We start from the raw sequence: 576716 nt of genomic DNA, 5'->3' as shown, positions 1-576716 counted from the left end.
GAGACATTGACACGTGTCGCATCTCCACTGAAACAAGTTGTCTGTGTACATTTCTCTCTTTTGATGTATTCCTGGCTTACAGTCTCTAGCTTGAATATAACATATTTTTCCATCATTTGCGAACACTTCTTTCAACAAAATTTTGAACGGAGTTATAGGACTACCTTTCTGCTACTGCCTAGTTGGCCATCATCAATGATCCATAGGGATCCCAACCATATCAAGCATTGAAAAACTAGTGCCAGTTGGCAGACTGAATGAAATGGGCTTTGTCTTTGTGCAGTTCTTCTGAACATATCAGTAGGAATCAGAAGTCTGTTCATATTGGTAATGGGAGTAATATAATACATTTCTACATTAGATTCTATTCAGGTGCACTGGTGGAATTAGTCAGCTCAATATTTGCCAGTTTTTAAACAGATATTATTCTGCAAAGTAACTTCAAAATGAAAACGGGTGAAATTGGTTCAACTCAGTTACTCTTTTTCCACATTATTTGCTATTGACCTATTAAGATAATCCTGAACCTATTTTTCTTCTTTCCTTTAAATTTTCTTTCCTTCTAATTACAGTTACAGCTGTATTTGAAAAATAATGCAAACAGAACTGTTTGCCTTACATCATGAAATCCGTTATTTTTGTTCTTGAGGTGTGTGGATGTCAACTTACATAATGCCATCACGACTAGATCTAATGACATAGCCCCACTGAGAAAAGACAAATTTATGAATTGTTAATGAATTAGTGCAGAGCTATGCTAAATAGAAATTTATTTTGCATTTTCAAAAAATTAAGTGCACATATTCATTTAAAGTTAGACTCCGAGTCCTTGCTAAGTGGGAAGCATCATGCAGGATTTATTGATTTTTTGTGTTTGTTTGGTGTTGCAGTAAGAACTGTTCCTGTAATGAAGATATACATAGCAACTCGAATATATTTGGCATATTCAACACTAATTATATCTCCTGAGTTGACAGATTGTTCAGTATTAATATTGCTCAAGTAGATTTACTAAATTTAATTTGACAATACAACAACGAAAGTGATAAATTAAATCTGTCTAAGTATCCATTGATATAGTTTTCTCGAAACCTAGTGCCAATTATACATCTGAAGATGACCTGCTCTTTCGTAGTAAAACTGCAAAACACGAACAAGTTGAACCAATGTGATTATCCCTCTGTTTTATGACAGACAAGATCTAATCAGTCTCTAAGGGAGTTTTCATCATGGGGAATTGTGGGTATACTTCACATTTCTTATCAAAGATATACTCTGCAATGTGTTCTGCTCTATTAAATTAGTTTAAAAAAAAGCACAGGTTATGTCAAAAAGCATTTAAAATAATGGAACCTTTTCTTGCTGTCCAGCTTAGGCAGCACTTGAAATCCATCATGAATCAAATATAAATTTTTGCCGTGTCCAGCTTTTGCCAAATAATCTATCTACTCTCTTTGCACATGCAATGTTCAAACAGTACAAGCTAATTCTTAATGCACCAAGGCAAACAGGATAGCAGCTGAAGCCCGCCATCCCTTTTATTGCAGTCAGCAACAATAACCTGAACTTTCTGCAAAAATATAAAAGAGGATCATTTTTCCCTCATGGATCTATCCTATAAAATCAAGGATATAGACTTCCTAAATGAAGGAAATATATTCAAATCTTAGCATTGAATTCAAAAACAATAACTCTTGAGAATCCAATTGTAAAGGGGGCGGGGGGAGTTCGAAGCTACTTACTGGCAGTAATCCTGAATTAAAAGGATTAGAATCAAGTCCTGAAGAAATCATAGTGAACCTAATTGAGGCTCTTCCCTTTAATCCTTTGAGCAGAATTGCTTTGGTTATCTAGATCTGACAGTTTGTTGCGTACCTTGGGAATGCAGTAGTGCTCTCCACTCTGTGATATGTTCCTTCCAAAGGGCTCAAGGAAATCATTTTACCTCCTTTTGTTGAAAAAAAATAATTGGAGTTACTTCACTTGCACAATACTGTAGCAGTTAAATTAAAATTTATAGAAACACTGAAAGGAAGATTGTTTTTCAGCAACAGCACAACATGGGCGAATGGAAAAATTGGGCAGAATGTAAAACAGTCTGCAGTTCACTATTTTCCATTTTGTGCAACCAATTTCACCCCATATAATATTCAGTTTCCAACTCACTTCATTCCATTGTGTTAATAATTGATACAAAAATTCCCACAATCTCAAAATACCAGTTGTTAATTTAAAAAAATATATTAACCTGTAATTTTGTCTAGTGGTTTCCCAATTACAAGAGGGAAATCAGTTGAGTTAAAGGGTTCATCTGTGGAAATAAGCTAAACATTGAATCATTATGCAAAGATCAATGTTTTTCACAATTGTGTCGAAATGTTTGTTCACAATCTTTTCCCGCAAAGGTTTAATTTCTTGCTTTCAGTTTGCTTGATCTTCATAACAATTCCTCTTCCTACATTATCCCTACCAAAATATTTTCTTAGCTAAAAATCACACAACACCAGATTATAGTCCAACAGGTTTAACTGGAAGCACACTAGCTTTCAGAGCAACGCTAGCGTCGCTCCGAAAGCTAGTATGCTTCCAATTAAACCTGTTGAACTATAACCTGGTGTTGTGTGATTTTTAACTTTGTACACCCCAGTCCAACACCGGCATCTCCAAATCAAAAATATTTTCTGCCTTACATCTGTCGGGAATTTCCCAAAGAAAAATAATCAAGAAAAGCAGTCATAGCTTTGAATCTTCTTGAGTCTTTGATATATGCTTGGGTGTGGGAGCTGGCAATAAAATGGGGAAAACGCAGGATGAAGGTGTCAAATAAGAAGGCTGTGTTTTTTCACCACCATGGCACATTGCCAACAACACATTTGCTGGCCAAGTAAGCTACTTCAGGGTCCAACTAAGAACACCTCCAAGGTGGGAGAACTTATTTGTACCAGGAGGGTCTGTCACTGACTGGCAAAACTCTGTGGGATGGAGTGTTCACAGAATTATTGATGGGTGTTTCATGGGTCATGGATGCAACGGCTTCTATCCTGAAAGAAACTCCTTACCACTACAATAACTTATGCTGCTCCTGATTTCCTTGGCTTTTGACTTCCTGGCTCTGGATGCTTCAAGAGCACTTTCATGCCTTCAAGGGCATCTGAGTTTTGAGGCACCCTCTTTCCTGTGCTGCAGTTTCAGCAGTGATCACTGCTGATCTTATTTTAGTACGGTCTCAGTGGTGGCCAAGTAACAAGTTAGCAAGCTGCCATCATAGGACCTTGCCACATAATCAAGTTGTTGGGGGAGAAGGGGCATGATATTCGGTGGAGGGATGGGGATGTTGAGGAGGAGGAGTCAGCAAGACATGGTTGGGGCTGACAGAATTCAGCAGCTTGTCCCTACTTCCTAAACAGTGACATGTTTCCTCTTGTCCTTACCTTTCATTTTACACCTTCCAATTCACATCATGTATCTCCATTGATGATCTAAAAAATAGTTGAATACCCAAATGTTTCTATTCCCAGATACTCTCTGTTTTCTGCAAAATATTTTTCAGTCAGCATCTGCTGACACCCCATCACCCCTTCCACACAACTATGCTGGCCTAGTCCATTGCTTGCATAGAAAAATATATGCTGAAAATGTGTTGCTGGAAAAGCGCAGCAGGTCAGGCAGCATCCAAGGAGCAGGAGAATCAACGTTTCGGGCATGAGCCCTTCTTTAGGAATTCTGAAGATTCCTGAAGAAGGGCTCATGCCTGAAACATCAATTCTCCTGCTCCTTGGATGCTGCCTGACCTGCTGCGCTTTTCCAGCAACACATTTTCAGCTCTGATCTCCAGCATCTGCAGTCCTCACTTTCTCATAGAAAAATATATATCAATCATATGTTCATCTATTACTTCACACATAATGTTCTCAAGTCCATGAAGTCTTTCCATGTTACACAAACATTTTAAATAATCCTGTGAGTTGGTAAATTGGTGGAATTGGATACAGTGTTGGTTTGACACTCTGCCAGGTTTTATTGGACATTGATGTCAATGTGTAATACTGAGTCATCTGTAAAATCAGTGTACCATCTTATCCTATGAGATTGCTCACATTTCCTCTATTAAGTCTAATCTCCAAAAAAATGTATATTTAACATCAGCTTCCTCCACCAAAACAAAGAGCTGCATTTATGTTTTTTAAATTAATTTTATGGCATATGGGTGTTGCTGGCTGGCCAGCATTTATTGCCTGTCCTTAGTTGCCCTTGAGAAGGTGATGTTGAACTCCCTTCTTGAGCTGCTGCAGCCCACCTTCTGTGGGTTGATCCACAATGTCGTTAAGATGTGAATTCCAGGATTTTGACCCAGTGACAGTGAATAAATGGCAATACATTTCCAAGTCAGGACGGTGAGTTGCTTGAAGGGGAACTTGAAGGTAATGGTGTTCCCATGTATCTGCTCCCCTTGTCCTTCTCAATGGACATGATCATGGATTTGGAAGGTTATGTCTGAAGATCTTTGGCAAATTTCTGCAGTGCATCTTGTGGACAGTACACAATGCTGCTACTGAGAGTCGGTGGTGGAGGATATGGATGCTTGCGAATGCAGAGACAATCAAGAAGGCTGCTTTGTCCTGGATGGTATCAAGCTTCTTGAATGTTGTTGGGGCTGCACTCATCCAAGCAAATGGGGAGTATTCCAACACATTCCTGATTTGTGCCTGTAGATGGTGAACAGGCTTTCGGGAGTCAGGAGGTAATTTACTCGCTGTACTATTCCTAGCCTCTGACCAGCTCTTGTAGTCACTGTGTTTACGTTTTAAGTCCAGTTGAGTTTCTGATCAACAGTAACTCCCAGGATGTTTATAGTGGGGGGGGTTCAGTGATGGCAACACCATTGAATGTCAAGGGGAATTGGTTAGATTGCCTCTTGTTGGTTATGGTCATAGCTTGGTATTTATGTGGCGCGAATGTTACTTGCCACTTGTCAGCCCAAGCTTAGGTAATGTCCAGGTCTTGTTGCATTTGGACACGGACTGCTTCGATGTCTGACAAGTCACGAATGGTGCTGAACATTGTGCAACCATTGGTGAACATCCTCACCTCTGACCTTATGATGGAGGGAAGGTCATTAATGAAGCAGCTGAAGATGGTTAGGCCGGGGACGCTACGCTGAGGAACTCATGCAGGGATGTCCTGGAGCTGAGATGTCTGACCTCCAACAACCACAACCATCTTCCTATGTGTCACTGGAGAGTTTACCCCCAATATCCATTTATTCCAGTTTTACTAGGGCTCCTTGATGCCACACTCAGCCGAATGACCCTCGATGACAAGGGCTCTAACTCTTACCTCACCTCTGGAATTCAACCCTTTTCTCCATGTTTGAACCAAGGCTGTAATGAGGCCAGGTAATGTAGCACCATATCATGACCTTCAAACCATAGCAAAGAGTTTCACATATAATTGACTTACTGTGAAGAGCAGTGCCTGTTGTATGTAGATGAAACACAAGTAATATTCTACACAAAGTTAAAAAAAAGAACTTTGAGTGGCATTGTTTGACAGAGGAATAGTAACCTTAATACCAGATAAACTCTTCATAACTCTTTTGGTTACTGAGTTTAATATCCTCCATCAGAAATTCAGAACTTTGGTTTAATATGTTACCTGTAGAAATATCAGTTTTCATTGCCATTGTATTGGATCACTCCTTTGAATTATGGGGTCACTTTCTGGAGTGGCATTATATTAAAACCTATTGACTCAGGAGTAGGAATATTTCCTGTTATATATTTACCATATCTCAGAAAATAATGACATCTTTGCATGGCTCTCTGTGAATGACAAATTTCGTTCACAGCATGAATGTTTTCTCCTATGCTGCAGCTCTAACTTCTGGCTCTTTCTGCAGTTGTTGTTTGTTTTTTTGCTGAGTGTGCTTAATTGGTTATGCCTGGGTGTGCAGTGAGCATCAACAATAGACAGGATCATGATTAAACATAGAACAATTGACCAATGCACTATCCATGTGAGCTATCATCACTAAATCATGATCTCAACCTTTCTCTGGTTCATAATCTCACCTAGGTTCATTTTCTGTCTGGGGTTTCCTAATCATATCTAACTAAACTCAGTGCAACCTTCCAGCAGTGTACTGTAGGTTCCTCTTGTTCATCATGTTGCCCCATGGCCCAGAAATTTCATAGGTCAAATTTCTCATTTACCTCCCTGTGACATTCTTCAATGTATTATTGTGAAACTATTTCATTTATTTTTTTGGCTCCCTTAAAGTTTTATAACTATTGTCTATGAGTCAATACTTTTTATTTCCTCCCAGGTTAATACAAACAGGTTATGAGATTTGCCTTTTTGTAATAGCAAATGAAATAGCTGTACTTCTGGCCTTGACCTATTGTTCTTCCATTCATTCAATATTTTGGTTAGCTTTTATTAAAAAAAAATCCCATAGTGTCTTATATCAATTTATGATCCAGTCTTATCAAAATCGAATGTGTCTTCTCTTTCTCCGTTTGTTGTGAATTTCTATTATTTTTCATTCTAAACCATCTCTAAATGTCCAGGTGACAGAAAAGAAGTTTTATCAGAAACTTAATAATAAATCAAAAAGTATAAATGAACAAAACAATTCCTTCTGAAACAAAATTATCAAAATATTGAGAGAGTAATGTATTTCCGTGTAGATGGAGTATAAGACTTCTGACTTCTGAGTGGAAAGCAAGTTAATTCTGAAAGGTTGAACGCATATACAATTTCACTGCAGGCCATTACAAACCTCTTAAGCTCCATCCTGATCAGGTTACAATATGGAAATATTCACTTTCCAAGGAAATTGATAGAAATAACTATGCAATTTCTGCTTAAGCTCAATGTAAGATATTTAGGGTTATTGATTTTATTTTAAGGAGCAATCATTCTAATATTCACTCCAGGGCTAAAATATTTGGTACTTCATGGACAGATTTAAGTTTACTGTCTTGATCTTCATTATTACTTATTCTTATTCTTAGCAAAAACAATCAGAACGATTCATTCAGAAAATTAAACATCATAGATTATTGCAATAAGAGTACAAAATAAACCTTGCTCTTTAGGCCATATCAAATTTGCAAATGAGATGCAATTTTTAAGACTTTATTTGCCATTGATGTTTTAATTCTCTGAAGAAAAATAAATATATGCTTGAATGCTTAATTATCGGTTAACATTTGTGAATGTATTTACCTGTATTTTAAATGGATTATTAGAACAAACTTCAGGCCAGAATACTAAAAACATGACCACTTTCTCATAAGGTCGAATGAAGAGCTATAACTAAGTTATCACCTGATGCATGTTGAAATCTAATTCCTGTATTCTCAAATATATCTGAATGATAAAAAGAGTCTTTGGGTGTGGATGAAAACATATGGAATTGTCTTCTTTCCTTATGTTCTTCGACTTACTAGGTGCTCACCGCAATTCTCACTTATTTCTAATCCACTCTAATCCAGGAACTTGTCAAAGTGATGTGAACATTGACAGCAAAGCTGAAATGCAGTTTGAAGGTTCAACAGAATGTCAAACCAGTACAGGTACAATCTAACCTACACTATTCCATCCTGACTACTTTATTTTGTCAGTTTTATCAAAAAAATCAAAAACAAAAGGTTCGTGCACCCCAATAACTATAGCACCAGAGTCTTGTATTCTCAGCTGAGAGACCAGATTCTAACCTACTTCATCTTGTATTTTCATTCATCATCTCTCTTTGGTTCAAACACAATCTATTCAGTGAAAAAATGGAATTGGATTGGGTAGGGATTCTTTCCTGTGCCACACAAGTGTGGCCCCTGGTAGGTCAAAGAAGACGCAGTGACAGAATCTCCCAAAAGGAAGACCAAATTGGCCTCTGCTAACTTCCTTCAAAACCACCTATACCCAGTAATTTGCTCTCCTTGCTAAGCCAATTAAATAGGAATTGAGGCTGTTGGCTCCGGTGACAGCTTGTATATTGGGAAAGTGTCTCTGTCTTGTCCCAATTTATTGTGTAACCTGAAAGTTTGCTGGAGGTGTCGATCTGCATTAGATGAGGAAATGGTTCCTTCAGGTTTGTTTATTAAAGGTGCAACATTGTCAGCAAACATTGCAAATTTATGATGGCTGTCCCAAGTATTTTCCCTTTAGATGACAGAGGTAATTGGCATCACCAGCAGTTCCATCTCAGCAGGAAGAAGACTTAGGTTGTGGGACAACCTTGCAAAATCCCTCTGGCTACCTGGATGGAAGAAGGAGCAGTCTGCTCATTAACATACAGGCCTGCAGTTCACTATATCGTGTATAGACAAATTCTAACCTTCCACTGTGACATGCAGAAATGAACTCTGTATTAATTTCCAGAGGTGCATTTCGTTTGCAACATTTCACGATAGATGAGGCTTTAATAGAATGATCCAATGGATATTTGTCCTTCAGAAAACATAATTCCTTCTATGAAATAGTTTGGCAAATATTTACTTTGACAACTTGAGCACAATTGTACACCTTACAAACCACAGTTACCAGGAGAAATGTGCATTTAGCTGGTATATAACAGGTTCTACCCACTTTTATGATAGGTATCCAGTCAGGGAGTAATATTATTCCCCATAGACAACAATAGTGCATATATATTTGCCCATGGAATACTATAATTAATAGTGGAATTTCAAATCTATACAGAGTACAAAGATAAGTGTTGTTACATTCTACTTCTTCATCAGAAAACTACCAATCATACACAAGGAGTGGTGAAGCAATAATGTGATACTTTATTTGAAGGCAAACCTATGCATAAATAGTGTTCACCAGGAGACTGTGGGACACATGACTGACCTCCACTACTGCTCCTTGAGGACTGACTACACGTCCTGGCACAACACATCACATCCTGTCAAAATAAGTAACAATTGTCAGTAGTTTTAAGATACATCTCTTTAAAGGTACATAGATGTCACATCACAGTACCTGTAAGATATATTTTGCACAATGAACTTGTATATAAGCCAAGTGTGTTTGAAATAATTCACTATCAGTCACATTGATTGAGACCAAATTGTCATTAAAACTTGGTTCAAAAAATGCAGACTGTGCCTGAGCATCCCAACTACAATTTGTCATACCTTTTATGTTATAAGACACATATTGGCAGGAAAGTCATCATAGACACACAGGCAATTGACAATTTTCTACCTACCTACCTATTAATTCACGTGCATTTTAGGTGGATACTATATTAAACTTGAACAGACTTGATAGGCCAAATGGCCTTCCTTCTATGCTGGAACACTGAATGATTTGAAATCTGTAGTCCAATGTAAATCTACTTATTACCTTTGCACTAAAACTGATGAGAAATTAGCATTGCCCTATGACTACCCAAATAGGAATATCCAATGAGGGAAGAAAATGTCCACATGAGGTAAGTGGCATGGTGGCTCAGTGATTGGCACTGCTGCCTCACAGTACCAGGGACTCGGGTTTGATTCAATCCTTGGGCAATTGTGTCTGTGCAGTTTGCACATTCTCCCGTGTCTGCATGGGTTTCCTCCAGGTGCTCCAGTTTCCTCCCATAGTCCAAAGATGTGCAGATTAGGTAGATTGGCCATGCTAAATTGCCCATAGTGTTTAGGGATGTGCAAGTTGGGTGATTAGCCATGGAAATGCAGGGTTATGGGGTAGAAAGGTGGGCCTAGGTGGGATGCCCTTCAGAGGGTCAGAGTGGACTTACTGGACCAAGTGGCCTGCTTCCACACTTTAGGGATTCTATGATATCTTATGCAGCAATTCACCTTAAAATATTTCTTCCTTTTAAAGTTTTATTTTCTGTAAACTGTGTGCAACATTGCTACTTACTTCATCTTGTTTTATTACTTTACATCTTCCTCTCTCAGATGAGTTACTAATGCGAAGTATAATTGAAAATGCAATACAGTTCTGATAAAGCAACCAAAATGAGTAGCAGATTAACCAACACCTGGTTTGAAACGTATCTTGTCCTGCTATATCAGATTTTTTTGTGTAATGACTATCTCAACCTTTGGTGTTACCTATTAGACTGAACATCAGGGTCACAGTGAACTTCTACCGTCATTGTTAATAGGCAATGCAAATGAGAATGAAGACAGCACACAATGGTTTCATGAAAAATGCATTGATACATTTGTGAAAAGTGAACTAGAGGCTAATGACTCTGCTGTATGCTACTGGTCTATGCCTTGTCTTCTTACCCCAATAATTGCCCAGAGGATTATAATCTGCCCAGTACCATCTCTTATATCTGTCATTGTCTCACCTGGGCCTGATTTTTCTTCCCATATCGGATATTTCTATTCAAGTAGTCATAGGACAATGCTCATTCCTCATAATTTTTAAAAATCTGTCAGGTAACAGGTACCATCATCTGTAAGATCAAATCTTCCTCCTTATCAATAGAGTGGTGAATGTATATTAAGTCAGATTGTCAATTCCAAAAGGATATGACTGATTAGCTTTGCTTTCGAAGAGCTGTATTTGATAATGATCTATTTCAAGTTAGAAGTTTGTTCCTTATCTGCTTTATCAGAGAATATATTTATGGTGACCATTAAAGAGGTTGGTGAAATTTGGTATAACATCAAACATCACCCACTAGGAAGCTGCTTGTTTTCTATAATATTAAAAATTAACATCAAGTAAGATGCTTCTCTTCTAACAGTGATCATATACTTCTGACATAATTTCAAGTCTTAAGTTAGTTTCATCAAGGAGCTCCATGATCTTGCAAATACCTGAAATGTCTTGGAATTCAACCCGCTAAGTGAGTATTGTGCTGTAGGGATATTTTTATGGATGCTAAATTGAATTTTAGATAAATAAATTCAGATGTTTAGAGCTCAGCCTGGGTCTATGGTCACTTTTTAATGTAAAAATCAGAACATGTAGCTGTTCAGGACAAGTCAGCTTCAGGACAAAGATATCAAGTCATATACTATGTTGTTTAAATAAATGTCTGAGGTTTCCGTTTGCTATTCTTTTTCCTACAGCAATTCCCAAGACTGCATTTTGATCTCAGCTGAAAACACATTTACAAATGTCTAAGATTTTGATCCTGCTTGCCTTAGAGAGCAAGAAAATGCATAACTGAGAGTATGCACTGAGTGACAAAAGACATCTGAGATATTTGTAGGAGCTGTCAGAATTTCCTTCTGCAATTTGAAAATGGTTTATGTGACAAAAAAACTCCTATTGAGAATGTATAGAGTGTACTATTGTTTTCCAAATTATTTGCATCCCTAATATTATCACAACAGTATCATTTTATTTGCTTAATGACGTGAAGTTTAGTTGTAATATAATCTCTCTTTCAATTTAAGAGAAGTGTGGTTCATTACAAAACAGGGAGTTCTTAAAAGCTGTAATTACTCAACGTTTTTTGAAGTTTGTCAATTCAAGAAAATAATAATTAAAGATTTATCAAATGTATTTTTCCCCAGATTCTTCACATAATTTTAAAACTCATTGAATAAAGCAAATTTTGGACATAAATTTATGTATATGGAACATTAGATTTAAACGAACTTACTGATTCGACATTAACAAAAACGGTTTTATTTATGAGCATTGACTCAATGGCAAAAAAACAGTTGTGCGTAATTTTCTTAACGCAGAAGCATATGGGATACGCAATAGCCAATAATATACACATGCTTTGCTCTTTTTTCTCTCCCTCTCTCTCTCTGCTGTGTGCTGAAAGAAATATGAATCATTCATGTCCTCCCAGCTGAAAGAGGCTTCAAAGGAGATGATGCTGATTGTGAGTCCTGTGTGATTTGCTGTGCTTCACAATCCCCCAGACTCCCAGCGCCAGAGTGAAGAGGAAGCACTTTCATGTGGGCCTCCAAAGCAGTACATGTCAGAGTTCACCAGGAGATAATGATGTAGACGTACAGTCAGAATTAGCTGCAGCGGTACCTGGATAGTGATACTGGGAGATGTGAACTGGTTAGAGCCCCTGGTGAACACTGGGATTTAATTACAATGAAGTACAGAATTGGCTGCAGGGGATAAACCATTGTCAAGGAAAGCTTTCCTAATGAGGTCACTTAGTACCGAAAGAGTACTGAAACCTATTGCCTATTTTTATTTAGTGTAAAGCTTTGCATAACTTTAGCTGCTAATTTTTTTTTAAAAAAGACCAGCAGTAGTTATGTCAAAATGTTGGAGGAAGCCAAATGCAAACATAATTTGTTGGAGTCAGGGGACAGGTAGTAGAATGTATAGTAGTTTAGTTGCAAAACAGAAAAAAAGTGAGTAGGGGTTAAGGATTGCAACTCAGAATAGCAAAAGATAGAAAAATGGTGTACCTCGGGTGCTGAGATCATTGTTGTTTTAATTTACATCAATGGATTGGATGGAGTGATTAAAAGTACCGAGTTGAAAATTTATGGAAGACACCAAATTAGGGATAGTTAATACAAGTTTAAGTATTACATGAAAGTAAAAGGAAACAATTATAGATTTGCAGAATGGATATGTAATTGTCAAATTAATTTCAACACAGATAAATATGAAGTGTTCATTTTTACACAATGTATTAAGAGGCTACAGACAACTTACACAATGGACCAGAACAGCAAAGAGATACACATTCAATAATCATTAAAAATTGTGATCAAGTTAAGACCTAACCTTAGGATTAATTCATAGAGGGATAGAATTGGAAAGCAGAAGGTGCATTTAACTTTTATTGATGTTTCATTAGGTGAAGCACATTCTGTAAAGCAAAATATTTCACAAGGACTACACCAGAATTGAGAGTTTATATATATTAGGAGCAAATGAAGAAACTGGAAAATTTTCTCTGGAACAAAAGAGCTGACTTAATAGAGGTTTTGAAGATTATGAATGAATTTGACTGAGTAGGCATTGAGCAAATGGTTCTATTTGTAGGCAAGATCAAAACTCAGCATAAATAGGGTTAACAGAAGATAGTCATTAATAAAACTGATAGCTCTTTACACTGAGAATGGTTAGAATGTGGAACTCATGACCAGAAGGACTGGCTGAATCAAAGAATATGGATTCATTTGAGCGTTAGCTTATGAGGGAGAAAGGAGTCAAAGAATCTGTTGGTGGTCTATGAAGATATGTAAACATAAATGGCCCTTTGGTGTGCTGCACATACTTTGGAACTTTGCAAAACTGTGTATGTTCATTCAGTATATATATGCAAGGCTTTGACTCTGCTTTGCTGAAATCTGGTGACATAGCAGCGTTTAAACTGAGTACACAGACTGATTTTTAAGAAATCAGACATAAAAAGGAGCTGGTATTAAATCCTTAGAATACCTTAGGGTTTTGTCTCAAAATTACATTTTACATTTTCACCTATCTTCTCAATTCTACACAGCATGTGAATACATGATCTGAGGAATAGGTTTTCATTTACAATTATTTACAATAACATTTAAATAGAGCCAAATATCAAACAACACCAGGTTACAGTCTAACAGGTTTATTTGAAATTGCATCTAATTCAGAGTTCCACTTTTCTCTAATTTACCTTTTCACAAAAGCCAGGAAAATAAAAAAGCCTAAACAGGCCCCTTGGAGTGGGGAGACTGAGGTGTGATCCTTGCATTAGGCACTAAAGAGGTAAAGTGGTCTCAAACTGAAACACGAGGTTAATGCAGGATATGCTGTTTCCAGAGCAGTTAAAGCCTATACAAAGAATAGCTGCTTGGACGCTTATTGAACAGCTGATTCATAATTCTTAAAATGTCTGTTGGTGCTCATTAAGCAAATCACATGGCATTTTGGTGACGAGCACATCAACTCGCTCACTTGCCTAGTAGTGAGGAGTAAACATGATGGGTTGAATCTTGTGTTTTTTGGCTAATTCTGAATTTCACTACTATTGTTGAAAAAATTTCTGGCTCATGGGCTACCAAGTTTTCTCACCATTATCTACCAAACTCACCTCATAACATCACTACTTACACCAATGCCATTTTTGAAAGGTGCACACGTACACCCAGATGTGTGTTGGCAATATGTTATTGCCTTTCACCTCCATAACAAAGCAATCACAAAACAACGCTGGTCATGGCACTTATTCAGTATGGCTGATACTCTTCACACATGCAAGCCCATTCTCTCACCCTACTGATTTTTAACCACAACACCACACAGTCTATCTGTCGTTAGGTACATCTTATCTATGTACCCGCTCTATGCCAGTACTACCCTGTCCCCAATGTCCATTGGAGACATGTAGCTTGTTATTGTCCAGTAGACCTCTGACTGACTTCAACTAGCAGCCCCTAGACACGATAGACTAGATCCCAGACTGTTGTCTTCACAACTCTCTTACGGTTTGTTATTGCCCTAGTTGCTTCACATGCAACACACATCCATAGCTAAACACATCTCAGACACAACTGGGAGAGATCCCCTGACCAGAAGTATCCCAAGTGGACAACTGACTGTGGCCAAGCCCTGGACTATGTGGGATTGTGACCGTGACTGAAGATGCAGAAACCACTGACTGACAGAGAACCACATAATGTTCTGGCAACCTGGGTTCAAATCCTGCCATGGCAAATTGTAGAATGTGAATTCAATGCAAACTCTTGAATTAAAAGTCTACTGATGACCATGAATCCATTGCTGATTGTTGGAAAAATCCATTTGGTTCACTACTGTCCTTTAGGGAAGGATACCACCATCTATACTGGGTCTGGAATACATGACTACAGACCCACAGCAATGTGGTTGACTCTTAACTGTCTTCTGGGCAGTTAGGAATGGGCAGTAAATGCTGGCCTAGCCAATGACACCCACATCCCATGACTGAATAAAAAAAAGTTAGCAACTACATACTAAACTGTCAAGTTTCTGGTTAAAACCTGATTGCACTTTGAAATCATGAAAATCCCAAGCTAAATTTAAACTTTCAAAGGGGCATTTCTTATTACCCTGGCATTTTATTTTACTGCTTTCACCTTTTTGGCCAAAATAACACTCAGGGGTTTTTAAAGTATTATTGGCCATTGATAATTTCTTATTTAGATTGTTTATTGTGCTGTAAAAGTCGAGTCCCCATGGTGCTCCCTTTGTATATGTTTTACAATAATCTCTATTCCATTTCTAGATACTGCAACTACCATGGACCCTGACAATACTCAACAGTAGTGTAAAGGCAACTTGGCTCCTGACCTCAGTCTATCCACAAAAAGAGCTAAATTCCAGAATTGAGGTGATTGTCAATGGTTTGACACTGAGGCAATATTTGATCAAATATGAAATCAAGTAGTCCAGGTAAAATTGGAATCGATGGGAATTAGGGAAAAACTTTCAACTTGTTAAAGATATTCTAAGCACAAAGGATAATAGTTATGGCTGTTGGATACTGATCAACTCAGCTCCAAAACATCACTTTAGGAGTTCCTCAGGTTAGTGTCATAGGCCAATCATTTTCAACTACTTCATCATAAGGTCAGAACTGGGTATGCTTTGTGATAATTACACAATGTTCAGCGCCATTCACAACTCAAGTGCTGTGTTCATATGTTACAAGACCTGGATAGCATCCTGACTTAGGCTGACATGTGGCAAATAACATTCATGACTCACAAGTGCTAGACAATGGCTACCTCCAACAAGAGAGTATCTAGCTATCTCTCCTTGACAGTAGATTGCAATATTAATACTGAAGCCCCCACAGTTAACATTCTGGGAGTAAGATGAACTGACGTAGCTATATCTGAGCAGGTTGGAGGCTAGGAATACTACAGTGAATAACCCACCTATTGTTTTCCCAATGCCTGAACATCTACAAGGCAGGAGTCAGGCGTGTGATGGAATTTGCTTTACTTGCCTAGATAATTGCAGCTCCAACAACACTCAGCATGCTTGACACCATCCATTATAAAGCAGCCATATGATTGGCACCACCGCATGGTGGACCTTCACCATTGATGCTCAGCGCCAGCAATATGAACAAGATGCACTGCAGTAACTCATCAAAACTTCTTAAGTGGGGGGATCCAAGATGGCGGGGACCCAGCAAGTCTGAGTCTACAGTGCTCCTCCCAAGACTTGGGCAAAGTGGGTCACCCACCCCACCACACTCACCAAATCATTTAAAATAACTGTTTAATTAGTTGCTCAGTGTTGAATTTAAACACTTTAATCTTCAGCAAAAATGACTAAAGGGAAGGGAGCCCGCAGCTCTCAGCAAGCAGGAACCCCTCCCTCACCCTCTCCAGCTGCAGCAGAGGTGCCCACAGCCGCCCCGGGGGACTTACCTACGGTGGCAAGCCTCATGGAAATGTTCTCTAAACTCAATGCGAAGATCGACGCTTTCATTGAAGAATCCCGAAGTCGATGGGACTCACTCTCGGCCGCGCTGCAAAAGCACGACGAGACATTAAAGAAATCGAGCGCTGAGTCGGAGGGGCGGAGCTAAAGGCTGCGACCTCCGAAACTTCAGCGCAATCGGCCGTGGATCGGGTCTGGACTCTCGAACAGCGAGTCCGGACCTTAGAGAATCATATTGATGACCTCGATAATCGAAATTCGAAAAATCATATTGATGACCTCGATAGTCTAAAAAATATTCGTTTGCTGGGCCTTCCCGAACGGGAAGAGGAAGGCCAGCTTACAGCGTTTCTCGAGCAGTGACTGCCACAGCTTTTAAATCTGGAAGCTGGATCAGGCCAGTAAGGGTAGAATGGGCCTATTGGGTTGCAATACGCGGGCCCGGCTCGAACCAGCACCCTCGCCCGTTCCTGTTCCGGCTGCAGAGCTATAGGGAGAGGCAGATACTCCTAGAAGCCTCTAGAAATCTTGGAAAAGATTCCCAAGCCATGATTTATAAAGGATCCAAGATCATGTTATTCCAGGACTTTTCCCCAGCTCTGGTCCGAAAGAGGAAGGCATTCGATGAGACGAAGAAGTGTTTAAGGGACTTAAATATTCAGTACTCCTTACGCTACCCAGCGACGCTACATTTTTACCATGAAGGATCCATGTATAACTTCGGATCGCCAGAAAAGGCTAAGGAATTTTTGGACTCTCTTAGATAAATTGTGAGAGACAATGGATGTTGGTTTGCCTTTCCCCCACTCCGGTTTATATCCCCCCCTTTTTTCTTACCTCACTGTTTAATATTATCTTGGGGGTGGGGAGAGGGATTTATTTATTTGTTCTCTATTTAACTATGTGTGTGTGTGTATATATATATATATATATATATATATGTGAATATATATATTATATATATATTTGTGTATATATTATATATGTATATTTATATAAGCCGAGGGGTTTAGTTAATGTTGGTGGGGGGAGGTGGTTACCTTACTGTATTTTACCTCTGTCTCTAGGAGGGGGTTGTTTTTCCCTTGTTATTTTGTATTATTATATTTAATTATTATTTGCTGAGGTTGTAATTGTAGAGTTATATATGTTTATACATGGTATTAACATTACCAAATATATCCAGGTGTGGGTGGGGGGGGGGGGTGGGGGTAGGCTGCTCACTGTTAACTCTAGCTTTGTATTATATCTGAATTTTCCTCATCCTATTGAGGAGCGCCTGGGTCAAGGGTGGGGCATTGGTTGGGAGACGATATGATGGACCTTTGGAAAAGAAGTGACACCCCCTGGGAACAAGGGGGAAAATCTCCATTTAAATACGTTTTATACGTTTTATTTTTTTTTATCATTTAGAAATAGGTTTTTGTTATACTGTTGTGAGTGTATCAGAGAGCTTTTATTTTTGTGAATTTTACATGCTCTATGCTCGGGATGTTTTGGATAGGGTTTCCCCTCCCAAGGCATCTCGGATTTGCCTGGATGATTATGGTTGATCAGTCGGTTAAGTGGTGCACCTGGAATGTCAAGGGGAGTAATTTGCCAGTCAAAAGGAAGAAAATATTATCAAATCTTAAGAAAGAAAGAGTTGATATAGCTCTCCTACAGGAGACACATCTGTTGGATAATGAACACTTGAAATTACGACAGGGTAGATTTAATCAGGCCTTTTTTTCTTCTTTTAGCTCAAAAAGTAGGGGAGTTGTTATTCTTATTCGGACGAATTTCCCTTTCAAAATCCTAAATCAGATAAAAGATGAATCTGGACGATATATTTTGATTAAAGCCCTTATAAATGGAGAAGAATATGGGATTTTAAATTTGTACTGCCCCCCGGCACACCCCTTTAAATTTATAACGAAGCCTTCTCAAAATTGATGGCTCTTGGTGCCCGTCATACAATTATAGGGGGAGACTTTAATTGTATTATGGATCCGGAAATAGGTAGGATTCCCAAGAGTACTGCTGGAGTATCTCCCGGATCTAGACAAGTGGTGGATCTGAACAAAGAATTAGGATTAGTAGATGTATGGAGATGTCTTCATCCACAGGGCAGAGATTTTTCTTTTTACTCCAATCCACATAAATGCCATACCAGACTTGATATGTTTTTTGGCCCCTCGATTTTTAAAAATTCCATATCATCCTGTAAAATAGGTAGTATAGCAATTTCCGACCACGCTGCTGTATATATGGAAACCAAGGCAAGGAACAATGGGACATCCCCTCGGCATTGGCGTATGGACCCCTTCCTAATGAAAGACAGTAAATTTGTAAAGTACTTCTCTCAAGAATTTAAAACTTTTTTAGAAATTAATTTAGGTACAGCTAGCAACCCATCAATGACGTGGGAGACCATCAAAGCTTACGCGCGAGGTTTGATCATCTCCTACTCAGCGACCCAGAAAAAATTAAAGGGAGAACAACAGCGTCTGCTCGAAGCTCGCTTAAAAGCAGCTGAAACAGCATACGCTGATAGTCCTTCTATTATTAAATTGCAAAGGATTACGGCCCTTACGACAGCTCTAAACATTACGCTTACCCAAATGGCTAAGCGGGAAATATTATTTGCAAAACAAAGGTTATATGAATTTGGCAACAAACCAGGTAGATACTTAGCATTTCTTGCAAAGAAAAAAAAGGCCCCTCAAACTATCACGTCTATCAAGGAAAGTACGGGTACCTTGACTCATGATCATAAAAAGATTAATGCAATCTTTAGAAAATTTTATTGTGATTTATATAAATCGCAGGATTGTGAAGACAGGGCTAGGAGGATGCAATCATTTTTTAAAAATTTGACCTTTCCGGGCCTAACTCCGGAACAGGTATCGGTCCTAAATGCTCCCCTAACAATCCAAGAAATACTTGATGCAATTAGGCAACTTCAGAGCGGTAAGGCACCGGGCCCAGATGGTTTTCAAGCTGAATTCTATAAAGAATTTACAGAAATATTGGCTGGTCCACTTATGGACATGTATAACTATGCATATAGTCAGGGCTATCTCCCGCCTTCGCTGAAAGAGGCAAATATCTCTCAACCTTAAAAAAGGAAAGGATCCAGAAGATTGTACGTCATACAGACCAATATCCTTGCTAAATGTAGATTTTAAAATCCTTTCTAAAACGTTAGCATTAAGATTAGAAAGGGTACTGCCATATATCATAAAGGAGGATCAGACGGGGTTTATTAAGGGCCGTAGATCATCCAATAATATTAGAAGGGTTTTGAATATGATTCAAGCCTGCCAACAGGGAAAGATACCAGGAGTAGTAGTTTCATTAGACGCAGAAAAGGCATTTGATAGGGTTGAATTGTCATATTTGTTTTACACATTGGAAAGGTTTGGCGTTGGACAGGTGTTTACCAAATGGGTCTAAACATTGTATAGTGATCCCAAAGCAGTTGTGGTTACCAATGGATTAGGTTCGGATAGCTTCAGTGTGGGTAGGGGCTGCCGTCAGGGATGTCCTCTCTCGCCATTGTTATTTACGCTAATAATTGAGCTACTAGCAGAAGCTATACGGGCTGATCTTAATATAACGGCCCCAAGGATTGCTACAGGTAAACATAAAATTACCCTGTATGTAGATGATGTTCTTCTATTCCTCAGTAATCCTCTGATGTCCGTACCTCACTTAATCCAAGTTATTAATACATTTAGCGCATTCTCAGGCTATAAAATTAATTTATCAAAATCAGAGGCTATGCCAATGGGTGGCCTTGCTATGATACCCCACTTAGTGGATGGATCCCATTTTCCCTTTCGTTGGTCCCCAGAGGGTTTCTTATATTTAAGCATTTTTATTACCGCAGTATTTGGTCAGTTATAAAAGGCTAACTTTGTGCATTTACTGGAAAGGATAAGGCAGGACCTCCAGCGATGGGGAGACCTTCCAATTTCCTGGCTGGATAGAATAGCACTAATTAAAATGAATTCCTGCCCCGTCTCCTATACCCGATGAGAATGCTTCCGGTGATGCTGCCGAGGCTGGCACTACGTAAATAATATGGCTGGTTGGGTTCCTTTATCTAGAATCATAGACGGCCCCTCATTAAGCTGAAGAAGCTACAGCTTCCACAGGCAAGAGGAGGATTGGACTTCCCAGATTTTAGGAACTATCAGTTAAGTTCCCTTATTAAGTTACATAGCTGATTGGGTCTTGTTTGATCCACAATCAATCTGGTTGGACATCGAGGCCTCTCAAGTAAAATGCCCACTTATTAACTTTTTATTTTCAGACAACAGGAAAATCATTACGGATTACTGTAAAAACCCTATAAGACTAAAAACAATTAAAGCTTGGAATATAATGCGGCAAAATGAGGGCAACTCACATAAAACACCCTCCTATGCGCCGATAGTGGGAGCATGGGGATTCCAACCGGGGTTTACAGACGCCACTTTTAAACTCTGGAGATCCAGGGGTATCTCATGTTTAGGGAACCTATTTAAAGATGGGGTCTTGATGTCTTTTGAACAGCTGCGTCAGAAATTCGGATTATCTAATGAAGACCTCTATCAATACTTCCAAATTCGAGACTATATACAGAAGAAGACTACGTTATTAGATAGTCTTTATAAATCAGATAGAGAATGTAGAGTACTACGACCAATGGGGGTATCCTCCATCAGTACTATTTATCATTTCCTACATGATGAAGTATCGGGAAATATGGACAATCTGCTTAAAACATGGGATCAGGAATTGGAACTAGTAATCTCTATAGAAACATGGAATGACATTTGGGAAAACGCCAGAAGAATCACCATCTGTAACAGAACTCAGGCTATCCAGCAGAAGATACTTCATAGGGCCCATATAGCACAGGATCGATTGGCAAAATGTAAGGCAGGGGCATCTCCAATGTGTCCTAAATGTAAAATAGAGGTGGGCACTCTTGTACATTGTCTATGGGCCTGTCATAAGACCCGTAGATCCTGGACTAAAGTAGCAAGTGCCCTGACAGAAATTTTAGGAACGGAAATTAAAGTGGACCCCGTATCTCTCCTTTTGGGCTTTTCGAACTTATCCTCCCTGGACATGCATGGGAAGAGACTATTTTCTATTCTCTCTTTTTGTGCAAGGAAAAATATTTTGGTAAACTGGGTGGCTAAGGGCCCCCCTGGACTTTCAAATTGGCACAGATTAATTATGGAATGTATTCCCCTTGACTTCCTTACAAATATGGTGCACCGAAAGACCGAATTATTTTATAAGATATGGCAGCCCTTCTTGAATTATATGAAGACAGATATTTCAGTTATCCTAACAAGGGCTTTTATTTAATTGAGATTACGAACCTGGCTGGTCCGGGGCCCCTTGGGAGAGGAATCCCGCACGAATACGGGTTTGCTTACATTTGATGTTAACACATTCCGAGCATGTATCTCACTACACAATTTCTATGTTATCTGCTTTTTTTTTCTCTTTCTCTTATTTGAATAATGTAAGAGACTTAAATATACACTCTGGTTAGTTGTAGGTTAGATTAGTAGTTAGTTGAGTTTTGTTTTTTTTTCTCGGTATTTTTCTTTTGATAAATTTTGGTTATTATATAATTAAGATTTAATTGTATATCAATGTTTGTACTTGAGAGTTTTGTTTATTTTTGTAAACTTGTAAAAATATTAAATTTCTAATAAAAATATCTATAAAAAAAAGACTCCTTAAGTAAGTCCCTCCAGACATAGGATCTCTACCAACTCAAAAGGACAAGGGTACCAGATGCATGGGAAAACTACATTATCCTAACTAGGAACAGTATTTCTATTCCTTCACCATCACAGGGTTGAAATCTTGGAACTCCCTTCCTAAAGGCGCTGAGGGTTTCTATTGACACCAACAAGTGCAATGATTCAATAGGTAGCTCATTAATCCTTTTTCCTGGGCAATTAGAGGTGGTCAGTAAATGCTGGTTTAGCCAATGTCTACCATGTCCTATGAATGAATATATTTTGAAAATGGTTATAGCCACCATTTTCTTCCTTTCTTGCCTTCAGGTATTTTGCTGTGATGCAGTTCTGTATGAGAAAATGGCATGTGGCACTTTACTTAAGAGGCTATTATTCATGGACAGGCAGTTGAGGCATGATCAGCCAAGTTGTTCTCATCTCACCCAATGCTTCCAACAAGGTTTGCTGGATTATAAAGGTACATTTAAACTCTGACCAATTTTCCATGCTTAAAGTATGGGCATTGATGTTAACAGCACTTACAACCAATTTATATCAGTTTGCTCAGCACAGGCCAGGAACCACACAAAAGTCAACTTGGTGCTTTTTATAATCTCAGATATTGATTGGGTAAACCTGTGAACATTTGTAGCAGCTGACTTTTCAAGTGTTAATATAAACACATTTTAAAATTGTCAGTCCGGAAGAAAAGAAGTAGGAAATGCTACCAGTTATCAGCAGTGACGTCTAGGGATTCATAGCAACCCAGTAAAATAGATTTATTTTCTCATTAAAAAGTCAGGATGCTGGAAACTTGAACTATCTCTGTGACAAGTTATTAAAATATATGTTTGTTGAAGCATTACTCGAACATAATTTCTGATTTCAGTTCATGATAATAGAATTTTCAAAATAATAGACCAAATTTTCTTGAAAGAGGTTAAAAACTACTTTATACAGTCATGGGATGTAATAAAACTCAATGACTGCAATAGCCCCAGCTAAAATAAAATTGAAATAGTTATAAAGTAATTTATATTTTCTCATGCTAGCCTATTTAATAGCCACCAAAGTGGTACATTCAAAGATAAGTTCTGGAATGTAAAATTTATTGGACCAGTAAGCACTTCAATAAAAAGTGATACAGAAGTGAATCAGAGTTGAATTTGTTTAATCATAAATTATCAACACCCCATCACCTGACAGATGAATCTCAGTGAACGTTTTGTGCACTTAGAGATCGGCAAAGTTTCACATAAAATATGTTACAATTTCAAAAGAATTAAACAAGTTGTAGATAGATATATTAAAATGGATAATTATGTATATGGTTTATCAACAATATGCTTCATCTTCAACAAAAATTATCCCTTGCTGCACCACTGCAGTTTATCTATAATTTTTACACCAATTATTCTTTAATTTTGGGATGTGAACTTCATGACTGTTTATTGCAAATTTGAGTTTCTGCTTTTCTGAGTGAGTAAACAACTGATGAGTCTGAAGATAATGCTCAACTTGTAAGTGCTTCTGTAGCCAAGGTGATTTCTTTTAAAAACTGCTTTTGACGTCTCACTTTAGATTGAATAGAAATTGTGTAGTATTGTGTTTTCTAGTGCACTAGCACAGTGAGTTGTGATAGAATTCTCCTCCCTGGATATCCAGTCCATGACATATCCATGAAATATGCAGAAATTCTCTCATATTCATTGTCAGGTTCATTTCAGGTACCTTGTGGGTTCATGCTGGAGTAGTCCTCCAGTTGTGCACTGTCTCTCATGATTCCTGCAGCATGGTGCTCTAAGGCTGGATGCCACATTTGACAAATCTTTGAAGGCTTCAGTCATATTCATTCAGTTATTGAAAGTGATTCATCTTTGTTCTCTGTACTGGACTCAAATATCCCCATTGCCCCACTTTATTCCCTGCTTTCCCTAAGCTCTGGCCAAATTTCTGAACTCGGTTCAATACCTGGAGTGAAATTGGATGTTGCTTCTTGTTTCTCAGTGATTGTGTCTACATTTCTTCTCTGGGTGGGCTTCTAATGTGAGAGCCTTATATTCTTGAACTGCCAGGAAAACCCTATTGCTATACTGGGTTGTGCTGTGTCTCGGTGTCACCCACTCCCTCACTGCTCCCTTAAAGATCAAGGTCTAGATTGTCAGTCTAGCTAGTTGCTGTGATAAGCATTCTCTTCCTACTCTAATCTCATCTACCCACTGTCTGAAGGGTGCTGAATCTGACACCCACCCCGAGGAAACCCTTCCCAATAAGTTGCCAGGCTCTAATGTATTTTCTAAGATACATGTCCAGAAGATGTTGATGACCATGTTTCTTTGAGCTCCACTCAACTGGATGATCTCTGGGTGGAGGTAGTTGAGATCTGTATCAGTTCTCAAGTAGAACAGATGTATTCTATGTTGCTTCTGATAATCCTAAATATTTTTGTCTTGCAAGTTAATATCAACTCGACCTATCATTATCATGCAGGAAACTACCTAGATTCTTGTGTAGTGTTCTATGCAAAGTGAAATCTTCTGGTCACAGTATCTCTCCCCGATATAATTTTTCACAATGTCTAGTCTTCAATACATCACCAAGGCAATAACATGTACAATACATAACAGTTTATTCATTATATTTTTTTAGGGGATATGATCATTGCTGACAAGACCAGTATTTGTCATCTATCCCAAATTTCCATTGAGAAGTAGGTTGTCAACTGGGAAATGTCGTACATTAACTGGGAGTTCTATGAGACAAATGAGACAAGTAAAATTGAGAATAACTCATGATTGTTGTTGTGGTACACTATTTGTATATATCTTGATTGTAAAATTAGGTTCTAAAACACTATGAGGCATGTTTTCTGCAGCAATACAGTAGCATGACGGCATCATTGGAGACAGAAACACTGAACATTTTGAGCCCGACATGACTCTTCTCCAGATCTTCAAAGGTCTGAAAAATGTCAGGTGGGTGAGTTTGTGTAGAGAGTCTGACAAGGGGGTAATGTGAAGCACTGGAGTGGGTGTCATGTTCAGTGCCTTTCAGATAGCAGGTCGATGGGAACACAGATTAGGGCAATGCTTATCATAGCAACTTGCTACCGTTGGAGAATCTTAACCTTGCACATCAGAAATTCAGGTGCACGCCATGACTTTTCACACTATTTAACTTATCTTTGGAAAAAATTATATTCAGACAGTATATGAATTTCTTGTCACTCCTCACTTTCAGATATGCATCAATAACATTGTAAACTCACTTCATGTTTATGACACTGCCTTACCTCATTTCAAATACTGATTAAATAAATATGTTTCTTCTAAAATCTATTTAAGATCATTTTTGGTTCCTTAAATTGATATTAAGATTCTTACAATGCTCTCACTGTAGTTTCCTCTACAATGGGGAGAGGAAACACAACATGTGATCATTTTGCAAAACACCTACGTTCTGTTGGTAAGAATGACACTGAGCTTCTAGTTGCCTGCCATTTTAACACACCATTGAGTTTCCACACCAACTAATTCTGATTCAGGCTTGTTTCAGTGCTCTGGTGAAGCTCAATACAACCACAAAGGACAGCATCTTATTTTCCGGTTGGGGACCCTGCAGCCTTCAGGACTTAAAATCAAGTTCAATAATTTTAAAAATCTGAGCACCACCTTCTATGTCCTTTACCCACACCAACTCCAGGCCCTTTCTTTGTTTTTGTTAATTTGTGTCTTTACTGGCTAGCTCACATTTATTGTCTGTCTCTAGTTACCTAGAAGGTGGTGGTGAGCTGCCTCCTTGAACTGCTGTCGTCCCCCTGCTGTTTGTTGACCCACGGTGCGATTTGGGAGGGAATTCCAGTGACATAAAAGAAATGGCAATATTGTACCAAATCAGGATGGTGGGCTTTGAGGGAAATTTGAAGTTGGTGGTGGTGTTTCCAAGGTGGTGCTGCCCTTGTCCTTCTAGGCCAAAGTGGCTGGCGGTTTAGAAGGTGCTGTCTGAAGATCTTCGGTGAATTTGTGCTGTGCATCTTGTAGGTGGTACACACTGCTACTACTGAACATTGGTGGTAGAGGGAGTGGATGTTTGTGGCTGTAGTACCATTCAAGCAGACTGTTTTGTCCTGGTTGGTATCAAGCTTCTTGAGTGTCATTGAGCTGCAGTCATCCAGGAAAGTGACGAGTATTCCATCATACTCCTGACTTGTGCTTTGTAGATGATGGACAGGTTTTGGAGAGTCAAGAGGTGAGTTACTCTCTGCAGTATTCGTAGTGTCTGACCTGCTCTTGTAGCCACTGTGCTTATGTGTTGAGTCTAGTTGAGTGTCTGGTCAATGATAACCCCCAGAATATTGGTAGTGGGGGATTGAGTGACGATAGCACCATTGAATGTCAAGAGACAGTGGTTAGATCATCTTTCAATGGTGATGGTCATAGTTTAGCATTTGTCAGACACTTGCCACTTGTAAGCCCAAGGACATAGAACATAGAACATTACAGCACGGTACAGGCTCTTCGGCCCTCGATGTTGTACTGACCTGAATATTGCCCAGATCTTGTTGCATTTAAACATGGACAGCTTCAGTCTCTGAAGAGTTGTGAATGGTGTAGAACATTATGCAATCATCAGCGAACATCCCCACTTCTGACCTTATGATAGAGGGAAGGTCATTGATGAAGCAGCTGAAGATAGTTGGGCCAAAGGTACTAGCCTGAGGAAATCCTTTAGAGATGTCCGAGAGCTACAAAGAGTTTGTCCCCAATACCCATTGATTCCAGTTTTGCTAGGGTTCCTTGATGCCACACTCAGTCGAATGCAGCCTTGATGTCCAGGGCTGTCATTCTCACCTCACCTCTGGAATTCAGCTCCTTTGTCCATATTTGAACCAAGGCTGTAATGAGATCTGGAGCTGAGTGGCCCTGGCGGAAGCCAAACTGGGCACCACTGAGCAAGTTATTGCTGAGCAAGTGCTGCTTGAAAGTACTGCTGATGACACCTTCCATCACTTTACTACTGATCAACAGTAGACTGATGGGATAGTAACTGGCTGGGTTGGATTTGTCCTGCTTTTTAAGTACAGCTCATACTTGGACAATTTTCCACATTGTTGGGCAGATTCCAGTGTTATAACTGCACTGGAAGAGCTTGGCTAGGGGAGCAACAAGTTCTAGAAAACAGACCTTCAGTACTACTACCAGAATGTTGTCAGCCCCATAGCCTTTGTCGTATCCATTGTCTCCAACCATTTCTTGCTATCACATGGAGTGAATCTTATTGGCTGAAGATTGGTATCCATAATGCTGGGGACCACTGAAGGAGGCTGAGTTGGATCAGCCACTTGGTGCTTCTGGCTGAAGATTGCTGCAAAACCTTCAGCCTCATCTTTAGGACTTATGTGCTAGGCTCTTCCAACATTGAGGATGGAGATATTTGTGGAGCCTCTTCTTCTATTCAGTTGTTTAATTGTCCGCCACCTTTCAAATGACATGGGTAACTACAATACAGCCAAACCATTTTCACCTACTCATTGTCCCTTTATTAGCTTTACTTCTTCCCTGGCTTACTATCAATCATCCCTTTGACTATCTTACTTCCTTTCTCTCCCTCTGGGCTCCATCTCCACTTATCTGTTCATGCCTGACCCACCTCTTGACATCAGTATACCGAACACCTTTTCCTACCTACTATCACTTCTGAAGAAGAGTCACTGGACTCAAAATATCTTTTCTGCTTTCTCTCCACAGATGCTGCCAGACCAGTGTGTTTCTTCAGCAATTTCTGTTTTTGTTTCAGATCTTCAGCATCCAGTTTTTCTTTATTTTAAAATTATTATCCTGTTTTCAAATTAGAACATAGAACGTAGAACAATACAGCGCAGAACAGGCCCTTCATGTTGTGCTGACCTGTGAACTAATCTAAGCCCATCCCCCTACACTATCCCATCATCATCCATATGCTTATCCAAGGACTGTGTAAATGCCCCTAATGTGGCTGTGTTAACTACATTGGCAGCAGGGCATTCCATGCCCTTACCACTCTCTAAGTGAAGAACCTGCCTCTGACATCGGTCTTAAATCTATCACCCCTCACTTTGCAGCTATGCCCCCTTGTACAAGCTGACATCATCATCCTAGGAAAAAGACTCTCACTGTCCACCCTATCTAATCCTCTGATCATCTTATATGTCTCTATTAAATTCCCCTTAGCCTTCTTCTCTCCAATGAGAACAGACCTAAGTCCCTCAGCCTTTCCTCATTAGACCCCTGCTCAAGACCAGGCAACACCCTGGTAAATCTCCTCTTCACCTTTTCCAATGCTTCCACACCCTTCCTGTAATGGGGCGACCAGAACTGTGCACAATATTCCAAGTGTTTTGTACAGTTGCAGCAAGATATCAGGGCTCCGGAGCTCAATCCTTCCACCAATAAAACCTAACACACCGTAATGCCTTCTCAACAGCACTACCAATCTGGGTGGCAACTTTCAGGGATCTATGTACATGGACACCAAGATGTCTCTGCATATCCACAGTACTAAGAATCTTTCCATTAACCCGGTATTCTGCCTTCCTGTTATTCTTCCCAAAGTGAATCACCTCACATTTATCTGCATTGAATTCCCTTTGCCACCTCTCAGCCCAATTCTGCAGTTTATCCAAGTCCCCCTGCAACCTGCAATATTCTTGCACACTGTCCACCACTCCACTGACTTTACTGTCATCTGCAAACTTACTAACTCATCAACCTATGCCTGTGTCCAAGTCAATTATAAAAATGATAAACAGCAATGGTCCCTAGCTTCCCAAAGAATCCTTGGATAAATTTCATCTCGCACAGGGGTCTTATCTATTTTCACACCTTCTAGAATTGATAACACCTCCTTCTTACTAACCTCAATCCTTTCTAGTGTAATAGCCCGTATCTCAGTCTCCTCTACAATATTCTCCTTTTCCTGAGTGGAAACAGATGAGAAATATTCATTTAGCACCTCTCCAATCTCCACAGGGTCCACACACAACTTCCCACTTCTGTCTTTGACTGGCTTTATTCCTTACATACCTATAGAAAGCTTTAGGGTTCTCCTTTATTCTATCTGCTAAAGACTGCTTATGTCCCCTCTGTGCTCTTCTTAACTCTCTCCATTGCCTCAACTATTTTATCTCAATGTCACATAAGCCTCCCTCTTCCATTTACCAAGAGATACAATTTCTTTAGTTAACCATGGTTCACTTACTTTATCACTTCTTGACAACCTATCAAGGATATGCAATATCTGTTCCTTAAACCAGCTCTACATTTTGATCGTCTCCATCCCCTGCATCTATGCATCCTAAGTCTTGCCTAATCGCATTATAATTGCCCTTGCCTCATCCATAACTCTTGCCTCTTCGCATGTATCTATCCCTTTTAATCGCTAAACTAAACATAACCGATTACGGTCACTCTCTCCAAAGTGCTCACCTACCACTAAATCAAACACCTGGCCTGGGTCATTACCAAGTTCCAGGAACAGTGTGACCTCCCTTCTTGTCGGCCTTTCAACATATTGCATCAGGAAACTCTCCTGCACACGTTGGACAAAAACTGATTCGTCTGACGTACTAGAGTTATAGCATTTCTAGTCAATGTTGGGGAAGTTAAAGTCCCCATAATGACCATCGTGTTCCTTTCACTCCTACCCAGAATCATTTTGCCAATCCTCTCCCCACATTCCTGGAACTTTGGCGAGGTCTATAAAAAACTCCCAGCAGTGTGACCTCTCTCTCTCTCTCCTATTTCTAACCTCAGCACATACCACCTCAGTAGACAAGTTGTCGTCAAAAATTCTTTCAGCCACCGTTATACTGTCCTTGACTAACAAGGCCACACCTCCCCCGCTTTTACCACCTCCCCTGATATAATGAAAGATCTAAATCTTGGAACCTGCAGCATCCATTCCTGACCCTACTCTATACATATATCCAAAATGTCCACAACATCGAAGTCCCAGGTACCTATCCATGCTGCAAGCTCACCTACCTTATTTCGGATACACCTGGTGTTGAAGCAGACACACTTCAAACCAGCTTGCTGTCTGCCAGCACACTCCAGTGACCATGAAATCCTGTCCATGCCCTTCCTATTCTCATCCTCCGGTGCATTGGAACTACACAACAGGTTCCCACCCCCCTGCTGAGCTAGTTTAAACCCACCCCAATAGCACCAGCAAATTTCCCACCCAGGATATTAGTACCCCTCTAGTTCAAGTGAAGACCACCCTGTTTGTAGAGGCCTCACCTTCCCCAAAATGAGATCCAATTATCCAACTATCTGAAACCCTTCCTCCTGCTCCATCCTTGCAGCCACGTATTCAGCTGATAACTCTACCTGTTCCTTACCTCGCTTTCACGTGGCACGGGTAATAAACCAGAGATAACAACTCTGTTTGTTCTAGATCTCAGCTTCCACCTAGATCCCTGAAATCCTGCCTTACATCCCAATCCCTCTTTCTATCTATGTCGTTGGTACTTATGTAGACCACGACTTGGGGCTGGTCACCCTCTCTCTTCAGGATTTCAAAGACACAATCTGAGGCATCATGGACCCTAGCACCTGGGAGGAAACACACCAACTGAGAGTCTCTTTCATTCCCAACAAACCTTCTATCTGACCCCCTACCTATTGAGTACCCAATGACTAACACTGTCCTCCTTTCCCTCCTTCCCTTCTGTGCAACAGGATGATCAGCCATGATCATATTGAATGGTGGTGCAGGCTCGAAGGGCAGAATGGCCTATTCCTGCACCTATTGTCTATTGTCTATTGACAGACACTGTGTCAGAGCCCTGCACTCCAGTGTATGCCCCTGGAAGTTATCCCCCTCCAACAGTGTACAAAATGACATATTTATTTTTCAGGGGAATGATCACAGCGAATCCTTGCACTGACGGTTTTTCCCACCTTCAAACAGTTACCCAGCTTTCTTCATCCCCAGGAGTAACTACACCCCTGTAACTCTTATCTATCACAGACTCTGCCTCCCGAATGATCCAAAGTTCATCCAGCTCCCACTCCAGTTCCCTAACACGGTCTTGGAGGAGCAAGAGTTGGGTGCATTTCCTGCAGATGTACTTGGATGGGACACTAATGGTGTCCCTAACCTCAAACATCATTCAGAAGGAACATTCCTCTCCCTGCACTGCCATCCCTGTTGGTCCCCTTATCAAAAAGTAAAAAAGAAGAGAAGCTTACACGATGTGTCCCTGGTGTTTAAGGTTAGAGGAGGTGGATGGGTGGGAGGCCCTACAAGAGCAGGGTCTCAGATTTAGAAAACAGTCACTTACGTACCTGAGGAAAAAAAGTCCCTCCTTTCCCAGAAACCTCTGCTGTCCGATGTCAGATGTAAGGATTTAAATTAGTGACTCACCTTTCCCAGCAGGCCCCTGGTCCAAGCTCCCGCTCTTCCTGCTGCTGAAAACAGAGATGGAAAGCTCTGATGCTCAAGGTAAGGTTTTAAAGATTCCCTCCAAAGTCTGAAATCTTTTCACTTTGCTATCTCCTCCAGCCCTGCAACACCTATGTTATGGACCAGATCAGACCCCCCTCAAAATATTCTAAGAAGTTAGCCTAGACTGTTTGTCTTATTTTAAAGTAAAGTGTAAAATGTCTGTTTCTGATGCAATGTGACATGTCACACTACACCACATTAAGAAAACTTCTTTAAACACTGTAGTTAAAACACAAACAAAGAAAGAGGAATTTAGAATAAGTTTCCAATAAAGTTAACAGAATAATTAACTGTTCCAATATAGTAACATCCCAGAAACATACCCCTTGGCAAAAAAGGAAAATTCAGGCACAGATTATCACATGCACTTCTCCCATCCAGGAAGGAAAAAATCAAGACAAATTCAGAGACAGCATAGCAGTCAGGACACATTCACTGAAGCTTCCAACTCTGTTGAGACCCCAACAGCTTCTGACATTACTGAGAAACCAAAGTCCAGAAATTTTAATCTGAGAGTGCTGGCAACACCCATTGAGACTATATTTTTAAAAACCCAAGGCCTCCCAAGCTGTTTACTCAAGTAGCCAGTTCGGTACCTTTTGTTCAATCTTACTTTTAAAAGAAACTAGGACAAAATAATCTGTTAATGCTAAAGCATCATTACATCAGGCACATCTTTATTCATCCAATTCTGATTTCCATATTTTAATCTCTCCAGAATTGGTGACTGTGTTTTCATCTATCTAGGACCGAAGCACTTGAATTTCCTTCTTAAACCTCTTTGCCTCCCTTTCCTCCTCTAATATACTCATTAGATTAGATTAGATTACTTACAGTGTGGAAACAGGCCCTTCGGCCCAACAAGTCCACACCGCCCCGCCGAAGCGCAACCCACCCATACCCCTACATCTACCCCTTACCTAACACTATGGGCAATTTAGCATGGCCAATTCACCTGACCTGCACATCTTTGGACTGTGGGAGGAAACCGGAGCATCTGGAGGAAACCCACGCAGACACGGGGAGAACGTGCAAACTCCACACAGGCAGTCACCTGAGGCGGGAATTGAACCCGGGTCTCTGGCGCTGTGAGGCAGCAGTGCTAACCACTGTGCCACCGTGCCGCCCACATACTGCATAGAACCTACCTCCATGATGAAAACTGTGATCATGTGCCCTTTCCTTTTCTTGCTCCAAGTCAAATTTTGCTTTATAATTCCTATGGGGAAACCTTGGACTATTTTGTTACATTGAAACACTCTTTTCGACTCAAACTGATGTTGTCTTATTAATGTAATTTACCTTGAAATTACATTCTGAAATAAAAACAAGTAACACAAAGAAGGAAATGGAACTTTACTTTTTTTTGTATCTTTCACAACTTTATCAGTCATAAGACATCTTGGGATGTACTAAAGTAATCATTGTTTTCATGTAGGGAAATGCAGAATTCAATTTGTACGTTGCAGTCTCACAAAAAACATTGACAGAAAGTACCGGGGGAAAAAAGAATGCCCATCCAGTATTTATTACACAACCTAGTTGCTCTTGAAGTGGTAGTCTCTCCTTTTACTCCATGTAATGGGGTGATGGTGCTCCCACAATGCTGTTGGACAGGCAGATCCAGGGATTTTGATACAATGACAATGAAGGATTAGTGAGGCACAATGGGTGATCTTGATTCATGTTGAAGATGAAATCAAACTTCATTCAGAAGTTCTGTATTTCTAAACTTTTTAATTTTATATTTAGTCAGCCTTTGGGCAGTGGAAATCATGTCACCTTGTATTTTTAAGGTCTGTAATCCTTTATTTCTTGATGTCAATATATTGACAGAAATGTTTGATATATTTTATTCCTTGCTGCTCCAACCTAATTTTCTATGCTAGCTTTCAACTTTGAGGACTGTGATTATACACTGCTCTGTCGTTAGTTCTCAACTCATAGAACCTTGGCAACTTCAGAGAGTTGATTTGCCTGCCTCTGTGCTGGCGGCCCACATGAATGGAAACTATGAAACATAAAACATGAATAAATATACAAGATAAAATGTCATCAGTGGAGATTCAATGGCATATTATTATGATTCATGTCTTCTTGCCGACAGTTTCTGTTTGTGCTTGACATACAAGTCACCTTTCATAGATCAGCCAATTGTGTCTTTGATCAAAAACTTGACCTTAAAAACAATTTATATCAGATGTGGTACCAACAGTGCCATGACTTACTAGGGTAGTACACTGAAAGTCAAGCCCCTCTAGTTCCGGAGTCATTACAAAAGTTAAAAGTTTTAGAATAAGTACACAAAATTCTCCAATTTACTTGATTTCTGCTTGTGTTGCTTGAAATCATGGACCATGTTTCTCTACTTAACAAGAACTACTATTTACTGCAAGAAATTCAACTTTGCTTACAGGTAAACAAATATAAATCATTACCATATAGCAATACAAAATATAACTCTATTCCCTTTATAAATTCACCTGAAATAACACCACAGGGGCCAGTATCCCATCAGCAAGTCACCTTTTACTTACACATGGAGTCCTCAACAGCTTCCTCTGAGCCAATCCTCAGAGTGAACAGAACCTTTGATATTCCTGCTTGTAACTGCCAGCTAGGGCTCCCTGATTGGACCAGATAAACAGCCCCAATGAAGGGACTCATATTCTACTGGGTCCACCTGGCTGACCTCATTACAATCACTGCAGCTCTTCCCCTCGGAGTCAGAGGACATAGGCCGTTTTTTTTGTAGCTCCTCTTGAGGTATTTCAGCATTGGGCCAGATTCCTCTAATTTTGCCTCTGATATGGGTGGCATGTAACACACAGTAAGTTGCCTCTTGCACCCAGGGCAAAGGCACCGAGATGGCAACATCGTCCATGTCCATCTCAGAATTGGAAATATCTTAAGTGCTTGATAGAGAGAGAGAACTCCTCCGATTCTGGAACAATCAGAGGCGCTGTTGAGGAGCTTGTTAAAGTACCTATTCGAGACAGCCCAGGGAATCCCTGTTGGGCTCAACCTGTAAGCCTCTCTTGGTTTGTCCCGGAGATCGTACTATGTGGTAGTCTGGAATATAAAATTCTTACAGACAGTTTAGTTTAAATTATTACCTTTATTTACCAATGGCATCATTGTTACACTATAACATAAATACCTACAGGCCAGACTTGTGCTAAGGTTTTAAAACCATTAGTAGAGTAGCAGTGTCAGCTCTTATCCCTAAGAGGTCTCTCAGGCTACTCTCTTTATTGCTGCAAACAAGCTGTCTTTATACAGAAATTGGTATTAAAATTACAAAAACAGCACATGTCCTTAATCAGATAAGCAGCAATAAAATGGCAAAAGTTTGCAGAGGAAGAGAAACTCTGACATGTGTAAGTACACTTGACTAATTAAGCTACACGTACAAAGTGGGAACCCTGATCAATCCAGGCCAAATTGATAATTGCTTTGACCAGATAATCTTCCCTTTTAACAGTATATCATAATGAAACACTAGTCTAAACTATGTGAAAAAGGTCATGAGGTAATATCGCTCAGCTAACATGCCCAGTATCATTGTCCTGTAGAATGGCTTTTTCTTTTAAAAGCATTTTAGAGTCCAAAATGCAAATTAAATTAATAACATTCCCAGATCTCAAGCTCCAAGGAACAATACACAAACATTCAATCCATGACAAGCAAGTATACAATCAAATCAGATAACAAAGAGTTGACTTTTCCACTACCTTCCATCCTGTCTCTCTCTCCCCCTCTCTTGAACCCTTCGGTCAGTGAATGTAATTTACAGAAGAATGTTTTCTCTCCCTCTCTCTCTTTCACACATATGAACATTTTCAACTTTCTTACTATCTGAGTTCTAGCCTTTGTGTTTTCCTAGCTTGGAAGGGTAATGAGGCATTCACCCTCCAGAACAATCAAGATTAGGGATCTGAGCTTCATAAATTCAGATCTGCTCAGTGTGGTATACATGAAAATATATCAGGATTGTTCTATTATGTGCATATTCCACTCAGCTTATTAAATTACAAGTTCTTTTCATATTGACTATGAGTTTGTTTAAGAGTCTTCAATATAAATGAGAAATTCAGTTATCCAAAATCCCACTGTGAAATATGTGCAGCTTCCAGCCCCCGGGGAAAGAAGGATGTACTGCCATACATCCACAAGTAAACAAATATTATCACCTTCTTTATACTAATCTATTGGCAGTAAGGACCGATGTCCTTAATTCGTCTGAACAAATGCCCTCCACCCTCCACCCCACCAACAGTGGTCAAGCGCTTTCCTGCATCTCCTGTAGCTCATGCGTAAGGCTACCAGCTTTCTCAAGCAAAGAATATTTTGCACCATTTATCAGTTTGCAGCTTTCATATGGTCAACATGCTTATTCAGGACTGTTGCACATATGCAAACTTTATGCGTCACCTGACCTGACCTCATGTTGACCATGCCTTGTACCCATGCAGAGCCATTCCTGTGGTTCCTATACCAAACATAGTCCCCGAAGTAAGCTCTCTCTCTTGCTTAGCAGAGCCTTGTGTCCAGAATGGACATTTCTGATGTTGTTTTGCCCTCACCTCAGCGCTGGGAAGATCAGATTTAACCTGGTGCAGCATCTTCTCCCCATTAGCAACTCTGCTGGAGCTATCCCTATAGTGGCATGATGGGTGGTCCTATTATCAAACAGAAACCAGAATAGTTGAGTATCTTGTGAAGCTGTAGGCTGTTTCTTTAAGCCTGCCTTCAAAGTTTGTAATGTTCTTTCTGCCAGACCATTGGATGATGGATAGTATGCAACTGTCCTTCAATATCAAATGCAATTTGACTTTAGGAAATACTCAAATTCCCTGCTGGTAAATGATGTCTCATTATCTGTGACCAACATTTGTCGATGCATTGCAATTTTTCTATAATTGTGCCAGTGTTTGATGAATGAACTCAATGCACATTCAACCACTTTGAGTAGGTGCCCACAATGACTAAGAACATTGAGCCCATGAAAAGATCTGCATGGTCGACGTATAACTAAGCTCAGGGTTTACCCAGCAATTCCCATGAATGTGGTAGAGCTGCTGGCAGTAAGTTTTATCCTTGTTTGTACTCTGGGCATTGCCCCACCAACACAGCTATGTCTGCATCTAAGCCTGGCCATCAGACATAACTTCTTGCCAACGTTGCCAACGTCTCCATTTTGGAAACCCCTGGATATTGCTGGTAGAGTTCAGCCAGTATCTCAGGACAACTACTCTTGCTTCCCAAAGTAACGTGCCATTCTCTACTGTGATCTGGTCTCACTGGCTCCAAAAAGGTTTCAGTTTTGGTTGTGACAGCCTTTTGGTTTCCCCCATTACCTCAGTTTTGCCAGGACTGGATCTTTCAGTCCAAAATCTGATATTGTCAGCTGTAACTGGAAGAGTGCCCAGAAAATTTAAAACCATTATGTACTCTTCCACTGGTGGTACCACCGGCGGTGTATCTGCCAGTGGGAAGGAGCTCAATGCATGTGCATTTGCTACTTGGCCTCCCGGACAGTGTTCCAATTTGCAATTGTACATACTGAGCATTACAGGTCACTGCTGAATTCAGCTTGAAGCTGTTGGTGGTACTGTTTGGTCCTCTTTTAGCGGACAGGGATTTGTGGTCAGTTATTATTACAAATTTACATTCATAAAGATATTGGTGGCCCTCCTTAACTCCAAAATGACTGCCAAATCTTATTTCTCTATCTGGGCATATTTAAGCTACGCATTGGCTGAAGTCCTGGATGGAGACGCTATTGGGTATTCCTCTCCATTGGACCACCTATGAGCTCATACTACCGTGATGCCGTATAGGGAGGCATTGCATGTCAACACCAGATCTCACTTGGGGTCATAGATGTTTCTTTAATTCCCTGAAAGCTATGGCTTGGCTATGTGGCCATTTCCAATGGCTGACATATTTTTTAAAAGAGTTAATGAAAGGTGTGAGGTTGAAGACCAGGTTATATATGAACTTGCTGTAATAATTCACCAGCCCTAGGAAAGACCTAAGCTCTGGTACAGACATGGGAACCACGATACCTTTGATCACCCTCTTTTTATCTTCCAACAGGTGTAACCCAGTCTTGTCTATTCTGTATCCCAGGCAGGCCACTTGGGGTGCCTGGAACACACATGTTTCCCTTCTAAGGTGTACACCAACCTGGGAGAAACATCTAAGGGCTATATCCTAATCCCCTAGGTGCTCCTTACTGGTCTTTTCAATTATTAGCATATCATCTAGTTAAATGACAAATCTGGGGTCAAGCTTGTAAAATGTTCTCTATCGTTCACTGAAAAATTGAACAGGCTGATATCACCCCAAATGGCAGTCGCATATATTGGAACAAATACTTATGGGTACTAATTATGGCATACTCCTGAGAATTCTCGTCTAACCATAATTACAAGTATGCATGGCTCACGTCCAGCTTTGTGAATGATTGCCGCTCTGCCAGCTTTGCATATAAATCATCTATGCAAGGGCTTAGGTATTCATCCAACTGCAAAAAACAGTTTACCGTCTGTATAAAATCCCTACAGAGGCATCGGCTTTCACAATCGGCATGACTGGTGTTACCCATTCTGCAAACTGGACTGGTTTGATGATTCCTTCACTTTGGACCCTTCTGATTTCTGCCTCTCTTTTTTTCTTTTAAGGCAAATGTCACTGGGCAGGTCTCGCAGAACCATGTAATTCCTTCCTGGTCAATGTGTCAAGGTAGCTTCTGCTCCTTTGATACTTCCTAGACCTTCCTGAAAAGCTACCACATATTTAATTAGGACTTCACTTACACAGCTATTTTCTAAATTGAAAAATGTTGACCCAGCTTCGGTGAATCTTTCTCAACCAACTTTGCCTCATTAAGCTGGAGCCTGAGCCTTTTAAATCAATCAGTTGTAACTGAACCAGCTGATTCTCAGAAGAGACCGGAACCGAAGTGTACCCATAATCCATAAAGGCTCCTCAGGATAGGTTCTCAGTCTAGCCGAGGTCTTGTGCAAATGTAAGGGTTCGAGTCCAGTGCAAATTTTTTTGAAGACTAGTTCTGCAATCACTGAAACAGCCATGCTGGTAGCAACCTCCATTAGATCCTGGTTGACTATTTAACCAGACATTTTTTTTCCTGATTGGTTCTAATTTGGATGTTGCTCAGGAATTTACCTGTTTGAAACCAGATGTAGGTGGACTTTCCAGGGTCTGCATTCTCCTGAAAACGGCCTAGGCGCTGTCTTATTCAATTTAGCTCTACTGGCATTCTTTTGCTGTCTCAAGTCCGTGTATAAGCAACAACTGCAATAGCTTGCCAACCCAGGTCCTGAAGAAAATTGTAACCGTTTGGCCAAGGCTTGGCTTTGTTTTAAGGTTTTTCTGTGGGCTGACCTCGAGGCCTTCTGTTCAGGCTATGTCTTGAGTGAGACTATGCAATCGCCTTTACTCAAGTGGTGTTCCCCAAGCTCAGTCAGACTGATGAAGGAGTCACTGCCATCGGAATACGTTGCAACTCATATGCTCCACTTGCCGCATTTTCCAATGATAAAGCCAATTGTAGTGTCTATTTGAAGTCCAGTTGGGTGTCAACTAGTCGCTGCTTTTGTATGATTATGTCATTAATCCTAGTCTCATTGCCGCTGAAATAACTCCACAGAGGCTGTTATCAGATCACCAACTCACCCTTTATTTACATATGGAGCATCCTTGTCGCTGATCCAGTTTCCTCAGACTATCCCTCAAGAGTGAACAGAACCTCTGACACTCCTTTTTATAGGAGTGGTGAATTTATAGCTGATTGGTGCTATTATTTGATCCAATCAAAGAATTTATATTCTAATCTGGCTCACCTCATTACAATCACTATAACCTTTCTATACACACACACACAGAGACAAACAGACAGTGAAAAATTGGATATGGGTGATTAAAGACTAGGATGTGAATAAAAGGACTCAATATTGACAACAGAGCAAAAAATAATAATGTTTTGTCATCGTTTGGTGCTCTGGAAACAACATAGGTTGCTGCTCTCTCTGAAATTGCCCGTTGAATAACATGCTATTAAATTACGTGGTTCTGGGGTAGAATTAATTAGTGTTAACAAGCAATGGACCAATATATGCGAAAACTGAATTATTCAGAAAAATAAGAACAATCCCAAAAATACTTTGTTTTACTTGGATATTTATTATATCTCAAGTACTTTAAAATAATTTCAAAATGAACACTTGCCTCATAGGCCTGATTATGCAACAAGTGCTGTTGATTATCGAATCACATCCAACAGTAAACATTTAGTGTTAGGTTTTGGAAGTGCATACTGATTGTGTAGGATCTGAACACCTAAACAAAACAAAACATCTGTTGTTAGATGTGATTTCATGACTCAGCACCACATCCTGCACAATCCTGAGTGCAATATTAGCCAAATTAACAACCAATGTAAAATAATCATTAAAACTTGCAATGTACTCATTTGTGCTTTCTTGGAGTAACCTACATTCATATTCTGCCAACAAAGGAATATATTCAAGTCTTACACCTTTCTAAATTACCTGGAATCTTGGAAGCCTATCACTTACCGTGGATCAGAGTCAATCCACCAACTAATCAGCACTTCTTTTCTACTGAAATATAAATTGTGATCATTTGAAAATTGGCATTTTACATTCATTCTGATGAAAGCAAAACGGAAACAATTGGCAACACATCATACTTGTCAGCAACATTCAATTTCAAAATAGTAGAAGTCCCAATATTCTCAGTACCCTGTATAACTTTTGCAATCAGGATTTCATGCACATATTGAAATATCTGACAAAGATTTCCACTTTGACAAGAATAAAAATTCACTGAGTTCCTTTTGCCTATTTTAACTCATTTTGAGACAAGGATGAAGAAAACTGTCATTTGACCTTATGAGTCACTTTCCTACAAAATAAACTAGCATAAAAATGTCATTCATAATTGATGACAACTGTAAATTGAAATTGATATTTAAGACAGGAGTAGTCCGATCAACTAGTACCCTATACCAAATGGTTCTGTTATTTAAATGAGTGCTCCATCTTTTAGCACTTGTTAGACAAAACATATAGCATGTTCCTAACTGACTACATTCATCTCTTATAACAAGGAGATGCTCCTTCTTAAAACAGCACACACACATTTTATGAAGCATGTGGAGACAGTTCAGGCATTATCATTGCAGTTTATCCAGAAAGGCAAATCATAAGCACTTTATCACATCATAATTCTGAGGTATTTGCTTAACAAACTTGGCTTTAATGAGAATTATCCAGTCAAATAGCGAAACAAAATGGTAAAGCAGAACCCCTCAATTCAATAAATGGTACATTATTTCACAGAAAACAGTCTCAGAAAGCAATTTACAATTGTATCCAATATAATGAATAATCTATTTATTTTTAAAAGCTCTACCATCATAATACCTGTGGTATAAACTCTACAGTGACACTCAAAAGCCAGCAAACTTCAGGTGCACTGAGATTTTAAAAAATAAATAGATTATACATTACATTGGATACAATTGTAAATTGCTTTCTGAGAAATAATGTACCATTTATTGAATTGAGGGGTTCTGCTTTACCATTTTGTTTTGATATTTGACTGGATAATTCTCATTAAAGCCAAGTTTGATGAGCAAATACCTGAGAATTATGATGTGAAAAAGTGCTGATGATTTGCCTTTCAGGACAGGTATTGGAGGTAAGGCGCCCACAAAATTAAAATAGCTTTTTTGGAAGGCAGGAAACTTCACAGAGTCACACACCTCCTAACTCCCAAATCCTGTCCACCATTTATAAAGTAAAGTCAGGAGTGTAATGAAATATTCTCCACTTCCTGGAAAAGTGCAGCAGTAACAAAACTAAACAAGCTAAAATCCATTCGGGATAAAGCAGCCTGCTTGATCTGCATTCCCTCCATCACCAAAACAGAATGGTCGCAATCTGTATCATGTACAAGAGATACTGCAGCAACTCGCGCAGGATCCTTCGAGACAGCACATTCCAAACCTGAGACATCTAACACCTGGAGGACAAGGGCAGCACAAGATCCACAAGATCCCCTCTAAGCCACACACCATCCTGACTTGGAACTAAGCATTACAATGTCAGAGGTGCATTCATTTGATTGAGAGGTGAGACCACAGCTCAATGTGCCTCCTCAGGTCAATGTAATCCCATAACATAGTTTGATGAGTTAGGGCATTATCCCCGCGACCTTGCAAATATTTATCTCTCAATCATCATCACAAAAAAGATCACATGTGGTTACCATTTACTCACTCTGCTCCACTGGAGTTTAGAAGAATGAAAGATGATCTAATTGAAACATATGAGATTCTTCAGGCTTTTGATGGGGTAAATGCTGAGATGATGTTGTCCCCATGGGAGAGGATAGGAACGGAGGGTACAGTCTCAGAATAAAGGGCTAGGCGAAAGTGAGGACTGCAGATGCTGGAGATCAGAATCAAGATTAGAGTGGTGCTGAAAAAGCACAGCAAGTCAGGCAGCATCCAAGGAGCAGGAAAATCGATGTTTCGGGCAATAGCCCTTCATCAGGAATTCCTGATGAAGGGCTGTCGCCCGAAACGTTGATTTTCCTGCACCTCGGATGCTGCCTGACCTGCTGTGCTTTTCCAGCACCACTCTAATCTTGACTCTGAATAAAGGGATGCCAATTTAAGACTGAGGTGAGGAGGTATTTCTTCTTCCAGCCAATTGAGAGTCTTTGTAATTCCTTGCCATAGACACTTGTGGAGGCAGAGTCCTTGTGTTTATTAAGACTGAGATTGATAGATTCTTGATCAGTAGTGGATGTGAGGTCATGGGAAAATGCAGGAAAGTGGATGTGAGGAATGTCTGATCAGCCATGATCCCATTACATGATAGAGCAGGCTTGACGGGTTGAATGGTCCACTTTGTTTCAATTCCTTATGGTCTTATCACATTTGAGATAAGATGCTGGACATAGATTGACTACACGGTGGCTCAGTGGCTAGCACTGCTGCCTCACAGCACCAGGGACCTGGGTTTGATTTCCGCTTCGAGTGACTGTCTGTGGAATTTGCACGTTCTTCCCGTGTCTGCATGGGTTTCCTCAGGGTGATCCGGTTTCCTCACACAATCCAAAGATATACAGTTTAGGTGAATTAGCTGTGCTAAATTGCCCATAGCATTCAGGGAGTGTAGGTTAGGTGCATTAGTGAAGGGTAAATATAGGATAATAGGGTAGCTGAATGGGTCTGGGTGGGTTACTCTTCAGAGGGTCAGTGAGGACTTGTTGGGCTGAAGGGCCTGTTTCCACAGTGTAGGGATTCTATGATACTATTTTCTAAATTACAGCAGTTAAAAGTATTCCTTGGACTGTACAGCACTTTGAGATATCTGGCGGTTGTAAAAAACACTATATAAATGCAAATCTTTCTATTATCTGTTCCATCTTCATTCAACAGTGGAATGGTAGATTCCTCAGTGCATAAAATTTTCAACCATTTAAAAGGTGAATCCTAACAGGCAACATTTTGGGTCTTCAAAAATTAGTAATTGTGAGACTAATCTTCACTCGGGATTGGAATTGTAGTAATAACTGATTTGTAAAGTGAATGGAGCCATTCTGACCTCCACAAGTATAAATGCGACCCAATTTATTGAAGGGAAGTTGTGGAGAGCTATTGGTAATCAGGCCAGACACATAGCTTTGACACTTTGAAGTATTTGTAAAGACTAGCCCCTTATTTCTTGGCAGGAAGATGGGGTTGTGGCAGCAAAGGGAGAGTATATAATGGGCAAGGCCAGAAATAGAATGGGGTATGGGTATTTTTTTTAGATTACTTACAGTGTAGAAACAGGCCCTTCGGCCCAACAAGTCCACACCGCCCCGCCGAAGCGCAACCCATCCATAACCCTACATTTACCCCTTACCTAACACTACGGGCAATTTAGCATGGCCAATTCACCTGACCTGCACATCTTTGGACTGTGGGAGGAAACCGGAGCACCCGGAGGAAGCCCACGCAGACACAGGGAGAATGTGCAAACTCCACACAGTCAGTCGCTTGAGGCGGGAATTGAACCCAGGTCTCTAGCGCTGTGAGGCAGCAGTGCTAACCACTGTGCCACCGTACCGCCCATGGTGTTATTGCTAGCAAAGGGGGACAAGCTAGAGCCCTTTCCATAGTGAATTATTGCACATCGGAGTTTCCAGCAAGTACAGAGGATGCACCAAATGTGGCACTTGTGGCTACCTGGCCAATACACAAGAACAGCCATCCCATTAACCGAGTTAGGTTGGCACTGAGGGGCACCGGACTACATATCAGGACTGTAACCCAGGGAATCTCAGTGCAGGATTGCATAAAATCCTTAACATCTCAAGACCATTAATGAGAAACATGCTACACTTCATCAAATATTGGCAAATGTATAGAACATAATAGAGTGAAGAAACAATCAATTTCCATACTTAAGTGTGATAGAATCATAAATAATAAATGGCAGCATTTTTATAACAATATTCTACTTCAAATGTAAGTCTGTTTTGTTATAAAAATAAATCTCTGGAGGGGGTGATAGTGCAATACTTCACAGTGAATGAAATATTTTACAAATTGAATTAGAAGAAGTTTAAAAGGTCAGATCTCAGCTGGGTTATCCCCTCCCTTTTATCAGCAAAGCTACTGGAGGTGTCTGTGTCAGGCATGCACTGCCCCCTGCAAGGATTCCAGGCAGCTACTTCCTGAGCAATTTACCTAAAGGCTTAGATGGACAGGCAATTTGTTATACTCTCAGCTCTGTGAGAGGAAGAATATTGTCTTGCATTAACAATGTGGTTAAGTCTTTGATCAGTCTCTTTGCACCATTTCAATTTAAATGTAAGCTTGCAAGAAAGAGAAGTCATGCACAATGTTACTAAACTAGATAACGTTGTCAAATATATGGCAGCTGAAAATATACTGGGGCAAATCTTGCTGAAATATAGGGCAACATTGATTACACAGATCAGTATTGATGCACAAGTCAGTCAACCCATTCAGAGGTGTAGACGTAACACAGTGAGTTGCAAACATCCAGAACTTGGTAGCCAACACCATTTATTTTATCCAGATGTCATCACTTATCTAGTGTTTTCAAGCTTTTGAGATTTTTAAATGCCTGATGCACTTGCCACAGTAAATTAGAGTTCATAATTAAAGCACAACTAATTTGTAATTATGTAACTTTTTATGCAATCACAATCAATCCCACAGGCTCAGAAAGGTTAAAAAATTTAAATAGTTGACCCTCCTTTCACTATGTAAATAACTGCTATTTGAAATTTTATAAATGTCATTTTTTTCCCTTGTCTTTAGATCTTTTATCCTTTCTCAACCTTTCTCTCCTTCATATCACCTTTATATGACTGATTTGAAATCAAATTCAGTCATCTGCTATTTTCCCAATCTTAGAAACCCAGGTAGAGGGAGACTAAGAGTTGGGCTGTCTTGCAACATCTAAACATCATTTGGAGATTTGGCTTAGGTCATTCCTGAAAGCCCAACAGTCCCTTCCAACCTTGTTCTTGGTGGGCCCAGTAGGTCTAATTTCTACTGAGTACATTTGAGTAACAGATGCTTATACATGAGCTATAGAAAAAAAAATCGTGTTTCTCTGAAATATGATAGTTGATTAGGATCAAACTGCATTTTAGATTTTAGTTTCTTCAGAGTTTATTATCTTACTTGCTTACTGCTCACAATAAGTATTTCAGATGCTAAAATGTCAATGGTTTGATCTGTCATATAATCTGGCTGAATACCTTCACATCGCTTCTAACCTCCTCCCTTCTGAGCTCACCATTTCTACCTCTCTCCAACCACCTGATCACTATCCTTCCCTCCAAATTGCATTCTTGTGTTAATTAGACCTAATTAGCCAAATACTTGTGTGCTTCGGGTGTACCATTTGTGAGGTGCAGATCATTTCCCAACTACATATTCTCCCAATTTCAACATGGTCCACTTGGCACTTTATTGTTAACCATGCTCCAATGCAGGCTGCAGGAGTAGGTTGGTAACCATTGCTTCTAGAATATACATTCTGGATGACATCATAACAATTTCAGAAATATTATGATATCTTTTGATATGAGAATGTAACATTCCTTTCAGAGATATACGTATGATATCGTTATCATAAAAAGTGTGTGAGATCTGCTTGTTTGAAGGACTCATTCTCCATCTTACTGGGCCAACTTGCAGGATGACATGCTGAGGAAAGAGTGCAACAATTTGTAACCAAATTGCTCTAACATAGCAGCGTGTGTCATTATAATGTATGTAGGTACTAGAGCTGTTGTAAGTATCTATCAAATCTTTCAGCATTGCTGCCGAAAATTAGTACTTATGTGACAGAAGCTAACCTAAGTATTAGCTCATCAGGTACAAATACCTTGCTGAAGATAAAAAGACCATCTACGATAGATCATGAGGGCAGTTAGGATCAGGAGATAATTTGAAATTTTTAATTTACTGATAGCTGGTAATCCTGAGTGTAATGTAGGATTTAAGTAGATAGAATGCGCAACAGCTGAATTGACCAAATTTTTGATTCCAGTGACATCAAACCTAATAAATACATTTATGAAAAATCATAAAGAAATGAACTTTTGTCATACAATGGATACATTTGCTTCAATACACAAACAAAAATTATTGAGGACTCACCCTGGATCCAAACAGTTCCGTTTCAGCCAACTCTTAACCTTTTACCAAACTGGGTTTTGTGAAAATAGGACATACACAACCCTCAGCTGCAGTTGCTTTGATTAAAGAATCCAACCCCTCAAGTTACATTGTGGGACAGTGTGATTTACATTCTTAAAGTCCTTGGTTGTTCTGCTCCAAGTCTTGTCTTCATGTTGTCCCTATTACATATACGACAGGTAATCAGTTTGGTCCTGCAGCAAGCTTCCATTTCCTGGAACCACAAGGCCACAGGTCCATCAACAAAAGCTACTGCTTTCCTCAGATGACCCCAGAGTGCTGGAAAATCCCCTTGTCTGGTGCCCTCCACCACCAACACCATCCACTGGTCAGGACTTGAATAACAGCTACTGTGGCAAATGCAGAGATCAATGTGAGGCAGCAACACATCATGACTTTCCCATTTCACGTAAAGAAAAATTATGACGAGAGAATTTGTCTGATCTGAAAAGAACAGTGTCTTGATACATCATACAAAGCAATAACCATATTGAAAAGAGGATAAAAGATGAGACAGTTGGAAAAAGGGTTTGCTGAATTTGAACTCAGTTATCCTATCACAGACAATTGTCAACTGAAGACAGTGAAGGTGTGCCATGTTGATACAGCACACAAATACTATAGGAATCTGAATGACTTGCATGATTTTTCACATAAATGTTTGGTAGCTTTGCAGTGCAAACCTGGATATAAACCCATGTAAGGGAATGGGATAGTCTCCTTTAACAAGCATTACTGTACTACAACAGAAGAGGCATAATGAGTACTTTTCATTGATATTCACCATGGAGATGGATACGGGTGATGGTAAGATTAGAGAGGGATATGTTGATATTCTAAGGCATGTTGATATTCAAAAGGAGCAGATGTTGGATACCTTGAAAAACGTTAAGGTAGATAAGTCCCCAGAGCAGGATGGGTTGTATCCCAGGTGTTACAAAACTCTGCCTTTAAAAGAGGTCTTCTGTGCTATTTCTCTTGCAGAAGGGAATTGTCAGATTGGTGCTGAAATGTCTCCTTCAGACAGGTCATTAGAAACCAGCTTTTCAGTTGTTCCTGAGTATATTTTCTTTAATGAGACTAAAGAATCCTGAGTGGGTGTGGTCAGGGCTCACACAAACCCAAGTAAGCTTTTAGTTTGGCTTTCAGTTAGTTAATGTTTTCTTCATGGCTGCTAGAGTGAACTCTTTGGCAGTGAGGCTTCCTTTTTAAAACCCAAAAGGGCACATTCATTCTTTCCACTAGACTGGAGAGAGTCAGCATGTGAGAAACATAACTGTTTTGTGCTGAATTGCAGTTTTGCCAAAGGATATGGTTACGGGATGCTGCCAATATTGAAACAGTTAATGATTAGTGGTTAAATAATACATTATCTTAATAAGAATTTCAATAGAGTAAAGTTGTGACTTTTTTTTGTATTTTAACTGTGTTGTCAGAATAAAGTGTGTCTTGATTAAAGTCTAATAGTAGACCAAGTGAATCACATTGGGAACAATTCTCCTTACATGTACCTTTAATTAAATATAAAAGTTAGGGTCTAGGCCATCTGCTTGCAATACTTTTGGGGTGGCATGGTGGTGATGGCAGTGGGGAGGGGAATGGGAATTGGTAGTGGGTGTGAGGGGCACGACCCGGTCTGGTCCACAACACAAGATACTTGAGGAGGCAAGAGAGGATGATTGCAGGGGCTCTAACAGTGATCTGTGTGTCCTCTTTAGCCACAGGCGAGGTCTCAGAGAACTGGCAAACAACCAGGGTTGTTCCATTGTTTAAAAAGGGCAGTTGGGATGATCCTAGTAATTATAAGCCATTGAGCCTTAGATCAATGATAGGAAAATTATTGGAGAAAACTCTTAGAGATGGAATTTACTCACATTTGGAGAGGAATGAATTTATTAGGGATAGTAACCATGGCTTTATGTGGGGCAGGTCTTGTCTCACAAACTTAATTGATTTTTTTTGAGTAAGTAACGAAGATGATTGATAGAACGTAGAACAATACAGCGCAGAACAGGCCCTTCAGCCCTCGATGTTGCACCAACCTGTGAACTATTCTCAGCTCATCCCCCTATACTATCCCAAAATCATCCATGTGCTTATCTAAGGATTGTTTAAATCTCCCTAATGTGGCTGAGTTGACTACATTAGCAGGTAGGGCATTCCACTCCCTTACCATTCTCTGTATAAAGAACCTGCCTCTGACATCTAACTTAAATCTATCACCCCTCAATTTGTAGTTATGTCCCCTCGTACACGATGACACCATCATCCTAGGAAAAAGACTTTCACTGTCTACCCTATCTAATCTTCTGATCATCTTGTATGCCTCTATCAAATCCCCTCTTAGCCTTCTTCTAACCAATGAGAACAGGTTCAAGTCTCTCAGCCTTTCCTCATAAGACCTTCCCTCCAGACCAGGCAACATCCTGGTAAATCTCCTCTGCATCTTTTCCAATGCTTCCACATCCTTCCCGAAATATGGGGACCAAAACTGTACACAATATTCCAAGTGTGGCCACAGCAGTGTTTTGTACAGTTGCAGTATGATATTGCGGCTCCAGAACTCAATCCCTCTACGAATGAAAACTAATACACCGTATGCCTTCTTAACAGCACGATCCACCTGGTGGCAACTTTCAGGGATCTATGTACATGGACTCCAAGATCCCTCTGCATATCCACACTACTAAGAATCTTTCCATTGACCAAGTACTCTGCCTTCCTGTTATTCTTCCCAAAGTGCATCACCTCACATTTAGCTTCATTGAACTCCATTTGCCACCTCTCAGCCCAATTCTGCAGTTTATCCAAGTTCCTCTGCAACCTGTAACATTTTTCCAAACTGTGCACTACTCCACCGACTTTAGTGTCATCTGCAAATTTACCAATCCATCCAGCTATGCCTGCGTCTAAGTCATTTATAAAAATGACAAACAGTAGTGGTCCCAAAGCAGATCTTTGTGGCACACCACTAGTAACTGGACTCCAAGCTGAATATTTTTCATCAACCACCACTCACTGCCTTTTTTCTGAAAGCCAGTTTCTAATCCAAACTGCTAAATCACCCTCAATTCCATGCCTCTGCATTTTCTCCAACACCCTACCATGTGGAAACTTATCAAAGGCTTTACTGAAGTCCATGTATACCATGTCAACTGCCCTACCCTCATCTACATGCTTGGTCACCTTCTCAAAAAACTCAGTCAGGTTTGTGAGACACGACCTGCCCTTGACGAAACCATGTTGACTATCTGAAATCAAATTGTTGCTTGCTAGATGATTATAAATCTTATCTCATAATCCTTTCCAAAAGCTTTCCTACAACAGAAGAAAGGCTCGCTGGTCTATAATTACCTGGGTCCTCTCTACTGCCCTTCTTGAACAAGGGCACAATATTTGCAATCCTCCAGTCCTCTGTTACCAAACCTGTAGACAATGACGACTCAAATATCAAAGCCAAAGGGTCTGCTATCTCCTCCCTAGCTTCCCAGAGAATCCTTGGATAAATCCCATCCGGCCCAGGGGACTTGCCTACTTTCGCTCCTTCTAGAATTGATAACACCTGTCAATAACTAACCTCAATCCTTTCTAGTCTAATATCTCGTACCTCATTCTTCTCCTCTACAATATTCTCCTTTTCCTGAGTGAAAACCGATGAGAAATGTTCATTTAGCACCTCGCCGATCTCCACAGGATCCACACTCAACTTCCCACTTCTGTCTTTGATTGGCCCTATTCCTACCCTAATCATTCTTTTATTCCTCACATACCTATAGAAAGCTTTAGGGTTCTCCTTTATTCTATTTGCTAAAGACTGCTCGTGTCCTCTCTTTGCTCTTCTTAACTCTCTCTTTCAATCCTTCTTAGCTGATCTGTAACTCTCCATTGCCTCATCTGAACAATCTTGCCTCATCAACACATAAGCCTCCTTTTTCTTTGTAACAAGAGATGCAATTTCTGTTGTAAACCACGGTTCTCTTACCTTATCACTTCCTCCCTGCCTGACAGGGACATAACTATCAAGGACACACAATATCTGTTCCTTAAACCAGCTCCACATTTCCATTGTCTCCTTCCCCTGCATTTTGCTACCCCATTCTATACATCCTAATTCATGCCTAATCGCATTATAATTGTCCATGCCCCATCGATAAGTCTTGACCTGTGACATGTACCTATCCCTTTCCATCGCTAAATTAAATGTAACTGAATTATGGTCACTCTCTCCAAAGTGCTCACCTACAACTAAATCAAACACCTGGCCTGGTTCATTACCAAGCACCGGATCCAGTGTAGCCTCCTCTCTTGTCAGCCCTTCGACATACTGTGTCAGGAAACCCTCCTGTACACATTGGACAAAAACTGATCCATCCGAAGTACTAGGGTTATAGCATTTCCAGTCAATATTGGGGAAGTTAAAGTCCCCCATAATGACCACCCTGTTCCTTTCACTCTTACCCAGAATAAGTTTGCTAATCCTCTCTTCCACCTATCTGGAACTCTGCGGAAGCCTATAAAAATCTCCAAGCAGTATGACCTCTCCTCTCCTGTTTTTAACTTCAGCCCACACTAGCTCTGTAGACGAGTCCTCATCAAAAGTTCTTTCAGCCACTGTTATACTATCTTTGACTAACAAGGCCATGCCTCCCCCTCGTTTACTGCCTGCCTGTTTTTAATGAAAGATCTAAAACCTGGAACCTGCAACATCCATTCCTCACCCTGCTCTATCCATGTCTTTGAAATGGCCACAACATTGAAGTCCCAGCTACCTATCCATGCTGCAAGCTCACCTACCTTATTTCGAATACTTCTGGCGTTGAAGTAGACACATTTCAAACCACTTCGCTGTCTGCCAGCATATCCCTGTGACCCTGAAATCCTGTCCCTGTCCTTCCTACTCTCATCCTCCTGTGCACTGCAACTACACCTCTGGTTCCCATCCCCTGCTGAGCTAGTTTAAACCCACCCAAATAGCACCAGCAAATTTCCCACCCAGGATATTAGTACCCCTCTGGTTCAAGTGAAGACTGTCCTGCTTGTACAAGTCCCACCTTCCCCAGAATGAGCCCCAATTATCCAAGTACCTGAAACCCTCCCTCCTGCACCATACTTGCAGCCACGTGTATAGGGCTGATATCTCTCCCTGTTCCTCACCTCGCTATCACGTGGCACAGGTAACAAACCAGAGATAACAACTCTGTTTGTTCTAGCTCTCAGCTTCCACCCTAGCTCCCTGAAATCCTGCCTTACATCCCTGTCCCTCTTTCTACCTATGCTGTTGGTACCTACATGGACAATGATTTGAGGCTGGTCACTCTCTCCCTTCAGGACCCCAAAGATACGATCCGAGACATCCTGGACCCTGGCACCTGGGAGGCAACACACCAACCGCGAGTCTTGGTTGTTCCCAACAAACCTTCTATCTGAGCCTCTAACTATCAAGTCCCCAATGACTAACACTCTCCTCCTTTCCCTCCTTTCCAGTTTTTCTGACTGGAGGCTTGTGTCCAGTGCTGCTCTGCAAGGACCAGTGCTGGGGCCTCTGTTGTTTGTAATACATAAAAATGACTTGAATGAAAATGTCAGTGGTCTGAGTAGTAAATTTGCAAACAACACGAAAATTGGTGGAATTGTGGATAGTAAGGAAGGGTATCAAAGGATACAACAAGAGGAAATCTGTGCTGAGAAATGGCAGATGGAGTTTAATCTGAACAAGTAAGAGGTGATGCATCTTGGGAGGTCAAATGCAAGTGGAAAGTATACAGTAAACCACAGGATCCTTAGGAGCATTGATCTTGGGGTGCACATCCATAGCTCCCTGAAAGTGGAAAAGGTTATAGAGAAGGCGTACGGCATGCTTCCCTTCATGAGTCGGGCCATTGAGCATAAAAGTTGGCAAGTTATGTTGCAGATGTTTAAGACTTTAACCAGACCACATGTGACATTTGTGGACAATTCTGGTCATCACACTATTGGGGGGATGTGGAGGCTTTAAACAGGGAGCAAGAGAGGTTTACCAGAATGATGCCTGGATTGGACTATAGTTGCTGTATGGAGAAGTTGGACAAACTTGGATTGTATTCACTAGAGTATTGGAGACTAAGGGGCTGATAGAAATGTATAAAATTATAAAAGACAAGGATGGAGTGGATAGTCAGAATCATTTTCCAAGGCTGGAAATGTCAAATAATAGTGGCATAGGTTTAATTTGTCTTTTTGTGAGTTTTCCTGATGAGTACAAGACCAAAAGCTTCAAAAAAAGTATATTTTCTCAGTAATAATGTCTATACTACCAAACAACTGTTTAAAAAAAAACTCTTTCATTTCTATTACCACAAATAGGCACTTCAAACAGCTTTACTGTCGATAAGTGCTTTTGAAGTACAATCACTGCTGTAATGTAGCAAATACAGCTGCCAGTTCCCACACAACAAAACATCCAGAAATAACAATAAGATAATTACCAGACAATTGTTTTTGTGATGTTGCCTGAAGATAAATATTGCTGAGAAAACCAGAGATAACGCCCCTGCTCTTATTCAAACTTGTGTGATGAAATGTTTTATTTCCATTTGAGGAGTTAGACACGGCCTCACCTTAACATTACATCTGAAAGACAGCACGTCCATCATTCCTGAACTCTCCTGAGTGTTACTGAAAAGTCAACCTTGATGTTTTATGCTCTGTTCAGGGCTGGTACTTAAATGCGGGCTAATCACCTCCAACCCCACCCCACCCCCATTTACCTATTGAACTCTTTGCTACCTTCCGCCCCCCGCCCCATTTATCTCTCCATTCTGGAGGCTCCCTGCCTCTATTCCTGGTGAAGGGCTTTTGCCTGAAACATTGATTTTCCTGCTCCTCAGATGTTGCCTGACCTGCTGTGCTTTTCCAGCACCACTCTGATCTAAATTCTGGTTTCCAGCATCTGTAGTCCTCACTTTTGCCAAGATAAACACTGCAGAAACCTGTGGACTAGAGGATTCCCCCCCACCCCCTTTTTTAGGTTTGCAATGCCCATGGAGTCCTGACTAACCCCATGGCAATGGCACCAGCTGCACATACCCAAATTCTAATTTCCAGACGTTACTTCCCCAATTAATGATATATCTCCCTCCCTCACTATGCGGCAGTCATTGAGATTTCATGGCCTTATCTGCCCAGAGTGGTGCCTGCAAATGGCATCACTACAGTGGAACTGCTTGCCTCTGTGTTTAAAGATGATAGCCCTGGTGCCATTACTGATTCATTGGTTATATGACATGAGAATAGAGATCAAGGCACAAGAACCATTGGGATTTCCATCAAGGCTCTGGGGTTCCAGTTGCAAAATAAAAGCCCACAAGCACAGGAGACACTTTTGAATATGGGAGTGGTAAATTCTTGATTCAGTTATATCGGAGCTGGGTTAGATGGTACCTGGAGTTCTGTGTACAGTGTTGGTCATTATCTCAGGAAAAATACTCTAGCTGTAGGGAGTGATACAAAGGTTCACAAGAGGTAAAAACAATGACTGCAGATGTTGGAAACCAGATTCTGGATTAGTGGTGCTGGAAGAGCACAGCAGTTCAGGCAGCATCCAAGTAGCTTCGAAATCGACGTTTCGGGCAAAAGCCCTTCATCAGGAATAAAGGCAGTGAGCCTGAAGCGTGGAGAGATAAACTAGAGGAGGGTGGGGGTGGGGAGAAAGTAGCATAGAGTACAATGGGTGAGTGGGGGAGGGGATGAAGGTGATAGGTCAAGGAGGAGAGGGTGGAGTGGATAGTTGGAAAAGAAGATAGGCAGGTAGGACAAGTCCGGACAAGTCATGGAGACAGTTACTGAGCTGGAAGTTTAGAACTAGGGTGAGGTGGGGGAAGGGGAAATGAGGAAACTGTTGAAGTCCACATTGATGCCCTGGGGTTGAAGTGTTCCGAGGCGGAAGATGAGGCGTTCTTCCTCCAGGCGTCTGGTGGTGAGGGAGCGGCGGTGAAGGAGGCCCAGGACCTCCATGTCCTCGGCAGAGTGGGAGGGGGAGTTGAAATGTTGGGCCACGGGGTGGTGTGGTTGATTGGTGCGGGTATCCCGGAGATGTTCCCTAAAGCGCTCTGCTAGGAGGTGCCCAGTCTCCCCAATGTAGAGGAGACCGCATCGGGAGCAATGGATACAATAAATGATATTAGTGGATGTGCAAGTAAAACTTTGATGGATGTGGAAGGCTCCTTTAGGGCCTTGGATAGAGGTGAGGCAGGAGGTGTGGGTGCAGGTTTTACAGGTCCTGCGGTGGCAGGGTAAAGTGCCAGGATTGGAGGGTGGGTTGTTTGGGGGCGTGGACCTGACCAGGTAGTCGCAGACGGAATGGTCTTTGCGGAAGGTGGAAAGGGGTGGGGAGGGAAATATATCCCTGGTGGTGGGGTCTGTTTGGAGGTGGCGGAAATGTCGGCGGATGATTTGGTTTATGCGAAGGTTGGTAGGGTGGAAGGTGAACACCAGGGGCGTTCTGTCCTTGTTACGGTTGGAGGGGTGGGGTCTGAGGGCGGAGGTGCGGGATGTAGACGAGATGTGTTGGAGGGCATCTTTAATCACATGGGAAGGGAAATTGCGGTCTCTAAAGAAGGAGGCCATCTGGTGTGTTCTGTGGTGGAACTGGTCCTCCTGGGAGCAGATCTGGTGGAGGCGGAGGAATTGGAAATACGGGATGGCATTTTTGCAAGAGGTAGGGTGGGAAGAGGTGTAATCCAGGTAGCTGTGGGAGTTGGTTGGTTTGTAAAAAATGTCAGTGTCAAGTCGGTCGTCATTAATGGAGATGGAGAGGTCCAAGAAGGGGAGGGAGGTGTCAGAGATGGTCCAGGTAAATTTAAGGTCAGGGTGGAATGTGTTGGTGCAGTTGATGAATTGCTCAACCTCCTCGCGGGAGCACGAGGTGGCGCCAATGCAGTCATCAATGTAGCGGAGGAAGAGGTGGGGAGTGGTGCCGGTGTAATTACGGAAGATCAACTGCTCTACGTAGCCAACAAAGAGACAGGCATAGCTGGGGCCCATACGTGTGCCCATGGCTATCCCTTTGGTCTGGAGGAAGTGGGAGGATTCAAAGGAGAAATTGTTAAGGGAGAGGACCAATTCGGCCAAACAAATGAGAGTGTCGGTGGAAGGGTACTATAGGGGACGTCTGGAGAGGAAAAAACGGAGGGCTTGGAGGCCCTGGTCATGGTGGATGGAGGTGTAGAGGGATTGGATATCCATGGTGACCTATCACCTTCATCCCCTCCCCCACTCACCCATTGTACTCTATGCTACTTTCTCCCCACCCCCACCCTCCTCTAGTTTATCTCTCCACGCTTCAGGCTCACTGCCTTTATTCCTGATGAAGGGCTTTTGCCCGAAACGTCGATTTCGAAGCTACTTGGATGCTGCCTGAACTGCTGTGCTCTTCCAGCACCACTAATCCATAAAGGTTCACAAGACTTCATCCTGGTCAGGCAGGAGTGTCCTATTAAGAGCTACGGGGTACCTGCATTCTCCAGAGTTTCAAAGGGATCGGAAGTCTTCAAGTTGAGAGAAGGAAATGTCTTAATCGTATTATTGCTGGACTATTAATCCAGGGATGCAGGTAATGTTCTGGGGACCTGGGTTCAAATCCTGTCATGGTAGTTAGGGGAATTTGAATTCAATTTTGAAAAAAATCTGGAATTATGGGTCTGAAATGATGACCATGAATTGATTGTAGATTTCGGGGGGAAAAATCCAAGTAGTTCACTGATGTCCTTTAGGGAAAGAAACTGTCGTCCTTAACTGGCCTCGGGCTGTCTGGGCAATAAGTGCCTTGACAGTGAAACCCTCATCTCGTGAATGAATTTTAAAAAAAGGATGGACTAGGTATTTGTCAGCAAGGCATTTCCCTTCCTTAGGGAGTCTAGACCAGCAATAAAAGTTATAAATTAGGGATTTTCGGACCAAGAGGAGGAGAATTCTAATTTATTCAGTGGAAGGTGACTCTTTACAATACTGTAGCCCAGAGGGATGTGGAAGGTCAGTCTTTGAGTGTGTACAAAGAACATTTTGAAAATTGTTTTTGAATCTCAATGACATAAAGGGTCATGGGCAAAAATAGTAGAGACAAAACGTATTGAAGTATTCAATCAGAAATTACAGTATTAAAAGTGCTGGCCTGATGGGCTGAATGGCCTACTCCGGTTTATATGTTGCAATTAACAACAATTTGAGGAAATTGTCTACCATTCAGATAAACAGTACACTTTGTCTCCCATTGCACCAGCCTGCACCCTTAGAAAAGGTCCACATAAGGCTGAGTATGAACAAAGCAGGGAACCTATCCTCGGTATTTTCAGTTGCAATGCATCAGGTGAGGCCTCTCAGTTCAAGAAGCATAATTTATTTTATGTCTGTAGATTTGGCCGTTAGCAGGTAAAATATTTTCTGGGGTGGGAGGTGATGAATAAGAGAAGTTGAACCAGAACATATAGGTGCCCAAAAGTACTTTTGGTAGTACGGGTGCTTCCCAGCTTCTGAATGATACCATTTAGGAACCCCACCACCACCACCACTCACCCTCCCTCCACATAACCCTTGTTCTCTCTAATAATTTAGTATGATCATAAATTAAAATAATTTGTGAAGATTCAAGCAACTGCTTAGTGGACACAATCCCAGAGAATAAATCTAATCTCCACTTCAGCACAATTGATGTCAATTTGATGACTTCCTTTACAGGTGGCTACATAGGTCAATTGTAATGATAAAAAATTTGTTTAAGTTATCACTCATACCACAAAAATAAGGCTTCAGGAAGACGAAGAGTTATTGAGAGAAGTTACAGGAAGGTAGTCACACCTCAGGTGCAAGAAAAAAGCAGATGGGTCACAGTCAGGGAACAGAAAGGGAACAGGCAGGCAGTGCAGGGAACCCCTGTGGCTGTTCCTCTCAATAACAAGTATAATGTTTTGGATACTGTTCGGGGGTATGACTTACCAGGGATAAGCCATTGGGTACAGGTCTCTGGCACAGAGTCTGTTCCTGTTGCTCAGAAGGGAAGGGGGAGATGAGCAGAGCATTCGTCATTGGGACACCATAGTTCGGGGCACAGATAGGAAGTTCTGTGGGAATGAGAGAGACTCATGATTGATGTGTTGCCTCAAAGAACGCCATGGTTTCTGATATCTTGTATTTTCGGTATCCTTGAGGGGGAGGGGATGCAGCCCCAAGTCGTGGTTCACAAAGGGAATAATGTCAAAGGTAGGAAAAGGAATGATAATTTAAGGCAGAAATTCAGGGAATTAGGGTGGAGCCTAATGCTAGAACAAACAGAGTTGTTATCTCTGGTTTGTTGCCCATGCCACGTGTGAGCGAGGCAAAGAATAGTTTGTAATTTTTGTAATTTTGTAATTTTTATTAATGACTTGGATGAGGGAGTCGAAGGGTGGGTCAGTAAATTTGCAGATGATACGAAGATAGGTGGAGTTGTGGACAGTGAGGAGGATATTTGTCATTTGCAAAGGGACTTAGATATGATGCAGAGCTGGGCTGAAGAGTGGCAGATGGAGTTCAACCCTGCCAAGTGTGAGGTTGTCCATTTTGGAAGAACAAATAAGAATGCGGAATACAGGGTTAATGGTAGGGTTCTTAGTCAGGTGGAGGAACAGAGGGATCTTGGGGTCTATGTACATAGATCTTTGAAGGTTGCCACTCAGGTGAATAGAGTTTGTAAGAAGGCCTATGGAGTATTATCGTTCATTAGCAGAGGGATTGAATTCAAGAGTCGTGAGGTGATGTTGCAGCTGTACAGGACTTTGGTTAGGCCACAGTTGGAGTACTGTGTGCAGTTCTGGTCTCCTCACTTTAGGAAAGATGTGGAAGCTTTGGAGAGGGTGCAGAGAAGATTTACCAGGATGTTGCCTGGAATGGAGAATAGGTCGTACGAGGATAGGTTGAGAGTTCTCGGCCTTTTCTCGTTGGAACGGCGAAGGATGAGGGGTGACTTGATAGAGGTTTATAAGATGATCAGAGGAATAGATAGAGTAGACAGTCAGAAACTTTTTCCCCGGGTACAACAGAGTGGTACAAGGGGACATAAATTTAAGGTGAAGGGTGGAAGGTATAGGGGAGATGTCAGGGGTGGGTTCTTTACCCAGAGAGTGGTGGGGGCATGGAATGCGCTGCCCGTGGGAGTGGTAGAGTCAGAATCATTGGCGACCTTTAAGCGGCATTTGGATAGGTACATGGATGGGTGCTTAATCTAGGTTAGAAGTTCGGCACAACATTGTGGGCCGAAGGGCCTGTTCTGTGCTGTATTGTTCTATGTTCTATGTTCTATGTTCTAATAGGGAGAGAGAAGAGTCGAACATGTGGCTACAGGGATGGTGCAGGAGGGACGGTTTCGGATACATAGGTAATTGGGGCTCATTCTGGGGTAGGTGAGACCCCTACAAATAGGATGGTCTACACCTGAAACTGAGGGGTACCAATATCCTGAGGTGGAAAATTGCTAATGTTCTTCGGGAAGGCTTAAACTAATTCAGTAGGGGGATGAGAACCTAAATTGTAGTTCCAGTGTCCATAAGATTGATAGCAGTGAGGTCAGAAAAGAGGTTTCAAGGCTGCAAGAGTTCAGCAGCAAGGAGGAAGGTGGTTTTAAGTGTGCAGCATGGGATGGTAGCTGAGACTTCGATGTTGTGGCCATTTTAGAGACATGGATAGAGCAGGGACAGGAATGATTTTTGCAGGTTCCGGGATTTATATGTTTCAGTAAGAACGGAGAAGGTGGTAAAAGAGGGGGAGATGTGGCAATGTTAGTCAAGGACAATATTACGGTGGCAGAAAGGACATTTGAGGACTTATCTACTGAGGTATTATGGGCTGAGGTTAGGAACAGGAAAGGAGAGGTCACCCTGTTGGGATTTTTCTGTCGGCCTCCGAATAGTTCCAGAGATGTAGAGGAAAGGATAATGAAGATAATTCTGGATAGGAGCGAGAGTAACAGGGTAGTTGTTATAAGGGCCTTTCACTTTCCAAATATTGACTGGAAATACAATTGTTTGAGTATTTTAGATGGGTCAGTTTTTGTCCAACGTGTGCAGGATGATTTCCTGACACAGTATGTAGACAGGCTGACAAGGGGCGAGGCCACTTTGGATTTGGTACTGGGTAATGAAACCAACCAGATGTTAGATTGGGAAATAGATGAGCACTTTGGTGATAGTGACCACAATTCAGTTACTTTAACAATGGAAAGACACAGGTATATAATGCAGGGCAAGAGTTATTGCTTAGGGAAAGGCAATTATGATGCAATTAGGCAAGATTTAGGATGCATAGGATGGGGAAGGAAACTGCAGAGGATGGACACAATTTAAATGTGGAGCTTGTTCAAGGAACAGCTGCTGTGTGTCCTTGATAAGTATGTACCTGTCAGGCAGGGAGGAAGTGGTTGAGTAAGGGAGCCTTGGTTTACTCAAGAAGTTGAATCTTTTGTCAATAGGAAGCTCAATTAGGGTGCTTGAGAGTTACAGGCTAGCAAGGAAAGAGCTAAAGAGAGAGCTAAGAAGACCTAGGAGGGGACATGAGAAGCCATTGGTAGGTGGGGGTCAAGGAAAACCCTAAAGCTTTCTATAGGTATATCAGGAATAAAAGAATGATTAAAGAAAGATGACAGCCAATCAAGATTAGTAGTGGGAACTTGTGCATGAAGTCTGAGGGGATAGGGGAAGTGCGAAATGAATATTTTTCATCAGTAGTCACACTAGAAAAAGACAATGTTGTCAAGGAGAATACTGAGCTACAGGCTACTAGATTAGATGGGATTGAGATTCACAAGGAGCTGTCAGCAATTTTGGAAAGTGTGAAAATAGATGTGTCCCCTGGGCTGGATGGGATTTATCCTAGGATTCTCTGGGAAGCCAGAAGAGATATCAGAGCCTTTGGCTTTGATCTTTATGTCGTCATTGTTTATAGGAATAGTGCCAGAAGACCGGAGGATAGCAAATGTTGTTCCCTTGTTCAAGAAGGGGAGTAGAGACATTCCTGGTAATTGTAGGCCAGTGAGCCTTACTTCGGTAGTGGGTAAAGTATTGGAAAAGGTTATAAGAGACAGGATTTATAATCATCTAGAGAGGAATAAGTTGATTAGGGGTAGTCAACACAGTTTTGTGAAGGATAGGTAGTGCCTCACAAACCTTATTGAGCTCTTTGAGATGGTGATCAAACAGTTGATGTGGTGATGTGGTGTATATGGATTTCAGTAAGGTGTTTGATAAGGTTCCCCACTGTAGGCTATTGCACAAAATACGTAGGCATGGGATTGAGAATGATTTAGTGGTTTGGATCAGAAATTGGCTAGTTGTAAGAAGACAGAAAGTGGTGGTGGATGGGAAATGTTCATCCTGGAGTTCAGTTACTAGTGGTGTACTGCAAGGATCTGTTTGGGGCCACTGCTGTTTGTCATTTTTATAAATAACCTAGATGAGCACGTAGAAGGATGGGTTAGTAAATTTGCTGATCACACTAAGAGTGGTGGAGTTGTGGTTAGTGCTGAAGGATGTTGCAGATTACAGAGGGACATACGCAAGCTGCAGAACCGGGCTGTGGGGTGCCAAATGGAGTTTAATGCGGTGAAGTGTGAGATGATTCACTTTGGAAGGAGCAACAGGAATGAAGAGTACTGGGCTAATGGTAAGATTCTTGGTAGTGTAGATGAGCAGGGAGATCTCGGGTCCATGTATATAGATGCCTGAAAGCTGCCACCCAGGTTGATAGGTATATTAAGAAGGCATACGATGTATTAGCTTTTATTGGTAGAGGGATTGAGTTTCAGAGCCATGAGGTCATGTTGCAGCTGTATAAAACTCTGGTGCAGCCGCACTTGGAGTATTGTGTACAGTTCTGGCCACCGCATTATAGGAAGGATGTGGAAGCTTTGGAAAGGGTGCCGAATAGATTTACTAAGATGTTGCCTGGTATGGGGGGAAGGTCTTACGAGGAAAGATTGACCGACTTGAGGCTGTTTTCATTAAAGTGAAGAATGTCGAGAGGTGACTTAATTGAGACATATAAGATAATCAGAAGGTTAGATAGGGTGGACAGTGAGAGCCTTTTTTTCTCAGGTGGTGATGGCTAGCATGAGGGAACATAGCTTTATATTGAGGGGGTGATAGATATAGGACAGATGTCAGAGGTAGATTCTTTACTCAGAGAGTAGTAGGGGCCTGGATGCACTGCCTGCAACAGTAGCAGACTCGTCAACTTTTAGGGCGTTTAAATGGTCATTGGATAGACATATGGATGAAAATGGAATAGTGTAGGTTAGATTGGTTTCAGATTGGTTCCACAGGTGAGCGCAACATCAGGGGCCCGAAGGGTCTGTACTGAGCTGTAATGTTCTATATTCTGTGCTCTATGTACAAAGCTTACGATGTTTGAAATATTTAATTTCACTTCTGCCATATCGAATTGGGAGTACTTTATTCTTTCTATATAATAGGAAACTATTTCATTCAGCCGCTCTGATGTGCTTCGATAGAAACACATGCAAAGGGGCTAATCAATAATACATGAGATAACTGTTTTATGAAGTACGATTTTAAAAATGGCATCTGGAAAAACTCGTATCATGTCTTGACAAATGATACAGCAAGTCGTAAGCTTGAAGGTATCAAACATGAAGTGTGTAGTCCTTAGGCTTTCCCTTAAAAACCTAAACTAACATTTTTTTTAAAACAAAAGCCATAGTTTTACAAATATTGCATTAAATTAGAACTTTTACAGACCTCAGAGTGAGCTTTTAGAGCCACTGGATGGCTGTTATTGAGAAGGTGGGATGCGGGGTATGACAGTTCGCAGTCATGACTTGTCACCATGGTAGAGAACTACAGGTACTGTTAACCTTTTGAGAGACAATTTCATAAAACGTCTACAGTGTGGAAGCAGGCCATTCAGCCCACCAATTCCACACTGCCCCTCCAAAGAGCATCCCACCCCTCTGCACTTCCCTCTGATCTACACACCCCTAGATATTATGGGCCATTTCACATGGCCAATCCACTTAATCTGCACATCTTTGGATTGTGGGAAGAAACCCACACAGACTGCTGCCCAAATTGAACACAGTCCCTTGCACTGTGAAACAGCAGCGCGAGCCACTGCACCACTCCAAAAGCTTCTCAACAAGTGAGGGACTACGTGGCTCCTGCTGAAGACGTGAGTAATACGTTATCAGGATCCCTCAGATAGGCTCCTTGTTTAAATATTTAAGCTGGCTGATTCCTTCAGTTGATGTCTATGCAGTTCCCTATCAGAAATGGGTTGTACCAGTTTGGGACCGATGTCTGTGTGGGTTGGCAGCAGCTCATGCCGCTGCCAAATTGATATAATTTATGACCATTTTATGCCTGAAAAAAAGGCCACAAGCCCACTTCCTATCTCAAGACTTTTAAAAAGGCTTTTCCAAAAAATATTAATCCAGGATCAAGTAAAAAAAACTCCTACTATACTGCCATCTAAGGGCACTCCTGTTGTTGTACGCCAAAATGACAATTCTTGAATTCATACCAGAAGAAGTGAAATACTTCCACAGATTTGACTCTGGAAGTAGTTGTTTGTGTGTAATTTAATGTGCCTTAGGAAAACTACAGTTGAAAACAGCAGATCTAAATCATTTTTAAAAATGGGGATGCCAAACATCAATTTCAGTAGCCAAAACAATTCTTCAGGAACAAAAACATCTTACAATTGTGGTTCAGTGATAGTTTGATTTGACTTGATTTATTATTGTCACACATACCCAGATACAGTGGGAAGTGTTGTTTTACATGCTCTACAGGCAGATCATACCATACAAAACCTCATAAATATTTTTACATAAATGGGGTCGTCACACAAAAAGAATGCCTACTGAATGTCAGATCTGATTTGTTAAGAAACTATTTTGTTTTTCTCAAGTATATATGCAGAGAATGGAGGATAGAGTAGGAACTGCAAGTGATGTTTATTGATCGAGCAGCCACTGTTAATATTAGTATGGCCGTATTTTGTAGAAAATATCCAGACAAATTGTGTAGCTTTAAAAGTTACATGAGCTCAATTGGGATAAGTAGGTATCAGTGGGTGAATTGAATTAATACAATATGTATCACAGAAGTCATTTGCAAGTGCATGAAATGTATACATGTGCAGATAGCTCTTGTGCATTGGCAATTGATATTCTATAAATGTTCTGGGCAAAATATGTAGCAAGTAGCATTGACCAGGAACTCTTTGCCTAGGAGGTACTGCACACTATGAATGATTTCACCAGGAAACTGGATGGACACTGGAGGCAAACAAACTCTCAGGGCTTAGTGACAGAGGTGGTGGTGGGGGGGGGGAGGGGGTGTTAGAATTTCATTGCAGGCAGCCAGCATGAACTTGAGAAGACGAATGACCACCTTCTGCACCATAATGACTAACAATGCTATACTTGAGGATTTTTAGCCTAGATTTCTCACTAAAGCATAAGCTGACATCAGCAAAGTCAAAATTGCACTGTTTATTACATGTTTAAATTATTCTTTGGAGTTTTTAAACTTGGCAATATTTAAGTATAAAATTAAACGTTAATGAGTGTAGAATGAAAAGTTAACTTCCTGGCTATGTAATCAGGAGGTGTTATCATTACAATATGACACTAATTATAGAGAATTATTAACTGCTATATGTTTCACCCATAACTGGTCACCAACTCACAGCAGCAGATGCACTATGAACGTGCTTCATGGCCACAGGCAAGGGATTCTCATGGAGACTATACCCTAGTCACCACTGAGTACAACATCTGTTGTCTTATTTACAGAACAATTGTGAGCCATTCTTTTTTTCATAAAATCTATCTCTGCCAACTTTTACTGTCAAACAAAAAAAAAATCAGTTGGGATTTCTTTAAAAAGAATGGAAAACAATGCCAGCTTCCAATGGACCTGCAAATAAAGCAGCCACTAAGCACTCAAGTGTGACACATGGACTTGCTTGTGAGAATTGCCCTGAGTTTCTTCAGCCGAGGCTGCAGGCATCAAATCTGTTTCTGGGAAACATCAGCCTTTTGCAGAGGAGCGTCTCAGCACAAGATTTATTCTTCATTAGCAATTCGGGAAGCTTATTAACAAGCAATTGAGGACTATGAGCAATAGTTTAGTGTCCAATATTTTAAATCTTTAGGGCTGACAAAATGGGTTTTGTATACATTACATATTGGCATATTTTGCAACTATCTTTATGTATATTTTCATGCCAAAGTATTCCACAAACAATCAACATTCTAATTTCAAATAAATTCTTAATGCTACATTTTTAGCAATTGTGATCACATTTAAACATTAATAGTTTTGTCATCATACCATTCAATTAGCTTTCCAATGTTTCAATTGGCAACCATATTGCTAAATTTTGACACGTGACATAAAAAAAACTCTACAATACTCAGATCCATGGCCTAGCCCATAACAGAGTGTTTGGTCTCAGTGTCTCAGGTTAGAGAAGGCAAAAAAGTGCCCTAATCCTATTCTCCCAATCACCATGGTACATGCAACGACATTGAAATTCAAGGATAATGGATATATTTGCATATGAAGAGCAAACGTAGAAGCCAGTTGGTTCTTCTCTTTTCCTGACGTGAGTCAGGAATCAGCTGCCTCAGGATTGTGGTAAAAACAATGACTGCAGATGCTGGAAAGCAAATACTGGATTAGTGGTGCTGGAAGAGCACAGCAGTTCAGGCAGCATCCAACGAGCAGCGAAATCGACGTTTCGGGCTGATGAAGGGCTTTTGCCCGAAACGTCGATTTCGCTGCTTCAGGATTGTGACTGCTGGATATTATGCATGGCCAACATCAAGTAAAGCAAGTGCAAATTTTGGGAAAAGATGAGTGCAATGCCCTTCATGAAAATCAATCTCATGTTGCAAATTGGGCTCCTGGAATGTATAGGTCAAGGCAAGGCCATGGGCCTCACTTACAGGAAGCTGGGGATCTGTACATGCTTGCTGGACATTGTAAGGCATATCTAGCCTGTTTTGATATTTTTGGTAAGATAGGAAGCTGAATATCAATGGGCGAATTGCATGGTTAATAAGGCCTTTAACAAGTAATAATCATTTGTAATTGGCAACACAGCACTCAGAGAATCAAGGACATGTATAGCACAGAAACAAACCCCTTCGGTCCAACTCATCCATGCTGACCAGATATCCCAACCTAATCTAGTCGCATTTGCCAGCACCCGGCCCATATCCCTCTAAATCCTTCCTATTCATATACCCATCTAGATGCCTTTTAAATACTGTAATTGTATCAGCCTCCACCACTTTCTCTGGCAGCTCATTTCATATTTACACCAGCTTCTGAGTGAAAAAGTTGCTCCTTGTGTCATTTTTATATCTTTCCCCTCTCACCCTAAACCTATGCTCTCTAGTTCTGGACTCACCCACCCAAAGAGAAAAGACCATGTCTATTTTCTTTATCCATGCTCCTCATGATTTTATAAACCTCTATAAGGTCATCCATCAGCCTCTGACTCTTCAGGGAAAATAGCCCCAGCCTATTCAACATCTCCCTATAGGTCAAATCTTCCAACCCTGGCAACATCATTGTAAATCTTTTCAAGTTTCACAACATCCTTCTGACAAGGAGGTCAGAATCGCACTCAATATTCCAAAAGTAGCATAACCAATGCCCTGTACAGCCACAACATGACCTCCCAACTCCTATACTCAATGCACTGACCAATAAAGGAAAGCATACCAAATGCCTTCTTCACTACCCTATCTACCTGCGACTCCACTTTCAACAAACTCTGAACCTACACTCCTCAGAAGAAACTCAGCTTGCTGTTCAACAGATGTTTAAAAGACACAGTGTGTTGCTCCCAACATCCAGATAGACCTCGACAGAATTCTAGTGCAATTCTGCTTCAGATCTGTAGCTCATGTCACTCCTGTAAGATTCTGCCTGTGATATTAATGGCTGTAAAACCTTCTGATCACCTTATGCCATCAGCAGGATGTATGAGGCTGGCAAATGGAAAGCCTAGGCATGCGCTGAATGAAGATTGGCTTTTGCTTAAATGACTCTGAATTCATTGATGTGTTTACGTTTGTTCACCTTTTTAACACTTTCCTTGCTGCCAGTATTGTGGTGTTGCACAGCCTTGGATGGTCACCTGCATTTGGTTCTGGGGTCAGGCTTGGCCCTAGGAAACAGCTTAAGCATGTCAACATCCTATGATGCCTCATTCCTCACAGGGTAAAGCAGATCTGAGCAACTTTTGGGTTGGTGCGACAAGCTGCATGCGTTATGTTTTGTTGGTTTGCTTTGTTAACCATATCATTAGTGATGGCTGCACTTAAAGCATGTTATTATTGTTGGTCTGTAATTACTGATTCATACTTGCATCAATTGTCAAGTAATGTGTCAATGGCATGATCCTTTTCATAGACTCATAGACATTTGTGGCATAGATATAAGCCATTTGATCCATTGTGATTGTCTATCAACAAAGATAAGATTACTTAAATCTGATTTTCCAGTTCTTGGCTAAAGTCTTCAAGGCTATCACATTGTAAATGAGTATTCAATTACTGTTTGAATGTTTTGAGAGTTTCTGTCTCAACTCACCTTTCCAGGCAGTGAGTTCCAGCCTTCCACAATCCTGTGGGTGAAAAGAAAATACTTAACTCTCCTCTTAGCCTTCAACTTGTTACTTAAAATCTACACCACCTGGTTATTGACCCTTCTACTAATTGAAAGGTGCCTTCCTATCCATACTGTTTATGGTCTTTATAATCTCATATCCCTCCATCAGTTTTTCTCTCAACCTTCACTGTTTCAAGGAAAACAGCCCCAGACTATACAATTATTCCCCTTATCTCTAACCCTCTAGTCCAGACATCCCAGTAAGTCTCCTTTGCACTCTCTCTAGTGTAATCACACCATTCCTATAATGCGGTGTCTAGAAGTACAAGGAGGATTTTAGTTGTAGCCTAACCATGTTTATATAGTTCCATTCTAACCACCTTACTGTTGTATTCTATGCCTTGGCTAATAAAGCCAAATATTCAATGTATATTTTTAACCGACATATCTACCTACTGCTGTCTTCAGCGATCTGTGGATATGCACATCAACATCTCTCTGATCATTCAGGGTTCCACAACTTCTAGTGTAATCCCTCCTCTTGTTAGCTCTTCCCAAGTGCATTACTTCACACATTTTCTGGGTTGAATTTAAATTCCCATAGGTCTACCCACCATTGATAACCTCCTCTGTTTTACAGCTAACTGTCTCACTTTTTATCTCCCTACCAATTTTCATGTTGTCTGCAAACATTTTGATCATACCCTCCACATATAAATGCAAATCAGTAATGTACATCTTTCTTGCCAACAATATCCTCACTAACGCTTTTGTTGGTGCAGAAGTGATTGCTAATTGAATTCTTCACTTGGACTGATCTTTGGATAATTCACACTCAAGACATTTGCTGTAGCAGCTTTTGATAAACTGAACAATAGATTCTTAGGGTCTGTATAACACAAATTAGACACTGTCAATCTTGAAGTTTATGATTTACATAAGCTTCGGAGGAATGCAGTCAGTGCCAAGCTTCTGGAATCACAAGTGGCTTGACTGCACTGGGTGTGGGATGGAGGGGGGGAGGGTTTGGGGGTGAGATGAAAGAAAGCACAATAGTGATATCGGATTCTGTAGTTAGGGGAGCAGACAGTCAGACCTGCAGCAGAAGACTACATTTTTTGTCTTTATTCATTCATGGAATGAGGGAATTGTTGGCTAGATCAACATTTATTGTCCATCCCTAATTGCCCAGAGGGCAGTTAAGAGTCAGCCACATTGTTGTGGGTCTGGAGTCACATTGTAAGCCAGACCAGATAAGGATGGCAGTTTCCTCCCCTGAAGGACTTTGATGAACCAGATGTCCAATATTTGACAATGTTTTTATGGTTATCGTTTGCCATCTGCCACTGCAGGTTTTGAACCTAGGTCTCTAGAACATTACTTGGGTTATGGACCCCAGGATGGGGCGTTGCCTCCCTGGTGCCATGGTCAGGTATGTCACTGAAGGGCATCCTGAAAGGGGAGGGTGATGAGTTTGAGGTCGTGGTACATGTTGGTACCAATGATATGGGAAAAATGAGGATGAAGTTTTGCACCAAGAATACAGGGAGCTAGGCGATAGGTTAAAGAGCAAGACCTCAAAGGTGGTAAATTCTGGATTACTCCCAGTGCTATGTGCTAGCAAATAAAGAAATATGAAAATAGGGAAGATGAATTTGTGGCTAAGGGGCTGGTGGAGGGGGTAGGATTTCAGGTTCTTGGATCATTGGGACCTCTTCTGGGAAGAGATGATCTGTACAGGAGGAATTGGTTGTACCTAAACCAGAGGGGAACCAATTTCCTCACAAAGAGGTTCACTAGTGCTACTAAGGAGTATTTAAACTAGAATGGTAGAGAGTTAGGAAACAGAGCAGCAGGTCAGCAAGTGGAGGGATTGAGGGGAAAATAAATGTTATAACCAGTAAATCTGAAAGGAAGGACAGACATAGGCAGGTTAATAATACAGGAGGCTAATGGGTTGAAGTATGTTTATTTCAGTGCAAAGGGTACTATGGGTAAGGCAAAAGAGCTTACAGCCTGGATCAATACATGGGATTATGATGTTGTGGTCATTACAGAGACCAGGTTGAGGAGGGACAGGACAGGTTGCTTAATGTTCCAGGGCTTCAATGTTTTAGATGAGATGGGGAAGAAGGTAAAAGAGGTGGAGGAATTGCATTACTAATCAGGGAAATGTCACAGCTTCATTCAGGACCTACTGGAGGCCTATCCACAGAGGCAATATAGGTGGAGCTCAAAAATCAGAAAGGGACAATCACTCTGAAAGGATTATACTATAGACATTCCAACAGCCACTGGGACATTGAGGACCAGATATGTAGGCAGGTAATGGAAAAATGAAACAAACAGCAGGGTTGACATAGTGGGTGACTTTAACTTCCCTGGTATTGACTGGAAATTCCTTAGAGCAAGAGGCTTAGATGGGGCAAAGTTTGTTAGGTGCATCCAAGAGGGTTTTATTGAATCAGTATATGGATAGTCCAAGTAGAGGAGAGGCCATACTGGACCTTGCATTGGCGAATGTTTGCAGGTAAAGGGACGGCTAGAAAATGGGAAGCCTTCAGAAATGAGATAACGAGAATCCAGAGAAAGTATATTCCTGTTAGAGTGAAAGGAAAGGCTGATAGGTATAGGAAATGCTGGATGATGAAAGAAATTGAGGGTTTGGTTAAGAAAAAGAAGGAAGCATATGTAAGGTATAGACAGGATAGATCGAGTGAATCCTGAGAAGAGTATAAAGGAAGTAGGAGTATACTTAAGTGGGAAATCAGGAGAGCAAAAAGGGGACATGAGATAGCTTTGGCATATAGAATTAAGGAGAATCCAAAGAGTTTTTACAAATACATTAAGGACAAAAGGGTAACTAGGGAGAGAATAAGGCCCCTCAAAGATCAGCAAGGCAGCCTTTGTATGGAGCCGCAGAAAATGGGAGAGATACTAAATGAGTATTTTGCGTCAGTATTTACTGAGGGAAAGGATATGGAAGATATAGACTGTCGGGAAATAGATGGTGGCATCTTGCAAAATGACCATATTACACAGGAGGAAGTGCTGGGTGTCTTGGAATGCATAAAAGTGGATAAATCCCCAGGACCTGATCAGGTGTACGCTAGGACTCTGTGGGAAGCTAGGGAAGTGATTGCTGAGCCTGTTGCTGAGATATTTGTATCATCGATAGTCACAGATGAGGTGCCGGAAGACTGGAGGTTGGCTAACGTGGTGCCACAGTTTAAGAAGGGTGGAAAGGACAAGCCAGAGAACTATAGACCAATGAGCCTAACGTCGGTGGTGGGCAAGTTGTTGGAGGGAATCCTGAGGGACAGGATGTACATGCATTTGGAAAGGCAAGGACTGATTAGGGATAGTCAACATGGCTGTGTGCCTGGGAAATCATTTCTCACAAACTTGATAGAGTTTTTTGAGGAAGTAACAAAGAGGATTGATGAGGGCAGAGCAGTAGATGTGATCTATATGGACTTCAGTAAGGCGTTCCACAAGGTTTCCCATGGGAGACTGATTAGCAAAGTTAGATCTCGTGGAATACAGGGAGACCTAGCCATTTGGATAAAGAATTGGCTCAAAGGTAGAAGACAGAGGGTGGTGGTGGTGGAGGGTTGTTTTTCAGACTGGATGCCTGTGATCATTGGAGTGCCACAAGGGTCGGTGCTGGGTCCACCACTTTTTGTCATTTATAGAAATGATTTGAATGCGAGCACAAGAAGTACAGTTAGTAAGTTTGCAGATAACACCAAATTGGAGGTGTCGTGGACAGCGAAGAGGGTTACAATAGGATTAGATTACTTACAGTGTGGAAACAAGCCCTACGGCTCAACAAGTCCACACCGACCCACAACCCACACATACCCCTACATGTACCCCCCTTTTTACCTAACACTACAGGCAATTTAGCATCACCAATTCACCTGACCTGCACATCTTTGTGACTGTGGGAAGAAACCAGAGCACCCAGAGGAAACCCACGCAGACACAGGGAGAATGTGCAAACTCCACACAGTCAGTCGCCTGAGTTGGGAATTGAACCCGGGTCTCTGGCACTGTGAGGCAGCAGTGCTAACCACTGTGCCACCGTGCCACCCACATCTTGACCAGATGGGCCAATGGGCTGAAAAGTGGCAGATGGAGTTTAATTCAGATAAATGCGAGGTGCTGCATTTTGGGAAAGCAAATCTTAGCAGGACTTATACATTTAATGGTAAGGTCCTGGGGAGTGTTGCTGAACAAAGAAATCATGGAGTGCAGGTTCATAGCTCCTTGAAAGTGGAGCCGCAGATAGATAGGATAGTGAAGAAGGTGTTTGGTATACTTTCCTTTATTGGTCAGAGTATTGAGTACAGGAGTTGGGAGGTCATGATGCAGCTGTACAGGACATTGGTTAAGCCACTGTTGGAATATTGGGTGCAATTCTGGTCTCCTTCCTATTGGAAAGATGTTGTGAAACTTGAAAGGGTTCAGAAAAGATTTACAAGGATGTTGCCAGGGTTGGATGATTTGAGTTATAGGGAGAGGCTGAACTGGCTGAGGCTGTTTTCCCTGGAACGTCGAAGGCTGAGGGGTGACCTTATAGGGATTTACAAAATTATGAGGGGCATGGATAGGGTAAATAGGCAAAATCTTTTCCCTGGGGTCGGGGAGTCCAGAACCAGAGGGCATAGGTTTAGGGTGAGAGGGCAACGATATAAAAGAGACCTAAGGGGCAGCCTTTTCACATAGAGGGTGGTACATGTATGGAATGAGCTGCCAGAGGATGTGATGGAGGCTGGTACAATTGCAACATTTAAGAGGTATTCGGATAGATATACAAATAGGAAGGGTTTGGAGGGATATGGGACGGGTGTTCGCAGGTGGGACTAGATTGGGTTGGGACATCTGGTCAGTATGGACGGGTTGGACCGAAGGGTCTGTTTCCATGCTGTACATTTCTATGACTCTATGACTCTATGAGCCTGGCCAAGTCACTGAAATTTCAGAGGAAGCACATTTTGGGAATTGATCACATCTCCTTAAGTTTTAAGATAGCTATGAGTAAGGATAAGTGGGGACTTTGTGGGAAGGTATTAAATTGGAGGTAGGCAAATTATATCAATGTTAGGTAGGAATTAGGGACAGTTTTTTGGGAGGAGCTGTTATCAGGCAAGTTCCACATTTGACATATGGGAGTTGTTTCAATGCCTATTGAATGGAGCTCAGGACTGGCGTGTTCCAGTAAGAAGGAAGGACAAGCCTGGCACTGTTTGGCACCCTTGAATGACAAAGGAGATTGTGAATTTAATCAAAAAGAGAAAGCAAACATTTCTCTCACCCTACATTCACCCCTGGAACACCTGAATAATAAGGACACCTATATCAGACTCCTATTCATTGACTACAGCTCCATCTTTAACACCATTATCCCATCAAACTAATCTTGAAACTCCAAAACCTAGATCTTCCTCCACCCTCTAAAACTGGATCCTCAACTTCCTGACCCACAGACTGCAATCAGTGAAGACAGACACCTGCATTTCCTCCATGATAACCCTCAACACTGGAGTTCCCCAAGGATGCATTCTTAGCCATGGAGTCCCCCAAGCATGTGGTCTCAGCCCCCTACTGTACTTCCTCTACACCCATGACTATGTAGCCAAATTGTGAATGAATGCCATCTACAAGCTTATTTATGACACTACCATGGTAGGATAAATGTCAAACAATGATGAGTCAGAATACAGAAAGGACTTATGTTGTGGTGCAATGATGACAATCTCTTTCTCAATGATGTCAAAACAAGAGAACTGATCATTGACTTCAGCTACATCAACAGAGCTGAGGTGCAGAGGGTGCAGATGGCCATTCAAGATGGGGAGTTAATAGACAAGTAGTGGTTATAGGGGATTCTATAATTAGGGGGACAGATAGTATCCTTTGCAAGCCGGATCGGGAGTCTCGCATAGTGTGTTGCCTGCCCAGTGCCAGGGTATGGGACATCTCCGACCGGCTTGAAAGGATGTTGGAGTGGGAGGGGGAGGATCCAGTTGTTGTGGTCCACGGTGGGACTAACAACATAGACAAGACTAGGGTGGAGGACCTGTTTGGGGATTACGAAGCACTAGGCAGGAAATTGAAGCACAGGTCCTCAAGGGTCATAATCTCTGGATTACTGCCCGAGCCACGTGCCAATTGGCATAGGGACAAGAAAATTAGGCAAGTAAACACGTGGCTAAGGGATTGGTGTGGGAAAGAGGGATTCCACTTCATGGGGCATTGGCATCAGTTTTGGAACGGGGGGATCTGTACCGTTGGGACAGTCTCCATCTGAACCGATCAGGTACCAATGTTCTAGCAAAGAGGATAAATAGGGTGGTCAGTAGGACTTTAAACTTCTGAGTTGGGGGGAAGGGAAAGTGAAAGCGACAGGGAGTATGGCGTCAAATGGAAAGACAAGCAGCAGGATAACATGTGTCCAGGCGGATTTAAAATTGAGGCAGACTGGGAATGCAGAAAAAAGCAAGGATAACGTAGGACATCTAATGACTTCCAATATCTCTAATGATAAGAAAGTTAGCATTAAGGCGCTGAACTAATGGCACAGATCATAGTGAATGATTATGATGTGGTAGGCATCACAGAGACTTGGTTACAGGGGGGTCAGGACTGGCAGTTAAACCTCCAAGGATTTTCAACTTATCGAAAAGACAGGGAAGTCGGCAGAGGGGGTGGGGTTGCCTTGTTAGTTAAGAACAATATTAAATCTATGGCACTGAATGACATAGCGTCAGATGATGTGGAGTCTATGTGAGTGGAATTGAGGAACCACAAAGGCAAAAAAAAACATAATTAGAGTTGTGTACAGACCTCCTAACAGTGGTCAGGACCAGAGGCGCAACATGTACCGGGAAATAGAAAAGGCATGTCAGAAAGGCAAGGTCACAGTGATCATGGGAGACTTCAATATGCAGGTGGATTGGGTAAATAATGTTGCCAGTGGATCCAAAGAAAGGAAATTCATGGAATGCTTACAGGATGGCTTTTTGGAACAGCTTGTCATGGAGCCCACAAGGGAGCAGGCTATTCTGGACCTAGTGCTTTGCAATGAACCAGACTTTATAAAAGATCTTAAAGTAAGGAAACCCTTAGGAAGCAGCGATCATAATATGGTAGAGTTCAGTCTGGAGTTTGAAAGAGAGAAGGCAAAATCGGATGTAATAGTGTTACAGTTAAATAAAGGTAATTATGAGGGCATGAGAGAGGAACTGACAAAAATAGACTGGAAGCAGAGGCTTGCAGGGAAGACAGTAGAGCAAAAATGGCAGGAGTTTGTGGGTATAATTGAGGACACAGTACAGAGGTTCATCCCCAAGAAAAGAAAGATTATCCAGGGAGGGATTAGACAGCTATGGCTGACAAAGGAAGTCAGGAAATATATTAAAGAAAAAGAGAGATCCTATAAAGTGGCCAAGAGCAGTGGGAAATCAAAAGATTGGAAAGGCTACAAAAACAAACAGAGGATAACAAAGAGAGTAATAAGAAAGGAGAGGATCAAATATGAAGGTAGGCTAGCCAGTAATATTAGAAATGATAGTAAAAGTTTCTTTCAATACATAAGAAACAAACGACAGACAAAAGTAGACATTGGGCCACTTCAAACTGATGCTGGAAGCCTAGTGATGGGAAAGAAGGAAATGGCAGGAGAACTTAACAAGTACTTTGTGTCAGTTTTCACAGTGGAAGACATGAGTAATATCCCAACAATTAAAGGGAGTCAGGAGGCTGAGTTGAGTATGGCTGTCATTACAAAAGAGATAGTGCTAGAAAAGCTAAAAAGTCTTAAAATTGATAAATCTCCTGGCCCCGATGGGATACATCCTAGAGTTCTGAGAGAGGTGGCTGAGGAAATAGCAGAGACATTGGTTGAGATCTTTCAAGAGTCACTGAAGTCACGGAAAGTCCCGGATGATTGGAAGATCGCTGTTGTAACCCCATTGTTCAAGAAAGGATCAAGACAAAAGATGGAAAATTATAGGCCAATTAGCCTAAACTCAGTTGTTGGTAAAATTCTAGAATCCATCATTAAGGATGAGGTTTCTAAATTCTTAGAAGAGTAGAGTCTGATTCGAACAAGTCAACATGGATTTAGTAAGGGGAGGTCATGCCTGACAAACCTGTTGGTATTCTTTGAAGAGATGACAAGTAGGTTAGACCAGGGAAACCCAGTGGATGTGGTCTATCTAGACTTCCAAAAGGCCTTTGATAAGGTGCCACATGGGAGGCTGCTGAGCAAGGTGACGGCCCATGGTGTTCGAGGTGAGCTACTGGGATGGATTGGCTGTCTAACAGAAGGCAGAGAGTTGGGATAAAAGGTTCTTTTTCAGAATGGCAGCCGGTGACGAGCGGTATCCTGCAGGGTTCAGTGTTGGGGCCACAGCTGTTCGCATTATATATTAATGATCTGGATGAAGGAACTGGGGAAATTCTAGCAAAGTTTGCAGATGATACGAAGTTAGGTGGACAGGCAGGTAGTACTGAGGAAGTGGGGAGGCTGCAGAAAGATCTAGACAGTTTGGGAGAGTGGTCCAGGAAATGGCTGATGGAATTCAATGTGAAAAAATGCGAGGTCTTGCACTTTGGTAAAAAGAATAAAAGCACAGACTACTTTCTAAATGGTGAGGAAATTTGTAAAACCAAAGTACAAAGGGATCTGGGAGTGCTAGTCGAGGATTCTCTAAAGGTCAACATGCAGGTTGAGTCTGTGATTAAGAAAGCGAATGCAATGTTGTCACTTATCTCAAGAGGGTTGGAATATAAAATCACCATTGTGCTACTGAGACTTTATAAAGCTCTGGTTAGGCCCCATTTGGAGTACTGTGTCCAGTTTTGGTCCCCACACCTCAGGAAGGACATACTGGCACTGGAACGTGTCCAGTGGAGATTCACATAGATGATCCCTGGAATGGTAAGTCTAACATATGAGGAACGGCTGAGGATCCTGGGATTGTATCCATTGGAGTTTAGAAGATTAAGGGGAGACTTAATAGAGACGTACAAGATAATACATGGCTTGGAAAGGCTGGATGCTAGGAAATTGTTTCCGTTAGGTGAGGAGACTAGGACCCGTGGACACAGCCTTAGAATTAGAGGGGGTAAATTCAGAACAGAAATGCGGAGACATTTCTTCAGCCAGAGAGTGGTGGGCCTGTGGAATTCATTGCCGCAGAGTGCAGTGGAGGCCGGGACACTAGATGTCTTCAAGGCAGAGATTGATAGATTCTTGTTGTCTTGGGGAATTAAGGGCTACGGGGAGAATGCGGGTAAGTGGAGTTGAAGTGCCCATCAGCCATGATTGAATGGCGGAGTGGACTCGATGGGCCAAATGGCCTTACTTCCGCTCCTATGTCTTATGGTCTTATGGTCTAAGACCATCAAGTTCCTAAGAGTGACCATAACCAACAACCTGTCCTGGATTAACCATGTAGTTGCAATGGTCAAGAAGGCACAGCAACACTTCTTCTTCCTCAGGTAGCTTAGGGAATTCAGCATGTCCATAAGGACCTTTACCAACTTTTTTAGATCGTCCATAGAAAGCATGCTATTCAGGTGCATAATGGCTTGGTAAGACAACGACTCTACCCAGGACTTTAAGAAACTACAGAAGGTTATGTATACAGCCCAGACCATCACAGAAAGCAACCTCCCATTCTTGGACTCCATTTACACTTCGCATTGCCATGGAAAAGTTGCCAACATCATCAAAGATCCCTGGCATCCTGGTAATGCTCTCCTACAATCACTTTCATCAGGCAGAAGATACAGAAGCTTGAACACACACACACACACACACACACACACACCAACAGGTTCAAGGACAGCTTTATTAGATTGATGAATGGACTCTCTAACTTGAAATAATGTTGAACTTGCTAATGTTGATCTTGCTTTGCACACCTCCTGTGTGCAGCCATCACCTTGTATACCTCGCTCTGTCTCAGCATCCTTTGATTTCAATGTACTTGTTTGCTTTGATCTGGCTGTACTGCTTGCTTTTCACTGTACTTTGCACTTGTAACTACAATAAATCAAATCAAATCAAAATCAGTATAATCCCTGGAAATTATAGACGAGTGAGTCACATATCAGTGGTTGGGAAGTTATTGGATTGGATTCTTAGGGATAGGATTTATACATATTTGGAAAAGCATGACCTAATTAGGGACAGTCAGCATGGCTTTGTGCATGGCAAGTCATGTCTTACAAACTTAATTGATTTTTTTTGAGGTGGTGACGAGGATGGTTGATGAGGGTAAAGCAATGGATGTTGTTTCCGTGGATTTTAGTAATGCTTTCAACAAAGTCGCTAATGGTAGGCTCAAACCAGAAGATTAAGATGCTTGGGATCTATAGTAACTTGGTTATGTGCATTTAGAATTGGCTTGCCCATAGAAGACAGAGGCTAGTGGTGGAAGGGTGTTTTTCAGGCTGGAGGTCCATGAATAGTGGTGTTTTACATTAGATTACTTACAATGTGGAAACAGGCCCTTCAGACCAACATGTCCACACCGACCCACCGAAGCGCAACCCATCCAGACCCATTCCCCAACATTTACCCCTTCACCTAACACTACGGGCAATTTAGCATGGCCAATTCATTTAACCTGCACATTTTTGGCTTGTGGGAGGAAACCGGAGCACCTGGAGGAAACCCACACCGACACGGGGAGAATGTGCAAACTCCACACAGAGAGTTGCCTGAGGCAGGAATTGAACCCGGGTTTCTGGCATTGTGAGGCATCAGTGCTAACCACTGTGGTATTCCCAGGCAGTCTCCCATCCAAGTACTAACAGGCCTGAGTCTGCCTAGCTTCCAAGATCAGGCGCTTTCAGACTAGTACTGCCATAGTCACTGGCCCCTGCAGTGATCCCTACTGGGACCTCTGCCATTTGTGATATATAGAAATGACTTGGATGAAAATGTGGATGGATGGGTTAATACATTTGCAGGTTCTGGATTAGTGGTGCTGGAAGAGCACAGCAGTTCAGGCAGCATCCGAGGAGCAGTAAAATCGACGTTTCGGGCAAAAGCCCTTCATCAGGAATAAAGGCAGAGAGCCTGAAGCATGGAGAGATAAGCTAGAGGAGGGTGAGGGTGGGGAGAAAGTAGCATAGAGTAGCTTCAGGGCAAGGGAAATGACCTGGGAGTTGCAGTGGGAGAGGGACTCCCTGAGATTCTTGTAAAGAGAGGAGGAAAACTTCTTCAAGGCAGGCATCCTTGCAAGAGGATTCGCAGTAGGGTTAAAATCAACTAGGTAAAAATCAACTCTCTCACTGCAACTCCCAGGTCATTTCCTCTGCCCTGAAGCTACTCTATGCTACTTTCTCTCCACCCCTACCCTCCTCTAGCTTATCTCTCCACCCTTCAGGCTCTCTGCCTTTATTCCAGATGCAGGGCTTTTGCCTGAAACATCGATTTTACTGCTCCTCGGATGCTGCCTGAACTGCTGTGCTCTTCCAGCACCACTAATCCAGAATCTGGTTTCCAGCATCTGCAATCATTGTTTTTACCTCGCAAGTTTGCAGGTGACACAATAATCGAGAGAGTTGTGAATAGTGTAGAAGGTTGTCATAGGATACAGCCGGACATAGATCAGTTGCAGATATAGGCAGAGAAATAGCAGATAGAATTTAATCCAGGTAAGTGTGAGGTGCTGCACTTTGGGAGACCAAATGTAAAGGAAAAGTATACAGTTAATGGCAGGACTTGAACAGCTTTGATATACAGAAGGATCTTGGTGTCTTTGTCTGGCTCTCTGAAAGTGGCCATAAAAGTAGATAAAATGCGAAAGAAGGCATAGGGCATGCTTACCTTTATTGGTTGAGACATTGAGTACAACAATCAGGAAGTGATGATGCAGCTTTATAAATTTTGGTTAGGCCACACTTAGAATATTGCATTCAATTCTGGTCACCTCACTATGGGAAGGATATAGAGGCTTTGGAGAGGGTGCGAAAGCGGTTTACAAGGATGCTGCCTAGATTAGAAGATATCAGCTGAAAGAAGCAGCTGGACAAACTAGGGTTGTTTTCTCTGAAGTGGCCAAGGCTCAAGGGAGACCTGATAGAAGTTTATAAAATTAGGAGAGACATAGATAGGGTTGACAGTCAGAATCTTTTTCCCAGAATTGAAATGTCTAATACTAGGGTGTATGCATTTAAGGTGAGGGCGGGAAGGTTCAAAGGAGATGTGAGAGGGAAGTGTTTTACACAGACAGTGGTAGGTGCCTGGAAGTTATTGCCAGCGGTAGTGGTGGAGGCAAAAAGGATTGCGACATTTAAGTGCTTAGATAGCATATGAATAAGCAAAGAATGGAGGGGTATGAACAGAAAGCATTAATTTAATTTGGCATCATCTTCAGCACAACATCGTGGGCCAAAGGACCCATTTCTGTGTTGTCCTGACCAATGTTCTGATCTTCAAGGCATTTCAGATATTTTCTGGATTTATATGATCTTCTACAGAAAGATAAGATGCATTAATTCTGTGAAGCCTATCTTTGCCAATGGCAAGCAAGATTTTCAAAACTTCTTTTCTTGGGATCATCTATCACTTGACCTATAAATTAGAACTGTACATGTTACTTGAACAGTTGTAATTCAGTAAAGATATCATTAGATGCCCAATCCACACGGATTTGTTTCCTTTCTTTGATATCATCTTAAAACCATGGGACTGTACTTCTAAGTCATTGCAAATATAAAAATTGCTCTTTGACTTTGTGTCAGTCGAAATGAAAAGTGCTTCTTCAAGAAATTTTACTTTTGTATCAACTTTCAGGAGTAAAGTATTCAAGGATCCTAGTTCTCTGTTTTAAACTACATTGTAGGCTCAGCTCAAAAGTACACTTCAATTTTTTGTAAATTAAGACAATCTTAAAATTTCTTCCATCACGGAAGAACTAATATTCTAATGAGAAAAAAATTCTCTCCATCTCTTGCTCATCTGTTAGCTATCTATAGATCTATTTATATTCACAGAAATAGATGATCCTGATTATCCAAATGTTCTTACCTTCTAAGTTGCTACCAATTGATCTTCTACTTATTTTCTAAATATCTACCATCAAATCATGAGAGTCCCTTTTGTAGACAAGCATCACTGATAAACATGGCATTATTTAGCACCGGCAGAGTATTTTACCTGATTTGGCAATGCTTACATTATCCCTTATAACATAGGAAACTGGACATGGATATCATAGCATTGATGAAGCCAATGGACAATTATCACAGCTAAAAATCATATCCAAATATTACATTTTTCAGGCAAAAAGTGGCTGGGCTCGTATAACGCTAGTGCATTACATAGAGCAGCATATTTCCAGTAGTACATCATGCTTCAGGTGATTCCAGCCATGATGAGTTTAGGATTTTTATGTTTTCAGGTCACTTGCTGTAATGCAGTGACGATATCATGACCATGTTTCTTCAAACTATATTGACGTACTGACTGTGAGACATACCACAACATGAAGATTGACTGATTGGGAGATACACTGACAGTTGAATTTATTCTTGATCTCTACTTTCTCAACTCCTTCAGAATAGAAGAGAAATTAAGAAACATTAAAAGAAAGTCAATAAAAGCAGATTTCAATAAAATTGACTTATTAAATTGATATTGATAGAAAGCCTAATGCATTATATTTTCACTAAAATGGGAATATTAGTTTATGTTGGATGTACAACTTATGAAAGATTAAGCGACTTAAATTGAAATGCAGTTGTTACTTTCGCATTCACTTATCCACTTTAGTTAAGTTACGAAGAGATTAGTGGACAAATCTGTGAGAATTTATGGGAAATAATACATTCTATTGAATTGCTTATGATTATTGTGTTCTCAGGTTCCTATAGAAGTAGTCTGTTCTTATTACTGGAGGTTGATTTGCAATAAGGTTCCAACAGAAATGGTCCGATATCTATTGCTGGAAACTGATTTATTATGTGGTTGCTGGAGGCATTGTTCGATATTGATTACAAGAGGCAAATTTACTGTTTGATTACTACAGAAATAGAACTGTGCCTACTACTAGAGACTGACTTGCCATATATTTACCACAGCTGTAATCCCTTACCTATTACTGTGAAAGTTATTGTAAGATTATAACAATAGCTATATATTCATTTAAACTTTTAACAAGAGCACACAGGAGAAGTTCAATATGTTTTGTTGTAATGGAATTACTTCAAAATTACTGTAGAAATAGATCTGAATCTATTGCTAAGCACAGGTATGTTAATATTTCCACAGTAGTGGCATTGCTTTTATCACTGCACAAATTTCTTTAAGCTGGTTTTACTAATGTTGTTAGAGGAGTAGAATTGTAAGAAATGTAGGTTTGATGCCACTAAAAAGCCACAAACATTAACATGATATAAATTTTATGATCTGGTTTAACATCTCCCAGAAATCGTATTCAGTTGTAAAAGGGCAATACTGACCATTTTTGCAATTATGGTTATTAGCTGTCAAGCACATAACAACAGTACTTTGAGAAAGTCTAATAAAAGCTTGAGACCAGGATGACAACTTACAAGATCAAAATAAAGGCAAATTCAGGAGAGTAGAGTCAAGTAGGGGAGGCCTGCTTTAACCATCAATTTCCTAGAAATTGGATAATTGAATGTATAATGGTAAGATGCTCAGTGCTCGCTCAAATAATACAAAAACTGGGCTGTCAAGAATGGAAGATGGGCAAGCAAAAGGTGTTCCAACAGACGTGCTTTAGTTGCAGCTTCATATTTTAGTCAGCCAAATCTGGAGGTGGATCCATACTAACATCAGCTTAATTTCTCAATTCTTTTAAAAGATGATGGAAGAAGCCAAGATTATTGTCATTAGCTGCAAAGATTAGACTACTGCTGAAAAATGAGTCATTCCATTGAACTTTTTCAGGGTACCAATCAGATTCACTATGTGACACACTGATGCTTACTAGAAGCTATGTGAATCCATATGTAAGGATCTAGACTCAACAGGCAAAAGGACCACAATTAGTGATTGAATTTTTAAAAATCTGGGGGACAATAGTTCGCTGGTGCAATCTCCATGGTAAGCCTCAGCCAGAGTCGGATTGTCAACAATCAGCATCCTTTTGCCATGCAGTATAAATTGTTCCCTCTGAAATCCAGGCACTTGGCTACTGTCCAAATAAGTGCAAGTCAAAAAGCTTCATGTTGGAGGGATCCAAGATGGGGGTGATCTGAAAGGTCTGCTTTGCTGAGCTCTGCATCTCAGCTCAGGCAAAGTAGCACTTTCAACCTCCCCACCTAAGTTATTTTTGTGAAATTCAGTGTTTAAAGAGCTGCAGAACGGATACAAAATTTTGTAAAGTCTACAGTGTTAAAGAAATATGACAAAAGATAAAGGTTCAAGTAAGTCCCGACACGGGACATTCACTGGAGACATCAGACACGCCTGCGGCCGCAGCTGCAGCCCTCTCCACAAGTGTGTCAGAGTCACTCACCTGTCAGGCCCTGGCTGCGGAGTTTGTGAAACTACGAGAAATGATCAAGTCACCGATCAAGGAGAGATTCAGTGGCAGGCTGGAACCGATCTCGGCCATGCTCCAGAAGTACAAGGAGCAGCTGGAAGGCCTTGGTTGCTGAACGGATGAGGTTGCACGCAGCTTCGGAGACTGCAATAGACTCTTCAAAGGAACGGATTTAAGTTCTCAAGAAGCAGGTGCTTACCTCACTGGAAAAAGTTGACAACCTCGAGAACGGAGGTAGGTGAAAGAATCTCCGTGTTGTAGGGCTGCCAGAGGGAGCGGAAGGCAATCAGCCAGCGAGCTCCTTTGAGAGCTGGCTGCCACAATTTCTTGGCTTGGAGATTGCGTCGGGCCGGGTGACAGTTGATAGGGCCCATCAGGTCGTGGTGCATGGGCCCCATTCGGACCAGTACCCTCACGTAATCCTAGTGCGACTCCATAGTTACAGGGATAAAATTAAAGTTGTAGAGGCCTCCAGAATGAAGGGCAAAGATCATCAGGCCTTAACTCACAAAGATTCCAAGATAATGTTCTTCCTGCTGTGATTTGTAAAAGGAAGTCCTTTGATGAAGCCAAGAGAAGACCACGAGACCTTGGTATCTAGTATTCCTTGAGGTATCTGGTGATGCTTCGTTTCACATATGCTGAGTCTGTGAGATCATTTGACTCTTCTGAAAAATTGAGAAATATTTTGGATGCTTCAAAATAGACTGGATGACTTAAAGGATGTAAATAATAGTGTCTCGTATTTTCTTTTTTCTCTCTCCTTTTCTTAAAGAAATTGTTGCTGAATTTTTTCTGATATCAATGGGTGTTAATATATATTTGGGGATGGGTAGAGTGCGTGCTTTTAATTTCCTTGTTAATAGTATTCCTTTTCTTCTTTTTTGTTTGGCTTGGGTCTGGGATCCACATCAAGCTGGAGGGAGTTATGAAGGTGTTTTTGGGAGATGTAAGTGCCCCCTGTGGAGAGGGGGTAGAGCTCCCCACAAAGCACCTTATATTTAATTTAGTTTGTTGGTTTTTGGATATATAGTTACTGGCATGTTAGTTGTAGTTGTTTTAGTTTATGTATCTTTTAGGCCTCATGAGTCTTTTTTTTTGTTTATGGTCAGCAATTGGTAAGTCAAATTCTTCCTTTTTGGATCTCAAATGTTGCTATAGAGAGTCATGGCTAATTGTGTCCTCTGATGGTGAACCTGGAACATTAGAGGGAACCATTTGCCAGTTAAGAGGACAAAGGCGCTTTGTAGTCTTCGAAAGGAGAGGGTTGACATTGCCCTTTTACAGGAGACTCATGTTAATGATAAGAAACATCTGAAATTGCAGCAGGGTGGGTTTGATCAGGTGTACTTCTCCTCTTTCAACATTAGAAGTAGGGGAGTGGCCATATTTATTAGGAAGATTCTTCCATTTAAGTTGCTAGATCAGATTAAAGATGAGTTCAGACTAAAATAAGTGGTTCATCATTCTTAAAGGCTCAATACATGGAGAAGGATATAGTATTTTGAATATTTATTGTCCCCTGGCGCATGCTCTTAAATTTTTATTCGATGCATTGTCTAAACTGATAGCTCATGCACCGCGGCAGATTATTATAGAGTGAGCCTTATGGATCCCACAATGGATAGAATGCCTTGAGGCCTCCCAACACTTTCTTTAGAATCTAAGCAACTGGTGGTCTTAGGTGTGAAATTGGGATTGGTGGATGTCTGGAGATGTCTCCCACCACAGGTAGGGACTTTGTGTTCTTTTCTAATCCGCACAAATGTCATGTTAGGATTAATCTTTCCCTAACCTCTGCATTATCCTTTGTTTCAGTAACATCTTGCACAATTGAAAATATTGCTATTTCTGACCACGCTGCAGTATATTTAGAGATTGAGATAAAGGGCAATGTTACAAGCTCTCGGCACTGGTGAACAGATCCCTTTGTTCTTAAGGACAGTAAGTTCATTGAATATTTCTTTAATGAATTTAAGGTATATTTAGCCATCAATTTGGGTATGGCCAGTAACCCACCTACTCTTTGGGAGACTGTGAAGGCTTATGCCGGGTGGGATAATTATTTCTTATTCTACCAGTCAGAAACGACAGAAGGGGGAGCAGCAATACCTGTTTGAGGCGCGGATAAAGACAGCAGAGAAGGCATATTTTGATAGGTCATCAGTGGCCAAGCTGCAGTGCGTTACAGCTCTTTGGTCCGCCCTGAACTTCATGCTCACGCAGATAGCAAGGAAGGAACTTTCTTTTGTGAAATAAGGGCTGTTTGAGCATGGTGACAAGCCGGGCCGGTATCTAGCATACCTTGCCAGGAGAAAGAATGCCCCCCAGTGCATTACCTCAATTTGGGATGGGACTGGGATGGTTACTTGTGATTCCAAACAGATCAACGCTGCATTTCGGAAATTTTATTTTGAACTATACCAGTCTGAAAGTTGTGAGGATGGATGGGCTAAGATGGAGTCCTTTTTTAAGATCTTGGATCTCTTAGGTGTTGCTTCCAAACAGGCGTCTCTCCTCAATGCCCCTTTAACAGTGCATGAGGTACAGGCAGATCTGTGAAGCAGATGCAGTGTGGGAAGCTGCCTGGCCCTGACGGTTTTCCTAGCGAGTTTTACAAAGAATTTATAAATATATTGTCCGGGTCGAAGTTAGATGTGTAGAATTACTCGGAAAGCCACAACGCCTCCCGCCGCCCTTAAGAGCGGTTAATATTTGTCTTATCCTTAAGAAAGGGAAGACCCTGGAGGAATGTGCCTCCTATAGGCCCATCTCACATTTAAATTATGATTTTAAAATCTTGTCTAAGGATCTTGCATTAAGGTTGGAAACTATTTGCCTTCCATTGTTAAAGATGACCAGACTGGTTTTATAAAAGGCCGTAGAGGCTCCAATAATGTCAGGAGGTTACTGAAAATGATCCAAGCATGTTAGCAGCAGTTGGTTCAGGGATTAGTGATCTCCTTGGATGCAGAAAAGGCATTTGCTCAGTTCGAGTGGCCATATCGTTTTTATACCTTGGAATGATTTGTTTTAGGGGAGGTTTTTATTCGGTGGATAAGGGTTCTCCATAGTGATCCTGTGGCGGCGGTTCTCACCAATGGTGTGAAATCTAGTAATTTTAATATTTGTAGCGGCAGTCAGCAAGGCTGTCCTCTCTCATCACTACCTTTTATAATGGTAATCGAACTGCTGGCAGAGGCTATCCGTTGGGATCCTAATATAGCCGCCCCGGAAGTAGGATCAAAATTGTATAAGATCACATTATATGCGAATGATGTCATACAGTCATAGAGTCATAGAAATGTATAGCATGGAAACAGACCCTTTGGTCCACCCCGTCCAATCTAGTCCCATCTGCCAGCACCCGGCCCATATCCCTCCAAACCCTTCCTATTCATATACATATCCGAATGTCTCTTAAATGTTGCAATTGTACCAGCCTCCACCACATCCTCTGGCAGCGCATTCTATACATGTACCACCCTCTGTGTGAAAAAGTTGCCCCTTAGGTCTCTTTTATATCTTTCCCTTCTCACCCTAAACCTATGCCCTCTAGTTCTGGACTCCCTGGCCCCAAGGAAAAGACTTTGTCTATTTATCCTATTCATGCCCCTCATAATTTTGTAAACCTCTATAAGGTCACCCCTCAGCCTCCGACGCTCCAGGGAAAACAGCCCCCGCCTGTTCAGCCTCTCCCTGTAGCTCAAGTCCTCCAACCCTGGCAACATCCTTGTAAATCTTTTCTGAACCCTTTCAAGTTTCACAACATCTTTCCAATAGGAAGGAGACCAGAATTGCACGCAATATTCCAACAGTGGCCTAACCAATGTCCTGTACAGCCGCAACATGACCTCCCAACTCCTGTACTCAATACTCTGACCAATAAAGGAAAGCATACCAAATGCCCTTATCGTTTTGTCAAATCCAGTGGGCTAGGTACCCCATTTGATAAAATGTATCAATCCATTTGGCTCCTTTCTGGGTTATAGGATTAATTTCACAAAATCGGAGGCCATGTCTACAGTGCGATCTGAGGAGAATATCTGACGTGGAGGGTGAATCTCGGTTCCACTTTAAATGGTCAGGGGGGTTAGGGGTTTCTTTATTTAGGCATCTTTGTTACTCCTGTCTTTGATCAATTGTTTAAGGCCAATTTTGCCCATTCGCTTGACAGGATTAAGCAAGATCTTCAGCGATGGGAGGCACTTCCAATATCCTGGCTGGGCCAGGTTTCTCTTATTAAAATGAATGTACTTCCCCGTTTGCTTTACCCTATATGAATGCTCCCTTTAATTTTTCCTAGGCAAACATTCCAGAGACTTAATTGGTATTTTAGTTCTTTTGTCTGGCACCGTAGGTGGCCTCTTATTAAGCTGGCTAAATTGCAGTTGCCCCATGGGTTGGGGGGAGTAGACCACCTGGATATTAAAATATATCAACTAAGTTCCCTTTTATCCTTTGTTAGTGACTGGGCTTGTAAGGATCCAGCATCAATATGGCTAGATATTGAGGCGTCCCAGGCAAAATGTATCCTCATTAGCCTGTTGTTCTTAGATAAAATGAAGACAGTTACGGAATACTGTCATAATCCGGTAATTATTAACACTGTCAAAGTGTGGAGGGCAATGCGGCAAAGTGAGGGCAAGATGTCCAAAACATCTTTTCTTACCCCTGTAGTTGGTATACTGGGTTTTCAGCCAGGGATAATGGACCCAAGGTTTAAGCTTTGGGCAGCTAGGGCAATCTCCTGTTTGGATGATTTATCTGAAGGTGAAATAATGATGTTCTTTGACCAAATAATCTGTAAGTATGGATTAGCTAGCAGAAACCTTTTTCACTTTTTTCAGGTAAGGAATTTTATTCAAAAAAGGACCACGCTTTTGACCGACTCCTACGTATCTGTCACAGAGAAGAGGGTGCTTCATTATAAAGTACTCTCTCTGTTAGTACTCTTTGTCATATGTTAGACGATGATCTTTCAGAAGACTAGACGACAGTGAGGACTGCAGATGCTGGAGATTAGAATCGAGAGTTTCTAGTTTTGGGCAAAAGCCCGTTTGTCTGAAATGTCAATTTTCCTGCTTCTTGGATGCTGCCTGACTTGCTGTGCTTTTCCAGCACACTCTCAACACCTTTCAGAAGATGTTGAGTGGCTTTGTGGGGTCTGGGAGAGAGAGCTAGGGGTTAAGATCTCTATGAAGACATGGGAGGACATTTATGAAAATGCAGAAAAGATTTCTAATAGGAATCATGACATGCAACTAAGATTCTGCATAGGACCCATTTGGCCCCAGACTGTCTTGCAAAATTTAAGGTGGGAGTATCTTCATTATGTCCTAAGTGTAAAATAAGTATCACTACTCCCACTCATTGTCTGTTGTCTTGCAGCAGATTCTGTACATATTGGAGTGTTGTGGCAGGAGTAATAGAGAGGATCTTGGGGATCAAAGTCATTTCTCTTTTCCTGGACTGACCCAATTTATCATCTTTAGACGCTCATGGGGAAAAAAAACTTTTTAATATTCTCATTTTTTTGTGCGAGGAAAAATATTTTGATTTGTTAGGTTTCTGAAAACCCCCTTGGTCTGTTGGGTTGGCATAGGCTAATCATTGAACATATTCCTTCTTAAGAATAATTGAAAAACTGAAAATTTTTAGAAGATATGGCAGTCCTTTTTGGAAAACCTGGATGTAGATTTACCTACCGTCCTAACTAAGGCTTTTGTGTAGCCATGATGATCTGATTTAGTGAACTTGATGCCCTCGAAGAAAGAATTTTGAATAAATTTGTGTGTAATACTCAATGCTCTTGGAAATCGGGAGCTAATGTTTCGTTGTGCTGAGAAGTTTTATTTATTTTTTTAAATTGCCTTTGCTGATTAGTTCATTTTGTACATGAGTACAGTTGTGTTTTGTTTGTGTTGTTGTTTCTTGTTTTTTTGTTATATATTTGGAGTAGTGTTTTTGTTGGTTTATTACTGTTGCAATGCTGTAATTTTACAAAAAGTATTTCTCTTTCAATAAAAATATCTATTAAAAATGCTTCATGTCTGACTTTTCAGCAATACTGAAATTTTCACTGCAAGATTGAACTGTTCTGCCCAATAGTGCGTTCATTTGATTCAAATGCAGTAAACCATTCACTTCTGTTTTGGATCATATGTCTACTTATTCTGATTATGCATTGTATTGTGAAGTATTACTCAGTTGCTTCTCAGTAAACTGCTCTGAACTCCTTAACTCCAGTCTATAGTCTGTTGCCCTTGATTAAATCTTACAAGTTTGTATCTGCACTCCGAGATTGTTTTGCTATAAGGTTCCCACAGAATTAATCTTGTGTCATTACTGTTGCTTTGCTATCGAATACTAATTGTAATTATACATTTTGTAAAGTTACTGCTTGAATAGTCTAATATTCATCACTGGAATTTGTTTTCTTGGTATTAGGTTGAGGGTGGTAGCCAAATGAAAATCACACCTTTTACTGTGCTGTGATGACACCTATCACTAGTATCATGGATAGACATGATTACTAGATAAAGAAAGGGGGGATGGTAAGTAAGTTTATGGATGACCCGAAGTTTGGCCAGGTAGTTGACAATGAGGAAGGAAGTGTTAGCTTAAAGGAGGATATAAGTAAATTGGTCAGATAGGTGAAGCAGTGGCAGATGGAATTTAAGTATGATAAGTGTGAGGTGATGCACTTTGGAAGAAGTTACATGACAAAGGAGTTCTCAATGAATGGCAGGACACTAGGAAGCTTCGAGGAACAAATAAGTCTAGAGGTGCTTGCCCACAGATACCTGAAGGTGACAGGATAGGTTTATTGGTTAGTTAATAAGACATATGAGGCACTTGCCATTATCAGTTGTGGCATAGATTACAAGAGCGGAGAGTTTATGTTGAAGATGTACAAAACTTTGGTTTGGCCACAGCTGGAGTACTGTGTTCAGTTCAGATCACTGGACTAGAGGAAGGATGTCATTGCACTAAAGGAGGTTCAGGAAACATTTATCAGGCTGTTGCCTGACATGGAGCAGTTAGGTTCATGTTGTTTCGGGTTAGATAGGTTCGGGTTGTTTTCTTGAAAGCAAAGGAAGCTGAGTAGGGACCTGTTTGAGGGGCATGTACAGGATGGAAACAAAACAGGTATTCATTATTAAGGGGCATAATTTCAAGATAAAGGGCAGAATATTTAGAGGGGATTTGAGGAAACCAACTTCCATACATAGTGTAGTGGGAAACTGGACTGCACTACACGGAGGTTGAAGCAGGAAAACACATAATGTTTAATAAAATACTTGGATGAGCATTTGAAATATCATGATGGTTAAGGCTATTGGTCACGTGCTGGAAAGCTTAGTTTTTTAGGTGCAGTCTTGATGGACTGAAGGACCAGTTTTGTATTGTATGATTCTATGACAAGAAAAAGCCGAACCTTCTATAGTGCCTTTTATTATCTCAGCATGTCCCAAAATGCTATATAGCGAAAGAAACACTTCTGAGATATCGTAAGCAGTGTATGTGAGTAGGGTTTTTAATTCTTTTCCTTTTCTCACCACAGGAACCAAGCTCTAGCCTGGCAATTACATCCTTCAGAGAAATATTTCAGCCTGTAGAGGCGATATTAAGATCAAATTGAAATATTTGCAACAAGCTTCAGCTAAAAGTGAATGATCCATCTCAGCCTCCTCCAGTGGTCCCCAGTATCACAAATGTCAGTCGTTAGTTAATTCAACTCACTCCAATCAACAGTGAGAAATGGTTGGAGACACTGGATAGTGCAAAGGCTATGGGGCCTGGCAATATTCCTGTAATTGTACTGAGGACATGTGCTCCAGAACTTGTTGCTCCCCTAGCCAAGCTTTGTCAGTACAGTTACAACACTGGCATCTTGCCAACAATGTGGAAAGCTCTCTAGGTATGTGCTTTATGCAAAAGTCATGTCAAATTCAACCTGGCCAATGACTGCCCCATCAGTTTAATTTGGGTCTTCAGTAAAATGGCAGAAGGTGTCAAGTAGCACCTACTCAGCAAATAAACTGCCCTTTGATGCCCAGTTTACGTTTTGCTAAGACCACTCTGCTCCTGATCTCATTAGACCTCTTGACCTTGTTTCAAACATGGACAAAAGAGCTCAAATCCAGAGGTGAGGTAAGAGTTACATAGCATCAAGGCTGCATTTGCCCAAGTGTGGTATCAAAACTGGAAATCAATGGGATTTGGAGGGAAAACTCTCTTTTGGTTAGAGTCATATCTGGCACATAGGAAGATGGATGTGGCTGTTGGAGGTCAATCATCTCAGCTCCAGGCCATCTCTGCAGGAGTTCCTCAGGTTCCATCTTTAGCTACTTCATCAACAACCTTCCCGCCTTGATAAGGTCACTAGTGAGGATGTTTGCTGATTCTTGCACAATGTTCAACACTATTCAGACTCTTCAGGTACTGAAGCAATCTATGTCCAAGTTAAGCAAGACCTGGAAAATATCCATACTTGTATTTGCATTTGTGCCACACAGATGCCAAGTTTTGGCCATCTCCAATTGGAGCCAATATAACCACCACTCCTATCATTCAATGGCACTACCGTCATTAAATCCCAAACTATCGACGTCCTAGGGATTTTCATTGACCAGAAGGTGAACTAGACTCACCATATAAATATAGTGACTACAAGAGTAAGTCAGAGGATAGGAATACTGCACCTCCTGACACCCCAAAGTCTGTCAACCATCTCTAAGACTGAAGTCAGGAGCATGATGGAATACACCGTACAAACCTGGATGGTGCAGTTCTCACAACACTCAGGAATCTTGATATTATCTAAGCCAAAACAGCCCACTTAATTGGCACCACATCCATAAACATTCAGTCACTCCACCACCAATGCTCAACAGCATGTACTATCTGCAAGATGCACTGCAGAAATTTGCAAAGTTCCATAGATAGCACCTTCCAAATCCATGACAACTTCCAAACCCAAGACAATCATATAGAAGGACAACAGTAGCAGATACACAGGAAAAAAACACTTCCTGCAAGTTCCCCTCCAAGCTACTCACCATCCTGGCTTTGAAAAATCTTGTTGTTCCTTTGTTGTTGCTGGGTCAAAATTCTGGAACTCCCACCCTAATGGCATTGTGGGTCTACCTATAGCATAGCGACAGCACTGGTTTGAGAAGGCATCTTACTACCATCTTTTGAAGAGCAACTAGGGATGGACAATAAGTGCTGGCGCAGCCAATGATGCCCACCTTCCAGTTAAAGTGACAGTGTTGAGAACTCTGCATATACAAGAGCTCTAAGTAGTTGTAACTTGCTGTTAAAATAGATCAAAATATATGCTATTTAATCAATTACTAAACTTAGTGAAACCACTTTTGCAGAGTGAGTCATTCTACCACATGACCACTGGATTGCCACCATGATGATGGCAAGGTTGCAGTAATGTATCCATATTACAATGCTGCTACAGCTCAGTCCTTTAGCCCTTACTGGAGGCTTTTACTTTATCATAGATGTAAAAAGATTCATACACACTTCACTGAATGATTAGTATTTCTTGGTGGGAACAGAGCTTGAGTCTATTTCCCTCCAATATTATAAGTGGCAAGAAGACAAGTCCATACAGCCCCTCAAGTCTGTTTCAACATTCAATGAGATTATGACTGATTTTCTACCTTAACAGCATTGTCCCATCCTAACTTCACATCCCTCGATTCATTCACATGCCCAAAAATTGACTTTGAATTAACCCAGTGACAGAACACCCCTCTGGGAAGGTAATTAGAATGATTCACAATGTTCCCCAGAGACTTTTCCTCATTTGCGTTCTAAATGGCTTACATCTTATCCTGATTCTCTGGCCCTAAAATGACCTCCTATGATGCAATGGCAGTTTATGTTCCACTGTGCCAGAAGACCTGGGTTCAAATTCCACCTGTTGTGGAGGTGTGTCATAACATGTTTGAGCAGGTTGATTAAAAATACTTGTGCTCCTGAGTTCTGAACTCTCCAGTCAGAGAAATCAGCCTGTTAGCCTCTATTCTGTCAAGCATTCCAAGATTAATTAACAATGGCTTAATTAACACTAATTCATTGCTAATAAAACCATGTACTGCTTTCGAGTGTGATTCGTGACATTACCATTTTGCTAGTCTCAATGAGAAAGTAGCAGCAAATCGCAACCCAGCTGTAATAATGAACCTTTAATGCTCCTCAAGCAGCTAATGAACCTGCTAACCAGTATAAATGTCAAAAAGTTCGATAATCCAGCTGTGGAGCGCACAATTATTGTCTGAACACCAACAGAGACAAAGTTGATGTAGCAGTAACATACTGGAAGTGCTACATAGTGCAGTAATAGGCTGACATAAAAGTACTTTTGGTGGGTGAGGAGTATACAAAAGTGATAGAAGTGTTGCAGTGCATCTGAGACAGGTCAGTGTTGTATCTAATGGGTCAAAAAGCAAATGTGCTAAATAAAGGGGAACACAAATATAAAGCAGTAATGCTATTATAGGTAAGACACAGTACTTACATGGATGCAAAAGCAAGTAGGTTTTGTTAATATATATGGTCAAGCAGCTGCATTGAACGAAGAAGGATATACCAACATATCAGAAGTAAAAATAAATGCACAATAATAGGCTGGATTTACTGTAGACCATCAAAAAAACGTCATCAAGGATTAGTTAGGCTTGTCCTTGCTGGTTTAATTTCCATGAATGTCTTCATGGAAAGTTACTGTAAGTGTGCATTAAAATCATGCAGCGTTCTTCAGGTGGTATATGGGATCTGAATGAACAGGGCAAAAATCTCTGTAACCCATTAAACAATCAGAGTCTGATGTAGGAAATGGAAATTAAGGTGATGAACTCCATGTGAAACAAGTTCAGAAAATAAAATTGAGAGAGAAAAAGAAACGTGGTTGACAGAAAAGAGGCAGGAAATGGTTTAAAAATGCTTCACTGTCAGGCTGCTGGGGTGGGGGAGAAGTGTTGTTTTTGATTTTAAAATCTCCAGTAACAATTAAAAACTGAAAGAGTTTTTCTCAACCCTTAAATTAGTTACTTTTTAGTGCCAGTGATTTCCTTTGGCAGTAATGAAGATTTACAGGCTTGTGACAAAAAATTACTGAAAGGCACTAACTTTCTATAGTATGCTAAGAACCTCATGTCATTCAATGCATTTCAATGGAGAGCTGGGCAGTGAGATGCTATCTTTTGGAATAGCAACGCTGTCAAGTAATTCAGACAGCAACTTCAGATTTTCACACTTAATGGGGTATCTGCCCTTGATTAAATTTGATTTGCAATTGAAGCATAAATAATCATGAATGCATTATTACTTTCACAGCATTTTTAGACCCAATATAAATGACACAATCGTAGAGAGAATTAAATCTCTAGGTAGAATATCGGAAAACAAGTCACCACAGGTTGCTGTCATCATGTTCTGGAACAGTTGTCAAAAGAATGCTTTCTACTGCTCGATGAGAAAAGCTTTGCAAGTACAATTGCTGAAAGTTGGAGGAGATTCTGGGAGATTCTTTTAATCCCACTGGATTTATGCTAAAGAGTAAATCGATGCCTACTACAACAATGCATCAGGGATGTCCTCCCTGCATTTGGAACTGGTGGTAGCAGTGGCAGCAAAGCTCTTCCAGCCATTGGGGAAAGCGGTGGCAGTGAACCTTTCAAGATGGTGTCACTGGCAAGGCAACATGTCAGAGGAGGGTAGCCAAAATGGTACTCTTGGTGAGACAGTGGTGGCAGCAGAGCCGGTGACCTCTGGCATTGGTTGGGCAGTGGCTGCAGCAGCAGCAGTGTGGTATGCCCAGAGCCAAGACTTCTGGCACCATCAAAGGAGCAGCGGAGCTAAGTCTCCTGGTTGTGGAGCAAGTTCACCACAGGACTCAGCTGCGGCATTGGTGTCAGTGAGGTTGATCCAGTGGTGAAGAGCTAAAGAGTAGTGATTTCCAAGTTGGTTGGTCCAAGGTGGTGGAGGAGGGGTAGCAGTGCAGTTGTTGTTGAAGAGCCAGCTCATGGTTCAGAACTCTCTTTCACTTATATCTTTTAACTTTTTTATTCTTAACTATTCCTAAAGGCACTGGATTGTGGTGACTGTTGAAGATTTTCACTGTATTTTACTGTATTATTCACTGTAAAAAGCAAGTGACAATAAACAAATCATTCAATCATCATTCAAATATCTGAGTTGGAATGAACACACACACACACAAACACACACACACACACACACACACACACACACACACACACTCACACACACTATATGTCTACAGGGTTTTGGCCTCTGTATATGGAGATTTAATGATTAATTTGGTCATCTTTCTGGAATCATGATTCTTTTAAAACCAATGTGAGAGACAGAGTTGTAGTAGTAATAGCATCTTGTTTGCAGTATGAAAGTGTCCTATTGTAAAAGAGTAAACTTTAAAAAGTATTAGGTTGCTTTCAGTTCAGTAGAATCTGGATTTTATTTTCCCGTTTGGGGAAATACCTATGGTGTAGAAAGCATTTGGTGGCAGCTTGCAGAGATCCTGGTGAAATTAGGTATGAGAACCTAATTTCTCCTGGAGAGCAATGCATGGGGCATCTTCATTTTACCAAGGCGGCTGTCACTGAGCTATGTCTCCTGTTGAAGCTACAGCCCTATACCAGGAACTGGATGGCACTACCTGTGGCTGGCAAGGTCATGTTAGCCTTTAATGTTTATATTATGGGTTCCTATCAGACGGCATCAGTTGACATCAGAATTGTTTTGTAGTTTGTAATCCAGCTAAGGCTTTGTTACATCAGGAGGAGTAGTTCATTGGACTACATATTCCTGAGGAATGCCACTCACAGTCACACAGCTCATTTTTCTTTTGCTTTTAGCACTGAGTTCTGTATTTCCAGCTGGGAATTACATTCAGAAGTATAGGGCTGAAATCAGTGTGGGTTCCCTGTAGTGCAGGATAGTCGGGAGGAAGTTAAACCGAGCCCCCTGTTGTAGCAGTCACTTGCCATGTACTGAGATTGAAATGTCCAGCAGCACATCCAGAGTCTTGGACAGCTGCTGTGAAACAGTAAATATGTGAAATAATTATGGGGTTAAGGCAGCAGTTGTTAAGGGGTTAGCATGTCAAGTACATGATGGAGTCTTACCAAGGTCAGGCTGACTGCCTGTATCAGAGCCCCATCAGTGGTGGGTCGGAGATGTTGGGACCAACAGGATTGGGGTTAATATAAGTGTTTGGTACGTAAGAGGGTGGGTCAATGGGCTGTGGGGTTACAGTCAGATCCTGGGCTTCATGTCTGCAGGGGAAGGGTGGTGGGAAGAGTGTGTGTGTGTGTAGAGTGAGGGGAAGAAGGTCAGGGTTTTTGGTATTGTATCTGCTGGAGGGGAAGGGGACAGTTCACAGAGATGGTGGAGCTGGGAGATGTCAGCTCTGAGGGAATCAAGCCAGCAGGGGTCGCGATGGGGGGGGGTGGTGATGGGTACAGTCTGGTGTAGCTGACTAGGGTGGGGTAATGCAGGCTCCTGGTGGAGGGGCACATGGAACAGTTTTGAGTCCTGGACAAGTGGTGGAAGTGTGACGTGGGAAATGGAGTGAGTTGTCAGGGATCCAGCATGTAAGTGTTGTGCGGGAAATCCATATCTGATGCCAATTTCCAATCAGCACTGCTCCAGTTACTATCTGGTCATTGTTCAACATTCAAAGTCAGAATGTATACTCTCTGCACAGAACGAATATCTGTCATTTCCCCAAAGCAAATCGACATCTGTGGAATCCTATCTCTCTGTTCTAGCTCCAGTACACTTGTTCCAATAAAGGCTTATCTTCTAACCTTGCTTCCAAAACATGTATAATAGTATCTGAACTGATGTTTGTGATGGTGAAATTAAGCAATGCCAACTCATTATGCAAGCTAGCTCTTGTGGTTCCATGGTAACACTTCTATCCCTCGGCCAGAAACTCCAGGTTCAAATCTAAGGCAGGGTATGTTGGCCACGGAAGGGGCATTTGTGACATGTGTAATCAAATCAGAATATCTTCAACCTCCTGAACATTTTGTGGGCGCATGCATTTCAAAAATAAAATTGGGAAGGCTGACCTTGTCTGCCTGAAGTGTTGCGATATCTTCAGCTAATGAAGTAAAAGGAAGGGATGGGGGATTGTTTTTAGTGAGAGCTGTGCTTTGCTGAAGCAACTGCAGTCTGCCATGTTGTAAAATGAACTGGAAGGAACAGGGAAAACAAAAGTAATTTGTGAAATAAATTCTAAAAGATTACTCTTCCAGATTGACAGTTGCCACTACCATGACTATACACTTGCCCACGATACTCACCCATTTTATTAGAGGGGAAGACAGTTGTCGACAGCCTATTTCTAGAAGAAGCAAGAGAGCAACAGCCTTCTCAAGTTTTAGACAATTTGCCTGCCATACTAGAATAATTGGTATGCAGTGCATCAGAGTTGAGGCAATGAGAAGAGAGGGATACAAAAGTCATAAATGCATGACTCTGAGAAAGGAGAGCTCTGGTAATGTGCAATACAGTGCTAATAGAAAAGAGATGAGGCTGCCAATGTGGAAGCTTCCACAAGACGAAAGAACAATTTGTTATTTTAACAACTCTGGTGAGGTCATTTAACTTCTTTTGGGATTGCATTCATGTCCTGAGCTAAGCATTTAGTACTTAGCTGCTCAGTTATAAATTGGAAATGAAATTATTGCCCTGAGTGCTTCCAGCCATTGCAGGAAATGGAGTGGTCAAGCTGTGGGTGGCAGGATCTCCTTTGTCCAGTCCATTGCTTGCACTTGGGCCTGCATTAGAAAACATTGATGACTTCTCAGTACTCATTACAGCCATTTCTATGTACAGATCTGCCTTCCAGTTTGTCTGTGACCAGAAGGACCATGTAAAAGGTGATGGGTTCTGTAAGCTAACACCAGGCACACTCAATATCTAGCTTCATAATGGAAGCAATGATTCAAGATAATGAGCAGGCATCATGAATATTATGTGCTGCTTGGGATAATTTTAATGATGATGGGCTTTGCCAGAAATCCTGCCATGTTATTAGTGGCTGCCATGCTGCCCAGAATCACCCTGAACTTTAATAGTCTCACTTGATTTGCATTTATTTCCATAAAATGTTACACTGGTCTTATTAAGGGAAAATACATTCAAATCTAGAGTAAAATTCCTATTCAGGAAATCCCACTTTGGAATTTCATAACTCTCAGCAAATAAAAACTCCTTGGAATTTATCTTAATATTGCACTGTTTCTGATTTCCACTGAGCCTTTTATAACATCTGTGGTAGAACTAGATGTGTGAAATTACTGACAGCATGGAGAAAGCTGATGTAACATCCGCTGAGATGCTCTTATTAGCAAAGAGTGTTTGGATAATTATGTCATTGTAACTGTGCATATTAATTCAGTTGTTAGATGCAATTATACCAACACTCTCAATAATAAAATTCATGGAAACAGCAGAAGTTATGTAGAATGAAATATGTAAAGGAACATGTACTTGAAGAGGATTAATTTGCAGAATTATGGGGAGATGTCTGGGGTATGGAAAGAGTTGTCACAGCCACAAAAGATGAATGGAGCCTTCATAAGCTATAACATTCTCTGGTTCTACACAAAACATATACCTGTAGCTGTAATAATTGAACCAGAGTTTGAATTATAGTTACAGATAATGACTAATATGAAATAAAATAGGGAGATGTCTGACCTGTAAATTTTCGTTGATGCTGACCTACATTTTTAAGGTCTACTTATAAAATTAAGCAAAGAACATAAATGCTGTAAACTTGTTCTGTACATTTTAATTTCTTTTCAGGGGATGCTTAAAGTGACAACACCTTCATACACCTTGAATTTTGCCTATTCCGGATAAAAGTATCTTTTGTAAAATTACAGATGGAGTTTGAATGATGACAATATTTTTGCACTTCTGGGAAAACCCAAAACAAAGAATCATATTAAGGAATTGTTACAGAAGGAGGCCATTCAGCCATCTTATGCTCTGAATTCAGAGCACACTTGTGCTCTGAATAAACATCTTGTCCCATTCCTCAGTCCTCTTTCCTCAACCCTGCACATGCTTTCTTTTTAAATAATCATCCAGTTCCCTCTTCAATGTTTCAATTGAACCTGCCTCATCAAATTCTCAGCCAGCATGTTTCCAGTTCTTCACTCTTTGCTGTGTGTAAAAATCTTTCCTCACATATTTGGTGTTTGCCTTGCTAATTACCTGTGCTTTCACAGTCTCCATTCTTCAGCAAGTGGGAAGCAGTTTTTCCCTATCTATCCTGTCCATTACCATTTATGCTTTTGTATAATTCTATCAAATCCGCTTTAAATATTCTGTTCTCCAAGGAAAACAGTATCAATTTCTCCAATCTATGTTTCTAGTTTCTGGAACTATTTTCACAAATCTATTCTGCACTTGCTTTCCCTATAGTGTGGTGGTCAGAGCTGGAAGGAAATCTCCAATTGAGGTTAAAACAGTGTTTTATACAATTTTGAAACAATCTCCTGAACACACTTCTGAATTGTGACTTTCATTTTATATTGTCCCGCCATATTTTCTAGCAAAATGAAATGCTTCATACAGCATTGAACTGCATCTGCTTCTTGTTGGTGCAATTTGTGTGAATGTTCATGTCCTTTAGAAGCTTTATACTATACTCACAGTTGACAGTGCTTCTAAGTTTTATATAATCTACAAATTTTGCAGTTCAGCCCCATCCACCAAAGTCTAGGTCATTAATACATAACAATAAGAGCAAGATTCCAAATACCAAGTCCTGTGTGGGATATTGGTGAGGTCTCTTCTGGAGTACTGTGCCTAGTTCTGGTTACCCTGTTATAGGGTGGATGTTATTAAGCTGGAGAGAGTTCAGAAAAGATTCACCAGGGTGTTGCCTGGAATGCATGGTTTGAGTTATAAGAAGAGGCTGGATAAGTTGATACTTTTTTAATTGAGTGTATGGGTTGAGGGGTGACCATATAGAAGTTTATAAAATTATGAGTCAGGTAAATGGCAAGTGTCTTTTACCTAGGGTGGGGGAATTCAAGACAAGAGGGCATATTTTAAAAGTGAGAGGAGAAATATTTAAAGAAGATATGAGGAGCAACTTTTTTTAAACAGAGGATGGTTTTTCTGTGCAATGAACTTCCAGAGGAAATGGCGGATGCAGTTACAGTTACAATGTTTAAAGTATATCTTGGTAAGTACATGAATAAGAAATGCTTGGAGGGATATGAGCCAGGCGCAACCAGGTGGGACGAGTTTAGTTTGGGCTTTTGGTCAGCATGGACTGGTTGGACTAAAGGGTTTGGTTCCATGTTGTATGACTCTCGGACTCTCTGTCTCTGTCTGAAAAAAAAATCACTCTGTTTTTTGTCACTCGGGCAATTCGCTCTCTTGATTTTGGAGAAGTGTGTAACATGTGCAATTCTCCAGTCCTCTGGCACCATCTAAATGATGTCATGGCCACTCCAGAAATTTCCACTCACGTCCCTCACTATCCCAAAATGCATTGTATCTCCTATTTGTGCCTTATCAACTCTAAGTACAGTTACTAAATACATCCTCCAGATCAATTTTTATTCTTTCAAATGTACTAATTACCTTCTCTTTCACATTGTTCTCAGCAGCATCTTCTTCCTTGTTAAAGACAGATGCAACATTTTCAGCCATGTCCCTACAATCATATTTAAATTCCCTTTTGGTCCCTCACAATCCCCATATTGTCCTTTTACCACTCTTTTAACATTTTGAAGATTTTGGATTCCGGATCTTATGTTTTCTGCCGTTCTATATTTATATTCCTTCTTTTCTTCTGTTATTTCCTCTTCCATTTCCAATTTGAACTCTTTATATTCAGCCTACTTCTCAGTTGCAACATCCACTATCATAAGTTCATCTGAGAGAGTTCCAGTTCTTTTTTGCCTTATATACCTTGATTATGACCAAATTCTCTCTCATTTCAAATGTAAAATACACAATAGCCATGAACAAACTGAATAAGGCATCCTGGAAAAAGCCCTCTATCCAGTCAGTCGTGTAATTATTTTTTGGGTGCAATTAAGGAGAAACTAGATAATAACATGAATGAGAAAGAAACAGAAGGAAATGCAGATAGAATTAAATAAGTTGTATGGGGAAGAGGCTTGTATCAAGTCTAAATGTCAGCATTGACCAGTTTATCTGATTGGATAGTTTCTATAGTATAAATACTAGATAATTCCATGCGATATTGACTGATAAGAAAGATACAATTCATTCAGCCAGAAGCATCCTGGCTCATACCACAAGTTTGAAAGGTAATATTAGCATGTAGTGTGATAAAAAAAAGGGATGAGTACAGACTTCAACATCAATTTGACATCTGTGATCATGTCATGAAATGTATGCTCCATTTGCTTGCCCTGTTAACGTGATAGCAGCTATTAGAAAAGTTACTTTGCCTCTACCTGTGGTCCATAATCAAACAGAGTGTATAATTGGTTACAAGCAACTCACACACTAACCATACTGACAGGAACAACAGCTTTGTGCTTTTGGAGGAGGCAGTTCAATGTTTATAAAGAAGTGGAGATTATTGTTCAAAGAGTTGAAACAGTGTGAAAAAGGCTTTATGTTGTGCATAGGGAATTCGGACCTTCCATTTGTTAAATAATCAACTGGTGGAAAGAAATTGTTTGCAACTCTCATGGCGTATGTAAGTGCTATGGGAAAACAATCAGTGGAAATAAAGTGGTTAAAGATTAATGATGGTGAATTTATAGAAAACACAAAAAGTGTTTAACTCTTTAAGAACAAAAGAGAAGTTCAGTTCATTGATAAAGAAAGCACACTTTAAAATAGAATACATTTAGGCCCATGTTTTACTTCAAATGAAGAAAATGTAGGCCCTTTTTTTGATCTTAACATATATTTGTAGGTATGGAAGTTTTAGGTGATTTTTGGTTATAAACCAGATTAAAGGTGAGAACACTGATTCTTTGCATTGATCATATTCATTATTTAAAATAATTTCCATATAAGTTCAGCTTCATTGTAGTTTTTACCCAATGTATATTGATATCTATATAATCAATCACCATTACAGACTTTGTCAATTCAGTTACCTCAATTAGCTGAAAGCTACACACCCCCCAAGTTTCTATCAGAACACTATTTGATCTATGGAAAAAGAATTAAGGATTCATCAATGTCCTCGGTATAAGATCTGCTGTTATAACAATGACTCAGCTGTCAAGTACGATGGAATTCTCCAGACTATGATGAGTTAAAATTTATACATCCCAAAGTACTAATCTGACACCATGCTAATCAGCAGCCAATTTAACAAATAGGGTTTTGACATTTAAAAAAGCTATGTAAATTTAATACAAAACTAATTTTCTCTCTTTGAAAGTGCAGATTTGCTCCCCGAAGCCTCATATTCACAAGCCAAACAGAGCATCATTTTTTAATGACTCAGATTATTTTTTGCAGTAGCTTGCCTAGACGTGGTTGTCATAATATTCGCTTCAAACGCTGTGTAAAGCCTGTGATGTTCAAGGCTGTTGCCTTCCTCTTCTTCTGCTTGTATTTTTTTTTATCTGTCACAGTTGTCAACTAAAATAGAGCACCTCATCTTTGTTTCAAGATGGTACCTGATCAATATCATCAATCCGTCTCCTTCCCTCTCCCTCTCCCTCTCTCTCTCTCCAGCTGTATCCATTTCCTCCTGGCAAAAAGGGACTTTATGAATAAATGATACTGAAATGCTGAGGGTTCAGATACTAAATAATGAATTTCACCACCAAAAACACAACAACTTCTCCAATCATAAAATACCGCTCCCTCCATATTGATTGTGCTTTAGCAACCAGATGCATCTACTTGGCTTCATTCTGCAATGTGTTTAAGAAAAAAATGTTTTTTATTCCTCTCTCTGAATGGAGATAACCCACTTGAAAATGAAACATTTAACAGCTCTTGCTACAAATATCTGTGACCCGTTGCTTCGTCGTAATGTTAAAATATCTGAGTGCTTGGAATAAGGGAACCAGAGGCTCCTGCTACATGAGGAACTTTGCTCCATGGGACTCGCAGTAAGTCTGGCCATTTGTGTGCTCTGTGCTTATAATCTTCAAGGCTAATTTCTTGCGTTAACATGTGTGGGATTACTTTCTTGTCACATATGCGACATTATTTTCACTCTCCCTTCTTCTTAAAAAAAAGCAGTGGTTTTCACCCAACTCGTTGGGCTGTGGAATCCGATCCCAGGTCAGAGCCCAGACTGACTGTGCTAATGTTAATCATCATGGTGCTGCTAAGCGTTAGGAAGCACCGTCTCACTGCATCTTACAAGGGGTCAAGGATTTTTTTTTTGTTGAGTGCTTGTTCTGTGCACAAATGTGACTTGTTTGTCTATTTCCCTCATGAATGGTCTCTACCACTGTGTTTTCTGATGTGCACATAATACCACTGTGCTGTCTGGTGCAATGCCTGGGGTTGATGGGGGTTGGGGTGGATGGGGGTGGGGGGGGCAGCATTTGGTTGGGGGAGGGAGGGGAAGGAAGAGGTTGGTGGCATGTGATTGGCATAAATCTGCGTCATTGAAATTATTGCCCAACTTTTATTTTGCTGAAATGTTTGCCAGGTTAGCATATGCCCAACTGCTTGGTTTAAGTCTTTGTTTTTGCTGGGAATAAATAGGCCTCCTATTGTGAGCATAGTTGTCGTATTTACATCTCACTTTTAGAAACAAAACCAGAAATGGAGCTCATGTTTAATCCACGTACCAGCTGTTCTGAGCTATTATCAATGACAACAAGATAATGTCACTGAGGAAGAATTAAATACCACCCGTGCATCTCAGGAAATGACTGAGGCTTTTCTTTTATAATCCTTGAATCAATTTGTAAATTTTCCAGGTAAAAATAAAACATTAAAAAGTAGCTTTCCTCGGCTGGAAACAGTAAAAGTGAGTGCGGCAATGTCATGGCTTTGCATAAAATAAATTGCAGTCATTCGTTTAGGGCGGCTAATGCAATAATGTGAAGGAATAGAATTTAGCCATTAGCATCTTCAATCTTCTAGCTACAAATAATTGATGAGACCTATTAAAGTTTGACAAGGGATTGACTGCAAAGCACGGATATGGTTTATTTTATTTGCAAATACGTCACTTTAAGCTAGTATGTCTGTAAAACCTGAAATATATTGTATCTTAAGTACATTTTATGATCAAAAATATTACTTTTATTGTACCTACACCACCTTCAAATGTACATTAGCATTTTTCCTTTATGTTGACATAATTTAAAAGTCCTTTCTGGATTGCATTACTGAATTAATAACAATCTATTGACCAGATATTGAAGAACTGGCATTGCTACTGTTATAAAAGTTACCTGATGAAAACTTATGTACATTAGCCTCCACTCCAAAAATGTTTCAACATAATACATTGTACTCTGTTAGATATACAAGTGGTTTTCTACAGTTATTGAATATTTGACCAAGAAGGCTAGATTGTGAATTTACTTTTTTTTTGAAAGAAATTGTTTTATGCTTAGAATATGTTTGTATCGATTACTGAGCTTAGAATATGATATTTGCAATGATTGGGTTAGTATGAGAGTGAACAAATCAGTAGCTTAGTGCTTTCTTAGAATATCAACTTCAAACATTTTCCGAAGGAAATATTAATCTAATTACAATGATGTATTATTGAAACAAGCAACTAGATAAATAGCCAGGGGAAAGCTCAGCACTCTCAAAACAAATAAACTCCTGCACTTAACAGATATATAATTAAGTAGAACTAATTGTATTATTATAAAGGAATTTTGCCTTTATTCATCCTTGTCTATTTGAACATGCCTGTTCATTCCTCTTGAATTGACTCATTTTGTTCATGTTATATCAAAAATAGAGTGTAATTGTAAAAATGTTGCCTTCTGTACATATTTTCTGCTTTACACATTTTCCTTAATTTAAACTCCTGAAGAACCTCCTACTGTACATCCTGCCTATACAACACTCAGGTGACCTTTGTCTGGTACACCAGTCAATGGAAGCCTCTGTGGGATATCAGTTTTAATGATGGCTCACTAAGACATATGTTTGTCCAGTCCAGAAGTCTTTCCAAGAAGATTTTCCTTTTCTTTGCTGAACAATCTTGACTAAATTTGACAGAATTTATTAACTTAATTGACAAGCTCAACTGTGTATTACAATCCATAATAGATACATTTACATATTGGTACTTGCAGAGTTTCTATGCTGAAATAGATTAGTTTGAGTCATAACTTATTCTTCTTTCATTGTTTCTCTAAATATGTTAATTTTGTTCTGTCCATTTTGAAATCATGTTCTAGGTAAACAATTTTTATGTAGATCTTTAAAACAATTAAACTTCTATCTTTGTTCAGCATACTCTTGCCCAGGATATCAAAAATTAAGATTTTACTTTTTGACATGTACCTATGATAAGGGAGAAATGCTGGTAAAGCAGAACAGACCCATCAGTATCCAAAAAGAGAAATAGCAGATGATAACATATTAGATCTGTAAGCTTGCAGAACTGATAAGTTGACAGTCATTCACATCATAGCCTGTTTTAGCTTACAATTGGGAATTTATGTGCTATTTCAGATTTCCCACATTTGTCATTTTTTTCTTTGATAATTATATAGTCTTCTATTTTAGCTACCTGAAAGTATCCTTTGCCTCAAAGCCTCATTTAAAGCCCTCATCAAAAAAAAATCTATTCACTCTGTCTCAAAAATATTCAACAATTCAGCATCCACGTCTCTTTTGGGCAGAGTGTACTGAAAATTCACTATCCTTGGCATGAAAAAAATACTGTCGGAACAAATTACTGCAGATGCTGGAATCTATACTGAAGACAACAAATGCTGGAGATCACAAAGGACCAGACAGCTTCCATGGAGAAAGAACAAGCTAATATTTCGAGCCTGGATGACTCTTTATCAGAGCTGAAGTAAAGTGTGGAGGGGACAGCTTTTATGCTATAGTTTGGGGATGGGATGGGGGGGGTGTTGGAGGTGGAGAGGTGAAGAGAGTTGGGATAGTCTCTAGATGAGTCTTCATCAGAGCTGAAGTAAAGTCTGAAGTGGCTACCTTCTATTTTAAGGATGGTTTCCTAGCCAGGAGTAACATTTTCTCACCATTTATTCTGCCAAACCATTAAAGTGTTTATATATTTCAACCAGACCATCTCTAATTCTTCTAAATTCAAGGAATTATAGGCCAAAGCTATTCAATCTCTCCTCAGATGATATTCAGCTCATTTCAGGAATCAGTGCCCACAGCAAAACCTGTTCTACCCCCCTTGAGAAAAGTACGTCCTTTCTTGACCAAATCTACACACACAGTACTTAAGGAGTGGCCTCACCAATGCTCTGTATAATGGCAGTAAGACTTGTTTACTCTCATTTATCAATCAATTTGGAACAAAAATGAACTGCCATTTGTTTTTAATTACTTAATGTACCTGTATATTAATTTTCTTTGATTCATGCACAAAGATAGCCCATTTAACTCAAACATTTTGTCAGGATCTCACCATTCAAAAATAGTCTGAAATTTAACCAAATCTTACCGACCAACGTGGATAACTTCACATTTTGCCATCTTGTATTCCATCTGTTATGTTCTTCCCCACTCATCCAAACTCTATATTCCGATGCAATCTCTTGGTGTTTTCCTTACAATTTACTTTCCCAGTTGACTTTCTATTACTGGCAAACTTGGATGTGGGTATAGAATGCTGAATGCCTTTAATGATACCAGAATGCCCTAAATGGTTTGTAAGTTTGCAGATGACATCAAAATTCGGTGATATAGTGGACAGTGAAGAAGGTTATCTAAGATTACAAGGGGACCGTGATCATTTGGGTCAATAGACTGAGGAGTGGCAATGCAGTTTAATTTGGATAAATGTAAGGTATTGTATTTTGGCAAAACGAACAAGGACAGGATTTATACAGTTAATGGTAGAGCCCTGGGTAGTGTTGTCAAATAGAGAAACCTAGGGGTTCATGTACATTATTCCTTGAAAGCTATGTTACAGGGAGGCAGGATAGTTAAGGTGGCATTTAGCATATTTGCCTTCATTACTCAGACAATTGATTACAGGGGTTAGGGTGTCATGTTGGGGTTGTTTAGGATGTTGGTGAGGCTACTTTTAGAGTATTGTGTACAGTCCTGGTCACCCTGACATAGGAAGGATATTATTAAATTGGAAAAGGTTCAGAAAAAACTTATAAGGATTTTGCTGCTACTGAATGTTTCAGTTATAAGAAGAGGCTGGATAGGCTGGGACCTTTTTCACTGGCCCATGGGAGGTTGAGAGGTCACCTTACAGACGTTTGTAAAAACATGAGAGGCACAGATAAGGTAAATAGCAATTTTTTTTCCCTAGGGTAAGAGAGTTAAAAGCTAGAGGGCATACTTTTAAGGTAAAAGGAGAAAAATTTAAAAGGGACCTGAGGGCCAACATTTTCACACACAGGGTGGTTCATATGTAGAATGAATTACAAGAGGAAGTGTTGATGCAGGTACAGTTACAACATTTAGAAGACTTTGGAAAAATATGTCAATAGGAAAGGTTTAGAGGGATATGGTCCAAATGCAGACAAATAGGACTAGTTTAGTTTGGGAAATGTGGTCGGCATGGACTAGTTGAACTGAAGGATCTATTTCTGTGTGGTATGACTCTATGACTATGAACATCGATGATGTACTTTTCAGCTATAGTTCTGCTGTAATATACAGAAATGAGCAGCCAAATTGCATATGGCAAGATACCCCACATAACAATGTGATAATATCTGGAAAAAATGTTTGGTTTATGTTGATAGAGAGGTTAAATGTCAGTCAGAATACCAGGGTACTGGCGCTGAAACAATAAACTATAATTTTTAATATTGCAGAAAGCAATCAGGACTCAGTTTAATGTCTCATCTGAAAGACCACATGACCAACAATGCAGCATGCCCTCAGTTATTGGCTGAGTTGAGGTATGGATTTTACAACCCCCAACATTCAACATGTTTTTCGTGGACAGGATCTAAAATATTAAGCATGACAAGCCCAAATGGAAGAGTTTGTAGAAGAGCATTAGCAGGGTAGGAGGGGTACTTGATGATGTTAGCAGCCTTTCTGCTGCAATGAGAAGTGTAAATGGAGTCTATGGATGGGAGGTTGGCTTCCATGATGGTCTGGATTTTGCACAAAAACTTCAGTAGTTTCTTGCAGTCCAGGACAGAGCAGTTGCTGTGCCAGGCTGTTATGCACCGGACAGTATGCTTTCCATGATGCATCTGTAAACGTTGTTGAGGGTCCTTATGGACATGCCAAATTTGAAGTATAAGCAGCTCAACCCCATCAATTCCTTTGATGATGTTTTTGAAATCCTTGTTTTCTTTGTCTTTCTGAGTTGCTGACAACATCACTAACTAACATTCTACCACTCGTTTCCTGATCTTAATCGGACCTTAATCAAAGCCTACACTTTGGTTCCCACCCTCCTTTCACACTGGCTTAAAAACTCACCAGCAGAACTCACAAAAGTCCCCGCGAGGTAATTTATCCCATTTTTGCCCAGGTGCAACCTATTAGGCTTGTGTAGGTTCCATCTTCCCAAGAAACAGTCCCAATACTTCAAGAATCTAAACCCCTCCACAGTACACCATTTCTCCATATATTTGTCTGATCTCTTTACTTATTCCTGCTCTCGCTGGCACATGGCACTGGGTGTAATCCTGAGATTACTACATTTGAGGTCCTGCATTTTAATCTATCTCCCAACTTCCTATATTCAGCTTTTAGGTCCTCATCCCTCTGTTTACTGTTCACCCATGTGTACCACAGTTACTGGCTGGTCACCCTCCCATTCCAGAATATCCATGTCATCCCTGGTCCTTGCACCATGAAAGAGAGTGCATGAGAAAATATTAGCAAGCAAAATAAACGAAAGCCAAAGATGTTTTACCAGTATATAAAGAGCAAAAGGACAGCTAAGGAAAAAGTGGAATCTATCAGAGATGAAGAAGGGAACTTGTTTGAAGATGCAGAGGATATGGGAATAATATTAATTTTTTTTGTCTCTGTATTCACAAAGGAAAGGGATGATGTAGATATAGTAATGCAAGAGGTGCAGTGTGAAATAATGGACAAAATAATCACGGCGAGAGAGGAAGTGTTAGCTGAGTTAGAATCAATGAATGTGGGTAAGTTGCCAGACCAGATGTATTGTTCCCTAGGTTTGACGATTACTTTCCAATCTCCACTCAACACAGATGAGGAGCCAGAGGACAGGAAGAATACAAATATGATTTTGTTGCTTTAAAAGGGTATAAAGAGAATGTCAAACAATTATAGGCCAGTTAGTCTTATTTCCAGTGGTGGGCAAATTGTTAGAATCAACTCTGAGAGATCAGATAATCTGTCACTTAGAACAACATGGACTCGTCAGGGATAGTCAGCATGGCTTTGCTAAGGGAAGGTTATGCCTTACAAATTTGAATGACAAGAAGGATAGATTATGGTAGTGCAGTGGATCTTGCCAACATGGATTTTAGAGAGGCATTTATCAAGGGCCTACATGGCAGTCTGGTCAAAACAATTAAAGCCTATTGTATACAGGGTAATATGTTGAATTGGATCCAAAGTTGGCTCAGTAACAGGAAACAAAGGGTAATGATCAATGGCTGCCCTTCCAAATGGAAAGCTGTTCAAGCAGTTTTCCAGGGTCATAGATTCAAACTGAGTGGAAGAAAGGCTAGAGGGGACAAGGAATTTTTTTATGCAGCAGTTTGACTGGAATTCACTGCTTGAGTTGTACTGGTGGAGGAAGAGACCCTAAACTCTTTTAACAAGTACCTAGAACAGCACCTTCAGTATTGCAAGCTGCAGGGCATGGTCCATGTGCAGGAAGATGGGAATAGAAGAGGAATCTGGGAATCTTTGGGGCAGCACTGACAAGATGCACCAAAAGACCCCCTTCTATGATCTATCATTTCTGTGGTTCTATGTTTCTATGACAGCACAACAAGTCTTTGATTGCACAGAGACTATTACATGCAAAAGGTCAGAACCTTTTAACACTCAGCAGGATAGTGGTTTCGTGAACTAGCTTTGATCAGCTAAATGAATCATACCCCTGACATATTTACATGAAACAAGTCTATTGCATGTAGTTTCAAATTAAGCAAGTTTCTTAGCACAAGAATAAAACAAATAAACACACAAATGTTCCTTGCTCCATTCAGTCTGTTCTGAATAATTCAGTTGGTATTGTGGCTATCATAATTGTTATGATACAACGATGAGCCCCTCTGCTAATTCAACCAAATATCCAGAAGAGCTCACCTCACCTCGTAATCTGTTAAATTATGAGTGACAGAGAACTCCCAAATTCCACTATTTAAAAAAAAATTCTTTAACTCTAAAAGTGAACATTTATCAACAACTATTTACAACTCTAAGCCTCCTTTCTCCTAACTGCCTGTTATCTGCCTTCAACTCTGCAACCACGTACTTTTCCAATCAACATCCCTATTAAAATTAACTTAATCTAATAGCATCAACTTAATTTTCAAAACCCTATAGCGGCTATCATCTCCGGTGTTTGTCTTCCTCTGGCTGTAGATCTCCCTGGGTCACCTTCAGTCTTTTGATGCAAAGATGTTTCATATGAAAAGGTACCTTTGATAAAGAGAGTTTTTGCTCACAGATACCCTGACGATGGCAGTTGGTCACTGTCTCTCTTGCTAACTCTCAAAATGCTGGCTTCTGTATACCCCAAATATCAGATCATCTCATTGGTTCAATGTTGTTAAAACAGTAAAATTCAAATTCAATTGGATTTTAGTATCCTTGGGCATAACTTAAACAGATTGGTTAACTTCAAACTGTCGTGAACACGTAGCAACAAAAAGTTAGGTATTTGTTGCACAGCCATATGTTTACATATTTTCAATTTTCCAGTACACTGAGACAGCTAGTCAGTCACATGACATGTGCCTGCAAGCTCTCAGTGCAAAACTGCTTCACTCTCTCTTAAAGGCGCAATACATGCCTTCAGATTCATAACACAATACACACACTCAGACAATATATAAGTTATATATAATAGATACATGTCCTACCCACCTGAGTGTCATGTAAAAATGAGCAACAGAAAACCTGATAGAAACACTGAGGCCAGTTAAGAAGCAAAAGCATTGGGCCTTTCTCTGTAATCAACAGAAATTTGTTGACCAGAGTGGATAGGTATAGAGGCACAACGTTTGGAAAATAGCAAAGAGACAAATAGGGACCACTTGCCGGTGCATTTTGTTTTTGCATATTTAAAGACCCCAGTTATGGACTAAATAGAAAACTTGCTGGCATTTTACTGGCTGTGAAATAGCAATGTGCAATGAGCAGAGGCCACCAAGTTAATGGAGGCAGCATCCCTATGTAAGTCCAGGGAACCATCTAAGTCAGAGGCTCCATGTTTCATGAGCAACGAAAGGTATTTTCATAGCCCCAATGATCCAGGAAGAAGGGTTTCCACCTAGAGGTGCCATTGCAATCTTGTCCATCTCTGCTAAGACCAGAGAACTGCCAGGCTTGTGATTGGTCTGACAGTGTCAGGTGCTCCCCACCATCCTCCCTTGGATGTTCAGCTTGGAAACAGTCAACCAGGAGACCGCCTTCGGCACTAAGCCTGTGCTGGTCTAGCAACTTCCAAGTTCAGGCTCAGGTCTTCAATTTTGTCCAAATCTTGTAATCCCAAAGCCCAAAGGAAAACTCAGTCCTATTTGTGTACACAGCATGCTGCTATGTACCTGGCTTTTTTTTTGTTCATTTGTTTTGCTTCTCCAATAAAGTCAACAATGAAGTGAGAAGTGACAAAAAAAGAAACCTTTGTGTACCATGAAAATTAGCTTTTAACAATTACTTTTAACAATTACTACTACAACTACTACATATTTTAAATAATGTCTATGCCTGTTCTGTAAATCACAAGTCAGTCAGTTTATATTGACCAAGTCAAAGGTACATGATGGTAAAAGCAGCTAAGTTCCCTAGCCGAGATGGCTTATATCCGAGGATCCTAAAAGAAGTAACTACAGAGATAATTGATCTATTTGTTGTAATTTTCCAAACATCCTTGAACTTTGGAGAAATAAGTAATTTGGAAAACTTCCAATGTGATTCCCCGATTCAAAAAAGGAAGGAGGCAAAATACAATTAATTCTAAGCCTATTAGCCTAACAACTAGGAAATAATAACAGCACATTTAGAAAACTGTAATTGACTCAAACAGAATCATTTCAGTTTCCTGAAATGAAAATCATGTCTGACTAACTTATTAGGTTTACTGAGGAGGTCTCAACCAGAGTAGAGAGGGAGAACTCAATAGATATATTGTATTTGGACTTCCAGAAGGTGTTTGACAAGGTACCTCACAAATGGTTAAGTCATAAGAGCTCATGGTGTTGGAGGCAGTATATTGACATGGATAGAGAATTGGCTCATGGGCAGAAACAGCAAGTGGGATAAGGAGGATAGTCCTTTTCAGGCTGATGACCTGTGACCAGTGCAGTTCCACAGGTATATTAATGTACCATGTATTAATGTTCCTGAAGCAGGGCAGATGCCCAAAACGTCGATTCTCCTGTTCCTTGGATGCTGCCTGACCTGCTGCGCTTTTCCAGCAACACATTTTCAGCTATTAATGTACCATAGCCAAATTTGCAGATGAAACAAAAAATAAGTGGGAAGACAGGTTGCAAAACAGATACAAATAGTGTCCAGGGGGATATCAATAGGTTAACTAAATGAACAAATAATTAGAAAATGGAGTATATTGTGGGAAAGTGTCAAGTTGTTCATTTTGGAAATGAGATGTAAAGAACAAAGCATTATTTAAATGGAGAAAAAAACTGCAGAAAACTGCAAACAAAGGGAATTTGGGGTATTTGTGCATGAAATGCAGAAAACTAGCACACAGGTACAGACAGATTATCAAGAAGGCTAATGGAATATTGGCTTCTATTTCAAGAGGGCTGGAATATAAGCATAGGGAAGTCTTACTGAAACTGTCCAAAGTGTTCGTGAGACCTCAGAGGATGGGGAGGGGAGGAAGGAAGGAAGGAGGGATGAACTGCAGATGATGGAAATCAGAAATGAAAACAGAACTTGCTGAAAAAGCTCAGCAGGTCTGACACCGTCTGTGGAGAGAAATGAACATTTTGGGTCCAGTGACTTCCGTAGCCCCTCCTGCAAGGTTGCTTGCTCCTCATGCAAGGTCAGTTAGGCTTAGCAAAGCCATTTCATACCTACTTCTGTTGGCAAAGAACTGCTCCTGGCAACATTTCAAACAGTGTACTGCTTAATATGTAATACTTCTATCTCTGGATTAATTTGGTAGTTTTTTTTTGCAAAGCTGCCTTGATCTCTGCAGGTTTGAATTCTTATCATTTGAAAAGAATAGGTTATCTTCTCGATGTTGGTGGTTGATGGTTTTACTCGTGCACACATTCATTCACCATTCTCTCAAACACGGCCTCAAACATTCTTCCGAGATGAAACAGCAATTACCTGCAGTTCTTACAACCTTGTATTTTTTGCTTTCCTTGTAATAGTTCAAGACTAAACACAAATTAGGTGATGACACTGACTATCACTTCAGTTCTTTGGTTAACTTTGAAATTCCTCTTGATTGCAATTCCAAGTTCCCATCACAATAAACTCTCAAAACTAGCAGTGTACCTTCCAATCAACAATATGTCCTTAATATTGAAATTAATAAATACTTCAATGATAGATACCACTTTCTCTTTGACATGGTGCGGAATAAGTATATAGTGAAGTGTGGGGAAAGATGGATCAGTTCTTGAAGTGCAGGTGCTGCATCAGAATGTTGTACAAGAGAGGAATCCATGTTCTTTGATGTCACAATGCTTTTTATTGTCCAAGCTTCATGGTCACTGGAGCTAGTGTCATTTGGCCAGCTTTTCGTGCTTCCCTTTTGCCCTCAATCCCAACATCCTCTCAATACCTCACAAATGTCTTAAATTTTTCAATGATCTTACATTATTATCAATTCAACCATTTAATTATGATCTTTTTACTATTTAAGAACCCATAATGGTCATTCTATTAATAAAGACAATTTATTTTAACATTGTCCAGAGGATTTAAATTTGAGTATTGTAGAAAAGGAATTTATTTCACGTTTTATGGACACAGCTAATAAGTTTTGTTTAAAAGTAGCCATTGAAAGTTCACTGAGGACTTGAAATTGCACTTAAAACAAGTCGACTCACAAACACATAAGTGGTGGTAATTTTGCTGTCGACTCTGGTGCAGTCTGTTTTGAACAGTAGTTGCCTTGGAGAAGTTCTTGTTCAGTTGGCAGAAAGCCTGTTAAAAACCAGCTGAATTGAAGGGGAAGCATGTGAAGAACAAGCTCACCAACTGCTCTCTCCCATATCTGCAATAAAGAAAACACCCTTCTACATTAGACCAGGGTAAAACCTATCTGTTCTTTTGGAAGAGGGTTTGAAAGAACATTTCAAGATCGTGTTTCCTGAGCAAGTACAGCTGCAAGACTTCAAAGATAATTATAATTAGTGACTTTACTGCAATGTGCCAGAAATATCAGAGTAACACACGCTGGAACAAAAACAGCGGTTGCTAGAAAAGCTTAGCAGGTCTGGCAACATTTGTGAAGAGAAGTCAGAGTTAACATTTCCGGTCCGGTGACTCTTTCTCAGAAGTTCTGAGGGGCACTGGACCTGAAGCGTTAACTCTGATTTCTCTTCACAAGTGTTAGTATAACCATAAAACTTTTCCAGCAACCACTGTTTTTGCTTTTGATTTATAACATCTACAATTCTTTCAGTTTTTATTTAAATCACTCTGGAACATTTTCTGCTTCTATCTTTCTGCCCTCAAGAATAACACATTAGCTGAAGCGTTCTTTTGTTCAAAAAGCCAATTCTTCAGGGACATCCATTTTTCTTTTATCTCTTTTCCTGGAGGGCATATGTTTGTGTGCTCGGGCAGAAAATAAAATGTGACTCCACTTACTCTGGGTGTTGTTGCAGCCATTTCATTTGTATTGTGCACTTACTTGATTTAGTATGGAAGGCCACACAGGTTGTGTTTGACACAGAGTCTTAGGCTCAACTCATAATCCAGAGTCCCACCCAAACTTTGATATCCCTTTTTCTCCTGACCAGGAGAAAATGAGGACTGCAGATGCTGGAGATCAGAGTTAAGAGTGTGGTGCTGGAAAAGCACAGCAGGTCTGGCAACATCCAAAGAGCAGGAGAATCGATGGTGTAATTTTCTGAGACTCCTGATGAAGGGCTTATGCCCAAAACATCAGATCTCAAACTCTTTGCCTGACCTGCTGTGCTTTTACATCACCAAACTCTCAACTCCCTGACCAGCCCTTCAGCACTGACCCTCCAAATGTTCCCACACACTGCCTGGAAGTAAGTCTGCAAGTATTATCATTACCTCTTACCATACAATTTAATCTTGTATACCATTGTGCTACAGTCTCTCAGATTCATGCCACTGTGGTTCTGACCACCAATAATCACCCCTCCACCCACCCCCTGCAGTATCCCATGTACTACCATCTTTCTCTTCTTATCTGTAAATTTCCCCACTTCACCATTGTCCAATCTGCACCACAAATTCCCACCACCAAATCTCACCATTGATTTCCCCATCTTTCTCAATACAACAAAATCTCCTGATAACTTCTCCCTTCCACCTGCCATTCAGATGACTGACAGGCGTGATCATTACCCATCCTCTTAACCCACTTGAACAGACAGCCCCAAATGACGAAGATTCTTCGTTGATCTACATGCAGATCCCTGACTGACGTACCAAGAATCATCGAACTGTTTGCACTGGACCTGCAGGATTGACCACTTTCAGATCAATGAATCATACCCCTGATTGCATCTACCCCTAGCAGGCCACTGACCAGCTCCAAGCTTCTAGATTGAGATGGCAGTGAGTTACTGTACTGAGATCCCCTGCAGCAGTCTCTATCTCTTGACTGAACACTTAGATTTTGAGATATGTCCTTTTGGTTGATGTACATTCTGTGTGTTTGCTGCATAAACAGTATAGTGCTTCACTGCCAACATGTCCACTTCCCTCGCTGATCATTGCTGACAACCATGACAAGCTGTCTAGTTTTGTGTCTACACTAAACAGCAAGGCAAGACTTAAGTACTGTGAGTCTTTAACCCTGGCTGAGGGCTTAAAATGCCTAAAGATAAGGCAGGGATGCTGTGGGCATCCAGGAAGGCACAAAGTGAATAAGCACTAAGAGGCAGAGCAAGCATCTCCAAGATGCGTCCCGGTCTAATCCATGAGGTAACCCCATGATCCCACCCGGTCTAATCCACAAGATGGGTGTTTGTCTTTGTGCACAAAGTGTTCTGGCAGCATCATTTGAATTAAAAATGGTGGTGTGCTTCAAAGTGCAGCTTTAAAGAAGAGAACTATATTTTATGTGCATTGTAGATATGCCATGATGCTGTGGTGAGGCTAGTATGTGGCCACTGCTCTGAGATGTTAATGCCTTGTGTCCCAGTTGAGCTGAGTTTCAATCTGGCACGTGCAAGATGGGAAACTGTATATAAATGAGGTGAGGTTAGGTCATAATGAGATGTTAATACATGCGAATACATGCAAAGAAGCCTCTTGCCACTCACTAGTGACAATCCTGTCTTGCCATTCACCACCTGGTTGCAAAATGGAATTTTTTGCTCTTGATATTGGCAAACCCTTTACTGGCCATCTCACGTGATTTTCTTAACTTTCTTGCCATTCAAGGGCTGGAAAGATTCCACCCACAGGTTATGTCTCATTCCATTGCTTAGATTTTATTAATCCCACATATCAACATGTTCTGATGAAGGGTACGCACCTGAACTGTGAGTTTGTCTGTTTATCGTCTAACTTGCTGAGTGCCCTGTGTTAACAGGCATAACTGGTTTAAATTAACAAGGTTTGGATTTTGCTTTTGCTTTTGCAAAGGAAGCATTCGTAAGAACTTAGTTCAATTATTTGTGACTCTGACATCATGAAAGTACATCACATTGTCAGCAACGCTCAATTACACAGATACGGTATAATCTGATATAACAGGCATTGCCAGTGCCAACTGCATTCTCTCTATAGAGTGAAAAATCACTATGTTATAATGCATCACCATAATAGGCTTGTTTCAACAACCACCTTTAATGTGCCACCAAAACGTAATCAAATATTCCAATAGATAACTACGCTTGAGTTTTCCCTAGAAAAGTATATGATGAACCAGAGATATGAATATACAAAGGGTATCAAGGGAAATGGAAATTGGGCTGGAAAATAGAATTGACTGTTCAAAGTTTGTGAGAAGATTTGTAGCTCGGGTGCTCGTTGTTATGGTTCTGTTCGCCTAGCTGGGAAGTTGTGTTGCAGACGTTTCGTCCCCTGTCTAGGTGACATCCTCAGTGCTTGGGAGCCTCCTGTGAAGCGCTTCTGTGATGTTTCCTCCGGCATTTATAGTGGCTTGTCTCTGCCACTTGCATAAATGCAAATATATATAGTCACCCTAGCCCTGCTGTTATTGAATGATGGAGCAGGCTTGAGAGGTCTTATAGCCAAGAACGGTTCTTTATTTATGATAACTTTCTTCCTTATATTGCATGTAGTTAAAAAAAATAAATTGGACTGTGCAATCTACATGAAAACTTTCAGTCGTTTATGCATTTGAAATGTATAATTTTAGTGCCATTTTGTGTAATTCCATGAATATAATATTCAAATAGACAACAATATTTTAACTTGAATTGTTACATATTATTGCATTGCTAGTTCAGAAATAAGTAATGTAAAGTGATTTGTTTAGTCTGGAAATAGTTTCCAGTTTAACATGACAAAGAAATTTTGGTGTAACTGATGTACCATATTACTTATGAAATACCTTCAAATGGTATTTTGATGACCATACCATCTTTCTCTGTTTTCATAATAAACTTTCACAATAAAGGTAATGGCTATGGTACTAAAATTAAGTATCAACTTTTGATAAAATCTGCACATTCCCAAATACCTCTTTATAACTCATTTTGTTTTAGGGATGAAAAGTCAATTAAAACTCTTACTTCTGCTGTTCTGGCTAACATTGTCCTTATGCTGCAATATGTCCTAAGTATGTCATCTTGGTTTGGTAGAATTAACACAACACAGCTGACTAATTTCATTCTCATGAATGTTAGCAGCATGAGTTAACAGCACATACGAGCTCCATGTCCATTATTAACGGGGTCACAGTTAGAACTCTGTGACAGTTTTGAGGTTATTGTTGGTTAAAAAGCAGAAACCTGCATTGTTGATGCTCAACACTGGTATGCTACAATGCAAGAGAAGTAAGAATCTACCTAAGTTTAGTATTAACAGTATAAACTCTTTATCATGTATGCAGTGAACACATTAAAGGACTATTGCTGGTTATATGGATTCTGGCCAAGATTTGTCTCCATAGCATTTAAGCTCATAATACATGCTTAAAGAGCAGCAGTGATCTATCTAAAAGCAGCATAAAATTGTTGGATTAAGTTTTCTTGAGTTTCCTGTAGGAAAATATTACCGAGGACAAAAGTGCTCCATTACTAGAAAAGACTGGAGAATTTATAATGTGGGAGTAAGGAAACAGCAAAAGAAGCTGAACAAAAGAATTGAGGTGGGTGGGGAGAGGGTTATATATTGAAAAAAAAAAGCATTGGTTTCCTCCGGTTTCCTCATACAGTCCAAAGGTGTGCAGCTTAGCTAGATTGGCCAAACTAAGTTGCCCATAGTGTCCAGGGTTTAGCCATGGGAAATGCTGGGATACCAGAATAGGATAGAGGAGTGGGTCTGGGTGGGATGTTCTTTGGAGAATCAGTTTGGACTTGATGGGTAGAATAGCCTGATTCCACACTGTAGAGATTCTATGATTCTATAAAATATTTCGCACTTGCCTTTGCAGAGGAAAGTACTAAGGAATTTCCAAGAAATAAACATTCAAGGGACTACTGAGAGTGAGGAAATGAAAGAAGATTATGAGTAAAATTTTGTCCTAGAGAATTTGATTGAATTGAAAGTTAATAAATTTCACTTGAAACTGATGACCTCAACACCCTCTGTGATGGAAAGAAATGGAAGAACCATTTAGTGGTCATCTTCCAAACTTTTACATTCTCAAATGGTTCTTGGAGGTTGGAAGTTGGCAAATGTAACCCCACTATTGAAGAAAGGAGTCAAAGAGAAAATAAATAACTATAGACCCGACATTATGACATTAATAAAGAGGAAAACACGAGAAACCATTATAAAGGACATGGTAACTACATTTTTAGGCAATTTGAAATAAATTTATGGAACGAGGAAATTAATTTTGACAAAGTAGTTGGAGGTTTTTTAACTAACAATATATATGAGGAGGAACAAGTGGATGCATTGATGTAGTTTGTGAACTGGTTAATGGACAGAAACAGAGAGTGGGAAGAAACAGGTCATTCGACAGTTGATAGACTGTAGCAAGTGGTGGACCATAAATGATCAGTGCTTCTGACAAATATCCACGTGAGGACCAAATGTAACATATACAAACTCAGTGGGAAAATGAACTGTGAAGAAGATGCAAAAAGTCTTCAAGGGTATTTAGACATGCTAATTGAGTGAGCATCAACTTGACACCATTGATACAAAGCAAGGGCTCAAAATTTACTTAAGGTAGTTCAAAGATCATTCTTGCGGACATATCATGGTTGATTATTTTCATTGGGGTTTTTTTTGTTCAAAGCCTCATTATACAAAATTTGACAAAATTTGTTTTAGTATAAAAAATTGCTTTCAACAAAAGTTATTAACTGCTAATTATGTTATCATATACAGATAGATAATAGAATTCTAGCTCATCTAACATGTGTGTCAAAAAGAGGTGCTGAATAAAATACATGCAATCTGTTTTGTTTGTGTTATAAATTGCACTTAACTGCATATATTCCATTTCCTTACAATTATCTCTGAATTTTTTGATGCAGTTTCATCTTGCAGTTGTCTTGAGAAACACTCAGCAGTGACCTATGGATAGGTTCTTTGCCTATATATCCAAGTATTCCTGTGCATCAGTGGGAAGAAAAGTGAATTGGGCAACAGATAGAATTAGTTTAGCGATTTTTCTTTTAATTTTTCAATTAAAATAACTTAGGCATATGGGAAGATATTTAATCACGTTAACAAATTGCCTCTCCTAATTAGCATGAACTCAGTTCCAATTAGGAGAAGAAATTTATTAATGTGATTAAATGACTTCTCATATGCCTACGTGATTTCATTTGAAAAAGGAAAAGAAGAAAAATCACTAACCCAATGCTATTTGTTGCCTTATTCACTTTTCTTCCCACTAATGTACAAGAAATCTTAGACAATATGAGCAAAGCACCTAACTCCACCATTCAACCCCCATCCAATAACCTTGGCTCAGAGATTAGCACTGCTGCTTCACAGCGCTAAAAACCCAGATTTGATTCCACCCTAGGACATCTGCCTGTGTGGAGTTTTGTGTATTCCCCCCGTATCTGTTTGGGCTTCTGCTCGGTGCTCTGGTTTCCTTCCACAGTCCAAAGGTGTGCAGATTAGGTGGATCGGCCATGCTAAATTCCCAAACTGTCCAAGGAGATGTAGGCTAGGTGGATTAGCCATGGGAAATGCAAGGTCACAGGGATGGGGAAGCGGGTTTGGGTCTGGGCAGAATACTGTTTGGAGGGCTGGTGTGGACTTGATGGGCTGAATGGCTTGCTTCCACACTGTAGAGGTTGTATGAGTCACATCTGCGTTTATTTAGCTATCTCTATTAACGCCACTAACGAGGGGCTCAGGTAGTAGTCATACGCTCTGAGTTAGAAGGCCTGGATTCAAGTTGCACCTGTTCTGCATATGTAAAAACATATCTGAACAGGTCGATTAGAAAATATTTCTAATGCTACTAATGAAAGGGCTCTTGTGGTACAGAGGTAGTGTCCCTACCTCTGAACTAAGAAACCCTGTATTGAAGTACCATATGCTCTAGAGGTATGTCACACCTCTCAGCAGATCGATTAGAAAATATCCCAAAGGCTGCTATCAAGAACATATCTACTTAATTTTCTATCATACTGGATTAGTGGTGCTGGAAGAGCACAGCAGTTCAGGCAGCATCCAAGGAGCAGCGAAATCGACGTTTCGGGCAAAAGCCCTTCATCAGGAACCGAAACGTCGATTTCGCTGCTCCTTGGATGCTGCCTGAACTGCTGTGCTCTTCCAGCACCACTCATCCAGTATTTGGTTTTCAGCATCTGCAGTCATTGTTTTTACCTTGTTAATTTTCCATCAGACTATTCTCTAGACAGAACAGCAAAATACTGTGGACGCTGGAGATCAGAAAACAAAACTGAACATTCTGGAAATATTTACCAATTCTGTCTGCACCTCTGGAGACAGGAGCAAAGGTTTCTATTTTCAGAGATGAAAGTAGTTAGAGTTGTAACAGGTTTTGATTAAGTGCAGGGGCATTGCAAAGGAAAGGATAAGAGGATACAAGAAAGGGAATGAGGAAGAAAGGAAGGGATGGAGGTAGGATTATTTTGGAATTTTCTTGGGCACCATAGGTCTTAAAGTGCTTTAATAGTGTAGTTAATTTGTAGAAATATGTCAGTCAATTTGCAAAAAGCAAAATACCATAAACTGCAATGTGATAATAACTACATCATCTGTTTTGGTGGTATTGATTGAGGAACACACATAGGCCAGGATAGTTGGGATAATCCCTGACCATCTTCAAAATATTGCCATGGAATTCTTATAGCCTTCAGAGCAGGAAGATGAGCCCATGTTTAATTGCTCTTCAAAAAGGCAGTATCTCCAAGAGTTGCTCACTCATTACAGAGACAAATGATTGTGCTTTAACCTGAGGATCACAATGTTTCAGGCAAGGAGAGAGGTTGAGAAGGAGAGTCTTTCATGATAAACTCACCCGGTATAGGAGTTGATCCTGTTCACATCACTCTGTATTACATACCAACTCTCCAGCCACTGAGCTTGGTCATGAAAACTCTCCGGTTAAACCACCACCAGCTGTATCTCTCTAATAAGGGCAGCTAGGACTATAGAGAATTTGCCTTTACTATCTCCAACAGTGCAGTGTTCCCTCAGTGCACTTTGGTTTTTGTGTTCATGCTTAAAACCTTGGGTTTTAGAGTTGAAAGTGCGACCATCGTGTGCTTGTTCAATGAGGTAGAATCTAGAAAGGGTTTTTTCCTCAGAAGCTATTGTAACTATCAGATGCCAGGATCCAGCAAGTAATGGAAGTACTCCTGGCTAGGGACAGACTAGAGAAAAAGTAAATGCTGTGAGCTTCACAGCTGATGATTTAGTTGGAATTAGATCACATTAAAACTTTTATAATAGATTTTATAATAGAAGTAAATGAACTCTCAACACCCATTTGGGAATTTGTGGGAAAGTTTTATTTACTTTTTCATGAAGAGATCAAGGAGACCAGATGAGTAATAGAAAGATGTTATTCACAGTGTGGAGACACCGATCAAGCTCAGGTAAGCTGTAATACCTTCCCTCGAAAAATCACCACCTCTCACTCTTTTTATTAATTTCTAAAAAGTTACTTCTTCGGACAAACTTTTGATCATCTGCCCTAACGACTCATAATTTTTCTTTCCCTGATAGTGCCCCATGAAATTCCTTGCAATGGTTCTGTTCCCTTAAAAGGTGCTTTGTAAATGACAATTATTGTTATGGCACTATTTAGAACACTAGGTTACAAGTTTCACAAAAGTGATACAACACTCATGCTTCTTAATTATTTGGAGAAAGTGAGGACTGCACATGTTGGAGATCAGAGCTGAAAATGTGTTGCTGGAAAAGCACAGCAGGTCAGGCAGCATCCAAGGAGCAGGAGAATCAACATTTCGGGCATGAGCCCTTCTTTAGGAGGGCTTCTTAATTATTAGCCCAACTCACCTCAGTTCTATATCACTCCCACCTCTCCACTCCTTCTTTGAGAAATCAGAAGTTGTACATTCCATATTGCACCACAGAGCAGATATCTGGCAGCTATTGATTGTCAAATGCTTGTCTCAGCCATCACCTATCTGCGTCTTCATCGGTTCCACACCCCTGCATGTTTCAAGGACATCATCCTCCCCAACTCTTGGTTGACACAAAATTTGAATCAGCAAACCCCCAGCTCACTGCATCATGCCTGCCCTCAGACCATCTCTCTGAGCTTGAGCTCAGGACTTCACTTGACTTACTTCTACTGGATGTATTTGCATATTTGACTTTAGGTAATCATCTTAGTGACACTCAGCTTCATTGCCTAACATTCACCCACTTCCAGCATACTTGGAGGCTGCCAGCCTTTGTGATTCACATTATCTTTTAGTACAGTGGAAGGCAGATAGCTTGTTGTGGTTCAGGATGCTGAACAGTCAAGGTGGTGAATATGTCACTGCAGGGCATCGTGCTATGTCAACAGTCTGCACAGCAAATACCCAGAATGCGCATCAAGCAAACGATCATGTGTGAAAGTCAAAGAAGGACAATCCTTTGTGGGGCCAAGAAGTATTACTATCAATCAGGGGATGTCAGTACAGTCAGTCAAAGGGCTTATCTTACTCCAGTCCCAAGGGTTGGCCATGGTCAACTTGGTCCTGCCGCAGTCCAGGGATCCACGGCCTCCATTCGAGGGGACAGGTCATGGTCAATTCTGCACATCAAGTGAAATCAATCTGAGGACACAAAAGTGGATAGAAGAATAATTAGTGATGATGTGGGAGCAGGAGAGCTGAAAGATCCCAACTGAGAGTGTAGGAAGCAGAGAGTTCAGGAAGAGCTAGTAGTTTGGTGCAGTGAGATGGGTGAGAGCTGTTGGGTGGATGTGATGCATACAATAGTGAGATTTGCTGTCCTTGTACCTTGGTGAAGCTTGTGTGCAATGGCAGAGTTAGAAAGAGTGGTGGCTAGTAGAGAGTAGATGATGGTACTTACCATTGCAGAGTGCAGAAGATCATTAACTTTTTTATGGAGCTGCTGGACATTTCTTTTTATCCCACACCCACACTGACCCATGCCACTATCTGCGTCATGCTGGCTATAGGTGGCATTTCCTTCTTTGGCATCCAGCTGAATGAAGAATGGCTGTCATTATATTCATTACCAATTCTTTTGTTGCTGATCATTTTTAGCACAGCAGATAGACAGAATTAATATTTTATAGAAGTCTTTCCCAGTGCAAATATTGTAATTTTTTCATTTAAAATCTAATCCATATTGGATACTTTCACAAATGTGTTGATTGTTCCAGTGAGCTTCCCTTTCTAACTGTATCTGTGCACATTTTAGCACATAATTAGATCAACTTTAAACAATGTCCTAGGACCAAATCGAAAGAGGTACTTTAGATACCCAGAGGGGTACTCTAGCTGTTCAAAAGGAACAGCTTTTGTTGATATCTATATCAACAAACATCTCCATGAAACATGCATGTGCATAATGCAATTTGCCCCTACAAAGATGGGAGATACCATGTTCAGGGCAGTGCTTCTGATTTCCAGCTGCCTCCACAGTCTTGCAATGATAGAGAGGCTCCCCATCATTGTGAGAATCCCAGCCCAAATCACTTCATGACAAAATCCCTAATTTTGGAAAGCGTTAAAGACCAAAGGAGATCAGCTGGGAAGCTTATCATGACTGTCAGCCAACCTCAGTTCAGGGGAATAAGCCTTTGGTCTGGAGTCCCATTGCAGTAAGTCAAGGGCAGTCTCCAATACCAGTTAATGGGTTCGTACTCAGTCAGCCACTCAGGATGTCCAGAGTCAGGAGGGACTCTACATAAGGATTAAGGAGCCAAAGGTTGGGCAACTGACTATCCCTTTTGTGAGCTGTTTTCCTCCTGGAATTAGTGAGAGACATGTTTAAAGGATGATAAAAGTAAATGGCATAACTATTAATATTTAGCGCATGTGAATAAGTCATAGATGTCATAGAATCTCTACAGTGTGGCAAGAGGCCATTTGGCCCAACAAGTCCACACCAACCCTCCAAAGTGTAACCCACCCGGACCTACCCTATTACTCTACATTTCCTCAGACTAATGCACCTAACCTATACATCCCTGAACACCTTGGGCAATTTAGCTTGGTCAATTCACCTAACCTGCACACCTTTGGACTGTAGGAGGAAACCGGGGCACCCAGAGGAAACCCAGACATAGAGAGAATGTGCAAACTCCACACGGACAGTCGCCCGAGGCTTCAATCAAACCTGGGTCCCTGGCAATGTGAGGCAGCAGTGCTAACCACTGACCCACCATGCCACCCAGAAGTGTCCTGAATAAATTAATAGGAAATGCAGAGAACATGGAGGGCTAGTGGTGGCAGGTTTGGGGTTGATGACAGTGAATGGGGAAGCTGTTACAAGCAATACTGGGAGAGATGGGTATAGTAGAGTGAATGTGAGGTATCAAAGAGGAGATAGTAGTGCTTACGCTGGCAGTGTGGAGAAGATCATTGACCTTCTCCCTACATTGCTGGGCATTCCTCCCAATGGTTGAAATACCACTGACCTGGCTGGCAGCCTCAGACAAGGCTGGCAGTGGTCTGGTGTTGTAGACTCCTTTTGCTGGATCTGGAGAAAGAAGACATCCTGCCTCTGTACTACCCAATTCAACAGGGCCTACAAGACCCTACCCATGAAGTGGGGGGACACATTTTTCCTTTTCTATCACGTTGAAGCAAATGTCATGGTCGTACAGGGCAGTTCTGGCTTGACAAGGTATATGGCAGGTTTTTAAAGATGGCACCAATGCCAGCCGATTCCAGGATATCCCAGCAGCAGTATATTGTTCTGGGAACAGTGTGTGGTGAGATTGTATACAGTTGGACTTTAGGGACATCACAATGGTGGGCGAGGTAGGTTGTGAGGGAACTTTGGTTAGATACAGCAAAACGTTTGCTAGGCTTTGTGGTGAAAATCCCTTCAAAAAAAAACTTAATGTAAACAGTAGAAAGTTAGATTTAGCCCAAAGCAAAAACTTAGTTTATATGCCATTTCTCTATTCCCCAATATAAATTCACCTGACTCTTTTTAATGGACCTATATTTGCCTTAGCCCAATGTTTCCTTTTTATGTACCTAGAGAAGATCTTGCATGTTTTTTTGCTAGATTGCATTCATATTCTAGTCTTCCATTCCTTATCAATTTCTTAGTTCAATTTTGCCATCTTTAAACCCAAGACTGATTACCATTTCAGGTTGCTTTATAATCTTTTCTTTTAATCGTCTACAATACTTACCTTTCTTTGTCAGCAATGTCAATGATTTGGTTGTCTGGGTGGAGAAGGGTAAGTGGAATTCCATCCCAAGAAGTGTATGGTTATGCATGTGGAAGGGCAAACAAAGCAGACAGTCCTGATAGGTTACTGAGAGGGATGAAGAACTTGGCTTGCATGCATACAGGTCCCTGAAAGTGAGAGGACAGCCAGGTAAGGTGGTAAAGAAGGCAAATGGGATTCTTTCCTTCTAGAGAGGTATTGAATATAAGAGAACAATTGTAATGTTCAACAATATCAGTTCAGGTTAGATCACATCTAGGGTTCTATGTACTGCTCTGTTCACCACTTTACAAGAAGGACATAATTGAGAGAATACAAGTAATTTTACAAGAATGTTACCACAGCTTGGAAATTTCAGCCATGAAGAATAATTGAACAGGCTTGGGGCATTTTTGACAGATGAGAGCAGGCTAAGGGATGAGTTACTTGAGGGGTAGTAAATAATGAGGACCTTGGATAGAGTGGGCAATAAAGATCTGTTTCAATGAACAGAGACGTCTGTTAAAGGTAGGGTCCAGAGAGTGGGTTAAGGTGATTGTAAAAGGTTTAGAGGAAACATAAGGAAAAAATTCTTTCTCCCCCCAAGAGGTTGCTGGGTGTTCTGAAGTCACTGTCCAGTACCAAAATGGGCAGAAACCTTCTGATTTAAACTGAACCTTGATCTGCACCTGAAGTGCAGTTACCTGCAAGGCAATGGACCAGATGCTGGGATTAGAAAAAGTGGCTAGTTAATTCAGCCAATAGACATGTAATGGAATGAATGGCCTCTTTCCATGATGTCATATTTCTATGGTTCTAAAAGTGAGCTCATTAAAAAGCAGTAACAACAATCCAAGGCAACAATAATATTTGGAGAAAGTGAGGACTGCAGATGCTGGAAATCAGAGTCAAAGAGTGTGGTGCTGATGAAAGGCTTATGCCCGAAATGTTGGCTCCCCTCCTCCTCGGATGCTGCCAGATGTACTGTGCTTTTCCAGCACCAAATCTTTTGACAACAATTATATTTAGGCTTAGCCTTCCAATTCACCTAACTGAAGAGTCTGCCTTTTGCATCCAACTACTCATTCCTTAACCCACAAATATGCGAGGACCCATAACTCTACTTAATGAAAATCTGCTTAATTCAGTTAACCAGAATCATGATCAATGATCACAAATGCATGCAGTAACATCAGGATGGGGGGGGGAGAGAGAATGGGAATAGTGTTTGGACCGGGTAAAGGTATAAAGTACTTAGTTAGGATGCTCTAATCATTACTGTGTGAGAGCTTACTTGATGGACCAGCTATGTCCTGTCTTCATGTGTTCATATTGTATTCTTCATTAAGACAATCCTCGAAATAAGTCAAGGATTATCTAGGTTTAAATAGCACATATTTGTGATTCACATTTACTGGAGGAAGCAATCAAAACTCATTGCAAGAATATGAGTATGAGAGCGTACGAAAGAGCAAAAACAAACCAAAGTGATGTCAGTGCATTTATGTAAATCGTACGTACTTGACAGCTAAAATTCCAGGAGTATATAGTAATGTGCTGGATATTCATGTGCACATGCACAAAGGAAAGACATTTCACAAATGTTTGGCAAGTAAGAGTAGTAACTAGGATTATTGTTCTAGGACTCATAAATCCATCAGGATAACAGTCAGAGAAAATAATCTGAGTTGCTGACTTCTTGACAGGCAAACAAGAGATTTCTAATGCCATTTTAAAATTGGTGAGATAAAATTGTAGCTGTCTCCAAAAAAATTACTGTGCAGAGATGTCTGCAGCATAAAATTACCCCATGTTCAACATTCCAGTTTTGCAGCAGCTGCTGCTGCTGTGTGAGACATAGAATTTCATAAAATTGAGAACTGGCACATTGTACTGGGCCAGGTGGCAGTGCCACTTTGATATTGGTGCCTAAGAATATCATTCTGTTACAGTTTGTTAATAGTAGGAACTGGTGTCCATGTGGCTGCCTGCTGGCTCCACTTAGACTGGAGGTCCTGCAAAGCTGCCTGGCCATGGAAAAATGGCTTTGGCACCTATGTGCCCAGTTCACCAGTATATGAACATCAGTTAAAAATTAACATCTAATTCATAGCACTGAAATGATTAGAAATGAAGTTGTTAAAAAAAAACTTGTCGACTGTTCAATACAACACTGGGTGCATGTTTTTAAAAAGTATACTTTATTTAAATTGACTGTGATTCAGTTCGGCAGGCATGATGCCAAAAATAAGGAATACGACCTTCTTGTAGATAATATCAAACAGCCTACCTAGTAATCCAAAGGGTTTGTCACCCAAGTTAAATTGTAATTTATTTCGGTACCCCTTCTCATCTATGTAATCTCATGCAGCATAACTAGCAAGTCGAAACCCAGAAGAGTTGTTTCTGTGTGTGTTTTCCGAAATGATGTCAGTTTTGGCACATGAAGTGATGAGAAGAAAATGAATTTTCTTGAATTATTATCTTCCACATTGTCAATGTTAGAATGTATAGCAAATGTCAGATCTTGAACAGAATAAAATGTCTGAAAAAATTAAAAGACAAACCATCGCAGGAAGGTGGCTTCTGCTTGTCTTCTGATTTTGCCACCTCTACCCAAAAGAGAGTACCTAAACTGTTCGTGATACATTGATACAATGACAGAACAAATACAGAAGCCATCCAGAATCACCCTGCCTAAAGCTGATGAAATGTACCTATTCAATCATTTACATTGATAGTTTTCTTATTACCAGTACATTGGTTTTACCATTCAGTCAAAATATTAAAAAAAACATGAAATATGTATAGAACTGAGTGTTATGTAAAAAATATGACATAAAATAAGTTGTCACTACATAAAACACATTATAGCTTCGAAGGAAACATCATTTTGGCTTCCATATAAATCATCTTCCTTCTGGCACTATACAAAGACGGCTTCAGCCTTACTAAGACCCCATTTCAGACTGAAATTTTTAGAAAGGGCTATTAATGTTTCATGTTAATCACAGAGAGTGGGAAACAGACCTGACAGGTGCTTTCTAGTCTAGTTATTCCTGTCTCTCTGCATTAAGCATTACTACAAGAAATGAACAAAGTTTCCTACCCATTACTTGCAGTACAAGATTTACAATCAGATGATCTCCTTCATAATAACTATTGGCTATTTCACAAACAGAGCTGTAACAGTACATTATCTCTTGCAAAAGTCTGAAAGTACAGCAGCAGGCCTATTTTCAGAATGTTTTATGTTGAGTGAAATCCTCCATACAACCCTGGTAATTCTACATTTTGTATCAAATTCTTAAACAAAATCCTCTGTTTTAATCTTTCAAGAGCTTACAAGTTGAAGAAAGACTTTCTAGAGTTCTATTAAATTGTCACATTTGGAAGTATTGTTTTAAAGAATAGATTTTCAAATTTGGCTTTTTCTACTAAAATTGATTCAAAGTATTTTACAAATTTAAAAAATGTCAAATGTTAGGTACAAAATCACTTGAATGTACTTTACAATGCACAATTAAACACATGTACAGACTCGTGCTCCAAATACCAAAACACACGATAAGACCTCATAAGAAATGTATTGTCGATTAGGTTCTTTATTTTATTTATGAGTGTGCTTTGACACTTTCTCATTTCCTATTATTTGAATACGTTAAGCAGCCCAGAGGCGTGGTATATATTATGTTCATGCACAGCCTCATAACTCTCCTTGTGGTGAGTTCCTGTTCAGAGACAAGTTGCTGGGATGGGAGGGTGTGAAGTTGGAAGGGGATACAGTAACCATGTGAGCAAACCTGAGAGGGGATTCCACACCCATTCTGCAGAAGGGAGAATGCGAGTTGGCAAATAAGATGTTGCACAGAGTAACAAAATAATGTAATTGCTTACAAAGAGACAACATCCTCAGATGGATTCTTTGAATGTCAAGAATATATGCAGCAAATGTAACACAACCCTTCGTCACCTCCTCACACAAATAAAATTCTCCAAATTTCTACTGTCAACATCTGAAAGCTACAGTCCACTTCTGACAGAAATGATGATACAAGTTCTCCTTTACATTTGAGGATAAAATCCACGTGCTAACTAAAACATCTAATCACATTGGGGATTTTGTGAACACCTATTCTAGCTTTATGAGCAAGAAATGCAAAAACTGTTCATAAATTGCAGCCTATAAAGGGGATCTGGTGGTTAAAGTATTAATAAAACTGCTTTCATAAAGGCTTCAGTTCACACGGTGCAGTATATTTTAATAGCTGCTTTATAGACTTGCTTTCAATTATTAAAATATATTTTTAGTGTAAACTTCTGGGATTGCAATAATGATGTGTAGTGGTTGGCTGCAGTTAAATTTTGGTTCTCCTTCATTCTATCACACATATCAAAACATTAGTTCCCTGGCTTATTGCTAGCTGGCTCTGTTTCAGACAGTGTCTTGCCTCATTATTAGCATCAGTTAGATTATAACTCACACCCAACTGTTTTTTTTTGCTATATGTAGCATAATCAATCGATGCGTGGGTTGACAAGACACTCTTTTGCATTTTGTCATCGTGATAATGTACATGGCTTAGAGGCATTGGCATCCGTAATGTGGGACAGTTACTAGGAGGCACTGAATGGGTTGAAACAGCAAGGGTTATTTCATAAAATATTAATGAAATGGAACAAAAAAATATACTCAGATGTAGAATTGTCTCCTAAATACAAAGAAGAGTGTGTTTGTTTCCACTTTCCGATAGCTGTAATTAGCGAAGCCTAATTAAAAATTCAAATCCTCTGTATGTTTGAAGGCATAGATCCTGCCATTGTATTGTTTATTGCCCAGACCAATGCAATATCCAAGGCATTTTATGTTGCAGCACTAATTGATCTAACATCTGATGGCAGGGAAGAAATGGAGCCAGATACCGGTCCAGTCAGGCCATTTGCTCTGACTCCACAGCACACAATTATTTAAAACAATAATGTCTGGGGTAGGCCAGAAGGGGTAGGCCATTGTTTTTTTCACAGATCTCAATTGAGAATAGCTTGCCAAGTTAGGTTTTGAGGTCATTCTTGCCTTGTTTCTTTGAGTCTCAGCTCCGTAAACTGGGCCAGAGGAGTAGGTGATGGAATGAATAGCTGTGTGGGTGCTGTCATAGGAGCTGTGTTACTCATTAATGTTGCTACTTGCTTTGGGCTATAGAAGGTGCACAGCCACCAGTTAGTAATACATGAGAGAGAAACATGATAACTCCAGATAATGGCTTCAGTTGTGTAAGTCCCAAACAGAAAAGCTAATGGAAATCAAACACAGAGGATAATTAGAGTTAAATTAAACTTTTTTTCTTAATGGATAAGAGAACATCCCCATTTTATCTGAAACTCCCAATTCCTGTATTCTTGCCCCAGTGCACTGAAGCATGGTAAAATCCCTGTAAAGCGAAAACAGAACCTGCTAAAATTATTACCATGTTATACATGATCCAAATGAGCAACTTTAAAATACAATGTGACAAAACAAAATGCATCTTCTTTTCTTGTGGCCATCTGTTTTCTAGTCTATCACATGGGATGAAGTTTTAACCAAACGCATCGAGGGGTCAGGTGGAACACACTTGTCACTTGACTTAAAAGGAGAATAAAAATGGGGCAGGACATAAAACCAGATTTGCATATGATCCCATCAGTTTCCTGACAAGTGGGGCAGGTTAAGATGTCCCCTAATTGGCAAGGTGCAAAATCAATATTCCACCTGAACCCATAGTTTTCCCACCAGAAAAGTAAAGATCAAAGCTGTTCTCTTTCTCTCTCCTACTCTAGGTAAAAACAATGACTGCAGATGCTGGAAACCAGATTCTGGATTAGTGGTGATGGAAAAGCACAGCAGTTCAGGCAGCATCCGAGAAGCAGGAAAATCAATGTTTCGGGCAAAAGCCCTTCATCAGGAATAGAAGCAGATTGCCTGAAGAGTGGAGAGATAAATGAGAGGAGGGTGGAGTGGGGAGAAAGTAGCTTAGAGAAGAGAGGAGGAAAACTTCTTCAAGGCAGGCATCCATACAAGAGGATTCGCAGTAGGGTTAAAATCAACTAGTTAAAAACAATGACTGCAGATGCTAGAAACCTGAGAGAGGAGGAAAACTTCTTCAAGGCAGGCATCCTTGCAAGAGGATTCTCCCCACCCCTACCTTCCTCCATGAACTGCTGTGCTTTTCCAGCATCACTCTAATCCTCTCTCCTACTCTCGTTTTATTTTGTTACAATCTCTGTCAGGTTTATATTTCCTGCACTTTTTTCTCTTTCTTTCTCCATCTATCTCCTTTCTTTTCCATTTAGCACTGACCAACTTCATGACTTCCAGCCTTATAGGTCAGCTTGTAAACATAGTGTTCGAGATACGTTGGGAGGAAAGGATGATATATATTCGCTTGATCTTCTCTGCTTTACCATAAAAACAGGAGCCAGACCTAGTGTCCTCACATAGTCACCTGCTAGTGAAGTGATTTAATCCTCCTTTACAACTGGAACAGAAAATTTGAAGAATCCTTTAAAGGGAGCAGTGACACTTAACTGTATCTAACTTTGTTGTATTTTGTACCCCAAAGTGATAATTACTTGCAAGGATGACATAATGTATTTTGTGTAGTAAGTTCACATTGGCTCAAGGCTGATTGTCTCTATTTTCAGGGTGGGTAAAAATATTTCCTAACTCACATGTACTTGAGCTAATGCAACACTAACATTTCATACAGGGTACTTACCTTATGTCAGACACCTTTCCAGATATGTTCATATTAATTGTACCCTTCACTTTATATCACTCTATCCCTCCTTCATCGGATAGGGTTTTTCATGTTGCCTGACTCCAAAGTAATCTCGTATTCCGTGCCCTCATCCCCCAGGAGTCCTATTTCTATCACTTCTTGGAAAGTGCTACTGGCAACCTGTCACATTGCCTGCATCTGAATGATTCATCTGTGAAAATGTGAATGAGAAATTATGAAAGATCAAAAGAAGATGTGTAGATTCACCAAATAAAAAGTGCTTCAGGCTTTCGTTTTAAAAGCTATTCGAACATATGAAAATGATCGTCAGAAAAACACTGGCTGATCAATCAAGTCTGGGTGGACCATCATGCTTAAAGACTTCTCAATTCCAACTACAGCAACCAGCACTACCCTCCAAAGAGTATAACAACAAAAATGTGTTATTTATATAGTTAATGCATATCTGCTTATCCAGTTAGCCAATATTACATGTATTTTGAAAATTGAATGAAGTGACAACTGTGTATGAAATACATGTAACCTGTGACTGTGTCCTTGGGATCTTCCTTTTTTAATTCATTCCTACAATGTGGGCATCATGCTCATCACACTTGGACAATAAAATCCAACTATGTGGGTCTGGAGTCACATGTGGGCCAGACCATGATTGAGTAGCAGGTTTTCTTCCCGATAAAGCCTTGGTGAATTAGATGGGATTTTCCAACAATTGGTAGGGGGTATATGGTCAATATTAGGCTAGGTTTTTAATTCAAACCCATGTCCCTAGAATATTAATCTGCAGTTCTGGATTACTGGACCAGCAACATTATAACTTTGTCACCACTTCCCCTATCTCAAGCTTTTGAAGATGATGGCTTTATAATTGATGCAAGGCATGATATTAATGTTTTTCCTACTGTTTCTGCATAGAACCATAGAAACATGACAACACAGAAAGAGGCCATGAGACCATTGTGTCTATGTTAGCTGAATAAACTAGTTTCCCATTCTAATCTCACTTTCCAGCATCTGGTTTGTAGCCTTGCAAGTTCGAGCTCTTCAGGTGCAAATCTAAGCTCCAGTTAAAAGAGTTGAGGATTTCCTAATCAACTACCAAGCTGGACAGTGAATTTCAGACACCCACCACCCTCTGAGTAAAACTGTTTTTCCTCCTGTCCCCTTAAATCCTTCCACTAATTTGTACCCCTGGTCATTTCCCTACTTGGGAAAATATACCTTCCCTCTCCACGCTATGCATGCCCCTCATTATTTTGTCCATCTCGATTAAATTACTTCTCAATCTCTTTTCTCAGGAAAACAGCCCTAACCTATCCAATCTTTCCTTATAACTGCAATTTTCAAGTCCTGGCAACATTCTTGCAATTTTCCTTCGTTCTCTCTGTAAAGCAGTTATCTCCTTCATGTAATGTAGTGATCAGAACAATACATGGGTGCAGCGCCCATTTGTGATTTGGAGATGCTGGTGTTGGACTGGGGTGTACAAAGTTAAAAATCACACAACACCAGGTTATAGTCCAACAGATTTAATTGGAAGCACTAGCTTTTGGAGCGCTGTTCCTTCACCAGGTGATTGTGGAGTGCACAATTGTAAGACACAGAATTTATAGCAAAAGTTTACAGTGTGATGTAACTGAAATTATACATTGAAAAATACCTTGATTGTTTGTTGTGTCTCTCACTCTAACAGATCCTCTAACAGATTCTGGGACTGATTATTTGCACTGATGTGGTAGTTCTGTCATACTTCTGCTAACCTCTACCACACCTACAAAAAAATGCATTTGGATAAAGGTTTCATTTCAAAAATCACACAAGCCTTCATGTTAGCTGTCAACAAGGAAAAAGCAATGTTCATGGACACAAGAGAAGTAACCACTGATTCACTCTGATATTCTTTTTTGTTTTGGTCTTGTTGGCATTCATGACAAATGAAAAACATGAATATTACAAAAGAGATAAATCAGTCCAGACCAACTCCTGAATTGTCCCAATAGTACTTATATGTGACACACTGGGCTAGATTGTCAATCTTTGGTGGGGCCTGAATTAACTACGGACGCAATTCAGAAGTTCCATTCCCAGAAGCTAATACTGTGTCTTGAATGCAATTAAATTTTCAGTGCAGGTTAAAACAGGAAACTTGATTGATTTCTTTATTTATTTTCATGTATACCGAGGTATAGTGAAAAGATTTGTTTATGAGCAATACAAGCAGATCATTGTAAGCAAGGATGTACAGATCAAAAAGACTTGCTCACTTAAAACCTGGATAATAAGGGAGCTTGAAAAGGCAACTTTCAGTTTATAAGTCATCCAATCTGACAAATGTGTGCAGCAGTCTGTTTGTTTAAAAAGTGCTTGTTTTAATGTCGTAACCATTTGGAAGCATGGATATCCTGCTCAAGATAGTGTTTGTTAACCTTCTATTTGACCAATTAGCCAGTTTTCTATGCATTGACACAGCAGGCCTTCCAAGACAAGACATTCCATCTCCTCCACATAGCATTGGTAAGCTCCACCATGGCTGTTAGCTGCCTTTACCACTCATTTTCTGGTGGCAGACTCCTGAATTCTCATAATGCAGGGCCCTGCTAACTGGATGAACACCTCACCATCCAACCAATTAGGGCATTGAAGTTTGATAGATTCAGCACAGGGTGAGAATCCAGAAATTATCTAGGCATTGAATTCCTTACCCTGAATTGAAAATGAATTCCTCCTATGCCAAAACAGATGGAGTTATAAAAAAAGATATAATTATAAACCAGAAAGTGCTGGAGAAACTCAGAAAGTCTTGCAGCATCAATGGACAGAGAAACAGAGTTAATGGTTCAAGTCCATTATGACTCTTCTTCAGAAATATATAGTTTCTGCTTGGAATTGTTCTTTATTGATAATTCCTATTCCATTATGTGAAAAAATAAATTAAGTTCACAATCACAAATCTTTTTGATTACAAAGCAATCAACTCAACATTCCACCACATTTTACAGTCTTTTCTCTCTTCAGGAACCCAAGTTCAATGGCCTTGCCTTATGAAAGGGCTTGCATATCTACTGGGATGTTTTTATACCCAAGGAGGTTCCCTTTGCCTTCCCTTCTTAATCTGAGCTTGTAAAATTCCTAATGTGACATCATTGCTAAAGTTGAAGCCTGTGCCATTGGAAACATGCGGTCACTTTCAACTTTGTGAATTTTCTTCAATTTCCAAAGATCTAAATTTCAAAGCTAAGTCTTAAAAGTAAAATGCAAACACACTTTTTAACTTGCTTTCAATCTATCAAAAGTCACAAGCATATAATAGTGATTGGGGATAAATGTTTGTTGAGTTGTAGTATTTTGAAGCAAGAATTTATTCAATAAGGTCCTCTATTGTACTCCAAATGTAATGAGCCAAATATAAAATTTTGAAAAACACGTTATTGTACAATGCAGTATCTATCACTGATGACTTGTGTTTGAGGTGCAGTGATGTCACCAATCTTCTTTTATACACTTAAAATAAACAAATTATCTAAATCAGCAAGGTTAGAGGATGTATTCAATTTCAATCATAGAAATACCTTCCAGTTACATTGTCTAGCTAGGCATGAAAAAGATATTCAGGAGCCTGAGACAACATATCTGTCTCCAGCAGGCCTTCATGCTAGACTGATCCTCCACCCAATGACCATGTAACATAATCAGGTTGGATGGAGTTTAATGAAATTTTAACATTAACCTTTCAGAACCATTACCTTAGCTTATTGACTACCATTACAAAGCTTTCGTCCCCATAAATATTTGTACATTCATGCATGCAATTACATTTACAACAATAATGCAGAAGGGAGGAAGGATATTGGCTCAGAAAATCATGATGACGAATTTATATGGGTGGACATTAGAAACACCAATAGGCAGAAATCATTGATGGGAATTATCTCCAGGCCCCCAAACAGCAGTCGAGATACAAGGGAAGGCATTAAAACATGAGAGTGCAGACGCATACACAAAGGATACAGGCTTAATTATAGTTGATTTTAATTTACATATAGTTTGGACAAACTAACCAGCAACAATATAATGGAGGAGGATTTCCTGCAATGTAAATGTGATGGCTTTTTCGCAAGGTATTGAGGAATCACCTAGACACCAAGCTATACTAGACTGAATATTGTGCACTGAGAAAGAGAAAAATCATAATTTTTTGTGCAAGGTCCATTGGGGAAGAACAAATACTAAATGGTAGAATTGTTTGTAATAATAGAGTGAAGTTGTATCCAAAAGGAGAGTCCTGAAACAAAACAAAAGAGAACTACAAGGCTATGAAGAATAGGTCGACAATTATGGATTAAGGAACTTTATTGAAAGGGATGACAGCAGATAAACAACATGCAATATTTAAAAGAACATACGTATGATTTACAGTAATTATTTATTCATATCTACCACAAAGATAAAACAGGAATGGTGGCTCAACCATAACTTACAAAAGAAATTTGGGATGGTATTAGATCCAAATACATGATAAAATTGGCAAGAGAAGGAACATCCCTGAGGCCATTTATATAAATGATTTAGATGTGAGCATAAGAGGTATAGTTAGTTAGTTTGCAGATGACACCAAAATTGGAGGTGTAGTGGACAGCAAAGAAGGTTACATTGGGTTACAATGGGATCTTGATCAGATGGACCAAAGAGCTGAGAAGTGGCAAATAGAGTTTAATTCAGATAAATGTGAGGTACTGCATTTTGGGAAAGCAAATCTTAGCAGGGCTTATACACTTAATGGTAAGGTCCGAGGGAGTGTTGCTGAACAAAGAGACCTAAGAGTGCATGATCATAGCTCCTTAAAAGTAGAGTAGCATGTAGATAGGTAGTGAAGAATGCGTTTGGTATGCTTTCCTTTATTGGTCAGAGTATTGAGTACAGGAGTTGGGAGGTCATGTTGCGGCTGTACAGGACATTGGTTAGGTCACTTTTGGAACATTGTGTACAATTCTGCTCTACTTCCAATTGGAGGAATATTGTGAAACTTGAAAGTCTTCAGAAAAGATTTACAAGGATGTTGACAGTGATGGAGGATTTGATCTATAGGGAGAGGTTGAATAGGCTGGGGCTGTTTTCCCTGAGTGTTGGAGGCTGTGGGGTGACCTTATAGAAGTTTATAAAATCATGAGGGGCATCGATAGGATAAATAGACAAAATTTATTCCCCAGGGTGGGGGAGTCCAGAAGTAGAGGGCATAGGTTTAAGTTGAGAGGGGAGAGATATAAACGAAACCTAAGAGGTAGCTTTTTCACGCAGAAAGTGATGTGTGTGTGGAATGGACTGCCTGAGGAAGTGGTGAGGCACTTTGCACACACTTTAGAGGACTGAGTGTCTAGGGAAAGTTGGAGATATTGAGGAAAAATAATCATATATACATTTCATAACAGGAACACAGCTTCACTGGGATGTTACCGGGGATGGCAGATTGGATCTATGATAACAGCTTTGTTCCAAAGAGAATTGGATTGATACACAAAAAGATTTGACAGTGCTAGACAGCCTAGAGGCAAGGAGGTTTTTCCCCTGTGCAGGGGGTCTAGAACCAGGGTAAAAGATAGGCCATTTAGGACTGATTGAGGTAACATTTCTTCATTCAGAGGCTGATCAATCTGTGGAATTCATTTCCCACACACTGCTGGAGAGTCCAAGACACTAAACATATTCAAGAAAGAGATTCATCATTTTTGAGAGAGAAAGAAATCAAAGGGGTATGGGAGAAAGTGGCAATATGGTGTTGAGACAGAGGATCAGTTTGATTACATTGTACTGATAGACCAGGCCTGAAGGATGGAATATCCTAATCCCATTTCTAGTTTTTATGTTTTATCCAAATTCGAATGAAGTTTGACTTTACTAAGGGCAGATAATCTATAACCCCATTTATATACCAGGCACTAGACTATAAATGTATCTGGGTAGGAAATTTTGACATTTTGATATTCTTTTCTTTGAGTTGATAGATTATGAGAGTGGCACACTGTGAGAGGATCAGTGCAGAGGTAATACTGCACTGTCAAAGGGTCAGCACAGAGGAGGTGCTGCACTGTCAGAGGGTCAGCATTGAGGTGGTACTGCACACTCAGAGGGTCAGCATAAAGGAGGTGTTGCACCATCAGAGGATCAGCACAGAGGAGGTGTTGCACCATCAGAGGGTCAGCACAGAGGAGGTGCTGCAATGTCAAAGGGCGAGCAGAGAGGAGTGCTGAACTGTCAGAGGGTCAGCAAAGATGAGGTATTGCACTGTCATAGGGTTAGCACAGAGTAAATGCAGAACTGTCAAAGGGTCAGCACAGAGGAGGTGTTGCACCATCAGAGGGTTAGCACAGAGGAGGTGCTGCAATGTCAAAGGGTGAGCAGAGAGGATAGGTTATGAGAGTGGCACACTGTGAGAGGATCAGTACAGAGATAATGCAGTACTGTCAGAGTATCAGCACTGAGAAGGTGCTGCACTGTCAGAGGGTCAGCACAGAGAAGATGCTGCACTGTCAAAAGGTGAGCAGAGAGGAGATGCTGCACTGTCAGAGGGTCAGCACAGAGGAGGTGCTGAACTATCACTGGGTCGGCACAGAGAATGCTGCACTGTCAAAGGTTCAGCACAGAGGAGGTGCTGCACTGTCAGAGGGTCAGCACACAGGCAGTGCTACACTGTCAGAGGGTCAGCACAGAGGAGGTGCTGCACTGTCTCAGGGTCAGCACAGAGGAGGTGCTGCATTGTCAGAGAGTTAGTACAGAGGAGGTGCTGTATAGTCAGAGAATCAGTACAGAGGAGGTGCTGCACTGTCAGAGGCTAAGCACAGAGGAGGTGCTGCACTGTCAGAGGGTAAGCACAGAGGAGGTGTTGCACTGTCAGAGGGTAAGCACAGAGGAGGTGCTGAATTGTCAGAGGGTTAGCACAGAGGAGGTGCGGCACTGTCAAAGGGTGCGCAGAGAGGATAGATTTTGAGAGAGGCACAGTGTGAGAGGAACAGTACAGAGATAATGCTGCACTGTCAGGGGGTCAGCACAGAGGAGGTGCTGTACTGTCAGAGGGTAAGCACAGAGGAGGTGCTGCACTGTCAGAATGTCAGTACACAGGAGGTGCTGCACCGTCAGAGGGTCAGCATAGAGGAGATGCTGCTCTGTCAGAGGATCAGCACAGAGGAGGTGCTGCAGTGTCAGAGGGCCAGCACAGAGGAGGTGCTGCACCATCAGAGGGTCAGCACAGAGGAGATGCTGCACTGTCAGTGGGTTAGCACAGAGGAGGTGCTGCACCATCAGAGGGTCAGCACAGGGGAGGTGCTGAACTGTCAGTGGGTCAGCAAAGAGATGTTGCTGCACTGTCAAAGGGTTAGCACAGAGGAAGTGCTGCATTGTCAGAGGGTCATCACAGAGGAGGTGCAGCACAGTCGGAGCGTAAGCACAGAGGAGTTGCTGAACTGTCAGGGGGTAAGCACAGAGAAGGTGCTGCAGTGTCAAAGGTTCAGCACAGAGGAGCTGCTTATTGTCACATGGTCAGCACAAAGGATATGCTGCACTGTGAAAGGGTCAGCATTGAGGAGGTGCTGCACTGTCAGAAGGTCAGCACAGAGACGGTGCTGCGCTGTCAGAGGGTCTGCATAGAGGAGGTGCTGCATTGTCAAATTGTCAGCACAGAGGACGTGCTGCACTGTCCCAGGGTCAGCATTGAGGAGGTGCTGCACTGTCACAGGGTCAGCACAGAGGTGATGCTGCACTGTCAGAGAGTCAGCACGAGGAGGTGCTGTACTGTCGGAGAGTCAGCACAGAGGAGGTGCTGCACTGTCAGAGTCAATACAGAGGAGGTGCTGCACTGTCTGGGAGTCAGTACAGAGGAGGTGCTGCACTGTCAGAGAGTCAGTACAGAGGAGGTGCTGCACTGTCAGAGGGTCAACACAGAGGAGGTACTGTACTGTCAGAGATTAAGCAAAGAGGAGATGCTGAACTGTCAGAGGGTTAGCATAGAGTAAGTGCAGAACTGTCAGAGGGTCAGCACAGAGGATGCTGCACTGTCAAAGGGTTAGCACAGAGGAAGTGCTGAACTGTCAGAGCATCAGCACAGAGGAGGTGCTGCACTGTCAGAGGGTCAGCACAGAGGAGGTGCTGCAATGTCAGAGGGTAAGCACAGAGGAGGTACTGAACTGTCAGAGAGAAAGCGCAGGGGAGGTGCTGAACTGTCAGTAAGTCAGCATAGAGAAAGTGCTGCACTGTCAAAGGTTCTGCACAGAGGAGGTGCTGCATTGTCAGAGGAACAGCACAGAGCAGGTGCTGCACTGTCAAAGGGTGAGCACAGAGGAGGTGCTGCACTGTCAGAGGGTCAGCACAGAGGATGTGTTACACCATTAGATGGTCAGCACACAGGAGGTGCGGCATTGTCAAAGGGTGAGCAGAAATTAGGGAGAGGCATAGTGTGAAAGGAACAGTACAGAGATAATGCTGCACTGTCAGAGGGTCAGTACAGAGGAGGTGCTGCACTGTTAGAGAGTCAGTACAGAGGAGGTGCTGTACTGTCAGAGGGTAAGCACAGAAGAGGTACTGTACTGTCAGAATGTCAGCACAGAGGAGGTGCTGCACTGTCAGAGGGTTAGCACAGAGGAGGTGCTGAACTGTCAGAGGGTTAGCAAAGAGAAGATGCTACACTGTCAAAGGGTCAGCACAGAGGACATGTTGCACCATCAGAGGGTCAGCACAGAGGAGGTGCTGCATTGCCACAGGGTCAGCACAGAGGAGATGCTGCAGTGTCAGAGTGACAGCACAGAGGAGGTGCTGCCCTGTCAAACGCTTAGTACTGAGGAGGTTCTGCACTGTCAGAGATTCAGCACAGAGGAGTTGGTGCATTTTCAAAGAGTCAGCACAGAGTTGGTGTTGCACTGTCAGAGGGTCAGCACAGAGGAAGTATTGCACTGTCAAAGCGTCAGCATAGAGGTGTTGCTGCACTGTCAGAGGGTCAGCTCAGAGGAGTTGCTGCACTGTCAGAGGGTCAGCAGAGAGGAGGTGCTGTATTGTCAGAGGGTCAGCTGAGAGGAGGTGCTGTACTGTCAGAGGGTCAGCACAGTCCAGAGCGGCACTGTCATAGGGTCAGCACAGAGTAAGTGCAGAACTGTCAGAGCGTCAGCACAGAGGAGGTGCTGCACTGTCAGAGGGTCAGCACAGAGGACATGTTGCACCATCAGAGGGTCAGCACAGAGGAGGTGTTGCACCATCAGAGGGTCAGCACAGAGGAGGTGCTGCAATGTCAAAGGGTGAGCAGAGAGGATAGGTTATGAGAGTGGCACACTGTGAGAGGATCAGTACAGAGATAATGCAGTACTGTCAGAGTATCAGCACTGAGAAGGTGCTGCACTGTCAGAGGGTAAGCACAGAGGAGGTGCTGAACTGTCAAAGGGTTAGCACAGAGGAGGTGCTGAACTGTCAGATAGAAAGCACAGCAAAGTTGCTGAACTGTCAGTTGGTCAGTACAAAGAAGGTGCTGCACTGTCAAAGGGTTGACACAGAAGAAGTTCTGAACTGTCAGAGGGTCAGCACAGAGGATGTGCTACACTGTCAGAGGGTTAGCACAGAGGAGGTGTTGAACTGTCAGAGGGTTAACACAGTGGAGATGCTGCACTGTCAGAGGGTCAGCACAGAGGAGGTGCTGCATTGTCACAGGGTCAGCACAGAGGAGGCGCTGCACTGTCACAGGGTCAGCACAGAGGAGGCGCTGCACTGTCAGAGGGTCAGCACAGAGGAGGTGCTGCACAGTCAGTGGGTTAGCACCGAGGAGGTGCTGCACTGTCAGACGTCTGCAGAGAGGCGGTGTTGCACTGTCAGCGGTTCAGCACAGAGGAGGTGTTGCACCATCAGAGGGTCAGCACAGAGGAGGTGCGGCATTGTCGAAGGGTGAGCAGAGAGGATAGATTATGAGAGTGGCACAGTGTGAGAGGATCAGTACAGAGATAATGCTGCACTGTCAGAGTTCAGCACGGAGCAGATGCTGCACTGTCAGAGGGTCAGCACAGAGCAGGTGCTGCACTGTCAGAGGGTCAGCACAAAGAAGGTGCTGCAGTGTCAAAGGGTTAGCACAGAGGAGGTGCTGCACTGTCAGAGGGTCAGCACAGAGGAGGTGCTGCACTGTCAGAGGGTTAGCACAGAGGAGATGCTGCACTGTCAGAGGATAAGCACAGAGGAGATGCTGCAGTGTCAGAGGGCCAGCACAGAGGAGATGCTGCACTGTCAGAGGATAAGCACAGAGGAGGTGCTGCACAGTCAGAGGGTAAGCACAGAGGAGGTGCTGCACAGTCAGAGGGTAAGCACAGAGAAGGTGCTTAACTGTCAGTGGGTTAGCACAGAGCAGGTGCTGCACTGTCAGAGGGTCAGCACAAAGAAGGTGCTGCAGTGTCAAAGGGTTAGCACAGAGGAGGTGCTGCACTGTCAGAGGGTCAGCACGGAGGAGGTGCTGCACTGTCAGAGGGTCAGCACAGGAGATGCTACACTGTCAGAGGATAAGCACAGAGGAGATGCTGCAGTGTCAGAGGGCCAGCACAGAGAAGCTGCTGTTCTTTCAAAGGGTTAGCACAGAGTAAGTGCTGAACTGTCAAATGGAAAGCAATGCAAAGTTGCTGAACTGTCAGTTGGTCAGTACAAAGAAGGTGCTGCACTGTCAAAGGGTTGACACAGAAGAATTTCTGAACTGTCAGAGGATCAGCACAGAGGAGGTGCAGAATTGACAGTGGGTCAGCACAGAGGAGGTGCTGAACTTTCAAAGGGTTAGCACAGAGGAAGTGCTGAACTGTCAGAGGGTCAGCACAGAGGAGGTGCAGAATTGACAGTGGGTCAGCACAGAGGAGGTGCTGCACTGTCAGAGGGAAAGCACAGCAAAGTTGCTGAATTATCAGTGGGTCAGCACAGAGAAGGTGCTGCATTGTCACAGGGTCAGCTCAGAGGAAGTGCTGCACTGTCAGAGGATCAGCACACAGGAGGTGCTGCTATGTCAAAGTGCGAGCAGAGAGGAGGTGCTGCAGTGTCAGAGGATCAGCACGGAGGAGATGCTGCACTGTCAGAGGGTCAGCACAGAGGAGGTGCTGCTGTTTCAGAGAGCCAGCACAGAGGAGGTGCGGTACTTTCAAAGGGTTAGCACAGAGGAGGTGCAGAATTGTCAGTGGGTCAGCACAGAGGAGGTGCTGAACTGTCAGTGGGTTAGCACAGAGGAGGTGCTGAACTGTCAGATGGAAAGCACAGCAAAGTTGCTGAACTGTCAGTTGGTCAGTTCAAAGAAGCTGCTGCACTGTCAAAGGGTTGACGCAGAAGAAGTTCTGAACTGGCAGAGGGTCAGCACAGAGGATGTGCTACACTGTCAGAGGGTTAGCACAGAGGAGGTGGTGAACTGTCAGAGGGTTAACACAGTGGAGATGCTGCACTGTCAGAGGGTCAGCACAGAGGAGGTGCTGCATTGTCACAGGGTCAGCAAAGAGGAGGCGCTGCACTGTCAGAGGGTCAGCACAGAGGAGGTGCTACACTGTCAGTGGGTTAGCACCGAGGAGGTGCTGCACTGTCAGACGTCTGCAGAGAGGCGGTGCTGCACTGTCAGAGGTTCAGCACAAAGGAAGTGTTGCACCATCAGAGGGTCAGCACAGAGGAGGAGCGGCATTGTCGAAGGGTGAGCAGAGAGGATAGATTATGAGAGTGGCACAGTGTGAGAGGATCAGTACAGAGATAATGCTGCACTGTCAGAGTTCAGCACGGAGCAGATGCTGCACTGTCAGAGTGTCAGCACAGAGTAGATGCTGAACTGTCTGAGGATTAGCACAGAAGAGTTGCTGCACTGTCAGAGGGCCAGCTCAGAGGAGGTGCTGCACTGTCAAAGGGTTAGCACAGAGGAGGTGCTGCACTGTCAGAGGGTCAGCACAGAGGAGGTGCTGTACGTTCAAAGGCTTAGCACAGAGGAAGTGCTGAATTGTCAGAGGGTCAGCACAGAGGAGGTGCAGAATTGTCAGTGGGTCAGCACAGAGGAGGTGCTGCACAGTCAGAGGGTAAGCACAGAGAAGGTGCTGAACTGTCAGTGGGTTAGCACAGACCAGGTGCTGCACTGTCAGAGGGTCAGCAGAGAAGAGGTGCTGCAGTGTCAAAGGGTTAGCACAGAGGAGGTGCTGCACTTTCAGAGGGTCAGCACAGTGGAGGTGCTGAACTGTCAAAGGGTCAGCACAGAGGGTGTGCTGCACTGTCAGAGGGTTAGCCCAGAGGAGGTGCTGAACTGTCAGAAGGAAAGCACAGCAACGTTACTGCACTGTCAGAGGGTCAGCCCAGAGAAGGTGCTGCACTGTCAGAGGGTAAGCACAAGGAGGTGCTGCACTATCAGAGCGTCAGCAGAGATGACGTGCTGCACTGTCAGAGGGTTAGCACCGAGGACGTGCTGCACTGTAAGAGGGTCTGCAGAGAGGAGGTGCTGCACAGTCAGAGGGTTAGCACAGAGGAGATGCTGCACTGTCAGAGGATAAGCACAGAGGAGATGCTGCAGTGTCAGAGGGCCAGCACAGAGGAGCTGCTGTACTTTCAAAGGGTTAGCACAGAGGAAGTGCTGAACTTTCAAAGGGTTAGCACAGAGGAAGTGCTAAACTGTCAGAGGATCAACACAGAGGAGGTGGAGAATTGTCAGTGGGTCAGCACAGAGGAGGTGCTGCACTGTCAGACGTCTGCAGAGAGGCGGTGCTGCACTGTCAGAGGTTCAGCACAAAGGAAGTGTTGCACCATCAGAGGGTCAGCACAGAGGAGGAGCGGCATTGTCGAAGGGTGAGCAGAGAGGATAGATTATGAGAGTGGCACAGTGTGAGAGGATCAGTACAGAGATAATGCTGCACTGTCAGAGTTCAGCACGGAGCAGATGCTGCACTGTCAGAGTGTCAGCACAGAGTAGATGCTGAACTGTCTGAGGATTAGCACAGAAGAGTTGCTGCACTGTCAGAGGGCCAGCACAGAGGAGGTGCTGCACTGTCAAAGGGTTAGCACAGAGGAGGTGCTGCACTGTCAGAGGGTCAGCACAGAGGAGGTGCTGTACGTTCAAAGGCTTAGCACAGAGGAAGTGCTGAATTGTCAGAGGGTCAGCACAGAGGAGGTGCAGAATTGTCAGTGGGTCAGCACAGAGGAGGTGCTGCACAGTCAGAGGGTAAGCACAGAGAAGGTGCTGAACTGTCAGTGGGTTAGCACAGACCAGGTGCTGCACTGTCAGAGGGTCAGCAGAGAAGAGGTGCTGCAGTGTCAAAGGGTTAGCACAGAGGAGGTGCTGCACTTTCAGAGGGTCAGCACAGTGGAGGTGCTGAACTGTCAAAGGGTCAGCACAGAGGGTGTGCTGCACTGTCAGAGGGTAAGCCCAGAGGAGGTGCTGAACTGTCAGAAGGAAAGCACAGCAACGTTACTGCACTGTCAGAGGGTCAGCCCAGAGAAGGTGCTGCACTGTCAGAGGGTAAGCACAAGGAGGTGCTGCACTATCAGAGCGTCAGCAGAGATGACGTGCTGCACTGTCAGAGGGTTAGCACCGAGGACGTGCTGCACTGTAAGAGGGTCTGCAGAGAGGAGGTGCTGCACAGTCAGAGGGTTAGCACAGAGGAGATGCTGCACTGTCAGAGGATAAGCACAGAGGAGATGCTGCAGTGTCAGAGGGCCAGCACAGAGGAGCTGCTGTACTTTCAAAGGGTTAGCACAGAGGAAGTGCTGAACTTTCAAAGGGTTAGCACAGAGGAAGTGCTAAACTGTCAGAGGATCAACACAGAGGAGGTGGAGAATTGTCAGTGGGTCAGCACAGAGGAGGTGCTGCACTGTCAGAGGGAAAGCACAGCAAAGTTGCTGAACTGTCAGTGAGTCAGCACAGACAAGGTGCTGCACTGTCAAAGGTTCAGCACAGAGGAGGCACTGCACTGTCAGACGGTCAGCACAGAGGAGGTGAGGAAATGTCAGTGGGTCAGCACAGAGGATGTGCTGCACTGTCAGAGTGTAAGCAGAGAGGAGGTGCTGAACTGTCAGGGGGTTAACACAGATGAGGTGCTGCACTGTCAGAGGGTTAGCACAGAGGAGGTGCCAAACTGTCAGAGGGAAAGCACAGCAAAGTTGCTGAACTGTCAGTGGGTCAGCACAGAGGAGGTGCTAAACTGTCTGGGTCAGCACAGAGGAGGTGCTGCATTTTCACAGGATCAGCACAGAGGAGGTGCTGCACTGTCAGAGGGTCAGCAAAGATGAGGTGCTGCACTGTCAGAGGTTTAGCACAGTGAAGGTGCTGCACTGTCAAAGGTTCAGCAGAGAGGAGGTGCTGCACTGTCAGAGGGTTTACTCAGAGGAGGTGCAGCACAGTCAAAGGGTGAGCAGAGAGGATAGATTATGAGAGTGGCACAGTGTGAGAAGATCAGTACAGAGATAATGCTGTACTGTCAGAGGGTCAGCACGGAGGAGGTGCAGAATTGTCAGTGGGTCAGCACAGAGGAGGTGCTGCACTGTCAATGGGTTAGCACAGAGGAGGTGCTGCATTGTCAGAGGGTCAGCACAGAGGAGTTGCTGCACTGTCAAAGGATTAGCACAGAGGAGGTGCTGCACCGTCAGAGGATCAGCACAGAGGAGGTGCTGCAGTGTCAGAGGGTCAGCACAGAGGAGGTGCTGATTTGTCAGTGGGTCAGGACAGATGAGGTGTTGCATCATCAGAGGGTCAGCACAGAGGAGCAGCTGCACTGTCAGAGGGTCAGCACAGAGAAGGTGCTGAACTGTCAGAGGATCAGCACAAATGAGGTGCTGCACTGTCAGAGGGTTGGCACAGAGGAGGTGCTGCACTGTCAGAGGGTAAGCACAGAGGAGTTGTTGAACTGTCAGAGGGTTAACACAGATAAGGTGCTGCACTGTCAGAGGGTCAGCATAGGGGAGGTGCTGAACTGTCAGAGGGTAAGCACAGAGAAGGTGCTGAACTCTCAGTGGGTCAGCACAGAGAAGTTGCTGCACTGTCAAATGTTCAGCACAGAGGAGGTGCTGCATTGTCACAGGATCAGCACACAGAAGGTGCTGAACTGTCAGAAGGTCAGCACAGATGAGGTGCTGCACTGTCAGAGGGTAAGCACAGAGAAAGTGCTGAACTGTCAGTGGGTTAGCACAGAGAAGTTGCTGCACTATCAAAGGTTCAGCACAGAGGAGGTGCTGAACTGTCAGAGGGTTAGCACAGAGGAGGTGTGGCACTGTCAAAGGGTGAGCAGAGAGGATAGATTATGAGAACGGCACAGTGTGAGAGGATCAGTACAGAGATAATGCTGCGCTGTCAAAGGGTCAGCACGGAGAAGATGCTGCACTGTCAGAAGGTCAGCACAGTGGAGGTGTTGCACCATCAGAGGGTCAGCACAGAGCAGCAGCTGCACTTTCAAAGGGTTAGCACAGATGAGGTGCTGAACTGTCAGTGGGTTAGCACAGAGGAGGTGCTGGAATGTCTAAGGGTTAGCACAGAAGAGGTGCTGGAATGTCTAAGGGTTAGCCCAGAGGAGGTGCTGAACTGTCGGCGGGTTAGCACAGAGGAGGTGCTGCACTGTCAGAGGGTCAGCACAGAGGAGGTTCTGAATTGTCAGAGGTAAAGCACAGCAGAGTTGCTGATCAGTCAGTAGGTCAGCACAGAGAAGGTGATGGAATGTCTAAGGGTTAGCACAGAGGAGGTGCTGAACTGGTAGTGGGTCAGCACAGAGGATTGCTGATCAGTCAGTGGGTCAGCACAGAGAAGGTGCTGGAATGTCTAAGAGTTAGCACAGAGGAGGTGCTGAACTGTCAGAAGGTCAGCACAGAGGAGGTGCTGCAGTGTCAAAGGGTTAGCACAGAGCAGGTGCTGCACTGTCAGAGGATCAGCACAAATGAGTTGCTGCACTGTCAGAGGGTTGGCACAGAGGAGGTGCTGAACTGTCAGAGGGAAAGCACAGCAAAGTTGCTGAACTGTCAGTGGGTCAGCACAGAGGAGGTGCTGAACTGTCAGTGGGTCAGCACAGAGGAGGTGTTGAACTGTCATAGGGTTAACACAGAGGAGGTGCTACACTGTCAGAGGGTCAGCATAGGGAAGGCGCTGAACTGTCAGAGGGTAAGCACAAAGAAGGTGCTGAACTCTCAGTGGGTCAGCACAGAGAGGTTGCTGCACTGTCAAATTTTCAGCACAGAGGAGGTGCTGCATTGTCACAGGATCAGCACACAGAAGGTGCTGAACTGTCAGAGGGTTAGCACCGAGGAAGTGCAGCACAGTCATAGGGTCTGCAGAGAGGAGGTGCTGCACTGTCAGAGGTTTAGCACAGAGGAAGTGTTGCACTGTCAGATGGTCAGCACAATGGAGATGCTGCACTATCAAAGGGTTAGAACAGAGAAGTTGCTGCACTATCAAAGGTTCAGCACAGAGGAGGTGCTGCATTGTCACAGGGTTAGCACAGAGGAGGTGCTGAACTGTCAGTGGGTCAGCACAGAGGAGGTGCTGCACTGTCAGAGGGTCAGCACGGAGGAGGTGCTGCACTGTCAGAGGGTAAGCACAGAGGAGGTGCTGAACTGTCGGCGGGTTGGCACAGAGGAAGTGTTGCACTGTCAGATGGTCAGCACAATGGAGATGCTGCACTATCAAAGTGTTAGAACAGAGAAGTTGCTGCACTATCAAAGGTTCAGCACAGAGGAGGTGCTGCATTGTCACAGGGTTAGCACAGAGGAGGTGCTACACTGTCAGAGTGTCAGCACAGAGAAGGTGCTGCACTGTCAGAGGGTCAGCACGGAGGAGGTGGTGCACTGTCAGAGGGTAAGCACAGAGGAGGTGCTGAACTGTCGGCGGGTTGGCACAGAGGAGGTGCTGCACTGTCAGAGGGTCAGCACAGACGAGGTGCTGCAATGTCAAAGGGTTAGCACAGAGGAGGTGCTGCACTGTCAGAGGGTCGGCACAGAAGAGGTGCTGAACTGTCAGAGGTAAAGCACAGCAGAGTTGCTGATCAGTCAGTGGGTCAGCACAGAGAAGGTGCTGCACTGGCAAAGGGTTAGCATAGAGGAGTTGCTGAACTGTCAGAGGGTTAACACAGAGGAGATGCTGCACTGTCAGAGGGTCAGCACAGATGAGGTGCTGCACTGTCAAAGTGTGAGCTTAGAGGAGGCGCTGCACTGTCAGAGAGTAAGCACAGAGGTGGTGTTGTAATGTCAGAGGGTTAACACTGAGGAGGAGCCGCACTGTCAGAGGGTAAGCACAGAGGAGGTGCTGCACTGTCAGATGGTCAGCATAAAGGAGATGCTGCACTGTCAAAGGGTTAGCATAGAGGATGTACTGCACTGTCAAACTGTGAGCTTAGAGGAGGTGCTGCACTGTCAGAGAGTAAGCACAGAGGAGGTGCTGAACTGTCATGGGTCAGCACAGAGGAGGTGCTGCACTGTCAAAATGTTAGCTTAGAGGAGGTGCTGCACTGTCAGAGAGTAAGCACAGAGAAGGTGCTAAACTGTCAGTGGGTCAGCACAGAGGAGGTGCTGCACTGTCAAAGTGTTAGCTTAGAGGAGGTGCTGCACTGTCAGAGAGTAAGCACAGAGAAGGTGCTAAACTGTCAGTGGGTCAGCACAGAGAATGTGCTGCACTGTCAAAGGTTCAGCACAGAGGAGATGCGTATTGTCACATGATCAGCACAGAGGAGGTGCTGCACTGTCAGAGAGTCAGCACAGAGGAAGTGCTGTACTGTCAGAAAGTCAGCACTGAGGAGGTGCTGTACTGTCAAATGTTCAACTCAGAGGTGTTGGTGCATTGTCAAATTGTCAGCACAGAGGAGGTGCTGCACTGTCCCAGGCTAAGCATTGAGGAGGTGCTGCACTGTCACAGGGTCAGCATGGAGGAGGTGCTGTACTGTCAGAGTCAGTACAGAGGAGGTTCTGCACTGTCAGAGGGTCAGCACAGAAGAGGTACTGTACTGTCAGAGGGTCAGCACTTACGAGGTGCTGTACTGTCAGAGGGTTAGCATAGAGGAAGTGCTGAACTGTCAGAGCATCATCACAGAGGATGTGTTGCACTGTGTCAGAGGGTCAGCACAGTGGAGGTGCTGTACTATCAGAGAGTCAGTATAGAGGAGGTGATGCATGTCAGAGAGTCAGTACAGAGGAGGTGCTGCACTGTCAGAGAGTAAGCTCAGAGGAAGTGCTGCACTGTCAGAGGGACAGCACAGAGGAGGTGCTGCAATTTCAAAGGGTTAGCACAGATGAGGTGCTGAACTGTCAATGGGTTAGCACAGAGGAGGTGCTGCAATGTACAAGGGTTAGCACAGAGGAAGTGCTGAACTGTCAGAGGGTGAGCACGGAGGAGGTGCTGAACTGTCAGTGGGTCAGCACAGAGGAGGTGCTGCACTGTCAGAGGGTAAGCAAAGAGGAGGTGCAGAATTGTCAGAGGATTAGCACAGAGGAAATGCTGCACTGTCAGAGGATCAGCACAGATGAGGTGCTGCACTGTCAGTGGGTCAGCACAGAGAAGGTGATGCACTGTCAAAGGGTTAGCACAAAGGAAGTGTTGAACGATCAGAGGGTCAGCACAAAGGCGGTGCTGAACTGTCAGTGGGTTAGCACAGAAGAGGTGCTACACTGTCAGAGGGTCAGCACAGAGGAGGTGCTGCACTGTCAGAGAGTAAGCACAGAGTAAGTGCAGAACTGTCAGAGGATCAGCACAGAGGAGGTGCTGCACTGTCAAAGTGTTAGCTTAGAGGAGGTGCTGCACTGTCAGAGGGTTAGCACAGAGTAAGTGCAGAACTGTCAGAGGATCAGCACAGAGGAGATGCTGCACTGTCAGAGGGACAGCACAGAGGAGGTGCTGCAATTTCAAAGGGTTAGCACAGATAAGGTGCTGAACTGTCAATTGGTTAGCACAGAGGAGGTGCTGCAATGTACAAGGGTTAGCACAGAGGAAGTGCTGAACTGTCAGATGGTCAGCACGGAGGAGGTGCTGAATTGTCAGTGGGTCAGCACAGAGGAGGTGCTGCACTGTCAGAGGGTCAGCACAGAGGAGGTGCTGCACTGTCAAAGTGTTAGCTTAGAGGAGGTGCTGCACTGTCAGAGAGTAAGCACAGAGGAGGTGCTAAACTGTCAAATGTTCAACTCAGAGGTGTTGGTGCATTGTCAAAGGGTCAGCATTGAGGAGGTGCTGCACTGTCAGAAGGTCAGCACAGAGACGGTGCTGCGCTGTCAGAGGGTCTGCATAGAGGAGGTGCTGCATTGTCAAATTGTCAGCACAGAGGAGGTGCTGCACTGTCACAGGGTCAGCATTGAGGAGGTGCTGCACTGTCACAGGGTCAGCACAGAGGTGATGCTTCACTGTCAGAGGGTCAGCAGGAAGGAGGTGCTGCACTGTCAGAGAGTCAGTACAGAGGAGGTTCTGCACTGTCAGAGGGTCAGCACAGAAGAGGTACTGTACTGTCAGAGAGTTAGCATAGAGTTAGTGCTGAACTGTCAGAGCGTCATCACAGAGGATGTGCTGCACTGTCAGAGGGTCAGCACAGTGGAGGTGCTGTACTATCAGAGAGTCAGTATAGAGGAGGTGCTGCATGTCAGAGAGTCAGTACAGAGGAGGTGCTGAACTGTCAGAGGGTCAGCACAGAGGAGGTGCCGCACTGTCAGAGGGAAAGCACAGAGGTGGTGTTTGACTGTCAGAGGGTTAACACTGAGGAGGTGCTGCACTGTCAGAGGGTAAGCACAGAGGAGGTGCTGCACTGTCAAAGTGTGAGCTTAGAGAAGGTGCTGCACTGTCAGAGAGTAAGCACAGAGGAGGTGCTGAGCTGTCATGGGGCTGCACAGAGGAGGTGCTGCACTGTCAAAGTGTTAGCTTAGAGGAGGTGCTGCACTGTCAGAGGGTTAGCACAGAGTAAGTGCAGAACTGTCAGAGGGTTAGCACAGAGTAAGTGCAGAACTGTCAGAGGATCAGCACAGAGGAGATGCTGCACTGTCAGAGGGTTAGCACAGAGTAAGTGCAGAACTGTCAGAGGGTTAGCACAGAGTAAGTGCAGAACTGTCAGAGGATCTTCACAGAGGAGATGCTGCACTGTCAGAGGGACAGCACAGAGGAGGTGCTGCAATTTCAAAGCGTTAGCACAGATGAGGTGCTGAACTGTCAATGGGTTAGCACAGAGGAGGTGCTGCAATGTACAAGGGTTAGCACAGAGGAGGTGCTGCACTGTTAGAAGCTCAGCACAGATGAGGTGCTGCACTGTCAGAGGGTAAGCACAGAGAAGGTGCTGAACTGTCAGTGAGTCAGCACAGAGAAGTTGCTGCACTGCCAGAGGGTAAGCACAGAGAAGGTGCTGAACTGTCAGTGAGTCAGCACAGAGAAGTTGCTGCACTATCAAAGGTTCAGCACAGAGGAGGTGCTGCATTGTCATAGGGTTAGCACAGAGAAGTGCTGAACTGTCAGAGGGTTAGCACAGAGGAGGTGCGGCACTGTCAAAGGGTGAGCAGAGAGGATAGATTGTGAGAGCGGCACAGTGTGAGAGGATCAGTACAGAGATAATGCTGCGCTGTCAAAGGGTCAGCACGGAGAAGATGCTGCACTGTCAGAAGGTCAGCACAGTGGAGGTGTTGCACCATCAGAGGGTTAGCACAGAGCAGCAGCTGCACTTTCAAAGGGTTAGCACAGATGAGGTGCTGAACTGTCAGTGGGTTAGCACAGAGGAGGTGCTGGAATGTCTAAGGGTTAGCACAGAGGAGGTGCTGAACTGTCAGTGGGTCAGCACAGAGGAGGTGCTGCACTGTCAGAGGGTAAGCACAGAGGAGGTGCTGAACTGTCAGTGGATTACCACAGAGGAGGTGCTGCACTGTCAGAGGGTCAGCACAGAGAAGGTGCTGCAGTGTCAAAGGGTTAGCACAGAGGAAGTGCTGCACTGTCAGAGGGTAAGCACAGAGGAGGTGCTGAACTGTCGGCGGGTTAGCACAGAGGAGGTGCTGCACTGTCAGAGGGTTAGCACAGACGAGGTGTTGCAGTGTCAAAGGGTTAGCACAGAGGAGGTGCTGCACTGTCAGAGGGTCAGCACAGAGGAGGTGCTGAACTGTCAGAGGGTCAGCACAGACGAGGTGTTGCAGTGTCAAAGGGTTAGCACAGAGGAGGTGCTGCACTGTCAGAGGGTCAGCACAGACGAGGTGTTGCAGTGTCAAAGGGTTAGCACAGAGGAGGTGCTGCACTGTCAGAGGGTCAGCACAGAGGAGGTGCTGAACTGTCAGAGGTAAAGCACAGCAGAGTTGCTGATCAGTCAGTGGGTCAGCACAGAGAGGGTGCTGCACTGGCAAAGGGTTAGCACAGAGGAGTTGCTGAACTGTCAGTGGGTCAGCACATAGGATGTGCTGCACTGTCAGAGGGTAAGTACAGAGGCGGTGCTGAACTGTCAGAGGGTTAACACAGAGCAGATGCTGCACTGTCAGAGGGTCAGCACAGAGAAGGTGCTGCACTGTCAAAGTGTTAGCTTAGAGGAAGTGCTGCACTGTCAGAGAGTAAGCACAGAGGAGGTACTGAACTGTCAGTGGGTCAGCACAGAGAACGTGCTGCACTGTCAAAGGTTCAGCACAGAGGAGATGCTTATTGTCACATGATCAGCACAGAGGAGGTGCTGCACTGTCAGATAGTCAGTACAGAGGAGGTGCTGCACTGTCAGAGAGTAAGCTCAGAGGAGGTGCTGAACTGTCAGAGGGTCAGCACAGAGGAGATGCTGCACTGTCAGAGGGACAGCACAGAGGAGGTGCTGCAATTTCAAAGGGTTAGCACAGATGAGGTGCTGAACTGTCAATGGGTTAGCACAGAGGAGGTGCTGCAATGTACAAGGGTTAGCACAGAGGAGGTGCTGCACTGTCAGAGGGTAAGCACAGAGAAGGTGCTGAACTGTCAGTGAGTCAGCACAGAGAAGTTGCTGCACTGCCAGAGGGTAAGCACAGAGAAGGTGCTGAACTGTCAGTGAGTCAGCACAGAGAAGTTGCTGCACTGTCAAAGGTTCAGCACAGAGGAGGTGCTGCATTGTCATAGGGTTAGCACAGAGAAGTGCTGAACTGTCAGAGGGTTAGCACAGAGGAGGTGCTGCAATGTACAAGGGTTAGCACAGAGGAAGTGCTGAACTGTCAGAGGGTCAGCACGGAGGAGGTGCTGAACTGTCAGTGGGTCAGCACAGAGGAGGTGCTGCACTGTCAGAGGGTCAGCACAGAGGAGGTGCAGAATTGTCAGTGGATTAGCACAGAGGAGGTGCTGCACAGTCAGAGGGTCAGCACAGAGGAGGTACTGCACTGTCAGAGGGTAAGCACAGAGGAGGTGCTGAACTGTCAGTGGATTACCACAGAGGAGGTGCTGCACTGTCAGAGGGTCAGCACAGAGAAGGTGCTGCAGTGTCAAAGGGTTAGCACAGAGGAAGTGCTGCACTGTCAGAGGGTAAGCACAGAGGAGGTGCTGAACTGTCGGCGGGTTAGCACAGAGGAGGTGCTGCACAGTCAGAGGGTTAGCACAGACGAGGTGTTGCAGTGTCAAAGGGTTAGCACAGAGGAGGTGCTGCACTGTCAGAGGGTCAGCACAGAGGAGGTGCTGAACTGTCAGAGGGTCAGCACAGACGAGGTGTTGCAGTGTCAAAGGGTTAGCACAGAGGAGGTGCTGCACTGTCAGAGGGTCAGCACAGACGAGGTGTTGCAGTGTCAAAGGGTTAGCACAGAGGAGGTGCTGCACTGTCAGAGGGTCAGCACAGAGGAGGTGCTGAACTGTCAGAGGTAAAGCACAGCAGAGTTGCTGATCAGTCAGTGGGTCAGCACAGAGAGGGTGCTGCACTGGCAAAGGGTTAGCACAGAGGAGTTGCTGAACTGTCAGTGGGTCAGCACATAGGATGTGCTGCACTGTCAGAGGGTAAGTACAGAGGCGGTGCTGAACTGTCAGAGGGTTAACACAGAGCAGATGCTGCACTGTCAGAGGGTCAGCACAGAGAAGGTGCTGCACTGTCAAAGTGTTAGCTTAGAGGAAGTGCTGCACTGTCAGAGAGTAAGCACAGAGGAGGTACTGAACTGTCAGTGGGTCAGCACAGAGAACGTGCTGCACTGTCAAAGGTTCAGCACAGAGGAGATGCTTATTGTCACATGATCAGCACAGAGGAGGTGCTGCACTGTCAGATAGTCAGTACAGAGGAGGTGCTGCACTGTCAGAGAGTAAGCTCAGAGGAGGTGCTGAACTGTCAGAGGGTCAGCACAGAGGAGATGCTGCACTGTCAGAGGGACAGCACAGAGGAGGTGCTGCAATTTCAAAGGGTTAGCACAGATGAGGTGCTGAACTGTCAATGGGTTAGCACAGAGGAGGTGCTGCAATGTACAAGGGTTAGCACAGAGGAGGTGCTGCACTGTCAGAGGGTAAGCACAGAGAAGGTGCTGAACTGTCAGTGAGTCAGCACAGAGAAGTTGCTGCACTGCCAGTGGGTAAGCACAGAGAAGGTGCTGAACTGTCAGTGAGTCAGCACAGAGAAGTTGCTGCACTGTCAAAGGTTCAGCACAGAGGAGGTGCTGCATTGTCATAGGGTTAGCACAGAGAAGTGCTGAACTGTCAGAGGGTTAGCACAGAGGAGGTGCTGCAATGTACAAGGGTTAGCACAGAGGAAGTGCTGAACTGTCAGAGGGTCAGCACGGAGGAGGTGCTGAACTGTCAGTGGGTCAGCACAGAGGAGGTGCTGCACTGTCAGAGGGTCAGCACAGAGGAGGTGCAGAATTGTCAGTGGATTAGCACAGAGGAGGTGCTGCACAGTCAGAGGGTCAGCACAGAGGAGGTACTGCACTGTCAGAGGGTCAGCACAGAGGAGGTGCTGAACTGTCAGAGGTAAAACACAGCAGAGTTGCTGATCAGTCAGTGGGTCAGCACAGAGAAGGTGCTGCACTGGCAAAGGGTTAGCACAGAGGAGTTGCTGAACTGTCAGAAGGTCAGCACAGTGGAGGTGTTGCACCATCAGAGGGTCAGCACAGAGCAGCAGCTGCACTTTCAAAGGGTTAGCACAGATGAGGTGCTGAACTGTCAGTGGGTTAGCACAGAGGAGGTGCTGGAATGTCTAAGGGTTAGCACAGAGGAGGTGCTGCACTGTCAGAGGGTAAGCACAGATAAGGTGCTGAACTGTCAGTGAGTCAGCACAGAGAAGTTGCTGCACTATCAAAGGTTCAGCACAGAGGAGGTGCTGCATTGTCATAGGGTTAGCACAGAGAAGTGCTGAACTGTCAGTGGGTTAGCACAGAGGAGGTGCGGCACTGTCAAAGGGTGAGCAGAGAGGATAGATTATGAGAGCGGCACAGTGTGAGAGGATCAGTACAGAGATAATGCTGCGCTGTCAAAGGGTCAGCACGGAGAAGATGCTGCACTGTCAGAAGGTCAGCACAGTGGAGGTGTTGCACCATCAGAGGGTCAGCACAGAGCAGCAGCTGCACTTTCAAAGGGTTAGCACAGATGAGATGCTGAACTGTCAGTGGGTTAGCACAGAGGAGGTGCTGGAATGTCTAAGGGTTAGCACAGAGGAGGTGCTGAACTGTCAGTGGGTCAGCACAGAGGAGGTGCTGCACTGTCAGAGGGTAAGCACAGAGGAGGTGCTGAACTGTCAGTGGATTACCACAGAGGAGGTGCTGCACTGTCAGAGGGTCAGCACAGAGAAGGTGCTGCAGTGTCAAAGGGTTAGCACAGAGGAAGTGCTGCACTGTCAGAGGGTAAGCACAGAGGAGGTGCTGAACTGTCGGCGGGGTAGCACAGAGGAGGTGCTGCACTGTCAGAGGGTCAGCACAGACGAGGGGTTGCAGTGTCAAAGGGTTAGCACAGAGGAGTTGCTGCACTGTCAGAGGGTCAGCACAGAGGAGGTGCTGAACTGTCAGAGGTAAAGCACAGCAGAGGTGCTGCACTGTCAGAGGGTCAGCACAGACGAGGTGTTGCAGTGTCAAAGGGTTAGCACAGAGGCGATGCTGCACTGTCAGAGGGTCAGCACAGAGGAGGTGCTGAACTGTCAGAGGTAAAGCACAGCAGAGTTGCTGATCAGTCAGTGGGTCAGCACAGAGAGGGTGCTGCACTGGCAAAGGGTTAGCACAGAGGAGTTGCTGAACTGTCAGTGGGTCAGCACATAGGATGTGCTGCACTGTCACAGGGTAAGTACAGAGGCGGTGCTGAACTGTCAGAGGGTTAACACAGAGAAGATGCTGCACTGTCAGAGGGTCAGCACAGAGAAGGTGCTGCACTGTCAAAGTGTTAGCTTAGAGGAAGTGCTGCACTGTCAGAGAGTAAGCACAGAGGAGGTACTGAACTGTCAGTGGGTCAGCAGAGAGAACGTGCTGCACTGTCAAAGGTTCAGCACAGAGGAGATGCTTATTGTCACATGATCAGCACAGAGGAGGTGCTGCACTGTCAGATAGCCAGTACAGAGGAGGTGCTGCACTGTCAGAGAGTAAGCTCAGAGGAGGTGCTGAACTGTCAGAGGGTCAGCACGGAGGAGGTGCTGAACTGTCAGTGGGTCAGCACAGAGGAGGTGCTGCACTGTCAGAGGGTCAGCACAGAGGAGGTGCAGAATTGTCAGTGGATTAGCACAGAGGAGGTGCTGCACAGTCAGAGGGTCAGCACAGAGGAGGTACTGCACTGTCAGAGAGTCAAAACAAAGGAGGTGCTGCACTGTCAGAGGATCAGCACAGATGAGGTGCTGCACTGTCAGAGGGTAAGCACAGAGGAGGTGCTGCAGTGTCAAAGGGTTAGCACAGATGAGGTGCTGAACTGTTAGTGGGTTAGCATACAGGAGGAACTGCAATGTATAAGGGTTAGCACAGAGGAAGCGCAGAACTGTCAGAGGGTCAGCACGGAGGAGGTGCTGCAGTGTCAAAGGGTTAGCACAGATGAAGTGCTGAACTGTCAGTGGGTTAGCATACAGGAGGAACTGCAATGTATAAGGGTTAGCACAGAGGAAGCGCTGAACTGTCAGAGGGTCAGCACGGAGGAGGTGCTGAACTGTCAGTGTGTCAGCACAGAGGAGGTGCTGCACTGTCAGAGGGTAAGCAAAGAGGAGGTACTGAACTGTCGGTGGATTAGCACAGAGGAGGTGCTGCACTGTCAGTGGGTCAGCACAGAGAAGGTGCTGCACTGTCAAAGGGTTAGCACAGAGGAAGTGTTGAACGATCAGAGGGTCAGCACAGAGGAGGTGCTGCACTGTCAGAGGGTAAGCACAGAGGCGGTGCTGAACTGTCAGTGAGTTAGCACAGAAGAGGTGCTACACTGTCAGAGGGTCAGCACAGAGGAGGTGCTACAGTGTCAAAGGATTAGCACAGAGGAGGTGCTGCACTGTCAAAGTGTTAGCTTAGAGGAGGTGCTGCACTGTCAGAGAGTAAGCACAGAGGAGGTACTGAACTGTCAGTGGGTCAGCACAGAGAATGTGCTGCACTGTGAAAGGTTCAGCACTGAGGAGATGCTTATTGTCACATGATCAGCACAGAGGAGGTGCTGCACTGTCAGATAGTCAGCACAGAGGAGGTGCTGTACTGTCAGAAAGTCAGCACTGAGGAGGTGCTGCACTGTCAAATCTTCAACTCAGATGTGTTGGTGCATTGTCCAAGGGTCAGCATTGAGGAGGTGCTGCACTGTCAGAAGGTCAGCACAGAGACGGTGCTGCGCTGTCAGAGGGTCTGCATAGAGGAGGTGCTGCATTGTCAAATTGTCAGCACAGAGGAGGTGCTGCACTGTCACAGGGTCAGCATTGAGGAGGTGCTGCACTGTCACAGGGTCAGCACAGAGGTGATGCTTCACTGTCAGAGGGTCAGCAGAACGGAGGTGCTGCACTGTCAGAGAGTCAGTACAGAGGAGGTTCTGCACTGTCAGAGGGTCAGCACAGAAGAGGTACTGTACTGTCAGAGGGTTAGCATAGAGGAAGTGCTGAACTGTCAGAGCGTCATCACAGAGGATGTGCTGCACTGTCAGAGGGTCAGCACAGTGGAGGTGCTGTACTAGCAGAGAGTCAGTACAGAGGAGGTGCTGCACTGTCAAAGTGTTAGCTTAGAGGAGGTGCTGCACTGTCAGAGGGTTAGCACAGAGTAAGTGCAGAACTGTCACAGGATTAGCACAGAGTAAGTGCAGAACTGTCAGAGGATCAGCACAGAGGAGATGCTGCACTGTCAGAGGGTTAGCACAGAATAAGTGCAGAACTGTCAGAGGGTTAGCACAGAGTAAGTGCAGAACTGTCAGGATCATCACAGAGGAGATGCTGCACTGTCAGAGGGACAGCACAGAGGAGGTGCTGCAATTTCAAAGTGTTAGCACAGATGAGGTGCTGAACTGTCAATGGGTTAGCACAGAGGAGGTGCTGCAATGTCAGAGGGTAAGCACAGAGAAGGTGCTGAACTGTCAGTGAGTCAGCACAGAGAAGTTGCTGCACTGCCAGAGGGTAAGCACAGAGAAGGTGCTGAACTGTCAGTGAGTCAGCACAGAGAAGTTGCTGCACTGTCAAAGGTTCAGCACAGAGGAGGTGCTGCAATTTCAAAGTGTTAGCACAGATGAGGTGCTGAACTGTCAATGGGTTAGCACAGAGGAGGTGCTGCACTGTCAGAGGGTAAGCACAGAGAAGGTGCTGAACTGTCAGTGAGTCAGCACAGAGAAGTTGCTGCACTGCCAGAGGGTAAGCACAGAGAAGGTGCTGAACTGTCAGTGAGTCAGCACAGAGAAGTTGCTGCACTGTCAAAGGTTCAGCACAGAGGAGGTGCTGCATTGTCATAGGGTTAGCACAGAGAAGTGCTGAACTGTCAGAGGGTTAGCACAGAGGAGGTGCGGCACTGTCAAAGGGTGAGCAGAGAGGATAGATTGTGAGAGCGGCACAGTGTGAGAGGATCAGTACAGAGATAATGCTGCGCTGTCAAAGGGTCAGCACGGAGAAGATGCTGCACTGTCAGAAGGTCAGCACAGTGGAGGTGTTGCACCATCAGAGGGTCAGCACAGAGCAGCAGCTGCACTTTCAAAGGGTTAGCACAGATGAGGTGCTGAACTGTCAGTGGGTTAGCACAGAGGAGGTGCTGGAATGTCTAAGGGTTAGCACAGAGGAGGTGCTGCACTGTTAGAGGGTCAGCACAGATGAGGTGCTGCACTGTCAGAGGGTAAGCACAGAGAAGGTGCTGAACTGTCAGTGAGTCAGCACAGAGAAGTTGCTGCACTATCAAAGGTTCAGCACAGAGGAGGTGCTGCATTGTCATAGGGTTAGCACAGAGAAGTGCTGAACTGTCAGAGGGTTAGCACAGAGGAGGTGCGGCACTGTCAAAGGGTGAGCAGAGAGGATAGATTATGAGAGCGGCACAGTGTGAGAGGATCAGTACAGAGATAATGCTGCGCTGTCAAAGGGTCAGCACGGAGAAGATGCTGCACTGTCAGAAGGTCAGCACAGTGGAGGTGTTGCACCATCAGAGGGTCAGCACAGAGCAGCAGCTGCACTTTCAAAGGGTTAGCACAGAGGAGGTGCTGTACTGTCAGTGGGTCAGCACAGAGGAGGTGCTGCACTGTCAGAGGGTAAGCACAGAGGAGGTGCTGAACTGTCAGTGGATTAACACAGAGGAGGTGCTGCACTGTCAGAGGGTCAGCACAGAGAAGGTGCTGCAGTGTCAAAGGGTTAGCACAGAGGAAGTGCTGCACTGTCAGAGGGTAAGCACAGAGGAGTTGCTGAACTGTCGGCCGGTTAGCACAGAGGAGGTGCTGCACTGTCAGAGGGTTAGCACAGACGAAGTGTTGCAGTGTCAAAGGGTTAGCACAGAGGAGGTGCTGCACTGTCAGAGGGTCAGCACAGAGGAGGTGCTGAACTGTCAGAGGTAAAGCACAGCAGAGTTGCTGATCAGTCAGTGGGTCAGCACAGAGAGGGTGCTGCACTGGCAAAGGGTTAGCACAGAGGAGTTGCTGAACTGTCAGTGGGTCAGCACATAGGATGTGCTGCACTGTCAGAGGGTAAGTACGGAGGTGGTGCTGAACTGTCAGAGGGTTAACACAGAGGAGATGCTGCACTGTCAGAGGGTCAGCACAGAGAAGGTGCTGCACTGTCAAAGTGTTAGCTTAGAGGAAGTGCTGCACTGTCAGAGAGTAAGCACAGAGGAGGTACTGAACTTTCAGTGGGTCAGCACAGAGAACGTGCTGCACTGTCAAAGGTTCAGCACAGAGGAGATGCTTATTGTCACATGATCAGCACAGAGGAGGTGCTGCACTGTCAGATAGTCAGTACAGAGGAGGTGCTGCACTGTCAGAGAGTAAGCTCAGAGGAGGTGCTGAACTGTCAGAGGGTCAGCACAGAGGAGATGCTGCACTGTCAGAGGGACAGCACAGAGGAGGTGCTGCAATTTCAAAGGGTTAGCACAGATGAGGTGCTGAACTGTCAATGGGTTAGCACAGAGGAGGTGCTGCAATGTACAAGGGTTAGCACAGAGGAAGTGCTGAACTGTCAGAGGGTCAGCACGGAGGAGGTGCTGAACTGTCAGTGGGTCAGCACAGAGGAGGTGCTGCACTGTCAGAGGGTCAGCACAGAGGAGGTGCAGAATTGTCAGTGGATTAGCACAGAGGAGGTGCTGAACAGTCAGAGGGTCAGTACAGAGGAGGTGCTGCACTGTCAGAGAGTCAAAACAAAGGAGGTGCTGCACTGTCAGAGGATCAGCACAGATGAGGTGCTGCACTGTCAGAGGATCAGCACAGATGAGGTGCTGCACTGTCAGAGGGTAAGCACAGAGGAGGTGCTGCAGTGTCAAAGGGTTAGCACAGATGAGGTGCTGAACTGTTAGTGGGTTAGCATACAGGAGGAACTGCAATGTATAAGGGTTAGCACAGAGGAAGCGCTGAACTGTCAGAGGGTCAGCACGGAGGAGGTGCTGAACTGTCAGTGGGTCAGCACAGAGGAGGTGCTGCACTGTCAGAGGGTCAGCACAGAGGAGGTACTGAACTGTCGGTGGATTAGCACAGAGGAGGTGCTGCACTGTCAGTGGGTCAGCACAGAGAAGGTGCTGCACTGTCAAAGGGTAGCACAGAGGAAGTGTTGAACGATCAGAGGGTCAGCACAGAGGAGGTGCTGCACTGTCAGAGGGTAAGCACAGAGGCGGTGGTGAACTGTCAGTGAGTTAGCACAGAAGAGGTGCTACACTGTCAGAGGGTCAGCACAGAGGAGGTGCTACAGTGTCAAAGGATTAGCACAGAGGAGGTGCTGCACTGTCAAAGTGTTAGCTTCGAGGAGGTGCTGCACTGTCAGAGAGTAAGCACAGAGGAGGTACTGAACTGTCAGTGGGTCAGCACAGAGAATGTGCTGCACTGTCAAAGGTTCAGCACAGAGGAGATGCTTATTGTCACATGATCAGCACAGAGAAGTTGCTGCACTATCAAAGGTTCAGCACAGAGGAGGTGCTGCATTGTCATAGGGTTAGCACAGAGAAGTGCTGAACTGTCAGAGGGTTAGCACAGAGGAGGTGCGGAACTGTCAAAGGGTGAGCAGAGAGGATAGATTATGAGAGCGGCACAGTGTGAGAGGATCAGTACAGAGATAATGCTGCGCTGTCAAAGGGTCAGCACGGAGAAGATGCTGCACTGTCAGAAGGTCAGCACAGTGGAGGTGTTGCACCATCAGAGGGTCAGCACAGAGCAGCAGCTGCACTTTCAAAGGGTTAGCACAGAGGAAGTGCTGCACTGTCAGAGGGTAAGCACAGAGGAGGTGCTGAACTGTCGGCCGGTTAGCACAGAGGAGGTGCTGCACTGTCAGAGGGTTAGCACAGACGAAGTGTTGCAGTGTCAAAGGGTTAGCACAGAGGAGGTGCTGCACTGTCAGAGGGTCAGCACAGAGGAGGTGCTGAACTGTCAGAGGTAAAGCACAGCAGAGTTGCTGATCAGTCAGTGGGTCAGCACAGAGAGGGTGCTGCACTGGCAAAGGGTTAGCACAGAGGAGTTGCTGAACTGTCAGTGGGTCAGCACATAGGATGTGCTGCACTGTCAGAGGGTAAGTACGGAGGTGGTGCTGAACTGTCAGAGGGTTAACACAGAGGAGATGCTGCACTGTCAGAGGGTCAGCACAGAGAAGGTGCTGCACTGTCAAAGTGTTAGCTTAGAGGAAGTGCTGCACTGTCAGAGAGTAAGCACAGAGGAGGTACTGAACTGTCAGTGGGTCAGCACAGAGAACGTGCTGCACTGTCAAAGGTTCAGCACAGAGGAGATGCTTATTGTCACATGATCAGCACAGAGGAGGTGCTGCACTGTCAAATAGTCAGTACAGAGGAGGTGCTGCACTGTCAGAGAGTAAGCTCAGAGGAGGTGCTGAACTGTCAGAGGGTCAGCACAGAGGAGATGCTGCACTGTCAGAGGGACAGCACAGAGGAGGTGCTGCAATTTCAAAGGGTTAGCACAGATGAGGTGCTGAACTGTCAATGGGTTAGCACAGAGGAGGTGCTGCAATGTACAAGGGTTAGCACAGAGGAGGTGCTGCACTGTTAGAAGCTCAGCACAGATGAGGTGCTGCACTGTCAGAGGGTAAGCACAGAGAAGGTGCTGAACTGTCAGTGAGTCAGCACAGAGAAGTTGCTGCACTGCCAGAGGGTAAGCACAGAGAAGGTGCTGAACTGTCAGTGAGTCAGCACAGAGAAGTTGCTGCACTATCAAAGGTTCAGCACAGAGGAGGTGCTGCATTGTCATAGGGTTAGCACAGAGAAGTGCTGAACTGTCAGAGGGTTAGCACAGAGGAGGTGCGGCACTGTCAATGGGTGAGCAGAGAGGATAGATTGTGAGAGCGGCACAGTGTGAGAGGATCAGTACAGAGATAATGCTGCGCTGTCAAAGGGTCAGCACGGAGAAGATGCTGCACTGTCAGAAGGTCAGCACAGTGGAGGTGTTGCACCATCAGAGGGTTAGCACAGAGCAGCAGCTGCACTTTCAAAGGGTTAGCACAGATGAGGTGCTGAACTGTCAGTGGGTTAGCACAGAGGAGGTGCTGGAATGTCTAAGGGTTAGCACAGAGGAGGTGCTGAACTGTCAGTGGGTCAGCACAGTGGAGGTGCTGCACTGTCAGAGGGTAAGCACAGAGGAGGTGCTGAACTGTCAGTGGATTACCACAGAGGAGGTGCTGCACTGTCAGAGGGTCAGCACAGAGAAGGTGCTGCAGTGTCAAAGGGTTAGTACAGAGGAAGTGCTGCACTGTCAGAGGGTAAGCACAGAGGAGGTGCTGAACTGTCAGTGAGTCAGCACAGAGAAGTTGCTGCACTGCCAGAGGGTAAGCACAGAGAAGGTGCTGAACTGTCAGTGAGTCAGCACAGAGAAGGTGCTGCAGTGTCAAAGGGTTAGTACAGAGGAAGTGCTGCACTGTCAGAGGGTAAGCACAGAGGAGGTGCTGAACTGTCGGCGGGTTAGCACAGAGGAGGTGCTGCACTGTCAGAGGGTCAGCACAGACGAGGTGTTGCAGTGTCAAAGGGTTAGCACAGAGGAGGTGCTGCACTGTCAGAGGGTCAGCACAGAGGAGGTGCTGAACTGTCAGAGGGTCAGCACAGACGAGGTGTTGCAGTGTCAAAGGGTTAGCACAGAGGAGGTGCTGCACTGTCAGAGGGTCAGCACAGACGAGGTGTTGCAGTGTCAAAGGGTTAGCACAGAGGAGGTGCTGCACTGTCAGAGGGTCAGCACAGAGGAGGTGCTGAACTGTCAGAGGTAAAGCACAGCAGAGTTGCTGATCAGTCAGTGGGTCAGCACAGAGAGGGTGCTGCACTGGCAAAGGGTTAGCACAGAGGAGTTGCTGAACTGTCAGTGGGTCAGCACATAGGATGTGCTGCACTGTCAGAGGGTAAGTACAGAGGCGGTGCTGAACTGTCAGAGGGTTAACACAGAGCAGATGCTGCACTGTCAGAGGGTCAGCACAGAGAAGGTGCTGCACTGTCAAAGTGTTAGCTTAGAGGAAGTGCTGCACTGTCAGAGAGTAAGCACAGAGGAGGTACTGAACTGTCAGTGGGTCAGCACAGAGAACGTGCTGCACTGTCAAAGGTTCAGCACAGAGGAGATGCTTATTGTCACATGATCAGCACAGAGGAGGTGCTATACTGTCAGATAGTCAGTACAGAGGAGGTGCTGCACTGTCAGAGAGTAAGCTCAGAGGAGGTGCTGAACTGTCAGAGGGTCAGCACAGAGGAGATGCTGCACTGTCAGAGGGACAGCACAGAGGAGGTGCTGCAATTTCAAAGGGTTAGCACAGATGAGGTGCTGAACTGTCAATGGGTTAGCACAGAGGAGGTGCTGCAATGTACAAGGGTTAGCACAGAGGAGGTGCTGCACTGTCAGAGGGTAAGCACAGAGAAGGTGCTGAACTGTCAGTGAGTCAGCACAGAGAAGTTGCTGCACTGCCAGAGGGTAAGCACAGAGAAGGTGCTGAACTGTCAGTGAGTCAGCACAGAGAAGTTGCTGCACTGTCAAAGGTTCAGCACAGAGGAGGTGCTGCATTGTCATAGGGTTAGCACAGAGAAGTGCTGAACTGTCAGAGGGTTAGCACAGAGGAGGTGCTGCAATGTACAAGGGTTAGCACAGAGGAAGTGCTGAACTGTCAGAGGGTCAGCACGGAGGAGGTGCTGAACTGTCAGTGGGTCAGCACAGAGGAGGTGCTGCACTGTCAGAGGGTCAGCACAGAGGAGGTGCAGAATTGTCAGTGGATTAGCACAGAGGAGGTGCTGCACAGTCAGAACGTCAGCACAGAGGAGGTACTGCACTGTCAGAGGGTCAGCACAGAGGAGGTGCTGAACTGTCAGAGATAAAACACAGCAGAGTTGCTGATCAGTCAGTGGGTCAGCACAGAGAAGGTGCTGCACTGGCAAAGGGTTAGCACAGAGGAGTTGCTGAACTGTCAGAAGGTCAGCACAGTGGAGGTGTTGCACCATCAGAGGGTCAGCACAGAGCAGCAGCTGCACTTTCAAAGGGTTAGCACAGATGAGGTGCTGAACTGTCAGTGGGTTAGCACAGAGGAGGTGCTGGAATGTCTAAGGGTTAGCACAGAGGAGGTGCTGCACTGTCAGAGGGTAAGCACAGAGAAGGTGCTGAACTGTCAGTGAGTCAGCACAGAGAAGTTGCTGCACTATCAAAGGTTCAGCACAGAGGAGGTGCTGCATTGTCATAGGGTTAGCACAGAGAAGTGCTGAACTGTCAGTGGGTTAGCACAGAGGAGGTGCGGCACTGTCAAAGGGTGAGCAGAGAGGATAGATTATGAGAGCGGCACAGTGTGAGAGGATCAGTACAGAGATAATGCTGCGCTGTCAAAGGGTCAGCACGGAGAAGATGCTGCACTGTCAGAAGGTCAGCACAGTGGAGGTGTTGCACCATCAGAGGGTCAGCACAGAGCAGCAGCTGCACTTTCAAAGGGTTAGCACAGATGAGGTGCTGAACTGTCAGTGGGTTAGCACAGAGGAGGTGCTGGAATGTCTAAGGGTTAGCACAGAGGAGGTGCTGAACTGTCAGTGGGTCAGCACAGAGGAGGTGCTGCACTGTCAGAGGGTAAGCACAGAGGAGGTGCTGAACTGTCAGTGGATTACCACAGAGGAGGTGCTGCACTGTCAGAGGGTCAGCACAGAGAAGGTGCTGCAGTGTCAAAGGGTTAGCACAGAGGAAGTGCTGCACTGTCAGAGGGTAAGCACAGAGGAGGTGCTGAACTGTCGGCGGGGTAGCACAGAGGAGGTGCTGCACTGTCAGAGGGTCAGCACAGACGAGGTGTTGCAGTGTCAAAGGGTTAGCACAGAGGAGTTGCTGCACTGTCAGAGGGTCAGCACAGAGGAGGTGCTGAACTGTCAGAGGTAAAGCACAGCAGAGGTGCTGCACTGTCAGAGGGTCAGCACAGACGAGGTGTTGCAGTGTCAAAGGGTTAGCACAGAGGCGGTGCTGCACTGTCAGAGGGTCAGCACAGAGGAGGTGCTGAACTGTCAGAGGTAAAGCACAGCAGAGTTGCTGATCAGTCAGTGGGTCAGCACAGAGAGGGTGCTGCACTGGCAAAGGGTTAGCACAGAGGAGTTGCTGAACTGTCAGTGGGTCAGCACATAGGATGTGCTGCACTGTCAGAGGGTAAGTACAGAGGCGGTGCTGAACTGTCAGAGGGTTAACACAGAGAAGATGCTGCACTGTCAGAGGGTCAGCACAGAGAAGGTGCTGCACTGTCAAAGTGTTAGCTTAGAGGAAGTGCTGCACTGTCAGAGAGTAAGCACAGAGGAGGTACTGAACTGTCAGTGGGTCAGCACAGAGAACGTGCTGCACTGTCAAAGGTTCAGCACAGAGGAGATGCTTATTGTCACATGATCAGCACAGAGGAGGTGCTGCACTGTCAGATAGCCAGTACAGAGGAGGTGCTGCACTGTCAGAGAGTAAGCTCAGAGGAGGTGCTGAACTGTCAGAGGGTCAGCACGGAGGAGGTGCTGAACTGTCAGTGGGTCAGCACAGAGGAGGTGCTGCACTGTCAGAGGGTCAGCACAGAGGAGGTGCAGAATTGTCAGTGGATTAGCACAGAGGAGGTGCTGCACAGTCAGAGGGTCAGCACAGAGGAGGTACTGCACTGTCAGAGAGTCAAAACAAAGGAGGTGCTGCACTGTCAGAGGATCAGCACAGATGAGGTGCTGCACTGTCAGAGGGTAAGCACAGAGGAGGTGCTGCAGTGTCAAAGGGTTAGCACAGATGAGGTGCTGAACTGTTAGTGGGTTAGCATACAGGAGGAACTGCAATGTATAAGGGTTAGCACAGAGGAAGCGCAGAACTGTCAGAGGGTCAGCACGGAGGAGGTGCTGCAGTGTCAAAGGGTTAGCACAGATGAAGTGCTGAACTGTCAGTGGGTTAGCATACAGGAGGAACTGCAATGTATAAGGGTTAGCACAGAGGAAGCGCTGAACTGTCAGAGGGTCAGCACGGAGGAGGTGCTGAACTGTCAGTGTGTCAGCACAGAGGAGGTGCTGCACTGTCAGAGGGTAAGCAAAGAGGAGGTACTGAACTGTCGGTGGATTAGCACAGAGGAGGTGCTGCACTGTCAGTGGGTCAGCACAGAGAAGGTGCTGCACTGTCAAAGGGTTAGCACAGAGGAAGTGTTGAACGATCAGAGGGTCAGCACAGAGGAGGTGCTGCACTGTCAGAGGGTAAGCACAGAGGCGGTGCTGAACTGTCAGTGAGTTAGCACAGAAGAGGTGCTACACTGTCAGAGGGTCAGCACAGAGGAGATGCTACAGTGTCAAAGGATTAGCACAGAGGAGGTGCTGCACTGTCAAAGTGTTAGCTTAGAGGAGGTGCTGCACTGTCAGAGAGTAAGCACAGAGGAGGTACTGAACTGTCAGTGGGTCAGCACAGAGAATGTGCTGCACTGTGAAAGGTTCAGCACTGAGGAGATGCTTATTGTCACATGATCAGCACAGAGGAGGTGCTGCACTGTCAGATAGTCAGCACAGAGGAGGTGCTGTACTGTCAGAAAGTCAGCACTGAGGAGGTGCTGCACTGTCAAATGTTCAACTCAGATGTGTTGGTGCATTGTCCAAGGGTCAGCATTGAGGAGGTGCTGCACTGTCAGAAGGTCAGCACAGAGACGGTGCTGCGCTGTCAGAGGGTCTGCATAGAGGAGGTGCTGCATTGTCAAATTGTCAGCACAGAGGAGGTGCTGCACTGTCACAGGGTCAGCATTGAGGAGGTGCTGCACTGTCACAGGGTCAGCACAGAGGTGATGCTTCACTGTCAGAGGGTCAGCAGGACGGAGGTGCTGCACTGTCAGAGAGTCAGTACAGAGGAGGTTCTGCATTGTCAGAGGGTCAGCACAGAAGAGGTACTGTACTGTCAGAGGGTTAGCATAGAGGAAGTGCTGAACTGTCAGAGCGTCATCACAGAGGATGTGCTGCACTGTCAGAGGGTCAGCACAGTGGAGGTGCTGTACTAGCAGAGAGTCAGTACAGAGGAGGTGCTGCACTGTCAAAGTGTTAGCTTAGAGGAGGTGCTGCACTGTCAGAGGGTTAGCACAGAGTAAGTGCAGAACTGTCACAGGATTAGCACAGAGTAAGTGCAGAACTGTCAGAGGATCAGCACAGAGGAGATGCTGCACTGTCAGAGGGTTAGCACAGAATAAGTGCAGAACTGTCAGAGGGTTAGCACAGAGTAAGTGCAGAACTGTCAGGATCATCACAGAGGAGATGCTGCACTGTCAGAGGGACAGCACAGAGGAGGTGCTGCAATTTCAAAGTGTTAGCACAGATGAGGTGCTGAACTGTCAATGGGTTAGCACAGAGGAGGTGCTGCAATGTACAAGGGTTAGCACAGAGGAGGTGCTGCACTGTCAGAGGGTAAGCACAGAGAAGGTGCTGAACTGTCAGTGAGTCAGCACAGAGAAGTTGCTGCACTGCCAGAGGGTAAGCACAGAGAAGGTGCTGAACTGTCAGTGAGTCAACACAGAGAAGTTGCTGCACTGTCAAAGGTTCAGCACAGAGGAGGTGCTGCATTGTCATAGGGTTAGCACAGAGAAGTGCTGAACTGTCAGAGGGTTAGCACAGAGGAGGTGCGGCACTGTCAAAGGGTGAGCAGAGAGGATAGATTGTGAGAGCGGCACAGTGTGAGAGGATCAGTACAGAGATAATGCTGCGCTGTCAAAGGGTCAGCACGGAGAAGATGCTGCACTGTCAGAAGGTCAGCACAGTGGAGGTGTTGCACCATCAGAGGGTCAGCACAGAGCAGCAGCTGCACTTTCAAAGGGTTAGCACAGATGAGGTGCTGAACTGTCAGTGGGTTAGCACAGAGGAGGTGCTGGAATGTCTAAGGGTTAGCACAGAGGAGGTGCTGCACTGTTAGAGGGTCAGCACAGATGAGGTGCTGCACTGTCAGAGGGTAAGCACAGAGAAGGTGCTGAACTGTCAGTGAGTCAGCACAGAGAAGTTGCTGCACTATCAAAGGTTCAGCACAGAGGAGGTGCTGCATTGTCATAGGGTTAGCACAGAGAAGTGCTGAACTGTCAGAGGGTTAGCACAGAGGAGGTGCGGCACTGTCAAAGGGTGAGCAGAGAGGATAGATTATGAGAGCGGCACAGTGTGAGAGGATCAGTACAGAGATAATGCTGCGCTGTCAAAGAGTCAGCACGGAGAAGATGCTGCACTGTCAGAAGGTCAGCACAGTGGAGGTGTTGCACCATCAGAGGGTCAGCACAGAGCAGCAGCTGCACTTTCAAAGGGTTAGCACAGATGAGGTGCTGAACTGTCAGTGGGTTAGCACAGAGGAGGTGCTGGAATGTCTAAGGGTTAGCACAGAGGAGGTGCTGAACTGTCAGTGGGTCAGCACAGAGGAGGTGCTGCACTGTCAGAGGGTAAGCACAGAGGAGGTGCTGAACTGTCAGTGGATTAACACAGAGGAGGTGCTGCACTGTCAGAGGGTCAGCACAGAGATGGTGCTGCAGTGTCAAAGGGTTAGCACAGAGGAAGTGCTGCACTGTCAGAGGGTAAGCACAGAGGAGGTGCTGAACTGTCGGCCGGTTAGCACAGAGGAGGTGCTGCACTGTCAGAGGGTTAGCACAGACGAAGTGTTGCAGTGTCAAAGGGTTAGCACAGAGGAGGTGCTGCACTGTCAGAGGGTCAGCACAGAGGAGGTGCTGAACTGTCAGAGGTAAAGCACAGCAGAGTTGCTGATCAGTCAGTGGGTCAGCACAGAGAGGGTGCTGCACTGGCAAAGGGTTAGCACAGAGGAGTTGCTGAACTGTCAGTGGGTCAGCACATAGGATGTGCTGCACTGTCAGAGGGTAAGTACGGAGGTGGTGCTGAACTGTCAGAGGGTTAACACAGAGGAGATGCTGCACTGTCAGAGGGTCAGCACAGAGAAGGTGCTGCACTGTCAAAGTGTTAGCTTAGAGGAAGTGCTGCACTGTCAGAGAGTAAGCACAGAGGAGGTACTGAACTGTCAGTGGGTCAGCACAGAGAACGTGCTGCACTGTCAAAGGTTCAGCACAGAGGAGATGCTTATTGTCACATGATCAGCACAGAGGAGGTGCTGCACTGTCAGATAGTCAGTACAGAGGAGGTGCTGCACTGTCAGAGAGTAAGCTCAGAGGAGGTGCTGAACTGTCAGAGGGTCAGCACAGAGGAGATGCTGCACTGTCAGAGGGACAGCACAGAGGAGGTGCTGCAATTTCAAAGGGTTAGCACAGATGAGGTGCTGAACTGTCAATGGGTTAGCACAGAGGAGGTGCTGCAATGTACAAGGGTTAGCACAGAGGAAGTGCTGAACTGTCAGAGGGTCAGCACGGAGGAGGTGCTGAACTGTCAGTGGGTCAGCACAGAGGAGGTGCTGCACTGTCAGAGGGTCAGCACAGAGGAGGTGCAGAATTGTCAGTGGATTAGCACAGAGGAGGTGCTGAACAGTCAGAGGGTCAGTACAGAGGAGGTGCTGCACTGTCAGAGAGTCAAAACAAAGGAGTTGCTGCACTGTCAGAGGATCAGCACAGATGAGGTGCTGCACTGTCAGAGGGTAAGCACAGAGGAGGTGCTGCAGTGTCAAAGGGTTAGCACAGATGAGGTGCTGAACTGTTAGTGGGTTAGCATACAGGAGGAACTGCAATGTATAAGGGTTAGCACAGAGGAAGCGCTGAACTGTCAGAGGGTCAGCAAGGAGGAGGTGCTGAACTGTCAGTGGGTCAGCACAGAGGAGGTGCTGCACTGTCAGAGGGTCAGCACAGAGGAGGTACTGAACTGTCGGTGGATTAGCACAGAGGAGGTGCTGCACTGTCAGTGGGTCAGCACAGAGAAGGTGCTGCACTGTCAAAGGGTAGCACAGAGGAAGTGTTGAACGATCAGAGGGTCAGCACAGAGGAGGTGCTGCACTGTCAGAGGGTAAGCACAGAGGCGGTGGTGAACTGTCAGTGAGTTAGCACAGAAGCGGTGCTACACTGTCAGAGGGTCAGCACAGAGGAGGTGCTACAGTGTCAAAGGATTAGCACAGAGGAGGTGCTGCACTGTCAAAGTGTTAGCTTCGAGGAGGTGCTGCACTGTCAGAGAGTAAGCACAGAGGAGGTACTGAACTGTCAGTGGGTCAGCACAGAGAATGTGCTGCACTGTCAAAGGTTCAGCACAGAGGAGATGCTTATTGTCACATGATCAGCACAGAGAAGTTGCTGCACTATCAAAGGTTCAGCACAGAGGAGGTGCTGCATTGTCATAGGGTTAGCACAGAGAAGTGCTGAACTGTCAGAGGGTTAGCACAGAGGAGGTGCGGCACTGTCAAAGGGTGAGCAGAGAGGATAGATTATGAGAGCGGCACAGTGTGAGAGGATCAGTACAGAGATAATGCTGCGCTGTCAAAGGGTCAGCACGGAGAAGATGCTGCACTGTCAGAAGGTCAGCACAGTGGAGGTGTTGCACCATCAGAGGGTCAGCACAGAGCAGCAGCTGCACTTTCAAAGGGTTAGCACAGATGAGGTGCTGAACTGTCAGTGGGTTAGCACAGAGGAGGTGCTGGAATGTCTAAGGGTTAGCACAGAGGAGGTGCTGAACTGTCAGTGGGTCAGCACATAGGAGGTGCTGCACTGTCAGAGGGTAAGCACAGAGGAGGTGCTGAACTGTCAGTGCATTACCACAGAGGAGGTGCTGCACTGTCAGAGGGTCAGCACAGAGAAGGTGCTGCAGTGTCAAAGGGTTAGCACAGAGGAAGTGCTGCACTGTCAGAGGGTAAGCACAGAGGAGGTGCTGAACTGTCGGCCGGTTAGCACAGAGGAGGTGCTGCACTGTCAGAGGGTTAGCACAGACGAAGTGTTGCAGTGTCAAAGGGTTAGCACAGAGGAGGTGCTGCACTCTCAGAGGGTCAGCACAGAGGAGGTGCTGAACTGTCAGAGGTAAAGCACAGCAGAGTTGCTGATCAGTCAGTGGGTCAGCACAGAGAGGGTGCTGCACTGGCAAAGGGTTAGCACAGAGGAGTTGCTGAACTGTCAGTGGGTCAGCACATAGGATGTGCTGCACTGTCAGAGGGTAAGTACGGAGGTGGTGCTGAACTGTCAGAGGGTTAACACAGAGGAGATGCTGCACTGTCAGAGGGTCAGCACAGAGAAGGTGCTGCACTGTCAAAGTGTTAGCTTAGAGGAAGTGCTGCACTGTCAGAGAGTAAGCACAGAGGAGGTACTGAACTGTCAGTGGGTCAGCACAGAGAACGTGCTGCACTGTCAAAGGTTCAGCACAGAGGAGATGCTTATTGTCACATGATCAGCACAGAGGAGGTGCTGCACTGTCAGATAGTCAGTACAGAGGAGGTGCTGCACTGTCAGAGAGTAAGCTCAGAGGAGGTGCTGAACTGTCAGAGGGTCAGCACAGAGGAGATGCTGCACTGTCAGAGGGACAGCACAGAGGAGGTGCTGCAATTTCAAAGGGTTAGCACAGATGAGGTGCTGAACTGTCAATGGGTTAGCACAGAGGAGGTGCTGCAATGTACAAGGGTTAGCACAGAGGAAGTGCTGAACTGTCAGAGGGTCAGCACGGAGGAGGTGCTGAACTGTCAGTGGGTCAGCACAGAGGAGGTGCTGCACTGTCAGAGGGTCAGCACAGAGGAGGTGCAGAATTGTCAGTGGATTAGCACAGAGGAGGTGCTGAACAGTCAGAGGGTCAGTACAGAGGAGGTGCTGCACTGTCAGAGAGTCAAAACAAAGGAGGTGCTGCACTGTCAGAGGATCAGCACAGATGAGGTGCTGCACTGTCAGAGGGTAAGCACAGAGGAGGTGCTACAGTGTCAAAGGGTTAGCACAGATGAGGTGCTGAACTGTTAGTGGGTTAGCATACAGGAGGAACTGCAATGTATAAGGGTTAGCACAGAGGAAGCGCTGAACTGTCAGAGGGTCAGCACGGAGGAGGTGCTGAACTGTCAGTGGGTCAGCACAGAGGAGGTGCTGCACTGTCAGAGGGTCAGCACAGAGGAGGTACTGAACTGTCGGTGGATTAGCACAGAGGAGGTGCTGCACTGTCAGTGGGTCAGCACAGAGAAGGTGCTGCACTGTCAAAGGGTAGCACAGAGGAAGTGTTGAACGATCAGAGGGTCAGCACAGAGGAGGTGCTGCACTGTCAGAGGGTAAGCACAGAGGCGGTGGTGAACTGTCAGTGAGTTAGCACAGAAGAGGTGCTACACTGTCAGAGGGTCAGCACAGAGGAGGTGCTACAGTGTCAAAGGATTAGCACAGAGGAGGTGCTGCACTGTCAAAGTGTTAGCTTCGAGGAGGTGCTGCACTGTCAGAGAGTAAGCACAGAGGAGGTACTGAACTGTCAGTGGGTCAGCGCAGAGAATGTGCTGCACTGTCAAAGGTTCAGCACAGAGGAGATGCTTATTGTCACATGATCAGCACAGAGGAGGTGCTGCACTGTCAGATAGTCAGCACAGAGGAGGTGCTGTACTGTCAGAAAGTCAGCACTGAGGAGGTGCTGCACTGTCAAATCTTCAACTCAGATGTGTTGGTGCATTGTCAAAGGGTCAGCATTGAGGAGGTGCTGCACTGTCAGAAGGTCAGCACAGAGACGGTGCTGCGCTGTCAGAGGGTCTGCATAGAGGAGGTGCTGCATTGTCAAATTGTCAGCACAGAGGAGGTGCTGCACTGTCACAGGGTCAGCATTGAGGAGGTGCTGCACTGTCACAGGGTCAGCACAGAGGTGATGCTTCACTGTCAGAGGATCAGCAGGAAGGAGGTGCTGCACTGTCAGAGAGTCAGTACAGAGGAGGTTCTGCACTGTCAGAGGGTCAGCACAGAAGAGGTACTGTACTGTCAGAGGGTTAGCATAGAGGAAGTGCTGAACTGTCAGAGCGTCATCACAGAGGATGTGCTGCACTGTCAGAGGGTCAGCACAGTGGAGGTGCTGTACTAGCAGAGAGTCAGTACAGAGGAGGTGCTGCACTGTCAAAGTGTTAGCTTAGAGGAGGTGCTGCACTGTCAGAGGGTTAGCACAGAGTAAGTGCAGAACTGTCACAGGGTTAGCACAGAGTAAGTGCAGAACTGTCAGAGGATCAGCACAGAGGAGATGCTGCACTGTCAGAGGGTTAGCACAGAATAAGTGCAGAACTGTCAGAGGGTTAGCACAGAGTAAGTGCAGAACTGTCAGGATCATCACAGAGGAGATGCTGCACTGTCAGAGGGACAGCACAGAGGAGGTGCTGCAATTTCAAAGTGTTAGCACAGATGAGGTGCTGAACTGTCAATGGGTTAGCACAGAGGAGGTGCTGCAATGTACAAGGGTTAGCACAGAGGAGGTGCTGCACTGTTAGAGGGTCAGCACAGATGAGGTGCTGCACTGTCAGAGGGTAAGCACAGAGAAGGTGCTGAACTGTCAGTGAGTCAGCACAGAGAAGTTGCTGCACTGCCAGAGGGTAAGCACAGAGAAGGTGCTGAACTGTCAGTGAGTCAGCACAGAGAAGTTGCTGCACTATCAAAGGTTCAGCACAGAGGAGGTGCTGCATTGTCATAGGGTTAGCACAGAGAAGTGCTGAACTGTCAGAGGGTTAGCACAGAGGAGGTGCGGCACTGTCAAAGGGTGAGCAGAGAGGATAGATTGTGAGAGCGGCACAGTGTGAGAGGATCAGTACAGAGATAATGCTGCGCTGTCAAAGGGTCAGCACGGAGAAGATGCTGCACTGTCAGAAGGTCAGCACAGTGGAGGTGTTGCACCATCAGAGGGTCAGCACAGAGCAGCAGCTGCACTTTCAAAGGGTTAGCACAGATGAGGTGCTGAACTGTCAGTGGGTTAGCACAGAGGAGGTGCTGGAATGTCTAAGGGTTAGCACAGAGGAGGTGCTGCACTGTTAGAGGGTCAGCACAGATGAGGTGCTGCACTGTCAGAGGGTAAGCACAGAGAAGGTGCTGAACTGTCAGTGAGTCAGCACAGAGAAGTTGCTGCACTATCAAAGGTTCAGCACAGAGGAGGTGCTGCATTGTCATAGGGTTAGCACAGAGAAGTGCTGAACTGTCAGAGGGTTAGCACAGAGGAAGTGCAGGACTGTCAAAGGGTGAGCAGAGAGGATAGATTATGAGAGCGGCACAGTGTGAGAGGATCAGTACAGAGATAATGCTGCGCTGTCAAAGGGTCAGCACGGAGAAGATGCTGCACTGTCAGAAGGTCAGCACAGTGGAGGTGTTGCACCATCAGAGGGTCAGCACAGAGCAGCAGCTGCACTTTCAAAGGGTTAGCACAGATGAGGTGCTGAACTGTCAGTGGGTTAGCACAGAGGAGGTGCTGGAATGTCTAAGGGTTAGCACAGAGGAGGTGCTGAACTGTCAGTGGGTCAGCACAGAGGAGGTGCTGCACTGTCAGAGGGTAAGCACAGAGGAGGTGCTGAACTGTCAGTGGATTACCACAGAGGAGGTGCTGCACTGTCAGAGGGTCAGCACAGAGAAGGTGCTGCAGTGTCAAAGGGTTAGCACGGAGGAAGTGCTGCACTGTCAGAGGGTAAGCACAGAGGAGGTGCTGAACTGTCGGCGGGTTAGCACAGAGGAGGAGCTGCACTGTCAGAGGGTCAGCACAGACGAGGTGTTGCAGTGTCAAAGGGTTAGCACAGAGGAGGTGCTGCACTGTCAGAGGGTCAGCACAGAGGAGGTGCTGAACTGTCAGAGGTAAAGCACAGCAGAGTTGCTGATCAGTCAGTGGGTCAGCACAGAGAGGGTGCTGCACTGGCAAAGGGTTAGCACAGAGGAGTTGCTGAACTGTCAGTGGGTCAGCACATAGGATGTGCTGCACTGTCAGAGGGTAAGTACAGAGGCGGTGCTGAACTGTCAGAGGGTTAACACAGAGGAGATGCTGCACTGTCAGAGGGTCAGCACAGAGAAGGTGCTGCACTGTCAAAGTGTTAGCTTAGAGGAAGTGCTGCACTGTCAGAGAGTAAGCACAGAGGAGGTACTAAACTGTCAGTGGGTCAGCACAGAGAACGTGCTGCACTGTCAAAGGTTCAGCACAGAGGAGATGCTTATTGTCACATGATCAGCACAGAGGAGGTGCTGCACTGTCAGATAGTCAGTACAGAGGAGGTGCTGCACTGTCAGAGAGTAAGCTCAGAGGAGGTGCTGAACTGTCAGAGGGTCAGCACAGAGGAGATGCTGCACTGTCAGAGGGACAGCACAGAGGAGGTGCTGCAATTTCAAAGGGTTAGCACAGATGAGGTGCTGAACTGTCAATGGGTTAGCACAGAGGAGGTGCTGCAATGTACAAGGGTTAGCACAGAGGAAGTGCTGAACTGTCAGAGGGTCAGCACGGAGGAGGTGCTGAACTGTCAGTGGGTCAGCACAGAGGAGGTGCTGCACTGTCAGAGGGTCAGCACAGAGGAGGTGCAGAATTGTCAGTGGATTAGCACAGAGGAGGTGCTGCACAGTCAGAGGGTCAGCACAGAGGAGGTGCTGCACTGTCAGAGAGTCAAAACAAAGGAGGTGCTGCACTGTCAGAGGATCAGCACAGATGAGGTGCTGCACTGTCAGAGGGTAAGCACAGAGGAGGTGCTGCAGTGTCAAAGGGTTAGCACAGATGAGGTGCTGAACTGTTCGTGGGTTAGCATACAGGAGGAACTGCAATGTATAAGGGTTAGCACAGAGGAAGCGCTGAACTGTCAGAGGGTCAGCGCGGAGGAGGTGCTGAACTGTCATTGGGTCAGCACAGAGGAGGTGCTGCACTGTCAGAGGGTAAGCAAAGAGGAGGTACTGAACTGTCGGTGGATTAGCACAGAGGAGGTGCTGCACTGTCAGTGGGTCAGCACAGAGGAGGTGCTGCACTGTCAGAGGGTAAGCAAAGAGGAGGTACTGAACTGTCGGTGGATTAGCACAGAGGAGGTGCTGCACTGTCAGTGGGTCAGCACAGAGAAGGTGCTGCACTGTCAAAGGGTAGCACAGAGGAAGTGTTGAACGATCAGAGGGTCAGCACAGAGGAGGTGCTGCACTGTCAGAGGGTAAGCACAGAGGCGGTGGTGAACTGTCAGTGAGTTAGCACAGAAGAGGTGCTACACTGTCAGAGGGTCAGCACAGAGGAGGTGCTACAGTGTCAAAGGATTAGCACAGAGGAGGTGCTGCACTGTCAATGTGTTAGCTTAGAGGAGGTGCTGCACTGTCAGAGAGTAAGCACAGAGGAGGTACTGAACTGTCAGTGGGTCAGCACAGAGAACGTGCTGCACTGTCAAAGTTTCAGCACAGAGGAGATGCTTATTGTCGCATGATCAGCACAGAGGAGGTGCTGCACTGTCAGATAGTCAGCACAGAGGAGGTGCTGTACTGTCAGAAAGTCAGCACTAAGGAGGTGCTGCACTGTCAAATCTTCAACTCAGAAGTGTTGGTGCATTGTCAAAGGGTCAGCATTGAGGAGGTGCTGCACTGTCACAGGGTCAGCACAGAGGTGATGCTTCACTGTCAGAGGGTCAGCAGGAAGGAGGTGCTGCACTGTCAGAGAGTCAGTACAGAGGAGGTTCTGCACTGTCAGAGGGTCAGCACAGAAGAGGTACTGTACTGTCAGAGGGTTAGAATAGAGGAAGTGCTGAACTGTCAGAGCGTCATCACAGAGGATGTGCTGCACTGTCAGAGGGTCAGCACAGTGGAGGTGCTGTACTAGCAGAGAGTCAGTACAGAGGAGGTGCTGCACTGTCAGAGAGGAAGCTCAGAGGAGGTGCTGAACTGTCAGAGGGTCAGCACAGAGGAGATGCTGCACTGTCAGAGGGACAGCACAGAGGAGGTGCTGCAATTTCAAAGGGTTAGCACAGATGAGGTGCTGAACTGTCAATGGGTTAGCACAGAGGAGGTGCTGCAATGTACAAGGGTTAGCACAGAGGAAGTGCTGAACTGTCAGAGGGTCAGCACGGAGGAGGTGCTGAACTGTCAGTGGGTCAGCACAGAGGAGGTGCTGCACTGTCTGAGGGTAAGCAAAGAGGAGGTGCAGAATTGTCAGTGGATTAGCACAGAGGAGGTGCTGCACTGTCAGAGGGTCAGCACAGAGGAGTTGCTGCACTGTCAGAGAGTCAAAACAAAGGAGGTGCTGCACTGTCAGAGGATCAGCACAGATGAGGTGCTGCACTGTCAGAGGGTAAGCACAGAGGAGGTGCTGCAGTGTCAAAGGGTTAGCACAGATGAGGTGCTGAACTGTCAGTGGGTTAGCATACAGGTGGAACTGCAATGTATAAGGGTTAGCACTGAGGAAGCGCTGAACTGTCAGAGGGTCAGCACGGAGGAGGTGCTGAACTGTCAGTGGGTCAGCACAGAGGAGGTGCTGCACCGTCAGAGGGTAAGCAAAGAGGAGGTACTGAACTGTCGGTGGATTAGCACAGAGGAGGTGCTGCACTGTCACAGGGTCAGCACAGAGGAGGTGCTGCAGTGTCAGTGGGTCAGCACAGAGGAGGTGCTGCACTGTCAGAGGGTAAGCACAGAGGCGGTGCTGAACTGTCAGTGGGTTAGCACAGATGAGGTGCTGCACTGTCAGTGAGTCAGCATTTAGAAGGTGCTGCACTGTCAAAGGGTTAGCACAGAGGAAGTGTTGAACGATCAGAGGGTCAGCACAGAGGACGTGCTGCACTGTCAGAGGGTAAGCACAGAGGCGGTGCTGAACTGTCAGTGAGTTAGCACAGAAGAGGTGCTACGCTGTCAGAGGGTCAGCACAGAGGAGGTGCTACTGTGTCAAAGGATTAGCATAGAGGAGGTGCCGCACTGTCAGAGGGTAAGCACAGAGGTGGTGTTGTACTGTCAGTGGGTTAACACTGAGGAGGTGCTGCACTGTCAGAGGGTATGCACACCGGAGGTGCTGCACTGTCAGATGGTCAGCACAAAGGAGATGCTGCATTGTCAAAGTGTGATCTTAGAGGAGGTGCTGCACTGTCAGAGAGTAAGCACAGAGGAGGTGCTACTGTATCAAAGGATTAGCATAGAGGAGGTGCCGCACTGTCAGAGGGTAAGCACAGAGGTGGTGTTGTACTGTCAGTGGGTTAACACTGAGGAGGTGCTGCACTGTCAGAGGGTAAGCACACCGGAGGTGCTGCACTGTTAGATGGTCGGCACAAAGGAGATGCTGCATTGTCAAAGTGTGATCTTAGAGGAGGTGCTGCACTGTCAGAGAGTAAGCACAGAGCAGGTGCTGAACTGTCATGGCTCCGCACAGAGGAGGTGCTGCACTGTCAAAGTGTTAGCTTAGAGGAGGTGCTGTACTGTCAGAGGGTTAGCACAGAGTAAGTGCTGAACTGTCAGAGGATCAGCACAGAGGAGATGCTGCACTGTCAGAAGAACAGCACAGAGGAGGTGCTGCAATTTCAAAGGGTTAGCACAGAAAAGGTGCTGAACTGTCAAAGGGTTAGCACAGAGGAGGTGCTGCAATGTACAAGGGTTAGCACAGAGGAAGTGCTGCACTGTCAGAGGGTAAGCAAACAGGAGGTGCAGAATTGTCAGTTGATTAGCACAGAGGAGATGCTGCACTGTCAGAGGGTCAGCACAGTGGAGGTGCTGCACTGTCAAAGTGTTAGCTTAGAGGAGGTGCTGCACTGTCAGAGAGTAAGCACAGAGGAGGTGCTGAACTGTCATGGGTCAGCACAGAGGAGGTGCTGCACTGTCAAAGTGTTAGCTTAGAGGAGGTGCTGCACTGTCAGAGGGTTAGCACAGAGTAAGTGCAGAACTGTCAGAGGGTTAGCACAGAGTAAGTGCAGAACTGTCAGAGGATCAGCACAGAGGAGATGCTGCACTGTCAGAGGGACAGCACAGAGGAGGTGCTGAACTGTCAATGGGTTAGCACAGAGGAGGTGCTGCAATGTACAAGGGTTAGCACAGAGGAGGTGCTTCACTGTTAGAGGGTCGGCACAGAGGAGGTGCTGCACTGTCAAAGTGTTAGCTTAGAGGAGGTGCTGCACTGTCAGAGGGTAAGCACAGAGAAGGTGCTGAACTGTCATAGGGTTAGCACAGAGGAGGTGCGGCACTGTCAAAGGGTGAGCAGAGAGGATAGATTATGAGAGCGGCACAGTGTGAGAGGATCAGTACAGAGATAATGCTGCGCTGTCAAAGGGTCAGCACGGAGAAGATGCTGCACTGTCAGAAGGTCAGCACAGTGGAGGTGTTGCACCAACAGAGGGTCAGCACAGAGCAGCAGCAGCACTTTCAAAGGGTTAGCATAGAGGAGGTGCTGCACTGTCAAAGTGTGAGTTTAGAGGAGGTGCTGCACTGTCAGAGGGTAAGCACAGATGAGGTGCTGAACTGTCGGCGGGTTGGCACAGAGGAGTTGCTGCACTGTCAGAGGGTCAGCACAGACGAGGTGTTGCAGTGTCAAAGGGTTAGCACAGAGGAGGTGCTGCACTGTCAGAGGGTCAGCACAGAGGAGGTGCTGAACTGTCAGAGGTAAAGCACAGCAGAGTTGCTGAACTTTCAGTGGGTCAGCACATAGGATGTGCTGCACTGTCAGAGGGTTAGCACAGAGGCGGTGCTGAACTGTCAGAGGGTTAACACAGAGGAGATGCTGCACTGTCAGAGGGTCAGCACAGAGGAGGTGCTGCACTGTCAAAGTGTTAGCTTAGAGGAGGTGCTGCACTGTCAGAGAGTAAGCACAGAGGAGGTGCTGAACTGTCATGGGTCAGCACAGAGGAGGTGCTGCACTGTCAAAGTGTTAGCTTAGAGGAGGTGCTGCACTGTCAGAGGGTAAGCACAGAGTCAGTGCAGAACTGTCAGAGGATCAGCACAGAGGAGATGCTGCACTGTCAGAGGGACAGCACAGAGGAGGTGCTGCAATTTCAAAGGGTTAGCACAGATGAGGTGCTGAACTGTCAATGGGTTAGCACAGAGGACGTGCTGCAATGTACAAGGGTTAGCACAGAGGAGGTGCTGCACTGTCAGTGGGTCAGCACAGAGGAGGTGCTGCACTGTCAAAGTGTTAGCTTAGAGGAGGTGCTGCACTGTCAGAGAGTAAGCACAGAGTAAGTGCAGAACTGTCAGAGGATCAGCACAGACGAGATGCTGCAATTTCAAAGGGTTGGCACAGGTGAGGTGCTGAACTGTCAATGGGTTAGCACAGAGGAGGTGCTGCAATGTACAAGGGTCAGCACAGAGGAAGTGCTGCACTGTCAGAGGGTAATCAAAGAGGAGGTGCAGAACTGTTAGTGGATTAGCACAGAGGAGGTGCTGCAGTGTCAAAGTGTTAGCTTAGAGGAGGTGCTGCACTGTCAGAGCGTCATCACAGAGGATGTGCTGCACTGTGAGAGGGTCAGCACAGTGGAGGTTCTGTACTATCAGAGAGTCAGTATAGAGGAGGTGATGCATGTCAGAGAGTCAGTACAGAGGAGGTGCTGCACTGTCAGAGAGTAAGCTCAGAGGAGGTGCTGAACTGTCAGAGGGTCAGCACAGAGGAGATGCTGCACTGTCAGAGGGACAGCACAGAGGAGGTGCTGCAATTTCAAAGGGTTAGCACAGATGAGGTGCTGAACTGTCAATGGGTTAGCACAGAGGAAGTGCTGCAAAGTACAAGGGTTAGCACAGAGGAAGTGTTGCATTGTCACAGGGTCAGCACAGAGGTGTTGCTGCACTGTCAGAGGGTCAGCACAGAGGAGGTGCTGTATCGTCAGAAAGTGAGTACAGAGGAGGTGCTGCACTGTCAGAGGGTCAGCACAGAGGACGAGCGGCATTGTTAAGGGTGATCTGAGAGGATAGATTATGAGAGTGGCACACTGTGAGAGGATCAGTACAGAGATAATGCTGCACTGTCAGATGGTCAGCACTGAGGATGTGCTGCACTGTCAGAGGTCAGCACAGAGGCGATGCTGCACTGTCAGTGCGTCAGCATGATGGAGGTGCTATACTGTCAGAGAGACAGTGCAGAGGAGATGCTGTACTAGCAGAGAGTCAGTGCAGAGGTGGTGCTGCACTGTCAGAGACTCAGTGCAGATGTGGCGCTGCACTGTCAGAGAATCAGCACAGAGGAGGTGCTGCACTGTCATTGGGTCAGTACAGAGGAGGTGCTGCAGTGTCAGAGGGTCAGCACAGAGGAGGTACTGAACTGTCAAAGGGTTAGCACAGAGGAGGTGCTGAACTGTCAGAGGGTTAGCACAGAGGATGTGTTGCAGTGTCACAGGGTCAGCACAGAGGAGATGCTGCACTGTCAGAGGGTAAGCACAGAAGCGGTACTGTACTGTCAGAATGTCAGCACTGAGGAGGTGCTGCACTGTCAGAGGGTCAGCACAGAGGAGGTGCTGCAGTGTCACAGGGTGACCACAGAGGAGGTGCTAAACTGTCAGTAGGTTAGCACAGAGAATGTGCTGCACTGTCAAAGGTTCAGCACAGAGGAGGTGCTGCACTGTCAAAGGGTTAGCACAGAGGAGGTGCTGCACTGTCAGAGGGTCAGTATAGAGGAGGTGATGCCCTGTCAGAGGGTCAGCACAGAGGAGGTACTGTACTGTCAGAGGGTCAGCACAGAGCAGTGCTGCACTGTCAGAGGGTTAGCACAGAGGAGGTGCTGCACTGTCAAAGGGTGAGCAGAGAGGAGGTGCTGAACTGTCAGAGGGTCAGCACAGACGAGGTGTTGCACCATTAGAGGTTCAGCACTGAGGAGGTGCTGCATTGTCACGGGGTCAGCACAGAGCAGATGCTGCACTGTCAAAGGTTTAGCACAGAGGAGGGGCTCCACTGTCAGAGGGTCTGCACAGAGAAGGTGCAACACTGTTAGAGGTTCAGCACAGAGGAGGTACTGCACTGTCAGAGGGTCAGCACAGAGGAGTTGCTGTACTGTCAGAGAATCAGTACAGAGGAGGTTCTGTACTGTCAGAGGATCAGTACAGAGGAGGTGCTGTACTGTCAGAGGGTTAGCACAGAGGAAGTGCAGAACTGTCACAGGGTCAGCGCAAAGGTTCAGCTCAAAGGAGGTGCTGCACTGTCACAGGGTCTGCACAGAGGAGTTGCTGTACTGTCAGAGAATCAGTACAGAGGAGGTGCTGTACTGTCAGAGGATCAGTACAGGGGAGGTGCTGTACTGTCAGAGGGTTAGCACAGAGGAAGTGCAGAACTGTCACAGGGTCAGCGCAAAGGTTCAGCTCAAAGGAGGTGCTGCAGTGTCACAGGGTCAGCACAGAGGAGATGCTGCACTGTCAGAGGGTAAGCACAGAGGTGGTGCTGCATTGTCAGAGAGTGAGTACAGAGGAGGTGTTGCACCATTTGAGGGTCAGCACAGAGGAGGTACGCGATTGTCAAAGGGTGAGCAGAGAGGATAGATTAAGAGAGTTTCACAGTTTGAGAGGATCAGTACAGAGATAATGCTGTACTGTCAGAGGGTCAGTACAGAGGAGATGCTGCACTGTCATTTACTCAGTACAGAGAAGGTGCTGCAGTGTCAGAGGGTCAGCACAGAGGAGGTGCTACACTGTCAGAGGGTCTGCACAGTGGAGGTGCTGCACTGTCAGAGGTTCAGCACAGAGAAGGTGCAGCACAGTCACAGGGTCAACACAGAGGAGGCGCTGCACTGTCACAGGGTCAGCACAGAGGTGTTGCTGCACTGTCAGAGAGTCAGTGCAGAGGTGGTGCTGCACTGTCAGAGAGTCAGTACAGAAGAGGTACTATACTGTCAGAGGATCATGACAGAGGAGGTGCTGCAGTGTCAGAGGATCAGTACAGAGGAGGTGCTGCACTGTCAAAGGGTCAGCACGGAGGAGGTGCTGTACTGTCAGAGGGTCAGCACAGAGGAAGTGTTGAACTGTCAGAGTGTCAGCACAGAGGAGGTGCTGCACTGTCAGTGAGTTAGCACAGAGTAAGTGCAGAACTGTCACAGGGTCAGCGCAGAGGAGGTGCTGAACTGTCAGTGGGTCAGCACAGAGAAGGTGCTGCACTGTCAAAGGTTCAGCACAGAGGAGGTGCTGCGTTGTCACAGGGTCAGCACAGAGGAGGTGCTGCACTGTCAAAGGGTTAGCACAGAGGAGGTGCTGCACTGTCAGAGCGTCAGTACAGCGGAGGTGATGCCCTGTCAGAGGGTCAGCACAGAGGAGGTGCTGCACTGTCAGAGGGTTAGCACAGAGGAGGTGCTGCACTGTCAAAGGGTGAGCAGAGAGGAGGTGCTGAACTGTCAGAGGGTCAGCACAGACGAGGTGTTGCACCATTAGAGGGTCAGTACTGATGAGGTGCTGCATTGTCACAGGGTCAGCACAGAGCAGATGCTGCACTGTCAGAGGATAAGCACAGAGGAGGTGCTGCATTGTCAGAGGGTCAGCACAGAGTAAGTGCTGCATTGTCAAAGGATCAGCAAAAAGGAGGTGCTGCACTGTCACAAGTTCAGCACAGAAGAGGCGCTACACTGTCACAGGGTCTGCACAGAGGAGTTGCTGTACTGTCAGAGAATCAGTACAGAGGAGGTTCTGTATTGTCAGAGGATCGGTACAGAGGAGGTGCTGTACTGTCAGAGGGTTAGCACAGAGGAAGTGCAGAACTGTCACAGGGTCAGCGCAAAGGTTCAGCTCAAAGGAGGTGCTGCACTGTCACAGGGTCTGCACAGAGGAGTTGCTGTACTGTCAGAGAATCAGTACAGAGGAGGTGCTGTACTGTCAGAGGATCAGTACAGGGGAGGTTCTGTACTGTCAGAGGGTTAGCACAGAGGAAGTGCAGAACTTTCACGGGGTCAGCGCAAAGGTTGAGCTCAAAGGAGGTGCTGCAGTGTCACAGGGTCAGCACAGAGGAGATGCTGCACTGTCAGAGGGTAGGCACAGAGGTGGTGCTGCATTGTCAGAGAGTGAGTACAGAGGAGGTGTTGCACCATTTGAGGGTCAGCACAGAGGAGGTACGCGATTGTCAAAGGGTGAGCAGAGAGGATAGATTAAGAGAGTTTCACAGTTTGAGAGGATCAGAACAGAGATAATGCTGTACTGTCAGAGGGTCAGTACAGAGGAGATGCTGCACTGTCATTTACTCAGTACAGAGAAGGTGCTGCAGTGTCAGAGGGTCAGCACAGAGGAGGTGCTACACTGTCAGAGGGTCTGCACAGTGGAGGTGCTGCACTGTCAGAGGTTCAGCACAGAGGAGGTGCAGCACAGTCACAGGGTCAACACAGAGGAGGCGCTGCACTGTCACAGGGTCAGCACAGAGGTGTTGCTGCACTGTCAGAGAGTCAGTGCAGAGGTGGTGCTGCACTGTCAGAGAGTCAGTACAGAAGAGGTACTATACTGTCAGAGGATCATGACAGAGGAGATGCTGCAGTGTCAGAGGATCAGTACAGAGGAGGTGCTGCACTGTCAAAGGGTCAGCACGGAGGAGGTGCTGTACTGTCAGAGGGTCAGCACAGAGGAAGTGTTGAACTGTCAGAGTGTCAGCACAGAGGAGGTGCTGCACTGTCAGTGAGTTAGCACAGAGTAAGTGCAGAACTGTCACAGGGTCAGCGCAGAGGAGGTGCTGAACTGTCAGTGGGTCAGCACAGAGAAGGTGCTGCACTGCCAAAGGTTTAACACAAACGAGGTGCTGCACTGTCACAGGGTCAGCACAGAGGTGATACTGCACTGTCAGAGAGTCAGCACAGAGGAGGTGCTGCACTGTCAGAGGGTCAGCACAGAGGAGGTGCTGCGCTGTCAAAGGGTCAGCACGGTGGAGGTGCTCATTGTCAAAGGATCAGCGCAGAGGAGGTGCCGTACTGTCACAGGGTCAGCACAAAGGAGGTGCTAAACTCTCAGAGGGTAAGCACAGAGGGGGTGCTGCACTTTCAGAGGTTCAGCACACACGAGGTGCAGCACTGTCACATGCTCAGCACAAAGGAAGTGCTGCGTTGTCAAAGGATCAGCACAGAGGAGGCGCTGCACTGTCACAGGGTCAGTACAGAGGTGATGCTGCACTGTCAGAGAGTCAGCACGGAGGAGGAGCTGTACTGTCAGAGGATCAGTACAGAGGAGGTGCTGCACTGTCAGAGTATCAGTACAGAGGAGGTGCTGCACTGTCAAAGGGTCAGCACGGAGGAGGTGCTGTACTGTCAGAGGGTCAGCACAGACAACATCCTGCACTGTCAAAGGTTCAGCACAAAGGAGGTGCTGCAGTGTCACAGGGTCAGCACAGAGGAGGCGCTGCACTGTCACAGGGTCAGTACAGAGGTGATGCTGCACTGTCAGAGAGTCAGCCCAGAGGTGGTACTGTACTGTCAGAAAGTCTGCACAGAGGAGGTGCTGCTCTGTCAGAGGGTCTGCCCAGAGGAGGTGCTGCACTGTCAGGCGAAAGCACAGAGGAGGTACTGTACTGTCAGAATGTCAGCACAGAGGAGGTACGGCAGTGTCACAGGGACAGCACAGAGGAGATGCTGCACTGTCAGAGGGTCACGACAGAGGAGGTGATGTACTGTCAAAGGGTTAGCGCAGATGAGGTGCTGCGCTGTCAGATGGTCAGCACAGAGGAATGCTGCACTGTCAGAGGGTCAGCACAGAGGAGGCGCTGCACTGTCACAGGGTCGGCACAGAGGTAATGCTGCACTGTCAGAGGGTCAGCTCAGAGGAGGTGCTGAACTGTCAGTGGGACAGCACAGAGGAGGTGCTGCGCTGTCAAAGGGTCAGCACGGTGGAGGTGCTCATTGTCAAAGGATCAGCGCAGAGGAGGTGCCGTACTGTCACAGGGTCAGCACAAAGGAGGTGCTAAACTCTCAGAGGGTAAGCACAGAGGGGGTGCTGCACTTTCAGAGGTTCAGCACACACGAGGTGCAGCACTGTCAAATGCTCAGCACAAAGGAAGTGCTGCGTTGTCAAAGGATCAGCACAGAGGAGGCGCTGCACTGTCACAGGGTCAGTACAGAGGTGATGCTGCACTGTCAGAGAGTCAGCCCAGAAGTGGTACTGTACTGTCAGAAATTCTGCACAGAGGAGGTGCTGCTCTGTCAGAGGGTCTGCCCAGAGGAGGTGCTGCACTGTCAGGCGAAAGCACAGAGGAGGTACTGTACTGTCAGAATGTCAGCACAGAGGAGGTACGGCAGTGTCACAGGGACAGCACAGAGGAGATGCTGCACTGTCAGAGGGTCACGACAGAGGAGGTGATGCACTGTCAAAGGGTTAGCGCAGATGAGGTGCTGCGCTGTCAGATGGTCAGCACAGAGGAATGCTGCACTGTCAGAGGGTCAGCACAGAGGAGGCGCTGCACTGTCACAGGGTCGGCACAGAGGTAATGCTGCACTGTCAGAGGGTCAGCTCAGAGGAGGTGCTGAACTGTCAGTGGGACAGCACAGAGGATGTGCTGCACTGTCAGAGAGTCAGCGCAGAGGCGGTGCTGAACTGTCGAGGAGTCAGTACAGAGGAGTTACTGTCCTGTCAGAGGATCAGCACAGAGGTGGTGCTGCACTGTCAGAGAATCAGTACAGAGGAGTTGCTGTCCTGTCAGAGGATCAGTACAGAGGCAGTGCTGCACTGTGAGAGTCAGTATAGAGGAGTTGCTGTCCTGTCAGAGGGTCAGCACAGAGGAGGTGCTGCACTGTAAGAGAGTCAGCACGGACGAGGTGCTTTACTGTCAGAGAGTCAGTGCAGAGGCGGTGCTGCACTGTCAGAGGATAAGTACAGAGGACGAACTGTACTGTTAGAGGATCAGTACAGAGGAGGTATTGCACTGTCAGATGATCAGTACAGAAGAGGTGCTGCACTATCAGAGGGTTACCACGGAGGAGGTGCTGTACTGTCAGAGGGTCAGCACAGAGGAGGTGCTGAACTGTCAGAGGGTAAGCACAGAGGAGGTGCTGAAATTTCAGAGGGTTAGCACAGAGTAAGTGCAGAACTGTCACAAGATCAGAGCAGAGGAGCTGCTGAACTGTCAGTGGGTCAGCACAGAGAAGGTGCTGCACTGTCAAAGGTTTAGCATAAAGGAGGTGCTGCACTGTCAGAGGTTCAGCACAGTGGAGATGCTGCACTGTCAGAGGGTCAGCACAGAGGAGGTGCTGCACTGTCAAAGGGTCAGCACAGAGGCGGTGCTTCACTGTCAGAGGGTCAGCACAGAGGAGGTGCTTCACTGTCAGAGGGTCAGCACAGAGGAGGTGCTGCACTATCAGAGGGTCAGCACAGAGGAGGTGCTGCACTGTCAAAGGGTTAGCAGAGAGTAAGTGCAGAACTGTCACAGGGTCAGCACAGAGGTGGTTTTTAAATGTCAGTGCGTCAGAACAGAGGAGGTGTTGCACTGTCAGAGGCTCAGCACAGAGGAAGTGCTGCGTTGTCAAAGGATCAGCACAGAGGAGGTGCTGCACTGTCACAGGGTCAACACAGAGGAGGCGCTGCACTGTCACAGGGTCAGCATAGAGATAATGGTGAACTGTCAGGGAGTCAGCACAGAGGCGGTGCTGTACTGTCAGAGGTTCAGCACGGAGGAGATGCCGTACTGTCAGAGGGTCAGCACAGAGGAGGTGCTAAACTGTCAGAAGGTGAGCACAGAGGAGGTGCTAAACTGTCAGTGGTTAAGCACAGAGGAGATGCTGAAATTTCAGAGGGTTAGCACAGAGTAAGTGCAGAAATGTCTCAGTGTCAGCGCAGAGTAAGTGCAGAACTGTCAGAGGGTCAGCGCAGAGAAGGTGCTGCACTGTCAAAGGTTCAGTACAAAGTAGGTGCTGCAGTGTCACAGGGTCAGCACAGAGGAGGGGCTGAACTGTCAGAGGGTCTGCACAGAGGAGGTGCTGCACTGTCAGATGGTCAGCACAGAGGAAGTGTTGAACTATCAGAGGGTCAGCACAGAGGAAAGGCTGCGTTGTCAAAGGATCAGCACAGAGGAGGTGCTGCACTGTCACAGGGTCAGCACAGAGGAGGCGCTGCATTATCAAAGGGTCAGCACAGAGGTAATGCTGCACTGTCAGAGAGTCAGCACAGAGGCGGTGCTGTACTGTTGGAGAGTCAGTACAGAGGAGTTGCTGTCCTGTCAGGATCAGCACAGAGGTGGGGCTGCACTGTCAGAGAATCAGTACAGAGGAGTTGCTGTGCTGTCGGAGGATCAGCACATAGGCGGTGCTGCACTGTCAGAGAGTCAGTTCAGAGGAGTTGCTGTCCTGTCAGAGGGTCAGCACAGAGGAGGTGCTGTACTGTCAGAGAGTCAGCACAGAGGAGGTGCAGAACTGTCAGTGGGTAAGCACAGAGGAGGTGCTGAAACTTCAGAGGGTCAGCACAGAGTAAGTGCAGAACTGTCTCAGCGTCTGCGCAGAGTAAGTGCAGAACTGTCAGAGGGTCAGCACAGAGAAGGTGCTGCACTGTCAAATGTTCAGCAGAAAGTAGGTGCTGCAGTGTCACAGGGTCAGCACAGAGAAGATGCTGCACTGTCATAGGGTCAGCACAGAGGAAGTGCTGAACTATCAGAGGGTCAGCACAGAGGAAGTGCTGCATTGTCAAAGGATCAGCACAGAGGAGGTGCTGCACTGTCACAGGGTCAGCACAGAGGAGGCGCTGCATTATCAAAGGGTCAGCACAGAGGTAATGCTGCACTGTCAGAGAGTCAGCACGGAGGAGATGCTGTACTGTCTGAGAGTCAGTGCAGAGGCGGTGCTGCACTGTCAGAGAGTCAGCACAGAGGCAGTGCTGCACTGTCAGAGAATCAGTACAGAGGAGTTGCTGTACTGTCAGTGGGTCAGCACAGAGGATGTGCTGCACTGTCAGAGAGTCAGCGCAGAGGCGGTGCTGTACTGTCGAGGAGTCAGTACAGAGGAGTTACTGTCCTGTCAGAGGATCAGCACAGAGGCGGTGCTGCACTGTCAGAGAATCAGTACAGAGGAGTTGCCGTACTGTCAGAGGATCAGTACAGAGGCAGTGCTGCACTGTGAGAGTCAGTATAGAGGAGTTGCTGTCCTGTCAGAGGGTCAGCACAGAGGAGGTGCTGCACTGTAAGAGAGTCAGCACGGAAGAGGTGCTGTACTGTCAGAGAGTCAGTGCAGAGGCGGTGCTGCACTGTCAGAGGATCAGTACAGAGGAGGGACTGTACTGTTAGAGGATCAGTACAGAGGAGGTATTGCACTATCAGAGGGTTACCACGGAGGAGGTGTTTACTGTCAGAGGGTCAGCACAGCGGAGGTGCTTCACTGTCAGAGGGTCAGCACAGAGGAGGTGCTGCACTGTCAAAGGGTTAGCACAGAGGAGGTGCTGCACTGTCAAAGGGTTAGCAGAGAGTAAGTGCAGAACTGTCACAGGGTCAGCACAGAGGAGGTTTTTAAATGTCAGTGCGTCAGAACAGAGGAGGTGTTGCACTGTCAGAGGGTCAGCACAGAGGAAGTGCTGCATTGTCAAAGGATCAGCACAGAGGAGGTGCTGAACTGTCACAGTGCTGAAATTTCAGAGGGTTAGCTCAGACTAAGTGCCGAACTGTCTCAGTGTCAGCGCAGAGTAAGTGCAGAACTGTCAGAGGGTCAGCACAGAGAAGGTGCTGCACTGTCAAAGGTTCAGCACAAAGTAGGTGCTGCAGTGTCACAGGGTCAGCACAGAGGAGATGCTGCACTGTCATAGGGTCAGCACAGAGGAAGTGCTGAACTATAGAGGGTCAGCACAGAGGAAGTGCTGCGTTGTCAAAGGATCAGCACAGAGAAGGTGCTGCACTGTCACAGGGTCAGCACAGAGGAGGCGCTGCATTATCAAAGGGTCAGCACAGAGGTAATGCTGCACTGTCAGAGAATCAGCACGGAGGAGGTGCTGTACTGTCTGAGAGTCAGTGCAGAGGCGGTGCTGCACTGTCAAAGAGTCAGCACAGAGGCGGTGCTGCAAATGTCAGAGAATCAGTACAGAGGAGTTGCTGTACTGTCAGTTGGTCAGCACAGAGGATGTGCTGCACTGTCAGAGAGTCAGCGCAGAGGCGGTGCTGTACTGTCGAGGAGTCGGTACAGAGGAGTTACTGTCCTGTCAGAGGATCAGCACAGAGGCGGTGCTGCACTGTCAGAGAATCAGTACAGAGGAGTTACTGTCCTGTCAGAGGATCAGCACAGAGGCGGTGCTGCACTGTCAGAGAATCAGTACAGAGGAGTTGCTGTCCTGTCAGAGGATCAGTACAGAGGCAGTGCTGCACTGTGAGAGTCAGTATAGAGGAGTTGCTGTCCTGTCAGAGGGTCAGCACAGAGGAGGTGCTGCACTGTAAGAGAGTCAGCACGGACGAGGTGCTGTACTGTCAGAGAGTCAGTGCAGAGGCGGTGCTGCACTGTCAGAGGATCAGTACAGAGGAGGGACTGTACTGTTAGAGGATCAGTACAGAGGAGGTATTGCACTGTCAGATGATCAGTACAGAAGAGGTGCTGCACTATCAGAGGGTTACCATGGAGGAGGTGCTGTACTGTCAGAGGGTCAGCACAGAGGAGGTGCTGAACTGTCAGAGGGTAAGCACAGAGGAGGTGCTGAAATTTCAGAGGGTTAGCACAGAGTAAGTGCAGAACTGTCACAGGATCAGCGCAGAGGAGCTGCTGAACTGTCAGAGGGTCAGCACAGAGGAGGTGCTGCACTGTCACAGGGTCAACACAGAGGAGGCGCTGCACTGTCACAGGGTCAGCATAGAGGTAATGCTGCACTGTCAGAGAGTCAGCACAGAGGCGGTGCTGTACTGTCAGAGGTTCAGCACGGAGGAGATGCCGTACTGTCAGAGGGTGAGCACAGAGGAGGTGCTGAACTGTCAGAGGGTAAGCACAGAGGAGGTGCTGAACTGTCAGTGGTTAAGCACAGAGGAGGTGCTGAAATTTCAGAGGGTTAGCACAGAGTAAGTGCAGAACTGTCTCAGTGTCAGCGCAGGGTAAGTGCAGAACTGTCAGAGGGTCAGCACAGAGAAGGTGCTGCACTGTCAAAGGTTCAGCACAAAGTCGGTGCTGCAGTGTCACGGGGTCAGCACAGAGGAGATGCTGCACTGTCAGAGGGTCAGCACAGAGGAGGTGCTGCACTGTCAAAGGGTTAGCACAGAGGAGGTGCTGAACTGTCAGAGGGTCTGCACAGAGGAGGTGCTACAGTGTCAGATGGTCAGCACAGAGGAAGTGCTGAACTATCAGAGGGTCAGCACAGAGGTAATGCTGCGTTGTCAAAGGATCAGCACAGAGGAGGTGCTGCACTGTCACAGGGTCAGCACAGCGGAAGCGCTGCATTATCAAAGGGTCAGCACAGAGGTAATGCTGCATTGTCAGTGTGTCAGCACAGAGGCGGTGCTGTACTGTTGGAGAGTCAGTACAGAGGAGTTGCTGTCCTGTCAGAGGATCAGCACAGAGGCAGTGCTGCACTGTCAGAGAGTCAGCACAGAGGCGGTGCTGTACTGTTGGAGAGTCAGTACAGAGGAGTTGCTGTCCTGTCAGGATCAGCAGAGAGGTGGGGCTGCACTGTCAGAGAATCAGTGCAGAGGAGTTGCTGTACTGTCAGAGGATCAGCGCATAGGCGGTGCTGCACTGTCAGAGAGTCAGTTCAGGTGCGGTGCTGCACTGTCCGAGGATCAGTCCAGAGGAAGGACTGTACTGTCAGAGGTTCAGTACAGAGGAGGTGCTGCACTGTCAGATGATCAGTACAGGGGAGGTGCTGTAGTGTCAGAGAGTCAGCACAGAGGAGGTGCAGAACTGTCAGTGGGTAAGCACAGAGGAGGTGCTGAAACTTCAGAGGGTCAGCACAGAGTAAGTGCAGAACTGTCTCAGCGTCTGCGCAGAGTAAGTGCAGAACTGTCAGAGGGTCAGCACAGAGAAGGTTCTGCACTGTCAAATGTTCAGCATAAAGTAGGTGCTGCAGTGTCACAGTGTCAGCACAGAGGAAGTGCTGAACTATCAGAGGGTCAGCACAGAGGAAGTGCTGTGTTGTCAAAGGATCAGCACAGAGGAGGCGCTGCATTATCAAAGGGTCAGCACAGAGGTAATGCTGCACTGTCAGAGAGTCAGCACGGAGGAGGTGCTGTACTGTCTGAGAGTCAGTGCAGAGGCGGTGCTGCATTGTCAGAGAGTCAGTACAGAGCAGGTGCTGTACTGTCAGAGGATCAGTACAGAGGAGGTGCTGCACTGACAGAGAGTCAATACAGAATCGGTGCTGCACTTTCAAAGGGTCAGCATGGAGGAGGTGGTGTACTGTCTGAGGGAAAGCGCAGCAGAGGTGCTAAACTGTCAGTAGGTCAGCATGGAGAAGGTGCTGCACTGTCATAGGTTCACCACAAAGTAGGTGCTGCAGTGTCACAGGGTCAGCACAGAGGAGATGCTGCACTGTCAGAGGGTCAGAACAGAGGAGGTACGGCACTGTCAAAGGGTTAGCACAGAGGAGGTGCTGAACTGTCAGAGTCAGTAAAGAGGAGTTGTTGTCCTTCAGAGGGTCAGCACAGAGGAGGTGCTGCACTGTCAGAGGGTCAGCACGAAGGAGGTGCTGTACTGTCAGAAGGTCACCACAGCGGAGGTGCTGAACTCTCAGAGGGTAAGCACAGAGGAGGTGCTGAAATTTCAGAGGGTAAGCACAGAGGAGGTGCTGAAATTTCAGAGGGTTAGCACAGAGTAAGTGCAGAACTGTCACAGGGTCAACGCAGACGAGTTGCTGAACTGTCAGTGGGTCAGCACAGAGAAGGTGCTGCACTGTCAAAGGTTTAGCACAAAGGAGGTGCTGCACTGTCAGAGGGTCAGCACAGAGGAGGTGCTACACTGTCAAAGGGTTAGCACAGAGGAGGTGCTGAACTGTCAGAGGGTTAGCACAGAGTAAGTGCAGAACTGTCACAGGGTCAGCACAGAGGAGGTTTTTAAATGTCAGTGCATCAGCACAGAGGAGGTGCTGCACTGTCACAGGGTCAACACAGAGGAGGCGCTGCACTGTCACAGGGTCAGCATAGAGGAAGTGCTGTGTTGTCAAAGGATCAGCACAGAGGAGGTGCTGCACTGTCACAGGGTCAACACAGAGGAGGCGCTGCACTGTCACAGGGTCAGCATAGAGATAATGCTGCACTGTCAGAGAGTCAGCACAGAGGCGGTGCTGTACTGTCAGAGGTTCAGCATGGAGGAGATGCCGTACTGTCAATGGGTCAGCACAGAGGAGGTCCTGAACTGTCAGAGGGTAAGCACAGAGGTGGTGCTGAACTGTAAGTGGTTAAGCACAGAGGAGGTGCTGAAATTTCAGAGGGTTAGCACAGAGTAAGTGCAGAACTGTCACAGGGTCAACGCAGACGAGTTGCTGAACTGTCAGTGGGTCAGCACAGAGAAGGTGCTGCACTGTCAAAGGTTTAGCACAAAGGAGGTGCTGACTGTCAGAGGGTCAGCACAGAGGAGGTGCTGCACTCTCAGCGGGAAGCACAGAGGAGGTGCTTCACTGTCAGAGGGTCAGCACAGAGGAGGTGCTGAACTGTCAGAGGGTTAGCACAGAGTAAGTGCAGAACTGTCACAGGGTCAGCACAGAGGAGGTTTTTAAATGTCAGTGCATCAGAACAGAGGAGGTGTTGCACTGTCAGAGGGTCAGCACAGAGGAAGTGCTGTGTTGTCAAAGGATCAGCACAGAGGAGGTGCTGCACTGTCACAGGGTCAACGCAGAGGAGGCGCTGCACTGTCACAGGGTCAGCATAGAGATAATGCTGCACTGTCAGAGAGTCAGCACAGAGGCGGTGCTGTACTGTCAGAGGTTCAGCGCGGAGGAGATGCCGTACTGTCAATGGGTCAGCACAGAGGAGGTCCTGAACTGTCAGAGGGTAAGCACAGAGGTGGTGCTGAACTGTCAGTGGTTAAGCACAGAGGAGGTGCTGAAATTTCAGAGGGTTAGCACAGAGTAAGTGCAGAACTGTCACAGGGTCAACGCAGACGAGTTGCTGAACTGTCAGTGGGTCAGCACAGAGAAGGTGCTGCACTGTCAAAGGTTTAGCACAAAGGAGGTGCTGCACTGTCAGAGGGTCAGCACAGAGGAGGTGCTACACTGTCAAAGGGTTAGCACAGAGGAGGTGCTGAACTGTCAGAGGGTTAGCACAGAGTAAGTGCAGAACTGTCACAGGGTCAGCACAGAGGAGGTTTTTAAATGTCAGTGCATCAGAACAGAGGAGGTGTTGCACTGTCAGAGGGTCAGCACAGAGGAAGTGCTGTGTTGTCAAAGGATCAGCACAGAGAAGATGCTGCACTGTCACAGGGTCAACACAGAGGAGGCGCTGCACTGTCACAGGGTCAGCACGGAGGAGATGCCGTACTGTCAGAGGGTAAGCACAGAGGAGGTGCTGAACTGTCAGTGGTTAAGCACAGAGGAGGTGCTGAAATTTCAGTGGGTTAGCACAGAGTAAGTGCAGAACTGTCTCAGTGTCAGCGCAGAACTGTCAGAGGGTCAGCACAGAGAAGGCGCTGCACTGTCCAATGTTCAGCACAAAGTAGGTTCTGCAGTGTCACAGGGTCAGCACAGAGGAGATGCTGCACTGTCAGCGTGTCAGCACAGAGGAAGAACTGTACTGTCAGAATGTCAGCAAAGAGGAGGCGCTGAACTGTCAAAGATTCAGCACTGAGGATGTGCTGCACTGTCAGAGGGTCAGCACAGAGGAGTTGCTGCATTGTCAGTTGGTCAGCACAGAGGAGGTGGTGCACTGTCAGACGTTCAGCACAGAGGAGGTGCAGCACTGTCAGATGGTCAGCACAGAGGCGGTGCTGAACTGTCAGAGGGTAAGCACAGAGGAGGTACTGAAATTTCAGAGGGTGAGCACAGAGTAAGTGCAGAACTGTCTCAGGGCCAGCGCAGAGTAAGTGCAGAACTGTCAGAGGGTCAGCACAGAGAAGGTGCTGCAGTGTCATAGGTTCAGCACAAAGGAGATGCTGAACTGTCAGAGGGTAAGCACAGAGGAGGTGCTGAACTGTCAGATGGTAAGCACAGAGGAGGTGCTGAAATTTCAGAGGATTAGCACAGATTACGTGCAGAACTGTCACAGGGTCAGGGCAGATAAGAGCAGAACTGTCAGAGGGTCAGCACAGAGGAGGTGCAGCACTGTCAGATGGTCAGCACAGAGGAAGTGCTGCGTTGTCAAAGGATCAGCATAGAGTTAATGCTGCACTGTCGGAGGGTCAGTGCAGAGGTGGTGCTCATTGTCAGAGAGTCAATACAGAGGAGGTGCTGTACTGTCAGAGGATCAGTGCAGAGGAGGTGCTGCACTGTCAGAGGATCAGTACAGAGGAGGTGCTGCACTGTCAGAGAGTCAGTACAGAGGAGGTGCTGTACTGTCTGAGGGAAAGCACAGCAGAGGTGCTAAACTGTCAGCAGGTCAGCACGGAGAAAGTGCTGCACTGTCAAAGGTTCAGAACAGAGGACGTACTGCATTGTCACACAATAAGCACAGAGGAGGTGCTGCACTGTCAGAATGTCAGCACAGAGGAGACGCTGAACTGTCAAAGATTCAGCACTGAGGATGTGCTGCAGTGTCACAGGGTCAGCACAGAGGAGATGCTGCACTCTCACAGGGTCAGCACAGAGGAGGTCCTGCACTGTCAGAGGGTCAGCACAGAGGAGGTACTGTACTGTCAGAATGTCAGCACAGAGGAGGTGCTGCACTGTCAGAGGGTCAGTACAGAGGTGATGCTGCACTGTCAGAGAGTCAGCACAGAGGAGGTGCTGCGGTGTCACAGGGTCAGTACAGAGGAGGTGCTGCACTGTCAGAGATTCAGCACACAGGAGGTGCTGCACTGTCAGATGGCCAGCACAGAGGATGTGAGCACTGTCAGAGAGTCAGCACGGAGGAGGTGCTGCACTGTCAGACAGTCAGCACAGAGGAGGTGCTGCACTGTCACAGGGTCAGCACAGAGGAGGCGCTGCAATGTCAAAGGGTCAGCACAGAGGTAATGCTGCACTGTCACAGAGTCAGCACGGTGGCGGTGCTGTACTTTCGGAGAGTCAGTGCAGAGGCGGTGCTGCACTGTCAGAGAATCAGTACGAGGAGTTGCTGTCCTGTCAGAGGATTAGCACAGATTACGTGCAGAACTGTCACAGGGTCAGGGCAGAGTAAGAGCAGAACTGTCAGAGGGTCAGCACAGAGGAGGTGCTGCACTGTCAGAGGTTCAGCACAGAGGAGGCGCTGCTTTGTCAAAGGGTCAGCACAGAGGTAATGCTGCACTGTCAGAGAATCAGTACAGAGGAGTTGCTGTCCTGACAGAGGGTCAGCACAGAGGAAGTGCTGCACTGTCAGAGAGTCAGCACAGAGGAGGTGGTGCACTGTCAGATGTTCGGCACAGAGGAGGTGCAACACTGTCAGATGGTCAGCACAAAGGAGGTGCTGAACTGTCAGAGGGTCAGTACAGAGGAGGCGCTGCACTGTCACAGGGTCAGTACAGAGGTGATGCTGCACTGTCAGAGAATCAGCACAGAGGAGGTGCTGAACTGTCAGAGTGTAAGCACAGAGGAGGTGCTGAAATTTCAGTGGGTTAGCACAGAGTAAGTGCACAACTGTCAGAGGGTCAGCACAGAAGAGGTGCTGCATTGTCAAAGGGTTAGCACAGAGGAGGTGCTACACTGTCAGAGGGTCTGCACAGACGAGGTGCTGTACTGTCAGAGGTTCAGCACAGAGGAGGTCCAGCCCTGTCAGAGGGTCAGCACAGAGTTCCTGTACTGTCAGAGGGTCAGCACAGAGTAGGTGCTGCACTGTCAAAGGGTCAGCACGGAGGAGGTGCTGTACTGTCTGAGGGAAAGCACAGCAGAGGTGCTAAACTGTCAGTAGGTCAGCACGGAGAAAGTGCTGCACTGTCAAAGGAACAGAACAGAGGAGGTGCTGCACTGTCAGAGTGTCAGCACAGAGGAGGTACTGTACTGTCAGAATGTCAGCACAGAGGAGGCGTTGAACTGTCAAAGATTCAGCACTGAGGATGTGCTGCAGTGTCACAGGGTCAGCACAGAGGAGATGCTGCACTCTCACAGGGCAAGCACAGAGAAGGTGCTGCACTGTCAGAGGGTCAGCACAGAGGAGCTACTGTACTGTCAGAATGTCAGGCCAGAGGAGGTGCTGCACTGTCACAGGGTCAGCACAGAGGAGGTGCTGCACTGTCAAAGGGTTAGCACAGAGGAGGTGCTGAAATTTCAGTGGGTTAGCACAGAGTAAGTGCAGAACTGTCTCAGTGTCAGCGCAGAACTGTCAGAGGGTCAGCACAGAGAAGGTGCTGCACTGTCCAATGTTCAGCACAAAGTAGGTTCTGCAGTGTCACAGGGTCAGCACAGAGGAGATGCTGCACTGTCAGCGTGTCAGCACAGAGGAAGAACTGTACTGTCAGAATGTCAGCAAAGAGGAGGCGCTGAACTGTCAAAGATTCAGCACTGAGGATGTGCTGCACTGTCAGAGGGTCAGCACAGAGGAGTTGCTGCATTGTCAGTTGGTCAGCACAGAGGAGGTGGTGCACTGTCAGACGTTCAGCACAGAGGAGGTGCAGCACTGTCAGATGGTCAGCACAGAGGCGGTGCTGAACTGTCAGAGGGTAAGCACAGAGGAGGTACTGAAATTTCAGAGGGTGAGCACAGAATAAGTGCAGAACTGTCTCAGGGCCAGCGCAGAGTAAGTGCAGAACTGTCAGAGGGTCAGCACAGAGAAGGTGCTGCAGTGTCATAGGTTCAGCACAAAGGAGATGCTGAACTGTCAGAGGGTAAGCACAGAGGAGGTGCTGAACTGTCAGATGGTAAGCACAGAGGAGGTGCTGAAATTTCAGAGGATTAGCACAGATTACGTGCAGAACTGTCACAGGGTCAGGGCAGATAAGAGCAGAACTGTCAGAGGGTCAGCACAGAGGAGGTGCAGCACTGTCAGATGGTCAGCACAGAGGAAGTGCTGCGTTGTCAAAGGATCAGCATAGAGTTAATGCTGCACTGTCGGAGGGTCAGTGCAGAGGTGGTGCTCATTGTCAGAGAGTCAATACAGAGGAGGTGCTGTACTGTCAGAGGATCAGTGCAGAGGAGGTGCTGCACTGTCAGAGGATCAGTACAGAGGAGGTGCTGCACTGTCAGAGAGTCAGTACAGAGGAGGTGCTGTACTGTCTGAGGGAAAGCACAGCAGAGGTGCTAAACTGTCAGCAGGTCAGCACGGAGAAAGTGCTGCACTGTCAAAGGTTCAGAACAGAGGACGTACTGCATTGTCACACAATAAGCACAGAGGAGGTGCTGCACTGTCAGAATGTCAGCACAGAGGAGACGCTGAACTGTCAAAGATTCAGCACTGAGGATGTGCTGCAGTGTCACAGGGTCAGCACAGAGGAGATGCTGCACTCTCACAGGGTCAGCACAGAGGAGGTCCTGCACTGTCAGAGGGTCAGCACAGAGGAGGTACTGTACTGTCAGAATGTCAGCACAGAGGAGGTGCTGCACTGTCAGAGGGTCAGTACAGAGGTGATGCTGCACTGTCAGAGAGTCAGCACAGAGGAGGTGCTGCGGTGTTACAGGGTCAGTACAGAGGAGGTGCTGCACTGTCAGAGATTCAGCACGGAGGAGGTGCTGCACTGTCAGACAGTCAGCACAGAGGAGGTGCTGCACTGTCACAGGGTCAGCACAGAGGAGGCGCTGCAATGTCAAAGGGTCAGCACAGAGGTAATGCTGCACTGTCACAGAGTCAGCACGGTGGCGGTGCTGTACTTTCGGAGAGTCAGTGCAGAGGCGGTGCTGCACTGTCAGAGAATCAGTACGAGGAGTTGCTGTCCTGTCAGAGGATTAGCACAGATTACGTGCAGAACTGTCACAGGGTCAGGGCAGAGTAAGAGCAGAACTGTCAGAGGGTCAGCACAGAGGAGGTGCTGCACTGTCAGAGGTTCAGCACAGAGGAGGCGCTGCTTTGTCAAAGGGTCAGCACAGAGGTAATGCTGCACTGTCAGAGAATCAGTACAGAGGAGTTGCTGTCCTGACAGAGGGTCAGCACAGAGGAAGTGCTGCACTGTCAGATGTTCGGCACAGAGGAGGTGCAACACTGTCAGATGGTCAGCACAAAGGAGGTGCTGAACTGTCAGAGGGTCAGTACAGAGGAGGCGCTGCACTGTCACAGGGTCAGTACAGAGGTGATGCTGCACTGTCAGAGAATCAGCACAGAGGAGGTGCTGAACTGTCAGAGTGTAAGCACAGAGGAGGTGCTGAAATTTCAGTGGGTTAGCACAGAGTAAGTGCACAACTGTCAGAGGGTCAGCACAGAAGAGGTGCTGCATTGTCAAAGGGTTAGCACAGAGGAGGTGCTACACTGTCAGAGGGTCTGCACAGACGAGGTGCTGTACTGTCAGAGGTTCAGCACAGAGGAGGTCCAGCCCTGTCAGAGGGTCAGCACAGAGTTCCTGTACTGTCAGAGGGTCAGCACAGAGTAGGTGCTGCACTGTCAAAGGGTCAGCACGGAGGAGGTGCTGTACTGTCTGAGGGAAAGCACAGCAGAGGTGCTAAACTGTCAGTAGGTCAGCACGGAGAAAGTGCTGCACTGTCAAAGGAACAGAACAGAGGAGGTGCTGCACTGTCAGAGTGTCAGCACAGAGGAGGTACTGTACTGTCAGAATGTCAGCACAGAGGAGGCGTTGAACTGTCAAAGATTCAGCACTGAGGATGTGCTGCAGTGTCACAGGGTCAGCACAGAGGAGATGCTGCACTCTCACAGGGCAAGCACAGAGAAGGTGCTGCACTGTCAGAGGGTCAGCACAGAGGAGCTACTGTACTGTCAGAATGTCAGGCCAGAGGAGGTGCTGCACTGTCACAGGGTCAGCACAGAGGAGGTGCTGCACTGTCAAAGGGTTAGCACAGAGGAGGTGCTGAACTGTCAGAGGGTCTGCACAGACGAGGTGCTGAACTGTCAGAGGTTCAGCACTGAGGAGGTGCAGCTCTGTCAGATGGTCACAGAGGAAGTGCTGCACTGTCAGAGGGTCAGCACTGAGGAACTGCTGTGTTGTCAAAGAATCATCACAGAGGAGGTGCTGCACTGTCACAGGGTCAGCACAGAGGAGGCGCTGCATTATCAAAGGGTCAGCACAGAGGTAATGCTGCACTGTCAGAGAGTCAGCACGGAGGAGGTGCTGTACTGTCACAGAGTCAGTGCAGAGGCGTGGTGCACTGTCAGAGTCAGTACAGAGGAGGTGCTGCACTGTCAGAGGATCTGGACAGAGGAGGTGCTGCACTGTCAGAGGGTCAGCACAGAGGAGGCAGTGCACTGTCACAGGGTCAGCACAGAGGAAGAACTGTACTGTCAGAATGTCAGCAAAGAGGAGGCGCTGAACTGTCAGGGGGTCTGCACAGACGAGGTGCTGAACTGTCAGAGGTTCAGCACTGAGGAGGTGCAGCTCTGTCAGATGGTCAGCACAGAGGAAGTGCTGTGTTGTCAAAGAATCATCACAGAGGAGGTGCTGCACTGTCACAGGGTCAACACAGAGGAGGCGCTGCATTATCAAAGGGTCAGCACAGAGGTAATGCTGCACTGTCAGAGAGTCAGCACGGAGGAGGTGCTTTACTGTCACAGAGTCAGTGCAGAGGCATGGTGCACTGTCAGAGTCAGTACAGAGGAGGTGCTGCACTGTCAGAGGATCTGTACAGAGGAGGTGCTGCACTGTCAGAGAGTCAGTACAGAGTTGGTGCTGCACTGTCAAAGTGTCAGCACGGAAGAGGTGCTGTACTGTCTGAGGGAAAGCACAGCAGAGGTGCTAAACTGTCAGTAGGTCAGCACGGAGAAGGTGCTGCACTGTCAAAGGTTCAGCACAAAGTAGGTGTTGCAGTGTCAAAGGTTCAGCACAAAGTAGGTGCTGCAGTGTCACAGGGTCAGCACTGAGGAGATGCTGCACTGTCAGCGTGTCAGCACAGAGGAAGAACTGTACTGTCAGAATGTCAGCAAAGAGGAGGCGCTGAACTGTCAAAGATTCAGCACTGAAGATGTGCTGCACTGTCAGAGGGTCAGCACAGAGGAGTTGCTGCATTATCAGTTGGTCAGCACAGAGGAGGTGGTGCACTGTCAGACGTTCAGCACAGAGGAGGTGCAGCACTGTCAGATGGTCAGCACAGAGGAGGTGCTGAACTGTCAGAGGGTAAGCACAGAGGAGGTACTGAAATTTCAGAGGGTGAGCACAGAGTAAGTGCAGAACTGTCTCAGGGCCAGCGCAGAGTAAGTGCAGAACTGTCAGAGGGTCAGCACAGAGAAGGTGCTGCAGTGTCATAGGTTCAGCACAAAGGAGGTGCTGCAGTGTCAGAGGGTCAGCACAGAGGAGATGCTGAACTGTCAGAGGGTAAGCACAGAGGAGGTGCTGAACTGTCAGATGGTAAGCACAGAGGAGGTGCTGAAATTTCAGAAGATTAGCACAGATTACGTGCAGAACTGTCACAGGGTCAGGGCAGAGTAAGAGCAGAACTGTCAGAGGGTCAGCACAGAGGAGGTGCAGCACTGTCAGAGGGTCAGCACAGAGGAGGCGCAGCACTGTCAGATGGTCAGCACAGAGGAAGTGCTGCGTTGTCAAAGGATCAGCACAGAGTTAATGCTGCACTGTCGGAGAGTCAGTGCAGAGGAGGTGCTGTACTGTCAGAGGATCAGTACAGAGGAGGTGCTGCACTGTCAGAGAGTCAGCACGGAGGAGGTGCTGTACTGTCTGAGGGAAAGCACAGCAGAGGTGCTAAACTGTCAGCAGGTCAGCACGGAGAAAGTGCTGCACTGTCAAAGGTTCAGAACAGAGGACGTACTGCATTGTCACACGATAAGCACAGAGGAGGTGCTGCACTGTCAGAGGGTCAGTACAGAGGTGATGCTGCACTGTCAGAGAGTCAGCACAGAGGAGGTGCTGCAGTGTCACAGGGTCAGTACAGAGGTGATGCTGCACTGTCAGAGAGTCAGCACAGAGGAGGTGCTGCACTGTCAGAGATTCAGCACACAGGAGGTGCTGCACTGTCAGATGGCCAGCACAGAGGAGCTGCTGCACTGTCAGAGGGTCAGCACAGAGGATGTGAGCACTGTCAGAGAGTCAGCACGGAGAAGGTGCTGCACCGTCAGATAGTCAGCACAGAGGAGGCGCTGCACTGTTACAGGGTCAGCACAGAGGAGGCGCTGCAATGTCAAAGGGTCAGCACAGAGGTAATGCTGCACTGTCACAGAGTCAGCACGGTGGCGTTGCTGTACTTTCGGAGAGTCAGCACAGAGGCGGTACTGCACTGTCAGAGAGTCAATACAGAGGAGTTGCTGTACTGTCAGAGGATCAGCACAGAGGTGGTGCTGCACTGTCAGAGAATCAGTACAGAGGAGTTGCTGTCCTGTCAGAGGATCAGCACAGAGGCGGTACTGCACTGTCAGAGAGTCAATACAGAGGAGTTGCTGTACTGTCAGAGGATCAGCACAGAGGTGGTGCTGCACTGTCAGAGAATCAGTACAGAGGGGTTGCTGTCCTGACAGAGGGTCAGCACAGAGGAAGTGCTGCACTGTCAGAGAGTCAGCACGGAGGAGGTGCTGCACTGTCAGTGGGTCAGCACAGAGGAGGTGGTGCACTGTCAGATGTTCAGCACAGAGGAGGTGCAACACTGTCAGATGGTCAGCACAAAGGAGGTGCTGAACTGTCAGAGGGTCAGTACAGAGGAGGCGCTGCACTGTCACAGGGTCAGTACAGAGGTGATGCTGCACTGTCAGAGAATCAGCACAGAGGAGGTGCTGAACTGTCAGAGTGTAAGCACAGAGGAGGTGCTGAAATTTCAGAGGGTTAGCACAGAGTAAGTGCAGAACTGTCAGAGGGTCAGCACAGAAGAGGTGCTGCATTGTCAAAGGGTTAGCACAGAGGAGGTGCTACACTGTCAGAGGGTCTGCACAGACGAGGTGCTGTACTGTCAGAGGTTCAGCACAGAGGAGGTCCAGCCCTGTCAGAGGGTCAGCACAGAGGAGTTCCTGTACTGTCAGAGGGTCAGCACAGAGTAGGTGCTGCACTGTCAAAGGGTCAGCACGGAGGAGGTGCTGTACTGTCTGAGGGAAAGCACAGCAGAGGTGCTAAACTGTCAGTAGGTCAGCACGGAGAAAGTGCTGCACTGTCAAAGGTTCAGAACAGAGGAGGTGCTGCACTGTCAGAGTGTCAGCACAGAGGAGGTACTGTACTGTCAGAATGTCAGCACAGAGGAGGCGTTGAACTGTCAAAGATTCAGCACTGAGGATGTGCTGCAGTGTCACAGGGTCAGCACAGAGGAGATGCTGCACTCTCACAGGGCAAGCACAGAGAAGGTGCTGCACTGTCAGAGGGTCAGCACAGAGGAGCTACTGTACTGTCAAAAGTTCAGCACAAAAGAGGTGCTGCAGTGTCACAGGGTCAGCACAGAGGACATGCTGCACTGTCCAAGGGTTAGCAGCGAGGAGGTACTGCACTGTCAGAGTGTCAGTACAGAGGAAGTGCTGCGTTGTCAAAGGATCAGCACAAAGGAGGCGCTGCAATGTCAAACGGTCAGCAGAGAGGTAATGCTGCACTGTCACAGAGTCAGCACGGAGGAGGTGCTGTACTGTCAGAGAGTCAGTACAGAGGAGGTGCTGAACTGTCAGAGGATCAGTACAGAGGAGGTGCTGCATTGTCAAAGGGTCAGCACGGAGGAGGTGCTGTACTGTCACAGGGTCAGCATGGAGGAGATGCTGTACTGTCAGAAGGTCAGCACAGAAGAGTTGCTGCACTGTCACAGGGTCAGCACAGAGGAGGCGCTCAACTCTCTGAGGAAAGGCACAGCAGATGTGCTAAACTGTCAGTAGGTCAGCACAGAGAAGGTGCTGCATTGTCACAGGGTCAGCACAGAGGATATGCTGCACTGTCAGAGGGCAAGCACAGAGGAGGTACTGTATTCTCAGAGTGTCAGCACAGTGGAGGTGCTGAACTGTCTGTGGGTTAGCACAAGGGAGGTGCTGCACTGTCAGGGCGTCAGCACAGAGGAGGTGCTGCACTGTCAGATGTTCAGCACAGAGGCAGTGCTGCACTGTCAGAGAGTCAGTACAGAGGAGGTACTGTACTGTCAGAGGATCACTACAGAGGAGGTGCTGCACTGTCAGAGAGTCAGTACAGAAGAGATGCTGCACTGTCAAAGGGTCAGCTCGGAGGTGGTGCTCTCCTGTCAGAGGGTCAGCACGGAGGAGGTGCCGTATTGTCACAAGGTCAGCACAGAGGAGATGCTGTACTGTCAGAGGGTAAGCACAGAGGAGATGCTGCACTGTCAGAGGGTAAGCACAGAGGAGGTGCTGCACTGTCAGAGGGTGAGTTCTGAATTTACAAATTCAGCTGGCCTGGAGTTTTCTCAATTTTTATTTTAGAATCCCATCAGGCCATGGTGGAAACAGGCCATTCAGTCCTACAAGTCCACACCGACCATCTGAAGAGTAACCCACCCAGATCCATTCCCCTACCCTATTATTCTGCATTAACCCCTGACGAACGCACCTAAACTATACATTCTTGAACACTATGGACACTTATGTATTCACCTAATCTGCACATCTTTGGCTTGTGGAGGAAACCGGAGCACTCAGAAAAAATCCACGCAGACTCAGGGAGAATGTGGAAACTCCACACAGACAGTTGCTGGAGACTGGAATCAAACCTGGCGCTGTGAGGCAGCAGTGCTAACCACTGAGCCACTGTGCCGCCAAAGCATGGTCTCTTTGGATTTGAAAGATTGGTGGGTCTTGGATTTCAGGACTGTTTACATTGATTCATATCTTCACCTTTGTTAACGTGTGAACCATTGGCATCATGATGTCCTTCATTTGAGTTCACCTTAAAATCAAGTCAATCGTTAGTGGACAACAGTTCTGCATGACACAAGATTCCAGTGGATCCTCTGTCGAGATCCGTGAGCGATATGGTCAATATGCAATTTGTTGGTCCATTAACTTTTGAACAATGGATCCATTCCTGTCAGGTCGCTTTCTATACTTGTTGTCCTTGGCTCAAGTGATGCTTGTTAAAGTTGGCAACCTACTGTTCCCAGTAAGATCGCTCCCCCTTAAAACATAATAATTGTTCTGTGGACTCAACTCTGTGGCTAACAGCTTTTGTATGATATGGGAGTTAAGTCTTCAGTTTTCTATTGATCAGTAATTCGATAAAACCATAAGTGTAGGCCATTCAGCCCCTTGAGCCTGCTCTGTCCTTCAATGGGATCATGAGGGCTGAAGAGGTCACAGCACTGTGGCAGTGAGAAGGGAAATCACTGAGTGCACATCTGAGGGAGGTGGAGAACTTCTTCAAGGTGGGCATCCTTTGAAGAGACTGCAGTGGTAGAAACTTGGTTTGTGACTCCATAAAGAAAGATTACACCCAAAATGTTGACTTCTCCACCTCATGATGTGCCTGGCTTGCTGTGTTCTTCCAGCCTCCTGTCTATTTACCTTGGATTCCAGCATCTGTAGTTTTTCTTTTGTCTCCATTCAATAGGATCATGGCTGATCCGATATTCCTGATATCCACTTTCCTCCTTTTTATCCATAATCCTTGATTCCCCTCATGATCAAAAATCTATCTCAGCATTAAATATAGACAAAGTCTCTGCCCACAGCTCTTTGTGCTAAGGTGGAAATTCTGATGGTGATAAGCCACACTGGATCTGTAGTTTTACAAGTTGGTGTAACCATCAGGGATTTTGACTGCTTGGACCTTCACTCAGCTTTAACTGTACATGTTGAAATCTGGATGTGGCTGTAAACTGACTGAAAAAAACTACTTCCATTTATCATCATTCCTTCGATATATAGCCAAATTATAGTTCATTGTAGGACAATGACTATATCAGAAATCCCATGCATCAAAGATTTCACACAAGATCCTGACAACGGCTGTGATGGGAAAGGTAGAACAATTTTATCTCTTCCCACAATGGAAACAATAAGCAAAGACTATACACCATCCACAGATAGTTCGGTTTGGAATCATTTCCACTGTTGCATGGGAAGGTGAGGATTAGTGTCTCTCACTGCTTATACCCACAAACAGCATAAGTTTCACATTCAGCTCTGAGGTCCTTAACTTGGTTCAAGCTTCCTGGCCACCACACAGAGAATTGAGCCCTTGCTGTGTACTAGGTCATCCCCATCACTCCCTGGTATATCTTGACATTGATGTGATGCTGCAGTGAACGTAGTTGGTTCTGTTTCTGCTGCTTCCAGTTGCCAGTTCCGGTAGTTCGTTGTAGTGGCTGATATTTTGGGTCTAGCTCAATGTGCTGAACTGGCAACTGGAAGCAGCAGAAACAGAACCAACTAAATTCTGGAAGACACAGCACAGCAGCACTTCACAGGAGCCTCCAAAGCACTGAAGATGTTACCTAGGCAAGGGACAAAACGTCTGCAAATCAACTTCCAGTTTGGTGAACATGTCCACAACCATGACAACTGGCACCCAAGCTACAAATCTTTACACAAATCTTGACTAGTCTTTCATCAAACATCAGCAAGTCATAGTAGACCTTGAAATGCTGTCAATGCTTGAAGTAGGCCATCATGCCCAACTCAGTGGGCATTGGTACAACTTCTGACAATACTAACGAATAGGGAGAAATTCTTAGTCCTCCTTTTGCTCCAGTTGTAGTTGACTGACCTGGTTTTGGGTTACTTATGTTTCAACTTCATCAATTAATTCCTCCTCAGATGCTGTAAGACTTTTAATGGCCATACCAGACAGTGTGCCTGCTATCATTTGTAGCTTCTCCTGTACATATTTGATATTCTAGGCAAGCGTCATCAACTATCTAGAGGCATCATAGTCGGTTTTGTTTTTCTTGTCTAAAAGGGAGACCAATGAGTTTTGGTCCATCCCTGAAAACTTTCAGCCCAAGTTTGTGCTTTGAAAAAAACATTTTCTTCATGCCAATGTGAATGAGAGAATCTAATTTTCTATAACTACACTGCACAGCTCCATGTCTGACGATACCCTGGAAGCATAATATGATTGTTTTTGTTACCATCTTCTTACTCCTGAAAGAACACAGCCCATATCCTCATAGCTAATGTGTCTGCAGCAATGATAATAGGAAAGAATGATTTGAGGCAGATGAGGCCATCAGTGGACATCAGCATGTTCTTGATCTTTTGGAAAGCAGTTTCCTGATATGAGTCCCAACACCATCCTTGCATCTTGAGGAGTTATCCAAGTAGTTCAGTCATAGTTGTCAATTGAGGCAAAATCTTTGCTAACTGATTTACAGAACCCCAGAATATTTTCTAGGTCATGAAACTATCTTGGAGATGGAAACTTCTTAATAATCTTTATTTATATGTGGGTCCAGCCATATCATATTTTTGTAACAATGTGCAGAAGTGAATATAGTACTTGGAAAATTTACACTTGTTGGGTAAAACTCTTTGACCTGTAGGTATTTTAAGAGTGCATGAACCATCTGGCAAAATTCCTTGACCATTTCATATATATCAACAGATCTCTGATCCAACGCATGACACCTTCTAAACATTGTAATATATTGGACATAACCCGTTGAAACATCTCTGGGATTGTAGCAATCCCAAATGGTGGTCTGTTGAAGAAGATTTTCCAATTGGAGTAATAAATGTATCAAACAGTCTTTGTTGATCATCAACAAAGTGGGCGGCATGGTGGCACAGTGGTTAGCACTGCTGCCTCACAGCGCCAGAGATCCGGGTTCAATTCCCGCCTCAGGCGACTGACTGTGTGGAGTTTGCACATTCTCCCCGTGTCTGCGTGGGTTTCCTCCGGGTGCTCCGGTTTCCTCCCACAGTCCAAAGATGTGCAGGTCAGGTGAATTGGCCATACTAAATTGCCCGTAGTGTTAGGTAAGGGGTAGATGTAGATGTAGGGGTATGGGTGGGTTACGCTTCGGCGGGGCGGTGTGGACTTGTTGGGCCGAAGGGCCTGTTTCCACACTGTAAGGAATCTAATCTAATCTAATCAAACAGCACTTGCCAGAGACTACTGTGAGCATCAAACTTGTTAAGAAGACTCAATTCTTAGCCAATTTGGCTAAATTCTCATCTGCTATAAAGAGAGAGGGTGGATTTCCCTCCCTATTAACATGTGGGGTTATGTGAGGTCAACACATACAATGATAGACTTCCAAAGTTTGGGTAAAATAGCCATGCCTAAATATTACCCAGTTGGTTTGATCACCAGAGAAATTATGCCCATTTTGATAATTCCCTCAAGTTGCTTCTGAACTTGATTCATTGAGGGATTCAGAATCTTAGTTTGGAGAGATTAGAATAGTATTTTTCCTTGATGTTTTATTGTATTAAGAATTAAATTAGTCTAATCCTGTAAACAATTTAGAGTATCCCCAGCTAAAAGAAGTTTTTATCCCTGTGTTGTTCTAGTTCTGTGACCTTTTGAATAAGATTACAAAGGGCAAAACACATTTTCTAATTCAGAAGTGATATTTCCCAATGTTGAATTATGCATAAATTCTCTAATAACTGATAACTTTTATGTTAATTGAAACATGTTTTTTAATGTTGAGAATTATATTTAGATTTAGATTATCTACTGTGCCATTTGGGGTTTTTTTTCAGTCAACTATAACTTTTGATTTTTCAACTCTAATATTTGATCTGATTGGTCAGCTAAATTTGCCCTGGTATCAAACTTAAAATCAATGAAACATCCATGGACATAAATGAGTTCTGTCAAGCTCAAGTCAATCAAATCATCCAGTTCCCTTGGGAATTCAGTCAGTATCTCTTCCAGTGGCGATTGTTTAGCTGTGTTGAGCACTTTCTGGGTGTCGTCACAACCATCTTGTCTACTCTGAAATGGTGACCTAACTCTGCACAGTTTCTGGCAGTGCCCTATATTTTTATGGATGCAGCATTTTTTCCTCATAAATACAACCAGTGCACATGTTTAAGACTTAAACACTCCATAGTACTTATATTGATATTGACTGATATTGATTCACATGGTATCTCTTGGGTACTGTACTCTTTATGTTGCCTTGACACAGCAGTCTGGAGAATATGTTAGAAAATGGATAAATTCTGTTGGTCTCTTGTGGTAAGGTTGTTCTTACCTGCAAAATTTTCCTAAGCGTCTTTTTAATGTCTGCTTCCAGCTCAATATGATAGCTTGCTCCACAGTCGTCTTTAGTAGCTATTCAGGAACGCGGCTCAGGGATGGGCAGAACTGGCAGCTTAATGTTCCAGGATACAAATGCTACAGGAAGGATAGAAAGGGAGGCAAGAGAGGAGGGGGAGTGGCGTTTTTGATAAAGGATAGCATTACAGCAGTACTGAGGGAGGATATTCCTGGGTGAAACTGAGAAATAAGAAAGGGATGATCACCTTATTGGGACTGTATTATAGACCCCCTAATAATCAGAGGGAAATTGAGAAACAAACTTGTAAGGAGATCTCAGCTATCTGTAAGAATAATAGGGTGGTTATGGGAGGAGATTTTAACTTGCCAAACATAGACTGGGACTGCCATAGTGTTATGGATTAGATGGAGAGGAATTTGTTAAGTGTGTACAAGAAAATTTTCTGATTCAGTACGTGGATGTACCGACTAAAGAAGGTGCAAAGCTTGACCTACTCTTGGGAAATAAGGCAGAGCAGGTGACTGATGTGTCAGTGGGGGAGCACTTTGGGGCCAGTGACCATAATTCATAGAACATAGAACATAGAACATTACAGCGCAGTACAGGCCCTTCGGCCCTCGATGTTGCGCCGATCAAAGCCCACCTAACCTACACTAACCCACTATCCTCCATATACCTATCCAATGCCCGCTTAAATACCCATAAAGAGGGAGAGTCCACTACTGCTACTGGCAGGGCATTCCATGAACTTACGACTCGCTGAGTGAAGAACCTACCCCTAACATCAGTCCTATATCTAGCCCCCCTTAATTTAAAGCTATGCCCCCTCTTTTAAAACTAAATTCTATTAGTTTTAAAATGGTGATAGAAAAGGATAGACCAGATCTAAAAGTTGAAGTTCTAAATTGGAGAAAGGCTAATTTTGACTTTATTAGGCAAGAACTTTCAAAGACTGATTGGGGCAGATGTTCGCAGGTAAAGGGGTGGCTGGAAAATGGGAAGCCTTCAGAAATGAGATAACGAGAGAGAAGAGCCAGTATATTCCTGTTAGGGTGAAAGGAAAGGCTGGTAGGTGTAGGGAATGCTGGATGACTAAAGAAATTGAGGGGTTGGTTAAGTAGAAGAAAGAAGCATGTGTCAGGTTTAGACAGGATAGATCGAGTGAATCCTTAGAAAAGTACAAAGGTAGTAGGAGTATACTTAAGAGGGAAATCAGGTGGGTAAAGAGGGGAATGAGATAACTTTGGCAAATAGAGTTAAGGAAAATCCAAAGAGTTTTTACAAATACATTAAGGATAAAAGGCTAACTAGGGAGAGAATAGGACCCTTCAAAGATCAGCAAGGTGGCCTTTGTGTGGAGATACAGTAGATGGGGGAGATACTGAACAAGTACTTTGCTTCAGTCTTTACTGTGGAAAAAGACATGGAAGATATAGAATGTAGGGAAATAGATGGTGACATCTTGAAAAATGTCCATATTACAGAGGAAGAAGTGCTGGATGTCTTGAAACACATAAATGTGGATAAATCCCCAGAACATGATTAAGTGTACCCTAGAACTCTGTGGGAAGCTAGGGAAGTGATTGCTGAGCCCCTTGCTAAGATATTTGTATCAATAGTCACAGGTGAGGTGCCGGAAGACTGAAGATTGGCTAAAGTAGTGCCACTATTTAAGAAAGGTAGTAAAGACGAGCCAGGGAACTATAGACCAGTGAGCCTGACATTGGTGGTGGGCAAGTGGTTAGAGGGAATCCTGATGGACAGGATGTACATGTATTTGGAAAGGCAAGGACTGATTAGGAATAGTCAACACGGCTTTGTGCGTGGGAAATCATATCTCTCAATCTTGATTGAGTTTTTTGAGGAAGCAACAAAGAGGATTGATGAGGGGACAGAAGGTTCTGTTTCTGTGCTGTCTATCTTTATGACTCTATGACTGTCATCATTCTGCCAATAATTCAATAATTCAAACAACAATTCAGCCTTTTCTGCATTTTGATTTCGCACCAGCATTGTCAGTTTCCATTAATCTGTTGAGATATTTAATGATTTTATCCACAGATATCCTTGAATGTTGGGTTCCTCTGGTAAGTCTTGCTCTTTGAAGAAATTTGTCCTTTTTTGAGCTCAGAATGAAGTAATTATTAAAATCTGTTTCATTTTCTTCAAATATATCTATTATATTTTGGCAATTTAAAACACTTGCTGCTGAATTTACAAAATAAATTACTCCTCCACCTTAAGATATAGTATTTAGGACTGAAGCAATTCTATATCGTGATAACTGTTTTCTCCACAATGCCCTATCCAGTGTTCACATTGATGGTTTTCAAATTATTTTGAATTCTGACTTGGTCACCTTCAATTCACTCAAATGCTTTTCTGATATTGCAGCTTTATAATGAATAACGTGGTGGCCCTTGCCCAAACCACTTCAACTGTGCCTCATCAATCCTCATGATGGTGACAATTAGTGTTGAAAGGAAAATAGTCTTTTTTACCTTCTATCCATTCTAACCTGGTCACATATTCAAGAAGGTTAATGGCATACTTTTTGATTTAACAAGAGGAATTGAACTTAAAAGGTAGTGATGTTCTGCTTTACTTGTACAGGGAATTAATGAAACCACGTCTCATACAGTGTGCAGTTTTAGTCTCCTTATGAAGGGTACATGTAAATGCATTGGATGCAGTTCAGAAGAGGTTTACTAGATCAATACATGGAATGAGTGGACCTCAAGCTCAATATCAGCAGGAGGAAGGCCTTTGTGATGTACACTGACCTTGCAAAAATAGCCAATCAAAAATAAAATCGTTAATCCTGGATCATTTCAGGGATGTTTCTTTCTTTTGAAAGAACATTATCCTGTATCATCGATCAGGAGCAATCACTGCATTGCTGATCAAGGTCCAATGTATCATATCTTGATATCCCCTCAAAGCAATCATCTTGATCTCCATGTTGTCAAAGATGATTGTATTGTTTTGAAGGTGCATAGAGAGGTTTTGCAATATCAGATACCAAAACATGAGAACTTAACTTTCAGTTCTTCATTACCATGATGAGGAGCTATTATTGAGACATTATGTGAACACAAGATGAAAATGATAATAATCCAACAACACATGACACAAATGAAATTTCCAAAAGGAAATGGAATAAAGAAGGAACAGTTATTTTCTGATGTGTTAAGCAAGAAGCTAATGAGACAATTGAATAATATTACATGCAGTTAAGGCAACCAGCAAACAAATGTGACTTTGGTGATGCCCAGCACGTCAAGTGGGAAATCTAAACTCCAATAATCAAAGTCACTAGTCAAATATGTTGCAAAACACTTGAGAAAAAAACAGTAGGTTGTTCGAACCGCTGAAAGTAGCAAGATTGCTACAGCTGTCAGGATCCTGAAGAACTGAGGCTGCCAACTCTAAGTATCAAGCTTCAAAAGTTCAATTCTTGCAAGCATTGTTCAAGTGCCAAAAATAAACTGCAAAGCAACAAACAAGTTTCCTAGACAGTGATGTGATTTGTCCATAAAAAGCTTTCCACTGTATTGATACTACCATTACTGAACAAAATGTCCTGCTACCAATAAGCATTTGTAAAGTCTGTAGAGTAAACAGTTTACTTGCATTTGTCACTCATCATTAAAATCAACTTTAGAAACCAATATCACAGAATGATGACACACAAATATACAAGATAATGTAGCCAACATTGAGGCACATAAACCTGAATATAGTTGGTGTTCTTGTTGACATGGCAAATGTAGACACAAGAGCATCAATCAATTTCATGGAAGGGGAAAAAACATGCACAACCTTCAGGATTTCATTGGTTTATGCCAACCAGGGAATACAGAAATGTTTCCTTACAACAGTGGGAAACACCAGTCTCATGCCAACACAGTAAAACAAATCCTGTTTCTTCTTCATATACAGAGATTGTGATGTGCATCAGTTCCACAGGTTTGTACGTGTTTGCAGTCACATACACAATGCTTACACATACCAACACTATTTGTGATTTGTGTGCTGGTTCGCTTCACCAATATAAGTGAACCAAGTTATGCTGCATCTGGATTTTAACGTGTCTTCAGTCCCTCATCAATGGCGATGAATATCATTTCATGCCAGAAAATAGATAGAGGAGGAACATCAGGCCGATTTGATGTTCACCTTGAAAAAAAGTGATCAGCTAGCTACAGGGGTATTTCATAAACAAATCAACAAGAAAACCACATGGGAGAACTAAATTCAAATCTGCATTGATATACTGATACCAAAGCAAGCCACACATCAAAAAAGACATTGACATTCAATGATATCACAGAAGTAAGTGATGCTAAACAATTTGCTGCATTTATCCTCAATGAGGGATACCATCAAACCTCAAATCTTACAGTATTCACCACTCACATCAGACTTTCACAACAGGAGTCTCAACTTAGCGGAGGTACATCAATGATTCAGGATGTGAAGGCATACTGATCATCAATTCTAATTTATAGTGCACTAAAAGTGAACTAGAGACAGACCTTCATATGTTTTCATCTCTATTTGTATAAAAGTAAATCTGATGCAATAATCAAATCAATAACCAAAGGTTATAAGTTTTTTCAGCAATAAACATAGCAAACCACTTCCGCAAATAGGGTATTGAATTACAATAGTACAAGTTCTATACTGAATATCAGCCAGATATGCTCAACCAACTAAATTGTCTTTGATCATATCCATTTTGCACAGTCAATTTTACTAGTTGTGAAGAAAAGGTTGTAATACAAAGCAATCATGTAAATCTAAATGCCTTTTAAAGTCACTAAAATGGGCTGACAAAGCAGCATCAAAGCAATATGAGAAATTGGATTGTGAATGATTGTTTGGAATCATGAACGTAGAATAATGACAGTGCAACCACAAATGAAATTATTGAAACACACGCAATCTTGAAATGTTCAGAATCAGCTCACCACCATAACCACATTTAATTTCATTTTATACAATATGGCACGTTTGTTCCACAGTTATTGAGGGAATATGTTGTCAATATGGCACAAAGGACATTGTCAAAACCAAATAACTGCTCATAGAAAATGTTATGTGTCTCAGGGATTGACAACATAGTAGACCACAAAATCAGTGGGCGTTTGCAAGTGATCTCATCAAGATAATGGGGAAAGGTTCAGGAAATACAAGAGGCAGTTAGGCAACATCAGAGTGGGAAAGCATCTGGCCCTGATGGTCTCCTGGGTGAGTTTTATAAGGAGTTTATAGGGATTCTGTCAGGGCCGATGTTGGAGATGTACAATCACTCCTATATGCATGAATGCCTACCACCATCTTTGAGAGAAGCTAATATTTCCTTAATTCTTAAGAAGGGGAAGGCTCCTGAGGATTGTGCCTCATACAGATCCATCTCTCTATTAAATTCAGATTTCAAGATTCTATCTAAGATCCTGGCACTGAGATTGGAGAGGGTGTTGCCCCATATTATTAAAGAGGACCAGACAAGTTTTATAAGGGGCCGTAGATCTTCTAATAATATTAAAAGGTTGCTGAATATTGTCCAAGTTTGTCAGCAATGATCGGTCCAGGGGTTGGTGATTTCCTTAGATGCAGAGAAAGCATTTGACCAGGTGGAATGACTGTATCTTTTTTATGTCTTAGAACAGTTTGGATTGGGTGGACTCTTTGCTAGGTGGGTGGAGGTTTTATATCGCCACCCTCTGGCCACAGTCATCACCAACGGGGTAAAGTCTGGGAATTTTAGGATTGGTAGGGTAGTCAGCAAGTCAGCCCCCTCTCACTGTTATTGTTTATGTTGATGTTAGAGCCACTGGCAGAGGCCATTCATCAGAACATCCATATAACCACTCCAGAAGTGGGATCGAGGGCGCACAAGATTACACTGTATGCAGATGATGTCCTTCTGTTTTTATCGAACTCGATGACTTCCGTACCCCATTTGATACAATGTATCAATTCATTTGGGACTATTTCAGGATATAAGATTAACTTTGCAAAATCAGAGACTATGCTTTTGAGGAACCTTAAGGATGTGCCAGAAGTTGAAGGTGGCCCGAGGTTCCCTTTTAAGTGGTCACGGGCAGGGTTCTGATACCTAGGCATTTTTATTACCCCCAAGTTTGATCTGTTATTTCGGACTAAATTTGCTCACTTGTTCGACAATATTAGGCGAGATCTCCAGAGATGAGAGACTCTTCCAATTTCATGGCTGGGCTGAATATCTCTCATTAAGATGAAAGTTCTTCCTCATTTGTTTTATCCCATGCGTATGCTCCCGATAATGTTTCCCAGGTCAACGCTGTGGAAGCTTATGGGATGGTTTGGTTCCTTTGTCTGGTATCGTGGGCAGCCCCTCATCAAACTTACTAAATTTCAGTTGCCTCAAGAAGGGGGAGAAGTTGATTTCCCAGACATCAGGAGGTATCAATTGAGTTTCTTGCTGTCCTTTGTCTGCGATTGGGTAGGTAACAATGCAAACTCAATATGGCTGAATATTGAGGCCTCCCAAGCAAAGTGCCCTCTTATTAATCTGTTGTTCATGGATAAGATGAGGACAGTTATGGACCACTGCCGGAACGCCATTGTCAGTAGTACAGTCAGGACTTGGAAGGCGATGCATCAGTGTGAGGGTTGTTCATCCAAGACTTTGCCACTTACACCTATAGTTGGCATGCCAGGGTTCCGACCAGGTATGATGGACTCAAGGTTCAAAATATGAACAGCGAAAGGAGTTTCTAGTTTGGGAGACTCGTTTGAGGGGAAGTTTATGATGTCTTTTGAGCAACTGAGCCGCAGAAATCTTTTCTATTTTTTTCAGGTTAGGAATTTCATCCAGAAGAAGACTACACTTCTCACTAAGCCCTATAAGCCCAATATAGAGAGGTTGTTGCTACGTTCCACAAGCACCCTTTCGATTAGTGCCCTCTATCGCCTATATGAGGTTTGGGAGCAAGAGCTAGGAGTGGAGATCTCTTCTGAAACATGGGAGAACATATGGGAGAATGCTCGAAAGATCTCAATCTGTAATAGGACATGTGCTACACAGTTAAAAGTTCTGCACAGGGCTCATCTGGCACCAGATCGTCTGACGAAGTTTAAAAAAGGGGCATCTTCAGTGTGCCCCAAATGTAAAATAAGTGTAAGTACTCTTACCCAATTCTTCTGGACATGCCACAGGCTCCGTGTTTATTGGGGCGCTGTGGCAGGAAAGACAGGGAGGGTATTGAGGACTGAAGTCAAAGCAGACCTGATATCTCTCCTCTAGGGTGTTTGTTTAACCAGGATGGTTAGATTTGTCAAGCCCTGGGCCCTGGAGGGAATCTCCTGAGTTAATACGGGCATATATACAATGCTCCTGTTCCTTTGTTTGGGAACTTTGTGCTGAGCATAGCTTTTCTGTATTTTGTGGTTTTTTTAATTTGTTTTTTTTTCGCTTTTCTTTCTTTTTTGGTATTGCTTCACACAGTGTTAGGGTTTGTTTTGTATTATAGGGTAGGTTAATAGTAGACAGTAGTTGTATTGTAATTTGTGTTTTTCTTTTTATTATACTGATATTTGTTATTGATTGTATTCTTCAGTAATTTTATATGTTTGTAAAGTTAAAAAAAATTGCTAATAACTATATTTACAAAAAAAATGATAATGGGGAAAGGGCAGGAAAGCAAACATGAGGAATGTCAGATCAACCATGAATAGAGAAGCAGGCTCGAGTAGTAGAATGGCCTATTCCTGTTCCTATTCCTTATGGTCTTATTATGTCTGAACAACTAAATTGGATAGACAGATGTTAATGCTGATTTTTGCAGAATACTCCACTGGTGAACCCCACTTGTCATTGATTATTACAGCTGATTCTTAGTCATGGAAGTAGTTATATCTTCTTCAACAAAAGTAATCACCTCAAATCTCGACCAAATATTCATTTTGTTTGGAGTGCCACAGATTAGATTAGATTACTTACAGTGTGGAAACAGGCCCTTCAACCCAACAAATCCACACCGACCTGCCAAAGCGTAACCCACCCAGACCCATTCCCCTGCATTTACCTTTTTACCTAACACTACGGGCAATTTAGCATGGTCAATTCACTTAACCTGCACATTTGGTGAGAAGTAACAATTAACTCCTATATAACTGAGATGAGTTCAGTGAATTGGCAAACACCATGGATTTTACTCATCAAAAACAAAATCACACCCGAATTACCAACAGTTAATGGTTACAGACAGGATGATGAGTTAAATGAAACTCCCGCTCCTTTCTCTGCCTGTATATATTCTGTGTGTTCTTGAGAAGGAAGATATACATACCGCTGAATATCCCCATCCCCAATTGAATATCTGATCAATTCGAAAAAGCAGCAGCAAGCTTTCATGGATTTAAATAAGGAAGATAGTTTACCCACAAGTTCATTCTAAAAAATATAATGCCAGGTCATTCATTCACTTCTCTCACTCACACACAAACTCGCTCTTGAGAAAAACGTACAAATAAAAGGATAGTGTACTTTTACAAGTTACAAACAAAGGGATGGTTAATTCGTCAAATGATCAGCTTGACTCAGTTCAGTCCTGGGGAAAAGAAAATGCCTTATCACTTGAATTGTCGTTGGATGTATGCAATAACTGAAATTGTAAATCAAAGTCATTGCAAGATTTCCTTGAAGAGGTGGATTTTCAGCAGCTTACGGAGTTAGTTGCTTGTAGCCTTACATCTAGATGGTCAGTTTTCTGTACTGGTAGAATTGAAAAATTACAGGCTTGGTGACACTGACCTGGTTAATCTATTGGCCAAAGGGTCATTTGTCTTGCGTAGGTGGATATTGCACATGGTGACCCTGCAGAATTCTCATCATAGCACACTCTGAAGGTTAAATGGGGAGATGATGGCCTAGCGGCATTATCACTGGACTGTTAATCCAGAGACCCAGGTTATGTTCTGGTGGAATTGATTATAATGAAAATACAATTTGGTATTAAGAATCTGATGATGATCTTGAATCCATCGCCGATTTTCGGAAAAACCCATCTGGTTCACTAATGTCCTTTAGGGAAGGAAACTGACATCCTTACATGGTCTAGCCTACATGTAACTCCAGATCCACAATGTGGTTGACTCTTAACTGCCCTCTGGGCAATTAGGGATTAACAATAAATGCTGGCCTGGCCAGTAATGCCCTTATCCTATCTTTGAATTAAAAAAGAATTACTTGGGAAGTTTAATTTTCTACGACATAATTCCTCTATGCCTTGAGGTTTCTGAAAGTTGCCATTTAAATTGGAGACTTTGGTCGTGCAAATGAAATGAGGTAAAATAGTTACTCAGGAAAAGATAGACGATTGAAATACTTAGCATTTAGCTATTAAACTGACCTTATACGTATTTATCATCGTCTCCAACAATACTTCCCAGAGAGCGCTTACAACCTCCCATCCACTGTCCTTGCTGCCTCCACCCCAGGACACAAATTCCCCAGCTGAACACCAATTCAACTTGACCCCAACCCAACATAGTCCCTGTTTGAACCTGACCCAACAGGCCCCTGGACCAGACTGCAACAACACCCACTGACTGCCAGCCTCTCCAGACACATCCCTGGCCAACACCTCACCCTAATACCTGACCCAAACCAATCTCCAACCACACCCCATATCCTTCCTGCAAACCTGACCCAGACCTGATCCTGCATAGCTCTCCCTTCACCCCCAGAAAACCCAGTTTCTCTGAATTCAACCTAAGCGCTGTGTCACTTCCCTTACCTTTTAACAATTCACCGTGATACTCTATCCACTTGGCATTTTACCCCTGTCCAGTTGATACCTTGTCCACCACGCACTCTATTCCCCCCTCCCATGTGGTATCTTATCAGTAGCACACTGTATTTCTAGGCTCGCTGTTTACCTGGCAGTCTGCCCCTACACATTTGGCATCCATACCTGGCACCCAATCCCCTTCTTAGCTGGCACTGTATTCCCTCCCTTCTCAGCTGGCACACTACCCTCTCAGTTACATAGCAACACAGCATTCTGACAACTGTCAAGACTTTTAAGTGGCAGAAAGCAGCAACTGATTGTTAAGCAAAGGACATGTGGTTTGCCTTCATGCTCTATGAAAGAACTGTCAGAATGGAAGTGCAGCCCCACACTTCTGAGGGAGCCCGAATCAAAAACTCTGTTCAGAAATGTGGATGTCTCATATTTCATTAAAAAAAGGGGTGGGGGTGACAATCAGGATCAGATGGCCACTCCTCAGAAAATGTAGTCCAAAGGGCGGCATGGTGGCTCAGGGCTTAGACAGAACCAGCAATCTGGGTTCAATTCGACCCTCAGGTGACTATCTATGTGGAGTTTACGCATTCTCCCCATAAGTTTGCTCTGGGTGCTCTAGTTTCCTCCCACAGTCCAAAGATGGAATAGCCATGATAAATTGCCCATGGTGTCCAGGGATGTGCAGGCTAGATGGATTAGCCATGGGAAATGCAGGATTACAGAGATCGGGTAGGTATGGATGGAATGCTCTCTAGAGGTTCAGTGTGGATTTAATGGGCTGAATTGTCGATTTCCATACTGTAGGGATACTATGATTCTATTAATGATGTTGCAGACTCTAGTTTTAAGGCATTGATGTTGATAACTTTGCTGCTGCTTCTGCTTCTTTGTGTCCCTTCGTTTCTACTTGGTTCTATTCACTATCTGCAGTCAGTTTTGGTCATGTGACCACATGCTCAATACTGGTATTGTTCATCCAGAATGATTTGAAGTTAGGAGGAATTGCTATACAGTGCTGTATTGATGGTTTGCCATCCATACCAACTTATAATGAATTGGTTTTGCTATGGCTTTCTTTGTTTACTTTCAAGCTTAGAAGCATTGAGTTTAGACTCTTGAGTTTAGGGTATGTCCACTGCCAATAGGAAATGTGATTCCACAGATGATTTTGTCTTCATGTGTCTATTCAAGAATGGCAGCCTTCCCATGGTCGCTCATTTAAGAAGGTTCTGATGACTTGAGATTCTTTTGAGTCAAAACTTGACTTTCAAAATCACATGTTTCTGGGTAGCCATCTTAGCAGCACATTAGTGCCAATTTTCAAAGGAAAATGATATTCCCAAAAAAATCTATACATAGAATACAGTCCATATTTAAAGTTATGAATATGGCATGATTTTGCTGGACTTGACAGAATGGAGAAGTTCAGAAATTCATGCATGTCTTGGAAAAGTGATGCATTCATAGAGTCATAGAGTTATACAACATGGAAACTGACCCTTGCCCAGTTCATCCATGCCAACCAGATACACTAAATTGATCTAGTCCCATTTGCTAGCATTTGACACATACCCCTCTAAACCCTTCCTATTCATATCCCCATCTAGATGCCTTTTAAATGTTGTAAGTGTGTCAGCCTCCTCTGCCTCCTCCTTTAGTAGCTCGTTCCATACATGCACCACCCTCTGCATGAAGAGGTTGCCCCTCGTGTTCCTTTCAAATCTTTCCCCGGTCAGCTTAAGCCTATGCCATCTAGTTTGGGACTCCCCTTGACTATCCATGACTTTCGTGATTTTATAAACCTCCATAAGGTCACCCTTCAGGTTCAGTTAAAAGAAAACCATGAAGTCATGATTTCAGTTACTCTCTTCACAATTACAAAGTGATTCCTCATTTGATCACTGACAAGTCTTCAACTACACTCATCTTTGCACACCATTGACCACACATGCAATCCCATAGACCTAATGATCAACGCGTACATGAAAGCAATTGAGAACTGAAGAATCCAAAGTAAAGGAAGTCTGGGTTCAAACCTCAGCTGCTCCAAAGGTGTGTAATAACATTCCTGAGCAGATTGGTTAAAATAAATTCCAAAAAAGTAGCAACAAACAACAAAACAATGGATTCATAGAATGGGATTGAGCAAACAACCCCCAATGACATTGAAATTGTTGTGACCAACACAAAAAGATCAATAATCAATGTTGGATATTACTAACCAGCCTGTTCAGAGATATTATTATACACTCTGGAGTAGGTGGGACTTGAATTTGGGCCTCATTGTCCAGGGGAAGGGACACTACCATTCATGATCATAGTTAATTATTTTAACCTATTTTCTTATGAACCTATTTAGAGATGTTGTCACACACATCTGAAGTAAGTGGAACTTGAACCCAGGCCTCTTGGTCTATGGGTAGTGACAGTACAACTGTGCCACAAGGGGTCCCTTTGTGATCACAGTTAAGCACTGCTCACAATTAAGTACACAAGTGCCATGCTTCAAAGTATTGAAAACACCACTCATAAGCATTGAATCAGATGTTAACATCTCAGAATAATGCAAGTTAAATGAGACTACACCTAATGTCAGAAGAGAGAAAACACTAAAGTGATTTCATTACAAACTGAACAAGATCCAGTTCATGAACAATTCTTTCATCTCATTGTATATGACTGAATGTATTATTAATATAACACTAAAGTCAGGACATATATAATAATGTTGCAGTCGAGTCAAATATTCAAGTCACGCTCAGTTTTATTGTTTACATTTTTGTAAGGAAGCCATTGAACCACATGATATCTCCCAATGACTGAGAAGCAAAGGGATACGGTATATTGAAAATTTCATTGCACGTTTCATCCATTCAAGGCTACCATACCAATGTACCAACAATAGCAGTCTAGAAGGAGAATAAATGAATTTATGTGTTAACAGTATACAGCGTCCTGATTCTAGGTGCTCCTCATATAAACTTACTGCATTTCCCTAAAATAACCACTTGATTGAAACCAAAAGGACTGTGATTTCTGAAAATCAGAAACAAACAGAAATTTCTGGAACTGCTCAGCAGGTCTGGCAGCATCTGTGAAGAGAATTCAGAATTTACATTTTGGGTCCGGTGACCCTTCCTCAGAACTTTGGAATCAGTTCTTTGGACAAAGTTCTAAGAAAAGGTCACCAGATCTAAAATGTTAACACTGATTTCTCTGCACACATGCTGCCAGACCTGCTGAACTTTGCCAGCAATTTCTGTTTTAGTCACTAGATAGAAGATGGATTGCACCCTACGCAGTACTATTTGTTGATTTCAATGCAGATTAACACAGGCAAATTGTGAAATCAAATTCCGCCCAGTCCCATTGGTTCCCTTATTGTCAAATGGATTAAAATTGCAACCATTGAGCAGACTGTAAAATCTACTTCCCAGCCAATCTGATCGATTTCTCCCCTAGCAAGTTTAGTTTGAAAATTCCCCTTGAACTATCACCACAGGCTTAAAATCCATTAAAAGTAAAATTAAAACAAGACATGTCTAAATATATTCTGAAGTAACTGCAACAGCTTGAGCAGTTGGTGAACACTCAGATATAAGGGAAAAGAGAGTCTGTAAGGTACAATGAGACCTCCGCAGAAACTGAATGAATCCCATTTCTCTCCAGAGGGTACGCGTTTCTCTAGGTGTGTTAGGGTTCAACATAAGTCAAGTAAACTGAGGAAGCAAGCATATATAATTTTGTATACCTTTTTAAAATCACAGCAAATCAACAGGAAAAACTTCTCAAGCATGCAAAGTGGCTTTGAAGACAGGACAGGAGATTAGAGCATTAGATCAGAGTGATGACGCAGTTCTGCCTCCAGGCAATCCAGGCATTAATGATCAATTAAGAATTATACCAGAGGGATGAGGTGGGTGGACTGGGTCCCTGCTGAGTACAGAGCTTGGCAGCTGCAAGAATGTCTTCTCCCAGGAGTAATGGTAGGATGGGGAGAGGGGTTAGCCAGTGCTTCCCACTTTAACCCAGGCACCTCTCTTTTTCCCAGAGCAGCAGTTTGCAGAGTGCACCAACCATTCTGAGGAGTTGATCTTCCTCCACACTGTTGGACTGAGCTCTGTCACATGAAGTTTTTCTTTTGTTTTAAATGTTTATAATTCTTCAGAGGAGACGTCCATCTTGAGCCAGCCAATTAGGACTGTACCGACGTGTGTATATCAGGCCCATTTGGGGATAGAACACATAAATTTTCAATTAGCACAGGATTTTGCCCAACAAAACTTTAATCTGGATTGAATCAGAGATACTCCTGGTATGGTCACTTCCACAATAGACAATATCAAATGAAAATTTTAGGAAACGGGACTGTATATTTTATTCTGAAAATAGGCTTACCATGCTTTTATATGATGCTCATTTAAAACAGAGCAACAGCCTTGGTTGAGTAGTTGGTTTACAGTATCAACTGCTCACTACAAGATTTATATAATACTGCCTGGAACTCCCCTGCCAAAATATAGCATATTCCTTTTTGAGAACAGCTCTCTTATGCCTATTTAGTACACTCTATTACATCAACAAACTGTTACTATTAATCACGTAGCATAGTTTAAATTCAGCAAATACAAATGAAGAGTCATGCAATAAAATGGAATCATTAAAAAACTTATATCAGTTCTATCCATGGCTAACTCAATATTGTGTCCATTGTATTGAGCTGCAACAAGCAATTGGCTTTTCTTCACTTGAAAGAATGTTTAATTATCACTTTTAATCACATTATGAAAATAGATTTTTCTTATTTATGGTAATATGTAAAGGAGACAAGCAAGGGGCGTCATGAAAATTTAATGATTCAGCTGTGCTGTCTGAAATACATTATCTCAGTACAATCTCATAAGCAATCTTGTGCAAGATGGGGGCCTATAGGACTTGCAATATATCCAGTTTATAAAAAAGAATTGTTGACAATCTAGATCTTGCTGCTCTTTGCAAAAGATTTAGTTAATTGGTATCTAAATTACTAAGGGCAAACACTTAATTCAAAAAACGTTTTATATCTCTGATTAACATTGCGTTCAATGATTTACATTCCTGAATTTACATCTTGTTAAATTTGTAGCTTGCTATCCTACTGTCAATGGAATGCATCATCGGTGACACAATTTCTCTTTCATTTCTCCGCTCGACACATGGCAGCATCAAGTGGCAATGCTCACATAGAGACAAGATGGAACATGGTCTGGAAATAATTCTGAATATCTCTATCACTGAGTTTTAACATCAGATTTGTAAAATTGAAAAATTTTAACATTTTACTTGTACAAAACAATTATTCCACATTTGCTGCATATTAATATAAAGAATGCCAAAATATAGCCTCACTTACTTCCTCATTTTTTTTCCCCTTAATGATCAACATAATAACATGCTTGGGGTAGTTTTTGAACAAAACCATATCCAAATTCAAACCAAAATCAAAGAAAGCTACTCAAATCACTCCATGATTTCACAAGTTTATAACGAATGAATTAAATGGTGTAGTCACTGTATTGACTTGGTCATAAAGGCATATTTTTCAGAAAAAAAACACCTAAAATTATTATGAATATTATGGACTGCAGGTTTTCCTAAATATTTCCTTTTAAGATCCTAATATAACTTGTAATCTGGTTCATTTTATGGTCTAGCAAATACAGCAATTAAAAGCTAATGACACTAAGATCCTCATCAGAATTGTTATAATAATTATTAATACCAATACAATTGATCTCTGAACAGAGATACTTTTGTTAAATACACAAAATCATCTTCTGAATTATATAATCGTAGGTTAAGTGATGTTGAATTTTCTTTGTTCTTCCTCAGGATATCGACAACACTGGTAAGAAAGCCGTTATTACCCATCCCTGAGGGCATTCTGGGTAAGGTTACAGTCACTTGGAGGCCAGACTACACAAGGGCTGTTGTTTCATTCCCTGATGTTAGTCAGTGAATAAGCCAACACTTTTCATAGCTATTCCTCAATTGGCAGTCCACACAGTCCTAAATTCTTACCTCTTATGCATTTCCTATATATAGATGATTCTTTTGAGAGGTTCGATGCTTTGGCTTCATGTGGGAATTTTCATACACACGTTATGGAGTCCTTTCCATACTCAACTTCACCTTAGATTTGGAACAGCCTAAGAGTTCCCTTTCTTTGACATGCTGGTTCAGAAGTCCCCAAATGTGTGCTCTACTCTTCTCCACTACAAGACTACCTTCCCCACTCAAACTATGTGATGGAATTCGTAACTTTCCACAAGCCATAAGATTGGCTTTCTTGACCAATGATTATCATTTGGCTTAACATTGAAATAGGAAACAAAGCTATCCTACAGGGATATTAGCAGTTCCACTCAGAATATTACTTCTTGTGTATCATGCATGCTCACAAATAGGCTTAACCCATTGACATTCAGACCTCAAAAATACTCAGTCTGTCACACATTACAGAAGAAAGATGAAGGTATCTCAGCATTTTAAGTGACAGGTGAATCTAGTTGTTTCACACTACGTTCAACATTAAAGGTGATTCTGTAAATGGACATTTATTGAATAATCTAGACTATGCTATGAATTACACCAGAAACAAATTTAAGATTATCAGTCTGACTCACAGACAGATGCATTTATACATGCTCGAAGCTACATATATTAAACATACAGGACCCTGTTTTATACTGGCAAAAAGGAATTCACATATGCATTAAACCTTTTACATAGGAAGAGTAATGGTTGTGGAGTCTGCAAATGTGTTCGATATTACTTTTGCAACACACTGACCAATCATTGTCTCTGCCTATCATCTGAGAATTAAGATTGACAGTTGATTAATCCTGCTACATTTCCATGTAAGCAATACCCAACCAATCCACACCTTGGTGTTATCTAAATTGTTGCCTTTTTTTTCCATCGCATTTGACTACCCTAAGTCTGTCTCTTGTTATCTAATCATAATTAATGCAATTTCTTATTTCCATTCATCCAAGTTTTTTTACTTCCAAGCAATGAATAATGCCACATGCTGGATATGAAGCTGTGATTACTCAGCAAGTACTGAACAATCCCGAGTTTCAAAAATTGAGACCAACAACCAATTTAATATTCTCAATTGTGCTTCCAATATAGCTCATGCATGCTTGCCAGAAAATACATGTATTCACATACAGGGAGCTGTTCTCTACAGATAAAAGGAAAATGTCCAGGTATTATAGCTTTATTGATTTAAAAAAAGCTTGGGAACAATGGTTTCCTGGCACATTCTCCATAGTAATACTTTGACTAGACCAAGCTTGTAAACCAATCAGTAATCTTTCATGCAGTATATTTTGTTTGTCACTTTTTTTGGCATTTTTGCATCTGCCCTGCTGAGCACAAGTTGAAAAGTTAGCACAACATAACTCTGTATTTCATCAGCACTCAAATTCTAGCCCACCAAGTATCTATATTTATTGTGTGTGCAGTTTTATTCCACCTATAGATTTTTGTGGGAACCTGATACATTGGAATGGCTTAGTTGCTAGCTAAGAGTTAACCATATTGCGAAATCACCTCCAAGCTGAAGGACATTGCGCAGATCTGGACACAACACCCTAGAAAGGTCTATAGGGAGTGCAGCAGATATATGTAACATCTGGACTCCTTTGAAAATAGGAACAAAGAGTGTTAAAATTTCAGAAAACACTTGCATGAATGGTAACTGTATTAATGAGTAATGATGGAGAGATTTCGAACTAATTGTTCCAAAGAGTTTATATGAGGCAAAGGTAGGTACATAGATATTGGTCACAGATCATTGAATATTAAAATAGGTGGGAGGCACTTCATGGTCTACCCCTGCTTCTACCAGACTGGGTTAAAACAGTATTAATGAGCAAACAAACTTTGCTGGAAAAACTCAGCAGGTCTGGCAACATCTGTGAAAAGAAAACATTGTTAATGTTTTGAGTCCAGTGATCCTTCTTTGCTCTGAGCAATTTCTGTTTTGTTTCAGCTCTTCAGCACCACAGGTCTTTGTTTTATTTTAGGACACTTAAGTTCCTTCCCTAAAACACATTAATGCACTCAATGGACTTTTACAGCAAATTGGTGGTTTCATGGTCACCAGTACTGATAATGGTCAGTACAATAATAATCATTACTAATGCTTGCTTTTCATTTCAGATGTACTTAAGTGGCTTCATTTAAATTTTCCAATTTTAAATTGGTGGGATTTTAATTCTATTAGTTGATAATTAGGTGAAACCTTTATATTACTATTCCAATAACAAAGCCAGGCACAGCAGCACAGAGTTTATCATCTATGCAGAAACCGGGAAAGATTACATAAAGTAAAACTCCAACTTATGCAAGTAATACAAACTTTTTTTTTAAAGTTTCAAAAAGCAAAGAATTAAGATACCAATTTTAATTTCCTAATTAATCAATTTATTTAAACTAGGGAAAATTTGCTAGCAATAATTAGGAACCATCAATAAATGAATATAAAGGATAAATAATCCTATTTAATTTTGCCTCTGAAATTCTCACTAAGTAGGATTCTCGTGGTGCAGTGATATGTTATACCAGGAGTCCCAGGTTCAAGTCTCACCTGCTCCAAATATCTCACATGGGTTGATCAGAAATTAAAGTATGTTCACTCAGTGTTCAAGGTTTAGAAAAAAAAAGATATTTTCAGCTTTTACCCCAGTTCCAACATGCAAATACATTTGAGACCAGTATCATTTCCTTCTCTGCACAGTTACGGAAATAGCTTAAAGGCACATACTTGTAAACTTTGGCAATATGCTTTGAATCTCTCTCATGTGTGTAATCACTTGGCCAACGGTTACAACTAGGACTAACCAGTTCCTAATTTTTAATAACTCAAAAATCCCTTAGAGCTGTGAAAATAGTAGATGTCTCCCAACTCTCCTGCAAACCCCCTAGCTCTGCATCTGCTTTTGCACGTGGTTGTAAAAAGGAACTATGGAGCCCGCAGAGGGAGAACATCATGGATCTAATAATTAAATGAACTTTCCTGTATAGTGTGCTTATTAATAATTTGCCAACAAAAATTGCCATATTAAGCAAAATATTAAAAGTGCAGATGGTAGTGGTTAGCGCTGTGCTACATAGTACTTCCCCACATGTTGCTCTCCTGATCACTACCAGGTAATTGCATAAAGTCTCAGGGCAAACCAATTTCTCAGGTGGGATAGCAAAACAATCCAAAGATGCTTTAGCATCACCCAGAGATCAGTTACAGGATACTGCGAGTCGAGGGCATACCTCTCACTTTCTTAGATGGTCACTGAAATCAGAAAGGCCTAATGGAAAAAGTGCTGAATAACCAAACTTAGACAGAAAAAAAAGGACATGACTTCCACTTAAGAGAAATCCCTTTCTTTCAATAATAACCAGTTCCACCAATTGCAAAGAATGAAAATGGAACTCAGCCAACAAGATTCTCTCAACACTAATAAAGTACGAGGTAATAAATTTGCAGTTTCATGTTACACCGATATTCAATCCGCCTGGATGAGTGTAACACCCAACAATGCTCAAGAAAGTTGACATCATCCCGGATAAAGTAATTTGTTTATGCACCATCCTGACTTGGAACTATATTGCCATTCCTTCACTGGGTCCATTTCCTGAAATTCCCTCCTGAACTGCACTGCAAGTTTACCTGTGTCATGCAAAGTTCAGTAGTTCAAGAATGTGGCTCACAGCCATCTCTTCAATAAATGTTGGACTTGCCAGTGACTCCCATAAACCAATTAAGAGAGTCATTTTAAAAATATTAATGTCATGTAAATTGAAAGCAGGCAACGCTGCATTAAAGTCAAGATTAGAGTGATGCTGGAAAAGCACAACAGGCCAGGCAGCATTTGAGGAGCAGGAAAATTGATGTTTTGGGCAAAATTCCTGATTTCTGTTCCTATTCCTGATTAAGGGATTTTCCTGCTCCTCGGATGCTGCCTGATCTGCTGTGCTTTTCCAGCACCACTTTAGTCTTGACTCTAAAATCCAGCATCTGCAGTACCCACCTCTGCCTAACATTGTGTAAAGCAAATAAAAACCAACTACTGTACATGCTGAAAATCTGAAATAAAAATCAAGAAATGTTGGAAAACTCTGCAGGTCTAGCAGTATCTGTGGAGAGATTAAATGGATTTAATATTTCAAATCCAATTTGACCCTTCTTCAGACTACAATCAGAGCAGCTAATTATAATGAATTATTTTGACAAGTAGAGATCCATTGATTAACTTAGGAACAAAATTGTACTGGTTGCACTGAGCTACTGACGTTGTATATGTAGCAGGAAGACTTTCCATTTTCAACAGCAACTAAAACAAAAATTGCTGGAAAAGCTCAGCAGGTCTGGCAACATCTTTAGAGAAAAATAAGAGTTAACATTTCAGGTTGAGTGACTATTCCTTCAAGGGCCTGACTTGGTGTGCTTTTCCAGCACCACTCTAATCTTGACTCTTTCTCAGAGTCCTGACAGTTCTTTCAATTTTTATTTTCCAATCTCAGCACTTGTTTTAAAAACATTCTTGTGGTTTCAGGGGAACACACTTATGCTTTGGGTCCAACAATAGATTTGAGATTTTTTTTGTTTTTGCTGTTTTAATGCGGTTGTTAAAGCAGTTCTTTTTCCTAATACATGAGCAATTATGACTTTGTTTTAGATAATGCTGCATCTTGATGTTGCTGAACACCATTGCGATTCTGGATTACTAATTACCAGTACAGTCAGTTCTGCTATAATGTGGTAGTTCTGTTCTCGTGCAACCCCATGTTATAAGAAAATCACGTTATAGCAGCACAATTTAAGCTAATGGGGCCAGAATCGTGTTATAACCAATACACACTTTAAAAGTTTGCCATTTAGAAACAGTGTCCCCAATTCGTCAATTGCTTTGCAGCAAATTCACTTTAACAAAAGGTGCGTTATCATAAAATAAATTCAAATTCCAATTTAGTACTTCGGCAATTTGAATTCAAGTTCAAAAATATTGTGGGAATAAAATAAAGAAGTATCAACAGTAAAACCAGTCATAAAGCTGTCAGATTACCATAAAAACTCAAACAGTTTTATTAATGTTCATTAGGGAATGTAACTTTTTCTTTCAATTTTTCACAAGATATGGGTGCTATTGCCCATCTTTATACAACTGTGTCTTGCTAGGCCATTTCAGAAGATTAGATTAGATTAGATTAGATTACTTACTTCGGCCCAACAAGTCCACACCGACCCGCCAAAGCACAGCCCACCCATACCCCTAACCTAACACTACGGGCAATTTAGCATGGCCAATTCACCTGACATAGTTGAGAGTAAACCATATTACTGAGCAAGATAGGAACAGCAGATTTATTTCCCTAAAAAGAATATTAATGAATCAGATTTTTCTTGTTACAACAACCCAATAGATTCAAAAGCACCTTTACTGATACTAGCTTTCTCATCTCCAGAGTTATTTTATTTAATTTAAATTCTCCAGTTGCCGTGTGAGATTTGAACTCATAACTTCAAGGTATTAGGTTAGACCTCCGGATCACTAGTCATTAAGTTGTATTCACAATATTGTCATACCCCCATTTAAATCCATTCTGGTCTGCATCGCATGTCAGTCCCATACCAACATAGGCTTTACTAGCTGACTAACTCAACACTTTACTTGGCCATTTCCGAGGGCTGTTAAGCATTCAGTTGTATTAAATCTGGGCAACCAAGAATGTACAGCAAAACTTGCCAGCGAAGCTTTCATCCCAAAATGAATGAAAAAGAAAAGGCACCCAACAGTAACAAAGTACGAAGAAGCAATCTAATGGGCATTTTGACCAAACAGGAAATATTTAACCCAAACAAAGGCTGCAGGTAATTCTGCAGGTCCACCACCTGTGGAGAGTATAAATGACTTATTGTCAGATCTGGAACAGTATACCTCTTTTTTTGAAAAGATGGCCTAATGTGCAAATTAATGCTTTCTGATAGCACAACAATAAAGACCCTGGGGAATGGTGCATGGATTTGTAACCAAAGGTTTATACAGAGAATTTCAATCCCAGCTTTGCCATTGGAGATGGTAAAGGAAGGCAAAACTATTGACTATAGAAGTAAGAATATTTGGAAGACAATCTCACTGAAAAACTTAGTCATTTACTCAAGGACAACACCTACATTTATATAAATGATAAGTGACGATCATTTGGCCATTTGACGGGCATGACGTTCTAGATTGGATGCTGTTAACTTTATATCATGAACCTACAGTCCTGTCTTACCTCTGTCTGCCCCTCATGAGAGAGGAGTCTAATTTGAGAGTTCAACCATAATATTCATACTTATTTATTGGTTACAACTTGCATTAGCAGAGATACATTAAAAAGTTAAAAATTTAAAAGGAACAAATTCAAAACTAATTAAATAAAATAAGGAAGGAGGGTCAGGTGATGTGCTGTTTCTGCATGATGTGGGAGCTGGTAGATCCCATTGTGGTTCCCAGTGATCAAGTCTGTCGTAGATGCTGGTTGCTGGAAGAACTCCAGCTCAGGGTCGTTGAGCTGGAGTCTGAGCTTCAAACATTGCGACACATCAGGGAGGGGACAGTTACCTGGATGCTGTGTTCCAGGAGACAGTCACACTCCTTAGACTACCTAACTTGAATTCAGCCAATGATCAGGGACAGGAGGGTATGGCTGTGAGTGAGACAGGTCGAAGGATCCAGGAGGTAGGGTTGCAGGAGCCTCAGCCCCTGTGCTTGTCTAATAGGTTCAAGAGTTTTGCTCCCTGTGTGGACGGGAATGGGGATTGCAGGGAAGATGAGCTGACTGACTGCAGCACCATGGTGCAGGGAGCTATTCAAGTCGGGGGAGAGAAGAGCAATATTGTTATAGTTGGGATAAGTATAGTTAGAGGCATAGACACTGTTCTCCGTGACCTGAATTGAGAGTGCTGAAGGTTGTGTTGCCTGCCTGGTGCTCAGATTCAGGATACCTCATCTGGGCTGCAGACGAACTTGGAATGGAGGGTAAAGATCCAGTGGTTGTAGTCCATGTAGGTACCAATGACAAAGAGGTTCTGCTAAGGGAGTATGAACAGCTTGGAGCGAAATTAAAAAGCAGAACCAAAAAGGTAGTAATCTCTGGATTATAACCTGAGCCATGAGCTAATTGGCACAGGGTCAATAAGGTTAAGCAGGTAAATGCATGGCTCAAAGATTGGCATGGGAGAAATGATTTTGAATTCATGGGACATTGGCACCAGTACTGGGGAAGAAGGGACCTGTTCCAAAGGGGCAATCTTGCATAACCAGGGCTGTTGACAGGGTTTTAAACTAAATGGGGGGGAGGGGGGAGAAGGGTGAGGTTCAGTAATAGGGGAAATGAGAAAACCTGAATTAAAGGAGGAGGTAAGAGTGCAGAACTCAGGAGAGGTTATTAAAACCAGCACAGACACAAATAGGACAGACTGTTTGGAAAGGGTTAGCAATCGAATTTCAAACACACTGGACAAATGAATGTCAATGAGAAGAGGAACAGTTAATACAGGGCTAAAGGTGTTATATCTGAATATACACAGTATAATGAATAAAATAAGAGCTTGTGCTGCAGATCGGAATTGGCAGGTATGGTGTGGTGGGGCATCATGGAGACATGGCTGCAAGGGGATTAGGATTGAGTGCTGAATATTCAAGGAAATGCATCCTATTGAAAAGATAGTCAGTTGGGCAGAGGGGCTGGGGTTGTCAATAGTAAGAAATGAAGTAGGGTCACATGGTGTAGAATCGGTGTGGATAGAATTGAGGACCCGCAAAGGTAAAAAAGTCATTGTTGGACTTATGAACAGACCTGCAAACAGGAACTGGGGTGCATGATACACCAGGAGATAGAAAAGATAATTAGGAAAGGCAAAGTTCCAGTGATCATGGGGGATTTCATGGTGGAGTGGAAAAATCAGTTGGTAATGGATGGCAAGAATAGGAATTTATGGAATGTCTACAAGTTGGCTTTTGGAGCAGCTTATGGTGGAGCCCACTAGGGAACCGGATACTGGATTTAGTGTTGTGCAATGAGGCAGACATAATAAGGGAGCTAAAGGTGAAGGAACACTTAGGAGGCAGTGATCTTAATATAATTTGATTTACTCTGCAATTTGAGAGGGAAGAGGCAGAATCAGAGGTAATGGCATTAAAGCTGAATAAATGCAATAACAGAGGCATGAGGGAGGAGCTGGGTAAGGAGCCTAACAGGAAAGACAGTGGAACAGCAATGGCGGGAGTTTCTGGGAGTAATTCAGGAGACACAGCATAGATTCATCCTGAGGAAAAAGAAGCATGGGACAGGGAAGATGAGGCAACCATGGCTGACCAGGGAAGTCAGGGATAACATAAAATTCAAAGCGAAAGGATGTGGTAAATGCAGAGGGAAACCAAAGAATTGGGAAGCTTACAAAGACCAACAGAGGTCAACAAAAAAAGACAGAAGATTTAATATGAGAGCAAGCTAGCCAATAATATGAAGGAAGACTGCAAGAATTTCTTCAGATATATAAAGGGCAAAAGAGAGGCAAAAGTGGACATTGGGCTGCTGGAGAATGACGCTGGAGAGACAGTAGTGAGGAACAAGGAAATAGCTGAGAAACTGAATAGTTACTTCGCATTAGTCTTCATGCTGGAAGACTCGAGTGATATCCCAAAACTTCAAGAGATTGAGGGGCAGAGCTGAGTATGGTGACCATCGCGAAGGATAAGGTGGTAGAAAAACTGAATGGCCTGAAGATGGATAAATTATGTGGACCAGATGGACTACACCCCAGAGCTCTAAGGGAGATAGCTGAAGAGATAGCAGAAGCATTAGTGGTGATCTTTAAGGAATCACTAGTATCACAGAGGGTCCCAGAGGACTGGAAAATCACTAACATGACACCCTTGTTTAAAGAGGAGTAAAGCAAAAGATGGAAAATTGCAGACCAATTAGCCTAACCTCAGCCATGGGTAAGATCCTGGAATCCATTGTGAAAGATAAGATTTCTGAATACTTGAAAGTTTATGATAAAATAGAGCAAAGTCAGTATGATTTCATCAAGGGGAGGTCATACCTGACAAGTCTGCTAGAATTCTTTGAGAAAGTAATGCGCAGGTTAGACCCAGAGAGCCAATGGATGTTATCTACCCAGACTTCCAGAAAGCTTTGACAAGTTGCCACACAGGAGGCTACTGAGTAAGATAAGGACACATGGTGTTAGAGGCAAGGTGCTAGCATGGATAGAAGCTTGACTGTCTGGCAGAATGGATGGCAGCTGGTTTCCACAAGGATTGTTGGGACTACATCTTTTCACTTTATACATTAACGATCTAGATGAAGGAACTGAGAGCATTCTGGCTATGTTTACAGATGATACAAAGATAAGTAGAGGGACGGGTAGCATTGAGGAGGCAGGGAGACTGCAAAAGGATTTGGACAGCTTTGGAGAGTGGGCAAAGAAATGGCAGATGGAGTACAATGTGGGAAAATGTGAGCTTAGGTACCCTTAGGTTGGAAGAATGGAGGCATGAACTATTTTGTAAATGGGGAGAAAATTCAGAAGTCTGAAGTGCAAAGTGACTTGGAAGTTCTAGTCCAGGATCCTCTCAAGGTAAACTTGCAGGTTGAGTCAGTAGTTAGGAAGGCAAATGGAGTTTATAAGGATGAGGGGGGATCTAATTGAAACATACAGAATACTGAATGGCCTGACAGCATAGATGTTGGGAAGATGTTTCAATCCATAGGAAACACTAGGATCCAATGACACAGCATTAGAGTAAAGGGAAGACCTTGTAGAATGGAGATAAGGAGAAACATTCTTCAGCCAGAGAGTGGTGAATCTATGGAATTCCCTGCCACAGAAGACCGTGGAGGCCATGTCATTGAGTATATTTAAGACTGAGATAGATAGGTTCTTGAGTATCAAGAGGATCCAGGGTTACAGGGAGAAAGCAGGAGAAAGGGTTTGAAAAACCTATAAGCCATGATTGAATGTTGGTGCAGACTCAATGGGCCGAATGGCCTAATTTCTGCTCCTATGTTGTGTGATCTTATGGTCTTACCCATAGTCCTTTTGTTATGGCAGAATCTGACCCACAAAGTTTTAAACCTCAAGGGAGAACTGAATACTGAACTGAGTGTTAAATGTTTAAAAGATCTTTGAAAGGAAAGGGAAGAACAATGAATGTGGAAATAATGTCTCTTTGTCAGCATGAAGGAGCACTGATGTAAGGGGAATTAATTGTGTAGTCAGTAGTAGAGCCAGCTGCAAGGCAGAGACGCAGAAGACAGGGGCTGAATGCTTATCTGGGTACCGGAAAACATAGCCTTCACACTTTACTGTTCACAAAATATACACCCAATCCATATGTGACTTTAAGAAGGATCTGCAACTACCCTTAGAAGCAGTCTTGTGGTACTTTGTTTACGTCAGGCACACTAATTAAATTAGGGCACAAAATTATGACAATTTATTTCACAGTTTGAATATATTATGGCATTCCATTGGAAAAGTATTGTCACGCATATGAACAACCACACAATGCTCATTAATGCAAGGATCGACTTACATTTTCAGGGTATATCTGCTCTTAAAATCACTGTGTTATTATGAAAATGCCAGAGGAAACTATAACTAACTTCAGTTCAACCTAGATCATTTATAGATTGAAATTTCTTCCTTGCTCACAATAATTGATTAGTTATTGATTTAAAAGAATAAGTGCCCTTGACCAGACTTGGACTGTTGAAGTCAACTGAACTGATTCCAGCAAAGGGGTTCAAACTGAATCAGCCTTGTCAGCACAGTCATCAGCTGTTAAATGTTGTTGAAAGACATTTCTGAAGTTTCTGAATATCTTCTGTTGGCTGGTGCTCAGAATAGGAAGAAGATAGCACTCAAGGGTAATGCAGCTAAGTATTATCCACTTAAATGCCTGAAGTTCTCCTGATTTATTCTGCCATGATGTTAAATCAGAACATTAAATTGCTTATGGACATGGTGAACGTTTGGACAAGGTTTTTTCTTAATCCTGCCGCAAGCTAAGCCTGGCTGATAATGTAACGTTTAAGAATGAAATTCACTTACTGCTGAAATATTTCCTGCCTGAATTCTGGAATGTTGCAACTTGTCAGGTGCCTAGACAGTTTCAAAGGAGACAGTTCAAAATGCAAACAAACAAATTACCTCCTCTCAGCGGAAAAATATCCCCTTCTGGTTATATTTTGGATTGCAGACATGAGTTAAAAGGAATTATAGAGTCATACAGCATGGAAACAGAACTCTTTAGTCCAACCCACCCATGACAACCAAGTTTGCCAAGCTAAACAAATCCCATTTGTCTGTGCTTGGCCCATATACCTCCATACCTCCTATTCATGTACCTGTCCAAACATCTTTAAATGGTGTTACTGTACCTGCATCTACCACTTCCTCTGGCAATTCATTCCACATGTTCCTCTGTGTGAAAAAGTTGGCCCTCAGGTCTCTTTCAAATCTTTTTCTTTGCATCTTAAAATTATGCCCTCTCTTTTGAACTCCCTACCCTTTGCTATTCACCTTAAACATATGCCCCTCATGATTTTATAACTTTATAAATAAAATAAATTTTATTTACCTCTCAAACTCATACGCTTGTGTGAAAAATGTCCCAGCCTATCCAGTCTCTCCTCAAAACTCAAACCTTCCAGTCTGGTAACATCTTGTAATTCTTTTCTGCACCCTCTCCAAGTTAATAATATCCTTCTTATAGCAGGGTGATCAGAATTGCACACAGTACTCCAAAAGTGCTCTCACCAACATCCTCTACTACAGTAACATGACATTCCAACTTTTATACTGGATTAGTGGTGCTGGAAGAGCACAGCAGTTCAGGCAGCATCCAACGAGCAGCGAAATCGATGTTTCGGGCAAAAGCCCTTCATCAGGAATAAAGGCAGTGAGCCTGAAGCATGGAGAGATAAGCTAGAGGAGGGTGGGGGTGGGGAGAGAGTAGCATAGAGTACAATGGGTGAGTGGGGGAGGAGATGAAGGTGATAGGTCAAGGAGGAGAGGGTGGAGTGGATAGGTGGAAAAGAAGATAGGCAGGTCGGACAAGTCAAGGAGACAGTAACTGAGCTGGAAGTTTGAAACTAGGATGAGGTCGGGGAAGAGGAAATGAGGAAGCTGTTGAAGTCCACATTGATGCCCTGGGGTTGAAGTGTTCCAAGGCAGAAGATGAGGCATTCGAAATTGACGTTTCAGGCAAAAGCCCTTCCTACTCCAGTGGAATGCTGGGTGAGTGCTGCATTGTTGGAGGTGCTGTCTTTTGAATTAAATGTTAAACCAAAGGTCAGTGTACTTGTTCACTTAAACATTAGATATCCCATGGCAGTATTGTGAAGAACAGAAGCAAATGATACTGTCTTAGCCAATACATATTCCTCAATAAATACCACAAAAACATATTATCTGTCCATTATCTCATTATTCATTATAGATGTTTGCTGAGAGCTTCCTACATACAACAATGGCTGCATTTCTCTTGTAGATTATTGAATCTTTGACTTGTCTAGTTGTCGTGTTAGTTTCTACGTAGCCACAAGTTTTCATTTTCAACCATAACTGGAAGTACTGCTGTCATTAATTTCAGTGTTTGGGGATATTAAGGATTCAATAATCAACTGGCTTAGTTCCACTGGCTCTGAATGAAACCAAAAGTAGTTTCATTTTCACTTGCAAGAATATTATCTGCAAAGTAAATGGATCACATTAGTGCTTCCCGAAGTTCCTCAGAGGCTTGAAAATTGTGACTCCCTCAGTGAGAACTGAGAGAGCAGGGCAGGGCAAGACATGTTGAGAGGTGAGGTCGGGAATGGGACAAGATTTGTGTTAATAAGATCAGACGTTTGAGAGCAGTGACCTGTCAGTTAGAGCCAAAGGACAGTTGTTGTAACTTTCACACAGTTCATGCTAGTTATTGCAGAGCATAATCACAAAATCTGAGTTTCAATAACTTTTGATCATATTGTATGCTAAAGACATATTTCAGCATTGTTAAAAATCACACAATGCCAGGTTATAGTCCAACACATCTATTTGGAAGCACGAGCTTCCAGTCCAATACCACTCCTCCACATCATATTTAAGCATTGTAATTGCATACATATCCAGTAGATGGAGCCTTATCATGGAGTAATACTATAATTTGTTTAATGACTGCTTGAAGGAAAGGATCAACAAGAAATAAAGGTCATGACAGTGGAAGCAATTAATAAAACCAACAAGAGAGATATTTCTGAATGGAATGGTTAACCTACAGTAAAAATCTAATTTGCCGCTCATACCATCATCAACAGCATCCTCAAAGCCAATTGGTGCAGTAATAGTTCAGAATCTCTGGAACTCACAAGACGTGATTTTCATGCAGTGCGTAGTGCCTGCTGAAGTTGGTAGTGGGTCTAATCCCTTTCTCCTGTTTGTGTAGACAAGAAGCTGAGCCACATGAGCACCTTATTACAATTCTGAGAATGTGAGAAAACAGGCAGTTTCTGTATTGAATTTAACCAGCAGGTTGGCCTCTGGAAGGAGGCATTACCATGAGGGCCTAAAATTGGCTAGGATTAGACTAGTGCTTGTTTTTTAAGAGCTCAGTGAAAGGAGGGTCATTCTTCCTGGGCTTACCAAAATAAAAGGCCAAAAGCTTCCTAACGCCCTTTGAATGGCAATCTTAAATCCTTTTGAGGCTAATTAATGGCTGAAAATGTAATTAGAGTTTTATCACGTGTGTTGCATGCTGATTTGCAAATTTGAGCAGCATCCCCTAGGTACCATGTGAAAAATTTGCATTGAACCTTGTGTGTGATAAGAGTGGCTGAGGAGCACCCATTCTGAATTAAATGGTAGAAACAGGAGGCCAGTGACTGAAGGCAATCCTCCCAACCTCTGTCTCTCTCTCTCGGTCTCTGCGAGTCTCTGTGTGTCTCAGAGTGTTGCTTTCTGTCTGCACTTTGCATTAATACAGTTTGCAATTTTAAAAGGGTTACTTTGTCTTAAACATTCACTGACAAAATCTGATTTCTGTAATTAAGTTGTCCGTGTACTATTCAAACATATGAGAATATTGCCAGCTAATGACCAAGTACATTCCTGCATTTTGTTTAAATTTTGCAAAACACATCTGTAAATATGGCAAGCCACTAGAAACATGACTCCTACCCGAGTTTGATTATGTTTTAATTACATTATTTATAATGTTCATACTTGGCTCTCCATGAAACTGTTTTATTCATCAGCTTATGCTGTTGCCATGAGTTGGTTCCACGGCACACTTACAACCGTTTTCAGAAACGCGAGGCCGTCTTCTAGCAAGAAAACATTGATCCTTTTAAACTCTATTTTAAGGCTGAGCTGGACAATGCAGTGAATGGAACACTGACCTTTCCACAATATGAAAAGATTTTTGAGTAGTTTTTATTAGGTATTTTCCAAAACCCTAAAATACTAATAATATACCATTTGCTGGCACTAAATTAACTGTGTGAAACATTCAAAGTCATTACACTGTTATGATAAAACTGTAGAAGCTGTAGCCCACATGTAACTGCCTGTTTTAAGAATACTTGATGCTGACACTAAGTGATTTATTTTTGCAGGCATTGTTGCCAACCCAATGGATCAAACAGGCATAGAAGTGAATCTGCCCAGTTTTCTGTCTTGGCATCTGTTGGGCAGCACTCCACAGACAGCAGAGTTCCCAAAAACAATTTATTCGCAAATCTTCAACATTCCAATGACCTATCCAAATCATAACTATCAGAGTCATCTCACAGTTCACAAGCTGCATACAAGTCAGGCTGAGATGATTTCACACAAGGTAGCAGGATTACAGCATGATATACTATAGTCCAAGGCAACCCATTGGAAGAAGATGCCAAATTCGACAAACTTGTTAGCTAGGTTTGAACTAAGGATGCACATGGGAGGTCATATTTAAATTAAGTCTGGTGATGACAGTAAATGGGTTTTCGTGATTTTAATAATTCTGAATCTTCTGCTGGAGGCAGAAAGGTCATATAATTAGATAGGGTGGTGGAATACCCAAACCACAAGCCACTGCATACCCTCAAGCCTCCCACCCCCTTCCTACCTCTACTAGAATTCAGTTCGAAATGGAAAGACTGATGGCTAAACAGGCTGCCCTATTAGAAAGGTGATTGTGCCTAATGACAGTGATTTCCATGCACCCTCACTTGCAACTATTAGTTGCTGTGATATGGGTCACGCCATGATCTTAGATTCGTCCAGCACTGGCCTAGGCCTCTGATTGGCCAACAGATCATCTGGTGGGACCTCCACCCCCTCAGAACCAGGGATGGCCTGGCCACTGCCTGACTGATGTTAAATTCACCTTATGGTACTTAAGACTTAGCGAATATCATCTGTTATTACACTATTCATACCTAGTCTTGACACCTGAGCCTGATTAGGACTGAAGTCCAGCAGTTAGGCCTAATAACTGTCATTCTGAGCATATTTTAAAAAAAACTGAATGATTGTAAGGAAAATGGATCAATGCATTCAAAATGCAAACTGTGTTGTGAATCTATTATGACTGACTTTTCAAACTGTTCCCATCAGCATGTCTCCACATCTATCCTGTCTGATTAGAGCTGGACAATACAAGGCTGGGACCAGAATGGTGACTTTGTAGTTGTGTAGTCTTGTATTCACCCCAAGGAGCGAGAGATATGGATAGATTCAGGAAGGACCGACATCCAGTGTTGATAAACTTGCATTCTTAGAAATATTCCTAACCAGTTTCAAAACACCAGTGTTGGAGTATCAATTACAGTAAGTGAGGGAAACTCACTGGATGTTCAGTGGAGATTAAATGTTGGGGATTTAGAACAGATCAGAGGTTCCTTTGCCCGGTACATTAGGAGAACATGGAACGCACGTCGATAATTAATGGCTGAAATATAAATAATAGTAATATAGCGGCTCAGTGGTTAGCACTGCTACCTCACAGCACCAGGGTCCCAGGTTCGATTCTAACCTTGAGTGACTTTCTGTGTTGAGTTTGCGTGTTCTCCCTGTGTCTGCATGGGTTTCTTATGGGTGCTCCGGTTTCCTCACAAAGTCCAAAGATGTGCAGGTCAGGTGAATTGGCCTTACTAAATTGCTCATCGTGTTAGCTGCATTAGTCAAAGGGAAATGGGTCTGGGTAGGTTACTCTTCAGAGGGTCGGTGTGGACTTGCTGGGCCGAAGGGCCTGATTCCATGCTATAGGGAATCTAATCTAATCTAAAAATTTGATTGGACAGATAAAGGGAAAGGGGTCTAAAGTTGGAAAGAGTGAGGATACATGTGATTGGATTTAATTGATGGTAAACATTCAGCCGAGATTTATCTGGTTAAATGGCCTGTTTCAATGTTGTAATTTTGACAAAATTTCACACAAATTGTGGGTAATGAATTTCCATGCTGCATATTCTGTAGCATGCTTCTGCAAGTGCATACACCTGCATCGATCATACTGGTGATGTTCCCAAATTCAGCATGATTCAATAGTTTTCTGTGTGTCCAACCAAAATAACCAGTTCAGATTTACAAACTAATTTATTCTTTCATGGCATATGCATGCCACTGGCAAGGTTGTCATTTGGTGTCTATCCCTACTTGCTCTCAAGTGCTTGCTAGAGCCAATTCACAGGGTCTTTAAACAATAAAGCACATTGCCGTGGATCTGGGGTCACATGTAGACCAGATCCAGTAAAGACAGAGGATTTCCATCTCTAAAAGTACAACAATGAGTTGGTCTCAATAATGAAATATCATTGTAAAAATCCAATGAGGTAATTAATGTGTTCTATTTAGCGAAGGCACAGACATTTCACTGAAACTGTTAAAAATACTGGTGAGGTTCATTGCATGCGATTCTGGTCACCACGTCATAGAAAGGATCGACTACATTAGAGTGTATGCAGAGGAGATTTACCAGAGGCTGGAGGATCTGAGTTATAATGAAATATTGGATAAGGTCTGGAGCAGGAGGATGAGAGGGGACCTGATAGAGGTATAGATAGGGGAGATGGGCAATAACCAGTCGGCATCAATTTAAGTAAGAGATAAAAGGTTAAGAGAGTTGAGGTGAATTCATTTCATTCAGATATTGGTGGGAATCTGGAATTTACTGCCTGAGAGGACAGTTATCGCAAGCTTATGTAATATTGAAGTAGTATTTAGATATTCACTTGCATTGTGCTAGCTTCCAAGACTATGGGCCAAAAGCTGGAAAATGGAATTAATACAGTCAGATCTTTGTCACCTGATTAAATGGCTTCCTTCCATACTGTAGTCATCTATGAATTGTTAAATTCAACTATCTATCATGGTGAGATTTGAACTCAATCCTCCAGAGCATTAGCCTACCTCTCTGGTCTCCTGGTTCAATGACATTACCACTGTACCATCACCTACCTGTTGTTGTAAACCAAAAAGAAGCAAGCACATAAATCTAATGGAAGGTAAAGGTGAAAATAATGTAGGATTTTTTTAATTGAATAAAGAACCATAAACTGTAAAGTGCTTTGCTATCATTTTTCATTCCAGCTCTGTAATTTCTCTGTTCAATGCTGCTCACTAATGTTCTTCAGGAAAGGAAATCTGCCACCCTTACCTGGACTGGCCTTCATTTGAGTCAAGAACCACAGCAATGTAGTTGACTCTTAACTGCTCTCTGAAATGGCCTATCAAACCACTCAATTGTATCAATTGCTACAAAATCTCAAAAAAGAAGTGAAACTGGACAGACCACCTGGCATTGACCTAGGCATTGGAAATTACAGTGTTGGAAACAGCCCTGTCGAGCATGTAAAGTCCTCCTTACTAATGTAGAGTCATAGAGATGTACAGCACAGAAACAGACCCTTAGGTCCAATTCATCCATGTCGATCAGAAATCCTAAACTAATCTCGTCCCATTTGCCAGCACTCAGCCCATATCCCTCCAAGCCCTTCCTATTCATAGACCCATTCAGATGCCTTTTAAATGTTGCAATAGTACCAGCCTCCACCACTTCCTCTGGAAGCTCGTTCCATACACACCACCCTCTGCATAAGGGTGGCCTGTTGGCTCTATGATTAGCATTGCTGCCTCACACCGCCAGGGACCCCGGGTTTGATCCTAGCCTCATCCTCAGCATCATCACTTAGTTAGAAGGCCATGAGCAAGTAATGCCATCCTGACATGACAGCACAGAACTGAAAGAGTGCTAAGTGATGCTGTCGTTCAGACAAAGACATTAAACCAAAATTCAATCAATCCTCTCAGGTAGATTTAAAGCCTATAATATTTTTCAAACAGAGGAGTCCTTCTGATATCTTGGCTAAGATTTGCCTGAAAAGATTAACTGGTCATTAATCTAACCACTGTTTGTGGAACAGTGCAAGTAAGTTGACTGTCTATTATCATAATAATTAATCTGACTTGTCCTTCATGACTTTTAAGAATGTTGGATTGTTGAAAGGTTATGTAAGGGAATAGGTAAATGCAATTGAATCTTTTTTTCTTCATGTACTACACTTATTGATAGTCTGTAATCATTTTTTTTTCATTAGTCAGGCAAAAAGAGAGATATGAAGGGATGTGCAAGGGGCACAAGTGGATGGGTTTGTTGATGAGATATTATTAGCAGGGCACCTCATATCATTTATGGATTTCATATATAACTGACTTAAAAATACCTTAAAATTACACAGAATTTTAATAAATTAAAAGGGAAAATTCAGCATGTTACTGGCACAGTTACCCATTTGGAAGTCATAACTTGGGAATGACCAGGAACACAGCCAAAAGCCAAGTCATCTTCAGTTCCAAGATAGAAATAAAGAAGATGGCCAAATGAATGAAACCTATAGGAAGAATTTATCCAAAAAGGAAGGAGGGCAATCTCGAACAAACCAGCCAAGACAGTCTAATTTCAAATAAACTTGAAAAGGACAATCTCATTTGAGCTAATTTGGGCAGATCTGCACTGGATAAGCTTTGGAATTCCATTGCCTGAGCATTTTTTACTTCAGTACACATGGGTTCCTAAAAATTCATGAATTGTTTTTATTTTAAGAGAGTATTGGTGTCAGGCTTTACTGAGAAGGGTGAGCAGCATTAAGGTACAACAAGGAGATGAAGAGCTAGCAAGCCTTGTTCTTTGCTTCGGAGGCATCCAAGATAATCTTGCAGTCCACGGTGCATATTGTGGAGCGGGATGAAATACGCCTGTGTTTCTTTTTCCTGAAGGTGCACAAGGAGATCTCTGTGCACAGCAGCCTGAAGGAAAAAGAATGGATTGGTGACATCATCTCAGTCTGATTTCCTGAGGATCAGCAAATCCTTTTACACCAGATTATGTGTGAAATAATTGCAGAGGCCGGTATGCCAACACTCAGTCACCTTTTATTTATATGTGCAGGATACAGAGCTCTGACAAACCAGCTCAGAGCCAGTCCCTAGAATCAAGAGACTCTTTGAATATCCTATTTGCATCTGTCAGCCAGCGCTCTCAGATTGACTCAGGTTAATAATACCAATCAGAGATCTCATAGTCAATGAGATCCAACTGGCCCTGGTTCCAATTACTGTAGTATGACACAAAGTCCTCAGACAGCGTGACTTCCCCATTCAGTTATCAGACCCTCCAACTCCATCAGATATATTGAAATAGTATCTTGCGTAAGAAAGAAATACCTTGGTTTTTTTGTTTGTTCTGAATATGCAAAGACTGCACAGAACCCAATGGCTTTAGTGACTTTTTATATATAAAGATCTTTTATGAATAAGGTATATGTTTGAAATAAAAAGAATGACAAGGATAACAAAGAATTGTGGGGTTATAGATAGTGAGGAAGATTTTCAATGGAAACAGCAGAATTTAGATCAGTTGGAAAGTTAGGCAGAGAAACAGCAGACCGGGTTTAATCCAGACAAGTGTGATGCATTCTATTTAGGAGATCAAATGCAACAAAAAAAATAGTAAATGGTAGGACCTTTAAGAGCTTTGATATGCAGAGAGAACTTAGGGTGCAAGTTCATAGCTCCCTGAAAATGGCAACCAAACTGGATAAGAAAGTCTAAGGCATGTTTGCCTTCATCAGTCAAGGCAAATTTTAAAGTCATATTACATCTGTATAAAACTTTAGTTAGGCCACATTTGCAGTCTTGTGTGCAGTTCTGGTCACCACACTACCAGAAGGAAGTGGAGACTCTGGAGAAAGTGCAAAAGAGATTTACCTGGATGTTACCTGGATTGGAGTGTATTATCTATAAGGAGAGGTTGGACAAACTTGGATTGTTTTCACTGGCGCTGAGGGGTGACCAGACAGAAATATATAAAATAATGAGAGGCTTGAATGGGATTTTTTTTTCATTTTTTTTTCCAGGTTGGAAATGCTAGGGGTCATAGGTTTAAGACAAGAGGAAAAAAGTTTAACGGAGATGTGCAAGGCAAATTCAATTTTGCACAGAGGGTGGTATGTATCTGGAATACACCAGGAAAGGTGGTAGAAGCAGATATGATAGCAACTTTTGGAAGCATTTAGGCAGATGCATGAACTGGAATGGAATAGATGGATATGGACCATGTGCAGGTCAATGAGTTAAGTTTAGAATGGTATCATGGTCGGCACAGACATGGGAGGAAGTTTCTATGAATACTTTAGAAGATTACAAATGATTTGAGATCTTCTCCCAAATAAAAGTGGCACTGTACCTCTGGATTGTATTGAAACAAACTCCCTATTCCTCCCAATTCCTCAATCGCACAAGGCCAGTTAAGAGTGAACTGCATTGCCATTGGCCCAGAATCACATGTAGGCTAGCCCAGGTAAGGATGGCAGATTTCCTTTCCTAAACAAGCATTGGTGAACCAAATTGGTTTTTACAATTGACAGCAATCACATGAAGAAACGGGTTAGCTTTTATTCTTACTGCAGTTGTTTCTAGAAACTGAATTCAAATTTCACCATGCGTCATTGTGGGATGAAAACTCATGTTCCCACAACATTTCCCTAGAGTTCTGGGTTACCAGTCCATTGACATTATAATCATCCACCATCTTCCCCTGGGATAATTTCATTGTCACAGGTTTCGTTAACAAACAATGTCACTTGCTGTCATTAAAGGAATTACTTTAATTCCTTACCTATGTTACAGTGGGGTGTTCAGTGGTTTGGAAACAACAAAAACAAAGAATCAACCCTCGCCCAAACAAATCATGTCATTTTGAAAGGCTAAAGTAACAAATGATTGCAGCTTTCATGTCCTCTCAATAAATTAACATGTTTGCATAAATTAGACCTGAACTACATTCTGGCTTCTACACTTGAGAAACAGTACAGAATTATACAACAAGGTCACGATTGCAACAAACAAACAAGTAAAGGCAAAATACTGTGGATGATGGAAATCTAAAATGAAAACTGAAACTGCTGGAAGTACTCAACAGTTAGCATCTGTGGAAAAGGAAACAAAGTTAAGCACTTTGGGTCGAAGTCCCAACAGTCACAGTGATCGAGAAAGAAATGTTACTTAAGACAACTTTTCATTCTATTTTAAATATTGATTTCAGTTATTTCCCACCAGATATTCATGAACAATGTTGAATATCTCATTTGAAAGTAACAACACTACACACTTGAGCACAAAAATCACTACAGTGCAGAATTGAAGGGGAGCACTAGCGTTAGAGGTGTCATTGTTCAGATGAGATGTGAAACTGAGGCTTTACCTGCCTATTGCATTACTTTGAAGAAATAGATAAAAGAAATAGAAATAATCCTGTCACCAAGTCACCCTTTATTGACATGTGTATAGTACTTGACCCTGATCCAGCTTCCTCTCAGAGTGAACAGAACCTGATTAGATTAGATTCCCTACAGTAAGGAAACAGGCCCTTCAGCCCAACAAGTCCACACCAACCCTGCGAAGAGTAACCCGCCCAGACCACTCCCCTACCCTATATTTACCCCTGACTAATGCACCTGACACTATGGGCAATTTAGCATGGCCAATTCACCTCACCTGCACATCTTTGGACTGTGGGAGGAAACTGGCGCACCCGGAGGAAACCCACACAGCCATAGGGAGAATGTGCAAACTCCACACAAACAGTCGCCCTAGACAGGAATTGAATCCCAGTCTCTGGTACTGTGAGGCAGCAGTGCTAATCACTGAGCAACCGTGCTGCCCCTCTGATACTTCTGTTCATACCTGTCAGCCAGGGCTCCTTGATTGGACCAGATTAACAGCCCAATCAGGAAACTCATAATCTATCAGGTTTACCTGGCTGAACGCGTAACAATCATGACAGAAATACCTAACAAGTACGTTAACATCAAATGCAACAAGAAATAAAGGATTGGGATGGCCAAAACTTCAAAAGGAATGAGGGAAGATAATGATCAATGCAAAATTAGTTGTGAAACTAAAGCTGGGAATCCTGGAAAGATGCATTCCACCAGTTTTGATATACAAAACTAAGTACTGAACAATCAGTGGCAAAGCAATGCAGAGAAGAATGGAGGCAGAAGCATTGTGGTTTTTGAATCAAGTAATAATAATATTTTGGACATGACACACTTCCAATAAAGAAATATGAGCAAAATTTGAGGCCAAATAAAGAAATCCTGCTGACCAAAATGAGGACGAGACAGTTGGAATTTCTTAGGCATGTAATAAGGATACACATTTTAGAAAGTCAATAGTAAGAAACCAAAGTGGAGAAAGAATTACCTTTTTAGAAAACATTCCTGCCAAATGGATGAAATGTATCACCACCAAAGCTAGGTCACACCTCTAAAACAAGACTAGCATGTAGGTCTGTGTCACAAACACTTTCTCAAGGCATAATACCTGAAGAGAAGTTATCCCCAGTGTCTGGCCTTGTCAACATCACAAAAGGCAATTATCTGGCCATTATTGCATTATTGTATGGACTGAGGAACCTTGTTGTGTGGAAATTGGCTGCTCCATTTCCTGTATCACAGCAAGGACTACACTTCAACAATAATTCATTTGCTGTAATGAGCAAGAAGACAACTGGTAATTATGAGAAGAACTTTATGAATGGAGTCTTCTCTTTGTCTAAAATATCCATTTAAATTATGCAACATACTGGATTGACATTTAGAACCTCTCATTTTTGGATTCAGAAGCATGAATTCCATCAGTTGAACCAAATTAACATTAACGTTCATTGTTGAATGAACATTCAGATATGTTTGTTTGCAATCCCCTAACTTCAACTCCCCAGCCAAACCTGACGCTCCATTGACGTAACCAGAAATGTGATTCAAGGAGAAATAGGCGACCTAGTAAAATGTGAATAAAAACAACATTCCCAAAAAAAATGTAACTGAGACAATGCATACCACAGGTATAGTTGATCAAAAAATAAAGCACTGAATAACTCGGGTTTTGAGTGAAAGGCCAGAACAATATCGTTTATGCATTCAGCATCTTGTAGAACCACAAAAAGCTCACAAAATTAATTTCAGAACAATGTGCCCTGTGCTAGGGTTAGTATTATATCACTCTTGGAATATCTTTTATTTCTTTTAACACATTCAAATTATTGATCCTGAGGGCAGTGGAATTACAACTCATGCCTGTAAAATAATAAATGTATGCTATATATCAAAATGAAATTTCACTGTGTCTTTCTCCAATACTGCCTTCATGTGCAGCATTTAAATCTTTGTCGACAAAATCTGAACAATTGCATTACTGCTTGGGAGGGAGAGACCATTTGAGAAAATTATACCTGATACTTTTTGATGCGACCTAAAAACAGGAGAAATGGAAGCACGGGAGAAGGGGTGCACGTTGACCTGCCATCTTGTTTCTTGATTCAGTTACAGCTCATAATCCATGACCCCCACAAATCTTTAAACAATTTACATAAATAAGCATATGCTAATTATTGGGAAGATCAGAACCAGGTCAATTATTGCAGGCTATAGCAGAATAAAACATTGTGCTGGAGGGAAAACATAGGGGGCAGCTGGAATCTGTGATACAAAACATAACCAGGAGCTGAGCACCCAGGCAGGAACGGCACAGAGATAAAGTGAGAAACACCCATTACTGGGGATGTTTGCTTTGAAGCAATGAGGAGTTAGTGCTGAGAATTCTGTTCCTCAGCTATTTACATGCCATCCTCTGCTCCTTGCTGCATCCTACATTTTTTTTCTTTTAAAAAGATTTCCACAGCATTATGAGCTGTCCCAAACAAACAAGCTTTTATTTTATTCTCCATGAACACCATATAGCATAAGCATTTGTCTGTAATTAGACCTTATTCCAGCAGTTAATATCAGGAATTTTAAAAAACACAGGTAGAGTTCTGATAGTAATATGACTGGGTCAAATGATTTTGGAATTGCGTTTTTTTGCAACTGGTCAATCAGGAGCAGGGTGACTATTGATTAATCAATAATTTGATCTCTGCCCCTTTTACTTAATCTTCAACATGTTTTTCATGATGTGTGGATTTTTTCTGTGGTATGTCTGCATCTGGTATCTGATAGTAGCAGCATCATGTTCATGCTTAGAGACTGTATTACTTTATCCCCATGACCACTCCACCCAACCACCCCAAATAAGTCTCAAAAATATCTTAAGTAATCTTTCTGGAAAAAAGATCAGAAACAGTGACTAGCAGGTGAAATAGTGTACAGTTGCCAGATTTGAAGAAAGCAGGGATGTAGAAAATATTTTGCCAGTTCTGATGCTTGTTTTATTGAAGGAGTCATTGTTATATTTGCTACTGGCTGTCTGCATGGTGAGCTGAGCTAACCTGGGTGGAGTGAATGTAATTCTTACATCTATCTTCAAGATCCAAATGTCTCCTTGATTTTTTATTTACCAGCAAATAATTAGTCAAGAAATTAGGACATCAGTACTGTGCAATGAAAATACAGTGGATATTGAAGGCAGATCCATTAAGACTTTTAAAATAAATACATAAAATGTTTATAAGTATGAGGTGAAATGAGTAGGAAGGAGGCCCCTGTGGAGCATACAAACTCATATAGAACCATTGGGTTAAATGGTCTGATTCAGTGCTGTGAATGTTTTGAATAAAAATATTTTTGAATTTTGAATTTTGGAAGAACTATATCCCCTACATAAACCTTTCAGAAAAAAAGGAACAAATGCTATCCTGTCACCACCTTCTGCCATCTTTAAACAGGAGCTTAGCAATGCAGCAATTTGCACAAATGTGTGAAAGAAGAAAGGTAAGGGAGATGGATTTCTCAAAGTAAAGGAAACTTGACTGCATTTATGCACAAGATAACTTTCCATTGACTGCTGTGCCCAAGAAAATGTCAAATTCTATTTATACCAGTCACACAGTATTGCTATTTTAAACCTAGCCATCCCTAATTTTTGTGTCAGCTATGCCTGTAAAAGTATTATGGGAACATTGGAGCAGAGCTCTTTGACTTAAATTGCTACATTCCCTTCACAAGTCTGTACCAACTAGACTGGAAGGGCAAAATAGGCAATAAGATAGACAAATCAGATGCCTTGATCTTTAAAAGAACAAGGCAGAAATTGTGGAATTATGAAAATTATAGGGTGGATATCAACAACAGCAGTTGTTCATAGGACAGTTTTTAATCCAGTAAGGATCTTCTCGAACTATTTATATATTATAGTCTTACACTCCAGAAATACCTGTTAACAGATTAGTCTAAAAGCTTGCAGTTTGACAGATAAACAAGCAAAGCAATCAAGCGTTGAAACTCCAAAGTTCTAACTTCTTCTCCTAAACCCAATGAAATATTCAGGATTACAGTTTCTTAATAAATAGGGTGTCTACCCATCACCATTTGACATTTAGTTGTATTACAATTGCTGATTCCCCCACTATCAACATTCTGGAGATTACCATTGATCTGAATCTGAACTGGATGTGCATATAAGGTGTAATTAGAAAAGCAGGTCAGATGCTAGAAATTACATGGTGAGAAAATCACCTCCTATCTCTGTATTACCTACCTTCCATTTGTAAGGAAGAAAGAATATAATGGAATGCTCCTTATTTGCCTGGACATGTGCAGTTCCAACAGTGCTTAAGAAACTCAACATTATCCAAGACAAAGTAGCCTGCTTGAATGACACACATCCATTATCATCGACAATCACTTCTTCCACCACTGATGCACAGTGACAGTAATATGTACCATCTCCAAGATGCACAGCAAGAATTCAACAACATTCCTTTAACAGCACCTCCCAAACTCAAGACCTCCACCATTTCAGGACGACAAGGGCAGCAGATGTATGGGATCACCACTAACTGCAAGTTTCCCTGAAAGCTACACAGCTTCCTGACTTGAAATAATATCACCATCCCTTCAGTGTAACTGGTTGAAAATCCTATAACCCCCTTCCTGGCAGCATTGTTGACATTCCTAAACTCTATGGACTGATGCTGCCAAGACATTGGCTTACCACCCTCTTCCAACATACTTAGGGATGAGTAATAATTGCTGGTCTAGTCTGCAATGCCCACATACTATAAATGAGTATCATAATAAAAAGTAGTACTTGCTGTCTAGTGCTTCATCCAAGTCAGGCCCTGGAAAGATATCATTTCCAGGATAGGACCAAACTGCACTACCAGAACACAAGGCACTTCACACTGAAGAGTTCTGTGGTCCCCACTGAAAATTTTTTTAATGTGAAAGCCTCCCCTATTGATTGGAGGTGTTGGGGGAGGGGGGTGGTGAATCATGGAGGATGTTGCAAGAAACATGCAATAGATGGCCCATGGTTCATGGACTCCCTAACCATCGGTACTTTCAGCAGCCGGAGAGAGTCCTGGCTTCATCTGTATAAAGGTAGGTTTCTTGCCTTTTTTCCACTTTCCAAGGAGAGCTGATCCTCAGTTACTGGTGTCACGTAAGACTCACAATCCTGACCTTTAGCTATCTGTTGAAGAAGAAACGAAGCAAACAGGTAGAAGCCCCTCATGGCACTACTCCTGGGCCTCACCAAGTTTGCTGTCAACACATCATGAAGGGGATGATTAGCTCAATTTCATGCCTCTCTTCTACAGTAATAACTGTGCCTGGGTGTTTCTGGAGAGACATCACTAAGTGTTTGCTGGTATGCTTGGGGCCTATGTAATTGGTGGGCCTCAGAGATCTGAATGCATTACTGCATCCTGGAAAGTAGTCGAAATCTGATTAAAGTTTCCTTTAAAGTTTTGTTGATTTTTTTTGATCAATAGTGCCTCGACAAGTAGAGGGAACTAATTACCTCTTATAAATTGAGAGAAAAAATCATCAGAACAAAAGGGCAGAAGGTCTGAGCATGGTGTTTGAGTTTATTAAAAATCCAGGCACAGGAAAAGTGAACTCATGTAGGGGGAGAGATGGGAAAACAATTAAGAATAGCTTCATCCATTTAGACAATGCCCCTGCTAACCCAATGGAGAACATTCTGACTAGAATAAAGAAATTAATATTGCTTTTGCTGGATGAAGCTGACAGTAGGGTTTAGAATAGAAAGAAATTATATTTCTTGTACTGAAATGAAGACTTTTAAGCATACTGATATAGCACATGAAACAACTGCCAATTTATGCAGAACAAGGCCATACAGGCAGCAATAACTTAATAACCACGTAATGATGTTGGTTGAAGAATAAACAGTAGTGCTTTCTGGATCTTCTTCAAAGTAGTCTATCTCAGAGGACAGAAGAGCTTTGGTTAAGTATCTCATGTTTCAATTCTCTGCAGTGGGACTTGAACCCACATTGACAGAGAGCTGAATAAGCAAGTGTAAGTTTATCACAGGATATAGAGTAGGGAGCTTGGAAATAAGGGTTAAGCTTACATCCAAACTCAGTCATAATAACCTGTACTGAGACCCAAGACTTATGAACAGAAAGCAAATGGAAAATGAATAGACAAGTATGAAGATGTTTTATGAAATGCTGTATGTTTGTATTATTTATAATCGGCAAAGAAAAACAAATGGATGTTGCAGCTTAGATCTTTCACTCAGCATCAGGATTCCTCCCCCCTCCAATCCCCCATCACCACCTCACACATTCCCCACCACCCACCACTCCCCACCCCCAAATTCTGAAACCTGCCACTCGGTCTCCTGTGGCGTGTCTTCTTGTCTTCCAAGTCATTCGACCACCTGCTGCCATGATTGTCATCTACTGCATAGCCCGGGGGCTCCAATGATAACAGCATTGATTCCTATGTACATCTAATTACGTCTCATAATCTACTCATTTCACAATAGCACAGTGAAACATCTGTCACATCATAGACTCTTAACACCACCGTCAAAACACACATAACCGCCAAATGTCTGATTTTACATCACTCGCCTTCCTCTGCTATCAGAAACAGCATTTGAATATTTAGTAAATCATCCATTCTTTGTTGGTAAATACAATTCAAATGAAAACCAGAAAACTAAGGAGTTGGCATTCTTCCCATTTTCATTCATCAGCATTAGAAGGCACTTTCTGTCTTTCTTTACCCCTGCACAGACTTGAATGGCTGTCTAACCTTTGCGGGTTAGAATAATTGACACCAAGCTTAGCTTTGTGAATTTCCCTGTGGATAAAATATTTTTTTGTTAAATAATAATATATCTGTTTCACTGGCTACATGGTATGTTTCAGATAACACTAGAATTATTTATTTTTGAAAAAAATTTTAACCTTTTCCATTATAGCATATCTCTGGCAAAACTTGAATAAAAATGAAGTTTGCCATTGAGTTAGGATCATTGCAACCCTCTCAAAATTACATTCAGTACAAATCAGAATGCTCAAAAATAAATGCTCCCTGCTCACTGCTGCCCATTTAAAGAACCTTGAGATTTTGTTTTAAAATTTCAAAATATACTTTATTCATAGCAAATATCTGTGTATATTAAAAATAGTCACAAACGCAGTCCAGTTCTATACAGTAGCATGTCAAGGAAACAAACAAGCATTGAAGTTTGCTTATGACAACATGTGCCATAAGCAAAAATAATACATATACCTGGTCAACTAATTGTACTTCCTTTATACCCAGGTTTTTGCAAACACGGGTACGCAGAATGAAAGCGCTGACTCGTCATGAGCAGATTTCAAGCAGTTGAATTTGCTTCTGAAACTCATTAAAAGAAAATGCTGCCCAATGAAAACCAAACAAACAAGCATGAAAGCAAGTCTTGGTGCAGTGTGTCTTTGGGTTTTAGGGGGTGCTATGCCAATAATAACTCATTTTAGAGCTTAAAAGTTCCTCTAGTTTAGCTGCAGTTTTGGATTGCCAGGGCGATGAATGGTGTTGGTGGAGCTGTTTACCCCACAGGAACCAGCAAGAAAAGTAATCTGAAGTGCTTGTGCCAATCTAGTGCATGTGCTTAACTGCCCAACCAAAACAAAATTACAATATCAAGGATTTTTAAAATTTGAGAGGTATTACACAGAGAATAAACAATGTAATTTACCTTAAGACATAAAAAGCATTGAATCTAATAGTTAATGGATTGCTGATAAACTTACACCTATTTATTGGGTTAAAATTTAAAAGCTCTTATTTAAAAGATATCGTCTTAATACGCAAAACTTGCAAATGCTAAATCAGGAAGAGTCTTATTGACTATTAATTTAAAACTAGCATATTTAGTGCAATCAATTGGAAACAGTAATGTCTCTTTAGCTCCTCATGTATGAGACCACTTGAAGTTAAATTAATAAGCCAATATAATTAGTGCTCACTGGAGGATGTGACATGAATTTTCTTCTTTGCATGTCAGTATTACTCTGTCAATGGGTTCATTGGAATTGTCCCTGCTTATAGCCCATTGGTCTCTGGTTGGTTTTCCCATGTGCAGTAACACACAGGGTGCCTTTATGGAGCTCATTAATAAATTAATAATATCCACGTGGTTGAAGATTGGTGCCTGGTGCATCAATATTCACCTTAAAATTGGCATCTGTTTTATTTCCTTGATGTAGTTAAGGTATTTATTTCAATATAGCAATTTTTTTCCTTCTGTTCTCTGGCAAAGATAATGAAATAAAGTCAATCATTAACGAAGCTTAAAGAAGAGAGATTCTGTGTAATTTCTGTTGAAAATGCTGCAGGTTTCTTAAAATATTAATCATGATGAATCAAAGTTATATGGGAAACATGAGCAAAGATTCATACCTTGAGACTAGTCTGTGGATCCATAATGTAAAAAAAGTTCCTGCTCAATATACATGTAATTTTTATTTGTATTGTTCATGGACTGTTCATTTCAATGTGCACTAGATATATTTAAGATTTATTTACATGAATACATACAATATCTTAAAAGGGACAATTTATGAGTGATAAGACATCTGGATAGGTACATAAATTGGAAAGACTTAGAGGGAAATGGGCCAAATGCTGTCAAATGGAACTAGATTGATTTAGGATATCTGATCAGCATAGAGGAGTTGGACTGAAGGGTCTGTTTCCTGCTGTACAGTTCTACTCTATACGTACATGACCTTCAAGGCTGTTGCACAAATATGTATGTGACTTCGAGGGAACATTGCCTCTGATGATCTCTTGAGCCAAAAATTATTTTTTTGTTTAAACCATGGCATCTTCCCATTGGGATAAGATTTCTTTATTTTGTGGATAAGATTTTGTTTGAGTCTATTACTCACTGTCTAACTCTCATCACTTTCAATTCATTCATTAATCCCGTACTATGTGACCCACAGTGGCTCCCAGTCTGATATCTCAGTCCATGGCATGTGTGATATTCCTCTTTCCGATGGGATGAGAAAATGATTGATCGGGGGAATCACCCGCTTCCTCAGCAATTAAATTCTAGGTCAGAGGGTCCATGGGTGGTCATCTTGAGCCACCACCAAACAAGGCCCTTATATGGTCAATTAACAGCCATCCAATTACCTTAACCCAACACTGATCTAATACCTGAAAGGGAAACCAAGGAGACCTTCCTGCAGTGTTGCTGGGGGAACAGGGGAGTTCCTTTGACCACAATCTGGGAGGCACAGATGGGTACAGGCCTCCAAAAGCTTCCCTCACCCTTATCCCATTTATACCCCTTCTCCAAAGAGATTTTCTCCCTTGCTGGGGCAGCCCGTCAAGACTTGGCAGCCCGCTCCTCCAGTAACATTATTCAGTTTCCTAAGGTTGCTGACCTCTGAGTGGCAGGCAGGCTTCTGCAGGATGAGATTTCAGTAGCGAGGCTCCTAGTTTGATGTGAAGCTTCTGGAACAGCACTTAAAAAGCTTAATGATGCTTGCTTCAGCCAGCTTCATCACTGATAGACATTGAGAGTTGGTCACTCACATGTCGTAGTCAACTATTCCAATACTTAATGTATAATGCTGCATATTCCCAGCTCTTGTTTTCAAATCCCTTCATGGCTTCACCTTCCTAGTCTTTGCAGATCCCTCAAACGATAAAATCCTCCAATTATTTCCACATTCCTCCAATTCTGTCCTCTGTCACACCACCGATTTTAATTGCTTTACAGTTAGAGCTTCCTTTGCCTGAAGCTGGGGAATTTCCAATGTCCCACATTGCAGCAACTTTCTCCTCCTTTATGGTACTGCCTACAGTTAAGCTCTTAGTTAACCGCCCTCCATGCTTCAGTATCAGGGTGAGTCTGAGCATGTTTCTGTGACATTTCTTGAGATTTTGCTGCTTACAAAGGTGTTATACAATTGTAATTTTTTTTTGTTCTGAACAAGATTCACGGTAATCCAAGATGGAGGACAGGAAAAATTTCTGGCTGTAAGAGCTGCTCCTTTTTTTGAGGTATTTTAGGTGTTGGAAGTGATTTCTTCGAATTCCAGGAGCAGCAATTACGTTTTATATGCTGTTGCATTCTTTTGGAACTTTGGGGAAAAAAAAGTCAAAACAACAGCAGTTTAAAAGGGAGAAGAGCAGACAAAGGAAGCACATGGTAAGGACAGTGCAGGAGAGAGAGAGAGAACCTGCACAGTTACCGCCTTTGCTGTTTGAATTCGTGTATCGCTGGACATCAGAGTGCATCTGGGAAAATTAACAAACGGTGAAATTCACAGCTAATCTTGGAGGAACTGTTGGGCGAAGTTTACAGCACAGAATCAGATAAGTTAATTGTTGTTTTAAGTCTGTCCAAGAGAAAGGCTGCAGTAGTGAGTATAGTGGATTCTTTCTTGATTATATGTTTTTGGAGATAAGTCTCTTGATTAAACTTAAAATATAAGCCATAGCTATTAATTTAACCTGGGGCAGTGTTTGTAGAGGAATAAGACAGCATTATTTTCTGGGTGTGTAGATTGTGAAGGAGCAAAAATGGCCTTTGCAGTGATATGTACTTCTTGTCAGATGTGGGAGTTTAAAGAGAGTTTAAGGGTTACTGCGGATTATATCTGCCATAAATGCTGTTGGATGCGAATCTTATCAGATCGAGTGGATCGGTTGGACAGACAGATAGAAGCGATGAGGAATTTGCAACAACAACAGTATGTGATGGATGGCAGTTATAGGAAAGGGGGAAAGTCTCAGATACAGTCACATAGATAGGTTAACTCCAGGAAGAGTAAGAGAGGTAGGCAGCTAGAGCAGGAGTCTTTTGTGGATATACCCATTTCAAACAGGTATGCTGTTTTGGAAAATGTAGGGGGTGATTGATTCTCAGGGGAACGTGGCACGAACAGCCAAGTTTCTGGTATTGAGACTGGCTCTAATACAACGAGGGTTATGTCGGCTTCCAAGAGATCAATTGTGTTAAGGGATTCTGTAGTCAGAGGTACAGACAGACGTTTCTGTGGCCAGAAGAGAAAAAGCAGAATGGTGTGTTGTTTCCCTGGTGCCAGGATCAAGGATGTCTCAGAATGGGTGCAGAATGTTCTCACGGGGGAGAAGAGCCAGCAGGAGGTCATTGTCCACATTGGAACCAACGAAATAGGAAGGGAAAAGGTTGAGAGTCTGAAGGGAGATTACAGAGAGTTAGGCAGAAATTTAAAAAGGAGGTCCTCAAGGGTAGTAATATCTGGATTATTCCTAGTGCTACGAGCTAGTGAGGGCAGGAATAGAGGGATAGAGCAGATGAATGCATGGCTGAGGAGCTGGTGTATGGGAGAAGGATTCACATTTTTGGATCATTGGAATTTCTTTTGGGGTAGAAGTGACCTGTACAAGAAGGACCGAATCAGAAAATTTTCTTGTACACACTGAAGAAATTTCTCTCCATCTAAACCTTTAACACTATGGCAGTCCCAGTCTATGTTTGGAAAGTTAAAATCCCCTACCATAACTACCCTATTATTCTTACAGATAGCTGAGATCTCCTTACAAGTTTGTTTCTCAATTTCCCTCTGACTATTGGGGGATCTATAATACAATCCCAATTTAACTAAATTGGAAGAGGACTAATATACTGACAGGGAAATTTGCTAGAACTGCTTGGGAGGATTTAAACTAGTAAGGTGGGGGGGTGGGACCCAGGGAGATAGTGAGAAAAGAGATTGATCTAAGACGGGTACAGCTGAGAACAGAAGTGAGTCAAACAGTCAGAGCAGGCACGGACAAGGTAGGACTAATAAATTAAGCTGCATTTATTTCAATGCAAGGGGCCTAACAGGGAAGGCAGATGAACTCAGAGCACGGTTAGGAACATGGGACTGGATATCATAGCAATTACAGAAACATGGCTCAGGAATGGGCAGGACTGGCAGCTTAATGTTCCAGGATACAAATGCTACATGAAGGTTAGAAAGGGAGGCAAAAGAGGAGGGGCAGTGGCATTTTTTATAAGGGATAGCATTACAGCTGTGCTGAGGGAGAATATTCCCAGAAATACATCCAGGGAAGTTATTTGGATGGAACTGAGAAATAAGAAAGGGATGATCACCTTATTGGGATTGTATTATAGATCCCCCAATAGTCAGAGGGAAATTGACAAACAAACTTGTAAGGAGATCTCAGCTATCTGTAAGAATAATAGGGTAGTTATGGTAGGGGATTTTAACTTTCCAAACATAGACTGGGACTGCCATAGTGTTAAAGGTTTAGATGGAGAGAAATTTCTTAAGTGTGTACAAGAAAATTTTCTGATTCGGTATGTGGATGTACTTACTAGAGAAGGTGCAAAACCTGACCTACTCTTGGGAAATAAGGCAGGGCAGGTTGCTGAGGTGTCAGTGGGGGAGCACTTTGGGGCCAGTGACCATAATTCTATTTGTTTTAAAATAGTGATGGAACAGGATAGACCAGATCTAAAAGTTAAAGTTCTAACTTGGAGAAAGGCCAATTTTGACAGTATTAGGCAAGAACTTTCGAAAGCTGATTGGAGGCAGATGTTCGCAGATAACGGGATGGCTGGAAAATGGGAAGCCTTCAGAAATGAGGTAACAAGAATCCAGAGAAAGTATATTCCTGTCAGGGTGAAAGGGAAGGCTGGTAGGTATAGGGAATGCTGGATGACTAAAGAAATTGAGGGTTTGGTTAAGAAAAAGAATGAATCATATGTCAGATACAGACAGAATCCTTAGAGGATAAAGGAAGTAGGAGTATGCTAAAGAGAGAAATCAGGAGGGCAAAACAGGGACATGAGATAGCTTTGGCAAATAGAATTAAGGAGAATCCAAAGGGTTTTACAAATATATTAAGGGTAACTAGGGAGAGAATAGGGCCCCTCAAAGATCAGCAAGGCTGCCTTTTTATGGAGACACAGAAAATGGGGGAGATACTAAATGAATATTTTGCATCAGTATTTACTGTGGAAAAGGATATGGAAGATATAGACTGTAGGGAGATAAATGGTGACATCTTGCAAAATGTCCAGATTACAGAGGAGGAAGTGCTGGATGTCTTGAAACGGTTGAAGGTGGATAAATCCCCAGGACCTGATCAGGTGTACCCGAGAACTCTGTGGGAAGCTGGAGAAGTGATTGCTAGGCCTCTTGCTGAGATATTTGTATCATCGATAATCACAGATGAGGTGCCGGAAGACTGGAGGTTGGCAAGTGTGGTGCCACTGTTTAAGAAGGGCGGTAAAGACAAGCCAGGGAACTATAGATCAGTGAGCCTGACCTCAGTGGTGGACAAGTTGTTGGAGGGAATCCTAAGGGACAGGATGTACATGTATTTGGAAAGGCAAGGTCTGATTCGGGATAGTCAACATGGCTTTGTGCGTGGGAAATTATGTCTCACAAACTTGATTGAATGTTTTGAAGAAGTAACAAAGAAGATTGATGAGGGCAGAGCAGTAGATGTGATCTGTATGGACTTCAGAAAGGCATTCAACAAGGTTCCCCACGGGAGACTGATTAGCAAGGTTAGATCTCATGGAATACAGGGAGAACTAGCCATTTGAATACAGAACTGGCTCAAAGGTAGAAGACAGAGGGTGGTGGTGGAGGGTTGTTTTTCAGACTGGAGGCCTGTGACCAGTGGAGTGCCACAAGGATCGGTGCTGGGCCCTCTACTTTTTGTCATTTACATAAATGATTTGGATACGAGCATAAGAGGTACAGTTAGTAAGTTTGCAGATGACACCAAAATTGGAGGTGTAGTGGACAGCGAAGAGGGTTACCTCAGATTACAACAGGATCTGGACCAGATGGGCCAATGGGCTGAGAAGTGGCAGATGGAGTTTAATTCAGATGAATGCGAGGTGCTGCATTTTGGGAAAGCAAATCTTAGCAGGACTTATATGTTTAATGGTAAGGACCTAGGGAGTGGTTCTGAACAAAGAGACCTTGGAGTGCAGGTTCATAGCTCCTTGAAAGTGGAGTCGCAGGTAGATAGGGTAGTGAAGGAGGCATTTGGTATGCTTTCCTTTATTGGTCAGAGTATTGAGTACAGGAGTTGGGAGGTCATGTTGCAGCTGTACAAGACATTGGTTAGGCCACTGTTGGAATATTGCGTGCAATTCTGATCTCCTTCCTATTGGAAAGATGTTGTGAAACTTGAAAGAGTTCAGAAAAGATTTACAAAGATGTTGCCAGAGTAGGAGGATCTGAGCTACAGGGAGAGGGTGAACAGGCTGGGGCTGTTTTCCCTGGAGCGTTGGAGGCTGAGGGGTGACCTTATAGAGGTTTACAAAATGATGAGGGGCGTGGATAGGATAAATAGACAAAGTCTTTTCCCTGGTGCCGGGGAGTCCAGAACCAGAGGGCATAGGTTTAGGATGAGAGGGGAAAGAGACCTAAGGGGCAACTTTTTCACACAAAGGGTGGTACGTGTATAGAATGCGCTGCCAGAGGATGTGGTGGAGGCTGGTACAATTGCAACATTTAAGAGGCATTCGGATAGGTATATGAATATGGGCCAGGTGCTAGCAGGTGGGACTAGATTGGGTTGGGATATCTGGTCGGCATGAACAGGTATGACCAAAGGGTCTGTTTCCATGCTGTACATCTCTATGACTCTAATATTAGTCAGTTTATGACTCCTCCACCCGCCAGTTATAAACAGCCTTTCAAACATTACTTCATCTATACATGGATTTCTCATTTGTTCAACAGAAATACCTACAAATCAAATTTAGAGCATTGCATTATTATTTACAAATAATCAAGGAGCTGGACCTATTCTAATATTTATGACACTCCCCTTATACCTGTAATTGTTTCATGGGAAGGATATATACTGGAAACTTGGAGTTAGTTAGCTCAGTTGAGTTGGACAACTGGTTTGCCATGCAGGCTGACACCAATAGTTTGGGATAAATCCCCTGACTGGCTGACGTCACCATGAAAGTCCTGGCTTCTCAACCTCACCCCTTTCCTGAGGCCTGGTGATCCTTAGGTTAAACTCACAACCAGTCATCTTCCTGTCTCTAAGGTGAAAGCAAACCTACAACCTCTCAGACTATGGTGACTTTCCCTTTACTGATGACTGCATTTTCCCTCCATTTCAATAATCTTTGGCTGAAGGTACTAACTCTAGTTAAGGCACAGCAATTCCACAATTCTTCGCCCAAGTGCTCATTCCTCATATGAGGGCACAGCAAACTCCAAAAACCAGATTGTATTGAAATGGAAGCTAGTGCAACTCATCTATTGTTGCCCTCTACTGATATTCATACATTCCCTATACTAGTTAGCAACAATGAGGCAGAACTTTGGTTGGTTCACCCACTCAATCATGGTCTATTCCAGGAACATGAAGGACAATGATTGATGTTAGAGCATGGAGCATATAACATAGAAATGTACAGCACAGAACAGGCCCTTTGGCCCACAATATTGTGCCGAAGTTTAATCCTAATGTTAAATATAATAACTTTATCTATGCGCCCCTCAACTCACTGCTATCCATGTGCATGTCCAGCTGTCCCTTAAATGTCCCGAACGGCTCTGTTTCCACCACCACCGCTGGCAATGCATTCCATGCATTCACAACTCACTGCATAAAGAATCTACCTCTGACTTCTCCTCTATATCTTTCTCCTAATATCTTAAAACTATGACCCCTTGCACCAGTCAATCCTGCCCTGGGGAAAAGTCTCTGGCTATTGACTCTATCTATTCCTCTCATTATCTTGTATACCTATATTGTTCTCATGGTTCAGATCAGGAGACGGCAGTGTTCAAATCAGGGCTAAGTGCTTTGTTATTCACAAAATAACACCTTCATTTTTTTTTATTCAGGCCAAAAATAAAGTGCAATACCTGTTAAGTAATTTGACAAAGCTACTTATTTTAGAATAGATTCCCTACAGTGTGGAAACAGGCCTCCGAAGAGTAACCCACCCAGACCCATTTCCCTCTGACTAATGCACCTAACACTATGGGCAATTTAACATGGCCAATTCACCTGACCTGCACATCTTTGGATTGTGGGAGGAAACCGTAGCATCCAGAGGAAACCCATGCAGACATGGGGAGAATGTGCAAACTCCACACAAACAGTCACCCAAGGCTGGAATCAAACCTGGGACTCTGGTGCTGTGAGGCAGCAGTGCTAACCACTGTGCCATCGAATTTGGTCTTTTTTGCATAAGTTAGCAGATTGCCACACTGCTCCCTGTTTTTTATGTAACAAAAGATGTAAACAAAGATTTCTGACAGGAGATTCCAATCAGAGCTCTTTTGAGGCAATAGTTTCTTTCTAACAGGTCGTTCAATAGTGTAGAGTAGTCAGGGGAAGGTAAACAATTCTCCCTTTTCCACAGCATACAGATGATTGAAATGCCGAGCATCACAGACACCACAGACATCACAGACATAGTATGTAAGGCAAGTGTGAGGTTAGGGTGCCAGGTGGTTAGGGTGCTAGTGCACAAGGTGGCAAGAGGGTTCAGGTAAGTGATGAAGTATTTAGAGGGTAATTGTGGCCAATGGAAGATAAACCAGCAAGGCCATGGTGATGGTGGTCGTGGTGGTGGATGGCAGCAGGACTGGTGTTGGGTCCTGGAGATGTTGGATCATGGGCACTGGCATCGGCATTGGCGTGGATGTGTTGGCTCTGAGGAAGAGAGAAGTGTCATGTTAGGATCTAAGGTGTGAAATATATCAAGGGGTAGTTGAGGGTGAGTGAGGTAATTTGTAATGGGGCAGGTCAGTTTAATAGTTACACAAGGATGAGACAAGATTTTAATGGGTCTAATTTCTCCTGATTAAATATTTACGTAACTGATGTGGAATTCTCTGGTTCAAATGGAATTGCTCAGTGGAGTCTTCAATTTCCCAAGCAATACATTTGGAGTTTACTACATGGGGATTCTTCAGGGACACTGTGTGCATCTCCCATTGCTGCCACAGAAATTATTATCTGATCCTCAGAAAATCCAGGAAATTAGGTCTTTTTTTTACTCATTCACGGGATGAGGGTGTCACTGGATAACCAGCATTTATTACCCATCAATAATTGCCCAGACAGCAGTTAAGAGTCAATGGCATGGGAGACTGGTTAGCAAAGCTAGATCTCATGGAATACAGGGAACTAGCCATTTGGATACAGAACTGGCTCAAAGGTAGAAGATGGAGGGTGGTGGTGGAGGGTTGTTTTTCAGACTGGAGGCCTATAACCCATGGAGTGCCACAAGGATTGATGTTGGGTCCACTACTTTTCATCATTTATATAAGAGGTATAGTTAGTCAGTTTGCAGATGACACCAAAATTGGAGGTGTAGGGGACAGCAAAGAATGTTACCTCAGATTACAACGGGATCTTGATCAGATGGGCCAATGGGTTGAGAAGTGGCAGATGGAGTTTAATTTAGATAAATTAAATGCATAAATAGATAAATGCTGCATTTTGGGAAAGCAAATCTAAGTTGGACTTATACACTTAGTGGTAAGGTCCTAGGGAGTGTTGCTGAACAAAGAGACCTTGGAGTGCAGGTTCATAGCTTCTTGAAAGTGGAGTCGCAGGTAGATAGGATAGCGAAGAAGGTGTCTGGTATGCTTTCCTTTATTGGTCAGAATATTGAGTGCAGGAGTTGGGAGCTCATGTTGCAGCTGTACAGGACATTGGTTAGGCCACTGTTGGAATATTGCGTGCAATTCTGGTCTCCTTCCTATCAGAAAGATGTTATGAAATTTGAAAGAGTTCAGAAAAGATATACAAGGGTGTTGCCAGGGTTGGAGGATTTGAGCTATAGGAAGAAGTTGCATAGGCTGGGGCTGCTTTCCCTGAAGTGTCGGGGCCTGAGGGGTAACCTTATAGAGGTTTATAAAATCATGAGGTGCATGGATAGGATAAATAGACAAAGTATTTTTCCTAGGAGGGCAAGTTCAGAACTAGAGGGCAAAGGTTTTGGGTGAGAGGGGAAAGATATAAAAGAAACCTAAGGGGCAACGTTTTCATGTAGAGCAGAGGGTGATATGGGTATGGAATGAGCTTCCCGAGGAAGTGGAGGCTCATACAATTCCAACATTTAAATGGCATCTGGATGGGTATATGAATTGGAAGGGTTTGGAGAGATTTCGGCCCGGTACTGACAGGTGGGACTAGATTGGTTTGGGATATCTGGTTGGTGTGGACGAGTTGGACCGAAGGGTCTGTGTCCGTGCTGTACATCTCTATGACTCCACGACATCACTGTTGCTCTGGAGTCACACATAGGCCAGACAAGGTTTATTTCCCTAACGGATATTAGTGACCCAAATGGGTTTTTATAACAATCGACAATGGATTTCTGGTCATCACAGGGTCCTAATTCCAGATTTTTTATTAATCCAAATTCCACCATCTGCCAATGGCAGAATTCGAATCCGGGTCCCCAGAACATTACTGGGTGCCCAACGATAATAACACTAGGCCATTTCCTACCCCCCCCCCCCCCCCCCCCCCCGCTGCCTCCCCCCCCAACATCGGTCAATATATTCAAAATACAAGTGAAATCTTAGGTTTGAAATCTTATAGAGATGTATATTTTTGGTGCAATGTATTCCACAGTTTATCCTGTACTTCTCTTCTTGAACAGGACCCTCAAAAACAGGCATTTGTAGTTGGGCCATTGGCCTCATCTTGACTGGTGACTTCACCTGCCCAATCCAAGGGTAGCAACAGCAACTTATCATTCATTAAGTGTGAAGGTGTAATCAGGTGCTCCATATAAAACAAAGTATGAAACTGAACCATGTCAGATTATATTAGGCCAGAAAACCAGAAGTTTAGTCAAAAAGGTAGGCTTTAAGAAATATCTTGAAAAAGCAAAAGGGTGTGGTATAGGGAAGGAATTCCAGAGCTTTGAAAATACAGCCACCATTGGTGTGTAATGATGATTGAGAATGCATAATAGGTCTGAATAAGAGGAGTGCAGATAACTCAGCAGGCTGTGGAATTCAAATGTTAAAGATAGAGAGGGGGAAAGCCATGGAGGGATTTGAAAACTTAGGATAAGATTTTAATTTTTTAGTTAAAGGTAGACACTGATTGATCTGGACCCAAAGTTAATAATCAAGGGTGGGGGAACGGAGGCAGAGGTGGGAAGGAAGATGTAAAGATGACAGCATTTGCGTGAGTATAGACACGGACAGTAGAGTTTTGGCTTGCCTCCGGTTCATGGAGGGTAGAATAGGAATGAATGGATAAATGAATGTTTTTTTTATTGTCACGTGCATTTTGCAGTGAGAAAAACAGTCAGATATAGTGAATCTTTTTTGCACGGTCACCACATTCCAGCGCCATTTTGAATAGTTTTAAGAATATGAATAAAAAAGAAAGATATGACTTACAGAGAGTCCATCAGTCCTGAGCCAGCTCATCGTCAACGAAAGAACAGACAGGTGTGTGTGGGGATAGTCAAGTCTAGCAGTAACAAAAGTGTGGATGAGGTTTTCAGATGACTCAGGCAGGGGCGCAGTCAGTGCTGTCAAATTGAAACCAAGTAGTCTTTGAGATGACCAAAGCTCATCTCAGAATCAAATGTGTCATCAAAGTTGCAAACAGAGCAGCCTAATCTCAGACAGTTGCCAAGGAGAGGGATGGAGTTGGCAGCAAGAGACCAGATTTTGGAATGGGAGAAAAACACAATTCAGTCTTCCTGATATTTAATTGCAGATTGGTTCTGCTCATTCAGCATTAAATGTTGGAGAAACAGTCTAATGATAACAGTCTAGCCATATTACTTCCATAAATTCAAATTGGTTGTTTTAATTAGATGTATTTTTGAAAACTAGAGGTGCGATACAAGACTCTAACTCAACCAACCAGAATACAGAAACACAAATAAATTGTGAAAGTATGTCAGCAGAAAACTAAAATTAAATTATCGCTTTAAGCTGTTTGCTGTCTAGTTGTAATGTTGCATTGGGGTGGATTCTCTATGCTTTCCACTTTAATTGCTGCTCTGTAAAAAAGTGTGCCAAATGCTGTCAAAATGTTTTGACATAGATGATAGCGTGATAAAACCAATCATGACAGAAAACCTGATTGTATGTGGTGTTGTGTAACAAATTACTTGCTGTATGTATTCTAAGGAGTTGATTTTTTTCAGAAACATCTGTCAGCTGATGAATCAGCCATTTAATCTACAGTATCGGCAACTATTGTTACCACAAAGTGAACTGAAGCTCCCAAATGTGTATAATGTGCTCACACTGTTATGATTGTGCATATTTAAAGCAGTTTTATTATTCATTTATAAGTATTAGGTATTGTTGGCTGTTTATTGTTCATCCCCAGTTGTCCTTGAGAAGATGTTAGTGAGCTGCTTTCTTGAAATGTGTTCAGACTGAGAAAAGTACATCAGTAATTGATTATTATTTGTGTTTGGAACTATTAGGTAAAAAGTTTTAGCCAGAGCCAATTAATTTCAGTGATGTCTTCTTGCTCAACTGGCAATGCTGACTATGTGGACAGCAGGGTTTTGTATAAGTTAGAATTTATAATTAAGAATGGAAGGTGGAGGCTAAATAAGGACACAATGGAATGGGAGAGCTTGGAAGGACGAAGACATGCATGAGCAATAGGTTTTCTAAAGGAAGAGTTAAGACAGGTGGTGATAGGTTGGTGGAAGCAATCACTTTTGTATAATAGAGAACATGCTACCCAAAGGCTCAACTTAGAATAACCTAGGATGCAGAAAATATTAACATCCTCCCCATCATTCAGCCTGGTACATTGTCAAAAGGCAGAAGAGGGAGAAGTCATGGATGAGACTTAGAGAATTTGCACTGTGAAGAAAATAGCTTCGGTGTTGCCCAAGTTTGACTGGAAGAAATTGTGGAGTAATACAAATGTCTGACAGGAAGTTCCACCGATACCATTACAGACATAAGTTTGTAATAATAATGGATCACAAACCCCTGCTGTGTTTACTTAACAAGGACAAGGCAGTCTAGCCAATAGCGTCAGGCCAAATTCAGTTGTGGGCTCGAAAACTAAATTTGTATAATTATAAGGTGGAATGCCATCCGGGATGCCAGGTGACAAATGTGGATACATTGAGTGGTACTGCCATTGGAAGAGTCCGTAATGGTTTTAAATTTTCTGGACACACTTCCAGTCACAGCTGGCAATATCTGATATTGGATGCAAAAAGATTTGGTCCTGGCAAAATTGTAACAGATGTTGGTGATGAGGGAAACCAAAGGCTCATCCCAACCAGAACTGTAATATTTTTGGACTTAGAGAGACCACATCCCAGTAGAAAATGGCATTTTGTTATGGGAAGCAAGTGTGATTGTCCCAAGCAACATTCACCACCAGATATTGGCCAAAATCCACAAGAGTCATCCAGGGGTTTCTAAAATGAAGATGTTGTGGAGAAGTTATGTTTCGTGGTTACAACTGGATGCAGACATAGCTGCATTGGTGGGGCAGTGCCCAGAGTACCAACAAGGACAAAAAATATCTCCAACCATTCCTCCACATTCATGGGAATGGCCGGGTAAACCCTGGACTCAGTTACACGTCACCAAGCAGATCAGTCCATGGGCTCAATGCTCTTAGTCATTGTGGATACCTAATCAAAGTAGCTGGATGTGCACAGAGTTCATTCATCAAACATGGGGACGATGGTAGAAAAACTGCATGCATCTTTTGCCATACACAGGCTCCTGGAAGCATTGGTCACAGATAATGGGCCATCATTTACCAGCAGGGAATCTGAGTTTTTCCTAAAGTCAAATGGGATTTGATGTATAAGGAAAGCTCCATATTATATATCCAAGGGTCTGGCAGAAAGAGCATTCCAAACATTGAAGGAAGGCTTAAAAAAACAGCCTACAGCTTCACTAAATGCCCAATTGTTCTGAATCTAATTTGATTATAGGACTATCCCTTATGCAAAAACAGGGATTACTCCAGCAGAGAAGACTCCACACCAGGTTAGATCTGATCTTCCTGGCCCTGGGGCACAGGGTGAAATGGCATCAGTGATGCCAATACCAGACTCAAGACTCCACCAAGTGAGAGAGACCATTTATTTCAGGGGATGAAGTTTGGTGAAGGAGCCACGGGAATGGCCTTGCATAGATAGGAGTCATGGTCGATGCGAGGTTAGTTCCGGTAACGTATAATGTTCAGTAGGTGGGATGGTCCCAAATGAACATGTGGACCCTATGAAATCTGCAAACCTGCAAACCTGAAAACAATATGGGAGCTAAACGTGCCTGGCTCCTTGACAGACATTCTGACTGTTTTGGAATCCATGTGTTCTCCCTCTCTATCATGTGTTGAAGATGTCTCGGAATCTGAGATGGATCTGGTGATGTCACTTCCTTGATGCCTTTGGCACCTGAAGAATAAAGTGAATTTCTTCTGAGACACTCAGGGTGCAAGAGGCAAGCCACTGTGTGTTATACACCGCCCGTATCAAAAGCAAGGTAGAAGAACCTGACCAATGCTAAAATACCCCAGTGTATGGGGGCGATTAGTATATCCAATATACTCACGAATATGAGCTCCCTGATTGGGGCTGTTAATCTGGCTGATAAATAAGAACAGGAGTGTCATTCTGAGAACTGGCTCTGAGGGAGCCTGGATCTCTGTCAGGGACTCTCCACATATAAATAAAGGGTGACTCAATGACTGGATACCAGCCTTTATGGATTTACTTCAATTGCTTGTTAATGACTTTATTATTTGCATATTTCACCTCACGGATATACAGCTTTCTATCTAACCATCTGCTGCAGGTGAACTAGGTGCTGTGAATTCTTGATGTGGAAGTCAAAGTCGGTACAAGGGCACTTTGCACTCAGAGACACACACCTGGTTGCATCTCTGGGCTGTTCACTTGCTCTTAGTGATCACCTGCTATGATCCTACCCATACACTTACAGCATCCTTGTCTTTCATTTCCTTTTCATACCATATCCCTCAGTCAGAAATATGAGGCTCTTAGTATTGTCATAGAGTCATTGAGTCATACAGCATAAAAACAGACCCTTTGGTCCAACTGGTCCATGTCAAACATAGTCTTGAACTAAACTAGCCCCACCTGTCTGCTCCTGGCCCATACCTCTCCAAACCTTTCCTATGCATGTACTTATCCAGATGTCTTTTAAACATTGTAGTTGTACCCACATCCACTATTTCCTCAGGAAATGCCACATGTGAGCCATCCTCTGCATAAAAAAAATGCCCTCATGTTGTTTTTTTAAATTTCTCTCCTCTCAACTTATAAATATGCTCCATGAATCCCCCAATCTTTGGAAAAGACCACTACCATTAACTCTATCTATACCCCTCATTATTTCATAAACATCTATAAGGTCACCTCTCAACCTCCAGCGAAAAAAAAACCCAGCCTATCCAACAGCTTTTTTTTATAACTCAAACCTTCCATACATCCTGGTAAATCTCTTCTGAAACTTCTCCAGCTTAATACTATCCTTCCTATGAAATATGGCTTTGGTGTTTAACATGGACACAAAGCCTCAAACATGTAAAGGGGATAACCTTTGCTCAGAGATTCCTAACACAATAAGTCAACGGTAGCCTCTGATAACAGTCCAGGGTATTGGACTTGATCGGTCAGCCACTCTGTGGAGTCAGAGTCCTGATAAGGGGTAAGAAGCTGAATGCCGGGTAGTACACCAACCATTTTGACTCTTTCTGCTTTATTGTGGACTGTTTTCCTCCTGGAGTGAGAGAGAGGCTGGCATAGAATATGAAAGCGGGTGACACAGCTGTTACTATTGTTGCAAGTTGGGAGGTGTCCTGAGCAAATGAGTAAGCAGCTTAGAGGGCACGTAGGATTTATGCTGTTGGGGTTGACATGGGAGAGAGTGAGTGATGGGAGATATTATAGGCAATGGTCAGAATGGCACAGTTGAAGCCTTAGTTGGAGGTGGGTACAGAGCAGAGATAGAGTGAGTTTGAGATATCAGAAGAAAGATAATTGCACAGTAAAGACTATATCTTTATATTTTTCTGTACTTTTGCTTGCAGATTGAAGTGGTGAAAAGACTGTTTGAAAAAGCAAGGATTGTGGAAGGGATTGCTGCACTTTAAAAGCAGGACTGACACTTATTATAAGTGTTGTTTATACAGTTGCTTCCTTAAGCAGTGGGGAATATTTAATTGCTACCCATGGGCTGTTGTGAACAGAGATCTGGCTGGCAAAAAATAGTTGATCAGTTCATGGTTCAATAACCAATCATCATTGAAAAAGGACTTCTGTCTGTCAATAGCTGGTTGGCTCCCAGGTAGCTTAAAAGTTTGTGGGTGTGAATGAGATAGCTAGAAATCTGTGAGAAGAGGAAGAGGTATCTGTTTCACCCAAAGCCTGAAGTAAGTTAGTTATTTTCCTTTATCAAGCACTGAGCTATGAGTCGCGAATCAACTGCTCAGTACCTCCTGTGAGCAAGTATGAGTACCTGGAGAAGCAGCATGGCCTGGTAAGCCACGAGTATAATGTGAACAAACCCTGTGTATAGAAATCATTGAACTGCTTCCTCATGTTGTTCTAACACCCAAAACACCGGTGTCTGTTTTTGTCTATAGATGTCTATAGAGTGTTAGATTCAACTACACCTATGGTTCATTATTATTTACCTGTAGCTATAATCTACTAATTTATAAAAAATAATTTTGGTTATGTACTGAAACCTGGTCTGTGCTTTCTGTCCACCTGACTCGAATAAAAAGAGTGAATTTGAGGACTTTTGTGTACTTTTACGAAATCTTCGACTTTTGAGATGACTGCAGGAATAGCAGAGTTTGGTGTCGAGCACGCCACTTCAGTGACAGCAGTACAAAAATGCTGGAAGAGTGGCTAACCTGCAGTGCTGCAGATGGCAGAGGGTACCCTGACATTGGTGGCAACCTCAGACCAAGCGGGTATGGTCTGCTTGACCTGAGTGGAGAGGATGATTCACCTCTACACCACTCCAACAGGCAAGATGCCCTCAAAGCCAGGTGCTCATTTTCCCTTCTGTACCATGTCCAGGGAAAATGTTGGGAAACATGCAGGGCAGCCTTGGACTGACAGTGATTGTCTTGGGGGTACACAATGTCTTTTTAAAGATGGTACTGGCACCGAGGTGGGGGGGGGGGTTGGGAGGGCTGACCAATCACTGAGAAATGGTGAGTTGTTTCAGGTACAGACTGGTGGAATGGGGGTACAGTGGATGAGAAAGGCACTATAGGTCAGGGTGGGTCATTAATGAGGCTATTTGTGTAAAATGCGGTGACAGAACTCAACAGGGCTCACAGAAAGAAATCTTTCATAAACTGACACTTGGCCAAAAATGACTATGTTTTACCAATAGAAATTAGAGTAATCAGCTGTCAAGTTGAATTGGACATCACGGTGGTGGAGCAGGTTGAATGATGAAGTTGATGAGTCCAAGAATAGATTCATAGGGGGCTTCTAAATTGACAGTTTAAGCATAGAACAGAAATCATTTGTAATGATAATTCAACGACGTCCAGGTAAGTAATAACGAAACAAAGTGACATCAATTTCTTCAAGCTGGAAAGAAAAGGAGATGGATTCGAGGTCAATGATGTGGCCAACCATGTCATGGTCAGCAGAATGGAGATGGATAGGGAATGATACTGCACTGGATAAATTAGGGCTGATGTGGGAAAGCTATAGACTAGAAATAACAGACACAGGTGTAAGCTTCAGCAACAGCAAGGATGAGCACTGACTATTACAATCCAAGAACTGTACCACAAACGTCAAAAAAAATTAAAGAGATGTTGTAACATCTAAACAATTTAATCCAGTACTACATTGTACTAGGCTAATAATTAATCTTTAAAAAAGCGAACACTCAAGAAAAATTACTATCCTTCTGTAGTTTTCTCAAGAACATGGATATAGAACACAGCTATAGATTTCATCACCTGAATCTAGTGGCACTTAGTATTAAATGGATAGGATTCAGTAAATGACAAGATTCTATCACATAAGCCTCCTCAGAATGGAAAACTAAAGGTCCTTTGTGCCCTTTTGTCCCAGGTGTATCTCAGGTTCTCTCGATAATGTCATGTATATGCGATGGAACTTCCTTTGTGTCTTGATGATGGTTCGTGTGTTCACAGTCAAGATTTTCAACCGTTTTAACTACAAACAGCTGCACAATGATTCCCTGCTGTTTTTCTAATTCTTCTAAGCTACTGTACAGTCTATTCATCTGGAAAACTCCAAAAGGCATGACTAATTTGGATAATTAATTTGTAAAGACATTAACACTGCCAAATGAGCCTGATAAACAATTAAAGTTCACGTGAATTTGAAGCTAATAAGCAGGTTATTGCATATCAGCAGATTCCTTGCCTTTCCTGGGGATTTTATCATTTTCCCGATTTAAAAGGCACCAATAATTCATGCAAAGTGGGAAGTCCCTTCAGCTATCTAGCGCGCTGACTTATGTTCTCTCAATTAAGAAGGTGTTTTTCAAATAGTGCTGTAACAGTGTTGCCATTCTATGAAAGCATAACAGGAGTGAGTGCCATAATTATGCCAGAAAAGGAAGGATCTTGCGGGGCCTGTTTAGGGGTTAATGAGACATTGGCAGCTTCCAGCTGAGGAGATAGAGCCAGTTTAGCACAGCTTCAAGAGGAAACCACCCATAGGGGTTTCCTTTGAAGTGTCAAAAGGTCCCCTTGTTCTGGGTGGCTCATGTTTCATTTGTCTGAGTGGCGTATAAAAAATAGATGAGCTGCCAGCAGCAGCCTTCCCGACATTATTCCTGGATTGTATTTCCAATAGGTTTGCCTGTAAATAAATTTGGGTAGGAGAGATAAAAAAAGAGGAGTTAGAAAAAAAGGAAATAGAAGCTTTGTATACTAATCAAAGAGTTCCAAATTGATTTTTGGGTAGGGAAGGCAACTTTATATATTTCAGTGATTTAATATTTTAATGATTTCCCCCCTTTGCTTATGGAATACATTTATTGGGACATTTTATCAAGTCATTATTTCTTATTTAGTATGATTAAACTAAACCAAGTCATTTGTCACTTACTTATTTAAATCAGGGTAATTTAAGATCATCTAAACTCCAATGATCAACATTAAGTTTAATAACTGTGCACCAATTGACTCTTTATTTACAGTGTAATATTCGGAAATTTCATCCAAGATGTGAATGTGTTCACCTTATATAATCATTTAAGATCTCTGGGAAATAATTGAAAACTAAGCTTCAACAATGTCAAAACTTAAGTTTTCTATTAATTAGTCTTTGACTCCTAACAGTTTGCATCCTAAAATGTAAATTGCCATGTAATTTCTTTAGTATCGCACTGCAACATTCAAGGGATGTTGGCGTAACAGATTTCATCACACATTAAATAAAGGTCGCATTCAACAGGCTCTCTGAAGCCTTCATGTACACATCTTTTATACGATTATGTAAACCATTGAAATCTCACTTCGGCAAGTTTATGTTTAATATGTTAACACCTTACTGGAAATAAGATGGTTTTAGCAGGCAATTGTTGAAGCTGATATGACGAAAGAAAACCTTGAGTTTTATTTAAATAGAAAAGCTCTTAATGACACAATAATATCTCCAAGGTTGACACCTCTAATAGATGGAAACAAAATTGGAAGGTAACAATCATTTGTCACATATTTATGTTCCCGTTATGTGGCCTTCATTATGTTATCCTACTTTTAGCTCATAGTTCAGCCAGATAACTTATACTTTAATGGAGCTCATATAAGAAATTTCCTTCAGATTGTCAACAAGGAGAAAAAGGCACTGGATTTTTATTCCTTTTGGACGCGAAGACAATATTTTGAGACACATTTGAAGAAAATACATAAAGTGGAACTAAGAGGTTGTGGGGAAGAGTCAGCAAAGTGGAGTTGCAACACACTATCAAATATGACTTTATTTGTGCAGCTCAGGTGAATTGGCCATGCTAAAATTGCCCGTAGTATTAGGTGCATTAGTCAGGGGTGAATGTAGGGGAATGGGTCTGGGTGAGTTGCTCTTCGGAGGGTCGGTGTGGACTTGTTGGGCCAAAGGGCCTGTTTTCACACTGTAGGGAGTCTAATCTAAATGGAAGCGCAGGTACAGTGAGGAATATGATCTACAGCTACTTCTATTTCTAGTTTTCGTTTGGTGAGACACAATGATTATGAACGAGATTTCCAGAGAATGGGCTCTAGTGACAGAAGGTTTTGTCATTATAGGGTAGCAGAGGGAGTGGGAACCAAACAGACTGTCGAAGTCTGAGATTATATGCTAGGGAATACATCGCTCAGCTTGGAAAAATACAAGTTGTGAAAGTACAACAAATGAGCTAAGGACCTTCAACAAAATGAGGATGAGGGCCTTGAAGCTGGCATAATGTGGGATATGACGTTTGCCAATGAGCGAATGAACTTAAGTGAATATTCGTTGCTCTCACAATCCTTGCAGACAAGAGTTTTAGATTTGTCGTCGTTTATAAAAGGAGGAAGATGGAAGACCTCTGAGGAAGACAATCCAAAAGTCTAGTTAGATTATGGTACAATGATAGAAACTACAAGGCAAGGAATTTCATAGGCGACATTTCAGCATTGAAAAGTGGCCAGACATGGGATAGGAAGTGGATCATATATTCTAGTAACAATTGACAGCTTGGAAGGTACATTAAAATGGTACCAGAGGATCATAGGTATGAATTGGAACTAAAGGGAGTTATGCTGATGATGTTGTTGTTGCGTTAAAGGAAATTATGGCCAATTCCAGCCTTGATACCTCAATAGAATGAAATAATACCATAGCAGGAAAAGAAATGTATAATCAAAATTAAAATGGTAATAGAACTTCTTTCATTCATATTGCATGTAAATTTAGATTCATCAATACCTTTAATCAGATATGAGGACTTTATAAATATTGTCAACGTATCTGAATATGAGCCATTGTCCTAGAACTAATGTTGCACCAATGCTTCAGAAATGTATTTATAAAAGCAGGGACAAAGAAAACCTTTCCATCCTCATCCCTTTGTAACACCATGACAAAAAAAAACTTGTGTCGTTAATTTGAAATTCCTTCATGTTTAATTAAGTTCATCCTTCAAGCCATTAGTTTGCTAGTACTATTGTTTTCAAATGCTAGGTCACCCGCTGTGTAAGTACACTTGTAAGAGTATTGTATTGAGGCCATACAAATAATGGTGCGAAGTTCTCTGCATCAATTCATTGCAGGAAAAGAATGAACAGTAGTGTTTACTATCTGCTCCATAAGCTAAGGAGGAGTCAAACCAACAAAGTTTCCTATTGCTATTGCTGCTAGCAAATTCACAAGTCAAGTGTTTTCTGTCGTTCAGGTATTGTGAACCAATGGTCAATTAGTAGATTGATCATCACTATATAAGGCACACATGAAAAGTAGCTATTTTCCTAAAGACACAATAGGAGAACTAGCAGCTGACAACAGTCAACTGTACCCAACTAAGGTTAAAAACTTAGAAGCCATCCACTCAGGATCACCGCATAAAATTCATGGTCTGTTATGTGATGTTAAGAAGTCCTAATGAAATGAACAGTGACACCAATGTTCATGCGATTAAACTTTGTCCAGTGTAATCTTAGCATTGGGAGAAATTTGATTTGAACCAAGTGTGAAAAATGCCCAGTTCAGTTTTCCTTTGAGACTGGTTGAGCGTGGTTGAATAATGCTGCGTTATGTGAAAAAATGTTTCCACAAACTCTTAGCAGATCATCACTCTCACATCTATTTCAGATACAGTAATTGCATGTTAAAATGCTTTGATACAACGTTGACATGTGTGAAAGATAAGATTACTAACAAACCATTACTGAAGTAACTTTTATTCTTCGAGGGCATTACTGCTGGAGTTTTGCAAGATGCAAACACAAGAAAGGGAAATAATAGAATGCATTCAATCTTTTGATCTGGCAGCATACCAGTTGGGAAATTATATCTTTACAGGACAGGAAACATTACATCAAAAAGTCCTTGTGAGCGCAGGATGCTTGAAGATTGTTCTTTGTGTTTTACCCTTTTAAAAAATGTAAACCCTCCACTCTGAGCATTTCTTTAATATTTCTTTTGCAGCAGCTACCTTGAAAACCAAATTGGGAAAGTTGCCAGAACATCAAGGATCACCAACTTGAGCAGCTGACAGATTTAAGTAATACTGAAACAGTCATTAAAAATACAACATAGCTTACAAAATGGTACATCAAAGTGAAATTACAACAATGGTCCAATCTCTGAAGGACAGAAACAGTAATATTACAAAAGAACACAATTATTATGCAAAGTATGAAAAGGGAAATTTACCTTTACTCCTATTGTTAGCTCTAACAGAATTGTATAAAAAATATATTCAGTCATATTCTTATGAATATGATTTTGATTGTGGAAACATAAGGAGGACAAACATGATTCTCCTGTAATATTAGGTCCTTTACTACATTGAGCATTTAATGAGCTATTTAACAGTAGAAATGTTATAAAGCTTGTTGGTCCAATCTTGGAGCAAGCAAAATGTGTGCTAACTGACAATTGAAGGCAATCTTAATTAATCCACAAAAATCTACATTTAAGCAATAGGAAAGAAACATCATTGTGACAGCTATCTTACTGACAATTTTCTTACTCTTAACTTACAGTCACTTATAACATAATAATATGATTTTTAAAAACTCTGCTACTTGTATGACTTTGTTAAATGTTACAAAGAGAAAATAATACTCAAATTCATTCTGGGAATTGAACACTGCTTACTGTTACTATATTTCCGGAAATTGATCCATAGAAAGGGTTAGATTTGGTTAAGGACCTGAAATAGGGAAGTTATCTCAAACAAAGACAGAAATTGCTAGCAGCATCTGTGAGAAGAAAGCAGAGTTAAGGAGTTTTGAGTCTGATGACTCTTCATTAGAACTCGATTTTGACCTCATTATAATAAACATAGCTTGCTCATGTTGGTGTTCAGTTCTCAATAATCCTTGGTGTCTCTGGAAATTAATCATTGGTTTGCTGCAGTATTATTTTCTCCCAATGTGCTTGTGTACTAAATCTGCATAATCCATTTTCATTTTATAGAAGAAAAAACTTGCCTTTAAATATCACCTTAATGTGGACTTATCTTTTTTCCAATTTACTTTAAAACCAATTAATGACTTAATTCTACCTGCAAGATCCAAATAAATAAATAATGATGAGGTCACTACCCTTAAAAGTGTGTTACACGGCAAGTGTTGGTCAGAACTCAAGAATAACATGCTCTTATTCAAATAATACCATGGATGACTTGAAGTTTATCTGAGCCTTGGTTTGGTGTCTTATCCAAATGAGAACCTGAACCTTATTTGTGATGATGCTACTCCTTTAATAAGGTTACATTGTCCTTGGTTTTTCTTTTACAGGAGGACGTAAAAACACAGGTTCCAAAAAGTCTGGGTTTGAAGGATTTTAGGGCCAATTTGATTATAACTAACAGATACTGCCTCAGACAAAAGACTTTTAAGTTTTAAAAAAGGCTCTTGTTCAATGAAATGGAAGTGCCCAGTTCTCCCAGCTCAGCTTTTCTCAGGTTTGGTTTGGATTTTTTGGCAGTCTAACTATTCTCTGAGAGCAGTCAGGTATTTGTGAAGTTGCTGGACCCAAATAAGCAGGTCCATGGTGGTCCTCTCTCTCTGACAACTCTCCTGCAAGACCCTGTATTTGATTTTACCTTTTATGCCAAGGTGTGTTTATGGGGATTGTTGCAAGTATTTGGAACAGCATCATTATGTTGGGATAATTTGTTGGGTTTACAGATAGGTTAAGTTATTTGGTATTCTGTTCTCTTTTCTTTGTGTTTCATTCAGTAATATTGTAAATAAATTCTGTTTTGTTTAAAACTAAGTGATTTGACCAACTGTATCTCTCCTGGAATATCCACTGTACACCTGCTTAAAGCCACTCACAATGTTAAGGTCTGGGCTACTTTCTTGAAATGTTTTGAGGGGGTCTGGTCTGGTCCATAACATATTATTTAGTAATCCCTTAACACTGTTCTAAAATATCAGTCTGAATGATTTACTGGGGCCTGTCGAGGGACTTTAGCCCAAAGCCATCTTGAGGCACAAAGCTTGAGGCAAGCAACTGGGTCAATTTAACACACAAACCGCATTTTTGATTAGTGCACTTTGCACTTTCCTCACTGACATCAATGCCTTCCTGACTATTGTCTCAAGCGTAACCATATGGTTTGGAACTGTAGCATCCCCAGGCTGAGCTTCCAACCCTAAATTATCTCAAGGATGTAGACTGCCTACACTCAGCTCTATATTTCTCACCTGGACACTGCATAATATTTTCTGAATTCTTCATGTATTTCCTTTATAAGTGCCAAACAATTCTAGCTTTCTCTTCATGTGCCTTATGTCCTCCCACTCCATAACCTTGAATTCATGTAAACCAGCTGCCCAATCTGATCAGTGGTCTCTCTGAGGAAATTCCCAATTTGTGTACTAGCTCATTACTCTACAGGATATTTTAACCTCACACTACTAAACCTTCTCACTCCTTTATGAATTCCTTTATGAGACAGCTCTCTCTTAACCCCAGAACCTTCCAACCCAATATATTTTTTATGTAAGCACCATGGAAAAGGAGCCTACCATATCATCTCCAACGGATTTAATTGAGAAGTTTGACTTACATCTAACCAGATATTATTAACTTGGAATGGAACCTTTCCCTTGGTCTCCCAAGCCAGTAAGTGGCTCTTGTGCTAACAGGATAGGTCAGAGTCAGCATGGATTTATGAAGGGGAAATCATGCTTGACTAATCTTCTGGAATTTTTTGAGGATGTAACTCTGAAGATGGATGAGGGAGATCCAGTAGATGTAGTGTACCTGGACTTTCAGAAAGCTTTTGATAAAGTCCCACATAGGAGGTTAGTGAGCAAAATTAGGGTGCATGGTATTGGGGGCAAAGTATTAACTTGGATTGAAAGTTGGTTGGCTGATAGGAAACAAAGAGTAGTGATAAACGGCTCCATTTCGGAATGGCAGGCAGTGACCAGTGGGGTATCGCAGGGATCAGTGCTGGGACCACAGCTTTTTACAATATATGTTAATGATATAGAAGATGGTATTTGTAATAACATTAGCAAATTTGCTAATGATACTAAGCTGGTTGGCAGGGTGAAATGTGAGGAGGATGTTAGGAGATTACAAGGTGACCTGGACAGGTTAAGTGAGTGGTCAGATGCATGGCAGATGCAGTTTAATGTAGATAAATGAATGGTTATCCACTTTGGTGGCGAGAACAGGAAGGCAAATTACTACCTAAATGAAATCAATTTAGGTAAAGGGGCAGTACAAAGAGATCTGGGTGTTCTTGTACACCAGTCAATGAAGGTAAGCATGCAGGTACAGCAGGTAGTGAAGAAGGCTAATAGTATGCTGGCCTTCATAACAAGAGGGATTGAGTATAGAAGCAAAGAGGTTCTTCTACAGCTGTACAGGGCCCTGGTGAGAGCAGAGGGTCCTGGAGTACTGTGTGCAGTTCTGGTCTCCAAATTTGAGGAAAGACATTCTGGCTATTGAGGGAGTGCAGCATAGGTTCATGAGGTCAATTCCTGGAATGGCGGGACTACCTTACACTGAAAGACTGGACCGACTGGGGCTTGTATATCCTTGAGTTTAGAAGACTGAGAGGGGATCTGATTGAGACATATAAGATTATTAAAGGATTGGACCCTTTGGAGGCAGGAAACATGTTTCTGCTGATGGGTGAGTGTCGAACCAGAGGACACAGCTTAAAAATACGGGGTAGACCATTTAGGACAGAGATGAGGATAAACTTCTTCACCCAGAGAGTGGTGGCTGTGTGAAATCCTCTGCCCAGAGGGCAGTGGAGGCCCAGTCTCTGGATTCATTTAAGAAAGAGTTGGATAGAGCTCTCAAGGATAGTGGAATCAAGGATTATGGAGATAAGGCAGGAACAGGATACTGATTAAGGATGATCAGCCATGATCATATTGAATGGTGGTGCAGGCTCGAAGGGCAGAATGGCCTACTCCTGCACCTATTGTCTATTGTCTATTGTGGTACAGTGGGAATATCCTGACCTTTGACTCAGGAGCTTGGGTCCAATTCTCATCTGTTCTAAAGGCGTAAAACAACATATTTGAACAGGCTGATGAGGAAAATAGATTAAATGAGGGAAAAAAAAACTTTAGTCAGAAAAGGATTCCTGTTTCCATGCACAGAAAAGGTTCCTTGTGTACATTCTCACTTAATTGGTTTATGAACAGCTTGAGGTATTGATCTAAGTAGTCAATCACTCAAATAATTGCATGCACATTGTTTACTTTAAATGGTTCATTTAATTTTCCAATCTGACCTGTTCACAGAATTCTCTGAATCATTAAGGAATCATTGCCGCTTTTCTCCTCAAACACATGTGTAGTACAGGGTATTTAAAAGCAATTTTAAACAAGACACCAGATTCAATGGGTGGATTTCTCACATTATTTTTTTAAGTTGTGTTAAATGCTAATTGACATATCACCATCACTGCTGAGAAAACTCACCTTATTTCCCACTAGTAGCTCACATAGATCTGGCAGGTAAATGAGGGTCAGCTTCTTGCCCTATTGCAGGCTTCCAACACCAACCAGAGGCTGTCAACTTCTCGGACCTAAAGTCCGCCAGTCGAGGCCTGTTCTTTGGGTGATCCAGCAGAATGAAGCTAAAACATAGAGTTATAGAGATGTACAGCACGGCGACAGACCCTTCAGTTCAACTTGTCCATGCTAACCAGATATCCTAAATTAATCTAGTCCCAATTGCCAGCATTTGTCCCATATCCCTCTTCAACCCTTCCAATTCATATACACATCCAGATGCCTCTTAAATGTTGTAATTGTACCAACCTCCATCACCTCCTTTTGGCAGCTCATTCCATACATGTACCACCCTCCGCATGAAAAGTTGCCCTTTAGGTCCCTTTTAAATCTTTCTCCTCTCACCCTAAACTCATGCCCTCTAGTTCTGGATTCTTCTACCTTGGGGAAAAGACCTTAACTATTCACCCTATCCAATCCACTCATAATTTTATAAACATCTAGAAGGTCACTCCTCAGCCTCCACTGCTTTGGATGTGGAGTCACACATCAGCCAGACTGGGTAAAATAACAGAATTCCTTCCCTTAAACACATTATTGAACCAGATTGATTTTTACATCAAACCTTGTATTAGAGGAATTTGTGCAACGTAGAAGCAAAAAAACAGTGTCAGAAACGGCCTTAATCAGATCGAAACACCTTATTACAAATTATTTTTTTACTCAAAAAAAATTTGTCATATCTATCTCAGCAATGAATAAGGGTGGTTTCTTGACCAAAATAAGGGGAAGTACATTGAAATGTTTGAGAATTGAATGGTGTTACAAGCTGGTAATTCCTGGTGTGTATATGAATTTTATATGCAAAATCCTATCCAATCTATACAGGTAACATTTAGTAAAACAGGTTTGGTAATGCATGAAAAATATAAATAATTGTTACATGAGGTTTTAATGTGCAGCCTCTTCGTTTGGGATGAAGGAATATCTTAATTGTGCAATCAGTGATGAACAAAATAGATAGCATGCTGGGTTCTCTGCCTGGCCTGTCCCTACTTCTATCTGATCTTGCTGAAGTTGGGACTAGACCAGTTCCAGTTAGCTAACTAGCCATAACTTAACTAAGATCAACTGAATGCCCACCTAATCACAAATTGGTGAAGCTGCTGTGATCTTATCGACAGTAGGCTAGTACCCTGCTGAGGCCAAAACCTGGCAGGTAAGCAGGGTGACAGATGGCTATGTTGGTAGCATGGTTAGGTAGCAACTGAGTAGGATGGCAGGTGAGTGAGCATAGCTAGGATGTTTAGCTGGCCGATAGCTATGTTGGTACACAATGGTTGTGTGGATACCCGAATCAGGGTCAGGTCAGGAAGAAATGTAGGTTAGATGCGGGGCAGTCAGGTCATGTCATAAAAGGGTAGTCAAGTCAGCAGGGAGTCAATGAGTCAGCATTGCAATTAGCTGGTGAGAACTGGTCAGGTTAAGCCAGGGGAGTAGTTAAAGTTAGAGGGTATTCATGGGGTAAACAGGGAATCAAGGGAATAAACAGGGGTTCAAAGGGTTAGTCAGGTAACTGAGGGCATAGTCAGGGATGTCAATACACTTGATTGAGTTGAATGGTTATAAAGAGTTAGAAAGGAATTCTGCTGACTGTGGTTTACTGGGTAACTAACTAGGTAACTACATCAGAACTGTTTAAGCCTCTGACACAAGCTCACTTAAATCACAAATGGGATTTTTTTTTATTCTGATTGGTTTACTGGCCAGATCTTCCAATTTTTAGTTCACTGTGTTCCACCATGCATCTTGGGCTAAACGTCCAGTCACCAATTACCTCGAATCTTGAAGATCTGGGCCATTAAGTCATGGGGTAAAAGAATTTCAGGAGCGATTTTCAATGTATGCAAAGGTAAGGAAATGGGTAGGAAGCACAAGTGTCCTCAACAATCTTTGGCCAGGAGTGGTAAAAATCAGCTGATCTATGAACCAGTTAGAAAGTGTGCCAGGATGTGACTTAGCTGCTATGGTTAAATATTCTGTTGACTTACCATTCAGGCTTGTGAATAAAGAATAATAATTCCTTGAACTTGATGTTGGAGGATCATTGACACTTGTAGCGCCCTATCCTCCTAGTGTTCACAAGAGGAGAGAAATAGAAGAAACTAATAAATGCATATTAATAAGGCTAACAGCAGCACAACTATTGTTAACTAGTGAGGGCACAGTGGTTTAGCTTTTGTGAAGTGGAGGGAGCTGAAAAGATATGATGAATCACAACAAAACATTTCCTGTGCAAATTTTATTTTTGGGTGTCAGTGGAATTACCGTTAACTTTTATTGAAAACAATGATTCCATAGAAATATCTAGTCGTTAGCATTTGCCAATCAACATGTTCACAGTAGACCATGTCAATTCAATCAGCCAAGGTCAATATTATTACTGTCGCCAGGTAATAAAGCTGAGATATCCAATTTTTGCTTTGTTTCACAATGCTGCTTGATGTAGGTGGAGGCTTTTATAGTTCACCAGTCTAATTAACATTGATGTACCACATTTTAGAAGGTTATGCTTATATTTTAATTATTTCTGATACAGGAGGAGAAGAAACGAAGTTGGCTGAGAGCACCTGCTTCCTTTTTTCTTTGTTCTTAATGGGATTCCAGTGTATCTACCATGAACAACTGCATTTTGACCATCAGTGATTATAATTGCTGTGCTGCTCTTCACATCATGGTTTCACCATCAGTAGTAAGTAAAAGGGATAAGCTATTACGGTTAAATTCATAGTGCTATTGTCTTTGTCTTGATATATGCGATTCAGTGCCCTATTTATTGTCTGTTACACTTACCGGGTTAGTGATAAAATCCTATAAATTACAATGTCAAAATATATCCAACGAAAAATAATCTTTTACAGTTAAACACTAAAGGAACAATGGTATCTCTTTGCTGACAGGTAAAGAACTTTTATATCTTGATGAGCAGTTCAGAACAACTTAGAATTAAATTTTAAATGAACTATCCCAATGGGAGCAATTTGAAACTAATGTGATGGCTGAGACACCCATGGGGACAATGATTTTACGTCATCCAACATTGTTCATTGACTTCAATGGAGAGTTGTATTGGGTTGAGTGTACTACCATCATTCCACTGGGGTTTCCCCACCTCACATTTGGTTAAAATGGACCTCCCTGTCTTAATGAATAAAACATTGTCTGTATCATTATTGAAGATAGCCCAACCAAAAATACTTCAAGTTTATTCCCTGCTGTGTTCTGTGTTTGTGTCTTTGAGTTTGGTTTCAACTGGGGTGAAGGCTAGGAAGAGGACAAAGTGACCACAGTTCTGATTGTTAATCAGAAGCCCACTTGTCAACTGGTGTCAAATTTAATGATGATACCATTCATTGTCAAGTTGAAGTCTATATCCATAAAGACTTGTATTACATCCAGGCTTGCACTGAGAAGTGGCAGGTAACATTCGCATTGCACAAGTACCAAGCAATTATTATCTCTAACATGACAGAATCTAATTACACTGAAATTCAAAGGTATGTCCATCACTGAATTTGCCACTATCAATATGCTAAGGGATAATTTCCACATATCTGGGTGAATACAGTTCCCCAAACACTCAAGGAGCTTGATACATCTGAGACAAAACAATCCATTTAATCATCACTCCATCCACCACCTTTAAACATTTAATTCCTTCCCCACCAATGTAACATAGCAGTATTGTGTACCATATCCAAGTGCATGCACGACAACAATTTGCAATGGCTCTTTAAATTGTACCATCCAAACGAGCAACCTCTACAACCTAGGAAGGAACAAGTGTGGAGGGTGATTAGAGGAGCTGATCAGGGTGTTATGGAAGGATGCTGACAGGGAAGACCTGTCTGGTGGTTGCATCATGACAGTGGTTGTACGGTCACTGAGAGCCTTAGTAGTGGCAATCTGAGCTTGTGTGAAACTGAAATTGCACATTACGCAAGTTGCAATTTCCACAACAGCCTTCAAACATAAGGTGGCTGGTGCTTATGCTATGATAAAAGTGGAGGTGTCAGCTATCACACACTGCAAGTTGTTTGGTGCCTAGGGTATGCTGATGGAAAGAGACATTAGTTCTGTGTTGGAAAAGAGAAGCTCTAAGATCTGCACAGAATATTTTACCAAATTGGTGCCCAACTCCTCTATGTACATTGGTACTAAATACAGCCTTTCTAACAGGCTTCCCAGTTTACCAAGCATTTGGCTATGACCACAAAACAGCTTTCTTCTGTAAGCAAGCCCATCAAAGTCATCATTTGTGGCCTCAGCACAGAAACAAGCAACCTCATCTTTTCCATGAGACCAGTAAACATTTACATGCTCTTTGTCAGTATAGTCACCTGTAATCCTGGTATTGAACTCTTTTCCCATCTCTTGCCACTGTTTTCTGAGCAAATGTCTGAGATCTTCCTGGCCTCCTGAGGATAGAAGATGCTCCTTCTCCATTCTCGCTTTACCCAAAACCTCAATTAAATCTTTGGAAACATCAGTGTATGTATTCTCTCATGGTCAACCATTCTCTATTGTTTTCTGAGTTAGATTCACTTATAGGATAATTCCCAATATCTATTCCAGCCACAACATACATATTCTCAATGGACAGGAGCCTAGCTTTACATGTTGTTAGACAGTCATGATATTGTTCAACATTTTATTGCTGACTCCACAAAGCAGTCTTTATCTTTGTGTTTGCTTGTCCCTCCATTTGAATTTGCCATGAATTTCTGCCTCCAGTGCTGCAGCACTTTGGATACATGGGTTAGGGAACCACAGAGTTATGGGAATCAGTGTGCCGGGATTTGCTTTCATCTTTTTCCTTTTCTGCTACTGTTCTGCCTATCATTAAGACATTGCGCCTCAAAACATGAGAGACTTTGACAGATGTAGCCATTTAAGTTATTGGTAGCAAGCTCCTCCCAGTCACAGACATTAAAAACATGAAAAATAAATAAGGCTCTTTAATTTGCTGTGAAAAGGTTTTTAACACATCTGCCTTGAGATAGACTGCATTTGCAAGTTTAGGTTTTTCAGTTTTTGGATGGCAGGTTGTACTGATAAGAGTCTGTAACACAGTTTGTAAGAGAAACAGACAGGAAACTGAGTGAAAGGGAAAGTGGTCTTAAGAAATAATATTGAAGGATTATGAAATTAATAGTGTCAGGATTAAGAGGCGATATAACTTAGACTGCGTGAACCTAGTTACAAATCAAGTAAACAAAAAGATTGAAGGAAAGCCAACATTTTAAACAAGAAGCATCAACTCGAAAAAGGATTTTTTTATTCTAAGTTTTGTCTTATTTAATTGGTAAAGTTAATGTTCAGTGCCAGAGTGGTTAACCATAAGTAATTATCTATCATATTATTATTGGAGGACAAAATTGAATTTTCATGCTGAAATTTAGTTTGTATGTAGCTTGCACTTACAGCAATATGACACATTTCATTGGAGACCTCGGTTAGTGATTTTTTTTTGGCAAAGCTAACCAGGAGGTGGCACAAATCAGACAGCTATTCTTTGATTTCTTCATTAGCCCACACATCTGATCCTGTCTGAAATCACTGCCTTTGGAATGCTGTTAGCCTTGTCATTGCCTTAACCAAAGACAGTAATTAAAAATGGTAGAACAGAATTTATTATTTCCTTAATGCTATGGTCATTGAACAAGTTGAAGCTATCAAGATTGAAATTGATAGATCTTGGCTAGATGGATTATGGAACTATAGAACTAGTGAGGTTAAGGTTCAGGTCAACCATGAACTATTTGAATACCAAAGCTCAAGAGGCTGAATGGCCTATTCTTGTTCCTATATATTAGTTAGATTTGAAGTTCAATTTTAAACTCCAGTTGGATAAGAACCATGAATTGTCCTCATCCTGCCAGTTGAGTGAGGGTTAAAAGTTTTAATGATCAAAAAGTATATTTACCTGCTGTCCTTCCATCTTGACCTCCGCACTGAAAAAAAATTGATCAATGTGTTGTGTCAGATGCTCATTTTGATCTGCTAATATATGGCAAGTTAGCAACCTCAGATCATTGTCTAGACAAGGACATGTTGATCGTGTCAGTAGAAAGTTTATTCATTTTATCGGTATTGATGTTCATTATTGATTGATTGCTAAAAACCTACTATATTTAAATGACAACCCAAAATAGTTGAAGCATGCTTATATAGGCAGCTTTTTTTAGCTTTACTTCTCCATCAATGATAACAGGTCACTACACAGAGACAAATTTATCTTAACCTTCCTTATAAGCTTAATGTTTGTGGGACCAACTTTACAATTCAGTATATTTTTTGCAAGTTCTTCATCATATGTTTAACATGCAAAACCACAAAATAATCAGGTGCAACTACTTTTAAACTCTGTGACAATGATCCCAAGTAGATAGGATTTAATTCATTACACTAGTCTTGTGTAACCGATGATTGAGATGGAAATATATCATTGAGGTGGGTGTAATGGTGAATTAGAAACTCTCAGTCACCCAAAGCCTTATTTTGTTGACTGAGGGACGTTAAGTATGGCATCTTGAGTCCAAAATGCTCTGGAGCATGAAATAATTCAGAGTTTTTGTTTAAAATGTCGAATAATTTCTCTTTTTTTATTTTGGATTTGGACAGGAATTACCCCTTGTTCAACTATGATTTGGGGTTTAAAGGTCTTGAGTTAGTGTTGACCTTATCTGGCAAACCATTTACTCACATGAAGCCACATCATGCATTTTATTGGATTTCTCAACAGGTTGCTGCGGAAACCAGCTGAAAAATCCTTATTAACAAAGAATATGTTCTTAGTTCATGTCACCTATGTTCTGTATTTTAGGCTATGACTGATGTCAAGGTTCTTGCTGGGACGTTAACTATTACATCTAAGAGCTGGATTCTTCAATCATTATTTTTAGAAAGTTTTTCATCAAAGTAATCATTTTGTAAAGAGACAGAATTAGCAGAATTGCATGTTAACTGTCAAATGCTTAAGTCTTGCTTGGCACATTATCTTTGCTATGTATTGTTTTAACATAGAAACATAAAAGATAGGAGTAGGCCATTCGGCCCCTTCAGCCTGATCTCCCTTTCAGTATGGATGATCACTGAACTCAATGCCCTAATCCTGCCTTTCCTCCATATCCCTTGATCCCTTTAGCAAGGTTAGATCTCATGGAATACAAGGAGAACTAGCCACTTGGATACAGAACTGGCTCAAAGGTAGAAGATGGAGGGTGCTGGTGGAGAGTTGTTTTTCAGACTGGAGGTCTGTGACCAGTGGAATACTAGGCCCATTACTTTTCGTCATTTATATAAGTGATTTGGATGTCAGCATAAGACGTATAGTTAGTAAGTTTGCAGATGACACCAAAATTGAAGGTTTAGTGGACAGCGAAGGAAGTTACCTCAGATTACAGTGGCATCTTGATCAGATGGGCCAATGGAATGAGAAGTGGCAGATTGAGTTTAATTTAGATAAATGTGAGGTGCTGCATCTTGGGAAAGCAGACCTTAGCAGGACTTTTACATTTATTGGTAAAGTCCTATGGAGTGTTGCTGAACAAAGAGACCTTGGCGTGTAGGTTCATAGCTCCTTGAAAGTGGAGTTGCAGGTAGATAGGATAGTGAAAAAGGCATTTGGTATGCTTTCTTTTATTGGTCAGAGTATTAAGTACAGAGTTGGGAGGTCATGTTGCAGCTGTACAGGACATTGTTTAGGCTACTTTTAGAATATTGCATGCAATTCTGGTCTCCATCCTATCAGAAGGATGTTGTGAATCTTGAAAGGGTTCAGAAAAGATTTTCAAGGATCTTGCCAGGGTTGGAAGATTTGAGCTATAGGGAAAGGTTGAATAGGCTGGGGTTGTTTTCTCTGGAGGGTCGGAGGCTGAGGGGTGACTTTATAGAGGTTTATAAAATCATGAGGGGCATGGATAGTGCAAATAGACAAAGTCTCTTCCCTGGGGTGAAGGAGTCCAGAACTAGACGGCATAGTTGTAGGGTGAGAGGGGAATGATAGAAAAGAGACCTAAGGGGCTACGTTTTCACGCAGAGGGTGGTACATGTACAGAATGAGCTGCCAGATGAAGTGGTGGAGGCTGGTACAATTGCAACATTTAAAAGACATCTGGATGGGTATATGAATAGGAAGTTTTTGGAGGGATATGGGCCGGGTGCTGGCAGGTGGGACTAGATTGGGTTTGGATATCTGGCCAGCATGGATGAGTTGGACCGAAGGGTCTGTTTCCATGCTGCACATCTCTATGACTCTTTAACTACATCTTTCTTCTTCTTGAAAACACATAATCTTTTGGCTTCAACCACTTTCTGTAGTAATTAAAATGCCTCAATGGATAATCTTTCCAGTAAGTTTTGGAGGCTGCAGCATTTTTATCAGGGTATACAATAACTGGGCAAGTATTTCAATGATCATTTATCCCAAAGTAAAAGAAGTGAATATTGAATCTAAGTACGTTACTAGGTTAGCTTCTCCTATTTAAACATATGTTACTATCCTTTATATTCTTTGGGGTTGGCAAAGTAGTTCATCCTGGTAATATCATATGACTTCAATCCTCCACTATCAAATAATGAAATGTTTATTGTGCTAATGAAATTTCCAACAGTATGATTCATAAAAATGAATTTCCATTGCTCCTTTTTTTAACCTTTCCAAATGCACAGTCGGTTACACTGAGGGGAAGATTACCTCCTTATTTTGCATTCTTTATAAATTCATCTTATGATTTTCGTTCAGAAAGCACACGAGTGCAATCAGAGGAAAGTGTTACTCTAATTTTGTTCTTTTGTTATATTCTTTTTGTTATTTATCACTCCTGACAAGAAAGGGGAAAGATTTTGTTTATGTCATGTCTGAAAGACAGTCAAAAAACCAAGGATACGGAGCTGGATTTCATGCTTGAGCCATACCTGAAATTGAAATGATTGCCAAAATGAAATCTGGAGACATCCACATATTCAGTGTACATGGCTAAAACATGTATTAGCCTCCTTTCTGTACACCAAGTAAGAATCTGTTTTGGAAACCAATCCCTAAAATTTGCAAGAATTGAACTTAGCATGTGTGTTGTAAGCTTATAAGGGACTGCTGAAAAATAGAAACATAAAAAATAGATGCCACAGTAGGCCATTCAGCCCTTCGAAGGTGTACCACCACTCAATATGATCATGGCTGATCATGGAATTTCAGTATCACACTCCTGCTTTTTCTCCATTCCTCTTTATCCCTTAGGCCATAAGAGCCACGTCCAGCTCCCTCTTGAATATATCTAATGAACCGTCTCCAACAGGTTTCTGTGATAGAGAATTCGACAGGGCATCAACATTAAGATAAATTTTCTAGAATTAATTTATCTCAGTGTGAAGGCTAATAGGAACAGTGCAATGTTCCTCTTCAACCTGCAGCAATACTGCAAAATATTCCTGGCTCATGCTCGCCTGTCAATCCCTGCCTACTGCTTTGTCCCTTCAGAATGTAACTGAAGACCCCTGATGGTATCAAGGCTGGCTCAAAGGTGCCTCCTCCCTAATCCAGCCATCAACATCCTGGGGCCTTCACTGTTTGGTTTGTAACAAGTCATTGATTTTCTCCAACTTCTGATTTAAAAAACAATTTATTCCCCAAAGTATTGTGTTGAATTTAGGTCAATGGTTCTTTGGAGTTGGTTAACTTAGTTAGTTGGATGGCCAGTTTGAGTTACAGCACAATGTAATGGCATGGTTCAATTCCTGACCAGTTAAGGTTACCACGAAGTCTATCACTTTCTTCATGAGGTTACCACCTCCTTCTCAACCTCCCTCCTCTCCTGGGGTAAGATGACCCCCAGGTTAAGCCACCACCAGTCATCTCCCTCTTATGAAGGCATAGGACTGCAGTGGCTTCAACCTAATGGTCCTCAGTAAATTGAGGCAATGAACAATTATCTTGTGTCAGCTTTGATTGCTCCAGCTAAGAGTCAACGTAAGACAGAATGAATCAAAGTTTCCCGATCCTGGGAAAGAACGAGTTAAATTAAGAGAAAAACACAGCAGATGTTGGAAGTATAGAAGTATAAATAGAAAATGCTGGAAATACTCAGCAGGACAGGCAGCATCTGTGGGAAATAAACAGAGTTAATATTACAGGTTGATGACCTTTCATCAGAACCCCCATTGAACTGAACCATTAACTCTGTTTCTGTCTCCAAAGGTGCTGCCTAACCTATTGTCAGGTTCTTCAGCATTCCTGTTTTTATGGTGGTTAGATTAAAGAGACTTTTCATTTCAGCATTGAGGAAGCAGAGGATAAAAATGCTGTAGGGCAGCACATGGGGTGTTTGAGAAGAACAGGCAAGAAAAGATAAATTGTAGTGTCATTAAAATGCAGCAAGATAAGAACAAAATGTGAGCGAGTGGGAGATTGGGAGGCTAAAGATGAGATATAGTGAGATGTTTTACTTCTGAACTACATTATCAGCTTATTCAGTATTGCAACCTACAGAGTTCCAAGCCTTAAACCCATTGTTCTTTTTTCATTCTTTTTCTTGTTCAATTCACTCATAGCTAAATTCTAACATGGTTAGTTTATATTTAAACAAGACACATGTACTTTTCAGAAAAATAATTTTTATAGGAAAATATGCTGAACTGTATTTAACAAAAGAATAAAAAAATGATCAACTGGACAAGACAATGAAATGTTTTCTCATTCATTCATTATATCCAGTATGCTGCTTTTCCCAGTCTTATCAAATTGCTTTTTCTTGTAATTACTGATGAAATATTTGATCTTCATGATGAATACATGATTAGTTTTCATGAAATCAGTCAACCAGAATGCTTGGCACCACTCATCTGAGACATCGTTGATTTAACTGTTAGGAAGCACACAGTCATCTTCAGTAAGACAACTGGATTCTGGTCTTCGGGGAAAAGGGAGGTGAATAAAGGGCACCTTTATGGGTAATGATATTACACCAACAGATATTTTAGGTTTCACTAATTCAGTATTGCATTCTGTTCCTTTGTTCCTATTTTCACTATTCCTGTGAAGGAACCAGTATCTACTATATCCAGCTAACATTCTAAATGTAGCTTTTAATTTCTGAAAGCATTTCATTGTCGCTACTCTTATATGAAGATTCATGAGGAACTGCATTTAGAAGGTAGGAGTTGTAGGTCTGTGTAGACTTAAGCTGCTGAGATCTTTTGTGATAATTTTGATATTGGTGCCAAATGTCAAAACATTACGAATACTGCACCGCTTTTAATTGTTTTTATACACGATGTCCTCCAAATATTCTTTAACATCCTTAGATGTGTAATTCTAACAGCTATAGCTTGGGTAAAACAAATATAGAAAATGAACTTGTGCCATTATTGTTTTATCATAGAAAAAGAAGTCTCTTTTTTATATCGCTTGTGGACTGAACTTTGAAAGTAATGAACGCACAAATTGGCTAAGTATTAGATGAAAATAAGGAAGACTTGAAGATCACAATATGAGTCTGTCCCATCCATTAATTGTGTTCTGCAGAAAACGTGCTCTTGCTGTGTAAGACATAGGTGTTAATGTCAAGGTACTGTATCACTCAGACTAATATAGGTTCCTTTTAACATGTTCTAAGCTTTGCAAAAATAATTTCATTTATATTATGGAAGGCTTGCTCTTCTTTTATAACATTTTAATATACACTCCTGAGTCATTATCCAGCTCTTCAATGGGATTTGGGACACATCTAAGTGACTGGATCAATTTTTTTCAGAGATTCATAACATTCATTCAACCACAAATAGTGTACAAGAATATTGTCAAAAACTACTATTCCTATTTAAATGAAGTTGATAATTTCCACATAATGGGAAACTGAAATTCAGCCCGAATTAAACAACTTCAAATTGAAAAGGAAGCACATATAAACGCAAAATTAAAGCATTAACTCACAAGTTTAGAATTCGTTCCTAACCCTGGATTGTGATATTGTGCAAGTCCTTTAGGATATTTAGTATGCTTAGAAATTAAAACATCTTTTCAGGAATCAACTCATTTACTAATGCCAATTTGTGTGTCCTCTTCCTTTAATGTGTTTCACATCTAAGCTGACAATCTTTCATTTATAGACACTGGGACACCAGTTAATACACCTAGGGCATCATTCCTATTTTTACATCAAGTGGAGGGTCACATGTATTTGCAGTTGCTTTTAGCTATGACACTTGTACTTATTAACCTTTTGCAATTGGTAACCTAACCAAAAATCAGTACACTGCAGCTTTCAGGGCATGTTACTTTTCTTTTGGTATTTATTTTATATAAGTTAATGAAGTGCTGAAAAAGCTATAGTGAAATCAGTTGCTTATTGTTTTAGCACCACCTGCTGGTTTAGATTCCCTTGTTCTCTGAGGTTATTGCTGAACTTCATGATGGTTATCTCCACATCTCTTTATCCTAAATCCACTGAGAGAGTCTAGATTATGCTGTGGACAGAAAAGGAAGCAAACAAAATAAGTTGGGCGTTTCCAATCCAGTAAGATTTTGTTATGAAGCATGCACTCAGATGCTCACTATTCTAGATTATCATTTTGCCTTGGGCTTCTTTCTGCTCTTCAACACTTATTGATTCTATCTGACCTTTCATTTCTGGTTCCAGGGAGGATTATCCATCATCTGCTTGCCTTGCAGCATACATTCCAGAATTCAATAGAAGATGCTGCTCAGAAGCAAAAATGTATCAATGCGATTTCTCAATCGCTTAATCTTCCACAGTTTGAAACATTCTGACTTTGGTTAACCAAACACTACCAAGATATTGTTTCTAGTCATCTATCCCTTCACACAGATCTCCTAATTCTGCTCTAGTTTCTCTACAATTCAAGACAGTTGTGTGATGTGTGATCCTTTCACTTCTAATATTTAATATTACATAGAATTTACAACACTGAAATCTGGTCCACTCTAGTGTTTATACACCACAAGATTCTCCTCACATTTTGTCTGTCTCAACTCATTCTTTCAACATGTCTTTCTATTTTTTTTTCATGTAGGCTTTAGTTGCCTTTCAAAGGTATCTGAGCTAATTGCATTGACCACTTTCATGTGGCCACGAGTCCACTTTGAGACCAACGTTAAAGAAATTTGTCCTTATTTCTCCATTGGATTTATTAGCAGTTACCTTGCTAATATTCCCAGTGTTAAATTTTCTCACACATGGTGATCTGCCTCTGCATCTACTCTATTGAACCCATTCATAACTTTACAGATCTCAATAAGGTCATCTCTATCTCTTCTTTCGAAGGCAAAATGCTTCAAGCCGTTCAGTTCATTTTATCCCAATAGTTGTGAGCTTTTCATTTTGGTACCAACTTGGTAAAGCATTTTTCCAATTCCTTCAATAGAGCTGTATTAAGCATAGTATTTAAAATGCAGCCTGTTCAGAGTCCTTTAAGTTTAACATTTTACCAGCATTAAACTCCATGTCCATAAAATGAATCATAATGCATCGTTAGCATTTTGAATGGCTTTCCTGACCTGCTATGCAATCATTTATTCACCTGTATTTCCATTCTTCTCTTTTCAGTTTCTTACTTCCTGTGGTGTAGGTGTTGTTGTTACTTACTCTACAAATGCATCTCGTCACATTTATCTGCATCAAAAGTGTTGCTTCCACAATCCCTGATTATTAACAATTTACAGACAAATTTATGCAAATATTTGTGACCCTGTAATGATAAGATGTGAGCTCTGTGTTTACTACCAGCATCCCTGCCAATGTACAATGTTCCTACTCCATGACCAATCTCGGCCTTCAAATGGACATTGAATGAGGTGATCTTGCTACCACTGGCATTTACCCAGTACTAAACAAGGCCTGAACATACAGCCTGCTCAACAAACAAATCCATGCAGGGCTGCTTGCTGGCCCCCTCAGGGCCCTTTTTCAAAGACACCTCCCCATATGACCCTCCCCAATTAACACTCCCATCATGCTTTCAGTCACATGTAGTTTGGGATCCAGCAGTGATCCAGAACCTTGAGTGGGTGTCATCCCAGCAGCAGGCAGCTTCTAATTGCCAGGCAGCTCTCAGTGGCAAGCTCTTTGCTCCCTTGGTCTGAGTGGCACTTAATAAAATGAAGCTTTCCTAAAAATACTTGATGCCAGGCTGTCATCAGCTCTCCAGCAGACAGATGAGAATCTCATCACTTCTGTTAAATACCACTCCCAGGTTTCAGCTTGATCGGATCGTTTGCCCACAAAAATGATAGGGAATCCCCACTAGAAGCAGATCATACTCAAAACGCTCAAAAGATCGGGCCAGGTCTGTGAAGAGAGAAAAAGAATAAGTATTTCAGCTCAATGATCTTTCAGCAGGACAGACAATAATTAGAGACTTAACCAAACATAAAGATGATTTTGAGGAAGCACAAAAGTCATGAAGGGAAGATGAAAAGGAAAGAACTATGATAGGATAGAAGGCAAGGAGTGGCTAAATGTCAAAAAAAGGAATAAGGAATGATGGTGCATGGCAATGGGAAGTGGGGAAGGTTAACTAAAGAAATAAAGGAGCATGTATGAATAGTAATGACAGAATAATTTGAATAGAACTGGAAAAAAAAGATATTCCATGTAACTATTGAAAAGGCAGTTTCACCCAGACGGGCTCCCAAAACATTTCCTGCTATTTAGAACAAATGAGTAGAATCAAAGGAGAAATTATTTAATATCACAACAGGTTCAGCTATGTGGATTGGGGTCATTGGTGGGTGAGGCCCAATTTGAGCGAGAAGCAGAGAGCGTTCAGATTGTCCTGGTGGGAGATAGAGGTGTGGAGAGACAGGATATCCATGATGGAAAGGAAACCATGAGGAATATAAAGCTTAAGATTGTTCAAGTGGCAGAGGAGAGTCACAGAGGTAATGGCAAAGAAACTGAATAAGGCAAAATAAAATGGGTGCAACCTCCTAGGAGCCTAAATAAGGAGGTTTTGGCTAGATTTGTGGCAGAATCATATGAGTTGGCAACGTCGATCTTGAGCAACTTGCTGCATCTTTTATGCATTGTCTCATTAGAGTCAGAGTGAGTGCCCGATGACCAGTTCATTGCTTGCTCCAATGGACCTCCATGTTAGACATCAGGCATCAATCTCTCAGGAAAATACGCGACCCCACATTCATGGACATTAGCATCTGATATCTGCTAGCCTCTAAGAATCCTCATGGAGCATCTATAATCCACTTAGAGGACGTTTCTGTATTTCAAATCTGCACCCTGGACTGTACATGCAACTATTATCATAATGCTGGACACTGTGCTCAGGGATACACTTCCAACTCATGGACTGGATTAAACTGTATGCCCAGCCTGTTCACTTTAGCCATGGCACTCACTTACTCTGAGCCTACCAGGAGGCTCACAGCATCCCAGTCTTACATTGTCTTACCTGCTCTTTTTGTGCCTTAATCCCTCAGCTGGTGATATCAGGCTCACAGTACTACTGTATCATCTTCGAGGAGAAAGTAAGGACTGCAGATGCTGGAGATCAGATCTGAAAATGTGTTGCTGGAAAAGCGCAGCAGGTCAGGCAGCATCAAAGGAGCAGGAGAATCGACATTTCGGGCATAAGCCCAAAGATTCCTGAAGAAGGTCTTATGCCCGAAACATCGATTCTCCTGTTCATTGGATGCTGCCTGACCTGCTGCGCTTTTCCAGCAACACATTTTCAGCTACTGTATCATCTTGCCATTTGACGCAAACCCCACAAAGGCTGGAACCTTCTCATGGCTATCAGCAGTCCTCTGTCAAGCCAAGGGAGACAGCTTCTTATACCAGCCCAGGGGTTTAGACACGGTTAGTCAGCCACATGTGGTGGTCAGATTCAAGTTGCTCTCCATGTGAGGGGTGAAGAGTCAAAGATCGGGCAGTCCACCATCTGTCTTGACTTTTTCTGGCCTGTTGTGGGATTTTTTCCTCCTATAATAATGAGCGAGAGGCTGTTATTAAGAGCGGTGAAAGTGGGTGGCATGGCTGATATTTTTGGTGAGGTGGGGAGGTGTCCTGTGTGAGCGAGGAGGCACCTCAGAGGGCATGCAGAGTTAGTGCTGTCAGGGATTGACGTGAGTGAGTGTCACTGAGGGAAGATGTTGCTGGCAATATTAAGTGGTAGAGCTTGAGCCTTGGTGGAATGTAGGTATGGTGGCAGAGATGGAGTGAGTAAGCAGAGTGAGAGAGAAGATAATATTGCTTATGCTGGCAGAGAGAAAAAGGACTTTGCCCTCTTGCTACAATGCCATGCATTCCACTAGAAGGCTGAGACTGCTCTAACCCAAATGAAGTTCTCATAACAGCCCAGCATGGACTATGGTGTGAGCTCCACTCGTGGTGGGGGAAAGGAACTACCTCCCCCATGTCCCACAGGACCTTGGAACTATTTCCTCCTCTATACCATGTCTGGGGTATTTTCTGCAACCACGCACGGCAGCTCAGCACTGACAGAGCTTGTCCAAGTGCACAGTGGGTTTTTGAAAATTGCATTGGCATCCAGGATGCCAGTCAATTCTGTGATATCCTAGCAGTGACAAATGTTTTCAGGAATGGTGCGTGGTAAGACCAACCAGAACTGAGTGAGAGGGATACTATAGGCATGAGGCAAATAACGGGGCATGTGAGATAAGGAGAGAAGACTAAGTCTTCCCAGGGTTAAAAACCCTCCAAACAAAACTCAACTCAAATGGCACTTAGCCAAATAAAGTGAGATTCAACTCAGAGTTCAGAGATAGGCAGAAATATGTCACGTTAATGTGTAAAGAAGCTGAAATGATATTTCTAACAGATCAGTCCTGTTTGTAAATCCTAGGATTGCGATAGAAGTGGGCTGAGCGGGATTGGTGACCATTATCCTGGATACCATGGAGGGAAGGTCTAAAGTGATGATCTTAGCAGTAGTCTGAGGAACGATAGCTTGATGTTGGTGGTGGGGTAGAGGACAAGACCAGGAATGGCAGAAGCAGTCAGAGTTGGCTTTCAGCCTCTGCAAAGTTTGATTCTCTGTGACATCACTCTGTCAGCAGTTTTCATGTAAAAAAATCGCAAAATACGGGGTTATAGTCCAACAGGTTTACATGGAAGCACTAGCTTTCGGAGGGTTGCTCCTTCATCAGATAGCTGTTAATGACTATGCCAGTGTTCACGTAGTGCAATGTTGCAAGTTCAAAGGAAGGTATGAGTGAAGAGAGTAGAACTTCTGATGATGAATATCATTCTGGCAGTCCTCAATTAATCAATCTATAGAGAATAAGATGTCAAAGGGAGTAATCCGGATAGTATGGAGATTCGGAAATCAAGAGGAAAATTCTGTTCTGTGCCAGAAGACTACTCCACTTTTGCCAAGGAAGAAGGTGCAAAGCCAAAGACAATAAAGAAGATCTCAACATTATGCTGAACTCAAAGTTCATTCAAGTGGTGATGAAGGAAGGATCGAGAAGGAAACTTGAAGGAGATGGAAAAAGGTGAGATTAAAAGGAGGGATGAGGTCAAAGGAAAGGGCAAGGATTGCATTAGTCATGCATTATTGAGTTGTATTTACAAATTTATCAAATTTATCAGCAAATGATCAAGAAAAAGACATTGGGGTAGAAATTCAGATAGGTCCATTTTCACAAGCAAACTGTGTCTAAGTCATGTCCAGTGGGATCAGAGGAGTCATTCAGATAATGTTGGAGGTGAAACAAACATTGCTCCCAATGTCTATCCTGCCTTCACAGGTAACATGTCATTTTAGGAAACCAAGTTAACCTGTTAGCTTTGTGTGGGTAAGGGGAGGGACTGATATATTTGGAGGATGGAGTGTTTGCCCCTGGAAGCAGCCAGCAGAGGAGTAATGGACCCAGAAAAGCACATCTGCTCCTCCTGGTTGATTCTATTTTTAACATTTATTTCCCTTTCTCATGGTGAGTGTAATCTGGAAAAGCAACGAATCTGGAACTGCCTTCACCACCAACAGTACAGTCTCATTTTATGAGAGATTCTAAAACGGATTTTAAACGTCTTGTTAGTTCATTGTGAACAGCTTAATACGTGCCAGACACATTGATAGGATGTCAATCAGACAACCTACATTTGTTTTTTAATTCAACTTTAAGACACAAAATAGGCCATGTTTGTACAAAATAGATTTATCACTGAACAATTTCTAGCCCACTGAGGAATACACTTGAAAATAGTTCCAGCTGATTAGTATGAAGACATGGTACAAGGTGAAATTTATCTTGAAGAAAAACAGTGTTTACATCTTGACAGTTCATTTCATATTCCACTCTAGTCACATTCTTACTGACTCAGAAAAGACAATTAGGCAGAGTGTAAGACCAGTAGCCAAGCTGCTATCACTCATTTGTTTTTATCAATGAAGAAAAGTTCCCTTTACTTTACCAATGTGAATTTATACAATGTCATTTAATGTAGTTAACTGTTCCAAAGTATTTTATCGGAGTGTTATTGGACAAAATTTGACTCTTAGATACATAAGGGAAAAGTGAGCCAGGTTATCAAAAGCTTGGTAAAAGAGGTAGATTTTAAGGAGCAGCTTATAAGATGAGAGAGAGAAAGAGAGAGGTGTAGAGACTTAGGGAGTGTATTGAGCTTCAACTCAGCTAACCAAAGGCAGAGCTGCCAGTGGAGAAGGAATAAAAATCATATTGAAACTTTTCTTGGAGGATTATGGAGCAGGAAAACGTTAGAGTAATAGGAAGGGCCTATTTTCTGGAAAGAATTGAGGACAGGAACAATTTTTGTTTTAATTGACATGTTGTCAGACTGGGAGCAACTGTAGGTCAGCATCATACTGGGAGAATGGGACATGGTGCAAATTAATATCTGGGAAGCAGAGTTTCAAAGAAGTTCGAGATTATGAAGGGTGGAAAATAGCAGCCCAGCCAGACAAGCATTAGAATTATGAAAGTAGGGGTAACTGGGCAGTATTGGTGATTGATTGATATGTGGTGGGAAGCTCATCCCAGTGGTGGACGTTCTTTTTACCAAAGATATACAAAAAACTGGCATAATGCTGGCACAGGCACTTTGAGCATATCAGCATAAATGTCAGTACACAGTGAAATACTGAGGAAGGATATGTATGGTGCAGTATCAAGGCTCATGGGATTTAAAACAGGCTGATAAATGGAAAGCCTTTATTAGGGCCTTGAAGTAATGCTGTATAATCATAATGTGCAGATGCTTAATGTGCACTTTGCCACTCTTTTAATGGAATCACTCTTTTAATGGAGTCACTAACCCCTTTGCTTTAAATGGATTACTGCCTCTGTTATAATAGAATGCCATCAAAATGTATTGTGCTAATCAGCAAAAATTATGGAGTTACTTGAAGGCCTGTATTTGTGTTTATCTATTATTACTTTTATACACGCAAATTGCATGTATATTTACAGTGAAGGTATTCCCAGTGTTCTAAACAATAGTCGTTCCTCGGTAAACATGATAAAATTAGATTATCTGAACATTACATTGGCATTATTGTCTGTGGGAGCTTGCTTTGTGTAAATTGGCTATCTCAATTCTAATATTCCAACCCTGACTCTAATTCAAAAGCACTTTAATGACAGTTGAATATTCTGTTCTGAAAGGTGCTATATAAACACAAGTCTATTTTATCACATGCATCAATAGGCACATAGGAGAAATAATGGTCCAATCCAACATGAAAGTATAAGTAATCTCACAACCCGTACCCTTTACCTCACTTCATCTTTCCAGAACAAGAATATGCAAACGTGCAAAATTAAGATCTTTCATGATTCTTTGAATGAATTAAATATAAAAATGTAGAGCCAAGCATTACAATCCAGATGTTTATTGATTTTTCAAAAAAGACCTAAAACTCTCAGGACTCCATAATATTTTTATTATGGAGTCATAGAATCATACAGCATGAAATCAGACCTTCAATCCAACCAGTCCACGTCCACTGTGTTCCCAAATTAAACTTGCCCCATGTGCTGCACTTGGAGCATATCCCTCCAAACCTTTCCTATCATGGAGTCATCCAAATGTCTTTTAAACTTTGTAACTGTACCTGTATCCATCAGTTTCTTTGGCAGTTCAATTCACACACAAACCACTCTCTGTGTTAAAAAAAAATGCCCCCATGTCCTTTTTAAATCTTTCTCCTCTCATGTTAAGAATATGCCCCTTTGTTTTGAACTCTCCCACCTTACAGAAGAGACCCCTGTCACTCACCTTATCTATGCCCCTCCAGTGAAAAAAGTCCAAACCTTTCCAGTCATTTTTTATATCTCAAACCCTCCATTCCTGGCAATATCCCAATAAATTGTTTCTGAACTCGCTCCGGTTTTTCAGAACTATCATTCTTGACCTCCCCAGGTTAGTGAATGATTGTTTTCTTCAATTTGCAGGCAATTTAAATAAACATTAGGAGTTCCCTGCTGCCCTGACGATCAATTATTTATTCATCTGTACACTTAATGTTGCTAAGAAAGAACATGCATTTTGATAGAATATAAATACATGAAAGATTCTTGGGGAAAGATAATCAGGTTTATGAAGCCTATCAATGCAGCACTGTGAGGACACTGTACTGTCAGAGGAGCTTTCTTTTATGTGAGATGTTGAACCAGGACCCCATCTGTTTCTACAGCTCAATGTAAAAGATTCTTAGGCATTATTCAAAGAAGTATTTTTTTGGTTCTTCTGGTGTATTCACCAATAATTAGCCATCAACACAAATCATTGAAACAACTTATCTGCTTGGTATTGCACTACTGTTTGTGAGGGTCTTACAAAGCAAAAATTAGCTGTCATTTTTCTGATATTAAAATAGTGACTATAATTCACAAATATTTTGGGCAAACCTCAAGCGCTTTTGAATGTTCTGAGTTCACAGAAGTTGGTTTGTAAATAAAAGTCTTTCCTTTTTTTATTTCTTTCTCTCTCTCACCCACCCTGATACTGTGCAAACCATACTTGCAAGCAACTACTTTAATCAGAGCTAACAACTACAGGTCAGTCAGATGAACACGTTGAGCTGAATTTCCCCATCTCCCAAATGACATTGAAAAAGCCTGAACAATGATGGGTCAGATAGGAAAGTATGACAAATTTGGAAAAGCAAGAATCTTGATATTGAGGAATTTGTCTAGTTCAAAATCAGATTTTGGGTAGTGAGGTGAGAATCTCATTAGTGGCTGGTGAATGGCCCACTTGCATGCATTTCCATGTTATTAGTACCGAATGTTATGTCATTTATGTGCAGTTTTGTATTCTCCCATCCACCAGATATTTGCTGTTCTCAGCTTCCATTTTGGGCAACAGTCTACAATATCTCAGGCCTCACAGCACTGGCTGTGACCTCCTGTATCTCCCATCCACAATGATTGGCATCTAACAGGTGCCAGCCTTACCATGCCACCATGAACATCCCAAATTCATTTAGAAAATAGTTAGCAACTTTACTGCTACACCTCAGAGCATACCATCATCTTTCTTTGGAATGCTGCTGCCAGAACACTTTGTGATCACGGACGAGCACCCACCTCGTGGAGTGGTCCAGGGTGTACCTCCGAGCTCCTCACTTGCTCCTTTAGTGCTCCCTCATTTTATGCCACTTCGATGCTCACAGCATTTCTCCTTTGCCTTGCATTACCTTTTAGCACTTTGCTACATCATTCAGAACTGAAAGACTCACAGTACTTCTCTCTTGACTTGCCTTTTAGCACAGATGCAAAGCCATGCAGCTTGAGATGGTTATCAGCAATGGTCAGGTCAAGGAGGTGGACATGTTGCTGCATAACACTGGGTTCCATCAATTTCTCATCTGCATCACGTGTCAGCAGCTAACTAGGCAGCATAATGAATGTGATTTGAACAAATGGCCATATCACCAAGCTTAAGGGGAGTAGTTTTCAGTCAATGAGACTGTCTTCAGACAGGGTTAGGTGGCACAGTAAGTCAAGTACATCATCCAATCTCAGTCCAGGGGCTTGGACAAGATTGGTCAGGTGCTCTCAGTATTTAGGGTCAGGGTTTCCCTACAACTACAGTTCAGGGAATGGGCCACAGTCAGTTCAGCAGATCCAATGGAACCAGTCCAAGATTCATAGTTGAAGTCAGATTAGGTCAGTTGGGAGTTGAACAGCAATCGGTCAGGTTACAGATCAGTCAGGACTGTTTGTCAGATTTCTCAGAGTGGTGAGGGTGGCCCATGGTTGTTCTTAGAGATGGGCTCAGTGAAAGACAAAGGAAATTATCAGGGGGCTCTGCTGTGGAAGAGAAGCTAAAGAAGTCAATTGTATGGATTGTAGGCAGCTTTCAGAATGCTGAAGTACATAATTGTGAAGGAGGGGAATCTGAATATAGTGGGATGAGAAAATAGTATATGAGAGGACCTGAGTTATTGTGGAACAGGGTATCATCAGTGATCATAACCACCCTGACTTTGATTTGTGGTGTGGGGATAGGGGGACACGGTATTAGCAATCTGACTACAGTTGCAATCTTCTACTGTATTTGCGTGGCATGGCTTGTGCTTCATAGATCAGAATAAAGTCCCCTTCATGTGTAAGCAATCCATAGTCCTCAATGCCTCACTGTTAGGAGAACTATGCTAAAGCATCACTTGTGTGTGATGTAATGCTGGCTGTTTGCATTGCTGAGGAGCTATATTGTTTCTGGTTTTCCCCACAGGGGTTCATTGGAACCTTGACCAATGGATCCATCCACAAAACAAGTGATCATCACCGAGACTGCAGTGTTACAAAAACACGGAGAAGTGAAGAAGGAACAGATGTGTCAGCAATCCAGGGGCAGAAGCATCTTCCATTAGCTACTGAAAAACCTACACATGAACAGGTCACAGCAGAAGGTCCTCTCAGCATAGGGAGTTTGTTCAGGAGGACCAGAGTACTTCGTTCTTGATGCCATTTCTCTTGATTGGATAAGGTGGATGCAGCTACAGACTGAGGATGTACCAGGGTATTTTCACAGAACTACACCAACTGCTTCCACACGAAGGGGTGTGGGACCATCCTATCCCACTGGCTATCCAGGTGACAGCTGCACTAAATGTTTATGCTGCTGGCTGCTTCCATGAATCCACTGAGGACCTGGGCAGGATATCTCAATCCTCAACGTACAAACGTAGGTTGTTACCAATACAATTTGTGCCTGATCACAATGCATTCTCTTGTTTCCCTCTGGTGAAATCACTGCTGCACCTTGAGCTTTGTCAACGCAGGCTGTACACACATTGTGTTGACAAAGCTACATCACAACATAGCTTATTGTATTCGCAGAAAAGGGTTCCACTTCATCCAAGTATGAGTCATCATAAAAGTCTGCATTAAGGGCTCTGGAAGCTGCATGTTACTATTACCTTGAGAACTCCCATGTTTCTGTTCAGTTCATGCTGGATGCATTATTGGGAGACAAAAGCTACTGTTTGCAACCATGGTGGATTATTCTATTACACAAACCCCTGACTGAGGCAGAACCATACAATACAACACATTCTTCTACCTGGAACATTAGAGAGCAGACAATAGATCTCCTGAAGTAAAGTTCCAATGGTTGGATCAATTTGAGTGGGCCTTGCAGTCTAATCGAAATCCTACTATGCAGTGTTTTGTGCAACTGGAGTGAAGAGCAGGATATGAGGGACGTTGAAAAGCTGAGAGAGCAGCAGAGCCCATCCAAAATGGAAGAGGAGAACATTGAGCAAGAGGAACATCACCTTCAGCATGATAAAAGCACTGCAATATCAGGTGCAACAAACTAGAAAGGACTTAATTGACACTTATTTCTATTGGATGTGATCTGGGTTCAGTGGTCACTTATTGACTGTAATTTTTTCATTAATCAGAAGATTAATGGTCCTTGTTTGTCACAGAAGGAAATACAGTTTTTTCTTAATTTGGTATTTCTTTGCTTTTTTTTACCCATTTATAGGATCTGGTATTATTAGTGATAGCAGCATTTATTCCCGATTGCAAGTTGCCCTTAAGAAGGTGATGGTGAAATGCTTTCTTGAACTGCTGCAGCCCATTTGTTATAGGCCACTCACAGTGCTGTTAGAGAGCAGATTCCAGGATTCTGATCCTGAGGGAATAGCAATAGGTTTCCAAATATGGATGCTGAGCATCTTAGATGGGCATCTACAGATGGTTGGGTTCCCATGAAACTGATCTCCTGTCCTTCTAGATGGAAATGGTCAAAGGTTTGAAAAATGCTATCTAAGGAGTCTTTGTGAATTTCTGCAGTGCATCATGTAGATGGAGTGGATGTTTGAGGATGTGGTGTCAATCAAGTGACTTACTTTGTCTTAGATGGCGTCAAGCTTCTTGAATGTTGTTGAAGCTGCACTTGTCCAGACAAGAGGGGATTATTCCATAACACTCCTGATTTATGCCTTGTGGATGGTGAACAAGCTTTTGGGAGTCATGAGATGAGTTATCCACTACAGAATTTCTATCCTCCAACCTCCTATTATAACCTTAGTATTGATATAGAAGGTTCAATTCTATTTTTGTTCAATGGTAACTGCAGGATTTTGGTAGTGGGGAATTTAGTGAAGGTAATGCCATGGAATCCAAGATTAGATTCTCTTTTTTTTTGGAGATGCTTGTTGCCCAGCATTTGTGTAGCATGAATGTGACTTATCACTTTTCATCTCAAGATTAAATAATGTCCAAGTCGTATTCCATTTGATCATGGACTGCTTCAGTCTCTGAAGAGGTAAGAAATTGTGCTAAACATTATGAATCATCTGCAAACTAGAGATTGAAGCAGCTGAAGATAGATACACCTCAGACACTATTCTGAGATCTCCTGCAGAGACCTCCTGGCGCTTACACAACTGACCTACAACAACCACAAACATCATCCTTTGTGTCAGGTATAACTCTGACCAATGAAGAGTGTTCTCCTCCCAAACCCTCCACCGATTCCCATTGCCTCCAGTTTTGCTGGGAGTCCTTGGTACCACATTCAATCAAATATGGCATTGATGTCAAGGGCAATCAATCTCACCTCACGTCTGGAACTCAACTCTTTCATTCCATGCTTGAATCTAAAGCCTCAATTCTGATGAAGGGCTTATGCCCGAATTGTCAATTCTCCTGCTCTTCGAATGCTGCCTGACCTGCTGTGCTTTTCCAGCACCATACTCTCGACTTGAATCAAACATTGCCATGAGGTCAGAAGCTGAGTGAACATGGCAGAATGCAAACTGAGCGTCGCTCAGCAACTGTTGCATGAAAGTATTGTTAATGTCATCTTCTGTAGCTTTACATTCTGTTGTTGAATAAATAACAATGTTTTCAACCATCTGAAGGCTCTCCTGTATGTGATGCTCTCGCACTGAACAGTGAGAAGATGTCATGCTACAACAGACGTTAGGGAAAGAGTAGTACTCCCTGAGACAGAGTACTATGATGATCAGGTTCTAAGGACAGTTAACCTGTGTAGCTTGATTCTTGTAGCAGTTACAATGACAATCTGTCATGCAGGAGATAATGTAGAATAGCAATACATTTACTGTAAGTTTATATTTCTAATTACTTGTCACTTGTGGCCACCCTTATCCCTTCAGATACTTTTTCTTTTTCACTCTCCTTCCATTATGTGCACTGTGAAGGACAGCACTGAATGACAGTGATTGACTTGGCTTTAAATGTGGCATCGAATGTCCTGAGAGGTCTCAGCAATGGACAGTACTTCCACCATTGCTGAATGTGCAATAGTGTGAACATGGTGCCATAGAGACATGGTGCATATATAATAAAGTGAGGAGTAGGGAATGGCCTCAGATATGCCACTGAGCTCAGAGCGATACCCTCCAAGATGCTTCACAAAACTGACAGCCACTTTTTGATAAATTTCAACCCATTGTTTGAATTTGAAAGCTACAGAGTACATATTTTCTGTCACTTTAGACAAACCACATGGTGAATATGTATACAGCTAAAAGTCTCACAGTAATAACAAAATGTTTCTTCTCTTACATCAGCTGTAATCTCTTTCAGTTTGGCTCAAAAATGTAACCTGGCCTCATAGTTGAAAATGAGAGGTTATTTAATTCAGTTTAAAGATGTCAAGCTAAGCTGCACAAAGTAATCAAATGCAAGACTTTCTACTCTATCGAGCCCCTGTCACAAAGGACTACATAATTGAATAAAGTTTCTTTCCAATTTTTGAATTAAAATTTCATGAAATTCAGTTCGTCCTTTAGAAAGACTGAAATATGTTGCTTAGTTTGTTTCTAAAATTTAAAATCATGTTTACTCAAAAATATGTAAAGATATGCTTTAAAGGGGATGAAAAACATATTTGGACTGGTATTGAGTCTGACAGGAGTAGTCGTCAAGTTTTCTTTTTTAAATCTTACATACCATTAATCCAGTTCCCACTTAGAAGTACTTCTAAAAGGTAGTGTGTAGGATGAAGTGTGATAAAATTTGACAAGTACTTGTCAAGTCCTGATCTATCTGTCCTTTTGACAGCAGGTCCACTGGCCTGTTCTATCCAAAAAATCTATTTTATTGAAACTGATGAACTTCTCTGAGAGAGGAATCAGAGCTCGTCAGAATTGTTGGCCTGTCACAGATGCAGTATTTTTGATCATACAGCCCTTTATTCTGCTTTCACACCACATTATGTCCAATCAATACCAGCGAGTATCTTGGTTCCCCAGTCAGAACCACATCTCAGGATAAAGTCGGGAGACCTGCTAATTGAAGAGAATATAGAGACTCAGGTAGCAGTGCCCTCAGGCCACTGCAGAATTTGACTGTGCCTCTTTTCATGCTGCACTAGAAATGCTGGAAATAACATCTGGAGAACTGACAGGCATGGAGGACAGCAATCAATTCCTGTCACTTGCCACCAATGTTCATTGCGGTGCTGATGCGATGTAGGATGCTCATCTTTCCTGACTATAGAAACTGTCAATCTTCTAACTAGGCACAGTACTCATAAATGCTTGATATTGGGCATCAAAACCATTTAATCTTTGAAGACTTCTACCATGGATTTCAGTGTTTCAGATTCAGGAAAACCCCCTGCAGAGTATGCATGTTTTTAAATCTATAGTTATAACTGTAACGAGTGGTGCAGTATCCATAACCACAAAGCATCTTGAGAACAATGATTAAAGTGTCCACTCACATTTCTGTGAAGTAAGGAACTGACAGGGCTGTGCTCCCACCCTCAAATGTTCATGGGAAAGGCTGTCACCTAGAAAATGAAGTAGGTCACTTTCCCACCAGTTAGCAAAAGATGTTGGGCGCATCAGCCCTTTACAAGTTGTACGACAGAAGATACAGCACCATTGGCAAAAAGATAGCACAAGGGTAGGCTGGCATGACATTATACCAAGGCTGAATTGGGCTGAAAGCTTGATATCTCTTAACTTACAGCATCAACAAGTTAGACCAATTTGACATCTGGTCCATCGGATTACCTAGAAAGCTTTTGCTTTGTAGTCCTTGTAGAAAAAATGTCAACAATTTAAGGTTTTCTGAACAGATCCAATTTCAATTCATGTTGGTAAAAATGTGTGTGGAGACCTAAAGGCAGCAGGTAGGATGGAGAATTCCAATAGAATTGTAGAAGCTTAAAAGGTGACTCGAATCATGCTAAAATTTATCTTCCTTCAATTCACAGGTTTGCTTGGATCATATTGATGTGACAATGTGATTGGATTATGTGTTTAGGCATTGGATAACTTTAGATTCCATGCCATTTCTAAAAGATACTACATAAAATGCTTTTTTTAGAAAAAAGGAAGGAGAAAAATTGATAAATAGCATGAGGTTAATGACACATTATATTTTTTCTATAAAGACATGTAGAACATCAAGAAGTACTTACACTTGAATCCATTGCCTCAGTTAGCCTAAGATACAGATTTGCCACTTATGAGGATATAAGCAAAAAGATAGAAATGGACATGAATATATTAAGTGCGTGCAAATCTGTAGCAAATTAAGTTCAATATAGGGAAGTGAGAGGTCATTTATATTGGATCCAGTGCCACAAACCTCTCGGATATCTATTTTCCTTCAATTCTGGTTGCTTCAGCATCCCCAGATTTAATTGTTCCTCCATCAGTCAATGTGCCTTCAGCTGCCATGGCCCTAGGCTCTGCGATGCCCTCTCTAGACCACTTCACACAGTGACCTCTTGTCCACCCTTTAAGGCAGTCATTAAATCCTTTAATCAAACCTTTGACCAAGTTTTTGGTCATCTGTCCCAAATGTGACTTAGTGTAAAATTTGTTTCAATAACAATCTAATGAAGTACCATAGAATATCTTATTTTATTACAAGAGCTATATAAGTTGTTCTGATTGTTATTGTTGGGTCCAAGAAATATTAGACTATTTGTTTTCAGGGTGCAGGAGTAGGAATTGTAGAGAAGCAAAGGGATCTGGACATCCACATACATAAATCACGAAAAGATGGTGCTTAGATGGAGAAGGTAGTCTAAATAAATTTTAAAATATTAGCATTTCTCTCATTTGGGAAGAGTGGTTAAAATACAAATGGGAGGAAGTTATTTTTTTAGTTGTACAGAGATTTGGTCAGACACCATCTTGAGTATTATTTAGTGTCACCTCAAGAAACATACATTAGTCTTTAAGAAGGGACATCATAGATCCAGCGGAAAGTTGCTGTGACTAACAAGTGAAATAATGGGGACAGTTTGCCTAATTTAACTTGTACTCCCTTGGGTTTAGAAGGTTGGGAAGTGACCAAAATTAAATACTTTAACTCACAAATGAATTCAATACAGTAGATCCAGCAAAACCACATTTTTCTGGTGTTGGAATGGTGGAAATATTCCTAAATTAACAGCTTCACCATTTAAGACTGTAATCAAGTGGCACTATTTCTGTATAAGAAATAATGAAAATTTAAAACTTTCTCTCCCTAAATGCTATGTATATTGGACCAGCTAAATGGTTACAAGATCGTGACCAAAATTGTTATTATATAACAGCATCAAGGAATAGAGATTTAAGCTAGGTGAATGGAGTTATAGAATGAAAGGTATAGATCAACTAATAAAATGACAAAACATGATCAAGGAGGCTGAATGGTCTACTCATGATTCTGTATGTTATGAATCATTTCGCTGATACCCAATACTTAGATCTCAGCACAGAATCTGTACAGAGTTTGGAAAATGTGAGACTGACACTTTGATCACTGTGATTCCTAGAGGGCTACTTGAGGCAGTTCACCATTCTTACAATTGTTACTAAAACAGAATTTTTCACAAAAGCCTTTCTGAATGTTCACCAGGGCAATGTTTACAATTATTACACAGGGGAACCAGGTAAATGCTGTTGTGCACATTCCCTTTAAATCTCTGATGCAATGCATATGCAAGTGCGTGCGTACACACACACACCTCCATCTTAATCTTCCAGTATGTTTCTTATTGCTGATTTAGAATGGGAATCTTGGCTGATATCCCTGTTTTCATTCTTATTTCCCCTATGCATTTCAGATTTCCAGCATTTGTAGGAAAGAATTTTCTTTCCAAAGATTCCAATTCAACAGATCAGGAGGACCTATGAAGTATAGATACTTAACGTGGAATCAGCCAGAGATACCAAGCATATAATCATATGGGTAAGAAAACAGTTCAAGAAGAGCACAAATAATCAGGTCCATATTTTCTATGGTTGAACTAAAGGCTATTTACCATATACCAGGAGAGAGTATCACACTGAAAGGAGCTCCACAAATACATTAGGACAAAAGGGTAACGAGGGAGACAATAGGGCTCTTTAAAGATCAGCAGTTCCGCCAATGTGTGGAACTGCCGGAGATGGGGGAGATACTAAACAAATACTTTGCACCAGTGTTTACTATGGAGAAGGATGTGCAAGATATAGTATATGGGGAAATAAATAATGACATCTTGAAAAATGTCCATGTTACAGAAGATTAGGTGCTGGACAGCTTGAAATGCATAAAGGTGGATAAATCCCCGGGACCTGATCAAGTGTACCCTGGAATCTTGTGGGAAGCTAGGGGAGTGATTACTGGGCCCCTTGCTGAGATATTTGTATCATCGATTGTCACAGGTTAGGTGCCCGAAGATTGGAGGTTGGCTAAAGTGGTGCCAGTATTTAAGAAAGATGGTAAGGAAAAGCCAAGGAACTATAGACTGGTAAGCCTGACATTGGTGGTGGCCAAGTTATTGGAGGGAATCCCAAGGGACAGGATTTATATGTATTTGGAAAGACAAGGACTGATGAGTGATAGTCAGCATGGCTTTGTGTGTGGGAAATTGTGTCTTATTAACTTGATTGAGTTTTTTTGAAGAAGTAATGAAGGGGATTGATGAGGGCAGAGTGGTGGACATGATCTAGACAGACTTCAGTAAGGCATTCAATAAGGTGTCTCATGGTAGACTGATTAGCAAGGTTAACAAGGTTACAGGGAGAATTAGCCATTTAAATACAGAACTGGCTCGAAGGTAGAAGACAGAGGGTGGTAGTGGAGGGGTGCTTTTCAGACTGGAACCTTGTGTGCCATTAGGATTGGTGCTGGCTCCACTGCTTTTTGTCATTTATCTAAGTGATTTGGATGTGAACATAGGAGATGTAATTAGTAAGTTTGCAGATGACACCAAAATTGGTAGTGTGACGGACAGCAAAGAAGATTACCTCAGAGTACAACAGGCTCTTGATTAGATCGGCCAATGGACCAAGAAGTGGCAGATGGAGTTTAATTTAAATAAATGTAGGTGCCGCATTTTGGAAAGGCAAATCAGAGCAGAACTTATATACTTAATGGTAAGTCCTGGAGCACGTTGCTGAATAAAGAGACTTTGGAGTAGAGGTTCATAGCTCCTTGAAAGTAGCATCACAGATAGGATAGTGAAGAAGGCATTTGATATGTTTGCTTTTATTGGTGATTGCACTGAGTATAGGATTTGGGAGATCATGTTGCAGCTGTGCAGGACATTGGTTAGGCCACTGTTGGTATATTGTGAGCAATTCTGGTCTCCCTGCTATAGGAAGGATGTTGTGAAATTTGAAAGATTTCACAAAGATTTACAAGGACGTTGTCAGGGTTGGAAGGTTTGACCTATAGGTAGAGGCTGAATAGGCTGGGGTCTATTTTCGCTGGAGTGTCAGAGGCTGAGGAGTGACTTTTTAGAAGTTTATAAAATCATAAGGTTCATGGATAGGATAAATAGACAAGGTCTTTTTCCTGGGGTGGGAAAGTCCAAAACTGGACAGCACAGATTTATGGTGAGAGGGAAAAGATTTAAAAGGAACCGAAGGAAACTTTTTCACACAGAGGGTGGTGCATGTGTGCAATAAGCTGCCAGAGGAAGTGGTGGAGCCTGGTACAATTACAACATTAAAAAAGCAACTGGATAGTGTATGAATAGCAAGGGTTTAGAGGTACATGGATCAAATGTTGGCAAATGAGATTAGACTTATTTAGGATATCTGATTGGAATGGACATGTTGGACCTAAGAGCCTGTTTTGGTGTTGTACTCTAAGTCCAAACCTAGCTCATTCCTTCCAGAAGCACGTTTCAATCAGATTTTCTGTAGCCTTTTGCACTTGAAATGTGTCTCTGTTATGCTTTCCTTCCCAATCAATATCCTGATCCTAATCCTAATAAGAATGCTGGACATTCAGGACATTCCCTTTTGTTAACTCCAATTGTGAAAGGCCCATCTTACTGCAGTGATGTGTAACCCTTTCTGGGCTATACTAGGTTAAACTCTCATAAGATTGGCCCAAACATCAAAATCTCAACTGAAGGAGGCTTAGCAAAAACATGGCAGTATTATATCTCCAACATATGCGGTCTGAGGATTGTGTAAAGGTGTCATCAGCCATATTTGGATGGGTTACCTCCTGTCTTCCAGTCAACATCCCTTTATGACCCAAGGACCATGGAAGGAGGAAAGAACCTATCAGATATCTGGTATGTAAGTAGCATGGCAGCTGTCAAGTTATCTGGCGCACATCTCCAAAATGTGACATTGATGGTCACAGATGGACTGTATTTGGATGTAGTGGAAGCCTTTTCTGTTGGCAAATTTGACTGGTAGGTGACAGCAGTAGTCTGTAGTACACTGCATCTATGGGAAGCCATCAGTGGTAAAGAACCCTAATGCCAGGGCTTCTTGACTCTCATCAGCAAAGGGTAAGAATCTGAAGACCCCTGCTGTTCTGAGAAAATTTCATCACTTAAAGCCTGATACACTTATGAGTCAAGAATTGGGAGATGCCACACAGATCTCCAGTTGCTCATTGAAGTGCAGGCTCAAAGATAAATGAAACCTGATTGAAACTTGCTTCCGGGAGGAAAGAGCTAGGTTTGGACTTAGAGTCATAGAGATGTACAGCACAGAAACAGGCCCTTTGGTCCAACTTGTCCATTCCGACCAGATAACCTAAATATGTCTAATCTCATTAGCCAGCACTTCATTTGCCAACAAAGCAAGATGGCAGGAGCATGCATTGATAAGTATCCCTGAGTTCCAAAATGAAGTCCTGAACGGCTGAAGTGGTGTGTGAGTACAAGTTGATCCGAAAGAAGTGTGATGATGTGGTGAGGTTGGTGGCTGGGCAAAACTCACTTGTGTGGATGAAGGGTAGAAGAGGACAGTGTCCATGGTGATAACGATAGAGTTGAGCGAAGGCCAAGGAAGTGAGATACCCCCTCAGATTTTCATATTGGAATTGGCACTATCAAATTTCTCAGAGAAGGAAAGGATAATGGGAATAAGCTACATAGAAATGAGGAGACATTAGTTAACATTGAGATTAAAATGCTTGAATAAAGGAAATCACCACTCATTAGTGAATTTTAGCACTCGCCGCTCAAGATCTAAGGGAGAAATCTAAATATCTATCATTCCACTGGGAATCTGATTTTATCACTTTTGCCAGCTTTCTCACCATTGACAATGCCACTCCAGTGAACAGGAAGTTCCAGCCTCTGTGTAACAATTCACAGATCCTTTGGCTGGGATTTCCCAGTTTGCAGCAGTGGCAGTGTGGCAATGGTGACTGACTATCAGCTCCAACCAATGAAAAAACTTCCCAGGTCAAAGTCCAATCAGCTTGTAAAGGGCTATCTGGTGAGCTTCTCGACAAATCACAATCTTTGATATTGAAGTCTTGCCTCACCAGAAGCTGCCAGCTAACCTGAGGCCAAGTGTTAGAAGGTAAGTCTTTTTCTTTCAGATCTGAAAGGGCAGCATTTTGTGTGGGAGGTGGTGTCGTGGAGTCATAGGGTGAGAGGCAAGGGCAAATTAGTGGCTTGCAGCAGCTGAGGTGGTATGCAGATGGGCTTTAAGTATGGATCTGTCATGTGAACACTGCCAATTCCCAACAGTGGTGAATATTTCTACCTTCCCTGCCATGAAATTCCAAAAGAAAGGTGCTGTAGAGGTTGGGTAAAGGTTAATGAAGTAAAGAACAGAAGACTGTAAGAGAAAGTTTGCAATGATACAGAATACCATAAATCTCATCAGCAAAACATCTCAAGTGAAAATGGAGAAATTTCACCTGCTGTGTCCATCCGCTGGTTTTGAAAGTGTTACTTGAGCAAATTACTACAGATGCTGGAAATTGGAAATATAAACAGAAATTTTTGGAAATACAGAACAGGTCAGACAACTTTTGAGGAGAGAAACAAAGTTACTGTTTCAGATTGATGACACTAAAATGTTAATTCTGTCCTCTTTCTACAGATGCTATTTGATTTGCTGAGTATTTCCAGCATTTTCTGCTTTTAATGTGTCAACCTTTTTAATGTACATTGGTTTAACACCTCCACAAATATAGCTGAGAGGGATTTCAAAAGAATGAACAAAGCAATTGAATACTGGTGTGTCACAGTGTAACTTTAAACTTTCACTTAATCACTAGTGAGATTATTCAATAAAAAAATCTCTGCGAACTTGTACATTCCGACTGAAAATGCTCTCTTAGTTCTTTTTAAGATGATTATTTAGGATATCTTAAAGGAAAACATGGAAGTGACAAATATATTTTATTGACTAATTAAGATTTTATTTTTATTTGTTCTTGAGACATCTAGGCCACCACTTAATGTCCATCCCTAATTTCCCTTGGGCTTGAGAAAGTGGCGGTAAGCTACTTCACTACTGTTGCAGTAGGAACAGTTACAGTGCTATTAGGATGAGAGTTCTGGGATTTTGACCAAATCACAGGGAAGGAACAGTGATATATTTTGAAGTCTGTAACTTGGAGGGGAACTTGTAGATTTTGGACTTACCATGTTTCTACTGCCTCTGTGCTTCAAGGTGATAGAAGTCACGAAGTTTAGAAGCTGTAGTTTAAGCACCCTTGGTGAGTTGCTGCAGGGTATGTTGTAGATGCCACTTTGCATTGATGGTGAAGGGAGTGAAGATTGAAGGTGATGGATTGGATGCTAATCAAGTGGGCTGCTTTGTCCTGCAAAAGGCAATCTGTTCATTCCAGATATTAGTCCAGTAAACCTTCTCTGAACTGCTTCCAATTCATTAATGTCCTTCCATAAGTACAGTGGCCAGAAACATTTGTAGTACACAAGATGCAGTCTCATCAGTGCTCTGCAAAATTGAAGCATAACTTTCCTCCCTAAATATGACCATAAGATGCAAGCGCAGAAGTAGGCCATTTAGCCAATCAAGTCTTCTGTACCATTCAATGAGATCATGGTTGATCCGATAATCCTCAACTGCACTTTCCTTCCTTTGCCTCATAACCCTTGATTCCCATTTTGACTAAAAATCTATCTGTCTCCGCCTTGAATATTCTTAATGACCCAGCCTTGACGTCCTCTGTGGTGAAGAATTTGACGCATTTACTAATCTCTGAAAGAAGAAATTCCTCCTTATCTCTGTCTTAAATGTGCAACCTCTTATTCTGGTTCTAGACTATTCCCTCAAAGAGATACCACCTCCTTGTATCTACCCTGTCAAAACCCTAAGAATCTTTAATATTTTAATAAAGATTGCCTCTCATTCTTCTAAATTCCAATAAGTACAGGTTCAACCTACGCAACCTCTCCCCATATGACGCTCCCTCTTTACCTCGTATCAACCTAGTGAACCTTCTTTTTGTCAATTCCCCTTGCTGTACCTACATATTAACCTTCTGTAATTCATGCACTGAAGTATCCAGACCTGTCTGCATCTCAGAGCTCTGTTGCTTCTCATCATTTAGATAACATGCTTTTTTTTACTCATTGCAGCAAAATGGATGATTTCATATTTTCTCACATTGTACTCCATTTGCTATATCCCTTTGTAGGTTGCTTCTTTCCTCTTCATCAATTTCTTACCTATCTTTGTTTCATCGGCAAATTTAATTACTGAACCCTCGATCTCTCCATCCAAATTATTTATATAAATTTTTGAAATGTTGAGGCTCCAGTTCCAATCCCTATGACACACTTCTTGTGACATTCTGTCAGCCAGAAAACAAAAAGATTATTTGGTACTGGTCTCCTTGATATTGTTGACTTTGCAGAATTTTAAACTTTTTAAACCTAATTAGCTTACTCCCATTCCCTTTTAATTATGTCCCCAGCACAGACCTCTCTGAAGAAAAACTGAGCAACTGCAATTAAAGCTGATAGTGTACTTTCTAAAACTTAGTGCCCTACCAACAATCCCTTTCATTAAGAATTACAATTGATAAAAATTATGATTTTCTTCAGTAGACTATTTAAGTATCTTTAATAACTTTTTTTCTCAAAGCAATGACTTTGGGTGTTTAATGACATTGTATTGAATTATAATATTTCCTGAGTCTGGCTGTCCACTGAAGGAGTTTCTATTCCACAACTAATGCAATTTCAGTCAAAGCAATATCTACTGATAGGGGATCAGTGTTTTCATTCTGTCAGGTTGAATACATTTTCCTAGCTAATTCTTTGAAGTTATTAGGTTCATTTTAAGCAATAATGTTTCCTTGCCCCATACCTCCCACCAAAAAAACTACAGAAATAGACAAAAATAGAAAAATATAATTATTATTTATTTCCAGCTACTTAATAATTAAAATAAGCGTTTTAAATAAGATTCCCATTTTAATCCATAATGTCGGAATGATGAAAGGACGGAGGTGTTATTTTATAAATCTCAAGAGAAGAAGTGTTTTTGTGGACTGAGTTTCATGGTGATAGTAGTGGTCCTGCTCCACATACGCAATCCAGTAATGGGTCAACCTCCCAGCATCTTCCAACAGCTGTTAATTGGTTTGAGATGGGATCTCTCCAATCAGCAAGAGACAGTCCCACCTTAAAGTGCTGCTGGCCAATCAGAGGCTCTGAAGTATCAGTAGTGCCACGGGAAGCAGTGATCACTACTGGTACTGCAACAATTCTTGCTCAAGGAGGCCTGCTGCATGGGATTGGGAGTGGAGTTAAGTCAATGGGCCCCTCTAGGGCCAGGCTGGCATGCACAACAAGGGGGAAAGAGGGGGAGGTAGACAGGTTAGGGAAGAAGGGGAATGGAAATGGCAGAAGTTTCCAATTGACCCAAAGAAGGCTTCAAGAAGGTACTCCCTTTTCCTTCCACCAGTCCTCATAGTGTAAATTGCGCAGCATTCTTGACTAAGGCCTCTCCCATAACTGCATAAATCAATGTGTTGAGATACATATCTATCAATTGACCCACAGACCAGTGGGGCCTCCTGATGTCTTTCCTGCCACTAATCCAATTACAGCAGGTGTGGGGATGAGAGTGTAGGTGGTGGGAATGGTGCCATGCCATTTAATGCTTTCCCCTCCCCTCCCCTCCCCTCCCCCCAACCATCCCTCACTGCTTGTTAACCCACCAGTGGAGCAGTATATTTAGCCCTATGACACTAAGTCACCCTGTTACACTACCATATGCTACAGAGAAGCAATCAATATATTCAGACAAAGGCAGGGGCATTCACTTCCAACATTTCTGTTTTACACACAAGAAATAAACAGTTGTGTAACTTAAATGATACATACATAACGATGCATTTAGATATATCAATGCACACAACCATGTACATTGCTAGTGTACATTTAAGAATGTATAATTCTGCTCTTTCCATAGAAAGGAGTAAAATATTTTTCACAAATATATTATATTGAACATAATTTTTACATCAGGAACAATAAGAATTCTTCTTATCTTAACTGAACTGTTGAAGTTTACAGAGCAGTAATATTTTTCAGTCATACTTTGATTCACAGGTTTTCAAAATATTTTATATCAAATGGTGAAAATTATGACTGATTCCTAATATATTTATTTCTCCTTTCATTGTTTGTTTCCTACTCTTTGTTTGCATTGTGCATTGTGCAGCCAAGAAGCCAGGCATCTGAGTCACCCTACCCCTACCACCACCCCCCAACCCCTCCAATGCAACTCTAAACTGGTAACTAAGGGGGAAACTAAAGCAGGCCAGGGATTTTTTTTTTGTGCTTCTTCTTTGGAGAAAAGTTTCTGTCTTCCATCTGCCACTTGGCATAGGATTGCAGGTTGACCTGTAACTCAACAACTTGGCTCAATGAACTTTATACAATTCATTGAATTGACTTCTTATAAGGACGGAGTATCCATTTGGATCAGTGGTTTATAGTTCTGAGATATAGCTCAATTTGGATCTTAGAGGAGAAACATCGAATCGTTTTCTTATAATTGTTTCATGGGCATCACTGACTAGGCCAACATTTATTGGCTATCCCTAATTGCTCTTGAGAATGGTGGTGAGCCAGATTCTTGAACCACACTGCAGTCCCCGTGGTGTAGCGATATCCTCAATGTTGTTAGGGAGAAAGTGCCAGGATTTTGACTCAATGCTAGAGGAGGAATAGAGATATAGTTCCAAGTCAGAATGCTGCATTGCTTTAAATGGCAACTGCAGATGATTCTGTTCCTCTTGTTCTGCCTTAGAACTCTTTGAAAGACCCTACATTCCAGCATTTTCCCTGCAATCTTGAAAATTGTTCCTTTTCAGGAACATAACCAATTGTCATTTTCAAAAATTCCCATGGAATTTGATCCCAACATTCTTTGAAGTAATGTGTTCTGGATCTTAACAACCCTTCGCTCAAGATATTTCACAGCAGAATTTGATGGCAATGGTTGTCAGGCTATCTACCAGTTGAAATATCATTTGCTACTTTGTACCAGTCACTCTAAGCCTCCCACTCTACCCCAACCTCTCAAGTATGTCTGTTTGGTATCAGCATCCTCAGTGCACTCAATGCAGATATTGAGCTTGTGAGAACTGCCGTCCAATCAGCGGCCAGCAGTTCTCCAGTACCAGCAGTGCTGCTATGTGGTCATTGCCAGACCTGCAAGGGGCCCTGTCTGCCAGGTCTTCACTGAGATGGGCTGGCCAAAGATGGTCCAAATTAGGAAGGGGGTCCATTTAATAGGACACTAAGAAGTCTTCATCCGTGGGTGAGTCTCCCTGTTGGGCAAGGAGCTGCTCAAGCAGAACTGACTCCATCTCATCCCCAGATACAGCATACTCACAGAGGCCACGCAATAGCAGAATTATAACCACCAACCAATTTGATGATTAATACAGCTGACAGGAATTGAGGGATCATAACAGATGAATGAACCCCAGGGGTGTCCAGGGTGTGGTCAACAGTTGTCCTAGATGTGATTCAAAATACCAGTAAGCAAAGAATCCTCCGAAATGGAAGAACAAGGTTTTCAAAATTGCTCAGTACATGAAAGATTCAAAAGGGGAAAATTATGATATTGATCAGCCAAAGGGCATTAAACTAGTTATGAAAAGCCTTAGCACAGTAATAAGTGTTTTATTTGCGCGCTCTCTCAATTGTGCTCTGTTGGACAGTGCATGTACATTCACAACACAGCATGGTTTGGTTAAAATTTTATCTAGATTCAACATTGAATTCATCAGTTTCCAAATCTCCCCACCCCACACTCCATCCCAGATCCAACCCTCCGATTTAGCACTGCCTTCTTGACCTGACCTACTTGTCCGTCTTCCTTCCCACCAACTGCTCCACCCTTTCCACCGACCTATCATAATCAGAATCACTTCCTACCTGCATCAACCCATTGCCATCCACCACCTTTTGCCCAGCCTCACTCCCCTCCCCCTATTTATTTCTCAGCTCCCTTCTCCTTCCCCAGCCCTGATGAAGGGTCTTGCCCAAAACATCAACTCTCCTGCTCCTTTGATACTGCCTGACCTGCTTTGCTTTTTCCAGCGCCACACTTTATCAACCTAGATTCTTTAAACAATAAGGACATAAGTAAGAATAAGGAAATTGAAAGGTCTACCTGCTTCGGGTTTTGCATTGAAAATGTGCTGAAACCACTAAAAGAGTGATGATGTTGAGGTACAAAGTCAGAAGTCACATGACACCAGTTTTCAGAGCGGTTCTCCAGAAGCTTGAGATTTCAAATAAGCCTGTTAGACTATAACCTGGTATCTTTTAACTTCTGACTTAAAATAGTGATGATTCCTGTAAAATAGCAAGGAGGAAACCATTCAACATGGACAGTGTCAAGAGAAATACGTTTTCTGTTGAGCAGCCATCTATGAAATAGACTCAAATGAAACTGAACTTTGAACATGATAAGGCAATAGTTTTGACAAAGTCAGCAGATTTACTGTTTCCAAACTCTGGACATCATTGTATTCCCTTAACAAGCTCTAACTTCTCTAATCAAATCTAATCAAAATATTAAACAGTTGTTATTTGCATCCAGAGATAGGAATTTAAAGAAAAGCAGGCTAATTACTTTAAAAATAACATCCAACCATCTTCCAACAGAGTAAAAATCCAATTGAAGGATGTAGGGAACAATGAGTACACTGAACTTGTAGAAGAGTTCAGCATTAAATGTGATACATATTTTTTTTAAAAAAGAGAGGGGTTTTAGATTACATTACAATGCGGAAACAGGCCCTTCAGCTCAACAAGTCCATGCCAAAGCACAACCCACCCATACCCCTAACCTAACACTACAGGCAATTTAGCATGGCCAATTCACCTGACCTGCACATCTTTGGACTGTGGGAGGAAACCCACACAGAGAATGTGCAAACTCCATACAGTCAGTCACCTGAGGTGAGAATTGAACCCAGGTCTCCGACACTGTGAGGCAGCAGTGCTAACCACTGTGCCACCGTGCCACCCAGGGTTCTATCACAGGACGCAGTGAATTTGGGGATATTTGCAAACATGAATATTGCAGCAATGAAAAGGGCAGCTGAAAGTCCCTTTAGTCATGGAATGTATGAAATAAATCACAGAGTAATAGCTGAGATGGATGTTTTCACTTGTTGCCAAATCTAAAACTAAGGGCCCCACTTAAAATACAGATGACAAAAATTTGTATCTCACAGAGGGTCGGGTAACTCCCTGCCTCCAAAGGTGTTGGAAGCAGAGTGTTCAGTTAATTTTATTATAGAAGTTCTTGGTAAGCAAGGTTGGGCAGGAGTGTGAAAGGCTGTCAGGGATATGTGGGAATGGGAGGTATTCACATCAGCCATGATATTGTTGAACCATAGAGCAGGCTTCAGTAGCCAGATGGCTTGCTCCTGATTCATATGTTTCTATGGTTGTCTGATTATGGCAGAGTTTATCACATTCTTGGTGGGAAAGAAATAATAAATGTTATCTGTTAAAACTAAAAAGGTTGTTCAAAGTAACTTCACTGCTGCATCATTGGCACTCATAGAAACAATAGCCTAAATATTCAAAAGGAAATTCTATATAAGGGTCAATCTGGGAAAGGTTTGCCCATTGAGTGCATAATGAATAAGTTTTCTTTTGGGATAAAATGCATTCACAAAGAGTTTCCCAAAATAACATGGGCTGATGCAAGTCACCAATTGTCAAGTGTGCCAAAGAATTATCAGAGATCCTCAAAGAGGAGCCTAATGATATGACAAGTTGAAGAGCATTTAAAAATTTGGTTTGAGTCAATTTATGATTAAAAACATTATATATTTTTTTGTTTATAGAAATAAATGAGAGTATGGAATATTCCTTATGTTTTATGGCATTAAAAAATGTAAGTTAGTGATGAGTTGTAAAGTAAGGTATTGGAAATGAAAAAGCACTTAATTTTCGTTAATTTAGATCCAGGATTGTATGTCTGGTTGAATCTTACTTATTTGGCTAAGTTCTAGTCGCACTGTATTTTTGGAGAGTTTTAACATCATGAGGCACAGTAGGATTTCTTGCCAACTTTATCAAACTCACCTCATTAACTAACTACCCTGCCACTATTGTGTTTCTCATGTCCACTTTTAGCATCATCTTACTAAGCACCTGACCCAGAATATCTTGCCACTCAATGGATACTCACAAAGGACAGGCAGTTCTAGCACCAGTGTCAACTTTAAAAGCTTGCTGTGCACCAAAGCACTGTCAGTCAGGAGCCTCCCTGAATGGTCCTGACAAATTTCGAACATAGCAGACAGAGGAAAATTGCTGTCCTGTAAGCAGGGACCTGGAGCTGCAGCCGGATGGAGTGGTGCAGATGCAATACTTTATCCTCCCTGAGGACCAGCAGATGAGACCATGACACCAAACCAGACCTGCTCAGAATTTGTTCTGTGGGTCACTGTGATCATAGCCACCTGGAGGAATGCCCAGCAATGCTAAAAGGGAGTCAACATCCTCTCCACGCATTCAGCAGAATTGCCATCATCTTCTCTCGGATGCCTCACATTCACTCTACCTCTGCTACCATTCCCAACAAATTGTATTCTCCATCCATTCCTCTCACTATTTCCTGCAAAACCTCCCTCACTCAATCCCCCTCCAACAGCCAAACCCTGTTTGCCTTCCATGATTCCTAGTCACTCACTTTGGACATCTCCCCGAGTGCACCAAAATTAACAGATGTGTCACCCATTTTTATTTTCCATATACCTGCCTCTTTCTCCATCCAGGAAGAACACAGCCTCCAATAGGATAAAAACAGTCAAACAGGTGGGCTGCCCAACGTTCAGCTCCTCATCCCTTACGTGGATACTGCCCTTGGGGTTGACTGATTGTGTCCAAGTTACTGGACCTACACTGGAGACTTGCCTTGACTTACTGTGCAGGGAACACCCCTGAATGAAGGCATTCCCTTTGACTTAACTGAGGTCTGCTTACAATCATGACAAACTTCCAGTTTTTGTACATGCATGAAAAGGCAAGGAAGATTCAGCATGAGTCTAACAGAAGAAGAAAAGCATACAAAGCCAAAACAGAGCAAAGCAAAGCAGCAGGGATGCAGATGCTGAGAGTATTCCAATAGGTTCAAAGTAAGTGTACTGTGACAGTGAGTGAAGAGCTCAGAAATACAGCCTTATCCATCCCACAAACTGGGCATGAGTCCCTGAGCATAAACTTCTTTGTTGTGATATTTCAATTACAGATACTTGTGCAACACGAGGTCATACAGTCATAGTGTCTACAGCATGAAAACAGGCTCTTCGGCCAAAGTTGCCCATGCTGCCCAGTTTTCACAATTTAAACGAGCCCCGTTTGACTGTATTTGGACCATATCTCTTCCTACCTATCCCTACCTGTCTAAATTTTCCTTAAATGGCAAAATTGTACTTGCTTCCGCCACTGCCTCTGGCAGCCCCTTCTATACACTTACCACCTTCTGTGTGGAAAAAATTTCCCCTCTGGATCCTTTTGAATCTCTCCCCTCTCATCTTAAATCTGTGCCCTCTAGTTTTAGACTCTCCTACCTTGGGGAAAAGCCTTTGGCTATCTACCTTATCTGTGCCTCTCATGATTTTATGTGACCTCCATAAGGTCACCCATCAGTCTCTAACACTTCAGGGAAAAAAGTCCCAGCCTATCCAACCCCTCCCTATAACTCAAACCTTCCAATTGAGGTAAAGCTTTTCTGCACTCTTTCTAGCTTAATATTCTTTCTGTATTAGTGCAACCAGAACTGCACACAGTACTCCAAATATGGCTTCACCAATGTTTTGTACAGCTGCAGCAAGACATCCTAACTCCTATACTTGATGCTCTGACCGATGAAAGCAGCATGCTGAAAGCCTTCTTCACTATCCTGTCTATCTATGACTCCATTTTCAAGGAGCTATGAACATGTAACCCCACATCTTTGTTCTATAACACTCCCTAAAGCCCTATCATTGACTGTAAGTCATGACTTGGTTTGCCTTACAAAAATGTAACACCTCACATTTAACTAAATTAACCTCCATCTGCAATTCCTGAACATGCTGGCCCAGTTGATCAAGAACTTGCTGCATTCCCAGAGAACCTTCTTCATTGTCACCACCAATCCAAGCTTTTATCCACAAATTTACTAACTTTACCTCATAAATTCTCATCTATTTTTTAATATAAGTGAGGAAAAACAGTGGACCCAAAGGATGGTCACAGGCCTGCAGTCTGAAAAACAACCCTCTACCACCATCCTTTGTCTTATACCATCAAGCCAATTTTGTATCTAATTGGTTAGTTCTCTTTGGATCCTGTGAGATTTAACCTGACTCAACAACTCAACTCAACCATATGATGCCATATTGAGATACAAAAGTGTCCTGTAAGTGGATCAGAGATGTGTCATGAGAATTCTTAGAGGCTGGTCAAATACCAATGTGGCCAGTGCCTATGGTAAATACTCTCCAATAGAGCAACATGCCCTCAGTACTGCACTGGGCTGGAAAGAGTCAAGAAACCAAAAATATATAATGCAGTTGAGAACTAAGGTCTGTTCCAAACTATTTATCAGGAACATATTTTGAGCTGTCGCCTCACGGAATAATCAGTCCTCATAGAAGGAATGTGACTTATTTATTGAAAGTCAGATCTGTGTTGACCTGTGTAAACTGACCATGGTTGACAGTTCTATCATTAGTCCTAATTTTAAAAAGCTATCTGCTATCTGTGAGGTATTTGAATAAAAAATATACTCTAGATAGGTGTATGTTGATCGAACCCTGTTATGACAGAGGTGAGATTTGGTAATGTTTGTGAATATATGAAATAATATTTTGATTCTGAGGCAGAATGACCTTGAAGTCAATGCATAATGCATACCAAGTAGACCGAGGGAAGTACTAACTGGCTTGAATCCAGATTCTCTCCGACCATCCCTGATGACCCCATTATGGGCAGTTTAGTTGACTGAGCCAAGGTATGCAGTGTTTCATAGATCTACTAACTCCATTATGTTTCCCTGCTGATGACAGCTGCAATATGTTAATGGAATATGTTTGGATGCTGTAGTCTTGGTACCACTTAAGACATAAGACTAATTACCATAAATTGGTGACAACAGGCACAAATGTCACTTCCTATCAGTATCATTTGTGCCAGAGCCCTCCAGTGATATAAGAGAGTATCACCTTATGATTTCAAACTGCCATTCTTCGCCAACTGGTTTTAACAGAAAGGGCTGCAAAACTAAACATTAATCTGTTGAACCACTCAAATAAAGATGGTATTCAACATTGCTGCTATAGTGTATTTTAAGGTATTAGTTTGCACAAATAATAATTTCAATATATGAATATCAGATGTGTTATAAACAGTGCCAAAAATAGCTAGCACTCTTTCAGAAGCTTATTAACTCTTTGAAAATGATGACAAGTTTTTACACACAAACAAAACTAGCTGTTGAAACTCAGGTCTGGCAACATTTGTGTGAAGAAAGCTGAGTTAACGTTTCAAATGCAATAACTCATTTTCAGTCACTGGACTTGAAAAAATAACTGCTTTCTTCCCACAGATGCTGCCAGACTTGCTAAGTTTCACAAGCATTTTCTGTTTTTGTTTCAGATTGCCAGCAGCAGTTCTTGTTTTCTTTTGTATAATACTGTTCAGCAAGACAACTTCTATAGTTGGTGATCTCTATTTTGCTCATAACATATAGCTGATGCAAAAATAAAATTCTACATGTTAGAAAACATGCCTTGAGAGAATTGGATGACCATAGATCTGACTCAAACAGGAAGAAGGATAGATGTTATAAGAAATACAAAGTAAGATTTGTTCTGGTAGTGTATTGTCGTCTTTGGTAGTGTGAGTTTATAACAGAACCAAGAGTTATACTTTGCATCCAATGTGAGTAAGAAATATTTGTCACTGGCACTGGATGACGAACACTAGATGGAAAATCATTCTGTTTTGCAACACTAATAATCTACATTTGGACAAACACAAACAAAAATTAACATTTTTTTAAAGTGGTCAAGCCAGAATGGGAGAAGCTGATTTGAGAATATAAAGTTCTAATAGTCACACTTCAGTAATAACATCGTGAAAAATATGTTATAATCAGCTATCACACACTCAATTTGACAACCTTTTCAAAATTAGTTCCCCCAATTGTACCATTGTTAAAAATATTTTTTAAATGAAACATGAAGACATTAAAATCATTTACAATAACAATTTGTTGCTGTTGGAATTTTAAGAGTGATGTTTAATCATGCAACACTATTATTAACTAATAATTTGTATATTTCTCATACACTTTATTAGTAATACATTGGGGTGTCAAATGAGTGACTGTTTTCTTCAGTTCAGCTCCAAAATAAGAGTATAAAATCATTCTGAATGAAAGACAATTTATCAGAGGATAATCCAGACAATTATCTTGTATCAATATTTCTTTAGCATATTAGGTACTGCCCTGTACTTGGTAGTAGAATATTGCATTCACCTTAAGGATATATTGTTATCACAGATAATAACTGCACCATGATAATTATAATTAATTATTCAGTAGGATTTAAAACAGAATAGGGTGTTTCTGGTATTCGTACATATAGAGAGGTTTTTCAGTGCTTGACTATGTTCTTCAATAACAAAAGAACATTTCAATTGGAGCAATATTTTCCACTACTTTTATTATTTTCTTATTATTTAATATTATGTCCATTTACTGGCAGATCTGTGGCATAAGCAGGTTTTCTTGTATAATCCTGTGTGAAATCAAGTCAGAGTTTTGTGGTTGTAGCGGTGACAAAGGAGGACTACAGCTATGGGCTTGAGCACCTCAATGTGGACTTTATGAAAGCAATAAATTTTTATGTGTATATTGAACTGGCAAGTTTGCTGAAACACACACAGCTTAACTGCATTGTGTAAGATGAAATGCATAGGTAGCACAGCAATGCATAAGCAATTATGGATATAGAACAGCATAATATTAGTGATATATTAAATAGTAGCAGCAATAATCATAATAGAGACGATTTATTTATTTTACTTTTTAATGCATTTTGCTTAAATAACTGGGGGTGGGGGAGGAACAAACCAAACGTTGTCCGTCTTAACTGACAAAAATTAGCTACATAAACCATGTCTAAAATCAAGCTACCTACGCATAGAAAAATGTTGTTTTTTTTTTCAGTTTGATCAATGTGTACTTTGTTCCAATAAGGTAATAACACTCGTTCTGACATATTCATTTGAAATTTCTGATCATTTTATGGACCGAGTGAGTAGCAGTTCACTGCGGATAATAGACAATCCTCAAGTTCCATTCCAATTTGAATTCAGATGTGGACATTTTTGTTCTGAATTTTGTACAGTTTGGATGATCTTTGTATGCTCACATTTTGAACTTGCCATCATGCTCCGTTGCATTTCCTTGAAAGCTGCATGGAAAAATACCTGAGATGTCTCAAAGGCATGCTCGTCCTGAAATTGGATGGCATTTTCCCCATTTTCTCATTGCTACACAGGAACCAAAGCTTTCAATGTAGTGGACAGGAAAAACAGATACATTACGCATTGGAAATGCACTGAGATTCCACCTGGCCTCATTTTGAATGCTTGGCTAAGAGTCCAGTCCAATAAAAGCATGGATATCCAGTATTCTAAATGAAGTGAATCGTTAACTTTGCTTGGGATCGTTAAGTAGTATTAACAAATTGTTCTCCATTTTTTGCAATATTAAGAGGTGCAAAGCATTTGAAGCTTCTGTTAATTGACACTTTCAAAGGTCTGCCAAATTAACACTTTTATGGGGTTGTAGGAAAACCAGTCATTCAAGCATTTCTAATATGTCTTAAAATTGGGTGGCATTGGAAGTCCTGCATTCCTGTTTACAAGATATTTGGATTAGACAGAGGGGAATAGAAAAGGAGGAAAGGGTTGCAATATTGATCAGGTAATCAACTACAGCAGTGAGGAGGGATGATATCTTAGAAGGATCATTAAATTACTTTTGGTCACTTAGATTTTGAACTTAGACTTGCAGAAAGTCATAAGGGTAAAAGAAGAAAACACAAAAGTGGTCATCATGGTAAACTATAGCCGCCCCACACCGCACCCCCCCCCCCCCCCCCCCCCGCCTCCCCCCCAACAGTCTGGGAGTGATAGAGGATCAAATGTGGAATCAAATTTCAGAGAAGTGTAAGAATAATAAGGCAGTAATAGAGAATTGTAACCACCCAAATACTCAATGGGATAGATTTATCATACAAGGTCAGGGGGGAATCAAAATTCTTGACTTGCATCTTTTTTAACCAATGCATAGGAAACCCAACAAGGAAGGGGGCAGTTCTAGACCTAACTATCAAAAATAAGCAGGTGGAAAGCCTATCAATTGGGGAGCATTTTGAGATAGTGACCGTAACTCAATAGGATTTAGGATAATTATGGAAATGGATAAGAATGGGCCAAGTATAAAAGTTCTAAACAAAGAAAGGTTAATTTCACTAAGTGAAGGTAAAATTTGGCCCAAGTAGAATGGGAGCAGCTGCCTGCAAATAAAGTAGTGGGAGGTATTAAAGGAGGAAATAGTGAGAGTAGAGGGTAAACATGTTCTGATTCTGGCTGTTGATGAGTGGGACAGCCTTGAAATGAAAGTTCTCATCCAGGTGTAAATGGTATGGGCACAAAGGATGCCAGTCTATTGGCAGTTATCCACTGAATGACGCATTGTTATGGGAAAGGCATATTGCTAAGAAATCAGATATGAGAGAAGCCAGTGGGGCATAGTGGGTAAATAATGAGGAAAGTTTGTTAAAATAGAAACTCGTGAGGCTTCAGACAACAAACCCTTCAAAAAAACTCGATACATTGTTTTGGCTCAGTCCAAGTTGCAAGATACAGATCAAAGAGTGGGACAAAGAGAAATCTAGATGTTAAAGGACTTAAAGGTTAGGTTTAAGAATTTTTAAAAAATTGGCCAACTCTTAGGGTTCAATATATTCGAGTCCCCAGAATAGTATAAAAAGTGCAAGTAGGAACTTAAACAGGAAGTTATGGAAACAAGAGAGTGCATGAGAAAGCGGTGGCAGGTGAAATAAAGGAAACTGCAAAGGAGTTTTATTAAATACATAACGATCAAGAGAATAACTAGGGAAAGAATCCAGCCCATTGACGTAACCTACATGTGGGTCCAAGAAAAGTTGGCACATTCCGCTATGAATACTTTTCATCGGACCTCACAATGGAAAAGGATGATGCAGGTATAGACATCCAAGGTGGAGTGCTGTGAAATATCAGAGGGTATTAAAATAGACACAAAGGTACCAGGGGGTTTAACAGCTTGAAATGTAGATAAATCTGCAGGCCCAGATGTGATACATCTCAGGTTGTTGATGGCACCAAGGGAACCCTAGCAGTAATTATCAATTCCTCTCTGGCCACACATGAAGTATCAAGCATAAAGGGCAGCTAACATTGTCCCATTATTTTAAAATGACAGAAGACTTAGATCAGGACATTATAGGGCAGTCAGCTTAACCATGGTGTTGGAAAGTTTTAGAAAGGGTTGTAAATGATAGAATGTAGCTGCACTTGGAGAGACATGGATTAATCAGAGATATTCATCATGAACATGTGAATTGAGGGTTGTATTTCAAAAATGTGATCAAAATTTTTGAGTGAATCAGGAATATTAATGTGAGTGATGCATTTAATGTGTCTACATAAACTTTAGCAGGGATTTTGAAAGGTATCTCATGGCTGGTTAAGAAAGTAAGAGCCGATGATTGAGAGATGCTTCTGTGACAGGGTGTCTGTTTTCAGCCAGCTCTGTAACCAGTCAGGGAGTTAGCGGTAAGTCAGTCAGAGAACTGTGCAAATATCAATCATCAGTCAGTGCTGTCATTGAATCAGTCAGGATAGTGTTTGCAGTCAATCCTGGGAGTCGGTTCACCACAAGTCAAGAGAGGCTATCAAAGGCCATTGCTGTTGTTGGGAAGTTTGGGGATTGAAGGCATCATGTTAAGATGCAGGTAGGATAGTAATTGTTGGGGGGGGGGGTGGGGGGTTGGTGGGAGCAGTAATCCAACATACAAGGATAAAACACCGGGTACTGTGGGAAGGGGAATCATCAACAGTCACCACCACTCTGGCTTTGATGGGGGTCACAATGCATAACAATGTTTGGAATAACTAAGATGCCTACGGCTCGGGGGTAATCTGTTGTGATGAAAAGTTACACCAAAGAGTTGGGTGGGAATGTGACAAAGATCCAACCTGATGGGGTGGTTAGGGAAGACAAAGATCGAAAGGAACATAAAGGTTTGGGAGGTCACCGAGATTGACAGGCTAAGTTTGTGTCTCAACCCATGAAATGCCATTTGTGTTGTCTTCCAAGGTTGCCTGTAGCAACCAAGGCAGAACTTGTTTGGAAACGACATTCAATGGAAACTGTTGGCTGAAAGCATCATTCACTCATTGTAAATTTTTTGATGCTGCAAAAGCTTGCATCCCTTTTTAATCTCAATTGTAAATGCAGCTTAACAGTTTGTTCTGTCTTCACATTTTTCCTGTTTAATAAAAATTATGGTTACAAACTGATGGAAGCTTTCACAACACCTTATATTTCCTTACTGAGTCATGACAAAGTTTCATGCTAGCGTTGGCAATAAAGAAAAAATCGTTATGGTTTTGACGGGACAAAATGTCATATGGTGCTAAAGATAGTTGTTATTCTTCTAGCTCAGCCAAAGTGACTACTGATTACAGAACTGATGAAGAAAATTGAATATATATTCATCAATGTGGCAATCTATTTTCATTAAGTTTTAACATTCCATGTATATACTGGGGGTTTTCTTTTCCTCTTTTCTTCTATTATGTCTAGGTTCAGTCTAAGGGTCCACAATTGCAGTAGAGGAGGCCTACCTTGTAGTGAAAAATATTAGCACTGGAGAATTGAGAGGTCAGTCCTGGGTGTTTGTGACGAGAAGGTCCAGACATGGTGCAAGTGTCCTTCAAAGATGCAGGCTCACCCTACTCAACTGGACTTTTCACCAGGTTGAGGATAACGGGCAGAGGAAAGGTGGAGAGGCTACATATCTCTGGAGTCCAGAGAGAAGACTTCTGGTGCACATATGTGTAATCCCTCCTCTGGCTGAGTGCCTATTGACACTACCTACTCTTGTGAGGAAGGGGAGCTTGGAATAAGATCAAAATCCCTCATCCAGTTGATGAAGTGCAAGTCTGTGCACATATGCAACAGACATTGTGTGCTGGACCTGACTCTCCTGGCTGCTACCAACCTATCCTTAGGAGAGCCATCTGCACAAATGCTGGAGCCAGCATGGTATAAATGGCAAGAATGAACTTTTCCAACCCTTAATCCTGAGTGTCTCCAAAAAACCTGTCTTCTGCTTCATTGTCAGCTTGTGTATTTTGACAAAGTCAATGATGGTTGACACCATAGGGAGCTCTCCTGTCCTGGGACTGAGCAGCTGTCTGGTCTCTGCCAGTCCTCTGAATGCCAACGATCTGGGTGTTTCTTCCTTGGCCAGCTACAGAGACGGGGGGTGGCATAGTGGTTCAGTGGTTAACACTGCTGTCTCTCAGCACCAGGGATCTGGGTACAATTCCACCTTTGGGTGACTCTCTGTGTGGAGTTTGCACATTCTCCCAATGTCTGCATGGGTTTCCTCCGGGTGCTCCGGTTTCCTCTCATAGTCCAAAGATGTGAATTGGCCATGCTAAGTTTCCCATAGTGTTCAGGGATGTGTAGGTTAGGTGCATTAGTCGAGAGTAAATGTAGAGGAATAAGGTAGGGGAATGGGTGGGTTACTCTTCAGAGGATTATTTGTTGGGCCTAATGGCCTGTGAATCACTACAATGTGGAAAATGTGTCAGTGACGTGTTCACCAGAATGTCCTCACAAGTTTAATACTGCTCACCCCACCCCACCCCAATTTATCACAATCTGAGCTGGCAGAGGTGCCGGAGACAGCCTTGCCAGTGTTTAGTCTGAGAATTCTGTGTCTTTTTCCTCAGGTGGATGGGAAAGCGTTTGCTGGAGGAGTTGCTGTCTTCAGTGCCTTAGACTGAGGGAAGCCCCAGTGCCTGTAGAAGACTATAGAGTAAATAAATATGAAACGTAGATTCTTGGATATCTTAAGAATATTTTCACAGTGATGGCAATTGGAGAGCAGTGCAGCAGTTTGCAATGAAGTTTACTTGGTTGCTAGGACATGAGGGCCTCAGCATTCCCACAGGTGTGGTCTCTCTCGTCTCCCATTCAAGGAGAATCAGCTGCTCATTGTATATCTCACACCTGTGGCAAAAGAGAATTCTGGACAATTGACTATTAATAAGAAATACGCAGACAGTACTATTCCAATTCCAGATTTTAGAAACAGCATTGTGCAAAGTACACAACAGGTCTTTTGAATTGCAGAAAGATAAAGCCCATAGTGTATTGGCTTTGTGTAAAACATAAACGCATGAAATATCCTAAAATACTAGTCTTTTGTCTTTACACATGTCCTGTCCTATGAGTTCTCCAACATTCTATTCTTATTTCAGATTTCTTGCATTTTCTTTTTATTTTGAGGTGTAGGGCCATAGCTAAACAGCAATCACATTATGATACCACTGAGCTTACAACCGATAGTTTTGTGAGGTCAAATTAGACATAGCATATCTTTGCTCAATTCACTCCAGTCATTTTTTTTTTTGGCTTTTTGAAGCAATTAAATATATCCCATGAGAATTCAAGGGAGAGTTTAAAGAACCCCCTTCTTTTGTCAGTCAATCGCGCAATTAAACTATTAACATCAAATAAACGAAGCAGTTGGAAGTGAGACCGCCTTCCTTTTTAGCGAATGTGGAACTCTGGTGACCGAAATCAATGTGGGGGAGCTTAAGCAAGAGAAAAGTGACTTGGAATTTCAATACTGTCATGATTTATTTTTTTCTCCAGCCTTCTCTTAACGTTTTCTGAAATATAGACATAATTAAAAATATTATTTTTGTTTTCATCAAAATAATACAAAAATCATTCTGAGCGACAACTTGATAAGCAACATTTGTTTACAAATTTTAACTTTTATTATATGAACAGTACTTCTAGATTCCAAACATGATTAGCAATGGAGCCTTTGTTTTTTAATTAAGCCACTACAACATAATGTCTACTATAATATATAGATGTGCACAGTTAATGGGGATTTGCTTTCCTTTCTCCCTCCCAAATTGATGTCATCTTCTTTCCTCCATTCTATTTACCTGCAACATGTTATATCTGCGTTGTGATTCTTACTATTCCCAACCAAAAAGCGGTGTGTGAAAATGATCTAAGAGCATCTTTTTCACTCCTTTTGTAACCTTTCACTCCTTCAAGACAGCCTGGCAGCATGAAAAACTCACCAAAGTGTTCATCATAGGCACCTTAAACTTCAATAGTACGCCGTCAGAGCCCAATGTAATATTGCCACTGTGTATTCCCCAATTCCCCATTTATTCCTTATTCCTTTTGGCAGAATATTATCTTCACTTTACTGTACTTTTATTGAGACTATTTACATGGCATGTTATACAAAGACATTCCTTTGGTGAAATATGTTTTGCAGCTTTGCTCATGTACTTTAAAGAAACATCAGTGCACAAATCTGAGAGGGGTGTATAGTTCACTAATATTTCAGCACTTGGATAGATACTTCAACAGAAGGGAAATATCAATTGAATTTAACTGATGTCAGTATCTGTCAAACTATCCTGAAGGGATTGCAGTTTTGATTTCATTGATGCCAGCTGTGAATGTTTCCTTGTGCTGTATTTCAATACCATTCAACAAAACAGCGATTTTTTTTTCTTTAACATGAACACATTTGTTATCCCTCAGGTGCATCTTATCTCTGAACAAGTAAACAGACTTCAATTAAAAATGACAACATATAAATGCAAGAAAAGGGAAGAAACCTGAAAATATCTAGCTCTTACGGTGACATTTTTAAAACCAACTGATTAAATTTAATGCTGATTTCCCTTTAATTGTATTGGTGTGCACCCCATTATTCTATTGATTTAGACAGATCTGGGAATCTCTTTAATATGGAGAACCATATAAAGATCATATGTGTTTATGCTGTCTATGGAAAATACATCAAAACCATCTCACTGTGCAGTGACTGATACATTGCAGACAGGCTGTGTTATGGTTTATTTATTAGTATGAAAGGCATAAACAACGCATGTTATACCAGAGGTCACAGGATATCAGAGAGTGTTCCAAGAGAGTTGTTGTACATGCAGTTGTGCAAAGAATGAAGTAGTCTGAGCTCACTGTGCTTTATCCAAACTAAACAGAAATGTTAATCCCAAGATATTTTAGACAAATTTCTTGAATTGAGGATATTGGATAGAATTCTAATGTAGTGATCCAATTCATGGACCGGAAAATTGAAACTTTTAACAGTGACACCATTAAAGTTCAATAACAGAGTATTCCTCTTCTCATAAAAAAATGAGAAAAATGTGTTTTGCCTAATAATTTAAAAATGCAAATGAAGTAATTGGAATCTGCTCTTTTTTTAAAATCTCTTATGTTTAAATGCTAACTTTGTAGATAATCAGACACTGTCATGAATAGATACTGGATTGTCATACCTGAAACATCTCAATTGCCTCAAATCAAAGTTTAGAGAAATGGTGCAACTCTCTCCCACAAAGAACTGTTGAGATTGACATTACTTCAAAATTTCAAAACTGAGATTTGCAGATTTTTGTGAAGTAAATTGTGAATCTTTGCAGATTTTTGTTTGACAGAACAAGAAACCAAGGTATGGCAGATAAAGACAGAGATCAGCTGTAATCTAATTGAATGTCAGAACGGCCTCAAGGGGCTGAATAACCTACTGCTGTTCCTGTTTCAAAAAAAGAAAGCGGTAGCTATATTAGTTGAGAGAGGGCATCCTGAGGGGTGGCACAGTAGACTTTGAAAGACCTTTGATATAGTAGCTATTAATTATATATTGATGGTTGAGTTTAAAACCATTTAAGTTCACAGGTACTTCTCAAACGTAACCAGCAATTGGCTTTCAGCATGTCCATTGTTTATTGCATAGAAACCTAGCTGCAGTACACCTCGAATTGATTTGGTTCCAAACTCCAATTGCATATCATGTCTTGACTACAATGAGACATATAATTAACTCCCCTCAAGAAAGAGAACCATTAGTTGTTATTAGGCAATTAGCAAATGTGAAGTTGAATAGCAGGACCCAGAAATTCCTCCAAAACTCTCAGGGCAACTGTAAAGTAGGATTGCAATCAACTTTGTTCATGACAAATGATATTCATACAGCATGGACATTAATAAAGCCATAGCTGTTTGCCTCCTCAACCCTTTCAAACTAGTGGTCAGCCTTCACATATATATATAAGCACGTCTTGAGACTTTTCTAGATAGGAAAATTCAGTTGTTGGAAAGTATCACTATCAGGTTTTGAACAGACATTACAATTGCTTTCAGAGTGGTTAAAGGGTCTTTCAAGAACACTTTCTGACATGCCATTCATCTCAATATGGTGTCAGCTGTGGCTCAACTGATAGCACATTGCATCTGAGTCAACAGGTTATACTCTAGAGACTTGATAGCACCATTTCAGCGGGTACTCCAGTATGGCTCTGAGGGGGTGTTGCACTTCAGGTGGAATGTTAAACCCAGCTACTCTTTAAAATAGATGGGAAAGATTCAATTTCTGGATTAGTGGTGCTGGAAGAGCACAGCAGTTCAGGCAGCATCCAAGTAGCTTCGAAATCGACGTTTCAGGCAAAAGATTCAATGCCAATACTTAAAAAGAAGAGTGAAGAAATATTCTCCAGCATCAATAATTATCCTCCAACCAAGACAATATAGTTCTTCTGTCGAGGGGATCTTGTCATGTGCTATTGTGCTTCTTAATTACAACAATGACTACATATGAATAGTGGTTAATTGGCTGTAAAGTGCTAAATGACAACATAAGGTTGCGAATAATACTGTTTGGATGCTAGTTGTTTTATTGGTCATTGGTAAGATTTTAGAGTCCATTATTGAGGATAAGACTTCAAAGTACTTTGAAGCGCATGGTGAGATAATACCTGAAAAATCTTAGAATCTTTTGAGGAAGTAATGAGCAAGTTAGATAAAGGAGAGCCAGTGCACGTAATCTATTTGGATTTCCAGAAGGTCTTTGACAAGGTTCTGCACAGGAGGCTAATAAATAAAATAAAAACCCATGGTGTTAGGGACAAGTTACTAGCATGGTTAGAGGATTGGCTGACTGGCAGCGAGTGACTAGTAAAGTTCCACAGGGATCAATGTTGGGACCACAACTATTCACCAAATATATTAATAATCTGGATGAAAAAAAAACCAAGGGCATTGTTGCTAAGTTTGCAGATCACACAAAATAGATGGAGGGGCAGGTAGGCTTGAGGAAGTGGGAAGGCTGCAGAAAGGTTTAACAGGCTCGGAAAGTGGGCAAATAATTGGCGGATGGAATATAATGTAGGAAAATGAGAGTTTATACACTATGGTAGAAAGAATATAGGCACAGACTTTGTTCTAAATGGAGAAAGTCTTTGGAAAATTGAAGGTCTAAGGGACTTGGGAGTCCAAGTTCAGGATTCCCTTAAAGTTAATATGTAGGTGCAGTTGGCAGTTAAGAAGTTAGCATTCATCTCAAGAGGGCTAGAATATGGGAGCAGAGATATACAGCCTCTGCAGTACAAGTCTTTGGTCAGACCACATTTGAATAATGACAGGAGTTTTGAGCCCCACATCTAAGGAAGGATGGGTTGTTGTTGGAGATGGGTCAGATGAGATCTGCAAGAATGATCCCAGGGATGAAGGCCTTGTCATTAGGAGTGGTTGAGGACTTTGAGTCTGCACTTGATAGAATTTAGAAAGATGGGGGTGGGGATATACTTGAAACTTACAGAATACTGAGCGGTCTGGATTGAGTGGATGTGGAGAGATGTTTCCACTGGTAGGAGAGACTAGGACCTGAGGGCACAGCCTCAGACTGATGTCACAACCATTTAGATCTGAGATGAAGAGGAATATCTTCAGCTAGAGCATAATTATAGAGTCATAGACTCATAGAAATGTAAGCTTGGACACAGACCCTGCAGTACAGGTATCCTAAATTAATCTAGTCCAACATTTGGCCCATATTCCTCTAAACCCTTCCTATTTGTATACCCACCCAGATGCCTTTTAAAAATTGTGAATGTATCAGTTTCCATCACTACTTCTGGCAGCTCATTCCATACACACATCACCCTCTGTATGATAAAGTTGCCCCTTAGGTTCCTTTAATATCTTTCCTTTTTCACCTTAAACCTTTCCTCCAATTTTGAATTCCCCTACCACGGAGGGAGAAACATTGGCTATTCACCTTATCCATGTCTCTCATGATTTTATAAACCTCTATAAGGTCACCCCTCAGACTTTGATGCTCCAGTAAAAATAGCCCCAGCCTATTCAGCCTCTCCCGATAGCACAAACCCTCCAACCCTGGCAGCATTCTTATAAATCTTTTATGAACATTTTCAGGTTTCACAACATCTTTCCTATAGCAGGGAGATCAGATTTGAATGCAGTCTTCCAAAAGTGACCTAACCACTGTCCTAAACAGCCACAAAATGACCTCCCAGCTCTTATACTCCGATCTGTGGAACTCACTGCCACAGAGGTCATGAGGACCAGGTCATTGAGTGTATTTAAAACAGCACTGAATAGACTCTTGATTAGTAAGGGTATCAAGGGTTTTGGGGAGAAAGCAAGAGAATGGGTTGAGAAACATGATCAAATAGTAGAGCAGACCTGATTGACTAAATGACCTAATTCTCTTCTGATATTTTACGGTCTTTTGGTTGTAAGTCAAAGGATTTTGTACTGCAGTGGTAGTGTCCTTAACTCTGAGCCAGTAGGGTCAGGTTCAAGTTACTCCTGTTCTGGGGTTCTCGCTGATCAGATTGATTAAAATACCTATGAATGCAAGTCTGTCTTACTTACTGTTCAGGTTCAGAAATATATATGATATTCATCAAAAGTGCTTGCTCCATAACCTCTTTTCTCTGCCTATTGTTGTATTGTCGAAAAAAAAATGCAAATAGATGTTACACTTACAATAATTTACGCAAATCTAATGTATACTCATTTCTTATGTGTCATTTTTAATGAATTTTTAAAAGATCTTTTATATTGAAATAATCAGGATTAGGTGTGATTGAGAGTTCCAGACACTGGGAAAGGAGATTCATTGTTTCCAAAAAATTATATGAAGCTTCAGTATTTTCACCTGCAAAATGGTGAACTAACAAAAGAGATATTAGTAAGCTGCTAATTAATTTTCAATTTTAATTGTATAATTTATTTGCTAGGCAGTTGATGTACACAACCTAACATTGATGACTTATCCACCAACAATGTCAAAATAATGCACAAAACCATTTTAAATGAGCCATGCTTTATAATGCATTATTAATATTGTTGTGACTTAATCTGTATTGCTACCAACCATAGTAAGACATAGGCCATTGTTTGGCTTCAGACAAATTTGGATATCACTTCATGTGTGCAATATCACACGTTAGCCTTCATAAGGTGCATTCAAAACATAAAGCAAAACCTTTCACTGGTGAGAGATGGAATTTATTTTCATGATTTGCGTTCCTCAGTTTTTCATGTTTTAACCTGTCTTGTAGCAAAAATTGTGATTTTGTGTCTCATGTAATAAATAATAGTTGAAATACAAATGGATGCTTGGTATAGCTCAGTAGCTCCTGGCCTCTCAACTAGCAGAGGCAAGTTCAAATCTAGCTTTGACTGACAATCACACTGTGTTTAACCCTAAAGGCTGAAATTAATGGTGTTGTGCTGGTCATCTGGGGGGGGGAGGAGATAAAAATGACCATCTAACTTTCTAATGTGTCCTCCTTCATATACATATTTGTCAGCTGGCTCATGCATTCTCATAGTTCTCTGCATGATGAGATGAATCTTTTAGATTAGACAACATCATAAAATGAAATGCAATACTGAGCAAATTTGAAACATTAGAGGTTGTAGCTTGTTGATCTATGCTGAAGCTATTTCTTCTCTGGTGCTCTGTTGTGCTGTCAGTGGCCCTTGGGCAAGAAGTGTTGAAAACAAGCCTTTAAACTTAACTGGGAATATCTTGCATAAATATTTCTAATAAATAAACAAGTGGCAAAACGGAAAGGTGGCTGGTTCACATTTACACATGAGATTTTTTTCTCCACATCTAAGAAATTAATATATCATTTTGTCTGGAACACATATTTGCTCTCACCATTTTCAGATGGAGTTGTTGGAAATGACGACATTCAACAGGATACCTTCAGAGAGATGGGAAGAACCAGGAAAACCTAAATAATCCACTTCACTATTTTCTTTAACGTTGCATTATGAAAAAGAACAGTGTGTGTATTTGAGGGTTTTGGAAGGAGAAACAGTAAAACAGAATAATGACATGAGACATCAGTCCAATGGTATACACTGCCAAAGAGACTGTGGGCTAGACACTCTCAGTCCCTGAATGATATGAATAATGATGAGTCAGTTGGAAAAATATGATGAGATTAGAAATATAAGATTCTCAATGTCAAGAAATAAAAGTCTGATTTTTGACCCAAGCTTTAAACAACAAGGTGAGAATCTTGCGAAGGAGTGGTGGGAGACCTATTTACATGCGATTTTTATCTCATTAATACCGAATTGTACCTTGTTTATATGCAGTTTATTTTTCCCTCATAGGCCGCTGAGAATCAAGACAGCAACAATTCTCAACATGACAGTCAGAGTGAATCTATGGCGAGTCCGGCTCGCTGATTGCTCCTCTGGGCCTCCATCTTGGATAGCAGACCCAACATCTCAGGGTATGATCTAACAGCAGCAAATGGCCAAATACCTCAGCCCTAGGCCATGACATAGGATACATACCAGACTCACCACATCATCATGGCACATTTTGGACTAATGTGGAGCACTGTTGTTCGCTTCAATGCTGCAATTCATCGTGCACCAACACCTTACATTGCAAAGCTGCTCCCATTTTGTGGTCAGGACTGGCATCCATCTCATGCATTGGATCAGAGTGCATCTTAAAGCTTCTTGCTCTCTTATTGCCCACTCACTTTACACTTCCTTTCAATGTTCATAGCATTTCTGCTTTGCCATATCTTGTCAATTTGCGTTTATTCACATCATTCAGGAATTAAAGGCTCAGAGTACTTCTGTCTAGCCTTGTTATTTCATGCAGATACAAATCCAGCCAGCTTGTTATGATTGCCATCAATGATCCATTGATGGGATGAACCTGTTGTTGTACGGCAATGTGCTACATCAATGTCACACCTACAGCATGTGCCAACAATTTATGCAGCAAACACACAGAATGTGTTTCAGCCAAATTGCCATGTCTCTAAATATTAGGGCAGTACTTCTCAGCCAAGTCAATGGGGAGTCAGTCAATCAAGAAGAATATCTGATCTCAGTCCAGGGACTTTGACACAGTCAATTGGGCCACTTGGGGTAACCAAGGCCAAGGAATTTCCAGGGTTTGACTATAATCTGTGCTGTTGGTTTGATGCAAACAGTCTAGTGAGTCAGTCAGGGAGCTACATAGATGTCAGTCAGTGGGTCCAGACACTCATCAGTCAGTCAATCCTAGGGGTCTGCTTACTGAAGGTCAGTGGGGAGCATTAGCGGGAGCCATCACAGCAGTAGGGAAGTTGGGAAATCCATCTGTGGGGATTGGAGGTTGGAACAGAGTGATGAGATGCAGATGGACAATAATTTTGAAAGGAAGCAAGGAAGATGATGATAGTGCACTTGAAAACATGTTACTGAAGGAAGGGGAATCACAGACCATCCTGATTTCATAGTGGACAGTGCAACATGTTTTATGGCATGGTTAAGCTGTAGGGCCAGGGGCTCATGGGTAATGTTGACAGATGAAAACGTGAAAGAGTTGGCTGGAAATGTGGAAGCTCAGAACTGATGGGGTCAACAGGGACTGCAAGGAAGAAAGGAGTATTAAGATCTCGGGTGCCACTGGATTACAAGGCTTCACCTGTGACATACTCTGCAAAGGGCATCTTGTGTTGCTTTCCATCCTGCTCTGAATTGCTAATGAAAACTTGAAATAGGAAATGGCTGCAGGCTTACTCCGAGTGAGTGGAGTGTTTTTTCTGTCTGAGCACGCAAGCTCTACTTGTAGCTTGTGAGGCCCTTCAAGGGGCAATTGCATTAATCCCGCACTTACACAGTACAGGTTGAAGGTATCTGTAACCATAGTTCCTTGCATGGGTAATGTATGCATTGTCCAACTATGTGGGATACAAGTCCTGGTCACAAGCAATCTTGACCATGTAATCGGTTGTTACGGTTTGATCAGTCACTCTGTAGAAGCAGCAATGATTACAGGTGACCTTAAATGTGAATATCTATGCGCCACAATTCACAAAGTCATTCCAAGGCCTTTTAGATTAGATTAGATTCCCTCCAGTGTGGAAACAGGCCCTTCGGTCCAACAAGTCCACACTGACCCTCCAGAGAGTAACCCACCCAGACCTATTTCCCTCTGACTAATGCATCTAACATTATGGACAATTTATCATGTCCAATTCACCTGATCTGCACATCTTTGGACTGTGGGAAGAAACCGGAGCACCCGGAGGAAATCCACACAGACACTGGGAGAATGTGCAAGCTTCACACAGATAGTCACCCGAGGCTGGAATCGAACCTGGAACCCTGGTGCTGTGAGGCAGCAGTGCTAACCACTGAACCACTGTGCTATCTTTTAGGCTAGACAAAGGCACAGAATGCTGATTCCCTCTCACCTTCAACTGTAAGTATTTGCCAATGTGCAATTCTATGCAATGCTATCTTTCTTGAGTGATATGGGGGAGTGGAGATGAGGGGACAAGGTTTCAGTAATCCTACTGCACTTGTACTCTCCTGCTCTATTTGCATGACATGGTTCGTACTGAGTACATCAAAGTAAGATACCCTGTGCCAAAGGTCCATGTAGAGGCATCCCATGGCCTTCCTTGTCAAAGTCCTCCTGTCCCACTGTATTGAGGACCATGCTAAATCATCACGTGTGTGATGTGAATGCGACTTCTGAAATTACTAAGAACTTCTTCTGTTTCTGATATCCCCCACTCATGTTCTGTTGAACCATGACCAATGGATCCAGCCTTCGCAGGGATCATTGCCTCTGTGATCATGGTGCTACGATGTTGTAAAGAAATTGAAGAGAAACAGGTGCTCCAGAAGGCCCAGAGCCAGCAGCTACCTCCAGTCTTCAAACTGCAGCTGAAGAACCACATAGAATGCAGACAAAGTACAGGGAGCGTGGAGTCTATTGTCATCAATGTCAGTTCCTCCAGGTGAGTGAGGTTGCCCCAGGAAACCATCATAGAACAGTTCCAGCATGACCTGGGTGGGACCTGATGGGGTGTGTCCTGTCCTGGTGTCCATCAAGGTGACAGCTGTGCTAAATCTTTATGCTTCCAAGGATCCTCTGGGGATCTGTGTTGGGTCTTTCAATCCTCAACTCTCAAATGTGTTACGATTATTACCAATTCATTCTGTGTGAGGTCACATCCTTCCTTTCATTTCCCCTGGATGAAGTCAGTATTGCAATCCAATCGGTAGGCTCTGCCAATGTAGCTTGCTTTCCTTGGGGCGCTGTGCATGCTAGATCATATCATAACCCGGCTAACTTCAGCAACAGAGTATGGTTCCACTCCTTCATTGTACAAGTTATCTGTGATCATTAGTACTATATCTTTGACGTCTGTACCAGATATTCTGGAATTGTGTCTATATCTTTGAGAACTTTCATGTTCCTGCTTCACTTCAAGGCTTGAAGGCCTTACAAAGATGATGATTGTGAGACAAGGGCTACCCTCCAGACCATGGCTGATGACTCCATTAGACAAGTCCTTGACTGAGGGCCAGCATGGAAACAATGTAGCACATTTCTCCCATAATGCTGTGCTGAGCAGATAATTAACCTCCTGAAGGTGTATTTCTAATGCTTGGATTGATTTTGGGAAGGCCTTGTAGTACAGTCCAGACAGAGTGGGCTACATACTCCTTTCAAGTTGTGCCCTGCAAATCTGGAATAAGAAAAGAGGGGATGTTATGGACGCTAATGAGCCAGGAGAGCAGTAATGTCCTTCTGAGGAAGAAAATGAGGGCATAAATCCAGCGGAACATCACCTTTTGGTATGATAAAGCAGGGTCACAGTGGGTGCAACAAGCTACACGAGACCTAATTGATACCCATTTCCAAAAGATGTGTGCTGAATGCAGTGATCATTCGTTGACAGTAAATTAGTATTGCTCAAAAGATACACAGGCTCTGTTTGCTCCCAGAGGCAAACACAATTCTTTTTGTTTGTCTGTTTTTATCTGCTTCTTACTTTTTTCAATAAAAATTGACTCACGAAAATACAGAAAAGTTATGAGCCAGAATTTATTGCCCATCTCTAGTTGTACTTGAGAAAGCACTGATAAGCCACTTGCTTGAACTGCTGCAATCCATTTGGGATAACTCCTTCTCAATGCCATTAGAAAAGGAGTCCCAGGATTTTGACCCAGTGACAAGGAAGGATCAAGATCAACTGTTTGAAGACTTTCAACATGTGATGCTCTCAGATAGAATAATGATAAGATGTTATACTATATTGGGCATGAGAGAAAAAAATAGTGGCCCCTTATTCAGGGTTTTGAGATTGTATAATGCTAAGGATACATTGTTGTGATTCTTGTAGCCTTAGTTACAATGACAATTGATTAGAGAGGTGATGATGTGAAATCGCAATATGTTTATGGACTTAAGTTTTTATTTGCAATGAAGTGTCACTGATATCATGTGTGTACTTGGAAGCCTTTACATTTCTATTCCTATTCAACATATGTACAGTGCAGTTCTATTCATGGCAGATAACAATGGGACTGGTGCACGACTGATCTTTAGATGTGGTGCTGATGACTCAAGTCCTGCAAGGTTTTGGCAGTAGTCAGCACTTCCACTAACATTGAGCAGACAATAATGCAGAGTTGAAATGAAGTGAACAGCATAACATTTTGTAAGATAGCTTGTTGAAGCTCATGGAGTGTAGCCTCCATGACAGTAAAAAGATGATGGACACATTGATATGTGCTGTTCCATAGATTTTAAGAAACCTAATGTGACAAGAATACCAATATCTGCAAAGTCACTAGTTTCAGAGGTTTTACAATATATGTCAGGATATCAAGATGTAAATTGGTGAAAGATAGTCAGACCAGTATGGTTGTGGTAAGGTCAGTGATTTCCAGTCACTGGCTGAGAAAACACAGTCCTAGAATATCTTTATGAAAAAGATGAACTACAACGTCTTATTCTTCATTTGTTGATAAGTAGAATACAATGATCACTGTACTTTAGAAACACAGAGTATTTAGTGCACTTAAAGAGGCCAATTGGTCCATCATGTCTACGTTGACCTAAAGAGATTTATTTAGCCTATTCCAGTTTTCCACTGCATAGTCTATAGTCCTATCACTTTGAGATTTTAAATGCATATCCAAATATTTCTTTTAAGCACCGTTAAGGTTTCTGCCTCTACCACCCATTCAAGCACTAATTTCCGGATGCCATCACTTTCAGGGTGAAAATATTTCTCTTCAATCCCTCCCTGATGCTTAGGCCCATTACTTTAAATCTATGCCCCTTGGTCAGTGACCTCTCTGCAAAGGGTAATAGGCCCTTCCTATCCACTCTAGGTCCCTAGGCCCCTCATAATTTAATACACTTCAATTAAATCTGCCCTCAGCCATCTCCATTCCAATTACATGTGAGACGTTGCCATGGTGAAAATGTTTCATTTCTACTCAATCCCAGAACACGCCCCTTTACTTTCTCTACTAAGCACAAAACCAATAACTGACATAAGCTTTATCTGCAATTTTCTCATCACAATGTTTGGGGGTTCTACTTCACTGTAGATGTAATTCTGACATGGCAACACTACATTTGTCTCTCACTCTTAGATTATATCTTGGGAATCCTAATTAAGTCTGTATTGTGTACACTTAGAAAAGTTGCCACCACTTCCCATTAGAAAGTCTCTGTTTATTCATCAAACATTTACTGACAGTGACTGCTGGGAGCAGGATCAGATTCCTCCTCCATTATGGGTTTGTGGCATAAAGCACATTAATTATAGATACATTACAATATTCAACTCATTGAGGAAAAATTAGCTGATCAAGGTTCATTTTCTTTGACAATAAGCAAGTTAATGAAAATACTAATTACCTGATGATGAACTGGAGCCTTTATGAGTGATTACTAAGCTGCTGCCGAGAAGTCTTTCAAAAATAGACAGACTTACAGGGGCCATTTATCTGTGACTACATAATTGCTTTTGAAAACCTATCTCTTTTCTTGCTTTTAGAATTAGGGATGCTTAAAATCTTATTGACAGTAAGGACAAACATTCCCTACAGATATAAAAATGGCCTTTCTTGCTGTTATGGCTTTTTCAATCAGAATGGAAAATATAAAAGACATAAGTAAGGAGTTAGGTCATTTTTAATTAACTCTTGTATTTGTTTAGTGTTGATAGTAAAAATGCATAGAAGTTATTGGTTGACTGAAATTGTAACTTGGAGAATTGTCATACTCGTCTTCAAACAAGCTGCATAGTTCTTGCAATTTCACAGTGCAGTGATGTACCTTTGATCAATTCATAATATTACCATCTCAGCACAGGCCAGTATGCCTGTATGTGGTCCTAGTTCTGAAGTTACACAACTCTAACAACACTTGGAAATAATTCAGATTAGAAACTTACAACGATGAGTTTGGTATTTGTACTGTGCCAAAGATAGCACTGCACCAATGCTATGTGTGACATGACTGCACCAGTTGTGCATATACATAGCCTTTTACCATTGATCTGGCAGCTAGGTGGATGCAAGGGCACATGCTAATTGTTTTGGACTCAGTGCATCAACTGCATGACCAAGCATTCTCTAGTACATTGGTGCTTTAGTCACCATTTGCAAACTGTAGGATAAATATGGAAGCAGCCAAAAACACAATTCTACATGCGTTTTATAATCCTGTGCCCTGCAGCAGCAACACTTACTGGTAGGTTCTTTTGAGTGCTAAACACAAAAACCTTAAAGTAAAAGTACAGAAACTCTGATCCCTGTTTCATTCAAAACAACAATATCATCGAACCTACTTGGGTCACTGCAACAGTCAAGACTTGTCTATACAGTAAAAAGCATTGATATTCCATACATATATACCTGTACACCTATCAAACAGACTTAAAAATATTCAATCATGGGTCATACAGCCTGGAAAATAAACTGTCTATGAAATGTGACCACTTGTGCTTTTGAGGAGAAATGAAAATTACAGTAAAAGGGGCATCCTTGTTTCAAACGTCTGTGACACAAAGTGAAGAGTGGAAAATGATGCTGTGGCTGTATGAGGTAGAACATTAATAATTCATGTTTCACCATTACAGGGATACTGTTACCTTACCCTTCCTCCCTTCCCTTTAGAGATGGACAGAGTACTGTGGTGCATGTGGCAGTATCTAGAGATTATAGTCAATGCTGTGCTATGGCATGTCATTGCACAGGATCTACATTTAAGAAGGGATATGTGTAGGAGCACTATAAAATATATTACTACTAATAAAATAGTGAAGAACTCAGCCTATCGTTATAAAATCTTGCATTGAAAAACAGTATACAGTAGCCAAAAACTGATCATCCTTTGACAGGTTGTGAAGTAACTTGAAATGTATGAGGCAGATTTTCGGGGATTTCAGCAAACCTTGGGTTGCACCTACCAATTTGTAAACTTTATAGTTCAGGCCTCCCTTCAAGAAATTCATGCTTTGTAAACCACTAGATTAAAAAATCTGAATCCAAGTACAGAAAGTCCTTCCGTTAGCAGCTCCAAAATTGATCCAGGAACATATCCAAATGGTCAACCTTGATTAACCTCTTAATTCTGCTGCAAACATTTAAAGTGCTTTGTTGATCCATAAATTTCCCACAACATTTGACTTTGATCTGAACAGCTTGTTATTTATGTGTTGAAATATAATTACAAAAAAGCAAACATAGAATGTTTACCTGAATAGATATAAGTGACAAAATAGTTCAGTATGGCAAAAGTTAACACCACATGAATTTTGAATACAAACTATTCTTAGAAACTTCAGCAAAAGATATTGATCTGCTGCTACTGAAATATGCAGTTATCACAAGAGTTCCAAACTGCAAATCAACTTGAATATGTGCTTAAGCCATACCTTTGACATATGAATCCATGACAGAGTAATTAGGCCTCACCTAGCACAATTCTAGTTTCTTGTAGTTGTGACTTAATTAATCCACCATGATATAACAAGGTGTGCATTTATCTTCAAGAAGATGCTAGTCGACTGGGATGTTTTATGTAATTTTTTTTACTGTCATAGTTAAAGCAGAGCTTCAACAGTTAAAATATGCTACTAAAATGTCATTGACTCATCTTGTGGTGTACCAAGTAGAGATTTCAATCTTATCAGGGATGAATTTAAATGGGTTTCCACTCTCTGTTCAAAGCATTCTTAACAACCACAAATGTACAAAACTTTCACTGCTACAATATTAAAAATTAACAGAACTCCCCTCTGGGAATTTAGTATTTAAGGGATTAAATGTAAAGATAGGCAATAGTTTATTATGCTTCAACAGGACGCCAGCAGGTTGACAACTGACAACAATATAAAGAATTGTCAGGACTTTTTCATGGAGTAATTTAGAAGTGGAGACTTTTCAGCAGGGTCTGTTTTGTTAGACTAAATGGAAAAGAAGAATTACAGATAGAAAGAGCGAACTTATCAAGCACCCAGTCATCATACCACTTACTGCATTTCAGATGGTTTTCAAATGATCTAATTTCCAATGTGCAGTACTTGGAGCTCCTGTGTGGGAATGCAGAGGTGACAGTTCAAAGCTAGAAAAAGCTAACATAACAACCAACCAGACAAAGAAAAAGGATCTTTTCTTTTTATCTTTTAAAGTGTGCCTATGAGTGCACTGTATCTGCCTGCAGCCATGCTATCCTGCCTGGTTTAATTTGTCTTTAATATCAGATGCACTGGTATCGATTTCTTCTGTGTATGTTTTCATTCTGAATAATTCAGAGGCACAATTTTTTTCCATTATGGTCAATAGCAGGAGCAAATTTTTGAGGATAATCAATTGAGTCCTGCCTGACGATTAGTGGTGTTAGTATCCCCTGACGAAACAGGGGTAGGAAAGTCAGGCAGATAATATGACACAACAGTCAATCACTGCAATCAGCAGATGTATCAACACTGGTTTCATGTTGGGAGTTTAGATCCATAACTGAGGTCCATAATGGCCTCTAATAGTTCACACTCTTGACTTTTCATCATATGTTGCATGTCAGCAGCTCAGTTAGTGGTGTGTATTCCTTTGAAAGACAGTCACTCTGCCCTTCATATTGCAATAGTATCCTTTTATTAGACTGATGGGCTGGATTTGCTATTATTTTGCCAAGCATTTGGCATCATCTATTTCAATATAAGCTGTCAGCAGTGAAGGAGCTGGCAGTGCAGAAGTTAACGTCCTTTCAAATGTCTTTTGAAAGTGAGACATTGAAAACATTTTGAGGCTAAATTAAGAAAAGAAATATACATTTAAAATGAATTTAACACATGGGGGAATTTAACTTTGAGCAGTGGTCTAAAAGGGGGAATATCAAATTATCTGCCCATTAGATACCCATTTGGAGTCCCATTTAAATCAATAGAATGGAAAACTGGACAGGACCTATAGTAACGCATCACTGTTACACCGGCATATACTGCTATTCTATCAGCAATGGAGGCTTAACATCTAGAATTTCCTAATATTTGTGCAAGTAGTACAAAGAATGAAGCAGCTCCAAGAGAAAACTGACAACCCTCTCTCTTCAACACAATCAGACCAGCCAAGAAATACAATGATTTCTTTACCAACAATAGAAATTCAGAAAACCTAATATTGCATTTTGAAATCCTTTTGGTTTTGGGTGTATTGTCAGTGAAAACTGGGTTGAATTAAAAACTTGAGATAAACCTTGAGGGGTGGCATGGTGGCTCGGTGGTTAGCACTGCTGCCTCACAGTGCCAGGGACCAAGGTTCAATTCCAGCCTCAGGTGAGCATCTGTGTGGAGTTTGCTCTGATTTCTTCCCACAATCCAAAGATGTGCAGGTTAAGTGAATTGGCTATGTTAAATTGCCCATAGAGTAGGTTATTAGTCATGGGTAAATATAGGGTAGGGGAATGGGTCTGGCTGGGTTACTCTTTGGAAGGTTGGTGTGGACTTATTGGACTGAAGGGTCTGTTTCCACACTGCAGGGATTCTAATTCTAAAAAAAGAGTTGAGGAGTGACTCTGGGTTCAATGTTAAAGTGGTGTGGTAGTGCAAAGTGGGCAATAGTGAATCCACAGCTAGATACACTCTGCCTTGCTTCTTTTGCCATTGAAGTGAAGATGCTTTGTTCTATTGTTGCCTGTTTTTGTAGTACTTCCCAAGATGGATTTCTACATTGTCAGTCTACACATTCAAACTAAGATCCCCAAGATGAAAGAGCAACAACCTTATCTTTTTTTTTCTTAACTTCACAAATTATGCCATTTTATTTTTATGTGACAATGCATTTTTGAATTTCAGCACAGTTGTAATTTCCTGTGTTAGCAAAAACTGTGTCAGGATAATAGAAATGAGACAGTACATCAATCACACCAATAACTATTTATAACACTTAAACTACAGATTGCTACACACTAAGAATGAACATAATTATTCCAGTTTCTCTGCATATAAAACTCAGTGGAATGCAGACAAATAAATCAGTCATTAAATTCCCCATCTGTTCCAAAAGAAGTGTATTATCTCTTGCACATTACTCAGATCAGGGGGTTCTGACCTTTTCCTTCCCCTGTGTTTAGTATTAATAAGATGGATCACATAACAACCTTGTATTACAATACTGGTCTTGCACAGACAGCACTTGAAAAATACAGGGAAATAATGCCAGAAAACCCAGGCTGACAGACAGACATGTTCTTTACCAAGTTAAACCTGCAGGGTCATTTTCAATGACTAAATCTAATTGAACACACAAACAAATATAAATGTTAGCATTTTGGATACATTTGTTACATTGTATGAATAAAAATATAACCCATATTAGTTCAAAGCTAATGTTAAGGACAAAATTCCAATACATTTGCTGCAAGAGCAACAAATGCGATTTCTATAAATGTGTAAAGTTTTAATGTGCGAACTTTTTATATGATCATGAATAAAACTATTTTACAGATTAGGTTCCTACAGTGTGGAAACAGGCTCTTTGGCCCAACAAGTCCACACCGACCCTCCAAAGAGAAATCCACCCCACTATATTTACTCCTGACTAATCCACCTAACACTACGAGCAATTTAGCATGGCCAATTCACCTGACCCGCACATCTTTGGATTGTAGGAGGAAACCGGAGCACCCAGAGGAAACCCACGCGGACACAGGGAGAATGTGTAAACTCCACACAGACAGTTGCCTGAGGCAGGAATTGAACCCAGGTCCCTGGCGCTGTGAAGCAGTAGTGCTAGCCACCGTGCCACCCCAGATATATCATGAAAATTTATAGTTATATGCCAATGCTTCCAAGAGGGTATGCTGGCTAATGAAGAGGACCAAGAACGCTGGAAAGTAATTTATTTTCCTTGACCAATGTAAGAAACATGGAGCCAATTGTAGTCCACCAGCTCCATTTAGGTTAAGGCTAACTAGCTGCAGTGATAAAAGAGGAAACATCTCACGATACTGTTAAGCACAGAGCCATCAGCCCTCTTTGAATGTTAATTACTTTTTTTTTGCTTTTAAGAAGTCAGTATCACCTCAAGGTAAAAAAGCTGCCACATGGGGTGGACATTTATGAATGTAGGATCCCAGATGAAGAATGTCTACATAGGAACTGAACATTTACTTCTAAAATATTGTTCAAACACTTCCTAAATGTTTTCTGACATCTGTAAATGCATATTCTTTGACTAAATTCTATATATCTAGTATTTCTAAATCAGAGAAGTGATATACAGATCTTTCTATTCAAGAAAACAGAAAAGGGAAAGAAAGAACTTGCATTTGTACAGTAATTCTCACATCAGGATGTCTCAAAATAGTACACAGCTATTTAATGAACATTTTGAAGTACAGCTTTTGCTATCATATAAGAAATGCAGTAGCTATTTGTGCATAACAAACTCCCATAGACAACAATCTGATAATGACAAGATAATCCGAATTTTATGATGTTAATTAAGAGATAAATGCTAGATTCATAAGATGCATTTATAGTAAGAAAATTCAACGTACTATAATTTATCTTTGTTCCCTTAAGATTAATAGTTTCTAACTTTGCACTTAATGTAGCTTCCATTAATATCAAGTAAATTATAAGTAAATGCTGGTTTTGCATATCATTAGTGGTTCTTAGAGTAAATGTACAGATTTTCCTTGTGTATATTATGTATTGCTCAACCTTCCATGGTGTTACTCACAGATTGTCTGGAATGAAGGTCTGAATGTTAACAGAGAGGTAGGGAAGGAGCAATGGACAATATGGTAGAGGAAGATTTTGCAACGGGTCAGCTCTTGCTTATCTATCCATATTGCCCCACTAACATTTTATCCCAGTTTCCTGGTCATGCTAACCAGACTGAAAAGCTGCTGGCTGGTGGGTTGCAGGCAGCTAAGGGAAAAGAGAAGAGAAAAGACATGGACGAATTGGGAAGGCCAGGTATGTGAAGATCAAATTGGGAAAAGCTTGTGGCTTGAAATCAGGATGATATTGAGGAGATGGAGGGAAGTTTTCCTTAAAGCATTTTCCTGAGCGAGGCATTCTGGAGTGTATGGGTAATCTTCCTTCTCACTCAACCCCAATAAAGTCAGAAATACACAGACTGGTCGCATTTAAGCTTTAAGATTTGGTGGATTTTGGATTGCTGGATGAATTGCAGATGTTAATGTTAGGTGAATTGGCCATGCTAAATTGCCTATTGTGTTCAGGAATGTCTAGGTTAGGTGCATTAGTCAGGGGTAAATGTAGAATAATAGGTAGGGGAATGCGTCTGGATAGATTACTCTTTGGAGGGTTCATGTGGACTTGTTGAGCCTAATGGCCTGTTTCCACACTGTAGGAATTCTATGATTCTATGATATATTCTTATTTAAATAGTATAGGCTGAAGAGAAATAGATCTTCCCACTATTGTTTGTTCAGCACTGTGCTGGAAATTAGCCAACTATTAAATGAGCTAGAGTTCTGTCTCATGAGAATACCGCCCTCTTTGTACCCAGTTATGGTTTCCAGGTCAGAACGAGGGATCATTTCAAAGGTTTTAATCCTTTGATTTAGCACTAGATTTGGTTAACAGCTATCATGCTATAACACATCGTTTAAGTGGTTTTAAGGATTTCTGACTTAAGTAACATCCACGTGAACAAATATCCAGTGAGTGAGATAATGTACTCTCTCAAAGAACCAGCTTGTGCTGATGGGTCCAATGGGATCCTTCTAAGTTGTACAAGTTTATTACTCTATGGAGCCATTCACTGTGCAATTTCCACTTTACATGACTTTCCAAAATGCATCACCTCACATTTGTCTGGATTAAATTCTATCTACCATTTTTCTTTCCATGCTTCCAACTGCTCTATATCCTGAAATGTCCTCTGGCGATCCTCCCCGCTATCTGCTGCTCCACCAATCTTTGTATCATCTGCAAACTTACTAAGTAGTCCAGCAATGTTTTCCTCCAAATCATTAATGCAGATCATGAACAGCAGAGGTCCCAGCATTGATCCCTGTGGAACACCATTAGTCACAGTCATCCATTCCGAAAAGCATCCTTCCACCGCTACTCTCTGACTCCTATGACTAAGTCAGTTCTCTATCCAACTTGCCAGCACACCCTTGATACCATGTGACTTCACTGTTTGTACCAGCCTGCCATGACGACCTTGTCAAAGGTTTTTCTGAAGTCTATGTAGACAACATCAACTGCTTTTCCCTCATTAATTATCATTGTCACCTCCTCAAAAAACTGGTCAAGTTAGTGAGTCATGACCTCTCCTGCACAAGACCATGCTATTTATCACTAATCAGTCCAATTGCTTCTAAATGTGTATAGATCTTGTCCCTGACAATCATTTTCAACAATTTCCCGACAAATGACATAAAGGTCACAAGCCTGTAATTTCCTGGATTATCCCTATTATCCTTTTAAACAATGGGACAACATTAGCTGTTCTGCAGTCCTCTGAGACCTCACCTGTGACCAAAGAGGATGCAAAGATGCCTGTTATAAAAACTCACTGTATGAAAAAATAATATTCTTGAGTTCAATTTAATCCAGGAGTTTGGTCCCTTGCCTACACTCTGGAGAGCTGGCAAGAACCACATGTCAGCTCCTTTGAGCAAGGCCCATTGTATTAAATACCATTAAAGTAGCCAGTGACTAGACTGCCGAGGAATGAAACGTTATTCCAAGGAATGAAATCCATTCACTTAGAGATACTGACAATGGAGAAGCCATGATCCTTCCAGTCCCAGAGTCAATCAGGGCAAAAATAAAAAGAGAAAATGCTGGAAAAAGTCAGCAGGTCTGGCAGCATCTATAGAGAGAGAAACGGAGCTAACTTTTCAAGACCAGTATGACTCCACTGCAGAATTGAAAGGGGCTGAAAAGTTGGTGTGGTATTTATACTGTTGACAAAGATGGAGGAAGAGTGAGTGGAACAGATGGTAAGGCTGCCCAGAGCAAAATATAGAAGGAGGGTTAATGAAAGATAGAGATGTAAAATAGGTGTAAATGAAAAGGAGAAAATGGGTCCATTCTGCAGAGACAAAGACCTAACAAGACCTGGCTAGGGAAAGAGAAGGGTGGATGTTCATAATTAAAATGCAAGACAATTGTTACTCTCTGAAGTTATTAAACTCAGTAGAGTCCTAGAGGCTTTAAGGCATCTACACAGAAAATGAGGTGCTGTTCTTCCAAATGTGTTCTGTTTTGTCACAATACTATAGCAGTGAAATAGGATCACAGGTGGTTTATTGAAAGGCCCTCTGCCAGCTGTAGCTCTCATGCAGCAGGAGCCATGTTTATCTATTATCAGGAAAGTTCATCTTTGACTTGAAACTGGCAGCAGAGACTTGTGTTGCTCCAGGGAGTAGTGAGAAAAATGGATAGGTAATTGAACAAGAGGCTAAAACTTGGAAGCCTGAGAACAAGATAAGTTTATCAATAAAGTTCTAAAGTTTAAAGGTGATTGGAATTTCCCAATAGCGACCATTAGGGAATCCTTTTCCATATATTTGCATCTCATGACTTCTCATTAGAAGGCCAGCTCAATAAAAATCAAGGTCCCCTTTCCATGAAGTTCTCCATGGGTAAACAACACCACATACAATAAATTGGCCAACTAGATATAAATTGTATGCATCTGGCAAGGTAAATATCTTCTTGGACTTTGGAGTGAGCAGCTGCTGCTTTGTCCTTTTTGAAGGACATTCATCTATGCCATGAAATGAATGAGATTGGGTGATGATGTTTCAAATTACACACAGTATTGAGGATGGGAGACCTGGCTTGTAATGGACATGGGCCATGGAAGCTGGTCAAGGGTGGAAGTCTGCCTGGCCAAGGGTGTCATGTTGACCAGGGAAGGGAAACAAACTGACTGAAAAAGGATGGAAGGGGCAGTTTAATTACAGGTGCCCACTCTGAGAATGTGGCTTGTTGGGAATGAATGAGTACAAGGAATTCAAACGCATGAGTCAATGATGGAGCTGATGATTTCTTGTGCACCCAACAATGAGATTCATAGTTTTATTCATGCATGCACAGCCAGTGAGCTGAGCTGCCCCTGATTGCTGGACAAATCTGACAAATCTTCCCAAGAGATAAGCATTCTTTTTGGGTGCCACTGCCTAACTTTGATTGAAGCATGGAAGATCTTGCTGGTATGTAGGATTGTTACTCACAATCAACACATGCAGCATTTTCAGGAACTGTTCAAAATGCATGTACATACAGGGCTGTGCCTTCTTGTATGATCTCAGGGTGACTTTACCTTTTCTTCAAATTCTATCTTTTCTTAATCTATTGGTTTTCAGCCATGGAAAACAATTTGAGATGCCTGTTGAGGCTTCACAATTTTTCACAATGTCCCATTCTGTACTATCCCCTTTAATCATCCACATACCTTTAAAAGTTACTGACCTTCCATTTTCTGCTCCGAGCAGCACTGTTTACTATACCCATTCCACTTTGAACATAAAGCCTACCTTGGAGCATTTATTAAGGCTTCACACTGAAGTTATATGTTGCAGTGATGGTCTAGAACTGGAATAAGAAAATAGAAGGAAAATCTTGGAAAAGGTGGGCTCAACTTGCTTGTGTTGGCTCTATGTACAGTGTAAATGAGCTCAGTGTGGTGTGAAGCCTGGTTTTTAAAGTGCTAATATGGCCTTTGGAATTCCCCAACATTTTTCAAAACTTATTCACATCGAAGCCAATGTTTTCAGGGTTAAAATCATGGAGATCCACAGCACAGAAAAGACCCCTTCAACCCACCACATTTACACCAGTCAAAAGCAGCCACATAACTAATCTAATTACATTTACTAGCACTTAGCCCATAGCCATGTATGCCTTGGTATGGTTAGTGCACTTAAATGTGCATTTCTTAAACATTATCAGGGATTCTGCCTCTGCCACCCTACAGACGAGTTCCAGATTCCCACAAATCTCTGGGTGAAAATGTTTTTTCTCACATCTCCTCTAGTTCTTGTGCTATTTCTTTTTGTGCTCTCTAAACATTTATTCTTTTAAATGTTGTCTTCAGGGCAGGAGAATTGTAATTGACATTCGTTCGGATAAATGTCTACTGCCTGATTGGAACCAATGCTGTTGCGACTTGTCTCAAATTGGTAAATTGACGTAACTGTAACTTAATGTTCTCAGCCATTGAAGAGTAAGAAGCCAAGACATACTATTTGTTTGTGGCTGACACGCCTGTAACTTAGATTGGTGACATCGACTCATGAATGTATCTCTCCATGTACCTTCATTGTCTATCATACTCTTTTACAACTTAACATAAGGAACTCTGAAAACGTTTCCTGCGTATGGAGAGAACTATAGGAGATGCCAGCATTTAAGTCAAAATCGTGTCTAAGACAACCTACTAGGTTGATTCCGGAGTTGAGGGGGTTGACTTATGAGGGGAGACTGAGTAGACTGGCATGATATTTGTTGAAATTTAGGAGAATAAGGGGGGTATTTTATAGAAATGTATAAAATTATGTAAGGAATAGATAAGGTAGAAGTGGAGAGGATGCTTCTACTGGCAGGTGAAGCTGGGACAAGAGAGCATAGCCTCTAAATTAGTGGGAGCGGGTTTAGGCCTGAATTGAGAGGGAACTTCTTCACCCAGAGGGTTTCTAATCTATGGAATTCCTTGCCCAGGGAAGTAGTTGAAGCTACTTCAGTAAACATTTTCAAAGCTAAGATAGATATTTTTCAACAATATAGGAATTAAGGGATATGGTGAGAGTATGGTTAAGTGGATCTAAGTCCACGAAAAGATCAGCCATGGTCTTATTGATTGGTGGAGCAGGCTCGAAGGGCCAGATGGCCTACTCCTGATCCTAGATATTATTTTCCTGGCACTAGGAATCATGTATTTGCATATACTCAGTGTCAAAACTAATCCAGGCATGAAGATATCATACAAATTAAAAGTAAGCTTGTAAAAATGTGCACAGCTGTTTTTAGGATTACTGTTAGCATATTCTGTAACCCTCCAACCACACAGAATCAATGTCAATTTCACTAATCACCTCATTTCCCCTCCCCTGACCTTATCCCAGATCCAACCCTCCAACTCTGCACCACCCTCTTGAACTGTCCTATCTGTCCATATCCCTCCCACCTATCTGCTCCACCCTCCGTTCCGAACTATCATCATCACCCCCAACTTTGTCTACCTATTGCATTCCCAGCTATCTTTCCACCCACCCCCTCTCATTTATCTCTCAGCCCCCTTTGGCACGCACTCACCTCCTCCCCCCTCCACCCTGCCCCCTCCCCCCCCCCCCCCCCCCCCCCCCCACATTCCTGATGAGCTTGAAACATCGGCTCTTCTGCTCCTTGGATGCTGCCTGATGAGCTGTGCTTTGCCAGCACCACATGTTTGACTTTGATCTCCAGCATATGCAGCCCTCACTTTCTTCTATTCTGTAACTTTGTCAGTACCAGCTCCAGACAGACTTGAAACTCAGGTAAAAACCTAATTGCATATGGACGATCATAGCCTCTTGTAAAATACATAAATCATAATTCATAAATTAAAGACTCCTTTTGTTCAGGATATATCAACAACAAACAGGACAATGATTAACCAGCCGATCCATCTTTTTGATTCACCATGAACAACCAATACATGAAACTTTATTGTCTGTTAGTCAATTATGAAATGAATCTCATAGACCTTTTATTCTGAAATGTCCAGGGCTTCAAAACCACAACATAGGATGTTGACTGGTCTAACACAATGAATTAGAGAAGTACTTTGGACTATTACTAGGCCACATGGATAAAACTGCCCTGTTCCCCCTCAGAATTTTCCCAGCTGCTGAAAAATTTGGGCATTGATGAGAAAGTTGAAAGAATCACAGGAGATATGCAGTAAGGTGATTCCCAATGTTACAAGCAACAGGTTCTACTTTCCATACAAGTGTTCAATGGCGAGATGCAATTCTCACTAGCGAGTAGCAAAAGACTTATTTGCATGCATTAGTGTGCTTTAAGAGCGTTTAGCCTCACTGATATGCAGTGTCCTATTCTCCCATCCTCCCAAAGAGAAGTTAGACAGTAACAATTCCCAACATGAAAGTCAGAACGGTCCCTTGTGATTCCAGCTCGTTGGTTCTTCCTGCATACATCCACCTGGGACAGAAATAACCAAAATCTCGGGGAATGTACCATGACAACAATTTCGCACACCACTCATCCACCAGATTCTTCAGATCTCAGCCAACGCAGCAGTGTTGCAGTTTCCTTCTGACTGACATGTCTGGACAATGGAGGTGACAGGAGCCATGCAGGGCAGCTTGCACTTGTGACGATGCTGCTCCTTTAACAAGGTTGAGTTGTACGAGGCAGAGTTGCCGAGCCATCTGGGTTTATCTACTTGAAGACACTTTTAAGTTTTAAAAAAACACTCGTACAATGAAAGGGAAGTGGCCAGTTCACCCAGCTCAGTGTTTTCTCTGGCTTGGTTTGGTTTTAGGAATCTGACTGTTCAGAGCTACTGCTTAGTTGTTTGCTGGGAATCCAAAAGAAACAGCTTCATGGGAGAAGGTGTTCCATGACAAATTGCTCTGCCATCTCCCTCTCCTATAAGACACTGTGTTTGATTTTATCTTTTTTGCCAAGGGCTGTTTATGTGGATTGTTGCAGAAATTTGGAACAGTCTCATTAAGCTGAGATAGTCTGTTAGGTTTTCAGATAGGTTAAGTTATTCTGTTCTTTGTTTGTGTTTCATTAGGCACTCTGTAAATAAATTCTGGTTTGTTTAAAACTGAGGAGTTTTGGCCAACTGTATCATTCCTGGAATGTCCATTTTACACCTGCTCAAAACCACTAAAAAAGTTAGGGTCTGGGCTACCTCCTTGAAATGTTTTGAGCGGGTCTAGCCTGGTCCATAACACACTTGATCAGATTCATGGCTGGACTTTAACATTGGCGTAGGTATCAGGAAAATCCCCGAGAGTTAAATACAGCAGAATGTCATGGAGGCACAAGGCAGAGTCAATGAGGAGAAGATAACAAGAGAAAACTCACAAGGACTCACAGAGAAAAATTCTCCGTGAAATTCATCCAAATTGACGCTTAGTCAAATTTTAGTAAAATTTAGCTATGTTAGATTCTAGTTGAAAGACCATAATAAAAGACATAAAATCAGCTGCAAGACAATTAGACAAAATAAGATAGCTTTACTTTGAAAATGGGACAAGGACTGTGCTTGTAGTTTATTAAGAACCTTCTGTTTTTACGAAGCCTCCACTCCAGCTAAAGCACCAATACATGTAAGAAGTACAGTCCTGCTAAGAAACAGACTCAAAGTCATTACAAATCATTACAAGAAAATAGAGAATAATGATTTTGTGCTGGAGGAAGGTTTGTTGAAGTCCCCAGGGGGCGGTGTTGGGACCTGTGCTTTTTGTGACATGTATATATGTCAATGGTCAGGCATTTAGTGTACAGTGGGAAATTTCCAAGTCTTCAGATGTCTCTAAACTTGGAAGAATTGTGAACTTTGAAGACTTCAGTGTGGTACTCCAAAATGACATTGAAAAGTTGGTGTATTGAGCAGATAGGTGGCTGATAATGTTCAGTGCAGGGAAGCATAAGGTGACTTATTTTGGTCAGAAGAACACCTACAGATAAAATAAAATAGGTGGTACAGACCTAAAGGGTGTGCAGGAGCAGAGGTACTTGGCTCTATATATGCATAGATCAATGAAAGGGGCAGGGCAGGTAAAGAGAGTAGTCAATAATGCATAGAGAGTTCTCAGCTTTATTAATAGCGGTGTAGAGTACAAGAGCAAGGAGGTGCTGTTGAACTTGTACAAGGCACTTGTTAGATCTCAGCTGGTGTATTGCCTCTCGTTGTGGGTACCACATTGTAAAAAAAGATACAAATGCATTGGCAAGACTGTAGATGCAGTTTACAAGAATGGTTCCGGATCTGAGAAACTTCAGTTATGAGGATAGATTGAAAACGTTGCGTCTAATCTCACTGGAGAAAAGAAGGCTGACAGGATAGAAGTTTTCAGAACCGTGAATGGGCTAGACAGATTAGTCAGGGTGTTTCTGCTTGTTTTAAAAAGAGGAATGAAAGGACATTTAAGGTGATGTGAAAACAAAGGATGTGTGAGAAAAAAAGTTTGTATGTCAAGTATAGAGTGTGCGACCTGGAAATGAGATGGAGGTATGTTCAACTGAGGCATTCAAGAGGGTATTGGATTCTTTTTTTGGATAGGAATTGTGTGTAAAGATAAGGAGAAATGGCAGGAGATTGGCACTAGATACTAGAGCTGGTCTAGGCACAATAGGCTAGATAGGCTCCTGCACTGTAATAATTGTGATACTGTAAAATGGTTATTTTTCTTACTTTGTCTGTCTCTGACTTTGCACGGGTAACAGTATGATGCATTGACTTACAACCTTTGGGACAAGTCTGTGATAACAATAAATCTGCTTTATTTTAAATTTGTAAAGTTTACTGTTTAAATCATTTAAATTAAAAGGCACTCTGAGGGTAAGAAAATACACACTTCACTCATAAAAATACTTTGATTGTAGTCAATAATAAAATTCGTAAACTCTGTCTGTGACACTCATTATATAAGTTGAAACAATTTTTCAGCCAAGCAATGCTGTACTTGCATTAATGATCAGGTTTAGTTTTTTGCCATTGTTGTATGTTTTACATACCTTATAACTTGACAGGGATCAAACAGGTGATCAGAGCAATGTTACAAAGATATGTGAGGGTTTAAGACATGTCAGCGCAAGCAGACTGGTGGACAATAATGAGAAATTATTCTTCCAGCAAAAATAATAAAGAATAAAACTGGTTTCAAGCTAGAAAATTTACTATATAAAGACTGAAAGAACTGCAGATGATGTAAATCAGAAACAAAAACAGAAATTACTAGAAAAGCTCAGCAGATCTGGCAGCATCTGTGGAAAGAAATCAGAGTTCACGTTTCAGGCCGAGTGACCCTTCTCCAGATTTGTTAACTTGTTAAATGACTGTACTGCAGCAAGAGAATCCAATGCTGGTGAAAAAACAGTGTGAGAAAAGAATCCATCTTGAAGAAGATATTCAATATCAAAGGGGCCATAAGAGCCGGGAAAAGCCAATGCTATTTATGGGGATAACTCCTCAAAAACTGTGCAAATAATTTCACCATCGCCAGCAACACAATGGATGTGAATGCACGAAAGAGGGTGAAATCCCAAAGTCCAGCAAAATATTCAATTTAATAGATGAAGAGAAACATAATTTGTTGTGGTAGGATGATTTTGACCTGAAGACACAAAATCTTATCCAAATGGAATCCTTACTACGTTGTCATAACTCAAGTGTCTCAAATGAATTAGATTAACTCTTTGTGTTAGATTCTGAATACAACAAATCTAGACGGTTTTAAAATGCATCCAGTGTGGTTAAAAGCATCTTTACATAATTGACTTTTTTCAATAAACTAAACCACACAAATTTAAAATGAATTACCATGGCTATATCATTCCCCATATTTCAAAATGGCTACCACCCACATTGGTGGTTCACATTTTACACTCGATGTAAAAGTTGAACCCTTTCTTTGGAATAAGTTTTGAATATTTAAGATTAAGATTGATGTATGTTCCAGAATTTATGGCATATAACTGCATATAACTGTATGTGTTTGAAAGTATAGGTTTCTTTGTAGTCTTCTTAGTTAGCTCTCAAAACTAAAATAGAATATCTTTATAGATGATAAGAAAATATTTGACAGAAGTTGTCTTTATGAATTGGTATGGAATAATGTTATGCCACAAATGTTTTCAGAATGTTAATGAACAAAAGCTCATGATTGAGAGTAACAGTGGGGTTAAGCTGTTCCACAACAATAATGTTGTCTATAATGCTTCACTAGAATACTTGCAAATCACAAGGTACATGTCCCATTTGCTTTCTTATGCGTTATTGTAAGTGCTGCTGTAAGTTACTGCTACGACTCTCTGGGCACTCACAAGGTCACTAGCAGGGCATGATGCACTATTTTGAGGCAGTATGATAAATGCTCTTAACCTCATCACAAATGAGGTAATCATTAACTCAAGATCTTGCAGTACAAATGACATTAATATCCATTGGACAGGCAAGACTAATCCTTGCTTTTGCAGACCAAGTGAAAATGTGTGCTATTATCCATCAAAATAATAGTGTCCAAACACATAGATATTTGCATCAAAATTCTAGATATATAAACTTATGTATGTTGTAATGAAAGTGCTGATGGCATTATTTTAATGCTCCATCATGGGGTCCAATGATTAATCACAAGAAATTCTGTCCAAATACATAAGACAGTTAACGGAAGACAAATTCTATTAAATGCACGAACAGCAGATTAATGTAGAAACCTGTTCATGTACCAAGGATTCTAATGAGAACATTCTCAAGTAAATATAATGCGATCAAAAATTTGCTTGATAAATTGCAACTGTGAAGGTAATAAGTTCTTATACTTGAGAGTGTTGACATCAGTGGTAGCATCTATTGCAGTCATAGCATGGCATACATATAATGTAAGCCAATTCCAGTACAGCATTTCCAGAGTCACAATAGGTTGAAGAAAACATGAGCTGTCAGTCAAACCATGACAAATCACTACCTATAACTGTCAATATCTAGATGGCATCATTACGTCTAGATAGAGTTAAGCTTCGAAATGATTCTTGAATTCAAAATTGTCCAGACAAAGTTACGCTTGCAGAGTTGACATATGCTGAACAATCCAAGCACATTAACTGAACAGGCCATGCCACTATATATGTCACAACTGGTTTTCTGCTTATTTTGCAAAATTCCATTAAACTAGTTGTCACAGCCCAGCTTGGAAATCCCAAGTACAAATGTTAAGTGTGCCTTCGTGGTTTTTTTAGTCACATGTTGCCATGACTTTAAAAGTGTGAAGCTCTCAGTAAGTGATGAGAGCTTGACAGAATCCGCATTTAAATGCAGCCAGCCTTTACTGATAGCCTCATGTTGCTGTATTTTAAGAAATAGAGTAACATACTGGAAAGCATTTTTGGTTATATTTATACAAACTGTCACCTTAATTTCAAGAATGAAATCATGGGGAACAGTAAAGTGTCAACCTCTCCTCCAGAGATCCAAGTTCCATTTGCACTTCGTCTGACATTAACACTCAGTATTGCTTTTAAGAGATTGACTTACTGGTCTCAACCAACCCAACTGGGAAAGGAGCACAAACTTACTCTTCCTACTTCCTGCAAGTTGCCGTCTTAGTCAATTGCCCAAAGAGTAGCAATGATAGCATCCACTAAATTAGCCAATGGTTGGACCCTCTAGAGGTCAGGAAGTAGGGGTGGGAAGGCCTTAAAGCACAAGTTAAATAAAACATTAAGACTAAATGCTATGCACCCTTACCGTTTGAATATTAAGCAACTATGGGCAAACTATCTATTAATACTTCCTACACCTTGAATAGCTAATTTTTCAGAGATATTATACAGATTACTAAGTGAAATGAAATGTTATGCAATTACATTTTAGACATTGTTAAAGTGATACATTACCCTCCACTTATTATAGGCTGTTTCAAGTTCATTTGACACCTAAGACTCTAGACACCTTTTCAAACATTGGACCAGAAATTTACTCATTCACAAATGTTATGTAAATTGGAGAGATGTGAGTGATAGAATTAGTATTGCAGTGTGGGATATGTTTCCAACTTATCTATTATACCAAATTAGCAGAATTTTGGTATATAATCATTTTTTCATATAATATTTGGTTAGATATTATTTCACCCTTTCTTTAAAATTTGTTGAAATTCTTTGCCTCTCCAACCAGTTGAAGAAAGAAAATGGGAAAGCAGCACCCAGATTTCTGGCGATACCATTCTTGACCTTTTATTTGTAGTATCCTTTCACACTCTTCTCCATAAAGAAGCAGGTAGTCTCCTCTGTGTGGCACAACTGAGATCAGTAACTCAATGGTGTGGCTTAATCACATGCTGAAATCCATATTTCACCATCATTAGGAATTGCGTATTTGGAGCACATCGTAATCAGGGGAGTGGGATTAATTAAACAGCTACACCAAAGAACCAGTTCAGGCATGAAAGGCAGAATATCTCCTCTGTTTTATTATTTTATGATGCTATGGTATATTGAATTTTTAAAATTTCTATGTTACAACTTCCTTAGCTATATCTCTTTACCTCCTCTGAAAAGATCAATGCAAGAGATCAATGTAAAATTCCCAGACCAGCTGAGACTACCATGAAGGAGTCTCCTTTTCAGTCTCTCCCCTTACCTCAGATATGGTGACCCTCAGTTTAAATTACCACCAGTCATCTTACTCTAATGAGAGAGCAGTCCTGTTATCCAGTTGAACTATGGAAAGTTTACCTTTAATATGTAAGAGTATACTTGGATCCCTATCCAGTGTGCTGCCTGTGAATGTCATGTGAGCAAAGAAGTATTACTGTAAGATATTGATATCACTTATGTTAATAATGATAGCTATGATAATGATTACAATATCTCTTTAATAAAATGTGTCATTTATTCTAAACATTAGGTTAGCAGATCACTGGCTGCATGCAGATGGTACGCCTCTGCATAACACAGCCTGTTAAGTTCCTGGAGAGTTTTGGCATATGTATGACATGAAAGCAAATTTATACTATCAAGTTGAGTTTCCAAAATAATTCTGCATGTAGCTTTTTCCACAATCACTGAAACTGCACACGAATGTCTTTGGTTGATTATGTTACTTCCAGGTTGTATCCATCCATTAAAAATACTAGTTTGTGTGCATTCCTGAATAAATGATAATATAGACTTAGCCTGGAAAATTATAGGTCCACGCAGGCCCAATGTCACTTGATGTCAACAAGAGCTTAGATATCCATTCTTAATTTTTTTCTTACCTAACCAAAGTATAGTTTGTCGCAGAGTACCCAAAATACATTATATTCCTGCAACCACTTCTGTACATTCAGAATGACTATACAACTGAACGTGTCATTCCATTGGACATTAATTCCTAATCTGAGCTGGAATAGAAGAGGAAAGCTGCTCAGAGAGTGCGACGTATGGCAGAAGGCAGCAAGTTTCCTTGCTATTAACCCTATTAATGACTCTATATTTCCATTTGAGCTGCACTGATATTCACATTTCTCCTTGAGCAAATGAGCTTGACAGGAAATTTTGATATAAGTCTCCAAAGAAGCAGGTGCCAGTATAGATTTTGGTAATAACTGTGTAAGTGCAAACCAGAAAATTTGGAATCAGTAGTTCATCTTCCTGAGGATGGATGACAAAATAGCCAAAAGGTATTCATGTAAATATCCACTGTCTAGAATATCTGATCCATCAGAGAGGTAGGAACTTGACGAAACCTTGCAAGCAGAAACAATTTGAAGGGAAAAGGTAAAACTAATGATTGTAATGCTCTCTAATTCCATTGCAAACTGCAGTTTCAACCCTGAGACATTACTACAGTAAAAGTAATAATGATTACAGGTAAAGATGTGAAGCTCAGTTCCTGAAAGGGTGATGCACTTCTGTCGATCTACATCAACTTTGTATAAGAGCAAACATAGATTCAAAGAACAAAGTTATACAGCCTTCACATTTCACAATAGCTATTCTGTCTGTTGGTATTGAAGGATTCTGTAGCATTTAAATAATTAAAAATAGCACATTCAATACACTTTCTATGAAGTTAAATGCAGATTGAAAAGCTTTGTTTTGTAGATATATGATAAAATGGCAATTCTGGACTGTAACGAAAGTAGGTTGATAGCAAAAACTGAGTCTATTTAGAGGGCAAAGGCTGTACATCAAACACATTAGGTGTTGTTTTATAAAAGACATTCACACCACTTTAGTAGAAATTTAAAACTCAAAGATTGACATGTAATAAACGAGGTGCACAGATTAGGGATTCTTTTTCTGTATTAAACTACCCATGAGTTAAATAAGACTACAAATGAAGAAAAGTAAAAGAAAATCTCCTATCCTCAAGTTTATTTAAGTATTCAATGCATTTGAAGTGCTGATCTGATGGACAAGGAGCAGGAATACAGTATCACTGTCATTGGATCTAGAAAGTGATATTTTGATACCTGAATACACTGGGAGGATGTTAATGAAGGTGCTTAATGCTGTCATTGGCAGTAAGACAATCCAGGGCACAAAGAGAAACAGAACTCGGATGTGGCTTGCCGTGTGGTTTATAATATTCAATTTGAAAAAAAAAACTCAGGCCTCCAGAGGGGCTAGTCAGAAAAGCTGTAGACAGATGCTCTGAACCCTGGAGTCCACTGCAAATGCACTCAGGTCAGGCAGGAAGGTTAGAGCTATGTTGCTGTATAGAAGTGAACAGAGAAGAACTTTGGACTTTTATGACTTCAACAGGAAGATATATAATTTATTGTTATAATTACAAGCTTTGCTTATATTTAGAATCAACAAATTTTCTCTAAAAAAAAATTTTGAAATAACATTTTGATATCTAACTACAGTATATACAGTAAGTTATTCTTTTATGGTCCATTTAAAGAAATTAATTGGTTAAATCACTGCAACTAATGTCTTTCACCTGCCATTTAAGTCAAACATTTTTCTAAAAGTTAACAGCATGCAATATTATAGTGTTTGCATATCAAATTTATGAGTTAATCATTAATGTTACAAGGTAATTGAAAGAATTAGTGCAAATATCCAATCTTAGATAAGAAACTAGATTCAGCTACATTCTAGTGAAATGTCTATTATTGGTTTAATGTAAGCTATGACCAATCACATCAAATTTAAATAAACAGACTGCAGACCTTCATATACCAGTTACTATTGTACATCATGGGTAGTATACAACAACTAGGTGAAATATATCAGACACTGAATATTGCTACCTGCTAGTTAAATATATCCAATGCAGCTACCATGCTAGTCATAAAAAATGCAGATAGTAAAAAGGTTAAACCTCTTGTTAGACAAATGTGCTTTACTTTGCAATAGCTTTGAATTGAACTTTTATTCAATCTGTGTAATTCCACTTCATGTTGCTGTCACTCTCCACATGGCTTTCCATGAAACGACCTTTCATTGAGAGAAACAATTCTTGGAGCTTTTAGATCATAGCAGTCACTTTAATTGCAAGTCTCTGATTCGTGCACACTGTGAGAAAAAGGCATGTTGAAATGGCATTAACATTTTTTTTGCAGTATCTGGTTGTTTTCCACTATATTGATTTTAGTTATGAATATTATATAAGATTGGCTATAAATGAAACACAATGAGTGAAGTAATAGGTATAGGTAAGAATTTTGATTATGTTTATTTAGTCTCTTCTCACTTGAGAGACTGAAACACTGTCAACCACCTTGAGTGCTGATGTTCTTGGATAACCTTTTCAGGATGGTGGTGGCATTTGTTTACTGGTGTTATACACAAAAATGGAGCAAGCAAATTGGAAATGATAATTAGAAGGCTAAAGCGTATTGTGTTGTACACTAAAGCTCAAGCCAGATTTACTGCATAATGAAAATAAGCTGCATGGAGGTACTATACCTAACAATAAGATTGCAACTGCAAGGTTATTTTATTTTTCTCATGTCTTTACAATGTCATCAGATAAGGTAGAAAAGTATCAATTCTTGATAAATATCAAATCTATATTTTTTGTGGGAAAACAGATATATCAATAATACAGAAATCTGCATTTGTTTTGTTTCCACACTTACCATAATCACTGATGACCACCATTTCAAAACAAAGCAAGAACAGGGAAAACTGAGTGTGTAAACTATTTTTTTAAATGAAGGAAGGATAAAGCATGCTTCACTATTAACGAAACCGAAATATTTCGAAGTCTGAAAATGCCACACAAGGTTCAAGACTTGTGCCTGCAATGAAATAGTTCACTACATTGAGTAGTCAGTCTTTTGATAAGTCAATTCTGTTTCCCCTTTAATATAGGAATCCTGATTGATGCTGATATCATGTGGTTACTTTAATCCTATGCTCATGGACATTAATTCAAATATTATGACCTACAATAATGTAATATGTTAAATAAGGTGTCAACATGGTGAAAAAAAACAATTTTTAAGTATGTTCTATTTACTTCTGTGAAGTAAAATGTAATAAATGTAATACCATTATAAAAGTGGTAACATCTATATTTATTTAGCTATCCCATTGCTTTGAAGTGTTGATTCAGTTTAATTATTAAACCACTAAGGTAGTTCTTGAGTGCTGCATCATTCCCAGCACTAAGATTTATTACATCAACAACATTCATTAAATGTTCAAAAAGGAATCAGCCAACCACACCAAAAAAAATTCTCAAGCAGGCTCATTAGTGCAAAAATGTTTTTTTGAACCTGATACTAAGCTAACAGTATATATTATGAACCAAGATTTCACACAGCTGAGAAAGAGAAAGAGTGTCACCTTTCTGACCACCTTCTTTTCTCTCTTCTGTGAATCCTCATTAAATATTTACTGTTGATTCTGAATGACCATCCTCATTATCCTTAGAATTCCATACAGATTCCCCAATGATGTCATGGAAATGTTAGACCCATTATGTTAAGGTAAAAATACCAGCTGCAGTGACCCCCCCCCCCCCCCCACCCTCACCCCACCCCCACCACTCCCAATCATGGAATATTCTGGAGACAGCATAAGAATTTCATCATGAGATGCTATCAAAAGAAATAGCCCATAAACTACTGACTAATTCAGCATAAAGACTGAACTTTAATTTACAATATTAAATACTGTACAAATCTGAAAATTGCAACATTGATATGTGATATTTCAGCACCCACAAATAAATCTGTAACTGTTCTCCACCGAAATAATTTCTTCTATTCCTTAGAATTAGCAAAAGTATCATTTCTTGCCTATCTATGTGGGCATGTCATGCTAATTCCTCAAACCATTTCATGTCATTAAAACTGACAGATTAGCTGAAGAAATCGGTGGATTCTGAACCAATGTATTTTGTGCAAGGCTGGTTTTGTACCAGCAAAGAAGTGCATTATAGGCACATGATCACGGTAATGGAAAAATATGCAGCAAGTTTCCACTTTCAAACCAGTTTCAAGCTGCGCCAGATGCCCTCAATCACAACTCTGTTGAAGCGCAAAGAGTGCATTATTTACATGTGACCCAATTTCAAATGCAACCAGGTCTCTTTAAACTTTCACTGTAATTGCAGAAAAAAAACCTGCAAATTAACTGGCATACATAAACCTGGCATAAAATGTATACCCTATATACCTTAATGAAGAAAATTTATATTATGGTCATTTAGTATAACTGATGCAGTGATCACAAACTTACTCAACTTATTAAAATTGGTACCCCAATTATGCAATGCACAAAAAACAGGAGGGCACTTCAGGGGAACATGATCTTTTGTACTAGGTGCCAAGTAATATATTTGAATATTATTGCATGTGCAAGTAGGGCAACTGATACCTTTTTCTGAGTACGTGGACAAGTCTAGACATTAAAAAATAATTTAAGGAGCCTTTCAGAGTTTATGCAAAGAATAAGTTGATTCAACACTGTGGGGAGATCCTAATTCCATCCCTGGTTTCTGTTGGCAGTATATTGGAATGGAGAAGAGCCGTAGGTTTGGAAAAGCAAAGTCAACATTTGTAATCCTGACTGTTATCTAGTGACTTTTGTTGAATGTCTGTCTGACCACATAGTAAATACTTCCCAAGAGTAAAGATCACCTATGGAGGTATCAGAGTGTGACTGGCACCCTTTTAAACTTTACACCAGTAAAGAGTCAGTGATCGCAAGAGAAAATAAAGTGAGCAGTGTTAATAATGCAAATTATGATTCTCACAGAGAAATCATTATAACATAGAAAAGGAAAAAACATTTAAATTAATACTGACTACTAAGGTTTTTGGAAAGGCCTTTTTTTGTAAACATTATAGTGAGCTCTCTCTCTCTCCTTATATATAAAATACCAATATTAAGACACAAATCAGCCAGTAATTTGTGTGTGTGTGTGTGGTGGTGGGGGGGAGTGAAGTGGGGGGGTGGGGAAGTGCGGGGGGGGGTTAGTGGGGGGTGGGGTGTGGGGGGGTGAAGACATGCATCATGAGTTGTAATTCTCAAAACACATCAAAATCAAAATGAAACTTCCAAATGTTGCCAGGATAGACTGGGAGATTAGAATTAAAGAATCATTTTCAAAGTTATTATGGGCAACAAAATGCTCTGATCTACATTTCAAAACAGTTTATCTGGATTTCAACCCTACCAAAGTAGAACCTTGTATCTCTTTTGTAGGTATATGTTATACTTTAGCTAACTGTTGTGCTGTACCACAACATATTATGTGATCAAATCTCATTGGAATATTTCAGCAAATTGAACTTTTCAAGTTATTGAAAATGCTGAGAAAACAAGACTGTGCATTACATCTTGCCAAATTATTCATTACAGCTGGCTCACTAGTGTTCCTAATAAGCAAGAAAAAGGAAGAAATTTTCTTACCACAGGAAATACTTCCCATATAAGCAGTGAATCTTAAGCATCCTCCAAAGCATATGACCAGCAATTTACACTATCTTACCCTGCTTCTGTTAAAATATTTTAGAAGAATACACTCTGATTTCAAAGCTTGTAAAAGTTGTCAATAAATTGATGATCCACAAGCAAGTAAAGCAGCAATACAAACAGTTCCATTTTAGTTCACTTGTGTCCCATAAAACAATGAATCGAGGGGTAAATTATTAATGTCTGCAGCAATTATCACATCCTGTTGCTTTAAATGCTTTTACTATGATGGCTTAATTAGAGTTCAAAGACTTTAAAAAAACTGAACACGATATTCTCAGTAGCATGCCTCTGTTGCTGGATTGAGTTTGAATCTACATTTGCCCTGACAAAACAGCTTGATATTTTAAAATAAAACTGAAATGGCAGAGATACCTCTGCTCTTAAAGCAGTGTAATAGGAACAAAGATCAATCTGAAGTTTTATACTTATTGTATTCATTTATTCTACATTACAGAAAAGTGAAACCACATTCATACATGCAAAATATAATAGTGTGTGTTTCACTTTGGCATGAATTGTATCTGTGTCCAATGATGAAGTATTCTAAAAATGAGAATATAATTATGGTCTAATTAGGTCTAATATAGATGACAACCCAAATAGTTATGCTAATTGATGCATTGATTACCAGGTTGGAAAGTAGATATCCTCTGGCAATATGGCAGTGATAATGAAAGACAGTAGTTTTCATCATGAGATCACCCTTTTCACTGTATGTTCAAAGGCTGCTTTGCTGAAAATGTCAATATGAAGATGCAATTTAATATTGACTATAAATGTTTCATTTATGACTAATGATTTAATAATACCTACAGCTTGAGCTGTTTAGGTTGTTGTATTGACTTATTCAAATACCAATTGTTTTCATGGCAGTTAAGAATGGTTATTCACTTATATAAGCTCCCTGATAATGTATGTCACAAGCCATAAATGCACAGACAACTAATATAATCTTCAGCAATAAAGTTCATTATGTAATGAATTTTAGTATCTATTCGAAAGAAAACACACTTCCAGTCTTCTTTGCTCCATTATCTCAAGTCCCATTCTCGATCATAAACAACAATAATTTATGCACATTATTTTAACTGACATTTTAATATAATATGTTGGATTGAAGTAAGCTTTGGATGAAGGATTAAATAAAACCCATTTCCCTATAACCATTTTTAAGCATTTCTTCGAAATTTTATGGCACTATTTGGAAAAGAACAGGGAGATTTTTGCTTTGCCCTGGCCAAGAAGCCTTTTCGATCAATGTCACCAAAACAAAATCAGAGGTAATCAAGCGCAGTTGCAGAATATTGAACTGTGCATGTGACTGTCATACTTCTTTGTGGGTGGCACGGTGGCACAGTGGTTAGCACTGTTGCCTCACAGCGCAAGAGACCCGGGTTCAATTCCCGCCTCAGGCGACTGACTGTGTGGAGTTTGCATGTTCTCCCCGTGTCTGCGTGGGTTTGCTCCAGTTTCCTCCCACAGTCCAAAGATTGGCCATGCTAAATTTCCCGTAGTGTTAGGTAAGGTGTAAATGTAGGGGTGGTTTGTGCTTCGGCGGGTCGGCGTGGACTTGTTGGGCCGAAGGGCCTGTTTCCACACTGTTATGTAATCTAATCTTTGCACAGTACTTCAAAATAAGTCTTCCTAGGCAAAGCATTTCAAAAAATTTTCAAGTATAATAGGATGTACCTCTGTATAAATTTCAGACATTATTTTCAAATCTGGGGTACACTATCTTGCATCTGTGTTCAATTAATATACACTCATTAATTCTGCATTATACGTGAATGAAGCTGAACAAACAATCTGAAGTGCTTAATAAACAACTGGTACTTCAAAACAGAAGCTTTCTACTTACACCATATTGTACTTCATCATTAAACTGTGGTCATATAATGCTATAATGAGAAACATTTGTTTCACGCACTAATTTTATTCCTTAGCCTTTAAATATAGCTCTTTTATCTTTCCAGAAACTTGATGCATAATAAAAATGTGTTGTCTTTACAGTAGCAAAGTGTTTTCATGAGCAAAATGCATTGTTTTAATAATGGCTCAATTACTGAGGGCCTTATTTTCCTCAGTTCAAATTAGTAGAGTGAATTACTATTTTACTTTATAATTTATGGCTTGCTAATGAAATTGTGGCAAACAACAATTTCAAAATGTCTAATTTCAGCGTATATAATTTCATGAATAACAGTAACAATTCTGCTCTTAGCTATTTCAATATAGGAGGGTGTTCAGTCCTTGATAATAGGATCATTAAACATTTTCAGTAATTATCTATCTAATGGTCAAAATTAGAAGAGTGATCCATTTACTTATTTATTTTAATTAAGTGAGCTATAACCAAAGTTCAAATCAAAGAAAGACCTGCAACCTCACAATTATTGTTGGATTATGCCCACTTATACCATCCAGTTTTGACACCAATGGAATTTGGTGCAACCAATGTTGGTAAGTCAAGTTAACACGAGGCCGGTGGGCCCACATGCCATTATGGGAGCACTTCCAACACCTATCTACACCATTTTACTTGAAAAGTCAATTTCCTGGACACTACAGATCAAATTCTTCACCAGCCTAGAGATGCCATAGATTCTACTCTCATTCCTTGTTTATAGGTACCAAACATTTATTTTTAAAATTCTATATTATTTTCAGGATTTCAGGGTTCTTCCCTTATATGGAACTATCTGGTGTCCCAGTGTTTTCTCTTACCTGTGTCTCCTCAGGATTTGGTGAGTGATCATTCTTATGATAGAGTCTATGGCCTCCTTATTGTTTGTATTCTCAGAAATGGGATGTAGAGTGCATTCTAAGACCAATCATGAACTCCAGAAATCTATCATATTTGACATATTCTGGCCCCTTGTTATCTCAAGGATATTTCAATGGTCTACAGCCATAACTCTTTAAGAAGTTGTGATGGAACTTCAAGGTTAAAAATCCTACAACATTCTGAAAGATCCAGTCTTTCTTATTTAAAATCACACAACAATAATCAATATCAGCACTATGAACTACATGATTGTGTACTTTATCTTACTGACTTTATGATAGCCATCAATTAAGTTTTCCTTATGCCATTTCATTGGCTGTTTGTCCTGTACTACAGGTGTATATATTGGTCACTACCATTCGCATTGTCCTAATGTCCTTTATTCAATTTTATTCAACCCAAATAATTTGTATAATGCAATAGAATACTCTGGCATAAAAACAAGTTATATGATCCACCAAGTCTCTCAGAATATTTATTTTCACCTGATACATCAGGTCTAATGCGTATTCTTGCTTGATCTACATGTCCTTTTATAATAATTTTAAAACAACCATTTTACTTTCAAAAGAATTTATAAATTTTACAAAACTGATTTTACTATAGGATGTCTCTGTGGATTTTCCACACTTGTCCACTGTAGAATGATCTTTAGAGTGATAATGATGCCAATATATAATCCTAAGAGTAAAATGATGGCATGCTCCAACAATAAAGGAAAATCTATTCATTGTACTATGAGTGTATAGATGGTGGTTAATACATTTACACAGGAAAAAAAAGTAGCAGTAATAACAAACTCTTAATGCTTTCAAACAGTTCATGAACAACTTTGATAACATAATAATGTGAACAAGAGCAGAAAGGTAATTATTTCAGCTCATTTGGTCACTTATGCCAATAATGCAGAACTCAAAAATCATTGCCTACATCCTGTAACTGATTTTGTCATTAAATGTCTATACAATGCCCATTAAAATGACTGATGTTCTACATATTTACCACTCTGATCGTGAAAGATCTGTATCCAATCTCTTCCCTCTTCTGAACTTCATCCGATGTATTCTGTTGGTCAGTGTCTAAGTTATGACAGCTTCATAGATTCAAATAGCTGATTCCCCTGAAAGTCTTGAGTATTTTAATAACATTACCATCTTCATTTTATTTTCTGTAGTATAACAAACTTTGCATTTACTGTCTCTTGGACTGGTTATAAGATGTATGTCAACTGTTGTGATTTTGTTCTTCTATTAAAGTGACCAGAACAGCATTCAGAATAGAATGGAAATGAATCAATGTCCTGTTTAGACTATTGCTTCTGTTTCATTAGTTTGTGCTTCGCAAATCAAGATGCGAATTGATTATTCATCAGTGTCACACTGTACATGCAGGTTCAACAGTCTTGAAAAATATAAAAGATAAATGTTAGAAAGTTTGCTGGTCTAGAGTTTTCTTCAGTAATTTTACAGTTTTGAAGGAATCTTAATGAAGATTGTAGTTTATTTGCCAACCATTTTCTATGCATTCTAATGAAACTCCTTAATACATAATTTATAGCATATCTAAATAATGCTCCCAAATCTGAAATTAATGTAACAAATTGTTAATGAATGAGTCAATGTGATGCAAACATTTTGATAGAACTTCAAGAACTTCAAGAAGAACTAAAAGAAAACATAAGAGTAATATGAGAACACTGTAAGGACAAGCATACACATGTAGAAAGATCTTAAAATAGTTGCCTAAAGACCATATTAACAAAGAAATGTTAGAAAAGTGAACATTAGAAGTGAAATTCCTGAAGGGTCATGCATAGGATATTATACACAGAATGATGAAAAGTAAGAAATCAAGAAATTGCCATGGATGAAATACCCTTCAATCAATTCCAGTTGTGTTTGTAAGCTAAGTTTTCTCAAAATTGACAGCCACAGCACGAAACAAGTGGGAAACCTTGTTACAAATCATTGCACATGTGCACCACGTGGGAAGTTGGGAGGTGTGAGATCCACATCAATTGAAGTGAACGCAAAATTCCCAGTATGTACCATATCATTTGTCATGGTGTGGTCTGCAAAATCTTTCTGTTCCTTAAGATCACCAACACAAGTCTGGCTGCAACTTAGATCCTCTTTTTTCACAGTGAGTATCCACCTGCACCATGATGCAGTGGGTTATTGGAAAAGACCCTAACAACAGCTTGCCAAGTGTGATTTGTCTTTCTCAACTTTCAGGAAATGCTCCTTTCTGCATTTGCAAAGTTAAGAATCTTGATGAATGATGGACGGATTCTTCTGTCTGTCGACACATTTCCCTGGTTACTGCGTGGTTTCTAATCAGGTCTGTTTTTTTCAGTTAAATCGTAACAAAGTGTGCTTTACAATCTTAAAACCTACAGTGAATGATAACAACAAACAGAAAAATGTACTGTACCCAAAATTATGTTATGAACAAGAGTCTGAAATAATATTTCACTTATATAAGCAACCTGTTGTGTTGTATTCCATCTGAATTTCTGTGGCTAGCTTTCGGGATTACCAAAGAAAAGTTTTTGAGAAGTTTTAGCTATTTGAAAAAGATATAAGTGGCGCATCCCTGATATAACGTTGACCTATATCGTCCAACCAGCTGCTGGTAGGTCTTGAGTCGAAACCTTTTTGATGTTTCTTTGATGTAAACCAATTCAACCACCAAATTATACAATCGACCGCAGTCCTTGGAACTAGTATATCTTTCAGTCTTTGAAATATTTGCATCGTCTCTAAATGTTCGTGGTTGTCAACTTAATAATGACGTTTATATAAACTATTTTGTGTTTTATTAATGCAACGTGTGCTTTTAAATCATAAAGGTTAATAATCGACCTTCTATTTATCTATTCTGCGCATTAAAAATTCTTACTTCTGGCTTTCTTTGTTCTAGTCACAGAAAATGTTGAAGGGTGGGGAGTGGGTGAAATGCCAGTCATCTACAAAATGACATCGTTTACATGAAACGAAAATGAAGCATTGTTAATTAATTTTAAGAGTAAAGTGTAATCGGCAACTGATCTCTAAAACTGGGGAGCGATTGTTGTTGACCTCGACTTTGACACGTGTTTGCAACACATGTTGGAACGGCTTTTTCGTAAACAGTCTTGTCCTTTAGGTTAACTTGTACACCAGCAGACAGTGCTACTAATACAATGGAATAAGTCTTTTTCTGAAGCCTGCTTACTACTCAAATATTAGGAGAAGTGAGAGGTTCATTGCTTGGGTGTGTGCCTGTGTGTTGAAAGGTGAATGTTTAACGCTGTCTTTCTGTGCGGTACATACCTGTCTGTTCACGAGTTCTGTGTTCCATCTATATCTATGTGCTTATTCAGTTATGTCAGTTCCATATGTTTTGCCCAGGCAAAGATTGTAAGTTGTATTTGTGCTATGTGTCTGCACATTTAAGCGTCTCTAGGTGTACACATTGAATTTATACTGTGTGCATCTGTGTATGTACGCATTATATGTTTATTACTTTGCATGTTTAGTACCTTTTTCTATGCAAGTTTTATGAGCTTGTGCCTGTGCATGTTTTCTGTATGTCGCTGTATGCCCTAAAGCATGCACTGCGTGGGCACATGCAGACTGGTGTTTGAACATCTTATATTTATGGTGTTAGCTGTATTATATGCATTGTGTGTGTGACTCTTTACGGCTGCTGTTGATTGTACAATGTCTACAGGGGCAAGTCAGACCTCCTGAAAAGACAAGCTCCTGGCAGCTGTTTCGAGTCCGTTTTCACAATATCTCCAAGCACCTACAGGCGATAAATGATCATCTGGATTCTACATTTGCAAACCTGCTGGAATAAATGTGACTTCTGGGTACCAAGAGGTCAAGTACGGCTGCTCAAATATTTTTCTTACAAAATGACGGATTTATTAGACAAATAAGTAGCCCGGCTGATGCAAAAACCCCAGTGATTGAATTTTTACGTTAAGTCAACAACAACTCGAACTACATCAGTGCCCCGAGATTTAGTGATGATGGCTGAGATTACTCAACAAATAGGATTTTGAAATGAATACAGATTTCTAGGGATCTGCTCTGACACTTTTCGCTTGATAATTCCTCCACCGAACCGCGCAGCTACCCCTCCCAGAGTTGCTATTGATACCAGAGTCTCAGATACGAGGCTTTAGTATGCAAAAGAGTATTTGACAACTTTCAGGCCATTAATTAATTGGAGGTATCCAATGACTAAAAATCTCGATGCTGTTTTTAATGCTTGTGGTATTGGTTGTTAGACAATCAAGATTTCTAAGATAATCCTTTAGTAAGGTCACTTTCTCCTCACTATCCAATTGTCTGCCTGGCTCCAAGTTGTTGCCATGTGGCTTAATTTGTGAGTTTATTTACCAAATCATCTTTTCTTTTATGAAATGTTGACTCAACTCGACTGGAGCATAGCACTTGAAGACAAGTGGCTATGAAACCCACTGTTACCTTTATTTGCAAAATTCTGTTTGCCCCTTTTCCCCGAACGCTCCATTTTTGAACAGCTGATCCGACTGCAAGAACTGTGCTACACAGTACGTTTTTGGCTGGGAGCTGTTTGTTTTCAGTGATAGGCGTGGCACTGGCCGTGGTGCTGAAATTTCTCCCCTGTTTGGCCCCGTTACCATACAATCTTTCCAAGAAAATATTTCATCTGTACTTTCAGATTGCTAAATGCAAAAAAAAACTGACAGCTGAATCGTGCTCATTCCTGTCCGATGTGCTGGTAGCAAATAATATGTAGCACCTAATAAATCCAGCTGGCGTTCTCTATATAGCCTCATGCAGAAATAATTATTGTCCTGCCCTGCTGATGTCAAAAGGCCTCTTCGTCTCATCTGTCATGAAACCAATTTCACTTTATTTACATCCATTTGGTAGTTTAATTACTGCGCTGATGAATAGCCTAAAGGAATTAAGTTACGATTCCTTAGAAACCTAAATCGACAGATATATGGGCTTTTTCTTACTGAACAAAAAAAAATCTGCATGCTTGCGTGCATGAAAATTAGACGAGGATGCACTGTCTCTTGTTGGCAGTCAGTTTGCACCTCGTTCTTTCCACTCGGGGAACTTGAAGCGTGAGTGTGTGTTTATTTTAAGGCATTTCTCACATACTCGACCCAATAGACTAAAGAAACAAATCGAAACTGTATTGTTAGACTCTATCTGCTGTTGCTTTGCATTGGTTTCGCAAACTCCATGTGAAGCGCAATAGTCTTTTTGTTTTAATCATAAACTTTATAACCGCTTCAGAGGCCTTTATATTAACATTTCAGCCAAGAATCACCAAATATGTGATAATTCTAGGATTCGGGACACAGCGGGGAAATAGCTCCTGTTCTTTCCCATTACCGCCTTTGCTAATTTGCCTGTCGTAAGACATACCAGAAGTTGTCCACACTAATCCCACGTCAAGTTTCAGGATAATTTCATTGATATTGCTGGACATCTTACAATCTGAAAGATGGCGCTGTTTTGTTTTCACATTTGGCCGCGATATCATTGTCGCCATTTGCATGGGTCGTACGTGACCACTGGTCTGGATAAGTCTCTTTTAGCAATTTGCAAAATTACCCTGAATTCATTTTATAATTAGTTGTAAACTTTGCGGACCTCTGTGTTGGGAGAGGGTTAAAATGGGTTTGATGAGACAATTTTTACTCGGATAAAAGTCCAGGTCACTCTTGGCCGACCCAACAACAACTTCAACACCGCTTTATAATTCAGATCTTTCGAAACACGTGAGTGACGCTGAATTTCTCTGTCGGTTTGGTCACGTTGACCAGACGTTACTCCCAGGGGAACTTTACAAAATCGTATTTCAGTTTCTCTTGGGTGCAGCTATACATTCGTCCAATGACGCAGTAAACATATTATCGTGATTCAGAATCTGTCTTTAAAATGAGTGTCTGAATTCGAGAAATGCTTCCGATTTGCTCTTTACAATTTCGTAACAAATAATTCCACTCTTTTCGACAGTGTTTCACAATATTCAGCACTTTGCCAAATAGACGACACAACAATATCTCCTTATATGTAATCTGTGTAAGAATACAGATAATTGAATTACTAAATGCCCATTATTTATGTTCTATGTTATTGTCAAGTGCCAAACATTATCTAACGACTTCGTATTTACTGCAGAGAGGAACATTCAATACTTAAGGAAACTAACATCCTATTAAAATTGTAGCTTCGGGCTTTTGTGATCAATTCCATGTGCAAATGAAAATCGAAAGTATTGAGTTGGTCACACACCTTGATTTGGGCGGGAGACAGGGAGGCTAAAGGTCACTGGTCATCTTAGAAGGGGTATTCTATTTTCTTTGAAAAGGTCAGACTTTTCCTTGAGATACTGTGATCGTTTTGGGAGGTGCTGGCACGGTTAGAAAAGGTGGGGTGGCTGGTGTTCTGGCGTGTTTCCTTTTGATTAATAGATACATGTGGCAAACGGCCCGACATATGGTGTGCGAAGCAGCTTGAAATGGTACCTAAGGCATCCCCTACGGCGATTAACATATTAGAGGCTTTTGTGCCGTCAGACAGTCAGACTTCATCTTCTGTACGCCTCGTAAAGTCAGAGCACAGAGCTGTTTGATAGGCTTTCAATAATGCATTACTGCCAATGACAGACTTATACTTAAAGGGATCCCAGCTCTCATGCCTTTTATATAAAAAAAATCACTTTAAAATAGAGGTTCAAAGAGATGAGTGGAACTGCTATCGCAAGCTCCCCTTGTAGAATTTTAAACTTCAAATGAGGCACTGCTACAAAACGCTTGTTTTCTTGATGTTTTCCACAAATTTATGTAGTATGGAATTTTATGGTGCATTTATCTAAGAAGAACCGAGCATGTCAATAAGCATCTGACTACACTGCAACCACATTTCGAGATGTTACTGCAGAACGACTGCAATGTTGCACTTATCTAGCATGGTCTTTAAAGACGTTTAAACAACTAGTCGAAGCAATTGTTTTGGCATGTTAGATTGCACTCGCCCGCTGTTTGTTACGTGTGCTTTACTGGTATCATAGCAGCGTCTTTGACATCCAGTGATGTTAGTTTCTACAAAGAAAAAGCGTAATGTTCACCCCGATCAACTTAAAACTAAGCGAAGACTTTTGGTGTCGCAAATTGCAATACAACCTAACAAAACAAAGCAGAAATTGCGAAAATTGGCTGTCGCGAATCGACACCCTTAAAAAGACGTTATTCGGTTCTTCCTTAAAATTAAATTTTCAGTGTATCATCAGCAAACACGATCTGAAGGATAGTCTCGGTTTTGCAGCACAAACAAATCTACTCGCCCCTCTAACAACGCTGGTCCTTGCAAAGTCGCTAAAGACTGTATTACAGAATATTTATCAATAATGTTCCAAAATAAAGCTATTTGGTAAGTTATGCGCCTTTATGTAATTTGCTAAGCAGCAATTTACTGGTCATGAGATCTAAGTAAGAACTGGATTCAGACAACCGTTTTCTGTCCAACTCAAGTTGTACCTTACTGTAAGTTCTCCATTCACCAAAATGCTTATCATGTCGAGTTTAGAAGAGGACCGTATACCGCTATTATAATTTAGCGAGCTTTGTTATTGACCAAGAAAATGAAATAAGTTCGTACCATTATCATTGTCATTACATTTTGACCGCGCAGATAGTTTGAAATAATGGAGGCTATGTAATTGTTTTCCCCTTAAAACTGTAGCTTGGCGAAGTAACGTTTTTACAGGATCGTTGAAAAAAAAGTATCTTAGCCACTGTTGAACTGTGTAATTTCCTGACAATAGCATGATCCCGTGTAAGGTATGAGCAGTCGCGCGGAACACCGAATTCAATTGGATTTTCCAGTGGCTGATAAAAGTTTTTGCAAACTTTTATCTAGGCTATTATCAGAGACTGTCGCTATCCATCGGCTGCAGGTAAAAGTAAACGTAGAAGGGGCAGTCTCAAAGGATGAAATTGTCATAATCTGCAGAAGATAGACATTTTTCGATTTCATAAGTCGTTTAGTTACTTTGTTGGTTTTCGGGCTTTTGTTTTGCTCTCTGGTGGTAAGAGTTGGCTGGTGAACCATCACACGATTTTACAGCAGAATGAAACGTAGAGGGTGTTTGGAAAGGCATGTTATGCAACTCGAGTTGCGAACTTACATGCGGTGCTGCCTGTTATATTCCCATAAACATTTGACCCCGTTAAACATCGTTTATATTCATTACATATTGCTATCTGTATACCGCGTTTCTGTAGCCGATATAAATTTGATGAAACTGCCTTTTTATTGAAACCGTTTGAATTACTGTATTGTGTCAAAAATCTTACGGTCATAATGTGCCCAAATAGGGTGAAGGTAACGAAACAAGCCTTGCAGCTGGGTCTATAATAGATATTTAAGATAAAGTAAATAATCCTTACCCCATTAAAATGTCTCTGTCTTGGCAGGCAATAGAAATAAATAGTTTTTTCTGGGCAATGACTGCAGCTATACCCCTTTTTTTTTCCTCAACGCACTGAAAAAAAAAATCAGGTGGTTGCTTGAAAATACTGCTTTTATATCAGCAAAGGCGATTAATGTTGCATTTAACTGCATTTAACATTTTTAAACGCGCATAATATCTACGCAGGCTGAATCCATTTATTGAAAAATGAGCAGTTGGGATATCAATATTCATGAAATTTTAAAATAAGAATTCCAACAATTTGGCTGCAGTGACCAAGAAGAAATCAAACTAAAATACGGCGGATGCTGGAAGTCCGAAATAAAAACAGAAATGCTGCGGCAGATCTGGCACCATTTGTGGAGAGAGAAACGGAGTTAACTTTCCGAGTCCGATATGACTGCTGTTCGGAACTGAACTGGTCAGTTCCGATAAAATATAGACGTTGCTGGAATTTTTATTTGGTATGTTTTCACCCTTTAAACTCCCATAATCTGAGATCACCGGTTTCATGTGGAAGAATCCATGCTAATGTTCCAATTAAATTATTCTGACACAGTCCGGGCCACGTAGGTCTCAAGCTTCATTAAATGTTTATTGCCAGTACATGACTGCCTGAGAATTCCCTGTGTAAATGAGTTTCCCATAGACTGAGCAAGCAGTAGAAATGATGAGACCTTGTGTTCAGTGTGGTTCATTCGGCTTATGAAGACATATGATTAGGTCAACAGACCAGGTCAAAACAAGGCTTTGGGAAAGAACAATTCGGGAAGGCTTCGAAATAATGAGTGGGGGGGGTGGGGTGGGGGGAGGGGGTGTCTGAACGTGCCCTGCCATTCTGGTTGAAGTTTCAAAGGTATCGACAGGTCCTGCACTATTCTTGGTGCGGCTGTAGGTGGTCCTCGCCACCTTGACCTCTGACACTGCCATCTAGTGTCGCTTTTGCATTGTCGTTGGTTGCAGTGCCGCTTCGGAATTTGAATGGTCATCAAATGGATACTGCAAATTTACGTGGCAATATACATTTAACATTATTATTCATACAATAGACGGACATTTGCTTTTTTTTCTTTGTTCAATCGCCGTCAAAAACTGGCAACACATTTATCATCACAATAAAACCCGAGTCTTTTTGTTTGAAAATCAACAATTGCATGAGGTTTATTGCTGCAAGAAATGGTCGAACATTTTGAGCTGGGTGTCATTGACCAAATTTCCTAAACAAAGAACGTGCCAGCCACTTTAAAAAAAAACTGATGTATTTCGATTTCTATTTACTTCCAAGCGATAGCCAGAGTTGAACAACTGTTTTTAAATTCTTACATTTGCTCTGTGCGCCGCGCGTGATGTTTGGTTGTCTCGCTGAATTGTTATTTTTTTTTGGCGAGGAAGTTTCATACTGGATGGGCGGAAAGTAGATAAAGTAACCGCTTCATTTGTGCAGTTTCTGTATTTCCGTGATTCCTGGCGTCAAAACAATTCAAGAATAAAAGTCATACAGGAAGGAGCGAAATGGAGTAAATCGTTTGTTAAATGCAGTTAAAAAATAAATGTATATTAAATAAAGTTCAAAGTGTTTAAAAGCCTACTGGGACATTTTTTCTTATCAAAGCAGATTTTTCTTTCAAAGAGGGTTTTGCAGCGTGGCATACAACAAAGCTGTCGTGACAACAATTACCAAAGTTTTAATTAGCCTCTTGTCATCCTTCGCTTTATTAATTTGTTGAATCTCTTAACATGAATTATTTACAAAGCATTCGTAATTACATTTGTGAGAATCCTCTCAGATCTGACAGTGCAAAAGGCAATAATTACGATAAGGGAGCATGTTCGTGCTGCAGACAGTAGTTGCTGTGTCAGACTGATTTGGGCTGCTACTTTGCTGTGCATTACAAAAAAATGAAATTAATGTCTTAGATTATCAAATAGTGGCAAGTTCTAACGTGTTGCATACTTCCACAATTTACAGTAATAAAATTAATAACAATCCGTAACTTGCATAATGAAAAAAAATTACTTGCAATTTTATTTAAGGATAATTATGATATCCAATCCTTTCTTTTCATAAGACCAACAGACCTGCTTTGTGCGAATGACAAACTCTTCAATACTGCCTCTATACATCATAAAATGTTTTGTATTGAAGGAGAATAACCCGGGTCATCTAATTCGAATTCAGAAGCGATGATCGCATTAAAAGTAATTTAATAGCAGACTACACGTGCACGTGATCATATAACCGGCGGAACCGAATTCCAGAGAATTATTTTAACAGCAATGTCGAAAATGATTTCTTCAGGCAAACCCCAAGGTTTCTGGAATGAGCCTGGGTAACTCTGCAGTACTGGTGCGTTTATCTTGTTGAAGCAGCAGAGAAATTAGCCGGGGTATCAGACAGGAGGAAAAATCAATAGGATCACGGCAGTGAGTGTCTATTATTCATTTATGATGGTTTAATATAAGTTGATACCAATTGCCGAACAAGTGTTACATGCGATTTCCACAATTCTCACGTTATTCCTTGTGGATCGTGACCCGTCATTTTCTAGGATTTGCTGTATTTTAAATACGGGTTTGTACACACTGCACATTTCCTTATAGCCAAATAAAGATGGAGTGTAGCAGTAAAAATGTAACTTCTCACTGATAACAAAATTCTATATAGAACATATAGGGGCCGGTGTCAGCGTATTATTTTGAAATCCAGTTAGAGTTTCAAAGGCTAATTTTCATGAAAATGTATTACTGCTCCTTTTTCATTTAACATAATGTAAATGTTGTCTTTTTTTTGTTATACTGAGAGAAAGTCTCACATGCCATCAACTTAACCCTCCGCCCGTATTTTATTTTTGGATTGTCTCTAGATTTTGTTTCAATGCTTGACATGAATGTGAAATCTTACCTGTGCCGCAGCTGGGGTTTTGAACAGTATGCGATCTTTGTGTAAATGTACAACAATGGATGTCCTTACTAATTATCTAATTTTATTCATGAATAATGGTCGCAACGATATTATATTGTCAGAGCTGAAAAACATTTACAGTTCGGGTACTTCGCATTCCATATTTGCGTTTGTTCCAACTAACACCAACGAGATCAATGAAGCTTAAGTAAGACACCCGCACATGTTCCTATTCATTCAAAGGTGTAGTTGCATTTTTAAAAGTGTTGCCTTTTTGTTAAGGATCTTTCAACGCTTCCATTTTTTAGAAGCGCGAAAATATGATCGAGGGATCCAAAAGTTAACCCAAAACCTGTTAGCTGAAACTCAGGATGAAAACTGTTCTAGTAGTGCAGTAGGTGGCATCACAAACGTACTTCATAATGCCACAACTCACGGCTCGCCTGACGAGAGAGGTTGAATGACATTTTGGCGTAAAGCAAGGGGACTCGGGGAAAACATGTATTTAACTTATAAGTTCTTCTGGTGAGAGATATAAAGCACCATTGTCCGAATTTTGAGACTTCTTTATTTTTTAAAATGCATAATTGCAAATACCTTTTGCATGTTTTGTTTCTTAAAATCATTAGTTCCTTTCAAAACTCAGAACGAAGAGTTCGAACTGTTCAAATTCTGAAGTGAACACAGCCGGTGTATGCTTTCGCGTGTGTTCATGGTTTAGAGCATGCATAGAGAACTTATAGACTGCCTTCTCATGATAACGGCGACGTTCTAACTGCTTAAACCTCAGTTTTACTAAGAACAAAAAAAAGCACTCTTAAACAGACAGTTGTTTCCCTTTTTATTAATAAATGTGCTAGGACATATCTCCCTGTTGTATTTGGCTTACAGAAATAAATTAAATAAATAAGTAAATAAATTTTAAAAAACACAATTCAGGAGAAAGCTTGGCAAATATACATTGGACAGGGCTCGACTTAAAGTGAAACTTTTTTTCCTTTTACGTATGATGCACACGTGGTTGCAGTTTGTAAACATGTGCGCAAATTAAAAAGTTATTTACAATAAACACCTATATACAGTTATAAACAGGGTCATAATGTTGTGTCTAGTGAAAACAGGCAGTTAACAGTGAAATCACACTATCCACAAGGTCTATCAAGCTACGCTATAGTGCTCATTTCAGTTCCAAATGCATAGAATGTTTGCGCTGCAGACATAACAATTTTGTATCAAATCCATAGGCGCCAAATTCGGTATTCCATCCTCAGCTCATGCAGTTATTTTACTCCTGCGCACATATTTTAGATGCCTGCTAAAGGAGATATTCCTACCCAAAACAGAATCAATAATTTCGTGTGAGTATTTAATGCGCAAACTTTTGGTAGTCCTGTATCAAGCTTTAGATGCGAGAATCGCTTGAATTTTGATCGTAAACCTTAATACGCTAACATGTTTTCCATCCAGTACGATATACTAAACTCTGCAACATACTTTTAGTGCAATTACCAAAAAACGGAGTGCCGACAGCTAACGCCCGTTACATTTGACAAAAAAACAAAACCGTGATCTGATCAGCATGCAGACCTTTGGAAACGATTATCACTGTAAAATGTCAATTGCGATTTTTTTTGTATATTTTGCTTTTTTTTCTATTAAGAATTCAAAATAATTAATAATGAGGCTATATACCACGATCTGCATAAATACTGTCCCAAACGGCAAATCAAGTCAGAATATCCACAAGCACGACTGTGCTTCTTCTATCAGATAAACTGAAGGAAGGATGTTACATGGGGTGGGGGGGGGTGGGGGGTACCACAACGTTATCCCTCTCCAGTAGTAAGTACTCATATCAAATCAATGGACGATCGTGCCTGAGCTTTTTTTTTGTAACTGAAGCAATCGGCTTCTGAAAAGTCAGAATCGAAATGTCCTAACGCAACAGACTCCATGGGCTGGTGAATAACAAAAAGTTGTCGAGGTAACGATTTTTGTTGTTGTTGACAAAAAGGGACGAGAAAACGGAGCACAGCAGCATCAATGGAACACTGGAGTGAAATTATACCGAAGTGACTGAACATCAATCAACTTTTCTTCGCATTTTGTTTCCAATAACAGGAGAGGCCAGTCTGGCACGTTTACAGTTTTGTTCCTGTGTTTCCCCTTAAAAAAAATCTAGAAATTTCAGCACAGAAACCGGGCGGTCTGAATTACCTGTGACTTGCATACTTCACCAATAATGTGAAAGAAAAAAAATAACACAAACACCACGATGCCTCAGAGACCGATGACTTCGCTTGGATCTCGTCAGGAACTCGTCTGCAAACCTCCGCTCGCTCCATTACACAGTGAGATTCACACACACACACAAAAAAAGTACTGTGACCAAGTCCGGGAGGGAGCCAAGTGAGGAGGAACAACTATCCTCGGTCACCCCCAGAGAGAGAGAAAAATAACTTGTCTGTTATCGAGTCTGCCGGCGGGGGGTTCGAGGTGAGGGGAAGAGGGTGGAATAAAAGGTGGAGGTGGGGGTGGAGGAAGAAAGTGGGGGGTGGGGGGGGGGGGCGATCCCGCTTTTCTCTTGCAGCTAGTGGTTGGCGGAAAATTTCATTCTTTTCTGCTTCTGTCTTTGATTGCAAAACCAAACCCGCACAACGTTCTTTTTCAGATCCAGTTTCTCGGCGATCGCCGCGATCTTTTCGGAGGAGGGCCGAGGCTGGACGGCGAAGTAAGCCTCGAGGGAGCGCTTCTCCGGGGCGGCGATGGACGTCCGCTTGCGCTTCTTCTCGCCGCCGTTGAAGATGTCGGGCTTGTTCATCTTGTCGCGGTGCGCGCCCTCCGCCTCCTCCAGCCACGCTTGCAGGATGGGCTTCAGCGCGATCATGTTGTTGTGCGACAGGGTCAGCGACTCGAAGCGGCAGATGGTGCTCTGGCTGAGCGAGCCCACGCCCGGGATCTTCAGGTTGGCCAGGGCCGCGCCCACGTCCGCCTGGGTCACCCCCAGCTTGATCCGCCGCTGCTTGAAGCGCTCGGCGAACGCCTCCAGCTCCCGCGGGTCGGCGTCCACGTCGTTGACCGAGGGCAGGCCGGACCCCGCCACGCCGTGGCCCACCAGGCCGTGAGGGTGCGGCGCCATGCCCATGGCCGCCTGGTGGGGGTGAGGGTGGTGGTGGTGGTGGTGATGGTGGTGGTGGTGGCTCAGGGGGCCCAGGCCGTGCATGTGAGCCGCGTGGGGGTGGGAGGAGGTCGACACCACCCCGCCGCCGCCTCCTCCAGCCCCACCACCACCACCACCTCCCCCTCCACCCCCGTCCCCCCCTCCTCCTCCTCCTCCTCCCCCTCCTCCGGCCACTGCCATGGCCCCGGCCAGGGTCAGCGAGGACGAGCTGAGGTGGTCGATGAGCTCCCCCGGGTCGAGCGGCTGGTGCGGCTGGTGGGGATGGTGGTGGTGGTGGGCGTGGGGGTGCGAGGACAGGGCGGACGGGTGCGGGAGGGCGACGCTCGAGGTAGACGTGCATGGCACCGTGTTCATGGTGTGGTAGGTGGCATCCGGCTTGAACGGGTGGCTCTTGCCCTGGGACACGGCGATATCCACGGCCGCCAGAGCCTCGGCGCGGGCGAGCAGGGTCTCATCTAAGCTGGCGAAGAGGTTGCTCTGCAGTTGCTGTCACAAACAGAGAGAGAGAGGCGGGTAGAGGGAGAAAGAAATAAACATGATCAACAGCTAATTCTCAACAGGGAATAGTCACTTTTAACACTTCACAAACATTTAAACCTACAACACGAACGCTGAGAAACGAGTTGCAATCCTGCAAAAGGCATGGACGGACTTGAGCGAGCAGATAAAGAACATTTAAGCGGTATTTTGCCAGACGGTTGCCTTGCAGCCACAACTTAGTCCATATTGACAACAGAGAGAGGTGGGGGAGAGAGAGAGAGATAAAGGTACGTACCGGCGGAGCTGGTAGACAGGCTCTCCTTATTGCTTCCGAGCTGGAGTGCAGAGAAGTGTACTTGTGCTCAGGTAGGGTGTGATGCATCCCGAAGGCTGGCTGTTTGCTGTTCATGGACATCATTTTGAACACTGTACATAGGGATGCTAGAAAGAGGAGAGGAAGTGAGGCTGGAACTGTGTTTAAAGAGAACGCAAAAGTTGTGGGCACATATTACATATATGTGTGCATTCGTATTTTTTTTCGTCTTCTCCTTGCAAACATGTAGAGATATAAGTAGCTCTGTGTTGAACTGCAGGCCAGTTGCACACTCCTGCTCTATGTGTGTATGTGTGTGTGTGTGTGTATGTATGTCTCTCTCTCAGTGAGTGCTGCCTCCCTATTGCTGCCTGGGACACACACAGGCTCCGCTTACACCTGCTGCCCACTCTCGGCCCAGCCCCCTCTCTGCGCTCGCGCGAGATCTGGGCGTCCCTCCCGCGCCAGCGCGTGCGGCCAAGCGGTTGCCCGGGAGACCAGCGCCGGAGGCCGCAGCCCATTGGACCGGCCCGTGGAGGGATTCGCGCAGGCGCGCTCGCCCACCCTTCATTGTTGATTGACAAACGCCCAGTCCCCACCCCTGTCCTCCCCCGGACCCCCACGAGGCTGCAAAGTCAGAGGGAAGGCGAAAGGAGACTACAGCTCCCACAATACAACCTCCCTCCCGTTCCAGCCGTTCAGGAGCACGTGGGAAATAACCATTCCAGTCACGGGAAGCGATTGCAAACATTGCAGAGGGCAGACGGTGGCGCGGCGTCCACGATCGAGGCTTTTGAATCTCTTGACAGCGCTAAACCTTCCCGAGCCTTGCCCAGATGCATCTGAAAAGTAGACCGAAGACTGTGCGATTCCCGCTGTTACTGAGCAATCCGAGCAGATGCTCTGAAGCTCCTTGCGCCCTCCGCGTGACAAAACAAAAATGCGTTTGCGAGTAATGACAGCTCCTGTTCGAATCAGCTCAACAGGTTTTAACACATCCAGGACGCAGCCCATCCAATTATTGATCAGCTCTGTCCACCCCTCCCTCCCCCCTCCATCTCTCCCACGATTGCAGTAAAGCGACGGCGCCTCCAGGAAGGGAATCGAGCAGACACCGGGCTCTCTTCGCGCGTTCTGCCTTCTGCCAGCATTTAAAAAAATGTTCCAAGGCCCATTAAACAAACATTACCGCCGGGGAGTGGGTGGGGGAGCAAGCGGAATGCGCACGCGCACTTCTCACATCCAAGTGTAGGAATGTATTCCTATCGCAACACCTCATCATTTTAAGGATACGATTGGAGTTGATGGTGTAGAAGTAATTATATATGTTTTTCGTGTACTTTTTGGAGAGGCAGCTTCACTGAGCTTCATCTTCGTTAACCCCCACTGGAAGCTATGTCAGTCTAGAAATTCCAACCCTCGAGAACATTATTCAACTCGTACGATCATTCTGCATTTTACCTGGAAACTTTTACACAGGGAATCATGAATGGAAACAACGAATGAACGGCAACATTTTATAAAATTAACAAGGCTATTTACAAACTGATCTGAATTGGTTATTTGGTTACTTAGAAGTGTTTAATATACTATGCGTTTTTCCACATCGTATGCAGCAAACAAAATAACTTGCACGACCCAATTTCTTGAATTACAACGTTAACCACGCTACAGACAATGCAGTAAAATGGTCAAAAAGCGCTACCTAAACGCAAGGCTTATTTTTATACCACCCTTACTATTATTCAGTGCTGCACAGCAAACAAAAGAGACTGATGTTTTTTTCTAATCCTGTAGAAATCTAAACTTTTAACTGTTTAATTTGAATAGAACTTATGATGTGTGGCCGTGTGCCATTCCACAGTAAACGGTCACATGTAATATATGTTCACAACAGTTATAACAGTAAATATGATTCCGTAGAATTCAGTTTCCAAGAATAGAGGTTGGGATTGAATCGTTTATCACAAAAGTTGTATTTGCCGTCCTATGTAGATCTCAAATTGGTAGATTTTTATAAAACAATCCCCTTTATTTAACTGGAGAAAGTGAGGACTGCAGATGCTGGAGATCAGAGCTGAAAATGTGTTGCTGGAAAAGCGCAGCAGGTCAGGCAGCATCCAAGGAGCAGGAGAATCGACGTTTCGGGCATCAGCCCTTCTTCAGGATTGAAGAAGGGCTGATGCCCGAAACGTCGATTCTCCTGTTCCTTGGATGCTGCCTGACCTGCTGCGCTTTTCCAGCAACACATTTTCAGCCCTATATTTAACTGCCTATATTGCCTTAATACTTTTGACTGACCTTCTGAATGGGGTCGGATGTGATAAAATAGGCTATTCTGTGGTTTGTGAACATTAAGTCCAGTCTAATCTGAAAACTGAATGTATTTATATTTTATAGCGAAGCAGCAAAAAACATTGTATACAGAGGAGAGCAGTCTTACTCTAAACGATTTAGCATCGCGCCCTATTTTCAATTATGTGCAATTGTAATCTGATTTATCTGTATTCGAAAATGTCCTTTGTAATAGGTTCAATTCTGTGGTGAGCACGTTATTTTACAGTTAATGGAAAATACAACCAAAAAGTTTCATTTAAATTCTAAAATCGAGAAACCACGTGTTAAAAAAAATCCGCCGGACTGCTTATCTCAATAGTTGCGAGCGGTTTAGTAGTGCCAATTAATTAAACATTACCAAGTTATCGCGTTTCTAGAAGTCGCCATTTATCACTGTGGTTGGACAGTTCTAACACAGGGATAATTTCCATGTGACATAATTAAAAGCGATTCAGATATCGGAGTCTGTGTTCTAGACGTTTATCGTAAGACCGTGCAAGGTATTCACATCTGTTGACTGCGAATAGTTAGTCAACTATTAAGTGCTTAACATAAATCCTGACAGATGAATTCAGTTTCGAACTAATTTGGCATCCAAGTTTTTGCATCTACGACGAAAAAAAAGTTTTCCTTAAGCCACCTTCCCACAACAGCCAAAAACGTGTTTAGTTTCTGTTGTTAATGCCATGCCAGTTACAGAAATGTAAATAGCGGGTCTAGAGAGTGTATTTAGCCTTCTTCTGTCAGTGGTACAATGCTATTGCACCTAATCTGCAAAATATGCATCAGCTTGGATCAGATTTCACTGAAGAGCAACAGGTTACAAAAGAGAAAAAAATGGAAAGCATGCAATCAACATGTAGCCATCAGAAGGAAACATCCAATTATGTATGCATTTCCAAAATCAATGGATTAGGTCTTGCTCTTCTTCGCATTTTCATTTGCTATTTTCCTCTGTATACAACCAAAATCGTGCAACTGCAGACACTGTTATCGCTCCCAATAAATAAAGCAGGAAAATTGGAACAAAACAAATGAGCATTTAGAAAAAATCTCTACCTTGTTATGTCAAAGAAGTCGGGGTCATGGTGGGATCTCGCACTCTCACCGGTGTGTATCACTCCCGGGAGATTGTGTGGGAAGGCACGTTACAGCGTTCTGATCTGTCTTGAGTTAACTAGGGCAGCATAAGACAGACTTGATGGACGAGTGGTCTTTCCTCGTTCGTAGTTTTCCTATATTTCTACGCCGGAAATGAGGTTTTTCAAAAAAAACACACGAAGTTCGCAAGTAAATTATTAAACGTATCCAGCAACAGCTCTTCAGCATTTAAAATGATTGCAACAGGTTTCCCAACAGAGGCCTATACCTAAGTTAGACGTCTGCGCACTGAGTTCCCAGACAAAACATCTCAGCCCATGACTTCGAATAGGCATCTGCGTCAGTGGCATATATTTGTTCAGGTGAAAAAAACACGAGTTGAGAATAACATAACCTGGCGATAGTTCACGACTCCCTCATTCGACCTTAGAGAGTGCGATGTAAAACATGCAGTCCAGATTTCTTCGGGCGTCATTACTTCATATTTATTGACCAACCTTCAGCTTTGAACTTAAAACTGGCAAAAGGTGGGAAAAATTTTGTGTCCGTCCTTGTACTCATCGAAAGGTTCTGGATGACTGCAGAGAATATAATCTCCTATCCATACTCAAGTGAACATTAATATTGTACATAAAATAAAACAGTGCATTTCTGTTTTCATTTGGAAGTGGAGTCCGATTTAAAAGTCCTGAATTTCCAAATGCTTCACCGAAAGGTTTTGCTTAAGTAGATTGTTATTAGGGGCATACTTGATAAAGGAGGAAAAGACATATTTCTTAGCCATCAATATAGACAGCTTTAGCCTGAACTCTGTACGGTAAAAACAATAACGCGAATATCGCCCATCTCATAGGCAAAGATTGATTTATTGACACTTGTCTAACGACGTTTTGACAACGTTCACGTAAACTACCTTGAGGTAGGTTTTATTACAGCAAATGTGTTCTTCAAATGTTGTTGATTTATCTGAATAATTAAACATGAAAAGTGAAAAACCAAATGAGTTTGTCTATTTAAAGCAGGTAGGAGAAAGACGTTTTGTTCAGGAAGTACACGACAGTTCTGGCAGCCCCTGTGGAGAGAGAAAAAAGAAAGTTGACGTTTCGAAACGAATATGACTTTTCCTTGAAGATAAGAAATAATCTTTCTCGACTGGGAAGTTAACTCTGTTTCTCTCCCCACGGACGTTATCAGACCTGTTGGTTCTGCCTTTACTGTAGCTTTCCAGCAGCCGCAGTATGTTTGCTTTCACTTAAGCTTTTTTCGGTGAAGAATATGATGACTATGGTGTACGAGTTTTCTTATGGACAACAACCTTCCCCTTAAATAGACCACGGTTGGCAGTCAACAGTGTACACTCAGCTGCGCTGATTATCTTGTACTGCACACTAGATGCTCTTGTGTTTATCAGTCTAGGCTGAGAGCTGGGTCTTTCTTGTGATTTCTAACTTTGCCTGTCCTTACAAAGTTAATGCTCTAAAGTGGCAGCCCACTGTGACTAGCTGGTTATACACGGATACCTTATTTATAAGACAATGGTAATTGCTGCAATTTCAGACTTACAGTTTTAAAAAATGATATTTATATTTTGTCATCTTCCTTGTCATCTACGACAAATAATGGCTCTTTGAAGGGTGACAGATGGTCAATAGGCAAGTCTGTATGCGCATATAGTTCTCAAGCATCCCTTATTTTAATCGTTCTACCGTTAATCGGCCTTCAATAATTTAATTTCCAAACTCAGGAAGATACGCTCTGCAGTTCTAGACCTCTCATTGCTCCTTCAGAACACTCTGTAAGAACTACATGTTCGACCAAGATTTTGCCCATCTGCTGTCTTACCTCAATATATGCGGTCACATTTTCTTTTATAATGCTCCTGTGAATTGCCCCAGGGATTTTGGATCCTTTCAAATGGGCTATACACATATACTTGCAATAGTATCTTATAAGAACGGAGGTATACAATCACCTAACACACAACGTATTATTTTTGCTGGTAAGATTCCTCTTTATGTTGGTTCTTGTCTTCCCTTAACACCAAATGTGACATTTCTGTACTTCGTTCAATAAATACTATCCTCAGCCCGAATAGTCGTCAGGCTAGCCCATCTTTGAAAAATGATACCTAGTGTGGCTCACAGATTCAAAACCATCTGTCTATATGCAGAAAACCATTCAAGTGATAAAATAACCGACTAATCTATCCCCACATTGCTCTAACATTCCTGAAAACACAATCAATGTTTTCAATTTTAAAAGCGTTGTAGACAGGAAATGAATTTATTTGCTTCCCGATTGAGGTGGTTGGTGGCATAGAGGGACAGATATCTTTTTGAGTTGCCTAATGAAATCATCAAGATTCTTAGACTAATAACATCCTGTTTTAATCCCAGAGATTTCTTTCCACCAAAACGCGCATTAAAATCGAGGGCAGATTTCAACTGTTGTTAAAACATCCAGCGGATGACGCTTCCCGTGAGTATTATGTGGAGGAATGTGTGATTTCGCTCTGTGTTTCGATATTATTTTGAACTGTTCTTTTTCTTTGTAACGAGGCAGAAATCCTTCTGACCAATTCTTAGCAGAGATTTTCCACAAATAGCCGGCTATGATTTGTTTGAATGGCAACGGTCCAGCGAAATTGTAAATAGGCGTGATATGCATTGAATGCTAAGGTATTGCAGTCCATATAACACAGGCATAGATCACTATATCGCTATCCTGCGCACATGCAGCAATTCTACTTGGTCACAAGCATCTTAAAACAATATTGACTCATAAAATACAGTGGCTTTCCTATTTTTGTGTATGAAGGACCCTAATGTGTATGAGTTGGATCATGTACATTATTGTACTAGTTTAAGTGTAGTATACGACATTAAAACACCTATGCCTATATCTCTATGACTCTATGACTATGTTATAACAAGAGTACAGTGAAAATACATTAACATTTTCTAAAAGGCGGTAAATTAATTCATGATATTTAATTTAAGCAAAATGAAGCCTTCCCGCGGTTAGATACGGCCGATTTAATATAGGATTTACGCAAAATCGTTTGAACGTACCAGCTATATTTTCTACACACAATCATTAATTTCAGGTCAGTTTCCACAAACTCGGAAACCAACCAATTACTGTCTGTTTTCGCATTGGTCGCTCGACTACTGAATCAGCGATGAACAGGCCAATACAACACAGCGACAGGGGTCAAAGGCCAACCAATGTGGGCTTCAATTTGTCTCAACATTTAAATCTCAGAGCCCGACTTTAAAGACGGATATGTATATTCAGTACATAAATATCAATTCACCGCAAAACATCTAGGCTGGAAGTGACTACTTACTTTGTAGAGCTACATGTCCTGTGATTGACGTGCCTATGAAACAGGGTGAATTGTATGATTTGTTATGCACTCCCTACAAATGCTGAAATGTTAGTAAACAAAAACAAAATACAACCAACAATGAGATGGTGGCTTTAATTACACAGAAGCAGTCATATAAGTTATGCCTTCGGATCAGTGAAGACTAGCTCCCTGTCTATGAGACCGGCATAATTGCGATTTTCTCCAAAGTGAAAAACGTTGTAATATTAAATATTGAAAGCCTTAATTGTGGTTTTCATCCCAGGGTGCTTGCTGGTGAACCCCTTCTGGGGAGAGATGAGAGCACGCCTGGTTGGGCTGTGGACGCCGGTGTTCTGATTATATGGGACACCCTGCTATGCCTATTGTTATCTAATTACCGCTTACAAAGCAGGGGAACCTGCACAAATGGCGTGCTTTGAAATCGGAGCCACCATCACCCCCCCCGACTTCAAGTTCAGAGCGTTCTGAGAACCGCTGTCTTGTGAAGTGGAATGGCCTTGATTTATTAGAAATTTCCAACGAAATCATTTGCCTTTTACCAAAGCTTGAATCACTGCATGCAATTTTAATTCATGGACTGCGCCACGTTTAAGTAAATGAAGCGCTAATTCATTAGGACTAATTAATTTGTTCTTTTTAAAAAGTTATACGCCGTATTGATCTGCTCGTTTTCGACAGTGATAAGATAACGGAGCGACCTGCAGTAGGATTTCTTAGTTAATACTAACAGTCACCAGTGTTTGGTGTCACAAAGTTCAACCTTAAGTGACACAAATAAAAGCGAGGCCTGGACGAAAATCGAAATATTGTATTCCTTTTCCGAGTACACAACCCCCTCTATTTATGGGGTTGATTTCAATTTAGATTTCCCAAGATTTTAGATTTCCCAGTACAAATTGTCTTACCCGTGGATTATCACTGCAGGTGCTCTGAGGTTAAAATATGAAAGCAGAACTTGAATCCAACCTCACTTCATGTCATTTGAGTTTATACTGTTCGAATACGTACAGTAACTCTCAGCCACCAGGCGGCAGTGGAGAGGAAACTGCCCCTCTTTGCCAAACCCAGATCATGTTGAGAATTGCCTGCTGCTCCCATAGGTCGTAGCAGCTGAGTTTGAAAGTGGAATGTCGAAACTCGATTGCAACCGCACTTGTGCAGACCACTTTAAATCGATATATGCAATTGAAACAAGAAGTCAAAATCCTCATTATTGTGTAGCAAACGTGAACAGCAAATAAGTCGCCAGCACATCATCATTGCAGAAGGCAAAGTGCATGCAATTTCAGCGGGGGCTTTTTCTCCCCCTGGTGATGAGCGGAGCTTTCTTACACAGGTCAGGGTTGACGGAGAAGATTGTTCATTTTTCCAGTCCAGCAGGAGGACATCAAGTCGGGAATTGTAAACGGGGGAGGGGGGCGGGGAGGAAACAGTTCTGTGCTCCTTGACTGAAACTGCAAATATCAGAAACCCCCTTACATACGGACCGCGTCGTGAGACTGAAGCCCTTTAGTTCAGGCAGAGTTGCCGTGGGATTTATACCAGGGGTGAATTTTACATTCCGTATTTACCAATCACTGGCGCGACAACTGGTCATAAACTTCGATTGTGTTCGAAATGCAATCTCAGTTGAGAGGACGCGATGCGGGCAACTCTCACTGGAAGAACGAAACTGAGTCGAAAACTGAGTTAAACAGACCTTGTTTAACATTTAAAAACAAATATTATTCATCCAGGAGATGCGTGTATCGTTAGCCTAGCCATCATTTATTTCCTATCACTAGTGGCCCTTGAGAAGGTGAGCTATCTTCTTGAACTGCTGCCGTCCATGTGCTGCAGCTAGACAAACAATGCCATTGAGTGAGGGAATTCCGGATTTTGACGTGAAGGAATAGTGATCGCATTCTAAGTCAGGAGAAAGTTAAAAATCACACAACACCAGGGTATAGTCCAACAGGTTTAACTGGAAGCACACTAGCTTTCGGAGCGACGCTCCTTCACCAGGTGACAATCACTTGATGAAGGAGCGGCGCTCTGAAAGCTAGTGTGCTCCCAATTAAACCTGTTGGACTATATCCTGGTGTTGTGTGATTTTTAACTTTGTACACCCCAGTCCAACACCAGCATCTCCAAATCATGAGGTTACTCACTATCCTGACTTGAGTTATTGCTGTCTATATTAGTGTCACACTCAATGAGTGTTGTCCTTGCTATCTTTCAGATGAGCTCCTTGTAAACATTAAATCCACCATATGAGGCAAGATTCAGCGGCAGGGAACTCAGAACTAGTTTCTGGATTAGTGGTGCTGAAAGAGCACAGCAGTTCAGGCAGCATCCAAGTAGCTTCGAAATCGACATTTCGGGCAAAAGCCCTTCATCAGGATTAAAGGCAGTGAGCCTGAAGCGTGGAGAGATAAGCTAGAGGAGGGTGGGGGTGGGGAGAAAGTAGCATAGAGTACAATGGGTGAGTGGGGGAGGGGATAAAGGTAAGAGGTCAAGGAGGAGAGGGTGGAGTGGATCGGTGGAAAAGAAGATAGGCAGGTAGGACAAGTCCGGACAAGTCATGGGGACAGTTACTGAGCTGGAAGTTTAGAACTAGGGTGAGGTGGGGGAAGGGGAAATGAGGAAACTGTTGAAGTCCACATTGATGCCCTGGGGTTGAAGTGTTCCGAGGCAGAAGATGAGGTGTTCTTCCTCCAGGCGTCTGGTGGTGAGGGAGCGGCGGTGAAGGAGGCCCAGGACCTCCATGTCCTCAGCAGAGTGGGAGGGGGAGTTGAAATGTTGGGCCACGGGGCGGTGTGGTTGTCCCGGAGATGTTCCCTAAAGCGCTCTGCTAGGAGGTGCCCAGTCTCCCCAATGTAGAGGAGACCGCATTGGGAGCAACGGATAGAATAAATGATATTAGTGGATGTGCAAGTAAAACTTTGATGGATGTGGAAGGCTCCTTTAGGGCCTTGGATAGAGGTGAGGGAGGAGGTGTGGGTGCAGGTTTTACAGGTCCTGCGGTGGCAGGGTAAAGTGCCAGGATTGGAGGGTGGCTTGTTTGGGGGCGAGGACCTGACCAGGTAGTCGCGGAAGGAACGGTCTTTACGGAAGGCGGAAAGGGGTGGGGAGGAAAATATATCCCTGGTAGTGGGGTCTGTTTGGACGTGGCGGAAATGTCGGCGGATGATTCGGTTTATGCGAAGTTTGGTAGGGTGGAAGGTGAGCACCAGGGGCGTTCTGTCCTTGTTACGGTTAGAGGGGTGGGGTCTGAGGGCGGAGGTGCGGGATGTAGACGAGATGCGTTGGAGGGCATCTTTAACCATGTGGGAAGGGAAATTGCGGTCTCTAAAGAAGGAGGCCATCTGGTGTGTTCTGTGGTGGAACTGGTCCTCCTGGGAGCAGATCGGCAGAGGCGGAGGAATTGGGAATACGGGATGGCATTTTTGCAAGAGGTAGGGTGGGAAGAGGTGTAATCCAGGTAGCTGTGGGAGTCGGTGGGTTTGTAAAAAATGTCAGTGTCAAGTCGGTCATCATTAATGGAGATAGAGAGGTCCAGGAAGGGGAGGGTGGTGTCAGAGATGGTCCAGGTAAATTTAAGGTCAGGGTGAAATGTGTTGGTGAAGTTGATGAATTGCTCAACCTCCTCGCGGGAGCACAAGGTGGCACCAATGCAGTCATCAATGTAACGGATGAAGAGGTGGGGAGTGGTCAGAACTAGTTGCCCACTTCAATGATCTTCCAATCTGTCTGCAGTGTCATTCATCTATTACCCAAAGTCCCATTTACATGTGGCACCAAGTCAAAGGGCATATAACAGTAATGTTGTTAGTAAGCAGGTAAGCAATTTAACACCTTGAAGCATTCCCACACAGAAAGGTTACAATAGTTCAGTTTGCATTTAAAAGGTCCAAGCATCATAATAAGTGGTTAGGATTTATTTTAGCTACCTAAATCCAAGGTAGACAATTTAAAATCGTTTCTGAAAATGTGAAAACTTACGACAAATAGAAATTTGACATTTCAGAAAATGTAAAGTGAGCTTTTGAAGGCCAGTGCGGGTGTTTCACGGAAATCCTGAAGTTAATAGCAATTTAAAACTTAGTTACAACACCTTTTAAATTGTACAGTTTTTCAAAGCGTTATATAGTGAGACTAGTAATAAGAATGGATGTTCTTACCTGAATGTGGAATGAACATCCAGTGGAAGTGATGGATGTGGGTACAGAGCAATATTGATGACATTTGAATAAGTCATGAATTAGAAATGTTTAGAGGGATATGGACCAAGTGCATACAGGTGGAACTTGTTTAGTTTGGGATTATGGATGGTGTGGAGTGTTTGAATGGTCTGTTTCCATGCTGAATGACTCTATGATCACTATTTCCCACTGATTGCATTCTGGGGTGTCTCAAAGCATGCTTCACCGACACCAACATCTAGATTTCTATTATTCTATGCTTGTACACTCTCTTTTGTTGTCACTTCTAGCTGAGTCATGACAGAGAACACTGACAGTTTCACTAGCAATATCGCTGTCAAATTCTGGCTCCTGTGAACAGCGAGTGTTCTTCTGCGACTTGCCTCTCAAGCTACATAAGGAGGAGAGTTGAGCCATTAAGGACTGAGATGGGGAGTTATTTCTCCACTCAGTGAATGTGGATCACTGGAATTATCTATCCAGAGTGTTGGGGATGTTGAGTTGAGTTCGATCAAGGAAATCAATAATAGATTTTTATAATTAAAAGTAACCAGGGATATAGAGACAGAGTCATACAGCGTGGAAACAGGCACTGCGGTCCAACTAGTCCACACCAACCAGGTTTCAAAACTAAACTAGTCCCATCTGCCTATATGTGGCCCATACCCCCCAACCCTTTCCTTTTCATGTAGTTTTAAATGTCTTTTCCAAATTTTTTTTTAAACATTGTAACTGTACACACATCCACAACTTCCTTGAGCAGTACATTCCACACACAAACCATTCTCTCTGTAAAAACTTTGTCCCTTGTATTCTTTTTAAAACTTTCTTCTCTCACCTTAAAATATTCCCTGTAGTTTTTGATCTCCCCCACTCTCGGGAAAAGGCCCTTGAGATTTAACTTATCTGTGCCCCTCATGATTTTATAAACCTTTATAAGGTCACCCCACAACCTTCTACACTCCAGTGAAAAATGGACCAGCCCATTTTTATAATTCAAATCCTCCATTCCCACCAACATCCTTGTAATAATAACCTTCCTATAGCTGAGTGACCAGAATTGTGCCCAGTACTCCAGAAGAGGCCTCACCAACATCCTCCACATTCTCAACATGACATACAATTCCAATACTCAAAGGTTTGAGCAATAAAGGAAACCACCCTTTTTACCTGTGACAGAAATTTCAAAGTATTATGTACCAGAAACTCAGTCTCCCTGTTCTACAACACTACCCAGGACCCTGCCATTAATTGTACAAGTCCTGCCCTTGTTTGTTTACCAAAATGCAGCACCTCACATTTATGCAAATTAAACTCCAGCTGCCACTCCTCAACCCATTGAGTCAATTAATTACGATCTCTATGTAATCGTAGATAACCTTCTTCACTATCCACTAAACCACCAATTTTGGTGTCATCCAAAAACTTACTATAACCATGCCTCCTATACCCTCAACCAAATTGTTTTATATAAATGACAAACAAAAGCGGAACCAGTACTGATCACTGTGGAAATCCTCTGGTCACAGGTCTCCAGCCCAAAGAAAATCCTCCAGCACCGCCCTGTCTCCTACTGCCAAAGTTCAAAATCACACAACACCAGGTTATAGTCCAACAAGTTTATCTGGAGGCCACACTAGCTACCTGACAAAGGAGAAGTGTTCTAAAAGCTAGTACTTCCAAATAAATCTGTTGGACTATAACCTGGTGTTGTACCATCTTGTTGCCAGCCTTATCCTTCATTCTAACTGAGACATAACCCTTTTGAATGCTAATTATCACACTTTTGAAAGCCTCCCACTTGTCAGTCAGCCCTTTACATGTGAACAGTCTACTCCAATCAACTCTCATCTCATACCATTAAAATTTGCCTTACTCCAATAAAGAACATTAACTTTTATGGAAGGCTAATCTTTTTCCATGATTATTTTAAAATCTATAGAATTATGATCACTAGTCCCAAAGTGTTCCCCTACGAACAGTTCAGTCTTTTGCCCTGCCTTATTTCCCAAGAGAAGATCAAGTGTTGCTTCTTCTCTAGTAGGCACAATTACTTATTAATAAAGAAAATTTTTATGAACACAGTTAACAGATTCTTCAACATCCAAGCCCCAGTCCCATTATGGCAGTCCCAGTCAATGTTTGGAAATTTAAAATCCCCTACCACTACAACCCTAATATTCTTATAAAACGGAGATCTCTTTATATATTTGCCCCTCAATTTCTCTCTCTTGGACTGGGGGTGGGGGGTGGGGAGGGAGCTATAGTACAATCCCATCATAGTGATCATCCCTTTCTTATTTCTAATTTCTACCAATATAATTTCACTAGATGATCCTTTAGACAGATCCTCTCCAATTACAATAGTAATGTTTTCCTCAATCAAAAATGCCGCTCCCCCTCCTGTCTTGCTTCCCTTCCTATAGTACCTATAACTCGGACCATCAAGTTGGCAGTCCTGCCATTCCCTCAGCTAAGTTTCTGTCATAGCTATGACGTCCCAGTCCCATGTTCCCATGCTTGCTCTGAGTTCATCAACCTTATCTTTAAAACCCCTTATATTGAAATAAATGCAGTTCAATTCTACAGAGTTACCTTGTTCTCTGACTTGCCTTTTCTAATTAACTTGCTTTGTTCCGATTCATAACCATCCTCATCTGTCTTTCTGTTTTTATTGCTAAGTAATTGCTAACAATTATTTTTTAAAAACTTTACAAACCCTGCTTAAGGTAAGATTCATTCTTAGTGCCCAAGACCTGACTGCCACTTCTATTTTCCCGAGAGACTATCCCCTTCAACCTGCACCAATCAACCACACTGCCCTGTGGCCCAACGTTTCAACTCCCCCTCCCACTCTGCCGAGGACATGGAGGTCCTGGGCTTCCTTCACCGCCGCTCCCTCACCACCAGACGCCTGGAGGAAGAACGCCTCATCTTCCGCCTCGGAACACTTCAACCCCAGGGCATCAATGTGGACTTCAACAGTTTCCTCATTTCCCCTTCCCCTACCTCACCCTAGTTCCAAACTTCCAGCTCAACACTGTCCCCATGCCTTGTCCTACCTGCCTATCTTCTTTTCCACCTATCCACTCCACCTTCCTCCCTGACCTATCACCTTCAGCCCCTCCCCCACTCACCTATTGTACTCTATGTTATTTTCTCCCCACCCCCACCCTCCTCTAGCTTATCTCTCACCGCTTCAGGCTCTCTGCCTTTATTCCTGATGAAGGGCTTTTGCCCGAAACGTCGATTTTACTGCTCCTCGGATTTTGCCTGAACTGCTGTGCTCTTCCAGCACCACTAATCCAGAATCTGGTTTCCAGCATCTGCAGTCATTGTTCTTACCACCTTTATATTACAGACGCAAACATTGTGTAATTAGCTGTGAAGTTCACAATATATTTATCAGTCCTGTCAGCCATGCCCCATTAGGTAACACTTTGACCTGAGAGATGGCCAATTGTGGGTCTAAGCGCCATTCCAAGATTTCAGCTCAAAACTCCAGCCAGAGAGCAATGATCTGTCAGAGCCACTGTTGTTTAGTTGAGGGAAGGACTGATTTGTCCTCTTATGTGGATTTTAAAACGTCCATGGCATTATTTTAAAAAAAAAGCAGGAAAATTATTCCCAGTGATCAGGCCAATATTCATCCCACAGCGTCACATAAATCTGGTCATTTTCACATTGCTGACTGTGGAGATTGCTTTCTGCCCTACGTTGGAATAGTGATTGTTCCTCAAAAGCATTTCATTGGCCATAAAGTACTTTGGGATTCAATTGAGATTTTATCCATTTAAAGAAATATGGAGTGCATAAAATCAAGGATGTATGAAAAGTTAAATGTGTAGAGGGTTTAGGCAATATAAACATTTTTTAAAAATAAATTTAATATTTGCTCATTTCAGGCGCCCAGGTTCACATTAAGTACACTTGGATGCAAAAATAACATTAGTATGCTTCTCAATATGTATATCTTCACTGCACCAGTACTCTAATTTCATGTTCCTATTTTAGTCATTCTGGCTGGCTTTTGGTTTTTGAGCAGTATTCTCAGGACCACTGGTATGCCACCTATACACTAGTAATGTGACATTCCCCGTGCTTGTGACTTTGATGCTGACCAAAACAAAGACATATTCCAAGAGCTGACCAAAACCTTGATCGAAAAGGTAGAATTTAAGGAGCTTATTAGGATGTGGTGTGGTGGGGTTAGTGGTGTATGTGGTTGGAGGGGATATTGAGAAGGCTTTTTAAAAGAGGAATTCTCAATTTTAGGCCCCAGAAGATTCAAAGCATCACTGCCAATCGGGAGAGAACTGAAAACTAGGGGCAGAAAAGGGCAGAATTGTAGCAAATGACAAATCTTGCAAGGTTCATGGTTGGAGGACAGTATTAGGGATTTGCAAATTTACAAGTATTAATCTCTGGACTACCCCGAGTGCTACATGAAAATAAGTACAACAAAAGGAGGACAAGACAACTAAATCTGTAGCTGCAAAGAGGGTGCAGGAGAGTTAGCTTTAGAAGGGAACTTGGGACAGATTCTATAGAAGATGGTACCTGTATAAGCCACACAGGGTATAACTGAAGAGAACCAGAACCGAGTTACTTGTTGGGTGTTTTGCTGATGCTAATGGGTGGCTTTAAACTAACTCTGCAATGGGGTGGGAACTAGGAGTCAATATTACAGAGTGATAATAGGGTGCAAAAAGCACTGGGAGAGACAGCATTAAAACAGAGAATAGGAAGTTAACACTTGGTGTTGCAGAATGAAAGAAAGAAGTGGAGCTTAAATTGTAGTTACACTGCATTTTTGTGAATGCATGGGATGTGGTCAATAAATTGTTAAGTTACAGGTGCTAGCTGCAATATGGTGTGATGAAATGTGGCTATAACCAAGACTTGGCTCAAGAGCAAAGCAGAACTGGACAGAAATTGGGTACAAGTATTCAGAAAAAATAGGAAAGAAAAAAGAGAATGTGTGAAAGAGAGCATTGTAATGCCGCAAAAGAGGATGTCTCAGAGGGCTCAAAGATAGAGTCTATTTGGCTAGAACTTGGAGAAGAAAAGGGAGTAATGACTTTGCTTGATGTAGCCTATACCCACTTAACTAGTGCAAAGGATGTAGAGAAGACCTGCAAGGGGATTACGGTGTTGCAAACAATAGTGTAGTTATAATGGCAGATTTCAATTAGTAAAACTATTTATATGCCAAGTATGCTAAGCTCTGTAGTCTTGCTATATTCAATTGTGAATGGCAGTGAACAGTTCAACAACTAACAAGAGAAAGCAGTTTTGCAAATAAACATCATCTGCAATTATGGGAGAACATGGTAAAGCAAAGTGAAAAACCAAAGCATATGCAACCACCTTCAACCAGAAATGCTAAATGGATAATCCATTTCATTCTCTTGAGGACCCCAGCATTACAGATATCAGTATTTAGTAGGTTTCAATCCTCATGCAATCAAGAAATGGTAGAAGGCATTGGATAAGGCAAAGGCTATGGGTCCTGACAAAACATTGGCAATCGTCTGAAGAGCTAGCTGCATCACTGGTCACACTGTCCAGTAGAGTCATAACAATCTTATTAGATTAGATTCCCTACAGTGTGGAAACAGGCCCTTTGGCCCAACAAGTCCACACCGACCCTCTGAAGAGTAACCAATCCAGACACATTCCCCTACATTGACCCCTGACTAATGCACCTAACACGATGGACAATTTAGCAGAGCCAATTCACCTAACCTGCACATCTTTAGATTGTGGGAGGAAACCGGAGCACACAGAGGAAACCCATGCAGACATGGGGAGAACATACAAACTTCACACAGACAGTTGCCCAGGGCAGGAATCAAACCTGGGACCCTGGCGCTGTGAGGTAGCAGTACTAACCACTGAGCCACCCATACCTAATGATGTGGAAAATTGCTGAAGTATTTCCACCAAAAGAGGAAATCCAACCCAGCCAATTATGCCTCTTCTGTCTGCTGTCATTCATCAGCAAAGTGATGAAAGTTGTTCTCATGGTGCATTTTCTCAGCAATAACCTCCTTTCTGAGTCAGCGCGAGGACAATTTAGCTCTTGAACCCGTTACATTCTTGGGCTAAACATAAACAACAAAAAAAAAATGAAGATGTATTAGTGACCACCCTTGAAATCTAGGATGCAGTTGACCATGATTGGTATTAAGGAGCCCTTGCAAAACTGAAATGGATGGAAGTCAAAGAAAACTCTCCTGGTTTGAGTCATATCTAGCACAATAGAAAGATGATAATAATTGTTGGAGATGAATAATCTCAATCCCAGGACACACTGCAGAAGCACCTCAGGGCACCTTTTGTTTTTAAAATCAACGTGTTGAGGTTTATTGTTACAACACACCTCTGGAGCAGGTGGGAGTTGAATCTAGGCGTCTTGGCCCAGAGGAAACGATACTATCACCACCTCACAACAACCCTCAGTTCCACAGGGAACGGTCCATGGCCATTTTCAGCTGCCTCATCAATGATCTTCTCTCAATTATAATGACAGAAGTGGAAATGTTTGCTAAAATTTGAATGATGCTCAGCACCATTTGTCCCTTCTTACATGCTGAGGCAGTCCATGCTCATAGCAGAAAGACCTGGACAACATCCAGACTTGTGCTTATGAATGGAAAGTAATGTCCAATAAGAGGGAACTTCCAACAAGAGGGAATCCAAATCAGCTCCCTGTGACATTCAATGGCATAACATTGCTGAATTACACTCAAATAACATGTCAGCATTTATCATTGTCCAGAATGGAACTGGGTCAGCCACATGAATACTGTGACCCATGGGCAGATCAGAGGCTGGGAATTTCTGAAGTAACTCACTTCCTGTCTCCTCCAAGTATGACCACCAACTAAAGGTGCAAGTCAAAGAGTGATTCAATGCTTACTACTTGCCAAGATGGGTACACTCAAGAAGGTTGTAACATCCAGGAAAAAAATATCAATTTGGAGTGGCACCTAACCTTCCACCTTCACTCACTTCACCACCAACCGAGTGGTAACTGTGTTTGCCAGCTAAAAATGCATGGCAACTATATACTCAGACTCTTTTGACAACACTGCATAAACTTGCAACTTCATGGCCTAGAAGAGCAAGGATAGAAGATGCATTGGAAAACCATCACCTATAATTTCACATAAAGTCACATCCATCCACCCATCCCAGTTTGGAAAATATATCACTACGCCTTTTGACTGCGTGATAAAAATCCTGGATCTTGCTTCTTAACATCACCGTGCACACAACAAACCTCCAGACTACCGATTCATGTAAATAACTCACCACCAACTTCTCCAGTGCAATTAGAGGTAGGCAATAACGACTAGTATGGTCAGTGATGCCCCATGAAAGAATGATTAAAACAAAACACTGGAGGCCATCAAAAAAAAACAACCAACAACAAAAAAAATCAAATGTCAGATTCAGAAAAAAATCTTTATCAGAGAATGATGAATGTGAGACTTGCTACCATAGAGGATTGCTGAAGCAAGTATGATAATTGTATTTATTGGAGGCTGGATAGGCATAGGAGGGAAAAGGGAATCAAGGATTATGCATGTCAGGTTAGATGAGGAAGGATGAGATGCTCAGATGAAACATAAATACCAACATGGATTGGTTGGCTGTTTTTGTTTTAAATTCTATATAAAACAAACAATAAAAATACAACAACTGATATGTAACAGATAATCATTTACAAAGAGATAACTGGCTGTCTAGTGGACTTCCCTATATGACACCATTAACTGCACTCCTCAAGTAATACATTACTCATGAAGCATGTTGAGATTTGCTGATATTGTGAAAAATGTCATTTAAAGTTTGGGTTTTGTCTGGGTAATGTTCAAAGTATGGAACTAGTTAGCTCAGTTAGTTAGACAGTAAGCAGGTGGATCAGGTGAACGGTGTTCAGTTCCCATTATGGCTGAGATTGACTTGTGACCTGCCTCCTTATCCTAAGCAAATAATCACCAAGCTGCTGCCTTCAGGCACAGAACTCAAGAAGAAGAATGCTCAAAGTCTGATATGAACTGCATTACAACTGCTGGAAGCACTATGAGAGTATCTCACCTCGGACAATGGGACAATGCTTCACACGCTGGCATGATAACAAAAAAAAATCAAAGCACAACAAGCCGGGCTGCAATTGTTAGAAAAATAATTCCCAAACAGAGACTCATGAAATGATGTATACTAAAGAAAACAGCAGCCTATTATTTTATTTGCCATGAAAGCTCGTGCTTGCACTATTGAAAATTATGCAGCTTTCACAGTGTTGAAATACATTCAGCCTTACACCAACATTTTCTACTACAGAATAACAAATAATAAAGCAATTCCAATTCTGTAATTTACTACAACAGTTAGACCATTTTAATAACATATGTAGGCATTTGTTTATCCACTATTGCTTGTATTACTTCCAGTGTTGTTTGTTGTTTTGTCACTGGGAGTTGCATGAAACAAGGATATGCTACAGAAGTATCATGCTAATAACTTCAAATAAACAAACAAAAGTTGTCAAAAATTTTCATTTTGCATCTTCTGAATGCAAACCTTATAGGCACTAAAGAACACATATAGGAACTGCAGTAGGCTCTTTGTCTGTTTTGATTAGATTCCCTCCACTGTGGAAACAGGCCCTTCTGCCCAACAAGTCCACACTGACTCTCCGAAGAGTAACCCAGCCAGACCCATTTCCCTCTGACTAATGCAACTAACGCTATGGGCAATTTAGCATGGCCAATTCACCTGACCTGCACATCTTTGGACTGTGGGAGGAAACCGGAGCACCCAGAGGAAACCCACGTAGACATGGGGAGAATGTGTAAATTCCACAGAGTGTTGCCTGAGGCTGGAATCGAACCTGGGACCCCAGTGCTGTGAGGCAGTAGTGCTAATCACTGAGGCCACCGTGCATCTGTTGCACCGTTCAACAAGATCATGGCTGATCTCGCTCAGGCCTCAACAACTCTTTCTGCCAGCTCAACTTTGCATATTAATTTTCAGTGACGCAAACAAGTCTTTGTCTCTCACTATTTAATAAATATTCTATATTTGTTTCTTTTCTTAACTGTGGACAACCATACATTTCTCCACATTGCATTCCATCTATCAATTTTTTTATCCACTTACTTAGCTTTTCTAAACAATCCTAAAGCACCTTTGCATTCTCCTCACAACTCACATTTCCACCTGTTTTATAACATCTGCAAACTTGGAAATATGATACTTCATCCAAATCAGTATAGATAATGAATAGCTGGGGTCCAAGCACTAACCCATGCAGTATACCCCTAGTCATAGCCTGCCAATGGGCAATGAAAAATTGTCTCCTTCTGTTTTCTGTCTAAACTGTTCTCAATCTATGCCAGAATATGCCCACCAACTATTGTTGTCTAACTTTGTTTGCCAATTTTTTGTATAGGACCTTACCAGAAGCTTTCTAGAAATCTAGATATACCACATGCGCTGCTTCCACCATTCTTTTAAAAAACTCACCCTGAAAAAAAAATTCAGCAGGTTTGTTAAACATAATTCACCTTTCTTAAGTCCATGCTGACCCTGCCCATGCTATCATAACTTTATTAGAGATTCTAGCATTTTCCTTATCACTGACATTAAACTTAATTATTGGTTTTCCCTTTAAATTGGTATTCTTGTGAACTGGCCTGATAATTGCAATACAATAAACTGACAAACTGGCTTTTTTCAGAAACATTCAAGATCTGTTTTACCATTTGTAGAACCATATTTGTTTTTGCTTATTTTTCCTCCTATTTTACATACATATAGTGTTTTTCACTAGTTTACTCTCATATTTCATTTTCCAAATTCTAAAATGCTCCTAATCCTCAGACATAATTTTTTTTTAAACTTTACAGGCCTCTACCCTTAAGCTACTAAAATATAAATGATTTTGTTAGCCATGTCTTGGCTTTTTGCATTAAATAAACTTTTTTATTGCTGCAAACTACGTGAAAAGAGTTAATACATAATTTCACAATCTAGATTTCATACCTATATAATTTCCTTTCTTTCGGCATATAACCATGGATTCTGATTGGACCACTACTTTCAAATTTAAAATGAAATTCTAACCTTTTCTGGTCACTGTTACCTGAAAGTTCCTTTCCACCAATTTATCAAATACCCTTTTCCATTGTACAATTATGGAGCTAAAATAGCCTGTTTGTTAATTGGTTTCACAAGGTACTGCTCTAGAAAACCATCTTTTATGCATTCCAAGAATTCATCCTCCACAATATTAGTACTAATTAGGTTTACTCAGTATCACCAGTGGTCTGACATTTCTGACAAATCACTCCAGTGTCCTTGTTACATACAGTTCTAATTTTCTCATATAAACTGTAATTTAGAGGCCACCAAATAGCTTATGTTCCACCTAAACTCTTTCTGTCTTGAACTTCAGAACTAAAGTAATCACCCACTAAAACATTAATGACTTCTCTAATTAAAGTTAAACCACCATCATTTTTGAGCTTCCTGTCCTTCTTGAATGTTACATAACCTTGGATACTCAGGTCCAAGCTTTGGTTCCTTTGTAACCACCTCCCTTTACTGGCCATCAGATCACACATGAATTTCATCCATTTGTGGTCAGGTGACCAGCAGAAATGCTTAAAAGACTGGTTAAGAGCTAAAATGAGGCATGCTGGGAATTTTGGGCAAGTGAGTCTAAACTCTGATCTCAGTTAAAACCGCAGCGAGGATATGTTGTATCCTGCAGTTTCTTGTGTTTACCAAGTAAGACAAGTGCCACAGTGTCTCTAGGTCGACTGGCATCATTTTACTTTATACGGAACATGGAATGTCACTGTTTACAATGTGACATAAACAATTGCCAAATGTTTACCAGTAAATTCCATTGGCTGGGATTGAACAACGTGATCAGGCTTTGATCAATTTATTGGCCGAGTGCCAGAGAATGTTCAGGAAGTCAAAGGACATTTTGAGATAAGTTAGCACGATAAAGGAATTTCTCAGGAGAAGCCTTCAAGACCAACATTTGAGAAGTATGTGCCGAGAAGTTACCTTCAGAGTCGACAAATTAACTATGAGGAGAGATCTACACAAAGAACAAAGTTGGCCACTTCACTTGAACCTGGGGAGTATTTGAATCAAGCCAAACTTATGGAATTAAAATTAGGGTTAAATATGGATTAAGTAAAAGTAGAGTCATAGATATGTACAGCATAGAAACAGACCCTTCAGTCCAACCCGTCCATGCTGACCAGATACCCAAACCCAATCTAGCCCCACCTGCCAGCACCCAGCCCATATCCCTCCAAACCTTTCCTATTCCTATCTGAAAATGTGTTGCTGGAAAAGCGCAGCAGGTCAGGCAGCATCCAAGGAACAGGAGAATCGACGTTTCGGGCATAAGCCCTTGTTCAGCCCTTTTCCTATTCCTATACCCATCTAAATGCCTCTTAAATGTTGCAATTGTATCAGCCTCCACCACTTCCTCTGGCAGCTCATTCCATACACATACCACCCTCTGTTTGAAAAAGTTGCCCGTTAGGTCTCTTTTATATCTTTCCCCTCTCACCCTAAACCTATGCCAACTAGTTCTGGACTCCCCGACACCAGGGAAAACACTTTGCCTATTTACCCTATTCATGCACTTCATAATTTTGTAAACCTCTATAAGGTCACCCCTCAGCCTCCGACGCTCCAGGGAAAACAGCCCCAGCCTGTTCAGCCTCTCCCTATCACTCAAATCCTCCAAACTTGGCAACATCCTTGTAAATCTTTTCTGAACCCTTTCAAGTTTCACAACTTCTTTCCGATACGAAGGAGACCAGAATTGCGAACAATATTCCAACAGTGGTCTAACCAATGTCCTGTACAGCCGCAAATTGACCTCCCAACTCCTCTAAGTGAGAGAAAGTTAAAGCTAAATGATTAAGAAGTAAGTGTTGCAACAAATGTATGTTTCATAATGAGTATTAGTACTTAAAAAGTTAAAACAAACAAGGGCTTAATTAAATTCTGAGTTGGTTCCCTTCCTTTTGTCTGAGACATACAAAGAAATAATTAATGGGTGGCACAGTGGTTAGCACTGCTGCCTCACAGTGCCGGAGACCCGGGTTCAATTCCTACCTCAGGCAACTGACTGTATGGAGTTTGCACATTCTCCCCGTGTCTGCGTGGGTTTCCTCCCACAGTCCCCAAAAAAATGTGCAGGTTAGGTGAATTGGCCATGCTAAATTGCCCGTAGTGTTAGGTGAAGGGGTAAATGTAGGGGAATGGGTCTGGGTGGGTTGCACTTCGGCGGGTCGGTGTAAACTTGTTGGGCCGAAGGGCCTGTTTCCACATTGTAAGTAATCTAATTCCTTAATTACTTAAAAAAAGTTTGAGTACTCCCTTTTGGGCAACATGTTTTATTGTGAATTCAGTGGGCAGATGAATTTTCTTTTACTGTTTTGGTAAGTCTTAGTAAATTGATGTACAAAGACACATTGGTTCAGTGAGGATGATATTCACTAAAGTTTAGAAGGAGACAGGGTGGATCTCATAGAAACCTATAAAATTTTAACCGGACTACACAGAGTAAACACAGGATGTTTCTGACGACAAGGGAGTCCAGAACTGGGAGGAGGGTCACAGTTTAAATATACGAGGCGGACCACTTCGGATGGAGATGATGAGAAAACTCACGCAAAGTGGCAAGCCTGTGGAGTTCTTTGCCACAGGAAGCGGTTGAGGCTAAAACATAGAGTGTCTTCAAGAGGAGTTAGATATAGTTCTTACAGCTAAAGGGATCAAAGTGTATAGGGCTAGAACAGAAATAGCGTACTTAGTTGAATGATCAGATATGATCATATTGAATAATGGAACAGGTTCAAAGGGCTGAACTACCTACTCCTGCTCCTATTTGCTATGTTTCTATGCTAATAACTTCTCTGTTCATTTATTTTACATTAGATATTATGAATAACCAGCCCTAAAATGGTATCCCATCAGGAAAGGAAATAAAAAGTCAGCCTAAGGCTGGCAAACGAAATTCATTTAACTTTTTAAGCAAAAAGCTCAGACATATAATGATTTACAGGACTCTAAATCTCTTCACTTAGCTGTGTGAGGGACAACATATGAATACTGACATCTCCAGAGCCACCTTGCTTGATTTCAAAACTACAACATTAATCCTGCAAAGAAAAATAACCTTTATTTTAAAAGACAGATATTACAATACTGTGTCAGAAATAACATGGTGTTAAACTGGCAACTACAAATTATTGTCAAGACACACAAATTAAAGCTGCCCTTACAGGAGCATACCTTTTTTAAATATATAGAATCACAAAGTAGTTCATTCATTCTCTTGCTTTTCCAAGCCCTGCCATGTTCTACACTATTCCATCCTTTGCATTGAGTGAACACTTATTTTCCCTAACATCACTCCGCCACTAGTTTTAACAATGCTGAAGTGCAAGGTCTCGCCGTCTGAGATTTTCAACAGCAATGCCACATTAGATGGCATTTTTAACTCCTCACTGTTAAAATTTCTGCATTCATTTCAATTACCTTATAACCTACAAGGAAGATCTCATTACATAGCCACAAAAATATTCCCTTATTATTGATTATGTACCATGCCTCCACTGTCTCTTTTCCTATCATCCTTTTCTCGGTAATGGTTTAAACCTACCAAAGGCAATTATTATTTTACACTGTGCTGTTCTACCCAATCCTTCCTGCACATTCTTGAGATCAGGAGCCACAGATTTTGTCATCTTTTACCAGATCTCCTCAATCATGGATTCAAACATTTCCCCAATGACAGTTGTAAGACTCACTGATCTGCAGTTCCTAGGTATCTTCGTCTATCTTTCTTGAATAGCTGTTTTAATTTTGTGCTTTTCTAATCCCCTGGGAAGACCTTTCTTGAATACAGGGAATTTTGAAAGATTACAAGCAATATCTACGCAGCTGCTTACTTTTTGATCGTAATATGCAAATCCTTGGGCTAAGAGGTCTTATCAGCATTTAGTATGATTAATCCTTCTCGTTTTTTTTCCTCAAGTGATAGTTTGAGCAGCTTCCACTGCTGTCTTGTGGATCCCTATCCCAGTCCCTGTCTTGCTTACTTCTGGCCCGTCGCATGGGTCAAACCTGAGGCACTAAAGCCAAAAGATTATAAATGCATCCTAGATGGAGGGAAAAAAAAGATCCAGACAGCTTTCTTTGTCCATTAAGCGTCTGTGTCTGAAGCTAGTTATTTTTAACTGAAAATTTTCAGTTGGCAAATGTGGTTGCTGTGGATTACAGTGGTGCTCAGAAACTTCTGCATTCTACAGATGCCATCTTCCACATCAGTGCTATCGCATGCTGGCTAGTGTTTTATGGTTTGAAATATCACTCAGTGATTATTCCTATATATCCCCCCTACTGGCTCAAACTACTGCTTGAGTTTAGAAGGAGTTAAAAAGATAAGCAGGTAGGTGATTGTTGAGTTTTACCTAAATAAGGTCCACAGATTTCAGGTCTACTGCTTGTTTCACCCACTCCTTGTCAAAAGGCCACAATGGCACTTCCTTCATCACTACACAAAATTCTGAGTGAACTACCTTGTCAACTTATAGATAGTTGTAATCAAACATTCACATCTGTTATGACACGTTTCAGGAGCAGGAGCGACTTGAACTCAGGCCGCCTGGCTCAAAGGTGGGGCGCTTGTGTCACAAGCACCCCACTTTCTCAAAATGTACACTGTTCAGCTGGCTCCCCCATACTACTTACTTCAATGCAACACCAAGAAGTTTGATATTCCCACCATAAAACCTGCCCAACCTTTCTCTCCGCTATACCAGATAACCTGTTTAGCAGGCACCATAGAAATACCTACAGTGTAGAAGCAGGCCATTCAGCCCAAGCCCACACCACCCCTTCCAGACCAACCCGCCTACTCTATCCCTGTAACCCTGCATTACCTATGACTAATCCTCCTAGCCTGCACATCCCTGGACACTGGGTAGTTTAGCATGGACAATCCAATTAACCTGCACATCTTTAGACTGGCAGGGGGAACTGGAGCGCCCAGAGGAAACCCACGCAGACATGAGAAGGATGCGCAAACTCCAAACAGACAGTTGCCAAGGCTGGAATTGATCCTGGGTCCCTGCTGCTGAGAGGTAGCAGTGCAAACTACTGAGCCACCGTGTCACTTAGGAAGTGAGCTATGATTTGATACCATATCCATTATCAAACTGTTTGCTTCACTTTTGTTACTGCTGAAACCCTTATTTTGGCACCTCCCCAGATTTGCCTTCTTACTCTCCTTGATGGTTTTGCCAGTGTAAATTCCCATCTTGTCTGCATTATATTGTATTCCTTATTTACTTTTCATTAGACCTAACAAATGTCCCTCATTTGTTCCTGGTACCCCAATTTTCAAGGCAAATTGAAAAGGTACATGGCACCTCTCTCACAGCTTCTGCAAACTCAGGCTCTATAATCCCAGTCCTTGGCCAGCCTTCCTCTAAATAAGGACACGACATTTGTGGCAAAGTTTCAGAAATCTCAACCCCCCACTTTTCCTGGAGCTCTGCAGAAACCTCCCCTCGTGCTATTTCCAATACCTTCGAAAAGATTTTAACTTGCATATTGGCAGCAAATAAAACAACAACATTACAAATCTACATTAATACAATAATGCTGGTGAAATTTTTAGAAAGTCTTAATCTTTAAAGCAAAGTCTGAATGAATATGATCAACATTCCCTTGCGGTCCCACATTTTAAGAAAAGCGCTAAATAGCAGCTCAACTTAAACCAATGAAACCTGAATCGCATTATAGCCAACATAAGTAAAGAAAGTTCGATTTCTACCAAAAATGGTCTAAATTCTTCAATCATGTTCATGAATTGGCTTTGAAGAAATGTGCGTTACAGCAGGACCAACCATGTTTTTCAGGGAACCTCTGTTATCAGACTATCAAAAATCCGAATTTTGAACTATCCAAAGACGATCTCAAGATCCCAATACAACATTACAATGAGGTGTTACCAATTCTGATTGCGTCTTTTGCTTACAATGATTACAAGTGAATTCAGCTTACTGAAATGCTGCGCAGATATCGTTGGGAACCCAGGCAGAGTCTCCAAATGACTCACCTCCCACCCTCTCTCCCAACACTTCCCCTGGAGTTCAACACAGGGGTGTACCCTAAACACCCCTTCCCCAGATAATCTCTCCAACGTTGCCCTGTACAGGGCACAGTGGGAACTTATCAAAAAGTTGCAGTAAAAGGTTGTGCGTGGTTGTGTGTGTGTGTGTGTGTGTGTGTGCTACTTAGAGACTCACCCCCAAAGGCAGCAGCTGTTGGTGTCCTGTCCAGATGCCATCGCCATTTCGTTACTTCATTGTGTTCTGGAGTCCCATTGGAGAGAAGAGATAAGAGGCATCCGGCCACTTCACTTCATCTGCTGGCTGGAAACAATGGGGGTTTGGGGTGGGGGGGGGTGAAGCATGGGAGTTGCGAGTGGTGTGCTGCCTAGTCTGAGACAAAGAAAGGGACCAAAACAGGCAGAGCGAGGAGAAATGAAACTTTAGAAAACTCAGTCCCAGAGGAGAGGCATTGCTTCAATTATCCAAATAAATAATTATCCAAACAAATTACTGCCTGCCCTTCTCTATCATGCGATAAGTTAGACTTGTGATATGCAAGACTTGTAGTGACTAAAACACCAAGTTAATATTTGACTACTGAAGCCGAGTTCAGTCAGTAGGTAGCAATTCTGAATCATTTAACACACCACAAGCCCAGAAGTCAATATAAAAAGGTGCCTGTGGAAGGCAGTTTCAATCAAAAACTTGACAGATTACTGGATTTATGAAGTATGCATTAAAGGGCAGCATCTTGCTATCTTAAAAGATTATTCTGACTACTGGTACCAACAGTATCTTATGCCATTTCTGCTTTTCTAATTACCTCACTTACATAAATTTATTATGATTTAGAGATGCCGGTGTTGGACTGGGATGTACAAAGTTAAAAATCACAACACTAGGTGATAGTCCAACATGTTTAGTTGGAAGCACTCGCTTTTGGAACATTGCGCCTTCATCAGGTGGTTGTGGACAATCACCTGATGAAGGAGCAGCACTCTGAAAGCTAGTGCTTCCAAATAAACCTGTTGGACTATAACCTGGTGTTGTGTGATTTTTAACTTTATAAATTTATTAGTTTTGTTATGAACTTGTCAGAACAGGATCTTTTGAAATATGCACAAAAACATGGTGAACACCAATGAGAGAGTGTGGTAATGTGTCACAGGTGACCCGAAGTCCAAGAAACTGTTTGGTTTGTGATAGTTTGCTGTTCACAGTGATAATGGAGGCTCAATACCTCCTTCCGTTACTTTGGTTGACCAGAAATCTCTCACATGTTTACTGCCTTTGATGGAAGAATGAAGAATTTATAGGTCAATAACTAGCCTGTTTAGCGCACCAGGAACATGCCTTTTTGGCCATCATGTCTAGGGGTGGTCTTGAATGAGGGCTTCTGGCTCAGAGGCAGGGGCATTACTCACTTTACAAGACTATCTGATGTCTAGTGGATTGTCTTGCAGCTACAGGTTAACAATTAGCATTATAGGATACTATATCACTCAGGGCAAGGATCCAGGGAGGAGCTAACAAATAATCTGTTGGCTTGCTTATGGGAACTGCCTCTTTGATACAAAAGGAGTGAAAGAATAGAGACAAAATCTGATCTGAAACAGGACAGTGTTGGCATTTTTGAAAATAACCTTATTGTACAAACCCCAGATCAGTGTTAAATATGGAAACTTTCCCTCACTTCTCATTTACTTATAGAGTTATAGAGATGTACAGCACGGAAACAGACCCTTCGGTCCAACCCGTCCACGCCGAGCAGATATCCCAACCTAATCTAGTCCCACCTGCCAGCACAGAGTCCATATCCCTCCAAATCCTTTATTCATATACCCATCCAGATGCCTTTTAAATGTTGTAATTGTACCAGCCTCCAACACTTCCTCTGGCAGTTCATTCCATACATGTACCACCCTCTAATGAAAAAGTTGCCCCTTAGGTCTCTTTTATATCTTTCCCCTCTCATCCTAAACCTACGCCCTCTAGTTCTGGACTCCCGATCCCAGGGAAAATACTTTGTCTATTTATCCTTTCCATGCCCCTCATGATTTCACAAACCTCTATAAGGTCACTCCTCAGCCTCCGATTCTCCAGGGAAAACAGCCCTAGCCTACATTACTGTTGCAGTAATGCACAGGAAATAACAGTTATCAAGTCAATGAACATTTATTTGTATGCACAAGACAAACAGCAATTAAACAACATTTTCCCCCTCTCAAGTATTTTCATGTGATGGTTTAAAAGATAAACCAAAAAGTAAAACCCAGACTGTATCGCAACACATTCATTCGTATTTCACTGGGGGAAAACAGAATTTAGCAAGAGATCACTTCTTTATTCATTTCTCTGCTGTAAAGAATCTATTTTATTGAAAAAAAGTCTCCTTACATTGCAGAACCATTCCTCTTCCTTTGCTTTGTGCAGTTATGTAGCTATCATCAGCAGATGGGTCACAGATGCCTTTAACCGTCATCAATAGTACTTCACAAGCAACTGACTGAAGGATGAAGTAACCTCAATCTCTTTGCTCTGAAAAGTTGATAATGATCCAACAGATTTTGCATGTTATCAATGAAAACTATACACGAAGGATGCTTGCAGCATAACTGAAACAATAGGCTGATCTTCATTTAGCCTAGTGTTGCAATTGTTGACTGCTTTTAAGAATTACATTCTATGAAGCACACTGGTAGGTGTGAGGTGCAGATTAAGCACTGTCAAGCTTCACATCTCAAATCAAAAACTCCACTGGGTGCTCCATCTGAAAGAGCTGATTGACCCACACAATGGAGATTTTGTTTTGAACTTTACCAAATTTAAAACAAAATGGTAACTTTTAGTTGCCAACTTGAAGTGATACTGTGGGTAGCTTTCTAAATCCAAAATACAAAATAAATGAACACAAAAATTTTATTAATATGCTCATTCTCCACTCCTCTACCCAGCCAATCTTTGCATTTGCTCATCATTTTACATTCCAGCTACAGTGAGCTAAAGGACAATTATGCCATCTTAAATATTTAGATATCCCTCTATATTTCCTCAGCTATTTTTGAGGTACATCACCCAAGCTGTTGCAACCACATTTGTTCTTTTTAATTGCATTTACTGCGACAACCTTCCAGATCCATCATATATTAAAATAATTTGTAATCCGCTCTTAAACCAATGGAAGAGGGACTGATCTGTTTGCATAGTAGGCTCCTAAAAGTTGAAAACAAGGTAACTTTATTGTGAGACAAATATGACATCAGAAACAAAGTCAAGTCATAGCAATGTGTGGTTGACAAACAAGGCCAGGCATTTTGCTTCTGCAATCCCCAGAAACATTTACTTTTCTGCCCATTAAACAAGTAGTGAATCATGGGCTGTTGAATGCAGCAACCAAAAATCTATACCCATTAACGTTGCTTACACTGTACATTTTAACTGTGCTAAATGATACTTAAGAAAGGTTAGAAATTATGACAATGATCAGATAGTTTCAAAATGTAAACAGAAAAATTGAACTGTAGCAAGAGTTCCGATTTAGAAGGTTTTTTTCAGTGATTTAGATGGACTGGATAACTCTTCGCCATAACACTGTGGTTTTCTTTTACTTGCTTGGTACCGATTGGTTGCATCCAACAATTTTTCACTTTCAGGTGTTAAACAGCTGTTCCACAAAGATGGTTTCTTTTGTTGCAAATTGGACAGGTCAGATGATACGGAAAGAAAAGGGGAACTAAAACTACTCTGAAAAGAGGTTTTCTCTACTGAAGACATCAGTTCTTCTGCAGTGTTTAAAGCAACAGGAAGCTCTACGGGCAACGGAACCAGATTTTGCCCTTCAGTATTTGCAATCATGTCCCTGGTATCCAAGGGAGGAGACTGCGGCTGTTTTTGTTGCATTTTCTGCTCTAATCTTTTCTCAGCTTCATTCAAAAGTTCAGTGCACTGCGCCAAGTCCGCTGTTAAAGAGAGGTCAAGGTCAGAGAAGTCTTCAGACAGCAGAGAAGACGGAACATTTCGGACATGCTCCGTCTCATCCAACATGAAGTCCAGCTCAGATATCTTTTCTCGGTAAGCTGCATCCATGGAGGTCTCACTGGATGTTCTTGAGCGTACGTTGCCGCATTGAGGGAAACAAGTTCCACTCGCACTTGGGCTACTGATTAAATTTGGCATTTTGGTCTCTGCTTTGGCTAAGGGTACTTCACCTTGAGAAGTCTGCAAGCTTTTCTTTTCTGTGCTTTTATCGATACTTTCAGTCGAATGAGATTGACACATATCCCAAAATGTCAGGCTACTGGAGGCACATCCTGCACTCCGCACAATATTGCAATCAACCTTTGGATTCAATACTTTTTGCTCTTCAGAGCACACATTTCTCAAACCAGCATCGTCAAAACAAAGCTTTCTTAAGTGAGTCAACCTCTTTCTTCCCTGTCTCCTTTTCATCAAGGGACTTACTTCATCATCTGTACTCTGAAGGTGCAGAGCACCAAGTGATGTGGATGGAGTGCAAGGACTAGGGAGTTCAAATTGTATCTCACTCTCATCTGCAGCTGCAGTGTGTCTCTCTTCCTTCTTATTATTCCTCTGGGACACACACGAAGCATCATCCTCAACAGGAGCAGTCGTTAGAAGTCCATTATCAGCCGGGACCCTGTTCACTGGAGCCAAATCGGTCATTCTGCCACGTAAATTTTGCTGATAAGCCAAGTTAGAAGCAGTTGACAGGACACCATCTAACTGGTTAACTAATGGCTGCTCGATATTTGAGAGACTTCTTCTCATGGCTACAATCCTGTTCTCCTTGGTATCATCAGAACACTTCCATAGTGGTCTACTGCTTCTATTTTCCCCACCGAACAGAGAAGTAGATGGCAATTCTGGACTGAATTTCCCAACCTCGTTCTCCTTCTCCTCCCTCTTTCCCTTCAGTTGCGCAATCTGGAGCTCCATATCTTCGATGTACTTGTCACTCCGCTCCAACGCCCTTTTTAGACGATTCATCTCACGTTCATACTGTTCGACCTTTGACTGAAGAGCAGCCACTGTGAATCTTCCAAATCTGAAATCAAAGAATTTATATAAATTAACAGAGAAAATGTTTGGGTGAACATCAAATTCTGAGCTAATCTCCTTGTCTAAAATGCCCAGCGTAAAAGCAAATTTCAGTAATCAGATATTATTGTCTGCAAGTCATGATTGTTACTATTTCATGATATACATCAAAACATAGTTATTTTAGTTTGATACAAGATATGTGAAAATAAAAGCTGTGGTCAACTATATGATCTCATGGCTAGTTAACAGGGAAGAACTGCAGCAGAAAAAAAAGAGACACTCCGGGGGAAAGACATACCATATGAGGGGCATGGATAGGGTAAATAGGCAAAGTATTTACCCTGGGGTTGGGGAGTCCAGAACTAGAGGGCATAGGTTGAGGGTGAGAGGGAAAAGATATAAAAGAGACCTAAGGAGCAACATTTTCAAGCAGAGGTACGTGTATGGAATGAGCTGCCAGAGGAAGTGGTGGAGGCTGGTACAATTACAACATTTAAGAGGCATTTGGATGGGTATATGAATAGGAAGGGTTTGGAGGGATATAGGCCGGGTGCTGGCAGATGGGACTAGATTGGGTTGGATATCTGATCGTTATGGACAGCTTGGACCGAAGGGTCTGTTTCTATGCTGTACATCTCTATGACTCCATGGCTCCAAAATGGTAGAGGAACTGAACAAATTTTTTGCTTTCATACTCACTGCAGGATACAATTACTAACCTTAAAATAACTGCATCCAGAAATGAAAAGGAGGAATTTATTTTCAAATCACAGGGAAAAGTATACTGATAAAATTATTAGACTAAAATGTCCCCGGAACTTGGCAGCCTTCATCCTAGGCTCTGAAAATAAGTGGCTGCTTCAAGAGTACATGCATTTGTTTTTCAAAATGCCAGAGATTCTGCAGAGGTTCTATAAGATTTGGAAATAGCAAATGCAACTTCTCCAGCCATAGAGTCATAGAGATGTACAGCATAGAAACAGACCCTTCGGTCCAACCCATCCATGCCAACCAGATATCCCAAACCAGGCTTTTGCCCGAAACGTCGATTTCGAAGTTCCTTGGATGCTGCCTGAACTGCTGTGCTCTTCCAGCACCACTAATCCAGATATCCCAAACCAGTCTAGTCCCACCTATCAGCACCCGGTTAGATTGGGGTTGGGATAGCGAGAAAGGAGGGAGATAGAACCAGGAAACTATTGGCCAGTCAGCTAAACATCTGTCACACGGAGACTATCAGCATCCATTATTAATGTTATACTGGGCACTAACATCAATGGGGAGTCAAGATGATTTTGTAAAAGGAAATTTTTTTGATTAATTCTTCAGAGTCCTGCAAGAAACTAAGAAGCAATGTAGATAAAGGGATGCAGTGCATTTAGATTTCCAGAAGCCTTCTGTCAAAGTGCCATAGGGCAGTCCGGCCAGTCACATATTCATGTGGATAACTGAGTGTTGTAGTTTACTGCAAAGTGAATCATAAAAAGTTGGAGAATCTCAACAAGTCTGGCAACAGCTGTGGACAGAGAAATAAGAATCAATATCTCAAACCTAGTATGACTTTTTTTTTTTAAAAGAGTCTTTTCCACTTTCGGCAGATGCTCAGAGACTTGCTGAATTCCTTCGGCACTTTCTGGTTGTATTTCAGAGTTCCAGCATCTGCAGTATTTTCCCTTCATTAAAATAGGGATGTTTTGCTACAGTGTACAGGACGGCGATGAAAATTTAAAGCATGTGTACAGTTTTGTTCTCTTTATTTAAGAAAGGACAACACTGCATTAGAAGCAGTTCATTGAAGGCTTACGTGATTGAGTTATCGAATGATCAAGGTCAGACAGGTTGGGCTTGTATTCATTAGAGTTTGGATGATTTAGAGGTGATCTTGAATGGACATGAGAGGGTAGGAAGAGTGGCACTGATAGGATATTTTCCCCTGTGGGAAAGATTAGAGCTAGTGGACAGAGTTTAATAATAATAAAAAGAGGTCTCTCATTTAACACAAAAAAAATTTTCTCAAAGGAAGTTGAGACTCTGTTGAACTCTCTCCCCGAGAGTGGCAGAGGCACGGTAATTGAATATTGGAGATAAAGTTGGGAAAATTCTTGATGATCAAGTGAGTCAAAGGATACTAGGGGTAGGCAGATAGGTGGATTTGAGACCATCATCAGATCAGTCATGTTCTTACAGAATAATGGGGCAGAGTCAAGACTGAATAATCTGTTCCTGCTCCTAATTTGCATGAATGGACATGTCTTTAACAGAAAAATACCAGAGGACAATGAAATCTACCACATGCAACTGAATCTAGCAAAATGTTTTCTGCCAACCTTACTGTTTCTTAGTCACGAATTTGGAAAGTTCCAGAAAAAATTCTCAATGGAGCATTTTTATTTGTTGTTATAACATAGGTATAAGGGATATTTTGCAGATGAAAAACTCAAGTAATAAGACTACTCTGAAATATTTGCTTCTAATTAGAGCTGTAAATAAAGAGCAGCTGAAAAGTAAAACATTAGGACTCTTGCAACACAAGCTACTTGAGTTATCATCACTGCTTTATCCTGTAAATTTCCATTTCACTCCTGTTGCTGCTTGTAGTTTACGCCTGCCAGATCAGTTATCAGAATGGGATATGTTTTTCTGCCTCATATCATCCTTTACAGCTTTGATCAAGTGGCCAAAACATTGGCATTTTTTTTCCTGGATGTAACTTTAAAGTTCTTTTCGCTCTTGCGATTTCAATCACCTTTACTACCACCTGCCTTACAGGCTATACCTCAATTTTCCACTTAAATAATCACATTTACTTGCTGTATTCTCTTTGCTTAGGTTAATGGGCATTAATTGCATGTTCCATCAGCAGAAAATTACTGCTTTAAAATGTGGTTTAATACTCCACTCCTCGAGCTGGGATCAAAATCCCTTACTAAAAGCATTATAAATGACTGACATATCATTTCAAAGTAAACTGGTAAAAGCTTACTTTCTTAAGTGAATGCATGTAAACATCACACACAGAACACATTTCTCATCCAATGCATTAGCGCATCTTGCCAATCAGCTTGACTGATAATGAAGGAGTGACTGCAAAATAATTTTTAGAAACTAAAATGGATATTAAAATTAAACAGCTACGTTCAGATGTCAACTCATCAGAACTCTCCATTAAAAACAAATCAAGCATTTTATAAAAGGTGGTGCGTTACCTATCATAGGAGTACAGCCGGGCTTGCTAAGTTCTGGGAAAACCTCAGTATGCAGTTACAAGTGTCTTGATCATGCTTCAGCAAGCCAGTATGGTTTCTTATTTCTGCTCTTCCATACATATCAATGAGTCAATTAATTCTGACCAAAGCCAAATGAAAACTAAGGAACTATTTCAGACTAAACTTTAAATTATATCCTGAAGGTTTGAACGGGTGGGGCTGTGAAAGATGCACAGAGTGAAGTCAATTCTATAACATGGATAACTATCTTTCATCTTCATTGTTACCAAACTAAAACAGCACAGCAAAGTACATTATTAAAGCTTTAAGTGTGCAGTCAGATGTAGCAGCCATTGCAGTAGCTTTCACAGTAATTAGTTAAAGATACTGTCAAGTGCTGTGGCTTATTCTGAAGAGTAATTGCTAGTTTATACATGAGGATTGCTTCATTTGGCAGCCTTATAATGTTTGCTCTAAATGGGAACCCACTGGAGAGATGCAAAGCAGAAGCAGTCATACAAATGGAACTGAGTGCAAGATGTTAGCAGCGTACAATACATGGACTTATCATTTGGTGATCTGTTTCTTTCTCAACAATTTGCCTTAGGCTGTCGTGATACAGGAAACAAATGCTCAAGACTGTGTGAAATGCTTGTGCCTCAGAACTCCACTCTGTAACAAATGACACACAGGAAACATTGATCTGGATTTTCCTGGAGCAGTGGAATCAGAGCAATCTGGGCTGAAGAGAACTTCTGGGAAAATAAGAAAGTAGTCTTGTCAGGACAGCTCCTAAACAAACTCCTATTGCCAGGATGCTACTCCAAGACTGGACCAGCTTTTCAGAACAAAAGGAAAAGTAACTACCTCATGTAGCTAAGGCCACAATTAGTGGTGATAGTGCAGTCTCACGGGTATTTTGTCACAGGCACAGTGACGCTTATGGAGGCTACCATCTCAATAGGCCAGCAGCAGGATGAGGGTTCAGGCACCTTCAGAAGCAGAGGCTCCACGTCCTGGCAGGGTCATGGTTGCTCAGTGGTTAGCACTGCTGCCTCATAATGCCTGGGACCCGTGTTTGATTCCACTCTTTGAAGACTGGCTACATGGAGTCCGCACATTCTCCCCAGGCCTGTGTGGGTTTCTTCCCACTATCTAAAGATGTACAGGTTTGGTGGAGTGGCCATGCTAAATTGCCCATCGTGTCCAGGGATATGCAGGCCAAGTGGATCAGCCATTCGAAATTCAAGGTTACATGGACTGGGTAGGGGGTGGGTCTGGGTAGGGGGTGGGTCTGGGTGGGATGCTCTTTGATGGGTTGGTGTGGACCCGATGGGCCAAATGGCCTGTTTCCAAACTGAAGGGATTCTAGGATTCTATGATTTTATTGATGGGATCATATGTAGGAAAGATCACACTTACAGCCCAAACCAGTCCTTCAAAAGGACCTCCTGTCCTTTAAGGAGCCTGACAGATTTAATCCTTTTTAGATTTGAATTCATAAAAGCCTCGGAGGGTATCATTCATCAGGTCTCTAAAATTGCTGACCCTCCAGAGGCCAGAATGGGAAAGCACCATCCAGGTCAAAAGAGCCCATTTAATGGCACCCCACCCATCACCTTCACCCCTCCAACACCAATGCAGTGTGTACCACTTACAAGATGCACTGCAACCAATCACTCAGGCCACTTCGATAGCACCTTCCAAACCCACGACCACTATCATCTAGAAGGACAAGAGCAGCATATGCATGGGAACACCATCACCTGCAAGTTTCCCTCCAAGCCAATCAGCATTTAGATTTGGAAACTCCTTCAGTGTCACTGGCTCAGAATGCTCGAACTCCATCCCTTACACCATTGTGGCTGCAGTCACTTTCCACAGACTGCAGTGATTAAAAAAAATGCAGCTGCTCACTACCTACTCCAGGGCAATTAGGACAAACAATAAATGTTGTTCTAGTCACGTGACTGAATTAGAAAAAAAAAACCCACCGTATCTGGCAAGGTTTCAATGCAGGGCGAGTTTCTGGCAAGTGTATCTTGGGATACCCAACTAACTTCAGCATTAGTGTCCCAAAGCTCTGTATGGCTTTGGCATAACTGCTGTTCGACATTACAGCACTTTATATCGTTGGAAGCTCAAGTAGAACACCAATCATCTGCACTGTGTGTTTGCACTCTACTGGCTTTCAGAGGCCAAACAACACATTTTCCTTTTTTCAAGTAAAATCAAACATTGATTAACTTTTGCATGTTAGCTATATTAACTTGTGAAAAACAGATGATTTCAATAATGAACTAACTGGTCATAACACACAGCTTGCATAATGAGATATTAATGAGAGCTCTCAATGATCAGAGAATAAACTAGTCATAAAAGACTGAAATAGCTGCAATATGAATTTAAAATAAATACTGGGGTTAATGCAAAATCAGGAAATTATAGGAGGTAGATCTAATTAGCTTGGAATACCAATGCAAAAATATTTCCCACTGAATTATAAACTCAAAGTAAAGCAAAGGAAGAGAACTCCAGTTTAACATTTGAACATTTTAACATTGTTTTACCTCATGTGGACTACAGATCTGAAGCAGTGATTCTGAATGCAGCTGTGTTAATCCCGGAGTTGATATATAGTTTAGTACAATGGTTTAGATCTCTATCCATATTTATATAGATTGTAATCGAAAATTTAGATATACCACATTACTGAAAATCATCTTAAAGGTCTTGCAATGATCTCACATACACCTCTGTGAAAATTACATGCAGTTGGGTTAACACTATTATGCACACCCTCACACTTGCAACTTTATTCTTTCAATAATTTATCTACATATCCCTAATACTCTGAGGAAATCTGGTTCTCAACACCCCATGGATAAGGGCATTTCACGTTCTTTACCCTCACTTGTTTCCACTGATTATTGGTTTGCATGCAGCCACTATGGATAGAAGCTTTATTGCAGCCACGTCTTAGATGGTCTTGCTCAGGAAACGTTAGCCATGTACTCTACCCTGTAATTCCCTAATACTATCTGCCTGGGAAGGTTGCCAGATTCATTGCATTTTCCTACAGCCTTCCCAAATGGAGTCTAATTGTCCCAAATATTTAACCTAATAGACTGAGCCTAAACTGATCACATGCGTTCAAGTGCAGGAAATTACCTAATCTGTAGAGTGTTGAGCTTATAATAATGGTCTTGAAAACTTCTCTGCATCACTTCAAGGACTACTAATAAGATTTGTTTTGATGTACACAAGCAAGTATACTCTTAAATATGATCACTGTAAATCAGTATCATGATTTATCTGACTGCACAGTCCTGGACAGCATGGAGAGGCTGAATAGGCTGGGGCTATTTTTCCCTGGAGCATCAGAGGCTGAGGGGTGACCTTACAGAAGTGTATAAAATCATGAGGGTCATGGATTGGGTGAATAGTTAAGGTCTCTGCCTCAGGGCAGTGGAGTCCAAAATTAGGGTGGCTCAGTGGTTAGCACTGCTGCCTCACAGCACCAGAGACCCGGGTTCAATTCCCGACTCAGGTGACTGTCTGTGTGGAGTTTGCACATTCTCCCAGTGTCTGCGTGGGTTTCCTCTGGGTGCTCCGGTTTCCTCCCACAGTCCAAAGATGTGCACAGGTGACTGGCCGTGCTAAATTGCCCATAGTGTTAAGTAAAGGGGTAAATGTACGGGAATGGGTGGGTTACGCTTCGGCGGGTTGGTGTGGACTTGTTGGGCCGAAGGGCCTGTTTCCACACTGTAAGTAATCTAATCTAGAGAGCATAGGTTTAAGGTGAGAGGAGAAAGATTTAAGAAGGACCTATGGGGGGACATTTTCCCACAGAGGAATGAACTGCCAGAGGAAGTGGTGGAGGTTGGTACACTTACAATATTTAAATGGCATCTGAATAGGAAGGATTTAAGAGAGATATGGGTTAAATGCTGGCAAATGGGACTAGATTAATTTAGGATATCTGGTCAGCATGAACGAGTTGGACCGAAGGGTCTGTTTCTTTGCTGTATATCCCTATGACTCTATAATTGCTCCCTTTCTGAGAAGGGTCCCATTGGTTGAACTAGTAGTTACCTGCTAGGATGCTCCCTCCGAGGACAAACCTTCCAATAATTTATCCATCTGACCCTCAAGATATCACCTGCATCAGTGTGGTGGAGTATATTGTGCATTTGAGTTATCAGCCATTTCAGAACCCCACAGACTGAAATGAAAGCAAGTCATCCTTATTCGCAGGCCTTACCAAACATCATCCCTCCTTATTCTCAGGCCTTACCAAACATCATCCCTCCTTATTCTCAGGCCTTACCAAACATCATCCCTCCTTATTCTCAGGCCTTACCAAACATCATCCCTCCTTATTCTCAGGCCTTACCAAACATCATCCCTCCTTATTCGCAGGCCTTACCAAACATCATCCCTCCTTATTCGCAGGCCTTACCAAACATCATCCCTCCTTATTCTCAGGCCTTACCAACCCTCCATCTTCTGGAGACTTCAGGAGAGAAAATTCCTCATTTCTACAACCCTTTGAGTGAAAGCCCGCTTCATTTCCCTAAATGTCTTAAATCTGGCTTTAAGATAATGTATTCTCATTCTTAATTTCTCCAGTGGAAATACTTTCATATTTTAAACGTCACAATTAGCTAACTCAAGACATCCTGACTTAATTTCCACAATGTTTGAAACAGTTAATAAATGCTGACACAGACAGACTAATTAAACTATGAGGACATATAGTCTGTTTTGATATAGACATTGTATTGCAGGGTGCAGTCCAAAGAGAATACTCATGGCAATGGCTCATATGGACCACACATTGACTGATCAGTAGGAACACCCTAAGCCATGCCAATACTTGCTGTTTCTGGTTGGTTCACTTAATTTCTGTACAGATGTTTAAGGTGTCAACATTTAGGCTAAAAGCATTGCTTATTTGTAAGATGGTCCTAAAGACGATAATCTAGGATAATAATCAGTTGCCAGTAACAAGACTGCAGACAGCTGAAGTCTACTGGGTTACACAAAAATGCAAAAGCCGTTAGTTAGGTAAGCAAACATAAAATTGAAAACATCCAAGCCATGCTTTAAAGAGGATGTAGACTTTCTCCAATCCTTTGATGGGAAATTGATACGAAGAGCAAATAAATATTAAACAGGCAGAGCAATCTGCACAATGAACAAGGTTTTCATGTAAACATGGGATAAGATGACATGCAATTCTTCCAAGCCATTTTAGTATGTAATCACCTCACAGCATTTACAAAATTTAGCTATAATCCAATAAGGCAGGATTGTAGAAGGTAAAACAACAAACACTGGCTTATCCAGCAATGTCCATGTCCCATGAATGAACTTATGAAAATGGGCTCCTGGAGAGATCAAGCGTCTGTCCATAGAGCTTACTTCACTAAAGCGGTCTAAGGTCCAGTCTCCTGGTTAGAACTTTCTTCCGACCTGTATTTTTATAATAACGGCTAGAAAACTTTAAGCTGATTAAACTATCGGCGTTTATGGCAGTGATGCCTTCACCCTCAGATAAAGAACACAGTAATAGCTTCCACTTCTAACATAGAAACTAGACTTACTTTTGTGGAGATCGGCTGTCAATCTCAGCCTTCAGATGCAAGTTCTCTCTCACAAGATCACCATTTTGAACACGAAGCTTTCGATTTGCCTGAGGAAGAGAAACAAAATTCAAATACTTTGAAAAGGTTATTCAATCTCAAGGGATATATCAAAAGGAAGTTTTGTGCTAAATGTTCAATATCAAAAACACCATTTTCAATGCAAGTGTCATGGACTATTATATTTTAAATACCTCCTACATTCAGCATGCCAATAAACAAAGGACAAAATGCAATTCACTGCATTATTACATCTTAGGAGGAGGCCATTCAGCCCACCATATCTGCACCTGCTCTTTGAATGAGCAATTCACTTAATGCCATTCTTGTCTTTTATTTGTGTAACCCAGTACATTGCTCCTCAATATCTTTTTAAACAATTTTTAAAATAGACACTGAAAAAAAGCTTAGCATTTTAATTTGAATTAATTGGATTTTACAACTGAGTTATTTTAAGCCAGGATGCAGAATATATTTTTAATGCTCAAATCAGCAGCTGAGCGCCAGTGTCTAGACATTAAGGGAATAGACTAATGGTAAAATGATGTTTCTTACACAATGAACTGATTCATGAATAGTATGTAATGACAATGCATCAGTATCAACACAACTGCTATTAACCACTCAGCAGCTATTAATGTTTCATGTCACATAAGACGTAAAAGTTTTCGCAATAAGGCAATTCATGAAGTGCAAGTACAAAGTACACAACAAACCATCACCTTTCTTCATAAAAAGAGCAGATGATACGTAAAGGACTTTTTGAAAGAAAATGTATTATTGACTTTATTCAGAGGATAAATGCATAAATCTTAGCATTCCTTTTCTGGACCCACAAAGATCAGCTTCAAAATATTACGATGACAAGATCTCCTTTGAATCATCAGCATTTTGGATGGATTTCCACGTATAGTTAGAAACTAGGGCCCAGATTTTCGCTATCGCGGTGAAAATGGTGTAAGACAGCAGAAATCTCAAATCCCTGTCCTGAATACAGCTCTTCCCTTTCCTGGGTTGGATCAGGGGAGGGGATGGGCAAAAATGGAGTGGACTCAGGAAATGTACATGCAAATTCCAGAGGGCAGCTCGCTATTTAAATGATCAGCAGTCTCTATTTAAATGCCAGTTTGGTAAGCACATTGCATGGATCTAGGTGTCTGCAGGCCACATCAGCTCAATGCATTCCTTCTGGATATCCAGCGTACCTACATACAAATCCTGTATCCTTAGACAGTGGCCCTTCATTCTGAACGCCTTAGTTGTTAGGAACATCTTTCTGGTGTTTACCCTGTGTAGTCTGGTACAATTTTACTGGTTTCTACAAGATCCCTCTAATTTTTCTAAACTCCATTAAATAATGTCCTTACTAATCAAATCTCTCTTCATGCATCAATCCTGCTATGCCAGACATTAGTCTGATAAACCTCTGTTGCACTCGCTCCATAGCAAGGACATCCTCCCTCAGTTAAGGAACTAAAACCACTCACAATACTCCAGGTGAGGTCTCTTCAAACCTGTATAATTGCAGCAAGACATCCCTGCTCCTGCAATCGAGTCCTCTCACTATGAAAGCAAATAAACCATTTATCATCTTCACTGCATGCTGCATACGCATGCTTACTTTTAAGTGACTGGTGTACAACGACACACAGATCTCACTGAATCTTCCCCTTTTCAAAGCCAACACCGCTCACATAATAATCAGCCTGTTTTTGCTACCAGAATGGATAACCTCACACTTTTCTAGATTATGCTTTGTCTACCCCATGCACTTATCCACTCATTCATATCACACTGAAGCATCTCTGCATCCTCCTCACAGTTCACTCTGCAATCCAGATGTACATCATGTGCAAACTTGGAGATACTACATTTAGTTTCTTCATAAATATGCTATGATTTTCTGCTGTCCAGGCACTGATTCCTGCAGTACCCCACTCGTCAATGCTTACCGCTGATAAAAAGATCCATTTATTCCTACTCTTTATTTCCTGTCTGCCAACCAGTTCTGTTCATGACAGAACACCAGCCTTGTGCTTTAAATTTACATGCTACTCTCATGTGGAACCTGATCAAAAGCATTCTTGCAGTTTAAGTATACTACAGCTATTGGCTGCCTCTTATCAACTCTATTAGTTGTAGTCTTGAAACATTCTAGTAGTTTTATCAAATATAACTTTCCTTTTGTAAATCCATGCCAACTCTGTCCAATGCGGTCATCGATTTCCAAGAGCTTTGCTATTAAATCTTTTATAAATAGACTCTAGTATCTGCCCAACAAACATGACAGTCTAATTGGTCTGTAATTCCAAGTTTTCTTCCTCCCTCATTTTGTAAATAGTGGTGTTACATTAGCTACCCTTCAATTTATAGACTCAGGAAGAGTTCCTATGGAGTCCTGAAAGATGGCGACCAATATATCCACTATTTTGAGGGCCAGGTCCTGAAGTAATCAGGAGTGTAGATTACCGGGAATTTGTGGGGATTTATAATCATAGAAGCATACAATACAGAAGATGCTTTATCGAATCTGTATCACCAAAAATACACTACCACCTTGCTATGGCCTTGAATCTTATGACACTTCACTGTTCATCCAAGTACTTTTTGAAGGTTGACGTTTACCTGGCACAAATACGCTCTCTGGCAATGCATTCCAGATCCCCACCACCCCATGGCTGAAATATTCTTTTCCTCAGAGCCCTTCTCAACCACACTTACCTTTCAACTTAAAAAAAAGTGTCCTTATTGTTAACCATTCAACTAGGAAGAAAGATATTTACTATCCACCTCATAGTTTAATACACCTCTATCAAGTTCTCCATTAACCTTCTCTGCTCCAAAGAAAAAAAGCTCAAGTTTGTCCAATCTCTCTTCATAGCCATAAATCTCCATCCTAGAAAACAACCTGGTGAATCTCCTTCAGTAGAATCACATCATTCCTACAGCACGGTGTCCAAAACTGCATAAGAACTCCAGCTGTGGCCTAATAAAAGTTCAGTACAGCTCCAATATAAACTCACTGCTCTTATAATCATTGCCTTATCAGATAAAACTAAGCATCCTAAATGCCTTAACTACGCTATTACCATGTCTTGCCACCTTCAGGGATCAGAGGACAAGTACCATAAAATCTCCTCGTTTCTCTAAGCTTCCGAGTATTTGCACTCATAAGGTACTCCCATCTTGTTACTTCTTCTAAAGTGCTTCACCTTTAATCTCATCAATTTCACCCATACAATTGCCCGACTAATACAGATGTCCTTCAGTTCTTCTCTCTCACTAAATCTTGTTCCCCATCGTTTTTGGAATGTTGTTTGTGACTGTTTTTGTGAAGGCATAACACGAACTAAATCAACATGGCAAGTGAAGGGCAAAAATTATAGCATAGTGGTGACGTGGGGATACGTGGGGCTATTGGAATGGGTAGAGAGAGGCGCAAGGGAGATGAGGAGCACTAGATGGCATGAGTGGCGATGACTTGGGATTGGGCAGTGTGTTGTATTGACAGGGAATGAGGGGCAAGGGTTGAAAATATTAAAATAAAAGAACTTCAAATATTTTAAAAAATACTGGAGCCCAAAGGAAGGCTTTTCACCTCCAAACACAGCCAATTAGCAGATTTCTCAATGCTTACTGGATCACCTGGCCTGCTTTCCAGTTCAACTGACAATTCAGGCCTAGTATGAAAATGGGAAGCGTGGGAAGGCATGCATTCTCAAGGGGCAGGTTTGCAGAATTAGGTATTATCCTGCCTCTATGCGTGCACCTGTCCCGGAAACAAAACAAGAAGAGGACCTAGGGTTAACAGTTCATACAGTTATTTATCTCTTAAATATTCTGCCCTCCTGAGGTCTTCACTGGGATGGTACAAGTTATGTGGAAAAGCAAACTAGAGTAAACATCAACAGAGCGATTGTGACTGGTTCAGTCCCCAGGTAATGTGGTGCCCCATCAATATTCATCACAGAGCTCTTTCAGAAGCATCCTAACTGGTAACCTCAAACAAGAAAAAAAAATTAAAGAAATCACACACGCAGAAAAATGGCTGGAAATCAAAATTAACAATGATCCAAGCAAAGCAACCATGTGAACTAATCAAATCTCACAAACTGTCAAATTTTGAAAAATTTTGAAAAAGAAAAATGCAGAAACCCAAGGAAATACCATGGTGAAAGAGAATAATGCTTCTTGTCCAATAATGTACTCTGGTTTTTATCATGAAATGTCAATTCAGTATTTAGTTTTTGTCATCAGAAATGAAGAAAGGATGGCACACTTTAGTCACTTTGAGGAATCTCGAATGCTTATTTCCAAATAGATGTTTATCGGATGGTCCCCCAGCAGTTTGCATGTTCAGAAGCACTATTATTAATCCTGGCTTTCCTGGAAGCCGCATGTCGGCACCAAGAATTTTCAATATCATAAAGCCACGGTGCTATAAGAATCAAGGCTAAGTGAGGTCAAGACTGTTCACATTAGAGCAAGAAATGACAGAGGGGAAATTTTAAATTCATGAGATGAATCAATATAGAGTGGATGTGGAAAATCTCTGCAAACCAAAAGACAATCAGGGGAAATAATAAGCTACGGTAATTGTTCTCTAAATAAAATTTAAGTAACCTCTCCACTCATGGGACTTATGAAGTAATGAGACACAGTGCCACCTGGTGAATGCAAATTTGATTTAATCGAAACACCCAACAAGCAAATTAATTTCCAGTATTCCGTATTTTCAACGGGGATCTAAAGTAGTTGCTGAGACGGTGCAAGAAGAAGAAACGGATGAGAATGTTTCTGTGCAAGTATCAGCAAGCAACTAATCAATCCCGTGAATCAGTCTAATGGGATACCTCTTTCACGGGCCAGACAGGGAACAGTGGGCCAAATGGTCTCCTTCTATACTAGCTCCTTCTATACTATGCGATTCTGTGATAACGGTCAGATTCTGCTCTTGGGATTAATCCTCCCCTAAAATTTTCAGCAACTTTTGGAACTTATATGCATGCAGTTAAACACGAGAATTCAAGAATTGCTGTTTGTGATTCTGTGGGGATTGGGCTGGCTTTTCCACTACACCCCATTGGACTTCACACAATGGGAAACTAGTAAAATGGCAAAAGACTGTCAGTCTCACTGTGAAAACGTTTGGAAAACAATCCTTCTTGCTGTATGTGGTGCAATTTGGTTTTTAATTGAAAGCGTAAATTTATACTTATTGAATTTCAAATTTCCATAATGATCAGAAATAAATTTGGGATCATAGAAGCTATGACTTAATCATTTGTTTCCCCATCTTTTGAAGCTAAAACTAAAAGAGAAGAGATTTATTGTTGGAGACATTAAGTCACCAAAGGACTACTTTGACTGCTGTTGGATGCCTGGAGATCCCAATGGCTTGGTTCCAGATTTGAACTGGCATCTGGAAAGGGACATTCTGCAGAGATGGCTAGATCTGGGTGGACAGCTTTCTTGGAGACCAGTGGCAAGTGGTTCAGCTTTACCGCTTATTGTAAAATCCAGCCCATAATGATTAAATGACCTTTATTTGTCACAGTAAATGTTTTTCAATAATTTATAATTTACTATTTTAAAATGTTTTCACAGGCAAAATGAGAAAGCTACAAGTTATTATATGTATATAATATATATATATACTTACCACATTTGCATTCAGAATTACTGCTTACTAAACAAAAGAAAAACACATTATCTCAAAGATCATACTGCAAAATCAAGGTTATCACACAGAAGAGTGGCTGAAATTCCTATACAGTATTTCTAGGTTTAGATGGTAGTGAAGATTCTGAAGGTAACATGCTCTGGTGAACATTGGAGTTAAATAATACAGGGTCTGGGTGCAGTGATGGATGCACACTTGCCTTTCATCTCAAGAGGGTGGTGGATTCAAGCATAAGTTGAATGTTAATTTTTTTTGAGGATGAAGGAGACAGTGGCGTCGTAGTAATGTCACTGGTCTAGCAATTCAGGGGCTCTATGCGGTTACTCTGGGGACCATGGGTTGCAATCTCACCATAGCAATAATTTTAAATTTAAAACTCAATTAATAAAACATTTGGAACTGAAAGCTAGTGGCAGTAGTGGTGACCATGACAACTAGCATCAATTGTAATAACAACCCATCCGGTTCACTAATTTCTTTAGAGAAGGAAATCTGCCATGCTTAACTAGACTGGCCCCATGTGACCACTGGTCAACAATGAGGTTCTTTACTACCCAGTAAAATGGCCCTAGCTAGGTATTTAATTGTAGGACAATTAAGGACAGGCAAATTACTGGCCTAATCAAAGGCTTCCATACCCCACTGAAAAATATGTTTGCCTCAGACTTTAGGTTAATGAGAACATGGTGGCCAGTCTTTTTTTGTGTCAATGTAACAACTCCTTAATTTGGTAACAATTGGGAATTTGACACAAATAATGGCAGGCATGAGAAACATAAACATATCAATTCTACAGCAGAATTGTTTATCTGAGGTATGGGCTAAGATGCAGTGTCTTCCAGCCTCCTGCCTGTCTACTTTGGATTTCAGCATCTGCAGTGTTTATGTCTCTAGAACACAATGTTTTGGCAAGGTGGAAGGGAACTTCACTCCTTAACCAAGCTCCCGGGTAGGTAACCCAGCAACGCTTGATGCCAATAATGGATTCTCAAAAAACTGTTTAATTTCCCAGCATTTCATGAGCTCAATAAGTCATACAAAATGCATTTCCTTAAGACAGACATAATGTACCAATGTCCATTCTTTATGTCTTTTCAGAATTCAAGATTACAAGAGACAGTGCACATTTATGACATTAGGTGACAGCCACATTTCACCGGTGCCTCTTTCAGCCCAGTTGGCACAGTCCTAGTAAGACTGTGGTACAAAATCTAGGCTAACCCTTCAATGCAGTTGCTGCATTGGTAGAGGTACCATGCTTCAGAAGAGACATAATAAATTGCAAGGCAATCTTTCAAAAGAAAATTAGGGCATTCTTCCTGTTACGCTGACTGATATTTAGCCCTCAACTGACACCACTAAAGAAGATTATTTGGATGTTATGGTCTACTTTGGAACAAATCAAAACAGGGAAATCTACTGAGGGATGACCTAAAGTTAGAAACAAAATTAAAAAGCCAGCTCTCAAGGATAAAAATTTCTGAGATTATTGTCAGAGCCAATATACAATTTTACATAGAAACATACAAATCATACAAGTCTAACACTCAAAGGGTTGGTGTGTCAACGGCAAGCTCCCTTTCAAAAGGCACTGATCCTGGTATTCTGTCCATGAATAATCAATGAGAATTTCCAAAGGAAAACACAGTCCTATTTAGCCAACCTTATTAAATTCTTTGAAGATGTAGCAAGAGTTGACGTGGGTAAGGCAGCAGACACAATGCAAATATTCAAAAGCTCTACCATAACATGTCACATAATAGACAAATGAATAAGGTCAGAACACCTGCAGGTAAAGCACAAGTTTCAGAGTGGATACACAGCTGGTTAAAAGATGGAAAGCAGTGAGTAGGGGGTAAAGGAGAGCTGTTCATAAAAGAAAGTGGGAAGTTGGATCCCACAAGGATTGGTGCTGGGACTGCTGCTGTTCACAATTTTCTGTTAATAACAGACTGTAAAATCAAGAACATAATATCCAATTGTGCAGGTGGCGAAGAACATCCAATCATGAAGAGGACTGTAACACATTAACAGAGACATCAGCAACTTGCTGATTAATACCCAGTCTGCAAATGAATTTAATCACAGACAAGTCTGAAATTTGATATTTTGGTAAGGAAAATTAAGAAGTCACATATTACTTAGAAAATAAGACTAAATAGGATGAAAATAGGGTGCAAAAACACAAATCACTAACCTCTGTCACTACTGTAACAAGATCATAGGCAGTGTGAACCCAGTATTAGGGGTTATTTCTGGAGGAATAGAATTGTAAAGTACTTTACCACTAAATTTTAGGAAATCTAAGTATGTCAGTTGCTTTAACCTTGTCTACTCTCCATTTTTTTCCATGTTTGGTCAGAGGATATGGCACCACTGAATTCCATTTATTACTTGTATCTAATTCCTTTTGAGAAATTGGAGAGATGCTTTCTTGAACCACTGCAGTCTTTGGGGTATAGGGACACTCTCAGTTCTGTTAGAAAGGGAAGTTTCTGACCCAATAAAAATGAAAGAACTGCAATATAGTTTCAAGTTAGGATGTCAAGAGAGCTGGAAGGGAACTCATGCATTCTCATGTATCTTCTGCCTTTGTGCTTCTAGTGGTCCTGGGTTTGGAAAGCGATGTAGAAGGAATTTTGAGCTACTGCTATGTACCTTGCAGATGGTACACACTGCTGCCAATGTGCATTGAGATGGGTTCAGTTACGCTGATTTGTACAGCATTTTGGTTAGACATCAATGTGATGTTCTAGTTACCATATTCTAAAAGGGTTAGAAAAGCTTTCAGGAAGGTGAGACATCATTTACAGCAAGATAATAGAACTGCAAGGTTATAATCATCAGGAAAGAATGATCAGCGAAGGCTGAGAAATGACACAAGAGCTTTTTATTATTATTAAATGTTTTTGTGGCCTTTATGAATAATGAGGGAAAGAGCAAAACCTGAAGCCAGCAATCTGTCACAAAGAAGTCAAATGAGGAATTTAGAAGAAGCCTCTTTAACCAGAGATTAGTGAAAATGTGAAACGCTCTCAAAGGGATTAATGAAACCAAAGGGTATTGCTGTATTTAAGGGGGAGCTAGAAAAACACGAGAGAGAAGGGAAGAGAGGAACATGTTAAGGAAGTGAGTTATATGAAAATATAAAACAATGGGAGGAGGTTTGAATAGTACATAACACTGACATGGATTGGTTAGGCCAACTGCACATTTTTTTTTCAATTATGCTTACTTGCAGACGTGGTATGTGTAAGTTGCTGTCTCCTTCAATGGTATTGATAATCAAACTAACTTAATTGGTTAGAAAGCATTTGGTGAAGTTGTGAAAAAGGCAAAATATATGCATTGTTTTCTCCCTTCCTTCAAAATGATCTTCTAATGAATCCTGTGGGAGCAGAAGTTTGTCTCTGGTAATGCAAGTTGTTTCATTGCAGTCAATAGAATGAAGTACAAGGCCCTGCATATGGACAGCAAGTAACCGATCCCACACCAGCTGGTTTGTTCTACAGTTCAACATGAACTTTAAGCCCCTACTTCTCCTCGCCTTACTGTTTCACAAGGAAAATGTAAAGAAATACCTACTTCTTTAAGTTTATCGAGGTCAGCTTTTGATTTCTCATAGATTTCTGTAGCAGCTTTTAACTTGGCCCTCCATTCCTGTGGACTGATTAAGTCAGGTAAGCTGTCCTGTTCAGTTGGGCTTTGCTTCTGGTTATCAGCTTTGCTAGAAGGTGACAATGTCCTTGCGTCAAAGACAGTTTGCAGCTGCGATTCCAGGCTCAAGTTTTTGCCACGAAGATCCTCAATTTCTTTCTGCAGGGATTCAATTTCCTCCTAAAAACGATATTCAAAATGATCTTTTATCACAGGCCTTCCAATTCCAGACACTGAAGAGGCTGTAAATGGCCATGAAACAGCCAAGGCACTTGTTGCTCCTGAAGGAGCTAAAGATGTGTCAAACCACACTGTGTCTTTCCAGTGTGACAGAAAGTGACCTTTATTCACTGTTCTGCCACACCTCAGCCCATTCCTCCCTAATATTGCTAAATCCTATTCAATTTTATCATCACTTACTCTCTCAAAATTTTGGAACACAGTGCTACCTCACAGTGCACCCTCTCCCTCATCAAAGGAAACCATAAGAGTTATAGAGATTTATAGCATGGAAAAAAGCTTTTTAGCCTAACTCATCCATGCTGACCAGGTCTCCTGAACCGAACTAGTCTGATCTGCCTGTATTTGGCCCAATTCTCTCTAAACTGATCCTATCCATTACTTGCCCAAATGTTGTAATTGTACCTGGCTTTACCACTTCCTCTGGCAGCATGTTCCATACATGCACCACCCTCTGAGAAAAAGTGTTGTCCCTCAGGTCCCTTTTAAATCTCTTCCCCTTCCCCCCCCCTCACCTTAAGCCTATGCCATCTAGTTTTGGACTCCCCACCCTGGGAAAAAAACTTCAGCTACTCACCTTATTTTTGTCGCTTGTGATGTTATGAACCTGTATAAGGTCACTCCTCAGTCTCTTGCACTCCACGGCAAAAAGAAAAGTCCCAACCTATCTAGCCTCTTCTTAAAACTCAAACCTTTCAATCTTGTCAAATCCTTTTTGCACCCTTTGCAGTTTAGTTACATCTTTCCTGTAATACAGTGACCAGTATTGTATATAGTACTCCCAATATGGCCGTACCAATGTCTTGTAGGTTACAGATTTCTGATACAGGTGTAAGCACAAAGCCAAGTAGGGGAGATTGCTTGTAATATTTTGCCAAAAGTTAGATTTTTCCAAAAAGATAGTGCATTCAAATAGCTTGTTAGGAAACAAAATCTTCTTCCATTTAGACCAACACAAAAATATTTGTTCAACAGTAAATGCCTTACTTCATATTCTCTGTGTAGTAGATCCAATCTAGTTTTGCGAAGGTGACGCTTAACCGATGGACTGTCACAATTTTCTGTTCCGTCTGTTCCACCTGAAAGGCAATTAAATAAAATCCCGTCAATTTCATTCAGAATTTGCAATTCCTTTTCCTGTTTCTTTATTCTTTCATAAGATGTGGACATTGCTGGCATTTGTTCATTAATCCCCAAATGCCCAGGAGGCAAATGTCTCGTTGGACCAGCTGAGAGGACAGCTAAAAGTCAATGCCAATACGGTGTGCCTGGAGTCATGCGTGGGCTAAACCAGGTAAAAATGACAGCTATCCCTCCACAAAGGATATTTGTGAAACAGATGGATTTTCACAACATTCAAGAAAAGTTGTCATGGTCACCATCATTGAGACCAATTCTCTATTTCAGATTTATTAACTAGATTTAAATTTCATCAGTGTCTATGCTGAGATCTGAACGCGCAACCTCATGATATTAGCCTGTATTTCTGTATTTCTAGTCCAGTGACATTACCACTACTGTATCCTTTCCCACGTGATTAAGCTGATGTTTAATAAGATCTGTATTTCTTGCTACTTATCTCGTTTGTAACTGCATAAACTTATATCCATCCCACCGAAATGTGATGGCATAACAAAAGAAATTTAGAAGCATGTCAACAGTCAAAACAAAACTTGAAACTTTGCACTGCAGACTTTCAGAAGTAATTACTGTGCTCAGAAAGTCAGCATACAGTACATTTATTTGGTCTTGATCAAACATTATGAGCAGTAAAGCAACTTGTATGAATTGTATGACTCTAGCTATACCTGATTAATTGAGAATCCTGACTGGAAATTTTAATTATATTAAATATGCCGTTGTTGATCACAAATTCATATCATGATGTATCCATATGCATTTTACCCATTTTATACCCTTGTTGGCAAGATGTAAAGCTGAGAAAACAAGTCATCATTTGATCACTGGTTGTGCTTTATATCCTTGGTTAGTACTTACGCGTTATCCAACATAGTATGTAATATGGAGATATCAGCAACATCGTGTAGAACTTTTATCATGGTGATTCTGACCAATTAGAATAACTGCTCCATGCCAGCAGAAAAAAAGCAAGTTCAACGAATATAAGCAACCCTAGCAGGCACATCATTGTAAAGTTTCCTCCCACCAGTGAGGGCAGCTCTGCTGTATCTCAATGCTGAGGAAGTCAGAGTGCTGCCCAATGCAGAGACTGCACCAAGATGTCTGATAAATCCATGCCAAGGTTCAAAGCCTTTGGTGAAAGAGAAAGATGGTAAATGCTTGCCCACTAAATACACTTGTAAAGCAAATCTGTCTTTGCAGTGAAGTGCATTCTCCCTACTTTAGTGCGCATGTTTAAAAAATCCCCATAATGCATCTCGTGGCTCATCAGCAATTCATATTGGAGAATATTAGTTTATTGAAATAATGTTAGGATTTGTCTCAAATAACTTGATGAATTGTATACTTTCTCCCAGCTTTAAATGATAGCTTCAGGAGTCGAGGGCAATTCTGCAGAAGTGTTTGGTTGCGTGGGAAGGGACTAAATTCAACTACATGAAAGTGAAGGAAAATACACTAACCGAAAGCTGTTTCCCTCTTATACAAAGACAAATTACCTATATTCATTCCATAACATTTCCCACGTACAATATCCATCAGCCCTACTTATGAGATTTTTACATATGCAAGGTATATGCAACAATCTCAACTGTTCTGGTACACCCCCCAGTTTAGTCATTTAATTTTAATGACCATTAACCCGCTATGAATCCAGAAGGATAACCCTAATCTAAAATTTATCCTAAAGGTAGGATTCAAATATAATTATAACACAGAGAACAATACTGCACAAGAACAGGCCCTTCAGCTTTGAATAGTCCATACTGTACATGAATTATTAGTACTGCCCTGGAACACTGAAAAGTATATTGAATGTTAGGTTGGACAAATTTGGATTGTTTTCACTAAAGCGTCAGAGACTAAGGGGCTACTTGCTAGAAGTACTGTTTATAAACTGACAGACTGGAGAATAGTTTTTTTCCCCCTAGGGTGGAAATATCAAGGAGTAGGGGGGCATAGACTTAGTGAGAGGGAAAACTTTAATGGAGATGTGCGAGGAATGTTTTTTACCTCTAGGGTAGTAGGTTCCTGGGACATACTGCCAGGTAGAAACAGAGATGATAGCAATATTGAAGAAGCATTTAGACAGACACATGAACAAGCAGGAAATAGAGGGATATGGACTTTGTCAGCAGATGGGATTCATTTAGAATGGCATCATGGTCAGCATGGAAGGGCTAGACTGTTTCTATTTTCACAGAGAATGAACATTGCTCCTCTTAAAGTACAGGGAAAAAGCACCAAGCCATTTAAGTCATTTTAAAGTAGTCTTACCAAGTACTTCCTTGAAAGGATTTTCAGATGTGATTGGAATTCTACAGGTTGGACACTGGGTGCTGTTTTTCAGCCAAGACTGCATACACATGAAACAGAAAACGTGGTTGTTTGAACAGATGACTGGTTGACGAACCTAAAGCATTTGCAAAATGAGAATTGTTTGAGATTAACACGTTCGCACAACTGAGTTGTGTTAAAAGAACCGTACCACATCTGATATTTAATTCTGCCAACAGTGTCATGACAGAAGCATAGAAAAACAGAAGTAATAAGCCATTGGCCCTTTTTCTCCCTATACCCTTTGATCTCTTTAGCCCGAAGAACTATATCTAACTCCTTCTTGAAAACATTCAAGTTTTGGCCTCTACTGCTTTCTGATGCAGAGAATCCCCAAGGCTCACTAGTCTCCAAGTGAAGAAATTCTCTTTATCTCAGCCCTAAATGGCTGACCCCATAACTTTATTCCATGACCCTCCCTGTTCTGGACTCACCAGTCATTGGCAACATCTTTCTTACATTCACCCTGTCTAGTCCTGTTAGAGTTTTAAAAGTTTCTATGAGATGAAATGATGAACTGATTAAAGTCAGAACTCCAGTAACAAACTGCAACTACTTTACAAAGCAACATCCAGCAAGACATATTACTGTCAATTACTTAATTACATTGCTTCTGTTCACGTCTAACCAGAATGTAATCTTTTCATAATTTTAGTCATAATTAAAGAAATTAAAATTGATTGCATCAAAAGAGTACTTTGAGTCTTGTTACAGCAAAGGTCATGCATTCAAATCCCACTCCAAACTCTTGAGCAAATAACCAAGGTCAGCACTTCAGCATAATGCAGGGGATGAAATATTAAGCAATAAAAGCAAATTACTGCAGATGCTGGAATCTGAAACCAAAAGAGAAAATGCTGGAAAATCTCAGCAGGCCTGGCAGCATCTGTCTTTGACAAAGGGTCAGTTAGACTCAAAACGTCAGCTCTTTTCTCTCCTTACAGATGCTGCCAGTCCTTCAGAGGTTTTCCAGCATTTTCTCTTTTGGAAATATTAAGCAAGGTCCCAAAGGCTCTAAGTGAATATAAACTAATTTTCTGACTGGCCACTATTCACTGCTGTGATGGTACTTAGATCAGACTATCTGATCACTCATTTCATTGATGGCTGCAGAAGCTAACTTTGTACAAATTCGTTCCAGTGTTTCCCACATTATAACGATTACATTTCAACGCTCCTATTGAAGGCAAAATGGCTGAGAGGTCATGAGATTGTTAAAGGTAGATACACGTCTCTAGTTTTGAACATTTTTTTTGTACTCATGCAAATGGGCTTGTGTAAGCGCAAAAGAGCAATATCTTACGAGAACAATCAACATTCTTTTTGTGTGCTGCTACACGTGGCTGTGCCATGATCACAGTTGACAGTAACGACAAACAGGACAACAGTATATACTAGAAATAAGACTACTTTCTTCATTCTGGAATGGTTTGAAAGTAAAATCAAGTTATGTATGGCAAAGGTTGAGCCGAATTAAAAAGATACAAAATGCATAAAAAGCTCCGGGGAAATTGCACAATAAAAGACGTTTTGGAAGTGTTCGTTGACGTGAACAGCCTGACAGAGTTTTCAAAGTTCCGGCTGCCATTGAACAACACTTTTGGACCAACCGACAAATTAATGCGGAAGTGAGAACGTAACCCAGAAAAAGAGAGTGTTCACGAGTTTCCTTTCCGAACTTGGAGCAGCACCTAAACTTTCGCAAAGTTTGTATCAATTTAAGGAAATGAACTGACTCTTAAAACAAAGAGTAAAACAAAAAAAGTGTGTCAAATCCCAATTTTCACTCATTTATTTTCTAAATTGCAATCAAAAGTGGACGGGAACGGTGGATCCATTTTAGTTCTTTTTTTAAAAAAAACTACAGTAGAAAGAGAGAAAACAAAATGCATGTTTTCCCGACTCGACGGTTACAATACTGGGAAGCTCCATCCGCCTTGCACGCTTTACACTGACACCCCCTTCCTCCTCGACTGTACAATACCTTTCCCAAGCAGATCTGACACGAGATGGGCAGGGTGAGGCTCAGTGTAACATTCTGAACGTTCTGCAACGCTGGTTTCTGCATTGTCCCTGGAATCCTGATCCGGAGCACGCGACCCAGACTAGCGGGGAATCCCCCTGTAGAACCCTCACACTCTCACTTGCGCTCGCGCCGATCCTGGCTCCGCCCTCTCAACCCAGATTGCTACAGTGGAACGCGGCCTTTCACGCAAGCCCCCACTCCTCCTTCCGTTTCTCTAACCTGAGGCGGGAGCGTTAGGTCCAAGTGCTACCTTTCACTTCATCCTTTATCATTGCATCCAAAAACAACGACTCAGTTTTAAACATTGGCCGTGATGCTAAAATCCCTCCAGAGAATCAGAATGGCAAAGATGGTCTGCATTCCGTATGTCGAGAAAAGAAGTTGCAATTTCTATTCAAGAATAATAAAGCTGAAAATGTGTTGCTGGAAAAGCGCAGCAGGTCAGGCAGCATCCAAGGAACAGGAGAATCGACGTTTCGGGCATAAGCCCTTCTTCAGGATTCCTGAAGAAGGGCTGATGCCCGAAACGTCGATTCTCCTGTTCCTTGGATGCTGCCTGACCTGCTGCGCTTTTCCAGCAACACATTTTCAGCTCTGATCTCCAGCATCTGCAGTCCTCACTTTCTCCTCAAGAATAATAAAGCCAATTTAAATAATGTAGGCCATTATCACAAGTCCTTTAATCAGAATTTTTTTTAGCTCAAGAAATTAACAAAGAGGAGAAAATTATAATTGCACAGGGCTGTGGTTAGACAACATCTGAAGTACTGTATTCAGTTCTGGAATTGGCCTTAAGGCTGCAGAACATGTAAACCAGACTGATAATAGGGTTAAAATGTTTAAATTATGACAAATTGTGTACGCTATGCTTTTATTATTTTGAATTTAGAAAATTAAGGGTGAATTAATTGAGATGTTTATGATGATTTTAAAAATCGATTTCCTCTGGTGGGTTAGTCTAAAACAAGGGGCATAACCTTAGAAGTTCAAGCTTATTCATTCATCCCTGATCGAATTGAATCATTCAACAGGTCTGTTCCTATCTACAAATAAGCTTTTAAACAAGGACAGAGCCAAAGAGAAAAGATGGAAAGTGAAGGGCAAAAGGAACAAAATGTTACATGGGTGGAAAGCAGGGGTGATTACAAGTAAAGCTGGTTCAGTGAAGTATGAATAATCAAAGGACAGATAAGTCATTCCATCATGACATTGTTAGCATTTTGAAAGTCACTATAGAATTTTCTATGAGCACTCTTTCTTGGAGTTTATTCCAGATCACAATAATGTTATATATGACTGGTATAAAAAGAAATTGGATCCTACGGAGTGTGTTTGAATTAAAGTAATATGATAATTTTAATGATGTCAACTACTGAACCGTACTTTGGTTAGCACTGGCAATGAATGATAGGTTTCCAATGGTGTTGGAAGATATATTGAGATGGGAGCCTGGTGAGAATGGTGAGAGACAAAAACAACTACACATGCTGGAATCCAAAGTAGACAGGCAGGAGACTGGAAGAAAACAGCAAGTCTTACACCCAAAATGTCGACTTCTCCACCTCCTGATGCTGCCTGGCTTGCTGTGTTCTTCCAGCCTCCTGCCTCTATACTGGTGATAATGGTGGGCAAAGAATAAACCTCTCAAGACTATGAGTGCAAACCAGCAGAAATAAAATGTAACACTGAAGTCTGTGGCCTAAGGCTTTTTTTTACAAGCAGAACTGCAGGCACAGAGAACAGGCACAGAGGCAGTGAGGGAAGAATTATATTAGGAAGGGTTTGGGGCTGAGCAATCAAAATATTGTATGACTTCAGTTCATTGCACATTTGTATTGTTGACAAGGCTTAAATGACCAAATTGCACTATACATAAGCTGAGAGATGAAAAGTCTCCTTTATAATGATAAATGGGATATGTTGAAGAAAGGAAAATCTTAAAGTTGGCATTTTTTAAATGTCAAATGCTGTGATATGACTCTAAAAAAGAAAAGGGAGTTACAGTTAGGATGCACCTGGGCTCCAGTGAGTCTACCTTCACACTAAAGCCGAAAGTACATTGCTGTTTGGTGAGAAGAATAACTTGTGGACTAAATGTTTTGAAGGCCTCTGATTAAAAATACTAATTCAGCTTAGGTTGTTGTGGGGAAGCTGAGAGTACTCTTCACATTGGTTAAGAAATGTAAATAACAGGTACGAATTAATGTTACATTGTTGAGAGAAACTAAGTTGCTCTTCCCATTGGCTAAGTATTACAATATTGGGTTAGACATTTTTTGTGGTGTTGATTCAGTTCCACATGCTTTAACTAAGTTGTGTCACAGAATATTACAACATGGAAAGAGGCAGATCGGCCCATTGAGTCATCAAAGACCTATCTACTCTAATCCTGTATCTAAGCATTTGTTCCATAGTCTGGTATGCTCTGGTGTTTCAAGTGTTCATGTAAATAATTCTTAAATGTTGTAATAGTTCATACCTACTTTCATGCAGTTAGTTCCAGATATCCACCACATGAGGTGAAAATAAATATTCCAAGACTCCTTGGTGGCATGGTTGCTCAGTGCTTAGCATTGTTGCCTCATAGCACCAGGAACCCAGGTTCAATTCCATCCTTGAATGACTGTCTGTGTGGAGTTTGCATGTTCTCCCTGTGTCAGCGTGGGTTTCCTCCGGGTGCTCCAGTTTCCTCCCACAGTCCAAAAATGTGCAGGTCAAGAGAATTGACCATGCTAAATTGCCAATAGTATTAGGTGCATTAGTCAGAGGGAAATGGGTCTGGGTGTGTTACTCTTCAGAGGGTTGGTGTGGACTTGTTGGGCCAAAGAGCCTGTTTCCACATTGTAGGGAATCTAATCTAAACCTCCTGCCCCTTGACTTAAATGTTTTCCCCCTCTACTAAGGGGAAAAACATTATTTCTATTGTACCGTGTCTGCAGCTCCTGGTTATGTAAACCTTAACCAGGCCTCCCATAGCCTTCTCTGCTCCAAGTAAATAACCCCAGCCTATATAGTCTCTCTTTTATAGCTGAAACACACCAGCTCGGGCAACATCCTGGTGAATCTCCTCTCATCCTCTCTAGAGCAATCATATCCTTGCTATAGAGTGGTCACCAGAACTACATGCAGTTGTGTCTTAACTAACTTCCCATACAGTTCCATCATTCCGTCCCAACTCTTGTATTCCATGCCTTGACTAATTCAGGCAAGTATTCCATATGTCTTCTTAACCACCCTGTGCATCTGTCCAGTTGCCTTTGAAGATCTATATATGTGCAAAAGGTCCTGTTGATTCTTAGTACTACACAAGATCCTATAATTCATCATGTACTCTCTTGCCCTGTCAGTCCTCCCAAAATGCATCACTTGACACTTTTTAGGATTAAACTCTATCTGCCATTGTTCTGCCCAACTGTCCAGTTTGTCTGTATTTTCCTGTAGTCTAACCCTTTCCCACCTGTGATTTACCACACTAGCAATTTTAGTTCATTTACAAGCTTACTGATAAAACTTCCTACACTTGTGTCCAAATCATTAACGCACATTAAAAACAAGGGACCCAGTATTGAACCTTGTGGTAAATCACTGGATACGGGCCTCCAGTCACAAAATCCACCTTCAACCAGCACCCTCTCCTTTCTATCACTGAGACAGATTTACATCCAGTTTGCCCTGGATCCCAGGGGATATTTCTTTCTTGACCAACACCTTGTCAAAAGCCTTATTGAAGTCCATGTCAACCATATCAACCACATCATAGCAACCATAGCATCCACACACCTCAAAAAAACTCAAAACTTCAGTCATGGTATCCCGCTGGCAAAGCTATACTGACTATTCCCAACTAACTTTTGTCTCTTCAGTGGTGAGAAATTCTGTTCCTCAGCATCTTTTCCAGAAGTTTCCTTACGATCGATGGTAGATCACTGATATATGCTTCAGTGGTTTTAAATGTCCCAAGGCTGCCTGGAAAAATATGTTTACAATTAGGGGGTGTAGGTCTGATTTTTAAAAAATACTTACCATTGTTCACTGAAAATAACAAGTGATGAATTAAAATATATTCTGTATTAACTAACCTATGGTTAGTTGCTAAATAGTTTCTGTAGGAAGAAGCTATTTAAATCAGATCGAATATAGGATTTATGGTTTTATTGCTTTATTCCTTATGCTATTGCAAATTTAAGCTTTTATAGTGAATACAGCTTTTACTTAAAGACAGAGTTAATGTTTTAAAATGGTTTAGTTTGTAACAAAGTATGTGACAGAATATATGAAGTATTTATGTATAAGCGCAATCTTTTGCATTAGGTCAAAAGTGAGTTTTATATTTGTTTTGATCTTTTTGGATATATAATTTAAAACCTTAGGGATGATTGTTAATAACTGAGAGGTGACACTTACATGCACTAAGCAGATATACAAATTGCTTCACTGTTGCCACCTTTCCTTGGCAGAGATCTGAGGAATAGCTAAATTAAGAGGAGCAAGTTGTAAGTAAAAGGTTGATCTTATAAACTGATTGACACATGAAAGCATGAACAAGGAAATTGTGGGAAGTGATATCACTAAGATAACCATTACTATCAAAGAAACCAATTGGAAATTGGGCATACATTACCTAGCCAATCCAAGATTGACCATGAACTTAAGTTTAACCAAACTTATTTACATTAAGGAAGTTAATTACAAAGGAATGAGAGTACAGCTGGTTAGAGTGGACTGAGAAAGAAGGTTCGAAGGAAAGACGGTTGATGAAGAATAACAGATGTTTAAGAAAATAGTATATGGCTTGCAATAAAGATATATTTTGTGAGGAAGAATGAACCGAGAAAGGGAATAAACCAACCATAATTATCAAGGAAAGTTAAGGCTAGAATCAAACTAAAACAAAAATCATACAGTAGTGATTGTAATGAGGGTCAGCCAGATGGATCTCATAGACACAGAAAATGGGGGAGATACTAAGTGAATATTTTGCATCAGTATTTACTGTGGAAAAGGATATGGAAGATATAGACTGTAGGGAAATAGAGAGTGACATCTTGCAAAATGTTCAGATTACAGAGGAGGAAGTGCTGGATGTCTTTAAACGGTTAAAGGTGGATAAATCCCCAGGACCTGATCAGGTGTACCCTAGAACTCTGTGGAAAGCTAGAGAAGTGATTGCTGGGCCTCTTGAGGTGCCGGAAGACTGGAGGTTGTCAAATGTGGTGCCACTGCTTAAGAAGGGCGGTAAAGACAAGCCAGGGAACTATAGACTGGTGAGCCTGACCTCAGTGGTGGGCAAGTTGTTGGAGGGAATCCTGAGGGACAGGATGTACATGTATTTGGAAAGGCAAAGACTGATCAGGGATAGTCAACATGGCTTTGTGCATGGGAAATCGTGTCTCACAAACTTGATTGAGGTTTTTGAAGAAGTAACATGAGGGCAGAGCAGTAGATGTGATCTATATGGACTTCAGTAAGGCGTTTGACAAGCTTCCCCATGGGAGACTGATTAGCAAGGTTAGATCTCATGGAATACAGGGAGAACTAGCCATTTGAATACAGAACTGGCTCAAAGGTAGAAGACAGAGGATGGTGGTGGAGGGTTGTTTTTCAGACTGGAGGCTTGCGACCAATGGAGTGCCACAAGGATCGGTGCTGGATCCTGTACTTTTTGTCATTTACATAAATGATTTGGATGCGAGCATAAGAGGTACAGTTAGTCAGTTTGCAGATGACACCAAAATTGGAGGTGTAGTCGACAGCGAAGAGGGTTACCTCAGATTACAACAGGATCTGGACCAGATGGGCCAATGGGCTGAGAAGTGACAGATGGAGTTTAATTCAGATGAATGCGAGGTGCTGCATTTTGGGAAAGCAAATCTTAGCAGGACTTATACACTTAATGGTAAGGTCCTAGGGAGTGTTGCTGAACAAAGAGACCTTGGAGTGCAGGTTCATAGCTCCTTGAAAGTGGAGTCACAGGTAGATAGGATAGTGAAGAAGGCGTTTGGTATGCTTTCCTTTATTGGTCAGAGTATTGAGTACAGGAGTTGGGAGGTCATGTTGTGGCTGTACAGGACATTGGTTAGGCCACTGTTGGAATATTGCATGCAGTGGTGGTCTCCTTCCTATCGGAAAGATGTTGTGAAACTTGAAATGGTTCAGAAAAGATTTACAAGGATGTTGCCAGGGTTGGAGGATTTGAGCTATAGGGAGAGGCTGAACAGACTGGGGCTGTATTCCGTGGAGCGTCGGAGGCTGAGGGGTGACCTTATAGAGGTTTACAAAATTATGAGGGGCATGGATAGGAAAAATAGACAAAATCTTTTCCAGGGGGTCGGGGAGTCCAGAACTAGAGGGCATAGGTTTAGGGTGAGAGGGGAAAGATATAAAAGAGATCTAACGGGCAACTTTTTCACGCAGAGGGTGGTACGTGTATGGAATGAGCTGCCAGAGGACGTGGTGAAGGCTGGTACAATTGCAACATTTAAGAGACATTTGAATGGGTATATGAATAGGAAGGGTTTGGAGGGATATGGGCCGGGTGCTGACAGGTGGGACTAGATTGGGTTGGGATATCTGGTCGGCATGGATGGGTTGGACTGAAGGGTCTGTTTCCATGCTATACATCTCTATGACTCTAAGTCTGAGCAATCCAAGTGCTATGAGTGGTTGTGAGGCTGGTTGAATCTAAGAAAATGGCCATGGACAAAGCTGCAAAGGATTAGAAGGTGGACTAGATTGGGTTGGGATATCTGGTCAGCATGGACAGGTTGGATGGAAGGGTCTGTTTCCATGCTGTATATCTCTATGACTCTATAACAAGTTCCCTGATTAGGGCTGTTAACCTGGTCCAATGAGGGAGCCCCGGCTGACAGATACAAACGGGAGTTTCAGAGTTTTTGTTCTCTCTAACAGCTGGCTCTGAGGAAGCTGGGCCAGTGTCAAGTATGATGCCCTTGTAATTAAAAAGGTTTTGTGATTTACACATGAAAGATGTGAAACTATTACTGTATTCTAACAGATGAAAGGCTTAACAGGCAATCAATTTTTCAATGTATAATTTCAGTTACATCACACTGTAAATTCTTGCTATAAATTCTGTGTTAGGATTGAGCTCTCCACTATCACCTGATGAAGGAGCATCGCTCCGAAAGCTAGTGTGCTTCCAATTAAACCTGTTGGACTATAACCTGGTGTTGTGTGATTTTAACTGTGTAATTAAAGGGTGACTTGTAGACAGTATACCAGCCTCTGTGGAGTTACTTCAGAGGCAACAAGAGAAAAAAAAAGTTCCTGAAGAAATCCACTCACAACAGTACCCAAGATGTTGGAAGTAGTATTTTAGCACATATAGAGGATTGGTGAAATAACACATGACAGAGAGTTATGATGGTTGGGGGCATGGAGGCATTTGAAATGGCAACCTTTAACTAGTAGAGTGCCACAGAGATCAGTGCTAAGACCACAATTAATGATGGAGACAAGAGACGTTTATCACCATGTTTGCAGTTGACACAAAAATAGATGAAAAGATGGGTGGTGAGAATGACACAAAGCATGTAGAAAGGGATGTGGACAGATTAAATGAGTGGGCAAAAACTTGGCAGATAGAATGTAATGCGGGAAAATGTAAGCTTTTGCACTTTGGCAGAAAGACTAGGGGAGTTGAATACAGTATTATTTAAATGAAGAGAGCTAAAGCACAAAGGGGTTTTAGAGTCCTTCTGCATTAATCACAAGACGCTAACATACAAGTTCAGCAGTTAAAAGGAAATGTAAACAGAATATCAGCATTTATTTCAAAGTGTATAAAAAGAGGGAAACCTTGCCAAAAATATACAAGCCACTAGATAGATCACACATGGAATACCGTTAACAATTCTGGTCCTCCTATCTAAGGAAAGATATAATGCATTGGAGACAGTCCAAAGAAGGTACAATGGGTTATTCTGGATATGGATAGATTTTCTTCTGAGGAGACGTTGAGAAGGTTGGTGATATCCTCATCAGAATTCACAAAATGAAGGATGATCTCATTGAAACAGATAAAACAGATAAGGGACTCAATGAGATAGATGTGGAAAAGTTGTTTTTCCTTTTGGAAGAGTCGAGGGCTTAATCTCAAAGTATGGTAGATTTGAGCATATGACCAATTTGCTGAGATACTGACAGTTGACTTGGGAAAATGAACGTTTGATTCAGCTGATCAAATCCTTTGAGAAGATAAGCATTGCTCTTTATACAGCCTTAATAAAATATTGGCCCACTCCACCTGTGTGTGAATCATTACCATCAGAATTGTTGACGTGCCAAACTGAAGTCTCAACTCTCTACCGTACAGCTGGGTTCCACAGGTCTATTAAAATGTTTGTAAAAAATAAAGCAGTGTTACACAGCATGCGTAGAAAGGTATTCACTGTCATAAAAGTAAATAATGCATAACAGCTGCCATAATGAGCAAAAGGTAGTGGTTATGATAAGAATCCTCAATTGGAATGTTATGGCTGTCCAAGAATTAGTGGGTCAGTGATCATATATTGCTGTTATATCTGATCACATAAGTCTTAAGGTGCAATAGCAGCCCATTCAGCCTGCATGTCTCAAATGAGCATGTTTACCGAGTGCCAATCTCCTGTTTTTTTCCCTGTGCCGTTGCATATTACTTTTATCCAAACAAACCTCCTAATCCTTCCTAAATGTTTCAATTGAAACAGCCTCCACCTCCTTCCACGCAGTGCATTCCATACCTTAAGTGTTCAAGGAAATCCCACCTCAGCTGCCTCCTCTGTTGCAGTAGCCACCACTGCAGTCAGATGCCCATGGTCTGGATAGTCTCAGAGAATGTAACCCTGAGTTTATGATCAAGATGAGATACTGGAAGGAATGCTCGTCCAAATCATGTGTATTTCTTTACTGAGAAATTTATGGGTTATTTATGAATTAAAATGAATCAATCAGTAATATACACTTCTCACTTCTTCTAACAATGGATAAATTTTCCATTTCTAAGATTTTGTACAGAAAATAGAGAGAGAGAACAAAGAAGATTTCACAGACACAAAAGTGTAGAGCTGAGCAGTCAGCAGGGTTGACAAAGCTACAAGTTTCAGTGAGCTTCCAGTAAGGATGCAGGCGAGGGAAAACAATGCTGATGAGAAGCATTCTACAGCAATCTGGAATGTTTTCTATAAAATCTGTAAACCTGTAGAAAGCATGTTCCAATGTATATTGTCTGGGGCTTTTGATCGCTTTAAAGCATTTAATAAATGGTGTCATTTCTATAGTTTAATGTAGGATATTTAAAATTGTATGGAGGAACCACAGAGACCTGATCTCATCCACTAATGCTTGTTTGGAATGAACCCAGTGAGGAGCATCATGATGGTAACAGTTTACAGACCAATCACAGCCAAGATAAGAATCAAGGCCAACAGTCTTCAAGCCAAAGACAAACCTATCTTCCAAGTCTGAAGAGAACACATTCTTGTACCATTGTGAAACCTTCAAACTGCTTAAATTTGAAATTAAGAGACTTGGGGTAATTGAAAGGGTTGATAGGGCAGTGGTAAATGGAAAAATTGTTGTATATGTGAATGTATAAATGTTAACAATGGGGATTAAAACTTGCAGGTGATGTTGTTTCAGATAATGGTCTTAAAAGCTTAATGTTAGAAGTGTGGTGCTAGAAAAGCACAACAGGTCAGGCAGCATCCAAGGAACAGAGGAGTTGATGTTTTGGGCATAAGCCCTTCATCTGGAATGTGGAGGGGGAAGGGGGCTAAGAGATTAAAAGGGGGATGGGGTGAGGCTCTTGGGAAGGTAACCGGGAAGGCAACAGGTGGATGCAGGTGGGGGGTACTTCTGATAGGTCAGTGGGGAGGGTGGAGGGGATAAGTGGGAAGGAAGATGGACAGGTAGGCCATGTCAAGATTGCAGTGCCAAGTTGGAGGATTGGATATAGGATGAGGTGGGGAAAAGGAAGATCTGGAAAGTAGTGAAGTCAGTGTTGATACCATGTGGTTAAAGAGTCCCAAGGTGGAAGATGAGATGTTTTTCCTCCAGTTGGCTGATGGCTTTGGTTTGGTGGTGGATGAGGCCCAGGACTTGCAAGTCGTTAGGGGAGTTGAAGGGGGAGTCAAAGTGGCCAGTGGGTTTGTTTAGTGCATGTGTCCCAGAGATGTTCCCTGAAATGCTCCGCGAGTTTGCATCCTGTCTTCCCACACATTTTTCTGACATCAGGCTAATTGGCCTGTTCTTTCTGGAATAGCGATGTCACTTTTGCTACTTTTCAAATAGCTGGAACCATTCTAGAATTTACGGAATTTTGGAAGATCACCATCCATGCATCCATTATCTGTGCAGCCACTTCTTTTAAAATCCTAGGATGCAGGTCTGGAATTTGCTGAACGTTTTTTTATTTATTCCCATGTTGTGACCAAGTGAGGAGGTTGAATTACTTCCCATCTTTTCAAGTTGCTCAGTTGGTTGCAACAAAGGTTTAGGTTACTTTAGGTACACAGCTATGTCTTTTTTAAAAATTAAAATGTTTACTGTTTTCATGGTAAGTAATAAAGAGCCGAATACAAGGTTTTTCTGAGTGAAAGAGACATGAAATGTCAAGCATATGCCCCTCTGCAGTAACTTACTTTTAAGGATCAATCAAAGGAGCCTTGAATCCAGTTTTTTGATTGCTTATTCAAGCATACACAGGAAGACAGTCCACTTCAGACCAGCTGGAATGAAAACACTGCTGAATACAAGAAATTCATCAACTTATACATTTCTAGTAAGACCTACAAATTCCAACCTTGTCACTACATAATGTCTCTCATCATAGGTACATACCTTCATTCAACTTGACAGGAATAACTCAATCTTATCCTAGCCTGGTACTGTGTGCTTCAACTCTTAGCTCTCCAGCACACACTCCAAACTTTCTGTCTCCTAACTGGTTCGTATTTTTGATTCCTAAGGCCTTTCTGAAAGGTTCCTGCTGTTCTCTGCCTTAATGTGTATAAGGTTCATCTGGCAAAGTCTACTCTTCCAATTTACTGTGAACATGGAACTCCCTATTTATCCTTTAGAATCTAATTAGCTCTCTCTCTCTCTGTCTCAGACATACACACCTGCACATACATACAATACTTAAAAGGACATAGCACCTAGTACAAAAGGAAGATAAAACAATAGGTAGTCCTTCGGATGTCCTTGAGACCGAAGGTTTTAAACTGAGACAACATCAAAATGTCACTTTTTAAAAAGATTTCAATCTCTGAAAGTCCTAGTTATTATATCAAACTATGATATTCAAATCAATAGTTTATATTTTATATCATTGTGGCACATGGGATATGGACATCTTTGACTAGTCCTAATTTTAATTCCTAATTTTAATTGAGAAGGTGATGATTGTGGTATTTGCCTGGATTACTACTGCTTACACTTTATGACATCTATTATTTTTGCTGATATGTTGTGTAGGGTAAAGATTCTTTCGAGGTAGTTCATTACCAACAATCCTCCTTTGCCTATATGTATAGGGTCTGTTAGTGGTTGAGAAAGGACATGGTCGAAACTGGAAAGCCGCTAGTACCAGTTAACAACATGGTTTACTGCAGTAAAGCAATAAGTACAACTTACACTATTAGTCAGGCATAATTACTAGGACTCTCAGGAATTTTACGTCATACATTTACCTGCCATGAAGGATGGTGTCGAATTTACTGTCTTACCCAAAAACTGTGTTTGTGATATCATCAGATTATGTGGAGCTAATAAAACTTCAACAGTAACTCTTTCAGAACCTTCCACAACTGTAGTGAACTGCTATATTTAGCTCCTTGTGGTGGGCTAGGTACACCCATTGTGGTATTAGGAAGGAAAGTTCAGGAGTTCAATTCAGCAGTCAAATAGTGGTGACGTAGGTCCAAATCAGGACGTGAGCAGCGTGGAGGGGAACTTGCATTTGGTGGTCTTCCCATGCATCTGCTGCCCTTGTCCTCCTAAATGGATTTGAAGGTGCTGTTGAAGGTGCTTTGATGTGTTACTGTAGTAGTTTGTAGATGATACACAATGTTGGCACTTGTGCATTGGTGGTGATGGATATGATGTTTGCCTTGAGAACAATTTCTCTCAGCTCACTTCTCGAATTCAGATCTTTGATCCATGTCTGGATCAGGCCTGTAATGAAGTCAGGAGGTGGGTGGCCCTGGCAGAATGCAAACTGGGCACCAATGAACAGGCTATTGCAGAGCAAATGCCACTTTATAGCATTGTCAAGAAATTCATCACTTTTCCAATGATCAAGTGTAGACTGGTCGGTGTTAATTGGCTGGGTTATATTTGTCTTACTTTTTATAGATATACCTGGGCAATTTTTCACATTTCTGGGTAGAAGCCAGTATTATACTTGAATAGCATGACTAGGGGCCTGGATAAATCAGGAGCATAAGTCTTCAGTGGTATTGCTAGGACTAACTTCCAAATCCTTTGCAGCATCCAGTGTCTTCAGACAAGTCTCAATATGAACTGAACTGGCTGAAGACTGGTATCTATGATGCTGGGAACTGCTAGACAATGGTAAGAAGAATCATCCACTTTAATATATTTTCTTAACTAACATTAATTATTTTTACTTTCTTACTTTCTCACCCACTAGTTCTGGCATGTTCTTTGTGTCTTCTGTTATAAGGCCAAATATAAACTGTTTGTTGCATGCGTTTGCTTTTTCCCAAATTCAGACAATCAAATACACTCTGAAACTCTTCTTGAGGCACATCAGCATTGACATTAATAATTGGAAGAAGCTTATTACCGACCATTCAAAATGATGACAACTTGTTTATTAAGCTACATCATGTTTGAATCCAAATTCCATAATGATGCAGAGGGCTCTTAAGATACAGCGGTAGCGTCTCTACCTTTGAACCAGGCAGCATGGATTCAAGTAGGAGAAAGTGAGGACTGCAGATGCTGGGGATCAGAGCTTAAAAATGTGTTGCTGGAAAAGCGCAGCAGGTCAGGCAGCATCCAAGGAGAAGGAGAATCGACATTTCGGGCATAAGCCCTTCTTCAGGAACGTCGATTCTCCTTCTCCTTTGATGCTGCCTGACCTGCTGCGCTTTTCCAGCAACACATTTTTAAGCATGGATTCAAGTCCCACCTGTTCGAGATGCATAACAATTCATCTGAACAGATTCATTAAAAATACCTATAATGATAAGGCAGCAAAGGGCCCTTGTTGGTGCAGTGATAGTACCTTACCTCTGAGCCAGGGGTCTTGTAATAACACCACTGAATAGGTTGATGTTAAAAAATATTAAAATGATAAGGCAGTGTAGCAGCAGATGGGAAAAGAAACGAAAACAAATCCTGCTCCCCAAATACCAATGCTTGTAGGATGTTCTGTCCAATGTGCCCAAGGATCCACAGATTGAGAATTGATCTGTTCAATCACATGACGACTCATAGTGGAAACTTGCAAAACCATTCTCAAATAGAAGGACAGCCAATACATTGTCATTTCCCCTGTCTCAGTCTTTAAATGATCTATTCACTTTTGCTTCTCTTGTTTTACATACTTTAGAAGGCCTCAGACTTTGTTTTTATTTTTTTAAAATTAGTTTGCTCTAACTTTCATCCTCTTTATCACAATTGATTCTGATGGCTGTAGATGGCTGTTGACTGAATAATATGATTTTTTCTTTTGAATATATAAAAGAAGATAAGATTTATATGAATTGCATGAACTGTGTTATGATCAGATGAGGAGTCAGAAGTCTCCTTCATTCTTCCACTTCTCTAGTGATTTATGAAAAAGTGTCCTTTGATTTGAGGGCCATGTCTATACTGAGTCACATTTCTGCTGTATGTCTCCACGTGACTAAACAGGCTGACTTTCCACATGTACATCTTTGGGCATATTGAGTAGAATGTTGCAGAAGGCAGTTAAATCTGGAGTGCAAGATTTGCATCCATTACTTTCCCTCTCTGCTGTCACTCATTAAAGTGTTTAGACTCAAAGCACAATGTAGTTTGATGGCTGAATTGTAGCTGTTTCAAACAAATCATAGCATCCTGCTCCCAGTCATTAATATCAATGCTGCCATGCTTTAAAGGCTTCTTTATCCTCCCCTAGAACACTAGTCATTGAGAGTTTTGGAAACGTAATCTGGCAGAGGAGATGTTTTTCGTCACAATGTCCAGTCCATTGAAATTGATGTGCAAGAGTATTGCCTGGATATCTGTTGAGCTTGCTTCAAAAAGGACACTGGCATTTGTTCGACAGTTCCTTCCATTGAACATACTGGAAGTGTTACTAGTGGAGCATCTTAGTGCTCTCATTGCTGATGCACAGTGTGGGTGTCACTGCAGTACAGGAGTATGGTGGTGCTCTGTACCCAAGGACATTTTTTGACTTACTGAGCTCTTTGTTGTCAAATACTTGGAGATGTAATTTGTAGAAGGCTGAGCTGGTGCAACTGATCTGGTGTTGGATCTGAGGGGAGGCGTGGTTACCATTGTTTCTTCTTCGTTAGAACTGTAGCTAACCAAAAATGATAAATGATTCAAGAATCTGTCCTTCTGTGATTATCTTGTACCTACACTGAATTGAGTCAGCGTGAAGCAAGATCCAAGTCCAGATGTTCTTTTACATATTCTTAATGAAGAGGCAAACATAGTCAAAGTAAATTTAGATGAGACATTTTCCTAAGGCTTAGTAACTTAAATCAGTAAACTCTGTCATGAAAACTGATTTAAAAAATTAATACTAGTTCCATCTCAGGTTTTACATATTTTATGAATTTCTGGGCTCTTGGCATTAATTGTACGACTGGCATTAGTCTGTTACATTTTTAATTTAGCCAGGAATATGAGTGCAGCAGTGTGTTATGAGACTTCAAGCTCAAAACAAAAACAAATTAATCTGGCAGCAAAACACATCAATGGCATAAATTCTAACAGGTGTTTGATTAGGCATTTTACAAGTCAGGCTGAATAAAATGTAACCCCGGATTAAAAATTTAAGATAAAGGCAGTCTGGTTGGTGTCACTGCATGGAAGAGCTGCTGTTCATGATGAAGTTTCCTGCAACCATGCTTTTTGAATGTCAGAAATTGCAAGGACTGCTTGATCTAGTGTGATAAAGGAATACCACTTCCTGGTCTAACTAGAAGAGTTTCTTGTCGTTAACAAAATAAAGTTTATTGCTTTTTCACAACTAGTTACATGTTACATTGTTACAGAAGCTTTGAGGAGGACCAGATATTGGGTTTCAATCTGTTGAGATCTTCAGCTGTTCTTTCATAAATCCATATGCCATCATCAGAGTGGGTTTTATACAGGCCAATCCTCAGTAGACCATAAGATTATTAGAAATAGGAATAGGAGTAGACCAGTCAGTCCCTCAGTTCTGTTCCATAATTCAATAGGATCATGGTGATCTAAGATTCCTCACGTTCATGTTCCTGTCCTCTCCCCAAAACCTTTGATTCTTCAACTAATCTAGAATCTATTTATCTCAGTCTTAAATATGCACAAGGACTCTACCCCCAAAGCTCTCTGTGGCAAGAAATTTCAAAGATTTGCATCCCTTTGAAAGAAAAAAATCCCTTCTCATCTCAGTCTTAAATTGGGTGCCCATTATTCTGAGACTATGCCCTCCAGTCCTAGACTCTCCATGAGGGAAAGATGCATTCAGCATTTACCCTGTCAGCCCCTTAAGAATTCTGTATGTCTCAATGAGATCACCTCTCATTCTTCTAAACTCCAATGAGTAAAGTCCCAACCCATTTAGCCTTTAGTCATAAGCCAAACCCTGCATACCTAGTGAACTTTCATTGAACTACCTCCGATGAAATGATATTGCTCTTTAAATAACGGAAGTAAACTGTTCACAGTACTCTAGATCTGGTCTCATCAGCACCTTGTACAATTATATAGTCATAGAGCTGTACAGCATGGAAACAGACCCTTTGGTCCAACTCATCCACACATTACTAATTTTGGTGTCATCTTCAAACTTACTAACCACACCTCTTACACTCCTATCCAAATTATTTATATGAATGACAAAAAGCAGTGGACCCAGCACCAAACCTTGAGGCTCACCACTGGTCACAGGCTTCCAGTCTGAATAGCCACCCTCCACCACCCTCTGTCTCCTACCTTTGAGCCAGTTATGTATCCAAAGGGCTAGTTGACCCTGTTATTCCATGTGATTTAATCTTGTTAACTAACCTACCATGAGAAAGTGAGGACTGCAGATGCTGGGGATCAGAGTCAAAGAGTGTGGTGCTGAAAAAGCAAGCAGGCCAGCAGCATCTGAGGAGCAGAAGAATCGACATTTTGGGCATAAGCCCTTCATCAGGAATGAGGCTTGTGGGCCAGGGGCTGAGAGATAAATGGGAGGGCTTGTCGCTGGGGGGAAGGGAGCTGAGAATGCAATAGGCAGATGAAGGTGGGGGAGAAGGTGATAGGTCAGAGAGGAGGGTGGAGCAGATAGATAGCAGATGGATGGGAAAGACGATGGACAGGTCAAGAATGTGGTGCCAAGTTAGAGGCTTGGTACTGGGATAAGCTGGGGGGAGGTGAAATGAGGAAACTGGTGAAATCCACATTAATCCTGTGTCTTTGAAGAGTCCCAAGGCTAAAGATGAGGGGTTTTTCCTCTTGGCTTCAGGTGGTTAGGGTTTGGCAATGGAAGAGGCCAAGGACCTGCATGTCCTTGGTATCCTTGGTGGAGTGGGAGGGGGAGTTGAAATGTTCAGCCACAGGGTGGTGGAGTTGGTTGGTGTGGGTGTCCCAGAGATGTTCGCTGAAACGATCCGCAAGTTGGCGTCCTGTCTCCCTGATGTAGAGGAGACCACATCAGATGCAACGGATACAGTAGATGACCTTTGTGGAGGTACAGGTAAATTTCTGTCGGATGTGAAAGGATCCTTTGGGACCTTGGAAGGAGGTGAGAGAGGAGGTGTGGGCACAGGTTTTGCACTTCCTGCGGTGGCAGGGGAGGTGTCGGGAGTGAGGTGAGGACTGGTGGGAGGCATGAATCTGACAAGGGAGTTGCAGAGGGAATGGCCTCTCTGGAATGCTGTTCGGGGTGGGGAGGGAAATATATCCCTAGTGGTGGGGTCTATTTGTAGGTGGTGGAAATGGCAGAGGATGATGCAATGTGTACGGGGGTTGGTGGGGTGGAAGTTGAAACCAATCTACTGTGCAGAAAACGCCTTAACTGAAGTCCATATAGACCACATCCATTGCTCTGCTTTCACCAATAACTTGGTATCTATGTTTTATATTTTAAGAAAGTCTAGTCATGAGACAGATCTCAACAAACATATAAACAAAGCTATTTTAGATTTACAAAAAAAAGTAAGGTTAGTCTTGAAAAATAAGTTTAGCTGTACCTTTGCTGTGAGCAGATCTCCAGATGTCCATCCAAGGTCAGCTGTGACTTTCATTGTTTGTTTACTTTTCTTAAACCGAACCCCTAATGTCCAGAGGTGCTTGAATCTAAACTGCAGAGACAGTCAGGGGGCTAACATCTTCAACACATTATCTGGGCTAACACCAATTGTTCATCTGAGAATGTAACTTTTAAAAAAAGTTTTGTGATTTACGTATGAGAGAAGTGAAACTAACATGGTCATTCAAACAAATGAGAGACTTAACAAACAATCAAGGTGAGATTCTAAATGAGTACTTTGCATTGATATTCACCCAGCAGAAGGATACAGAGGATAGTGAGGTGTATGCTAATATGCCACAGCATTTTGAGATCAAGAAAGAAGTGGTGTTGGATCTCAAGGAGAGCATTAAGGTGGATAAGTCCCCAGGGCCCAATGGTAACTGCCCTAGGGTATTGAGAGAGGCAAGAGCAGAGATTGCTGGGGCCTTGACCAAGATCTTTGTATTTTCATTAGCCACTGGAGAGGTCCAAGAGTTCTGGCAAGTGGCTAATGTCATTTTTCTGTTCAAAAAGGGAAACTATAGATTGGTTGAATCTCGCATCAGTGGTTAGGACGCTATTTGAGAGAAATCTTAGGGATAGGATTTATGCATATTTGGAAAGGCATGGCCTAATTAGGAATAGTCAGCATGGCTTTGTGCGGGGCAGGTCATGTCTTACTAATTTGATTGATTCTTTCAAGGAGGTGACAAAGGTGATCGATGAGGTAGAGCAGTGGATGTTGTTTACATCGGTTTTAGTAAGGCTTTCGATAAGGTCCCCTGTGGCAGGTTCATCCAGAAGATTAAGATGCATGGGATCCACAGTGACTTGGCCATTTGGGTTGTGAATTGGCTGGTGGCCCATGACTAGTAGTATTTTCCAAGGATCTGTACTGGGTCCATTTTACTGATATAGATCACTTGGTGAAAATGTAGGTGGGTGGGTTAGTAAGTTTTGAGTTGACAAAAAGATTGATGGAGTTGTGAATAATCTAGAAGGTTGTCAAAGGATACACAGGATATAGATCAGGTGCAGATATGGGTTGAGAAATGGCAGATGGATTTTAATCCAGATAAGCGTGAGGTGCTGCACTTTGGGAAATCAAATGTTAAGAAGTATAGTTAACGGCAGGACCCTGAACAGCATTGGTGTACTGAGAGATCCTGGGATTCAAATCACTGAAAGTGGTCACATAAGTATTTAGGGTGGGAAAGATGGCATTTAGCATGCTTGCCTTTTTATTTGTTGAGGATTTGAGTTCCAAGAATCAGGATAACATGTTGCAGCTTAAAACCTTGATAGGCCACACTTGCATTCAATTTTTATCACCACATTACAGGAAGGATGTGGAGGCTTTGGAGAAGGGGCAGATGAGGTTTACCAGTATGTTGCCTGGATTAGAGGGTATGAGCTCCAAGGAGAGGTGAGAAAAACTCAGGTTGTTTCCTCTGGAGTAGCAGAGGCTGAAGGGAGGCCTGATAGAAGTCTATAAAAATAAGATGTATACATAAGGTTGATGGTCAGAATCCTTTTCCCAGGGATGAAATGTCTAACACTAGGGGACATGCATTTAAGGTGAGAGCGGGTAAGTTCAAAGGAGATGTGAAGTGCAAGTTTGTTTTACACAGAGAGTTGTAAGAGTCTGGAGCACCCTGTCAGGGGTAGTGATAAAGGCAAATCTGATAAGGGTGTTTCAGGGACTTTTAGATAAGCACATGGATATGCAAGGAATGGAGGGATATGGACCAAGGGCAGAAGGGATTAGTTTAATTTGGTGTCACATTCAGTGCAATGTCATGACCAAGAGATCCCTTCCTGTGCTGTAGTGTTCTATATTCTATATTCTATATTCTGATGAAAGCAGGAGATTTCTGGAACAGCTACAGAATTCCAATTTCCAATAAGGTTTGTGTTTTTATTTTAGAAAGGGCTGTATCTCATGTTTTATAAGCTAAGTGTGAGTCGCGTCAAGTTTGGCGGTGAGGCGATGTGAGTTTTCTATCTGTATCGTACAAAACTCATTGCATTAATTACCATTCCCACTGTTACAGCTTCCCTCACATCTGATTTCCACTCCATCATACCATCCACGCCATTCCCTGAGCAACCCGTCCCTCATTGGAGATCTCGGAATTCACCAGGATCCCTGACACTGGTGCTCTATGTAAAAGACCATTGTGCATCCAGATGAGTACTGTCAATCTGGAGCTGCCCTGTGTGGTTTCTGACATACAGCAGACGGGAGAAATCAGATAGTCACATCATCAGCAGGAGGTCCTGAAAGTCCTGCTGGATAGTCTGGTGCATAGACAGAACCTCCTCTTTCCCCAGGACAAGCAATGGAGACGACGACACCAGACCATGCCAGCCTGGGCTGAGGTTGCCACCCAGATGAAAGATATCTCAGTCTTCTGGAGGAATGCAGAGCAATGTAACAAGAAGGCCAATGCCCTTTTTCACTATGCCATTGTAAGTGCCACCTTCTTCTCTCTGAAACTTCACACTTACTCGATCTATGCTACTGTACCCAACTCCAGCCTCATGCTTTACTGCTCTCATTATTGCCTGCAACATTTTTCCCATGGCCCTAGCTCGCTCCAAACTCTGACACCACCAATGCTGCATGTCCTCTGTGCAGCTTTCTCACTTGCTCAGGATGCCTCCCCACCAGCACCAATAGCAATAACTGTATCAATCACCTCCATCTTGCTGACAATACTGAAAAGCTTCCTGAATTTGTGTCTCTGCTAAATTACATTGTAAGACAGAAGTAATATGAGCCTGGTATTTCTGGCTGAGGGTGTGAAGTGCAAGGAGGCAAAGTGCTATGAGCATCCAGGTAGGCTCAGAGTGAGTGAGCACTATGTCAGCGAGCAAAGAGCCCAGAGATGTAGCCTGGTCTAGTCTATGATTGGGTACATGTTTCTTGTGTTCATCTGTGTTCATGCAGCAACATTATAATGATAGTTGCTAGTGCAACCCAAGGTGCAACATTGAAGTTCAAAAGCATCTTGAAAATGAATCAGTCATGTACCATGAGAGTTCATAAGGGCTGGCAAACGTTGGATGAAAATGTTCGTGGATGTGGGATGTGTGTGTTGTTAGCCAAGGAACATGAACTGAGACTTGGTGTCCGATACTGAGATCTTGTGGAACAAGCGATGAGGTGAACCCACCAAGATTCAGCTCTGATGACCATGTTGAGTTTTTTCAATGGCTGGTGATCGTGCCAAATTTGTTAAGATTGCAAATGGAAGAAGGTGTTCTCCAAGAAATAAAGTGTGAAAATCATTGCTAGTTGGTAAGAATCTCATCACACCACTTGAGAAAAATGTGGAAGATGTGGTGAAATGCCTCTTGGCAAACATCTCGCCCGATTCTGCCCCACATCTCATCATGATGCATATTGCTTATATCCCCATAGGATTCTGCTTAAAATAACAAATATTAGTTAATGTAAACTATTGTTAATGAGGAAGTCTCATGATTCTTTATGGAAACAATTCCTCATCGCAGTCACCGTCTGACAGGGTTAATCTAAGAAATAAGTAACACAGAAATCAATGATATTTTGGGCTGCTCTTACAATTATATAGTTAGCCAGTAAAGTGATGGGAATAGGGTCAAGGTTAAGTAGATCTATCTGCTAACTTCTCAGAATTGTACGAAGAGGCTGACAGTTGGTGGCTTTATGCATGGACACACATTGACACAAGAGGATGTAACTACTAGGATACAGATGATGCCAAAATTGGATGTGTAATATAGAGTGAAGAGAGTTACCTTAGAGTACAACGGGATCTTGATCAGATGGGGCAATGGGCCAAGAAGTGGCAAATGGAATTCAATTTAGATAAATATGAACTGCTGCATTTTGGAAAGGCAAATCAAGGCAGGACTTATACACTTAATGGTAAAGTCCTGGAGAGTGTTGCTGAACAAAGAGACCTTGGAGAGCAAGCTTATAATTCCTTGAAAGTGGAGTCACAGGTGGATAGGCTAGTGAAGAAGGTCTTTGATATACTTGCTTTGCCTGGTCAGTGTTTTGAGTACAGGGGTTGGGAGGTCGTGTTGCAGTTGTACAGGATATTGGTTAGGCCAATATTGGAATACTGTGTACAGTTCTGGTCTCCATGCTATAGGAAAGATGTTGTGAAACTTGAAAGGGTTCAGAAAAGATTTACAAGGATGTTGCCAGGGTCGGAGAGTTTGAGCTACTAGGAGAGACTGAATAGACTGGGGCTGTTTTCCTTTGAGCATCAGAGGCTGAGGGGTGACCTAATAGAAATTTATAAAAACATGCGGGGCATGGATAGGGTAAATAGGCAAGGTCTTTACCCTGGGATGGGGATGTCTAAAATTAGAGGGCATAGGTTTCAGATGAGAGGGAAAACATTTAAAAGGGTCTTAAGGTGCAAATTTTTCATGCAGAGGATGGTGCGTGTATGGAATGAGCTGCCGGAGGAAGTGATGGAGGCTGGTACAGTTACAACATTTAAAAGGCATCTACATAGGTTTATGAATAGGAAGGGTTTAGAGTGATATGGACCAAATTCTGGCAAATGGGACTAGGTTAATTTAGGATATCTGTTCGGCAAGGATGAATTGAACTGAAGGGTCTGTCTCCATTCTGTACCTCTCTATGACTCTATAACTACCATTTGGGGTTAGCGTGTCATATGCTCTCTGCAATGTATTACACATTTTGCAAAAGGACTTTTCTTACATATTTACATGAGTTGAATTCTGATTTCATGTAACCGCTCGGTCTACCTTAAGAAAGTGAGGCCACAGGCTATGCATCCCCCAACTCCGAAAGTTAGTGTGTCATTTTGTGCCCCAAAAGGGGGCAAAGTGTCTACCAATCTTTTTACATTAGCCCTGATCTACTCAAAGATTTGGAACATGTCATGCATCAAATGCCAGTATGCTGGACCAGAGCCATCATGCAAATTGAATTTGACGCTTCTTGTGTCAATTCAAACTCAAACTCTACCCAGCCAAAATGCATACCATTGGTTGAAACCAATTTCAACAATTTTGAAACCTTGAGGTCATAGGAAATTTACTGATTCACTTCTGCTTCCACATTTTATGGGGAGAAAGGCTTTAAGGTATAATTATTGACTTCTGTGGCTGCAAGATGTTTTTCATCTGCAGGTATAAGAAAAGGTGGTCATTTTCTCACTGCAATGTGTCAAAGTACGATTGATATCCGGACGTACTCTCCTCTCTCCTTTTAACTGGATTCTCATCTGCAAAGACAGAAACTCATGGGACGAGTCATATGCCTGGAGTCTCAGGGACAAGCCGGTGCACAGGGAGTGTAAATTCGAAAGGTTATATCTATAAGATTGATAATTTCTTCAAGATTATGAAGGCAACTTTTTGTAAGTGATTGGCTCAGCTGTATAGATCAGAAAATACATTTTTACTTAAATCTTGGTGCTTCATTTGTTATGAAGATATCTTTTTAAGATATTTCAATGTAAAGCTTTTCACCATCTTCTCAAAGGTAATTAGAGTTGGGCAATAAGTCTTGGCCTGGCCAGAGATGCCCAATTCCTGTGAACGATTCAACAAAAATAGGCTTTGTCTATTTATCCTATCCATGCCCCTCATAATTTTGTAAATCTCTATACGGTCACCCATCAGCCTCTGACGCTCCAGGGAAAACAGCCCCAGCCTGTTTAGCCTCTCCCTGCAGCTCAAATCCTCCAACCCTGGCAACATCCTTGTAAATCTTTTCTGAATCCTTTCAAGTCTCACAACATCTTTCCAATAGGAAGGAGACCAGAATTGCACGCAAATTCCAACAGTGGCCTAACCAATGTCCTGTACAGCCGCAATATGACCTCCCAACTCCTGTACTCAATACTCTGACCTATAAAGGAAAGCATACCAAATGCCTTCTTCACTATCCTATCTACCTTTGACTCCACTTTCAAGGAGTTATGAACCTGCACTCCCTAGGACCTTACCAGTAAGTGTATAAGTCCTACTAAGATTTGCTTTCCCAAAATGCAGCACTCGCTTTTATCTGAATTAAACTCCATCTGCCACTTCTCAGCCCATTGGCCCATCTGATCAAGATCCTGTTGTAATCTGAGGTAACCCTCTTTTGGCTGTCCACTACACCTCCAATTTTGGTGTCATCTGCAAACTTATTAACTGTACCTCTTATGCTCGCATTCAATTCATTTATGTAAATGACAAAAAGTACAGGACCCAGCACCGATCCTTGTGGCAGTCCACTGGTCACAGTCCTCCAGTCTGAAAAACAACCCTCCCTCTGTCTTGGACCTTTGAGCCAGTTCTGTATCCAAATGGCTAGTTCTCCCTGTATTCCATGAGATCTAACCTTGCTAATCAGTCTTCCATGGGGAACCTTGTCGAACGCCTTACTGAAGTCCATATAGATCACATCTTCTGCTCTGCCCTCATCAATCCTCTTTGTTACTTCCTCAAAAAACTCAATCAAGTTTGTGAGACATGATTTCCCATGCGCAAAGCCATGTTGAGTATCCCAAATCAGTCCTTGCCTTTCCAAATACATGTACATTTTGTCCCTCAGGATTCCCTCTAATAACTTGCCCACCACCGACGTCAGGCTCACTGGTGTATAGTTCCCTGGCTTGTCCTTACCGCCTTTCTTAAACAGTGGCACCACATTAGCCAACTTCCAGTCTTCCGGCACCACACCTGTGACCATTGATGATGCAAATATCTCAGCAAGAGGCCCAGCAGTCACTTCTCTAGCTTCCCACAGAGTTCTAGGGTACACTTGATCAGGTCCTGGGGATTTATCCACCTTTATGCATTTCAAGACATCCAGCATTTCCTCCTCTGTAATATGGTCATTTTTGCAAGGTGTCACCATCTATTTTCCGACATTCCATATCTTCCATATCCTTTTCCACAGTAAATACTGATGCAAAATACTTGTTTAGTATTTCCCCCATTTTCTGTGGCTCCACACAAAGGCTGCCTTGCTGATCTTTGACGGGCCCTATTCTCAACCTCGTTACCCTTTCATCCTTAATGTATTTGTAAAAACCCTTTGGATTCTCCTTAACATTATTTGCCAAAGCTATCTCATGTCGCCTTTTTGCCCTCCTGATTTCCCTCTTAAGTATACTCCTACTTCCTTTATACTCTTCTCAGGGTTCACTCGATCTATCCTGTCTATACCTTACATATGCTTCCTTCTTTTTCTTAACCAAACACTTAACAAATTCCTCTCCATCTAAACCCTTAACACTATGGCAGTGTCAGTCTATGTTTAGAAAGTTATAATCCCCTTCCATAACCACCCTATTATTCTTACAGATAGCTGAGATCTCCTTACAAGTTTGTTTCTCAATTTCCCTCTGACTATGAGGTGGTCTATAATAAAATCCCACTAAGGTGATCATCCCTTTTCCTATTCCTCAGTTCCACCCAGATAACTTCCCTGGATGTATTTCCATGAATATCCTCCCTCAGTACATCTGTAATGCTATCCCTTATCAAAAATTCTCACTATCTCATTTCTGAAGGCTTCCCATTTTCCAGCCATTCCTTTACCTGTGAACATCTGCCCCCAATCAGCTTTCGTAAGTTCTTGCCTAATACCGTCCTCTCTTGCCTCCCTTTCTATCCTTCTTGTATCATTTGTATCCTGGAACATTAAGCTGCCAGTCCTTCCCATCCCTGAGCCATGTTTCTGTAATTGCTCTGATATCCCAGTTTCATGTTTCTAACCATGCCCTGCGTTCATCTGCCTTCACTGTTAGGCCCCTTGCATTGAAATAAATGCAGCTAAATTTATTAGTCCTACCTTGTCCCTGCTTGCCCTGACTGTTTGATTCGCTTCTGTTCCCAACTGTACCCGTCTCAGATTGATGTCTTTCTTCACTATCTTCCTGGGTCCCAAACTCCTCCCCTCCTCACCCCCACCTTACTAGTTTAAATCCTCCTGAGCAGCTCTAGCAAATTTCCTTGCCAGTATATTAGTCCCCTTCCAATTTAGGTGCAATCCGTCCTTCTTGTACAGGTCACTTCTACCCCAAAAGAGATTCCAATGATCCAAAAATGTGAATCCTTCTCACATACACCAGCTCCTCAGTCATGCATTCATCTGCTCTATCCTCCTATTCCTACCCTCACTAGCTCGTAGCACTGGGAGTAATCCAGATATTACTACTCTCAAGGACCTCCTTTTTAAACTCCTGCCTAACTCTCTGTAATCTCCCTTCAGGATCTCAACCTTTTCACTTCCTATGTCGTTAGTTCCAATGTGGACAATGACCTCTTGCTGGACCCTCTCCCCTGTGAGAACATTCTGCACCCTCTCTGAGACATCCTTGATCCTGGCACCAGGGAAGCAAAACACCATTCTGCTTTTTCTCTGTACCTCGGACAACAGAGTCCCCTAACACAATTGATCTCTTGGAACCCAACATACCCCTTGTTGCATTAGAGCAAGTCTCAATACCAGAAACTTGGCTGTTCATGCTACGTTCCCCTGAGAATCCATCACCCCCTACATTTTCCAAAACAGCATACCTATTTGAAAAGGGTATAGCCACAAAAGACTCCTGCACTAGCTGTCTACCTCTTTTACCTTTCCTGGAGTTAACCCATCTATGTGACTGTATCTGAGACTTTCCCCCCTTCCTATAACTGCCATCTATCATATACTGTTGCTGTTGCAAAGTTCTCATTGCTTCTAACTGTCTCTCCAACCGATCGATTCGATCTGATAAGATTTGCAACCAACAGCATTTATGGCAGATATAATCTGCAGTAATCCTTAAACTCTCTTTAAACTCCCACATCTGACAAGAAGTACATATTAAAGGCCATTTTTGTTCCTTCACAAACCCAGAAAATAATACCATCTTATTCCTCTACAAACACTGCCGCAGGTTAAATGAATAATTATGGCTCATATTTCAAGTTTAATCAAGAGACATATCTCCAAAAACATATAATCAAGAAAGAACCCACTCTACTCACTACTGCAGACTTTCTGTAGGTCACACTTAAAACAACAATTAACTTATCTGATTCTGTGTTGTGAACTTCGCCCAACAGTTCCTCCAAGATCAGTTGTGAATTTCACTGTTTATTAATTTTCCCAGACTCACTCTGATGTCCAGCGATGCATGAATTCAAACAGCAAAGGCAGTGTCAGTTTCTTTCTCTCTCTCTCTCCCCTGCACTGACCTCATCATGTGCTTCCTTTTTGTGTTCTTCTCCCTTTTAAAACTGCTGTTGTTTTGACTTTTTCTTTCCAAAGTTCCAAAAACACTGGAACAGCATATGAAACAGTAATTGCTGTTTCTGGAATTCAAGGAAATCACCTCCAGCACCTAAAATACCTCAAAAAAGGAGCAGCTGTTACAGCAAGAACTAAAGATTTGTAAGAAAACATGAGCATAGGAATGAGGAGCAGGAAAAGGTAATTCAGCCATTTGAGCCCATACTTCCATTTAACATGAGTTTGGCTGATCTTATCCTGGCCTGAACTCCACGTTCCTGTCTGCTCATAGCTCTTTATCCTGCTTTTCATCAGAAACATATCTAATACTGTCGGTTCTGCCGTAACACGGTAGTTGTCTTCTTATGCAATCCTGTGTTACAACAAAATCACATAATAGCAGCACCATTGAAACTAACAGGGCCAGAACCACATTTTAATCAATACACACTTTAAAAGTTCATGCTTTGGAAATCGTGTCCCCACTTCATTAATCGCGTTACAGCGAATGAACTATATGTTCAACGTCCACCTTATCAATCCCTTTTAGCGTTTTATATACCTCGATTAGATCCCCCCTCATTCTTCTGAACTCCAGCAAGTACAAGCCCAAGCTATTCAACTGCTCCTTGTATGACAGCCTTTTCATCCCTGGAATCAATATGGTGAACTTCCTCTAAACTGCCTTCAGTGCCACCCCATCCTTCCGCAAAGTTAAGGAGACCAAAACTGGACATAATATTCCAAATATGATCTCATCAATATCTTATATAATTCTAATGACACTTCCTTACATTTATAATCCAGTCCTTTTGCAATAAAATCTTGTTATATGCTGCACTTGCATAACTAATTTGAATGATTCATGCACAAAGTCACCCAGATCTCTCTGCACTGATGCATTTTGAATCCACTGCCCATTTACTTATAATTTGCCCTTTTATTTTTCCAGCCAAAATGAATAACCTCACACCTATCCACACTAAACATCATCTGCCAGATTCTGGCCTATTCTCCTAGCCTATCAATATCCATCTGTAAACTCTTTATCTCCTCATCACTGCCTGCTTTCCACCCATGTTAGTATCTTATGTGAATTTCACAATGCCACATTCTGTTGCTGGTTGCTGATCATTTACATAGGTTGTAAATGGTTGAGGTCTGAGAACTGAACCTTGCAGCACCCCACTAGTTAAAGTTCACCATCCAGAGAGGGGCTTATTTATTCTGACCCTCTGCTTTCTGTCAGTCAGCCAATCCTCTGTCCAAGCCAATACTCTCCCCCTAGCCCCATGGGATTGAACTTTCTGGATCAGTCCTTTATGTGGAACCTTTTTAAATGCCGTCTAGAAGTCTAGATATACCAAGTCCACCAGGTCCCCATTGTCCACCTTGCTGGTTATATCCTCAAAGTGTTCCAGCAAGTTTGTCAAGCACAACTTGTTCTTCATGAAATTATGCTGACACAGGTGAGTTGGGTTTTGTACTTCCAAGTGTTCAGTTATTTCCTCCTTTAATTACTAGAGAATCTCAGCAGGTCTGTAGTATCTGTGGAGACAACACAGAGTTAATGTTTCAAATTAAGTGACCCTTCTTCAGAATTGATAGAAGCTTGGGGACGGTGGTATTTACATTGGTGACAGGGAATGGGGTGAGGAGTGAACAGAGCTTGTTCAAAGTATTAACTAACAACACACAAGATTCTTGAAAGAGAATTCAGCAACTCTGTTCTTGATCAAGAGATTCCAGAAGCTTAGAGGTTATAGACTTTGATAGAAAGAGTGTGATTGTTACCCATTATTTTACTGCATTAATTGACAAGGGGTAACTTTGCAAAGTGCATCTTGGAATTATTTAAATAATTGAAAGAAAGAAATGGAATATTATTGGCACATTTTATTAAGTAATATACTCAAGTTAAAATTCTGTAATTTTTACAACAGCTTATTTGTTATGGTATTGAACAAAATTCATACTGTCGAAACGAACTTTCAATACTAAGGGCTGAATCTTACACATTTTTGGCTTAGTCCAGGTTGCATCAAGTATTTTTGGAGAGTTTGGCACTGCACATTCTCTTGCCATATCTTACAAAACTCATCTCATTAATTACCTTACCCGCCTCATGGCATCTCACATCTGATTTCTGCCCCCCGTCTAGTCTATTGGTCCTAGAACAGCTCACCGCTCAGCAGATAACCCAGACTTAACAGGCATCCATTCTCCCTGTGCCATCTTGTGCACCTGGACAGGCACTGTCAAAGTGGAGCTGCCGTGCACTACTGCTGACATTTGCCCTGGACATGGCAGAAAGGGTGAAGTTGGCATCCTGCTTGGTACGCAGGGTCCAGGAGTTACTGTTGGATATAGTGATGCGATTGCCAGGCTTCCTCCACCACCAGGATCAGCAGTGATAGCCACAAGACCAGACAGTGCTAGCCTGGTCTACAGTTGTCTCCCGGTTAAAAGCAGTCTTAGCCATCTGGAGGAAAGCCCCACTCTGTAGGAGGAAGATGAATGTCCTTCTCTACTTTACTAGGTGAGTGCCACCATCTTCTCTCTGACACCTCACACGGACTGTATCTTTGCTGCTGCGCCTACCTCACACTGAGGTTCATGTTCTACCACTTTCACTGTTGCCTGCAACATCTTCCCAATTGCCGTCACCCATCCTGACCCATGACAGCACTGACCCTGCATGTCCTCTGTCATGCCCATTCACTCACTTAGTCTGCATCAACATTAATAACCATGTCATCCACTTTCATGTCCTGTAATACCCATTTCTCTCTCTACTTTCTCTCTGTTTCTCTCTCTCTCCTTTCATGTGGAAACCAGCCTACAGTAGAGTAGAAGAGCAAAATTTTGTAGTACTGTAAACAGAAATTGCTGGGAAAAGTTAGCAGGTCTGGCAGCATCTGTGAAGAGAATTCAGAGTTAACATTTCGGGTCCAGTGACCCTTCCTCTGAACTGATGGTAGCGAGGAAAATGTTGGTATTCGACAGATGAGGGTGGGGTGGGGGTGGGGTTAAGGAGTAAACAATAGGTGGGGTTAGAGCCCAAAGAAGAGGATAACAGTTGTACAGACAAAGGAGTGGGTAACAATCTGGCTAGGAGAGTGAATAGCTGTTAACGGAGGCTGTTAGTGGCTAACAATAGGTAGTGTGTAATAGAAGATTATGTGATAACAAGGTTTGGTCTATGGGATGGGGGAATAGGACATGGGAGAGATCAGGCCCTAAAATTGTTGAACTCGATGTTGAGTCCAGAGGGCTGCAGGGTCCCTAAGTGGAAAATGAGGTGCTGTTTTTCCAGATTGTGTTGAGCTTTGCTAGTATACTACAGCAAGCCTGAGACAGAGATATTGGCCATGAAAAAGGTGGTGTACTAAAATGGCAGGCAACTAGAAGTTCAAGGTCTTTGATGTGGGCATGAAACGGTCACCCAATCTACACTTTGTTTCCCCAATGTCGAGGAGACCACTTTGTGGACAACGAATGCAGTATACTAGATTGTGAGAAATTCAGGTAAAGTGCTACTTCACCTGGAAGATATGTTTGTGCCCTTGGATACTGAGGAAGGAGGAGGTAACTGGGCAGGTGTTACACCTTTGGCAGTTGAAGGGGCAGGTGCCATGGGGCTGTGGTGGGGTGTTAGGATTAAAGGAAAAGTGAACCAGGATGTCCCGGAGGGAATAGTCCCTGCAGAAGGCAGTCAAGGGAGGGGAGGGGACTATGTGTCAGGTATCTCAGTGGAGGTGATGGAAATGGTGCCTAATGATCCTCTGGATGTGGATGCTGGTGGGATGTGAGGTAAGGACAAGGGGAACCCTATTGCTATTTAGGAGGGAAGAGAGGGGATGAGTATGAAAGAGCGGGATATGGGTTGCTCCCATTTGACGGCCATGTCAACAACGGTGCTGGAGAATCTTCAATTGAGGAAGAAGGTGAACATTTTGGAGGCTCCTTTGTCAAAGTTGGCCTCATTGGAGCATATGCGACTGAGACGGAGGAATGAAATGGAGTCTTTACAGGAAGCAGGGTGTGAGGATATACAGTCTAGGTAGCTGTGGGGAACGGTGGGTTTATAGTGGATATTAGTAGCTAGTCTACGCCCAGAAATGGAAACAGTAATGTCAAGAGAGGGAAGAGATGATTCAGAGATATATCAGTATATCAGGTGAAAGTGAGGGTGGGGGGGGTGGGGCGGAATTGGAAGTGAAATCGATTAACCTTTCTAATTCCGGAATAGAAAGGGAGACATCACCAATTATATCATTGATATATCAGAGAAAGAGTTGTGGGTGAGGGTCAGAATAGGACTGGAACAAAGAATGTTCCACATACCCCATGAAGAGACAGGCATAACTGGGCCCCAGGCGGGTACACATGGCCATCCCCTGGCCTGAAGAAAATGAGAGGAATTAAAAGAGAAATTGTTCAGGGTGAGGACAAACACAGCCAAGTGAAGGAGGGTGGTGGTGGTGAAGAAGTAGAGAGCCCTGAGTCCATCCTGGTGGGGGATGGATTCTGGAAAGGAATTGTACATCCATGGTAAAGAGGAGATGGCTGGAGCCTGCAAACTGGAAATTCCAAAACTGGCATAAAGCATCAGAGGAATCATGGATGTACATGAGCAGGAGCTGGACCAGGGAGAAAAGACTCAGTCAAAGTAGGAAGAGATGAGTTTCTTGGGCCAGGAGCAGGCTGAAACAATGGCTCTGTCTGGGCAGTCCTGTTTGTGGATTTTCAGAAGGAGGTAGAAGTGAGCTATGTGGGGTTGGGGACTATCAGCTTGGAGGCAGTCAGCGGGAGATCGCCAGATGACATGAGGTCAGTGGTTGTAGTAGATACAATGACCTGATGTTCCATGGTGGGTTTATGATCCAGGGGATGATAGAAGGAGATATCTAAGAGCTGGTGCTCAGCCTCTGCAATGTGGAGATCAGTATACCAGACTATAACAGTTCCATTCTTGTTGGCAGGTTTCATTACAAAGTTAGGGTTGAATGTAAGCTTTTTTCTAATCTTTTCTCTTTTCCACCAACATTAATTTCACTGTCATTCCTGGTGTTTGATCAGGTATCTGCTAAAATTCCTTTCCACAGCCACATCACATTCCTCAGTGACTGCCTCCAGCTCAGACTCATCCCACATGGATTCCATCTGAAGTTTCATCCCTGTGCTATGAATCCACCCAGGATCACAGGTATTTCCATAATGTTCAACATTCTACAGACAGCTGCTCTCAACACATACTAAGATCCACACTCAGTGCCATGTGGTGTCAAATGCACAATTTCGACCTCTTTCTTTCCAACAGTATATCACATCACACTGGGTCAGGGCAACACTACTCCGCAGTTCCACTTCACCCTCTGGCTTGTTCGTCGTGCTAACCAGAAAGATTTTCTTTTCCTTTCAGACACCAAGTGTCACAAGATGCAATAACTCAGAGATACCCATGGCCTTCTGGAACCTTCCTCCCTTCCCCTCCCCTCTGACTCCACCTCCCTTCCCCCCAACCCTCAACCTCCTGTTGGATGTTCACCATTCCCTCCTGACCTTTTAGCAAAGGTCTCAACTTTATCCCTTCTTAATGAATTTCGGACATGATACAACGTTGAATTCTTCTTCTGTTTCTTAGCCTCCATGCCCATTTCTTCGGACAAGTCCTCTCCCCGTCCCACAGACCCCTTCACCCAACTGCAATACTGTCCTTCTACATAGAGTCATAGAAATGTACAGCATGGAAACAGACCCTTCGGTCCAACCCGTCCATGCCAACCAGATATCCCAACCCCATCTAGTCCCACCTGCCAGCACCCGGCCCATATCCCTCCAAACCCTTCCTATTCATATACCCATCCAAATGCCTCTTAAATGTTGCAATTGTACTGACCTCCACCACTTCCTCTGGCAGCTCATTCCATACATGTACCACCTTCTGTGTGAAAAAGTTGACCCTTAGGACTCTTTTATATCTTTCCCCTCTCACCTTAAACCTATGCCCTCTATTTCTGGACTCCCTGACGCAAAGACTTTGCCTATTTACCCTATCCATGCCCCTCATAATTTTGTAAACCTCTATAAGGTCACCCCTCAGCCTCCGACGCTCCAGGAAAAACAGCCCCAGCCTATTCAGCCTCTCCCTCTCGCTCAAATCCTCCAATCCCGGCAACATCCTTGTAAATCTTTTCTGAACCCTTTCAAGTTTCACAATATCTTTCCGACAGGAAGGAGACCAGAATGTCACGCAATATTCCAACAGTGGCCTAACCAATGTCCTGTACAACCGCAACATGACCTCCCAACTCCTGTACCCAATACTCTGACCAATAAAGGAAAGCATAACAAACGCCTTCTTCACTATCCTATCTAGCTGCAACTCTACTTTCAAGGAGCTATGAACCTGCACTCCAAGGTCTCTTTGTTCAGCAACACTCCTTCGGACCTGACCATTAAGTGTGTAAGTCCTGCTAAGATTTGCTTTCCCAAAGTGCAGCACCTCGCATTTATCTGAATTAAACTCTATCTGCCACTTCTCAGCCCTTTGGCCCATCTGGTCAAGATCCTGTTGTAATCTGAAGTAACATGGACCCTAACCTTTTATCTGCACTCAATCTGTTCATTGAGAACTGTGGATGTGACATTGGTCACCTCAATTTCTATGCCATACACTGCCCCAAACCCTCCCCCTCAACCCAATCCAACCTATCTCCCGCTGAACTGACTGCACTCCGTGAGTGTGGATGTTATCTGTGACCAACACTTCCAGGAGTCTGTGTTTTTCAGTTGTCGTCCCTGTGCATGATGAATGAACTCTGTGCATGTCCAGCCAATTTGAATGGGTGTCCGCAATGACTAAGAATATTGAGTTGAAAGGACTGGCATAGGCAATGTGTAACCATGTCCAGGGTTTACCCAGCCATTCCCACAAATGTGGGGGAGCTGCTCCTGGTAATTTTTGTCTTTTTTGGCACTCTGGGCACTGCCCAACCAACACAAGTATGTCTACATCCAAGCTTGGCTATAAGGCATAACTTGTCACCAACATCTTCATTTTGGAAACCCCTGGATGATCCTGATTGAGTTCAGCCAGTATCTGGCAGTGACCTTTGCTCAGGATAATCCCTCTTGTTCCCCATAATAATATGCTGATCTCTACTGTTATCTGGTCTCTCCGGTTCCAAAAAGGTTTCGATTCTGGTTGTGATGGCCCTTTGGTATCCCCCATCACCACCAGCTGTTTCAGTTTTACCAAGACTGAAGCTTTCTGCATCCAAAATCTGCTTTTGTCAACTGTGACTGGAAGCATGTCCAGAAAATTTAAAACCACTACGGACTCTTCCAGTGGTAATGCCACCGGTGGTGTATCTGCCAGTACGAAGCAGCTCAATGCATCTACATTTGCTGCTTGGCCTCTCAGATAGTGTTCCAACTTGTAATTATACACACTTAGTATTAGAGCCCACCACTGAATTCAGCATGAAGCTACAGACTGAGCTGCCTTGTACTCTTTAGGTAGACTTGGAGGGATTTGTGGTCCATTATTATTACAAATTTCCATCTGTAAAGGTATTGGTGGAATGTCCTGACTCCAAATGTGACCTCCAAACCTTCTGTCTTTATCTGAGCGTTTTTAGGTTCTACATATGTAAAAGTCCTGAGTGCATATGCTATTGGGCGTTTGTCTCTATTGGGCCACAGATGAGCTAATACTACTCTGATGCTGCACAGGAAAGCACAGTATGTCAAAACCAGATCTCACCTTGGGATCATGGTGTGCCAACACCTTAAAGGATGACAGCAGTTTTTTTCCTTTCTTCGAAACCTGTGGCTTGTTTATGTGACCGTTTCCAAGGCTGACCCTTTTTAGAAGAATTGATGCAAAGGTGTAAAATTAGAGGCCAGGTTATGCATGAACTATCCATAATAATTCATTAACCCAAGAAAAGACCTAAGCTCCAGTACAAATGTGGGAGCTTGGGCACTTTTGTTTACCCTCACTTTATTTTCCAATGGGCGTAACCCGGTCTTGATGACTTTATTACCCAAGTAGGTCACTTGGAATGCCTGGAACACATGTTCTTCCCTTGTCAGGAATGTCTATGGACTTTGTATAAATTTTCTAAGTACTCCATATTGATCTTCACTGTTTTCAGCACATCATCTCAATAAATGGCAACCTGGGGTGAATTTTGTATAATGTTTGCCATCGTCTACTGAACGATTGCACAAGCTGACAATATCACAAATGTCAGTCTTGTATAATGGTAAGAACACTTATGCATATTAATTCCTGATGAAGGGTTTTTGCCCAAAAAGTTGATTTTCCTGCTCCTCGGATGCTGCCTGACCTGCTGTGCTTTTCGGGCATAAGCCCTTCTTCAGGAATGAGGAAGGTGTGCCAAGCAGGCTAAGATAAAAGGTAGGGAGGAGGGACTTAGGGGAGGGGCGTTGGGAATGCGATAGGTGGAAGGAGGTTAAGGTGAGGGTGATAGGCCAGAGAGGGAGTGGGGACGGAGAGGTCAGGAAGAAGATTGCAGGTTAGGAAGGTGGTGCTGAGTTCAAGGGTTGGGACTGAGACAAGGTGGGGGGAGGGGAAATGAGGAAACTGGAGAAATCTGAGTTCATCCCTTGTGGTTGGAGGGTTCCTAGGCAGAAGATGAGGCGCTCTTCCTCCAACCGTCGTGTTGCTATGGTGCATCTTTTTCAATCAATTTCACTCCAAGCCTTTTACTACAATCAGTGGGAACTGAAACAGCTGCTCCTCATAATACACCAGACTGAAGTTGCACCTTTAATATGAAAAGTTCCCTGGTATAATCTCACCAAGGTCTTGTGCAAACTTAAGGGTTGGAATCTAGACCAAATTTTGTTAAAGGTTAGTTATGCGATTACTGAAATGACCGCACTGGCATACACTTCCATTAGGGATGACCATTAAACTAGATGTTCAGTTTGATTAGTTCTGATTTGGATGTGGCTAAGCAATTTAATCCAGATGTAAATGGATTTCCCAGTGTTTGCACTTTCCTGGATACTGGCCTATGAGTTCTTTTACCCAATTTAGTGGAACTCTTTTGCTGTCTCTTGTCTGCTTACCAACAGCAACTATAATGGCACCTCGCCCGGAACCTGAAGAAAACAACAGTTTAGCTGAAGCTTGGCTTTGTTTTGGGGTTTTGCTGTGGGCTGACCTGGTGTTCATCTGTTCAGAATATGTCACAAGTAAGGCAATACAATTATCTTCATCAAGTGGTGTCCCCTAAGATCAGTTGGACTGGCAAGGGTGTCCACTTCCATCGGAATACACTGCAACTTGTATACTCCCCTTGCTGCATTTTCCAATCGTGAAAAAGCTTGAGCTGTAGAAGTCTTGGTTCTTTGTGTGTAAATGAGTATCAAAGGCATGTCCAAGATCTCTCCCATTCTTGAAAATTTAACAGATCCTATATCAGCAGCAATCTAACAGCCAACATTGGTGTGAGTGTGAGAAGAATTGTATTGACAACCAAGCTGACAGTGTGGCTTCTCTATACTGGTAACTCTATATATTAAAATATATAGTGCTGTTCTTTGCAGTCAGAAAGACTACATACACACACTCTGCTTGGTTCAATGCAACAAAAGTGTATTGATTCATTACTAAGGTAAAGAGTTTTGACAGAGTTTGTCTTTTTTCAGCAATACTCAAGTTTATATTACTAAATTTTCATTTTCATTCTTCACTTTATAAATTAATATAACAAAGGAGCTGTACATGTACATTCTAGAATTTAACATCACTAGCAGGGACAGAAGATACTTATCAAAGATTCAGGTGAGTTCTCCCAATTTCCTGATTGGTAATTTTAATGATTGGAAAATTGACAGCACTGTGAGGCAGGTGCAAAGGGTGACTGCCTCATCTAATCTTTCTGTTGGTGCTAGATCTGTTACTTTTGAACATTAACCTTCATTTAAACATTCAGCCTAATTCACAGTATGTGCTTCTTCTAGGCATTTCTCATGCTCATCTGTTTAACCGCTGATTGCTGTTATTGTATAAACATATAAATAGTGCGTGCTGACTCACACCTGTCAATGTTATGAATCAACCACTATTAAGAGTATTGTATTTAAAACAGCCTGTTGCTCAATCATTCAATGCCCATGCACCCCGAAGTCTGGCAATATTTGACACTTTATGTAAAGGAGGCTAATTAAGCCCGAATTTTCCCTTCAGCATTGCAGCAGATTACATGAATATTTCACATTTGCAGGTATAATATCTCTTTATTATTCATATGTCCTCTATTTAATAATAATCTGTGCATATATCATCCTGTTCTTTAAAAATGATCAATTTTGTTGCTGTGTTGTTATATATCACAGAAATTGTCACTTTCATTATACCTTGATGCATGTTGACTAGTTTGGATTTTCAGCCTGCAGATCACAGATGTGATGCTCCTAATGAACCTCTCTTCCATATGGTGAGAGCAAAGATGAAACACTCATACAGAAGTGATGAGTCTCTTAGCTGCAATTTTTTTTTTTGCTTTCTCACATCTAATCACAGAGAGGTTTGGTTGCTTCAGTACAATTGTCTGGTGGTCATCATCTTCATCCCCTCTGGGAATCTGATGCCCAATCAGTAAGCAAAGGACAGATGTCAAAGTCCCATTGAAACCAAGGCCTGGCAGGATTGCTTACTTGCTCTCCCACAGGCTCGTGGATCAAAGCTATCGGTGACAACTGTTTGCATTTATTGCCTCTTTTTTTTCTCACATTTTGCCTTTGCCTTGAGCTACACAGAGCTGAGATGTGCCTGTGTTCACGCAGAAGTGCAAGCAGACTATCTGCCCCTATTACCCCTGTCAGTTCCTACTGCAGGCTGGCTCAGGGTCCTTTAGTTGCTCTCTCCCAGACATATTTGCTGAGCATTAACAACACAAATCACAAGAAACTGAAAAGCACAGCATGATAGCTGTAGGTCTGAATGCTCAACTACAGCTCCTTTAAAGCTCTCTATCCAATCCTGTATAATGTTGTGAAACACAAGTTGTCTTTTATCAATAAAAATAAGATTGATGATCAAAATTGAAATGTCTGATATTTTTAAGGATTGCTGTACAAATACTACAAACTGTAACGATATTCCCCTCATCCCTTCCATTTTTCTCATCTTACAAAGTGAGAAAGAAAGATGGAGAGAAATAAGAGAAAAATATAAAAAAGCAAAACAAAAAAAGCAAGAAAGAAAGAAATAGGAGAAAACAGTTACAGAGAAAAAAGAGAAACAAAGAGAAAATGAATAACAATGAGAAAGAAGGAAATATCCCAGACTTTTTATAAAGACACACTTGTAGTGTAGTTGCACTTCTAAGGTTCAAAATGCTGCAGTCAATTTGCACATAGCAATGTACAACAAACAGCAATGTGATGGTGAATGGATTGTGGATGAGTTTACTTCTCCCTCGCTAGAGACCGTTGCAATTCATTAAAACACCACCTTATTACCTTGCTGAAATCAACCAAGTTATTAAAATAACAACATTCCACACAATATTTTTTAGCATTCTGCTATATCAATTGAACGGGCAGAATTTTAAACATGTTGCATTGTTCCCAGTGGTCGATGCAGAAGATGGCACTGTTTTATTTTGTGCCAATTGCCATTGACTGAAGTCACTCTCAGTGGAGGTAATTGGGAGCCAGCACCTTGAGATGGACTTGTGTACAGACAGTATTGACATGACCCTTTAGGCCTCTTATTTTCCAACCTCGATTGACTATTCTCATCGCTCACAGAACCACACAGTTCCCACTTCACCACACCACACCACCACCACCACCCCCTGTCCATGCTGCTGACCCCACCATCTATTTTCCTTTGGATTCCTCTTCCACACCTCCATGCACCCCACCCTCCCCCAACTCCTCACCCTTGTAAGCACTGACTAACCATTGCTGAGGCTGAGCTTCCATGCCATTTTCCTGGTTCTCTCCATTCTGTTGCAGGAGGAAACTCTGACCTCTGATAGAGCTCCACACAGCTGATGTATGCGCCACCTTTAAATAAGCATGAACTGGGTGCCATGAATTTCCCAATGCACCACTGACTTTATCATAAAGATATGATGTAATTAAAATAAAGAATATTCATGATAATAAAATATATTATAAGTTGAAACCTGCCGTGGGAAATGTACAAAACATGACCTGCCATAACATGTCACTGATTTAAGTAGAGATTTTCGCCATGCTGGGTAGCCTATCTGCAGTGGGGAAGATCCCAAATCCTATTCATAAACCTGCCTTCCCTCGCTTTTGGGTGTGGCAACTGTAAGTCGACGGCATGTTCATGGTTCTGAAGGTAGCTTGCATCTAAGTGATAGGTTGGCACCAAGTAAATGGGATCAAGGGAGCCCCTACAATGTAGAAGCCAAGGTATGGAGATTAGACTGGTTAAGAGCAGGTCAGTGCTCAGTGTGCAGCAAAGTACGCCTTGAAGAGGTAAAGTATCACTTTGGATCTGGTCCCAGTGTGTCTTTGGGGTAGGTACAGTTGATTTTGGTGGAGGGTAAAGCAACCTTTGAGACTTTCAGGCAACTTTGTGATTGTGAGAAGAAGGCACACTCAAGGTTAAAATATGCGCAAGCTTTTTTTTATTTGTTTATAGAAACTGGGTACTGTCCGTTAGGAAAGCATTTTTTTTTGAGAGTTCCTAACTACCCTGCAGAAGCTGGTGGTGAGCTATCTTCCTGAATTGCAACAGTCCTTGGGCTGCAGGTACATCCACAATGCTGTTAGTGAAAGTGAATGAGTGGCCAAATCAGAATAGTGTGTGCTTTGGAGGAGAGCATGCAGGTGATTGTATTCTCTTATAACAGCTACTCTTGCCTTTTGAGATGGAAAGGGTTGCTGCACAAGGAACCTTAGTGAGGTACTGCAGTGTATCTTATAGATGGTACATGCTGCTATAACTGTGTGACAATGGCGAAGGGAGTGAATGTTGAAAGTGATGGATGGAATGTCAGTCAAGTGGGGCGGCGGAGTGGCTCAATGGTTAGCACTACTGCCTCAGTGCCAGGGACCTGGATTCGAGTCCCACCTCAGGCGACTGTCTGTGTGGAGTTTGCACATTCTCCCAGTGTCTGCGTGGGTTTCCTCCGGGTGCTCCGGTTTCTTCCCACAATCCAAGGATGTGCAGGTCAGGTGAATTGGCTGCGCTAAATTGCCCTTAGTGTTAGTCAGGGGTAAATATATGGTAGGGGAATGGGTCTGGGTGGGTTGCTCTTCAGAGGGTCAGTGTGGACTTGTTGGGCTGAAGGGCCTGTTTCCATACTGTAGAGAATCTAATCAAAAGTGGGTTGCTTTGTCCTGGTTTATGTTGAGCTTCTTGAACATTGTTCTGCGCTCATCCAGGCAAGTGGAATGTGTTTCACAGCATTCCTGTCTTGAATTTTGTAGATGGTGGACAAGCATTAGAGATTCAGGAGATTAGATAGTCACTACAGAATTCTTAGCCTCTGACCTGCTGTTGTAGCTTTAATAACTCCACAGAAATAGGTAAATCACCTTTTATTGACATAGACATGACACTAGTCTGGCTTCCTCAAAACCAGCTGTCAGAGTGAGCAGAACCTCTGGCACTCCTAAATGTATCTGTCAGCCAGGGCTCCCTGACTGTCCAGGTTAACAGCCCAAATCTGGGCACTCATACTCTCTGAGGTCCACCTGGCTAACTTCGTCACAACCACTACAATAATAAAAGTATTTATATGGCTAGCTTAGTTCATTTTCTGGTGAATGGTAACTTGTAGTATGTTGATGGTGGGGGATCCAGCAATGGTAATTCATCATTTAAAAGAGATTGAACAAATGTTAGATTGTCTATCAATTGAGGTGGGAAGGGGTTGCATGAAGGGCCTTGAGAGATATGTAACTGAGCATAGGGTGGCAAGATGGGTGGAAGAGCATTGGGTTGGATAGATCTGCATAAGATAGCATAGAGGTTATAAGTGACCATTGAGTGTGAGGCACAATGAATTAGTTGGAGTGATGTGTCACAGAGATTGAGGGATTGAGTGAAGGAGGAATGTTTTCTGCTTTAATCTTGTTTTTAACTGTCGATTACGAAGCCGGAGTCCCCCGACAGGCTTTCTTCCCAGCCTTCCTTAGGAACTGGCAGCCTCCAAGCTCTTCCCGGGTCACCTGACCCAACTCTCAACCATGTTCATATTCTTCCCCCCACCTAAGTGAAAATGTCTGCCATTTTTTAAGGTCTGGCATGTGGAGCTGGAATTCTTCCTTTCTCTGTGTGCACTTGATCTGCAAATAAATATCCAGGCCTTAATGGGCGGCACGGTGGCACAGTGGCACAGTGGTTAGCACTGCTGTCTCATGGCGCTAGAGATCCGGGTTCAATTCCCGCCTCAGGCGACTAACTGTGTGGAGTTTGCACGTTCTCCCCGTGTCTGCGTGGGTTTCCTCCGGGTGCTCCGGTTTCCTCCCACAGTCCAAAGATGTGCAGGTCAGGTGAATTGGCCATGCTAAATTGCCCGTAGTGTTAGGTAAAGGGTAGATGTAGGGATATGGGTGGGTTGCACTTCGACGGGGCGGTGTGGACTTGTTGGGCCGAAGGGCCTGTTTCCACACTGTAAGTAATCTAATCTAATTAATCTCAATATTTGGACCCACGGTTGGCAAAGAGTAATTTCAGCTGATGTTAAATTAATTTACCCTGACTCCCTTGTTGCATGCATTTACAGGCCCCTTAAAATTCTGTCTAGTGGTTTAAATTCCTTTACCTTTTCTCTTCATACGTTCAACTAGGTGTCATGCATCAATAGTCACAGTCCGACTTGCAGATAATTAGAATCTTCTGATATCTGTGATTCATCAACAAGATGTGCAAGGTAGTGCAGCAAGATTCCAACATGACTTTGTGCAATTGGGTGATTCAGTCTCAGTTTAATACATAAAAACTGTCAGTGTGCTTCAGCTCATTACTTGAAGGAGTTTGAAAACTTTTGTTGACCTGATTCAGCACAATATAAATGGAAGCATTCATCCATTTTCTTACTGGAGCTAAATGCTCTCACGTTATTGTAACATGTGACCCATCTCATGTGATTTAATTTTGTCTTGTACTTTATATCTCAGAAAATAATGGGAGAAGTATTTTCAAGCATCTAAGCCAAACATAATACATAAATTCAGGTTAATGATTTATTTAAAAATCACGTCTGATTTTATTTCTTTAGCAGAAATACTTTTACTGTGGAAGTCCCAGAAAATTTCCCACTGATACTTGAAGATCAGGAGGCAAAGTGAAGGGAGAAAATTAAAGAAATTGTCATCATCAGGGAAAATACACTGGGAAAACTATTCGGTTTAAAAGCTGATGAGTACCCAGGATCTGACAGTTTGCATCTTAGGGGTCATAAAAGAATCAGCTACAGAGATCGATGCTATAAGTATCCAAAGAAATTGGAAAATAGCAAATGTAACACCCTTATTCAAGAAAAGATAAGGACAAAAAGCAAGAAAATAAAGGCCAGCTTGCCTAACATCTGTCACACCTTAGTGTTATTAAAAAGGATTCTTGGAACATTATAATTATAACAGGATCAGACAGAGACAATATGGTTCTGTGAAAGAGAAATTGTGTTAAACAAATTTATTAGAATGTTTGGAGGACAGAACAAACAACTTGGAGAATAGGGTGGTGGTATCTGTGGGATATTTGAATGTCCAAAAGGTTTTGATAATGCTTCACTACCATAAAAAGAGCATGCGCTGTATCAGATAAGATATTAGCATGGATAAAGTAATGGTCGGCCAAGAGGGAGTACAGGCGAGGGATAAATAGATTGTTTGTTAGGTTGGCACAGTGTAACTAGTGGCCAATGTTGGTGGCTCCACTATTTATAACTTGAAGCAATGACTTAGAGAAAGGAACCAAAAGTATAGTAACTAAATTTGCCAGTGATACCAAGAGAGTCATAGAGATGTACAGCATGGAAACAGACCCTTCGATCCAACCCGTCCATGCCGACCAGATATCCCAACACAATCTAGTCCCACCTGCCAGCACCGGGCCCATATCCCTCCAGACCCTTCCTATTCATATACCCATCCAAATGCCTCTTAAATGTTGCAACTGTACTAGCCTCCACCACTTCCTCTGGCAGCTTATTCCATACATGTGCCACCCTCAGCATGCCCTTTAGATCTCTTTTGTATCTTTCCCCTCTCACCCTAAGTTGAAAAGTGTGGTGCTGGAAAAGCGCAGTAGGCCAGGCAGCATCCGAGGAGCAAGAGAATCGACGTTTCTTCAGGAATGAGTCTGGTGTGCCAAGCGGGCTGAGATAAAAGGAAAGGGGGAACGGGAATTTGGGGGAGGGGCGCTGGGAATACGATAGGTGGAAGGAGATGAGGGTGAAGGTATTAGGCCAGAGAGAGGGTGGGGGCAGAGAGGTCGGGAGGAAGATTGCAGGTCAAGATGGCGGTGCTGAATCCGGGGGTTGGGACTAAGATAAGGTGGAGGGAGGGGAAATGAGGAAGCTGGAGAAATCTACATTCATCCCTTGTGGTTGGAGGGTTCCTAGGCGGAAGATGAGGCGCTCTTCCTCCAGGCGTCATGTGGCCAGGGTCTGGCAACGGAGGAGGCCAAGGACCTGAATGTCCTGGCGGAGTGGGAGGGAGAGTTAAAATGTTCAGCCACAGGGCGGTTGGGTTGGTTGGTGCGGATGTCCCAGAGGTGTTCCCTGAAACGTTCCGCAAATAGGCAGCCTGTCTCCCCAATGTAGAGGAGACCACATCGGGTGCAGCAGATACAGTAAATGATGTGTGTGGAGGTGCAGGTGAATTTGCAACAGATATGGAAGGATCCATTGGGGCCTTGGAGGGAGGTGAGGTAGGAAGTGTGGGCGCAAGGTTTGCACTTCTTGTGGTTGCAGGGGAAGGTGGAGGTTGGGTTGGTGGGGGGTGTGGACCTGATGAGGGAGTCGCAGAGGGAGTGGTCTCTCCGGAACGCTGATAGGGGTGGGGAGGGAAATATATCCTTGGTGATGGGGTCTGTTTGGAGGTAGTGGAAATGACGGAGGATGATATGATGTATCCGAAGGTTGGTGGGGTGGAAGGTGATGACAAGTGAGGTTCTGTCCTGGTGGCGATTTGAGGGGCGGGGTTCAAGGGCAGAGGTGCGGGAAGCGGAGGAGATGCGGTGGAGAGCACCGTCGACCACGTCAGAGGGGAAATTGCAGTCTTTGAAGAAGGAGGCCATTTGGGCTGTTCGGTAGTGGAATTGGTCCTCCTGGGAGCAGATGCGGCAAAGGCGAAGGAATTGGGAATATGGGATGGAGTTTTTCAGGGGGCAGGGTGGGAGGAGGTGTAATCTAGGTAGCTGTGGGAGTCGGTCAGTTTGTAGTAAATGTCTGTGTTGAGTCGAGATAGAAATGGAGAGGTCTAGGAAGGGGAGGGAGGAGTCTGAGACGGTCCAGGTAAATTTGAGGTCAGGGTGGAAGGTGTTAGTAAAGTGGATGAACAGTTCAACGTCTTCGTGGGAGCACGAGGTAGCGCCAATACAATCATCGATGTAGTGGAGGAAAAGGTGGGGTGTGGTGCCAGTGTAGCTGCGGAAGATGGACTGTTCCACATATCCGATGAAGAGGCAGGCATAGCTGGGGCCCATGAGGGTGCCCATGGCTATTCCTTTGGTTTGAAGGAAGTGGGAGGATTGGAAAGAGCAGTTGTTAAAAGTGAGGACCAGTTTAGTCAGTCGAACGAGGGTGTCAGTGGAAGGGTACTGGTTGGGTTGGCAGAAGAGGAAGAAGCGGAGGGATTGGAGGCCTTCGTGATGGCAGATGGAAGTGTATAGGGACTGGATGTCCATGGTGAACATAAGGCGTTGGGGGTCGGGGAAGCGAAAATTATGGAGGAGGTGGAGGGCGTGGGTGGTGTCCCGAACGTAGGTGGGGAGTTCTTGGACTAAGGAGGACAGGACAGTGTCGAGGTATGCAGAGATGAGTTTGGTGGGGCAGGAGCAGGCTGAGACAATGGGTCGGTCGGGGCAGTCAGGTTTGTGGATTTTGGGCAGGAGGTAGAAATAGGCGGTGCGGGGTTGTGTGACTATGAGGTTGGAGGCGGTGGATGGGAGATCCCCTGAGGTGATGAGGTTATGGATGGTTTGGGAGATGATGGTTTGGTGGTTGGAGGTGGGGTCATGGTCAAGGGGGCAGTAGGAGGAGGTGTCCGCGTGTTGGCGTCTAGCTTCAGCGGTATAAAGATTGGTGCGCCAAACTACCACTGCGCCTCCCTTGTCTGCCGGTTTGATGGTGAGGTTGGGGTTGGAGCGGAGGGAGTGGAGGGCTGCACGTTCCAAGGGTGAGAGGTTGGAGTGGGTGAGAGGGGTGGACAGGTTGAGGCGGTCAATGTCGCGGCGGCAGTTGGAAATGAAGAGATCGAGTGTGGGTAAGAGGCCAGCATGGGGTGTCCAGGTGGATGGGGTGTGTTGGTGGGTGGTGGATGTTGTCCATGCAGCAGTGGGGGTGGAAGTGCCATCACCGTTTGCTGAGGCGGTGGTGGCAGCAGCGGCCATGTGGGCAATGGCGCCCGAGCAGTTCCGGAGGTTGCAAGAAGGTTCAGGAACGGTTGAGGAATCCGGAGTATGCGGGTGCGTACGTGAAAGATTTTTGTACTTACTTTCTTTGATATTTGATATGGCTCAGAAAAAACATTTGTTCAGTGTATGAATTCTTCTGAGGATGAAGAACAGCAAAGGTCCTTTTCAGGTCTGGCAGAGTATTGTCCTGAGCTGGGGCAGGGTTGACTGTAGGGAGTGTAGGTAGAGGCGCATGGCTGTGAGCGTGGAGCAGAGGATCCGGAGGGAGGTCTGTTGCTGGAGACTTCGGATTTGTTGTAGGTACTGGTTGTCCTGGTTGGGTCCAAATTGTGTTGGTCTGAACGTAGTCCGGAGTCCGTGCGGGATCAGTCGGTTCCGTAGACAGGTGCTGAGGAAGGAGATGTGGCTGTGGTAGTGAGTCAGTTTCAGGACATGGCTGAAGAGCTTCAGGGCCGAGGAGATGACTTGGGGGGTGCAGTGAGAGATGGACTCACTGAACTCCTTGTAGAAGGAGGAGGAGAGCTTCTTCAAGGTAGGGTGGTGGCTGTTGTCCATGCGGCGTTGCGGGCGGAAGTGACGCCACCGTTCACCGTGGCGGTGGTGGCTGCAGCGGCCGCGTGGGCAATGGCGTCCGAGCTGGTGAGGCCCCCAGTGACGTCACTCACCTGCTCAAGGACCATACCGCCCACTACGCCACTCCCGCCCTCACCTCTATCTCCGCCCCCAAGTCGATCTCTGCCCCCACGTCGATCTCCGCCCCCACGTCGATCTCTGTCCCCACGTTAATCTCTGCCCCCACGTCGATCTCCACCCCCATGACCAATTCCACCCCCACGACTAACTCCGCCCCCATACCCAACTCCACCCCCACTCCCAGCTCCAGCCCCACATCAGGTCCCAGGTCTTAGGTCCCAGCCCTGCCATATTTTCACCATCCCTCCAGACCTCCCTCTCTCTGAGGATGAACGATTAGTCCTTAGCAGTGGCCTCACCTTCATCCCACTACGCTCCTGGATCAATGAGTTCGAGACGCGGCTAGACATCGAGCATTTCTTCCGCCGCCTTCGCCTCCATGCCTACTTCGTCAACAAGGACTCTCGCCCACCCTCTGACAACCCCTTCTCCCGCCTCCAACACACCCCATCCTCCTGGACACCCCGTGCTGGCCTCTTACCCGCACTCGATCTCTTCATATCCAAGTGCCACCATGACATTGATCGCCTCAACCTGTCCACCCCTCTCACTCACTCCAACTTCTCACCCTCACAATGCGCAGCCCTCCACTCCCTCCGCTCCAACCCCAACCTCACCATCAAACCGGCAGACAAGGGAGGCGCAGTGGTAGTTTGGTGCACCGATCTTTACACCGCTGAAGCTAGACGCCAACTCATGGACATCTCCTCCTACTGCCCCCTTGACCATGACCCCACCTCCAACCACCAAACCATCATCTCCCAGACCATCCAGAACCTCATAACCTCAGGGGATCTCCCATCCACCGCCTCGAACCTCATAGTCACACAACCCCGCGCCGCCCGTTTCTACCTCCTGCCCAAAATCCACAAACCTGACTGCCCCGACCGACCCATTGTCTCAGCCTGTCCTTGCCCCACCAAACTCATCTCTGCATACCTCGACACTGTCCAGTCCCCCATAGTCCAAGAACCCCCCCTCCTACGTTTGGGACACCATCCAAGCCCTCCACCTCCTCCATGATTTTCGCTTCCCCGGCACCCAACGCCTTATCTTCACCATGGACATCCAGTCCCTGTACACCTCCATCCACCATCATGAAGGCCTCCAAGCCCTCCGCTTCTTCCTCTTCTGCTGACCCAACCAGTACCCTTCCACTGACACCCTCCTTCGACTGACTGAACTGGTCCTCACTCTGAACAACTTCTCCTTCCAATCCTCCCACTTCCTCCAAACCAAAGGAGTAACCATGTGCACCCGCATGGGCCCCAGCTATGCCTGCCTCTTCGTCGAATATGTGGAACAGTCCATCTTCCGCAGCTACACTGGCACCACACCCCACCTTTTCCTCCGCTACATCGATGGTTGTATTGGTGCTACCTCATGCTCCCACGAAGACGTTGAACTGTTCATCCCCTTTACTAACACCTTCCACCCCAACCTCAAATTTACCTGGACCGTCTCAGACTCCTCCCTCCCCTTCCTAGACCTCTTCATTTCTATCTTGGGCGACTGACTCAACACAGACATTTATTACAAACCGACCAACTCTCACAGCTACCTAGATTACACCTCCTCCCACCCTGCCCCCTGTAAAAACACCATCCCATATTCCCCATTCCTTCGCCTCCACCGCATCTGCTCCCAGGAGGACCAGTTCCAATACCGAACAGCCCGAATGGCCTCCTTCTTCAAAGACTGCAATTTCCTCTCCGATGTGGTCGACGTTGCTCTCAACCGCATCTCCTCCACTTCCCGCTCCTCCGCCTTTGAACCCCGCCCCTCCAATCACCACCAGGACAGAACCCCACTGGTCCTCACCTACCACCCCACCAACCTCCGGATACGTCATATCATCCTCCATCATTTCCACCACCTCCAAACAGACCCCATCACCAGGGATATATTTCCCTTCCCACCCCTATCAGCGTTCCAGAGAGACCACTCCCTCTGCAAACTCCCTCATCAGGTCCACACCCCCCACCAACCCAACCTCCACCTTCCCCTTCATCCGCAAGAAGAGCAAAACTTGTGCCCACATCTCCCCCCTCACCTCCCTCCAAGGCCCCAATGGATCCTTCCATATCCGTCGCAAATTCTACTGCACCTCCACACACATCATTTACTGCATCCGCTGCACCCAATGTGGTCTCCTCTACATTGGTGAGACAGGCCACCTACTTGTGGAACGTTTCAAGGAACATTTCTGGGACACCTGCATCGACCAACCCAACCGCCCTGTGGCTGAACACTTTAACTCCCCCTCGCACTCCACCAAGGACATGCAGGGCCTTGGCCTCCTCCATTGTCAGACCCCGGCCACATGACGAACCCTCCAACCACACGGGATGAATGTAGATTTCTCCAGCTTCCTCATTTCCCCTCCCTCCACCTTATCTCAGTCCCAACCCCCGGATTCAGCACCGCCCTCCTGACCTGCAATCTTCCTCCCGATCTCTCTGCCCCCACCCCTCTCAGGCCTATCACCCTCACCCTCACCTCCTTCCACCTGTCGTATTCCCAGCGCCCCTCCCCCTAATTCCCTCCCCTCTACCTTGTATCTCAGTCCGCTTGGCACACCAGCCTCATTCCTGAAGAAGGGCTTATGCCCGAAACGTTGATTCTCCTGCTCCTCGGATGCTGCCTGGCCTGCTGCGCTTTTCCAGCACCACACTCTTCAACTCTGGTCTCCAGCATCTGCAGTCCTCACTTTCTCCTAGTTGGTCCTCTCACCCTAAACCTATGCCCTCTAGTTGTGGACTCCCTGACCCCAGGGAAAAGACTTTGTCTATTTATCCTATCAATGCTCCTCATAATTTTGAAAACCTCTGTAAGGTCACCTCTCAGCCTCTGACGCTCCAGGGAAAACAGCCCCAGCCTGTTCAGCCTCTCCTCATAGCTCAATCCTCCAACCCTGGCAACATCCTTGTAAATCTTTTCTGAACCCTTTCAAGTTTCACAACATCTTTCTGATAGGAAGGAGATCGCTAGGAAGGCAAGTTATCAAGAAGAGGGAAGACAAGTAAATGGACAAGGATTTATCAAATGGTGCTGAACTGGGGAAAATGTGAAATTGTCCACCTCAGAAAAGAATAGAAAAAGAATACGATTTAAATGGAGAGAGACTTCGGGACCAAATAGTACAGAGGGATCTGAGTGTCATGATATATGAATCACAGAAGAAATTAGTATGCAGGTACAAGTCCCTGTCCTCCATGACCTGACGTCCCTGAACTAACTTGATGCGAGATATCACCTCTGATCCCACCCAGCCAAAAACCATCAAAGACCTGACCTGATTCCTTATAAGTGCCCTGCCAACCCTCCTCCACCCTGATCCACTCAACCTACTTCCTAACCGTACTACCAAGTCTGCAGAATTGCATGTTTCTGTTTTAGTGAAAAACAACCTCGTTACAACCAATAAAAAACAAAATATGATCTGCCAAGCCAGATTTCATTCTGGGATCTGACTTGTTAAACAATAACATCAGCTGGGATTAAAACACTTTGCTATTTATGAAAGCTGATAGAGAGCAACCAAAGGAATTATTGGCTAGTTATCCTAACGCATAATTATCAAGTATTTGCAAAAAATTTACAAGTAAAGATAGGCTGAACATCTAGAACATTTTCAACTCATCAGAGAAACATGGCAAGGTTATGAAAAGAGGCTCAGTGGTTAGCACTGCTGTCTCACAGCACCAGGGATCCAGGTTTAATTCCAGCTTCGGGTGACTGTCTGTGTGGGTTTCCTCTGGGTGCTCCAGTTTCCTCTCACAATCCAAACGTGAGCAGGTTAGGTGAATTGGCTGAGCTAAATTGCCCATAGTGCTCATGGATGCATAAGTTAGGTGCATTCGTCAGGGATAAGTATAGGGTAGGGGGAATGGGTTTAGGTGGATTGTTCTTCAGAGGGTAAGGATTAGATTACTTACTTACAGTGTGGAAACAGGCCCTTCGGCCCAACAATTCCACACCAACCCTCTTAATAGCAACCCACCCAGACCCATCTCCCCTACATTTACCCCTTCACCTAACACTACGGGCAATTTAGCATGGCCAATTCACCTGACCTGCACATCTTCGGACCGTGGGAGGAAACCGGAGCATCCGGAGGAAACCCACACAGACACAGGGAGAATGTGCAAACTCCACACAGACAGTTGCCTGAGGCGGGAATTGAACCCAGGTCTCTGGCGCTGTGAGGCAGCAGTGCCAACCACTATGCCACCGTGCCACCCCTTTATCCAGATCCATCTACAGTTAGACATGAACATTTCTTTTAGATGTCTTTCATATGGATTTCATGAGGCATTTCACAAAGTCGCTCATAAGAGACTACATGGTAAAGTTGAAGCTCGTGAAATTGAAGAGAAATTATTGATCCAGGCAAGGAATTATGAAGTACAAGAAGAAAGAGGTTAGGGATAGGACGATTCTTTAACTTACAGGATATGACGGGTGATATCCTGCAAGGCTCTGGCATTGGGCTCAGATATCAAGATGGTAGGGTAGGGGGTGTTCGGGCTCCTGGGCCTGTCCACTCCCTCATCCTTGAGCATCCAAGTCCTTGCTCTTTTTTAAAAAAGTTATTTTTTTCATTTACATTTTGGATAAAATTCATCTTTTCTTCCTTCTGTAGCTGTGGTGTTGGAGAAAGGTTGCAGGAGCTGTTGAAACATTGAAACTTAGAAGAGCAGCAGATCCAGTCCATTCTTCATGGACCAGGTGGTTTGAGCGGCTGCTCCAGTGATGACAGACTGGGGAATGATGCTTTGGTGGTGAACTGAATGGGCTCCCTGTCGCCCAGAGTTAATTTGGATGGTAAATCAATTCTCAGGAGTCGAGATGGGCCGTGGTCCTCGCGAGTTGGAACAATTTCCTGGCTTTGGCAGTAGCCGGACTATCGGTGGCAATGAGGCAGCTTTGGCAAGACAGTGTTCTGGGTCTGGTCAGCGGCAGCCAGAGCTGCTTCAGCGTGCTTCCTCCTTGGCGTTGCAGCCTCAACGACTGCTTTGACTGTGGTGGTGTCCCCTGGCCACTTAGGAAATCAGGAAGCTGTGGATGGAAGGAAAAAATGAAATTTGTCCTAACTTTGTGTGATTTTTTAAAAAAAGAATTATGTAATTAAAATAGTGCTAGATTATGTTAAGTCATAAACATTTTGCAGTATTTTCATAAATACATGGAACACAAAATATCTATACTATACTGTACTGAGTATTCATTGCACTCTTAGTGACTTTGATGCTGGAACAGAAAGTCACACATATCAAATTGATGAACATATGACTTAGGAGCAAGAGTAGACCACTCAACCACTAGGCACTGCTCCACTGTTCAATAAGATCGTGGCTGATCTGATTGTAGCCTGAAATCCAAACTTCTTCATGCCACAAATAAAGATAACATCTCTGACAGTGCAGCATTCCTTCAGTGCTGCACTTCAAATAACAGCCTTGATTTTTGTGCACTTTTATGGAGCAATGCAAGAAAATGTGGAATTTCTGCATATTGAAATGTGAAATTATCTATTTTCTATCTATGAAGAATAGACTAGGGTAAATGATGCAAAGCTAAAAACAGTAGAGTCCCAATGAGAGTCTAGGAGCCAGGTAGGTTGATCATTAAACTGCCATGAAGAGGTATAGAAAATAGCCTTAAGAACTGGTAATGGAACACTGATCTTTGTATTCATAGCATCAGGAGTAAAAGTCAGACTTCCGCTTCACAAAAGCCCCTCACCTCGAGTTACTGTGAATGTCACACCTTAGATATGCAATTTTGGCCTTGGAGGGAGTACAGTATAGGTTTAACAGTTTATTCAGGGTGGTACGGTGGCTCAGTGGTCAGCACTGCTATCTCACAGTGCCAGGGACCCAAGTTCGATTCCTGCCTCAGGCGACTATTTGTGTGGAGTTTGCATGTTCTTCCTGTGTCTGCATCTCCTCCCACAATCCAAAGATGTGCAGGTCAGGTGAATTGGCCATGCTAAATTGCCCATGGTGTTAGGTGCATTAGTCAGGGGTAAATGTAAGGGAATGGGTCTGGGTGGGTTACTCTTCAGGGGGTCAGTGTGGACTTATTAGGCCGAAGGGCCTGTTTCCATATCGTAGGGAATCTCATCTACCTGGACTCCAAGGGTTAAGCTATGATGAGAGATTTAAATCAACTCGGATTGTATTCTCTGGAATGTAGATGGTTAAGGGGCAATTTGATTAATGTTTTTGATGCGCTTAGCAAAAGTATATTCTGGTGAGAAGGAAGGACTATAAGAGGAGGGTTAATCTGCCATGGGTATCTAAGGAAATAAGGCAGGCTATCAAAGTGAAAGAGAAGGCATCTAAAGTGGTCAAAAACAGCTAGAATCTAGAAGATTGGGAAAACTTTAAAGGTCAAAAGAAAGTCACAAAAAGAGCTATAAAGAAAAGCAAGATAGAGTATGAGAGAAAGCTCGTATAGGATGTAAAGACAGATAGCAAAAGTTTCTATAGATATATAAAATGAAGAAGAGTGGCTAAAGTAAATGCTGGTCTTTTAGAGGATGAGAAGGGGCCATTAGTTAAGGGATATGATGAAATGGCTGAGGCATTGAACAGATATTTTGCATTGGTCTTCACAGTGGAGAACACTAATAACATGTCAGTAAGTGACGAAGAGACATAGGTAGGTGAGGACCTGGAAACAATTATTATTATGGAAGAGCTAATGTTGGGCAAGCTAATGAAACTAAGGATAGACAAGTCTCCTGGCCCTGATGGAATGCATCCCAGGGTACTAAGGGAGATGGTGGGAGAAATAGCAGATGGACTGGTGGTAATTTTCCAAAACTTGCTGGACTCTGGGGCAGTCCCAGCAGATTGGAAAATAGTAAATGTGACACCACTGTTTAAAAAGCGAAGTAAGCAAGGTCAGCACAGTGGCTAGCACTGCTGCCTCACAGCGCCAGGGACCCAGGTTTGATTCCTGCCTTGGGCAGACTGTCTGTGTGGAGTTTGCACAATCTCCCCATATCTGTGTGGAGTTTGCACAATCTCCCCATATCTGTGTGGGTTTCCTCCCACAGTCCAAACATGTGCAGGTCAGGTGAATTGACCATGCTAAATTGCCCCTAGTGTTCGGAGCATTAGTCAGGAATAGGGTAGGGGAAAGGGTTTGGGTTACTCTTCAGAGGGTCTGTGTGGACTTGTTTGGGCCGAAGAGCTTGTTTCCATACTGTAGAGAATCTAATCTAAAAAAAAGGGAAAAATTAGATCAGTGAGCCTAACCTCTGTAGTAGGGAAGATGTTTGAATCTATTATCAAGGAAGAATTAGCAGGGCATCTTGAAAAAAAATTGTCCCATTGCACAGATACAGCATGGGTTCATGAAGGGCAGGTCATGCTTCACAAATTTTTTGGAGTTCTATGAAGACATTTCAAGCAAGGTGGACAATGGGGACCCAGTGGATGTGGTGTACCTAGATTTTCAAAAGACCTTTGACAAGGTGCCACACATAAGGCTGCTGGATAAGGATGCATGATGTTAGAGGTAGAGTATTAGCATGGATAGAGGATTAGTTGACTGTCATGAAGCAAAGAGTGGGGATAAATGAGTACTATTCTGGCTGGCAATCATGATCGATATTGGGACAACAACTTTTCACAATTTATATAGATGAGTTGCAGTTGGGGACCAAGTGAACAGTGTTAAAATTTGCCGATGACACTAAGATGAGTAGCAGAGCAAAGTGTGCAGAGGACTGTGTAACTTTGTGGAGGAACATAGATACATTGATGAGTAGGCAAAAGTCTGGCGGTTGGAATACAATGTTAGTAAATGTGAAGACATACATTTTGGTTGCAGTAACAGCAAAATAGATCATTTTGCAGAGGGACCTGGGTGCCCTTGTGCATGAATCGTAGAAGGATGGTCTGCAGGTACAATGCTAAAGGGGCTGAGTTTAAAAGTAGAGAGGTAAGCTTTTAGCTGTACAAGGTGTTGGTGAGGCCAAAGCTGGAGTACTGTGTGCTGATTTTGGTCTCTTTACTTAAGAAAGGATGTACTGGCACTGGAGGAGGTTCATTAGGTTGATTCTGGAGTTGCGGGGATTGGCTTATGAGGAGAGCCTGAGTAGATTGTGATTATGTTCATTGGAATTCAGAAGAATGAGGGGGGAATCTTATAGAAACATATAAAATTATGAAGGGAATCGATAGAAAAGAAATAGGTAGGATGTTTCCACTGGTAGGTGAAACTAGGACAAGAGGGCATGGCCTCAAGATTAGAGGAAGCAGGTTTAGAACTGAACTGCGAAGGAACTTCTTGACCCAGAGGGTTGTTGATCGGTGGAATTCCTTGCCCAGGGAAGTAGTTGACACTACTTCAGTAATCGCTTTTAAAACTAAGGGAGATACTTTTTTGAAAAATAAAGGAATTAAGGGATATGGTGAACACGCTGGTAAGTGGAGCTGAGTCCTTGAAAAGATCAGCCATGATCTTATTAAATGGTGGAGCAGACTCGAAGGGCCGGACGGCCTACTCCTGCTTCTAGTTCTTATGCTCTAAAGTGTGCATACGTGAAAATAATTGCACTAATGAGCAATAATACACTCCACTCCAAAAGTAGCTCTGTTAAAAAAAACATTTTTAGTCGCAGAAACTAATACCTACATAGCATTCACTTGTGGTGCAGCATCTAAAACATATCAACACATTTTCATTTCCTCAGTATAGGGGGGCCCCCTTACCACATACTATAAACAAAGTGAGGCTACAATTTCCTAAATGTTAAGGATTGCTTCTCCTGCAGGACTTTGTCCATGGCCATGGATTTTGTTAAGAGTTTGGAACTGTGTTTTCAGTTGTGCATGGCAGGACCCCAGTGCTCATCTGGTTAAAACCTTTCATTTGATGAGCAATATGCATTTGCCATATGTATGTTGTCTATTTGGCATGTGTGATGAGTGGCTCTTCACCATGTACATAGTTCAGCGTACCAGGTTTTAGTGACAAAATCAAGCTTTTAAAGATAGCTTTTGCATTTTCTGCTTCCACCTGACCTTAAAATCAGAACTGTTAGACATTATATCACCTCTAGATTGCTTTTCCCAGTGAAAGCAGTCTGACACTTGCATGGTTTACGCAAAAAAAGATCACATTATTTGTGATAAATAGCTACCAGGTGTCAAATTACTTCTGATGTTTGACATTTGGAAAATTAAAGCTGTTTGTTATAAACACTCACTAATTACAAACATAAACCTTAATGAACATTTGTTTTTGTTATGTATCTGGGTTTAATTCAACTAAATTGTTTGAATAATAAGATAGACCTCTGTACGTTGAAACATTACAATAAATTAGTTCTATTGTGAATACGGGGATGACAATAAAATTATTTATGGCATGTTTCACAAGTTATGTAATTTGATTATAATGTAAATCATTGGAAGGACAGAAATCTATTGGAGCCAGAGCCTCAAAAGTGCCAGAAGCATTTTCATCCTGTATTGCCTTGAGACTACTTAATTATAATAGAATCATAGAAATAGGCAATAATCTGTGGAGCACATCACTAGCCACATCCCATCAATCTGAAAAAACCCTAACTCATTGCTTTTTGCCCCTCAGTCACCTTTCAAAACATATGACTGCTTTCCTTTTTAACACTATATGCTTTAATTTATCTGGAGCGTTCTGTTAGGGAAGCATCTTATTAAAGACCACGAGTTCAGCCTTCACCACATTACTACTATTATGATTTCTCCAATAAATTCAAATGTTAATGAAGCACAACCTGCCATTTCCAAAGCCATCCAAATTGTCCCAATTAGCCTACATATTTTATGAATTCCATGACTACACTTTGAGGCACACCTTCATTGGTTTTGCATGGTGATTCAGGCCAAAGAAGTGTTTGAAGCTACTATCTTCTGTGATCAGCATGTTGCCCCATCCTTACAGAGCTGACTTGATGATATGAGATGTACCCGCTTATCTATGGGTACGTGCAGAGTGGGAACAAGAAAGGGAAATGTCGGCTTCATATTCTCTCTTGCCATTTGACCTGTTTGAACACTGTCATAGAGCCTGCCTGTTATGTGCTAATATCCAGAACTTCAAGGAAGTTATGACTGCCTAGGATATATAATTCCTGACATCGCTTTAACTATAACAGCACACACATTCCCCCATGCAGATTGCCTCCAATATGTAATTGATGATGGGAGTCTTTTGGAGTCGGAGAGATATTTCTGTGATGGCAGAAATCCTGTTGCAGATAGACACGAGTAAATATGTTTATTTGCAACTGAGGCGGGGTTATCTGATCTACGATTTCTTGGTTAAATATGTCCATATTTTTCAAAAGAGTTATAATACTTGCTCATCTTATACTATGTTGATGGGAGGAACAGAGACCCCTTATTTCTAGTTTTTGCCTTTTGAAACAATCCTTAGATACATCTAAAGCCCTTTTTCATTCGTATCTATAATCACTGAGGCAAAACATTTATTACAACTATCTGTTATTCTCACAAGATCAGCACTGAGCTGTCCCACTCATTTTTTTTTTACCAATCTTTTAATGTGGAAGTACTTCTAACATTCCTTGATACTTCTCTCTTGTAAATACATTTAACTTGTTGACAAATCTTACCATAATTTTTCTTTCCTTGCATTCAGCAATCTATAATGTATTTTCAACATTGTAAAGAGTCTTTATTGTTTCTGAATTCAATCCAGGCTGTCTCAACACTACCACTACCTTCTCAGATAGATGCAAAAGATATTTTCCTTATTTCAAAGAACAGCAGGGTACTTGATCCCTGGTGTCTTGGTCAATAATTATCCTTCAACGAACATTACCAAAGCAGTCATGACCTAATTGTTGTTTAGGGAACTTACTGTGTGCAAATTGGCAGGCACACTTGATTTTTAATCATTTAGGGGTTGTGGGCATTGCTGGCTGACCCAGCCCTAATTGCCCTAGAAAAGGTAGCGTTAATCTGCCTTCTTGAACTGTTGCACTCAATTTAATGTAGGCAAATCCTCTATCTCAGGAGGGAAGGAGTTCCAGTTTTGTACTTGGTACATATTGGTGTTAATGAGCATCAGTGGTGGAGGGATTGAATGTTTATGGATTTGGTGTCAATCAAGTGGCTGCTTTCTCTTGGATTGTGTCAAGCTTCTTTATTATTGCTGGAGCTGCACTCATCCAGGGCAATGGGGTGTATTTCATTACACTTGCTACTGTGCTTTGTAGATGGTGGACAGACTTTGGGAGTCAGGAGGTGAATTATTCACTGCAGTATTCTTAGCTTCTGCTCTGCTCTTGTACCCACTCTATTTACATGGTTAGCTCAGTTTAGTTGCTGGCCAACGGTAACTCATAGGATGTTGATGGTTCGGGTTTCGGTGATGGGAACACCAAGGAATGGTGGTTAGACAGTGTCTTGCTTGAGGTGGTAATGGGCTGGCATTTGTGTTGCACAGATGTTACTTTCCATTTGCCAGCCCATGCCTGGATATGATCCAAGCCTTGTCACATTTTGATATGGACTGTTTCATTATCTGAGGAGTTGCGAAGGGTGTTGAACATTGTGCAATCATTACTGAACATTCCCACTTCTGACACTTATAATGGAGGGAAGGTCATTGATGAAGCAACTGAAGATGGTTAGACCTAAGACACCCCCTGATAAACCCCTGCAGAGATGCTCTGGAACTGTGATTACTGACTTCAATAACCATGACCACCTTCCTATGTGCCAGGTTTGACTCCAACCAGTGGAGAGGTTTCCTCCTGATTACCAAGGGCTTCAGTTTTTCAAAGGCTCCTTGATGCCACACTCAGTCAAACTTGACCTTATGTCAAGGGCAGTCACTCTTACCTAACCTCTGGAATTCAGCTCTTTTTTTCATGTTTGGCCCAAGGCTGTAATGAGAATGGGAGCTGAGTAACCCTGGCAGAATATAAACTGACCAATAAACAGGCTATGGCTAAGTAAGTGGTACTTAATAGCACTGTTGACAACACCCTCCATCACTTTATGGGTGATCAAGACTAGACTGGTAGGGCAGTACCTGTTAGGTTGGATTTGTCCTATTTATTCTGTACAGGACATATCTGTGCAAATTTCCACACTGGCAGGTTAATATGAGTGTTGTACCTCTGTTGGAACAGCTTGGCTCAGAGTGTGGCATGTTCTGGTGCTTACGTCTTCAATACTATTGCAGAAATGTTATCAGGGCCCATAGATTTTGCAGTGTCCAGTGCCTCCAACTGTTTCTTTATATCATTTGCAGTGAGTTAAATTTGGAGTTGATTGACATATTTGATGCTGTGTCATTTGGCAAGGCTGAAATCTAACATCCACTTGGCTCTTCCACCTGAAGATTGTTGCAAATACTTTAGTCTTATCTTTGGCACTGATGTGTTGGATTCTGCCATCATTGATGATCAGGATATTTATGAATCCTCCTCCTCCAGTGAGTAGTTTCATTTTCCACCACTATTCATGACAGGATTTGGCAGGACTGCAGAGACACCACTTCAGAGCTTGCCGGCCATTGACTTGGAAAACTTTGCCATCCACATTTGATGACTGATTGCCAAAATGTCCATCATCCATGAAGTCTAGACACATTCCCCTCTGTCCCCTTACTCATGCACTGGTCATGATAATCCAAGTAAAAGCACAATAGCTTTCCTTCAGGCTGAAGACCACATTCATAACCTGGAGCAGTCCAGTTGGGGCCACATTAGTCCAAGTAGAACATAAAACGTTTCATCGCACTTGGCAAACCAGAGTCCGCTGATATGCGGAGTCCTTTTCAGAGCCAAAGAATTGTGAATTCCTGGCACACTTGCCTTGTAAAAGGCAGATGATGCTTCCCCCAGTCACAAAGGCAAAGGTAAGAAATCCATTCATTTTCTATGGGATTCTGCAGGTTTCCTCATGGAATCATAACATAAGGCCAATTGTTACCATGAGAAATTGCAGCCTCCTCATATTTATTTCAATACATGTATGTTTTTATTTGAAGAAAGAAAACAATTCTATTCAATTTACTATTGTGATCAAGGCATACTATATTTTGGCTTAAATAAGGTATGTTTTCTTTCCTTGATAAAAAGATCTGCTAAGTAAAAATAAAATCTACTCAGATAAGCTCCAGCCAATATGAAGATTGCCTGTGATTATTAGATGAACATTTTTCCATTGTGTGCTCATGTGTTGTTCAGAAGAGCTGTAGTATTGTCATTACTAACTAATGCAAGTAGGGTGAAGCAAAACTAGTGCGAGTAGGGGCCAGTGTGACTGAAAAGACAATTTTGTGCTTGCCCCAGGCCTGACTGCGCTCTGTTATAGTGCATCTGCAAGCATGCATTCACCACACCTTTGGGACTATGTTTTAGCATCTTACAATTCCATCCACAAGCATAGTCATGCTGCGAAGCCTGGTACATTTATTCTCAAAAAAATGTAATGACGTGTTGTATTTTAAGCAATTTTCATTCTCTCCTGAAAACCCACTTCTGAAAAACGGAAGTTCACTTCATACTGAAGCTCGATCAGTTGAAACAATTGTTGAAACTTCTTACAACAACCGTCGACGCTGCATCGAGCATTGGCAATGCAACGAAGCACTTATAGAGAATTGGTAGTCAGATAACTAAAGAAGAACTATTGAAGATTTTGCAATAGAAACTTACCTCTCTTAGTACATAGTGTATTGAATAAAGCAAACATTGATTTGATCCAACTATGCAATGCCCCTACAGGGTAGCAAGTAAAAAAATCACAATGGCATAATATTCTATATGAGTATATGCTGCAGCCTTAGTTATCTAAGGGTTAAAGCCATTCATAAAGGTAGTTCCTTATTTTCTTTTGCCCTCTCTGTGTCTTTTTGCATTTCGGCCCACAGGCTGGTATTGGCAAATGTGTCAAGAGGCAGTGCTCCAGCTGAGGCCCGGCAAAAGGCAGCAGAGAGAACCTTGTACACTGGAGAGGACTCATGGGACCCGAGGTAGATTATTATGCTAATATTGGAGTCTGCTGCCCCCTCTCTCTCACAGCTGGGCTCTCCCTCTGATTAAGTAGCTCTGTGGTAATATTGAAGCAATATGCTTTTTGAATTAGAGGTTGAGTTTAGAGGCGGTAAGAACACAGCAGCCACCTTCCTGAGAGTAAAAAATGTGACAGCTGGTGTACTATCTAATGCAAAATGCAGCGACTTTAGTCATCACTTCTCCTGAAGTGAACTTTTCTTCTCTATGAGCCACGTAATGTAATTTCTGCAAGGTCGATGAATTGGAAAATAATAAACCACTCTGGATACATTTAAAATTACAAACACGTACGTTTATTTTTAATGGAAACTAGATGTAATGCCTTGCTGCAGAAGTAAAATTGCTGAAATCCTACAGAATTATGTGACCTTCTATTCAATATTGTTATGAATGTTATGCAATGATGCTGAGAACCACAGATCCTGGGTTGAGAAAAGGCACTGTGTGGGGCCCAATATGTGGTACAAGACTATGTACTGCATTCACAAGACAGTTTCTGGTTGATGCACATCCTCTCCTTATTGTTGCACTAAATTTAGCAAGTCCCTTTATATGGCTGCAAGGTCAGTTGAGGTGCTCTTGTGGTACAGTGGAGTGCTTCTGCCTCTGAGCCTGCAGGCCTGGCTTCAATTCCTTCCTATTTTAGAGGTGGATCAAGCCACCTCACCAGGTTGTTTAAAAAGATGTTGACTGTGGTAGAAAATGGTAAAAACAATGACTGCAGATGCTGAAAACCAAATACTGGATTAGTGGTGCTGGAAGAGCACAGCAGTTCAGGCAGCATCCAACGAGCAGCGAAATCGACGTTTCGGGCAAAAGCCCTTCATCAGGAATAAAGGCAGCACCACTAATCCAGTATGTGGTAGAAAATGGTTGAATTTACATTGGTACAGTAGGGGGTGCTCTTTTGAATTCATTTGCACACGTCACTGAAAAGGACAGGGTTAGCTTCACTTTCTGTCTTCCTAATGGCTTGTCTGACCTGGGTTTACTTGACACTCAAGGTGTTCCCTGATAACATCAATGAAAAGGAAAAAGGGATTGCATTGACTGGCACGCAATTAAATTACTGCACATTTTTTTATCCCCTGTGTAGTTAGACCCATCTTTTTGTCACATAGCATACAGTTCAGACTTGCAACCAAATAAATCCTGTAGCAGCATTTTACAAGCCAAGCACTTAAAAGGTGTGCACGCTTTTAAAAGGGAGATTCTAAAGCTTGAGGTTTTAGTGCACCTTAAGATGTTCTGCTGTATTCCAAAGTACTATCTAGATGCAAGGGGATTAAATTACATGGAGAAAATTTCTTGCCCTTGTTTATTGGCCATGCACATTGCACAGTTCACAGTCACTGTGCAGGATTCCACTTTGCAAATAAACAGTAAGCCAGGTGCAAAAAAGAAAATTCAGGCGTATTGGAAATCTGAAATTGAAGCAGAAGAAAATACACAGCAAATCTGTTTGCATCTCAAAGGCAAATTAATGCTTCAGGTACTCCAGCACTTCCTTACAAGTTAGTGTAAATTTTAATGAAGTGTTGAATGTGAAATGTTAACCTGTCTTTCTATTTTAGTCACTGACTGATGGAATTCCAGTATGTTTATTCTTCACTAAGGGTAAGTTCACCTGTTTTCAATTCTGATGTGTAACTGGAATTGAATTGTATAAATTATACAAAATAACTGAGAACTAGGAGTATCTTGAAAGGTCCAACAACACAAATTTAGATTTTGATGATACCATAATGTATTCAAATTTTATCCCTATAGTTTACAATATGTTAAGGAACCCTCCATTATAGTATACCTGTTTCTCCATCCAGTAAGTTGTGATTCTCAATGATTTTGTATGTGCATTTTTTTCTGCCAACACCAATGCAACAATACTGTTTTTCAACATAAATAGGGTGCAGCATCATTTTTAAAAAACGGCATTCGTGCCAACATTAATTGTTTGTTTATATTTAGAGGCTAAATTATATTTTAGACTTTAAATTTCAGCTTGGGTTTTGATCAGCTAAGATTATGGGTTGGGTTCACATTAAATACATTTACAGACAACCTGATTTGGTCTTCGCTGTAAGTCTCCTAATTGAGGGAGAAAGCAACCACAAATGCCTTCATTGTTTTTACCTTATTCTGCTTGGTTACTCAAATGTAAAGCCAACAACCTCCACAATCAGTGCTAACAAAACCTAGGGTGGTTTGTAATCTGTTTTGCATCTAATTACATGGTTTTTATCACTTAGACACATTATACATTACTCGTTTTCTATGTTATGAAGCTAATATGTCAAATAACCATATATTGATCTCTTGTCCTTCAGTGTCCTGCACTCCAGGCTGTTATCCTGCAGTGCATGTGAACTCTGCTTATACACAGTCAGCTCATTTATTTTCATTAGATTTGCAATCACAGCACTGAACGATCCATTATACAAAAAAGGGCTTATAATTCCTAAATGTGGACCCTGTTATGTTGTCTAGAATTAAAGAGGCTAAAGTAACCAACATTGCCTTTTAGTCAGTAAAGCATTTGTCACAACATCCGGGTCGCTAGTGGTAAGCAGTTTGCAGCCATGAATCAGGAAAATATTAATCTGTTTTGGTGAAATATATGCTGCCTGTAGAAATTTCCAAAATTCTGAAAAAAATAAAGACCTAGTAATGCGTAACAGCAATATGGAAACTGTATGAAGTTGAACACAAACAAGTTTGAAAAGTTAGCTTATTCTTCCCACTAAGTTCAGTTTCGACCCCAAGCATTCACTAAATTTTTCCATTTATCTGCTTATTTCCCTTAGCTGTACAAGGCTGAGACTAAACTTTTAAAAATGTTTTTTTGCTTTTTTTCTGTCTAAATGGCCTTGGTTTGAGTGCATTTAGATTTCCATTAAAATTGCCACATCCTCCCACTCCATCCTAACAATATTATTAGGCCATTAATACCAGTTATACTCGATTATCATCAGTCAGGGTCAAGCACAGGTCACAACACTTTTGGCAGCATCGTTCAGCATCTGTTCCATATCATGTGTTACCCTAAATTCTGGTGTTGTCATCTCGAAATCACAAATGGTGTAAAATTCACAGCAAACACTTTAGTCACAAAGTAGTGAACAGTGGAGTGAACTACAGATATTATATCTATGGTTCTAAATAAATGAGGATGACAATACATTTGGAGCAGTGAATCTTTATGTTTAAAATCCTAGAGATGAAATGTAAATTATCCTTTGCTTATCCTTTATGTGTAAGATTGCCAATAAGTAACATGCCGATTGCATTTATAGAGTAAAAAGTCTTTTGTTTCAATAAAGGGGAGGATCTTCTAAATTATGAAGTTGAAGCAAAATCATAAATGAATTTATTTAGAAAGAACACACTTTATGTTTTTGCTATAAATAGCAACCAGATTTGTCATTCTGGTTTAGGACTTCCATAATCAGAAATATTGGATACTATTACCATGAAGTCATGTAACTAAAAGGAGTTTATAGAATTAAACACAAAATAAGAGCTAGGCCTGTTATATTTTTTAATTAAAAAGTATATGTGTTGAATCTATGCAATTACTTGTATTTATTCGTAAAAACTGCAAGAACTGCGGATGCTGGAAGGGTCACTGAATCCAAAACATTAACTCTGATTTCTCTCTACAGATGCTGCCAGACCTGCTGAACTTTTCCAGCAATTTCTGTTTTTGTTACATTTCTTCCAGCTCTTTGTCAATGTGTTGAGTAAAATGACATCTTAAACCACTTTGTGTCAATTTTGATAAGGGCACATGAGGTTATTAGCACTTCAATTCATCAACTTCGGCTATGAAAATGCTCTTTTGACAGCACCTTCTGAATCCACAATCTCTACCTTCTAAAAGAACTAGGGCAACTGATACATGGGAAAACTACCACTTGCAAGTTCACCACCATACCATCCTGACAAAAAAACTATACCATCTTTCCTGCATTGCTGCCGGATGAAAATCCTGGAACACCACTCCTAACAGCCCTGTCAGTGTACCTACACATACAGTCTGCAGTGCTTCAAGAAGACAGCTCATCACTGCTTGCCCAAGGAGAAGTAGCAATGGGCAATAAAGCCTGGTCATTCTAGCAACAAACTGAAAAAGGAATTTGTCATTTCTCAGAAAAAAAATCTAAACAAAGTAAAAATGAAAAATGCTGTAAATACTTAACATGTCAGGCAGCATTTGCAAAGAGAGAATTTGTTTTGATCTTTCTTCAGAACTGGAAAAGGTTAGAGATATAGGGTGGAACCTTCTTCCTGCAACAAGGGTCCCAATGGTGGGACCCAGAAGATCAGAGCACATCCATTTAGAGGTGGAGTGACTGGCTGCATGCAAACATACAGCGATCAACCAATTAATGAGGGAAGGGCCTCAGTCAGTCAAGCTTGCCAGTAATTCATAGAGTTGAAGGTTCAAGCATCATATTTGAACAGCAACCAGTGAACTCCCTTCCAACCAGCAGCAGCATCAGACTGCTGGCAACTGACTGCAATTAGTGGCCTGGGCCTTTCTGGCATGGTCTGTCTTGTATCTCTCCTTGGCTGGGATGCGGGGGTTCTGCATGGCTGTCATGAGCCATGTAGGTGTCTACTGCTACGTAGGAGCCAACTTTGGAGTTGCAGAGAGGGAATTAATAGTTGTGGCAACTGAGAGTGAGTGAGGAAATAATTATCACAAGAGATCCCAGGAAAATAAGCAGAGATCTGCAAGACTCATTTCCAGTGGTCACAAACAGACTGAACATTGATAGAGTGATGATTGGGTGATCCCAGAGATCTTTTAGGTCAACATGTTTGCAATCAAATACTCTTTGTACCTTCAGAAATCCAGTGATGGCAACAAACCTCTCAGTTCCTTCTGCTTGGCTCTCTGCGTCTGTGATTAGTTGTACAAAATCACTGATTGTTTTTAACAAGCCCATGGTGATTTCCTTGATGTATTTATGAGTAGTTGTTTGCATGATGCTACATGTTTCTCCTACAGCCTTGAAAAGATCTGCTGGGATGGAATTTTAACAAATGGGGAATTTTAAAGCTAATAGCAGTGGATCCCCATGAAATCCATCAGAATGTATGGATTCCTGAAGGAGCTGATATGGATGACTGGCAGAAGGCCATGATCTCCTCACAATGACATTTGCAGATAGATACACAGTTATTCAATTGTACGCCAATATTTGGCATCTGCCTTGCTTCCTGACCCTCTGCTAGTTCTTTTTGATGGCACTCTGGCCATTGTTGTGCCTGTCTCTGGGCTAGCCTATGTTGATTGCTTTGCAACTGCACAACAGCAAACAGAGGCACTGGGTGCACTTGAACCATCTTGTCTGACTGAAGTGAACTGTGAACGATCTGCAATAAATGCGAAACTGGTAAGGAAGCTGAACACTTCTCTTCCATATTTAAATCCTGCCGAGTCCACTTGCCCAGGCAAATATCCAACTATTCAATGACAGCAACCATTGCAGCTGCTGAACCTGATTTCAAATTTTCAGACCTTTCACTTCAAAAAGAGAAACTCCAAGTAAGCCAGACCTACTATAATAATAGACTGATCTCATTTCCATCTTCAAATGTAATGTTTAGCCTCACATATGTTTGATCACTGTATTTTAGATATAAACTATATCATTAATTTACTTAAGTTCCAATAATAAACTAAACTGAACTGGACCTACTGAATTTCTCTAGTAACCTCTGTTTTCATTTCAGATTTGCAGCATCCACAGTTCTTTGTTTTATAAGCCTTTATCTTGTTTAAAGCACACATTTCCTGGTTATTTTTAAATTGAGATACTCATCAACTAAAAGGGGGCTACACATGAGCTTGTACAAATTTGATGTTTACTGAACAGTCTGCGAATATACCTGGTATGGTCATGATACTTGATTTTTGTGCTTCGGTCTTGAGCAGGCGGGAGACACTATTTATTTAACTACAGCTAACACGTTAAATATTTCAATTTAGTCATTCCAGAATTTGGTTTCAAAACAAAGTTTCCTTGCAGTTGCAATCAAACAAATAAAATGGCGCAGTGAGTTTATACCACATTAAACATATTTATTTGATATTAGAAATGAATGAGACTAAAAAGGATCATAGATCTAAGACTACCTCTGTGGTAATATTGTAACCTATTGATTTCCTAAAGTGTAGTAGGAGTAATAGACTGCTGCAATATAATGATAAAACAATGAATTACAAACTGGGAGGAAGAATGCTTACATGTGGATTAATTTGGACATAGCTCATCTTAAATATCTTATCCTGTTGTAATCACTGAATTCAAACTCTGATCGTGGAGCAGAGGGAAACGCCACAAGACTGAACTCCAGTGTCATAGAACTTAGTTATGAAGGGAAAATGGAACAACCAGGCTATTCAAACTTGACATAAGGTAGGAGGGTCCAATCGAAAAAAACTTGGAACCACTTATGAAACAGATGCATCCTACACTTGTGCAAGGGGACTGTAAATTTTCTTTGACTTAAGCAGTAAAAGTGAATATTTCTCAACTAAGGTTTTGCAGCTGTATTTACAAGACATTAAACAATTCTGTAATCTTATGATCAGATCTCCCTGACATTAGCTCAGTCATCTCATCATTTAAAATAGATGTGAGACCACTTTGAAGGCATGGAAGGGAAATTAAAATCACACCAAGTCTGACTTGAGCTAAATAATTTCAATCAGCTAACAACTGAATTCAAATATGTTCGGTGTTCCAAGCTTAGGGAAAAAGAAAATTTCACTGGGCTCCCATTCTTGTTATCTTCTGGTGACTTTGAATAGATCAGTCATGCAGCTGTCAAGTGTAATGACGCCCCCCCCCCATTATTGAACAACCCAACAACATACATTTAGTCAGGAAGCAAGCAAATAAACCACAATCTTGAAAGTTTAAGATAATTCCACAATTAAATATCAGATGGAAGAGTGCCATTCAGGTGTATTAAGCACTGATTGATATCAATGATATGTTTTAGACATAAAACTTGCTTTTTTGGGGGGAATTAAAAGCAAATAAAGTGGAAGGAGTATGCTACTTTTATAATTAACTCTAACACTATAGGATAAAAGTAGAATATTTGTACCACACATGCTGCACTTAGAGCTGTAAGAGTTAAATTACAATCAATTTTCTCTCATGCATTATTGAATTAAACAGTACTCTTCCTGAAATATGGCCACTCCGATCTTTCAATTAAAAATCAGTAAACACGTTTATTAGTTTGTTGATTTGACACCATGAGGGCTGACTCATGCAGTAACTCCCATTGTATCATCCATCATTCAGCAGTGATAAGATCCTGTGATCGTGGCATGCAAAGGAAGCTAGAAGCCGGGAATAATGATTTAAACAAATGAATTAATTACAAAATTCATGCTACCATTTTGAAGGTAAATGTTTAATTACACTATTGACTGAACTCTGTTGTGATGATGTAACAGTTGGATACACGTTAGTTCGTAGGCTGTAGTATAATATTACATGTGATATCTCACGATGGATTCACATTCAATCAAAATCAATTATTCTGCACTAACAAAAGTGGTTTTTAATTCAGGAGTGGTCGAAATGTAATAAAGATTTCTCTGGGGATCCTGACAGACTTCATTATTCTACATTTAGATGGAATTACTAAATGCAATCTTTATTCTTTGCAAGCAACAACCATTCCACAAAGATAAAAAAAGTAAATTAACAATACAATTGTTTCAACTCTATTGCCCTTGTTTAGTGATTTGTTTATAAAATGATCTACTCCAAGTCTTAACAATGAAAATTTTGAGCCAAAATGATCAATAATTTCCAGTTTGAAATGGTAGTTTAAAATCACAAATTACTGCAGTTGGAATTTTGTATTGTATCATGATGCAAACAGGATATCTAGTGGTCTTATGTATGCTTTCATAAGTGCCGATTTCCTCAACCCTGCCAATTGTACCAATTGGCAGACTTAATTTTACATTCCTAACATATTACCAAGCAACAAGGGAGGGTGGTTAGCTCACCTGGCTTGATAGCTACCATGTGGTTTAATTAATACCAACAAACTGGAGTTCTATACTTATTCTGGCTGTGGTAAACCTGGCAACAGACTCCTCACATTATCTTTTAGACATTGCTGAAAAAAGAAACTTCCAAGAAAATGGCTCAGGGTGAAGCATCAGGAGTGAGTAAGCTAAGGAACTGCCATCATATAGCTCACTCACAACAATATATTAACACTGCTGTATTGTAATGGGCTGTATGTGCCAGGCTTTGAGAAATGGAACCCTACATAATGAGCATGTAGCAGCTGATCATGTAATGAGAATTGTTCACGAAATACCATAAATAAGTGAAACAAGTGATTATAATATCAACACATGATGCAAGTATTCCTCATCCACAGAAAACAGCAGCAGAAGCTCAGCAGAAAACATAACATTCTCTCACCTGTGTTAATGAAAAAAAAATGTAAGTAAGTTTAAAGGGGAAATGACTTGTGTTGAAGGGACAAAATTGACAGCGCATTTATGTGGGATCTGGGAACTCAGCTCAAAATGTTTACATCAAACCTCTGCTCTGACTTTTAAGAAGAAATAAGAGTCAAAGGTGGACCATAAAAACAGAACATTCTTGTCCAAATCTGCCCTTCACATGAACTCACCTGTTAGCCTCCTAGTTCATATTCTCACTCATTTCCGGTTCCCCTTCATTACTGTGGCATTCTTCTTACTCTCCGAGCTAGTTCAAGGTGACAGCCTTCCACTACCACTTCCATTTAAACCTTTCACCCTCGAATGTCTTTTGACTATTATTAATATTTTTCCTCTTACCTTTGCCACTCCAAATCCAGGAACTGGACAGTCTTGGTTACTGGAATTCTGCTCTTCCCCCAAACTATCATTCCCAACTTTTGTTCTTTCTCTTACATTTCCTTTACCCCTTTCACTTTATTGACATCTGTTTCCTCGACTCCCTTAGACAGTACCATCCATGTTCCAGTCTCTTCACTTTATTGTCAACTTACTACTGCGCAATACTCCCATTCCCATAGTTTTGTTTCTACCCTGAAACCCCACTGAGTTTGACTATAGTCTCTCATGAGGGAATTTGTTATTTTGGACGCGCAGGTACACTATATAGTAGGCATATCTATATTCTGCTCAGAATAATACTTTCAAAAAGAAGTTGATCAAATTTAATCTTGCAATTCTAGGTCCATGTTTCCAATATTTGCTAAGATATTGGGACAATTAGTGATGGACAATAAGTACTATTCTAGCCAGCAATGCTCACATCTCTTAAAAATTTTAAAAAAAACTTGTACAGAGATTCTTCTGGCTTACCTTTCTGTCCAAATTGACTCTTTGGACTGAACCCAATGCTGTTCACATGGTGAGAGTATTATGGAATCTTAGAATTATAGAATTTTGCAGGATAGAAGGAGGCTATTTGACTCATCATGTCTTTACCAGTTCCCAAAAGAGCTGCCCAGCGAGTCCCATTATCTAGCCCTAACTCTGGAGATCCCCAAGTTATGTGAATTTTCCTGCTTCATTTTAACTCGTCAAAAATTTGGTCTTTACAATCCGAGTATAAGCTTCCACTCACATTCTAGTTGGGTGAACCACAGAGATATTTGGCCTATAAATGTCCTCTCTCTCCCAGACTCTGGCAAAGTGACAAATCACTGATATTCCGAGATATTTTAGGAAAGCCTGTAACACAATATCATAATGTCTTCATTTGTAAAGGTCCCATCTCAAAGCTCATCATTATGACAAAGTGAATCATGTGGGCTTTGTATCCAGGTTGCAATTTGCTATCCTTGAGTCATCAGCTCTCTTTAATCTTGGAAGTAAATGGATAATTTAAAGCACAATTGTTTACAACCTAATATGCTCAACAATTTTCTAGGTCTTTTGTGACTCACATTCTAATCTTCAATAACACACTGCTCCTATTGTTTCCAAGTTTGAACAGTCTTCCCAGTAAGATGATCTGGATGTGCCTTTGATCTTTAACAATCAAACCTTCAGACATGTTTTCAGACAGACTTCACAACAGGTTACGTGATCCGCTTCACTTTATTGAAATTTAATGATAAAATCCCAGAACATAACAGTTTTATAATCCTTATAGTTATTGCAATCTTCTAGGAGAAAGTGAAGACTGCAGATGCTGGAGATCAGAGTTGAAAATGTGTTGCTGGAAAAGCGCAGCAGGTCAGGCAGCACCCAAGGAGCAGGAGAATCGACGTTTCGGGCATGAGCCCTTCTTCAGGATTCCTGAAGAAGGGGTCATGCCCGAAACGTTGATTCTCCTGCTCCTTGGGTGCTGCCTGACTTGCTGCGCTTTTCCAGCAACACATTTTCAGTTATTGCAATCTGCATGGCTCCAAGATTTTGTCTGATTTGCTAACAGTTCCTTAATCAGTCGAGTAGACAAGGAGAAAAAGTATTTGATCTCACCAGGTCAAAGGCAACAAGGAACCTAAAGGACTTGTTGGCTAAAGCTCTGGCAGCTCTTAACCAATGCGTGTGAAACTGAATTGTGACAAATCTAAATCCATCCAGATTAAATGTGTTGCTGAAGATGAAATGGGTTAGACCACAGAGAGCCACCTGAGTAGGATATAAGATGTGGTTATTTACTGGCAAAAAAGAAGGAATTAGTAATGGTGCTGGAATGTGAATATTTCAACATTGTGATATATATCTGGACTTTTGAATTGGAAATGGATTAGACTAAGAGAAAAATCATTCCAAAGTAATGAAGACATAGCAAAGATATTTAAGATATTCAGGAATGAGATGAAGTAGACCTAATAAGAGAATGCTACAATTGGCTGAATAATCTGTTTTAATGTATTATGTTGAACATAATCTTCCCTTGAAGGATGAACTATTTGCACTGAGCCAATCAGTCATAAGAGAACTTTGAACTATCATCCCAATGATCAAGTAAGAGCATATCTTGATGTTCGAAGAATATAACATTGAACATCAAACTATAGCTACATATTGGCCATGACTGAACAGTGAAGCAGCCTAACAAAAAGGGACACCCATAAAGCAGAGGCATAAGCATAAAACTAGAAAGAGGAAGTGGAATAATCTCTTGCTGCATTCTGTGGAGAGGAGAGACTTCATCTTATTCAATGTCTGGATGCAAGCACACGTGAAGGTGCTAGAACTGTTCTTGAAACTCATGTTACGGAAAAGGGTCACTGAAGTTAGTACTGGAAAGAGAAGCTTTAAGGGCAAGGTATGCAATAGTTAATATTAGTGATGAGTTTTCAGTCATAGTGATGGAAATGGGTATTTGTATCTGCTTGGAAGCCTTTGTGAGGAGAGGTGGAGGTGAATTCACCATACATCAGGGTTTAGTTTAAATAAAGCAGGACTCAATTTAATGGAATAATTATGGTTAAGGATGTAGAAGTTCCTAGGATGGGTGAAAGTGAGGTATTGGGCTTATTTCCAGGGCTCATCATCATCATCTTCATCTAGCAGGAAAACTAAGCAGTGGACAGGCCTTCCTTGTTGGAATGTGGAGAGGAAATTCAGAGGAAAGTAGGAAAGATTGCATTTATTTAATACCTTCCAGTCCTCAAGTTGTCGCCAAGTTCTGCATAGCCAATGAGCTACATTTGAAGTTGTTGTTGTTACATTGTAAGAAGCACAGCAGCCATTTTGCACACAATAGCTTCCTGCAAATAGCACTGTATAAGACCATTAGAATTAAGAGCAGAATTAGGCCATTCAGCCCACTGAGTCTGCTTTGCCATTCAATGAGATAATGACTGCTCTGCTAATCCTCAATGTTACTTTCAAATCAAATAACAGTAAAATAAAATTGCTTCTTAATTCTGATGGAGGAATAAGTATTGGCCAGGGAACAAAGCCTTTTTCTTCTATAAAATACTGTCATGCAATCTTTTCAGTCAGTAAGATTGGTGAGTTATAGGTGCGTATTGTCATTTGGAATCATAATGTTGTAGCTCTAACAGACATCTGACACAAGGGAGAATAGGAGTGGGAGTTAAATATTTCTGTATACAAGGAATACAGAAAAGGTAGGCAAGGAAGATAAGGAGGAGGGGTGGTATGTACAATGAGTGCCCAGGCAAGGTTCTGCCAATTGTTAAGTTCATGGGTGAGGACAGTGACACACACACACACACTCACACACACACTCATTAAAGTTTATCTGCTGTTCTGCTCCTATGGGGTGAATAAAAAGTCTAAGTTTGCTAATATTTCTGTATTGTTTAGCTGGAAGGCATAGAATTCAAAGTGGACTTCTCCTGTGTCACTCTTTAATTTATCCCTGCTGCTGCCCTTGTTCTTTAAGTCAGTGGCAATGGAAAAGGCAGTAACCAGCTTGGCAGTGTTATACTTCATCATGTTGGCATGACACAGGCTTTGCCCTTTTCACCAATCTGGTCCCTCAATCAGGTTATTCACTTTATGATTTTTGAGAAGATTTGTAGCTCAGGTTGATGATAAGAATGTAAGTTCGCTCACTGAGCTTCAAGCTTTGTTTTCAGATGATTCATACTCAGTAACATCATCAGTGAGAGTCTCTGGTGAAGTGCTGGTGGTGTGTCCCGCCTCTCTATTTCTCGGTCTTGATTTCTTAAGGTGGGTGATATCATTTCCGGTTCTTTCTTTCAAGGGAAGGTCGACATGGTCTAATTCAATGTGTTAATTGATGGAATTCTGGTTAGAATGCCATTCCTATAAGAATTTTCATAATTTACTTCCTGAGCTTCTTGGTAATGTCTGTGGGCCACTGTACATGGCCTTTCACCTGATAGTGGCACACTACCATGTTGTCTCCTGCCTGAAAGATTCAGGCTATTGCTTAGTTTATTTGGCTGCTTCATCATTGCTGTCTGGGAGATTACCAAGTGTTCCTGGACCATTTCACAGTCTCTCAAGAGTCACGATCAGAACTCTGCTATGTAGGCTAACATGGAGACTTGCCCTTTCAAATAATAGATACTTTCTAACATTTTCAGAGATGCCAACACGTCTATGGAGCAGGTGGGACTTGAACCCAGGCCTCCTAGCTTAGTGATAGGGACACTACCACTACACCACAACCACCCCCCCCCCCCCACCCCATCCTTGCATTCCCACGCAGTCTCTGCATCTCTACCCTTTCCAGTTATTTGGGATAGGTAGACAAAGGTTGCTTTGAGAACAAGGGTTTGTGAATCAGCTTGTAATCATTTGCCAGTGTCAAAAATTTCTAATCCTAAAAGCTTTGCTGAATCTTTTAACTGTTCATGGGACAGAACTTTAAATCCTTAAGAGCATCTCTCTCTTATTCTTTTTGAAAGCTGCTGGCATTAAATGTAGATACTTCTATACTGTAGCATTGCAAACTCAAGAAAACCTTTAGCAATTTAAAAAAAAAATCATTTCAAAGTGATAATTTACCCATTCTAGTTTTTTAAAATTTTGTTTGTGGATTCAAGTCATGTGAATCCACAATTTGTTACTGTCCAACAGAGGACACCTCAAATTGTTAAGCTCACATGTGAGAAGGGGTAAACTGTTTCCCCTTCTTTATTCACCCTCCTGCTTGGTTGTTGCATAAAGGCTAGTTTAAAAAAGGATACCGTCCCTACTTAATACCTTTCTCCAAATCAAATTAATGTATGTTTTAAAAGGAGTCCATGTAAATAACCTCTCCTGCATTTACAATGGAGTGGATATAGTTTCTAAATGTGTGGAGGAAAAATAGCAGTATACACAGACACACAGAAAAGGAATAAAATACGAGTCCAAAAATAGATAAATTTGAAGAAGGAGAAACAAATCAGTCTCTCAATCATTCCTAAAAGTAGGTATTCACATGTCACTATCACATTAGATGATACTAGAAGCATTAGCAACTTCATGTTTGTGATGTTCAAATTACAGATGGGCGGCACGGTCACCCAGTGGTTAGCATTGCTGTCTCACAGTGCAAGGGACCCGAGTTTGATTCCAGCCTTGAGTAACTGTCTGTATGGAGTTTGTACATTCTCCCTTTGTCTGGTGCACCGGTTTCCTCCCACAATCTAAAGATGTGCAGGTTAGGTGATTTGGTCATGCTAAATTGCCCATAGTGTTCAGGAATGTGTAGGTTAGGTGCATTAGTCAGGGGAAATGTAAAGTAATAGGGTAGGGGAATGGGTCTGGGTGGGATACTCTTTGGAGGGTTGGTGTGGACTTGTGGGCCTCATGGCCTGTTTCTACACTATAGGGATTCTATGATTTTTGGGTGAACAATCGATTTTGAGATTCTTAGCTTTGCGGGTTGATTGGAATTCTTTCATTGTTGTTTGTTTCAATGGTGGCTGGCTGGCAGCACTGGATTGAGAAAGTTTTTTCTTCATCTTTTACTTGCAGTACTGGGGTATTTAATGACTGTTCTCAAACTGTGATCTTTAAGACATACGTGCCCACACATTAGTATATCAGGACACTAGCACATACACAGATTAGCAGTTGTAGTTTCAGACAGTGACCATTGTATCATAAGGTTTAAGATGATAGCACAGTGGCTGAGTGGTTAGCATTGCTGCCTCACAATGCCAAGGACCTGGGTTCGATACCATCCTTGGGTGACTGTGTGGAGTTTGCATGTTCTCCTCATGTCTGTGTGGGTTTCCTCTGGGTGCTCTGGTTTCCACCAACAGTCCAAAGGTGTGCAGGTTTGGTGGATTGGCCATGATAAATTTCCTGTAGTGTCCAGGGATGTGTACATTAGGTGAATTAACCATGGGAAATGCAGGATTACAGGGATAGGGTCAGAGTTGGATGCTCTTCAGAGGATTGGTGTGGACTTGATGGCCTGAATGGCTTGCTTCCATGCTGTAGGGATTCTATAATTCTATGACAATGGAAAAGAACAATGACCAATCCAAGATAAAAATAAACAAGTTGGAGGAAGTTGACTTCAATGGGGCAAACACTAAGCTGGGCCAGACAGACTGGAATCAAGCCTTGATGGGAAAAACAATATTTGAACAATCTGCTACCTTCAAAGAAGAAACGGTGTAGGCATAGTCAAGGCACATTCCTTCAAGTGAGAAAGGAAGGGCATTGAGTGAAAAAGGAGATTAAAAAATACCAAAAATAAATGTGTACGTATGACACGTTTGAGAAAATGCAATTAAGAATCACATTGAATGTAGAAACTTTCGAAGAGAAAGGAAAAGGCAAAGAAGGGAAACAAAAGTGGACTATGAAAAGAGACGAAGGCAGTCAGGGTCTGGAATGTGCTGCCTGGAAGTATGATGGGGGCTGACTCACTCATGGAATTCATGCATGTGTTAATTGATTATTTGAATAGAAGTAACATGCAGGGTCATGAAGAAAAGACAGGAATATGGCACTAAGTCATATTGATGTCTTGAAGAGCCAGTGAAGAGACTCATTCAGAAGTGTAATAATTCTGAGATTCTATATCCATCCGAGTGATCAGATAGGGTTTTGGTTCTCTGTCAAAAGACAGTCCAGCTGACAATGCAGAACTCCCTCAGTACTGAGCTGAAATGTCAACCTTACCTTTTGGACTCAAGTCAGTGGAACAAGATGTGAACCCAATTATTTGACTCAGAGGTGAAAGTGGCTCCAAGTGGCCAAGCTTAATAATAACAGGATATCAGTTATTGTGATAAGCCGCATCACCTGATCTGTTGACTTATTACTGTATGACCTTGGATTGATGGCCAGAAAAATCTGACTTATAAGATAAAAATAGAAATTTAGATGTAAACTTGATATTTTAGCTGCCAGCAGTTGTCAATATGCAATTATGGAGTCATAGAGTCATACAGAAACAAACCCTTTGGTCCAACTTGTCCATGCTGACCAGATATCCCAATCTGACCTAGTCGTATTTGCCAGCATTTGGCCCATATACCTCTAAACTCTGCCTATTCATATAACCATCCAGATGCCTTTTAAATTTTATGATTATACGCAACTCCACCACTTCCTCTGGCAGCTTATTCCATATACACACCACCTGCTATGTGAAAACTTTACCCCTGAGGTCCTTTTTTACATCTTTCCCCTCTCTTCTTAAACCTCTTATGCCCTCTAGTTTTGGACTCTCTCACTACTGGATAAATATCTTGGCTATTTACCCTATTGATGCCCCTCATGATTTTACAAACTTATATAAGGTCACGCCCTCCCCCTCCGAGTCTCCAATGCTCCAGAGCAAAAAGCCAAGCCTATTCAGCTTCTCCCTCTAACTCAAACCCTTCAGTTCTGTCAACATCCTTGTAGATCTTTTCTGCACCCTCTTAAGTTTAACAACATCCATCTGATAGAAGGATGACTAGAACTGTATGCAGCATTCTAAAAGCAGCCTCACCAAGGTCCTGTACAGGTGCAACATGAGGCCCCAACTCCTATACTCAATGTTCTGACCATTGAAGAGAAGTATACCTTCTTCACTACCCTGTTTACCGCAACTCCACTTTCAAGGATCTAAGCACCTGCTCCGCTACATTTCTTTGTTCGTCACACTCCCAGGGTCCTTTCATTAACTGTATAGCTCATGCTTTGGTTTGCCTTACCAAAATTCAACACCTCACATTTATCTACATTAAACTCCATCTGCCACTCCTCGGCCCATTGATCCATCTGATCAAGGTCCTATTATTCTCTGGGATAATCTTCTTCACTGTCCACTACACCATGTTAACCAACCTGTAGTCTTCAGGCACCTCTACTGCGGCTGTTGATGATACAAATATCTCAGCAAGGGACTCAGCAACAGCTTCCCTAGCTTCCCATAAAGATTTGGGAAACACCCGATCAGGTCCTGGGGATTTATTTACCTTTATACGTTTTAAGACTTCCAGCACCTCCTCTTCTGTAATGAGAACTCTTTTCAAGACAACACTTTTCATTTCCCCAAGTCCTTAGCTTCCATGTCCTTCTTCACAATAAATACTGATGCAAAATATTCATTTAATATCTCACCCATTAACTATGGCTTCAGACATAAACAATCTTGTTGATCTTTAAGGGGCCCTATTCTTTCACAAGTTATTCTTTTGCCTTTAATGTACTTACAGATTCTCTTTGGATTCTCCCTAACTCTATTGCCAAACTATTTGCCAAAGGTCTTTCATGTCCCCTTTCTCCCTTCTGATTTCCCTCTCAATTATACTCTTACTTGTTTGATTTTTGTTCTGATTTGATTTATTACTGTTACGTATCCCAAGGTACAGTGAAAATTGTTGTCTTATGTGCACTGCCCTTATACTCGTCTAACAATTCAGTCAATCCCAACTGTCCACTCCTTATCATATGTCTCCTTCTTTTTCTTTACCAGAGCCACAATTTCTCTTATCATCCAGCATTCCATACACCTACCAGCTCTGCCCTTCACGCTAACGGGAAAATACTGTCTCTGAACTCTTGTTATCTCAGTTTTAAGGGGCTCCCACTTCCCAACCACCCCTTTACCTGCAATTAGCCTCCCCCAAATTAATGTTTGAAAATTCCTGCCTAATATTATCAAAATTGGCCTTACTTCAAATTAGAACTTAAATTTTTGATCAGTTCTATCCTTTGCAATAACTATTATAAAACTAATAGAATTATAATCACTTTCTCCAAAGTGCTCCCCCGCTGACACCTCAGTCACTTACCCTGCCTTATTTCACAACAGAAGATTAAGCATTGCTCCTTGTTGAGTAGATAGTCCACATAATGAATAAGAACATTTTCTTGTGTGTTGCTGTATTTGCTTCTTTAAGAGCAATAAAAGGTTATTTTGTCTTTTGCCTTTTTTGCATTTTACTTGAATTGCAAATATTTTAAAATAACTGGCATTTTACTGTCTTTATTTATATCAAAACAATAACTGGATCTACGCTGGATGATGTTAATAGCAGTATAGCTTTAGCTGAGGAAAACAAATTCACCTCCTTCCACATATGCAGAATAATCAATGCAGCATTTCCTTAAGCAATGGTAGAATGCAAAGGAGTTATTTACAACAGATTCCCTAGATAGCTTTTCTTCTTTGTAAAGATATTTTCTGTTCCCTTTTAAAAAAAATGGAAAGATGTTTAAAAAATGTTAAATTAAATCTATCATTTATCGTAAATTATAAGTCATTCTTCAGTTTTGCTTTTTTAAAATTCATTCACAGGATGACAGCATCGCTGGCTGGCCAGCATTTATTGCTCAGCCCTAATTACCCAGAGGGCTTTTAAAAGTCAAGTACATTGTTGTGGGTCTAGACTCATATGTAGGCCAGACTACATAAGGATGGCAGTTTCCTTTCCTAAAATATGATTTTTCCCAATGGATTCATAGTCATCCTTAGAGTCTTAATTCCAGATTTTCATTCATTTATCATGGCAGGATCTGAACCCAGGTCACTTGAACATGACCTGGTCTCTGGATTAACAGGCTAACAATAATACCATTAGGCCATCAGCTCCCCAGTAACTGTGCTCCATTTTACAAGATTATTTCCATAAATGCAGATGGCCAGATTGGATAGGCTGGGAGGGTTAAAATTAAAGAAATACATTGATGATCAATACTTAATAGCAATGAGTAAAACTATTGATACTTTCAAAGACAAATGTATGAACAACCAAGTGGTTTTTATGGCCCAGTATGGAAAAATATGAAAAATATGAAAAAATGAGATAACAAAAATAACATACTTAAAGTTGTGGATGTTCAATTCCACGTGTCTGACTGTTAAAGCAGAAAGATGCATAGCAGCAGCATACCAGGGATCACATCAAACTTGTGAGTAAAATTTGGGGAAGAAAGTTAACGATTTCCAGATTGTTATATTAAAATACATTGTGAATATTAGTTGCTTTCATTCATGTAAATGTACTATTCATGCTCTAAGTTTATTTGTAATAATAGATTGGAGAATCTTAGATCGAATCCCACATTGTTGTTAAATGTTGTTAAACTTGTTATATGATTTAATGGCATGTTAACTGTGTTCCTTCTTCATCAGTGATGAAACATATCAAAGATTGTTGTTTCATTTACCACTGTTTATTTCCCAAGTCTATGATTTCCTTAGTTTGTCATGGTACCAGACTCATGCTCTTCAGTCATCGAATTCTTTCAAATGTGTACTTTCCTCCATTCACCTCGAATCATCACACAGCAGAATAGCTGAGTCATCGTATATTGATCATTATCTCCTTCAATGTCTGCAATGGATCAAACAAAATCATGTTTCCTTTAACTCTTTAATGACAGTACTCCAGTGTTAGTACTTCCTCATTCACTGTTGATATGACCTATCATCTCTGATCAGAAACATAACTGATGTATGTTTCCCATTGCACAGGTTGCCTTCAAGAAGCTTCTTCCATCTGTTGTGGCAAGCAATCCTTTGACCCTCAATAACTCTTCATCCTCTAGATAGTCAAAGTCTGCCCCAGGCTTTAATGCTGCTCCCTTTTCTGGAACAGGTACAAGAAAACTCTTTCAGTGGTAGTGTCCAATTTTCTTTCTAGCAAAAACCTTCTAGTCTTATTTTCCCTTGTAATTTATAAGTGCAACAAAGGACAGTTCTCCTCTAAAGTTTTTTCTCTTGTTCCCATTGATTGCAGAGATCTGCTGCAGGCCAGTTGATTGAACTCTTACATTCAATTCAGAAGGTTGCAGATTCAAGTCCCATTCTAGGACATGAGCTCATTCAAAACGGACTCTTCATTGTGGTGCTGAAGCAGTGCTAGACTGCTGAAGGCATTGCCTTTCAGATGAAACATTAACCGTAGTTCCATCTTGTCCACTCAGGCAAATGTAAAAGAGCACATAGCAAGACTTAAAGAGCAGCTGAGAAATTCTGTAAATACTAACCATCATACAATGTAAAAAATATCAGTAACACAAGGCCATTTGTTAGAGCTTACTGTGCACATTTTGACTGCAGTATTTTCTGTGTTACAACATGACACGCTTATCAGAAGTACTACACAGGCTGCAAAGCACTTTGAATATGGTCTGTGATTGTGAAAGGCAAACCTGTTTTCTCTTTAAACTATGTGCTTTCTTTCTTCCCTCCAGGGTTAAAGAAAGAATTTTACCAGCTTTGAGATGTTTCTTCCACCGGATGCAAATGCAGGTCCTGACATACTGGTGCTATTGGTAGCTCAGTACTACAGTAATCTCGCAGGTTAAATCAGATGGTAGAAGCTCTGGATGGCTGGAAGCCTACATCTGAAGAACTGTTGTGATGGCTGGAAGACAATCGGGATGTCTCAAGATGGACATGCTTTCTCAAGCATTTTGAAAAACTGAACAAATAAAGAATGGGTGCAGCTGGAAGGGCATCATAGTGGAGGAGAAACCTGTCAATCTTAGTCCCAGAGAGATCCTGTCCCAATTCAGGAAAATCCTGTCACAGTGATCAGTTGGCTGCAATTGGATGCTTAATGGGTCTAAATGGTTATCTACTGTTTTCTAAATTTGTTCTTTGTCTCAGCTCCAACGCTGCCTTTGTAGGACTGATAAGATTTCATTTCATCTCTATTTTCCCAGCTATCAAGGTTGAAATTCAATGTTTTCACATTGCCTAAACATTCCTTCCTATATCCCACTCCCTCTCCTTTTTTTTATCCTTCTGGCATCCCTTGCTTTTGAATTGGCCCTTCCCCCATGTTACCCAGTTAAAACTATCAGCAGAAACACAATGAAGATGAATGTATTCTCTTGTCTCATCTACGATGAGCTGATGTTCTCCACCCTTACGAAATAATTCAGGGATCTCAACAAACGCATTTTCAAATTCCTTTGGGCAGATAAAATACCCCAATATTGCTAAAACCATTGTAACTCCCACTGCAAGAACAAACTGGTTTTAAGCAAACTATAAGAGATGCTTTAGCCCTGATACTTCTGATAGTGAAAAATCACTTATATTGCTGTTTGGCTAGCTTGTTCTTTTCTAAGGTGTCACAAGGTGACATTTTAGTTCTTCCAGTCAACAGAACTAGATCAACAGTGATTTTAGCTGTGACTAATTCAGTCCAGGATGAATGGCAATTTTCTTTTAAACTGTTGCAGCTTCCATTCTGACTGATTTGGTGTCAAGAGAAAGCACACTTTGAGCACCTCTGAAAGCATCTTATTGTGCGGCAACATGCTCTAGGGCAACATTATGTGAAAAATGAGTTAATACTTCTTTGATGGTGTGATATTGTTTCAAAAAGATTTGTTTAACAATTTCCTTTTCACCTCACAAAACACAAGCAGTGGCTATATCCGCCAAAATAGTGTTCACAATGTCATGATTTCTGTGCACTTTGAGGCAGTTTGACTGTATAGAATGGTCTTAGTGGATTCAAAACTGGTTATGTCTCTTTTTATCGATATAAACAGTATTATGAGCAGCTCTTTGTAGAATATCAAGAGGAAAACTACAGCACAATGAGACATAAAGCAAGAAAAACAGAATACATGGAGTATTTACATTAATCATCAATATGATTTAAGATTTGATACGTTTTCTTTCTTTTCGTTATTGTCTTTACAGGCTATCCCAGGAATTGAGGACAATGTGTATTCATGTCCTGATCCTTTATAAGAATAACCAGAACAATTCTTGGCCTGCAGCATTTGGGTACATGAGGAAAGACATCCCATGAGGCATTGGGATCTTGAATGTGGGATTTGTTTATTTTCCTTTCCTTCTGTAATGTTGCTCTGCCAGATCATTAAGCTTTTGGGTCTCAAAATGTGATGCAGCTTATGGACAGGTTGTTGCAATTCTGAATAACTGATAGCAAGCTCCTCTCAGCCACTTATGTCAATGCAACCACACTTTAGTGACAGCCTTTGTATCATTTTCATTGTCCTTCTGTAGACTGCTGACCATTTGAAAGTTGGTAGAACAGGAATTATCAAGGGAGATGGTTTCTGGCCATCCAGATATAGGCCAGAATTTGTATAAACGTGAAGGGTGTCCCTAGCTTAGCCAAAAAAGTGCTGGAGACCTGACTAATAAAGCTGTGTCCTCAAATCCAGCACCCATTATTTTCACCCACGTGTGAGCAGGAGAGGGTTGGAGTGTTAGAGAGGGTTATAGAACATAGAACATAGAACATAGAACAATACAGCACAGAACAGGCCCTTCGGCCCACGATGTTGTGCCGAACTTCTATCCTAGATTAAACACCCATCCATGTACCTATCCAAATGCCGCTTAAAGGTCGCCAATGATTCTGACTCTACCACTCCCACGGGCAGCGCATTCCATGCCCCCACCACTCTCTGGGTAAAGAACCCACCCCTGACATCTCCCCTATATCTTCCACCCTTCACCTTAAATTTATGTCCCCTTGTAACCCTCTGTTGTACCCGGGGAAAAAGTTTCTGACTGTCTACTCTATCTATTCCTTTGATCATCTTATAAACCTCTATAAAGTCACCCCTCATCCTTCGCTGTTCCAACGAGAAAAGGCCGAGAACTCTCAACCTATCCTCGTACGACCTATTCTCCATTCCAGGCAACATCCTGGTAAATCTTCTCTGCACCCTCTCCAAAGCTTCCACATCTTTCCTAAAGTGAGGCGACCAGAACTGCACACAGTATTCCAAATGTGGCCTAACCAAAGTCCTGTACAGCTGCAACATCACTTCACGACTCTTGAATTCAATCCCTCTGCTAATGAACGATAATACTCCCTTGATAATTCCTGTTCTACCAACTTTCAAATGGTCAGCAGTCTACAGAAGGACAATGAAAATGATACAAAGGCCTTCTTACAAACTCTATCCACCTGAGTGGCAACTTTCAAAGATCTATGTACATAGACCCCAAGATCCCTCTGTTCCTCCACCTGACTAAGAACCCTACCATTAACCCTGTATTCCGCATTCTTATTTGTTCTTCCAAAATGGACAACCTCACACTTGGCAGGGTTGAACTCCATCTGCCACTCCTCAGCCCAGCTCTGCATCATATCTAAGTCCCTTTGCAAATGACAAATGCCCTCCTCACTGTCCACAACTCCACCTATCTTCGTATCATCTGCAAATTTACTGACCCACCCTTCGACTCCCTCATCCAAGTCTTTAATAAAAATTACAAACAGCAGAGGACCCAGGACTGATCCCTGCAGAACTCCACTTGTAACTGGGCTCCAGGCTGAATATTTACCATCTACCACCACTCTCTGACTTCGACCGGTTAGCCAGTTTTCTATCCAATTGGCCAAATTTCCCTCTATCCCATGCCTCCTGACTTTCCGCAGAAGCCTACCATGGGGAACCTTATCAAATGCCTTACTAAAATCCATGTACACTACATCCACTGCTCTACCCTCATCCACATGCTTGGTCACCTCCTCGAAGAATTCAATAAGACTTGTAAGGCAAGACCTACCCTTCACAAATCCATGCTGGCTGTCCCTAATCAAGCAGTGTCTTTCCAGATACTCATAAATCCTATCCCTCAGTACCCTTTCCATTACTTTGCCTACCACAGAAGTAAGACTAACTGGCCTGCAATTCCCGGGGTTATCCCTATTCCCTTTTTTGAACAGGGGCACAACATTCGCTACTCTCCAGTCCCCTGGTACCACCCCCGTTGACAGTGAAGATGAGAAGATCATTGCCAACGGTACTGCAATTTCCTCTCTTGCTTTCCACATAATCCTAGGATATATCCCATCAGGCCCGGGGGACTTGTCTATCCTCAAGTTGTTCAAAATGTCCAACATGTCTTCCTTTCTAACAAGTATCTCTTCTAGCTTACCAGTCTGTTTCACACTCTCCTCTTCAACAATACGGTCCCTCTCGTTCGTAAATACTGAAGAGAAGTACTTGTTCAAGACCTCTCCCACTACTGTCCTTGATCGGACCTACCCTCGTTCTCATCATTCTCAGGTTTCTCACATACGCATAAAATGCCTTGGGGTTATCCTTGATCCTATCCGCCAAGGATTTTTCATGCCCTCTCTTAGCTCTCCTAATCCCTTTCTTCAGGTCCCTTCTGGCTATCCTGTATCCCTCCACTGGTCTGTCTGAACCCTGTTTCCTCAACCTTATGTAAGCCTCCTTCTTCCTCTTTACTAGACACTCAACCTCCCTCGTCAACCAAGGCTCCCTCACACGACCATTTCTTTCCTACCTGATAGGTACATACATATCAAGGACACGTTGTATCTGCTCCTTGAAAAAGTTCCACATTTCCACCACATCCTTCCCTGACAGCCTATGCTCCCAACTTATGCTCCTCAAATCCTGTCTTACAGCATCGTAATTTCCCTTCCCTCAATTGTAAAATCTACCTTGTTGTGCGCACCTATCTCTCTCCATAACCAAGGTGAAAGTCACAGAATTGTGGTCACCATCACCAAAATGTTCACCCACTAACAAGCCCATCGCTTGTCCCGGTTCATTACCGAGTACCAAATCCAATATGGCCTCCCCTCTGGTTGGACAATCTACATACTGAGTTAGAAAAGCTTCCTGGACACACTGCACAAACACCGCCCCATCCAATCTACTTGATCTAAAGAGCTTCCAATCAATATTTGGGAAGTTGAAGTCGCCCATGACTACGACCCTGTGGCTTCTGCACCTTTCCAAAATCTGTTTCCCAATCTCTTTCTCTACATCTCTGCTGCTATTGGGGGGCCTATAGTAAACACCCAACAAGGTGAATGCACCTTTCCTATTTCTGACTTCAGCCCATACTACCTCCAAAGGCAGATCCCCCTCAAACTTCCTTTCTGCAGCCGTTATACCATTATATTTTGTTATATTTTGCATATCCATGGTTCATAAAAGTAGCTGTACAGGTTGAAGTGTAGTTATTTTCAAACATATCCAATTTTCATAACTGGAATATTTAAAATGTGGACTTTAGCCCTTTCAGGAAAAAGTACCCTTTATCTATTGTGAATTAGTGCCCTATGTGATCAGTCAAAATAAATATGCATGTATGTAAAAAGGGTTTACACTCATTCAAAGTGTTAGACTGATGAGAACTATCCAGTTGCCAAGGTAATTCTCAATCTAAGCTGTCAAGGCTATGAATTACCTTTTTAGAAACATAGAAACATAGAAAAATACAGCGCAGTACAGGCCCTTTGGCACTCGATGTTGCGCCGATCCAAGCCCACCTAACCTACACTAGCCCAATAACCTCCATATGCCTATCCAATGCCCGTTTAAATGCCCATAAAGAGGGAGAGTCCACCACTGCTACTGGCAGGGCATTCCATGAACTCACGACTCGCTGAGTAAAGAATCTACCCCTAACATCTGTCCTATAACTACCACCCCTTAATTTAAAGCTATGCCCCCTCGTAATGGCTGACTCCATACGTGGAAAAAGGCTCTCATGGTCAACCCTATCTAAACCCCTAATCATCTTGTACACCTCTATCAAGTCACCCCAAGCCTTCTTTTCTCCAATGAAAACAGCCTCAAGTGCCTCAGCCTTTCCTCATACGATCTTCCTATCATACCAAGCAACATCCTGGTAAGCCTCCTCTGCACCCGTTCCAATGCCTCCACATCCTTCCTATAGTATGGCGACCAAAACTGCACAGAATACTCCAGATGCGGCCGCACCAGAGTCTTATACAACTGCAACATGACCTCAGGACTCTGGAACTCAATTCCTCTACCAAAAACATTTTAAAAGTTTTGAAAATTGTCCACACTGAAAAAAAGTCAATATTTGTTATTTCACTCAAAGACAAAGACCTGAGGACTATCATTATAGAATTGACAACAGTACAACCCATCATTATCACAAAATTATGTCTTTCAGTTGGATTGACGGACTTGTCTTTGAAATGGGGATTGAATACCAAGGATTCTTTTTATACAAAGTGGAAATTAAATGTAATTTTAAAAAATCAATCAGAGTATTTTATTTAAATGGTTAATTCAACAGTATATCTTGAACACTTTCTTTTATCTCACATATTTCATTGTTCTGTCCATGGATATGTAGCTTACAATGGCAAATGGTGGTAAATGGCGATCATAGTTTGGGAGTAAATTGGCACAGGGGCTATAGAGAGTGGGCAAAACAATACTGGGTTCATTGAAATATATGGACCATGGCGACAGAGGGAGACATGAGGATGGATGAATTGATTGGTACTGGGAAAAGTATACAGAGATTATGTGAGACACAAAGACTTCAGGGATGCTTCTTGTTTTTTTTGAAAGATGAAACAATGTACCGATTTCTGAAGCAAACCTTTTCCACATTCCATCTTTAGCACCCAAAAACTCCTGTGGCTGCATTGGAACTCTTCCGGGCATAGCAGACTTGAATCCTGTCATCACCCATACCTCTGGAATGAAAACACAACTGTCCAGGACACTGAGCAGTTTTGTGGAGGCTGGAAGTTTCCTTATTCTGCACTCCAAACCTGGGAGCAAAATTTCAGGCAAAAACATCCTATCTGACAAAATGGGTTCCACAGGAGATTGGCGTGAATGCTTGCCAAGCTCCCTTTAAGGAAGACACTAAACGTTTTTCAACATTTCTCCACTGAATCCAAAAGATGCAGCAGAGATATCTGCCAATAGGATTTCACTGGTGCCGCTATGGATAAACAATCCAGGTTCCTCTGTATTCCTCTGTGTTGATTGTACCTGCTCTGCACACTAAGACATTTGTTCGCTTGTGGAGGTGTTCACAGTCAAACACTCACTATCATAGTTTGTAGAAGGTTTAACTGGCACAGTTATTCTAATACTGTTATACAATGGCATAAAGCAAAAGTAATAATAGATTATCTTAGATTCCATGAGAAGCAGTGATCATATACTGGTAGCTACATTGACACCGGTTGTAGAATGAATATAGTGTGGCTCCAGAAGCCTCTGCAATATCATTAGTGTGTCAGCAAGTGGAAAATATGCCCAGTTCCAGTGCTGCCAGATTCCATGCATCCACACTGACTAATGCCTGTTTAAGCCAGTGATACATGAAAAGGGTATGATCCAATGCGCTTTTCTTTACTCTTGCATGGGATTGATTAGGTTAGATTCCCTACAGTGTAGAAACAGGTCCTTTGGCTCAACCAGTCCACACCAATCATCTGAAGAGTAACCCACCCAGCCTCATTTCCCTCTGACTAATGCACCTAGCACGAGGGACAATTTAGCATGACCAATTCACCTGACCAGCACATCTTTGGACTGTGGGAGGAAACCCACGCAGACATGGGGAGAATGTGCAAACTCCAAACAGACAATCGCCAAGGCTGGAATCGAATCTGGGACCCTGTGCTGTAAGGCAGCAGTGCTAACCACTGAGCCACTGTACCAGCCCAAATGTGATGTGATACCACTCATAAGACCAAGCCCTCTTGAACTGAGTGACTTGCCAGGCTGTTGTACAGGCCACTAAAAGTTAACCATATTAACATGGGTCCAGAGTCAAATATAGGGTAGACTAGATAAGGATAGGAGACTTCCTTCCATAAAGAACATCAGTGAGTTTTTTTCACAGCCTTTAATAATTTGTTGTCATGGTCACCAATAAGGCCCGACTATATATACTCACTGAATTTAAATTCCACTTGCTGAACTTATCTCAGCAGAGGATTAGCTCTGGATTACTGGTCCAATAGTATTGTCACTATGCCACCATTACCTTTTTCTCCATCCAGAAGTCTTTTAGTTGTCTTATGGGAGATCTGAGATCACCGATCCTGGCAATTGACACTTACTGCATCAATTTTGCACCCAAAACGTGGTTATGAAATGATTGAGTTTCTAATCTCTGGCAGAAGAAATACAAAAACAAGGATATAAAGTTTGATTAATTAAGAGAAGTAAATATTAATGTCAAAGCATAGACTTCAGCACTGGATTTATTTCTATTCTTGGAACTGATTGAAACAAAAATATCAAAGTTTGCTTGTGCTCCAAAATTAACTTTTTACATACGTGACTGAAAAGCGTTCAAGAGCACACAGTTATGTTCGCTAAATTGGAAGATATGGTGAGACTTTTGTTGTGCAAGGCCGACCTGAAAAGACAATGGGAATTTTTGGTTAATATTTCATTTGATCAGAAGCAACTTCAATAACAGGCATCACTCTCTCCAAACTGAAGTGGATTGACTTGTGTACAAACCTCTGGGGTGATATTCAGTCTGCAGTGTTCTGGCTCATAGGTGAGAGCACTGAGTCTATTAAGGAGACACTGGGCAAAATTGTTGACTCCCAAGGAATCCTGGATAGGATTCTGTTTCAAAAAAGGATGAAGGTAACTTTCATTCTTTATATGCCCCTGACAGTGCAGCCAAGAATGGGGATGATTGCTGAGGAGGGAATGAAAAACACAAGCACCACTGATTAACAGTCTTTTAAACGCATTGTGCAGTTTCTTAATTGAACTTTCAACTTGTTTTGTTCTCCTTGAAAGCACAAGCAGTCCTGTATATGTTAATGTTGGGTTTACCATACAGCCCTTGCAAATTTCCCTATGGTTGTTTTAAATTGTAATCTAAGAGGATCAACTAGTGTCGACAAAAGCACTGCAGTCCATGGCTGCTTTCAGCCTCCCAGCTTTCTGACAGAACTGACTGCTCAATTAGACAGTGGCAGTCCCCAGTATGGCTGCTGCCTAGCTTTGTTACTGGAACTAGGAAGGTAGTTCCCGTTGTTTGGATGTGTTTGGTGTCTCTAACGGGGCATTAAGCTGCCTTCCTAGTCAATTAGCCTATTTATATAAAAAATGGTATCTTAAAACCAACACAACTCAGGGGCAAGGCTGAGAACTGAAATTTGAGTCCTGTATCGAAAATCCAGATCAGTGTGCGTTGAATGTCATGCCTCCTGTGCCCCAACCTCTCCTTGGCTGTGTTTCCTCTTCCGCACTGCATGACCAACCTTTGAGATTAAGGACAGCTCCACATTCTTCACTTTTGTTACTGCTGTGCTGATTACATTGCCATCTTACCCATGTTTAAAGTTTATAATTCCATATTACTGGAGGTTGACCTTTTTCCTGTTATCTTAGGTGGTAAGATTTTACATGAGTTTTTAATGTTTGACCTTTAATGTAGCTTTCACAAGATATACTACACCATTCTCTTAATTTCTGTTTGTCCTTCGTGAGGTTATTTCTGAACTCAGGACCTTTCAGCGAAGATAACACAAATGTTTATTTTTTATTCACACCTACAATTTTTGGTAATATCTCTGAAGTGGAATAAGTATGAAACTATTCAAATGCTGAGAAAAGAAACTGTAACAAATCTTTTTTGTTGAGGAGGAGGTCCCTCAGTGTACTGTCCGAATGCTGACTCGCTTCAGCTGCTTCATCAAAGACCTTCCCTCTACCATAAGGTCAGATATGGATATGTTCACTGATGATTCCACATTGGTTAGCCCTGTTTGTAACTTCTCTGTCACTGAAGCAGTCTGTGTCCATATGCAGCAACATCCAGGGATGATTAATGATAAGTGACATTCATATCTCACAAGTGTAGGAAAAGGTCATCTCTAATAAGTCATAGCACCTTGACATTCAAAGGCATTACCACTTCTGAATCCCTCAATATCAGTATTCTAAGAGTTACCATTGACAAGAAACTGAATTGGATAGGCCAAGTAAATACTGTGGCTACAAGAGCATGTCAGGGGCTAGGATTTCTGCTTTGGGTAACTATTCTTCTGTCTCCTCAGTGCCAGTCTACCATCCACAAGACACAAAGCAAATGTGTGATCGAATAATGTCCACTTTCCTGGATGAGTGCAGTTGCAACAACACTCAGGAAGTTCAGGAACATCCAGGACAAAGCAGCCGGCTTGATTGGTACTCCATCAACAACCTTCAACATTCACTCCCTACAATACCAATGCACAGTAACAGCAGGGTGTACCATTTACAAGATGCATTACAGTAGCTCACCTAGGTTTATTTGACAGAACCTTCTAAACCTACAATCTCTCCCATCTCAAATCACCCATACGTTCCCCTCTAACTCACACAACAACCTGACTTGGAACTACATTGCCATATAGTTAAAATCCTGGAACTCCCTTCATAATGGCACTTCATAAGTACAGTAAACCTTTTATTATCAGGCACCTAGGGGACCGGGAGTGTGCCAAATGATCAAATTTTCCAAAAGGTTCACATAATCAATGTAAAACCATACACTAAGTACTAGAAATGTTATGCAAGGGGTGTACACATCACTGTTTTACTTAATTTACAGCATAAATCAGTTAACTAATAATGCAACGTTACCAGCAGAGAGCCCACACACTTGCACCCTCACCTGACTACTCAGACATCACGGTAGATCATGGTATTTGTGGAGAAATTGATTGAAAATTTAATCAACTGTTGATATTTTGTATGGTCATTTGATTGAACAACAAGTATACTTACATTCAGGTCGATAAATTAAAACCTGAGATAATTGGACACAACAATAATGTAAATTTCGCGGTATTTGAGGTGCATAATCTTTGCCGGTTTATCAAGAATGCCGATTCTTAAGGTGCTGGTTAAAATAAAGTTTGCTTTGCCTACATCAAAGACTGCAGCAGTTCAAGAAGGCAGCTCACAACTATCTTCTCCAGAGCAATTAGGGAAGAGCAATTAATGTTGGCCGAGCCAGTGATTCCTTCTTCGCATAGGTGAATTAACAAAAAGACTTCATTAATTTTGTGAGGCAACATGCCTTCAGAAAATGTTTACTGATTACTATTACAAGGGTGGTTCTTTTGGACCCTTTATCATTTAGTAACATGTTCACAGTTAATACAGTGCATTCTTTTATCAGCTAAAACAAATACCTTTTCTCACTTTAATTTTTAATTCTAATTAATTTTGTGCTTAGCTACAACAACCTAAGAATTTATTTATGGCATTTATGAGTAAAATGTCCTGTAGTGTTTCTCAACAGTACTATCAAATAAAATCTAAGAGTGTATCACACAGGATACATTAACAGAGATGATCAAAAATTTGTTCAAACAGATAGATTTTGAGGAGCATCTTAAAACTAGAGAGAGGGTTGGAGAAGTTGAGAGAGGGAATTCCTGAACCAAGAGTTTAGGCAGCTAAAGGCACATATGCTGATGGTGGAGCTAAGAAAATTGAGGATTCTTAACAAGCTATTTTGAAGGAGTGAGGAGATCTATATCAAGGACATAACTTTAATGACTATAAATATAATACTTTCTTATTTTGTGGACCCAATGCCAGTAACAAGTGAAAGCAAATACAACATTAATGCTAATTAACTTCTCCAAGAGCATGTATTTTCTCCACCAACACACCAATTTTTAAATTCTTCAACAGTCATTCTTGGAATCTTTGGATTGATTTGAACTTATAGAAGGATGCCTAGCAGAAAGCATTCTTGTGGGACACTCTTCATGTTTGTTAAATGGCCCCTTTGGACTCTGGTCTCATTTAAGCTGTAAAGGTTAACTACAGGGTGACCAGAAGGCCAGAAAATTGGAATGAGCTGCCACCAACAAGTTGTGAGATAAGCTTCCAATCACAGATGGTGAGATCTCTGAAGCTACAATGGCTCAAATTATTTTTCTTTTGCCATTCCTTCTCCAGTGGCTTCACAAAAATAGCTCAAGACTTATCTTTAAAAGCTACTTACTTTGTCATTGACCACAACACTTGTTGAAAAAAGTGCAGACTCTAACATAGAATATAGGAGCAAGGGTAAGTCATTTGACCCTATGAGCTTGTCCCACCAATTCATACCTAAAATGGCAGAGTGCTAGTAAGAGAATCACTGTATCCTACATCAAGAAAGGCCTACTGACGCTCAGAAGGGTGCTTTAGCTATCTGTCAGTTTGCCCATTTTAAAATGGCACAACCAATAAGGGAATGGTGTATCTATTGGCCTCTACTTGATGCTGCTATCACCTCATTATGCCATTAAAAAATGATCCTCTGATTGGAAATGCCAAAGAAGGCAATGTTGCTGATGTGATCTACATGCACCTCCAAAAGGGTAACTGATCATTGCTACACAGTAGCTTTGTTAGCAAAATCAGAGCCCATGGAACAATCAGATTATTGGTATGAAATCGACCGAATGACAGGAAACAGAGAGAAGTGCTGGATGGTCAGTTTTCAGACCTGAGGAAGATATATAGTGGACTTGTCCAGAAGTTGGTATTAGAATCACTGCTTCTCTTGATAAACAATGATGATGTTTGTATATAGAACATATTTCAAAATTTGCAATTGACACAAAGTTTGGAATAATTGTGAACTGTGAGGAGGATAACTCTTAACAGCACAGAACAAACCACCTGATTCAAGTTCATGCAGAGAAGCATTGAAGGTGGCAGGATAGATTGAGAAAGCTGCTTGTAAAGTATGCAGCATCCTTGGGTCAAAGAGTATAAAAGTAAAGAAGTTATGATAAACCTGTATAAAATTCTGGCTTAGCCTCAACTGGAGTATTAATTCATTTCTGAACATTCACATTGAGGATCTGAAGGCATTAGAGAAAATGCAAAAAGGATTCATGAGAATGGTTCCAGGGATTAGGAACTTGATTTATAAAAATCATTTGGAGAAGCTTAAGTTGTTTTCCTTGGGAAAGAAATAATTAGGGTGAGTTTTCATCAAGGTGGTCAGAATGATGAGGGCTGTGGGTAAAGTAGACGAGGATAAACTGTTCCTCTTAGGAGAAGGGACAAGACCAGGGGTGATTTAAGGTAATTGACAAAGGCAGCAATGATGACACGAGGAAAATGCAGCAGATTGTTAAGATCTGGATTGTATTTTCCGAGAACTTGGTGGAAGCAGATTCAATCATGGCTTTCAAAAGGAAATTGGATAATTATCGGAAGAGAAAAGAGTTGCAGGTATCAGGAGAAAAGATTGGAGAGCAGGACCAGTTGAAGTGACCCTATAGAGGTTTATAAAATCACTAGGGGCATGGATAGGGTAAATAGACAAGATATTTCCCTGGGGTGGGGGAGTCTAGAACTGGAGGGCATAGGTTTAGGGTGAGAGGAAAAAGATTTAAAAGGGACCTAAGTGGCAGCTTTTTCTCTGAGTCAAGAACATACCTCTGACATCTGTTCTATATCGATCACCCCTCAATTTAAAGCTATGTCCCCTCATGCTAGCCATTACCATCCAAGGAAAAATGCTCGCACTGTCCACCCTATCTAATCCTCTGATCATCTTGTATGCCTCGATTAAGTCACCCCTCATCCTTCTTCTCTCTAACGAAAACAGCATCAAGTCCCTCAGCCTTTCCCATTAGACCTGCCCTCCATGCCAGGCAACATCCTAGTAAATATCCTCTGAGCCCTTTCCAAAGTTTCCACATCCTTCGTATAATGTGAACAGAACTGTACGCAATACTCCAAGTGTGGCTGCACCAGAGTTTTGTACTGGCTGCAACATGACCCTATGGTTCTGAAACTCAATCCATCTACCAATAAAAGCTAACACACCTTCCTAACAACCCTATCAACCTGGGTGTCAACTTTCAGGGATCTATGCACATGGACATCGAAATCTCTGTGCGCACCCACACTATCAAGAATCTTACCATTAGCACAGTACTCTGTTTTTCTGTTGCTCCTTCTAAAGTGAATCACCTTACACTTTTCTGAATTAAACTCCATTTGTCACCTCTCAGCTTAGCTCTGCAACTTACCTATGTCCCTCTGTAACCTGCAACATCCTTCCACACTGTCCACGGCTCCACTGACTTTAGTGACATCGTCAAATGGGCCTGCTTCTGTGCTGTACATCTCCATGACTCTAAGTGCTATCTCATAGATACAACAAGGACACATCTGATTAAATGACATTTATTGTTCTTGAGGGTTCAATGAATCCCGGCAACTTTAAGGAGCTTCTTAAAGAACGAGAGAGAAAAGTAGATAGATGGAAATTTTGGGGGAAAATCCAAACTTTGGTTTTCAGTAGCCATCCAAGATGGTTAAAATCAGAGATACACAAAAGGTAAAGACTGGAGCAGCATAGAAGATTTACTTTTCCACCAAAAGGCTTTTGAAACCGAAATCTAGCATTACCAAATCACTTGTTTCTGCTTCACCTCAGTTACTTAGAGTCATAGAGATGTACAGCACGGAAACAAACCCCACGGTCCAACTCGTCCATGCTGACCAGATATCTCAACCTAATCTAGTCCCACTTGCCCATAGCCCTCCAAACCTTTCCTACTCATATACCCATCCAGGTGCCTATTAAATGTTGCAATTGTAGTAGCCTCCACCACATCCTCTGGCAGCCCATTCAAATCACCCTCTTCAATGCTCTTTTCAGTTTAGGCAGTGTTGGCAACATGTGTGGAGAGAGAAACAGAGTTAATAATTTTGAGTCCAAAATGACTACTCTTCAGAACTGAGAGAGGTTTTACTTGAAACTCTATTCTTATTTCAGTTTCCACAATCCACAATATTTTGTTATATCATTTTGGTACTGTTCTGGACCTTGTACTAAATCACTGCATTAGAAAAGCTTTGTAATCCTTTGACTCTTCTAAGCAAATGTCAAAAAATTATATCATTTCCAGAGGTCAAATAAACCATCAATAAGCTAAGTCATATAAATGCCACCCTTCTAAAAAGTCCCAACAGGGATTTTAAAGATTATTGTGTCAAGCAAAGTGCATAGAGGGTTAACTGTACTATTAAACCCTACAGGGAAGAATTATCATCTGCAACCTCTCTCTGATATTGCAAGACTGTTGTATGTATCTTTTCAGCAAAGGATCACATTGCAAATTTCATGTGATATTCTAAGCCTGAGCTGTGGGCTTTTCCAGAGAGGTCACATTGCAAACCTCATATGACAGTGAGAGACTGAACTGAGAGTCTTTCTAAAGGGGGATCATTTTCAAACCATATGTGCTTTCAATTAAAGATTGCTGTCAAATGGGGAAGTGCATTCATTAGAATTTCTATACAATCCTACATGCTATAGAAGGAGCTCTCAGCAAGTTTTCCACCACATCTGAATGTTTCTTTCCTTTCTGCTTTAAAGTTGCTGGGTACGAAAAAAGATAACATGCAATCTACCTCTTAACGATATGACACCATAAAAGAGTGCTGCAAAAATACTGTAAATAACTGCAATAAAATGTTTATGGGTAACCATATCTATTAGGTTTTCCTTTGTAACAACTCTTCAAGCTTGCTCTTTTTTTTACCTCATGTCCTTTTTACTTTCTTATTGAGTGCCCTTTAATTTGTTTTTGTTTTCGTCACATTTCATGTAACACTGTTTGAATTTCATTGTCTCTTGGATTTCTGGACATAATCTCATTGATCTTAAAACTGTATCGTACTGCGTCCTCTTTATTGAGCCGCAATGCATTCACCCCATCAGAACCCATGACTAGGTTTCTATTAAAGATGGTTGCTATATAATGTCAGTTGCAATATAAGATAGATAACTTTATCATAGAATGCATTATTTAATTGTCGATCTTTTATTTTATAAAATGCTAAGTCGTGTTGAATTGTGCTTCGGTACAGAAGAACAACTCCTAAAGACGTACCTAGTTTCATAGCCATACATTCATTTATCTGACAAATTGAGTATGATCTTGTTATGAAATTGTTGAAATACCAATAAGAGCGCCAATTAAAAAGTGATTATGTTAATTGTGTGCATAGCAAACTCATTTGTGACAAAGTGGTTTATGACAGATTAAAAACCGCGATTTAGATGTATACATGCTCTCACTGTCAATCACAGTTTTCTGTTGTTGGTGACTTTCAGATACAATGCTTGTCTAGGGCAGGTCACATTTGTGTGAGCGCTAAATAGAATAAATGATTTACTGATGGAGCTATTCAGTAAATGCATCATCTTCTGCCTCGTTTATCAATGTCACAAGCTACAACTTCCATTTCTAACAGACTCTTCTGTGTGTTAGGAAGATCACTTACAGAATAATAAGATTATCCGGTTGGAATTCAGCTTCTTTTTGCCTTAACCACTATTTTTATCCGTCCTCTGTTCAATTTGTTATAAGACTGATGAAAACCACTAAACATGATTTCTTTCTGACCTGTGAAGTGCCACTGAATGATTAATACAATTAAACCATGCTTTTAACGTAGTTTTAGCACAGCTGATTACTAGAATGTAAAAGATACAATCTTCAACTGTAGGTAATCATATATTCACCTACAAAGAATGAATACTATTTATGGCTTTTTGAAAGTAATCACCTTTACAAGCTGAACCTTGATACCTCAAAATTATAACTTGCAATGTGTCAGAAAATTTAAGTATTCAAATGCAAATGAAAACACAAAGACAGCAATTTTATTAACTTTGGACATAATTGTTCATTCATTCATTTTGACAAAAATAACACCAGATTTTAATGTCAGAGTCCAGTAGCCATGTCCTTAACTTGTGTCATCATGCAAAAAGACTGCCAGTTCTTGACAGCTCATTAGTGCTTGGTTGAATAGAAACATTCAGCAGGGCATTCAGAGTAGCTGCAGGGCAGGCTGCTACTTTAAGTGTCGCAATCCTGTGAATACTTACTTCAGTTTTGGTATTGAATACTTTCTAACATTAGTTTAAGTTAGTTAACATGGCATGATTCAAGGGCAACAATTAACATAGTACATAGTGCAATTGCTGCAGTGTAATGCAGCATGATTTGAAATACATACATTACTGCACATATATTTGCCTCCAATTCATAACTGTTCTAATTATTTTCCATCAGTGATCTGATCAAAGAAAGGTTTATAACTATCATTTCAGTCTTTGCTTCGTGTGCATCTTTTCTAACCCTGATGCAGTTTCACTGTATGCATCTCATCCCTGAATGCACAAGACCAAAAAGTGCAGGCACATCATTTATTGATAAGACAAAAAAGAATGTAATGAAATTATCAATGTTCTTGAATTAATTATGAACATGATTAAGAAAGCTAAAATCTCAGGAGCCAGGATCTCATTACCAATTCAGTCTTAGGGATTGCTTTCATTCAGTAAAGGCGAAAGCTTTGTGTAGACCCACCACTGCATTCAGTTCATTTTACTCTCGCAATTACCATCAAATATTATTTTTGCTTATTTTCTTTTAATTTACCATTGTTAAAAATATACAACTATGAACATCCATCAATCTACTCTATTGATGCGACCAGTGCGGCCTTGTGAGTTTGTGACATTTCATCTCATTTCTCCGAAGGATGCAATCTACATGGCCTGCTAGCGTCTCTGGAGTTCAGTCTGCCTTTCTGTTCACATTTGTGTACTTCACAATTCTATTCTTCTCCAAAGTGGGGTGAGCCCTGGTCCAGATATTTGTATCAAACATTCTGAGTCTATCTGAAGTATCTTTAAAGGTAAGTGTATGAACCTAATTGCCTAATTGGACTTAGTTTCTGTGGAGGCGTTTTATGCTTCATCCCTTCAACTGCAAAGTTTGCTGCAGATATTAACTAATTTTACAAAGGCTGTATTCAAAACGTTCATCATTTAACTATTGCAAAGTAATATATTTCAGACTAATATTCAAGTAATGCATTGTCCATATTCTTAGACATTGATTGATGTATATAGAAAAGTTAGAAAAGAAGTTGAAGCTGTAGTGTATTTGTTTTTATTTGGATGTAAAAGTGGATTATTTTTTTAAAAAATCCAAACAGATAATTGGTATGTGAAGTGAGATCTATGCTAAACATGAAAACACAAATTCTGTAATTTTATTCAAAAAGAAGAACAAAAGTGGTCATGAGTAAAGCATGTACTAGCCAGAATGTGTTCCCTTTGATATTAAGACATGATCCAGTTCTGTTACTCAGGCAGCATTGTGATACTCTTTAATACATTCACACTGAACAGCTAACCTGCGCAGTGATTGAACAATTTTCCTAACACTTTTCAACCAACATTTACAGACTTTGAAGCACAAAATATTTAAAGAGCATTATATTCTTGGTCACGGTCTACTGTAAGAGAGAAATATTTACCGAGGTTGTTTGGTTTAGTTTTGACAATGCTGAAATTGCCCTGATACAGAATGTTTCTGGATAGCAGATTGGAAATCATTCAAGTTTCATAATAAGCTCATTGTGTGGTTGTGCTCCAGATTGTCGTCCGATTCTATAAGGGGTGAATTTGACTAGAATGTTGTGGGCACTTTTCACAACCGAGATGCAACATACAGAGTGGGCAGCTCATCCTGACATTTGGGAAATTTAACAGTAAGCAAGCAAAACCAGGATATTTTCCTATGTCTGTTACCAACTTGCCATTATCTTTGTTGCATTTTGTTTTAATTCTGGATGTTTACATCCTGCTACCTTCACATCTCTTAAAGGTTGTCAGGTGTCAGGAATAAGGGTAAGGCTGTCTTTACTCATCCCTAAAGAAAGTGGATGCCAGAAAAGCTGGGTTTTCTCAATCAGTACCTGTGGCTGATTTCTCTCCTAACCGGCTCGTTAGCTTTGTCCCTCAAATTAATATTTTTACCATGCAAGTTTCTACTAAAGTGGTTTAATAATTTAGGCCTAATTACAGAGTGGACAAGCCAAGACTTCAAACAGAATAATCATTGTTTTTATTTCTATTACACCTTATTAGACTGGACCATTTCTATACATTTCATGAAATCAACTGCAGGAAGCTTTTTATGCAGGAAAACATGCATCATGCTGCTTCAACAATATTCTGTAAACATCAATGCATATTTTAATACTTGTTGCCAAGGGTGTAAAGGTTATCAAGAAAAAGAAAATACATCACCCATCAGCAATGTTTTCCATGCTGCAACGTGCTTATTTGGTTGCCTTTGGGAGACCAGCCTCTGTTCTGGTTTTGGATCTCAATATGGTCTCTTGGTAGGCCTAACATATCAGTGTTGATGAAATGCTGACTCCTTCTGAGGGACAGGATTCTCCATGTCTTACATCTCTTACACCAGAGACCCTTAATATCGTCACCCTTTATGATTAAAACTGCATCAGGGTGCATTTTAACTGGATCTTAGTTGTATTGCATGTATTTTTGGCTTTCACTGTTCAACATCCACAAGAATCAATGGACCCCAACTTAGTATCTAATCGAAAGATGACACCTCTAACAGTGCAGCACTCTCTCAGTATGGGACAGCGACGCTGAGTTACCATCAATGATTAATCAAATTTGTCCCATCAGATCTTGATTGACTCATTCACGATAGGGTGGAAAAACTGACATTTTCAATTAATTTTAAATAATACTGTGTAATTGATCTGTGAATGATAAAACAAAATGCACATTGCAAATTCCAGTTTCACGAGTTTCAGTTTAAAACAGCTCCAAGCAAAACATGAAAACTGATAATTTAACTATGGATCCTTTGCAATGATCAATGTAAGTGATTTCAAGTTTGACCTTACCTGAATTTGGTTATGGCAGAGGGGCTTGGAGATAATGTGGCATGGTGAGCTTGTGATTAGCTATGATCATGTTGAATGGTGGTTTTGGCAAAAGGGACAATTGGCTTATACGTGTTCGTACATCTAATGTTATTATTGCGGGCTTAAAGACTTTTTCAACAATGTTGCCATGTGGGAAGTCGAATGCAATATCTTACTTTTAACTTGAATATTGTCATGGGAGTATATTTACATTATGTCCTCATGCATTGGTCTTGTCATTCGTATTAAAAATATTAGGCCCCCATTTTGCCATGTCTGGAGGCATTGACAGCAATCAATCAGTTACTGTTCCAGAGTGTTACAGGACATTTCAATTAATGGTGTTTTAATTGTTTGAGGCGAAAGTCGTGAATAGATTGGGAAAGTGGTATGATTTCTGATTATCAAACTGTGAGAAAGACCTGTATTTGTGTTTCTACATTTAATACAATGTAATCACATTGCTGTGTACAGGGAGCTGTAATAATCTGTGATGCGTAACATATGTGATCACAACATATGCTTAGTTCTTGATATAATTAACTATGTTCTGGCACAACAAGTATCTGGTCAGTGTTCTTGTTTTGTCTCTAACATTGTTATGAAAATTGAATGATAACTTTGTATCAGGCAATATACTTTTGAGGAAGTAGATTTCCCTAAAATATAACTAGAGATTATACTTTAATAGGCTATACTTGGCTCACAATTAATGAGCAATCATGTGTTTAGTTTGTCCAACAAAATACAGAACATGCCATCTATCCTGTGCTAAGCTCAAATATTGTATAATTCTTGCACTAAGATTCTTTGTTCCCTCCTTTTCTTCATCTTGTATGGTCATCCATGTTATGTGATTAATATCACCGCAAATGAGAGTAAGATTGCAAATGAACTTACTAGTGAATTATGTTCCGACATGATTTAAAATTAAAACTTTATAACATGGTCAGCCACTGAGCATTCCTAACACTTCAGCTCTTTACTGAAATTGGGATTTGTTTTCTTCAAAATGTATGTTCATTTTAAGGTTGGATTGAACCACTATAATGTCACTGTCATGGAAAGACAATTTCTTGTATTTATAGTTCAGCTCCGATGGTCAACATACCCGATGTACGATCAAAACCTTTAGGTTGCTATAAGTGGAAATTTATGTCATAATTTATCAACCAATACTCTTCATTTGCAATTTTTAAAAAATTCATGGTCATAAAAATCAAATTGTTTAATGCTCATTTCAATTCTTTTTTATGACCTACTTTTATTAATGATTTAATGGGACATATTAGTTCTTGTGCAAATGCAAGTTGTGGTTTACCTTTCTTCTGCTAATATTTATTAAGACAATATAAATGGAGGGAATTTATTGTCTTCACTCACTTGAATCATAACACAATAGGAGTTTTAAAACACAATTTTAAAAAAAGACAATTTTTAAGAAGTATAGCAGTTACTGTGTGGAGGGAAAACAATTAAAGAAGTCTGTAAGTGACAAATTATTGCTCCACATTTCCTGGATACAGCAAGAGGGCCATGCTTTGATTTGTGAGCTGATGACCAAGAAAACCTCTACTGGTATACGATGTGCTAACTAAGGAGAAAGGAGTGCTATTTTCACAATACTCCAACTGGATAAGCATTTTAAGTATTTGCTTACAACACTCGATGATTTCATTTTTTGTCTTCAATAACTAGCTAACAATGAGCTGTTGACCTGTACATATCCTAATGTAAACACTGCACAAAAATATAGTAATTGCATAATAGTTTACACTAAGTTAAAATTGTGCTGTAATTCCAACATGTTGCTCATATAAAAATTCAATTTTAACAAAAGAATCTCTCATTTTTGTCGACAGTAACATAGGATATGATATGCTAATAACTACTGTTGTAAGTTTTATAGCTGTGCAAAGTGAAAGCATTTCAGAGATATCTTTGTTTTGCATGTTTAAAATTTCCCTCATCCTTGGTCACACAAAATACACTAAATAACTGTCATATAAGTGTTTTTTTCCAATAGTATTCATATTGACCTGCAATAGTTGGGCCATGTAAAAGAAACTTTGCATTTGCCTAGCTGGTATTGAAATTTTCTACTTTTTTATCTTCAGTTTCTTGTGAAATATCTAAGAATTCACCTAGGGAAATGCAATTTGTAATCAATCCTAACATGGACAGTGCATTGGATTTCTAAGAGTTTTCTTTTTGAAAGTAACCTGTAGGGTTTAACTGTCAGATTTGCCTGAAAATGGCCACACACTGTGCACTTTCCTTTTGATTTTTTAATTCCTTTCATTTTGTGGTATTGTGCCTCTTATTGGTGAAAGTGTGTCTTTTCATTTATTATCTACAAAAAGAATCCAGCCATCGCAGCTTCGCTGTGTGAGGTATTGACTTTTTTTCTGCAGCTTATCTAATATATTACTGTCTGCTTTAAGACAAATTGAGGCAAATGTATATGATCACATGCCATTAAGGAAATATGGCTACATGGTGGTCAGGATTGGGAACTGAATGTTCAAAGATACTTGACACTTAGGAAACACAGGCAAAAAGGAAACAGAGTTGATGTCATACTGATAATAAAAGATGGTATCTGTACATTCGAGTTGGAGGATCTCAAATCAGAACAAAATATGGAATCTGTTTACTTGGAGCTAAGAACCCACAAGGTACAGCAAACATTGGTGTGAGTTGCTTATAGGCCGTCAAACTGTAATGGTAGTGAGAGACATGATATTAATTGGGAAAGTTGAATATCATATACCATGAGCAATAATACATTAATTGTGGGTGACTGAAATCTGCATATAGACTGAGTAAACCTAATAAGCACTAATTGTACAATGAAGGATCATTTTCTGGCATATTAGGGATGATTTCCTGAAGCAATATGTTGTAAAACAGGCTACTTAAATCTTGTATTTTGTAAAAATAAAGGGCTAATTAATAATCTTGCTGTAAAAGGATCTTTAGGAATGAGTGACCACAAAATGCTGGAATTTTATGTTATATTTGAGAGTGAAGCAGTTCAATCTGAAGCCAGGCCATTAAGTTTGATGAACTTAAATCATGAAGATATGAGGAGCAAACTGACGGAGGTGGATTAGTAAGATACAATAAAAGATACAATGGAATGGATAGTCTTTAAACAATTATTATATAGTTCATGGAAGCTATGCACTTTGTGCCTTCAAGGCAAAAAAAATGCAAAGATTCCTTTGTGGCTAACAAAGGAAATTTATGTTGTATAACGTTAAAAGAAAAGGCCTGTAAGGTTACCAGAAATAATCATAGACCTAAGGATTTGGAGGATTTTATAATTCAGCAAAAAATAACCAAGAAACTGATGAAGAAAGGGAGAATAGAATATAAATGGAAAGAAGCAAATAAAAAGCAATTTACAATAGCTTCTACAGTTGTCTGTCTATAAAAATTCAGAAAAAAAAAGAAACAATACAACTTTTACATTCTCATGCTGAAGATGTTCCTCCTGCTCAGCGCCTTCATCTTCCATCTCAGATGACTGCTGCCAATCAGCCCAGTTCTTCAGTGTCCATCACATCCCTTCTTCATGCAGAGCAAAACATGCAGATTTGTTTTTTATTCATCACAGGATGAGAGAATCAATGGCCAGGCCAGCATTCATTGCCATCCCTAATTACCCAGAGGGCAGTTAAGAGTCAACCGATAGTTATGGGTGTAGAATCATTTGTAGACCAGAACAGGTAAGGATCCTTCCCCAAAGGGCATTAGTGAACAGACAGGTTTTTCCTGACAATCAGTATTAGTTTTACAGTCATCTTTAGACTCTTAATTCCAGATTTTTATTGAATTCAAATCCAACATCTGCCATGGCAAGATTAGAACCCAGATGAGGCCATCACCTCCAGCACAATCTGTTGAGATTGAAAAGCAAAGCCACCCAAGGCTGATGCAACTATCAGAACCTATCTTCAAGAAGCCTAACATCTGCTCCTCAATGGGCCTGGTCAAAGAATGGGATGCTTTGTATCTGTGCTGGGCCTTATGTAATGGAGTCATCAGCCATAGTCTTAGAGTATAGCCATCATCTTCCAGTGACCATCCTTGTCAGGCATGCATTTGTTGAAATGAAGTAGAAACATGCAAATTCTCAATTATCTAGGCAACATAACAGCCCTCAGCATACCAGGCACAGATTTCTAAGGTGTGGTCCCAATGATCACATACGCTTGCTTATGAGGAAACAAGATGAAATTTTGTGATCTGGAACAAATTGATAGAAACCTTGAAACGTTGGCCAAGATTGAGGATTGAGGGATCCCAAACGGATCCTCAGTGGATCTTTGAAAGCAGCCAATTGCATAAAAATTTAAGACAGCTGTCACCAGGCAACCAATGGTTTCGAATAGCCTCCACCCCTTCAAATTACAGATATCAACCAAACAGATGACACAGATCTCTTCATGATGTCCTTGGATATCGTCACTCTGCAGCAACACTGCTCCTCACCATCTTGAGGAAATGGCATCGAGGATGATTAACTCTGGGCCTCCGGAACCTCCCTTACAGCCTGAGGGGACTCTCAACTATAACCTCTTCATGCAGCGAACTATGTCACAGTCTTCAATGCTGTGGGAACTGGAGGACTCTGACATGGAAGGTTATGGGATGTCTCTACAAGGACCTTTGACATATGGGGACCTTATTCCAATGTATGCAGCATAAGTCATGCTGTGGAAATTGCAAGTGCAGAAGATTGCAAGTGCAGTAGGATTACTGATACCCTGACATCCCAACTTCACCCCTCACATTACACAAGAGACGAGGCAACTATTTATAGTTCAAGTTTAGAGGGAATCAGTGCTGTGCCCTTGTGAATCTGTTCCTGAGATTTGAGACAGCACCTGCCACATCAGATTGATAGGTACAGTTTACCTCTTTGGATTATCTTTGTGGCCTTTCGGTGAAAATCTTAAGGGCATCTGTGATTACTTCTGCTTCATAGAGAAGAGTGTGATCAATCTGTAATAAACAATAACTGGTCAGGATTGATTGTAATCCCACCATGTATTTCTGTGGTCACTGCATGTGTTTGTCCCACAGGATTGTATGAATGCAGATATTGTGACCTGTACTGAGTGCCTGATTGCCCCTTGAAGGGCCTCATAGTGGAAACCGGATGCTTGGACGAAGAAAAGTAAGTTTCCTCATCCACTCCAGGTTTGCATTTCCATTACACATGTGCAATTCAGATGAAACTCAATCAAGACAAGTCACACTTTGCTGAGTAAGCTGCAGGTTCAGAGTCTCAATCTTGGTGACCCACCACCACCCCAGTCCTTCATATTACTTTCTTCCTTGAACTCCATGTCCAACCTTATCTGTTCTGAGAATCCCCATGTTCTCATCAAACTCTTTCGTTTACACCTTCATCTTCCAACACCACACCCATGGGCTCTCACCTACAGTTAGCTTTGCCAACCATTGTAATACACTGCTCCCACCCCATTGAAGCCATGTTGATGGTGACTGTTGATGACTCTCCCCACCTCCCCCCCCCACCCCCCCACCCTGAAGTAGGCCATGCCCTGTAATTATTTTATTCACTTGTGAGCATTTATTGCTGGTTCCTAATTACTCTTGAGAAGGTGATGTAAAACTGCCTTCTTGAACTGCTGTAGTCCCTGTGCTATAGGTAGACTCACAATGCTATTTCTTAAGAGAATTCTAGGATTATGACTCAGCAACAGTCAAGGAAGGGCAATATATTTCCAAGTCGAGAGTGTGGTGCTGGAAAAGCACAGCAGGTCAAGCAGCATCCAAGAAGCAGGAGAATCAAAGTTTCGGGCATAAGCCCTTCCTCAGGAAGGCACTCTTCAGCACCTGCTGTGCTTTTCCAGCACTACACTCTCGACTCTGATCTCCAGCATCTGCAGTCCTCACTTTTTCCCAATATATTTCCAAGCCAGTATGTTGAGTGGAGGGGAACTGGCAGGCAATGGTGTTCCCATGTATCTGCTGTTCTTGTCCTTCTCAATGGAAGTGGTCATGTGTTTGGTAGGTGCTGTCCCAAGATCCTTTGATGAATATCTGCAGCGTATCCTTAGATAGCACACATTGTTCTTACTGGCATCAGCAGTAGAGTGAGTGAATATTTATGGATGTGGTGCTAATCATGCAGGCTGTTACATCTTGAATGGTGTTGAATTTTATGAGTGTTGTTGGAGCCACACTCAACTAGGCAAGTAGGGAGTATGCCATCACACTCCTGACTTGTGCCTTGTACATGGCAGACAGAAATGCAGTGTCAGGAGGCGAGTTACTTGTCACAGTATTCCTAGCTTCTGATCTGCTCTTATAGCACTGTGTTTCTGAGGCAAGTCCAGTTCAGTTTCTGGTCAATGGTTACCCCCCAGAGTGTCGATAGTGCAGGATTTATTGGTGCCAGCACCATTGAATGTTAAAGGGCAGTGGTTAGATTGTCGCTTATTGGAGATGGTTATTGCCTGGAATGTTACTTGCTACTTGTCAGCCCAACCCTGGTTATAGTCCAGTTCTTGTTGCATTTGAACATGGACTGCTTCAATATCTGAGAAGTCACAAATTGTGCAATTATCAGTGGACACTCCTACTTCCGACCTTATGATGGAGGGAAGGTCCCTGAGGAACTAACTGAAGATTGTTGGGACATTACTCTGAAGAACTTCTGCAGAGATGTCCTGTAGCTGAGATGACTGACCTCTACCTCTCACTGCACAGATCCCCAAAAGACTTACTGTGACTCCACAGAATGGATACATAGGAACTCCAGGACTGACTGTGGCCCACTCACTGGACCATAATGGCACTGTATCCTGGACTTCCCAAGCTGCTGACTGACACTGACATGGCATGGTGCCATGCAGCAATATGTCTGTCCCCTTGAGTGATCACTGCTGACAGTCATGAAAAGGCTGCCTGGCTTTGTATCTGCGCTAAAAGTCAAATTAAGACAATAGTACTGTCAGGGCTGAAAATGTGTTGCTGGAAAAGCGCAGCAGGTCAGGCAGCATCCAAGGAACAGGAGAATCGACGTTTTGGGCATCAGCCCTTCTTCAGGAATGAGGAAAGTGTGTCCAGCAGGCTAAGATAAAAGGTAGGGAGGAGGGACTTGGGGGAGGGGCGTTGGGAATGCGATAGGTGGAGGGAGGTCAAGGTGAGGGTGATAGGCCGGAGTGGGGTGGGGGCGGAGAGGTCAGGAAGAAGATTGCAGGTTAGGAAGGTGGTGCTGAGTTCGACGGATTTGACTGAGACAAGGTGGGGGGAGGGGAAATGAGGAAACTGGAGAAATCTGAGTTCATCCCTTGTGGTTGGAGGGTTCCCAGGCGGAAGATGAGGCGCTCTTCCTTCAACCATCGTGTTGCCATGGTCTGGCGATGGAGGAGTCCAAGGACCTCCATGTCCTTGGTGGAGTGGGAGGGAGAGTTGAAGTGTTGGGCTATGGGGTAGTTGGGTTGGTTGGTCCGGGTGTCCCAGAGGTGTTCTCTGAAATGTTCCGCAAGTAGGCGGCCTGTCTCCCCAATATAGAGGAGGCCACATCGGGTGCAGCGGATGCAATAGAAGATGATGTGTGGAGGTGCAGGTGAATTTGTGGTGGATATGGAAGTATCCCTTGGGGCCTTGGAGGGAGGTAAGGGGGGAGGTGTGGGCGCAAGTTTTGCATTTCTTGCGGTTGCAGGGGAAGGTGCCGAGAGTGGAGGTTGGGTTGGTGGGGGGTGTGGACCTGACGAGGGAGTCACGGAGGGAGTGGTCTTTTTGGAATGCTAATAGGGGAGGGAAGGGAAATATGTCCCTGGTGGTGGGGTCCGTTTGGAGGTGGCAGAAATGACGGCGGATGATACGCTGGACATGGAGGTTGGTGGGGTGGTAGGTGAGGACCAGTGGGGTTCTGTCCTGGTGGCAGTTGGAGGGGCGGGGCTCAAGGGCGGGAAGTGGAAGAGATGCGATGGAGGGCATCGTCGACTACGTCTGGGGGGATAATTGCGGTCCTTGAAGAAGGAGGCCATCTGGGTGGTACGGTTTTGGAACTGGTCCGCCTAGGAGCAGATGCGACGGAGACGAAAGAATTGGGATGGTTTTTACAGGGGGCAGGGTGGGAGGAGGTGTAGTCTAGGTAGCTGTGGGAGTTGGTCGGTTTATAGTAAATGTCTGTGTCGATTCGGTCAACCGAGATGGAAATGGAAAGGTCTAGGAAGGGGAGGGAGGAGTCAGAGATGGTCCAGGTGAATTTGAGGTCGGGGTGGAAAGTGTTGGTAAAGTGGATGAACTGTTCAACCTCCTCGTGGGAGCACGAGGCAGAGCGATACAGTCATCGATGTAGCGGAGGAAAAGGTGGGGGGGTGGGGCCAGTGTAGCTGTAGAAGATGGACTGTTCCACATATCCTACGAAGAGGCAGGCATAACTGGGGCCCATGCTGGTGCCCATGGCTACTCCTTTGGTTTGGAGGAAGTGGGAGGATTGGAAAGAGAAGTTGTTCAGGGTGAGGACCAGTTCAGTCAGTCAAAGGAGGGTGTTGGTAGAAGGGTACTGGTTGGTACGGCGGGAAAGGAAGAAGCGGAGGGCTTTAAGTCCTTCGTAATGGGGGATGGAGGTGTACAGGGACTGGATGTCCATGGTGAAGATAAGGCGTTGGGGACCGGGGATGTGAAAATCATGGAGGAGGTGAACGGCGTGGGTGGTGTCCCGAATGTAGGTGGGGAGTTCTTGGACTAAGGGGACAGGACCATGTCGAGGTATGCAGAGATGAGTTCGGTGGGGCAGGAGCAGGCTGAGACAATTGGTTGGCCAGGGCAGTCAGGTTTGTGGATTTTGGGCAGGAGGTAGAAACGGCTGTGCGGGGTTGTGGGACTATGAGGTTGGAGGTGGTGGGTGGGAGATCCCCTGAGGTGATGAGGTTATGGATGGTCTGGGAGATGATGGTTTGGTGGTGGGAGGTGGGGTCATGGACAAGGGGGCAGTAGGAGGAGTTGTCCGCGAGCTGGCGTTTAGCCTCAGCGGTGTAAAGGTCGGTGCGTCAAACTACTACCGCGCCTCCCTTGTCTGCTGGTTTGATGGTGAGGTTGGGGTTGGAACGGAGGGAGTGGAGGCCTGCACGTTCCGAGGGTGAGAGGTTGGAGTGGGTGAGAGGGGTGGAGAAGTTGAGGCGGTTAATGTCGTGGCGGCAGTTGGCTATGAAGAGATCGAGGGTGGGTAAGAGGCCAGCACGGGATGTCCAGGTGGATGGGGTGTGTTGGAGGCGGGAGAAAGGGTTGTCAGAGGGTGGCAAGAATCTTGGTTGGAGAAGTAGCCATGGAGACGAAGGCGGCGGAAGAATTGTTCGATGTCACGCCGCATGTTGAACTCGTTAATCCGAGAGCGTAGGGGAATGAAGGTGCAGGCTCTAGGTGCAAAAAGGCAAGGCAAAGCAGAGATACTGTAAGCAACCAAGTAGTCATAAAATGAGTGGGCACTAAGAGAACAAACCAAGGGCTGAAAGACGCACCCTCTTGTGATGTATGCAGTAGCTGCCTGTGCCTGTATACAACATGGCTTAGCAGGAGAGTAGCAACGAAAGGGGTTAGTGCATTCCACGTTCAGTACTGAAGTACTGAACTGCATTCTAAGTGAGTCAGAGATGTGCCATGATGAAATGGTGAAGCTGGTGTATATCCAGAGGACGTAGGTGACTGCTGCCCATGGGGACCATGTCACAAAATACTGGGGAATTTTAGATTGGATGTGGGGATCAGAGGAGCAAGAGGCAAGCTGCAGCTGCCAAGTACTGGCTCAGACTTCCATATCAGGAGTTCCTCTCCACTGCCTGGAAAAATGGCGACCTGCATATGAATGAGGTGAGATTAAGTAATAATGAGAGCTTAATGCAAGCAAAGCGGTCTCTCGCTCCTTATGAGCAAGATTCTCCTCACGCCATCAAAAGCTTGGTTGATAAATCTGACGTTTTCGTCCCTTAACATTGAGAACTTCATTTTTTTGTTCTTGACATATTTTCTCTACTGACCTGGCATTGCTTACTTTATTTCAGGGCCTGAGAAGATTCTGCCCATTGGGTGGCTGTTCTGTTTTACACTGCATTTTTTCCCCCAGTCAGTTGTTTTAAGATTGTCCTGAATATCTAATTGTACTTCCACTGTGCTCTAGAATTGCAATGCCTTACAGTTTTTAAGATACTGTATTTTTAAGCCATGGACAATTTGCAAAATATGAAGTTGCTCAAGTTTCCCTGCAACATACTGTAAAATAGAATTAGTTATTTGGGTGAAACATTTTCTAATGTTGAGTTGCCATCAATACAGATAAAATTAAATCCATGGAGCTTGATTTTGGCAAAATCTTTTGTAGTCAAGGTTTGTGTTTAACGGGATGTACGGTAACAATCTCAGCTTCATTTCTGACACCCGTGTTTCAGGACTACAGTGGTGCTTATTCTCTTTCTTTATTAGAGCTAATTACAAGATGGCTGCCTGCAGAGACACCACCTGATGGCACAGGTCACATGACTACAACACACCAGGAAGGAAATTATTTCAGCTCAGTATTATTTGCATTTCCATCCAAACACCAGGTACGCAGATGCTCCCTACCACCATGAAATAGCTATATACATATAAGCATTTTTGTTTTTGAAAATAGATACCCTTACCGGATTTCTTTGCACAAACCTTAAAGCTTCCCTGTGATTATAACAATCTAGCAGGGGAGATTAATGACACTGATTGAAGGGAATAGGCCTCAGAGGCAGCCTTGATATTATGGTACAAGAGAGGATTGACAGGTAATATCTAAAGACATATTCCTTAATATTGAGGCCCTGAAGTTTCAAGATCTTTTGGGGGCTGGGCTAAACTGGTACCTATCAATCTACCCTGGCAGGTGCTGACTCAAATTTCAGCAGCAGAAATACTTGAAGCACGCTTAATGGTACAGTCTGTGCTCCATTTATGAGTAGTCATGAGTATCAGAACTGCACAATCCCCTATCTCTGGCTGCCAACGTTGACTAGCCATTTTAGTTAATGGTGTCTCTTTCAAACTCATAATGCAGAAATTATACACTTCATCTGAACTACAACTGCAATCTCAGTGCAGAAATTGCATTCTCCTCAGCTTCTACCCTCTCACTGTTTAACCATCCTGCTCTCTGGCTTCCAGTTTCCCACTTTATGGTTTCCAGTCTCCTGTGGACTTTGCCTGCAAAGTCTGGACCAATTCAACAAATTGCATCCCAGAACTCTCAAGACTTATTGAAGCAGATCCCACCATTACCAGATCTCTTAATACTTTCTTTGCGTGTAGCTGTATCCTAGATTCCTTTGCTGGTATTGCCAGCCAGCTCTTTGCTGAGGTTTATCACATCCATCCTTGTATTTACATGCCAGATATTCTTTCACTTTCAGTATCATCAGTCACTCCTCTGCACATCCAGAAGGTCACCTTTACTGTCTTATTGTGGGGTCAATTAGTCTAATTGGCTGAATGGCTGGTTTGTGATATAGAATGATGTTCAATTTCTGTACCAGCTGAGGTTACCATGAACGTCCCTCCTTTTCAACCTCACCCCTCACATTAAAACACCATCAGTGGTCTCTCTCTAATGGGAGAGCTGCCCTATAGTCCTCTGGGGTTATGACGAATTTGCGTACTGCTTAAATGATAGTAGGACCTGTGCTCCCCACAGTGGCGACTGAGCTGTGACATGTGCTGGACATGAATCATTGTTTACTTGCTTATGGAAGGTGGATTCAAAACATTCCATCAAGGAATTTACACTCTGAAGTCGCAAACTTATTTACCTCACATTAAATACATGCACGATTAACAGAGAGTTTTCACAGTCAGCAAAAGCAATCAGTTTTCCTGGGTAAAGGGAAATGATTAAAGACTTTCTCTCCTCCATCTGAACTTCTGAAGTTAAGATGGTGATGACTCTTAAAATGCAATTTTTTTGTCTGTCAGTCCAGAGCTGGTCAGTAGCTAGTGCGATTGACTCAGTTATCTGACAGATTTGAGTGTCTGAAAGCAATAGAGATGCTCGTCTTTGCCTCATAGGGAAGTCGTGACCTCCTTTGACCTGGGTTCCCCTTAATTCTCATGAAATCCTCCCATAAGCCCTCTAACATTGCCTGTAGACTGGTTGATCATACCCTACGACAGCGGCTGTTTACTCTCCTCCCTGAGCTGGCAATGGACTAACAGTATGTAACTTAGTTATGGCATGGAAATTAAGACAATCCTTTACACTAGTCAGGCTCATCCTCGACCCCAGCATCTTACAGTGAATACACATGGATGAATGAATCAGTCCACTCCACTGATCCATTTGGAGGTGGCATCTTGGAAAATGGAATACCTGGTTTGTCCACAACCTCTTGTTCCTTCCCTGTCTCCATGATCTGTCTTTTGGTTTTACAGAGGATGGTGAAGATGTTGGGCAGTCGACATGTTCTTGGATCTATTGAGTCCTTTAAGCAGCCAATCAATGGCCATAGTGTTGCTTCATCCTGGCCCCTCTACACTGAGTCAGGGGAGGTCCAGGCCAAACAGATAGCCTGACAGATTTTACTGGGCAGACTTGTATTGAGCAAGAAGGGTGGAGGTGTATTGACTTGTTTGGAGATTTCCCAATGCCCTACAAGGTCATCACCTCCTTTAACTCTACACCACACCTGTTCCCCATGCCTCCTTCCCCTCAGACCCAGATACCTACCTCCTTCACCTCATCTCACTGTGGCCAGATAACCAGACCACTCTAATATCTGGACTTTACCAGTACTCTAGCTTTCATACCTTCTCTTATTTGGAGATTGGCTGTAGTGCCAACAGTGGCTTGTGCTCGAAGTTAACATTTCTGGGATTACAGAGCTGCAGGAATAAGACTATAAAATCGCATCCTGAGACCTTGGAATTGAACCTCATGAAATTATTGCTCCAGATATTGAAGTGGTAGTTTGTTGTCCTCATTTAGTCTTTAGGGAAAGATGACTACAAATATTTGACTGCTTTTAGTTGATATTGTATCATGGTCACTGCTCCTACATTACCATGGTGCCTAGATTTCAAAAAGTCCTTCATTGTCAGAAGGTAATTTGAAACATTCTGAATTTGTAAAAGGCACCATATAAATTCAAATGCTTCTTTTTCCTTCTTTAAATTGCTCTTACTTTCTTCTCTTTCTGGGTTTTACATTTGTGTACATTTAAGCTCAGTAAAATCAGAACCTCAACTTCAAGCTCACTGTTCAATAGTGCAATTATCAAGTTTGGATGATATAGATATCATGATATAGATTTAATTTATGATGGACAGAAAGAATACAAAGACAATCCTTTCTCTTATGGGGAAGAGCCTAACTGCATAAGCCCATTAACACAAGATAGTCACCAAGAAATCTAAAAGGGAGTTCAGAGGAAAATTCTTCACTCAAATTTTGCTGAGATTGCAGAAGTTGAGAGGAAATTAGATAATCACATGAAGGATAGATTTAGATGAGTAAAGATGGGAGTATCAATGTGTTGGTATATCTTTAACACACCAGATCATAATATTATGTGTGCACTATAGCATGTGACTTAAGAGACAGGAACTCTCATATTCATTCCTTCCCTCACTTGAAGCTTTACACTGTACTAAAAGCATGCTCCTCTGTTGTGAACCAGCAGCTTAACATTAACTCATACACAAATGCCAGAGAAATATTTGTATGTAATAGTCAGTTGTAATAAATGTTTGCTGTATTCTTCAATAGCATGATATCCATGACCAGTTTTTACGTTACAGGGATTATATAAACATTGCAACATTATTTTTTAATTCACTCATGGGATGTGGGCATTGCTGGCTGGGCCTTCTCTTGTTGCCCTTGAGAAACTGGTGGTGAGCTGCCCTCTTGAACCACTGCAGTGCAGATGCTGTCGGCAGACCTATAATTCTGTTAAGGAGAGAATTCCAGGACTTTAACCCAATGGCACTGAAGAAATGGCAATATATTTTCAAGTCAGGATTGTAAGAGGCTAGAAGGGAAACTTACAAGTGGTGATGCTTCCATGTATTTGCTCCCATTGTTCTTTTATGTGGAAGTGTTCATGTAAGAAACCTTGGTGCATTTCTGCTGTGCATCTTGTAGATATTAAACAGCGTTGCGAATATTATAAAGAGTGTTGTATGAAGTAAAAACATTCTGGTTGGAGACAAATCCAAATCATGCTAGCAGTAGATATCTATAAAATGCTTCAATATTTTGGTGGGAGACTTTGGAAAACTAATTGAAGACCAGCAGACAACAGCTTTGGATGACAGGGAATCTGGACAAAGGAAAAATTCCTTTAGTAGCATGTTTTTTCTTGCATATGTAAAGATAGCTTTACTTCCTGTGGTGGCAGGGAAGATGCCAGGAGTTCACCTTCCACCACAACCTCCATATACGTTGCATCATTCTCTGCCACTTCCACCACCTAAAAAAAGACCCCACTACTAGGGTATATTTCCCTCTCCAACCCTATCAGCATTCCGGAGAGACCATTCCCTCCATGACTCCCTTGTCAGATCCACGCCCCTCACCAGCCCTTACCCTACTCCTGGCAGTGGATAGACAAACTTCATCATGGAATGTGCATCTAGTGTCACCCTAACCGAATGTCAACCATACAAATATTATATGCAAACTTTCACTGACCAAGTGATGGACGGTCCTGAGAAAAGAGTTTAAAAAAAAACATATATATCAATGGAGAATCATAAAGATCCAGAAAAGGCCTGCAAGGCTGTTGAAGGCAAGATCAAGATGAGAATTAATTTCAGGAAGAACTATGTGACCATTGGTCAAATCTCAACACAAGCTGGGGGAACAACACCTCATCTTCTGCCCAGGTATTTACAGCCTCAGGACTCAACATGGAGTTTAACATTTTCAGAGTTTGAACATCTTCCTTCATGTTCATGACTCCCACTCACACCTCCAGGTCCTGCCCTGTACAGATTTTTATTCAAATCCATTCAGCATTCCTCTATCTCTCCTGCCTTATCATCAGTGATCCCTTTGTAAGCTTCTCCTTCTTTCTCACTCTCTCACTGGATACCGTTTCCATCTACTCGAGTTACTCCTTTCTTGCTCCCACCATCACGAGCATAACTCATTTCTGACAAACGTTCACTGAACTCCAAACATTACCTTGGCTTTTCTTTTCACAGATGCTGCCAGAGTCAACTTTTTCCAACATCCTGTTTTTTTTTGTGTTTCAGATCTCTATTTTAAACAGCTCATTGTTTTATTTTATTATAAAGACCACATCTTCTTATTTTGTTTGAATTATGGATTGAAATCAGAAATCTCAAAAATTGCTATCAGAAAAGAACTGTTTATAAAAAAAGATAACTGAAAGATTGCTACATGTTTGAAAGCAAGTATCCTGATATTCATTATTTGTACAGCTGTTTGTGTAATTTGCAAATAAACTGGAGCTGAGGGGTTGTATATAGATGGAGATTTGGTTGGCAACAAGAGGCTGATTGATAACTGACCACTAGTCCATAGACCATTGATAAAAGCTTCTTGGTTGCCAAAAACCATGTGATTGGTTCTTGGGTAAGTAAATAGCTTGGGACTATGACCAAGATACAGACAAGCCTTTGTATAATAACCAGCTCAGCAGCTTTCTTTCTATTCTCTGCAGTAGGTCATTTGAAGCTGGAAGAAAACTAGTTTCTCTTTCCTTCAGCAACTGTTGTATGTTGAGAGTTTACTTTGAGAAATCAGCGACCTTTTATAAAAGTGAACCAGGCACCCTGTTCCTCTTGCAAACCAATGGAAGCATCTGGAGAAAGACAACTGAGAAGCAGCATTATGACCAACACAAAATCATAAGAATCTTTTCCACAGATCCTGTGAGCAATGACCACTGAACTGTTTTCCTACTGTTCACCTCCATAAAAAGCATTTATTTTTGTCTGTGCGTGTACATGTGCACATGTGTGTGTATATATGTGCATGTTTCTGTACACACTTGCATGTGTGTAAGTAAAAGAAAGTTTATAAGGGGACTAAGAGTTTTATTTGGCAGGTTTATCTGCTGCTGGTTCATACACATATTTAAAGCCTAATTACATGCAATAAATAGCAATTTTTCTTAAGTGCAGAAACCCAATCTGTACTTTCTGTCAAAATAGTTCTCTGACACACAGAAGTTGGGGAATTGTGTGTGCTTTATAAAATCATTAACTTTAGAAGTAATTACAGGAATAGTAGGGCTTGATTGCCAGGACACTATCTCGGTTAGTTGTGATGATGCTGAAAAGGATCAGTGTTGCTTTTACAGAGCCATAGAATTAAATCAATCCCAGCAATGAAGGGACCCTCCACATCAACACAATATTCCAGCTTGTTCAGAGCTAGTCCCTAGAATGAAGAGATTCTCCGAATTCCCTGTTTAAAACTGTAAATCAGGAGTTCTTGATTGGCTCAGGTTAACAACCATAATCAAAGATAAAAATTACACAACATCAGGTTATAGTCCAACAGGTTCATTTGGGAGCACTAGCTTTCAGAGCACTGCTCCTTCATCAGGTGGTTGTAATGAAGGAGCAGTGCTCCAAAAGCTAGTGCTTCCAAATAAATCTGGTGGACTTATGGTGTTGTGTGATTTTTAAATTTGTACACCCCAGTCCAACACTGACATCTCCAAATCATAATCAAAGATTTCATAGTCAATGTGCTCCTTCCAATCACTACACATCGGATGACTACTTCTTCATGCAAAACCAATGGAGAAGGGTGTACCATACTCAGCACAACTTAGACTTAGAAATTAAGGCCAAAACAACTTTGCCCGGCCACCAATTGTCTAACCATTCCAAAACAAAGGACATTTTTCTTCAAAGACAGAGAATGGAAGAGATACATGGTGAACAATCAGGTAGAGAACTACCACAACTACAGGACTGGGATGAGGGTGAGAGTTAGAAGTACAAATACAATTACTTGGATAACAGCAAAGGTTTCTGAACCAACCCAGATCATGTGAAGTCATTGATCATTGTGCTACATTGTGAAGGAACAGAAGATGGCTCAGACCAATGTATGACATGCTAAACATGCATACAGAGAGTGAGGAAAACACATTGGTAATGATTGTATGGTAATGTTGAGTGACAGAAACCAGCAACAAGACAACCAAGTTGACAAACAACTATAAAAAAGAGAACAATACATACTGCTTCTGGTGTGTATATGATCTCCCAATCAGGATGATTGGTAAAGCCTCCAAAACATTATATCAAAACTTAAAATGTTAGTTTTGTAAACTGTGTTTTACTTGTTTGTATATTTATAAAGTGAGAACATGTGCCAATATACAATCTTGTACATCTGTTTGACATAAGATTTTGTATTTGGAAAAAGTGAGATGTTGTGTTGTTTTCTGATCAACATACCAATACATCATTAAGAGATATACTTATGATATCATCGTTGTATCATAACATGTGACCTGAGAATGAAAATGTTTCATAGTTCACCTTCCCTGCGATCACTTGAAGCATGCCACTCTACTGGAAGCATACTCTTCTGTTGTAATTAACACCCTAATATTGGCTCAGGCACTTACATGTTTGCAGAATATAAAGTATGCACACAAAGTTAATCATAATAAATGCTATTTAGATCCTTAAGTATCATGATAATCACACCCGACTTATAAAATTACAGGAGATAATACAAGTATTGCTACATTAGGTAAAACAGTCAGATGGAGGCAAATTCATAACAATGAGGAAGTTTGAGTACAGAATAAAAACTGGTGTAGAATGGTTGGGCCGAACGTCCTGCTTCTGCACCATATATCCAGTGTAATCCTCTGTTGTGGATCTTCTAAAGATATAAATGTCATAAATTTGAAGTGAAGTAAGGGACACTTTGTTAATATCAATAGTAAAAAAAAGAACTTTTTCTTTTATAAGCAGAAAAAATCTATGAAGGTACAGAAATATCAACTCTGAGGAAAGGGAAGTGAATTTCTCATGCCTGCCACAGCAAGAGTACTAATTGTGAGATGTTAAAACAAACTTCATATTGAACCGTTCCCTAAAGGTCAGCAGCTCTTAAATATATCTGTAGCAATACAGAAAAATCGACTCTCAGCAAATTGTCAGCTGATTTTTCACCAAACACGATTTGTTTTACCCATGAAATTCACAGAATAATAATTCAAATTATTTTTGAAGACTTGTTTCATCATCTTGACATAAATTTTACTTCGTCTTTAAAATTCTCCTCAATATTTTCCAATCCAACTAAAAGCCGGTGTGGTAAAAACAATCAGCTGCCAATTTGTTCCTCATCAGTTTCACACTATCTCTGTAGACCAACTTCATCCCTCAGTACTTGTAAAACTTCGTTCATTTAAGAAAGAGATTAGAAACTCTTTATGTATGTTGTTTCATGTCTTGTCGCCTGGAGTCATTTCTGATCCTCTCTGTTAGATGTCAATTGGTTACTTCATATAAAAAAATGTTATTGTGGTAATAAAAATACTCTCATAAAATCATGTTCATGTAATGATGGTCCCATGCGTCTCTCCATGTACAACAGTCAGGAATGAATTGCACATGTTAGGTGAAGTACTTGGGTTTGGATCCAAGCACTCCAACATTGTTGATAAGGTGCTTCCAGTCAAACAAACTGAATATCCTTACTAAAAACTGATCCACCAGCAATTATTCAATATTCCACTTCTTAGACAGAATAATTTGAAGAGCAATTATTGGCCAGTGAGTTCTGCCCCAATTCTCTTCCATATACAAAAAAGAAATTGTCACTGAGTGTTCTTTTGATGATTTTCCCAAGTTTATTATTAATGGGAAATCTTAGCTTATCTTAAAGTAAACAATGAAATGGCAAGCGGGATTCGATTCTCTGCACATATCCATCTGTGTCCACAGGCTGAGAGAGATTTCTAAAATTTCATTAACTCATAATTATTGCAAGATGAATATCCCACTATTTATTTTGCTTATATTTCTTAAAAGCACAAATACGAGTACAAGAGAAAGGAGAACAGACATTACTGGCAATAAGGTAAAAACAATAACTGCAGGTGCTGGAAACCAGATTCTGGATTAGTGGTGCTGGAAGAGCACAGCAGTTCAGGCAGCATCCAACGAGCAGCGAAATCGACGTTTCGGGCAAAAGCCCATATTCAGCAGATGCTGCACCATCTGTGGTGAAAAGCGCAGTTAAATTTTGAGTCTAGTGTCTCTACATCGCATCTGAGAGCAGCTGAGAAAATGTGGTATTTATACTGAAGAGGAAATTAGGGATGGGGTGGGAGGAGAGGTGAGCAGATAGTAGCTGGTGGAACCTAGAAAGAGAGAGAGCAATAAAAGTGATAGGCAAACCATTGGATTGTTGAACATAGTCCAGGACAGGAGAGTAGTTGAATAAGCAATAACGAGAGCTGGGAGTAGGAGAGAATGGGTAGCCTGTACTGAAAGTGGCCTATGTCATGACAGGATCATGTGTGGGGTGGGTGAAAAACATGGAAGGATGGAAATAGGCTCTAAAGTTATTGAACTCGAAATTGAGACCAGGGTTCCCAAACAGAAAATGAGATTCTGTTCTTTGACCTTGCGCTGAGGCTCACTGAATCACTGCAGCAGACCTGAGACAGAAATGCTGGCGTGGGAACACAGTCGTGTGTTAAGGTAGCAGGCAACTGGTAATTTGGGATCGTTTTTTAGACACAGGGTAGGTATTCTGCAAAGCAGGCGCCCAGTCTGCATTTCGTCTCCCTTGTGCAGAGGAGACCACACTGTGAACACCAAATATAATTTGGAGATGCCGGTGTTGGACTGGGTTGAACAAAGTTAAAAATCACACAACACCAGGCTATATCCAACAGGTTTAATTGGAAGCACTAGTTTTCAGAGCACTGCTCCTTCATCAGGTGGTTGATGAATGGACTCAAAATGTTAACTCTGTTTTCTACCTACAGATGCTATCGGGCCTGCTGAGTTTTGCCAGCAAATTCTGTTTTTCTTTCAGATTCTAGCATCTGCGGTTCTTTGTTTGATCGAAGAAAAAGGAGGCTTGTGAAATACAACATTTGACTGTGACTCAAAAGAAACCATCTTAAAATTAGCACTGGTAGATGGCTCAGTAGTTAGCACTGCTACCTCACAGTGTCAGGGACCAGGATTTGATTTCACCCTCGAATGACTGTGTGTGGAGTTTGTACGTTCTCCCTGTTTCTGCGTGGGTTTCCTCTGAGCACTCCAGTTTTCTCCTCCAGTTCAAAGATGTTGCAGATTAGCCATGCTAAGTTGCCCATAGTGTACAGGGAGGTGCAGGCTAGGTGGATTAACCATGGGGACCGCAGGGATACGGGTGTGGGTGGAATGCTCTTCGCAGGATTGGTGTTGATGCGAGGGGCCAAATAGCCTGCTTCCACACTGTAGGGATTCTACCTCATGAAGATGCATCACCTTCACACAGATATTTAATCGTATCAATATTTCATCATTTGATTCCTGGTAGGATAGATGGACATTTGTAGCTAATACTAGAGAAAATTGTGCTGATTTGAATTAGCTGGTATTGTCCAGTTTGAAACACATTGCTGGACGTATCCCCTCCTCCACTACTCAACCTATGCTTTAAAAATAGGCTGATCACTAGGTTCATATTCTGAAAAAACAGTCACATCTTACAACACAGTAATCAGGCTCTGCACCAGAACAGAAGTGACTGCTGCGGATTGATTTAAAACAGTATTGGATCTCACATTAAGCTGCTGTTACTGGATATTTCAATGCTATTGGTCTTCTATGATAGGACAGATAAGAAGTGCTTACATCAGAAGCTGCTCCTGAAGGACAGATACTGTTTCCTGGACCACAGGGAGCTGAAAACCATACTGCTGGATCAGGAACTTTTCTCTACAGCAACTAAATTCAGGTCTTATCAGATTGCAACTCAAACTGCACATATATTTCACAATTCTCATTAGAGCCTGCAAGCCTTGGCACTCCATGGGATGGTTAATAAGACTTTTAATTTTAACTCTCTGATACTTCAGTATGACCTTACAATATATGTATTGCCTGGTTTAAAAAGAAGCAGATTCTCTTACATTGCATCATTTTTTATTTTGATAATGAGAATTTTTAGATTGACCATATGACATTAAAAAATTTGAATTGGATGGACATTTACTTCAAAAGAGCTCGGAATCAAGCCCAAAGAGAGGAAATGGACTTTTCTTCTAACTGATGGCTGTTAAAGGTCACAAGCAAAAACAAAGTACTGAAAGCAATGAAGGCCCCAATAATATTGGATCAGTAAATATTTAATGATATGAACAGTTAAAGAAATTGTCCTCTGATGGGATGTGCTGGGTATATAGATTGGAGTTATGAGGAAAATAAAATTATATTGGCTTCACTTTTTAATTTTTTAAATATTTCAAGGTGTTGTGGAACTACTCCTCTGGGAAAACAGGTAAAGAAATTGCAATTTAATGATCTCAAAGAGCTGATGTTGATAAAATTGGCAATACATTATGTGCTTCTGGTGTTTAAATTCAATTTGTTTCTGTTTCAATGAGGTCCACAAGACCAGAGTTATTTTTTAAGTGCACTATTACCATGACAGTGATTCTGCAAATTTTGCATCTTTAAAAAGTACAAGGACTCGATTTTTGTTATTTTCATTTCAAACCCACTCAATAAACAACTCCTACAGAAATATAATTCCATAGGTGGCAGCAACCCTCTTTTAACTTAACCTAATTGTTATCTTTCATGTAGAAACACCAATTGGTTATTTGGCTGTGGGAAGCCTCATCCTTCCCTTATTTAATAAATTCTGTAAACCTGTCAAGAATAAACACTTTGACAGTTTTTTTTTCTCAGTGGCTCAGTTGTCAATTATATCAGTCAAGTATTCATCCAGTTGCCATCTTTCAACTGAACGAAGTTTGGCAACTGAATGTGAAACCTTCTAACTTACGCACCAGAGAATGACAATTTAATCATCAGTCATTTTTCATTGACACTATCAGATGCTGGCATTGCTTACGTTATGTTGTAAGTTATACATCCCAAAGTTTTGATTAGGGAGCTACATTCTAGAGAGGTGCTAGGATTTACATGCAGTTAGCCAGCACCACAGGCTAAGTTTGAAGTCACCTGATCTGCAAGGTCCCTGTCATCTCCTAGATAACTGGATTGCAAGTCCAATGCCAATAAACCTGAGGAGAGTGGAATTAGGGAGAGGGTTGATGCACCAGCATTCTTGGGTTGTATTTGATCCAGCCAAGGCCAATTGGACCACTCCAGCACAAAGCATTGCTGAGCCTTCATCTCTCTATCCAACTGGACCCTCCTTTCAAATTACTGGCATCAAGAAAAGGAAAATGTTGATATACTGTATATACTCGAGTAAAAATTGATCTCACGCAAAAGTTGACCCCCTATTTTTGGCCTACAAATCTGGAATTTTCCATATATCACATGTAAAGGTCGGCCCGAGTTCTTCATATAATTCACACCGACATTAGGCTTTGACTTTCATAAGTTTGTTATTGAGGGAGCGCTATAATTCATATAATTAGTATTCACTTTTTGTGCGGCTGTCCCGTTCCACTCCGGGACTCCAGTCTGCTGGACATCTCACTCCACTCCGGGACTCCAGTCTGCTGGACATCCCACTCCACTCCGGGACTCCAGTCTGCTGGACATCCCACTCCACTCCGGGACTCCAGTCTGCTGATCATCCCGCTCCACTCCGGGACTCCAGTCTGCCGGCCGTCTTGCTCCGCTCCAGGACTCCAGTCTGCTGGCCATCCTGCTCCACTCTGGGACTCCAGTCTGCTGATCATCCCACTCCACTCCGGGACTCCAGTCAGCTGACCATCCCACTCCACTCCGGGACTCCAGTCAGCTGACCATCCCACTCCACTCCAGGACTCCAGTCTGCCGGCCATCCCGCTCTGCTCTGGGATTTCAGTCAAGCCCTCAGCTGCACCAATGATATCACTGCTGCACCAAGGTAAGTTTCTTTTCATAAAAGACAAAATAACAAGAAGAAAAAAAGTGGACAGAATAATTACTAATTCATTTTATTTTCTACTCTCTTTATTCGTTAATTACTATAATTCATTGTGTCTTTTTCTTTATTTGTTTAGAGATCAACTGGGCTTCTCGTGATACAGTACGAATTTTGACGGGCATGAATTTCAGCCCCTCAAAAATAGTATCTATGTAATAGTCGACCCCATAAATTTAACCATAAAACATAGTTTAAAAAGTTAGTTTCTTACACGAGTATATATGGGTAGCTAAAGACTGAAGCAATGTACAGGTTGGGTTCACTATACTCTCTTATGGTCTGAAAAATTGAAAATGTTATGCATGTTAATAGACTCGTAGAGTCATAGAGTTATACAGCACAGAGAGACCATTTGGTCCAACCTATCCATGCTGACCAGCCATCCCACTCTGACCTTTCTCATTTGCGAGCATTTAGCCCATATCCTTCTAAGTCCTCCCTATACATATACCCATCCAAGTGCCTTTTAGATATTGTAATTGTATCCATATTCATCACTTCATTGTGTTCCATACACACACCATTCTCTGTGTGAAGAAAGTACCCTCAGGTCTTTTCTCAATCTTTCCCCTCTCACCTTAAACCTATGCCCTCTAGTTTTAGACTCGCCCATCCTGGGAAAAATACCTTGGCTATTCACTCTCTTCATGCCCCTCATAATTTTATAAATCTCTATAAGCTCACCCCTCAGTCTCTGACATTCCAGGGGAAAAGTCCCAGCCTATTCAGCCTTCCCGAATAACTCAAACCCTCCAGTCCATCCAATATTCTTGTAAACATTTTCTACACCCTCTCAAGTTTAACAAAATCCTTTTTATAGTAAGGAGACCAGAATTATATTCGAAAGGTGGCCTTACCAATGTTGTGAAAAGCTGCAACATGAAAATCACAACTCAATGTTATAGCCAATGAAGGCATTTTAGATAATATTTCAGAAACTGCCTTCAATGAAAAAACAGAAGCTAACAGCAATCTGTTTTTAAAATCTTTTAACCAATCTATGTCAGAATTCTGTGCCATCATGTCTTGAGGTTCAACTTGACACTACTTCTTTATCACAAGACCTTTTGGTTGGGCCATTCTTCTTCTATGACTCTTTGCTAAAGGCATAGGTAGGTCCTGTCCTCTCTCTCAAGAGCACAGCATTTCTCCTCCTCAGTCAGTCATCTATCCAGTGTCCACTTCTGCTGCTCATGGCCCTGAGCAGACGAATGCAGTCTCAGTTCCTGGAAATGGTGTGCTATGGCAATGGAAATTGTCTTAGTTGGACATCCAGCTGCTTCCTTATGAACAAGCTGAAGCAACTGAAAAAGCACTTCATAGCAGGGCAGCGGTAGACGTCGGGTACGTGGCCACCGCCATCCGACGCCTTAAAACGGTGGTGCTCGGACCTGACGTAGTGCACCAGTTGGAGGACGCTCAGGTGTGCGGTGGGATCCCGTCCGCGCTCACCCCAGCCCGGACGGAATTTCACATTGGCCCCAAGGTCCCATACTTCCCGCGGGAGCCTATGCCCCACAACCTGAGCCGCCTCTGGAATTTTAATTTCGTTCCTTTCCAGGGGGTAAAAAAGGCGGGCCCTATATAGACTGCTGCTGCACACCATCCACCTCTTCTCCCTCATCCACCGCCCGGACACGCCTTGGCGTGCCCATTTGCCACCGGGCAGTGGGGATCCCTAGTGGAGGGCTCTCTACGTGGGAGTCCTCCCCCTTTCTCTCGGGGATCTGGGGTGGAGGGTGCTGCACGCAGCAGTCCCCTGCAACCGCAGATTGCGGTGGTTCACGGACTCCCAGCCCAACTGCTTGTTCTGTGGCGCTGTGGAGTCCGTGGACTGTGTGTATATTGGGTGTGGGCACTTGCACTCCCTCTTTGATTTTCTCAAAAACCTCCTCCTCTGCTTTTGGTTGCACTTCAGTCCCACGCTCCTGATCTTTGGGCACCTGGTACGCAGGAGGGAGGGCAGGTCCGAGGACCTCCTCGTGGGTCTGCTCCTGAGCCTGGCCAAACTTGCCATCAACAGGTCCAGGCAGTGGGCCGTGAGGGGGTCGTTAGGGCTGACTGCCTGCCTGCCCCTCTTCCGCGATTACGTTAGAGCCCGGGTGTCCTTGGAGAAGGAGCACGCGGTGTCCACCAACACCCTGGAGTTGTTCAGGGAGAGGTGGGCGCCGCAGGGAGTGGAGTGCATCATTCTCCCTCCAACTCTATTTTGATTTAGTCGCTACCCTCCCCTTCACTGTTTTGATCACACAGCATTGCCCTTTGATGTGAAGGGCACTGCTTGTCACTGGCCACTCGGGTGTTTTCCTATCTTCCTGGTGGTGGAAATTGAATAAAGATTCATGCACTTTGTGTCTCTCACTGTGTCTCACACCTGCACACACACACACCATGGGTGCTAGGGGAAAAAATAAGCACTATCGCAGTTAGGCGGTAGTGTGGGGGAAAAGAAAACAAAAAATAAGCAGGGAAAAAAAAGAAAAAAAAAGAAAAAGCACTTCATTGCTGCACTAGAGCAGACAGAAGAAGGATCAGGACAAATATTACTCCGTGACACTGTAATGGTAAATGTGAATGACAAATACTTTTCAATATAATCCTTGTCCAAAATTTCTTCAATGTGAATATTTGTAAACAGCACAAAATGTTTTGTCACAAAATCGCACAGCTGTTTTTGGTTCAAGCAATGAAAGGACTGGGAATAAAGCGATTGTTGGAGCAAAAATCCAGGAAGTTTTTTGGCTGCAGTGTTCCTGGCCGAGAAGATCAGGAGAAGATCCGCCCTGACCTGTAAGACCTATCTTTGAGGAAGAGAGCCTACATCCAATGGCCCAGCTCAAACTCATGGATTGTTGTGGGTAATATTCATTCTCAGACAGGTGCAGCAAGATAGAGAGTAAATATTGTCAGTACTTGGGAAAAACTCACATGGTGCTTTTAATAAGGAACATTTTGTTAATGAAATCAAGTTGAACCCAAGCCAAACTGTGTCACTTTTTCCACCTCACCAGCAAGTGCATTTGCTTAAAATGTTTTTAATACATAAACTTGTTGAAGTTTCCAAAGCACGGACAACAGTGACTGCAGTTGATAACATGAAATCATGTGACCATGTGTGAAGGAGTCTCATGGTAATTTTATTTAATGGGAATCAGAAGAATAAATCTTTGTTAATTAAAATCATAACAAGCACAAAGGAAGGTGATTGTGGTTGTTGAAGGCCAATCAGACATCTTTGGCCCAACAAGTCCACACCGACCCACCGAAGCGCAACCCACCCATTCCCCTACATTTACCCCTCACCGAACACTACGGGCAATTTAGCATGGCCAATTCACCTGACCTGCACATCTTTGGACTGTGGGAGGAAACCGGAGCACCCGGAGGAAACCCACACAGACACAGGGAGAATGTGCAAACTTCACATAGTCAGTCGCCTGAGTCGGGAATTGAACCCGGGTCTCTGGTGCTGTGAGGCAGCAGTGCTAACCACTGTGCCACCGTGCCGCCCATGGTGAAAAAAATTTACAAATTGAAAAAAAATTTACAAATTCACTAGATGCTTGTTGACATAAACCTGCGAGTTATTATTAAAGGATTAGTGCTGCTGGAATGCCTCCACAACCTATTATCATGACATGACAATATTACAAATCTATAAATGTATGTTCTAAAAGCTACATTTTATAAGATTGAAATAAAGATGGCTTTTAAAGTTCACCAAGTATATTTAATGAATTAATAAAAATAACCTTGCCTTTAAAGACAAGAAAGAAGACATTCTTTTTGCTAGGACTTGTTGTTGATCAGGACAAAAGGCTGATGGGGTCATTAACATCTTCATTAAAAGGAAAACCAACAGATTACAAAGTTAAAATGTCTTTTGGGTGACCGAAACTACAAGGAGTGAGGATCCCAATCCTGATTGTCTTTTACACCACCCCAGCACTTTATTTCAATAGTGACTCAGTAACTCACGGGGAGTGACATGATGAGGTAGTCATCTTGTTTCCTGCTAGAAGAGATATTTGCAAAAGGCAAACAATTTCAAAGAGATAGACTGCAAGTAAAGCCATCAGATTGCTCTACGCAGATAAACAACCAAATTCAACATCTTGGAAGAGACAGAAGGATTCTCTCTTCTAATCATTTTCGCCTTGAAGTTCACTTGAGAAATCCACTTCTGGACATATGAAGTATGATGATAATTGTAGCGACTGAAAAATCTGATTTTTTGTGACCCTCATTCCAGCCAATGCATCAACTTAACTAAGAAACAGCAAGCCTAGGCCAAATAGGGATGAAATTAAATTCAATTTATATAATCATTATCTTATCCTGCCTCAACTGCATTTAATTTTGGCTGCGCGTTATATTGTGTCAGATGAGTGAGTGAGGTGTGAAATTTTCATCAAGCCTCAGGGCAAGTACGTTAGAAACAAAATAATCTTCATTTTTAAATATACTTGCTGTTGGGTGAGTAAAACTAAGTCAATAGATGGTAAAAAGAAACACAGATATCAACATTCAAATATATTGACTAGACAATTAGAAGAAAACACCTACAGTTGGTCTGTGACACTATAACTATCATTTTGAGTGTGCATGGTTATGACTGTAACCCCACAATTTGATTCAGAGTTCAGACAGTAAAGCAATTAACTGCCTTCAATGTGGGGTTATGAATACAAATGGTTATTTTTATAAGTAACTAATTACTTCGAGGGGCTTAAATATGTTGATTGGACTTTTACTAGTGAATTGAATGTAGTGAAGTCTGTAATAGATATTTAAAAGTTTATTTTCTTTCATCTCTGCATGATCTCTGAAGTCTGCCCTTGGTAGGGTATAAGGGCAAAGGATGACGGATGAGGGGATATAGATTGGCATGTGTTGCACTAAGTTGGCACTGGGGCTCTAAAGGGCAATGCGGATGAGTAGGGTTGGCATGGGTAAGCACTAAGTTCACATAGAATGTGAAGGGCTATGGGTAGTGTTTAGAGGTGCTTAGGTTGTGGATGGCATAGGGGGTGGGTGGATGAGATGAGATGAGATGTGTTGGTATGGATGGGACATGGGGAGTATGTTATGTATAAGGGTGTGTTTAAATGAAACGTGTGGGTGTGAGGAATTGAGGTTATGCTGCCTTTTCTTTTACGTTTTTTTACAACTGGGTGAAATTCTAGAACACCAGGGTGGACCTTTTAAACAGCCCACCTCGGCAGCCTTTCTGGGGAATACCAGTCCAACCTCCAGTGAATACTTGCCCACCCTGAACAAAAGCCCGACCATTTGACCATAAGACCATAAGACATAGGAGTGGAAGTAAGGCCATTCGGCCCATCGAGTCCACTCCGCCATTCAATCATGGCTGCTGGGCACTTCAACTCCACTTACCTGTATTCTCCCCGTAGCCCTTAACTCCCCGAGACAACAAGAATCTATCAATCTCTGCCTTGAAGACATTTAGCGTCCCGGCCTCCACTGCACTCTGCGGCAATGAATTCTACAGGCCCACCACTCTCTGTCTGAAGAAATGTCTCTGCATTTCTGTTCTGAATTTACCCCCTCTAATTCTAAAGCTGTGTCCATGGGTCCTAGTCTCCTCACCTAACGGAAACAATTTCCTAGCATCCACCCTTTCCAAGCCATGAGATGCTTTCTCCTGAATGAGGCTTGTGGGGTTGGAAATTTTATTCCATCCTCTAAATCCAATCCAATATAGTGGAAATACCGCTATAGATTGCTGAAGAAGTATATTTAATTTTGATTAAACTTGCTACTCAGAAGAGGAAGACTTGTATTTCCATCCTGCCTGTTGCTACTTCAGGATGTGGCAACAAACTTCTACAAATTTTTTAGCATGTTAATATACAATCATCTTCACTTTATATAATTCACATTAAGGAGATAAACCCATTGCACAATGATTGAATTCAAGCTCTGCATTGTACAGGAACCAAGTTTGCGTATCTGTGGGAACAATATATTAGAATGAGGTATTTTGGAGAATAGTTATCTTTACTTTATAGGATATTATGAAATAGATGATAGCAAATCAGTTGTCT

The 576716-nt window shown here is 41.9% G+C and overlaps 2 protein-coding genes and 1 long non-coding RNA gene across 5 annotated transcripts; 1 reads left to right on the top strand and 2 right to left on the bottom strand.

The window, feature by feature from the left end:
- The first annotated feature begins 102480 nt into the window (after positions 1-102480).
- On the top strand, positions 102481-460590 carry LOC140481023 (uncharacterized). The gene is made up of 3 exons (XR_011961458.1): positions 102481-102675; positions 286428-286580; positions 460513-460590. It is a non-coding gene; the product is annotated as an uncharacterized lncRNA (long non-coding RNA).
- On the bottom strand, positions 390451-392923 carry pou4f1 (POU class 4 homeobox 1). Its single transcript, XM_072577922.1, has 3 exons — positions 392534-392923; positions 391838-391983; positions 390451-391548 (listed from the first exon to the last, which is right to left on the bottom strand). Exons 1-3 carry the CDS (start codon positions 392604-392606, stop codon positions 390472-390474), a joined length of 1296 nt encoding a protein of 431 aa, XP_072434023.1. The 5' UTR covers positions 392607-392923; the 3' UTR covers positions 390451-390471.
- Positions 422242-448154, bottom strand: obi1 (ORC ubiquitin ligase 1). Of its 3 annotated transcripts, none has more exons than XM_072577918.1 (6): positions 447982-448154; positions 445938-446073; positions 443508-443599; positions 442209-442460; positions 432902-432990; positions 422242-424090 (listed from the first exon to the last, which is right to left on the bottom strand). In XM_072577918.1, exons 1-6 carry the CDS (start codon positions 448063-448065, stop codon positions 422563-422565), a joined length of 2181 nt encoding a protein of 726 aa, XP_072434019.1. In that variant the 5' UTR covers positions 448066-448154; the 3' UTR covers positions 422242-422562. The 3 variants fall into 3 exon arrangements, with proteins under 3 accessions (XP_072434019.1, XP_072434020.1, XP_072434021.1); XM_072577919.1 differs by having other exon boundaries at positions 445938-446016; positions 447982-448150; XM_072577920.1 differs by lacking the exon at positions 447982-448154 and adding an exon at positions 447301-447579 and having other exon boundaries at positions 445938-446016.
- Positions 460591-576716: the final 116126 nt, after the last annotated feature.

Source organism: Chiloscyllium punctatum, chromosome 9 (genome assembly GCF_047496795.1).
Source record: "Chiloscyllium punctatum isolate Juve2018m chromosome 9, sChiPun1.3, whole genome shotgun sequence".
NCBI lineage: Eukaryota > Metazoa > Chordata > Chondrichthyes > Orectolobiformes > Hemiscylliidae > Chiloscyllium > Chiloscyllium punctatum.
The sequence above is the reverse complement of the archived record's forward strand: the minus strand, read 5'-3'. Positions and strand labels throughout refer to the sequence as shown.

Excerpts from the sequence above, each read along its gene's own strand:
- pou4f1 (XM_072577922.1), bottom strand. The coding sequence starts at position 392,606 with ATGTTTGCAATCGCTTCCCGTGACTGGAATGGTTATTTCCCACGTGCT. Across the intron at positions 391,984-392,533 it reads ACGGCTGGAACGGGAGGGAG|CATCCCTATGTACAGTGTTC; the intron begins GTTGTATTGTGG and ends TCCTCTTTCTAG. Across the intron at positions 391,549-391,837 it reads CCTGTCTACCAGCTCCGCCG|CAACTGCAGAGCAACCTCTT; the intron begins GTACGTACCTTT and ends TGTTTGTGACAG.
- obi1 (XM_072577918.1), bottom strand. The coding sequence starts at position 448,065 with ATGCAGAAACCAGCGTTGCAGAACGTTCAGAATGTTACACTGAGCCTC. Across the intron at positions 442,461-443,507 it reads TACTACACAGAGAATATGAA|GAGGAAATTGAATCCCTGCA; the intron begins GTAAGGCATTTA and ends TATCGTTTTTAG. Across the intron at positions 424,091-432,901 it reads GACAGCCGATCTCCACAAAA|ATTTGGAAGATTCACAGTGG; the intron begins GTAAGTCTAGTT and ends CTTTGATTTCAG.